The following is a 576,716-nucleotide window of genomic DNA, read 5'->3' on the forward strand; positions in this document are numbered from 1 at the left end:
ATATGGTGTCTGTAGCTGGTATCGAGTACTTGAAATGGGGCTAAAATTACTGAGAAAATGGGTTTTTAATTTTACCTAATTTTAGTTGATTTAAATCTAAACATAAATAGCTAGCAGCTACCGTATTGGACAGTGTAGCCCTCCAGCCTTGCTACTCAAAGAGTGGGCCGGCAGAAGCAGCACTATCTAGAAGCTTGTTGCACATTTGAAACACCTGAGAGGATGTTTAAAATCCAAACCTCATGCCAATTAAATCAGAATATCTGAGGATAGGCCTCAGAAAAAGCTTTTTAAAATGACTCAGGTTATTCCAATGTGGAACTCAATTCCGGACCACAGCTCTAAAGCCTTGCTACTCAAAGTAAAATCTTTTTTACTTGGTGCTGGTTGGTGCTGGTTCTACAGCACCAGCATCACCAGGAGCTTGTTGGAAATGCAGAATCTTGGGTTCCACCCCAGACCTACTGACTCAGAAGCTGTAGTTTATCAAGTTCTTCAGGTGATTTGTGTGCACATTAAAGCTTGAGAGCTCTCTAGTGCAGTGGCTTTCAACCTTAGCTATATATTAGAATCAAAACATATCTACCTGTATATAAATTCCTAGACTTCCCCCACTCCAGTGTGTAGCCAGGGTTACAAACCACTCTTTTGAAGGAGGGAGGAGGATGTGCTTGAGGAAGGACACACGAGGGCTTCCAAGGTACTAGCGGTGATGGTTGTAAAGGGTAGTCGTTAGTTGCTGTCCAGTTGATTCTGATTCACGGCGAACCCATGTGTGCAGAGTAGAGCTGCTCCATAGGGTTTTCAAGGCTGTGAACTTTCTGAAGCAGACTACCAGGCCTGTCTTCCTGGGAGCCTCTGGGTGGGTTTGAACCACCAACCTTTTGGCTAGTTGTGGAGTGTTTAAACCGTTTGCACAGCCCACAGAGTCCTTCAAGGTACCAGTACATAAAGTTCTATTTTTTCATTTGGGTGATGGATGCATTGGTACATTAATCTTTAAGTCATACATATATGTTTTATATACTTTTTTCTACTTTTTAAATTGCAAGGTAATACAACAAAACACCTGCTTAACAGTGGCGGTGCTGGAATTTTACTGCATTGTCATATCATGACTGCTCTGGTATTTGGTACACAGTAATTTGCTGGTTCGCAATCATTGCAGAAAGTTTGAAATTGCTTGAAGTCATAGTCTTATCTAAAAAAACTGTAGGATTAGTTGGCACTATAAAGGTAACGATATCAAAAACCAAATATCCCTGCCTACCATTGCAGAATCAGAGGGCCTGTATGACACACGCAAGCTTTCATGGGATCAACCATTTCCACTATAAGCCTGGACAAGATTTCAGCCAGCGGGAAAGCACACTGTAACCTTAGTGTCGTTTTCCTGTCTTGCAATCCAAAAACTCTCATCAGCAGGTTTTCCCAATGACCCCTAGAAATTTTAGCAAGCCCACAAGCATTTTTACAACAAGATCTACAATGAACAACTAGTTTGGACTTGAAACGCCAGGCACAAATTCAAATTGCTTTCTCATAAAAGCCTGGGAAATCAAATTTCGTCACAGTAGCCTTTTAGGGGAAACTAGCCTGTGACTCTATGCAGGTGTGAAGTCTCATTTTCTGTCCTTAATTTTATTTTAACTGCAGGGAAATTGGGATCTTTGCACAATCTGTCATAGATACGCACTGGATCTGCCCCTCTTTGGGGATCTCTGGTGCCTTCTTCTTTACCAGGGGGCCTTTTAGACCTCATAATATTGAGAGTGGGAGCAGGAGAAGAATTCACAACTGCTGAACAAATAGGAGAGTCGTAAGTATCCAGGGGAGCTACTCCACCTCTGCTCTGACTAGAAATCCTCCTTAGTTGAGTGGGAAGCTTCTTAGAACAAGAAAGAGATTTATTATAGGTTTGTTGAAAATTATTGGATTCTTTAAAGGAGCCAGGCTTAGAAAGAGTCATCAATGTTTGATAATAACACAGTTTTAAAGGAATGGCTTAATCACAGAATTATAAAGCAGGAAGGCCGAGTTGGAGAACATTTAAGCCAAATGTCAGTAGGGAAGCTATGGTTGCAAGAGGCTAAAGGACTCTCCTAAGGTCATACAGTGAGTTGTGACAGGATTGGGATTAGAACACAGGTCTCCTAAATCTCCCTGTACCACACTACTCCAAAGTCTCGGGAAACTGGGTGTTGATGCACTGAATTCAGGAGAACCCCTGAAGTTCCTTGGTTTAACATTGAACAGTGAGCCTGCTCATTGAAATAAGGAAGGACACTCACTGGATATCTCATTCTTCTCTCTGACTGTCCAGATACCTACTGTTTGGCAACCAATGCCACTGAGAAAAGTATAATCTACTTCAAAATATTCAGTCTTCAAAACCATTTTACTCTCATAAAATATTTTCATGTAACATCCAATAAAAACAAACATAGGTTTAAGGTACAAAGTGGGGGGGGTGGGGGCACCAGGATGATTAAGATTAAAACAACATCAACAAGAACAAATGCTAACGAGGCTGTGGAGAAATTGGAACCCTCATCTGTTGCTGGTGGGAATGCAAAACAGTGCAGCTGCTGTGGAAAAAGTTTGGTAGTTTCTCAAAAACTTAAACATAGAACTACCGTATGATCCACCAATTCTACTCTTAAGTATATACCCAGAAGAACTGAAAGCAGGAACACAAGCAAATACTTCAACACCAATGTTCGTTGCAGCACTATTCACAATAGCCAAAACGTAGACACAGCCTAAATGCCCATCAACAGAGGAATGGACAAAGAAAATGTGGTATACACATGTAATGGACTACTACTCAGCCATAAAGAGAAATGAAGTACTGCAGCACGCCACGACTTAGACGAGCCTTTTGCTAAACCAAGTAAGTCGACTGCAAGAGAACAAGTATCGCAGGAGCCCACTTATATGAAATACCTAGACAGGCAAACGTATACAGAAAGAGGTTCATTAGAGGTTACCAGGGGCAGGAGTGAGGGGAAGAGGGAGAGTCATTGTTTAAGAAGCACTGTATCTGTCTGGGGTGGAAAATTTGGCAATAAATACTGTTGATAGTTGCACGTCATGATTAATGTAGTTGGTATCACTGAATTGTCCATGCAGAGATGTTGAACTGACAAGTGTTATGAAATATATATATCGTACAGCAAATAACAGCTAGTATATATATGTTGTGCGTGTATATATATATATATATGCTGTTAGTTGTTGATTCTGACTCATGCCAACTCCATGTGTGCAGAGTAGAACTGTTCTGTAGGGTTTTCAAGATGGTCTCCTTTCAGAAACAGATCACTAGGCCTGTCTTCTGAGGAGCCTCTGGGTCAGAAGTCGAGCGCTTAACTGTTTCCGCCGCCCAGGGACTCATATATATGTCATTTACAACAATGAGAAACGGGGATTTTCTATTTCAAATTTGTAGTTGGTGCAGAAGAAAACGCTAGTGAAACAACGAATTATTAGGAAGAGCTCTCTTCTAAAGAGAGTATTTCCCTGAGCCATTCATGTGACTCCTTCTCAAAAGCCCTAGCAGAACTGATGTTGAAATGTAAAGTGCTCCTTCCACAAAGCTGGCAGAACATCGCAAGGAAAGCTCTGTGATCTTGATCTCTGTACCGAACAAATCTTCTCGTGTTTGTTGTCACGCTTTTGATGTATGCCCCCAGCCAGCAAGCTACCACGTGGCTGTGTCAACTTCACGACTTGCCCTCGACCTCAGCGTGACCTGGCGTGTTAGTGACTCCTGGCTGAGGTAAACGATATGGCACAGTAATAATGGCAACTGTCAGATCCTTCCCTTTTGTCTGCACCCTCCGCTGTGAAGTGTCTCTCCCCCACCCCTCCTACCAGGTATCAAAAATCCAGATAAAGGGGAAATGAGTTATCTGAAGCACTGTGTGCCCCCCATAAGAAATCTATTTATTTATAGTCACTGGAGACATTTTCTTTTAAGTGTGCTAGCGAGTGAACTAAATGTATAGTTTTTCTCCTACCATTAATGGAGCTCTTCTTTTATTCTGCTTTTAAAAATCTTCAATAGTCTTTCCCTTCATGAAGAGGAAGACAAAGGTTAGCTGAAAGCACGTGTACCCAGTTACAATCCAGAGACAGTAAAGATACTGGAGCCTTGTATTTTAATTTTAGTTTTTGGCTTTTTTTTTTTTTTTAATTTTTCCTAGAACTATGGCTGATGTAATTTTGAAAAGGACAGCTGAGCAGGATTATAATTCCAAAGAATATCTGCCTTAAATTCTGCTCTGTCAAGGGCTGGGGAAGAAACACAAAATAATTCAGTCATCACAGCCCCCTGTAAGTAAGGCCTCAAATCCCAGTTCGATGAAGGAATTTTTAGGTACAACTTACTTTTGTTTCCTGAAAAACCTTCAACCTACCTCACTCCTGATGCTGTTTACACTAGAGGGGTTGGAGACACCAGAGGGGGGCCTGAGGGGCTGATAGAATGCCTGGAGGCTCTGTGAGCTGGGGAGATGTGAGGGTCTTTGAATCCTTGCCTGGAAGAGTGTTCCCACTTCAGTTGTCCCCAGGCTTCTTAAGGAAAGGAACTACTGTTCATTTCCTTGAAATCCCTTTGCCATTGCTGTATGTGAGATAAATCCAGCAGTGAAATTCCTTTAAGGAGGAGCTGGAAAGGGAAAGGAAAGGGTTGATATCTAGCAACAGACTCTGAGTTCCTGGCTGTGGCCTGTGCCTTCTCTGAACTTGCATGTCCAGAAAGGGTGAGAAAGAGCAGGAGAGACCTGGGGCTCGAGGTATTCCCATTATGACCCCCAGCTGCAGAGTACAGCATCGCATGTCCGTGTCTCTCTGGCCTCTCCCCTTCCCCTTACCAATGTTTCTCAAGCATTTTTCATGATCATTCCTGTAAGGAGCCTTTTTAGACTTTTTTTCTTAATTGCTTCCCCTCCCCCCATAAATTTCTTTTTAATTTATTGGGGTTTGTTGTTAGGCGCCATCAAGTTTTTTCCAACTCCCAGTGACCCTATGTACAACAAAACAAAAAAACATTGCCTGATCCTGCACCATCCTCACAATCATTGCTATGCTTGAGCCCATGGTTGCAGCCACTGTGTCAGTCCATCTCATTGAGGGTCTTCTTCTTTTTTGCTGACCCTCTGCTTTACCAAGATGATGTCCTTCTCCAGGGACTGTTTCCTCCTGATAACATGTCCAAAGTAAGTGAGACGAAGTCTCACCATCCTCACTTCCAAGGAGCATTCTGGTTGTATTTATTCTGAGACAGATTTGTCAGTTTTTCTGGTAGTCCATGGTATATTCAATATTCTTCACCAGCACCACAATTCAAAGGCATCAGTTCTTCAGCCTTCTTTATTCATTGTCCAGGTTTCACACACATACGAGGCAATTGAAAATATCATGGCTTGGGTCAGGTGCACCTTAATCCTAATAGTGATATTTTTCCTTTTTAACACTTTAAAGAGGTCTTTACAACAGATTTGTCCAATGCGATGCATCGTTTGGTTTCCTGACTGCTGCTTCCAGGAGTGTTGAAAGTGGATCCAAGTAAAATGAAATCCTTGACAACATCAAACTCGTTTGCATTTATCATGATGTTGCTTATTGGACCAGTTGTGGGGATTTTTGTTATCTTTATGCTGATTTATAATCTGTACTGAAGGCTGTAGTCTTTGATCATCAGTAAATGCTTCAAGTCCTCTTTGCTTTCAGTAAGCAAGGTTGTGTCATCTGCATATCGCAGGTTGTTAATGAGTCTTCCTCCAATCCTGATGGACATCCTTCTTCATATAGTCCAGCTTCTTGGATTATTTGCTCAGCATACAGATTGAATAAGTATGGTGAAAGGTTGCAACCCTAACACACACCTTTTGATTTTAACCCAGGCGGTATCCCGTTGCTGTTTGAATGACTGCTTCTTGGTCTATATACAGGTTTTGCATGAGCACAATTAAGTATTCTGGAATTCCTATTCTTTGAAACGTTATCCATAGTTTGTTATGATCCACACAGTTGAACGCCTTTGCACAGTCAGTAAAACACAGGTAAACATCTTTCTGGTAGTCTCTGCTTTCAGCCAAGATCTGTCTGACATCAGCAGTGATATCCCTGGTTCCACATCCTCTTCTGAACCTGGCTTGAATTTTTAGCAATGTTCTGTTGATGTACTGCTGCAACAGTTTTTGAATTATCTTCAGCTAAATTTTATTTGCATGTGATACAAAATGATATTGTTCAATAATTTCCACATTCTATTGGATCACCTTTCTCTGGAATTAGCACAAATATGGAGCTCTTCCAGTCAGTTGGCCAGGTAGCTGTCTTCCGAATTTCTTGACATAGACGAGTGAACACTTCCAGCATTGCATCCATTTGTTGAAACATCTCAATTGGTATTCCATTGATTCCTGAAGCCTTGTTTTTCGCCAATGCCTTCAGTACAGCTTGCACTTCTTCCTTCAATACGATCAGTTCTTGATCACATGCCACCTCCTGAAATGGTTGAACACTGACCAGTTCTTTTTGGTGCACTGACTCTGTGTATTCCTTCCACCTTCTTTTGATGCTTCCTGTGTTGTTCAGTATTTTGCCCATAGAATCCTTCAATATTGCAACTCAAGGCTTGAATTTTTTCTCTAGTTCTTTCAACTTGAGAAATGCCAAGTGTGTTCTTCTCTTTTGGTTTCTTAACTCCAAGTTTTTACACATTTCATTATAATAATTTGTCTTTTTGACTCACCCTTTGAAATCTTTTGTTCAGCTCTTTTATTTCATCATTTCTTCCGTTAGCTTATTTACTGAAGTGACCTCCACGAAATTTTAATAGTACAGATATATGTCTGTTTCTGTACTATATGTACATCTATGTGATAGAAACCATATATATACTATTAAAAAAAAACCCTATTGCCGTCGAGTTGACTCCGACTCAGAGACCCTATAGAACAAAGTAGGACTGCTCCATACAGTTTCCATGGGGTGGCTGGTGGATTCAAACTGCCAACCTTTTGGTTAGCAGCCAAGCTTTTAACCACTGCACCACCTATATGTATGTATATATCAGGGCTTTGAACTGGTTCTTTCTGGTTCGAACCCCTGCTGAGAATTTGCATTTCCACCCCAGATATACTGAATCAGAATCTACATTTTAACAAGATCCCCAGGTGATTCTTATGTATAACTTCCTGCGACCTTGTCAGAAATGCAAAGGCTCAGTGGGGGTTCGAACTGGAATGAACCAGTTGGATAAATATGTCCTTTGTAACAAGAGGAAGACTTCCCTACCTTCCCAAGAACCAATTTTCACCCTCTTGGGCACAATATAACCAATGTTGAAAATACATGCCCTAACCCCTTTGGAATGAAGGGGTAGTGATGTTTCAGTGGTAGAATTCTTGCCCTCCACGTGCGAGAGCCTGGTTCGATTCTTAGCCAATGCACCTTATGCGCAGCCATCACCCATCTTTCAGTGGAGGTTTTCATATTGCTGTAATGCTGAACAGGTTTCATTGAAGCATCCAGACTAAGTAAGGCTAAGAAGAAAGGCCTGGCAATCTACTTCAGAAACTCAGCCGATGAAAATTCTATGGATCACAATGGTTTTATCTGCAACCAATGATGCAAGACCAAGCAGCATTTTGTTCCACTGTGCATGGGGAACTCAAAGGCAGCTAACTACAACACACTGCTTTGAAGAGGAATCTGGAATAGATGTGACTTGAAGAAAGAGCCTCGATGTGGCATCTTCCGTGATATCAAGAGCTAGTAAACCTAATCACACGTCAAGGGGAAATAAAAAGTTATACACGTATTCAAACTTCACAGCTCACTGAAATGTCTTTGCACTTGAGGCTTGAGAATATTACTTGCTGTCTTCTCCCTACTTTTGTTCCCCAGTTTTCACTATTGTTCACCCAGGGCTCCATGATGGGGACATCGACAAAATAGAAAAAGTGCTTTCTGCCTGAGGGCAGGCTCCAGCAGGTGAATGACTTGGAAGGACTTTAAAACAAGTGAGCCTTTCAAGTAGAGCTTTAAAATATGATTGGCTTGCCCTGCTCTGCCCACCCTCTCCCCTCACTATACACCCAAAAGACAGGGTTAGTTTTTCAATCGAGCCTGTTGCTGGTGAAGGTGGCAAAGACGGGGGTGATGTTGGAGTGGAAGCAGTAGGCTTGATGGCAGCCTACTCTGGAAAGACAACGCAAAGTCTGAAATTGCCTTCAAAATGATGTGTTTCAAGAGATACTAATCTTCCAGCAAGCACAAAATGTACTTTAACTGATGCTTAAAACTAAGTCACAGTTATTTTAAAGTAAATATGTAACATTAAGTGACATTTAATATAAAAAGCTAATTTGACTTTCTGGCATTGGAACCAATGCTCCCTCCCCAAGAGTGGGTGGTGGGTGACAGTGACAGCTATTTCTGAATTGGATTGTCACCAGCCTTCAGAGTTTGGGGTGTCATCAGGCCTTGGGGAACAGTCAACAATGAGCCAGAGTCTCCAAGAAAAAATGTTCCCAGGGAAAGAATTCACTATGCCCCTTGTGCATAGTGGGAGCTCAATAAATATTTATTAATATGTGTCCCTGTTCATGTTTTAGGGGAAAAAAAGATGAACAGTGCCTTAGTCTGTATAGGCTATAATCTGCTAGGATAACAAATAAGCCTGGAAATTTCAGTGGTTTAATGCCATAAAGGTTGGTTTTCTAACCACACAGTGTCTGCTGTAGGCCTGGTGATGCTCCAGAGCTGTGTCTCCAACTTTGAACCAGGTTGCTTCTAACTACTTACCCCTGGAGTCTCCGGGAATGGTAAGGAGGAAAGAGTGTGGAGAGCTCACACTCACTCTTAAATCCTCACCCCAGAAGTAACACTTGTCCACCTGATGTCTGCAGAAAACTGGCGACTGCCCAAGCGTGAGGGGCTGGGTGTGCAGGGGAGCGCGGGGACTAATCGGTGAGGGCTTCCTGATGCCGAGCAGGTTTCAGCACAGCTCCCAGACTAGGACAGACTCGGAGGTAGGCCTGCTGACCTGCTTCCAAAACTCAGCCAGAGAAGCCCTGTGGGTCACAACGGTCCTATCCCCAGCTGACCATGGGGGGGTACAGGGTGGGGCAGCTTTTAGTGTCCTTGTGGTTGCAGCTGCCGTGAGTGTGTGCGGCGGGAAGGGGGGACTTGATGGCAGCTGCAAACAATTGTCTCTGCCACACAGAGGAAGACTTCATTGAATCTACCTTTCAGCACCGTCAGATGGCAGGTTTCCACTGTGCTTCCTGTTGATTGTTTTGTAGGGTGAAAAAGCACTGGAATTATTTATTAAAGGTCTAGAACCCTACTTACTCCCAAATGTGTAACCGTAGGTCGGTCAGGGCCTACGTGCCTTTCGGCAGCAAACACTCAGCAGAGCTGACTAGAGCAGTAGGAGCTCCTAAGCTAGCTCAGGCGTTGTCTAGTCCACTCTAATTTAGCCATAATCTCAGGGATAATTTTTTTAAGTCTAAGAAGTCAATCACCATTGCTTTGTATAATTAATAAATACTCGGCAGCTAACAAATTCAGCATCTTATTTACTAATGTCTGCTTTCTCAGGGTGTTTCTAGAATCAAACAGGATTGAGTCTTCTAACATTGTGTGGCTTCTGGTAAAAGCCAAAACTGAAACCCAAGAGTCTGCCTGGAAAGTCCAGGCGTCTGGGACCACAGACAGTGAAGACTGGGACTGCCCCAATAAATGCAGGTGTGACGATCGGTCAAGATTGAGCCAAGTTATTTTCTTTTATGAATTTTTAATGTTTTTTGGCATACTTGAAAAGTGCAATAAAAATGAAAAAGCATTCATCAATATTAGCGTTTCTCTGTAGTCCTACCATTGTGTGGTAATGTCATTAATTATGTATGTCTCCCACAGGGTGGTGTGTTTCAAGGGAGTGGAAATTGAATACAAAGTCTTTTATTCTTGTTTTCACTCCAACTCAAGACATCAGCTCCCCCAGCACCTTCCTCCCTTCCTTGACTGCTCACAGCAATGTGCTGGCAAGCCAAAATGCTGTATCCCGAAGTGAATAGGGTCTTCCTCCAAGTCCTGGCAAGTGAACATTCCTATTTTAAGAACCATCTTAGTCTAAAATAGCCATTCATTTCTCCAAGTGCCCTCAGTACAATTGTATTTTGAGTGTGACCTACAAATTTAGCCTTTCATCTTTGGAGCAGTATAATTGCGTGGCATGTTGGCTGCCTATACATTTTGTGGTGGCGTGGTGGTTATGTGCTAAGGCTGCTAACTAGAAGGTTGGCAGTTTGAATCCACCAGGCGCTCCTTGGAAAGCCCATGGAGCAGTTCTACTCTGTCCTATAGGGTCGCTCAGTGGCAACGCGTTTGGTTTTTTTGTTGTTGTTTATACACTTTGTATTTCTGAACCCCAGCCCCACACCCAAAGCAGAAACAGCCTCGGACAGGCATCCACAAGAAAATGCTTTCCTCTTCCACTGGAGCCGTCCAGCCAGCAGCTGCGCTCAGACCTGGAGACGCTGCTCATTTCTTTCCTCTCTCGGAGCCAAGACGCCTTTTGAATTCCCTTGCAGGGCCATCCCATCCCCCTCCTGACGAAGGCAGAGTCCCAGCAGGTGACAACAGCCAGCGGCTGAGGGACCCGGGTCCGCAAGCAGCTTTCCATCCGCAGAGTCCAAAATGGATGGAAATGCGCTACCATAGGGAGAAAGAAGCAAGAGATGAAGGGAAGCAGAGCGGGCAGATTAACGAAGAGGTCCAAGTACAAGAGACCCCAGCAGATGAAAACGGTGGGAGGAGCTTCAGACTGATGGCAGGGAGAGGAATAGAGGGCAGGGTGCCTTGTCCTGCCCCCAGGGTAGTCAGGCAGGGCCAGCTCGCACCCACCAGGTCTGGGTGTCACAGTGTCACGGTGCAGCCACGACAGGGCCTGTCCCAGAGTGAGGGGAGCCGGGCTCACTGCAGAGGCTGCGCTGCCGTAACCTTCCTGCTAACAGGGAAAATCCGGACATGACTTCCCTGAATCCTTCCTCTCCAACAGCAAGCGGCCGTTCTCACTCTCCGTTCAGACACAGGGGACCTAGCAGCATCTGAAGATGCAGACTTCGCAGCAGTGTAACCTCTGCCTCCTCCTCCGTGAAGCCCCCACCCCGTCTGGGCCTTCCCCTCTCATCACAGCACATCCTCTACCCTCACTCGGCTGCCGCCGCAGCCTGGGGACAGGGACGGTATTTGTTCACGGTTGTGTCCTCGGAGTCTCCCAAAGTGGCTGGGACAGAACAAGAGATTAATAAATGTTTGATAAGCAAATTAATAAATAAATGAACAAATGGAATAATATAAAAACCAAACACTGTCTGTGGCTGTTCAACACAGAAGACAGAGAGCTGAACCCGTGGAGTGTGGTGTTTCCTGGCTACCAGCACCAGTCGCCACCGTGGAGGCCATTCTGACTCATGTCAGGGTACAACTCTGTGTGCCACGGGGTTCTCAGTGGCTGATTTTTGGATGTAGATCGCCAGGCCTTTCTTCCGAGGTGCCTCTGGGCAGACTTAAATGGTCAACCTTTCGGTTCAGCAGCCATTTTTTCCCTGTTTGGTGGTTTGTAAATTTGGCCTCTTGGACGCCATGGAGGAAAGGTGTGATCAGCACATAAATCAAAACCAACACCAAACCTGCTGCCCTGGAGTCAGTTCTGACTCACAGCGACCCCACGTGTTACAGAGTAGAACTGCTTCATGGGGTCTTCCTGGCTGTAATCTTTATGGAGGTAGGTTGCCGGACTTTTCTTCTGTGGTGTCCCTGGATGGGTTCAGAATGCCAACCTTTAGCAGTCGAGTGCAAGCTGCACCACCCAGGGAATACAGGTTATCAGTCTATTTCTTCATGTAACACCTTTGGGCACGCAATGTTCTTTCTTTAAGCCTATGGTTCCTTTTCTTTCTTTTAAGTTAACATGGATACTCGTTAGCCATAATGGAGATTTTCAACCCATGCATCGCTCTCAGGATTTTTTTACATGCTGGAGAACTCCTCAGCAGCTGCTAGAGAAGCTGGGAGGGGTACGAGGAGTCCAGGCCAGAGTCCCTCCTGATGCAGCTGCTGCCTGCAGGTTGTGAAGGACTCGGAGGCTGGTATACCTGGCAGATTAACTACCTTCAGTTCTAGAGAATCTTTTAGAAATCTGTAAGTGTTGTCTTATAGACCCCAGTATACTGTGACAGGGCCTAGGCCCTCTGGTACAACCACACCATAGAAGTAGAAATAAATATAATGTGAATCTCCAAGGAAACTGATAGAACTGATTCATGCATTCTAGGCTAAGCCTTCTCTGACAATTTGAGGACTTTAGTTTCTGGAAATAGAAATCTTGTAACTTTCCTTATTCAATTCCTTTTTGTTCTGTTTTAAATTGTCATTGTTAGGTGCTGTCGAGTCGGTTCCGACTCATAGTGACCCTATGCACAACAGAACGAAACACTGCCCGGGCCTGCGTCATCCTCACAATCGTTGTTGTGCTTGAGCTCATTGTTGCAGCCACTGTGTCAATCCACCTTGTTGAGGGTCTTCCTCTTTTCTGCTGACCCTGTATTCCGCCAAGCATGATGTCCTTCTCCAGGGACCGATCCCTCCTGACAACACGTCCAAAGTATGTAAGACGCAGTCTCGCCATCCGTACCTCTAAGGAGAGTACTGGCCGCACTTCTTCCAAGACAGATTTGTTCGTTCTTTTGCCAGTCCATGGTATATTCAATATCCTTCGCCAACACCACGATTCAAAGGCATCAACTCTTCTTCGGTCTTCCTTATTCATTGCCCAGCTTTCACATGCACATGATGTGATTGAAAATACCATGGCTTGGGTCAGGCGCACCTTAGTCTTCAGGGTGACATCTTTGCTCTTCAACACTTTGAAGAGGTCCTTCGCAGCAGATTGGCCCAATGCAGTGAGTCTTTTGATTTCTTGACTGCTGCTTCCATGGCTGTTGATTGTGGATCCAAGTAAAATAAAATCCTTGACAACTTCAATCTTTTCTCTGCTTATTATGAGGTTGCTCATTTGCTGAAGATCATTCAAAAACAGCTGCAGCAGTATATCAACAGGGAACTGCCAGAAATTCAGACTGGTTTCAGAAGAGGACATGGAACCAGGGATATCATTGCTGATGTCAGATGGATCCTAGCTGAAAGCAGAGAATACCAGAAGGATGTTTACCTGTGTTTTATTGACTATACAAAGTCATTCAACTGTGTGGATCATAACAAACTATGGATAACACCGTGAAGAATGGGAATTCCAGAACACTTAATTATGCTCATGAGGAACCTTTACATAGATCAAGAGGCAGTTGTTCAGACAGAACAAGGGGATGCTGATTGGTTTAAAGTCAGGCAAGGTATGCGTCAGGGTTGTATTCTTTCACCATACCTATTTAATCTGTGTGCTGAACAAATAATCTGAGAAGCTGGACTACATGAAGAAGAACGGGGCATCAGGATTGGAGGAAGACTCATTAACAACCTGCGTTATGCAGATGACACAACCTTGCTGGCTGAAAGTGAAGAGGACTTGAAGCACTTGCTAATGAAGATCAAAGACCACAGCCTTCAGTATAGATTACACCTCAACATAAAGAAAACAAAAATCCTCACAACTGGACCAATGAGCAACATCATGATAAATGGAGAAAAGATTGAAGTTGTCAAGGATTTTATTTTACTTGGATCCACAATCAACAGCCATGGAAGCAGCAGTCAAGAAATCAAAAGACGCACTGCATTGGGCCAATCTGCTGCGAAGGACCTCTTCAAAGTGTTGAAGAGCAAAGATGTCACCCTGAAGACTAAGGTGCGCCTGACCCAAGCCATGGTATTTTCAATCACATCATATGCATGTGAAAGCTGGACAATGAATAAGGAAGACCGAAGAAGAATTGACACCTTTGAATTGTGGTGTTGGCAAAGAATATTGAATATACCATGGACTACCAAAAGAATGAACAAATCTGTCTTGGACAAAGTGCGGCCAGAATGCTCCTTAGAGGCAAGGATAGCGAGACTGCATCTTACGTACTTTGGACATGTTGTCAGGAGGGATGAGTCCCTGGAGAAGGACATCATGCTTGGCAGAGTAGAGGGTCAGCGGAAAAGAGGAAGACCCTCAAGGAGGTGGATTGACACAGTGGCTGCAGCAATGAGCTCAAGCACAACAACGATTGTGAGGATGACACAGGCCCGGGCAGTGTTTCGTTCTGTTGTGCATAGGGTCACTATGAGTCGGAACCGACTCGACAGCACCTAACAATGACAACATGCACCACACACTCTCCTAAGTGCTTTGCCCATATTAAGTAATTTATTCTTCACATCAGTCCTATGAGGCCAGTACTATAACTATCTCCAATTTCTAAATAGGAAAGTAAGGTACAAGGAAGTCAAGTAACTTGCCCAGAGTCACACAGCTTTAATGTTATAGTCACGATTTGAACTCAGGTAATCTGGCTGCAAAGTCTATGCAGTTAAGCACTAGTGTGGACCTTAAAAGGAGCATTTAATTGTTTGCTGGCACAGTGCCACCTGGTCCATATCATGTATCTGCAGTGCCGATCACCACTGGAGGGTTCGATCCTTGATCCATTGTTTGAGTTCCTTGGTGAAGAGAGATATCTATTGTATAAGGACTGACTGAGGGAAGAAGAATCCCTCCCCTCCTATAAAACAGCAAAGGCCATCTCTGAAATGATACTGGATAAAATGAACTGATATAGGCTCAAAGATGTTTAGGTGTAAAAACTATTGTAATTAATGCATAATGATTAAAAGTAGTATGGGGTCTGGAGTCCAGCTGCCTTAGTTCAAATCTGGGCTCTGCCACGTTTCACCTAGGAGAACTTGGGCAAGTTGATTAATGTTTTTAAGCATTAGTTTCACCTGTAGAATGGAAAAATAATATTTTCCTCAGGGGTTGTTTAGACTCTAGATAATTAAGAGAGGTAATAAATTATAAAGTCCTCAGCATAATAAGTGCTCAATTACTGTTCACTATTATTCTTTTGTCTGAGTAACTCTTAGCACTGAATATTTCTTCAGATGTGTCAGACTAAGAAAATTCTTAGACTAATGCAGAACATTTTCTCCAATTTCTAACATTTTGTAGTTGAAAGGGAATATTTATAGATAAAAGTAATATGGTTCTATGTCTAGGAAATGGTGTTCAAGTTTTATATAAAATAAAACTATGCTTCAGTTTTAGGTTGATTCTTTCAACAAGTAATTACTGAGTACTTACTATACTGTATTCATTATTATATCTCTAATATTTTAGCCTGGCTCACAGTAGGAGTTTAACATGTATTTGTAGAATGAGTAAATGACAAAAGTGAGAAGTTGACAAAACTTTGTTCTTCTAATAGGTAAGCAGCCAAGAAAAAAAAAAAAATCTGGAAATCAGGTTATAGAATAAGCAAACAAAAAATGTGTAATCAAAGAAGTTTTTCTTGTTAAGATCAAAATGCCTTAAACTAATGAAAATAGAATGCAGACCCATTCTGACATATTTTATACTGTTTAAAGATAAATATTTGTGCACTGCAAGCCACAAATGGATTTCAACTCCAGTGAGGACTTTGTGAGCCATCTGCTAGTCTCCTAATGAGGCTAGTAACTGTCATTGTTTACAGTTAGGCACCAGGGGTCATGGGTATTTGCTGTAATGAAAGCTGCAATGCATCACTGCAAAAACTAAAAGAGCCTTTCTTCACAAGGGCTAATTAAAAATATAATCAAACAACATTAAAGAACTCTCTTAAAGTCTACAGAGAAACCTAACCTGGCACAACAAGTGCAAACTGTAGTACCTGCTCTGTTCTCATTGAGTGAGTTCTGATTGCAGAAGCCAAATCATATTTAACTACTGACAATGCAAGGGCACCAATGGGTCCTTTGCTTTAGATCACTTAATCACGAGATGCTTCATGAGCCATCTGGATCTCTACGATGTTTGCTCTCATGCTACACGTAGAGTATGCAAACGCTTAGGACCTACAGGTTTGCTTTTTTCCCCCTCTCTAAGGTGCTACATTAAAGTTTTGCCTCGCTGGTGCTAAGACTGAATTTGCTGAGTTAGTTAATTCAGTGTAGCCAAGAAAACATGAAAATTGATTGCTTAGTATCACAGAAACAAAGAAACTGATTAGTTATTACTATTTTTTTTTTTTACTTTTCAATTGGCAATTTTAGCATCCCAGCAGTGTAGCCTGGATCACACTTGTTTTGCTTCATATACTGTGGCAGTATCTCTACAGGCCACTGAAAAAAATGTTGGCATACTGGGTTAGCTGATGACATCTACATCAGCATCCCAGATTAGGAAAACTCACAGTCACATTATGAAGGGGTTCTTATAAAATGTTTCATACTGGTTAAGCACTCAGGTTTAAATAACCATTAGAACCTGAGATGTTTGAAAATGAGATAATATTTTCTTATTTTGGTAAAATTGTCTGCTAATAGCAAGAATAAGATTACAAGAAAAGAAAATATCTTATATTTGTAGAATATTCCCCACTTATACTAAAGCCTTGTCTGCAAAAGCCAAAATCAAAATAAAAAACCATTAGGTAACATACACATCTTTTGGGGAAAAATAGCCAGGAAGTCTTTGAGAATATAAATTAGGTAGATCTCGCCCTACCAGATGTTAAAGCGTATGAAGCTTAAATAAAGGAGTTTGGTGCAGACGCAGGAGAGAGCTGATCAATGAGTGGGACAGGAAGTAAGCAAAGACCCACATGCAAGACTGATCTGAATGGAGTCCCTGAAATTGTGCCTAAGGTATATAAGAAAGTATTATGTGATACGAATGGCATTTGAAATAAGTAGAGAAAATAAAAACTGTTCAATAGATAAGGCTAACATGATAGGTTAGGAGTCTCTGGGTGGTGCAAAAGATTATAGTGTTTGGCTGCTAACCAAAAGGTTGGAGGTTCAAGTCCACCCAGGGGCACCTTGAAAGAAAGGCTTCGTGCTCTACTTCTGAAAAATCAGCCATAGAAAATCCTACAGACTTTCAACAAGATAGGAATAGAAGGGAAGTTCCTCAACCATGCTGTCCCTCTGCAGCAAAGACCCAAAAAACTAAGTAAAATAGATAAAAACATCAATCCTGGAACTCTAAGCATCAGATGAAGGTATAAAGAACTAGATCAACATGGCATGGAGAAGAAACTGACAGAGAACAGAAAATGAGGAGAGCTACAGAATGGAGGTCCCCTGCCAGCTAACATGGTACAGCTTTGCCATCCTAGAGCACACGGCCAGCAATGACCCCAGACAGAGAGTAAGAGAAGGCAACTTCATGGAGCTCCCAACAAGAGACAGAGCACCCGGTAACCAGAGATACACACTTTCCCACCCCTCACCCTTCTTCCCTGCATGCTGGCTCTGCTGCTTTCCAACAGGTTGCAGTTGTTCGGCTGGAGAGACAGCGCGCTGCCTCTGGCCGACTCCATGAGCATCATATTTATTTTTCTCCTTCTCTTTCTCCCTTTTCCACCACTGAACACAAGGGCGTGGTTCCCTGAATCCCCTGGACCCCACCCCATGCCGCCCCCCCCAGCCCCAACCTGCTGAGTGCAGCACCCCCAAGTGGCACTGGCAAGGAACCCCAGCCCTTGGACCCCACCCTGTACCACACCCTAGCCCTGTCCACCAAGCACCGCATCCCACAGCAGCACTAGCACGGACCTCCAGACCCCCAGGCCCTGGCCCACACTGTCCCCTAGCCCCACCTTGCTTAATGCCCCACCTCTGAGCAGGACTGGTGTGAATTCCTGGACCCCTGGGCCCTGCCCTGTGCTGCCTCAGTCCCGCCCTACCAGCTCCAGTTTGTGCTGCAGACAAATGATCCACCCCCTCCCCCTCACTCCCTGCTGGAACTGCTCTGCTGCACCATTGCTGAGTGACCATCCCTGCCCACATGGACGAGGTGGTGAGGACTACCATGCACACAGATGAGCAAGCAACAAAACACTCTCAGCCCACCTGCCCAGACATAACCAAATGAAACAAAAAAGCAGGATGAAACAAACAAACCTAGAATGAATAAATAAAAAAAATAATTCCTATATGTCTCAGAGACAGCAGACAATATCAAAACATGTTTAAAAAACAGTAAGGATGGCTCCAGTAAGCTACCAAAATAAAACACCAGATGACCTTCTGGTAGAAGAAAAGGGACTGGAACCACCTGACAGGGAATTCAAAAGTCTAATATTCAAGGCTCTCCAAGAGGTTAGGAAAGAGATCAAGGCAAACACAGACGAAACTAAGGAAAAAACAGACAAAATCATGGAAAACACAGAAAAAAATCAGGGAAAACACAGTCAAAGCAATGGAAGAATTCAGGAAAATAATACAAGAACAAAATATCAAAATAGATGAACAATTAGAAATCATACAAAAACAGCAATTAGAAATCCAAAAGATAAATGCAGAATTTCATAAATGGATGACAAATAGAAGGTTTTAGGAACAAATTTGAAACAATGGAAGACAGAATCAGCAAAACTGAAGACAAATCCATGGATACCCCTTTGAGGAAAAATCAGAGAAAAGAATAAAGAAAAATGAAGAAAACCTAAGAATTATGTGGTATGCAATCAAGAGCAAAAATTTATATGTGATCAGAGTTCCAGAACGGGGGAGAAAATGGAAAACACAGAGAAGATCATTGAAGATTTGCTGACAGAAAACTTCCCTAATATCATGAAAGATGAAAAGCTGACCATCCAAGAAACTCAACGAACACCATATAGGGTAGACCCAAAAGGATGTCATCAAGACATATCATAATCACTCTACAAAACCAAAGACAGAGAATCCTGAGAGCAGCTCAAGAAAAACAAAAAGTTTTACAAAGAAGAAACAATAAGACTAAGTTCTGATTACTAAGCAAAAACCGTGCAGACGAGAAGGCAATGGGATGGCATATATAAAACCCTGAAAGAAAAAACCTGCCCCAAGAATATACCCTGCAATGAGATTACCACCTCACTCCTACTAGAATGGCAATGATTAAATACAGAAAACATTGAGTGTTGGTGGAGATGTGGGAAGGAGATCAGAATGCTTATCCAATGTAAAATGGTACAATTGTCGTGGAAAACAGTACAGTGATTCCTAAAAAATTAAAAATAGGACTGCCATATGACCAAGAAATCCCACTCCTAGGTATATACCCTGTTGTTGTTGTTGTGTGCCATTGAATCAATTCTGACTCACAGAAATGCTATATGACAGAGTAGAACTGTCCCTTAGGGTTTCCTAGGCTATAATCTTTACGGCAACAGATAGCCAGTTCTTTTCTCCCATGGAGCCACTGCTGGTGGGCTTGAACCAGTGACCTTTCGGTTCGCAGCCAAGTCCTTAACCATTGTGCCCCCAGTGCTCTGGTATACACACCAGCGACCTAAAAGTAGCAACTGGAACAGATATAGGCATATCTACATTCATTGCAATACTATTCACAAAAGCAAAAATGTGGAAACAACCCAAGTGCCCATCAACAGATACACAGATAAAACGTGTTACATACACACAGTGGAATAATACTCAGCCATACAGCCATAAGAGAAATGAAGTCCTGATATATACTACAATATGTGTGGACCTCCAAGACATTTTGCTGAATGAAATAAGTCAATTACAAAAGGACAAATGCTGTATGACCTCACTTATATGAAAAGACAAGAGTAAGTAAGCATAGAGGTCAATGGCTATTTGTGGTTGCCTGGGGAGGGGGGAGCGAGAGAAGGACTTACTCTATGGGAAGTAGTGGGTTTATGTTTATGGTGATGGGAAAATTGACATCAATTAAGGGTAATGTTGGCACAATTTGACTAGTGTAACTGACATCACTAAGCTGTACACCAGAAAAAAGGCAAAACAGCAAATATTGTGTTATAATTTTACAACAACAGCAACCGAAAAAAGAAGGCTGAAGTTGTTGATATGACTTAGGTATATCCAAGTACTTCACGGGGTTAGTTCTGTTCGTTCCAAGGTTTGGGGTTATGGCTTCACAGCACCGCCATGTCAATTGGCCTAATGCTGTTTAGCTAAAATTAGTAAAGAATGTTTGACATAAGCATTGTGCTCTTTTAAAGAATTGTGTATATGAGATAAAATTGACGAGAGTAAAGCACAGATGAAAAGTTTAGGGGGTAGTAGTTCTAAGTCAGTGACGGTGAAACAATACGGGGAGAGAGAATGAGAATCGTGACTCAACATGAAGAACGTAACCAGTGTTACTGAATTGTATATGTAGAAGTTGTTGAAAGGGTATATGTTTTACTGTGTATATTTTCAGCGAAATTGAAATAAAAAAATTTAAAACCTATGGAGCACAGTTCTACTCTGACACACATGAGGTTGCCATGAGTTGGAATTGACTGGTGGTATATAACCATTTGGGGGAAAAGTGTGAGAGCCTCATATCTTGTCATATGCTATAGAAAGTTCAGATAAGTTGATGCATTAAATGGAAAAATAAATCTATGGAAAAACTTTTTGAAACATAGACAAGTATTACACAATCTTTGGGATGGGGAAGACAGAAGCCATAGTGCAGGGGGGCTCACAGGCCCTGGAGGGCTTCCCAAAGGCTATCAAGCAGTCTGTGAGCACACTGAGAAGAAAAAGCTGTCGACCAATTCTGTCCGTATACACGTCATAAATTTGAAATGTAAGATAAACTACAATTTTCACAGAAATGCTGTAAAAGCATTAAAAATCATTCTGGATTTAGAGGTTGCACACAAATCACAAACTCCATCTTGATCGTATTGGAAAGAGCTACCACGCAGTAACCATGCTACTGCTTACTTTATTTAATGAGAATTTTCATTTTTACTCACGTGTTACATTACAGCCCCATTTCGCAAAAGTGAATTAGTGGTTGAAGATCATTAATCAAAGTGCAAAAGCAATAATGAAAACAATAACGTACATAGCACAACCCAGAATAACCTCATACACACATACAATAAACAAGACTCTGGTGCAAATGTTGAATATGAGTTCGTACAAGCTGGGGCAGGTGAGCCTGTGAGGGTGGTGATTTCATACAAGCATTGGAAGAGTAAAGTGTGAATAGGGTATAGGATGATGAGTATCTGAAAACTGGATTTTGTCTGACCAATGAGCCATTCGATTTTTGTCCCTAGTGCACTGTGTATATTGAAATTTTGTCACATAATGACACAAAGCTATCAAAACTTTTGCATTGTTTTCAAACTAGCATTTTCTTTCTAGCATTTATGGAGATTTTCAGGAATAAAAGAAAAATATTGCTAACCAAGTGTGAAACTATTTTTATCACTGGAGGCACAGAAGAGACAGTAACAGGTGTCAGCGGCACAGCATTGAGTCTTTTAAAAGCAGATCCAAAGTGAATGGCCAATGCTATGCTTAAAGACAGGGCTTTCAAACCTATTCAGTCCAGTTGGAACAAGTTCCCTGCTGAGAATTGGCATTTCTAACAAATTCCCAGAAATTATACATAAGAATCACCTGGGGAATCTTGTTAAAATGTTGATTCTGATTCAGTGTATCTGGGGTGGAAATGCAAATTCTCAGCAGAAAACTTGTTAGAAATGCAGATCCTCAGCAGGGGTTCAAACCAGAATGAACCCATTCTCAAAACACAGTTTAAAGAGAAAATAGGATGATTCTTGGCACAATGCCTCTATTGAAGGACAGTGGTGAACATCACACCTGGTCAACGGCAGACAAAGTAAAAGAGTAATTAGTACCATGGGCTCATGCTGGCAAGTATTTCTCTTCCCGTCGGGCCGGAGCAATGAGGCACAGAGCATGAATCTGCTCCTGGCTTGTGTGCAGTTCATCCATGAGGAAGATGTTCTATATGGCTTTTGGTTCTATTTATCTCTAAAAACACTATGTAAATAGGTCCTTGTCACCAATGGGGCGTTGGGGTCAGGGCTGACAGAGCCTCAGCATGCATGAAGCAGGGAAGGCTATATAAACCAAAAAAAAAAAAAAAATTAAACTGTGCTATCAAGTCCACTCCAATTCATGGTGAACTCATGTGTGTAGAACAGAACTGCACTCCAAAGAATTTTCAAGGTTTGACATTTGACACTTGTGTGAGTGGGTTCCAACCAACAACCTTTTGGTTAGTAGTGAGTGCTTAACTGTTTGCACCACCTAGGGAGGAATATATCTGATGTGAATAGAATAGATTACACTTAAATGCCAATTCATCCACTGCTTTAGTCTGGGAGAATATTTGGTAGACAAGAATATGGCTTCTGATCTTAAGTGTTGAAGAAAATAGTGAAATATGTAAATATAAGCAAATTGCCACCACTAAGGGTACACTGTGTGAAGAAAAGGATAATTAGTGTAGACAGTTTTTCTGCAGTGGGGCATACTGATGATTTAAAGGAAAGTTGATCACACAAGATTTAAAGTCTTTAGACAATTTTCATAACATCATTAATGCCCATAACAACCATTTTTATGATTCCAATTGACTTCTCGGCAATTTAATAGAAACATGTTTGCTATTATCTCGAACTGGGAATGTTTCAGCCTTGCAGTTATGACTTCGACCATCTTGTTGGGTGAGCCAGCATCTGACAGAATGAGAGTAGGCTTTAGCTAAAAATCTCCCCACAGTTTCTCAGTTTATGTTTTGCTTTAAAACGCAAAACTAGCTGACAAACCATCAAACACTTGCTGCCATTCTGGAAAATATAAAATTTAATGGAATAAACTAGAAATAGACACTGAAACATGGCTCAGGTCATTTGACTTTGAGCAGATGTTAGACAGATTGATGTAACAATTGTTTTTGCAAAGAATTTCATCTCTCTCACTGACAAAAATTTTTTAATGTTATGTTTTATTTCTTTAATTATGATATGTTCCTTAAGATGTATTTTCCTAAATGTCCATTGTGCCCCAATTATTCATTAACTGATAAGCAGATGCTTTAATTTTAAGAAATATAGTCATAAAGGAAAAATTGATGACTAGATACATAAAAAATCTTATCGTTTATATCAAAACTTTTAAATTAAGTGCAAATAATAAAATGTGACACATTGTAACTACATGCTAAGGTTAGTATTCTCAATTTAAAAACTTTCAAAAATTGACAAGAAAAAGATGGAATTCTAAAAGAACTAAAATACGTGAAAAATGTTCAATCTTACTAGTAATTTTAAATTTTCAGCCATATTTTTGCTCAAAAAATTGGCAATATTATTATTATAGCTGTTGTGGTTATTGTTATACATATCAAAGTGTTGGCAGAGTTAAGGAAAAACAGGCATTCTTTTACATTCTCAATTAAATGTAAAGTGGTACAACTCTTCACTTGGCAATACTTGAAAGTCTTAAATTATGCAGATATTTTGACCCACAATTCCACATCTAGAAACTCATTCTATAGAAAAATCATAGGTGTGAACACTTTATTATAAGGATGTTTACTACAGCTTTCTTAAAATAGAAAAAAATTACAAATATCTGAATGTTCAAGAATTCAAGCTTTTAAAAATAAATTATGGTAAAGGAAGAAGTAAAACTATCCCTATTTGCAGATAACATGATCCTATACATACAAAATCCCAGAGACTCTACAAGAAACCTACTGGAACTAATACAAGGATTTAGCAAAGCTGCAGGGTACAAGATTAACATACAAAAACCAGTCGGATTCCTCTACACTAACCAAGAGAACACTGAAAAGGAAATTGGGAAAACAATACCATTTACAATAGTCCCCACAAAGATAAAATACTTGTGAATAAACCTAACCAGAGACATAAAAGATTTATAGAAAGAAAACTACATAACACTGCTGCAAGAAACCAAAAAAGACCTGCATAAATGGAAACACATACCACGCTCATGGATAAGGAAGACTTAAATTGTAAAAATGTCAATACTACCAAAAGCAATCTATAGATATAATGCAATCCCGATCCAAATTCCAACAACATCCTTTAATGAGATGGAAAAACTAATCACTCACTTTATGTGGAAAGGAAAGAGACCCCAGATAAATAAAACATTACTGAGGAAGAACAAAGTATGAGGCCTGACATTCTCTGATCTCAGAACCTACTATACAGCCACGGTAGTCAAGAGAGCCTGGTACTGGTAGAACAATAGACACACAGACCAATGGAACAGAATCGAGAATTCAGAAATAAATTCACCCACCTATGGACAAATAATCTTCGACAAAGGGTTGGAATCCATTAAATGGGGAAGAGATAGTCTCTTCAACAAATGATGCTGGGGAAACTGGATATCCATTTGCAGAAAAATGGAACAGGATCCACACCTCACCCAATACACAAAAACTAATTCAAAATGAATCAAGGACCGAAATGCAAAACATAAAACCATAAAGATCATAGAAGAAAAAACAGGGTCAAACCTAGGAGCCCTAATTTATGACACAAACAGTATATCAAACACAACAGTGCAAACAGCAGAAAATAAACCAGAATGTTGGAACTTCCTGAAAATAAAATATGTATGCTCATCAAAAGACTTTCCTAAAAGAGTAGAAACAGAACCCACAGACCGGGAAAAAAAAATTGGCTATGACGTATCTGACAAGAGTCTAATCTCAAAAAATTACAGAAAAGTATAATGACTCAACAACAAAAAGAGAAACAACCCAATTAAAAAGTGGGCAAAGGACGTGAACAGACATTTCACCAAAGAAGACATTCAGGCGGCCAACAAAAAAATGAAGAGATGCTCATGATCATTAGCCATTAGAGAGATGCAAATCAAAACTACAGTGAGATACTACCTCACACCAGTAATAATATCTATTGCTGTTAACTTGATTCTGACTCATAGTGACCTATAGGAAAGAGCAGAACTGCCCCAAGGGTTTCCAAGGAACAGCTGGTGGATCCGAACTGCCAACCTTTTGGTCAGCAGCCAAGCTCTTAACCACTGCACCAGCAGGGCTATGGTAATAATGGCACTGATCAAAAGACAGAAAACAACAAATACTGGAGAGGCTGTGAGGAGATTGGAACTCTCATACACTGCTGGTGGGAGTGTAAAATGGTTCCAACCACTATGGAAAACAATATGGCTCAAAAAGCTAGAAACAGAAATACCATATGATCCAGCAATCCCACTCGTAGATATATATACTAGAGAAATAAGAGCCATGACATGAACAGATACATGCACACCCCTGTTCATTGCAGCATTATTCACAGTAGCTAAAAGATGGAAACAACCTAAGTGCCCATCAATGGATGAATGGATAAACAAACTGTGGTACCGACACACAATAAAATACGTCGCAACATTAGGGAATAACGACGAATCCGCGTAACATCTCACAACACGGATGAACCTCGAGGACATTATGCTGAGTGAAATAAGTCAATCACAAAAGGACAAATGTTGTATGAAACCACTACTACAAAAAGTCAAGAAAAAGTTTTCACACAGACAGAAACGTTCTTTGATGGTTACCAGGGATGGGAAGGGGCGGGAAGGGAAAACCACTAACTAGATAGTAGACACGTACTAACTTTGGTGAAGGAAGAGATAACATGCAACATGGGGAAAGTCAGCACAACATAATCAAGGTAAAGGAAGATCCTGGAAGGTAGGCAAGAGTAAAATGGAACAATGGTAAATACTAATACATATACAATCCTGCAACAACAGTAATAACAAACAAAATTTATGAGTGGATACATAGGTAGACATGTAAGCTGAACAGGCGTAGAAGGGTGTGTGGAAGTACACCCACGTACATATGTATGTGTACATGCTGCAAATATACCCATGTGTGCAATAGTGCACATAGGGAACACAGTCATGAAAACTTCTTAGCTATAAACATACACCTCCTGGGACTGAGATACTGGGCTTGAGGGCTAGGGACCATAAACTCAGGGATAATAGGTCAAATGGCATATCATAATACATATAGATAATACATCCTACATCTCACCTTGGTGAGTAGCCACTGGGGTCTTAAAAGCTTACAAGTGGCCATCTCAGATACAACAATGGGTCTCTTACCCTCTGGAGCAAAGAAGAATGAAGAAAACCAAAGACTCAAGGAAAAAATCTGTTGAAACAATAATGGACTACATGAACCACAGCCTCCATTAGCCTGAGACCAGAAGAACTAGATGATGCCTGGCTACCACTACTGACTGCTCTGACTGGGACCACAACTCTGACGTAGGTCACGGACAGAGTGGGAGAGAAATGTAGACCAAAATACAAACTCATGAATAATACCAGAGTTTTTTTTTTTTCACTAGTCTGATGGAGACTGGTGGAACCCCTGAGACTATGGCCCTTAGACATCCTTCAAATTTGGAACTGAAATCACTCTGGGAGATCACCCTATAGTTATACAATACACAGACCCATAAAATGGACAATACCACCATTGAGGAATGTACACCTCAGAACAATCAACTATAGGATACCTAAAGGGCAGCATTTGCCCAAAAGCGAAGGACAGTAGGAGCAGGAAAGCTGGGCAAATGGATACGGGAAATCCAGGGATGAAGGGGAGAGAGTGCTGACGTATTCAGGAGTTTAAAACCAGTGTCATGAAACAAACTGTGTATAAATTCTTGAATGGGAAACTAATTTGCTCTGTAAACTCTCACCTAAAAAAAAACCGAACCCACTGCCTTCGAGTCGATACTGACTCATAGCAAACTCTCACCTAGACAACAATAAAATGCTCAAAAAAAAATAAATTATGGCAAACCCATAAGACGGAACACTATGCAGCCACTAAAAATAGTGCGACGGAATATTTAATTATATGGAAAGATAATCATACCATCTATTTTCATTATTCACAGTAGTCATTCTCTACAGAGTTGCCACGAACACTGAATTAGCAAATACTATTCCATTATTCTGAGGGGAAATGAAGGGCTAGGTTTTCTAGGAGCTTCTAGTCACAACACTGTCATTAACTGATCAATACATAACCATACTTGGTGTGTGTTTCTGTTTAAAGACACACTATTGTATATTTATTGTTGATTCATCAACATTGAACTTACCACCAACAGCACTGTAACTCAGGCCTGAATGAAACTTATCTAACACATGTTTCCTCATAAGACACATCACAGCCTTCTCACACTTAGGAACACAGAACAGCACTTCAGGAGAACACTCGGGGGCCATTTTAAATAGTGAAATCACCACCAAAAACTACAAATATGCAAAAAAAAAAAAAAAGTGGCAGTAACTAGACCACGAAAAGGACACTTGTTTACAGTAGGAGCACGGAAACAAAAAGGCAGACAGGGCCTGGTTTGACCTCAGCTGGTACTGCACAAAGCAGGGCCTCAGACGCTGGCTGCTCTGCACACATCCGTGAATAACCACGAAAGCTCCGCGAGGCTTGGTTTGGGGGTTACAGATAAATTTTAGCAAGTAGGCAAAACTCACAAATACGGAATCCACGAATAATGAGGATCGACCGTATTTCATTAACTAAAAAAAAGTAGATCGAGAAACAATTCGTGGCGTACAGTTATACTTTTTGTTTTAAAATTTTCTTCACGCATTTTAAAAGCCAGATGTCAATTCACCAAAATAGTAACAGTGATCATTTCTGGATTACTAATTTGTATTTTATTTTATTTATTTATTTTTACTTATTTAAATGTAAAGGAATTCTCCACCTAAAAAAGGACTTGGAAAAAAAAAACTCATTTTTTTTTGGGAAAAGTCTTGCAGTGAATTTTTGAGTTATATAAATATCAAACCAAGATCCTATTCTGGAATGAGGCCATTTGAGGTGCTAAACTGCTTTGCATAACAATGTAAAGTACTTATGTACTCTTATTTCTATAATACTCTTTTTTTTGTCATAACAAATGGATACAGAGGGAAAAAGCAATAACGTACTGAGAAAATTGTCTCATGATGTGCTTAAGATGTATTATGTTATATTAAGACTAATTCTATTTTGAATCTAAAGGTTGAATCTTTAACGTCATGTTATAGAGTATGATTGCATGTATATGATTATTGACAATACATACATTTTAAAGCACGTTAATTGATTAAAAAAAAAAAAAAACCTATTGCTTCCAGTCAATTCCGACTCATAGCGACCCTATAGGACAGAGTGGAACTGCCCCATAGAGTTTCCAAGGAGCGCCTGGTGGATTCCAACTGCCAATCTTTTGGTTAGCAGCCATAGAACTTAATCACTATGCCACCAGTGTTTCCACTGATTTTAAGAAGGTGCCGATATGCATTAGAAAGTAAAGGGCTGTAAATTAGAAGCAACAGCCCTTAGGCATACAGTTTGTTCTCAGATGAGGCACTAGAAAGTTAGACTTTTCATTTTGTATTTCTTAGAGACGACAGAGGAATTTTGCTTTACTTGAGTCAAGCATATACTCTGAAAAGGGTATATTAACTTTCATGCTCTTCTGCTGCTTTGGGGCATTTCATGACTGCAGAGAAGTAGACAATCGACATGTAGATATGTCTATAATTTGGAAATTGCTGTTGTTAGCCGCCATCGAGTCAGTTCTAACTCTTAGTGACCCTGTGTACAGTAGAATGAAACGTTGCTCAGTGCACCGCCATCCTCACAGTCGTTGCTTTGTTTGAGCCCATTGTTGCAGCCACTTTGTTAATTCATCTCATTGAGGATCTTCCTCTTTTTCACTGACGCTCTAATTTACCAAGCACGATGTCATTTACCAGGGATTGGAACCTCCTGATAACTTGTCAAAATTACGTGAGACAAAGTCTCACCATCCTTACTTCTAAGGAGCATCCTGGCTGTACTTCTTCCAAGACAGCTGTGTTAGTTCTTCTGGCAGGCCATGGTATATTCGATAACCTTTGCCAACACCATAATTCAAAGGCGTCAATTCTTCTTCAGTCTTCCTTATTCATTATCCAGCTTTTGCATGCATATAAGGTGATTGAAAATATCTTGGCTTAGGTCAGGTGCATCTTAGTCGTCAAAGTGACATTTTTGTTTTTAACACTTTAAAGGGGTCTTTTGTAGCAGATTTGCCCAATGTACTACTGCCTTGTTTGATTTTCTTGGCTGCTGCTTCCATGGGTGTTGATTGTGGATCCAAGTAAACTGAAATACTTGACAACTTCAATATTTTCTCCATTTAACATGATGTTGCTTATTGGTCCAGTTGTGCGGATTTTTGTTTTCTTTATGTTCAGGTGTAATTCATGCTGAAGAAGGCTATAGTCTTTGATCTTCCTCAGTAAGTGTTTCAAGTCCTCTTCACTTTCAGCAAGGAAGGTTGTGTCATCTGCATATCACAGGTTGTTGACGAGTCTTCCTCCAGTCCTGATGACATCTTTCTTCATATAGTCCATCATCTCAGATTATTTGCTCAGCATATAGATTGAATAAGTAAGGAGAAAGGATACAGCTCTGACACACACCTTTGCTGATTTTAAACCACATAGTATCCCTTCGTTCTGTTCAAACAACTGACCCTTGGTCTGTGTACAGTTTCCTCATGAGTGCAGTTAAGTGTTCTGGTTTCTCATTCTTTGCAGTGTTATCCATAATTTGTTATGATTCACACAGTCCGTTATTTGTTAAGATCTACTGCTCATCTGTCAGTTTGCTGTACTGTGGTGGCTTGCATGTTGCTGTGGTGCTGGAAGCTTTGTCACCAGTATTTCTAATAACAGCAGGTTATACTGGAGCTTCTAGACTAAGAGAGAATAGGAAAAAGGACCTCACAGTCTACTTCTGAAAAAATTGGCTGGTGAAAACCTTATGAATAGCAGAACGTTGTCTAATATTGTGCCAGAAAATAAGCCCCTCAGGATGGAAGAGCTGCCTCCTCAAAAAGAGTCGACCTAAATGATGTGGATGGAGTCAAGCTTTCAGGACCTTCATTTGCTGATGTGCCACGACCCAAAATGAGAAGAAACAGCTGCAAACGTCCATTAATAATCACAACATGGAATGTATGAGGTATGAATCTAGGAAAATTGGAAGTGGTCAAAAATGTAATACTATGCATAAAGATCAACATCCTAAGCATTAGTGAGCTGAAATGGACTGGTATGTGCTATTGTGAATCAGACAATCATATGGTCTACTATGTGGGGAATGATAAATTGAAGAGGAAAGGCATCGTGTTCATTGTCAAAAAGAACATTTCAAGATCTATCCTGAAGTATAACTCTGTCGGTGATAGAATAATATCCATATGCCTACAAGGAAAACCAGTTAATATGACTGTTATTCAAATTTACATACCAACCACTAATGCCAAAAATGAAGAAATTGAAGATTTTTACCAACTTCTGCAGTCTGAAATTGATCAAACATGCAGTCAAGACGCACTGATAATTACTGATGATTAGAATTCGAACAATGGAAACAGGAAGGATCAGCAGTTGGAAAATATGGCCTTGGTGATAGAAACAATGCTAGTGATCACATGATAGAATTTTGCAAGACAAACAACTTCATTGCAAATACCATTTTCAACCACATAAATGGTGATTATACACATGGACCTTGCTGGATGGAATACACAGGAATCAAATCAACTACATCTGTGGAAAGATATGATGGAGAAGCTCAATATCATCAGTCAGAATAAGGCCTGGGGCCAACTACAGAACAGACCATCAATTGCTCATACAGAAGTTCGAGTTGAAGCTGAAGAAAATTAAAACTAGTCCACAGGAGCCAAGATACAACCTTGAGTACATCCCATCTGCATTTAGAGGCCATCTCAAGAATAAATTTGATGCACTGAACATTAATGACAGAAGACCACACAAGTTGTGTGATGGCATCGAGAACATCATACATGAAGAAAGCAAGAGATTAAAAAAAAAAAAGGAATGAAAGAAAAGACCAAAATGGATGTCAGAAGAGACTCTGAAACTTGCTCTTGAACATACAGTAGCTAAAGCAAAAGGAAGAAATGATGAAGTAACAGAGCTGAATAGAAGATTTCAAAGGGTAGCTCGAGAAGACAAAGTATTATAATGACATGTACAAAGAGCTGAAGTTAGAAAACCAAAAGGGAAGAACATCCTCGGCATTTCTCAAGCTAAAAGAACTAAAAAAAGAAATTCAAGTGTCAAGTTGCTATATTGAAGGATTCTATGAGCAAAATATTGAACAACACAGGAAGCATGAAAAGAAGATGGAAGGAATACACAGAGCCACTGTACCGAAAAGAACTGGTCAGCATTCAACCACTTCAGGAGGTAGCATATGATCAAGAATTGATGGTATTGAAGGAAGGCCAACCTGTACTGAAGGCATTGGTGAAAAACAAGGCTCCGGGAATTGATGGAATACCAGTTGAGATGTTTCAGTAAATGGATGCAGCACTGGAAGTGCTCATTCATCTATGCCAAGAAATTTGTAAGACAGCTACCTGGCCAGCTGACTGGAAGAAATCCATATTTGTGTCCATTCCAAAGAAAGGTGATCCAACAGAATGCAAGAATTACCAAACAATATCATTAATACATAAGCAAGTAAAATTTTCCTGAAGATAATTCAAAAACTGTTGCAGCAGTACATCAACAGGTAACTGCCAGAAATTCAAGCCATATTCAGAAAAGGATGTGGAACTAGGACATCATTCCTGACGTAAGATGGATCTTGGCTGAAAGCAGAGATTACCAGAAAGATGTCTACCTGTGTTTTATTGATTATGCAAAGGCATTTGACTATGTGGATCATAACAAATTATGGATGACATTGTGAAGAATGGAAATTCCAGAACACTTAATTGTGCTCATGAGGAACCTCCACATAGACCAAGAGGCAGTCGTTCAAAACAGGGGCCATTCTATTTTACTCACAGAATCCTTCAATATTGCAACTTGAGTCTTGAATTTTTCTTCAGTTCTTCCAGTGTGGTTAAAATCAGGAAAGTGTCCATCAGGGTTGTATCCTTTCACCATATTCATTCAATCTGTTTGCTGAGTAAATAATCCAAGAAGCTGGACTATATGAAGAAGAATGCAGCATCAGGGTTGAAAACTCATTCACAACCCACCGTGTGCAGATGACACAACTTTGCTTGCTGAATGTGAAGAGGGCTTAAAGCACTTACTGATGAAAATCAAAGACTACAGCCTTCAGTATGGATTACACCTAAAAGTAAAGAAAACAAAAATCCTCACAAGTGGAACAATAAGCAACATCATGATAAATGGAGAAAATACTGAAGCTGTCAAGGAGTTTCATTTTATTGGATCCACAATCAACACTCGTGGAAGCAGCAGTCAAGGAATCAAACAACATATTGCACTAGGCAACTGTACTGCAAAAGACCTCTTTAAAGTGTTCAAAAGCAAAGATGTCACTTTGAGAACTAAGGTGCCCCTGACACAAACCATGGAATTTTTGATCACTTCATATGCGTGTGAAAGCTGGACAATGAGCAAGGAAGACCAAAGAAGAACTGATAGCTTGGAATTGTGGTGTTGGCAAAGAATATTGAATATACTGTGGACTGCCAAAAGAACGAACAAATCTGTCTTGGAAGAAGTACAGCCAGAATGTTCCTTGGATGCGAGGATGATGAAACTTCGTGTCACATACTTTGGACATGTTATCAGGGGGGATTGGTCCCTGGAGAAGAACATCATGCTTGGTAGAGTACAGGGTCACCAAAAAGGAGGAAGACCCTCAAGGAGATGGATTGACACAGTGGCGGAAACAACGGGCTCAAACATAGCAATGATTGTTAGGATGGCATAGGACCAAGCAGTGTTTCATTCTGTTGTGCACAGGGTTGCTATGAGTTGGAACCGACTCAATGGCATCTAACAACAACAACAGTAGCAGTAGTCAAGAGCGCTTATTACAGTCCTTTCCACAGAGGCACTTCTCTTCTGGCTTGCCCAGTCTCTGACCTGTATCTTATAGCAGAGCCCTTCAGGAAAGCCTGAGGGGAGAGCAAACACTGCTTACTAAAAATGAAGAATGAATTGTCTTGGTTAATTAATGTAGTAACTATATATAGTAGAATGGATGTAGGAGGAGTTCCCTAAGCCTGAGGTCTGATGTACTTGAATCATAAGTAGTTGTTGATTACCCTGAGGGGGATGGACAGTGAAGGCATTAACTGATCCTTAGGGTCCTTCGATCTATCCTAAAAGATCATATAAGAGTATAGTGCCCAACGGGGGTCTGGAGACCAGGGTTTCAGGGGACATCTAGGGCAATCAGCATAATAAAATCTATTAAGAAAACATTCTGCATCCCACTTTGCTGACCAGCGTCTGGGGTCTTAAATGCTAGCAAGTGGCCATCTAGGAGAATGAAGAACACCAAAGACACAAGGTAATTATGAGCCCAAGAGACAGAAAGGGCCACATAAACCAGAGACTACATCAGCCTGAGACCAGAAGAACTAGATGGTACCCGTCTACAACCAATGACTGCCCTGACAGGGAACACAACAGAGAATCCCTGATAGAGCAGGAGAGCAGTGGGACGCAGACCTCAAATTCTCTTAAAAAGACCAGACTTAACAGTCTGCCTGAGACTAAAAGGACCCCAGAGATCACGGTCACCAGATCTTCTGTTAGCCCAAAATAGGAAGTACTCCCAAAGCCAACTCTTCAGACAGAGTTTGGACAGGAGTATAAGATAGAAAATGATACCGGTGAGGAGTGAGCTTCTTGAATCAAGTAGACACATGAGGCTATGTGGGCAGCCCCTGTCAGGAGGGGAGATGAGAAGGTTGAGGGGGACAAGAGCTGGCTGAATGGACACGGGGAATACAGAGTGGAGAGAAGGAGTGTGCTGCTTCATTAGGGGGAGAGCAACTAGAAATACATAGCAAGTACATAGCAAGGTGTATTTAAATTTTTGTATGAGACTAACTTGATTTGTAAACTTTCACTTAAAGCACAATAAAAAGAAATTAAAAACAAACAAAAAAGAATATTAAAAAAAGAATATTGTGCCCAAGAAAAAATATGACCACTGCTTTTATATAACAAAAGATAACATAATAGGCATTAGAAATTTCAACTTTTCTGTAAGTGCTACGGCTGCTAACCAAGAAGTGAGCAGTTCGAATCCACCAGGTGCTCCTTGGAAACTCTATGGGGCAGTTCTACTCTGCCTATAGGGTCGCTATGAGTTGGAATTGACTTGATGGCAATGGGTTTGGTTTGTTTTTTTTTTTACACGTGGTGGACTTTTGTTCTTTCTGTTTGTTTCTACAGCTGTTCACACAGTCGAATGCTTTTGCACAGTCAATAAAACACAGGCAAACATCTTTCTGGTGATCTCTGCTTTCAGCCAGGATCCATCTGACATCTGCAGTAATACCCCTCACCCCACATTCTCTTGTGAACCTGGCCTGAATTTCTGGCAGTTCCCTGTCGGTGTACTGCTGCAACTGCTTTTGAATGATCTTCAGCAAAATTTTGACTTGTGTATGATATAAATGATATTGTTTGCTAATTTCTGTGTTCTGTTTGATCATTTTTCTTTGGAATGGGCACAAATATGGATCTCTTCCAGTTGGTTGGCCAGGCAGCTGTCTTCCAAATTTCTTAAGAAAGACAGGTTAGGGCTTCCAGTACTGTATCTACTTATTGAAACATCACAACTGGTATTCCGTCAATTCCTGGAGACTTGTTTTTCGCCAATGCCTTCAGAGCAGATTGGACTTCTTCCCCCAGTACTATTGATTCTTGATTATATGCTGCCTCCTGAAGTGGTTGAACACTGACCAATTCTTTTTTGTACGGTGATTCTGTATTCCTTCCATCTTCTTTTCATGCTTCTAAAGTCATTCAAGATCTTGCTGATAGAATCCTACAATATTGCAATTCGAGGCTTGGATTTTTCTTCAGTTCTTTCAGCCTGAGAAATGCTGAGCGTGTTCTTCCTTTTTGGTTTTCTAACTCCAGTATTTGCATACTTCGTTATAATACTTTACTTTGCCTTCTCAGTTGCCCTTTGAAATCTTCTGTTCAGCTCTTTTACTTAATCATTTCCTCCGTTTGCTTTAGCTGCTGTGAGTTCGAGAGCAAGTTTCAGAGTCTCTTCTGACACCCATCTTGGTCTTTTCTTTCATTCCTGTTTTTTTTTTAATGACCTTTTGCTTTCTTCATGTATAATGTCCTTGATGTCATCCCACAACTCATGTGGTCTTCTGTCATTAGTGTTTAATGTGTCAAATTTATTCCTGAGATGGTCTCTAAATTCAGGTGGGATATACTCAAGGCCATATTTTGGCTCTTGTGGACTTGTTTTAATTTTCTTCAGCTTCAACTTGAACTTGCATGTGAGCAATTGATGGTCTGTTCCACAGTAGGCCACGGGCCTTGCTCCGACTGATGATATTGAGCTTCTCAAGTGTGTCTTTCCACAGATGTAGTTGATTTGATTCCCATGTATTCCATCTGGTGAGGTCCATGTGTGTAGTTGCTGTTTATGCTTCCAAGTGAGAACAAAATGGTCCCTGCTGTGGTGATTCTTCATACTGTAGGGTCAAGAGAGTTCCCAGAATATGGCAGTGCCTGGAGTTAAAGGAAATGGTATGGGTGCCCACACCCAGAGAAAAGACCTGAAGGCTGTGCCATCAAAGGTATACTCTAGACTAGAAATGCTACTAGCTTGGTCTTGCTTTCAATGAACAAATGAGCTCCCAGCTGCCAGCCAGCTTTGCTACCCAGCCATGTAAGTGAGCCATCTTAGAAGTAAATCTTGTAGCCCCAGGCGAGGTACTCAGCTGATGCCAAGTGGAACAGAGATGAATTCTTCCTCCAGGCCCTTCCCAAATTGCCAAAAATGAGCAAATAAATCAGTTTGTTGATTCAGCCATGACATTTTGGGATGATTTGATACTCAGTAATAAATAACCAAACAGTCCTATTGTTCCTTCTCCCCCGCTATTTCTTACATCTGCTCCTTCAGCTCTTTCCTACTTGCTACTTACTTATTTCAGGTTCCCATTATGTCTGATTGCAACAGACTCTAACCAGGTTCCTGCCTTCCACTTTGCTTCCTCTCTCCATTTCCCAAAGGCACATCCCAATCTATCCTTCTTCATGGATAACTCCATGGATAAGAATCAGTGTGAGTCCAACCCCCAAAATGTGAAGATTGATCCAGTTCCCATTTTCCCAATCCTCAACCATTTCTGGCACCAGCCTACCATGCAGCATGCTCTTTCTCTGACCTTAGCCACCGGGAGCTAGGTCAGACCTCACAAGTTACAAGATCGACCTTCAGACTGCCAAATAGGCAGATACCCAGCTGCAAGTTTGGGAGCCACAAAACACCCCCACTTTCGTTTACTGGCTCCCCCTTCTCCTTTAGGTTAGATAATTCACTGGAACGACTGGCATAACTCATGTAAATTATTACACTTACAGATTTATAAACGCTATAACTCAGGATCATTGTAAGGAAGAGACTCACAGGCGAAGTCTGGGAAGGTTCTCAACAAGGAGCTTCCATATCCCAAGTAGGGTACGTCACTATCCCTTTGTTAACCATGAAGCTTTCTGAGCCTTTGTGTTGGCTTCTATTGGCCATTTCTACATGATAGGCTAAATCATGTCTCCTGAGGCTAGTTAATATCAGCCTCCCAGGTTAATCTTCTAATCTCACCAACCCCACTCGCCAGCACAAATTCTCAGGTGTGGCCTGGAATTCCCAGAACAAGGCACCCCAATTACTCCAAGGGTTATTTGTCAGGAACCAAGGACAAAGACCACCTTATTTGGGGTAAAACTAAATTCTTTACCCCACACCTTGGAGTGATTTTCCTAAAACAAATCTGACCATGAACCCCCTCTGCTCAAAATCCTTCAATGGCTTCCCTTTGCCTTCAAAATAAAATCCAATCTTCTCAGCTAGGCACATAAGGCCTTTCTTGGTCCAGACCCTGCTTCCTTGTTCAGCCTTTCAGAACATTCCCACTCTTCCGCCAACCTCTATAGTCATGCTGACCTACTTGAGTTTCCCTGAAGCCATGTTTTCTCAGGCTTCTGTGCATTTTAAGATGCTCCCTCCACTTGGAAAGCCATCGCTCCCACCTACATCAAGTTAATGCCTATGAGTGTTACAAACTTAGCTCAGGTGTCACCTCTTTGGGAAAGCTTTTTCTCATCTCTCTCCTCCCTGCACCTTCCTCTTTCTTTTTCTCTCCCTTCCCATTGCTACCCTAGAAGAGACGACTTCTCTCTGCTCCCTAGAACCCTCATTATAGCTTATAACACTATTATATTTTTATACTTATTTTTCTGCCTTTATAGTATAAGTTCCTTGATGGTGGGAATGGTTATCTTTTATATCTAAATCCCCAAAGCTCAGCATATTTTGTTGAGTAAATGAATACAAGTCATTGTAGAAGACATGTGGTATTTGCTGTCCAGTCTCCATGTTCTCTCATTCTGAAAGCGTCACTCCCAAGGCCTTTGGAAAACCACCTCTGCTCCAGTCTACTTACGAGGTTTGCATGAACTGATCCTGCCTCTGGTTGTAGGAGTAAGTTCACTTTGGCTCAAGTCAAGCACCATTTCCAATCTTTCTTGCCTCATGATTGATTGAGGGGTGAGAATTTAACCCAAATAGAACCAAGAGAATACAAAGACACTTAGGTGATACCACCATGAGCACCTGAGAAAGGAGCCAGCCCAAAGGAAGCACTGTCAAGAGAAGTAACCTGCTGACACTGTTTTTTCTCTCAATCAGGCCAATCCAGAAGCCAGACCCAAGTGGACAACAAAAATGTGTGAAACAACTTCCCGTTTCTGTTTAATCCAATTTGCATATTTTGTGAAATGATATAGCCATGGTCTCTGCTCTAAAGGTGCACTCCCAGTTTATGATAATCAACCTCATTAAAATTATATCATATAGTATAATATTATAAACATTTTATTTAATATATTATAAATTATATAATGCATAAAATTATATTAATATTATAAAATTATTTCTTTTATAACATTAACTTAAAAACTATTATTTTTACATATTATTGCTTCACTGTATTAGCTTCCCAACTAGATTATCTGCCAGTCTTACGTCTTCTCCCTCATAATGTGCAGATAGAGGACACTCAATAAATACTTGATGTATTGATAGATTAATTGAATCTCCTTTCCCTAACTTACATCGAGAGATAGATTTCTCAATAATTAGAGAAATTGTTGTCTATATAGCTAAAACTTAGAAATAAATGTATCCAGTATTTTTACTGCCTGAAAGGCTGTGATGATTAACGTTATGTGTCAACTTGACTAGGCAATGATTCTCAGTGGTTTGGCAGACGCCATGTAATCACCTTCCATTTTGTGATCTGATGTGAGCAGCCAATCAGTTGAAAGGGGAGTTTCCTTGGGAGTTTGGCCTGCTTCTAGTATATAAATAGATGCTCTGGCAAAGCTCACTCTCTTTTCTCAATACTGCACCTTTTTTTAAATTTTATTTTGTTGAGAGTATCCATAGCACGACGTACACCAATTCAACAGTTTCTACATGTACAATTCAGTGACATTGATTAGATCCTGTGAGCTGTGCAACCATTCTCACTCTCCTTTTCTGAGTTTTCCTCCCCCATTAACACAAACTCACTGTCCCCTAAGCTTCCTATTCATCTTTTCAATTGCTACTGTCAATTTGTTTCCATATAGATAGATCCCAAAAAAGCTCAATACTCAAGGCAGATGTTTTTTCACTAGTTAAACTAAACTATTGTTCAGTTTTAAGGAGATTCAGAGAATATTTTTGGCTTAAGGTTTAAAGATTATCTTAGACAGTAGTTTCAGGGGTTCATACACCCTCCTTGACTCCAGAAAGTCTGGAGTCCATGAGCATTTGAAATTTTGTTCCACATTTTCCTCCTTTTGATCAGGATTCTTCTGTGGAATCTTTGATCAAAATATTCAGTAATGGTAGCCAGGTACCATCCAGTTCTTCTGGTCTTGTGACAAAGGAGGCAGTTGTTCATGGAGACAATTAGCCACACATTCCCATTTCCTCCTCATATTCCTGACTCTTCTTCCTCTGTTGCTCCAGGTGAATAGAGACCAACTGTTGTGCCTTGGATGGGCACTTGCAAGCTTTTAGCACCCCAGGCACTATGTAACAACGAGGTAGAACCGAAGTACTAAACACGCTATTAGGCCAATTAACTGTGATGTGCCATGAAACCATGACCCTAAAACTCCAAACCAAGCAACCAAATCCCATGCGGCATGTGGTTGTACATAAAGAGCCTCAGCAGCTACTCTTTTTTGTTGTTGTTGTAAATATGTCTATCGCACAGCTTTTGCCAATTTAACCTTTTATAGGTATACAACTTATTAACAGCACTTAAAATAATTGGCTGTGCAAACTTACCCTTTCTCAATGCAATTTTTCCATCACCATAAACTGAACTCAGTACTCAGTAGGCAATAACTCTCCCCTTACCCCCTCCCTCCTGCCCCTGGTAACCACTTTGGTCTCTATACATTTGCCTTTTATTATCATTTTATATAAGTGAGATCATAACAATATTTGTCCTTTTGTGATTGACTTATTTCACTCAGCATAATTTTTTCAACCTCCATTCATATTGTAGCATGTATCAAGACTTCATTTCTCCTATGATATCTGTATCACATTTTGCTTATCCGTTCATCTGTTGATGGGCATCTAGGCTATTCCTACTTTTTGACTGTTGTAAATAATGCTACAATAAACTCTGGTATACCAGTCTCTGTTTGAGTCTCTGCTTTCAAGTCTTTTTGGTATATACCTAGGAGTGGAATTGCTGGGTCATATAGCACCTCCAGTTTTAGTTTTTTGAGGAAACAAGTTTTCCACAGAGGGTATACCATTCTGCATTCCCACCAGCGATGGATAAGGATTCCAATTTTCCAACATCTTTGTCAACATTGGTTATTTTCTGTTTTTATTTAATTATATACCTTAACTATCCCAGTAGGAGCGAAATGGTTATCTCATGGTTTTGATTTGCATCTGCCTGATGGCTAATGACCTCTGAGTTATCTTCCCACTTGTTTGGTGGTCATTTGAATATCCTCTTTGGTGAGATGTCTATTCAAGTTCTCTGCCCATTTCATGTCAACCCTGCACCTAACCCTTGTCACCTAACCTCCAGATCTCAGGATGTAAGCCTGTGGAAGTCTCTGGCCTGCCGCTTGACCTACAGAATTTGGGTTTGTCAGCCCCTGCAAACATGCGAGCCCGCAGAGGTATTCGACCTGTTTTCTGACCTGTGGATTTGGAACTTGCCAGCCCCCACAATCGTGTGACCCATTTCCTCACAATTGTTTGAGTCTTACCATACTTCCTTCCTTCTCTTGAAGTCAGTTTCTCTCGGTTCACTGGTTTTGCTTCTCTAGAGAGTTCAGACTACTACAAAAAAAAAAAAAATTTTTTTTTTTTGGAAGGGCAATTCAAAATACTGCAGAATCAAATCTAATATGTGGTGGTATTTAAGACAGGCTCGAAAGCGAAAACCAACTTTCTCTAGATCAACTACACAACTAGTCAGTTTTGCTGCAGCACCTAATGGTGAAAGAAAGAGGCCAGAAAAGCATTTCTCAACAATGTGTATACTGTGTTTTCAGACCTGCTTCAGGTGAAACTGAAAAATTAGAAGCGATTAGGACCAAAAAAGTTTTACTCATTAGGCAGAAGTATTATCAAATTATTGGTATACTTCACACATTAAATAAAGATATCAAATACAGATACAGATACTTACTAACCTAAGTACAGCCAAATATCCAGTGATGTAGGGTATTTTTTTTAGCCCTAATTTGAGAGACTTGAAAAGTGCACAACAAATTTCTAAACAAATGACAACCAAGATTGTAGAATAAGCTTAATCTTTGTAATAGTTACTCTTTTAAAAATAGGAAGTTTATCAGTAAGAAAGCCTGCTGATAATCACTTTGACAGAGCAGCAGCTCTATGTTCACAATGTATGTTCATAAACTTTAATTACTGGAATTAAAAGAAAACAGTACATATGGTAAGATATCTTAAAATGTAAAGTGACAGATGTCTATAAATATTAAAATTCTGTAATTATCAGTATAGTTTTTTAATTATCTGCCTTTGGATCTTAAAAATAGGAATGATATTTATTCACAAACATTCATCCATTTAATGATTAAGACCATGTATGAAAGATATGACAAACTAGGGCCTCTTTAGGAAGTATTTTATTTCTATTAATCATGCATACAGAAGTATTACTTTGATTTTAATATACATTTATAGTGTGAATATTGTGAACCAAAGCTTAATTCGGATTTAAATATACTAAATCTGATCAATATTTTTTCTGACGACTGAAAAGAAATAGTGTAACTAGTAGGATAATGGAGCCCTGGTGGCACAGAGGTTAAGAGCTCCTCTGCTTACCAAAAGGTCGGCAGTTCGAATCCACCAGGTGCTCCTTGGAAATCCTATGGGGCAGTTCTACTCTGTCCTATAGGGTTGCTATGAGTTGGAATTGACTCAATGGCAACGGTTTTTTTTTTTTTTATTATTTAAGTAGGAGAATACATATCGGAAAAAAAACCAAACCCATTGCCGTCAAGTCAGTTCTGACTCATAGGGACCCTAAGGACAACAACAACAACCTATCAACACCTTTATACATCTTGTTTTATATTTCCCAGGCATCTCTAAAGAGTATGTTTATAATTTATCAATTAGGATTGCCTTCTTGAGGGAAACTGCTCAGTTCTTCAGGGCATGTTTCCCAGTGGAAGTCTGTATCAACCCAGGCAAGGAAGTTACTGCCCATAACAAGCCAAGCCCCACAGATTGGGAGAAATTGATGTTCGTAAGAAACTAACTGTTCAAACTTGTCATCATAAGTGTGCCCATTAAAGGATCATTTAAACTGTAATTTAAAAAAATTCTCTGTGCTATGAAATGGAGCCCTGGTGGTGCAGGGGTTAAGAGCTACACCTGCTAACCAAAAGGCCGGCAGTTCTAATCCATCAGCTGCTCGTTGGAAATCCTTGGAGGCAGCTCTACTCTGTCCTATAGGGTTACTATGAGTTGGAATTGAATGGACAGCAATGGGTTTTGGTTTTGGTACTATGAAATATTCTAAAGTAGTCCAGTAAAAGATTTCTACTTGCCTTTGCAAATTATTCATAAAGAAGTGAGCTTACTTTTGGCTATGGAGAGAGTTTTGTATGATTAGACTAATTCTTCTGATCCAGGGACCTGGCATGGAGGTACAAACCATTTCTTCAACATTCGCCTGTGCCTCACAGAGGACTGGTTCAGCGCAGGCTCAGAACACACGGCCCCACTGCTTACTGTTTCCTCCTTACACATAGTGGGGCAGGACGAAGAGAAGGATGGTGAGGCTCTGGGGTGTGGTATTCCAAGATGGCCGCTGGCCAACTTGCTGTACTCAGTTAGGTGCGTTCTCCTTTATACTCCAGCTCATCCCACATGTCCAGGGATCCTTAAAGAGTGCTCCATATTAGACTTTTACCTCCTCTTTCCTAATCAAAATTTACTTGAGGGACACATGACTGGGAAAGATATTCAAAATTAAATGAAAGGAAAGGGGAATGCTTCTTTTGTCAGTGAGTCATTTCTCCATCTTTTCACATTTAGGTATTCCCTGTCCTTCAAGACTGTGATTAATGCCACCTCCTCTGCAGAGCCTTCCTGGGTGTCCACAGCAGACTGTGTGCTTTCCTTATAACCAGTTGCATCTAGCCGGCTCCAACTCATGGTGACCTGTCTTAGACTGGGTTCTCTAAAGAAGCAAAACCAGTGAAGCCTGTGTATACATACATACACAGAGAAATAATTATATCAAGGAAATGGCTCACATGGTTCTAGAGGCTGGAAAGTCCCAAGTCCTGGGGTCAGGCTGGAGACTGCTCCTGACTCACATAGCTGAAGGGTCTGTTGAACCCAAGATTAGCAGGTCAGACAGCAGACCTCTGGCTCACAGGCTGCAGAGGCCAACAGATCCCAAAATCAGTAGGTAAGCTGCTAGCTCAGGTCCCAAGAACCAGAGGCCAGATGAATAGCTGCAGAATCCACAGTGAGCATAAGCCAGCAAGCTTTGTCAGAAAGTCCACATGTATTGAATGCAGGTTACACCCCCTAGGAAACATCCTTTCAGCAGATTGGTGCTCACAGCAGATCTCATCATGGAGATGATTACATTATATCAGATCTCATTACGGAAATGATTACATCATTACATAACTGCCAAACCACTGAGAATCATGGCCAGCCAAGTTGACACACAGCCTTAACCATCACATGACCCCATGTGTGTCAGAGTAGAACTGTGCTCCATAAGGTTTTCAATGGTTGATTTTCAAAAGTAGATCACCAGGCCTTTCCTCTAAGGCACCTCTAGGTGGGCTCAAACCTCCAACCTTTTGGTTAGCAGCTAAGCACATTAACAGTTTGCATCACCCAGGATCTTCTGTGCTTCCTGTCAAAAACCTAAATTGCTTAGAGAAACACCAAAAGAGGGGACAGGGAAAGCAGGCTATATAGGTCATTGTTATGTTGATTTCTCAGAAGATAACATCAAAGCACAGGGCAGGTTACAGAAACAGTCATCAGGAACACGCCATACATCCTAAAACAGCTTCCAGTCAGACCCTGGAGTTCCTGCTTCTCAGAAGTTGGCTGCACAAGATAATTTTCCAAAGGAATCCAATACCTAAGGCCAAATGTCTCCTCTAAGCTGCTCTTGCTACGCTATTGTTTCACCTGAAGGTGACTCCAGGGAACTAATGCATCAAGGTTCAAAAGGACACCTAAGGGTGGATAACCTGTATGGGTCACCTCAAATCATAAATCCAGAAATCTGGACTCCAGGAGAATCAAAACAATTTTGCCATTCCCCTATAGGATGGCAGTCACCACTGTCTATGTCGTACTGTAGACAAATACCCATGTAACCCATAACTCATTGCCATCAAGACGACTCCAACACAGAGCGACCCTACAGGACATAGTAGAACTGACCCATAGGGTTTCCAAGGAGCAGCTGGTGGATTTGAACTGCTTTCATTTTGGTTAGCAACCTGAGCTTTTAACCACTGTGCTGCCAGGGCTCCAAATACTCCTGTATTGTAAACTCCATGAGGGCAGAACTGTCTCCTTCATCACCAGCAGGCACTCAAGAAAGATCATAGAACGAAGGAATGAATCCAGGCTATTACGTACCAATGCATGGTAAGGTGTTATTGTGTAGCTAAGGCTTATCTTATCCTTATACGTAATACATGTCACTTTAACTGTCTAATTGTAATGCCACTTATGTAGTATAATTTATAAAGCACTTTTTTGTTTGTTTGTTTGCACTGTTTCCTTTTATCACATGCATGTGATATTTTAGGGACAGTGCAATCTCCCTTCCCTCCCAACTTACAACCAGTGGATGGTTGCCTGCAGCCCCAGTTACAAGTGTTGACTGGCTGCTAGCTCTTCTGCTCTACACAAAGCAAGGCATAGCCACAGAATCGTGCTGTGAACATAAAGCCATAAACAAAACCCACTGTAGTTGAGTTGGTTCTGGCTCATAGCGACCTTAGAGGACAGAGCAGAGCTGGTCCATAGGGTATCCAAGGCTGTAATCTTTATAGAAGCAGACTGCCACATCCTTCTCCCGCCTAGCAGCTGTGGGGTTTGAACCACTGACCTTTTCGGTTAGCAGCGGAGCGTCTTAACCCTTGGCACCAGGGCTCCTCGCTAGGGTAAGGGGAAAAACCTTGACCTAAAAAGAAGTGTTTTGCTTAAAGCGTTGTCAGGGTCTTGGTGTTTCTGTTTTGTTTTGTTTTCTTTTCTTTCTCTCATCTCTCCTTCTTTTCCTCCTTTCTCTTCTTGGTGTAATTAATACTCCTGCTAACCAAAAGGTTGGCAGTTTGAATCCACCAGCCACTCCTTGGAAACCCTATGGGGCAGTTCTACTCTGTCCTATATTACTATGAGTCAGAATCGACTCAACGGCTTTCTGCTGGATTCAAATTGCCATTCTGTTTCACTCTACTTTTCATCTAGATTATCTTCTTTTGCTCTCACTATTTCTCCTTTTTCTATCTCTTGTAAGTTTTTACTTCTTTTCTATTTCCCAATTCTTTGAGTGCTTTATGTATTTATTTGTCTAACCATCTCTTATGGATTGAATTGTGTCTTCCCAAAATACGATATGGAATTCTAACCCCTATACCTGTGGAAAGGACCCCTAGTGGCTCAATGGTTAAGTGCTCAGCTGCTAACCAAAAGGTTGGCGGTTCAAACCCATCCAGCAGCTCCAAGGGAGAAAAGACCTGGTAAAGTGATCCTATAAAGATTACCGCCTAGGAAAACTGGGGCAGTTCTACTCTGTCTTAAAGGCCAATAAGAGTTGGAAGAGACTCCATTACACACTACAACAACAACATACCTGTAGATATAATCTCATCGGGGAACAGGGGATTCTTTGTTAGGTTAATTAGTCCATATCAGTGGACTAATCAATCACCTTTGAGATACAAAAGGAACAGATTAGGCACAGAATCAAGCAAGCACAGATGGGGAAGAAAGAGCTACATGAAGATCACCAAAGAACCAAGGAACAGAGCTGAAAAGAGCAAGGCCCTTCCCCCAGAGTCAGCAGAGAGAGAGAGAGACTTCCCCTGCAGCCTGCACTCTGAATTCGCACTTCTAGCCTCCTAAACTGTGAGAAAATAAATTTTTGTTTGTTAAATCCACTTGTAGTATCTCTGTTACAGCAGCACTAAGAAACTAAGACACCGTTTAAAATGTATCAGCAATGACCATCGTATTCTCTTTATTATTTGTGTGTGTTATCATCTGTTTTCTGTTCTTCCAACAGTGTCTCATTTCATGAATTTTCTAAGTCATCACGTCCTCTATTATTTTAATTATTTTCTTGTTTAACATCCAAACGATCCAATAAAACAAAACTAAGCAAAACAAAACAAACACCAATTTCAGGACATTACAATTCAAACACCTCTGGGCCCACTACTCAGCTCTGTCAAATTTGCTTCGGATTTTTATTTTGTTAGGAAGTAAAAATTAGGTGAAGGAAGTCCTTTTCTGTTTCTGTACTAGCAAAACTAAAAAGTTATGCACAGGTGACTCTTACCAAATGCTACTTCTGTGTTTTCCAAGATGCTCTCATTTTTTCCCTCTTTTAATCTGTTAATGTGACAAAGAACATAAACAAAATTTTTTAATTTATAACCATCTTTGCACTCTGGGATAAGTTCAATGTATTCATGATTTTTTTTTACATATCGCTGAAACTCAGTTTGCCAAAATTTTTGAGGAATTTGTAACTATGTTCAAAAGCAAGATGGCTTTATAATTTTCCTTACTTATACTGTCTGGTCAAGATTGCATTAGGTCATAAAATAAGTTGGGAGACATTCCTTCTTTTTCTATTTAAAAAGAGTTTTTAAATCATTCAGATTGCCATTTGTTATACATTAAAACTATTGGATCATAACAAGTTATGGATAAGAATGGGAATTCCACCTGTCTGGAGGCGAGATGAGAAGGCAGAAAGGGACAGGAGCTGGTTGAATGGACACAGGAAATACAGGGTGGAAAGGAGGAGTGTGCTGTCACATTATAGAGAGAGCAATTAGGGTCACATAACAATGTGTGTATAAATTTTTGTATGAGAAACTAACTTGAACTGTAAACTTTTACTTAAAGCACAATTTAAAAAAAAAAAAAAAAAGAATAGGAATTCCAGAACACTTAATTGTGCTAATGAGGAACCTGTACATAGATCAAGAGGCAGTTTTTTGAACAGAACAAGAGGATACTGAATGGTTTAAAGTCAGGAAAGGTGTGTGTCAGGGTTATATCCTTTCACCATGCTTATTCAATCTGTATGATGAGCAAATAATCCAAGAAGCTGGACTATATGAAGAAGAACGGGACTCAAAACACTTACGATGAAGATCAAAGACTACAGCCCTCAGTACAGATTACACCTCAACATAAAGAAGACAAAAATCCTCACAACTGGACCATTAAGCAACATCATGAAAAATGGAGAAAAGATTGACATTGTCAAGGATTTCATCTGACTTACATTCATAATCAATGCCCATGGAAGCAGCAGTCAAGAAAGCAAACGACATATTGCATTGGGCAAAACTGTTGCAAAAGACCTCTTTTGTGTTAAAAAGCAAAGATGTCACTTTGAGAACTAAGGTGACCCAAGCCATGGTATTTTCAGTCACCTCATATGCATGCGAAAGCTGGACAGTGACTAAGGAAGTCAGAAGAAGAATTGATGCCTTTGAATTATGGTGTTGGTGAAGAATATTAAATTTACCATGGCCTGCCAGAAGAATGAATAAATCTGTCTTGAAAGAAGTACAGCCAGAGTGCTCCTTTGAAGCAAGGATGGCAAGACTTCATCTCACATACTCTGGACATGTTATCGAGGGGACCATTCACTGGAGAAGGACATTATGCTTCATAAAATAGAAGGTCAGCAAAAAAGAGGAAGACCCTCGACAAGATGAAATGACACAGTGGCTGCTGCAATGAGCTCAAGCATAACAACAATTGTGAGGATGGCGCAGGACCAGGCGGTGTTTCGTTCTGTTGTGCACAGGGTCGTTATGAGTCAGAACTGTCCCAATGACACCTGGCAACAACCAAACTACTGCAGTTGGTGGTTTTTTTGATGAGTTGATTTTTTAACTCCTGATAAAATTCTTCCACGATTATTGACATATTCTGGTTTTCTGTTTCTTTTTGAATCCCTTTAGATAAGTTATGTTTATTTCAGGAAATTGTCCACTCTGTTTTCACATTTGTTGGAATTAAGTTATGAATAGCATTTTCTTATGGTTTTCAAAACGTCTAGCCTCCCACTGGCAACATGTCCTGTCTCGTCCTAGCATACTGTGTGTGTGCATTATCTCAGTTCTTCCTGTTCCATCTTGCTTGCAGCCCTTTCCATTTCATCAGTTTTTACAATGAATCAGTTTGGGGTTTAATAATCTTCTCTGTTCTTTCTTTGCTTTCTATTTCATCAGGTTACACTTTCTGATAATTCCTTGCATTTACTATTTTGAGGTTTACTCCACTGAGCATTTATCTCAATTTGCAATCTTTTTTTTTACTAAGATATCAATATTTAAGATTATAAATTTCTCATTCTACACCACTTTTGATGTAATCTGCCTGTTTTAACATGTATTATTTTCATGATCATTCAGTTACGTACGTATTTTATAAGAAGCAGTTTGGGGTTGTGATGAAGAGGTTGGGTTCTATCTCTTGGACAAGTTACTGCGTTGCTCTGTGCATCAGTTTCATTATCTGTAAAGCAGAGATAATCATGATTCTTACGTCACGGGGTTGTCATGATGAACAAGCTAACTAAAACATGCAAAACGAGTAGACGAGCCTCTGGCACATATTGTTCAATATATTCAATAACTGTGAGACGTTATCATTCCATTATGAGTTTTTTCTTTGATTCCTTAGTTTTTAAAAGTTTTTTTAATTTCCAAAAATATGTGACTTTGTTATCTGTTATTAATTCCACATTAGTTGTGTTGAGGCAAAAGAACATGTCCAATATGACAGAAACTTTTGGTATTTCTGGATATTTCCTTGGTGACCGTAAAACATATTGCACATATGTTTATTCTCTAATTGTGAGGTATAGGGTTTTATATATAGTCATTTTATCATTAGGTTTTATATTTTTAAAACCTTATATGTTTTCACTTAATTTGTTTGCTATCTATCTGTCAGCTACAGAGAGAGAAGTGTTAAGCAAAAAAACATTACGATGGTGCTTTATACTTGAGGTTAGGGGGCCGAGATGGCAGAGTAGTCGGATGCTTCTGGTGGTCTCTCTTACAACAAAGACCTGAAAAAAAAAAAAGAACTGATTATATATGACAATCTAGGAGCTCTGAATATCAAAGGCAAAGCTGAGGAATCAGACTGAGTGGCAGTGGGAAGGAGAGATGGTTCAGAAGGAGAGATGGTTCAGAAGCAGAGAAGAGCTGCCAGACCTGACTCAGGGGGAACTGGCACCTTTCAGGCCAGATCTGTTAGAGCACACGGTGAGGTAAGCAGTGGCATTCGGGTTGCATTTTCCACATTGGGAGAGACCGAGTGGCATAGGGTTTACTCAAGCCTCCAGAACCAGTGAAAAGCAGTGCTCAACTGGCAAAAGATAAGTACATGTATCTAACCTACCATGAGAATCAAAAAACATCTCATTTGGGAAGAACCTCTCCCCCATTTATCTGCTCCCTCCCTGCCCTGCACTGGGTCCAGGCTGGCTTCAGCAATTTCTACTCCCCCTGGGCTGGAAGTAGGACCTGTCACATGCCCTGAGCCATTCTCCCAGCATTGGAGAGGGAATAAATTAACAAATGGGAAAAAATAATCTGCCAGCTCCCCTAAACTGGGAACTTAGGGCAGGCACAGCTCATTTGCCTAGGCACAGGCATAAGGGACCCACAGACTTTGAATGCCATTCTCCCCTGAATAGACCTGTGTGAGCCCATTTCAGCAGCGTAAGCCCTTATTAGCATAGTACAACAAGGTGCATACCTGAATCCTAAATTTACTGTATCAGCTATATGGTGGAGTGGTAAGTTCATGACATTTGACACCACTCTGCCCATTAAGCAGGGGCCTCACCTACCCACATCAGATGCCTGAGAACTGGTGGCTCCACCCACACCACCTAGCCACCTATGACAGAGGTACAAGAACAAGTAGTGCTTCCCAGTCCTTACAGCAAAAAGTACTGGGTGCCTGTAATTCAGCTGCAAAACCCACCAACCTACGCACTCGAGGAAACAAGGACACACCTTCTTCCCAGACATTCAGGGGCAGCTGTCAGGACTGTACCTGGCTCAGTGCATGACCCCCTACTGCAGCCAGTTGCCTGTGCCTACACCAATCACCCCTGCCTATCTAGGACTGTAGGTGAGAGTCTGTACCACACACTTGGTGACCAACTACCTGGACACCTGAGGTGAATCCATACAAGAAAAGTAAATGGGCTCCTGGGCTTACATAGCTAGTAACAGCTCTAACCACCTGGTGACAGGATGGGAGAGCTTCAAAGACGCCAATAATCAAAGTAGCTCACACGACCAGCCTATTTAGGCATATCAAAACAAAACAAGAAGGTAGGACACAGTAAGCAAACATAAAATAAATAGATACAGTACCTTATTGATGGCTCAGAGACAGCAGTCAATATCAAATCACATTAAGAGGCAGACCATGATGGCTTCAGCATGTGACCAAAACAAAGAATCAAGAAATCTTCCAGAGAAAGATAACTTCTTGGAGTTACCAGAGGTAGAATAAGAACGATTAATACATAGAACTCTTCAACAGATCAGGAAGATCAGGCAAAATGCAGAACAAGCAAGGAACACACAGACAAAGCAATAGAGGAACTTAAGAAGGCTATACAAGAGCATAATGACAAATTTAACAGGCTGCAAGCATTCATAGACAGCAAACAGAAAATTCAGAAGATTAACAATAAAATATCAGAATTAGACAACTCAATAGAAAGTCATAGGAGCAGAACTGAGGTAAAGGAAGTCAGAATTAGACAGATTAAAGATAAAGCACTTGATATCAAGTTATTTGAGGAAAAATCAGGTAAAAGAATTTAAAAAAATGAAGAAACCCTAGGAATTATGTGGGACTCTATCAAGAGGAATAACCTACAAGTAATTGAAGTACCAGAACAGGGAGGGATAACAGAAAATACAGAGATAATTGTTGAAGATTTATTGGCAGAAAACCTCCCTGATACTGTGAAAGATAAGAAGATATCTATCCAATAAGCTCATCGCGCCCCATACAAGGAAGATCCCAAAAGAAAGTAACCAACATATATTATCATCAAACTTGCCAAAACAAAAGCTAAAGAGAGAATTTTAAGAGTGTTTAGGGATAAAAGAAAAGTCACCTACAAAAAAAAAAGGAGAGTCAATAAGACTAAACTCTAACTACTCAACAGAAACTATGTGGGCAAGAAGGCAATGGGGTGACATACATAAAGCCTTAAAGGGAAAAATTGCCAGTCAAGAATTATATATTCAACAAAACTGTCTCTCAAATATGATGGTGAAATTAGGGCATTTCCAGATAAACATAAGTTTAGGGAATTTGCAAAAACCAAACCAAAATTACAAGAAATACTAAAGGGAGTCAGTCTTCTGGTTAGAAAATCAATAACATCAGATTACAACCCAAGGCTAGACCACAGGACAGAACAACCAGATATATATGAGGTTATGTTTTTAGGCACATAGAATTTCAGAATCACTTTTTAAGTGAATTGCTCCTTTTTCATTATGCAACAATTTCCTTTATCTTTAATAGTGTTTTTTTTTTGCCTTCAGCTCTTTGACACTCAACATTGAAAATAGCTCATCACTTTTGTTTTGTTTTTGATAGTTTCATTTCCTTTTTTCGATTCTTTCAATCTTACTGTGTCATTATATTTTAGGTATATCTCTTATAAACAGAGTACAGAAGGATTTTGCCAAATGTCCTTCCTTTGCCATTAAGCTGAGTTCTTTAGAGAAGCAAAACTAGTGAAGAGTATATATATATAAAGAGATTCATCTCAAGGAAATGGCTCAAGTGGTTGCAGAGCCTGGCAAGTTCCAAATCCTTGGGTCAGGTGTCAGGCTGGAGGCTTCTTCTGGCTCATGTGGTTGCAGGGACTGACAAACCCAAATTGGCAGGTCAGAGGGCAAGCTGCTGGCTCAAGTCCCAAGAACCAGAGGTCAGATGATGATGAGCTGGATACAGGATCCAGAGTGAGAGAGAGCTTTGCCAGAGCAACTCATATTGGATGCAGGGCACACCCTAAGGAAACTCCCCTTACTTGAGCAAGGTGGGGGCTTGAGTAAGGCTGTGACTTGAGTTACGCTGTTTAGTAAGGGCTTGACTCAAGATGCACCAGACACTTATCCTACCTCATTAACATAGAGCAGTTTAGGATTTATAACACATAATTACACAATATCACAAAATGGAGGACAATTACATAGGATCACAAAATAGAGGAAATTACACAATACTGGGAATCATGGCATAGCCAAGTTGACACATAACATTAACCATCATGCCAAAGTATAATTTTTTAACTTATTCTGTATTCACTTATATTTATTGGAACTACTGATATATTAAAAAAAAAAAAAAAAAAAAAAATTTTTTTTTTTTTACTGATATATTGGGTTTATTTCTACCATCTTATTTTTGTGCTATTTTTCATGCTTTTTCTTTTTTCCCATCTCCTAGTGAATTAATCATTTTCATCATCCCTCCTTTTATTTTCAACTCTACTCATTTGCAAATTATACATTTTACTTTTATTCTTTTAGTACCAAACTCATTGCCGTCAAGTCAATTCTGACTCAGCAGACCAATAGGGCAGAGTAGAACTGCCCCATAGGGTTTCCAAGGCGTGGCTGATGGATTTGAACTTCCAACCTTTTGGCTAGCAGCCATAGCTCTAAGTCACCGTGCCACCAGGGTTCCATTCTTTTTAGTAGTTACATTTAAATTTTTATGTTAACCAATATCATTACTCTCTTCCCAAGCATCACAAGGATTTTAAAATGCATTTTAAAACTCCCATAACCTTATATGTTATTTTCTCTAGCAGTTTAGTTACTACATTGTTTTTATACTCACAAATAAATCATTTTTATTGTTGTTATTTACATCATTAGTGCTTTCTAGATTTGGGAGTTACTGGGTAGTGCGAACGGCTAACACTCTAGGTTTCTAACCAAAAGGTTGGTGGTTCAAGTCCACCCAGAGATGCCTCAGAAGAAAGGCTTGGTGAACTACTTCCAAAAAATCAATTAAAGAAAACGCTGTAGAGCACAGTTCTCCTCTGACACGCGTGGGGTCACCGTGAGTAGGGGTCACCTCCTCTGACACGCGTGGGGTCACCGTGAGTAGGGGTCACCTCCTCTGACACGCGTGGGGTCACCGTGAGTAGGGGTCACCACCAGCCAATGGCGACTAGTTTTGGTTTTAGACTTAGCCAAAAATTTGTACATTTCTTTGTTCTCTATTTCTTCTTACAACTTGATATTTCTTTCTGAGTGCAATTTCTTCTTTCTAAAGAGAAAAATTGAACGATTCTCTCAGGAAGAGCTCATTAAGGTAAACAGACTCTCAAGGTCCAGGTATCTCAAAGCTATGAAATGACCGTAATGTGGTGTCCTTGGTCCTAATCTGCTCTGTCACTGAGGTCACTGCCTACAAAGGTCACAGATTTAGATGGGATTCTCAATTCCTACCTCTGTTCAAAGCAGGCCCAAGGTCCTGTCTCTTGTGCTTGCCTGAAAGTCAAATCCAAGTTCCTGTATCCCAAGGGGCACTGGTCTGCTGCTGATCAGACGATGTGCCCAGGGCTCTGGTTTTCAGCTCTGGATATTTCCTGGGTGTTGCTTTCTGGAGTGCTCAGCTCTACACTTGAGAGTTATCATTCTATTTTTATCAGCATTTGTAGGAGCTCTTTGAGGGAGGGGGGAGGGTTCTCAAAATATTAAGGCCACGATGCTGACAAGACACAAGTGTTAGATCTGTGGTGCACTTTGTGAAATGTTTTCCTTCTTCACTAGGGTCATACTGTGAATCAAACCTCTCTCAGTGGCACTATTAGATATACCTTTTCTCTCTCCCAAAAGGCTTCTGCAAATACTAAAGTAAACTAAATTGAAATAAAATCTTTTAAAATAACTGTAACAACTCTTGGAAACCCTGGTGGCATAGTGGTTAAGTGCTACGGCAGCTAACCAAAGGGTCAGCAGTTCAAATCCGCCAGGCACTCCTTGGAAACTCTATGGGGCAGTTCTACTCTGTCCTATAGGGTCGCTATGAGTCAGAATCGACTCTTACACTGAGCAGCACATGACTTGAATTTCCCCCAAAATGTTCGAGAGATAATTTTCCTTGATGAGGTTTCTTACAGCTTTTATTTTATAGTATGCACAATATTTCAAAGTTCGTGGCTGCTATTATGAAATACGGATTCACTATGAACCTTTAAAGTTTACAGAAATAAAATGTTTCTGCACTAGACAGCAGCCTGCCAATAGTTTACAAGTACAGGTTCTGGTAATCCCTTTCCCAAGAACCTTATAAACCAGTATCCCTTGTGTGGAATATATATTACAAAGTCCTGAACACGCTAACGATATAAATTGCTTTTCCGAAGACCTGTTTTTTAGCAATAAGCTATTGTAGTGACAATCTCCAAAGGGCCTGATTTTACTCACTTTACCCTTTCATGTGTCAAACACACATTTGTGCTTGTGCGTGCACATGTATGCACACTCACACACTTTTTTTTTTTTAATCAAAGTGTCTGTAAAAGAATAATGCTGGGCTCGATTCTCACCTTATGGCCAGAGAAGGAACAACAGCAATAGAGAGAGCAAGAGTTAAAAAAAAAAATACAACCCCGCCCCCTGTAGATGTGCCCCCTGCAATGATCAAGATCAAGAAAAGGCTTTTGTACATGAGGAAAGTCAGCATCTTAGAAGTGTCCAGGGTAGCTCTGTGGAAACCGGCTAAATGTTACAGGAGTCCCGCAAGGTTTTCCACATTGAGTAAAGCGGCCAAATGCAGAGATGCTCCTTGGTGCTTTTTATTGTTGCTTTGAGCAGTATTACAAATATACATGTAATTGCTTAACAAATACTTAAAAAGCAAGCCCATGTGTAACCATGACCCAAGTGAGGAAACAATGCAATGGTTGTCACAAAAGCAGCCCCCTGCCATGTACCTTTGCTGAGGGCCCTTTCCTTCTGTTATGGATTGAATTGTGTCCCGTTCCCCGACCCCCGACAAAAAAAAAAAAATATGTCAACTTGGCTAGGCCATGATTCCCAGTATTGTGTGATTGTCCACCATTTTGTCATCTGATGTGATTTTCCTAGGTGTTGTAAATCCTACCTCTATGATGTTAATGAGGCGGGATAGGCAGCCGTTATGTTAATGAGGCAGGACTCAATCTACAAGACTAGATTGTGTCTTAAAGCAATGTCTTTTCAGATATAAAAGAGAGAAGTGAACAGAGAGACATGGGGACTTCATACTACCAAGAAACAAGAGCCAGGAGCAGAGCACATTCTTCAGACTCGGGGTCCCTGCACTGAGAAGCTGCTAATTTGGGGACCTTTCCCCAGAGCTGACAGAGAGAGAGCCTTCCCCTGAAGCTGGCGCCCTGAATTCAGGCTTCTAGCCTACTAGACTGTGAAAAAATAAACGTATCTTTGTTACAAAGTCATTCATTTTGTGGTATTTCTGTTACAGCAGCACTAGGTGACTAAGACACCTTCTTTCCATGGAGGGAAGTTTCCTATGGAGTCACCCATAGTTACCAAAGGAGGTTACTATTCATCTGACTTTTGAGATAATAATTTTTTTGCTTTTTATTTCCCTATGTATGCATTCTAAGCAATATACGATAGTGTTGCTTATTTTTTAATTTCATGTGGAATTGTGGATAAAAAAAAACCAAACCTACTGCCATAGAGTCAATTCCAACTCGTAGCGACCCTATAAAACTATAATGTTTATATTCTTTTCTGACTTGTTAATTCTTTTTGGTATTGGGATTATAAGGCTCATGCTGGTTGTTGTGTGTAGCTTCGTTATCATTGCTATTCATAATCACCTTATGAGTGATGATTCAGTGGAAGAATTCTCTCCTTCCACTTGAGAGACGCAGCTTCAATTCTCAGCCAGTGCAACCCACGTGCAGCCACCACTCATCCCTTAGTGGGCTGCTATAATGCTCAACAGGTTTCAGGAGAGTTCCTGAACCTGAGACTAAGATGAGCTAGGAAGAAAGGCCCGGCAATTTACTTCTGAAAATCAGCCAATGAAAACCCTGTGGATCACAATGGTCCAATTTGCAACCCATCACAGGGATGGCCCAAGACCAAGCAGTTTTTTTTTGTTTTTTTAATACTTTAGATGAAGATTTACGGAACTAACTAGCTTCTCATTAAACAGTTAGTACATGTATTGTTTTATGACATTGGTTAACATCTCCACGACATTGCAACACTCTCCCTTCTAGACCTTGGGTTCCCTATTACCAACTTTCCTGTTCCCTCCTGCTTTCTAGTCCTTGCCCCTGGGCTGGTGTGCCCGTTTAGTCTCTTTTTGTTTTATGGGCCTGTCTAATCTTTGGCTGAAGGGTGAACCTCAGAAGTGACTTCATTACTGAGCTAAAAGAGTGTCCAGGAGCCAGTAAGTCTGGTCTTTTTTTATGAGCTAGAATTTTGTTCTACATTTTTCTCCAGCTCTGTCCAGGACCCCCTATTGTAATCCCTATCAGAGCAGTCAGTGGTGGTAGCCGGGCACCATCTAGTTTTACTGGACTCAGTCTGGTGGAAGCCATGGTAGCTGTGGTCCATTAGTCCTTTGGACTAATCTTTCCCCTGTTTCTTTAGTTTTCTTTATTCTCCCTTGCTCCCGAAGGGGTGAGACCAGTGGAGTGTCTTAGATGGCCGCTCACAGTCTTTTAAGATCCCAGATGCAACTCACCAAAGTAGAATGTAGAACATATCCCTATAAACTATGTTATGCCAACTGAGCTAGGGACCAGGCAGTATTTATTCCCTTGTGTATGGGGTTTTTTTTTTTTTTTTTTATGGGGTAGCCATCAGTTGGGGCCCACTCTGTGGCAGCTAACTACACCAGCAGGATTTATTTATTCATTCCATTATTCTGCCACCAAGTTTTAAGACAATGTTGTTGTTGTTGTTAGTTGCTGTCTAGTCAATTCTAACTCATGATGACCCCATGTGTGCAGACTAGAACTGTTCCATAGGGTTTCTGAGGCTGTGATTTTTCAGAAGCAGATCACCAGGCCTATGTCCCCAGCTGCCTCAGAGTGGGTTTGAACCACCAACATTCTGGCTGGTGGCGAGGGCTGAACCGTTTGCGCCACCCGGGAACTCATAACCTCTCCAAATCCTTTGTGTTTACCCTTGTGCTTCCCAAGCCCCACACCCCAGGAGTGAACATCTAGCTCTTTAAATACTTCGGACTTTCAGCATTTTACTTTTATTTTTGGCACTCAAGAGAATCTCAAGTTGTTTATATTTCACTGAACTTCTTGGAATGCAAAGAGTTGCTTGGTTACTGACTAACAGTATTTTTAAAGTCATTTTTTTTCACCTGCAATCACAGCACTTATCTCAGATAAGGTGCATAGTGAATGGTCAGTAAATTCTTGTTGGTGATAATACTGATGATGCCTGGTTGTCACCAGAAACACTTTCAAAACAGAGTTTTGAGCTAAATATTTTTAAAGAACATCTTTCTTTTCCGCATTCAGCTTAATAAGTAAGGTTAAAGAAATTCACTTGATGCTTTTTAACAACTAAAGAATTGCGACTATACATTACCCATTGCCATTGAGTCAATTCCGACTCAGAGTGACCCTATAGCACAGAGTAGAACTGCTCCATGGAGTCTCCAAGGAGTGCCTGGTGGGTTTGAACTGCTGACCTTTTGGTTAGCAGCCATAGCACTTAACCACTACACCACCAGCGTTTCCGTGACTGTACATTAAAAAAAAAAGAGACCTACAAATCAAAACTTCAATGGATACCTTCTCATTCCTCCAAAAATGGCATCGATCAAAAAAACAGAAAGCAACAAATATGGCAAGGTTATGGGGTGATAGGAACTCTTATACACTGCTGGTGGGATTGTAAAATAGTACAATCACTATGGAAAATTGTATGACACTTTCTTAAAAAGATAGAAGAGAAATACAATATGATCCAGCAATCCCACTCCTAGGTATATATCCTAGAGAAATAAGAGCAGTGACACGTATGACATCCACACACCCACTGTTGTAACCACTGTGTCAATCCGTCTCATTAAGGATCTCCTTCTTTTCCAATGACCTTTTGCTTTACCAAGTGTGATGGTTAAGATTGTGTGTCAACTTGGCTGGGCCATGATTCTCAGTGTTTTTGCAGTCATATAACATTGTGATCACTTCCCTGTTGAGATCTGATATGCAATCACCCCCATGACGGGATCTGCTGTGAGTAGCCAAACAGTTGAAAGGGAGTTTCCCTGAACATGTCACCTGCAGCCAAATATAAGCAAATGTTCTGGCTTTTGCCTGCGGTGGATCCTGAAGCTGGCTTCCGTTTATCTGACCTCTGGTTCTTAGAACTTGAACTAGCAGCTTACCTGCAGTCTTGCCTGCCAATCTTGGGATTTGTCGATCTTCACAGCCTGTAAACAAGAGCCCTGCTGTCTGACCTGCTGATCTTGGGTTTGCCAGCCCCTGTGGCTATGTGAATCAGGAGAAGCCTCTATCTTGATCCACGGACTTGGGATGTTCCAATCCCTATGACCAAGTGTGCCTATTCTTTGCTATAAATCTCTCTATATATGTATTTATATGCTTTACTCGTTTTGCTTCTCTAGAGAACCCAGCCTAAGATATTTGGTACTGTGAGTCATTCTAGAGAAAAAAAATTGCAAGGATGAGTTTTCTAAGTTGATTCTCAAGTTTGGTTAGTCTTAACAATGTTGATGACTCTGGTTTTAGTTGTAAAGAGGGCATTGCTAATCCATGGCATGAGGTGGCAATTCAGATACGCAATATATCACCACCAATAGATCAGGCTTTAGTGAAAGGAGAAGCTCTGGGTGAACACATGTGTGAAATCTTTCCACAGTTTTGTTCTAATAAGAAGCATAAGGAAGCTGGTTAATTGATCCTACTTTCACTAGACAAACTGGTGAAAGAAAGAGACGCACTCAGGGTTGCTGTATAAACAACCTCAAAGTTTCCACGTGTGCTTTGGGAAAAAAAGCCTTATTTCTTGTAGTAACAGCCGATATTGCCAAAAACTAAACCCAGAGTCTTATTGTAAGGGTGGCTGAATTACAATGGTAACTCAATTGCTAACCTCGAGAGGTGTCTGAAGTTAAAGTGAGGGCATCAGTTGGAAAGAAATGGGATCCTGAACTTGGGATGGGCACATATGGGCAGATAATCAGGAAGCTGGAGACACCGAGCCCCAAAATCCATTGAATCACTCCTGCCAACAGACCCACTCCCATCTGAAGAGATTATTCCATGTTTGTCTGCTAAACCACCCTGCCCAGGAAAACCATTAGCACTTCCACTTCCATCTAATGAGATTAGCCCAGCTTCCTCTAAAGAGCCTTTGTCTGAGTCATTACCTGGGGCACTGCCTGAGGCAGGTGCTTTACAAGACAACGCTGAATGTTCTCAAAACAATTCCACACTACTGATTCTAGCTTCTAGACTTATAACTAGACTTAAGACCCAGCAAGCTCCGAAAGGTGAAGTACAAAGTGTGACTCAGGAGGAGGTACACTAGACTCCAAAAGAACTGCTTGACTTTTCTAATATGCACAAACAGAAACCTGGGGAATATGTGTGGGAATGGCTATTAAGGGTGTGGGATAATGGTTCCAGGAACATAAAGATGGGTCAGTCTGAGTTTATTGGTATGAGTCTACTAAGCACAGATTCTTAATTCAGTGTTTCAGCTCAAGAAGTTAGGAAATGATCTAATCGTTTATTTGGTTGGGTTGCTGAAGCATGGATTACGCAGTGGCCTACACTAAATCAAGTTGAAATACCAGACCTGCCTTGGTAGAAGAAGGTATCCAAAGGCTTAGGGAAATTGGCATGCTGGAGTGAATTTATCAGGTTAGGCCCACAGACCTACACATGGAGTGTCTAGGGGACACCCTTTTACCACAACTGTGAGGAACAAATTTGCAAAGGGAGCCCCAGCAGCCTTGAAGACTGCTATGATTGCTATCTTATGTAAATCAGATTTGACAGTGGGAACCTAACCGAATTAAGACACCTAACTACAACGGGCCTGATTGGACCTTGTGGCAATAGGGGCCAAGTGGCTTTACCCAATAGACAAAGACAAGGTGGACGTGGTTACAGTAATGGAAGCAGTAATCAGAATAGTCTGACTCATATAGACTTATGCCATTAGCTATTTAGTCATGGTGTTCCTAGGAGTGAAATAGGTAGGAAATCTACTAAATATTTACTTGATCTATACAATTGGATGAATTCTAGGTCAGGTGAACAGCAGTCTAACTTGAATCGCCAGAATACAGAGTCACGGTCCCTCAATCAATTCCCAGACTTGAGTGAGCTTTAAGACCCACAACCCCTTGAATGATGGGGAGGCAAGGTCTCCTTGAGACAGGACTCCAACAATACACTGCTAAAAATTTATACTGTTGATTTCTCTCTCAACCTTTCCCAAAGTGGCTTAAGGCCTTTTACAAGAGTGACAGTTCATTGGGGTAAAGGAAATAATCAGGCTTATTGGGGATTATTGGATACTGGCTCTGAACTGACACTATTTCCAAGAGACCCAAAATATCACTGTGGTTCACCATCAGAGCAGGGGCATAAGGAGGCCAGGTTATTAATGGAATCTTGGCTCATGTCCATCTCACAGTAGGTCCAGTGGGTCCCTGAAACCATCCTGTAGTGATTTCCCCAATTCCAGAATGGATAATTGGAATAGATACACTCAGTAACTGGCAGAACCCCCACAATGGATTCCTGACAAATGGAGTAACAGCTATTATGGTAGAAAAAGCCAAGTGGAAGCCATTAGAACTGCCCCTACCTAGGAAAATAATAAACCAAAAGCAATACTGCATTCCTGGAGGGATTGCAGAGATTTCCGCCACCATCAAGGACTTGAAGGATGCAGGGGTGGTGATTCCCATCACATCCCCCTTTAACTCGCCTATTCAGCCTGTGCAAAAAACAGATGGATCTTGGAGATTGACAGTGGATTATTGAAAATTTAAACAGGTGGTGACTCCAATTGCAGCTGCTGTTCTAAATGCAGTCTCCTTGCTTGAGCAAATTAATTCATCTCCTGGTACCTGGTATGCAGCTATTGATCTGGCTAATGCCTTTTTCTCCAAACCTGTTTTGAAGGAACATCAGAAGCAATTTGCCGTTAGCTGGCAAGGCCAGCAATACACTTTCAGTTTCCTACCTCAGAGCTACATCAACTCTCCAGCCCTATGTCATAATTTAGTCCCCAGGACCTTGATCTCCTTTCCCTTCCACAGGACGTCACACTGGTCCATCACATTGATGACATTATCCTGATTGGACCTAATAAGGAAGAAATGTCAATGACTCTGGGCTTATTAGTAAAACATTTGTCTTCCAAGAGGGTGGGAAATGAATCCCACAAAAATTCAGGCACCTTCCACCTCAGTGAAATTTCTACGGGGCTGGTGATGTGAGGTATGTTGAGATATTCTTCCTAAAGTGAAGGATAAGTTATTGCATCTGGTTCCTCCCACAACTAAAAAGCAGGCATAATGCCTAGTGGGCCTCTTTGGATTTTAGAGGCAACATATTCCTCATTTGAGTGTGCTGCTCTAGCCTATTTATCAAGAGACTCGAAAAGCTGCTAGTTTTGAGTGGGACCCAGAACAAGAGAAGTCTCTGCAACAGGTTCGGGGTGCCGCGAAAGTTGTCCTGCCTCTTGGACCATATGATCCATCTGATCCAATAGTGCTTGAAGTGTCAGTGGAAGATAGAGATGCTATTTGGAGTCTCTGGCAAGCCCCTACTAGTGAATCACAGAGCACACCTTTAGGATTTTGGAGCAAAGCTCTACAATCCTCCACAGATAACTACTCTCCTTTTAAAAGATTGCTTTTGGCTTGTTACTAGGCCTTAGTAGAGACTGATTGCTTAACTATGGGACACCAAATCACCATATGGTCTGAGCTGTCCATCACGAACTGGGTATTGTCTGACCGACAGAGTCAGAAAGTTGGGCTTGCACAGCAGCCACTCCATCATTAAATGGAAGTGGTATATATAAGATTGGGCCCAGGCAGGACCTGAAGGCACAAGTAAGTTGCATGAGGAAGTGACCCAAATGCCCATGGTCTCCACTCTTGTCACATTACCTTCCATCTCCCATTCTGCACCTATGGCCTTAACACTGAGTCCCTGATATGGCACCATCCCTGAAGATGATCAGCCAGCAACCTGGTGGCAAGCTGATCACATTGGACCACTTCCATCATGGGACGGGCAACGTTTTGTCCTTACTGAAATAGACACTCTGGATATGGATTTGCCTTCCCTGCACTCAATGCTTCTGCCAAAACTACCATCCATGGACTTACAGAATGCCTTATCCACTGTCTTGGTATCCCTCACAGCATTACCTCAGATCAAGGGACTTACTGGCTTGATAAAACAATGGAGTGGCCTTCTAAAGACACAATTATGGCACCAGCTAGATGGCAATACCTTGCAAGGTTGGGGCAATGTTCTTCAGGAGGCTGTATGTGCTCTAAACCAGCGTCCAATATATGGTGCTGTTTCTCCTATGCCAGGATTCATGGGTCCAGGGATCAAGGGGTGGAAATTGCCTCTGGATCAACAGGCAAAGAAGGGAGTTACCATACTGGCTGTTGTGATTGATCCTGATTACCAAGAGGAAATTGGATTGATATTACATAATGCAGGTAAAGAAGAGTATGTCTGGAATGCAGGAGATTCCTTAGGGGATCTCTTAGTACTACCCTGCCCCGTGATTAAAGTCAATGGAAAACCAAAGCAACCCAATTCCAATGTGACTACTAATGGTCCAGATCCTTCAGGAATGAAGGTTAGGGTCACCCCACCAAGCAAAGAACCACGACCAGCTAAGGTGCTTGCTGAGGGCAAAGGGAATACGGAATGTGTTGTGGAAGAAGGTAGTTCTAAATACCAGTTATGGCCACATGACCAGTTGCAGAAATGAGGACTGTAATTGTTAAAAGTATTTCTGCTTTGTATGTGTGCATCAAATATTTTTGTTTTCTTCCCTTATAAAACATAAGATGTAAACAGGGTTAGTGCATTTTTGGTTGTATGTGTGTTCATTGTATCATGTTAGGTTTAAGGAGACTATGTCTGGTTTAAGGAGATGTGTACAGGTGCCAAGCTGACAAGAGGTGGACTGTGATGGTTAAGACTGTGTGTTAACTTGGCTGGGCCATGATTCTCAGTGTTTTGAAGGTTGTATAATGTTGTGATCACTTCCCTGTTGAGATTTGATATGTGATCACCCCCATGATGTTATCTGCTGTGAATACCCAGTCAGTTGAAAGGGAGTTTCCTCGGGCATGTGGCCTGCATCTGAATATAAGTGGGCGTTCTGGCTTTTGTCTGCGCTGGATCCTGCAGCTGGCTCCTGTTCTTCTGACCCCCAGTTCTTGGAACTTGAGCTGACAGCTTACCTGCTATCTTGCCTGCCAATCTTGGGATTTGTTGATCTTCTCAGCCTATGAACACGAGCCCTGCTCTCTGAACTGCTGATCTTGGGTTCACCAGTCCCTGTGGCTACGAAAATCAGGAGAAGCTTCTATCCTGATCCACGGACTTGGGATGTTCCATCATCTACAGCTGTGTGAGCCAATTCCTTGACATAAATCTCTATGTATATATATTTATAAGCTTTACTGGTTTTGCTTCTCTAGAGAACCCAGACTAAGACACCAAGCATGATGTCCTTCTCCAGCAATTGGTCTCTCCTGATGATGTGTCCAAAGTAAACAAAATGAAGTCTTGCCATCCTTGCATCTAAGGAGCATTCTGGCTGTATTTACTCTAGGACAAGTTTTTTTTTATTCTTCTAGCAGTCCATGGTATATTCAATATTCTTCATCAACACCACAATTTGAATGTGTCAATTCTTCGATCTTCCTTTTTCATTGTCCAGTTTTTGTATGCATATGAGGCGATAGAAAAGACCACAGCTTCAGTCAGCATGCCTTTGTCCCCAAAGTGGCATCTCTGCTTTTAAACAGAGGTTTTTTGTTTAAAAAGAGGTTTTTTTGCTGCAGCTTTGCCCAATGCAATACATTGTTTAATTTCCTGACTGTTGCTTCCATGGGTGTTGATTATTGATCTAAGAAGAATATAATGCTGCTATAACACAAGTAAGGAATCTTGGTGCCATATTGGTTAAAGCATTCGGTAGCTAACTGAAAGGTTAGTAGTTCCGACCCACCAGCCATTCTGCAGGAGAAAAGACCTGGCAATCTGCTGCCGTGAAGATTCCAAAACCAAACCAAACCCACTGCCTTTGAGTCCGTTCCAACTCATAGTGACCTTATAGGACAGAATAGAATTGCCCCATAGGGTTTCCAAGACTATAAATCTTTATGGAAGCAGATTGCCACATCTTTCTCCCGTGGAGCGGCTGGTGGGTTCAAACTGTCAATCTTTTGGTTAGCAGATGAGTGCTTTAACCACTGTGCCATCAGGGCTCCTGCACAAACATTACAGCCCAGGAAATCCTTTGTGGCAGTTCTACTCTGTCACATGAGATTACTGTGAGTCGGAATCGACTTGACAGCCAACAACAACAACAATGGTATGTTCAACTTTATAAGGTTTTACCCAACTGTTTTCAAAAGGGTTTATACCAATTCATGCTCCTACTCACAGTATATAAGAGATCCCATTACCCCTCATCTTCATGTATCCACTAAATTTTTGTTTATAGTATGAAAAAAATGAGAAGAAACCTAAGTATCTATCAACAGTATCTGTCCAACAGACAGTTGGATAAATAAATTATGACACAATCATACAAAGGAATATTTTACAACCATTAAAGTGAGCTATGTACCAGGCCCTATTCTAAGTGTGTTACATGTATCATCTGATACAATCCTTACGATAGCCCGATGAGGTGAATATTATCCTACCCATGTTACAGGTGAAGGAAATGAGCCATGAGGAGATTAAACTACCTGCTCAGTTCGCACAGCTGTCAAGCAGGGGAGCCAGGGTTCAATCAGGGCAAGCTCTCTCTGTAGACGTTATTAACACCAAAAACCAGCCGCCGTGGAGTCGACTCTGACTCCTGGTGACCTAATGTGCGTCGGAGTAGACAGCTCTGCTCCATAAGGTTTTCAATGGCTCTCATCTTTCAGAAGTAGATTGCCAGGCCTTTCTTCCAAGGCACTTCCAAGCGCAGATTCAAACTGCCAAACTTTTGGTTAGTAGCTGAGCGCTTAACCATTTGTTCCACCCAGGGACCTGTAGTTGTTATTAGATGGTCTAAAAATCAAATGAAAAAGTCAAGTAAATGTAATTTTTTAAAAAACTAGAAATAAACAAATTCCTTTAGTTTTAAGCGTGTCTAACCTTCATACGCAATTTTGAGGATCTCTTTGGATCAAATTTCAGTAACTGCTGGCAATCCTTAGCATTCCTCAGCTTATAGATGCATCTATCCCTGTTGTCTGTCTTCCCCTGTGTTTGTCTCTGTGTCTATCCCATTGTTTTTATAAGATACCACTCAGAAGTGATTAGGTTTAAGACCCACCCTACTCTGGTATGGCCTCGTTAACATAACAAAAAAATTCCCTGATTTCAAACAGAATCTTATTTACAGGTACAGGGATGAAGACTTCCACAAACGTTTTGGGAGGACACAATATAATCCATAACAGTCTCCTTGAGGAATATTGCCCTGTTGTGGGCTCAGCACTGATCTCTGTTGCCAACACGTTGGACATCCAAAAGCAGCAGTAGCTAGATCAGCTTGGTAAGTGGGAGTTCATGCTGTTGGGTCCATACACAGCCTCCACCTCTCCACCAGGGCCCCTCTATTCATGTGGCCATGACACCATTTCAACTAGATAGTATGAGCAAGAGGTCTTGGTAAGATTCACATACTCCAAAGGGCAGGAAATAAACCCTATAAAGATTCAGGGGTGAGTGGCTGATGAATAAAGCTGGCTCAAGACATTTTTTTCTGCTTTGTTATTCAGTGTCTCCTCCATGGTAGATGCATAATTTTTTAGGTCACACAGAGTCACTTTTGACTCACAGTGACCTTGTGTACAACAGAACTAACCACTGCCCAGTCCTCCACTATATTCACAATCATTGCTATGTTTAAGCCCATTATTGCAGCCACTGTGCCATTCCATCTCATCAAGGGTCTTCTTCCTTTTTGCACATCCTCTACCTTACCAAGCATAATGTCTTTCTTCAGGGACTGGTCCCTTCTTATAACATGTGCAAAGTATGTGAGATGAAGTCTCGCCATCCTTGTTTCCAAGGAGCACTCTGGCTGTACTTCTTCCAAGCCAGATTTGTTCATTCTTCTGGCAGTCCATAGTATATTCAGTATTCTTTGCCAACACCATAATTCAAAGGCATCAATTTTTCTTCGGTCTTCCTTATTCCTTGTCCAGCTTTCGCATGCATATGAGGCAATTGAAAATGCCATGGCTTGGGTCAGGTGCACCTTAGTCCTCAAGTGACATCCTTGCTTTTCAACACTTTAAAGAGGTCTTTTGCAGCAGGTTTGCCTGATGCAATGTATCGATTGATTTCTTGACTGCTGCTTCCGTGGGTGTTGATTGTGCATCTAAGTAAAATAAAATCATTGACAATTTCAATCTTTTCTCCATTTTTCATGATGTTGCTCATTGGTCCAGTTGTAAGGATTTTTGTTTCCTTTTTGTTGAGCTGTAATCCATACTGAAGGCTGTAGTCTTTGATCTTCATCAGTAAGTACTTCAAGTCTTCTTCACTTTCAGCAAGCAAGGTTGTGTCATCTGCACATGACAGGTTGTTAATGGGTCTTCCTCCAATCCTGATGCCCTGTTCTTCATATAGTCCAGTTTCTCGGATTATTTGCTGAACATACAGATTGAATAAATATGGTAAAAGGATATAAACCTGACACGTGACTTTCCTGATTTTAAACTATGCAGTATCCCCTTTTTCTGTTCGAAGACTGCCTCTTGGTCTATGTTCAGGTTCTGTATGAGCACAGTTAAGTGTTCTGAGATGCTTACTAGTGAGTGTTAATATGTGATACAAAAATCTGCACACTTTGTGCCCACTCCCATATGTTTATCCATATGCCCCTGCCTCAAATCTCCTTGTCTCTAATCTTCCAATGCCTTTCATTTTAGGCCCCTGACCAGACAGCTAGGTCACTAGTCACTGCCTAGGACTCTGTATATTCTCATCTCAGCTACTTTTCCTTCTACACAAAGTAGATGACCAGAGTGCATCTGTCCATGAAGGCTTACAGCTCCACCCTTTGGGAAGATTTTTCCTCTCCACTGTCTTTCCGGACCATCCTTGAATTTGGTTATAATGTAGTCACTATCCATTTTCAACTTGCACCCACATGCCAACCCTACCAGTCCATAAACCGAGCTTAGTTCCTCTTTCATCTGGACTGTGGTATTCTCCAAATAACCATAGGTAGAAACCAAAGGAGTGACACTGGTGCAGCTGTGTAGGTGACCTGGGGCCTGGGCTATGTGATCATGCAACTTACTCATGCCCTCCAACCCTGCTCAGCTTGCTTACGAATGTGCGTTTCCATCCTACAACGGACTGCTGCCAAGTACGTCTGACCTTATGACTTGGTGGATCCTACAGAACCCAGCACAGTCAAGCATTTTGTCTCTACCGTGGCCTAGTAACGCACCAGGACCTGTTTCTCAAGGAATATGTAATTCTTTGTTGTAGATGGCATGGCCTTGCTCTAGAATCCCAGAGACCTGCATTGTGACTCTCCCACTGGGGCTTGCCATAAGGTGCACACTCATTTTTTTCCACCACTGACCCTTCCAAAATGATGGGGTCTGCTGGGTCATATGGCCCAAGCCGTACAGCTGCTTGTACCACAGTCTGAACCTAGTAAAAAGCCCTTTCTTGCTCTTGGTCCTGCCCAAAGCTGGCAGACTTCTGTGTCATCCGGATGCACTAGTGGTGGGTCTTCAGGCAGCAACCGTATTCTTAGCTGTGGGATGTGTTCCCTCCAGAACCCAAAGAGGCTTAGCAGGGATTGTGCATCCTTCTCTGTGGTAGGCGATGCCAGATGCAACAATTCATCCTTTACTTTAGAAGAGATGCCTCAGCATGCCCCTGATCTATGAAGCATAAAAACTTCATTCAAATGGCTGGTCTCTGAATCTTCATAGGGTTTATTTCCTGCCCTTTAGAGTACGTGAATCTTACCAAGACCTTTTGCTCATTCTATCCAGTTGAAACGATGTTATTAATGTAACAAATCATAGTAATATTTGGTGGGATACCAAGGCTGTTGAGTCTTTTCAGACTATATCACGACAGAGGGTGGAAGAGTTAACACACCCTGGGGCAAAAATATGAATGAGTGTTGTTGTCTGTGAACGCAAACCGCCTCTGATCCTCCTTTGTAACTGGAACGGAAAAGAACACATTCTCCAAGTCAGTGGCCACATATCCTGTGCCTGATGACTTGCTAATTTTCCTTTGCAACGATACCTCAAGCAGCACAGCAGCTGCAATCAGAGCTGCTACTTCACTGAGTTCGTGGCTGTCTACCTCCATTCCCCAGGGTCCGTCAAATTTCTGAAGGAGTCGGGCTGGCGAATTAAACAGAGATGTGATAAGGAAAATCAACCCTGCGTAATTTGAGTCTTCAGTGGTGGCATTAATCTCAGCTAGCCTCCTCCCCCACTCCCAATACAATATACATATATATATATATTTTTTTTCTACCTCAGTCAGGGAGAGGAGGGAATTTCAGAGATTGCCACTAAGGCTTTCCAACTATGATAGCTCTTATCCCACATGCCAGGGACTCAATGTGGGAGTTACTCCAATGATCAATTCCAATTATGCAATCAGAGTTAGGGGAAATGACATGATTACCGGGTGGGTCCAGGGACCAAAAGGCCCACTGTAAGCTGGGCTTTAGCTGTGACTCCACTTATTGTCCAGCCCCTATAAACCCTCACTCTAATGAAGTGGGGGGTATGAAGACACTTCGAGTCTCTGAGTAGCAATGTCAACTCAGACCCTGTGTCCAGTAGTCCTCAAAATGTCTGGTTGTTCACTAATTAGATAGTAGATAAGTTTTTTTTTTTTTTTTTTAGGTGAAGGGAAAGACAACACACAATACAGGAGAGGTCAACACAACTGGACTAAGCCAAAAGCAAAGAAGTTTCCTGAATAAACTGAACACTTTGAAGACCAGGGAGGTAGGGGAAGGGGTTTGGGGACCACAGTTTCAGGGGACATCTAAGTCAACTGGCATAATAAAATCTATTAATAAAACACTCTGCACCCCACTTTGGAGAGTGGCTTCTGGGGTCTTAAATGCTAGCAAGCGGCCATCTAAGATGCATCAATTGGTCTCAACCCACCTGGAGCAAGGAAGAATGAAGAGCACCAAAAACACAAGGTAATTATGAGCCTAAGAGACAGAAAGGACCACATAAACCAGAGACTACATCAGCCTGAGACCAGAAGAACTAGATGGTGCCCATCTACAACCTATGACTGCCCTGACAGGGAACACAACAGAGAACCCCGGAGGGAGCAGGAGAGCAGTGGGATGCAGACCCCAAATTCTCATAAAAAGACCAGACTTAATGGTCAGACTGGGACTAGAAGGACCCCAGAGGTCATGGTCCCTGGACCTTCTGTTAGCCTAAGACAGGAACGATTCCAGGGGCCAACTCTTTAGATAGGGATTGGACTGGAATATGGGATGGAAAATGATACTGGTGAAGAATGAGCTTCTTGGATGAGCAAGTAGACACCATGAGACTGTGTTGGCATTTTCTGTTTGGAGGGGAGACCAAAGGGCATTGGGGGCCAGAAGCTGCCCGAAGGGACCCGAGGAGAGAGAGTAGAGAGAAGGAGTGTGCTGACTCAGGGGGAGAGCAATTAGGAGTGTATAGCAAGGTGTGTATAAATTTTTATATGAGAGACTGACTTGATTTGTAAACTTTCACTTAAAGCACAATAAAAATTGATTTAAAAAAAATGTCTGGTTTTTCCCTTTCCTTCAGTGCACAGTCATCCAAGTTGTGGAAATAAGCACGCAAATGAGAACAGAGATTATTTATTCAGATTATTTATTCAGATGTTGCTATAGCAAGGGTGTCAGCCACCATCACTTGCACTGGGCAGAAACTCAAAGGCAGGCAGGGGAATGGGAACACTTTAGAGTGGGAACAAAAGGAAAGGCTTCAGGTATGTCCTGATTGAAGACTGTTGGGATGGGGAAAATGAAGGCAGGCTAACTCGAAGTGGGGCATCCTACGTGATCCATTCGGGGAGCATACTTGGCCTTCTCTGGTTGGACCTGAGTTGGAGGTGATAGCAAAAATAGGGAAGCTGCCAGTCAGTTATTAACCAAGTCCTGACCATTTGGCCAGCTGCTGCAGAGGTGGGAGTCAGAGCTCTGTTTCATACATGGTCTGGCCATTGTCTGTTTATGCATTTGTCTCTCAAGGCCTCTTTGGGGGAAGGACTAAGGCAATGGTCTAGGCGTACACATAAACTTGTCGTGCGGTTGAAGTTTCTTCTTCCTACATACATGGCCACCTCTTCAGTCAATGGGTTCTGGATCTGAAATTTGGTTCTGGTCTCAGAACTGAACAAGGGATATTGTGACTTTTTATTAAGATGACTGCCCTCGCCTCCTTCTCCTTCATTCTTGCCTCTTTATTGGCTTATTAAGCAACACATTGTTGCCCACTCCCCTATTTTGCTACCAGGGACAACATGCTCTATTAACTATTACTCCAATTCCTTGTGTGTTGATTGCCTCTTGGCTGCCCCTCCAATGCTGAGGGGGATACAGTAACTGCAGACTCCCTGAACTTCTTACCAGCCCCTCTTTTTGTCAGCACATCCCTAATGGCCTTAGTGAATGGTATGTCTTCTGGGCCCTCTTTTAGAACATAGTACTCTGGTGAGTCTTTTAGCTTCACATAATACACCTATTCCAGCAGGCTCACTTCCCTCAGACTCTACCATTTGGCAAGTCAGCTCAGGCATTTCCACTTAACTGAGTACTGGCCATCACTTTCTCTAGGCATATAAGAGCCACCCTAGCAGGGAGTTTTCCCCACCCCCTGGGGTCTTTGCCAGAATATTGAATTCTGTCTCCCAAGAAATTGCTTATCCAGTCTCACTATGAGTCGGAATCGACTCGACGGCACTGGGTTTAGTCTTACATTCCAGTAGCTTTGACTGAGCACCTTAAAATCCATTCCAGGGGAGCTCCCTTGGCTCCTGCCAGTCAATTACGTGCTAGCTAATTATCGCAATTCTTTCCTTCCGTATCATGCCCAGTATGTCTTAGACTGGTTTATATTGCAATTTAACCCTAGTTATCAGCCTGGCGGAGCCCTGGTCACACAGTCTGCTAACCAAAAAGTCAGCAGCTTGGATCTACCAGCCACTCTTTGGAAACCCTATGGGGCAGTTCTATTCTGTCATATAGGGTCGCTATGAGTCAGAATTGACTCAATGGCAACGGGTTTGGCTTAGTTTTGGTATCAGCCTAGCAGCCAAGAGAAGAGGTGAGGCACTTTTAAGGAGGGCACCTGTTGTCTTATGGAGGAAAGGCCTTTGTAGCGTCTTCCAGTATGATGGGAGGGCTAGCTCTTACTAGGAGAGGGTGGCCAACCTCTGTAAGCCACAAGGACAAGGAGTTACAGAGCAAAGGCCTCAGGGCATTCATCCAGATGTCCCTATTCATGTTTCAGGGTCCCAGGTTTTTCCCAAAAGAATGCTAATTTTTGGGTAACAGACCTGCCTTGGCTGAGCACACAAATGTCTCCAACAATTCTATCTTCAGCCTTACTCAACTGTGTCTGCTTTCCCACTGCAGGAGGGAAGGGCCTCTTTGTCAGCTTCCACTGAAGCTCTCACGCTTAGCCATTTAAAAAAAGGCTCCTGGTTTCACACTATTCCTCTGCAGAGCATCAGTGCAGTTCACCAGTTACTAGCCAACTGAACTATCTTCGTAGTCATGGTTCCCTCATTTCTTTTGGATGCCTGGATCACTGCCACAGCCCCTTCACTGGGATATTTTTCCAGGTTACCAGGGGTGACATCTTTAGCAACTAAGCCTTCACTTTGTGCCAGGGACTATCCACGCCCTACCTACCAACCAAGATGATGTCCTCTTTGGCCACCTGGCAGCTTGTGAGGCAATTTCAGATACTCATTTGTCATTTATTTTCTTGGATTAATCCAGGTACCACTTCTGTCCTACAGGAAATAGATACCAAGATGGGATTAGACATGCAAGAAGAGATTTATTAGAGGAAAAGCCTGTGAGGGAAGTGGGGAGGCAGCCAAGGGCATGATGCACAATGTAGTACTGGTCCCTGTAAAGGAAGAGGTAAGAAAGGAAGGAAGGCTAAGTGGGAGAGTCTTAACCTCGATGTATGTCTAAGAAATCTACTAAGGCTAATGGGGAGTCTTTGAGCCAAAATCACCTGTCAGAGAAGTTTTGTCTCCCAGAAACAGGCCTGCCTTAGAATCCTTACTGTGCTCAGTCATTGCTGGGAGCAGCCTGTGGGGGGTGTGGCCTCCACACAAATGTCGTGGAGGATATCAGAGCACAGCAGCTGGGGCCATCAGTCAGGTGTGCTCTCTCCAGTCACAGGTCTGAGATGCACATTTTCATGGCCCTCAGATATTGGATTTCTAAAGCTCATACCTAAAAACAACTGTTTTTATATATTAAGAAGTAAAAGACGAACTTGAAAATATCTTCAGGGAACCAAAAACTATAAATATTACATTAAAAGAATAGAACTTCTCAAAATGAAAAACTCTCAAACTTTTAAAATTCAAATTAATTACTCAACTATTGTTCAACAGCAGGTTAGACATAGCCAAAGAGAGAATTACTGAACTGGATGCTGGTCAAAAGAAATCTAGAATATAGCACAGAGAGACAAATAAATAAATAACAGAAAGAAGATTAAAAGATATAGAAGGTGGAATAAGGAGGTTTAGCGTACATTTAATAAGAGCTCTAGAAAGAGGAGAAAAAGAATAAGGAAAAGACAATATCTGAAACGATAACAACCAATAACTGATGAAAGAGAGAAATACACAGATTTAAGAAGCACATCAAATCCTAAGCAGGAAAAAAAAAAATCTATATCTAGACACATCAAGAAAGAGGAACAAAATAAGCAAACAAAAAGCTCTAAAACAATAATAATTTTTTTAAAAAATACAAAGAGAAAAAAGATCTTAAAAGTCACTGGAGAAAGAAGACTAATTACCTTTGAGGGAGCTGCAGTGACTGATACCTGATTCCTTAACAGCTACAGCTGAAGCCAGAATACAAAGACTGAGATTTTCAATGTGATGGGGAAAAGGAATTGGCAACCTAGAATTACGTCAGGGAGGAAGGCAAATTATAGACATTTTCAGAAAAACAAAACAGTGAGTTTACCACCAGCATAACCTCACTAAGGGAAATTCTAAAGAATACACTTTAAAAAAGGAAAATGATCATATAGAAGCCAGAAAAGAGGAAGAAACAAAAAGCAAAGAAAGCTGTAAATGTGTAGGCAAATCTAATAAACATTGACTGTATAAACAGTAATAATGATATCTTTTGTGGTTTTTTAAAAAACTGATAGAAATGTAATGGGTATAATTTCTATGGAGGGAAATTTGACATATCTATCAAAATTACAAATGTGCATACCTTTTGATTTCACAATTCCAGGAATTCTAGGAATTTATCTAAAGGTTACGTATTTCTTAATGTACTAAGTCTTCATAATTTTTGTGATTGCAAATAAGGATATTTCAAATATGTATGCACTTAGTGGAACTAACAGAATTCTGAAGTTGCATAATTCTTCCCAGATTCTTTGTTTGAACCTTCCTAGTTTATCTGTCTACCCCACTGGAATTGTAACTACTTCTCTTTCTAAAGGAGCCCTGGTGGCATAACGGTTAAGAGCTCAGCTGCTAACCAGAAAGTCGGCAGTTGAAATTCACCCGCTGCTCCTGTGAATTCCTATGGGCAGTTTTACTCTGTCCTATAGGGTCGCTGTGAGATGGAATCGACTCGACAGCAATGGGTTTGGTTTGGTTTGGTCTCTTTCTAAAGGCTTTAAAATTCAATCAAATTTTAGCTGCATTGAAGAGGCCATGTTATTTGGAGAATCTATGATAAATTATCCTATAAGGTAAAATAAAAAATAGCCCCTAATTTATCTGCTTTTCAGTTGCAGGAAATTCTCATGTTGTAGTGGACTGCATTTCAAAAGCTTTTAATAACATGCTTGAACTCAGGATGAATTTCTCCTAAAAACAGTTTCATTAATGATGATTATATTTACAAATAATCTCAGGAAAGCTGATATAACCCATAATGATCTACACTTATGATGAAAAATAGCGAAAATCAACATTTACTATTACTAGAAAAGAGAATTAGACAAAAAGGATAATAAATCTTTTTCTTCAATGTGGGTGCCTCAGGATAAGTAGACAAAAGCAGCATATACACAATTAGATGAGGCAACAGAGTCTTTTGTGGAATTCTGGGTGCTTTTAAGGCCTTTAGAAGTTCACGGAAAGATCATAAAATTGATGGTTTCATTTTTCCTTGGAGCAAATGTCTGACAGCATAACACTTTTGCTTTAATGTTGTTGCACGAATGGAACCTAAGAAAGAAGGAGAAGGAAAATAACCATCCCTAATGTAACTGAGAAGAGTTAAAGAGAAAAGGAGGACAGAAAGGGTTAAAGAGGATGTGAGCCTGTTCCCAAGAAAGTAATTCCATGATATTCAATAAACTGAGTTGTAACAGACAAAGGAAAAGGAGAGAGATACAGGCACATTCCCTGAGTGATTATCACAATGCCTGGCTCTCATGTAAGCTCAATAAATATTTATTGAACAGAGTAGAACTGAACGCACACACACACACACACACACACACACACAAAACCATTGACGTTGAGTCAGTACCAGCTCATAGTGACCCACACAGAGTAGAACTGCCCCATAGGCTTTCCAAGGCTGTAAGTCTTTACCGAAGCAGACTACCACATCTTTCTCCTGCAGAGAGGCAGGTGGGTTCAAACCACCAACCCTTCCATCAGCAGCCAAGTGCTTTAACCACTAGGCCACCAGGGTTTCCTCCTTGAGCAGAGCTGAATCAAATATAATTGGTAAATGCAAAAACAATTGGACGTCGATGTTAGTTCCCCATAATGACCGCCAGGTGGCAGCATCATCTCATGACCCCTCAGTTGTCCCAGGTAAAAGCCAGGTGGGCAGGAGGAGGAGGAACCAGTCTACAAGTTTGTGGTTTTTATGTATGTTCACTTTTTTCACTAGTTAAGGGTTCATAACTTGAGAACTGTGGATATTCTCAAATCATGTGAAGTACAGTTGGAGTGATATAGATGGAATTTTGGTCCCAAATTCTCCACTTTTTTTAACCTGAAGTCTTTGTCCTTCAAAAATTGCAAAGAAACTACATTTCTACCTTCCTAACTATTAATATCAAGTTAAAAAAAAAACACATAGAGTAAGTAGTTAGCAATAGTTCTCGTGACCTACATTTAGAAAGAACTATTGCTAGAAGACATTGCCTTTTTAATGATAGCTGTGAACTGACCTATTTCCCTAAAATACAGTTGTCCCAAGCTTTGTTATTTCAGGCCTATTCATACATGACTATTCCTCCAGATATTACTAAAATAAAAATCAAGTGAAACAGATTAAAAACTGTATTTAATGGTCCCCAAAGAAACCCTTTTTAAAAAACCTTCTCTCTGTCCACTTTAGAAAATGATACCAAAATAGTTGGAAAGATAAAGCTAGTGATTAGAAAGTAAAATAAAATGTTCTTAGGACATGTTGATGAAGATATAGGTGGACCCTTAAGAGTACAGGAGACATAACTGAGAAATATGCTTTTTTCTTTTTTTATGTCTCATTTAGTGCTGATTGCTGGAAAGTTCACTCCGCATGGCCAGCATCACTAGGAAACCTTTCAGGCTCTCTGTTCATGAGTCTCCTTTCTCCGTGAGCTTGCTCAAGGTCCACACCTCTTCTCACCTTCTGCATCCTGTCTGCATAGTTTTCCCTATCTCCTGGATGCGGAACACTCCACACCTGTACTCCTCACACAGACCTTCCGTCCTCTACCCAAACTCACCTCTCTGTCCACAGAACATCTGCCACTGGGCATCTACAGCTCTTGGGCCCCCCCGAGATCAAGATTACAGTGAAGTTCCATTTTATTTTCATACCTGTATAGGATGATTTCACACAAGAATTCTAACAATTTGAGCAAAGGTTATTAGCCTCTCTGGAGATGCACTGGATTGCAACGGACTTGAATCTTGTACTCTTGACATTTTCCAAGGAGTGGCACTGGACACCGACCATTAGATACAGTGGGTGCAGGGTATGGAAATCTTGAAGCTTTGTAAGTAGACCTAAGATGAGTGAGGGATGCACACACCCAAATTATTATCTTCAACTTTACAGATTAATAAGGATGAGATGTGAAGGTCTGTGAGATTAAAAATAGCATCTACCAAAAAAAAAAAATCAGAATTTCCTCTTGTTTCTTTACAAAGGAGACATACTTCAAAGAGAAGTTTTGTAATCCACAGAGGGAAGGACAACCTATTTGGAGAATACACTTGATTGCTATTTGCAGGACCAGCAACCTCACTGGTTCTGAAGTAGTGATACAGCAGCAGGGTGAGGTGTATTGGTAATGTTGTGGAAGTCAAAATTTCCAAATTTTCTAATGCTAAAAAGGAAGGATGTTTAACAGATCATGGAAAATCATGAATGGAGGTTGAAGTAATTTGGTCATTACTTGTTAACTTAGGTAACAAAGAGCCTTTAAGATTTTTGAAAGGAAAGTGGTAATCATTTAATTTGTGCATAAGGTGCATGTCAGGTTTATATCCTTCCAACATATCTATTCAATCTGTATGAAGAGCAAATAATCTGAGAAGCTGGACTATATGAAGAAGAACATGGCATCAGGGTTGGAGCGAGACTCATTAACAACCTGCCATGTGCAGATGACACAACTTTGCTTGCTGAAAACTAAGAGGACTTGAAGCACTTACTGATGAAGATCAAGTTATACCTTCAGTATGGATTATACCTCAACACAAAGAAAACCAAAACCCTCACAACTAGACCAATAAGCACATCATGATAAATGGAGAAAATATTGAAGTTGTCAAGGATTTCATTTTACTTGGATCCACAATCAACGCCCATGGACGCAGCAATCAAGAATTCAAATGACATACTGCATTGGGCAAATATGCTGCAAAAGACCTGTTCAAAATGTTAAAAAACAAAAATGTCACTTTGAGGACTAAGGTATGCCTGACCCAAGCCATGGTATTTTTAGTCACCTCATATACATGTGAAAGGTGGACAATGAATGAGGAAGACTGAAGAAGAATTGATGCCTTTGAATTACAGTGTTGGTGAAGATTATTGGATATACCCTGGGCTTGCCAGAAGAATAAACAAATGTGTCTTGGAAGAAGTACAGCAAGAATGCTCCTTAGAAGCAAAGATGGAGAGGCTTCATCACACGTACTTTGGACATGTTACCAGAAGGGTCCAGGCCCTGGAGAAGGACATTGTGCTTGGTAAAACAGAGGGTCAGTGAAAGAGAGGAAGACTTTCAATGAGGTGGATTGACACAGTGGCTGCAACTATTCGTTCAAACATAGCAATGATTGTGAGGGTGGCACAGGACAAGGCAGTGTTGTGTTCTGTTATACGTAGGGTCACTATGAGTTGGAACCAACTTGGTGGTACCTAACAATGATGAACAACAATTTGTGCATTAAAATAATAACTTCCTGAAGAAGAGAAGGAGCTTTGAAACTGGAGGTAGGGAAAATATTTAGAAAGTAACTGCAAAATATTATGCAAGAGATTATGAGTCCTAGACTTGCATGGTAACTGGGAATGGGGAGAAGGTGAAAAACAAGGGAAACTTTGTGGAAAAGGAGCTACAGGGCTTAGGCACAAGGGGTCATTAGGGAAAGGAAATAAATGCTGGTTGAATAATTTCATAGCTTGTGTCACAAAAAAGATAATAAAGTCATTAAAAGAGGGCGGGAAAACAGGAGGAAAAGTATGAATGAAAAGACAATGAGTTTAGTTGGGAAACGTTAGCAAGATACTGTTGTGACGATGTCTAACAGGCATTTGGAAAGTCTGTAGATCTCAGAGTGGTGAAACTAGAACCATAGACTTGGAATTCTTCAGCATTAAGGCGAAAGTTGGGGCTGTGAAAGTGGGTAATCACCTTGAGAGAAAACATACAGAAAAAAAAAAGTGTTGAGAATGTGGAGCGTTTCTCTGGGCAGAGACAGTGGCAGTGGGCTCAGTGAGAACCAAGGAGTGACCAGAGAAAAGGGGAATCAGAAGGGCTGAGGACAGGGGATCCAAGTAGGAGCCAGGGTAGAGCTTGAGATAAGGCTGTGAGATCTGAAAAGCCCTCACTAGCCAACTAAGGCACATGCATTATAATAGAAATAGCTAACCATTACTGAGCACATACTATATGTTCGGCAAGGTCCTGAATACCTCACATGTACTAACTCATTTAATACTCAGCAGCCCATCAAGCAGGTACTCTCATAATCATCACGTCTTTTTCAAGAGGAGGAACCAGGGGCACTGAGAGAGAACTTGCCTAAGGTCACACAGCTAGTAAGCGGCAGAATTCACGAGCTTAGCTTCTCCACACAGTGCCAGTCAGTGGTTTCTGAGTGACCAACAGCAAAGAGTTGAAGGAGTAGTGTTGCTAAGTGGGACAGAAGCATGCTCCCATTGGCTACCCTGATTGTAGGTTTTATCTGGGGTAGGAGGTAAGTTCCATTTGCTAGGTTTGGCAGAGTGAGTAGAAGGGAAAGGAAAATAAATATCTAAGAGGTGGTTAAAACCATCAGAAAATGCAAACACAGACTTCCGGCCAACACGCCACCATAGACAGAAACACCACGCCGTCTCTCCACAGCAAAGACCTGAAAAACTAAGTAAAACAGAGACAGACGTCATTCCTGGAACCTGAAGTATCAAATGGAGAGAGAAAGAACTCAGCCAAGTACCAAATGGAATAAGAAACTGACAGAGGAGAGATATGTGTGGAAGGCCTGATCAGCTAAGGCACCATGGATCCGCCATCTTGGGCTGCTGTCCGGGATTGGCAATCAGGGAGCACGGGAAAGCAGCTTCGTGGAACTCCCAGCAGGAGACAAGCACCCAGTAACCAGCGATACACGCTTTCCCACCCCGCATTCTCTCCCCGCTGCTCTACCTCTGAGCTTCCTGGCTGGCTGCTGTGGCTCCACCAGCCAGGAAGTGCAGCGTTCCTGCTGTTTGGATTCATCCCACTTACACTGCAGATTGGCAGACAGGGAGTACTGGAAACCAGCTTCACGAAGTTCCCAGCAGGAGACAGAGCACCTAGTAACAAGCGATATACGCTTTCCTAACCCCCTCTCTTCCCCCGCCCCTTGGGCCTCCTCTGCTTCCCACCAGCTGCAGACTCTTGGCCGAGGGGCAACTGCTTTGGCCTCAGGCTGCTTGGATTCACCCTGGCCACACTGGCTGGGCATCTGAGCTGGTGTTGGTTCTTTCTGTATCTTTTGGTTTCTTCCGTGCCTCCTACCACCTCCCCCTCCTTTCTCTGGAACCCCCGGCCCCCTGTGCCATCTTTGCTTCTTCCTGAAAGGCTGTGAAGCCATGCTGAGCTGGGGACCCACTCCCCTGGGCTGCGTCACCACGTTGGTGGGATCCCTGGGGCTTTTTTTTTTTTTTCCTTGTTTTGCTGTGTTCTGTTCGTTGTTTTCTTTTTCTTTTTGTAGCTTGGGAGCCGCTTCTAGCCAGGCTGCATTGCTTGGCTTAGGAGCCACTCCCCCAATCTGTGCAGCCATGTAGGTAAGATCCCTGGGGGCATTTCTTTTTTTTTTTTTTTTCTATTGCCTTTTCTCTTTTTCCCTTTCTTCATTTCTCAGTTCTCGTCTCTCTACACTTATCTTCTTTTCCTGTCTCCTGAATTCCTGGTGCTGTGTGACATCTATACCTCCCCACCCCCCCGCCCCAGTCAGACTATACTGCACAGCCTGGGATCCACTTCCCTGGTTTTAGCAGTCCCACTGGTGGGACTCCAGGACTCCTGGGAGCTTTTCTTTTTCAAATATTGATCTAGTTATTTTTTCTTTCTTTTTCCCTTTTTCTTTTCTTTTTGCTTTCCTCCATTTCTTGATTTCTTATCTCTCCACTCCATGGCAAGCTCCCTCAGCACTCTTTTTTCTTCCTTCGTTTGCTTGTTTGTTTTTGGCTCCTGTTTCTCTCTCCTCTTTCCTGTACCCCTTTTAGCTCCACACATCACAATCTCCCCCCTCTTTCCTGCCTACTTGTGCCATGTACTGAGCATCACACCCCAAAGCAGCACAGGCACAGCCTACTGGAATCTGCCCAGCACTGATTTCTGGCCCACCCTGTTGGCCCTAGTACTTGCCATAAACACCCCATCCCAGCCCCTCCCCTTCAGCTAGACCTGCCCCTCTGCACCATAGGTGAAAGACTGGTCCTGCCCATTGGTCAAGGAGGTGAAACTTATCGTCACTACAGATGAGCAAACAACAAAGAATGCACAGCCCGCCTGCTCAGACATAACCAAATAAAACAAGAAACCGGTACAAAACAAACAAATCTACAATCAAGAAATGAAGAAAATAACTACTGAATGCCCTGAAGACAGCAGAACAACATCAAACATATAAAAAAAAACAGGACAGGATGGTGCCAGTAGGCCTCCAAAATAAAACACCAGATGACTTTCCAATAGAAGAAAAGACACTAGAACTACTGACAGGGAATTCAAATCTCTAATACTCAGAGCAATCCAAGAATTGAAAGCAAAAAGCAGACAAAAATGAGGAAAAATAGACAAATTTTTGGAAAAGGCAGGTAAATTAATGGAAAATACAGATTAAAAAATGGAACAATTCAGGAAAGTAATTCAGGAACAAAATGCCAAAATAAATTCACAACTAAAAATCATTCAAAAACAACAGTTAGAAATGCAAAAGATACACAACAAGATTTCAGAAATGGACAGTGTCTTAGAAGGGCTGAGGAGCAGGTTTGAAATGATGGAAGACAGAATCAGTGAAATTGAAGACAAACAGTTGGATACAACCCTGTTTGAGGAAAAATCAGAAAAAAAAAAGAAAAATGAAGAAACCCTGAGAATTATGTGGGATACAATCAAAAGCAAAAGTTTGCAAGTGATCAGAGTTCCAGAACAGGGAGAGAAAATGGAAAACAAAGAGAGGATCATTGAAGAATTGCTGACAGAAAATTTCCCTAATATCATGAATGATGTAAAGCTGACCACCCAAGAAACTCAATAAACCCCATATAGAATAGGCCCACCCCCCAAAAAACACCAAGGCATATCATAATCACACTCACTAAAACCAAAGACAAAGAAAAACTCCTGCGAGCAGCTCGAGAAAAACAAAAAGTCACGTACAGAGGAGAAACAATAAGACTAAACTGTGATTATTCAGCAGAAACCATGCAGGCAAGAAGGCAATGGGATGACATATATAAAATCTTGAAAGAAAAAAATTGCCAACCAAGAATAACATATCCTGCAAAACTTTCCTTAAAATATGATGGTGAAATTAGGACATTTCCAGATAAACAGAAATTAAGGGAATATGTAAAAACCAAACCAAACTTACAAGAATTACTAAAGGGAGTCCTTCAGTCTGAGAACAAACAGCATCAGACCACAGCCGGAATCTAGGAGGCAAGATTGTACCAGCCGGATACCAACCTAGGAAATGAACTCTCAAGGACTATCCAAAACCAAAACATTTGCAACAGGGAACCAGAGGGGTTAATCTGTAAATGACGACAATATCAGAACAATAAAAGTGGGAATAAATGGTATAGGTATAGAACTTTCTAATGGAGCAGAAAGCAAGGTGATACCAAGTAATAATAGAAGCTAAGGGTGAATTTCAAGGTAACCACAAAGAAAGTTAAGAAACCTATTTATCAAAATAAAGAAGAAAAACCAAGTCTCAATAAAAACAATCTACAAAACAAAAGAAATCCACAAACAGAAGGAACTGAGCACAGGAGGTAAGAGGAACAAATAAAATGTTAGCACCACAAAAAAAAAAAAGCACTACAAAAGGGCAGCAATAAATTCACAGTTATCAATAATTATACTGAATGTAAATGGCCTAAATGCACCCATAAAGAGACACAGAGTGACAGAATGGATAAAAAAAAAAAAAAAAAAAAAAAACCAGGATCCATCAATATGCTGTCTACAAGAGACACACCTTAGAAACAAAGATGCAATTCCACTCCTAGGAATATACCTTAGAGAAATAAGAGTCATCACAAATAGATATATGTCCACCCATGTTCATTCCAGCATCGTTCACAATAGCAAAAAGATGCTAGATGCCCATCAACAGGCGAATGAATAAGCAAACTGGTACATACACACAATGGATATTATGCAACACTAAAGAACAACGATGAATCTGTGAAGCATCTTGTAACATGGATGCATCTGGAGGACATTATGCTGAGTGAAATAAGTCAATCGCAAAAGGACAAATATTGTACGAGACCATTACTGTAAAAACTCATTAAAAGGTTTACATACAGAAACAGTATTTGATGGTTACGAGGGAGGGGAGGAGTGGGGGTGGAAAAATACTTAATAGACAATAGACAAGCAGCAACTCAGTTGAAGGGTAAGACAGTATACAATACTGGGGAAGCCAGCACAACCTATACAAGACAAGGCCATGGTAGCTCATCCAAACTCCCTGAGGGACCGAATTGCTGGGCTGAGGGCTATGGGAACCATGGTCTCAGGGAATTTCTAGCTTAACTGGCACAACAGAGTTTATAAAGAATATGTTCTACATTCTACTTTGGTAAGTAGCATCTGGGGTCTTAAATGCCTGTGAGCGGCCATCTAGGATACTGCACTGGTCTCACCCCTTCGGGACCAAGGAAGAACAAAGAAAACTAAAGATACAAGGGAAAGATTAGCCCAAAAGACTAATGGACCACACCTACCATGGCCTCCACTAGACTGAGTCCACTACAACTAGATGGTGCCCAGCTACCACCACTGGCTGCTCTGACAGGGATCACAATAGAGGGTCCCAGACAGAGCTGGAAAAAAATGTAGAACAAAATTCTAACTCAAAAAGAAAGACCAGACTTGCTGGCCTGACAGAGACTGGGGAAACCCTGAGAGTATGGCCCCAGACACCCTTTTAGCTCGGTAATGAAGCCACTCCTACGGTTCACCCTTCAGCCAAAGATTGAACAGGCCAAGGCTAAAGGGTGCACCAGCCGCGGGTTGGGGACTGGAAGGCAGGAGGGAACAGGAAAGCTGGTAATAGGGAACCCAGAGAAACTAGTTTGTTCTGTAAACCTTCATCTAAAGTTCAATTAAAAAACGAAAATGGAAAGACAGCAACCCTAGTATGACTTTAGTCGTGTACATTTATTTAAGGGGTTGTAGTCTTTTTTTTTTTAGTCCCAGAAAGTACTATAAAATGCAGTGGAAAAATATTCAACATTGCATTACCTGCTTGAAATTTAAAAAAAAAGAAGTAACAAACATGCAATATGTAAAGGCGGTGGATTTCCTACTGATTTTGGGTTTGTTGGGTTTGTTTTTAACCTTAAAAATTACTTGTAGAAAACAGTTGCTTTATGTCTGCTCAGCTTTTTTTTTAATTTAATTTTTGAGGTAAACTTAATATAAAATTAACCATTTTAAACTAACCAACTCAGTGGCATTTAGCACGTTTCCAGTTGTGCAAACACCACCTCTTTCTAGTTCCTGAGCATTTTCATCGCCCAGGTCAAACATGTAGCCGTTATGCAGTTTATCCCCATTGCCCCTCTAGCCCTGCACCCACCAACCTGAGTCCCATCTCTGTGGATTGATCTACTCCAGATATTTCATGTAAAAGGAATCAGACCCTGCAGGGCCTCTCATGTCTGGCTCCTATCGCTTCACATACTGTTTTGGAGGCTCAGCCGCGTGTGTCTTAGTTCTTCACTCCTTTTTATGGCTGAATGATATTTCATTGTATGTATATTCAATGTTTTGCTTATCCATTCATCTGTTGGACATCGGGGCTGTTCCCACCTTTTGGCTATTACGAATAGGGCTGCTATGAACATTGTGTGCAAATACTTCTTTGAATACTTGTTTTCAATTCTGTTGACCTAGGAGCAGAATAGCTGGATCATATGGTAATTCTATGTTTCACTTTTTGAAGATCCACCGAACTATTTCCCAGCAGCTGATCCATTTTGTTTTCCCACCAGCAATGTTTGAGCGTTCCAATTTCTCTACATCCTCACCAACACGTGTTTTCCTTTTTGTTTTTTGGTGTGTTGAATTACAGCCACCCTATGGGTGTGAAGAGCTACCTCGTTGTGGTTTTAATTTCCTTAATGACCAGTGATATTCAGCATCTTATTTATGTGCTTATTGGCCATTTGTACATCTTCTTTGGAGAAATGTCTATTCAAGTCCTTTGCCTATTTTTTAATTGGGTTGTTTGTCCTTTTGTTGTTGATTAACACATATTTTCTCCCATTCTGTGGGTTGTTATTTGATTTTCTTACTAGTATCTTTGAAGTACCAAAGTTTTTAATTTTGATGAAGTCCAATTTATCAATTTTTCATTTTGTTGCTTGTGCATTTGTTGTCATATCTAAAAATCCACTGCCAAATCCAAGGCCATGAAGATTTATCCCTTTGTTTTCTTCCTTGACCCTTTTGAGATAATCTTCTATCTGATGTGAGACAGACCCCAACTTCACTCCTTTGAATGCGGATATCCAGTCGTCCCAGCACCATTTGTTGAAGAGACTGTTTATTCTCCATTGCATGGACTTAGCTCCCATGCTGAAAATCAATTGACCACTGATGTATGGGTTTATTTCTAGACTCTCAATTCTATTCCATTAGTCTATATGTCTATCCACGTGCCAGTGCCACACTGTTTTGATTACTGTACTTTGTAGTGTCTTTTGAAATTGGGAAGTGTGAGTCCTCCATTTTTTAAATTTTTTCTTTTTTCTCGACATTCTTTTGGCTATCAGAAGTCCCTTGCAATTCCATATGAATTTGAGGATCGGCTTTTCCATTTCTGGAAAAAGCCTGTTGTAATTTTGATAGGGATTACATTGAATCTTCAGATTGTTTTGGGTCGTATTGCCATCTTAACAGTGTTGAGTCCTCTAATCCGTGAACATGAGATGTCTTTCCATTTATATAGGTCTCCATTAGTTTCTTTCAGCAATATTTTATATTTTTAGTGCACGTGACTTACACCTTCTTGGTTAAATTTATTCCTAAGTATTTTATTCTTTTGGATGTTTTCTTAATTTCATGTTTGGATTGTTCATTGTTAGTGAATAGAATAGCACTACAACTGCCGATTTTTGTGTGTTGGTCTTGTATCCTGCAACTTTGCTGAATTTGTTTATTAGCTCGAATTGTTTTTCACGGATTCTTTAGCATTTTCTATATGTGAGATCATGTTATCTGCAGGGACAAAATATTTTAAAACATGCTTTTTTATTCTGAGATAATGCAAGTTACCTGCTGGGATAAGGATACAAGCAGAGAAGGATGGTAAAGACAGATTACACTGTTAGAGGCTAGAAGATAGAGAAGGAGGAGAAAGAAAAGTGAGCTAATTTGGACTGAGTGCTATGGCATGTCAGAGACATTCAGGCACGTTTTCTCGAGTAATGCTCACTATAATTCTGTGAGTGAGATACTTTTGGTCCCATGTAACAAGTAAGAAATTTGGGTTCAAAATAAAGTGACTTTTAGGGTCACCCAGCTGGTATATAGTAGAACCAGGGATTCAGCTGAAATCCTTCCGGCCCCAAAGTCCAGGCTTTTCCCATAGGCTACTGTGGCTTTGTCTAGTGCTCCCGTGAGAAGGAGATAGGTACACGGATTCAGAGAAAAACGGTTAGAGAAGGAATGAGAGAAAGGAACACACGCATCTTCACATGTACCTCCATGTTTACGCACATGTACGTTAGCTCTATGTTCTTTGAAACAGAAAGAAGTAAAAGGGAAAGGAACTCAGCAGACTCTGAAATAAGACTCTCAAGCTACATCTTTGCCAAGCCTTCTTATGACTGGTCTGATCCTCAGGACCACAGCTCCTCAGGACCACAGCGCCCCAGAAGCCCTTTATACCCACATATGCATGATTCCAAACACTTGCAGAGACTTACAAGCAGGGATCCTCCTTGAAGACAGAGTATCAAGGGTATTCACACCTCAGGAACCCTTGGCTGGAGCCAAAAGCTGGACCTGGCCAATAGATGGGGGCAAGAATGTGGAGAAATTGGAACCCTTGTATATTGCTGGTGGGAATGCCAAATGATTCAACCACTGTGAAAAACAGTTTGATGGTCCCTCAAAAAGTTAAACATAGAATTACCCTACCTATTGCCCTCAAGTAGATTCCAACTCATAGTGACCCTATAGGACAGAGTGGAAGTGCCCCATAGGGTTCCCAAGGGTCAGCTGGCAGATTCGAGCTGCCAACGTTTTGGTTAACAGCTGAGCTCTTAACCACTGTGCCACAAGGGTTCCAGAATCACCACATGACTCTGCCATTCCACTCCCAAAGAATCAAAAACGGATGTTCAAGCAAACACCATTGCCCCCACCCCTTTGTAGGAAGAGTTTCCCAGCTTGAACCTTGGACTTTTCAAAAGAGGCAAAGAGTGCTCTCTGTCAAAAGGAAGCACCCCTTTTGTGTCTATACCACCACTCTCTCTCTCTTTTATTGAGTAACCAGAGCAAAACACAGGAGTGAACTTTGTAGCTGTTTGACTGAAAATCCAAACTGGCCAGATCACTTAGAAGCCAACAGTGATCCTATGAGTGTGTGTTTGCAAACACACGTGTGCTGCCTTGAATATGCAGTACTCTCACACAAAATCAGTTTAGTATGGACTACTTGCTACTGTCTAATATAAGTCAATAATGGTGCTGTGCCACATTTCTCTGCCTTCAGGTAGTTAGACTGAAATCCCACCAAGAGGGTTAGCTAATGTATAGCTCTAGTGAATATATTTAAGTCAACAACATCTCAGTATGTGAGTTTTCTGGACATTGAGCCCAAATTACCGTTACGGTGATCAATCTTCCATATTTATTTTTAAATGAATGCTTTATAAATTATTATTCTATTATCCATGATGTAGATTTTGATGGGTCAATATATAAGAATGAAAAACATAAGGCTGTGCAACTTACAACCACAATGGAAGAAGAATTTTTTTTTTTTTTCCATGCCAGTTACGTTAAAAAAGCCAAAATTGTCACGAGAGTTTTCTGGCCTTTACAGCGGGTCAGAGTCCATCTATTTCATCCACTATTTAGCTGTCTGAATGGTTGGACTTTATTTCCTCTTCATGATACTGAACTTTTAAGAATAAACAAAAAAAAAACACCTTTTATCTAGAGATTGTGCACAGATGAGTTGCATTATATATAAATAGGCATTTACATGCACCTCGTTTTTATCTTATAAATAATCTAGTGTATTTGGTCTTTAGAATTATATTTTTTGAGCATTTAACCTGTAGCTATCACCAGTTCACAGAAAGTACTACACAGTGTCTTACAAAACAGGTATTCAAGAATACCGAATTTGCTAAAGGCATTATCAGTCCACATAAACTGGAGAAACAAGCAAAATTATTTAAAATCAGTACTATTTAAAGATTTTGTCTGTGTTCTTAAAAAAAAAGTCATTATCCTTATTTGTACCAAAAAGGTTATTTCATGAAGTTCAATTGTAAAATACAGTAAAGGTTGTTATATACTAAATACATTTTAAAATAGTCCATATGACGTATATACGCCAACACTGCATAGTTGAATTAAATCAAATTGCTATCAAGTTAGAATTCTAGACCCAGAAGAAATCTCAAGGTGGCAGACGGTGCAGGCTCCTCCCTGGGGGTAGACCACCCTGCCCCTGTGAGCGGCAATGACTGTCCTTGCTTCTGTAGAGAAATCCTCAGAAAGGGCCGTTTCACACCCATCACCTGACGTCCTGCTCCAGTGCAGTACCTGATCTTACCGAATAGACATTAGCTCAGGTCTACTTAAAGCTATCTTTTTAAATAAAGTTTTTACTTTGGAATAATTTTAGACACACAGAAAAGTTGCCAAGATACTAGAGTTTGCATATACCCAGTTCCTGAATTGTTAACATGGCGCAAAGCCACGGTACGTTTGTTAAAACTGAGACGCTCACACCACCAGTTCCTGAATTGTTAACATGGCGCAAAGCCACGGTACGTTTGTTAAAACTGAGACGCTCACACCAGTACGGTGTCGTTGTCTGTTTCCGTGCAGTCAGTTCTGACTCGTGGTGTCGCCAGGTGTGCAGGGCAGAATTGCAGCGTAGGGTTGTCAAGGCTGTGACCTTTCGAAAGCAGATTAACAGGTCTTCCTTCCGAGGTGCCTCTGGGTGGGTTTGAACCTCCAGTCTCTGGTTAGCAGTCCAGTAACTGAACTCCAGACTTCATTCAGATTTTACCAATGTCCTTTTTCTCTTCCAGGATTCAATCCAGATAGCAGCACGTAGCAGCATACGTTCATAACCTACTCTGTGACAATGTCTCTTTCCTTGTCCTTCATGACCTACTTTGTATAATATCTCTCAGTCTGGGTTTGTCTGATGTTTCTCTTATGCTTAGGCTGGGGTTGTGAGCTTTGGGGAAGAATACCACAGATGTGACGTGCTCTGTTCGTCCCATCACATTAGAGGTATGTGCTATCAACATGAGTTATCACTAGTGAGGGAAACCTTGAGCACTTAGTTAAGGTAGTGTTTGTCAGGTTTCCCAATGTAAAGTTGCTAATTTCCCCTTTCCAGGCTCTATTTTATAAAGCTGAGTCACTAACCTTAGCCCACAAACGAAAGGGAGGGACTAAGCATCACCTCCCAGAGGGAGAAATATGGACTTAAACTACTGGGACTTCTTCTCTAAGGGAAATTTGTCCTTTCTCCCCACTTATTTATTTATTCAGTCATTTATTTATGATGAGAATTATGTATATTCATTTTGGGTTATAATCCAAAACTATGCTGCTAATTTTGTTGCTCAGATTTGGCCATAGTAGGCTTTGTAAAGTTGGCTACTATGTCCCTTTGATATATCCCCATTGTTCTGTTTTTTAAGCCCTTCCTTACTTTCCTTACGGCAAGATCCTCCAGCTCATCTTGTGTTTTCACTATTAAATCCTGAGAGTCAGCCATTTCTCCAAGGATTCCTGGTTCCTTTTATTGTCGAGTGGTATTTAGAAACCAAAATCTGAGTGCTGGGTATACTCCTTGCTACTGGGGTGTCGTTTCTAGGTTCTGTCTGTGAACAAGGTTGGAAATACATGTGTGTATACTAACCGACTCGGCACTGGGTGCGTATACTAACCAATGATTATACACATATCTATAATTATTTCTATATCTATCTGTATATATACATGTTCATACTAATGTCTCCAACATGAATTCAGTACCATAGGATTCATTCTAGATTTCCCCTTTGCTTATTTGTAACTTCTTTCTCTGACAAAAAGAAACCTAGCCTACCTAAACTTTTGTTAGTAATAATCACTTGATGGTGAATGAGGACATGAAGTAAAGAGGCAATGTGCTCTTCACCATGGTTGTCCATGTTAACCACTATTTTGCTGTGATATGGCTAAGAACATAGGTGCTGAAATCACTCTCCTTCAGCTTGAGGTCCAGCTTCTCTGCTCACTAGCTGTGTGACCTTGTGCCTCACTTTCCTCACCTCTCAAAAAGAAGTCAAAATAGTACACACCCATAGGTTTGGTTAAATGAGTTTATATAAGCAAAGCACTTGGTAAGTACTCAACAATTGTTAACTTTTTAAAAAGTCTATACCAGAAGATTTATTTTTCTGAAATATCCAATAGCTAACAGTGACCTGATGACTTTAAAATTTAAGTGTTTGTAAATGTAACTGCTAAATCAATATATTACATAAGCAAAATCCTTTCAGTATGAAAAAGTTTGTTGTGGTTAGTTGCTGTCGAGTTGGCTCCCATTCACGCTACCCCATGTACAACCGAACAAAATGCTGCCTGGTCCTGCACCACCTTCATGATCACCCATGTGTTTGAGCCCATTGTTGTGGCTATTGTAGTGCCTTCCAACTCAGGAGGCTCAATTTCCAGCATCGCATCAGACAATATTCTGATGTGGTCCATAGGGTTTTCATTGGTCAGTTTTAGGAAATAGATTACCAGTCCTTACTTCCTAGTCTGTCTTAGTCTGAAAGCTCTGCTGAAACCTGTCTACCATGGGTGACCCTGCTGGTATACAGAATACTGGCGGTATAGCTTCCAGCATCATAGTAACACACGAACCACCATGGCATGACAAACTGACAGATGAGTGGTGAATGGAAAAGCTTAGCAGTTTAGTATCAGCTCTCAATGAATCAACGCATTCCTCTGTGGTAAACCCTTTAACCATAACTTCTCCAAATTATACACATTGTTCCTTCAGTGTGTTGTCATAAGGTCTATTTTCAATTCCCTTTGTCATTGTTATTGTTTTTTTATTGGACTTACTTCCTTTTCACTGAGAAGCTAGATTTTTTTTTTTTTTTACTTGAAGTCTGATCTTCCTTCAGGTCTGAAGTTTTATTTTATTACGTAGCATTCTATCACTTTAATATTTCCACTGAGAAAGCATCACAGAAGTATTGGTACGCAACTCAGCGTTTTAGGAATATTTTAAATCTTTGCAGTGTCAGTTTCTTTAAAAATGTAAAACTATATGAAATATTTAGCCTTGACAAAGATATAAAAGATATGTTCTGAATCTATCACTCATATATATCACATTTGAGCTTTATAGCTGCTCTGTATGCAGCCTGGACTTTTTCCTTTAAAGTTCATGACTATTGGTTCATAATTAAATAAGGTCTTGTGTAGTTAGGCAAAAAAAATATATATATGTATGTATGCTAGAGAGAACGTTCAGAGTTGATCAGGACAATATTTACAAAACTCACTTTATCGAAGGAATGATGTGTAACTTATTTGAGAGAAGCTCAGGATTTTTGTTAACCACACAGATACCTGCTCCTTCTTCCTGGAGAATCTGATGCAATAGACCTGAGCCTGTGAGTCTTTAACAGTATTTCCAAGTGATGCTCATTATTAGGCAAGTTTGGAAAACATTGATTTAATCCAAGATCCTGATTTTATATATGTATGGAAACTGAGACCCAGAGGTGGAGGGCTCGCCTCTGTTACTCATCCAACATTCATCAAGCACCTACCTTTATATGCACGGTGGGAGAACAATGGGAGGATATCGAAAGGCTTGCTGTGCCCTGCTGGTGGAATTGTAAATTGGTACTACCTTTCAGGCAGACAGTTTGGCAGTAACTATCAAAATATTAACCGTGGTTATCCCTTGATCCAGTACCAGATGAAAACGGTGTTTCTTAAACTGTCACTCAGATCAGTTCATCAAAATCACCTGGAACTCCTGCTGAACGTGTAGGTTTCAACGTCTCATTTCAAACCAACTGAATCAGAATCTCTGGGAGCGAGACTTGGATATTTGAGTTTTTAGGAAGCTCACCAGAAGATCCTTATGTTCTCTAAAATTCAAGAAATGCTGCCCTAACCAGTGTGAAGAGTCAGAGCCTCAGCAAAGTGAGGAAGGTATCTATATAGAGGGACAGCTTGGCATGGGGTATGGAAGCCCAAGAGGGATAAGAAAAGTGTCCACATGGATGGGGACTAGAACAAGGAAGGTGAAGTCTGTGTCCACATGGAAGGCCAGCACAGTGCGGGGGGTCAGACTCCAAGCAGAGTGAGAGGATTACCATGTGAGGAGGTGGGGTGCCAGGGTGTGAGGTGTTCAATGCTGAGTGGGGTAAGGAAGATGCCTGTGCATAGTGTGGTCCAGCACCAGGTGTGAGCCCACAGAGGATAAAAAGAGCTCCATGAGGAGGTCAGCCATCCGTGAAGTATGGAGGCCTGAGGGGGCGAGGAGGATATCTCACTGGGAAGAGGACAGTGGCAGACTTGGAAGATTGCTTACATTCAGAGGTATTAATCAATATGTAAAGACACTACAGATAATAATATTTTAGATAATAAGAGAGTTAGGTTTCTCACTGAAGGGAGTTATAGATATGGAAAGGAAATAAAAATAAAACGAATGCTGCAATGTTGGATTTGAATTGAAGGAGTCAGTGTGAACTCACAATTAGTGGTACATGATAGTTAGCTAGCTAGCTAGATGGATAGATAGATAGATAGCTGGATAGATGGATGGATGATAGGTAGATAGATTCCCGTTGCCTTCAAGTCGATTCCAACTCATAGAAACCCTATTAGACAGAGTAGAGCTGCCCCATAGGGTTTCCAAGGAGTGCCTGGTAGATTCAAACTGCCAACTTTTGGTTAGAAGCAGTGGCTCTTAATCACTATGCCACCAGGGTTTCCCAGATAGATAGATGCATAGGTAAATATGTGTCTAAACTCTGCCAACGAAGAAGGCCTGGGAGCAGTGATACCCCAATAGCAATGAATTCACCGAGGGGCCCAGATCTTGGTTTCTAAATACTATTACTCACGAAAAAGAACCAGGGTTCCTTGGAAAAATGGTGGATTCCAGCTCTGGGACAGGGAAAGCTTGAGATGATCCTGGAATATCTTCTTGTGCCAGAAAACAAGGAATTGCTCAAAGAATGATGAGGACATGTCGAAGGTCAGAGAAGATAGCCTGAAGGTGTTCCCAGTGGGGCAAATCTGAGACAATTTTAGAATTAAAAAAGCCATAGTAAGGAATTATACTGAGTAAAAAAATAATTCATGAGTGTCTTAGGCTGGGTTCTCTAAAGAAGCAAAACCAGTGATGCTTATAAATATATAGAGAGAGATTGATATCAAGGAAACAGCTCATGCAATTGTAGGGGGTTGGAATGTCCCAAGTTCTTGGATCAGGATAGAGGCCTTTTCCAATTCATGGAGCCACAGAAGCTGGTGAAACCAAGATAAGCAGGTCAGACAGCAGGGCTCCCATTCACAGGCTGTGAAGGTCGAGAAATCCCCAGGTCAGCAGGCAAGACCACAAGGTTTCTCCTGACTCACGTAGCTGGAGGGGCTGGCAAACCCAAGATAGGTAAGTCAGGGAGCAGGACTCTTGCTCACAGGTCATGAAGATCGGTGAATCCCAAGATGGACAGGTAAGCTGCTAGCTCAAGTCCCAAGAACCAGAGGTCAGACAAGAGACAGCAGCTGGATCCAGAACAAGCCAACCAACTTTGCAGGGCAAGCAGGAAGGAAGTAGGTGGAGGAAAGTGGAGAGATGAAGACTAAGGGGGCTGTGAGTGGTCACTGAGAATCATGGCCCAGTCAAGTTGACACACAATCTTAACCATCACAGTCCACCCCTTGTTGACTTGGCATCTGTATACATCTCCCCAAACCATACATAATCTCTGAATAAACACAATTACAAAGTTATACTTGCACCTAACATGATACAACTAACACATGTAAACCAAAAACACACTAGCCCCATACAAGATGTAACAAGGTGTAAATGGGCACTAGTATAACTTTATAGTTGTGTTTGTTTAGAGGTTATATATGGTTTGGGGAGTTGTGTACAGATGCCAAGTTGACAAGGGGTGGACTGTGATGGTTAAGATTGTGTGTCAACTTGACTGGGCCATGATTCTCAGTGTTTTGACAGTTGTATATTGTTGTGATCACTTCCCTGTTGAAATTTGATACGTGATCACCCCGATGATGGAATCTACTGAGTGGTACAGGACAGGGTGGGGCCTGTGGCCACTCACTGCCCCCTCAGTCTTCATCTCTCTGCCTTCCACCGCCTACTTCCTTCCTGTTCACCTTGCAAAAGTTGTTAGCTTGTTCTGGATCCAGCTGCTGTCTCTTGTCTGACCTCTAGTTCTTAGGACTTGAGCTAGCGGCTTACCTGTCTGTGTTGGGATTTGTCAATCTTCACAGCCTGTGAGCAAGAGTCCTGCTCCCCAACCTATCTTGGGTTCACCAGCCCCTGCAGCTACGTGAATCAGGAGAAACCTGTAGTCTAGCCTGCTGACCTTGGGAATTCCTCGACTTTCACAGCCTATGAGTGAGAGTCCTGTTGTCTGGCCTGCTCATCTTGGGTTCACCAGCTTCTGCAGCTCTCTGAATTGGAAAAGGCCTTTATCCTGATCCAAGGACTTGGGACATTCCACTCCTACAATCACATGAGCTGTCTCCTTGATGTAAATCTCCCTCTATATAGTTATATGTGTTACTGGTTTTGCTTCTCTAGAGAACCCAGTCTAAGACATTTTGTACTGAGAGAGTGGGGTGCTGCTCTAACAGACACCTAAAATGTGGAAGTCATTTTGAAACTGTGAACTACAGAGAAGTGGCACAGCAGAGAACCAGCAACAGCAGAACCAAGAGACCAGCGTGAGGTGGCGCTGGAGCTGACTCATGGAATGAGACAGCTGAGTGCCTTGTGCAGAAGGCTTCTTGGTGGAGTGGAGTGCCTCCAGGCACTTATTGGTAGAGCTACTGAGCTTTGGAACACTTGTCCCAGCAGGGCAGATGTGGCTGTGAGGCCGAGGACCCAAGAAGCCCAGAAACCAGGAAGCAGAAGCTGAAGAGACAAAGAACACAAGAAGCCAAGTTGCCTCAGTCACAAAAGGTATGGTCATGGCCTCAGGGGTTTCAAAGGGTGGGGCCATGGCCTCTGGTGTTTCTAAGGGTGGAGTTGCCACTCAGATGGACTAGGAGAATAGTGTCCCTAAAACCAAGGGAGCAAAGTTGCTGTCCCAGTGAGTCTGGAAGATGGAGCTGAAGCCCAGGGCCAAGGGGCCTCCACTCAGAAACCAAGAGTGTGGCCAATACCTAGAGTCTAGAGGGCAGGGCAATTGTGTAAATTGTCTCAGAGAACAAAGGATTATTTTCAAAGCCTTGAGGGCTAATGTAATGTGTTCTGCTGACTTGCTTGGTGCCTGTTATTCCTTCTTTTCCTCCAGTTTCTCCCACTTGTAATGAAAAGGTCTATCTTCTGCCTGTTCTGCCATTGTACCTTTGGAAGCAGATAACTTGTATTCTAGATTTCACAGATGAAGAAGAGTTTTTGGATTTTGGATTTGGAGTTAAGACTTGCTATGATATGATGATGAATATGTTTTGCATGTTATAAGAATGTGATTTTTGGTGGGCCAAGTGTGGAATGTCATGGATTGAATTATGCCCCCCTGCCCCAAATGTGTGTATTGACTTGTTTAGGCCATGATTTCCAGTATTCTGTGGTTGTCCTCCATTTTCTGATTGTAATTTTATGTTAAAGGGAGTTTCCCTGGGGTGTGGTCTGTACTACCTTTTATCTCTCAAGAGATAAAAGGAAAGAGAAGCCAGCAGAGAGTTGGGAAAGAGAAGCTACCAGAGAGTTGGGAAAGTAGCACCTGGAGCAGTGCGTGTCCTTTGGACTTGAGGTTCCTGCACTGAGATACTCCCAGACCAAGAGAAGACTGATGCATCACAAGGACCTTCCTCCGGAGCTGACAAAGAGAGAAAACATTCCCCTGGAGCTGGTACCCTGAATTCGGACTTCTAGCCTATTGGACTGTGAGAGAATAAACTTCTCTTTGTTAAAGCCATCCGCTTATAGTATTTCTGTTATAGCAGCACTAGATGACTAAGACAATGAGTCCCTAGTGACAAAAATAATGGCAGGAAGGGATAGGGAAAGCTCTCCTGTACATAAAAGTGCTAGCTAATAAATGTAGAAGAATATCACCATTTGGGAACCATCATTGTGATAATTAACCCAAGCATGGATCTTCAATGGACACCAAATCTGGTGGATGAAACAATTGATAGGGAAAAGGATATGCATATGGTCTCAAAGTATCACCCGATAGATGCTTACTGATTATAAAAGAGAAAAGATAGCTTTTAAATGGTATCAGATAAGTCTGTCAGACACCACCTTAACTAAGTCATCAATGATGGGACACAGAACAGCATGTGCCTCCTGAGATGATACTGCAGGAAGGACACAACCTCACCTATGATGTGTTCTTGACAAAAATTTAACTGGATCTTATCATAAGAAAAATAATCTGAAAAAATCCAGATTGTGGATTTTTTGCAAGACCACTGGCCCAAACTCTTCAAAATTATGTCACTGTTATGAACCATTTCTAAAAAGCTGGGGGACTGTTCTAGATTAAAGAAGACTAAAGAGACATGACAATCAAATGCAATGTGATGTCCTTGACTGATCCTGTTTTAAACCAACAAATGAAGAAACAAAAAGTAAAGTTGTCAAGAATGGCTTGGGGCAATTGGAGAAATTTGAATATGGGCTGTCTATTAAGTATTTATTATATCAATTTTATATATATCTATTTCTAAAGGCAGAGAAATAAAAGCAGGGTGGCAAAATGTTAATATCTCTTGATTCTGGAGGAGAGATATACAGGTATTCATTTTATTCTTTCAAATTTGTTAAGTTTCACATCTTCTAAATAAAAGGTTAGAGTCAAACTGTCTTGGATACGTCTCAAGAAGTCAGTGGTTAGGGTTTCCGATCGTTAATATATCAAAGTAACAGTACTACACCAGCAAAATTACAGGTATTTAAAGACATGAAAATACACCAAAAAACCAGTTGCTGTTGAGTGAATTCAGATTCATGGTGTCGCCATGTGTATCAGAGTAGAATTGTGCTTTATAGTTTTCAATGGCCAATTTTTCGGAAGTAGATCCACCAAGCCTGTCTCTACAGTATATGGAAAAACCCACAGACTGAACATCAATATTGCAATCTAGCAGGTTAGATTACTCTTATTCACATTTTAATCTCTAGAACTCTGTTATTAAGTGGTCAATAAATGTTCGATGGATGAGTTCCTTAGTTATCTAGTGCTGCTATAACAGAAATATCACAAATGGATGGCTTTAACAAATAGGAATTTATTCTTTGACAGTTTTGGAGGCCAGAAGTCCAAATTCAGGGTGCCAGCTCTAGGGGAAAGCTTTCTCTTTCTATTGTCTCTGGGGGAAGGGTCTCGCCTTTTTTTGACATCTGTGAGCCAGAGTTCCTTAGAAACCTCCGTGTGTCTTGGCATCAATCTTCCCCTGGCTCTAGGAGCTTCTCAGTGCAGGGATCCTGGGATCAAAGGCTACTGGCTCTCCTTTCCTGGTGGTAATGGGTTTCCTCTCCTCTGCTTGCTTCTCTCTTTTATATTTCAAAAGAGATTGACTCAAGATAAAACATAATCTTGTAGATTGTGTCCTGCCTCATTAACATAACTGCCTCTAACCCTGCCTTATTAACATCGTAGAGGTAGGATTTACAACACATAGGAAAATCACATCAGATGACAAAATGGAGGACAACCCCACAATACTGAGAATACTGATAATCATGGCCTAGCCAAGTTGACACACATTTTTTGGGGGACATAATTCAATCTATAACAATGAGTGAAGAAATCATTTTGTTTTTTAGATTTGAGGGTTTAGTAACTCCTAGAAGAGAGGTAATCTTGAGGTTTTATGCAGGAAGAGGTGAGATGAGTTGAAGGGTAGGTGCTACAGAAATTGCTGTGCACAGTGTAGTTCAGGGAGTCTGGCCCCACTTCATCCCAGCTACCATCCCACCTCCACCATTGGACAACTGTGAATGGTGTTGTTTTAAATTGATAATGCTTATTAACAAAATAGAGCATTTGTTGCATAAGATTATTGTTGTAAAGAATTTATTATGGTTTTAAAATGTTCTGGTCTAGTTTTACAACTTCATTACAAAAAAGACAAACAAAGCAATTGAAAAATGGGCAAAGGACTTGAACAGACATTTCACCAAAGAAGACATTAAAATGGCCAACAAGCACATGAGAAGGTGCTCAACATGATTATCCATTAGCAAAATGCAAATCAAAGCCACAATGAGATATCATCTCACCCACATTAGAATGGTAACACTCAAGGAAACAGACAACTACAGGTGTTGGTGAGAATGTGGAGAACGTAGACCTGTAATCCATTACTGGTGGCAATGTAAAATGGTATAGCTGCTGTGGAAACAGTTTGGAGGTTCCTCAAAAAGTTGGATATAGAAGTATCATATGACTCAGCAATTCCAATGCTAGGTATATACCTAAAAAAAACTTAAAGCAAGAACATGAACAAAAACCTATACACCAGTGTTCATTGCAGCACGTTTCACAATAGCCAAAAGGTGGAAACAACCTAAATGTTCATCAGCAAATGAATGGATAAACAAAATGTGGCATATCCATACAATGCAACATTATTCAGCCATACAGAGAAATGACTTCTTGATACATGCCACAACATGAATGAACCTTGAAAACATTTTGTTGTTAGGTGCCATTACACTTCTGACTTGTAGCAATCCTATGGACAACAGAATGAAACACTCCTCAGTCCTGTACTATCCTCACAATTGTTGCTATGTTTGAGCCATTATTACAGCCACTGTTTCAATCCATCTCACTGAAGGTCTTCCTCTTCTTCACTGACCCTCTGCTTTACCAAGCATGATGTCCTTTAGCGACAGGTCCCTCCTGATAACATGTCCAAAATATGTGAGATGAAGTCTTGCCATCTTTGCTTCTAAGGAGCATCCTGGCTGTACTTCTTCCAAGACAGATTTGTTTGTTCTTCTGGCAGTCCATGGTATATTCAATATTCTTCACCAACACCATAATTCAAATGCACCAATTTTTCTTTGGTCTTGCTTATTCATTGTCCAGCTTTGAAATGCATATGAGGTGATTGAAAAGATATGGTTTGGCATGCTTTAGTCTTCAAGATGACATTTTCGCTTTTTAACACTTGAAAACGTTGTTGTTGCTGTTGTTATTGTTAGGTGTCGTCAAGTCAGTTCCTACTCGTAGTGACCCTATGCACCACAGAACAAAACACTGCCCGGTCCTGTACCATCCCTACAATTGTTGTTACCCTTGAGCCCATTGTTGCAGCCACTGTGTCAATCCATCTCATTGAGGGTCTTCCTCTTTTCTGCTGACCCTGTACTTTACCAAGCCCAATGTCCTTCTCCAGGGACTGATCCCTCCTGACAACATGTCCAAAGTGTGTAAGACGCAGCCTCGCCATTCTTGCTTCTAAGGAGCAATCTGGTTGTACTTTTTCCAAGACAGATTTGTTCGTTCTTTTGGCAGTCCACAGTATATTTAATATCCTTTGCCAACACCACAATTCAAAGGTTTCAATTCTTCTTTGATCTTCCTTATTCATTGTCCAGCTTTAGCATGCATATGATACGATTGAAAATACCATGGCTTGGCTCAGGCACATTTAGTCTTCAAGGTGACATCTGTCTTAGTCTAGAAGGTCAGTTGAATTGGAAGAATAATGCAGCATGTGCATTCACATACCAAATGTGCTAACTGTAAGTAAATTTTTCATGTTTGTTAATCCACATTTCCCAAGTGTTGGGATAGGTGTTGGGCATTCTTCTCACACTAAAACTGTAGTATTTCTCCCATCTTTCTCTGTGTGTGTGTGTGTGAGAGAGAGAGAGGGAAGTGCATAAAACATGAACATAAGTTTAACAAATATAAAGCAAACAGGTCAAGAAATAGAACATTATCATTCCTCCTTCTGAAGGTAATCACTATATCGACCTTTGTGGTAGTTACTTCCTTATTTTTCTTTATGCTTTTACCACTTATGTTTTGGTTTTGTCTGTTTTTTGGAACTTTGTATGAACGAAATCATACTACAAAATTGTTTTCTTTTCTTTGCTTCTTTCCTCCAGCATAATGTTTTAAGATTCACCCAAGGTGTTTTGTGTAGCTATAGTTCATTGAGGAAGAACTATAGCTCAGTTAGATGGATTGACACAGTGGCTGCCACAATGGGCTCAAACACAGCGGCGATTGTGAGGATGGCGCGGGAGCAGGCAGGGTTTGATGTTCCGCTATACATAGGGTCACTATGAGTCGGAACTGACTCGACAGCACCTAACAACAACAACAAACATTCTTGTACATGTATCTGCTACATATGTGTGAGTTTCTATAGGGATATAACTAGGAGAAGAATTGTGGGGTCATAGGAATCGATGTCTTCAACTTTCCAGGATAAGGCCAAATGGTTGTTGTACCTATTTGTACAGCTGTCAGTTGTTGATGAGAATCCCTGGTGCTACACTTTTTTTTTTTTTTACTGTGCTTAGAGTGAAAGTTTACAACTTAAGTTAATTTCTCATACAAAAATTTATACACATATTGTTATGTGACCCTAGTTGCAAACCCTATAACGTGACAGTACACTCCCCCTTTCCACCCTGGGTTTCCGGTTTCCATTCAACCAGTTCCTATCCCTTTCTGCCTTCTCATTCCACCTCTAGGTAGGAGCTACCCATTTAGTATCCTGTATCTACTTGAACTAAGAAGCACACTCCTCAAGAGTATTATTTTATGTTTTATAGTCCAGCCTAATCTTTGTCTGAAGAGTTGGTTTTGGGAATGGCTTTAGTTCTGCGTTAACAGAGTCCGGGTACCATGTCTTCTGGGGTTCCTCTAGTCTCAGTCAGACCATTAAGTCTGGCCTTTTTACCCGATTTTGAGTTCTGCACCACATTTTCTCCTGCTTCATCAGGGACTCTCTGTTGTGTTCCCTGTCAGCGCGATGAATGGTGGTAGCCAGGCACCATCTAGTTCTTCTGGTCTCAGGTTGAGGGAGTCTTGGGTTTATGTAGTCATTTTGTCTCTTGGACTAATATTTTCTTTGTGTCTTTGGTGTTCTCCATTCTCCTTTGCTCCAGGTAGGTTGGGACCAATTGATGCATTTTAGATGGCTGGTGGCAAGTTTTTAAGACCCCAGATGCCACTCACCAAAGTGGGATGTAGAACATTTTCTTAATAAACTGTGTTATCGCAATTGATCTAGATGTCCCCCTAAGCCATGGTCCCCAGGCCCCTGCCCATCCTATGCTGTCCCTTGAGGTGTTTGGTTGTGTTCAAGAAACTTCTTAGCTTTTGGTTTAGTCCAGTTGTGCTAACTTCCCCTGTATTGTCTGTTGTCCTTCCCTTCACGTAAGATAATTCTTCACTACTATCTAGTTAGTGAATTCCTCCCTCCCTCCCCACCCTTGTAACCATCAAATAATGTTTTCTTCTGTGTTTAAACCTTTACTTGAGTTCTTATAATGGTGCTCTCATACAGTATTGGTCCTTTTGTGACTGGCTAATTTCACTCAGCATAATGCCTTGCAGATTCATTCATGTTACGAGATGTTTTGCGGATTCACCATTGTTCTTCATCATTGCGTAGTATTCCATTGTGTTAATATACCATAATTTGTTTATCCATTTGTCTATCGATGGGCATTTAGGTTGTTTCCATCATTTTGCCATTGTGAACAGTGCTGCAATGAACATGGGTGTGCATATATCTATTTGGGTGAAGGCTCTTATTTCTCTAGGATATATTCCAAGGAGTGGGATTGCTAGATCATACAATACTTCTATTTTGAGCTTTTTAAGGAAGCACCAAATTGATTTTCAAAGTGGTTGCACCATTTTACATTCCCACCAGCAGTGTATAAGTGTTCCAGTCTCTCCATAACCTCTCTAACATTTATTATTTTGTGTTTTTCGGATTAATGCTAGCCTTGTTGGGGTGACATGGTATCTCATTGTAGTTTCGATTTGCAGTTCTATAATGGCTAACGATTGTGCGCATTTCCTCATGTACGTTAGCCGCCTGATTGTCTTCGTTGGTGAAGTGTCTGTTCATATTCTTTGCCCGTTTTTTAATTGGGTAATTAGTCTTTTTGATGTTGAGGTTTTGCTGTATCTTGTAGATTTTAGAGATTAGACTCTGATCTGATATGTCATAGCCAAAAGTTTTTCCCCAGTCTGTAGGTGGTGTTTTTACTCTTTTGAAGTCTTCAGATGAACATAAGTGTTTGATTTTTAGGTGCTCTCAGTTGTATAGTTTCTATTCTTGTGTTTGTGCATTGTTAGTTATGTTTTGTATTCTGTTTATGCCATGCATTAGGGCTCCTGGCATTGTCTCTATTTTTTTTTTCCATAATCTTCATGGTTTTAGATTTTATATTTAGGTCTTTGATCCATTTTGAATTAGTTTTTGTACATGGTGTTAGGTACAGGTCTTGTTTCATTTTTTTACAGGTGGATATCCAGTTATGCCAGCACCATTTGTTAAAGAGACTGTCTTTTCCCCATTTAACAGACTTTGGGCCTTTGTCAAATATCAGTTGCTCATAGGTGGATAAATTTACGTCTGGATTCTCAATTCTGTTCCATTGGTCTCTGTATCTGTTGTACCAGAACTGGGCTGTTTTGACTACTGTGGCAGTATAATAGGTTCTAAAACCAGGTAATGCGAGGCCTCTTACTTTGTTCTTCTTCTGCAGTAATGCTTTACTTATCTAGGGCCTCTTCCCTTTCCATATGAAGTTGGTGAATTGTTTCTCTATCTCATTAAAAAATGTCATTGGAATAGGATCAAGATTGCATTGTATCTGTAGATCACTTTTGGTAGAATAGATATTTTTACAATGTTGAGCCTTCTTATCCATGAGCAAGGTATGTTTTTCCACTTATGTAGGTCTCTTTTAGTTTTTTGCAGTAGTGTCTTATAGTTTTCTTTGTATAGGTCTTTTACATCTCTGGTTAGATTTATTCCTAAGTATTTTATCTTCTTGTGGGGTATTGTATTGATTTGGTGATTTCCTCGTTGAAGCTCTCTTTGCTGGCGTAGAGGAAGGCAACTGATTTTTGTATGTTTATCTTGTGTCCTGGTACTTTGCTGAAATCTTCTATTATTTCCAGTAGTTTTCTTGTGGATTCTTTGGGGTTTTCAGTGTATAAGATCATATCATCTCCAAATAGGGATACTTTTACTTCTTTCTTACTAATCTGGATGCCCTTTATTTCTTTTTCTTGCCTTATTGCTCTGGCTAGGACCTCCAGCACAATGTTGAATAAGAGTGGCGATAAAGGGCATCCTTGTCTGGTTCCCATTCTCAAGGGGAGTGCTTTCAGACTCTCTTCATTTCAGATGATGTTGGCTGTTGGCTTTGTATGAATGTGCTTTATTACGTTCAGGAATTTCCCTTCTACTTCTATTTTGCTGAGTTTTCATCATGAATGAGTGTTGTACTTTGTCAAACACCTTTTCTGCATCAATTGATAAGATCATGTGGTTCTCACAATACAGGAGAGGTCAGCACAACTGGACTAAACCAAAAGCAAAGAAGTTTCCTGAATAAACCGAATACTTCAAAGGCCAGAGTAGCAGTAGCGGGGGTCTGGGGACCATGGTTTCAGGGGACATGTAGGTCAATTGGTGTAATAAAATCTACTAAGAAAATATTCTGCATCCCACTTTGGATAGTGGTGTCTGAGGTTTTAAACACTAGCAAATGGCTATCTAAGATGGATCAATTGGTCTCAACACACCTGGAGCAAAGGAGAATGAAGAACACCAAAGACACAAGATAATTATGAGCCCAAGAGACAGAAAGGGCCACATAAATCAGAGACTACATCAGCCTGAGACCAGAAGAACTAGATGGTGTCTGGCTACAACCGATGACTGTCCTGACCAGGAACACAACAGAGAGTCCCTGAAGGAGCAGAACAGTAGGATGCAGACCTCAAATTCTCATGAAAAGACCAGACTTAATGGTCTAACTGAGACTAGAAGGACCCTGGAGGTCATCATCCCCAGAGCTTCTGTTAGCCCAAGAGAGGAACCATTCCCAAAGCCAACTCCTCAGACAGGGATTGGACTGGACTATGGGGTAGAAAATGATACTGGTGAGGAGTGAGCTTTTCAGTTCAAGTAGACACATGAGACTATGTAGGCAGCTCCTGTCTGGAGGGGAAATGAGAAGGCAGAGGGGTACAGAAGGGGGACAGAAGTTGAATGGACACGGGGGATGCAGGGTGGAGTATGCTGTCTAATTAGTGGGAGAGCAACTAGGAGTACATAGCAAGGTGTATATAAATTTTTGTATGACAGACTGACTTGATCTGTAAACTTTCACTTAAAGAACAATAAAAACAACAAAAAAAAAATCATGTGGTTTTTATCTTTTGTTTTATTTACGTGATGAATTGCATTTTTCTAATGTTGAACCATCCATGCATACCTGGTATGAATTCCACTTGGTCACGGTGAATTATTTTTTTGATATGTTGTTGAATTCTATTGGCTAGAATTTTGTTGACGATATTTGCATCTATGTTCATAAGGGATACTGGTCTGTAATTTCTTTTTTTAATTTCCTTTTTATGTAGTGTCTGTACCTGGTTTTGGTATCAGGGTTATGCTGGCTTCCTAGAATGTGTTTGGGAGTATTCCATCCTTTTCTATGCTCTGAAATATCTTTAGTAGTAGTGATGTTAACTCTTCTCTGAAAGTTTGGTAGAATTCTCCAGTGAAGCTGTCAGTCAGGGCCAGGGTGTTTTTGGGGGGGGGGGGGGCGGGAGGTGTGGGAGTTTTTAAATTACTGTTTCAATCTCTTCTTTTGTTATAGGTTTATTTAGCTGTTCTACCTCTGTTTGTGTTAGTTTAGGTAGGTAGTGTGTTTCTAGAAATTTGTCCATTTCCTTTAGGTTTTCAAATTTGTTGGAGTAAAATTTTTCATAGTATTCTGTTATGATTCTTTTAATTTCATTTGGGTCTGTTGTGACATCACCCATCTCATTTTTTATTTGGGTTATTTGCTTACTCTCCTGTTTTTCTTTTGTCTGTTTCACCAATAGTGTATCTATTTTATGGATTTTTTTCAAAGAACCAGATGTTGGTCTTGTTAACTCTTTCAACTTTTTTTCTATTCTCTGTTTCATTTTTTTCTGCTCTAATTTTTATTATTTCCTTTCTTCTGGTGCCCCTGGGCTCCTTTTGCCTTTCTCTTTCTATTTTTTTAAGTTGTAGAGATAATGTTTTAATTTTGGGCCTTTATTCTTTTTGGATGTGTGCATTTATTGCTATAAATCAACTTCTCAGCACTGCTTTTGCTGTGCCCTAAAGGTTCTGGTAGGATGTGTTTTCATTCTTATTTAATTCTATGAATTTCTTTATTCTGTCCTTTATTGCTTCTATAACCTACTAGTTTTTTGAGAAAGGTGTTGTTCAGTTTCCATGTATTTGATTTTTTTTTCCTTGCTTTTTCTGTAATTGATTTCTATTTTTATGGCTTTATGGTCAGAAAAGATGCTTTGTAGTATTTTGATGTTTTGGATCCTGCTAAGGCTTGCTTTGAGCCTAATGTGTGGTGTATTCTGGGAGAATGTGTACATTGGAAAAGAAAGTATACTTGGATGTTGTTGGGTAGAGTGTTCCGTATATATCTATGAGATCAAGTTGGTTGATTGTGGCATTTAGATGTTCTGAGTATTTATTGAGCTTATTTCTGGATGTTCTGTCCTTCACCAAAAGTGGCGTGTTGAAGTTTCCTACTATTATTGTGGAGCTGTCTATTTCTCTTTTCAATGCTATTAGAGTTTGTTGTATGAATTCTGGAGCCCTGTTTTTCGGTGCATAAATATTTATTATGGTTATGTCCGCCTGGTGTATTGATCCTTTAATCATTATATGGTGTCCTTCCTTATCCTTTGTGGTGGATTTTGCTTTAAAGTCTATTTTGTCAGAGATTAATACTGCCACTCCTGCTCTTTTTTGGCTATTGTTTACTTGATATATATTTTTTCCATCCCTTGAGTTTTAGTTTGTGTTTTTGAGTCTAAGGTGTGTCTCTCGTAGGCAGCATATAGACAGATTGTGTTTTTTTAATCCATTCTGCCCCTGTCTGTCTCTTTATCGGTACATTTATTCCATTTACATTCAGCATAGTTATTGATAGGTATGAGTTTAGTGCTGTCGTTTTGATGTATTTTTGTGCGTGTTGTTGACAGTCTCTTTGTTCCACTTTATTTTCTGTGCTTTTTTTTCAATGTATTTTCTTTTCATCTTTTTCATTGTTGTAATTTTGTATTTACTGAGTCTTTATGTTTTTCTTCTTTTTTATTTTGATGTGTAGGATTATTAGTTTCCTTTGTGATTACCTTAATATTTACTTGTATATTTCTTAGTTTAAACCAAACTTTTATTTCTTGGTATAGCCTTGACTTCATCTTCATACGAAAGGTCTATAACTGCATTATTTAGTCCCTCTTTTTTGTTTTAACATTGTCATCTTTTATATGTTGATGTCTCTGTTTCCCTATTTTCAGTGTTTTTAGCTTTGATTTATATTCGTGACTTCCCTATCTGCATCGATATCTGATTTTTCTGTCCTGTGTTCTAGTCTCGGGTTGTTATCTGATGTTATTGATTTTCTAACCAGAGGTCTCCTTTTAGTATTTCTTATAACTTTGGTTTGGTTTTTACAAATTCCCTTAACTTCTGTTTATCTGGAAATGCCCTAATTTTGCCATCATACTTGAGAGACAGTTTTGCTGGATATATAATTCTTGGCTGGCAATTTTTTTCCTTCAAGGCTTTACATATGTCATCCCATTGCCTTTTTGTCTGCATGGTTTCTGCTGAGTAGTCAGAGCTTAGTCTTATTGACTCTCCTTTGTAGATGAGTTTTCGTTCAGACAGAGGTGGTTATTTGTCCTTTTCTTCCTGAATTACCTCCTCTAATACCTCATCAGGACATCCTGAGGCCAGGAAGAAACTATTAAAAGTTTCAGGCCTCTGTAGCGCATAGGCATCCTTTTTCTACTGCTGCTTCAAAAGCGCTGCGGATTTGGGGCAGTTTAGGACTGTTTGATGCCTGCTGTCAGCCCGGCAGCTATCCACTGTATTTACTCGGCTGGAGGCCGGCTTTGCTAGACAAGGCGTACTGAAGAATTTTGGCAGGCAACCGCTACTCACCAACCTGAGTTCCTCTCCCTACCCTCCTGCCCCTTTCTTTCTTCTCCTTCCACCCCCGACAGGGTTTCCAGCAGGCTGCCCCATCTGTGACACCACTCAATAAGCCCTGCTTATTACTGCACAGATCCAAACGCAGGACCCCCCATCCCACACCCTTCGGATGGACTCCAACCACAATTTCAGTGCTAAGAACACACAGAACGCAAGCAGTGGTTGCAGACACCCTGACGGGGAGGTGGGAGGCCTGGGTTCGAGTTCTGCCGCTCTTAAAATTGTCTATTTATCTTTGGCTTTGGCAAGTTTGATTATAATATGTCTGGGGGACTTTCTTTTGGGATCTGCCCTGTGTGGGGTTTGATGAGCTTCTTGGATAGATATCTTCTAATATTTCATGATATCAGGGAAGTTTTCTGCCAATAAATCTTCAACAATTCTCCCTGTATTTTCTGTTCTGGTTTTCCAGTCACTTGTAGGTTATTCTTCTCGGTAGAATCCCATATAAGTCTTAGGGTTTCTTCATTAAAAAAAAAAATTTTTTTTTAATTTGATTTTTCCTCAAATAAGTTGGTGTCAAGTACATTATCTCCAGTCTCACTAATCCTGACTTCCTTTGCCTCAATTCTGTTCCTATGACTTTCTACTGAGTTGTCTAATTCTGATATTTTATCGTTAATCTTCTAGATTTCTGTTTGCTGTCTCTCTATGGATTCTTGCAGCCTGTTTTATTTGTCATTATGGTTTTGTATACTTCTTAAGGTCCTCTGTTGTTTTGTCTGTGTGTTCCTTGGCTTGGTCTGTGTCTTGCCTGATCTCCTTCCTCATCTCTTGAAGAGCCCTGTATATTGATCTTTTGAATTCTTTCTCTGGTAACTCCAAGATCTTATCTTTCTCCAGGAGGTTTCTTGGTTCTTTGTTTTGGTGGCTTGCTGAAGCCATCATGGTCTGCTATTTACATGATTTGATATTGACTGTTGTCCCCAAGCCATCAATAAGTTATTATATTTATTTATTTTATGTTTGCTTACTGTGTCCTAGGTTCTTGTTTTGTTTTGATATGCCCAAATACGGTGTTCATGTGAGCTACTTTGATTACTGGCTTCTTTGAAGCTGTCACATTCTTTCATCAGGTGGTTAGAGCTGTTACTAGCTATGTGAGCCCAGTAGTCCATTTACTTTTCTTGCGTGGATTTGGCTCAGGTGTCCAGGTCGTCCATCACCGAGTGTGTGGTGCAAGCTCTCACCTACAGTCCTAGACAGGCAAGGCTATGTATGGTGTTTGGGGTAGGCACAGTATTTGGTTGTAGGAGGGGATTACGTGCTGAGCAAGGTAGGGGACTGACCACTGTCTCTGTGTGCCTGGATGGAAGGAGTGTCCCCACTCCCTAGAGTGCATAGGTGGGTGGGTTTTGCAGCCACACTTTGGGGACACAATGTTGCTGGCTGTAAGGTCTGGGAAGCACCACTTATTCTCAGACCCTTGTCTCAAGTGGCTTGGTGGAGTGCGTGGATCCACCAGTCCTCAGGCCCCTGATGTGGGTAGGTGAGGACCCTGCTTAATGAGCAGGGCAGTGTCACTCCCCCTTGCCTGTTGCAGTTGAAAATTGGCATCAGGTTTATACCCTATTGTACTGTGCTGAGGGCATACGCTGTTGAAATGGGCCCACACAGGTCTAGGTAGGGGTGTAAGGCACTCAAAGTCCATGGACCCCTTTGCCTGTGCCTAAGAAAAAGGACTGTGCCTGCCCTGAGCCCCGGCTTAAGGACATGCTGGCAGATTATTTTTTCCTGTTTGTTAGTTTGTTCCCTCTCCAAAGTCAGGAGAATGGCTTGGGGCTTGTGACAGGTTCCACTTCTGGCCCAGGGGGTGCAGCCTTCGCTGAAGCCGGACTGGGATCAGAGCAGAGCGGAGAGGTGGTGGGTAAATGGGAGAGAGGTGCTTCCCAGAGGGGGAAAGGGTTTTTTTGATCTCCCACGGTAGGTCGGATGCTTGGACTTAACTTTCGCAGATTCGGCATCACTTCTCTCTGGTTCTGGATGCTTGAGGAGGCTCTCTGCCACTCAGTTTCTCCTGGTGTGGAAAACACATCCCGAGTACTACTGCTTGCCTCAGCCCTTGTGTGCCGGCTGATCCAGCCAGCAGGTTGCCAGCCAGGTCAGGTCTGGCATACCCTCGCTGCTTCTGAGCTGTCTCTCCCTCCCCATCACTACGTTTGACTCCTCAATTTTGCCTTTGATGTTCAGAGCTCTCAGATTGTCGTATATAATTGATTCACTTGTTTTTTTGGTCTTTGTTTTAAGAGGGACCACAGGAGGCGTTTGACGACTCCGCCATGTTGGCCCTGCCTCTGTTGCTCCACATTTTTGCCAACATTTGATATAATTAGACTTTTTAATGTTTGCCAATCTAGCGGCCATGTATTGGTATCTCATTGTAGTTTTAATTTCGATTTTTCTGGCTTCTAATGATGTTGAACACTTTTCCATGTTTATTGTCGAGATAAACATACTTTATTATGTAGATTTCTTTTTCCTATTCAATTTGACTATCTCTAAATAAGACAAAATTGGGAGATTATATTGGAGCTAAATTTCTTAAAGCCAAATTCACAGCATTAAAGGTCAGGGAAACAAGAACTCAGGGAGGAGAGAAGATGAAGTAGGGGTAGAGAGAGATCAACAAATAAATAAGTAAATTAATAAAAATAAAGATGTTAACAGGAAACTCAGAGGGACGGGAAAGGAAAAGTAATATTGTTTTAAAAGACATGGATGAGGGAATAAAGTCCATCTTTAAAGATTGCTGTTTTTAATTTAGAGACTATGAAATTGGGATAAAAAATATGCTAATTAAAGATGGTAAAAAGAATATGGAACCTCATATTATTTCATCATGCAAGAGAGGATGTAATGAGAACTTACCCGGAGTGTCTGCCCCACGGTGACAGGAGGGGCCCTCTGAGAATCTCACATATGGCATTTGAGCTTCTGCTTCTTTTTACTAATAATAAAGACAGATTTTAGAGTTTTGGTAGCAACCACAGATTTTGCTCCATGTAGGTCACCTATCTGCAGTGAATAAGGTAAAACCTAATCTGTTTGATGTTGTTTATTATATAATTAGAATGATTGTTTTTGCCTGAGGTGTCAGTATAATAATTAACTAGGCGGGAAGTGGTTATGGTAATTGAGGTTTCTGGTTTAGCCTAGCACTAGGAAGTTTTTAAGATCAAATGCCTGTCTTCTTAAGGACTGTCTAGACAAGAAAATTCAGAAATTGTGGATTAGGGTTACCTATTTGTAATAATTAAAGATGTTATTTATTTTAATCAGTTCAATTGCAGAAGAGTAAAAACAACTTTCTCTTATTTAGAATTTCCAATTTATATAATCTGTGATCCTTGAGGAAACAAGGGATATTATCAAAATATTGAAAACCAGTTCATCTTGTCCCACACATGAGTCGGTTCACTAGTATAACAAGAAAGGTTACAACAACAATTCATTGAGAGATGATTTACCAACTAGTAACTAATTCTTACATGCTTACTGAAAACGGAGGCCATAAAATTTCAAAAAATCAACTAAAGCATATTAAATTACTGAAGAGCTATAGGTCAAAGATAGGATTATAGATGGGTTACCTAATTCTGTTTGAAGTGCACTGAAATTTTCTTCCTAAGACTCAGTCCTTGAGCCCTCAGTCCTCTATAAACTTTCATGTGGATGACGTCCAACCATATATTTACAGTCCTGACCTATTGCTTGAACTTTAGTTAGCTGGGTAGCTCTAATTTCTCAAATCAAACCCGTATCCGATCCCCTTTGGGCTTCCTCAACTTTTTTTAGCTATTTGATTTTCTTTTGACGGCCTAAGATCTTGAACTAGTCCCAGATTCCTCCTTCTAGTCTATTAACCTCTCCCTTCTTAATCTAATCAGTCACAAATTCTTGCCAGATCAACCCTTTTCATTCTCCATTGCCTTTTTCCTAACCCAGACCTTTATCCATCTCACACCTGTAGTAGCACCACAGCTCCTAACTAGCTGTTTCCAGCTTTGGGCTCTTTCACACAGGTTAGTCCTTGAGTTTTGCACATCAGTTTCTTTTCACAAGTGTCCTGGCACGCCCTTGCATTTCAGTGTCATGTCTGCTCCTCTCTACCCCATCCCTTTTCTTTAACGTTTGTTTACCTTCTGTACAGTGAAGCCTGTAAGAGCTGGAACTTCATGGGACGGACTTATTTTTCCAGGTGTCGAAAGTTTTCCCCTGTTGACACAGTGCAGTCTTATCACTTTTCTATGGCGGAAAATATTTGCGTTTTCTGCCTTACACAGGTTCCAGCTTCCGCAGGTTTCACTGTACATAGATTTCTTTCATGGGGCCTCCATCATAGCTCCCATCCTCTGTAAAAACTCCCTTACTTTACTCTGTGCTCTTCCTTTGTCCCTAGAAAGTGTATGGGAGAGCAGATTGTGCTGTCAAGTAGAGGGTCAGAGAAAAGAGAGGAAGACCCTCAACGAGACAGATTGACACAGTGGCTGCAACAGTGGGCTCAGACATAGCAATGATTGTGAGGACGGGGTCGCTATGAGCTGGAGCTGGCTCCACTAGGCCGTGGCAGAGTTTCAGTATGGCCCTTTCCACATAGTATATACTGGACATTTTACCTTATTAGCACATATGCATTTACCTAATGCTTTTTTAATGCCTGCAGAGTCTGATGTCTCTAATTTATTTAATCAGCCCCTTACTGATGGACATGGGTGGTTCTTCCAGTTTTGTTTTTAAAAAACATGCTGCAATGAACATCCATGCATATCTTGAGGAACTTTAATATCCATTGGAAAAATCATAGCCTGGGAATTGCTATATTAAAGGTATGTGTATTTCAAATTTTGTTAAAAAACAAAGTAGTTGCCATGGAGTTGATTCCAACTCATGGCTACCCACTGTATTTCAGAGCAGAATTTTGCTCCATAAGGTTTTCAGTGTCTGTGATCTCTCCGAAGTAGATTGCCAAGTTTTTCTTCCAAGGTGTCCCTGCATGGATTCAAACCTCTAGCCTTTCAGTTAGTAGCCAAGCACTTAACCATTAGAAACAACTAAATTATGTCCTGAAATAATTTTTGCCATCTACTCCTTTTCAAAAGAGCCCTGGTGGTGCAGTGGTTAAAAGTACTCGGGTACTAACTGAAAGGTTGGTGGTCAGCTGCCCTTCCGTGGAAGAATTACATGGCTGTCTGCTTCCCTAAAGATTACAGCCTTGGAAACCCTATGGGGCAGTTCTTCTCTGTCTCATAGGGTTGCCATGAGTCGGAATCGACTGGACACACGATAGGATTTTCATTTCTAGAAGCCTGGGTGATGTCGGCAGTTTGCAGCTGGCTGCTAACGGAGAGGTTTGTGGTTTGAACCTGCCTAGCAGCTCCCCAGAAGAAAAGCCTGGTGAGCTGCTTTCATAAAGATTACAGCCAAGAAAATTCTACCGAACAGTTGCACTCTGTATAACGCATGGAGCTCCCAGGACTAGGGGCTGACTGGACAGCAGCTAACGACAGCTCTCATTTCCCACACTAGTGATTGTCCTGCTACCCAGGATTTGGACACTGATCGTGGGGGCTTTGTTTATGCAGGCTCACCCTCACAGATTATTGGCACCGGAGAAAATACAAAGCCAGGCAAAAAAAAAAAAACAAAACAAAAACTGAGGGCCAGAGAGCAGAATCATCGGTGGCTAGTACAGGGCTCATTGCGGTTCTTAGTTTTCCTTGATTCCAACTTGACTCCTGCACACCTGAACAAAACATCGCCGGTCCCGCACCTGTCCCACGACTCTTTGCAGATAGGACCTAAACGTGAAGATTACCCCCTTGCTATAGATGAATACAATTAGATTTGATTTGGGCTTCAGTCGACCCTCGGCTGAGAAAGATGATGCAATCTGCTGTCCTGAGCTGCAGGTTGGGCGTCCTAGGGTTCCGTTTGGGTGTAGCAACGGAAGCCCTAGGAAGTCGAAATGAGCACATTCACATTCCTCTTGGGCGACTCCTTCCCCAGCTCCTGTTCACTCTGTTTCGTCTTTTCCAGGTGCTCTGTGCTCTGAGTTTCTGGTAGTTTAGTACTATCCCCTCCCCCCCGCCCCCAAGTGCAAAAAACGACTGCTCCTTCTTCCCCTAAGACCCTCCCCTGAGAAGTACTGTCCCATACCTTGCGTCAGTCTGTTCGACGCCTGGCCTTCTGCCCTTTCTCTCCAGGACCCCCTCCTCCATTTTTGAGATTGACCGAAGGTGTCCCAGTGGTTCCGGAATCCTGCGGCCGTCCCCATCCGCCGGGACCGTGGTTACACCAGCTGTCAGCTCTGCACTGTAGTGAATCTCAATTCACTTGACTCTCCTGCGGGTCGGCGAATCCCGCAGGGGAGACGGAGGTTGTTCGAAACGCTCTGAAAGCCCCTCTCCAGGGCTGTGTCCCGCGCGTTACTACGCAATAGCAGGCAGGATTACTTTCAAGGAGGCGTATGACCGATCCCCAGGGTCTTCCTGGAGAGTTTGTATTCTAAACGAAGCTGCTTAGTGACCCGGAGAGATATGAGTGAGAGCCGGTGGTGTAGACAGGGTTGGAGGAAAGGCACTGTCCTACCCAGAGCCCACATCCAGCCCTCCTCAGTGCCCACCAACACTTAGTAGCTGCCGAATAAATGCCCGTTGAATGCGGAAAGTTCCACGTTCCCACCTGGACAGGTCCAGGCCTGGGAAAGCCTGGCCTCGGAGCAGCCTCCCTCCTCGTGGTCGCCGACCCCTTCTAGGCCATAGCGGGGGCTCATGGGGCTTCCCGGGGCAGGCAGCTGGACGGAAGGGACTGGATACAGGACGCGTCCACACCCAACGGTCTTAACACCCTGCAGCGGAGTAAAAAGGCAGAGGGGGGCTGGTGGCTGGCCAGGGCCGCGGGGTGGGGCGCACGGACACGGTGGGGAGGCTCCAGTGTCGGTGCGCCCCAGGCCCGCGTCTGGAGGGCTGCAGCCGCGGGTGGTCCGGTCGCTTTTCAGGGTCAGGCCGAGTCCCCCGAGGGCCACTGGGCTGGGCGACTGCAGGCGCTCTCGGACCGGGGGACCCGCCCTGGCCTTCCGCCGCCAGCCCCGAGGCCTCTCAGCTGAGGTCACCCGGGGCCAAGCGCCCTGAAAAGTCCCTGGGAGCGACACCGCCCCGGACACGCTACGGACGCGCTCCCAGCGCTTTCGGTGCTTTTCACGCTTTCCCACCGCCCCGGACCGCCACTCGGGTCCCCAGGGGCGCGGGGCGCGGGGCGCAGGGCGCGGCATGGGGGCGCCTTTGTCCCTCGGTGTTTGCTAGGACTTTTCCTCCCGAGGAGACTTCCCCCACCCTTTTCCTCCCGAAAGTCTTGTGGTTTCCCTAGAAGACGGGAAGAAGTTGGGGAGGCTGCAGAGACTCCTCTTTCGCAATCCTTCCCGTCCCGAAACTTCAACAGCCCGAGGCGTCCGGCCGTAGGGAGACGTTTCGGGCCGAGAGCAGGGCGCCGGCGGCGCCTTCCACGACTCTCCCCCGCGCAGCCGGCCCCGGCGGCGACACGGTTAAGCCCAGGAATGTGGCGACGAGGAATGTGCATGCCGAGGAGCGCGGGGCGGGGCGGGGGCGGGCCGGCGCATGCTAATCGCATGCAAATGAGGAGGCCGTGGCCGCTGCGCGCTGGCCGCGCTTCCCGGATCCCGGCCCAGGCGGCGGCTGTCGGCAGCCCGGGCGGCGACCCTCGGCGGCACAGGCCGGGAGGGGAGGCGGAGGCGGCTCGGCGCGACGGCTCCGGCGCAGCCATGGTGGACTGAGCCGGCGCGGCCGAGCGCAGGCTTCCCGAGCCGCCCCTGGCGTGGCCGCCGCGCCCCAGCCGCAGCCCCTCGCCGGCGCCGCAGCCGCCTTCCCGCCGCGCCCTGGGCCCGGTCCCTATGGAGGCGCCGCTCGCCGGCGAGGCCGCCGACCATGCCTAGGAGGGCCGGGAGCGGGCAGCTGCCGCTACCCCGGGGCTGGGAGGAGGCCAGGGACTACGACGGCAAGGTCTTCTACATCGACCACAACACCAGGAGGACCAGCTGGATCGACCCCCGGGACAGGTGGGCGGCCGGGTCGGACGGGCGGCGGTGGGCGCGGGACCCGCTTCGGGAGCGCGGCGGCAGCTGTTGTCCCGGAGACCCGGCCGCGGCGGCCGGCGGGAGGCGCGGGGCGGCTCCGGCCCCGGGGGTGCCCGGGGTTCCGGGGAGGAGGTGCGGGACCGTCTGCCCGAGCCGGGGCCGTGCCAGCCAGCCAGGCGCCCTGGAGGGCCGGTTAGAGCCGCCACTTCCAGGGCCCCTTGGCGCACCCCATTCTCAACGGCCCCCCCCGCCCCGGGACCTTTAGACACTCCCGGCTCCGGGGGGAGGGTGGAGTTGGCGCCCCTAAGCTGACGCTCCATGTCCAGTTAACGGACCCGCAGGGGCCACCTGAGCTCGCGTGCCCCTGAAGTTGGGCGCTTGGAGGCTGGAGAGCACCTTCGGCCCCTGGGAGGCGGGGCGGGCTTGGAGCCTCTCAGAGCAGGACCTGAGGGCAGGGTGGGGAACCAGCCGTCTGGGCCACCTGTGGCATCTCTCTGGCCGTCCTTGGCTTCCAGGCCTTGGACACCTTCTCGTCCGGGCGCGCCACAGGTCAGGCGGTAGGGGCCGCTGGTGCCCCCGGACGTGAAGCAGGGCCCCAGCGCAGTTCCTGTAAGGGGTTCGGGGAGTGGGAGTAACTGGCTCTGCCCCTCAGATTTTAGAAACGCGTGCTTTGGGGTGTTTAGTCTCTACCTGAACACTTGAACTGACTCCCAGGTTCTGTTTTAAGTGAACATTAGGACTGAACCTTGGGTGATAAGAAACCCCCAGCTTGAGTCGTAGCATGATGTCTTTCAGTTCACAACACACACTTTTTATCCCGTCGGGAGGTGGAAAGGCAAAACAAAATCACCCTCCAAGCAGTTCAGGAGTTAAAGTTCACAAATGTTGGTCCTCCATCCCACCTTTCTTTTTAACCTCAAAAGGAGACTTTCTTATAATTAATCCACTAAGGAGGTATTCCTAATTGTAAGTTTAAATCATGTATCATTAGGAATAACTCCGACATTGGGACTTTTATCATTTATGAAACTTTTTTCCAGCTCTTTATGGGAATGTGGCTTTATGGGTATATAAGCTTTTTAGCTGCTTCTATTATAAACACCCCTCCTTTTCTCAGTTTGAGGCTGACATAATTTCCTATTTTATATTCTCAGTTGTTTTTGCTCTAAGAATATTGATTTTGAAAGCTATTAAAAAGCAATTATAAGAAGGATGTAAATGACATTATAAATTTATGGAACGATCCCTGTTAAATTATCCATGAAGGTATCGGTTTAGGTTTCCTTCCTGAAATGAGAAAAGGCACCTGTGCTGATGCTCCGTGTTGCCACAGCCTGGCTGCCTGCTGAAAGTTATGACGAGCGTCACACCTTCACAGTCTCTCCAGACATATTAACAGTTGTCGTAAACTTCACGCTCCACGCCAGTTATCTGACTTATGCCATTGCCCTTCCAAACTACTTAACAGATAGTAAATGTCAGCACTGGTGGTGGGCACCCAAGAGTGGCTTCTGAGGCACCTGTATAAATATTTGACTTTTACCGTTGTGAGGTGATTCAGCTGCCTTCTGATACTTGGAGCTTCAGGTTACTGAAATTGCAATAAATTCTTGAAATATTTAGGCATATTAGGTTCTCATCTGCTTCAATTTACAAGTTTCGTTTTATTTTCTCATTTGTGTTTACCAAAAAGGATTACAAGAGTGTGTAATGCCTGGATATAGCAAATAGAAAGTAAAATAATAAGACTTGGCTTATCCATATCACTATTCCTTAAACAAGTTAAGTGTGTCTTTTATTTTAAACTATTAATGGATTAGCCATTGTTATGAACTCTGTTTTCAGGAGACTGGGTAATTGATGCATTTGATGGGGCCAAACAGTTTTGGCTAAGATGGCTTGCTATTCTCCCAGTTTTCCTTGAAGTGCTTGGTCTTGAGGTGTTAGTAGATACAAATTTGACTGGTTAGACATATTTTCGGGTTTGAGTATTGGAGCTTTCAAAATATATTCTAGGAGATCAGAATCACCATGACATAGTTTAAATTTGACTGTGTTTTCTTTTACTACAATTAAAAAACCAAAAACAAAACCCATTGCCGTTGAGTTGATTCCAACTCGTAGTGACCCTATAGGACAGAGTAGAACTGCCCCATAGGGTTTCCAAGGAGCACCTGGTGGATTTGAACTGCCAGCCTTTTGGTTAGCAGCTGTAGCACTTAACCACTATGCCACCAGGGTTTTCTTAGTGCAATTAAGTGACTGTAAATCTTGCTTACTGGTGTAATAGATGGGAGAGGGTGTTACTAACGCGTATCAATTTTGTTATACACTGTTGTGGAACATATGGAAAGAGAGATGTTACACAGGCCAATCGGAGTGTGGATTCCCCTGCAGGATCAAAGTACAAATCCTGAAAAAAAAAAAGACTGACTTAATATACTGAGGGTCTGCAGTGCTTTTGAACTTTTAAAGCCATTTAATTAAAATGGTTGTGATGATTTACCCAGTCATGTATGTTATGTTACCTGTTAAAACGTAAAAGAATTTTATGTTTTTGATAGTTTATCAAGTTGTCAACTATTTCTGTTGTATGGATAATTAGGCTGATTTTGGGAGGGTGGCTTCGGGATGTTACAGGAACATCATTTCATTCAAAAGTGCTGATTTTAGAATACTGAAGCATTATTTGAAAATACTTTTTTAGCTTTTAGAGATTGACCACATAATTCAGACTTTGCTGTGATGTGATCAAAACTTATCGCTCCAGTACTTACGGACGGAGTAAGGTTAGACAAGTTTCCGAATCCCTCTAAGACTCCATGTTTCACCTCTAAAATGAGGATAATACCACCTGCCTCAGGGATGTTTGTGGGCCCATAACTGGGAACCGGCCATATAGTAGTGGCCATATAGTAGCCACCCCAATGTAGGAAATGGGTAGTAGTTGAGGTTACCTCTGAAAATACTAAGTGTAATGACACGTATTTACTGGATATCTATCGCGTGCCAGCCACTAAGCTAAGCTCTTAACGGTGATTTCCTTTATTCTCCCATTTGTTCTATGAAATCGGTGCTACTATTACAGTACCTTCCAGTTACAGAGGAGGACTTTGAGTCATGGAGAGGTTGACATTGCTGTGAAGTGCGGAGCCAGGATTCAAAGCCCAGCAGTCCCACTCTTGAACCTATTTCCTTAACACTCCTTTGGACTGCCTCAACACCGGGCGTGCTCTAGGCGTCTTCAGATGGAGTACACAGAGGGGCAGAACCGCTTTGCCCAGCGTTGATTTTGTATGCTGGTTGACTGGTATTTGTAAGGTTCTTGTCAATTTTTTCCCATTCCGTGATCCTGAGTCAGTCACGAAAGGGTCTGTTTCATGAATGCCTTGGGGTGGGCGTGAGGAGACAGACCAGGTTGACCCCATTGAGCCCCAGAGCAGATCTAGGTGGAACTTGGAACTTCAGTATACTCTTGGGTACATTAGAAGTTCTATTCTGGGATGAGTTAAGGGCTTCTGTCTCTCCTCTGAATACATTATAATTTTTATTGTGACGGTCTTGACTTTGCCCCCTCCATACGGGTTTCAATAGCTGTTGTTTCAGAAGTACATCGCTAGACCTTTCTTCCAAGGTACCTCTGGGTGGACTTAAATCCCCAGTCTTTCTGTTAGCAGCTGAGCATCTAATCGTTTGCATCACCCAGGGATAGCTCTTTTTACTGCCTTCTGATTTTAACATGGTAGATAGATGTTAAGTGAATGTTGGTTAATTCAATCAGTGAAGTGTGTTTGCCAAATTAATGAAAGAATATTAGTTGAACTACACTTGTATTTCCAGCCTCTTATTGTTACGCTTTTAAAAAATATGCCTGTAACCACCAACAAACAGCCAGACACAATTGACTTTCCAATTAGATTGAAAATAATGAGAGCATTAAGCTGCTGTATTTTGAGTAATACTATAGATATGTGAGTTACTTATAAAAACAAAGAGAACAAAATCAATGGATAGTTTTAATCACAGCTGCTATTGTCATAGATTCCTGGACACGGTTCCCCTCCAGAAGGCTCAGAGTCTGTGCACCAAGTGGTTACTGTGGGTATGTGAATGATTATGGTATGTGAAGTGTGGAGAAGCTGTTAAAAAATAATTTTTAAAAATGACTCTAGGAAGCACTAACTTAAATTAAATTACGCTGTCTTCCAAAAATTCCTGAAGAAATTATTCTTGTTTTCAACACAGTTTGCTATAATGCTTGAGCGATAGTTGCTTAGTTCATTTGAATGACTGAGATTTCTTTAATGACCTTAATAGTCCATACTTTGCAGTTTAATTTTGTTGGAAGACTCAGGGCAGTAATTGCTTTTAAGAAAGACTCTTAGTAAAGTAAATTATTATTTTTTTTAAACTGTTGTTGTTAGGTGCCATTGAGTCAGTTCCAACTCATAGCAACTCTGTGTACAATAGAACGAAACACTGTCCGGTCCTGAGCCATCCTTACAATCATCCTTATGTTTGAGCACGTTGTTGCAGCCACTGCCTGTTCATCTCATTGAGGGTCTTCCTCTTCTCCCTGACCCTCAACTCTGCCAAGCATGATGTCCTTCTCCAGGGACTGGTCCCTTCTGATACATATCCAAAGTATGTGAGGTTAAGTCTCACCATCCCTGCTTCTAATGAGCATTCTGGTCATACTTCTTCCAAGACAGATTTGTTTGTTCTTCAGGCAGTCCTTGCTATATTCAGTATTCTTCTCCAGCACCGTAATTCAGAGGCATCAACTCTCCTTCGGTCTTCCTTAATCGTTGTCCAGCTTTCACATGCATATGATGTAATTGAAAACACCACGGCTTGGGTCAGACACACTTTAGTCCTTTAAGTGAAATCTTTGCTTTTTAACACTTTAAAGAGATTTTTTGTAGCAGATTTGCCCAATGCAGTGCGTCGTTTGATTTCTCGACTGCTGCTTCCATGGGCATTGATTGTGGATCCAAGTAAAATGAAATCCTTTAGAACTCGAATATCTTCTCCGTTTATCCTGATGTTGCTTATTGATCCAGTTGTGAGGAGTTTTGTTTTTTTTATGTTGAGGTGTAATCCATACTGAAGGCTATGGTCTTTGATCTTCATCAGTAAATACTTCAAGTCCTCTTCACTTTCAGCATGCAAGGTTGTGTCATCTGTATAATGTACGTCGTTAATAAGTCTTCCTCCAATCCTGATGCCACGTTCTTCATATAGTCCAGCTTCTCAGATTATTTGCTCAGCATACAGATTGAATAAGTTTGGTGAAAGGATACAACCCTTATGCGCACCTTTCTTGACTTTAAACCACGCAGTATCCCCTTGTTCTATTTGAACAACTGCTTCTTGGTCTCAGTACAGTTTCCTCATGAACACAATTAATGGTTCTGGAATTCTCATTCTTTGGAGTGTTATCCATAATTCGTTATGCTCCACATAGTTGAATGCCATGCATAGTCAATAAAACACAGGTGAACATCTTTCTGGTATTCTCTGCTTTCAGCCAAGATCCATCTGACATCAGCAGTAATATCCCTTGTTCCACGTCCTCTTCTGAATCTGGCTTGAATTTCTGGCGGTTCCCTGTTGATATACCGCTGCAACCACTTTTGAATGATCTACAGCAAGATTTTACTTGCATGTGATATCAACGACATTGATAATTTCCGCATTCTGTTGGATCACTGTCCTTCGGAATAGGCACAAATATGGATCTCCTCCAGTCAGTTGGCCAGATAGCTAGCTGTCTTCCATATTTCTTGGCATAGACAAGTGAGTGCTTCCGCTACTGCATCCATTTGATGAAACATCTCAATTGGTGTTCTGTCCATTCCTGGAGTCTTGTTTTTTTGCCAGCGCTTTCAGTGTAACTTTTAACTACAGATCACTAAATTGTCAACTAACACAGCAGCTGTACAGTTAAACAAGCTTCAAGCAAGCCAGTATTTAAATTTAATGGGAGGAAGCCTGGTGTAGAACCTGCCCAGCAGTCTGGCCCAGACCCTGCATTGCCTGCCGGTGGGACTGGTAACGTTGCTTTGTTAAATGACACTTGTCAGTCATTTTTTTGACTACATGTCTTGAGGAAGAGGATGCTACCGCTATAGAGGGGCGTGACTGGTTTCATTAGGCTGAGGTGGGGATTATTGAAATGGCAGGAAACAGGGACAGTCACACTACACTGTTAATTCCTTGAAATAGGACCCAAATCAGTGTTTGCCTGGTCCTATGCACTTGAGAGAAATTGGTTGAACTGACCTCTTGTTAGAATTTCAAAGTAGAATTTTCTTCCATTTCCAAAGCTGCCATTATTGGAAAAATTACCACAGAAGTATGTAGGATAGGGAAGGCATTTTTTAAGGCACAGTGTGATATAAGTTTTGGGTTAAAAATGATTTAACAAAAAAAAAAAAAAAAATTTTTTTTTCTTTATAGGTTCAGAATGTTTTCAGAGCATTTTTTTCCCTCAATATTTTTTATTGAGATGGAATTCACCTAGCATAAATATCACCATTTAAACCATCTTAAAGTATGTGATTCTGTGCGTTTTAGTGTATTCACAGTGTCGTACAACCACGGTCGTTATCTAATTCCAGATCGCTTTCATGACCCCCGTAGGAAACTCTGTCCTCAGTAAGTAGTCGCTTCTCGTTCTCCCCAACCCGCCCAACAATTAGCAACCGATTTCTGTCTCTAGGGAGTTGCCTAGTCCTGACATTTCATATAAATGAAATCATACAACACATGGCTGTTTCGTGTCTGGCTTCTTTCAGTTAGCGTAAAGCTTCTCAAGATCATCCATGTTGGAGCATGTGACAGTCCTTCATTCCTTTCTTACAGCTGAATACTATTCCACTGTATGGGTAGACCACATTTTGTTTATCCATTAGTCAGCTGGCGAGCATTTGGGTTGTTTCCACTTTTTGGCTACTAAGAGTAATGCTGCTGTGAACATTCACGTACACGTTTTTATATGAACATGTTTTCAGCTCTCTTGGGAATGTCCCTAGGAATGACACAAACAGTTTGCATTCTTCCACTAACCTAAAGGTTGGCAGTTTGAACCCACACAATGGCACCATGGATGAAAGGCCTGGTGATCTGCTTCTGTAAAGATTATAGCCAAGAAGACCCTGTGGAGCAGTTCTACTCTAACACATGGAGCTGCAGTGTAGAGTCAGGATCAACTCTACAGCAGTGGGTTTGGTTTTGATTTTTTCATGGTAAATCTATTTTTAACATTTTGAGGAGCTATTTATCAAACTATTTTCCAATGTGGCTGTACCATTTTACATTCATATATAAATATATGAAGCAACATATGAAGCTTCTGATTTCTCTACTCCTCGCCAACACTCGTTATTTGTTTTTAGTTTTTGATTATAGCTATTCTAGTAGGTGTGAAGGTCCCTGAGGGGTGCAGATAGGTGGTGTGGTTGTTGAAAACATCCTACTGCTAATCAGAAGGTTGGCAGTTCAAACCTACCAGCCGGTCTGTGGGAGAAAGATGTTGCAGTCTGCTTCTGTAAAGATTTACAGCCTTCGGAAACCCTATGGGGCAGCTCTGCTCTGTCCTGTAGGGTTGCTTTGAGTTGTTATTGACTGCATGGAAGTGGGTTTTTTTTTTGGTTTTATTAATCTAAAGGTTGGTGGTTTGAAACCACCCAGCAGCACTGAAGAAGAAAGGGCTGAGGACCTGCTTCTGTAGAGATTACAGTCATGAGAACCCAATGGAACAGCTCTGTTCTGTAGCACGTGGAGTCACCGTGGCTCAGAATTGACTCCACGGCAATGAGTTGGAGTGTTTTTGTTCTTTGGCTTTAGTAGTGTGTGAGGTGGTGTCTCATTATGGTTTTGTTTTGCTTTTTCCTCTTCATAGTGTTTTGGTAGCCTTCATGTGACCCAAGCTCCCCCTTTACTGTAGCCTTTCAGCCATTGCACTCTCCATGACCCTTTTGTGTCCTCTCACTGAAAGAATTAACTTGATAAGATAAATTAGAAGTTCTTTTAGTCTCATGTTACTTCCCCCACCCCCCATATCTGACTGCTTTGAGCTATTTTGACACTGAAGTTGTAGATATAAATTAATCAACAATTTTCTTGTGTGTCAGCCAACAAGTTACCCTGGACTCTGGAAGATGTAATGATGGATAAGATTTGTCTCAGCTCAAGTTGCTTACTATCACTATTTAAAAACTGGACGCGGGCCAGGATGGTGGAGTAGTCAGATGATTCTGGTAATCCCTCTTACACCAAAGACCCGAAAAAACAAGTGAAGCTATTATATATATGACGAGTCAAGAACCCTGAACATCGAAGGCAAAAGTAGGGAATTAGACTGAGCGGCAGAGGGCAGGAGAGATAGCTCAGATGTGGCAAGGGGTTGCTCGACCTGACTTGGCAGGAACTGGCATCCCTCAGGCATAGTCCCCTGGCATGACCGTGGCAGGGCTGGTGGCATTCGGGAAGCAGTTTCCTTAGGGAGAGGCAGCGAGCTGCGCAGTCTACTCACGTCTACGAAATCAGAAAAGAACAGTGTTCCTGGCAAAAACTAAGTACTTATGTCTAATATACCACACCCCCAGCCCCCAAGATGGCTTCAGTGGCTGTCAGTTTTCCTGGGCCTGAGATAGGTCCTTCTGTGCGTTCTGAGCCATTCTCCTGGCCTTGGAGAAGGAATACATTAACAGTTGGGGGAAAAGATAATCTGCTGGCTCCCCTAAGTTAGGAACTCAGGGCAGAAGCGGCTCCTGTCCAAGCACAAACGGTCCATGGACTTTGAGTTCTTTTCATCCCTGCACGGACCTGTGTGGGCCCATTTCAGGAGCTTAGGCCCTTGTTGGCAGACTTCAGTGGTGTATGTGCCTGAGATCTGACTTCAACTCTTTCAGCTGTGCACTGAAGAGGTGGGTTTTTGACGTGTGACACCACTCTGCCTATTAAACAGGGTCCTCACCTACCCATATCAGTGGCCTGAGGACTGGTGGCACCACCCATGCCACCTGGCTACTTGTGACAGGGGTCCAAGGATAAGGGGTGCCCCCCAGTCCTTACAATCAAAAGCATTGGGTGCCCATGGTCCAGCTGCAGAACCCACCCACCTGTGCGGTCTAGGGAACAGGGACATGCTTTCCTCACAGACACTTGGGGGATGGTTGTCAGCCTCCTGCATTGCTCAGAGTGTGAACCCTTGCTGCAACCAGATACCTGTGCCTACATCAGTCACCCCTGCCACACTAAGACTGTAGGACAAAGCCTGCACCAGACATTTGGTGACCTGAGCTGAATCAATACAAGAAAAGTGAATGGACTCCTATGCTCATATACCTGGTAACAGCTCTAGCCATCTGGTGACAGGACATTGGAGCTTCGAAGGTGCAAATAATCAAGCTAGCTTTCTCAAGCAGCCTATTTGGGCACATCAAAACAAAACAAAGCAAGAAGCTAGGATATAGTAAGCAAAATAAAATTAATGTAATAATTTATAGGTGACTTGGAGACAACAGTCACTATCAAATCATGTAAAGAAGTAGACCATGATTGTTTCAACAAGCTCTCAAAGTATCAAGGAATCTTCTGGATGAGGAGGTATTCCTGGAATTACCAGATGCAGAATACAAAAGATTAGTATACAGAGCTCTTCAAGAGATCAGGAAAGAGAGCACGCAAAATGCAGAACAAGCCAAGGAACATACAGATAAAGCAGTGGAGGGAATTAAGAAGAATATTCAAGAGCATAATGAAAAATTTAATAGGATGCAAGAATCCATAGAGAGACAGAAATCGTAAATTCAGAAGATTAACAATAAAATTTCAGAATTAGCTCAATAGAAATTCAGAGGAGCAGAATTGAGGAAATGGAAGTCAGAATTAGAGAGATTGAAGATAAAACACGTGGCACCAATATACTCAAAGAAAAATCAGATAAAATAATTAAAAAAAAAAAAAATGAAGAAACCCCTGAGAATCATTTGGGACTCTATCAAGAAAAATAACCTATGAGTGATTGGAGTATCAGAACAGGAAGGGAAAACAGAAAATACAGAGAAAATTGTTGAAGATTTATTGGCAAAAAACTTCCCTGATATTGTGAAAGATGAGATGATACCCATTCAAGATGCTCATCGAACCCCATATAAGGTACATCCCAAAAGAAAGTCACCAAGACATATTATAATCAAACTTGCCAAAACCAAAGATAATTAAAAAAATTTTTTTTATTGTGCTTTAAGTGAAAGTTTACAAATCAAGTTGGCCTCTCATACAAAAATTTATATACTCCTGGCTGCCCTCCCCCTAGTGAGACAGCACACTCCTCTCCACTCTGTTTTCATGTCCATTTGGTCAGCTTCTGACCACCTCTGCCTTCTCATCTCCCCTTCAGACAGGAGCTGCCTACATAGTCACATGTGTCTGCTTGATCCAGGAAGCTCACTCCTCACCAGTATCATTTTCTATCCCATAGTCCAGTCCAATCCTTGTCTGAAGAGTTGGCTTTGGGAATGATTCCTGTCTTGGCCTAAAAGAAGGTCTAGGGACCATGACCTCTGGGGTCCCTCTAGTCTCAATCAGACCATTAAGTCTGGTCTTTTTATGAGAATTTGAGGTCTGCATCCCACTGTTCTCCTGCTCCCTTAGGGGTTCTCTGTTGTGTTCCCTGTCAGGGCAGTCATCAGTTGTAGCCGGGCATGATCTAATTCTTCTGGTCTCAGGCTGATGTAGCCTCTGAGTTATGTGGCCCTTTCTGTCTCTTGGCTTCATAATTACCTTCTGTCTTCAGTGTGAAGAGAGAGAATTTTAAGAGTGGCTAGGGATAAACGAAAAGTCACCTACAAAGGAGAGATAATAAGAATAAGCTCAGACTACTTGGCAGAAACCATGCAGGCAAGAAGGCAATGGGATGACATAGATAAAGCAATGAAGGAAAAAAATGCCAGCCAAGAATCACATATCCAGCAAAACTGTCTCTCAAATATGAAGGTGAAATCAGGACAGTTCCAGATAAACAGAATTTTAGAGAATTTGCAAAAACCAAACTAAAACTACAAGAAACACTAAAGGGAGTTCTTTGGTTAGAAAATCAGTAACATCCGGTATCAACCCAAGACTAGAACACAGGACAGAGCAACCAGGTATCAACCTGGATAGGGACATCACAAAAATAAATCAAGATAAAAAAATGCTCAAAACAGGGAAAGAGTGATGTCATAATATAAAAGATGACAACATTGAATCAAAAAAGAGAGATTAAAAAATGTAGTCATATATCTTTCATATGGAGAGGAAGTCAAGGTGACATAAAGAAATAAAAGCTTGGTTTAAACTTAGAAAAATAGGGGTAAATATTAACATAACCACAAAGGACACTAACAGTCTTACACATATTCTTCCTATCCATAATTACAGTGAATGTAAATGGACTAAATGCACCAATAAAGAGAGAGTGGCAGAATGGATTAAAAAAAACAGTTTATATTCTGCCTACAGGAGACACACCTTAGACTTAAAGACACAAACTAAAACTCAAAGGATGGAAAAAAAATATATCAAGCAAACAATAATCAAAAAAGAGCAGGAGTGGCAACATTAATTTCTGACAAAATAGACTTAAAAGTAAAATCCACCATAAAGGATAAGGAAGGACACTATGTAATGATTAAAGGGACAATGTATCAGGAGAATATTACCATATTAAATATTTATGCACCCAACGATAGGGCTTCAAGATCCATAAAACAAACTAACAGCATTGAAAAGTGAGATAGACAGCTCCGCAATAATAGTAGGAGACTTCAACATACCACTTTCAGTGAAGGACAGAACATCCAGAAAAAAGCTCAATAAAGACACGGAAGATCTAAATGCCACAATCAACCAACTTGACCTCATAGACATACAGAACACTCCAACCAACAGCAGCCAAATATACTTTGTTTTCCAGTGCACAAGGAACATTCTCTAGAATAGACCACATATTAGGTCATAAAGCAAGCCTTAACAGAATCCAAAACATTGGAATATTACAAAGTATCTTCTCTGACCATAATGCCATAGAAGTAGAAATCAATAACAGAAAAGGCAGGGAAAAGAAATCAAACACTTGTAAACTGAACAACACCTTGCTCAAAAAATGACTGGGTTATAGAAGAAATTAAGGACGGAATAAAGAAATTCATAGAATCCAATAAGAATGAAAGCACTTCCTACCAGAACTTTTGGGACACAGCTAAAGCAGTGCTCAGAGGTCAATTTATAGTAATAAATGCATACATCCAAAAAGAAGAAAGGGCCCAAATCAAAGAATTATCCCTACAACTTGATCAAAAAGGAAGAGAGCAAAAAAAAAAAAAAGAAAGAAAGAAACTCTCAGGCACCAGAAGAAAGCAAATAATAAAAATTACAGCAAAATTAAATGTAATAGAGAACAGAAAAACAATTGAGTTAACAAGATCAAAAGTTGGTTCTTTGAAAAAATTAACAAAATTGATAAACCATTGGCCAAACTGACTAACGAAAAACAGGAGAGGGAGCAAATACCCCGAATAAGAAATGAGATAGGCTATATCATAACAGACCCAACTGAAGTTAAAAGAATCATATCAGATTACTATGAAAAATTATGGTCTAACAAATTGGAAAACCTAGAAGAAATGAACTAGTTTCTAGAAACATACTACCTGTCTAAACTAACACAAACAAAGGTGGAACAACCAAATAAACCTATAACAAAAGAAGAAATTGAAAAAGTAAATAAAAAACTTCCAACAAAAAAATGTCCTGACCCTGACAGCTTCACTGGAGAATTCTACCAAACTTTCAGAGAAGAGTTAACACCACTACTACTAAAGGTATTTCAAAGCATAGAAAAGGACAGAATACTCCCAAACTCATTCTAGGACGCCACCATATCCCTGATACCAAAACCAGGTAAAGACAGAACAAAAAAATAAAATTACAAACCTGTTTCCCTTGTGAACTTAGATGCAAAAATCCTCAACAGTATTCTAGCCAATGGAATTCAACAACATATCAAAAAAAATAATTCACCATTACAAGTGGGATTCATACCAGGTATGCAGGGATGGTTCAACATTAGAAAAACAATCAATGTAATCCACCATATAAATAAAACAAGACAAGAACCACATGATCCTATCAATTGATGCAGAAAAGGCATTTGACAAAGTCCAACACCCATTCATGGTAAAAACTCTCAGTAAAATAGGAATAGGAAAATTCCTAAGTACAATAAAGGGCATGTATACAAAGCCAATAGCTAGCATCGTCCTAAATGGAGAGAAGCCTGAAAGCATTCCGCTTGAGAATGGGAACCAGACAAAGATGCCCTTTATTACCACTCTTATTCAACATTTTGCTGGAGGTCCTAGCCAGAGCAATTAGGCTAGATTAAGAATCAAAGGGCATCCAAATTGGTAAGGAAGAAGTAAAAGAATCTCTATTTGCAGATGACATGATCTTATACGCAGAAAACCCTAAAGAATCCTCAAGAAAACTACTGAAACCAATAAAAGATTTCAGGAAAGTATCAGGCTATAAGATAAACATACGAAAACCAGTTGGATTCCTCTACACCAAGAAAGAGAATGTTGAAAAGGAAATCACCAAATCTGTAGCATTTACAATAGCCCCCAAGAAGATAAAATACTTAAGAATAAACCTAACCAGAGATGTAAAAGTCCTATACAAAGAACTAGACGAGAGTACTGTAAGAAACCAGGAGACCTACGTAAGTGGAAAAGCATACCTTGCTCATAGATAGAAAGACTTAACACTGTAAAAATGTCCATTCTACCCAAAGAAATCTATAGATACAATGCAATTCCCATTCACATTCCAATGACATTTTTTATGAGATGGAGGAACAAACCACTAACTTCCTATGGAAAGGAAGGAGGCCCTGGGTAAGTAGAGCGTTACTGAAAAGGGAGAACAAAGAGGGAGGCCTCAAACTACCTGATTTTAGAACCTATTATACTGCCACAGTAGTGAAAACAGCCTGGTACTGGTACAACAACAGATACGTAGACCAATGGAACAGAATTGAGAATCCAGACATAAATCCATCCACATATGAGCAGCTGATTTTTGAGAAAGGCCCAAAGTCAGTTAAATGGAGAAAAGATAGACTCCTTAACAAATGGTGCCGGCATAACTGGATATCCATCTGTAAAAAAATGAAACAAGACCCATACCTCACACCATGTACAAAAACTAACTCAAAATGGATCAAAGACCTAAATATAAAATCTAAAACGATAAAGGTCATAGAAGAAAAAATAGGGATGACACTAGGAGCCCTAATACATGGCATAAACAGTATAGAAAACATTACTAACAATGCACAGACACCAGAAGAGAAACTAGGTGTCTCACTCATCTAGTGCTGCTATAACAGAGATACCCCAAGTGGAAGGCTTTAACGAAAAGTAATTTATTTTCTCACAGTCTGTTAGGGTACAAGCCTAAATTCAGGACGCCAGTTCCAGGGGAAGGCATATCTCTCTGTCAGCTCTGGAGGAAGGTCCTTGTCCTCAATCTTCCCCTGGTTGAGGAGCTTCTCAGGCGCAGGGATCCCGTGTCCAAAGGATGCGCTCTGCTCCTTGTGCTGCTTTCTTGGTGGTATGAGGTCCCTAACTCTGCTTGCTTCCCTTTCCTTTCATCTCTTGAGAGAGAAAAGGTGTTGCAGGCCACACCCCAGGGAAACTCCCTTTACCTTGGATCAGAGAGGTGACTGACCTGAGGGTAGTGTTACAATCCCAGCCTAATCCTCTCCACGTAAAATTACAATCACAAAATGGAGGACAATCATACACTACTGAGAATCATGGCCCAAAGAAGTTGATACACACATTTTGGGGCGGGGGGCATAATTCAATCCATGACACTAGATAACTGGGAGCTCCTAAAAATTAAGCACTTAAGCTCATCCAAAGACTTCACCAAAAGGCTAAAAAGATTACCGACAGACTGGGAAAAAATTTTTAGCTATGACAATTCTGATCAGCATCTGATCTCTAAAATCTAGTTGATATTGCTAAACTTCAACAACAAAAAGACAAAAAACCCAATTAAAAAATTGGTAAAGGATATGAACAGACACTTCACCAAAGAAGACATTCAGGCAGCTAACAAATACATGAGGAAATGGTCACGATCATTAGCCATTATAGAAATGCAAAGCAAAAAGTACAATGAGATACCATCTCACTCCAGCAAGGCTGGCATTAATCCAAAAAGCACAAAATAATAAATGATGGAGAGGTTTTGGAGAGACTGGAACACTTATACACTGCTAGTGGGAATGTAAAATGGTACAACCGCTTTGGAAATCCATTTGGCTCTGTCTCAGAAAGCTAGAAATAGAATTACCATACGATCCAGCAGTCCCACTCCTTGGAATATATCCTAGAGAAATAATAGCCTTCACACAATGAACGGATGTTCATTGCAGCACTGTTTACTATGCAATGATAAAGAACAACGATGAATCTGTGAATCATCTAATAACATGGAAGAATATGGAAGGCCTTATGCTGAATGAAATTAGTCAGTTGCAAAAGGACAAGTATTGTAGGAGACCACTATTATATCAAGAAATAGTTTAAACACAAGTATTCTTTGATGGTTACAGGGTGGGGAGAGAGGGAGAGGTTGTATTCACTAAGTAGTAGATAAGAAGCATTTTAGTTGAAGGGAAAGACAATACGCAATACAGAAGAGGTCAGCACAACTGGACTAAAGCAAAAGCAGTTTCCTGAATACAGCTGAACATTTCGAAGGCCAGAGTAGCAGGGGTAGGGGCCTGGGGCCATGGTTTCAGGGGACATGTAGGTCAATTGGCATAATAAAATCCATTAAAACATTCAGTATCCCAGTTTGGTGAGAAGCGTCTGGGGTCTTAAACGCGAGTTAGTGGCTATCTAAGATGCATCAATTGGTCTCAACCCACCTGGAGCAAAGGCGAATGAAGGGCACCAAAGACAAGGTAATTATGAGCCCAAGAGACAGAAAGGGCCACGTAAATTGGAGACTGCATCAGCCTGAGACCAGAAGAACTAGATGGTGTCTGGCTACAACCGATGATTGCCTCGATAGGGAACAGAACAGAGAATCCCTGATGGAGCAGGAGGACTGTGGGATGCAGACCTCAAGTTCATGTAAAAAGACCAGACTTAATGGTCTGACTGAGAGTAGAAGGACCCTGGAGGTCATGGTCTCCCGACCTTCTGTTAGCCCAAGAGTGGAACCATTCCCAAAGCCAACTCTTCAGATAGGGATTGGACTGGACTATAGGACAGAAAATGATACTGATGAGAAGTGAGTTTCTTGGCTTAAGTAGACACATGGGACTATGTAGGCAGTTCCTGTCAGGAGGGGAGGTGAAAAGGCAGAGGGGGCCTGGAGCTGGTTGAATGGACAAGGGTAATACAGGGTGGAGAGGAGTGTGCTGTCTCAGTAGGGGAGAGCAGCTAGGAGTATATAGCAAGGTGTATTTAAGTTTTTGCATGAGAGACTGACTTTATTTGTAAACTTACACTTAATGCATGTAAAAATAAATAAAAAGAGAATGAAAATTAGAGTATTGCCCATTGTATTTTTCTCTGTCTCTTTAATTCAACCTTATGGTTAACTCCCTCCTGAACATTACTAATAGGCAGGGGGAGAACAGTTGAGAGGAATTAAAAGTAGCATATGTTGGCAAAGTACATGTTTTGTCATATGTCTTATTGTGTGTTTATTTTAAATGTGATATATTTTATGAGGCACAGGTGTGAAACATTTAGATAATTGTCTCAGTTATGTAGTGCTGCTATAACAGAAATACCACAAGTGGGCGGCTTAAACAAACAAATTTATTTTCTCACAGTTTAGGAGGTTACCATTCCAAATTTAGGGTGCTGGCTCTAGGGGAAGGCTTTCTCTTTGTTTTGGCTCTGGAGGAAGGTCTTTATCTCTTTGAGTGTCTGTTCCTTGGTGCTCATCATGTGGCTTGGAATCTCTCTTCCAGTGGCTGCCTCTTTAGCTTTCTTGTTAAATCTCTTCTATATCGCAACTGAATGTGGAAATTATAGAACAATATCATTAATATCACATGCAAGCAAAATTCTGCTGAAGATCATTCAAAAACGGCTGCAGCAGTGTATCGACAGGGAACTGCCAGAAATTCAGGCCGGTTTCAGAAGAGAACGTGGAACCAGGGATATCATTGCTGATGTCAGATGGATCCTGGCTGAAAGCAGAGAATACCAGGAGGATGTTTACCTGTGTTTTATTGATTATGCAAAGGCATTTGACTGTGTGGATCATAACAAACTATGGATAACACTGCAAAGAATGGGAATTCCAGAACACTTAATTGTGCACATGAGGAACCTTTACATAGATCAAGAGGCAGTTGTTTGGACAGAACAAGGGGATACTGATTGGTTTAAAGTTAGGAAAGGTGTGCGTCAGGGTTGTATTCTTTCACCGTACCTATTTAATCTGTATGCTGAACAAATAATCTGAGAAGCTGGACTATATGAAGAAGAACGGGGCATCACGATTGGAGGAAGACTCATTAACAACCTGCGTTATGCAGATGATACAACCTTGCTTGCTGAAAGTGAAGACTACTTGAAACACTTGCTAATGAAGATCAAAGACCACAGCCTTCAGTATGGATTATACCTCAACATAAAGAAAACAAAAACCGTCACAACTGGACCAACGAGCAACATCGTGATAAACGGAGAAAAGAGTGAAGTTGTCAAGGATTTCATTTTACTTGGATCCACGATCAACAGCCATGGAAGCAGCAGTCAAGAAATCAAAAGACGCATTGCATTGGGCCAATCTGCTGCAAAGGACCTCTTCAAAATGTTGAAGAGCAAAGATATCACCCTGAAGACTAAAGGGCGCCTGACCCAAGCCATGGTATTTTCAATCACATCATATGCATGTGAAAGCTGGACAGTGAATAAGGAAGACCGAAGAAGAGTTGATGCCTTTGAATTGTGGTGTTGGAGAAGAATATTGAATATACCATGAACTGCCAAAAGAACGAACAAATCTGTCTTGGAAGAAGTGCAACCAGAATGCTCCTTAGAAGCAAGGATGGTGAGACTGCGTCTTACATACTTTGGACATGTTGTCAGGAGGGATGAGTCCCTGGAGAAGTACGTCATGCTTGGCAGAGTACAGGGTCAGTGGAAAAGAGGAAGACCCTCAACAAGGTGGATTGACACAGTGGCTGCAACAATGAGGTCAAGCATAACAACAATTGTAAGGATGGTGCAGGACTGGGCAGTGTTTCGTTCTGTTTTACATAGGGTCTCTATGGGTCGGAACCAGCTCGAGGGCACCTAACAGCAACAACAACATATCGCAAAAGAGATTGGTTTAAGGCCCACCGTATACTAATCCTGTCCATAGTATAAAAAAGACAACCCATTCCCAAATGGGATTATAACCACAGATATAGGGGTTAGGATTTACAGCATATATTTTTGGCGGACACAATTTAATCCATAACATTCTACTCTTTAGTCCCCTAAAATTCATGTCATTCTCACATGCAAAACACATTCACCCCATCACATCATCTCAAAAGTCTTAAATCAACTCCAAGTCCAAAATTTCATCTTCTATATCATCTAAATCAAATATGGGTGAGTCACTAGGTGTATTCCATCCTGGGGCAAAATTCCTCCTCATATGTGAACCTGTGAAATCTAGAGTACATGTTATCTGTTTGCAAAGTATAATGGTGGAACAGGCAGAAGGTAGACATTTCTATTACTAATGGGAAAAATTGGAGGGAAAGAAGGGATCATGGACACCAAGCAAGTCCAAAATCCAGCAGAACAATTTACATTAGCTCTCAAGTCTTGAAAATAATCCTCTGTTCTTTGGGACCCTCTGGGCAACGACCCCACCCTCCAGACTCTGGTGTTGGCCACAGCCTCTGGATTCTGGGTGGAGACCCCTCAGCCCTGGGCTTCATCTCTTCCTTCCAAAGTCCACTGAGACAGCAAGTCTGCTTTGGGTGGTCCCATTCTCCTAGTCCATCTAAGTGGCAACTTATCTCCCTTGGCTGTAGTAGGCCCCATTCTTCTGCTTTTTGGGCATGGAACCCCTGGTTTGGGTGGTGGTCCCATCCCCCTGGTACACCTTAATGATAGCCCCACACTCTGGAACCAAGCTGGCAAAGATCTGACTCTTTGAAATGTATGAGACTATGGCCACACCCTTTGAAACTGAGAGGGCCCTGCTTCTTGTGTTCCTTCCAACAGTTCTGCTGATCTCCAAGCTCCTTCAGGGATTGTTGTTTTATTTTCTTGGAGGACAACAGATGTAGCTCCTTTGTCCTGTTTCCTGCCTGTAAAATTCCAAGGGAGTGACAACGTTATTTCCTTTCATTGTTTCTTTGTCCCCTTCAGTCTATGCTGATTGGTTTTCAGCTGTGGTAGTTGGTTAGATCCATCAGTCACAGGCTTAATCCCTTTTAACAAAAGATTGTGTAGCCACATCCTTGATGAACATTCTAGGACACTTGTCCTTAGTTTGTACAACAGAATTTTCTAAATCTTTAAGTTCTGTTTTCATTTTGCAAAAGGCCAAGTACCTGGTGGATTCGAACTGCCGACCTTTTGGTTAGCAGTGGTAGCTCTTAACCACCATGCCACCAGGGTTTTCCGTTTCCTTAAATATGTGATGAAAATGTCACTCTCTCTGTTGTCTCTCTCCTCCAAAAAACATCGTAGCCCCATCTACTCATGAGGAGAAACTCCAGCCAAATTTCTGTAGGGGGGCATTCTACAAAATACATGGCCAGCGCTCCTCAGAGTCATCAGAAACAGGGAAAAATCTGAAAATGTCACAGCTAAGAGGAGCCTAAGGAGACATGATGGCTAAATGTAATGTGGTACTATTGGAGGAAAGTTACTTAGGAACTATAGGGGTAAATGGAACAACAAATTTATTTACTTCTTTAAGATTTGTACAAATTTAGTTTATAGTGTTTGGTCATCTTTACTGAATTTACCTTCCTTTTTTAATTGAAGTATGGGTGTATTACAGGGTGAATGATCCTGTATCTTATTTATTTTTAAGTCATTCCTTGATTGTCTAATTCTTTTGTGAACAGCTTTCTTCTTTCTAATTGAGCTCTCAACAAAGGTTATTGCTTTACACATAGCCATGGCTTATTATTTTGGTAATCTATTTTTTATCGGTTCTATATCTCAAATTAAACCAGTGTCATTATTTCCTAGGGCCCAAAATGACTGTTGCAGCTAGATGTGCTTTTCCAGCCTGGTGTGAGACTGCCACTCTCTGCCACACCCCGTTTCCTTCAAAGGCACATTGTAGCCGGATCAGGGCCTTTTTTCTGGAGCTCCACAGATAACCTCTGCAGAACAGAACGTGGTAGCCTTTAAGCTGCACAGCAGGTCTTTCTACAGTAGGTTTACAGGAGAATTGGGGAAAAGTAAGAAGGCATGTTTCTCAGTCAGAGGACCCGTCTGTATGGGAACTACGGAGGAAGAGGAACAAGGCTGACCTGGAATACCTGCAACCTGTATTGACCAAATGCAAAGTAAGAAATTCTGGAGAAAATTACAAGAAAGTATCACTAGTTCCCACCTCGAGACTCCTTACACTTGTTAATTTTGAGGCGTTTGTCAATTACCCCCCAACTTTCTGGACTTCCTTACCACCTCACTCCTGCAGATTCTGCATCTTTCAGTCACTTTCTGCAATCCTTTGCATGACTTGACTTCTTTCACTAATGACATACACTTTTCATTCTTTTTTTTTTACAATCTGTCTTCAAATATCCTAGCTTCTTTCAGTAAAATACACATTTTCTGCTTCCTTTGTTCCTTTCATGAGTTGCTCAAAGTAGGGATTATTCCCCTTATTAAATAGTTTTAACTGAGCAGTTAACATAGCAGTTCTTAAATTTTTTTTCAGTTCTTCTTTGTTGTCTTTCTCTAGACTGTCCCAAAACAGTAGCTGCTGCTACGTTTTGAGTAATAGTCTGTCCTTGCCACCTGTGGTGGTTAAGGTTGTGTGTCAGCTTGGTTGGGCCATGATTCTCAGGGGCTTGGCAGTTAAGATGTGGTTTGGCAGCTGTGTGACGATGTAATCACCTCCATGATGAGATCTGATATAATGTAGTCACCTCTATGATGAGATCTGCCGTGAGTAGCCAATCAGTTGAAACGGAGTTTCCTTGGGGGTGTGACCTGTATCCAGTATATGTGGCCTTCCTGGTAAAGCTCCCTGGCTTTTGCTTGCTGTGGATTCTGCAGCTGGCTCCTATTCATCTGACCTCCAGCTCTTGGGACTTGAGCTAGCAGCTTACCTGCTGATGTTGGCATTTGTCGCCTCTGCACCCTGTGAGCCAGGGACTATCATGTTACCTGCTGATGTTGGGATTCATTGGCCTCTGCAACCCGTGAGCCAAAGGCCTGCCGTCTGACCTGCCGATCTTGGGTTCCCCAGCCCCTGCAGCTACGTGAGTCGGGAGAAGCCTCCAGCCTGACCCATGGACTTCGGACTTGCCAGCCTGTACAACTGCTTGAGCCATTTCCTTGATATAAATTCTCTCTCTCTCTGTATGTATACACTTCACTGATTTTGCTTCTCTAGAGAACCCAGCCTAAGACACCATCCTACCACCTTTTCCTTAGCTTTGAATAGTTGAGAAGAGAGCAGAGGCAAAGTGTTCAGAGCCAGAGGGCAATTAAAAAAAATACTATTTTTTTTGTTGTTGAAAATATACATAGCAGTTAATACACCAATACAACAGTTTCTACATGTACAATTCATTGACGTTGATTACATTTTTCAAGTTGTGCAACCATTCTCACCCTCCTTTTCTGAATTGTTCTTCTCCCATTAAATAAACCCACTTTCTCCTAAGCTTCCTGTCTAATCATTCAAGTTGCTGTTGTCAGTTTGATCCCATATAGATAGTTCTTTAAAAGGGCATAATGTTCAAAGCAGACATTATTAACTACTTAAGCTAAACTATTGTTTGGTTTAAAGACTTCAGGGGATATTTTTGGTTTACAGTGTAATGGTTTTCTCAGGGCAATAGTTTCAGGAGTTTATCCAGCCTCCATGGCCTGGAAGTCTGGATTCCATGAGAATTTAAAATTCTTCTCTGCCTTTTCCTCCTTTTGATCAGGATACTTCTATAGAACCTTTGATCAAAATGTTCAGTAATAGTAGCCAGGCACTATCTAGTTCTTTTGGTCTTGTGACAAAGGAGATCATTGTTCTTGGAGGCAATTAGTCACACATTCCATTTCCTCCTATCCTTGACTCTTCTTCTATTGCTTGGACGCTTTTAAGACCCAAGGCCTTACGTTACTGCTAATTCAATATTAAATAGGAGTGTTGAGAGCAGGCACCTAGCAGGAACTAGGAGGCTTACCAGAAGCGCTAAAAATGATATTAGGCCAATTAACTGAAATGGCTCGTGAAAGCATGAGTCTAAATTTCCAAGCTAAGAAATCAAATCTCAGGTGTTTGGGTGTACATAAGTAGCCACAGTAGTGGCTCTTATTAATTTTTTTTGGTTGGTGTAAAAATATCTGTCACACATTTGCCCATTCAATATTTTCAGGTGTTCAACTTAATGACATCACTTACATTGACTGTGCAACAATTACTGTTAATTAACATGAATTTTCCGTTACCGTAAACTAAAACTCAGTGCTCCGTAAGCAGTAAACCCCCTCTTTTCCCTCCCTCCCATCCCTGATAACCACTAAAAAACTATGATCTTTATGTTTGCCTGTTCTTGTCTTTTTATATAAGTAGGGTCATATAGTATTTGTCCTTTTGTGACTGACTTTGTCTTAGTCATCTAGTGCTGCCATAACAGAAATACCACAATTGGATGGCTTTAACGAAGAGAAATTTATTCTCTCACAGTCTAGTAGGTTACAAGTCCAAATTCAGGGTGTCAGCTCCAGGAGAAGACTGTCTCTGTTGGCCTTCTCATCAGTCTTCTCCTGGACTAGAAGTTTCTTTGCGCAGCAACCCCAGGTCCAAAGGACACACTCTGCTCCTGGTACTGCCTTCTTGGTGGTATGAGGTTCCCAACTCTCTGCTTGCTTCCCTTTCCTTTTATCTTAAGAAATAAAAGGTGGTGCAGGTCATTCCCCAGGGAAACTCCCTTTACACTGGATCAGGAATGTGAGCTGGGTAAGGGTGGTGTTACAATCCCACTCTAATCCTTTTTAACATAAAATAACAATCACAAAATGGAATACAGTCACAGAATCCTGGGAATCATGGCCTAATGAAGTTGATACACACATTTTTGGGGGGACATGATTCAATCCATGACAGACTTATTCAGTATAACGTCTTGAAGGTTCGTCTGCATTGTGGCAACTAATGGGACTACGTTTCTCTTTCTGGTTGAGCAGTCTATTTTATGTATGTACTACGTTTTCTTTATCCATTCATTTGTTGATGGGCATTTAGGTCTTTCTACCTTTTAGCTGTTGTGAATAGTGCTGTAGTGGACGTTGATGTACATATGTGTGCTGTGTTACTGTTTTTAAGTCCTTTGGGTATATTCTTAAGAGTGCAGTTGTTGGATCATGGTAGTTCTAGTTTTAGTTTTTAAGGAACCACCATACTTTTCCACATGTACCACCTTACATTTCTGCCAGCAGTGGATAAGGGTACCAATTTTCCCACATCCTTGCTAACATTTGTTGTTTTTATTTATTTTTTTTTATCTGAGTCATCCTAGTGGGAGTGAATTGATGGCTCATTGTGGTTTTGATTAGCATCTCTGTGATGGCTAATGATATTGAACGTCTTTTCATGTATTTGGTGGTCATTTGAACATTGTCTTTGGTGAAATGTCTATTCAAGTCCTTTACCCATTTTTTTGATTGGATTGTCTTTTTGTTAAGTTGTTGAAATTATATATTTTGGTTATTAGACTCTTATTGGATATATGGTTTCTGAAGGTGTTTTGATGAACAAAAGTATTTAATTTTCATGAGGTCCCATTTATTTATTTTGTCTTTTGTTGTTGTACTTTTATTATAATATCAGATAATCCATTGTTAAAAGCTAGGCCTGACAGCCTTGGCCCTGTATTTTCTTCTAAGAAATTTATAGTTTTAGTCTTCACATTTAGGTCCTTAATCCATTTTGAATTCTTTTTTGTGTGTTTATAGTGTGAGACATGGATTCTGTTTCGTTTTTCTGCTTGTGGAAATCCAATTTTCCAAGTGCCATTTGTTGAAGAGACTCTTCTTTTCCCATTGAATGCACTTAGTGCCCTTGTCAAAATCAGTTGACCATAAATGTATAGGTTTATTTCTGGACTCTGAGTCCCATTCCCTAGTTGATGTGTCTGTTACTAATACCAATACCAGCTTGTTTTGATTACTGTAGCTCTATTAATATGTTTTGAAATCAGAAAGCATGAGTCCTCCTATGTTGTTCTTTTCTGAGAAAATTGTTTTAGCTATTTGGGTCCTCTTGCTATCCTATATAAAGTTGGGTTTTTTTTTTTTTTTTTCGTTTCTGTGAAGAAGACTATTGGAATTCTGATCAGGATTGCATTGAATCTGTAGATGGCTTTGGGTAGAGTTGACATCTTAACAATATTAAGTCTTCTAGTCCATAAACACAAAATATCTTTCCATTTATTTAAGTCTTCTTTAATCTCTTTCAGCAGTATTTTGTAGTTTTCATTGTTTGTGTTTCACATCCCTGGTTAAATTTATTCCTAGGTATTTTAGTCTCTTAGATGCTATTGTAAACGGAATCGTTTCCCTAACTTTGCATTCGCATTTCTCATTGCTAGCATGTAGAAACCCAACTGTTTTTTGTTTGTTGGCCGTGTACTCCCTTGTTTGCTAAATTTCTCTATTAGCCCTAGAAGTTTTCTTGTGGACTCTGGGATTTTCTATATGTAGGATCATGTCACCTGTGAATGGAGATAATTTTACGTCTTCTTTTCCAATTTGGATACCTTTTATTTCTCTTTCTTGTTTTATTGCTCTAGCTAGGACTTCTAATTGAATATTGAATAGGAGTGGTGAGAGCAGGCACCCTTGTCTTGTTCTCCTGTTTCAAGGGGAAAGCGCTAAATCTTTCTCCATTAAATAAATATAATTTTGGCTGTTGGTTTTTCATATATGCCCTTATATTGAGGAAGTTCCCTTCTATTCCAATCTTGTTGAAGGTTTTCATCAAGAAAGAGGGTTGGATTTTATCAAATGCCTTTTCTGTATGCATAGAGATGATCGTGTGGCTCTTTTCCTATGTCCTAATGATGTGGTATATTACATTGAGACACTACTCCCATCGAGTCAATTTGGACTCATAGCAACCCTATAGGACAGAGTAGAACTGCCCCATAGGCTCTCCAAGGAACAGCTGGTGGATTCCAGCTGATCTTTTGGTTAGCAGCCAAGCTCTTACCTTTGGGCCACCAGGGCTCCATTACATTGCTAGATTTTGTAATGTTGAGCCATCCTTTCATTCCTGGAGTAATTCCCACTGGGTCATCCTGTATGACTTTTAATGTGCTGTTGATTTCTGTTCGCTAGTATTTTGTTAAGGATTTTTGCATCTGTTTTCATAAGGGATATTGACCTGTAGTTTTCTTGTAGTGTCTTTGTCTTCTTTTGCTACCAGGGCTATTTTTGATTCATAGAATGAATTAGGAAGTATTCCTTCCTTCTGTATCTTTTGGAAGAGTTTAAACAGGATCGATGTCAATTCTCTAAATGTTTGAGAGAGTTCTCCAGTGAGGCCACTGGTCCAGAGCTTTTTGTTGTTGGGTGGTTTTTGATCACTGATTCTTATCTCTTCACTTGTTATTAAAAAAACAAAGAACTCGTTGCCATTGAGTCGATTCTGACTTATAGTGACTGATAGGACAGAGTAGAACTGCCCCCATAGGGTTTCCAAGGAGACCTGGTGGATTTGAACTGCTGACCTTTTGGTTAGCAGTCATAGCTCTTAACCACTACACCACCAGGGTTTCCTCACTTCTTATGCATCTGTTGAAACATTCTATTTACTCTTGAGTCAGTTTCCGTAGGTTGTGTACTTCCGATAACTTGCCCATTTTATCTAGGTTATCAAGTTTGTTGCTGAACAGTTGTTCATACTATTGTGTCATAATTTCTTTCTCTTAGGTCAGTTGTAGTGCCTCCACTTTGATTTCTTATTTTGGTTATTTGGAAGTTTTCTTTCTTTTTTGATCAGTCTAACTAAAGGTTTTTTGGTTGGTTTTCATAAAACCAACTTCTGGTTTTGTTAATTCCTTCCATTGTTTTTCTGTTTTCGATTTATTTCTGCCCGGATTTTTGTTACTTCCTTTTTTCTTGTAGGTTTAGACTTAGTTTGCTCTTCTCTTTCTACTTCCTCAAGTTGTAGAGTTGGGCTGTTGACTTGAGATCTTTCTTCTTTTTTTACGTAGGCATTTATCAGTACAAGTTTCCCCCTGAGCACTGCCTTCCTTGCATCTCATAAATTTTGGTAGGTTGTGCTTTTGTCTTCATTTGATTTTAAAAAATTTGTGATTTATTCCTAACCCATTGGTAGTTTAATAGTGTGTTGTTTAATTTCCCTGTGCTGTGTATTTTCCAGTTTTTTTTTTCTTTCCATTATTGAGTTCTAGTTTTACTCCTCTGTGGTCAGAGAAAATACTTTGTATGATTGTGATTTTTTAAAATTTATCAAGACAGACTTGCTTTGTGACCTAACACATGGTCTATTCCTGCAGAACGATCCGTGTGCACTGGAGTAGAATGTGTATTTTACTGTTGTTAGTTGGAGTGTTCTGTATGTTAAGTCTAGTTGATTTGTAGTGTTATTCAGGTCCTCTGTTTCCTGGTTTATCTTTCTAGGTGTTCCGTCCCATATTGAAAGTAGTATATTGAAGTTTCCAACTATTGTTATAGTGCTGTCTATTTCTCACTTCAATTCTACCAATGTTTGCTTTGTATATTTAGGTGCTCTGATGTTGAGTACATACTTTTTTTAAAAAAAATATGTTTTTATTGTGCTTTAAGTGAAAGTTTACAAATCAAGTCAGTCTCTCATAACAAAACCTTATATACGCCTTGCTTTGTGCTCCTAGTTGCTCTCCTCCAAATGAGACAGCACACTCCTTCTCTGCAGCCTGTATTTGATGCCTTTTCTTTCTTTTTCTTGCCTTGTTGCTTGAATTAGGATTTCCAGCACAATGTTAAGTGGGAGGGGTGACTAAGGACGTCCTTGTGTTGTTTGCATTCTCAGGGGGAATGCTTTCAGCCTTCTCCGTTAAGAATGATATTGGCTGTTGGTTTGGTATAGATACCCTTTGTTGAATAATCTCCCTTCTATTCCTATTTTCTTGAGAGTTTTTATCAGGAATAAGTATTGAACTTCATCAGATGCTTTTTCTGTGTTGATTGAGATGGTCATGTGATTCTTTTATTTTGTTCTATTTATGTGGTGAATTACATCGATTGACTTTCTATTGTTGACCCATCTTTCATACCTGGTATGAATTCCACTTATGGTGAATTTTTTTTTTTTATATGATGCGAATTCTGTTGGCTAGAATTTTGTTGAGAATTTTTGCATCTGTATTCCTAATTGATATTGGCCTGTATTTTTCTTTTTTGGGGGGTGCAGGGGTTGGTGTCTTTGCCTGGCTTTGGTATCAGGGTTCAGCTGGCTTCATAGAATGAGTTAAGGAGTGTTCTTTTTCTGTGCTCTGAATAGTTTGAGCGTTGCTGGTTTGAGCTCTTCTCTGCATGTTTGATAGAATTCTCCAGTGAAGCCGTCTGGGCCAGGGCTTTTTGTTGTTGTTGGGCATTTTTTTTTTTTTTTTAAATTAACCTCTTCAACCTCTTGTTATGTGTCTGTTCAGATTTTCTATCTCAATTTGTGTTAGTTTATGTTGGTAGTATGTTCCTAGAAATTTGTCCATTTTTTCTATGTCTCAAATTTGTTGGAGGTAAAATTTTTCATAGTATTGTCATGATCCTTTTTATTTCATTTGGATCTGTTATAATGTTTCCCATCTCATTTATTATTTGGGTTATAAGCTTCCTTCCCTGTTTTTTTTTTTTTTTTTTTTTTTTGTCATTTTGGCCAGTGGTTTGTTGACCTTTTTAAAGAATCAACTTTTGGTCGTGTTGGTTCTTGTTTTTCTGTTGTCTATTTTATTTCTGCTGTAATCTTTATTGTTTTCTTTCTTATGGTGCCCATAGGTTTCTTTTGCTGATGTTTTTCTATTTGTTCCAGCTTTTGGTTAACATTTTGATTTTGGCCCATTCTTCTTCTTTTTTTTACTGTATGTGTTTACTGCTATAAATTGACCTCTAAGCATTGTCTTTGCTGCGTTCTAAAGGTTTTGATATGATGTGTTTTCATTCTCGTTTGAATTTAGGAATTTTTTTGATTCCTCCTTTGATTTCTTCTATTACCCAGTTGTTTTTAAGCAAGATGTTATTCAGTTTCCATGTATTTGATTTCCGCCCCCCCCGCTCCTTCTGTTTTAAATTCTAGTTTTATTGCATTGTAATCAGAGAAGATGCTTTGTATTATTTCAGTGTTTTGGTTTTATTGAGGATTGGTTTGTGGCCTAAAATGTCTGTTCTGGAAAATGTGCTGTGTGTGTTGGAAAAGAATTAATACTTTTCTGTTGCTGGGTAGAGTTTTCTATATATATATGAGGCTAAGTTGGTTGATCGTGGCCTTTATATCTTCATTTTTGTTTGTTTCTTTCTAGATGTTCTGTTCTTTACCGAGAGCGATGTGAAGTTTCCTACTACTATTGTGGAACTCTCTGTTTCTCCTTTCAGTACTCTGGAGTCCAGTCGTTCAGTGTACAGATATTTATTAATACCTTTTTGTCTTTTTGGTCCCTTTAATCATTATCTATATGTCCTTCCTTGTCTTTTATCATTGATTTTGCCTTAAAGTCTGTTGTATCTGAGATTAGTATTGCCACCCTTGCCCTTTTGGGTCACTGTGTGCTTGACACGTTTTTTTGTCCTTTGATTTTTAATACATACTTATGTCTTTGTGTCTAAGTATGTCTCTTATGGACAACGTGTTGTTGCGTTGTGTTTGTCATCCATTCTGCCTCAGCTCTTTACGGTGCATTTAAATCATCTACATTCAGTGTGATTGTGGATAGGCAGGAGTTTATTGGTGACATATTGTGCTATTTTTTTTTTTTTTTTTGTGGTGCTGATGTTTTATTTGTTCCTCTTACTTTCCTGTTGGTTATAGATTTTGTGTTTACTGAGTCTATTTTTTTTCTTTTTAATTTGATGAGTAGGTTTGTTAGCTTTCTTAGTGGTAACTTGAAGTTTACTGTTATCTTTCTAAGTTTGAACCAGTCCTTTATTACTTGATATCGCCATGACTTCTCCATTTGAAAGCTCTATACCTACACCGATTATTTCCCCTTTTATATTTTGCTGTTGTCATCATTTACAGATTGATGTCTCTGTTTCCCTGTTTTAAGTCTTTTAGCTTTGTGTTATTATTGAGAATTCTTTAGCTAGGTTAGTACCTGGCTTATGGTGTCCTGTGTCATAGACTCCTTTTGTTGTCTGTTTCGTTGGTTCTGTAACTGAAGGGTTTCCTTTTATATTTCTTAAAAGTTTTGCTTGGTTTTTATGTATTCCCTCAATTTCTTTTTTATCTGGAAATGTCCTAATTTCATCATCATGCTTAACAGAATTTTACAGAATTATTATTCTTGGTTGCTATTCTTTTCCTTTTAAAGTTTTATACATGTCATCTCATTGTGTTCTTGCCTGCATAGTTTCTGCCAAGTATTCAGAGCTGAGTCTTGTTGTTTCCCCTTTGTGACTTTCCTTTTTTCTCAAGCTGCTCTCAGGATTCTTTCTTTGTCTTTGGTTTTGGCAAGTGTGATTATGATATGTCTTGGTGACTTTTTTTGGTAGGTCTTTCCTATATGGGGTTTGTTGAGCTTACTGGCTGGCCACCTTTTCATCTTTCATGATATTTGGGAAGTTTTCTGCCAGCAAATCTTCAACAAAATTTTCTCTGTTTTCCATTTTGTCCTGTGCTGTCTAACTCTGATTCCTTGCAAATTTTAGCTCTTGATTGTGTCAACACATAATTGCTCTTGTTATTTTCATTCTTTTCTCTGATTTCTTTTTTTTTAGACAAAGTGGTGTCCATGGGTTTGTCTTCAGTTTTTATGATTCTGTCTTTCATTGTTTCAAATTTGCTCCTAAAATCTTCTGTTGGGTTGTCTATTTCTGAAATCCTTTTTTATCTTTTGGACTTCTAGTTGGTGTTTTTTGTATGAGTTCTAATTATTTATTTATCTTCATGTTTTTTTCCTGTATTATTTTCCTGGACTCTTCTATGACTTTATTATTCTTGATTTTAGCTGTGTTGTCATTGTTTTTTTGTCATTGGTTGTTTGTGTTTTATATGATTTTGTCTATTTTTTCCTTCGTTTTGTCTGTTTTTCACTGATCTCTTTCATAATCCCTTAATGAGTCCTAAGTATTAGTCTTTTAACTTCTGTATCACTGCCTTTTTTTTCTCCTGGAAGGCTTTCTGATTCTTTATTTTGGTCACTTGCTGGAGCCATCTTTTCCTGCCATTTTTTAAATATGTTTTGATGTTGTTTGCTGTCTTAAAGATATTAAGGTATTACTTTATTGATTGATTGTATGTTCATTTTTTGTCCTTTTTTTGTTTTGATGTATCAGGGCAGGCAGGCCAGGCGTCTTTGCTGCTTGCTTGTCTCTGGGCATGGCAGGTCTCACTAACTTGTCTGGGTGTGCAGGGCAGCAGCATGCAGGGAGAGCCCACTTTGCTGTTTGCTGGTTTGGCAAGGTGGCTGAGGGCGGACTGGACTGCTTTCTGCCTCCTGACGTTGGTCCACCAGTGTGGGAGCATTCACAGCACTTTGTCATATGTTTGGGGTGTTGGACAAGGAGTGGTATGGTCTTGCTTCCCACTGTTCAGCAGTTGAGTGGAGGGATGGAAGGGGCAGTATGGGCCCAGTGTGGTGGCAGGCCTGACCACCGGGGGACTCTAGCTGCAGTGGTGTGTTGGGGGCTGATGTGAAGTGGGGAGCGGTGGTGCACAGGGCTAGGTGGCGGGGGAGGGGGGGAGAAAGAAAATAAAAGAGAGAGAAAGAAAGAAAAAAAATGATGGTATAGAGAGATCTGACAGGTGTGGGCAGGGTGAACTTTAGGGCTGGTGGGAAGGGTGGGGCAGTGGCTTATGGGGCTAGGTGAGGAGGAAGCATGGAAAGAAGAAAATAAAATGGCAGTGTGGCAGGAGCCAGTGGGTGAGGATGGTATAGACCCAGGGCAGCAGCAGACTGGTGCCTCTTTAGCTGCAGTAGTGCAGCAGGTATCACGGGAATAGGGAGAAGTGGTTTTATGGGGCCGCATGGGAGGGAGAAAGAAAAGAAAGGAAACAAAGAAAAAAATTGTGGCATGGCAGGAGGTGGCTGGTGAGAGAGGGGTGGACGTGCGGTGGTGGTGGGTCAGTGTCCTTATATGTGGTGGTGTGGTTGGGGCTGGCAGGAAGTGGGGGGGGGAGTTGGCATATAGGGCTAGGTGGGAGGGAGAAGGAAGAAGCAAAAAAGAAAAAGATGGTGGTATTATGGGGGTTGACGAGCAGGGTGGATGCAGTGACTGGTGGAAGGGAGGGGAGGTAGCATATGGCTTAGGTAGGAAGGAGAATGAAAATAATGAAAAGAAAAAAAGTGGTGGCTTAGTGGGGGTTGGTTGGTATGGGCTTGGCATAACTGGGATGGTTGTGGGCTGGTGGCTCACTCCATTGGCATGGTGTGGGCTGACAAGGGGGGGGAATTGACATATGGGGTGGGAGGGAAAAAGAAAAGGAAGGAAGAGAAAAAATGGCAGTGTGCTTGGGATTGGCGAGTGGGGATGGGGCCAATCCAGGGCCTGGTGGGGAGGGGAGGTGTTATATGGGGTTATGTGCGGGAGGAATAGAAAGAAAAAAGATGGCATGATGGGATCTTGAGAGATAAAAGGCGATGCAGACCACATCCCAGGGAAACTCCTTTTATATTGGATCAGGGATGTGACCTGGTAAGGGTGTTATAATTCCACCCTAATTCTCTTTAACATAAAATTACAATCATGAAATGAAGGACAGTCACAGAATATGGGAATCATGGCCTAACCAAGTTGATACATTTTTGGGGGGACATAATTCAATCCATAACATGGGTCTTTTGATGTCACATAATTCCATTAAACTGCGCTCAGTAGTCTTGAACCTCTGTTCTGGTTTGCGTTCAGCCTTCAGATTTCAGCTGTCTTATCCTCTAATTTGCTGATTACTTCCGCCTGATTTAAATCTTGTTAAATCCTTCCATTATGTTTATCACTTCAGTTATTTGTCTCTTTTAGTTACAGTATTTCTTTCAGTTTTTTTTAGAGTGTATATCACTTTTTTTCCAAGGTGCCACGGTTGCACAGTGGTTAAATATTCAGCTGCTAACTGAAAGGTTGGCCGTTTAAACCCCTAGCTGCACAATGGGAAAATTACGTGACAGCCTTCTGTGAAGATTTATAGCTTTGGAAACCCTATGGGACGGTTCTACTCTGTCCTATAGGCTCCCTTTGAGTTGGAATTAACTCGACAGCAGTGGGGTAAGTAATTTCTTCTTTTGAAATCCTTTTTTCATGCATTGTTTTTCTTATTTCTTTTAGTTTTTTGTGTTCCCTTAGTTCTTTGATTATGTTTAACATTGTTGCATTATACTCTTCTTTTCTGGTCACTGTTGGGGCTTCCATAGCTGTGATTTCATCCCTTCATCATATTTATTTGGATGGGCCATTGTTTCTCTTATCTTTTGTGTGTTTTGTGATTTTTTGTTGGGGAATTGAAATTTTCCAAGGTGTTAACTTTCTCAGTTCATGGTATTTGGTGTTTTTGCTTTTACCGCTTTCTGCAAGAAACTCTCAGGCAGGCAGAGGCTTCGGCCCTTGCTTATTGCTTTCTCTCTCTCTCTGTTATAGTGCCTTCTCCCTTTCTGATTTATTAGTTGTCGAAAGCTTTAGATCTTGGTTTCGAACTCTGTCAAACACCAGTGAACACACAGTGTTTTGGTTATCTAGTGCTGCTATAACAGAAATACCACAAGTGGATGGCTTTAACAGAGAAGTTTATTTCCTCACAGTAAAGTAGGCTAAAAGTTCAAATTCAGGGTGTCAGCTCCAGGGAAAGGCTTTCTCCCTCCGTCAGCCTTCTCATCAATGTTCCCTGGACTAGGAGCTTCTCTGTGCAGGGACCCTGGATCCAAAGGATGTGCTGTGCTCCTGGCACTGCTTTCTTCTTGGTGTTCTGAGGTGTCCCTGTCTCTCTGCTCACTTCTGTTATATCTCGAGAGTTTGCCTCAAGACACAGTCCAGTCTTATAGATTGAGTCCTGCCTCACTAACACAACTGCCGCCCATCCACCCTTATTAACATCATAGACACAGGATTTACAACATATAAGAAAATCACACAATACTGGGAATCATGGCCCAGCCCAATCCATACACACATTTTTTGAGGGACATAATTCAGTCCTTGACACGCAGTGATCAGCCTGCCCTCTAGAGGGCATTGCCCTCTCTGGTCATTACTCCTTCGCCTGTTTTGTTTCTGCAATCACGTTTTCCGTCAGAAAGCCCACACCTAGTGAGCCCCTCTGTGGGGCTGTGTGTTGCCCTCAGATTTTGCCTGATCCTTCCTTTCTCTTTGGGGGCCACTTATGTCTCAGATGGCATTCAGGAGAATCACAGGCATACTTTCCTCCGTATCAGGAGGAGGAGGGTCTCGCACTACACAAACAGAACTCTGGGTGATGTGTCTTTTTGGTTTCAGAGCCGTGGTTGCTCTGTGGTTGGGGGAGCAGTCTCCACTTAAGTGATCCGCTGCTGGCTCCACTCTAGGGGACTTTGTGTAGGAGTTTGTATCAGTCCAACAGCTGACAGTTAGTGAGTGGGAAAGGGGCTGGCATGCTCTGAATGTTCCCCTAGGGACATCTGCCTTGTTCTCCGAGCCCCATAGGTAGTAAGTTGGCTGTGAGTGCAGGCTCCACTCAAGGTGCCTCCTTCTTAGCTCACAGCAGCCTAAGTCAACATACTTCAGTGCTGTACAGAAGAAAGGGTGGACAGACTTGAACTGACCTCCAGGGAAATCTCTCCTACTGATTTTGGAGGCCTGACCTATGGGGTGCACAGGCAGGCATAGTGCTGGTCATGAGAACAGGTTCCACTGAAGGGAGTGTTCTGTAGCAATTCACAGCAGCCTGGCAGCTGACAGTGTCCAGTTGAGGGAGGTGCTGGCATGCTCTGAAGCTTGGCGCCTGGTCTCTTTGTATAGGGAAGGAACGTGGTGGTTAGGGAAGCAGGTTCTTTTGCTGGGGTCCCTTCCCCAGTTCACAGCAGCGAGCTTCCTGTGTGGCTGTGGGGAGGTTCAGGGACTGTGGGTGGGTGGAGCAGTTTTCCTGCTGCATTCGACTTGTTGACTCATTAATTCTTGCCTGTCTCCAGTTCCCTGCTGCTGTCCTCTGCTCCCCAATTCAGTCTCTCAAGGTGGAGGACTTTTTTCTTGTTTTTGTGGGGAAGGTTAGAATGATGATCTGTTTACACTGCTACCTTTCCAGAATCTTAGAGGACAATTTTGATTTGCCCTTAGATCCATGTGAAGAAATTTTGAGAAAGCATCAACAAACCACCAATGGAAATTGAAAGACTCACTGTCGTCTGGGTACTGCATTGCAACTTCCTTTAGCTCACCTTTGCAGAAAGGCTTCAAGTAAGGCTGTTAGCAACCCTTCTCAGTGGGTGTCAAAAAGTTCTTACCTCTTACATAGCTGTGACTGGGGTGGTAGCAAGTCGGCTTCCCTTGGCCACCATAGCCCTTGATTTGGTGATCTTATGGTACCCAGTGTACTTGCTCCAAAGGAGCAAAGTCAGCTGGTTGCATAATGCCACACAGCAGCCAGTGCCCACTCTCACTGCTGGAGCAGTAAGCTGAAAATGCGCTACAGGGTGCTTCTGTGAACTTCTGGGTCACAGTGAGAAGAAACGTTTGAATGAGTGATATCAGCTGGTGAGAAACGCATGTGGATTGCCAGGAGGCCTGTGTAGCTTCTCAGTGGCATTAGCTTTGCAGGTGATCCAAACAGAAAGGGCTGATTTTCCTAGCATCGAAACAAGAAAAATACAAATTATATGGCACTTGAGTTTCATTTTAAACATTGACATTCATCAGCTTAGCACCTTGATTGCTCACCTTTTTCGAGTGACTTCACTCCATCCTGTTCATATGGAAATAATCTTTTACCCAAATTCTCAATTATTTTCTCATTGGGTCCCTTTATGTTGCCAGCTGGAAATCCCAGGTTCTGCTTGGCATGACTCCTCTCAGCCGATAAACAAGAGACCGAAGTGGGATTGTAGAAAGGTGCCTTTATTTCATTGCACAAGGAAAGGATATTGTCAGGGCTGCTGCCACCAAGACTGCTCAGTAAGGCCAAGGTTACTTTTAATGGGTTTACAAGAAGGAAGTTCATATAAGTTACATCAGCAACATTCTTAATCATACAACACAGGTGCAGTGGGGTTTACATGTAACTTCATGCATTGTGTGCTCAGAAAATGATGGATAAACTCCACCCAGAAGCAGGGAGGTTACTATGTGTGAGGTATTTAATAGGTACTTAGTAGGTTGAAAAGGTTATCCTGAATGTCAACATGGCATCTAAACCGATTTCCACCAATTTCCTCTCGTTTGGGGGCAGCAGTTAAGGAGAGGGGAACCAGGATTTTAATGTAAAGTTATGGGGTGTGCCAAGCAAAGGAACCAGGATTCTCATGTAAAGCTATGGGGTGTGCCAAGTAAACTGCTTGAGACAGTGGAATTTTCTGCAGCTTCTGGACTTCTGTCTTACTCCCTCCTTTTCTTTTTGGACATTGGTCATTCAGGTCACTGGGCAGCCTCAGGCTCTTTTTTACCTCTGGGTAGAATTTAGGGCACTCTGTCTTCCAACGTCATCTCTCTTTTCACCAGGCACACTGGTTTCAGCTTAACGGAGGTCAGGGATGCTCATCTCCCTTTTCTCAGGGGCCCTACTGTTCTTGGGTCATTTCACTTCAAGGTGGCAGCCAGGAATGCAGCCTGTCTCTTCTGATCGGTGTTTTTTCTCTTTTCCAGTTCCCAGTCCCAATTAGAATGTACCTAGTAGGCGAGCACACAAGCCGTGAGACCCTGAACTCCACACCTCTCAAGTTTCTGGAGTTTTTCTCTGTATGTCTGGGACACTCTGCGCGATGAAAATCGTATTCACCATGCAAGCATTTTCGGTCTCTCAGGGTCCATGTCTGTGAACTGTCTAAAAACCTCATAAATTCTTTCCAGAAACTTAGAGAGATCTTCAGTTGGTTCTTGATTGATCCCATATATTTTGCTGAGTTTTTTTTTTTTTTTTTTAATTAATCACCCCTTTCTTCAACCCTTCTGAGAGGCACCCTCTATGATAAGCAAGGCGGGTCCGTCTCTTGTTCGTACTCTGATCGCAGCCATGGCCACCCACAGGGAAAATCCCTGCCCCTGGCTTATTTACTGCCTGCACTTCGTGGCGCCTGTTGACCTCGGCCCTAGCCTTTTCTAGGACTGTGCACCTTTCTTCTGTGGGTCAGGAGCACATCTAGCAGCGCCTAACAGTCTGCCCAGTTAAGGTTATGAGTGTGGAAAATGGAGGCATAAAGATTCTGCATTCTCTTAGGGCCTTTCCGATTCCTGGGGCAATGGTTTTCCCAGTTATAAAGATTACTTGTTGAGAAAGGTTTGTGGACCCAGACCATGCCGGCATCTTCTGTTGGTACTCGTTGGAGAGGGTGTGTGCCCCTGGGCTCGGCTGTGCTATAGCTGTGCTGGGAGCTCTTCGCCCTTGTGTTGCTTCCGTTCTCCCTAGTCACAGAATTGAGGCGCCCAAAGGCTGTTTTCCTCCACGTGTGGTGCAGCGAGCCCAATGCCGGAGCGGAAGGGCTTGGGAGGGGTTGATACAGGGACTGAGAGGGTTCAGTGGTGAGAATCATTGCCAGCGCAGCCACTTCTCCTGGAGTGGAAGCATAAGGGGGTGGTGAAGCAGCAGGCAGAGGCCACAAGAATTCTTCCTCAGGGTTAAAGGGGAGGACTGGCAGTCACGATCCACTGGCTCCCTTCTGGACTAGAATTTTACATTTCTTCTGCAGTCCCTCGAAATGCTTCTATGTGATATTTTTCATCCAGTTTACCCTCATGAGTACAGAAAACATCAAGTTGGAGGATAGTGTTACAATTTAGAGACCCATTTGTTGGACATTTTTCCCCATCTGCCAGTTCATTTTGAGGCCATGTGGTGTTACAAAAGGGAATCATCTTTCTTTTTCATAGAGTCTGACCCAAAATATTCCCAGTTCTTAAGTATGCACCCTAGCAGGTTGCATTCTGGGATCCTTTGAATGTTCTTTAGTCTCTGAACACACACGCATTTATATACTCACACAGTTTAATTTGGTGCACCAACCTAGTGACCTAGAGCCTTTTATGCCCTCAGTGGTCAATTCCTCCCACTTCTTTGGACTCTTCTGAGCCCTTGTCTAGGAATTACCCTGTTACTTAATCAATAACCCCAGATACCTAGAGCCTTTAATGCCGTCGATGGTCAATTCCTCCCAGTTCTTCCCACTTTTTGGGACTCCTATAAGGCTTTACCTAGACCCTTACCAAATAACTTAGGTGTGTTTCATGTCTCCCACGGTGTCAACATTGGATCTGAGGTGGATCGGCTTCCAGGGCTGCTCCAAGATCTCCAGGGTAATCTCCTGGTGGCGCCAGAAGTCAGGGCCCGTCTGTTGTCCTATCGGCCCCAGGAGCTGAGCAGATGACTCCTGGCTGGTTTGCCAGAAATGTTGCCAGGTGGAAAGCCCAGGTTCTGCTTGGCGCAACTCGTCAAAGCCAATAAATGAGAGACCGTGATGGGAGAGTAGAAAGATGCCTTTATTTCGTTGTGCAAGGAAAGGTGCTGCCACCAAGGCTGCTCAGCAAGGATGAGGGGGAAGGTTACTTTTAAGAAGTTTACAAGTAGGAAGTTCATACAAGTTACATCAGCAACATTCTTAATCATGCTACGCAGGTGCAGTGGGGTTTACGTATAACTTCATGTGTTGCGTGTTCAGAAAATGGCAGTTAAACTCCATCCAGAGGCAGGGAGGTTAGTATGTATGAGGTCTAAAAGTTTATCCTGAATGTCAGCATGGCACCTAAACTGGTTTCCACCAATTTCCTCTAGTTTTGGGGCAGCAGTTAAGGAGGGGGGACCCAGGATTTTAATGTAAAGTTACAGGGTGTGCCACGCAAAGGAACCAGGATTCTCATGTAAAGCTACGGGGCATGCCAAGCAAGCTGCTTGAGGCAGTGGAATTTTCCACGTCCTGGGGATCTCTGTCTTATTTGTGTTTCCCTAGTTCTGTGGTGTGTGAATGGTAAGGGACTCTTGGAGGTGGAATCTAGTCTGTTTGACATGAAGGAGACTTGGGGTTAGGCTATGAGGAGCACAGACCTTTGTCTTCAAACAAATAATTCGTTACTGGCTAAAGAGATTGTGCCCTTATCCTTATTTGCAGGGACATCCACAATGAAGAGAAGTACCCGTTTAAAAGATTATCAGTTCTCCCTTCCTGGAATCAGTTTGAGATAGACAAGAGACATAGGAAACAGGGAGTAAGAGAAAGGAGAAGGGTTCCACGAAAGAGAAAGTACCTTTGGTTTTCACATTTCCTCTTCCATTTTTCTCAAATTTTTCTTCTGGCCAACTGAATAATTTTTAAATTTTCCTTGTAGAGTGCTATTCATTCCATAAATACCAGTAATTCATTTGTGTGGGATGAGGCCTGTTGAAAGACGTAGCAAATATGTTAATTTATCCAAATCAGAGTAACCATCCTCAGTACACTGCAAGACTGGTTTCTCATATACTCATTTGAAATATGACTGCGCTTTTAGGGAGCGATTTGTAGGCAACATTCCTGGTTTCCTGTATTTCCCAACTGTATAGTTATCCTGATGGGATCTTGTATTACCAATGCTTATTCAGTTGTAAAATCTTGAATTTGAAGAGGTTAGTTCATCTGGCTAAAAGACTGGAGAGCTAGGATATAGACATTGTAATTCGGAGTCTGTCACCTGAGTGTTGTGTGGCCATAGACCTTCAGCCAGTTTGTTCAATTCAGGAACTGCCAATTGTTGGGGGGGAAGTTACTAAAAATGAAATCTACTCCCAACTCAGAAAACATCTACGCAAAAATAGAAGAGAAAGACAATTTTTATTATTGCATAAGCATTAAACCAGAAGGTGATTCATCACAGGTAACCCACTAAAACGACTGCAGAGATATAAAGGGATCTTAACTGTTATTTAGCTAAGTGGTACAGCCCATTACATTTGTGTTTTCAAGTTAATATTGTTAATTTTCTTTTATCTTTACTGCAGGAGGTAGATTTGAAATTTGGAACTGGGCCACCTGAGGTAATGCCAGTCTTCCAGGGGACAGGAAAGTAGGGGAGGATCACCTGCAATCACCTTTCAAAGACGTGGCTGCCAGATCCTTGAGGAGACATCTTAGATTTACATACTTTTCAAAGAGAAAAGAAAGAATATATAAGTTCTCTGAAGTGAATTCTGAAAGGATGGGGAGGAGGGGAATCTCTTCCCTCATTTTTAACAGGTGGAATTAAAACCTCATTTTCAATTTGAATTTTTCTTGTAGTATCTTGGATGAGATTCTGGAACAGAAAAAAGACATTAGGTAAATACTAAGGAAATTTGAACAAAGTATAGATTTTAGTTAATGATAATGTGTTAGTATTGGTTCATTAATTTAGCAAATACATGATTCTAATAGGAGAAACTGGGTGTGGGGTGTATCGGACCTCTTTGTATCATCTTCTACTTTTTTCTATAATTCTAAACTTTTCTAAAAAGTAAAGTTTATTTTAAAAAACAAAAACAACAGCCAGTTGGGAGTGTTTTTCTTTAGTCAAAGTATGACCATTTTGTTGTTAGGTGCTGTGAAGTCAATTTTTGACCCATAGCAACCCCACGTGACACAGTAGATCTGTCCCATGTGGCTTTCTAATTTTGCTAGGCTGTAATCTTTATGGGAGCAGATCTCCAGGTCTTTCTCCCACAGAGCCCCTGGGTGGGTTTGAACCACCAAGTTTTCAGTTACCAGCCGACTAAGGTTACATTGTGCCACCAGGGCTCCTTAAAAGTATGACCATACTATATAACCAAGGTTTTATGGTATATGTATAAAGCAGGGGGTGGGGGGGAACTATCACGGAAGGGCCAAATTCCAGCATGCAGGCCTCTTTTTGTCTGGCCCTTCAGCTAAGAATGTGTTTTACATTTTTAAAGGTTTTAAAAGCAAATGAACAACAACAACAAAAAAAACAAAACAAAAACAAAGAATATATGACAGAGATTGCCTTTGGCTCACAAAGCCTGAAATATTTTCTGTGTGGCCCGTTACAGAAGAAGTTTGCCAGCCTCTGATATAAGATGATAGAGTCTTTTAAAAGTATTTTATATCAACATTTTAAAGAAATATTCATATGATAAAATGGTCTGTTTGTCAGTGATAATTGTTCATTCCTTTATTCCACAAATGCAAACGGTTAAGCGCCCTACTACTAGTTTAAAGAGCGACAGTTTGAACCCACCTTGAGGCACCTCAGAAGACAGGCCTGGAGATTGGCTTCTGAAGGTCACAGCCTGAGAAACCCTGTGGAGCAGTTCTGCTCATGGGCTGCCATGAGCCAGAATCGACTCAGCAGCAGCTACGAGCAGGAACTGTGTAGTATAAAGACGAATCGGAGCATGGATACTGAATTAGAGGAGTTGCCGTGCTTCGCATTAATTTCCTTGCTGTGAAATGCAGCACATTACTGGAAGTTTTCAAAATCCATCCTTCTCTGAAGTAGATGGACCTGACTACAGTTGAGATCAGTCTGTTATTCTTAGGATGGGAGTGGGTTCATGGATTCCTGATCAGATGTAGTTGCCTTGTGATACCATAAATCCTGCAAAAACCAGACGCTCTGTAAAGCAAAAACCTGTCAGAGGCAGAAAACATATTTTACACTGAAACAAGTGATAGAAAAGTGGTAAGACAACACCCTGTCAGAGGCTGAAAATTTACCAGACCCAGAAAATCGAGACAGTTCTGGCAGGTTTGAGCTCTCACAGGTTTCACTGCGTGTGCCTCATTTTCTGTCAGGAAACCAAGGGACATCTATGGAAACTTGACTTTTTCACTGCAGGGCCTGAAGTAGGGATCGTTTTTGTGATACAGAGACAACACAATCAAATTCTAGTCACTTAGTAAAGTGCCAGATATCAGGTATTTCTAGTAATATACGAAGAGTAAATAATTCTTTAAAAAATTGTACCCAGGGACGTGAGACAAACAGGAGACACATGGAGATGCCATAGTTGTTTGTTCACAAGGTACTGGTGGAAGTATAGTATTATCTTCTGATAGTTGGAAGTATTGAATTTCTGATGGCATATCAGAAATTAGTATTTATAAAATAGTAAAGGTAACGGTGACGATCAAGTAGAAAGTAATTTCATGTATTTTCTGACTCTACAAAGCTGCCACCACTTATCGGTTAGTTTGTTATACTGTTGTGGTTTGCATGTGGCTGGAAATTGTGGCACTGGTATTTTCAGATACCATCAGGGTCACCCATGGTAGACATGTTTCAGCAGAGCTTCCAGACTAAGACAGACTAGGAAGAAGGACCTGGTGATCTACTTTGAAGAAATATCAGCCAGTTAAAACCTTATGAATGGCAGCAGAACATTGTCTGACATAGTGCCAGAAGATTAGCCCCTCAGGTTGGAAGGCACTCAAAATGTGACTGGGTAAGAGCTGCTTCCTCAAAGTAGAGTTGACCTTAATGACTTGGATGGAGTAAAACTTTTAGGACCTTCACTTATTGATATGGCGCAACTTAAAGTGAGAAAAAAACAGCAAAATAGGAATGTGGAATGTATGAAATACGAATCTAGGAAAATTGGAAGTTGTCAAAAATGAAATACAACGCTTCAAGATTGATATCCTACGCATTCCAAAATCAAACCCATTGCCACTGAGTCGATTCCAACTCCTAGTGATCCTGTCCTAGGCATGAGTGAGCTGAAATGTACTGGCTTTGGCTGTTTTGAGTCGGACGCTCAGACGGTCTGCTGTGCTGGGGATGAAAAATTGAAGAGGAACAGCATCACGGTCATGGTCAAAAGGACCATTTCCAGATCTGTCCTGAAGTACAACGCTGTCAGCGATAGGACAATGTCCATAAGCCTGCAAAGAAGACCAGTTAATGTGACTGTTATTCAAATTTGTGTATCAACCACTAATGCCAAAGATGGAGAAATTGAAGATTTTTACTGACTTCTGCAGTCTGAAATTGACCAAATATGCAATCAAGATGTATTGATACTGGTGATTGGAATGAGAAAATTAGAAACAAAGAAGTAGTTGGAAAATATGGCCTCAGTGATAGAAAGGAGGCCGGAGATCTCATGAGAGAATTCTCTAAGACCAATAACCTATTCATTGGAAATACCATTTTTCAACAGCGTAAAGGATGACTCTACGTATGGACTTCATCACACGGAATACACAGGAATCAGATTGACTACATCTGTGGACTGAGACAATGGAGAAGATCAGTATCATTAGAACAATGCCAGGGACCAACTGAGGAATAGACCATCAATTGCTTATATGCAAGTTCAAGTTGAAGCTGAAGAAAATTAAAACAAATCGGCGAGAGCCAAAACATGACCTTGAGCATATCTCACCTGAATTTAGAGACCATCTCAAGAATAGACTTGATGCATTGGACACTAATGATTGAAGACCAGTTGAGTTGGGGGATGACATCAAGAACATCATACATGAAGAAAGCAAGAGGTCATTAAAAAGACAGGAAAGAAAAAAAAAAAAAAGACCAAAATGGATGTCAGAAGAGACTCTGAAACTTGCTCTTGAACTTAAGAATAGCTAAAGGGAATGTAAGAAATGACGAAGTAAAAGATCTGTGCAGAAGATTGCAAAGAGCGGCCCAAGAAGACAAAGTATTATAATGATATGGACAAACAGTTGAATTTAGAAAACCAAAGGGGAAGAACACACTCAGCATTTCTCCAACTCAGAGACCTGAAGAAAATATTCAAGCCTCGAGTTGCAATATTGAAGGATTCTATGGGCAAAATCTTGAACGATGCAGGAAGCATCAAAAGAAGATGAAAGGAATATAGAGTCACTGTATCAGAAGGAATTGGTCGACTTTCGGCCATTTAGGAGGTAGCATGAAGTCCAAGCTGCACTGAGTGTACTGGAGAAGAACAAGGCTCCAAGAATTGAGGCAGTACCAATCGAAACGTTTCAACAGACAGATGCACCGCTGGTAGTGCTCGCTCGTCTATGGCAAGAAATTTGGATTGCAGCTTCCTGCCCAACTGACTGGAATAGATCCGTATTTGTGCCCATTCCAAGGAATGGCAGTGCAACAGAATGTGGAAATTATTGAACAATATCACTAATATCACACACAAGTAAAATTTTGCTGAAGATCATTCAAATATGGCTGCAGCAGTACATTGATGGGGAACTGCCAGAAACTCAAGCCGGATTCAGAAGAGGATGTGGAATGAGGGATATCATAATACCAGAAAGATGTTTACCTGTGTTTTATTGATTATGCAAAGGCATTTGACTGTATAGACTATAACGAATTATGGATAACATTGTGAAGAATGGGAATTCTAGAACAATTGTGCTCATGAGGAACCTGTAAATAGACCAGAGGCAGTTGTTGGAACAGAACAAGGGGATACTGTATGATTTAAAATTAGGGAAAGCGTGCATCAGTGTTGTATCATTTCTCACCGTATTTATTCAGTCTGTAAGTTGAGCGAACAGTCCTAGAAGCTAGACTATGTGTAAAAGAACAGGGCGTCAGGATTGGAGGAAGACTCATTATGCAGATGGACAGCTTTGCATGCTGAAAGTGAAGAGGACTTGAGCCTTTGATGATGAAGATCAAAGACTGCAATTCTCAGTATGGATTACACCTCAACATAAAGAAGCAAAAATCCTCACAACTGGACCAGTAAGCAACATCCTGATAAACAGAGGAAATATTTAAGTTGTCAAGGATTTCATTGTACTTGCATCCACAGTCAGCATCCGTGGAAACACCAGTCAAGAAATCAAATGAAGTATTGCACTGGGCAGATCTGTTGCAAGAGACCTCTTTAAAGTGTTAAAAAGCAAGGATGTCACTTTGAGCGCTAAGGTGTGTCTGACCCAAGTCATGATATTTTCAGTTGTCTCATTTGCATTTGAAAGCTGGGCAATCAATAAAGAAGACCTAAGAATTGATGCCTTTGAAGTGTGGTTTTGGTGAAGAATGTCGAGTATACTGTGGACTGCTGTAAGAATGAACAGATCCGTCTTGGAAGTACAGCCAGAAAGCTCCTTAGAAGCAAGGATGGGGAGACTTCGTCTTATGTACTTTGAATGTGTAATCAGGAGCGATCTGTCCCTGGAGAAGGACATCATGCTTGGTAAAGTAGAGGGTCAGTGAAAAGGAGGAAGAGACCTTCAACGAGATTAATTGACACAGTGGCTGCAACAATGGGCTCAAACATAGCAATGATTGTGAGGATGTTGCCGGTTTGGGCAGTGTTTCTGTATGAGTTGGAACTGACTTGATGGCACTCAACAACAACTACAAAACTGATGTCACGCACAGTCAAGACTGTCACAAAGAGATTGTGAAGAGCTAATATTTTTGCTGTGCAAATTATTTCTCCTTTCCAGGTAACCCTGGTATCAGGAAAGAAATCATGGTTTCAAGAGAGTACTAGTGAGCAGCATTCGAAAATGAAAATGGAGCCAGCTGGGAAATGGGGCAGTAGCAGACTAAGAAAGTTAACTCTGGGAAATGTCCTTTCACTCAGGCAGCGTTTGATGAGTTTTTCTGGCCCCAACAGAGAATGTAAACAGAGGTACACATCCAGTGTACCTTGGTATCACTGGGGATGGGGATAAATTTAATTTTAAAGAACTGTAGACATTATTTTGATAACTAAGTTACTAATACTTTTCACTAAGTAAGTGTCCCTGGTGTTTTTATAAAAACGAATTTTTCAGGATTTAGTAGGAAGCAGGGCTTTTCTTCAGTGCAGATGTTGGTTCTTCTGACCACGCTGCATTTTTTCCTGTATGGCCTGTTTGTATTGGTTACCAGTTCTGAAGGTAAATGCTAATAACGGTAATAAATGTTGAGTTACAGAGATTTTTGCTATAAACCGCTGATTAAAATTCTAACTTAGTAATAGACTGTGGAATTTGTTATGGACTTTACTGTCATTTCTTCATTTCATGTGAAGGTAATTTATTAAGTGACACCAATAAAGTTTAAAAATGTAATAGACAACATTTTGGGGGGACATGGTGGTACAGTGGTTAAGCGTTTGGCTGCTAACCAAAAGGTTGGCAGTTCGAATCCATTAGCTGCTTCTTGGAAACACTTTGGGACAGTTCTTCTCTGTCCTTTGGGGTCACTGAGTTGGAATCAACACTACAACAACAGATTTGTTTTTTGGTTCAGACAACGTTTACTCCAAAAGATTTGAAGAGCACACAGTTTTATTTAGTGCAAAGCTTTGATCTACTGTAGTTTTCCTTAGTATCAGCACGTTTTGTAAAGAAAAATTAATGTCATTTTTTTAATTTGAAATTGTAACATTCGGTGAACGTATGGAATCCATATTGCACGTGTTGTCACTGGGTTATGAGTTTTGTCTGCTAATGGTGTAGGTGTAATTTTTGGATTACCAGTAATTATGTCCACACTGTGTGTTCTTTCCCTATCTGCTGATTATTAAGGTGTTTGAGGTGAGTGAAGGTGATTGTATTTAGTAGATTTAGTAAAACCAGATTGTTTACTCTCTCCCCTCATTGCCTCCCTCCACCCTTTTCTGCTAAGTGGCTAATGACATCTCTCATAGGACGGTATGACTATAAACTGGTATTGAACTTGGCTGAATGTTTAACATAACATTAATGCCCTGGTTTGCTGTGGCAGATCCAAAAACTACAAAACTAACCTGGTTGTCTAACATGCCTCTCACTCTTTTTTTCCTCTGAAAGATATGCCTGTACAGTGTATGTAGATGGTTTCTTAACAGATTTCCTGATGTCTCAAATGTCAGGAGCATCTGTGTGTCTGCATCATTAATGTCTTCATAAAACTGATTTCATGTCAGTTTGGAGGCCTTTGCACATGCACCATTCCTTTTTGCTTTCCGCTTAGAGTTGCCTGTCCCCATGGGGCAGTTGGTAGTGCAATGAATGGCCAGACACTTGGCTGCTAACCGAAAGGTTGGCGCTTGGAACTCACCCTGTAGTTCTGTGGGAGAAAGACCTAGCGATCTGCTCCCGTGAGGATTGCAGCCTGGAAAACTGTATGGGGCAGTTTTACTCTGTCACATGTGGTCACTGTGAGTAGATGTTGACTCAATGGCTGCTAACAACGATGGGGCACTTACAAACCTGGCAGCGTGCCGTCCATACCCATACAAATGAAACGTGAGTGTTCGAGGGCCCCTTTCCTTCTGCCGAGATCCTCCATAATCTGTCCCCAGTTTACTCTTCCTGATTTGATTCCCCACTCATTCATTCACTCATTCAATCATTCACAAAGCATCTATTGAATACATTCTATGCCAAGCATATTTATCTTGGGGACACAGCACTGAACAAAATAGGCAAAGCCTCTACTTTCAGGGATTTTGTATTCCAATTTGGGAAAGGCAAGCAGATTATAAAGTCAGTAGTGAACATGCTTTGATGACAGTAAAACATTGTGAAGTGATATAGTTTCATTGGGGGGATACTTTGTGTAGTCAGGAAAGGCCTCTCTGAGGAACTGACATTTCACTGAGACATAAGGATAGAGAGCCATCCATATGAAGGTGTGGAGAAAGACTACTCCAGGTAGAGGAAAAGCCTAGGTGGAAGTTGTAGTCTTGTACGATCTAATATGATAGCCCCTAGGTGCATGCTTACCTAGAGTCCAGCTTGGACTGGAGTGATGGGTTTGGGAATGAAGAGCAATGAATGGATTTGAAATGTGTTTTGTAGGTAGAAGTGAAAGAACTTGCTCATGATTTGAATATGTAAGGCGTGAGAGAAGGAGAGGAATCGGGGATTTACCTGTTTATTGATGGGGAAAGATGGTTGGAGTAAGGTTGGTTGCTATCCAGTTGGCTGGGTGTTCCAGAGTTCTGTTTCAGATTTATAGGTCTGAGATGCCTGTTAAGAAATACAAATGGAGATCTCAAATAGGCAGCTGGAAATAGAGTCTGGAAGTTTGAGAGACAGCTTCGAACTGGAGATGTTAAATTGTTGTTATTGTCAGTGCCACTGAGTTGATTCCAACTCATAGCGACCCTGTATACAAGAGAACAAAACACTGCTGGTCCTGTGCCATCCTCACAGTTGTTAATATTTGAGCCGATTGTTGCAGCCACTGTGTCAATCCATCTAGTTGAAGGTGTTCTGTTTTTATGCCGACCCTCTACCAAGCACGTCGTCTTTCTCCAGGGACTGGTCCCTCCTGATAACATGTCCAAAGTATGTGAGACAAAGTCTCGCCATCCTCGCTTCCAAGGAGCACTCTGGCTATATTTCTTCCAAGACACACCTGTTTGTTCTTTTGTTAGTCCATGGTGTATTCAGTATTCTTCGCCAGCACCATAATTCAAAGGCATCAATTCTTCTTTGATCTTCCTTATTCATTGTCCAGGTTTCTCATGCATATCTGGTAATTGAAAATATCATGGCTTGGGTCAGGTGCACTTTAGTCCTCAAAGTGGTATCCTTGCTTTTTAACACTTTAAAGAGATCTTTTGCGGCAGATTTGCCCAAAGCGATATATTGCTTGATTCCATGACTGCTGCTTCTGTGGGCGTTGATTGTGGAGCCAAGTAAAAGGAAACCCTTGACGCCAGTCTTTTCTCCATTTATCACGATGTTGCTTATTGGTCCAGTCCTCAGGATTTTTGTTTTATGTTGAGGTGTAATCTGTACTGAGGATTGTAGTCTTTGGTCTTCATCAGTAAGGGCTTCAAGTCCTCTTCACTTTCAGCAAGCAAGGTTGCGTCATCTGCGCATTGCATGTTGTTAATGAGTCTTTCACCAATCCTGATGCCACATTCTTCATATAGTCCAGGGTCTCTGATTATTTGCTCAGCTTGCAGGTGTAAATAAGCATGGTGAAAGGATGCAACCCTAATGGACACCTTTCTTGCTTTTAAAACATGCGGTATCCCCTTGTTCTGTTCTAACAACTGCCCCTTGGTCTGTGTACAGGTTCTGCAGAGCACAATTAAGTGTTCTGGAATTCCCATTCTTTGCAGTGTTATGCGTAATTTGTTATGATCCACACAGTTGCATGCCCTTGCATAAATAAAACAGATAAACATCTTTCTGGTATTCTCTGCTTTCAGGCAAGATCCATCTGACATCATCAATGATATCCCTTGCTCCATGTCCTCTTTTGAATCTGGTTTGAATTTTTCACAGTTCTCTGTTGATCTACTTCTGCAACTGCTTTTGAATGATCTTCAGGAAAATTTTACTTGTGTGTGGTATTAATGATATCGTTCAATAATTTCCACATTCTGTTGGATCACCGTTCTTTGGAATGGGCACAAATGTGGATCTCTACATTTGGCCAGAGAGCTGTCTTCCAAATTTCTTGGCATAGTTGAGTGAGCACCTCTAGCATTGCACCATTTTGTTGAAACATCCCAGTTGGTGTTCTGTCAATTCCTGGAGCCATGTTTTTTGCCAGTGTCTTCTGTGCTTGGACGTTTTCCCTCAATACCATCAGTTCTTGATCATATGCTACTTTCTGAAATGGCTGAATGTTGTCAGTTCTTTTTGTTACAAGTGGCTGTGTATTCCTTTCATCTGCTTTTGATGCTTCCTACGTCATTCAATATTTTGCTCATAGAATTCTTCAAAATTGCAACTCGTGGCTTGTGTTTTTTTCTTCAGTTCTTCCCTCTTGAAAAATGCCGAGCATGTTCTTCCCTTTTGGTTTTCTAACTCCAGGTTTTTGCACATTTCATTGCAATGTTTTCCTTGTCTTCTCGATCTCCCCTTGGAAATCTTCTGTTCAGATCTTTTACTTCAGCATTTCTTCCATTTGCTTTAACTACTCTACATTCAAGAGTAATTAGGTATAGTATTTAAATTAGGATAGTCCTGAAAGTTGTGGGATGGTATGAGATTTCTGAGAGAGAAGAAATCCCTGGACTGAGCCCTGAGGTATGCTGACTTTTTTTGTGAAACCTTCTTTTAGCTAAGCTGGTGTATTTGTTCTCACTGGGACATGTACTTTTCACCACTGTGCTAACAATGATGATGATGGCGATGATGTAAGTACCATTTATTGAGCCCTTCGTGTATGTTATCTAAAGCTCCATTAGGGCAGGTACTGTATCTCTCTTGTCCACTGTTGTATTCCAGCATCTAGCAGTGTGCAAGCTCTTAATTAATATTTGTTGAATAAATGAAACCTTTGATAGAGGTACCATTATTATTCCCATTTTAGAAGCTAAGGCTTAAGAGAGTAATTAATTTATGTAAGGGCACATAACTGTCACCAGTGATGGCAGAGCTCCACAGCGTATGTCTGTCTGACCTCAGACCTGTGCGTTTAACTGCATTTTCTCCGTTGACCGGGGGGCTCTTTGCCTTCTGAGGTTCAGAAGTCACAGCCACCCTTCGGGATTAGCTGAGGTTCCATTGCTTGAAGGTTCCTTTAACAACTGCTGAGTTGCTGCGGAGTCGGTTCCGACTCATGGCAACCCCACATGTGTCAGAGTAGAACTGTGCTCCATAGGGTTTTCAGACGTAGGTTGCCAGGCTGTTCTTCCAAGGTGCCCCTTTGTAGTCTCGAACCTGCAACCTTTCGGTTAGCAGGTGGACACATTAACTGTTTTCATCACCCAGGGGTTCCCGTATCAACTTAGACACACATAGTCTTTTAGTGTCTTAATTCTTGTGGTATTTGTTTCTAACATCTGTATTAAAATGAAATGTGTACTGTGTTTTGACTCCTCAAATTGAGCTATTACTTTTTCGGAATTTATTTTTTATTTTCTCAAAGTAGCTGGTAGGCTCCATTTAGTAAAATCGTACAGAACATTATTTATTTATGGACCCTCGCAGGATGACCCGGCACAATGTCTTGTGTATATTAAACTGAACCCAACCCGTTGCTGTTGGTTTGACTCCCAGTCACAGCAGCCCTGTAGGATAGAGTAGATCTACCTGGTAAGGTCTGCAACGCCGTAATCCTTACAGGCGCAGACTGCCACGTCTTTCTCCTGTGGGACTGCTGGTGGGTTCGAACCACTAACCTTGTGGTTAGCAGCCGAGCGCTTTAACCACTGCATCACCAGGATTTCCTTTGTGTGTGTTAGTTGCTGAAATAAAACCTGCTGTGATTCTGTCACTTCTGCCTTATTCCTGTGCTTTGAGTTCTTTCAGAGGCTGAGATCTGACTTCTGGTTCTAGCCTTTAACCTGTTCAGCAGCCTCTCCCAGTCCAGGCTTCTGTGGAACCCCCCGCCCCCCCAGTGTCCCTGCGCTACCAGCACCCTCCTGTGTCTGCCTCTCCACTTCAGGACAAGTGAACTGATTATGGATGGAGAAATTTCAGAGCTATAAAGCCGAATCCCAGCTCTTTCAGAGTATATTCTAGAATGCTTTCCCCCATTCATGTTAGCCCTGATGGGTGATATCACTTCTGAGAATGCCATGGTTTCACCGCAAGTGTGTAAATTACAGACTTTGATTGGGTTTCTCTTTTAACTTGACTCACATAGTTGAGCCTAAGCCAAAAAAACCAAACCCATTGCCATCGAGTCGATTCCAACTCATAGCAACCCTATAGGACAGAGTAGAACTGCCACATAGGGTTTCCAAGGAGCAGCTGGTGGATTCGAACTGCTGATCTTTTGGTTAGCAGCCAAATGCTTAACTGCTGTGCCATGAGGGCTCCCTACTTGAGCCTATGTCTTAGGTTAAAAAAAAAAAAAAGTTTCTGTACATGCCACGTTATGGTTTGTTGTTAACTGCTTAGATTTGAATTCAGGCTAAAGAGCCTTGATAAATGGAAGGAGCTAGAAGCTCAGAGGGAGTATGGTATATTTTTGTTTGATTTACTTATCCCATAAAAATTACCTGGAAGAATATAAGCCTCCACCAAAACAGTGGTCACAGGTGGATATTCAGGTTGCTGTACTATTTTTTGTTCTATTTGGTAGCTAAACAGTATATTGTGTATCTGATTTTATTTGGGAATCTAGTACAATAGTCTTAATTTTCTACTTTTGACTTGGGTTGAGATCCCGGTTTGTGAATTTTAATTAAATGGCTAGATTATGCATGTGAGAAATCTTTTGTTCCTGTGTTGCTATGAGCAACAGTTGGTAAAGTTAACCATGCTTTTTCAAGGAAATGTGGACAAAAAGTATATGAATTTTAACAGGTAAAAAAGTCATCACGTGGCGCTGTGGTTGTTCTCCCTGTAAAATCAGTGGTTAATATGAGCATAATTATCGTGGTGAAGAGAGGAATGCCATAGAAGTGAATAATCATTGGCCACGTCGACAAAACATTCCTAAATGCTATTCAAATGAGAAAGATATTATGGGCTGCAGCGGAGTAGCCAAGCGTTGAGTCCTTTTAGCCAGTCGCCTCCCTGGATTTACTATTGTGGCAGAAAAGGAGCTGGCTGTGTGTAGTGGTTTGCATAGAAAAGCCATGACTTATCTGAAGTGAAATTTCCCAACTTTTTTCCCTTTCTTTTTACCCTGGCCTCCTCCTCCCACATACCACTATCTCAGCCTTAAAGACCTCTTTTGTCCTGATGGTATTTGTTTCACTGCTTTCCACCCCACTCAGTGTAAATGTTACTGGCTCCTGGTGATTGCTTAGACTTGTTATTTGATTCTATTGTGTGAGTTTTGATTATACTCTTTTGTGTTATTTAAAATAGCAGTGTTTACCTAAGTTAGTGGTGATAGTAAAGGACACAGGTTGGTCATTTGAATGAAAATGAAGAGCATCACCCTGGCGCTGCTTGATAGACTTCTCTGAATACTCTCTCCAGAAAGGGCGCTAGGAATTTGGCTGAGCTGTGAGAGCCAGCTTCCCAGTTAAAGATACGATGTTTGGGAATAGGCCGGTTTAGGGATTTACAGTGATAATGTAATTAATTCTCCCGCTGAGAAATTGAGAATCCAGGACTCAGTGAAGAGACACCCTCTGTCTTCCTTCTTACTCGCCTCTACCCTGGTTCACTCAGCGAATGAACCCTGAAGCGCTAGAGCCTTATACTGTTTGCAGGAAGAAAACAATACTTGCTTATTTCAGCCTTCAGGGGAACCAGCTCTGTGCTCTGCACCTTCAGGAGGTGTCAGGCCCCTGCCCACACTTGTACCTCTGCAGCCCTGCACTTTGCCCAGGTGTGCTGAAAAACAGTGACTTTTTTTTTCTTGTGTGCTGGAAAATAAGAGCCTTATTTTTAATTTTGAAAATTTAAATTGGATTTTTGGTTAGGATGTTAGTTTTGAAAACGCATGCACAGTTTAAAGCTTTTAATTCTAAAAGACATTCTGGGGTAAGGGTGGGAGCTTAAAATGAGATTGTAATAGTTGAGACATACTCTGTTAATCCATGAAGGAAAGCTTTTGTGTGTGACTCACATAGACTCTGCTACCCTGAGTTCATTGCCTTCCCACTAGTCTCAATCTGGAAAACCCTGGTGGCCTAGTGGTTAAGAGCTCGTTTGCTAACCAAAAGGTCGGCAGTTCGAATCCACCAGGCGCTCCTGGGAAACACTATGGGGCAGTTTTACTCTGTCCTGTAGGTTGGCTAAGAGTCGGAATTGACTCAATGGCAGTGGGCTTGGTTGTTTTTTTTTTTTTTTGGTTTAGTCTCAATCTTTGTTTCAAAATCAGTCTTTAAACCCTGAGTTCTTTATTCTCATATTTGTCTGCTGTGATATATGGAATCCATCCAAAGAACTGAAATTTGTTTGTAGATGGGTTTTAACACAGTCGCAGTGGAAATGGAATCATTTAAACATCTGGTTTCATCAGGAGGTCAAAAGTGATAGTCGTAGCTGGGGAGATGAACAGTCAGCCTTGTAAGTTTTTGCTACTCTATGATTAAATTCTTCTAAGTCAATTAATAATTTTTGGATTTTAAAAGCAGGAAAGCTGGCTTTCCTTTTCTGGTCTTGAAGAAAATGAAGAATCAGTTCATTGCAGAACCAGCTATTTTAGGGTCTTCAAGGTCAACTGCCTGAAAGAGTTTGTTGACTGAAAAGCACTCAAGAGCCTTTAATTAAATGAAGTCAGCCTTTAGTCTCACTGCCCAACTTTGAAACAGCTTGTCCACATTCAGCATTCAGCAAACATTTATTGGACATGTACTCAGTGGCGGGAGTGAGGCCTCATTATTTAACACCTCAGTTTTGTAATATCCACAATCTAATTTTCTCATCCATTTCTTTACTAGAATCTAACTTTTCAAAAGTAAACAGTCATTCTCTGTATCCCAAGGTACAAAGGGTTTAACACAAAATTAGCAGCTTATGTAGCTGTTGGAAGAAGTGGAGGAGAAATGGCTGCTACAAGTCAGGGAAGCAGACGTGGAAGATCTGGCCCCAAGCAGGGAAGCGCCTGGTTCTCAGAGCATGCCAGAAATTGGCTGCAGTTCCGTCTGAATTAGAACCTTCGAGTAGATCATACCAACTATGCAGTCAGCTGTGGCTCGGTAGGTGGTTCTCTAGATCTCAGTGGGAGGCTGCTGTGAAATGGGGTCTGCTGGTTCCACTCTGCCTGTCTTCCACATCTCACATGAACCCCTTTCATGGGCAGCTTCACCAGGAACCACACAGGGAAAGGGATTCTGAGAAATTAGTTCCTAGCCTCCCTGCCGCATTGCAGGCCGGACAACAGTTAACCCCAGGGCAAGGGGCCCCGTCCTTTCATTCTTCTCAGTCTTTCTTTTGTGTATGACGCTGTTGTTTCTCTCACCTGCTTGAAACTCTTTTGCCTTAGCTTCTGTGCAGCCATTCTCGCTCTCTTTTTCCAAATTATCCTATCACAGATGGTGTTACTTTTGATAACCTAGTCAAGGTTTTGTCTTGTTTCTCCTTTGTATAGTTACTATTTTTTGCCTTCACATAACAAGCGATTCATGGAGAGACACTTGGAGAGCATACAAAAACCTCTTCCTTATCATACTTTTTCTCCCCTGGATTTGGTATCCATTGGTGATTTTTGCTTGCTCCAGTCTTTACAGTGTATGATGCAAAATGTTGATTTTTTTTGTTTGTCTTTACCATTCTCTCTACTTTTTGTTATCACTCAACTGTAAGAAAGAGCCCTCCCTTTTCTACTGTCTGTACGTATCCACTCATCATCATTGCAGTTGATAATTCATTACTGTCCCGTGGATCTTTACGTTCTGATTTGGCCCCTTCCGTGTGCTTACTTTTTTGTAGGATGAATTTCTAGATGTCCAGTTGCTGGCCACATGCGTTTAACTTTTTCATAGGTGTTGTCCGTTTTGCCCTCCACAAGAGTGTCTTCATTCCCTTCAGCAGTGTTTGAAAGTGCATGCTTCCTCAGAGTTGTGCCAATGCTGAGGTCTTCAATCTTTATGTCTTTCCTGATGATGGATGTGGGTAGAGAACTCACTGTTTTAATTGACATTTGTTTAATTGTTAGAGTGGGTTCTTCTAATATCTTCTTTGGAAAATAGTTCCCTCATTTTTAAACTGGATTGTCTTTTCTTACGATCTGTGAAAGCTCTTATTTAAATAATTTGGGCAGTTAGCTCCTTGTGATGTGCTACATACATGCTTTTCCATTTAGATTTATGTTGCGTTGTGGTTTTAATTTAATCAGATTTCTCAGTCTTTTCCTTTGTCTGGCTATAAAAGTTTTTCCTCTATGACTATTATGAAAATATCCATCTATTTTTCTTCAAGTGTTTTTAAAAAGGAATTATTCTGTACGTTTTATTATTAGTCTGGACTGTATTTTTTCATCGTTATTTAACCTATTCTAGGCTGAACTCATCATCTCTCCTTTCCAAACCAATTCTCCCATCCAGTGGACATTGTGCTATTGTGATTTCCATAACCCAGGCTCAGAGTTCTTTTTGATTCTCCGCTCATCAAGGTGTCTCTTTCCGTGGCTTTTGGTATAAGGCATCCTCTTTAACATCTAAATCTTTGACTGGCTGCTAATTTTTTTTTTTTTTTGAGTTGGACCTTTCTCCAACCCCTTAAAATGGGTGTTTTTCAAAATTTTGTGTAGGTAGTGGACCGTGGACCTTGCTACCATTGTGTCTCCAGGGCCAGCCACAATGCGTGGCACATAGTGGAAGCTCTAGTTATTGAATGAATTGGTGAATGAATGGGGGAATAATGCACTGCCTTCTTTGTCGTCTATTTTCAGAATATTTCTACATTGACACTCAGATGTCGCCTCTAGAATAACATGTCCCAAGATAATACGCAGTAAAGACAGAGTGTATCTGAACAATGTATTTCATAATATTCTTATGAAGAACATGGAGAAATATGGACTTGTTAACCTTTTAGTTAGACATATTAGCAATTGAGTGACCATATTGAAAAGGTGTTCACGAAGGGATTATTGGAACCTGGAGAGGTGTTTCTTTTGACTTGCTCCAGTATTTTGACCATACCACTGAGTTCAGCCTTTTTTATTAATATCTTGGAGGAAAATGTGTGTTTATTATACTTGCCGATGAAGTAAACCTGGGAAAGGTAAAATTCATGACAGAATCAGACTTGGATTAAGTAATGAACTAAATGAAATCTAATGCAGAGTGTAACACCTCACTGAAATCCAAACACCTATTGTATAAGTACAGTATTGCCTGCTGGAAGCAGGAAGAAAAAAGACCTAAAAGTTTTCATTGATAATCTGTGCTCAACATAAGTAAAGTGTGACCTGATTTCTAGAATGGCTAAGGTGCTCATATGCTGCATTAAGACCAGAAGAATAAATTCTGCTTTTTTCCTGTGCCTCCATACCTGGAATATTACATTTGGGTTAGGGATATCAGTCTCCTGGAGCCCATTCAGAAGTAGGAGCTCAGGGGATGGTTAAGGGACTAGAAATTATGTTGCAGGAGGAATGGTTGCCACAAAGACAAATGTTTAGCTTGAGGAAGCAAATATTTGGGGTAGGAAGAAGAATTTCTCATAACTGGTTGATCATATAATTTATTGTTCAAAACAAGACTCCTTGTAAGTGGAGGAGAGCAGTGTTAATAATTACGCTGGAATGACAGACATACACTGGGACTGTCCTGGACAAATGGGGACATACGATCATCCTACTTAAAATAATCTTCAAATATTTGACAGTCTGTCATGTAAAAGAAAGATTTGAGTTCATCTGTGGGAGTGGTTAGACCAGGGGCAAAAACTACAAGAAGACATGCATCATTTTCCTTATAATTAGATGAAATCTGAGTCTTTCAGTTGTTGAAGAATGGAGTGGGCTGTCGTACAAGGGGATGTATTTCTTAGCACTGCTGATGCCAAGGATTTGCATAGCTGCCCTTTCTAAGTCCTGATAACTTACAGGTTAGATGAATCAATTTGTACCAGTCCATCAAGTGCTGTGTACTTATCCTTCCCAAGTGCTATGCAGGTGTGCATTTTCTCATTAAGTTTATTAGCTTAACCATTTGTGTACTTCTGGCCCTGTGTCAGTGGCTTTTGTGATAGACCCAGCTCTGCCGTGCATATGAACTCGTTTATAAGCTGCGGAATCCACTATTCTGTGTTGTGGCATAGCTTATCTCAGAGGCCTACTCCTGAACTGACGCTCTGTACTCGATGGTATATTTCAGTGGATCACATTGGGTTCACACCTTGTAGGGTGGACCCCTTGTTCCTTCATGGGCTAGAGGATTGAGGTACTAATGTCTGTTAGCCTCTCCACTTCCCCTTCCCGCAGAGGGCAGGCCCTTTGTCTCTAGCCTTCCCCACTCTCAGCGTCTACTCCTGTCTGGAGGACTCTAAGCACACCGTTGCAGCATCTGTCTTCGTTGTCTTGTTCTCTGCAGCATTCTTCTCTATTCCTAAATACTTTTTAATTTTTAGTTCAGTGCTTCTTGATTTTATGCTAAGGTGTTTCCTTTCTTCGTTACGGCAAAGCGGTATCTTAAACTTGAAGGGATTATAAAATTTAGATCTGTTCATTTTGGTGCTGAGGCCTTTCCTTGGCTTCCATAAAAAACTAAACCAAACTCATTGCCACTGAGCCAGCTCCAAGTGGTTAAGTTCTTGGGTGCTAAACAAAGGTTGGCAGTTCGAATGCACCAGCTGCTCTGTGGGAAGAAGATACGGTAGTCTGCTTCTGCAAAGATTACAGTCTAGGAAACCCTATGGGGCAGTTTGTCTCTGTCCTATAGGATCATTATGAGTGATGAATGGCTTCCATAGGGCACTGATTATGTGCTTATTTAGTTCTTCACATCAACTCTAAAAGGTAGTTGTGACTGTTTCCATTTTATAAATGAGGCAACTCATTTTATAAATGAGGCTTAAAAAAGATTAAATAGGCTGCCCGAGGTAGCCCAGGTAGTAGGTATTTAAACTGGATCCAAACCCAGGACTCTTCGTTTGTCCATGTATCTGTTCTCTCGGTAAATGCCTGAGTGCCTGCCTGGTGCAGACGCACCTGTTGTGAAGCCTGTCTACCTCTCCGCATGGCACAGTCCCGTCTCCCCCCAATACAGAATCTAGTCACATTGGGTATTCTTTTTGTATCTCTAGAGTGCCTGTTTCTTCCTGCTTCACAAACAAGACAGACCCAGCCACTGCCCTTATGGAGTTTGGAGTCTAACTAAAAGAGTGAATAGATACAGAATAGTAGTTTTGTTTTAAGCCCCATGAGTGTTATGAAGAGAAGTACAGGGTGTAAGGGCAATATGTTATGTGGGGCTTGACTTTTTCAGAGCTGAGGAAGTATCATTTAAATGGAAACCTAAGGACTAATAGGAGTTAGCTAGAAAAGGGGGGGGGATGAGACCATTTTGGGGGACAAAAGAAAGACCATATACAAAGTCTATGCAGGAAAAACTCGCTGTCTTGGAGGTTTAGAAAAATCTGTGTGTGTGTAGTGACTGGGGGAGAGGGAGAGAGGAATTGAATGGTTACACAAACAAGAAGGCAGAACGCCTGATAGTACCAAGTGCTGATGATGGCTGAGAGTAACTGGAACTCTCATGCACCGCTGGCAGGAATGTAAATGGTAGAGCTACTTTAGGAAGCAGTTTAACATACCCCCTCCCCCTCCAAAAAGATCTGAAACCTTTGCCGTCGGCCGATTTCAACTCATAGTGACCTATAGCATAGAGTAGAACTGCCCCATTGGGTTTCCAGTACTGCCACATTTTTCTGCAGCAGAGAGGCTGGTGGCTGAAACTGCCGATAGCGGAGTGCTTGACCGTTGTGCACCACCAAGGCCCCTTTGTTTAACATACATTTACTCTTAATCCAGCAATCCTATTCCTAGGATTTTACTCAAAAGACATGCAAACAATATGCCCATCAATTACTAAATGGATAAACAAACACGAGCTTTCAGTGGAATATTGTTGTTTTTGTTGTTGCTAGCTGCCATCGAGTCGATTTTCGACTCCTGGTGATCCCAGGTGACAGAGTAGAACTGTCCCAGAGAGTTTTCTAGGCTGTAATCTTTGTGGGAGCAGATCACCAGGTCTTTGTCCTGTGGAGTTGCTAGGTGGGTTCACACTGCCAACCTTTCGGATAGTGGCCTAGCGCTTAACTTCTGAGCTTCCAGCTTTTCTTAGTGGAGCATTATTCAACAGTGGAAAGAAACGATATACGGATACACGCAACAGCATGGAGAACTCTCAGATGCTTTATGCTCAGTCAGTGTTCCTCAGTCTTCCTTTTCATTAATGTTCCCCACCCTCCCTGAAGTCCTTTTAGATAATTTTTTTTCCTGATTTCCCATTCCTCTCATGAAATTTTAATATCACAAATATAATATATTGTGTACCGTGGACCATTGTAATAGCTAAAATTTTTCCATCTGCCCAGAACAAATCATTGCCTCTTGGGGGCAATATCACCCTCTCTCCCTGATTAAGAGTGCCTATGCTAAGTGAAAAGAAAATTAAAGTCAAGTGGCTGCATACAATATGATTCCATTTATGCGACATTGTAGATCGGGAAAAACTAAGATTAGAGAACAGACTAGTAGTTGCCAGGGGCAGAGAGAAGGATTGACTACAAAGAATGAGGGAACTTTTGGGGATGATAGAAATGTTCTGTTTCTTGATTGTGGTGGTGGTGGCACAACAATATGCATTCGTCAGAACTCATAGGACTGTACCCCCAAAAGGGTAGATGTTACTATATGTAATTGTACCTCAATAAGCCTGGCTTTCCCAAACAGTAGTGTCCTGGCTTAAACCTGGAATGGTTTTGGAGAGTGAGAAAATTAGAGAGGTCAGAGGCTGATAATTTTGCAATCGTCCATCACAAAGTGTGGTGCCATATACAGAGATTCATATATAAAATCATGCAGATACCTTCTGGGAAAAGACACATAATGCTGAAACCCATGGGCAGTGCAAGAATAGTGTAAAAAGAGGTTGTCTGGGAGTCGTTCAGGATCTGATGGCTCAGCCTCCTGAGATTAGAGGCTGATGTAGGTTAGACAGTATTGGAAGTTCTAGTTTTTCCTTAGGAAAAGCTCCTGCCGGGCTGAGATTTAATTTGTGGAAAGACAAAGAATAGAAGAAAAGCCCTTCTCTTAGTGGCAGCTGGCTTATTGGTCCTTACTCTGACTTTGGGAAAAATTTTCTTAGCTCCCGTGGCATCCAGTAGGGGGAAAACAGCTTTTATGCTACGTTTGCTTTTTTATAGTTAAAACTGGGACTTCTCTCCCTTTCTGAAGGCTCAAATTGAAGCGTGTAATCATTTCATATCAAAAGAACCTGGAGAAGCAGGAGTAGTGGAAATACGGGTTTTACTTTTGGAATACCTCTAACAAAGGTATTTGAACTTCTAAGTGTTGCCAAGAAACGGAGCTTCCTCCTCCATTAAAGTTTTTATGTGTAATCCTTGTATGGCATCTGATTCTGAGCCAAAAATTTGTATTTTAAATGCTCTTGTGACAAATGAGTATTTTTTTCTTTTCAGAGCCCTTACTGAATTGTCCCATGTTTTGGGAAGGTTCCCAGATTGTGTTATAAGGAAAATTCTGCTTCCCGTAATGTTTATACTACAGTTTTAGTAGGTGAAGGGGTAGTAGTAAAGGCTGTTAAGTAATGCAGATGTCGAGGACACTGTCTTATGTATCTTGGACCGTATCTCTGACAATCACGAGGAAGATGTTACTGACCTCATTGATCACAGAGGAACAGGCATCTTGTCGTTACCTGTTAGTCAGTGATATTTACAGCATGCCCTCTGGGGTTTGACAACACTTTTTCTAGGAACACAGATAATACAGAAAAAACTGAAGACGTGTCTTCTTCGCTTACATCACAGTTTCAGCTGGCCTGGTGTATCACTGTCCGCCTAACTCGTCACCTGCCATCATTACTGCAGGTGCTTCTGTCGGAAAATTTAGAAACTGTGGACTGATTGTGGGAAGGAGAAATGAAACCGTGAAAAGCAGGCATCTCTCAGCAGTGTTGACCCAGAGTAACATGTCAGTGTTGTTGGTTGACATCAAGTTGACTCCTGGCGACTGTGTATCTGCAGAGTGAAATTGCTGCAGGGGATTTTTAAGGCGGTTACCTTTTGAAGCAGATTCCCAGGCCTGTTCTTTACGTGCCTTTGGGTGGGTTTGAACTGCCAACCTTTTGGCTAGTAGTTGAGTGCTTAATATTTGCATTACTGAGGGACTCCCAGAATAACATAGTAGGAAGGAAAAGCCCTATTTTTTGGAGGCATACAGCTGGCAGACAAGAGCCCTAGTTGCTTCATCTGTAAATAGGAAAAAATAAAGCCTGTGTTGCAGGGTTTGTTGAGGATTGGCCATTTTTTTTGCAGAGTGGATGGCATAAAGTCAGGAGCGGTTATTTACTACCTATTTGTTTACTCTGCCCCAAAAGACCTCCCTTTACATTTTGTAACCTTTTCATTTGTCGTTCTCAGACTGCCTGGATTTCTTTAGGTTAATATGCATGTATTTGTATGGTTATGTTTTTATCTTCAGAAAAATTATAAAACTGTAATTAAAACATTAAATTTTAGTTCTAGTGAGTTATTTTCTTTCTGATATCTAATTGAAACTATTAGGTTGAACCACATGAAATTGTTTTTGTAGGTTACAAATAGGCTATTTCATATGCATCAGTCTAATAGCCAATAAAGAAACAACTTAAAAAAAAGTTAACCCAAAAGTAATCAGAAAAGGGGAAATATAGGAACAAAAATAGAGGAAACAGTTAATATAATGGTGGTCCTAACTCTAAGCATATCAATAATAGCATTAAATATAACTGGCCTTAACTCATTAAAAGGCAGAGATGATCAGAATGGATAGAAAAGCGTGACCCAACTTATGTTTTTTTTACAAGAAACTCACTTTAAATGTTGTGATTAGGTAAGTTAAAAGAAAAATAGAAAAAATTAAACTATGCAAACACCAATTAAAAGAAGTCCACATTAATATCAGACAGAATTATTATCAGAGTAGACTTCAGAGCAAAGAAAACTGAGATAAAAAGTGACGTTATGTAGGAATGAAAAGTTTAGTTCTCTCAGAAGGCATAATCCTAAATGTATATGAACCTCACAACAGAGTTTCAAATACGTGAAATAAAAACTTACAGAAATGAAAGGAGAAATAAACAAATCCACAAGTATAGTTGTAGACTTAAACCTCCTAGGAGAACTAACTGAACAATAGCCATCAATCATCTGGATCTAACTGACATTTTTAGGATACTCCAACTTAAACAATAGCAGAGTACACATTCATTTCAAGTGCACATGAACACCATGGTAAACTGTACCCTGGGTCATAAAACAAGCCTTAACTAATTAAAAGAATTGTAATCCCACAAAGTATGTTCTCTGACCATAATAAAATTAAACTAGAATCAATGACAGAAAAATAAAAGGAAAATCTCCAAACACTTGAAAATTAAACAACATACTTCTGAATAAACCGTGGGTCACAGAGGAAGCCTCAAGGGAAATCAGAAAAATTTTTGAACTGAATGAAAATGAAAATATAAATATCAAAATTTGTTGAATACAGTTAAAGCAATGCTTAGAGGGAATTATATAGCTTATATTACAAAAGAAGAAGCTCTTGTACAGTGGTTAAGTGCTTGGATGTTAGCCAAAAAGTTAGTTAGAACCCACCAGGAGCTCCGCAGGAGAAAAGACCTGGTGATCTGCTCCTGGAAATACTGTGGGGCAGTTCTGTTCTGTCCTTTAGGGTCACTATGAGTCGGAATTGACTGGATGGCACATAACAACAAAGTTACAAAAGAAGAAATTTCTCAAGTGAACAATTTAGGGCTTCTACCTTAAGAATTCAGAAAATAAAGAGTGAAATAAACCCAATGCAAGCAGAGGGATAAAAACAACAAGGAAAAAAAAAAAAAAACCAGTGAGATTAAAAACAATACAATAAAGTCAGTGAAACCAAAGCAATTTTTTTTTTTTTTAAGGTAAGTATAACTGATACACTTCAAGCTTTGTCAGCAAGACTGGCAAAGAAAAAGAGAGAAGACACGAATTACCAATATCAGGAATGAAACAGAGAATACCATTACCCTGTAGATGTTAAAAGGATAAGGAAATACTATGAACATTTCTGCACATAAAAACGACAATTTAGATGAAATGGACTAGTTTCTCCAAAGCAGGAAACTAACACAAGATTAAATAGGTAACCTCAGTACTCTTATTAATTTTTTATTGAAGAAATTAAATTCATAGTTATAATGCCTTCTGAAAAATGAGTCTCCTGGCCCAGGTGGTTTTATTGGTGGATTCTATCAAACATTTGAAGAAAACATAACATTAATTTTAAACAGTATTTTGAAGAGAAGAAGAGGGAACACTCTCCAACTCATTTTATGAGGCCAGCATTACCGTGGTACTAAAGCTAGAACAATACATCACAAGAAAAGAATATTACAGACCAGAAGCTTCATGAACATAGATGCACACATCTTCAACAAAATATTACTAAATCAAATCTAGCAATATATAAAAAGGATAATATACTATAGCCAGATGGAGTTTTTCTTGGGAATACAAGACTGTTTGATATTTGAAAGTTCAACTTGGCTAGGCTGTGGTGCCCAGTTGCTTGGTAAAACACTAGTGTAGTTGCTGTTACTAATAGTTAAATGTGATAAGTCAGTTGGCCACAAGTAAAGCAATCACCTTTATAATGTGTATGAGCCTCATTCTATCATTTGAAGGCCTTAAGAGCGAAAAGGGAGTTTCCCTGAGGTGTGTCTGTCTTCAGACTGTAAATAGACATTTTGCGAGAACACTGTTACTCTTCACACTCTTCTTATTGCCTGACCTGTGAATTTTGGACTTGCCACCCCCGCCCTTCAATCACATGAGTCAGTTCATTGAAAGAAAATCTCTCTCTATATATCACTGGTTCTGTTTCTTTAGAGAACTCCGACTAAGACAGTGATCAAATAATTTGACAGAATTCACCATCCATGCCCTTACATCATAAAAGCTCTCAACAAACTAGGAATACAAGGGATCTTTTTTAAAACTGGAAAAAGGAGATCTACTTATTGCATTGGGCAAAAGACCCCCTTAAAGTGTTGAAAAGCGAAGATATCACCTTGAAGACTAAGGTGCGCCTGACCCAAGCCATGATGTTTTCAGTCACCTTATATGCATGTGAAAGCTGGATGATGAATAAGGAAGACAGAAGAAGAACCGATGCCTTTGAATTGTGGTGTTGGAGAATATTGAATATACCATGGACTGCCAAGAGAATGAACGAATCTGTCTCAGAAGAAGCATGACCAGAATGCTCCTTGGAAGCAAGGATGGCAAGACTGTGTCTCACATACTTTGGACATGTTATCAGGAGGGATCAGTCCCTGGAGAAGGACATCATGCTTGATAAAGTACAGAATCAGTGAAAAAGAAGAAGACCCTCAATGAGATGGATTGACACAGTGGCTGCTACAATGGGCTTAAGCATGGCAACAATTGTGAGGATGGTGGGGGACCAGGCACTGTTTCGTTCTGTGGTACATAGGGTCGTTATGAGTTGGAATCGACTCTATGACACCTAACAACAACAACAACAACTACTTAAAATATGCAGCTAACATCATACTAATGGTGGAAAAAAATTTGGTCTTTCCCTGTAAGATCAATAAAAAAAAAAAAAAAGATCAGTAAGAAGGCGACAAAGTGTTTACTCGCACAATTCTTTTTCACTATCATACTGGAAGATTTAGTGCAATAAAGTAACAAAATGAATTAAAACATTGGAAAAGAAGAAATAAAATTGCCTCTGCAGACAACATGATTGTCTAAATAGAAAATCCAAAGGAATATAAAAATAACTCAGAATTAATAAGTGAGTTTAGCAATGTCAGAGAATGCAAAGTCAACCCTCAAATTAATCTTTTTTCTTAGTTCTTTTAAAAAATAAATTATATTTAGAACAATTTTAGTTTTACAGATTGAGAAGAAGGTACCGAGGGTTCTCACATACGCTGCGCCTTCTTCCTCGGTTATTACATCTTACATTAATTGGATTTGTTATAATTAAGGAACTTTATTAACTAAACTTTATACTTTATTCAGATTTCCTTAGTTTTTACTTAATGTTCTTCTTCTTTTCCAGGATCTGTGTAGAATGCCACATTACATTTGGTTGTCATGTCTCCTTAGGCTCCTTTTGGCTGTGATCGTTTCATAAACTTCCTCCAGGGTGTTTGATAACCTTGAAAGATTTGACGAGTTCTGGTCAGGTGTTTACTAGAATGTCCTCAATTGGGATTTGTCTCATGTTTTTCTCATGATTAGACTGGGGTTATGAGTTTCTGGGAGGAAGACCATAGAGGTAAAGTGCTTTTTTTATCATCTTGTGTTTTTATCATCTGACAGGATACATACTGTCAGCATGACTTTTAATTGTTAATGTTGACTTTGGCCTGGGTGAGATAGTGTTTATTAGGATTATACACTCCAAAATTACTCTTTTCTTGCTCCTTTCTGTTCTATACTCTTTGGAAGGAAGTCACTATGTTCAGCTCTCACTTAAGGAGTGGGGAGTTATACTATACCTGCTTGAGGGTAGAGTATCAACATAAATTGCTATAGTATTTTTATAAGCTAGCGAGGAGCAATTAGAATCAAAATTAAAATACAGGTATACCTCAGAGATACTGCAGGTTCAGTCTCAACAGTTCCAGCAAATCTGGACTTTATAAAAATTTGAGTTCATTCTGCATTTTTCTGGTATTCTATCAAGGTCCACTTATTGTGCTCTTGATCAGAACGGTCTGTAGTGGTAGCCAGGCACCATTTAGTTCTTTTGGTTTCAGGGTAGATGAGGCCATCGTTCATGTAGACTCTAAGCCCTGTAGACTAGTTTCTTCTTTGAGACTTTGATTTCCTTCTCTCTCTCTTGCTGGAGAGGAGTAGAGAGTAAACAATTTGTATCTTAGATGGCTGCTCGCAAGCTTTTAAGACCGTAGACACTACTCACCAAACCCAGATGTGGGACCATAACTCTGATTAACCATATTAATGCTGGTGGACCGAGTTGTCTCGCAAGACTGCGGTCCTAAGCTTTCAAACCCAGTCAACCAATCCTCTGAGGTGTTTGGTTATGTCTAAGAAGTATGCATAACTGTGCCCCCATGGGCTTTGTTATGTATATATATGCAGCACACATATACGTGTATAAATGTATGCCTGTAGATAACTCATAACCCATTGCCGTCGAGTCGATTCCACCTTGTAGCGACCCTATAGGACAGAGTAGAACTGTCCCATAGAGTTTCCAAGGAGCACCTGGTGAATTTGAACTGCTGACCTTTTAGCAGCTGTAGCACTTACCTACTACACCACCAGAGTTTCCATGCCTGTAGATACATATATGAATATAAATACGCCTATAGATAACATGTCCACCACATGTCTGTCAGTTTGTCATACTGTGGTGGCTTGGGTGTTCCTCCAATACTGGAAGCTTTGCCACTGGTATTTCAAATACCAGCAGGGTCACCCTTGGTGGACAGGTTTCAGCTGAGCTTCCAGACTAAGACCGACAAGGGGGAAGGACCTGGCAGTCTGCTTCTGAAAAATTGGCTAGCAAAATCATTACGAATAGCAGTGGAACATTGTCCGATGTAGTGCCGGAAGATGGGTCCCTCAGGTTGGAAGGCACTCAAAATACGACAGGGGAAGAGCTGCCTCTTCGGAGTAGAGTTGACCTTAATGACGTGGATGGAGTCAAGCTTTTGGGACCCTCATTTGCTGATGTGGCACAAATTGAGAAGAAACAGCTGCAAAAATTCATTAATAATAGGAACGTGGAATGTACAAAGTCTGAATCTAGTAAAATTAGAAGTTGTCAAAAATGAAATGTAATGCATAAAGATCTATATCCTTTTAGTGAGCTGCAATGGACTGATGTTGTCTGTTTTGAATCAGACAATCATATGGTCTGCTATGCCAGGAATAACAATTTGAAAAGGAATGTCATCACATTCATTGTCAAAAAGAACTTTTCAATATCTATCCTGAAGTACAATGCTGTTAGTGATAGAATAATACCCATACGCCTTCAAAAAAGACCAGTTAATATGGCTATTATTCAAATTTACAAACCAGCCACTAAGGCCAAAGATGAAGAAATTGAAGACTTTTTAACCAACTTCAGCAGTCTGAAATTGATCGAACATGCATTCAGGATACATTACTAATATACTGGTGATTGAAATGTGAAAGTTGCAAACAAGAAGGATTGGCAGTTTGTGATAGAAATGACACCGGAGATTGCATGGTAGAATTTTGCAAGACCAACGTCTTCTTCATTGCAAATACTTTTTTTCAACAACATAAATGGCGACAATAGACGTGGACCTCACCAAAAGGAATACACAAGAATCAAGTCGACTACATCTCTGGAAAGACACTATGGAAAAGCTCAGTATCTTCAGTCAGAACAAGGCCAGGGACCACCTGTGGAACAGACCATCAATTGCTCATATACAAGTTGAAGTTGAAGACAAATAAAACAAGGCCACAAGAGCCAGGGTATGGCCTTGAGTATATCCCACCTGAATTTAGAGACCATCTCTAGAATAGATTTGACACTGAACACTAATGACTGAAGACCACACAAGTTGTGGAATGACAGCAAGGACATCATACAAGAAGAAAGCAAGAGGTCATTAAAAAGACAGGAGAGAAAGAAAAAAACAAAATGGATGTCAGATGAGACTCTGAATGTTGCTTTTGAATGTAAAGTAGCTAAAGCAAAAGGAAGAAGTGATGAAGTGAAAGATCTGAACAGAAGATTTCAAAGGGTAGCTTGAGAAGACAAAGTATTATAATGAAATGTGCAAAGACCTGGAGTTAGAAAAATAAAAGGGAAGAACATGCTTGGAATTTCTGAAGCTGCAAGAACTGAAGAAAAAATTCAAGCCTCGAGTTGTAATTTTGAAGGATTCTATGCGGAAAGTACTAAACAATGCAGGAAACGTGAAAAGATGGAAGGAATACAGAGTCACTGTACCAAAAAGAATTGGTTGATATTCAGCCATTTCAGGAGGTAGCAATGATCAAGTACCTGTGGTACTGAAGGAAGACATCCAAGCTGCGCTGATGGTATTGGTGAAAAACAAGACTGTAGGAATTGATGGAATACCAGTTAGGGATGTTTCAAGAAATGGATGCAGCTCTGGAAGCGCTTACTCATCTATGCCAAGAAATTTGTAAGACAGCTACCTGGCCAACAGACTGGGAGTTCCATATTTATACCTATTCCAAAGAAAGTGATCCAACCTAATGCAGAAATTATCAAACAATATCGTTAACATCACACGCAAGTAAAACTTTGCTGAAGGTCATTCAAAAGCTGTTGCAGCGGTATATCCACAGGGAACTGCCAGAAATTCAAGCCAGATTCAGAAGAGGACAGAGAACGAGCGATATCATTGCTGATGTCAGGTGGATCTTGGCTAAAAGCGGAGAATTCCAGAAAGATGTTTATCTGTGTTTTATTGATTTTGCAAAGACATTTGACTGTGTGGATATAACAAATTATGGATAACATTGCACAGAATGGGAGTTCTAGAACCCTTAATTGTGCTCATGAGGGCCTTTTACATAGATCAAGAGCCAGTTGTTCAAACAGAACAAGGGGACACTGAGTGGTTTAAATTCAGGAAAGGTGTGTGTCCCGGTTGTATGCTTTCACCATACTTATTCAATCTGTATACTGAGCAAACAATCTGAGAAGCTGGACTATATGAAGAAGAACAAGACATCAGGATTGGAGGAGGACTCATAACAACATGCGATACACAGGTGACACAACCTTATTTGCTGAAAGTGAAGAGGACTTGAAACCCTTACTGATGAAGATCAAAGACCACAGCCTTCAGTATGGATTGCACCTCAACATGAAGAAAACAAAAATCCTCACAACTGGACCAATAAGGAACATCATGATAAATGGAGAAAAGATTGAAGTTTTAATTTCCAGTCAATTCCCATGTAAGCAGCAGTCAAGAAATCACACGACCCATTGCATTGGGCAAATCTGCTGCAAAAGATCTCTTTAAAGTTTTAAAAAGCAAAGATGTCACTTTAAGGACTAAGGTGTGCCTGACCCCAGCCATGGTATTTTTAAATCGCCTATATGCACGTGGGAGCTAGACAGTGAATAAGGTTTACCGAAGAAGAATTGATGCCTTTGAATTATGGTATTTGTGAAGAATATTGAATATACCATGGACTGCCAGAACAAAAAACATCTGTCTTGGAAGAAGTACAGCCAGAATATTCCTTGGAAGCAAGGATGGCAAGGCTGTGTCTCACATACTTTGGACACGTTATTAGGAGGGATCAGTCCCTCTAGAAAGACATCATGCTTGGTAAAATAGTCAGTGAAAAAGTGGAAGACCCTCAGGGAGGTGGATTGACACAGTGGCTGCAGTAATGGGCCAAACATAACCAGGATCGTGAGGATGGTGCAGGACCAGAGAAGTACAGCCTGGGAAACCCTATGGGGCAGCTCTACGCTCTTCTATAAGTTGCTATGGTTCAGAATCGGCTCGATGGCACACCACAACAGCATTGATTTCCTTTAGTCTGTTTATTCAGCCCTTTTGTCAATATCACATTGTCTTAAATATTATAGGTTTATATCACATCCTGATATTTGGTAGTTAATGTCTCCCTCTAGATTATTTATATGAAGACAGTCATGTCATTTGCAAATAATGTCACTTTTGTTCTTCCTGGCTTATCCTTGATCCTTTTATTTCTTTTTCCTGCCATACAGTACTAGCTTGAACTTGCAATACAATGTTCAAATGAACTAGTGATAAATAGGCATCTTTGTCTTGTTCTGAATCCCACAGGGAATGCTTTCTATGTAAATAGGTGTTTTATAGACACCCTTTATCAGGTTAAGAAAGTTCCTTTCTGTTCCTAGTTTGTGAAGAATTAAAAAAAAAAAAAATGGGTATTAAATTTTATCAAAAGGTTTTCTGTTCCTTTTGAGATAATCAGATAGCTTTTTTTGTTAATGGCATGGGTTTTAGCAATTATATTAATTGATATTCTAATGTTAAAGCAACCTTGCATTCCTGGGATAAGCCTTATTGATCATGATTAATTATTATTAATCCTTTATACTTGCTGTTGCTTGGTTTGCCAATACTGTATTATTATTATTTTTCAAATTTAAGATGCCATTGGTGTAAGATACATCCTGTTTCCAGGGTGTAATTTTTTTTTAAGTGGCTTAAGTCTGAGCAGGTTTCAGCATAGCTTCCATCCCAAGACAGACAAGGAAGAAAAGCCCTGGCAATCTACTCTGGAGAATCGGCTAATGAAAGCCGCACGGGTCACAACGGTTTGATCATGTTGTGCATGGGACCACCGTGAGTCAGGGGTGACTTGATCACCAGCTAAGAACAACATCAATGATGAGTATAAGATGCCATAGATTGTTAGAGGTATTCTATATGGCTAATGTCAATTAAATGTTCTGTTTTGTCTTTTGTGCCTATGTTCTTAAGTTAGATTGGTCTACAATTTTCCTTTTTTGTTTTTTTCTTACCAGGTTTTGGTGTTAAGGTAGAAAGAGTTGAGGAGTGTGCCCACTTTTTCTGTGTTTTTGAATACTTGATGTATACTGGCCTTATTTCTCTCTGGAATGTTTGGTTGAATAAGCTATAAAATGATCTTGGGGTGACATTTTGACTGTTGATAGTTTTTTTAATGCTTATGACACAATTCAGATTTCTAGTCTTAATTCAGTTGTGTTTTTAGAATAATAAAATCAACTAACCTCTGTATTTTCATTCCTTTTTTTCCTTTATTTTTGTTAGAGGTTAGTTGATTTTATAATTCGTTTGAAAAAACAAAGTTTTGGCATTGCTCATACTGTTTATTATTTGCTTTCTATTTCATTAGTTTCTCTTCCTCTCTATTATTTCCACACTGCTACTGTAGGTTGATTTTACTGACCTTTTTTACTTCTTAAAAAGGATACTTAACACATTAGGTTTCGATCCTCTTTAATAATGCCCCTGACTTCATGGTGCTTTACTTGAATACCGTATGTAATATGTATGGTTTTCTTTAGCATTCAGCTGTACCAGTTAATGGTATTTGTTCTTTATCTTTATTACTAACTTAACTGAATTGGAGTCAGAGAACGTGTATGGTACCAGCCCATGGACTTTGTTGAAACTTGCTTAATGGCCTGGTATATCGCCATTTTAGTGAATATTCCATGTTTGCTTGAAAATAATATGTGTTCTACAGGTATTGGGCATTTTTTCTACGTATGTGTGTTAGGTTGTTATTGTTTTGATCAGGTCTTTTATGTTGTGACTGATTTTTTTTTGTTTGTTTTTGGTCTGCATCGCCTGTGATACCGAATGTGCTATTTTAAATCTACAATGATTTTTACTTTGTAAATTTTTTTCTGATAATTCTGATGACTTTTGCTTTATATATTTTAGGCTTTGTTATTAGGTCTTTGTAAACCTAGAACTGTTGTATCTTCCTGCTGAATTGAACTTTTTTTCATTATGTAATAACTTTGATGTCTAGAATGCTTTTTGCCTTAAAATATATTGCTTTTAATATTAATATAACCACTTTTGGAGCCCTGGTGGCGCAGTGGTTGAGAGCTTGGCTGCTAATGAAAAGGTCGGCAGTTTGAATCTACCATCCACTCCCTGGAAACCCTACCGGGCAGTTTTACTCTGTCCCATGAGGTCACTATGAGTCTGAATTGACTCAATGGCAAGGGTTTTTTTTAATACCAGCTTTTGGTTAGCAGTTTCCTTATGTATCTTTTTCTTGTTTTAGTGTGTCAGTTTTAAACAGCATATAGCTGTTTAAATTGTTAAAATTTAATTGTTAAAAATCTAGTTTGACGATCTTTGGAAACCCTGGTGGCGTAATGGTTAAGAACTCCAGCTGCTAACCAAAAGGTCTAGCAGCCGCTCCTTGGAAACCCTACGGGGTAGTTCTGCTCTGTCCCACAGGGTCGCTATGAGTTAGAGTCGACTCAGCGGCACTGGGCTTGGTTTTTGGTGAGTGTGACAAAAGGCTCGAAGCCTTTTCAGTGATGTAAAAGCTGCAGGTGCAGCGAGTGAAGGTGGTTGTGTTGGAGAATTTGTTTGAAGCAGGGGTTGGTTCAGGCATTTCAGATCGAGGGCAAATTTACTTAACATTAAAGGGCAAGTACAAGTTATTAGTAATTCGGATGTTCATAAGCTGGGACTTACTGTATTATTATTATTTACATACTCCTAGTTGCTTTTCCTATAATGAGACAGCAGACTCCTTCTCTGCGCTGTATTTCCGTGTCCGTTGAGCCAGCTTCTGTCCCCCTCAACCATCACATCTCCCCTCCAGACAGGAGCTGCACACATAGTCTCATCTGTCTACTTGATCCAAGAGCTCACTCCTTACCAGTATCATGTTTTGTCTTGTAGTCCAGTCTAATCCCTATCTGAAGAGTTGGCTTTGGGAATAGTTCCTGTCTGGGGCTGACAGAAGGTCTGCGGACGATGACTTCCGGGGTCCTTCTAGTCTCAGTCAGACCATTAAGTCTGGTCTTTTTACAAGAGTTTGAGGTCTGCATCCCACTGTTCTCCTGCTCCATCAGGGATTCTCTGTTGTGTTCCCTGTCATGGCAGTCATCAGTTGTAGCTGGGCACCATCTAGTTCTTCTGGTCTCAGGCTGATGTAGTCTCTGGCTTATGTGGCCCATTCTGACTCTTGGGCTTATACTTACCTTGCGTTTTTGGTGTCCTTCATTTTCCTTTGCTCCACGTGGGTTGAGACCAATTGATGCATCTTAGATGGCCACTTGCTAGAGTGTAAGACCCTGGACATCATTCTCCAAAATGGGATGCAGAATGTTTTTTTTTAGTAGATTTTATTATGCCAATTGACCTAGATGTCCCCTGAAACCATGCACCCCAAGCCCACGCTCCTGCTACTTTGGCCTTCAAAACATTTGGTTTATTCAGGAAACTTTTTTGCTTTTGGTTTAGTCCAGTTGTGCTGACCTCTCCTGTATTGTGTGTTGTTCTTCCCTTCACCTAAATTAGTTCTTGTCTACTGTCTAATTAGTTAATCCCCCTCTCCCTCCCTCCCTCCCACCTCTCGTAACCATCAAAGAATATTTTCTTCTGTGCTTAAACTATTTTTTTGAGTTCTTATAATAGTGGTCTCATACAATATTTGTCCTTTTGCAACTGACTAATTTCACTCAGCGTAATGCCTTCCAGATTCCTCCATGTTATGAAATGTTTCACAGGTTCATCGTTGTTCTTTATCAATGCATAGTATTCCATTGTGTGGATATACCATAATTCATCTATTCATCTGTTGATGGGCACCTTGGTTGCTTCTATCTTTTTGCTATAGTAAACAGTGCTGCAGTGAACATGTGTGTGTGTATATCTGTTTGTGTGACGGCTCTTACTTTTCTAGAATGTATTCCAAGGAGTGGAATTGCTGGATCGTATGGTAGTTCTACTTCTAGCTTTTTAAGGAAGCGCCAAATCGATTTCCAAAGTGGTTGTACCATTTTACATTCCCACCAGTCTCTCCACAACCTCTCTAACATTTATTATTTTCTGTTTTTTTTAGGTTAATGTCAGCCTTGTTGGAGTGAGATGGAATCTCATTGTTGTTTTGATTTGCATTTCTTTAATGGTTAATGATCCTGAGCATTTCCTCATGTATCTGTTAGCTACCTGAATGTCTTCTTTAGTGAAGTGTCTGTTCATATCCTTTGCCCATTTTTTAATTGGGTTATTTGTCTTTTCGTAATTGAGTTTTTGCAGTATCATGTAGATTTTAGAGATCAGATGCTGATCAGAAATGTCATAGCTAAAAACCTTTTCCCAATCTGTAGGTAATCTTTTTACCCTTTTGGTGAAGTCTTTGGGTGAGCATAGGTGTTTGATTTTTAGGAGCTCCCAGTTTACTAGTTTCTCTTCTGCCTTGTTAGTAATGTTTTGTACACTGTTTATGCCATGTATTAGGGCTTCTAGCGCTGTCCCTATTTTTTCTTCCATGAACTTCATTGTTTTAGATTTTATATTTAGGTCTTTGATCAATTTTGAGTTCGTTTTTGTGCGTGGTGTGAGGTATGGGTCTTGCTTCATTTTTTGCAGATGGATATCCAGTTATGCCAGCACCATTTGTTAAAGAGAGTGTCTTTTCCCCATTTAACAGACTTTGGGCCTTTGTCAAATATCAGTTGCTTATATGTGGATGGATTTATGTCTGGGTTCCCAATTTTGTTCCATGGTCTATGTATCTGTTGTTATACCAGTACCAGGCTGTTTTGACTACCATGGTGGTATAGTATGTTCTAAAAGGAGTTAGTGTGAGGCCTCCCACTTTGTTCTTCTTTTTCAGTAATGCATTACTTATCTGGGGCCTTTTTCCTTTCCATATGAAGTTGGTGATTTGTTTCTCCATCTCATTGAAAAATGTCACCAATATTTGGATTGGGATTGCACGTGACGTATATATAGATTGCTTTGGGCAGAATAGACATTTTTACAATGTTGAGTCTTCCTGTCCATGAGCAAGGTATGTGTTTCCACTTATGTAGGTCTCTTTTGGTTTCTTGCAGTAGTGTCTTAATAGTTTTCTTTTTATAGGTCTTTTAACATTCCCGGTTAGATTTATCCTTAAGTATTTTATCTTCTTAGGGGCTGCTGTAAATGTATTGATTTGGTGATTTCTTCTTAGTCGCTCTCTTTGTTGGTGTAGAGGAATCCAGCTGATTTATATATGTTTATCTTGTATCCTGATACTCTGCTGAACCGTTCTATTAGTTTCAGTAGTTGTCTTGAGGATTCTTTAGGTTTTTCTGTGTATAAGATCATGTCATCTGCAAACAGAGATACTTTTACTACTTCTTTGCCATTTTGGATGCCGTTTATTTCTTTATCTAGCCTAATAGCTCTGACTAGGAGTTGGGAGTTTTTTGGATTACTTTTTCAATCTCTTCTTTTGTTACAGGTTTATTTAGTTGTTCTGCCTTTGTTTGTGTTAGTTTAGGTAGGCAGTGTATTTCTAGAAATTTGTCTATTTCCTGTAGGTTTTCAAATTGGTTACAGTAAAACTTTTCATAGTACTCTGTTATGATTCTTTTATATTTCTGTTGGGTCTGTTGTGATATTGCCCACCTCATTTCTTATTTGGGTTATGTGGTTCCTCTCATGTTTTTCTTTTGCTTGGAGCCATTCTTGATTCCACCCTTTCTCTCTTTCCACATCTAGCCCATCAGTGTGATAATCATGGTTTCTCTACCTTCAGGGTTTATCCAGAACTTCACCTCTACCATGGCTTTCCTGGGTCAAGCCAACCATCATATCTCACCTGGATTTTGCAGCAGCCTCTGAACTGGTCTTCCTGTTTTCACCTTTGCCTCTTACGGTTTGTTATCCACATGGTGTCTGGAGCATTCCTTTTGAAATAATAGATCTTGTCACTTTAAAACTGCCTAGTAGCTTTCCTATCTCACTCAGAGTAAAAGCCTAAAAATCCTTTTGGAGGCCCACAAGACCCCTCCTGATCTGGCCCCGGACTCCCTTTCTAGCTGGTCTCCTACAAGTCTCCTTGCTCACTTCCTCCAGCCACACTGGCTGCCATGTTTTTTCTGAACATGGGCAAGCTGTCCCCTGTCCTGTTGTTGTTGTTAGGTGCCGTCAAGTCGATTCCGACTCGTAGGGACCCTATAAGTCAGAGTTGAATTTCCCCATAGGGTTGCCAAGGAGTGGCTGGTGGATTTGAACTGCTGGCCTTTTGGTTAGCAGCCGAACTCTTAACCAGTACACAACCAGGGCTTCCCTCTCCTGTCCTACTAAACCAAAAACCAAACCCAGTGCCGTCGAGTCGATTCCGACTCATAGCGATCCTATAGGACAAGTAGAACTGCCCCATAGAGTTTCCAAGAAGCGCCTGGCAGATTCTAACTGCCAACCCTTTTTTTTGTTAGCAGCCGTAGCACTTAACCACTATGCCACTAGGGTTTCCTTCTCCTGTCCTAGGACCCTTCAATTTGCTGTATCTATGCAGAGAAGACTCTTCTCCCAGATCTTTGCATGGTCTACCTCCTTCCTTTTGGAGTCCCCTTAGCTATGAAGCCTTTCCTGTCCTTTTTATGTCAAGTGTCACCTTCCCTTTTAACACCACTGAGTCCCCTTTGCTCTGCTTTACTTTCCTTCAGAGCAGTTAAGTACTCCAGCTGCTCTCTCTGCCTTCTGGATACAAGGAAGAATTGAAAGATTATACATTCTTCCTGCCTCCCTCCGCTTGTGTAGTTGGGTGGAGCAAAGTGACCAGTTCTGGCCAATGTGATAGAAACAAAAACGATCTGTGTTCCCTCCAGCTATAACATTTAATTGTTGGTGCCCTTGGAGCCCCTTTTCCCACTAACCCAGTGATCATTAATGTTTGAAATAGTTTGCTACATTGGCCAAGATCCCTGAGTGACAACAGAGAACAGAGCCCTCTGCAGGTTGGTGATGGTGATGTTAGTGAGTGAGAAGTAAACTTTGTGGTGTTCAGCCATTTAGGTTTTAGAGTTGCTTGTGGCCATGGAATAACCTAGCCTGTCCTGATGGGTAGAGTTTGTTATGCCATATATGTGTACACACACACACACACACACACACACACACACACTTGTGTGACCCCTTCCCCGACCTGCTCTGAGAGTTTGTTTACTGCTGTATCCCTGGTACATAGTAGGCCCTCAGTAAATATTTTTAATTAGTGACTAATTGTGTACTGTGTTGCAGGGATTAGAAACTGTGCAGGGGAATACAGTGGGGAGGAGAATAGACAGTAAATAAATATTACTCTAAAGCAGTGAGTGCTTTGCAAACTGTGCCCTCGGTCCAACCTACATTAAAATCACCTGGGTTGCTGATTAACCGTGGAGATTCCCGTGTCTTGTCCAAAAAACCAGCCAAAACCCGTTGCCGACAAGTTGACTCCGACTCATGATGAAGACCTAACAAAGAGGAGAAAAGGGGCCAAGTCCTGTTAAGAGACAAAGACAAAGGCAGACACACCTCGTGTTGTTATTTGTGGAAGATAGTGACGTGAGTATGAATTATAACTTACTCTCAGGAGTCCATTGGGATAACAACTACTTCTAGTACACAGAAGGGGACATTCTTTTTAATAAGCAGATAGAATTAAAATTTTACCTTTAGATAAGAATGATTGATGAGACCTTATGAGAACAACATTAAAAAGGAAAAATAAATTGCCTTCTTGATTTGTGCCCACTTTCACTTCATTTACTAAAATTGTAGTATGGCCTTAATACTGGTGAGACTAATAAAAACATCATTTACTGAATTTTTCTTGTGGACTGTACCCTGAGTTAAGAGCACAGATCCTAGACACAGACTGCCCGATTTCAAGTCTTGGGTCCTCTGCTTAATAACTGTGTGGACTCTCTGAGGCTCAGTTTCCTGAAATGAGGGCAGTAGTTGTACTCACTGCATAGTGTTATTTTGGGAGTAAAAATGTGTTTCAGATAATAGTACCCAATATTATGTAGCATTTCCTCTGTGCTACACACTGTTGTAAGCATTTACCGTAGACTAATTAATGTAATTCTCAAAACAACCCTTGTGAGGCAAATTGTTGATTTACTCAGGGATTTTTTGGGAAGGGGATAGAGATAGCAACCAGCCTTTCTAGAACTGTTGACTCCTCTTATTGAAGCATGGGCATCCTAACTAGAAACAACTCCTCTGTGAGGGTGAGACAGGTTTGTAGGAAACCACATGGGTCCTATTTAACAGAAGAGGAATGAGTCTCTGAAGGATTTCAAGGTTATTGGGGACCACCAGACCCCCCACACCTGGGGCAACTATAACATCCTCCAAGCCTAAATAAGGAGTCCCTTGCACAAAAGGGAAAACTCTGCTGGCGTAGTGATTACGTGCTATGGCTACTAACCAAAAGGTCAGCAGTTTGAATCTACCAGGTGCCTCTTGGAAAATATGGGGCAGTTCCACTCTGTCCTATAGGGTCACTATGCGTCAGAATTGACTTGATGGCAACGGGTTTGGTTTTTTTGGTTTGGTGCAAAAGGAGCTTTGGTGCTGCAGTGGTTAAAGCACTCAGCTGTGACCAAAAGGTTGCCGGTCAGTGGTTTGAACCCACTAGCCACTCCGCTGGAAAAAGATGTGACAGTTGGCTTCCATAAAGATCGTTGCCTTGGAAACACTATGAGGCAGTTGTACTCTGACCTGTAGGGTTGCTGTGAGTTGGAATTGACAGATGGCAATGGGTTTGGGGATGGCGCAAAGGCTTGACTGGACTACTGCCTGAAGAGTTGGCAGTTTGAACCCACCCACAGGTGCCCTGGAAGAGGGGCCTAATGATCTGCTTCCGAAAGGTCACAACCATGAACACCCTTTGGGTGCAGTTCTACTCTGACACAACATGGGGTCACCATGAGTCGGAATCAAGTCATGGCGACTGGCTTGGCTTTGGTTTAGGCATAAATAGGTTCTCTAGTACCTTCTTTTTATTATTATTTTTTTAATTTTATTGTGGTTTATGTGAAAGTTTACAGAGCAAATTAGTTTCTCATTTAGAAATTTATACACAGGTTGTTTCCTGACATTGGTTGCAGTCCCCGCCATGTGACAGCACTCTCCCCCTTTCCACCGGAGTTCTTCAATTCCATGTGTCCAGTTTTTCTGTCCCTTTCTTGCTTCTCTCTTTTGCTTTTGGGCAGGTTGCCCATTTGCTGTCGTATACTTGATTGATCTAAAAAGCATGTTTCTCATGTGTTTTGTTGTTTGTGTTATTGGCCTATCTAATCTTTGGCTGAAAGGTGGACTATAGGAGCAGCTTAAGTTCTAAGTTAACAGGGTGTCCTGGGGCCATAGTCTCGGGGGTTCCTCTAGTCTCTGTCAGACCAGTAAGTCTAGTCTTTTTTTGTACGTGTGTGAATTTGAATTTTGCTCTACATTTTTCTTCCGCTCTGTCTGGGACCCTCTTTTGTGATCCCTGTCAGAGCAGTGAGTGGTTGTGACCAGGTACCATCTAGTTCTTCCAGAGTCAAGCTGGTGGAGGCTGTGGTTCATGTAGTCCTTTGGACTAACACTTTCCTTGTGTCTTTGTTTTTTTTTTTTTTTTCATTCTCGTTTGCTCCGGACAGAATGGGACCAATAGATGTATCTTTGATGGGTGCTCCCAACTTTTAAGACCTCAGATGTTACTTACCAAAGTAGGATGTAGAACATTTTCCTTATGAAGAACTATGTCATACCAGTTGACTTAGATGTCCCCTGAGACCATGGTTCCCAGCCACCAGCCTTGGTAACTTGGTGTCTCAAGGTGTTTGGTTGTGTCTAGGAAGCTTCTATGACTGTGCCCCCTTTGTCTCTATTATATATATGAATATACATGCTGTACACACAAATATGTAAAAATATCCGTAGCCTAACCTATTTTTTTTTTTTAACCTATATAGGCTCATGGGTGTACTCCTATATACCCTCCTTCCCCTATTCAGCACATGTATCTACCTATGTATCTGCTTGTAAGTTATTATTTGTTTTTATTATTGTCGTAGTGTTGTCCTTAGGTTGCTATGAATCAGCTCGATGGTAATGGGGTTCAGGGTATATATACTGTAGTATTTACTGTGGTTGCCTCTGTTTTTTTCCTTTGTGTTCCTCTAAGTGTCTTCCTTTGCCTTGGTCAAGTTGTGCTGACTTCCCCTATATTACGCACTGTTTTTCTCTTCACCAGAGGCAACACTTGTCTACTATCTAGTGATTTCCCCATCCCTACCCCTCCCATCCTTTGTAACCGTGAAAGATTGATTTTTTTTTTCTGTGCGTAATCTCTTTGTTGAGTTTTTATAATAGTGGTCTCGTACAACATTTGCCCTTTTGTGACTGACTGATTTCACTCAGCATAATGTCCTTCAGGCTCATTCGTATTGTGAGGTGTTTCACGGATTCATCATTGTTCTTTATTGCTGTGTGGTATTCCGCTGTATGTATGTATGACACTTTGTTTATCCATCATCCCTTGATGGACACTTACATTGTTTCTATTTTTTTGCTATTGTGAATAATGCTGCAGTGAACATGGGTGTGCATATATCCATTCGTGTGATGGCTTTTAGTTCTCTAGGATATATTCCTAGAAGTGGGATTGCCAGATCATATGGTATTTCTATTTCTAGTTTTTTAAGGAGGCGCTGTATCATTTTCCATAGTGGTTGTACCTTTTTTCATTCCTGCTAACAGTGTACCAAAGTTCCAGTCTCCCCACAACCTCACCAGCATTTATTGTTTTCTGATTTTTTAATCAGTGCCATTTTTACAGGGGTGAGATGATACCTCATTGTGGCTTTGATTTGCATCTCTCTCATGGGTAATGATCACCAGCATCTTTTCATGTATTTGTTGGTTGCCTGAATGTCCTCTTTGGCGAAGTGTCTGTTCATGTTCTTTGCCCATTTTATTATTAGGTTTCTTATCTTTTTATTGTTGAGTTAATGAGGTTGTCTGTATATTTTAGAGATTAAACCTTTAGCTGATATGTCATTGCCAGAGATTTTTTCCTCAGTCTCTAGGTTCAGTTTTTACTCTCTTGGAAAGATCTTTTGATGAGCATAAGTATTTAACGTTTAGAAGGTCCCAGTTACCTAGTTTATCTTCTGAAGTTTTTGCATTTTTAGTTACACTTGGTATTCTATTTATGCCGTAAATAAGGGCCCCAACCATGTCCTTATGTTTTCTTTCATGAACTTCATAGTTTTGGGTTTTACATTTAGGTTTTGATCCATTTTTAATTAGTTTTTGTGTGTAAAGTGAGGTATGAATCGTGTTTCCTTTTTTTACAAATGGATATCCAGTTTTGCCAACATCGTTTGTTGAAGAGAACATCCCTTTGTCATTTAATGGATTTTGGCCCTTTGTCAAAGATCAGCTGTCCATAGGTAGGTAGATTTATGTCAGGTTCTTAATTCTACTCCACTGGTCTATGTGTCAGTTGTACCAGTGCCAGGCTGTTCTGACTACCGGAGCTGTATAATAGGTTCTGAGATCAAGTAGCGCAAGGCCTCTTACTTTGTTCTTCTTTTTCAGTAATGTTTTACTTATCCTGCGGCTCTTTCCTTTCCCTATAAAGCTGGTGATTAGATTTTCCATCTTCTTAAAGAATGTAGTACCTTCTAACGACTGCCATTGTTTTTTTTTCTTGATTTTTATTGTGCTTTAAGTGAAAGTTTACAAATCAAGTCAGTCTGTCACATATAACCTTATATACACCTTACTCCATACTCCCACTTACTCTCCCCCTGAGTCAACCCACTCCCTCCTTCCAGTCTCTCCTTTGGTGACGGTTTTGCCAGTTTCTAACCCTCTCTGCCCTCCTATCTCCCCTCCAGACAGGAGATGCCATCACAGTCTCAAGTGTCCACTTGATACAAGTAGTTCACTCTTCATCAGCATCTCTCTCCAACCTGCTGTTCGGTCCCTTCCATGTCTGATGAGTTGTCTTCGTGAGTGGTTCCTGTCCTGGGCAAACAGAAGGTTTGGGGACCAAGACCACTGGGATTCTTGTAGTCTCAGTCAGACCATTAAGTCCAGTCTTTTTATGAGAATTCGGGGTCTGCATCCCACTGTTCTCCTGCTCCCTCAGGGGTTCTCTGTTGTGCTCCCTGTCAGGGCAGTCATCGGTTGTGGCCGGGCACCATCTAGTTCTGGTCTCAGGATGGTGTAAGTCTCTGGTTCATGTGGCCCTTTCTGTCTCTTGGGCTCATAGTTATCGTGTGACCTTGGTGTTCTTCATTCTCCTTTGATCCAGGTGGGTTGAGACCAATTGATGCATTTTAGACGGCCGCTTGTTAGCACTTAAGACCCCAGACGCCACACTTCAAAGTGGGATGCAGAATGTTTTCATAATAGAATTATTTTGCCAATTGACTTAGAAGTCCCCTTAAACCATAGTCCCCAAACCCCCGCCCTTGCTCCTCTGACCTTCGAAGCATTCAGTTTATCCTGGAAACTGCTTTGCTTTTGGTCCAGTCCAGTTGAGCTGACCTTCCCTATATTGAGTATTGTTCTTCCCTTCACCTAAAGTATTTCTTATCTACTAACTAATCAGTAAATAACCCTCCCCCACCCTCCCTCCCTCCCCGCTCTGGTAACCACAAAAGTATGTGTTCTTCTCAGTTTATACTGTTTTTCAAGATCTTACAATAGTGGTCTTATACAATATTTGTCCTTTTCCCTCTGACTAATTTCACTCAGCATAATGCCTTCCAGGTTCCTCCATGTTATGAAATGTTTCCCAGATTCGTCACTGTTCTTTATCGATTCATAGTATTCCATTGTGTGAATATACCATAATTTATTTAACCATTCATCCATTGATGGACACCTTGGTTGCTTCCAGCTTTTTGCTATTGTAAACAGAGCTGCAATAAACATGGGTGTGCGTATATCTGTTCATGTAAAGGCTCTTATTTCTCTAGGGTATATTCCGAGGAGTGGGATTTCTGGGTTGTATGGTAGTTGTATTTCTAACTTTTTAAGAAAATGCCAGATAGATTTCCAAAGTGGTTGTACCATTTTACATTCCCACCAGCAGTGTATAAGAGTTCCAATCTCTCCGCAGCCTCTCCAACATTTATTATTTTGTGTTTTTTGGATTAATGCCAGCTTTGTTGGAGTGAGATGGAATCTCATGGTAGTTTTAATTTGCATTCTCTAATGGCTAATGATCGAGAGCATTTTCTCATGTGTCTGTTAGCTGCCTGACTATCTTCTTTAGTGAAGTGTGTGTTCATATCTTTTGCCCACTTCTTGATTGGGTTGTTTGTCTTTTTGTGGTTGAGTTTTAACAGAATCATATAGATTTTAGAGATCAGGCGCTGGTCGGAGATGTCATAGCTGACAATTCTTTCCCAATCTGTAGGTGTTTTTTTTACTCTTTTGGTGAAGTCTTTAGATGAGCATAGGTGTTTGATTTTTAGGAGCTCCCAGTTATCTGGTTTCTCTTCATCATTTTTGGTAATGTTTTGTATTCCGTTTATGCCTTGTATTAGGGCGCCTAACGTTGTCCCTATTTTTTCTTCCATGATCTTTATCGTTTTAGTCTTTATGTTTAGGTCTTTGATCCACTTGGAGTTAGTTTTTGTGCATGGTGTGAGGTATGGGTCCTGTTTCATTTTTTTGCAAATGGATATCCAGTTATGCCAGCACCATTTGTTAAAAAGACTATCTTTTCCCCAATTAACTGACGCTGGGCCTTTGTCAAATATCAGCTGCTCATATGTGGATGGATTTATATCTGGGTTCTCCATTCTGTTCCATTGGTCTATGTGCCTGTTGTTGTACCAGTACCAGGCTGTTTTGACTACTGTGGCTGTATAATATGTTCTAAAATCAGGTAGAGTGAGTCCTCCCACTTTCTTCTTCTTTTTCAGTAATGCTTTACTTATCCAGGGCTTCTTTCCTTCCATATGAAGTTGGTGATTTGTTTTTCCATCACATTAAAAAATCTCATTGGAATTTGGATTGAAAGTGCATTGTATGTATAGATGGCTTTTGGTAGAAAAGACATTTTTACTGTGTTGTCTTCCTATCTATGAGCAAGGTGTGTTTTCCCACTTATGTAGGTCCTTTTTAGTTTCTTTTAGTAGTACTTTGTAGTTTTCTTTGTATAGGTCTTTTACATCTTTGGTAAGATTTATTCCTAAGTATTTTATCTTCTTGGGGGCTACTGTTAATGGTATTGATTTGGTGATTTCCTCTTCGATGTTCTTTTTGTTGATGTAGAGGAATCCAAGTGATTTTTGTATGTTTATCTTATAACCTGAGACTCTGCCAAACTCTTCTATTAGTTTCAGTAGTTTTCTGGAGGATTCCTTAGGGTTTTCTGTGTATAAGATCATGTCATCTGCAAATAGAGATAATTTTACTTCCTCCTTGCCAATCCGGATGCCCTTTATTTCTTTGTCTATCCTAATTGCTCTGGCTAGGACCTCTAGCACAATGTTGAATAAGAGCGGTAATAAAGGGCATCCTTGTCAGGTTCCCGTTCTGAAGGGAAATGCTTTCTGGCTCTCTCCATTTAGAGTGATGTTGGCTGTTGGCTTTGTATAGATGCCCTTTATTATGTTGAGGAATTTTCCTTCCATTCCTATTTTGCTGAGAGTTTTTATCATGAATGGGTGTTGGACTTTGTCAAATGCCTTTTCTGCATCAATTGATAAGATCATGTGGTTTTTGTCTTTTGTTTTATTTATGTGGTGGATTACATTAATGGTTTTTCAGATAGTAAACCAGCCTTGCACACCTGGTATAAATCCCACTTGGTCGTGGTGGATTATTTTTTTGATATGTTTTTGAATTCTATTGGCTAGAATTTTGTGGAGGATTTTTGCATCAATGTTCATGAGGGATATAGGTCTATAATTTTCTTTTTTTGTGGTGTCTTTCCCTGGTTTTGGTATCAGGGATATGCTGGCTTCATAGAATGAGTTAGGTAGTATTCCGTCATTTTCTATGCTTTGAAATACCTTTAGTAGTAGTGGTGTTAACTCTTTTCTGAAAGTTTGCTAGAACTCTGCAGTGAAGCCGTCCAGGCCAGGGTTTTTTTTTGTTGGGAGTTTTTTGATTACCTTTTCAATCTCTTTTTTTGTCATGGGTCTATTTAGTTGTTCTACTTCTGAATGTGTTAGTTTAGGTAGGTAGTGTTTTTCCAGGAATTCATCCATTTCTTCTAGGTTTGCAAATTTGTTAGAGTACAATTTTTCGTAATAATCTGATAGGATTCTTTTAATTTCAGTTGGGTCTGTTGTGATATGGCCCATCTCATTTCTTATTTGGGTTATTTGTTTCCTTTCCTGTATTTCTCTAGTCAGTCTGGCCAATGGTTTATCAATTTTGTTAATTTTTTCAAAGAACCAGCTTTTGGCTTTGTTAATTCTTTCAATTGTTTTTCTGTTCTCTAGTTCATTTAGTTCAGCTCTAATTTTTATTATTTGTTTTCCTCTGGTGCCTGATGGATTCTTTTGTTGCTCACTTTCTGTTTGTTCAAGTTGTCGGGACAGTTCTCTGATATTGGCTCTTTCTTCTTTATGTATGTGTGCATTTATCGATATAAATTGACCTCTGAGCACTGCTTTTGCTGTGTCCCAGGGGTTTTGATAGGAAGTGTTTTCATTCTCGTTGCATTCTATGAATTTCTTTATTCCCTCCTTAATGTCTTCTATAACCCAGTCTTTTTTGAGCAGGGTATTGTTCAGTTTCCAAGTATTTGATTTCTTTTCCCTAATTTTTCTGTTAATGATTTCCACTTTTATGGCCTTGTGGTCTGAGAAGATACTTTGTAATGTTTCGATGTTTTGGATTCTGCAAAGGTTTGTTTTATGCCCTAATATGTGGTCTGTTCTAGAGAATGATCCATGTGCGCTAGAAAAAAAAGTATACTTTACAGCCGTTGGGTGGAGTGTTCTGTATAAGTCTATGAGGTCAAGTTGGTTGATTGTAGCAATTAGGTCTTCCGTGTCTCTATTGAGCTTCTTACTGGATATCCTGTCCTCCTCTGAAAGTGGTGTGTTGAAGTTTCCTACTGTAATTCTGGAGGTTTCTATGTCACTTTTCAGTTCTGTTAAAGTTTGTTTTATGTATCTTGCAGCCCTGTCATTGGGTGCATGAATATTGAATATGGTTATATCTTCCTGGTCTTTTGTCCCTTTAATCATTACGTAGTGTCCTTCTTTATCCTTTGTGGTGCATTTAACTTTAAAGTCCATTTTGTCAGAAATTAATATTGCTATTCCTGCTCTTTTTGCTTGTTGTTTGCTGATATATTTTTTCCATCCTTTGAGTTTTAGTTTGTTTGTGTCTCTAAGTCTAAGGTGTGTCTCTTGTAGGCAGCATATAGAGGGATCGTGTTTCTTTATCCAGTCTGAGACTCTCTGTCTCTTTATTGGTGCATTTAGTCCATTTACATTCAGTGTAATTATAGATATGTGTTTAGTGCTGTCATTTTGATGCCTTTTTGTGTGTGTTGTTGACAATTTCATTTTTCCACTTAGTTTTTTGTGCTGAGACGTTTTTCTTTGTAAATTGTGTGTTCCTCATTTTCATAGTAAAAGTAGTAGTTGAATTTATGTTTGCTGAGTCGTTATGTTTTTCTTGGTTTTTATTTTGAGTTATGGAGTTGTTATACCTCTTTGTGGTTACCTTAATATTTACCCCTATTTTTCTAAGTAAAAACCTAACTTGTATTGTCCTATATCGCCTTGTTTTCCTCTCCATATGGCAGTTCTATGCTTCCTGTATTCAGTCCCCCTTTTTGATTATTGCGATCTTTTACATATTGACTTCAATGATTCCCTGTTATGAGCATTTTTTTCTTTTTAAAATTAATCTTAATTTGTTTTTGTGATTTCCCTATTTGAGTTAATATCCGGATGTTCTGTTCTGTGACCTTGTATTGTGCTGGTATCTGATGTTATTGGTTTTCTGACCAAACAATTTCCTTTAGTATTTCTTGTAGTTTGAGTGTCATTTTTTTTCTTTTTTTAATTATCACCAGAGTGGTTAGATTGACCTAACCACCTATCTGTGTGGAGGGATATGTTATTAACAAACAACAAACAAAGAAGTACACGGCACAGTGTCAGTTTAAGAAGTACATAGAGTGAGAGAAGAACATTCTGGACAGGGCATGGAATAGAGAATACAAAAGCCCTCTGGTTAGAATTTTCTTGTCAAATAGTGTAGGGGTGACACTTGTAGGTTCCCAGGTCACATTGCCTAGAAATGCTCAATAAATGTTAAATATTGATGTTATTAATGTGATTCATATTTAACTGCAATAAACAAAACCTTTTCTGTCAAAATGTACCTTTTTGCTGGAAGCTAAGTCATATCGGCTTGCCACCCTCCTCCCCTTTTAAAATCAAGATAACTGTTACGTATTCAGTGAGTCAACCCTCAGTTTATGCCTGCTAATGAGTATGCGTTTCTCTGAGTTTTCCACCACAGCACTCTTAATGCAGAGATTGAAGTCCCCAAGTGTGTGTGTGTGACCAGGCACACAAATCCTTCTGTATAGGGAATATCTCTTTGTAATCTTGTTTTCTTCTAAAGATTCATGTCAATTTTGTGTTCTTCTGAAGAATGCATTTGTGCCTGTTTTAATAGTGAAGTAGCTTTTCGAGGGTGGTTTGCGGAGCTATGCCAGGTCTGTTTTGTGAGTTTGAATATCCTTGCCCCCAGGCACACTTCCAAGCCTGCTCCAGCTCTGGAATGGAGCCATGTGGTGTGTGCTCTGGGTTTCCTTCAGGAGCAGGCTAATGTTAGCCCAGGGTGTCGGGGTGTGGGGCTGGTGGTTTTACTGTTCAGTGTCCTGTAAAGTGAAGCACAAGGAAATCCAACTTCCCTCCTACCATAAATTATATATAAAGTGAAGACCAAGAAAATGCAGTTTTCTTCCCAGATTGAGCAATATAAAGTGAAGCATAATAAAATCCAATCTCTGTCTAGAGTGAACAGTGAACTTCATCTTGTAATTACCAGAAGTGATCAAAGATAGAAGGTGTAGCAACAGGTACTGTCCCCAAATCATTTTTATTTGCATTTGAGATTCATAATACGTCACTTACTTTTGCATGCTAATTAAAAAATTGTTTTATTGAATTAATATTAAAATTAACTTGGCAGTTTCTGAATATTTACTGAGAGTGAGTGTAAGTGACTCAAACATGATCTCTTGGGTTAGAAGAAAGCCAAACCCAATTGATGTTTTGTCAGAAAAATCTTCATCAGGCCTGGCATGTTTGTGGCACCCAGGCCACCACATTCTTCACTTGCATCCTGGCTCTCTGCTGCCTCAGAATCCTTCTCAACAAGGTGCTCTAGGTACTCATTATGAATTGATTAATGTTGCTCAGAGACGAAATTTATTCATTAATACTGTCCTGTTTGAAGTATAGACAAATCTCCTTTGGGTAATTGGAAATCAGCCTTGAAGCAGTGACCTCTGTTGTTATCATTCTTTCGGTTTATACATTTTAAAGACAATAATTACATTAAGTTTCATTTCTAGAGTAGTACGTAAAATATATCAAAGTTTTTACTAAAATTGGAAATGGTACATATTTTGAATTAGTGATGATTTTCTGATGTTTCTAGCATGAACTGTATCTTAACAGAAAGACCAGACTACTAATGAATGTGAAATTAATATAATGGATACAGAGAAGTAAAGAAGGAAATTATAATAAATATCAAATATCTTCTTCAGGTACTTGTATTTCAGAAACCTGTTTAAATATGAACAGTTGATATGCTACTTTCACATCTTCAGAACTTCTGAATAACTTGTTTCCTAGTTTTCATTTTGTAATATTTGAAAAGTAACAAATTTACATTTCTTTAAAGTAACTGGAGAGTTTTCCAGCTATTTTAACAGCTTCCTGGAGTTTTTCCTGCATATATGTATATATAGTTGGTAAAATGTGACCATTTTGATTTGAATAAATATTATTTTTTTTAAGAAAACAGCGTTTCATTTAACATCCTGGTGTGAAATTTCAATTGAAGTTGAAAAAAATTTTGCAGATTTAGAGAGTATTTTGCTAGGAGATTTTAGTACTAGGGTGAAGAAAACTGATGTTAATTTCATAATCTTGAAATATTGCTAAATGATTCTTTTGAAGGTTGAAATGAATACTTGAATGTAGTAATTAAAGCCATGGCTGCCAGGACTAATTGAAATTTTTGTAGCAAGAGAATGTATGATCCCAGATGTCATTACTCATTTGTGATATGCCTTACTAATAAGGCATTGTTCTAGTTGCGGTTGTTTTCACACTGACTGTTTATTAATAGGACAAGATTTGTTTAATGATGTTTATTGTACATGGAACGTTACTCATTATAAAAACACATTGCACTGATCATCATGTAATAATGTAAGCTTTTCATTTAATTTGTTTTAAACACAAAGGACTTTGACACAGTATCTTTGTCATGTATATTCACTTGCCAAGCCCAAGCCAAGCCTGTTGCCGTCCAGCCAGTTCTGACTCATAGCAAGCCTATAGGACAGAGTAGAACCACCCCATAGAGTTTCCAAAGAGCACCTGGTGGATTCGAACTGCTGACCTTTTGGTTAGGAGCTGTGCTCCTAACCACTGTGCCACCAAGGCTTCCATATATTCACTTAGTATCCTAAAAATAAACCTTTTTCAAGAATGGAATTAGAGGACACACAGATATTAATGCATTTTGTAAATTATATACAGTTTTCCACGTGTCTAGAATATGATTTTTCTTCCCTAAAATACTCTTTAGGGATCTTAGGAACAAAAGGAAAACCTTATTATTTGTATAATTTCCAAATATTTTCACAGTCATGATCTCATTTGATTTTTATAATAACTCTGCAAGGTAAGAGGTTAGATAGTATTTTATGCATTTTATTGGTGAGAAAATCAGTCCTCCAAAGCTCACTAGGTAGCAGAACCAGAACTAGAATTTAGGGTATTGGGCTGCCTTTCCCATGTGTTAAAAAATTTATCTTTGTTCAACCTGTCTATTAAAGATATTCTACTCCTGGTGCCATTAGACAGGGTTGCATTTTCCTCTGATAGAATGTAATATTTACATAAAAATTCAGCTTAAAGAAATGAAGTGATCCATTTGAAACAGAAAAGGAAATTAGGCAGTGTAATTGAGTTTTACAATTATAATGAAAAAATGGCCCTTTACCTGGTCCTTCTTAATTGGAATTCCTGGAGGGAATTAGCCCCAAGCCATAAGGCATTGTATGCAATAGATTAACTTCTCTTCTATTCGTCTAGAATGGTACTAGATGCATGCATCCTTAATGGTATCATTCTTGGAGGAATTGAGAAAAGAGTCCCATCATTTCCTGTCACTCCTGGAACCTGGGCTGTGAAATGCTGTGATACTCTGTCCAAGCTTAAAAAGAAGTGGGCCACCCAGAATACTATGAGCAGTTTAGTGACTCACAGAGCTAAGGAGACGTAATGTTTGCATTTATCTAGAAATATTTGCAATTTCTCTGTACCCTTGTATTAAAAATTCTAGACATGTGCAGTCTCTCAGAGGAAAAAATCCCACCTCAGTAGCATCTAGAGCGTTCTTGAAGCCACTGTGCTTTTCTTTTATTTGCAAGTACTGATTAGGTCTGGTATTGTTTAGCTGATGAAATCTGATAAAATCACAACCTAAGAAAGTATGGCCATAGGCAATATATTGTGCTCATAGAATTCATTGTGCTTTAGAGTGTTTTGGCTCAGTAGATGGAGAGAAGCAAAAACAAAAAACAAAAACAAACCCATTGCCTCCGAGTCGATTTCGACTCGTAGTGACCCTTTAGGACAGGGTAGAACTGCCCCATAGAGTTTCCAAGGAATGCCTGGTGGATTCGAACTGCCGATGCTTTGGTTAGCAGCCGTAGTACTTAACCACTACGCCACCAGGGTTTCCAGATGGAGAAGGTGTAATGAATTTAGCCCCTGGAGTTGAGAAGCAGCATAGCCTAGTGGTTGAGAGCATGGTTTAACTGTGGGTTACTGACTGACCCATGTTTCTCTGCCGGTTCCCTTGTGTGGCTGTGGAAGCAAAAACCAACATGGAGTCCCTTATGCCATGCCAAAAGAGCATGGCTGCTACCTGGTTTCACAGTGCAGAAGTGTAAGGTGATAAGTAATCTAACTTTTAGAAATAGTAATTAACTTGTTTCTGCAGATTTATGCATAAGCAACAGTTCCTGCTCTTTAAGCTCCTGCATTCCAGACAGGCAGACTCCTGGATATCTACAGCCCTCCTCCCTTCCCCAAAAGGAAAACAAAAAACCTACATTTGTTTTCTTAAGCAAAGTAACATTTCAGAGAAGAAAGGATTTTGAAGGACATTTTAATGTACCTCTGAAAAACCGGCTAAAACCACGCAGACTTCTCGGCCTCTCTTTGTTCCCCCGACTGTATAAACTCTGATCCTGCTGTATTTCTTTGGGACATGTGGTTTAGGCTGTATGTTTCCTGATCCACGAATCATTGACTGAATAGTAAATCTGTGGTATTGTTTTTAACTTTGTTCCCATTCTCAGAAATTCTTTTACATTTCTGGTGTCAGAAGTAGGATTCCCATGGTAGCCTCCGTGATCCCAAGATAATTGCTGGTTTCAAGCTTCGGTACTAAGCTGAGCTGATTGGGCTCCTTTATCTCCCTTTATCTTGGAGTCACTCAGGTGAAAACAGACAAAAACCTCTCAGTATCTGAGCTCTGCACCTTGCATAATAGCTCTTCTGAGATTTTTTAATTTGCATTTTGGGTTGTCAACTTTGTAACTGCTTCCTGGTGGGTAGTGTTAACTCCAATGTTTATTGTGAGTTTGGCAAATCATAGTGCTTAGGGCTGTCTTAGTATGGAGTATGCCGAATCTAAGAAAGCAGTTGATTTTATTAGTGGAGCACTGGCTTGCTACGTGGCCAAGAACTATGGGTCTGTGTCTTGTTTGTATTTGGATTTTTGTTTGTGCTCCTGACAAGAATTTGTTAAATCAGTGGCTACTTTAAGATAGTTTTCAATTGGAGAGACTAGTATATTTAAGGTCTAAAATAACAGAGTAGGTCTCTAGCCAGCAGAGTGAATTAGGTTCAGAAAGAATCAAACCAGGTTTCGTATGGTTGTTAGAAAGGAATCCCAGAGTCTTTAAGCAGCAAAAATATGTGGGCACGCATCAGACATCTTAGATGCCTTAAGGCTCTTGTCATCGACAGAAAGACACCCATGAAAGGATAAGCTGGCACATGAGATGGGTTAGAGCACTAGGCTGCCCACCAGCCACAAGAAAACTCTCATAGAGTGGAGGCACATTCTGAAACAAAACACTGACCAAACCCTGAGGCAGACTCCCTGATAGGAATTTTATTTGACTCTGGGAAACCAAAGTTTCAACCTAAGAGAATCTTAAGATTCTTAACATCCTTCATATAAATGGGCCTGGATTTCCCCCATATTGGGGCTCTGGTTTGGAGTTCATGTTCAAAAACACTATAAGCAGAATATACCTGAATTTAGAATTTCAGTGATCACCTTGTGAAAATGAGTTCCCATTTGCATTGCCCTTTTTTTTTTTTTTTTTGAGAATGCTTAATGCTTGGTTTTAGTCAAAGGATTTGAATAAAACAAGGCTTTGAACTGGTTCAAAATGATTCAGTGATTGCTCTTGTAAACAAGAGCTACGTATGCAGTGTGTAGCAATCAAATCTGTTGTCTGTGGGATTTTGACCTGAGTAGGAAACAAACGGCTGTGGCCCACTCAAAGATGGCAGCTGACTGTGCTGCTTTGAACGTGAGTCGCTTCCCACAGTCCTGCCAATGATTCAGTCTCCTGCATAAGGCTCCTGAAATTTTTAGGAGGAAAGACTGTGGCAGGACTTTTTGGAGACACTCTTGTTTCCTGAAAAAAAAGAAAAAAGATTTTTGGTCAAAATCCCATAGGCAATAGATGTGGTTGCTATGCAATGTGTAGGAGGCCCTTGTTTATGAAAGCAATTTCTGAACAATTTTGAACTGGTTCAATGCCCTGGAATAAAATTCCTTCATCTGAGACTCTGGCAAGTTAATAAGTTTATCTAGGACCAGTTTTTCTGTTGAACTGAGCTGATCTCATTGAAGAATTGCTGTTTACATTTGAATAAAAGAGTTCCCCATATGTTTTTCATATGTGATATTAGGTATAATAAGCCTGAGTTTTGAGCTGGCCTCACAGACTGATGAATTTATGTGGTTTTTCTGTCTCGTTTTGTGTTTAGTTTTTGTCTTGTCTCAGGAAGCTGTGACTGGCATTTGCTAGTTTTTTTTTGTTTTTTTTTTTGATAACTATTAAAATAATAAAGCACTTATTTATCATTAAACTGACCAGAGTAAGTTCTTTGAAGTAATCTAGTTTAACAATACCATCTGTGGATAGGAAATTATTACATTTTCATAGCCCTGTCTTTTGCATGTTTTATAGGATCCTTTAGAGAAGAAATTTAGAATAATTTGTCCTTTTTAAGGCCTTGTTTATAGCAATCAAAGTAAAGAATCCATCCTTTTCACTACACCGTTCAAATAGATCAGTTTATATCAAATTTTCTCAACATAGCTATTGAAAGCTCAGCTCATAAGACAGGTGTAAGTGGCGCAGTGGTTAAGAGCTCAGCTGCTAACCAAAAGGTCAGCAATTCGAATCCACCAGCCATTCCTTGGAAGCCCTCTGGGGCAGTTCTGCCCTGTTCTATAGGGTTACTGTGAGTCAAAATCAACTGGATGGAAATGGGTTTTGTTTTTTTGGAATATTACCAAGAATTAATGAAAATATATTCATTGTGACAAAGGTTTTTATGTTTATGTCAACCTTGAAAGCAAAATCTTTTTTTAAATGTTTTTCTTTTTTTTTTTTTTATTGTGCTTTAAATGAAGGTTTGCAGAATAAATTGTTTCTCATTAAACAACTAATACAGATACTGTTTTGTGACATTGGTTGCCAAGCCCGCGACGGATCAACAGTCTCCGCTTCTCAACCTTGGGTTCCCCATTTCCTTTTGTTTAGCTTTCCTGTCCTTGTCCTTGCCCCTGGGCTGGTATGCCCATTTAGTCTCATGTATGTGGTTGAACTATGTGTACCATTGTTTGTTTTATGGGCCTGTCTGATCTTTGGCTGAAGGGCGAACCTCAGGAATGACTTCAATACTGAGTACAAGGGTGTGTAGGGAAAGCAAAATGTTAAAGCAAAACCTTTCTAAGTAATTTAAGCTAGATATTGCATGAAATGTTTTATTTATTGAAAAGGTGTAATTTTTGTTAATTCCAAAATGAGAAGAATTTATTTATTTATTGCCGTTCAAATACCTAGGCCAAGTTAAATATTTGTAAATGAATTGAGATTAATGGATTCTTTATTGATAATGAGCCTCTGAGACCCATTTTGCCCCAGAAAAGATTTTGAAAAAACCCCTCCCAACCAGGTAAAAGCCTTTTTAAGACAAAAGAAAATAAGATGAACAATGTGGACATTGTCGTTGTTGTTAGGTACTGTCAGGTCAGTTTCGATGCATAGCAGCCCTATGCACAACAGAACAAAACACTGCCTGGTCATGCACCCTCCTCACAATTGTTGCTGCATTTGAGCCTATTGTTGCAGCCATTGTGTCAATCCGTTTTGTTGAGGGTCTTCCTCTTTTTTGATGACCCTTTATTTTATCAAACAAGATGTCATTCTTTAGGAACTGGTCCCTCCTGATAACATATCCAAAGTAAGTGAGGCAAAGTATTGCCATCCTTGCCTCTATGGAGCATTCTGGCTGTACTTCTTCCAGGACAGATTTGTTCATTCTTCTGGTAGTCCATGGTGTGTTTAATATTCTTCTCCAACATCATATTTCAAATGCATTGATTCTTCTTCGGTCTTCCTTATTCATTGTCCAGCTTTTGCATGAATATGAGGTGGTTGAAAATACCATGACTTGAGTCAGGAGATGTTTGGTCCTCAAAGTGACACCTTTGCTTTTTAACACTTTAAAGAGGTCTTTTGCAGCAGATTTGCCCAATGCAATACGTCGTTTGATTTCTTGACTGCGGCCTCTGTGGGCGTTGATTGGGGATCCAGGTAAAATGAAGTCCTTGACAGCTTCAATTTTTTCTCCGTTTATCATGATGCTGCTTATTGATCCAGAACTGAGGATCTTTATTTCTTTTATGTCGAGGAAACCCTGGTGGTGGAGTGGTTAAGAGCTATGGTTGCTAACCAAAAGGTTGGGAGTTTGAATCCACCAGGTGCTCCTTCGAAACTCTATGGGGCAGTTCTACTCTGTCCTATCGGGTCGCTATCAGTTGGAATTGACTTGATGGCAGTGGATTTGGTTTTTTGGTTCGTTTATTTATTTATTTTTTTATGTTCAGGTGTAAGTCATACTGGAGGCTGTAGTTCTTGATCTTCATCAGTAACTCCTCTTTAAAGTCTGCTTCAAGTCCTCTTTGCTTTCAGGAAGGAAGGTTGTGTCATCTGCCTATCGCAGATTGTTAATGAGTATTCCTCCAATCCTGATGCTGTGTTCTTCACATAGCCTGGCTTCTCACATTATTTGCTCAGCATACAGATTGAATAAGTATGGTGAAAGGATACAACCCTGACATACACCTTTTCTGATTTTATACCATGAAGTATCCTCTTTTTTTTTTTTGAGTGACTGCCCTTTGGTCTGCGTACAGGTTCCTCATGAGCACAATTAAGTGCTCTGGAATTCTCATTCTTCGTAGTGTTATCCAGAATTTTTTATGATCCACACAGGCAAATACCTTTGCTTAGTCAGTAAAACACAGGTAAACTTTGATTTCAGCCAAGATTCACCTGACATCAGTAATGCTGTCTTAAGCTTCATGTCTTTTTCTGAATCCAGCTTGAAATTCTGGCAGTTTCCTGTAGATATGCTGCTGCAGCCATTTTTGAATTGTCCTTGCAAAATTTTACTTGAGTGTGATATAAATGATATTGTTTGATAATATCCACATTCCTGCAGATCATGTTTCTTTGAAATGGGCAGAAATATGGATCCCTTCCAGTCAGTTGGCCAGGCATCTGTTCAGCTGTAATGGGGAAATCAGTGAGATCTAAAATAAGAGGTCAAAAATTATAAAGGAGCCCTGGTGGCGCAGTGGTTAAGTGGTCAGCTGCTAACCAAATGATCGGCAGTTTGAATCTACCCTTTGGGAACCCTATGGGGCAGTTCTGCTCTTTTCTGTAGGGTTGCTATGAGTTGATTTGCTGTTGAGTCAGAATCGACTCAATGGCAGTGGGTTGCACTTTGGCTTAAAATAAGAGAAATGCTGTCTCAGTATTGTTAATGGAAATCTGATAGATCCCCAACATAAAAAACCCTTGGACAGACCTAAGGTTAGATTGAGGAAATATAAGAAGTCATAAAGATTTGAATGTAAATTTAGACTATTTAGACAAACTTTACTTCAGCAGTAATTATATTATTAATATATAGGCTTAAACCAATATTTAAGATTTTTAGGTAACTTGCTGATATTAAATAGCATTAATGTATATTCATTATAATTGAAGTTTATAGGCACTTTTTATGCCACAAAGGATATATTGTATATATATTTCAGTCTGGTAATGAGCTTGTTTATTTTTGCCACTTAACACTGTACTATAAAAGATGTGTAACAAGGACAGCAAATTTAAAAGGTTTATTAAAAAGACATTTATTTGATATGGTCAAAGTTTTTATTTGCTGCAGGTAAAAATTTCATGGGCTAATTAACGAGAATTTTCAAGAGCTTTAATTTTTTTTTTAATGTCAATTAGCATATAAGGCAAAGAATTGGGTTTCTTGTTAAGATAACAAAATTTTTCTTTGATTACTGAGCTGAAGAGTTAATTTTATTGTTTATATAATCTACTTCAAAGTGAAGGGCTTAACAAAATAAATTCCGGAGTCAAAAACTAAGCCTCATGGCTTTGGAAAATGCTGAGGTTTGTACCTTTAAGATATTTGTTGAAATAACTCAAGTATTTTTTCTCAGTGACCTATGATAAACTCCTGACAATTTTTGAAGCTTCATGGAAAGCCACAAAAGATTTGTTTCTATTTTATTAAGAGTAAAGTACTATAAAAGGTTTTTTTTTTTTCTTCCCCACCCCTGAGGGAACAGGAGAGTAGTGGGATGCAGACCCCCAAATCTGGTGAAAAGACCAGACTTAATGGTCTGACTGAGACTAGAATGACCCCAGAGGTCATGGTTACCAGACCTTCTATTAGCCCAAGACAGGAACCATTCCCAAAGCCAACTCTTCAGGCAGGGATTGGACTGGACTATGGGATAGACAATGATATCTAGAGCCTTAATAATCTTGGTATATTCTCGGTAAGTTGTGACTATTTAGTGTTATATTTGAAGATTATTATGTGTTATATTTGAAGTTCTTTGAAAATAAGGCTAATTTGTATGGTTAGAGATATTTTCATGTAAAATTTTTTTGTAATTGACTTTATTTGGCTTTGCATTACTTTTATAACTATTTTGATCAGGTTTTTCACTTATAAGAATTATTATTAGATGTTAACTATGGCTATTTTTAAGTTGTCGTCTGCCAGTAAGTTTTACTTTGCTGATTTGATTCACCGAAAATGCTTGACCAAACTATTTCAACAAAAGTAGACTATGTCAGACTTTTGAAAAGGAGTATAATATTTCAAACTTGGATACAGTTAGAATGAAACAAGATTTCGAGAATCTTACGTAGAAACTGATGGAGTTTTCACACTGCTGCTCATCTAGAATTGAATGGGACCAGAATTAACTACATAGGACTGAGTAAACTAATAGAATTATCATAAGGATTATACGAGAATATTGCTGATGTTCAATGTTCTGTTTTCTAGATATGAGAAACTTTTTTTCCTTCTTTAATGTAAGAATCTGCTATTTCAGTAACACTATGCTGACTACATAATATCCTGTGATGACTGCTTTTCTCATCTCCTGATTCTTGCTATTTGACTAGCCCGAGTGGCACATCTTAGTTACATGGCTCTGATTTTTGACCTTGGGTCCCATCTGGATGGATTAGCAGGTGTACTATAGGATCGAGCTGGACCCAAGGTCAAATATTAACCGACTTGCCTTTTCCACCTGGCACCCTCCTTTTAAGAGCTTATTGTTCCAGGTCTCTATTTCAGTGGTATAATCATTTAGCTTGTGTCATGGATTAAATTATGTCCCCCCAAAACGTGTGTATCAGTTTGGGTGGGCCATGATTCCAGGTATTGTGTGATTTTCCTATATGTTGTAAATCCTGCCTCTGTGATGTTAATGAGGGAGGATGGGCAGCAGCTGTGTTAGTGAAGCAGGACTCAATCTACAAGATTGGATTGTGTCTTGAGGCAATCTCTTGGGATATAAAAGAGAGAAGTGAGCAGAGAGGGGGACCTCACACCACCAAGAAGGCAGTACTGGGAGCAGAGCATGTTGTTTGGACCCAGGGTTATACTGCTCAGAGAAGCTCCTAGGTTGGGGATAGATTGATGAGAAGGCCGACAGAGAGAGAAAACCTTCCCCTGGAGCTGACACCCTGAATTTGAACTTCTATCCTACTTTACTGTGAAGAAATAAATGTCTCTTTGTTAAAACCATCCACTTGTGGTCATTTCTGTTACTGCAGCACTAGATAACTAAGACAGCTTCTATTTTTGTACCTCAAATCGGATTAGAAGATGTTACGGCACATGTGAAAGTTCTGACTAAATATATTCGTAGTTTTTTAAATGATTCCACCCATGAGCTCCAAGAAATGAATACTAAAATGCCTGTGATGAGAGAAATAGTTCTTCAAACTAAAGGACCTTGACATCCTTACCACTGCACATAGAGACACCTGTGCCGTTATTAAAACTGATTGTTTTGTTTGTATTCTTGATAATAGTGCTAATATCAGTGTATTTTCCATATGTATGCATAATGTCAAATTTTAATAACCCTGTTTCCTCTTTGACTGATATTTTAAATAATTGGTTTAGTTCTTGGGGTGGATAATGGAAGAAAATATTTATTTGCCTTGGCTTGTTTCTATTCATCTTTGCATCTGTCTTTATAACTATAAAATGTTGCTTTTTGCTAGTCAACTATTGTATTTCTATGGGATGTTGTGTACCCAAACCAACTTGCCCCACAGATAAACTGATGTTAATCACTCGTGCTTTTCAGGAAAAAAAAAAATTAACGTGCAACTCTTTGCCCTTTGATATACAGGTATTGGCTAATGTTCTTCAGGCTGTCTAAGGAGTTTCTCAAATTTGGCATAAACCTTCCTTTAATAATATCCCAAAATAATTCACCTTCAAGATGAGGACTAGTAGCATGGCAAGGTGAAAAAAATAAACACAGAGTAAAATGACACTGAAATAAGATAAACAACGGAGTAACCAACAACAAGAAATAAAAATCATTGCACCAGAAAGGTTACTCCATTTGCAGTGCCTCCTAGTGGAGGCTTGATCAGAAGGGGAAAAATGTGGCTGCAGAAGCTAAAACCAACATGGAGTCCCTTATGCCATTCCAAAAGAGCATTGCTACTACCTGGTTTCACAGGGAAAAATTTTAAGATGATATGCAAACTAACTGTTAGAAATAGTAATTTGCTTGTTTCTGTAGATTTATGTGGAGTCAACAGTTCCTGCTCTTTAACTTCTACATTCCAGACAGGCAGACTCCTGGTTATCTGCTTCCACTCAGCAGGCAAGGACACCCTGAAAAACTACATTTGCCCTCTTGAGCAAACTAACATTTCAGGGAAGAAAGGATTTTGAAGGACATTTTAAGGAATCTCTGAAAAACTGGCTAAAACAGCCTGGGCTCCTTGGACTCTCTTTGTTTCCCTCTGACTGTGTTAACCCTGATGCTGCCACATTTCCTTGGAACACATGTTTTAGGTGGTGTGTTTCACTATCGAGAATTATTGATTGTATCATAAACCTCTTGTATTGTTTTAACTTTGTTTTCATTCTCAGAAATTCTTTTACTTTTGAAAGTTTGTTACAGTGATTAAATGAGTATTATTTATAAAGTGAGAGGAGCCCTGGTGGCACAGTGTTTAAAGTGCTCAGCTGAGAACCGAAAGGTCGGCGGTTCGAGCCCGCCAGCTGCTCCACAGGAGAATGATGTGGCAGCCTGGGAAACCTTTTGGGGCAGTTGTAGTACTCTGTCCTATAGGGTTGCTATGAGGTGGAGTCAATTCGATGGCAGCAGGTTTTATTTATAAAGCATTTAAGATAATAATTGGCTCATAGTAAGCGAATATAAATGGCTATTAAACCAAGAAAATTTTTGTCAATATTTATTTTAAAACTGTTTGAAAATATATCTGACAAACTTTCTTTTATTGTTGAAAAGATGATAGATGGGCAATGTTAAAGAGTTTAAAAATAATTATCCATATTCCCAATATTTACAAATATTTGCACATTATCTTTTTTTGAACATTTCATTGTGTTTTAGTTTATTTAGCAAATTGGTTTCCCATTCAACAGTTCATACACAGATTGTTCCATGACTTTGGTTGCCGTCCCTGCAGTGTGCCAGCACTCTCTCCATTTCCACCCTGCCTTCCCTGTTTGCATCCTTTCAGTGTCTCTGACGCTCTTTGCCTTCTCATGTTTGATTTTGGGCAGATGTTGCCCATTTGGTCTCATGTAGCTGATTGTTCTAAGGAGCACATTTCTCATGAGTCTTATTTTTTGTTTTATAGGCCAGTGTATTATGTGGTTGAAAGGTGACCTCTGCAGGTGACTTCGGTTTCATGTTAAAGGGTATCTTAGGGGTGATAGTCTTGGGCATTCCTCCAGCCTGTATCAGTCCAGTAAGTCTGGTCTTTTTATGAATTGAGTTTTGTTCTATGTTTTTATCCCATTCTAACCAGTACCTTCCACTGTGTTCCTGGTCAGAGTGTTTGGTAGTGGTAGCCGGGCACTGTCTGGTTCTTATGATCTCAGGCAGGGGTACTTTGGCTTGTGTGAGCCGTGAGTCCTGTGGACTAATCGTTTCTTTGAGTCTCTGATTTCCTTCCTTCTCCTTTGCTCCACATGAGAGGAGACCCATAGTTGTGTCTTAGATGGACTGTTGCAGGCTTTTAAGACCCAGATGCTATTCACCAAACTCAGATGCAGAACATTATCTTTGAACTTTATTATGCCAGTTGACCTAGATGTCCATCGAGACTATGGTCCTGAGCCTTTAAAGCCAGTAACTCTGCCCCATGAGGTGTTTGGATATGCTTAGCAAGTTTCCATGACTGTGCCCCCATGTGCCCTAACGTGTATGTGAATACTTAATGCGGCACATACAAATATGTATATACTAATGCCCACACCTACACCTATTTATGGAAACCCTGGTGGCATAGTGGTTAAGTGCTTTGGCTGCTAACCAAAAGGTCTGCAGCTCGAATCCACCAGGCGCTCCTTGAAAACTCTGTGGGGCAGTTGTACTCTGCCCTATAGAGTTGCTATGGGTCGGAAGTGACTTGATGACAGTGGGTTTGGTTTGGTTTTTATATACCTGTATATTTATACACATGTGCTCCATATGCCCTCCCACACCTATACAGCATACATGTCTTCCTGTGTAACCACTCACAGATTTTTGGTTCTTACTCCTGTTGTTGCAGAACTGCATGTATTACGGCATTTACCTTTCCCATATCCATGCCTGTTGCCTTTGAATCGATTCCGACTTATAATGACCCTACGAGACAGCAGAACTGTCCCACGGGGTTTCCAAGGAGTGGCTGGTGGATTTGAGCTGCTGACCTTTTGGTTAACAGACTATCTCTTAACCACTGTGCCACCAGGGCTCTGCATTTCTTAGCCTTCCTTTATTCTTGCATACCTCTCAGTGTCTTCATTTACCCTGGTCACGTTGTGCTGGCTTCTACCATATTGTGTATTGCTTTTCCCTTCACCAGAATTAACACATGTGTTTTTTTACTATCTAGGAAGTGATTCTCCCTCCCTTCCCCTCCCATCCCTGGACCTATTCTTGACTTTTTTAAAAAGTGAGATCATGTAATATCTGTCCTTTTGTGATTGATTTATTTCATTTACATAACGTCCTCCAGATTCATCCATGTTATAAAATGTTTTGCAAACTCATGTTCATTATCATCGCATAGTATTCCACTGTATGTGTGTGGAGCATTTTGTTTATTCATTCATCTGTTGATTGACACTTAGGTTGTTTCCATCTTTTTGCTATTGTGGATAATGATGCAGTGAGCGTGGGTATGCGTGTCTATTCTGTCACTTCCCCTATTTCTGTAGGATGTATACCTAAGAATGGGATTGCTGGTTCATATGCTGTTTCTATTTCTAGCTTTTTGAGGAAGTGCCAGACCGTTTTACATATTGGTCATACCGTTTCACAATCCTACCAGCTGTGTACAAGAGTTTCATTCTCCCAAAAACCTTGCCAGCATTTGTTGTTTTCTGTTTTTTTTATCATTGCCATTTTTGCAGGAGTGAGATTATATCTCATTGTAGTTTTGATTTGCATCTCTCTAATAGCTAATGATCGCTAGCGTCTCTTCATATTTTTGGTACCCACCTGTCTTCTTTGGCGAAGTGTTTGTTCATGTCCTTTGCCCATTTTTAGACTAGATGGTTTTTCTTTTTGTGGTTTACGTGTTGAGGTTTTCTGTGTATTTTAGAGATTAAACCCTTGCTGGATATGTAACTGCCATAATTTTTTTACAGTCTGTGGGTTTGCTTTTTACTCTTTTGGTACAGTCTTTTGTTGGCCGTAAGTATTTAATTTTTAGGAGGTCCCAGTTACCTAGTTTATCTTCTGTTGGTGGTACACTTTTGTTATGTTTGGTAGTGTGTTTATGCCATGTTTTATCCCTATGTTATCTTCTAGAAAGTGTATAGTTCTAGCTTTAACGTGTTGGTCTTTGATCCATTTTGAGTTAGTTTTTGTGTATGGTGTGAGATATAGATCCTGTTTCCTTTTTTCTGCAAATGGATATCCAGTTTTGCCAGCACCATTTGTTAAAGAGACAATCGCCTGCCCATTGAATGGACTTCCACTCTTTGTCCAAGATCAGCTGTCCAAGCTGGATGAGTTTACTTCTGGTTTCGTAATTCTGTTACGTTGATCTATGTGTGTGTCATTGTACCAGTACCAGGAAGTTTTGATTACTGTGGCTGTTGGGTAAATTCTGAGATCTGGAAGTGTAAAACCTCCTACTTTGTTCTTCTTCAACAATGTTTTTGGACTTCTTTCCTTTCCATGTAAAGTTGGAGATTAGGTTTTCCATTTCATTAAAGAATGTTGTTGGGATTTGGTTTGTAATTACATTATACGTGTAGATCGTTTTGGGTCGTGTTGACATTTTCACAATTTCACATCAGTCTTCCAATCTGTCAGTATAGCATGTCTTTCCATTTATGTAGATCTCTTTCAGTTTCTTGCAGCAGTGCTTTGTAGTTTTCCTTTTATACGTCTTTTATGTCCTTGATTAGGTTTATTCCTATGTGTTATCCTTTGAGGGCTATTGTAAATGGTATTATTTTCTTAATTTCCTTTTCAGAGTCTGCTTTGTTAGTGTAGGAGAACCCAACTGATTTTTGTGTGTTGATCTTGTATCCTGCCACTTTTCTGAACCCTTCTATTAGTCCAGCAACTTTCTTGTGGAATTCTTGGGATCATGTCATCTGCAAATATGGATAGTTTTACTTCTTCTTTACCAATTTGAATGCGCTTTATTTCCCTTTCTTGCCTTATTGCTGTGGCTAGGACTTCCAGTACAACATTGAATAAGACTGGTAATAATGGGCATTCTTGTCTCATTTCTGTTCTCAAGGGGAATGCTGTCAGTCCTTTTCTGTTGATGATAATATTGGCTGTTGGTTTGTATATATACCCTTAATCATGTTGGGGAATTTCCCTTCTATTCCTATTTTGCTGAGAGTTTTTATCAGGAAAGAGTGTTGGATTTTATCAAATGCCTTTTTCTGCAATGATTGAGAAGATCATGTGATTCTTTTCCCTTGTTTTATTTCTGTGGTGAATTATGTTAATTGATTTTCTAATTACTCTTGCATCCCTGGTATGAATCCCACCTTTTAGTGATATATAATTTTTTGGATATGCTGTTGTACTCTGTTGGCTAGAATTTTGTTGAGAGTTTTTGCATCTATGTTCATGAGAGGTATTGGTCTGTAATTTTCTTTTTTTGTGGTGTCCTTCCCTGGCTTTGGTATCAGAGTTATTCTGGCTTCATAGAATGAATTAGGAAGTATTCCTTCCTTTCCTGTGTTCTGCAATAGTTTGAGTAGAATTGGTATCAATTCCTCTGAATGTTTGGTAGAATTCTCCAGTGAAGCCATTTGGGCCAGGGCTTTTTTTTTTTTGGTTGGGAGTTTTTTTTTTTTAAATGGCATCTTCAGTTTCTTCTTTTGTTATGAGTCTGTTTAGGTTTTCTACCTCTTTGTGTTAGTTTAGGTAGATAGTTTGTTTCTAGAAATTTGTCTATTCTTCTAGGTTTTCAAATTAGAGTACAGTTTTTCATGATATTCTGTTATGGTCCTCTTTATCTCTGTTGGTTCTGTTGCAATGTTTCCCATTTCATTTCTTATTTTGATTATTTGCGTCTTCTCATTTTTTTCCTTTGTCAATTTGGCCAGTGGTGTGTCAATTTTATTAATCCTCTCAAAAAAACCTATTTCTGGCTTTATTTGATTCTTCTTAATGTTTTTCTATTTTTTCTTTCATTTGTTTCTGCTCTGATCGTTATTATGCCCTTTCTTCTGCTGACCATGGACTTCTTTTGCTGTTCCTTTTCTATTTGTTCAAGTTGTCAGGTTTTTGATTTTGGACCTTCTTTTTTGATGTGTGTACTTATTGCTATGAGTTTTTCTCTGAGCACTGCTTTTGCTATGTCCCAGAGGTTTTGGTATGTTGTGACCTCATTTGATTCTAAGAATTTTTTACATTTAATTTTTAATTTCTTCTATGACCCAGATTTTAAGTAAGGTATTATTCATTTTCTATTTATTTAATTTTTTTCCTTGCTCTTTCTGTGATTGCTAGCTTTATAACATTATAATCAGAGAAGATGCTTTGTATTATCTAGATGTATTTGAGTTTATTGAGGCTTGCTGTGTAGCCTAGAATATGGTCTATTCTAGAGAATGATCCATGTGCATTGAAGAAGAACGTGTACTGTGCCACTTTTGGGTGGTGTGTTCTGTGTATGTCTGTGAGTTCAAGTTTATTGATTGTGTTACTTAGATCTTCTGTATCTTTGTTGAGTTTTGTTCTTGTTATTCTGTCCATTGTTGAAAGTGGAGTGTTAAAGTCTCCTACTGTTATTGTAGATTTATCTATTTTTCTTTTCAGTTCTGTTACAGTTTATGTATTTTGAAGCTCTGTTATTGGGTGCATAAATATTTATTATTGTTATGTCTTCTTGAAATGGTCCTTTAATCATTATATAATTCCTTGTCTCTTATAATGGATTTTGGACTTAAAGTCTATTTTATTTGAAATTATTATTGCTACTACTGCTCTCTTTTGGATATTCTTTTCTCGGTGTGTTTTTTCCCATCCTTTGATTTTTTTTTTTTACTTGTTTATGTCTTTGTGTCTAAAGTGTGTCCCTTGTAGGCAACATATTGATGGGTCATGTATTTTTATCCATTTGCCACTCTCTGTCTCTCAAGTGGTGCATTTAGTCCATTTATATTCAGTATGATTAATGATAGGTATGGATTCATTGCTTTCATTTTGTTGTACTTTTTTTTGTGTATTGTTAGCGGTTTCTTTGTTCTCCTTAATTTTCTGTGCTGTGGTCTTTTCATGTATGGATTTTCTTTTCCTATCTATCTTTGTTATTTTTTTGTGTGTGTGTTTACTGAGTCTTTTTGGTTTTCTTCTTCTTTATTTTGGTCAGCAGATTTATTACTTTTCCTTGTGGTTACCCTGTAGGTTATCTTAATCCTCTTAAAATTAAAGCAGCCTGTTATATCTTGAAATCATTTGGCTTCCTCCCCATATGGAAGTCCTGTAACTACATCTTTAAATCCTCCTTTTTGTTTTGAAGTTGTCCTCATTTACAGCTTAGCTCCTCTGGTTCCCTGTTGTCAGATTTTTCCTTTGTTTTGCTTTTGTGAAGTCTTTTTCTGGGTTGGGATCTGTGTGACATTGTCTTGTGTTTTTATCTCAGGTTGTTGTTTGATATCATTGGTTCTCTATCAGAAAGACTCCTTTAATATTTCTTGTAAGGGTGGCCTGATTTTTAAAAACTCCTTTAGTTTCCCCTTATCTGGGAATGTCTTAGTTTCACTATCATTTTTGAAAGACCGTTTTGCTGGATACCTGATTCTTGGTTGGCCATTCATTTTCTTCAGGATTTTACATATGTCAACCCATTTTGCCTTCTTGCTTGCATGGTTTCTGATGGAAATTAGTGCTTAGTTTAATTGGTGCTCCTGTGTAATGGATACTTTGTTTTTCATGGGCTGCTTTCACAATTCTTGCTTTGTCTTTGGTTTTGGAAAGTTTGATTATGATATGTCTTGGTGAATTTTTGGTGGAGGTTCTGTTGTGTATGGGATTCTCTGAGCTTCTCGGATGGTAACTCTCTTGTCTTTCATGATATTTGGGACTTTTCATCCAATATGTCTTCAAAAATTCAGTCTGTGCTTTTTTTCCCCCCTACTATTCTGGAATTTCTATTACACGTAAATTGTTTCTCAGAATGGTGCCCCATGTAACTCTTAGGCTTTCTTCATTTTTACTCAGTTTTTTTTCTGCTTGTTCCTCAAAAAAGTTAGTATCAAGGGATTTGTCCTCTATTTCAGTGATTCTTTCTTCCATTTATTCAGTTCTTCCCTGTCCTTCCATGGAGTTATCTATTTCTCATATTTTTTGGTTAATCTTCTGAATTTCTAGTTGTTGTTTCTGTATGGTTTCTGATTGTCTGTTGAGTCTGTCATTTTGTTCTTGTATTTTTCCTGAATTCTTCTAGGGTTTTTATTTCTGTATTTTCCTTGATTTCTTTGAGGATTCTAAATAGAAGTGTTTTGAATTCCATTATCGTTTCTTCCTCAGGGAGATTCTCTTTATTTTGCTCACTTGTTTGAGCCATTGTATCCTGTTTTTTCGTGTGATTTGTTACTGTCTGCTGTCTCCAAGGCATTAAGGTGTTATTTTATTTACTTATGTATTTATTGATTGATTGTATATTTGTTTGCTTTGTCCTTATTTTTTGTTTTGTTTTGATATATCTGGGTGGACGGGGCCTGTGTGCTCCACCAATCTCTGGTCTGGTGGCTTGGGAATGGTCACCACCTGTTGCTGGGTGGGTGGGGCATTGGTGGGTAGGATGAGTACATGTCAGCCTTCACCGAGCATGCAAGGAACTTGGGGGCAGGCTGGGCGTGGGAGAGCCACCGCCTATTATTACAGTAGCGTGAGAACACGTGATTCATCTCACCAGGTGGGTGGGGTTGCAGGCAACTCGGGGCGTGGCAACCCTCTCTGCCACTTGCTGGGTGGTGTGGCAGGTGGGGTTTAGTGGCCGATCAGTGATGCAAGAGTGTTCACTGCCACTAGCTGGGTGGGTGGGGCAGTGGGCGGGGGGATGGGGTGGGTCAAGTGACCAGTGGTGCAGGAGCACTGTCTGCCACTCACTGGGTGGGTGGGTTGGACAGGTAGGTGTGATGGGCAGTGGGGTGTGCCGAGCTACTGGTGGTGCAGGTGTGCTCACTGCTGCTTACTAGATGGGTGGGGTGGTGGGGTGTGGTGGGCGACTGGAGTCACTGGATTACTTTCTGCCACTTGTTGCATAGGTGGGGCAGTGCACACAGGGGTGTGACGGGTGGGGCAGTACAGGACGTGACCACCAGCATGGTTGCTTTCACTGCCACTCTCCGGGTATGTGGGGCAGCGAAAGGGGGAGTGTGGCAGGCAACTGGGGTTGCAGGGCGCTCTTTGCTGCTTGGTGGGTAGGAGGGGTTGTGGGTGGAGGTGTTTGGCAGGTGAGGGCATGAGGTGGGCAACTGGTGGTACATGAGTACTTGCTGCTGCTTGCCAGGTGGGCAGGGAGGTGGTGAGCAGGGCAGAGCTGGGTTAAGGAGGAAAGGAAGGCTCATACCTTGGTCCGAGGGTGGTTGGGGTGGCAGGGATTGGGGGGTTCGTGCCACTAATCACCAGGAAGGCAGGGGAAGGGTGAGCATGCTTCTGTGTTCACTGGGTGTGGGTACCTGGGTGCTCTCCATTGGCTGCAGCCAGCAATTGTGACCTAGACCTGAGCAAATGTGATGAAGGGTGTGTTTGCCAGGAGTCTGGTCAGATGGAGGACCTCCTGCTGACACTGTATGAATCTGTTACTCTGTGTATGCCACCTACCCTAATGGTCAGGCATCCAGTGGTGACTAGTTCTGTCTCTGGATCCTGGCCCTGTCCTTACTCTGTGGACTCTAGGATCCCTGTAGCTCTTGCCCACCTTCCTGTACTTTCCCTTCTTAGATCTGGCTCATGTCCTACTCACCTTGTGTCACTCTGGGTATGTCTACACAATTTCTCTGTCACCTGTTGGGAATTCTGTGAAGTTGCCTTCCTGTACTCCTTACCTAGGACTGCTGTCGGCTTTGTCTGAAGATGGCCATGCTGTGCTGAGCCTGCTGGCAGGGAACCTCTGCTTCGTATCTATCCTCACTTGCTGTTTCATTCAGTTTCTCCTTCCAGTCGGTGTTCAGTCTAGTTCTTTATCCTTCCGTTTGCTGCTCAGCATTCCAGAATTGTCATCTATATTTGTTTCACTTGGTTTCTTGGTCTTTGCTGTGGGGGAATGTCATGATGTGTGTGATTAAGCCATCATCTTAGGCTGCCTCCTGCATGTTATTTTCTAATTACAACTTATGTGCATGCATATTTTATATGACTGTAGCATATTTTATATGATTGTGTACAGCTACTGTCTCTTTGGGCCAATCACTGTGGGCAGCTGAATATGATTGGCTAAGTATGGTCACATGCTTGCTAGGAAGTGGATTGATTAGGCATAGTGGTTACAACCACAACTACATGGAAGGGAGCAAGACAGTCTTTCCTTAAAAAGAGGGTAAGGATTGGATAGCTGAAGCAACAGAAGTACACTACCAAAAACGGTGGGTTTTCTAATAATCTGTTGTCCAGAAATATTTGTTTATTAAATAGGTAGAGTAACTATGGTGATGACAGCCATTTACCTACTGAGATAGTGATGGGGTAGAAAAAATTTAAGACTGGTTGTCTAGCCTGAGCTGTATGACCTTGGGCAGGTTTTCCAGGCCTTGGTTTCCTTGTAGGTAAAAAAGGCATCAGACTAGTTAATATTTTGTTTTGTTATATTTTAGCCTCAGAATTTATCCAGTCCTATAAACCCTGGTGGTGCAGTGGTTAAAACACTGAGCTTGTAACTGAGAGGTCAGTGGTTCAAACCCACCAGTTGCTCCATGGGAGAAAGATGTAGGAATCTGCTTCCGTAAAGATTTTGCAGCCTTGGAAACCCTGTGGGCAGTTCTACTCTGTCCTGTAAAGTTGCTACGAGTCAGAATTGGCTCAAGCGCAATGGGTTTGGTTTCGGTTTATACTTTGTAGAGTTTTAGTTTATAATATATGTGTATTTTTGACAGTACACTTTTTTAGGATTGGATATTCTACTCTGTCCTATAGGGTCGCTATGAGTCGGAATCGACTTGATGGCAGTGGGTTTGGGTTTGGTTATCAAGATGTCCTTTAAATTTTGCCCCTTATGTGTAGTTTTGAACATTGTCTGAAAAGAGTAAGAAGTACACGTATGTTCAAGATTTCCTTGTAGTAGTTTGCCTGAAGAAGTGATCTCTAGAAAAGAAGCGTATGTGTCCAATGAAATGAAAATGTGAAAGAATGTTTAATATCTTTAGTAATCAAAAATACGTAAGGAAGAAAAATGGTTTTTCCCATTTGGAACTGACAAAGACTTAAAATGATCATTACACCCAGTACTGGAAATAATGCAGGGAAGCAAGCACTCTTCACATAGCGGAAGTAAGACTGTAAGTTGATTGGATATTTCTGGAGTCAAAAGCATGGATACAGAACAATTTTCTCATCAGAACTTGACTAAGAATTATTTTGGATTATATTTAAATGCCATTAAATATTCTTCTATAACTTCCTAAATTTCCTGTGTAGTTTATGGGACATGTCTGTCTTCATGTCTTATCCTTGGTTGAATGCATTACTCTGACTTTACTGTCAGAGATACATGCAGTTCCCCTGGTTTTGAAGTTTGGTTTGATTAGTGTGTCTACCTTAAGAACTCATTGTGACATATGTAGGATAAACTCAGGGATGAATTTTCCAATAAGCAAGTTGTCTTAGTCATCTAGTGCTGTTATAACTGAAATACCACAAGTGGATGGTTTCAACAAACAGAAGCCTATTCTCTCACAGCATAGTAGGCTAACCCAAAACCCAGCGTAGTAGGCTAGAAGTCCAAATTCAGGGCATCACCTCGGGGGAAGGCTTTCTGACTCTGTGGGCTCTGGAGAAGGTCCTTGTCATCAATCTTTGCTTGGTCTAGGAGCTTCTCAGCACAGGGACTGTGGGTCCAAAGGACACGCTATACTTCTGGTGCTTCTTTTTTGGTGGTATGAGGTTCCCCTGTCTCTCTGCTTGCTTCTCTCAAAAGAGATTGGCTTAAAACACAGTCTAATCTTGTAGATCTCATCCATACAACTGTCACTAATCCATCTCATTAATGTCGTAGTGATAGGATTTACAACACATAGGAAAATCACATCAGATGACAAAATGGTAGATAATCACACAATACTGGGAATCGTGGCCCAGCCAAATTGTTACACATATTTTGGGGTAACAACCCATGATGCAAGGTAAGCGTGGACTTACCTGTTTTTACTTACTAATCTGTAGTGGACAGTTTCACATGGGTTTCACTTTGATGTGGTATGGAGAAACCTATCTGAAATCGTTCACTATAGATTAGTAAGTAAGGACAAATAAGCCTGTGCTTGCCTCATTTATGGAGTCATCTACCCCGTCAGGTTGTAAATTTTAAAAGGGGCTTTGATTCTGTAGGAAGGTGCTATGAGGTTGGGAGAGAGACAGATGCCAGCCATACCTAGAAGCAGAATCTTTGATGTGGTGAAAAAATGTGAGATTGTTCACTACAGATTAGTAAGTAAGCACAAGTAAGCCCTTGCTTTCCTTCCTTATTGGATAATCTTCCCCTGGATAAACTGCTTAGTTGGTTATTTCCTTGATGTTAGGAGTTCCTGGGTGGCACAAACAGTGAAGTGCTTGAGTACTTGCCAAGAGTTAGGTGGTTCAAACCCACCTAGTTACACTTCAGAAGACAGGCCTGGTAGTCTGCCTTGAAAACCCTACGGAGCAATTCTGCTCTGTGTGCATGGGGTCGCCTTGAGTCAGCATTGACTTGACAGCTACTAACAACAACAACAACAGGAAGTCTTGGTACCAGCTTTTGTTTGTGTCTAACCCAGACTTCACCATGGCAGAGGTTGAAGTGACTTATCTTTTACAGGCGACTGGAACAAGTACTTTGCCAGGATGATCATCTCAGACCTCACTGTGTGTGGGATTTCGATGGAACTGGTGATGGTGAGCATGTGCTAGTAGAGGGCTAATTCTCTTGTAGCCAAACAAATTGAGCCATGATTTTATTCAGATTGTCAGCCTTAGGTGTTGGTAGTACTGGACTTGGAGAGTGGCACTAGTCCAGATGATATAGGGAGGTAGGGATATGATTGCCGGGACCTAGAATCAGTCACAAAGTAGATGACGGCATGCCTTTTCTGCCTGACAAGTGCTCTCAGCCCAAGCCAGTAACTCCTCATTTGTTCATCTTAGGCAAGAGCCCACCATAGTTCTTGTGTGAAGTATTTGCAGGGGTCTTACTTACTTTGTCTTGACTTAAAACAGAGTGGTCTGAAGAGATATAAGCTACCTCAGGAACCCTGGTGATCTGTGCGCTTAAGGGTTTGGACTAGCACTTTCTGTAGCTGATGTGGGCTGGGGGGATGTGGGTGTGGACTCAGGGTCAACAGAGCCACCAGCTTTGTCAAGCCTTCCTTGGGTGATCTGTCAGGTTAGCATTCTCTGTTGTTTGGCTTCTGAGAAGTCTTAAAGGGGAGATGGAGGTAATTCAGGGTCCTTGGGAGTTCTTCCCTGGCTTAGGTACCACGGGTCTGCAGGATGATGCTTGAAGCTGCTTTTCTGGAACCATTTGGGACAGGGTCACTTGGGATTTCAGTGCATGAGGGCAGCATACAGTCTGGGTGAATATTGGACCTTTCTAGGTTTCTGTCTGTGTAAGAGGGTGGTGCTCTGGGTGGTGAATGGCCTATGTTCATTATCGCATTGTTGTGGGAGAAGACTCTGTGCCAGCAGGAGTGGCAGCCAGCTGTGGTCTGGGAAGTGAGCCAGTGAGGTCCAAAGTTGAACCTACCCAGCAGAGCAGCTGAAGGAGCTGGAGTGACAGGGAAGGAGAGAGAGGTAAACCACGATCAGAAAATGAGATCACTGATCATGAGAGGATGCTGCGTGCACGTATACTGTTTTCTAGACCAGTGATTCTCAAACTTAAATGTTCATAAACACCTCAAGAGATTATTAATAATTTTCTGGACTCATCCCAGAGATTCTGGTTTTTTAAGTCAAGCTGTGGTCCATACCATGAATTTGCGTTTCTGACAAACTCTTAACCCAGTAACCCATTGCCATCGAGTGGATTCCGACTCATAGCGACCAGAGTAGAACTGCCCCATAGAGTTTCCAAGGAGCGCCTGGTAGGTTCAAACTGCTGACACTTTGGTTAGCAGCTGTAGCACTTAACCGCTCTCACAAACCTAAGGTATTATAATGTGTATTTTCTGTCTGAGGATATGGAGGACCAGAGACATTAAGTAATTTGCCCACTCTTTGGTGATGTCAGTGCTGCTAGTCTTGGAATCACACTTTAAGAACCACTGTTCTAGATCTACGGGGTCCCTGCATGGTGCAAATGGCTAACACTCTCAGCTGCTAACCGAAAGGTTGGTGGTTCAAGTCCACCCAGAGGCGTCTCAGAAGAAAGGCCTGGTTTCTTCTACTTCCAAAAAATCGGCCATTGAGAACCCTTTGGAGCACAGTTCTACTCTGACAAACACATGGGGTTACTGTGAGTCAGAATCAACTCGAAGGCAGCTGGTACTGGTATTCTAGATCTATGGTGCACCCCAACAGAACTGTTCTAAGGCTATCTCCCAATCTCAACACTTCTGAAAATGAAAGAGAAGGAAAGAGGAATTTTTGAACTCTTGTCCTAACCCAGATGCTTATATACCTATTAAGAAACCCAAACAAACCAGTTACTGTCAAGTGGATTTTGACTCACGGAAGCCCCATGTGTTGTAAAGCAGAACTGTGCTCCATAGGGCTTTCAAGGCTGCGTCCTTTTGGAAGCAGATCACCTGACCTTTTTCCGGGGCACCACCAGGTGAATTCAAACCTCCAACCTTTTGCATCACCCAGGACTCCTTATATACGTGTGCCTTGCATGTTGCCGTTGAGTTGATTCCAACTCGTAGTGACCCTATAGCAGTGCCTGGTGGATTTGAACTGTCGACCTTTTGGTTAGCAGCTACAACACTTAACCACTATGCCACCAGGGTATATGTGTAGTGTCATTTGATCCTCACAAACCTAAAGTATTATAATCTGCATTTTCCATCTGAGGACATGGTGGACCGGAGACACTAAGTAATTTGCCCAAAACTACACAGCTGGTCAGTGTTATGACAGTTTTTATTGAGTTAATGCCAAGTCCTTATTGTAACTCTTAAATTATTTTCCTTACAAATCACTTCAAAACAGGTAAATTTTGGGCAACCGAGAGAGCCTTCACATCCATCTTGGGTAAGGAGTGCTCAGACGATTCCGGTGCCAGTGCTGGTTTCTACATTCAGCAGGGCCTGAAATGTGGCAGTTGTACCAATTTTAGAGACTTGTAATTGGTAAAACTCCTTTAACTTTTTGCTTAAAAATGTAAGAAGATGATATTGAAAAATACTGAAATTTTAAAAGTTTAAGATCAAGCTGAAAATGGAACAGAAATTTCTGGCTTGTTTAGGATTTAGGTTTAGATTTTGTTTTTTGTAGGAGGTGTTATTGAGTGGCGTTAAGATAAGAGATTGTCCAGATAATTTTCTTTTTAAGTTTAGTATTTGGAAACATCGTAAAGACAAACATAAAAGCGTATCAAGGCAAATAAAAGACAACAAAGTGAAACACGCTTTTTCCCTGGCAGAGCGTGCATTTGCACGTGCTAATATATCTCATTCTGCTTTATTGTCCCATAGGAATGGGAACAGTCTGGTAAAATAAACGCTTAGAGTGATTGTACTGAATAATCCTTTTGTTTTGAGTAGTTAAAAATAAGTAAAAGTAGGTTTAAGACATTTTAGGAGTCTGTGAAATTAGAGCGCTGTAGTTAGCTGATCTTACCGAAACCGCCCTTAAACTCTGGTTTACCTCCCCGAGTACAAAAGATGTCTGAATATGTGCGGTTGTGGCTCTCTCACAGCACTTTAGACACGTACAGACTTCCACTCAGATAAAAATACAAAACAGTAGTTTCTGCATATAAATCGCTACTGAAGAATACTGTTAAAAACAAGCACAAAGAACCCTTTAAGGATTAGTCTGGTGATGTTATTAGACCATATTTATATCATTGCTAATAAATACTGATATTTAATAAACTTTGATTAGGAAGCATGTTTAACATTATTTGAATTAGATCTAGAGCTTAGATTTTAACTGTTTTCATTATACTGCTTCTGTATTTTGCAATTTCAACATTACTTAAAGAGTATTTAGATACCGCTCTGATTTTCTTTCTAAGACTTAGTTTACGAGAGGCTCTCTGTGCTCGTACCCCACCACCTTCTCCATTTCTCTGCTCAGATTAAAAATGGCTCCTTCTCCAAAGATAAAGACTGAGGATTTCAGGGAATAATGGTATGTCTTTGCTCCTTCATGTGTATTACTGTTGTAGCTCCTAGCTCATAACATAATTATTCATGTTGCTATGCAGCTTTCACTCCCAAGTCTAAACACTTGCTTCAAAACCCCAAAATCAAACTTGTTGCCAGTGAGTTGATTCCAACTCATAACGACCTTACAGGACAGAGTAGAACCGCCCCATAGGGTTTCCAAGGAGCAGCTTGTGAATTCAAACTGCCGACCTATTGGTTAGCAGCCAAGCTCTTAATTCAGCTTGGAACTCCTAGACTAAGTTTCCTTTCCCCCAAACCAGAGTGTCCCAAGTGAAGTAGAAAAAAAGCATCTGAAAAGGATTTAGTATAGGTAAGCAATTAAGAATGGACCCACGAAACCTTCTCAGTTCCACATTAAGGGTAAGAGATTAGTTTTTAAGGAAGGGTAGGGCAGACACAAACCTTCAGGGGGCCTCAGGCATTGTAGATCATGGTGAGTATAACTCAGAATAAAGAGTACTAAACAGTGAAGTAACTGTAAGGTCCTACTCAGGAGCCCTGGTGGCACAACAGTTAAGTGTTTGGCTGCTAACTGAAAGGCTGGTGGTTTGAACCCACCCAGCAGCTCTGAGAGAGAAAGACCTGTCCTGTGGGGTCACCGTGAGTCAAGATGGATTCCATGGTACGCAAGAACAAGGACCACTCAGAGTTCTGACTTTTCTTACAATGTCCTCTTCAGTTTCTTTCTTTGGAAATATCAAATACAAAATTAATTAAAAAAAATTGGGGCAGGGGCAGGAGGGGAGAGTCCTACTTGCTAACCCTCTAAGCACATGCTTAGTCTGCCTAATGGGTAATCCAGCACTGTCTTAAGAATTTCATTCTTCTTTTTTAAACCGTTTTTGTTGCTTAACATGCAGAAAACTGCATAAGACAAATTTGCTTAATGAGTTGTTATAAGGTGAATGCTCTTGTAACATAACTTAGACATGAGAACTTGATTAGTCACCCTGGAACCTTCTATGGTCCCTGCTCATAAAAGTAATTATCCTGACCCTTATGATAGTCACTTCCTTGCTTTTCTTTATGGGTATATGCTTGAGTACATGATTTCTTTGAGTCATTCTAGCGAATTAAACCCAAGGGAGTGGTGGGAATCCCCAGGCCAGCACTGAGGAGAATCCTGGGGACCCCCAAGTTTACAGCTGGCATTCTGATGCGGCAGTGGGAAGGCTGTGAATTTTTCGCTAGCAGATCAGAAGTGTGGGTGTCATTTGTTGGGACTCCTAACCTTGGGGCTGGTGTCTGAAGTCCGTGGCCGACGTGGAGTCTGGCAGACAGTGTCCTTTACCTTGTGAGGTCTGACCTAGCTCAGGAGGTTAGGGTCAGAGGAGAATGTGCCGTCCGTGTAAGCTGGCGTCAGAATGCAAGTGGGACAGAATTGATAATAATCTGATTTGATTTTTTCCAAGTATATCAAATAATTCTAAGTGGAAAGATTATTTGAAATTTAAAAGGCAGGAATGTAATCTGTCCTCCTTTCTCTTACGAGAAAGAAAAGGATTTAACATTTATTCTTCCTCTGGGTTTGGCATTTTACGTATATTTTTTCATCTTCAGAATAACTTTAGAGTATTGGTCTGATTTCTACCCATTTAATAAGTGAGTGAACCGAAGTGTACCTGAGGTCACAGAGCTGAAAAATGAAAGAGCTGTGATTCAGAGTGCTTCAAAGCCTAGACTTACTCCTCTGTGCTTCACTGCCCCTCAACAAAAAGAATATGAAGACTGAGTCATATACAGGTAGTCCCTGACTTGTAGTGTATCCAAGTTATGACGGACCATATTTAACCACTGTCCATTTTTTTTATGATTTGTAAATTTTTTTATGTATGTATGATTGTACTAAAATATATCTGTAAGTTTCATGTAATGTCTCAACCCCCAAGACAAATAAAGATCGGATTTATAAACATACTGATAATAAAAGGTAATAATAATGAAAACAAAAACAAGATGTTTTACTTACATCAGAACCAACTTACAGTGGAGCCATCAAAATGGAACCATGTCCTAAGTCAGGGACTACATGTACTATTTATTCATGTCGTAACCTGGCTGAAATATTCTATTTAATTTATGTTAATTTGGATTTAAAAGACAGTGTAGGTCAAATTAAAAAAAAAAAAATTTTTTTTTGACCATAAAATAGTTAAGCATTAAGATGTGTACTTATTTAAAAATTATTAGTGTTCCTAATGAAAAATATTCCTATTATATTAATGTGTTTTTTGATTAACAATTGAAGTGTCAGTTTTTAGTAATTATTGTTGTTGATTCCAACTCATAGCGATCCTATGTACAAAAGGACGAAACAGCCAGGTCCAGCACCATCCTCACAGTCGTTGCTATGTTTGAGCCTGTTGTTGGAGACACTGTGTTAAGACATCTCATTGAGGGTCTTCCTCTTTTTTGCTGATCCTCTGCTTTACCAAGCATGATACCTTTCTTCAGGGACTGGTCTCTCTTGATAACAGGTCCCTTATAAGGAACATTGTGGCTGAATTTCTTCCAAGACAGATGTGTTCATTCTGCTGACAGTTCATGGTGTATTCAATATCGTTCACCAACACCATAATTCAAAGGCACCAATTTGTCTTTGGTCCTCCTTATTCATTGTCCAGCTTTCATAGGCATTTGAGGTGATTGAAAATACCATGGCTTGGGTCATGAGCACCTTAGCCCTCAAAGTGACGTCTTTGCTTTTTAACACTTTAAAGAGGTCTTTGCAACAGATTTGGGCAATGTAATATGTCATTTAATTTCTTGACTGCTGTTGATTGTAGACCCAAGTAAAATGAAATCATTGGCAACTTCAGTATTTCCTCAGTTTATCATAACGTTGCTTATTGGTCCAATTGTGAGGATTTTTTTTTCTTTATTTGGAGGTGCAGTCCATACTGAAGGCTGTTGTCTTTGTTCTTCATTGTAAGTGCTTCAAGTCCTCTTTACTTTGAGCAAGCAGAGTTGTGTCATTTGCATGTCCCAGGTTATTAATGAGTCTTCCTCCAATCCTGATGCCACATTCATTATATACTTCGGGTTCTCCAATTATTTGCTCAGCATGCAGATGCGAATAAGTATGGTGAAAGGATGCAACCCTAATACACACCTTTCTTGATTTTAAACCTCGCAGTATCCCCTTGTCCTGTTTGAATGACTGCCCCTTGGTCTATGTACAGGTTCCTCATGAGCACGATAAACTCTATCCATGTGTTCTTGACTAATAACTTTATTATACACATATGATCAAAAGTAACATTTTTGGACTATTGAATGAGTGTGAATGAGGCAGAAAGTCATTTCTTGAAATGCCATGAGACAGGTGGTGGTATATGTGAGGGTGTGCTATGCCACAAGTTTTTTGCATAATTTCATCATTTCTGTGTGTTATATGTGTGTGTGCCTATTATTTGTGTGGGTATGCTATTTGTGGAGAAAATACAGTAGATAGATAATTGATATTCAAACAAAAATGAAAAAGCAAAACTTTTCATAGGGCTTCCATTCTTTCTTTTACCTGCCTCTCTGTCTATATCTAGTTATATAGCTAAAGGAAGTTGTAAGGAGAGTCTTCATGGTGTGCGTGGGTTGAGGATCAGCAGAAAAAGTGCTAGGGGCCAGCATGGGCATGGTGGCTTGTTTTGATGGAAGGGAGATTAGAGAAAAAGTTTGGAAAAGAAGCAAAGTTTAGATTATAGGACACCTTGGATATTGAGGGAAAGATATTTGAGCCTGATGTTTTATAAGTACCTCTTGAAAGGTTTTGATAGAGAGATATGGAATGACAAGGGTATTTTAGAACTAAGCACCTGGTAGCATGTAGCTGGAGAGATTGAAAGGGAGAGCGATTGGAGGGAAGAAGATTAGTTTGGACAGTACAATAAAGATCTCCACCCTTGTCTGTCAGTTTGGCGTAAAGTGGTAGCTTGCGTGTTGGCTATGATGCTGGAAGCTATGCCACTGGTATTTCAAATACCAGGAGAATCACCAATGGTGGACAGGTTCCAGCAGAGTTTGCAGATTAAGACAGATTAGAAAGAAGGACCTGGCGATTTACTTCTGAAAAGAATGGCCAGTTAAAACTTTATGAATAGCAGTAGAACGTTGTCTGATATAGTGCCAGAAGATGAGCCACTCAGGTTGGAAGACACTCGAAATATGACTGGGAAAGAGCTGTTTCTTCAAAGTAGAATTGACCTTAATCACGTGAATGGAGTAAAGCTTCGTTTGCTGATGTGGCATGACTTGAAATGAGACGATACAGCACACGTATCTATTAATAATCAAAATTGAATGTACAAAGTATGAATCTAGGAAAACTGGACTGGTATTAGTCATTTTCAGTTGGACAATCATATGATCTACTATGTCGAGAATGACAGCTTGAAAAGGAATGGTGTCACATTCATCGTCAAAAAGAACATTTCATGATCTATCCCGAAATATCCTGTTACTCTCAGTGATAGGATAATATCCATACGCCTACAAGGAAGACCAGTTAGTACAGCTATTGTTCAAATTTATGTACCAACCGCTAACGTCAAAGGTGTGGGCATTGAAGATTTTTACCAACTTCTGCAACCTGAAATTGACCAGACATTCATTGATAATTATTGGTGATTGGTATTTGAAATTTGGAGACAAGAAGGATTGGTAGCTGGAAACTACGGCCATGGTGATAGAAATGATGCCAGAGATCGCATGACAGGATTTTGCAACACCAATGATTTTTTCATTGCAGATACCTTTTTTCAACAACATAAATGGCGACTGTACATGTGAACCTTGCCACACTGAATACGCAGGAATTGAATTGACCACATCCTTGGAAAGAGACTATGGAGAACCTCAATATCATCAGTCAGAACGAGGCAGGCATTGACTGTGGAACAGTTAATTGCTCATATACAAGTTCAAGTTGAAGCTGAAGAAAATTAGAACAAGTCCACGTGAGCCAAAATACAATATTGAGTATATCCCACCTGAATTTAGAGACCATCTCAAGAAGAGATTCAATGCATTGAACACTAATGACTGACGAACAGTCAATTTGTGGGATGACATCAAGGGCATCATACATATAGAAAGCAAGAGGTCATTAAAAAGACAGGGAAGAAAAAACAGACCAAAATGGATGTCAGAAGATGCTCTGGAATTTGCTCTAGAGTACAGAGTAGTTAAAGTGAAAAGAAGAAATGATGAAATAAAAGAGCAGAACAAAAGATTTCAAAGGGTGACATGAGAAGACAAAGAATCATAATGACATATGCAAAGATCTGGTGTTAGAAAACCAAAAAGGAAGAACATGCTTGGCATTTCTCAAGGTGAAAAAACTGAAGAGAATATTCAAGCCTCAAGTTGCGGTATTGAAGGATTCTATGGGTTTGGGTGGGTATGGACAAGATATTGAATGACACAGGAAGCATGAAAAGAAGATGGAAGGAATGCACAGAATCACTGTACCAAAACAAATTGGTTGATATTCAGCCATTTCAGGAGGTAGCATATGATCAAAAGCTGATTATACTGAAGGAAGAAGTCCAACCTGCACTGAAGCCATTGGTGAAAAACAAGGCTCCAAGAATTGTTGGAATACCAATTGAGATGTTTCAAAAAATAGATGCAATGTTGGAAGTGTGTACTCATCTATGCCAAGAAGTTTGGAGGGCAGCTACCTGGCCAGCTGACTGGAAGAGCTCCATATTTTTGCCTATTCCAAAGAAAGGTGATGCAACAGAGTGCAGAAATTATCAAACAATGTCATTAATATCACACCCAAGTAAAATTTTGCTGAAGATCATTCAAAAGCAGTTGTGCTAACACATCCGCAGGGAGCTGCCAGACATTCAAGTCAGATTCAGGAGGACATGGAATATGGAATAGTATTGCCAGTGTCACTTGTATCTTGGCTGAACGCAGAGAATAACGGAAAGATGTTTACCTGTCTTTTATTGATTATGCAAAAGCATTTGAGTGTATCATAACACATTATGGATAGTGTTGTGAAGAATGGGAATTCCAGAATACTTAATTGTGCTCATGCTAGACCTGTACATAGACCAGGAGGCAGTCATTCGAACTGAACAAGGGGATACTCTGAGGTTTAAAATCAGGAAAGGTGTGTGTCAGGGTTGTATCCATTTACCATATTTGTTCAATCTGTATGCTCAGCAGATAACCTGAGAAGCTGGATTATATGAAGAATAAGGTCGCATCAGGACTGGAGGAAGACCCATTAACAACTGGTGATACGCAGATAACACAGCCTTGTTTGCTGGAAGTGAAGAGGACTGAAAGCACTTACTCATGAATATCAAAGACTTTGGTTTTCAGTATTAACTGCACGTCAACATAAAACAGTCCTTACAATTGGACCAATAAGCCATATCACGATAAATGAAGAAAAGATCGAAGTTGTCAAGGATTTCATTTTCTTTGGATCCACAATTAATGCTCATGGAAGCAGCAGACAGGAAATCAAAGGATGTATTGCATCAGGCAAATCTGATCCAGAAGACCTCTTAAAAGTGTTAAAATTCGAAGATGTCACTTTGAAGTCTAAGATGCGCCTGACCCAAGCCATGGTATTTTCAATCGCCTCATTTGCGTGTGAAATGTAAACAATGAATAAGGAAGCTAGAAGAAGAATTGATAATGCAAGACCTTTGTATGCATTATGGTATGGGCAAAGAATATTGAATATACCATCAACTTGCAGAAAAATGAACAAATATGTCTTGGAGGATGCACCATCAGAATGCTCCTTAGAAATGAGGATGGTGAGAGTTTGTCTCACATACTTTGGACATGTTTTCAAGAGGGTCCAGTCAGTGGAGAAGGGCATCATGTTTGATAAAAGCAGAGGGTCGGTGAAAAAGAGGAAGACCCTCGACGAGATGGATTTACACAGTACCTGTAACGATGGTCTGAAATACAGCAACGACTTTGAAGATGGCACAGTACAGGGCAGTGTTTCATTCTGTTGTATATAGGATAGCTATGAAGTGGAACCAACTCCACTGCATGTAACAACAACAACAATGATCTATGGATAATAAAAGCCTGGGGTAGAGTGTTGATATTGGAGTGAAGTTGTATAAGAGTTACTCCATAATTCTTTCCTCTCTTAACATTTGGTTGGACATAGGTATATACTTGAAAGTAATAAGGTGTATTTTAGTAAAATATCATATAAACTTTTCACTTGGTCCACCTTTCTCTGTATGGATTTAAAAAAAAAAAATTTGTATGGATACCTGCTGCTAATACACACAATCGACTACAGAATCATTGACTCAAGTGCACTTAAGGAGAGGCTGCAAGGATTTTTCTCTGTCCCACCTGCCAAGGTTGGTGGTTTTAAATTAGAATTTTTCAGCCCATATTATGGACCCGGATAACTTTTCAGTTTTATTATTTTAATTTCTGATTCCCATGTTTAAGCTAATGAGACAATGTTATTTCTGGATTTCCAATTCCCTAGTGCTCTGTGTTCTTTAATTATATTCCTATCTACTCTGCATTAGCCCTCTTGTTCTCAGTGAACCAGTTAAAAACTTGACCAGAAAGTACACATTGGAAGAGTAGGCAGAATTTATCTCTTTCTCTTTTACTTGATGTTTTGAAATAACTTTATACTTACAGAATACTTGGAAAAAGAGTACAAAGGATTCCCATACACCCTTCACCCAAATTCATCAAGTGTTAACATTTTAACATTTACTAACTCACTGTCACAATTCTCATACATGAATTTTTGTTCTGAATGCTTTGAAAATGGCAGACACAATGCCCTTCACATCTGTAGTGGGTTGAAGACTTTTCCCCTAAAAGAGATTTCTCAGTCCTAGTTTTAGTGGAAAATATTTGAGTTTTCTTTTGGCATAGTGGTTAAGCGCTATGGTTGCTAACCAAAGGGTCAGCAGTTCGAATCCACCAGGCACTCCTTGGAAACTCTATGGGGCAATTCTGCTCTGTCCTATAGGGTTGCTATGAGTCAGAATCGACTTGACAGCACTGGGTTTGGTTTGGTTTCTCTAACAGATTTCCACCTTTCACAGATTCTGGCTTTTGTAGCTTTTACTATAGAAAGATTTATTTTAAGGAATTAGCTCACGTGATTGTGCATTTGAGGGGGATGGCAAATCAGAAATCTGTAGAGCAGGCCAGGAGATTGGAAACTAAGGTAAGAATTGATCTGAATCCAAAATCTATAGGGCAAGTCAGAAGGGTGGAAATTCATTCTTAAAGCAGAATCCCTCCTTTTCAAGGAATGTCACTATTTTCACTATTTTGCTCTTAAGGCCTTCATAAAGAAAACAAGAATCCTCACAACTGGACCAATAAGCCACATCACCATAAACAGAGAAAAGATTGAAGTTGTCAAGGATTTCGTTTTACTTGGATCCACAATCAACAGCCATGGAAGCAGCAGTCAAGAAATCAAAAGACGCGTTGCATTGGTCGAATCTGCTGCAAAGGACCTCTTCAAAGTGTTGAAGAGCAAAGATGTCACCCTGAAGACTAAGGTGCGCCTGACCCAAGCCATGGTATTTTCAACTGCATCATGTGCATGTGAAAGCTGGACAGTGATTAAGGAAGAGCAAAGAAGAACTGACGCCTTTGAATTGTGGTGTTGGCGAAGAATGTTGAATATACCATGGACTGCCAAAAGAACGAACAAATCTGTCTTAGAAGTACAGCCAGAATGCTCCTTAAAGGCAAGGATGGTGAGACTGAGTCTTACATACTTTGGACATGTTGTCAGGAGGGATCATTCCCTGGAGAAGGACATCATGCTTGGCAGAGTACAGGGTCAGTGGAAAAGAGGAAGACCCTCAACAAGGTGGGTTGACACAGTGGCTGCAACAATGAGCTCAAGCATAACAACGATTGTAAGGATGGCGCAGGACCAGGCAGTGTTTCGTTCTGTTGTGCATAGGGTTACTATGAGTCGGAACTGACTCGACAGCACCTAACAACAGCAACAACAAAAGCCTTCAATTAATTGGATGAGGTATATTTAGAATACTCTCCTTTACTTACAGTCTACTGATTGTAGGTGTTAATCACATCTACAAAATACCTTCACAGCAAAGTCTAAACTAGTGTTTGACCCAACAACTGAGATCTCTAGTCTAGTCAAATTGATATATAAAATTAACCATCTCAGGAGGGTATCTGAAATCCAACAACAACAACAAAAAAACCCAAACCCATTGCTGTTAAGTCGATTCCGACTCATAGTGACCCTATAGGGCAGAGGAGAGCTGCTCAGTAGGGTTTCCAAGGGTATAATCTTTATGGAACCAGCCTGCTACACCTTCCTCCCACAGAGAGGCCGGTGCATTCCAACCTCCAGGCTTTTCGTTACTAGTCAAGAACTTAACCATTGAGCCATCAGGGCTCATGGCAGTTGTGAATGAGTGTGGCATATATCACAGATGGTGAATGAGATAGCAGTTGTTGTTGTTAGGTGCCGTCAGGTCAGTTCCAACTCATGGTGACCCTATGCATCACAGAATGAAACATTGCCTGGTCCCGCACCATCCTTAAAATCGTTGTTATGATTGAGCCCACTGTTGGAGCCACTCTGTCAGTCTGTCTTGTTGAGGGTCTTCCTCTTTTCCACTGACCCTGTACTGTGCCAAGCATGAAGTCCTTCTCCAGGGACTCATCCCTCCTGACAACATGTCCAAAGAATGTAAGATGCAGTCTCGCCATCCTTGCTTCTAAGGAGCTATTCTGGTTTTACTTATTCCAAGACAGATTTGTTTGTTTGTTTTTTTGGCAGTCCACGGAATAGTCAATTTTCTTTGCCAGCAGCACAATTCAAAGGCGTCAGTTCTTTCTCGGTCTTCCTTATTGGTTGTCCAGCTTTAACGTGCATATGATGCAATTGAAAATATCATGGCTTAGGTCAGGTGCACCTCAGTCTTCAAGGTGACATCCCTGCTTTTCAACACTTTAAAGAGGTCCTTTGCAGCAGATTTGCCCAATGCATTGCGTCTTTTGATTTCTTGACTGCTGCATCCATGGGTGTTGATTGTGGATCCAAGTAAAATGAAATCCTTGACAACTTCAATCTTTTCTCCGTTTATGGTGATGTGGCTTATTGGTCCAGTTGTGAGGATTTTTGTTTTCTTTATGTTGAGGCGTAATCCATACTGACAGCTATTGTCTTTGATCTTCATCAATAAGTGCTTCAAGTCTTCACTTTCAGCAAGCAAGCTTGTGTCATCTGCATAATGCAGGCTGTTAATGAGTCTTCCTCCAATCCTGATGCCATGTTCTTCTTCATATAGTCCAGCTTCTTGGATTATTTGCTCAGCATACAGATTGAGTAGGTATGGTGAAAGGATACAACCCTGACTCGTACCTTTCCTGACTTTAAACCACTCAGTATCCCCATGTTCTGTCTGAAAAACTGCCTTTTGATCTATGTACGGGTTCCTCATGAGCACAATTAAGTGTCCTGGAATTCCCATTCTTCGCAGTGTTATCCATAATTTGTTACGATCCACATAGTTGAATGCCTTTGCATAGTCAATAAAACATAGGTAAACGTCCTTCTGGTATTCTCTGCTTTCAGCCAGGATCCATCTGACATCAGCAATGATATCCCTGGTTCCACGTCCTCTCCTGAATCCATCCTGAATTTCTGGCAGTTCCCTGTTGATATACTGCTTCTACCGCTTTTGAATTATCTTCAGCAAAATTTTGCTTGCATGTGATATTAAGGATATTGTTTGATGATTTCCCCATTCAGTTGGATCACCTTTCTTGGGAATAGGCATAAATATGAATCTCTTTCAGTCAGATGGCCAGGTAGCTGTCTTCCGGATTTCTTGGCATAGACAAATGAGCACTTCCAGCACTGCCTCCATTTGTTGAAACATCTCAATTGATAGTCTGTCAATTCCTGGAGCCTTGCTTTTTGCCGATTCCTTCAGCGCACCTTGGACTTCTTCCTTCAGTCAGCCCCTGGCCTTGTTCTGACTGATGACGTTGAGCTTTTCCATCATCTCTTTCCACAGATGTGGTCGATTTGACTCCTGTGTATTCCATCTGGCGAGGTCCATGTGTATAGTTGCTGTTTATGTTGTTGAAAAAAGGTATTTGCAAAGAAGGAGTCCTTGGTCTTGCAAAATTCAATAATTTGATCTCCGGCATTGTTTCTGTCACTAAGGCCATATTTTCCAACTACTGATCCTTCTTCTTTGTTTCCAACTTTCGCATTCCAATCGCCAGTAATTATCAATGCATCTTGATTGCATGTTCGATCAATTTCAGACTGCAGCAGCTGATAAAAATCTTCTATTTCTTCATCTTTGGCTCTAGTGGTTGGTGAGTAAATTTGAATAATAGTTATATTAACTGGTCTTCCTTGTAGGTGTGTGGATATTATCCTATCACTGACAGTGTCGTACTTCAGGATAGATCTTGAAATGTTCTTTTTGACAATGAATCCAACACCATTCCTCTTCAAGTTGTCATTCCCGGCATAGTAGACTATGTGATTGTCCGATTCAACATGGCCAGTCCCAGTCCATTTCAGCTCACTAATGCCTACGATATCAATGTTTATGAGTTCCATTTCATTTTTGACAGTTTTCAGATTTCCTAGATTCATACTTCGTACATTCCAGGTTCCGATTATTAATGTATGTTTGCAGCTGTTTCTTCTCAGTTTGAGTCGTGCCACGTCAGCAAATGAAGGTCTTAAAAGCTTGACTCCATCCACATCATTTAGGTCAACTCTACTTTGGGGAGATAGCTCTTCCCCAGTCACCTTTTGAGTGCCTTCCAATCTGGGGGGCTCATCTTCCAGCACTATATCAGAGAATGTTCTGCTGCTATTCATAAGGTTTGCACTGGATAATTCTTTTCAGAAGTAGGCTACCACGTACTTCTTCCTTGTCTGTTTTTAGTCTGGAAGCTTAGCTGAAACCTGTCCTCCATGGGTGACCCTGCTGGTATCTGAATACCGGTGGCATAGCTTCCAGCATCACAGCAACATGCAAGCCCCCACAGTACAACAAACTGACAGACACGTAGAGGAATGAGATAGCTGCGATGTTTGAAATGTATGTCTATGTGTATTCTTACCAACTTGGTTTATGTGGGTGTAATTTTCTTCATTCACCTAGAATTCTTGAAGATGAACAGAAACACAAAATTCTAATTATATTTAAATTGTTCCCTAATACATGAATCGTATTGAGACAGATTAGCATTTTGAAAACAAGTGTTACAGCAGAATTGACAGTAGCTTTCTAGGATTTGGAGTTTATGTATTTATATTTTTACTTAGAGGTAGTTAACCTGAGGTTTTATGTAGTTTTATTCTTTTTGGTTTTTTAAATTGTCATCTTACATTTTTTGTTGAAGATATTCAGAGATTTGGTCTTACACAACTGCAGTTACAGCTGCTATTCACATTGTTCTTACCAATTTTTTTAAAAAAATGAATCAGTAAATTAATTTTTTGAATTAATGTATTTTCAAGAGAAATTATATTATGGTCCCCTTTCCTCTTTTTTTCTATTTCCATATGCCGTATTTGTATAATTAAATTTTCTGTATTTGATCACAGTTTAGGGTTTTGATTATTTTTTCCCTAGTTTTATTATTTCAATAAGATTTTTAAACCTTAGTCCACATTGACCTAAGTAATTTTTATGCAGGGGTTGAAATAAGTAAGGTAGTCCTCACTTTGTGTGGTACTGATGTGCCCCAAAATCAGTTATCACAGTTTAGTTAATACCAGCAGTCCCTCAATGGCATAGTTCAAATTTCAGGTAATACAATATAGTAACCATGTACGTGGTTTGCTGTGATCTCCTTTGTCCGCAGATCACTGCATAAGTAGCAAATGCACATACTTGCTCAGTGAAAATCACATTATTTTTTTGAAAACACTGTTGGTGGTTGGTCACTGTTCATCTGTTATTCAGTTCATGCACTGACAGCAAAGTGTGTAGTTGTGTTGCTTCTTCGACTCTCAGTAATAAACCCATATGCCATTTTATAAGAATGAATAAACAAAAATGGGAGTTGGGGAGGAAAGATGAAAGTGCACCAAAAGGAATAAAAAGTGTTAATGGTAGCGGTGAAATTGGAAGTGATTAGAAGATTTGAAAATGGTGACGGTGAAACAAAGATGGGATTAGACCTGGGCATGCATGAAGCTGTGGTATGAACTATATTAAAAAAGTCTGATGAATGTAAAAAATAAGGTAAAGTTGCTTTGGGATTATTTAGTTTAAGTTACAGTAGGAACAGAAAGCTGCTTATGGTTGAAATGCAGTGTTTATTTCTACTTTGAAGTGAAGACTGTCCGGGGGGAAAAAAAATACCGATTAGTTTGGCCAGCATTCAGGCTAAAGTGTTGAAGTTAGTTGCCACATTGAAAGAAAAAACAGTAATTACAAGAAGACTGAAAAATAAATCCTTCTGATGTTGTTATTTCAGAAGTCTGCATGAATTGGTTAATGCTAAGCTGGCGGGTAAAATCTACATCTAGGTCCCAAGGATTAGTTAAGGCAGGAGACTGTGATGATCGTCAAATATGTAATGCTGGTGAGACAGGTCTTTGGAAGGTAACCCCATCAAGACCTTATGCAACAAAAGATGTGAGATTGCAAAGTGGCTATGAAGGAGTTAAAGACATAGTAACTTTAGTGAGGAAACAACAAAAAGGTGACTTTAAATTAAAACCTATGCTTATGTATAGCATTAAAAAAAATCATGACAGAGCATCTCTACTGCTCATTTGACACGCAAGTAACAGACCATGGGTCACAATGACATTATTTCAAGTCTGGCTTCGATTGTATTTTGTCCAGAGTTATGGAAAATAATATAACTTCTAGAGAAGGACTACTATGGTGGATAATGCTCCAGGTCACCTTGATTATCTTGGGGACTTGAGTGAAAATTTCTTTTTTCCTACCAAACACAACTTCATTAATCCAGCCATTGAATAAAGGAGTTATTTCTGCTTGGAAAATCTATTATTTTTTCTGTTTTATTTTGCCATTTTTGAGAATATACACAGCAAAACATACAGCAATTCAACAGTTTCTACATATACAATTTAGTGACATTGATTACATTCTTCTAGTTGTGCAACTGTTATCACCATCCTTTTTAGTTGATCTTCCCTTATTAACATAAAGCCACTGCCCCCTAAGGGTCATATCTAATCTTTTGAGTTGCTGTTGTCATGTTGTTCCCATAAAGAGTATAATGCTCAAGGCAGGTGTTTTTTTTTTTTTTTTTTTTTTTTTTACTAGTTACACTAAAGTATTATTTGGGTTTAAGATGACTTCAGGGGTTATTTTTGGTCAAAGGTTGAAGAATATCTCAAGGCTATAGTTTCAGGGATTTATCCACCGCCCATGGCTCCAGAAAGTCTGGAGTCCATTAGAATTTGGAATTCTGCTCTGGATTTCCCCCTCTTTGGTCTTAATTCTTTTATGGAATCTTTGATCAAAACATTCAGTAACGATAGCCGGGCACCATCAGTTTTTCTGGTCTCATGGCAAAGGAAGCAGTAGTTCATGGAGGCAATTAGCCACACATTCCATTTTCTCCTCCTATTCCTTACTTTCTTCCTCTGTTCCTCCAGGCAAATAGAGACCAATTGTTATGTCTTGGATAGCCGCTTGAAAGCTTTTAAGACCCCAGACACTATGCCATGACCTAGGAAGTAGACCAGAAGCATTAGATATGCTATTAGGCCAGTTAACTGGGATGTCGCATGAAACCGTGACCCCAATCCTCTAAACAAAGAAACCATACCTCATGAGGTGTTTGTGCATAAGCAGCCTCAGCAGCTACGTTTTTGGGGTTGTTGTTGTAAATATATTTATCAAATATACAACTTCTGTCATTCAGCGTTTTACAGGTATGCAACTAATTGACAGCAGTTATAATAATCGGCTCTGCAACCGTAATCTTAATCAGCATGATTTTTCCATTACTGTTAGCCCCCCTTACTCCCTCCTTCCTACCCCTAAAAAAGAAAAAAAAACATTGCTGTCAAGTCGATTCTGACTCATAGCGACCCTATTGGACAGAGTAGAACTGCCCCATAGGTTTTCCAGGGAGTGGCTGATAACCGCTAATAAACTTTGGTCTCTGTACATTTGCCTTTTTTTGTCTTTTTATGTAAATGAGGCCATACAATGTTTGTCCTTTTGTGATTGGCTTGTTTCACTCAGCATAATGTCTTCAGGCTCCATCCATATCGTAGCATGTATAAAGACTTCATTTCCCCTACTGGCTGAGTAGTATTCCGTTATATATGTATACTGTATTTTGTTTATCTCCTCATGTGTTGGTGGACATTTAGGTTGTCTCCATCTTTTGCTTATTGTGAGTACTGCTGCAATAAACATTGGTGTATGAGTCTCTTTTTGAGTCTCTACTTTCAAGTGCTTTTGGTATATAACTAGAAGTAGAATTTCTGGGTCATTTAGTAGTTGTATTTTTAGTTTTTTGAGGAACCACCACATTGATTTCCATGATGTACCATTTTGCACTACCACCAGCAATGAGTGTTTCGAGTTCCACACATCCTCACCAGCATTTGTTATTTTATTTTATCTTAGTCATCCTAGTGGGAGTGAAATGGTATCTTGTTGTGGTTTTGATTTTCATCTCTCTGATGGCTAATGATGCTGAACATCATTTCTTTTGTCTAGTGGTCATTTGAACGTCCCCTTTGGTGAAATGCCTATTCAGATCCTTTGCCCATTTTATGATTGGGTTATTTGTCTTTTTGTTGTTAAGTTGTTGTTAGATTCTTATTGGATATATGGTTTCCGAAGATATTCTCCCACTCAGTAGCTTGTCTTTTCACTTTTTTTGGTAAAGACTTTTGACTAACAAATGTTTTTAATTTTCATGAGGTTAAAACCTATTATTTTAGATGGACTTTTGGACAGGCTATTGATCTAGAATTTTGAAAGAAATACAGTATAAGATGTGCAGTGCAATGAGTTTCTCTTATGTGTGGTCTTTCTGATCTTAGGTTTATAATTCCGCCCAAAACAATCACAGCTGCTGATTGGAAACCCTGATGGTGTAGTGGTTAAGTGCTATGGCTGCTAACCAAAGGGTAGGCAGTTCTAATCTGCCAGGCGCTCCTCAGAAACTCTATGGGGCAGTTCTACTCTGTCCTATAGGGTTGCTATGAGTCAGAATCGACTCAACGGCACTGGGTTTTGGGTTGGCCCTGTGATTGATCTATTTTATGCACCTTGAAGGAATTGGTCAGTTTACTATGCAAGCAGGGGTGTAAAACTACCCAAGAAGGATTAAGTGACCTTGCTGGGACTGGTTGGTTTGTGGCCCAGCCCGGAGGACCATACTTTGAAATTGAATGTAAAGGCTAATACCACGGAGGGTAGAGGCAGAGAACCTCATTACCATTAAGAAGTGCCTGGAGTGGATCATGCCCTTTGATGTGGGGCCCCTACACTGAGAGCCTTGTAGACGAATAGAGAGAGCTGTAACGCTGAAGAGGACAAGAAGCTGCATCAAGCACAGCAAAGTTCAGTGGCAGAGAAAGGGTGGCAGCATTACAAGTGGCATGAACCAGGAGGCTGGCATGTGATGGCATGATGTCCTTGCTGGCCTACGGAGAGAGAGCTGAGCGCCTTCAGGCAGGAGGCTTGCTGGCAGAGCTAAAGTGCTGTAACACGTGCCCGAGCAGGGCAGAGGCCACCAGCTGGCATAGCCAAGAGAAAGGCCTCTCTGTGGGCACAGCCAAGAAAAGGGACAGCCTGTCGGCACAGTCGAGAGAAGAGCCTGCCTGCAGGCACAGCTGAGAAGAAGCTGAGAGATTTCTTGGTTGGAAGCTGTCCTGGTTAACAGACTGTATCCAGTCTCCTGAGTTGAATGATGTTTTTTTTTTTCACGTTGATCCTGATCCCGAATTGTAGGCTGTTGCTTTCCTAATAAACCACATAATCGGAAATGTGGTCTGGGAGTCCTGTGTGGTCATTGCAACGATGTACTAGTCAGTCTAGTTTAGTGGTTATCTTTGGTTTCTAGAGCGTGTACTTGAGGCCTCATCCACAATCCCAAGGTCTTATCAAGGTATTAGCCTTCTGAAATGTACTCATCTTTCTTTTGTGTTCCAAGTGGCATTGTTATTTCCTGTGCTCCATTTTGTTTTTCTCCTACAATGTCTTAGTAAGGTGAGATGGCATCAAAGAAAGGAGCCCTCTTACTTGAATGACTAGGAGCAAAAAGCCTTAAGATACCACGGTGATTTGCATTCAGGATAAAGAAGGATAGTAGGGAAGCTGTAAGACTGTTTCCTCTGTGAGCCCATAAAGGAGGAAGTATATGGACAGTAAGAGGAAGAGGTAACAGGAAAAAGATAAGCAGGCCTACCTATCTATATGGCCAAGGAGATTAGAAAATGTGTCTTGGGAGATGCGTAGTCCTCAGAATGTGCTGAGGGCTGTATTGGCTGCCACTGTAACTCACCGTTACTCACCCTAATCCACACCCCACACTCCTAGCTCTCCCCTGATCTGGGCTGCAGGAATCACCAGGAAGGACTGGAGGTGGAAAATCTGTTTTCTCTGTCCGAAGGAGAGGCCCAGAGCCCACAGCTGGGAGGTCATATGCCCTGTGCGGTCAGAGAGCAGCAACTACTTCTTCCAGTTAAAAAACTTGTGTGATATGGAGGGAGGATCCGGAGATCTCCATTTAGGTAAACTTTGAAGTGAGGGAATTCTGTGATCTGGTTTGGGCGACTTAGCAGATGAGTAACCTGAGAGCTAAACAGCTGACTTAAAAACGAACTTTTGGACGTAACTGCAGTGTCTACTATTTCCTTTATTATTTTTCATTTTGATTGTTTAACTAGATGTAAGTTATAAGTTAGTGTCAGATTACTTTGGAAGTATCCTTTTTCTTGATTGTGTTATTGTATGTGGATGTGTTAAAAATCATTAAAATTAATTTAGATGTTTTCAATTTTGTGAAGAAATGGCAGGTCATAATAAAATGTGATTCGTGACCTAGCTATTGGCGCCTTATAATTTTATAGCATAATTATACACAGAATTGAATCATCAAATAAGGTGGTGAAATTTGTGGGGTTGGTTTGCATTAATGTTCCAGGTTGTATTAATTTTGGATAAAATGAAATTAATGTTCCTATGGACAATTTAGCCAAGTTACTGAATTATTCATTTGGGATTGACTCAATTTAATAAAATGGTATTTTTAGAGTTTTTGAGGGTCATGAGGAAATTGGAACTGAAATTTAAATTCCCCCTTGCAGTTTGAACAAAATAATTTCTATGAACAGCAATTAAGAAGTTCCATACAAGAAATTCACACCTTGCTGTAAATTTCGTTTCATGATCCTAGGCTTCTTGTTATTTACTTGTTAAATGTTATAACTTGATGCAGGCCAGTGTCCACTGTAATATATGGTTTGATTCTTTTTTTTTTTTAAGTAATGGGCATAAGAAGAGGTTCGGAGTTGGTCTTGAAAAGCCAGATACAGTTGGAAATAAGTTAGGGATTTCTGTTGTTTTACTTACCAACAATACCTTGGGAAAGTCTTAAGTCAGTCTATACTGTTGGAGAAAAACCTCGGTATGTGTATGGCTTTGGAAATGGCAGAGTGGTAAACCCATTCTTATTAGTGTTGGTCTGGAGTGGATGGGGCTTAGTCTCGTTTGATCCACCTATTCTAAGGGTGCTCCTTGATGGAGCCAAATCTTTTGGGTGTCCTTTGACACTGATTGGCTTCTGGGGGCATGGAGAGATGATTTTGAAAGGCTGGGCAAATTATGGCTGGCCCTGGACTGGATCCATTTGACAGCTTCTAGCGTGGTCACATCCACATTCTCTTTATTGTCATGATTTTTTTTGGCCAATGGTATTCTGTAGAAAAGGTGCATTTTGGACGTTTAATACACTAGAGGTACTAATAACCTATTGTGAGGATATCAGTATTAACTGTATTAAAAATCTACCTCTGATAACCACAAACATTCCCGGGACTGTGCGTTTTATATTCTGTGTGGTTCAGAGTCTTGCTGGGTAGTAACTGCCCCTGGGACTTCAAACCACGGTTGGGCAGAGTTAGTTTGAGGGTGGGTCAGGGAGTCAGGGTTAAAAGGGGGGGAAAGGGTGAAAGGGCCTCTTCTGACTTGGAGAGTCAGAGCTGTAGTTCATGTCAAATGTTGGAAGGGCCTCTTGATTAGGGTTGGTATGTGGAGAATGGAAAGCTGAGTTTGGTAAGCTTTCTTCTTTTCCTCCTAAATTCCACTCTGATAACAACAGAAAAGCATATTTGACCTGTGTGGCATTAAAATATTTGAGCATTAAGGGTCAGGTGCTGGGCTTGAGAGGCTATTTCAGCCAGGCTAAATACAACTTCAGTGGGGATGTGGTGTCTAAACAAATTAAGGAATAGGTACGCTATTTCTATTAGTAACTAATGTTTAATTTTTAAGGAACACAGCAGGCCTTTTGAAGACAGTTTGAGGAATGGGTGTGGAAGGGGGTGTGGGGGAAGGAAATCTCAGCAGAAGGCTTTTAGATATTTCCTGTTATATAAATGCTACATACTTCTCATGCCTTCAGACTCCCAGCAAATGGGAATGAAGCCCGTGGAGGCTTAAATTTAATTTCTGTTACAAAGAAAGAATGTGGAGACTGTATAGGTAATGAAAGAGCCTTGAAAAGGAGCACCGAGTACAGTTTTTAGTTTTTCATCCAAATCTTATATTGTGGCATTTGAATAGGGCATAACAAAATAATACAGGAACAAGAAATAGGGTGTTTGATTAAAAAAAAAAAAATGCCTTTGTTTAATTCACAAGGTTTTCTGTTTTAGTGAAAGAGTCCATCTCTAGATGAACATGCCAGATGATAAAGTGGCTCACTTATAGCGTCCCCAGAATAACTTGATGCAGTTATGTAGCAATATTTTAATGTGTGTTTGTGATGAGCAGGGTGCCATACTGGTATTATGACACTTTCACTATCTGCATTTATTTTAGTAAATGACGATTTTCTCTTAGTAATGGGGACTTAAAAATATTAAAGCTTTATATATCTGGTTTTGTGGTGTATTAAATTCTTTTGGATTCTCATTTATGTTTCTTTCTTCTTCCTCTGACATACCCAGGTCTTTCTATACTAAATACTAGTGGCTGAAAAAAGTGACTAATGAAAGCTCTCCCCTCGCCCACCCTTGTTTTTAGGACAGTGATAGAATCGTGTTAAGACGTCTGGGACAGTTGTCTGTTGTAGTGTGTGGCATTCAGGGACGACGGTAGCCATTGAACTTTTAGGTATTTTTACTATAAATGCCACATTTGTCAGGGTCACTGCAGTGTTTCTGTGTGGACCAAGGCAGCTCTGGAGGTCAGAATGTCGGATGCAGGACCTGGCTCCGTCACTTAGCAGCTCACCCTGGACAATGCTTTCCATTTCTAAGAGGCAAAATGTTCTCATTTGTGAAATGAGGACTCACAGCTACCTCACAGGGTGTTTTGCACTTTAAAGAGTTTGTGTACATAAATAAAGCAGGTCTAAATCAGTACATATTTGAAGCATGCTTCAGTAGGGATGTGAGAATTCTTAAGATGCTGCACAACCTCAAGGCATTTACTCAGCGATTCTTTAATTCATTCAGGCAATATTCACTGAGGTGTATTTCTCTGTACTCTGGGGGACAGAGTTCAGTCGGTACAGATCTGGACCCCCAGGTGTATATAATGTATAACCAAAAAGTAGTCATCTTAAGAGAGGTATAGGTAAAATACTTGTGGATTTCAGGGTAGTCAGAACCCTGTTAAATAATAAGTAATCTCTTAGCTCTGCTGTGTGTGTCCGTAGATCCAAAGCTGTCCCAAGGTGGAATAATGCTTTCCATGAAATAGCTTCTCACATATTGAAAGTGCCGAGTTCTGTAGCTCTTCCATCAGAGCTAACTCATTTAGCTGTGGGGTGAGTTGTTTTCTATCCCAGCCTATATAACATCACATATTAATTTGTCAGATGCCCCAGGGAAGTTTCGCATTGGCACAAACCATCGTTTGTGAATTTGGGGCAACTCTGAGGGAGATGGCCCTTTGGTATGGCCAAGGAACGTGGTTCTTCCCTGTGTTAACCGTGGTGCTGATTTAAGAAAGGCATGTAGTTATTTGAAAGATACTAACTTTATATACCCTAGTTAAACATACCTAAGAGTGCGTTCAGGTAGCATATATTTATTGAGAAACTACTGTATACTAGGCATCTGTGGAGTGGAAAGCTGGACCATTTCATGATTCAGGCTAGTCAGGGACATGAAGGTTGTTGTACACATAGCTGATATACCCGGCAGAAACGATAAGGGAAACGAGATACAGATAAAGTGTGATGGAAGTTTCAAGGGGGGGAGGGGATTTTTTTCCTACAGGTGCCTTTGAGCTGGGCTTCCTGTAGCGTGACCATGTGTCCCACTTTGCTTGGGTCGGTCCTGGTTTACTCCTGGTGTCCGAGGTCCGTCTAGTTAGCAGCCCCTTTCACATTCAGAATTGCCACAGTTTGGATGATAGGTTTGGTGGTTCCCTAGCTTTGACTCTGTGGTGATATAGAAGAACAGTCTAGGTGGAGAAGATAGCATGAACAAAACATGGACGGTGGAAGATTTTTGTGTGTGTAGGACATACATGTTGTTCAGTGTGACTGTAGCTTTGAGAATGTGAAAGGGACTCACTGGAGATAAGAGTTAGGAGGATGAGTTGAGTTCAGATGATGAGTATTCTGAATGCCAGACCAGATGCTTTGAATTCTGTGTGGTCGACAGCGGAAGCCTATAAACGACTATTTTATTTGTTTTTATGAATTTAAAAGATCCTTATATTCCCTGCCAGATGCACTAAACGGCTCTTTGGGAGCACAGGGATTTAAAACAAAATTGTCATGGCCCACTGCCAGTTAAGAGTCATTCAGGTCTCTCTGTCAGTGGGATGGTAAGATACGAGTTACCCACAGTCGGAAGCGTCTAAGAACCCAAAAAATCGTGATGTTTCAGAGCATGAGTTGACTTTGGATTTTTGTATCAAACCGTATCATTTTAGAGACGAAAACTGACGGGCAGAGAGACTGTTAAATGTCAGAGTTCTCCCAGCAGGTTAGTCGGTGGTTGAAAGGAGGTTTGGACCTAGGTGACCTGTTTCTCTTGCAGCGGTTATTTCGCTTGACCGTAGAGCTGTATTTTGGGGACTCTGTGATTTACTTTTGGCCTGGCCACCTCCATGTCTGTGCGCCTTGGCTTAGTTGTGATAGAGTAAAAGTGTCTGATTCAAGGATGTTGCAGCTTAGTTTTAAAAATCTTGTACCTAGAAATTCTTTGCAGAAAGCAGGCATTAATAAGGGAGACCTTTGAACTATTCACTCCTTGTGTGACAGTGAACATCAGAGTACATGCTGGCAGTGATAGAAATTGTTAAAAATCAGAAAATAAAAACAAGGACATATTCTCACACATTGAAATATAGGATTTTAAATTGTGGCATGTGTAAAAACACGAGAACTCTTTACACTGTCTTTAAATATGCAATTCCCCATTTTTATGGCATGAAGTGCTATAAAGTCTTACCTCTTTATTTTTTAAAACATTTGGAGATATTAAAATTGACAAAATGGATCAAATAAGTACAAGCTTATAAGTCACTGGTGTGTGACTTTTTTTACTTAACGATACCTATTCAGTATTGATGGTTTTTGAAATTTGGTGTTTTACTCTAAAGCTGTTAAGGTTTGTACATCGTTTGCACCGTATGGAAAGGAAAGTCAACTTAAGTTTTTAAGTTTTTTTATCATTGTATTTTTGGATGTCCATCACAGAGACTCTGTGACCCCAGTGTACCCAAATGATGGGTGAGTATCTTTATGAATACAAACCTACTTTGTTTATGTCACGTAAAAAACAAAAAACCAAACCTGTTGCCATCGAGTCAGTTCCGACTCATAGCAACCACCCTATAGGACAGGGTAGAATTGCCCCATAGGGTTTCCAAGGAGCGCCTGATAGATTTGAACTGATGGCCTTTTGGTTAGCAGCTGTTCGCCACCAGGGTTTCCTATCACTTATTTATGTTAAAAGAAGCAAGTAATTTTAGAGATTCAAGACTTGCTGTAAAGAAATGAAGTGTTAAAAGCATACAACTTGCTCTTTTAAAACCAGTGGATTACTGAATCTCTAAGAGTTGTACTATTCAAAAAAACACGTAAAATTTTGTTTTCATTCTAGGAATACTTTAAAAACGTGACTCCAGCTTAAAAAAAAAAAACAAAAAAAAAAACCCAGTGCCGTCGAGTCGATTCTGACTCATAGCGACCCTATAGGACAGAGTAGAACTGCCCCATAGAGTTTCCAAGGAGCGCCTGGCGAATTTGAACTGCCGACCCTTTGGTTAGCAGCCATAGCACTTAACCGCTACACCACAAGGGTTTCCGACTCCAGCTTATTTTTACATAAAACAGCCAAGCGGACCTTGACTTAAGTAGAAGAGTCGCCATAAAATCAACATTTTTTTCATGGACACTCATTTCAGCTTCAAAAGAAGAACTTCAAAAGGATGATTTTATTTTCTTTGGAAAGTAGGTTTTCAAGTCACTTAGAAAGTAGTTTTGGGCAAAACGAACATAAAGCTGCATCAGAAATGGTGCTGAGAGGATTGATATTCTAAGTGCTTATTAACCAAAAAAGACAAAAACATTAGATTGACAGTTGCGGTACCCTTGGCTAGAGCATGGTTTCCATCCTGGAACATAGTAGGTTCTCTTCCATCACCTATCTTGAAACACCACATTCAGAAGGCAGACACCTGATGTCACCAGGTCAGTGTAACCAGGACGCGTAGCGCAAAGAACGAAAACATCCTGTGACTTTACAAGTGGTGTTCAGCAGCTGGCTTCCCTGGACAGCTGTCCAGCTCTGAGGCCTGGAGGTGCAGCCATGTGGAGCCGAGCGGGTGTGTGAGCAGCGGTGGGGTAGAGGAGAGCACTTTGGAGAGGTTTGGGGTCTGGGTGAAGATTGCAGAGGGCGAGTACGCTGAAGCCTGTGGGTTATGGAGCCTGGGATGCCAGAGTGCACTTTTTTGTATTCATATTGGTTTGTATGCTGTTTATTTAGCACTTGGTAGAAATAACAGGGCAGAGAATAGGCATTGTGGAATGTCATTTTAAAAGAGTGATTTAATCAAAGTGGTTTGTTTTTCCGGTTTATACAGTGGAGAGCAAAGGTAACTGATAGCAGCTTAGAGTGACAACCACCATTTCTAATCAGCTGCCTTCTTCTTTTGTAGTTTGTGCTAGTCACGTGGTACCTAGTACAAACGGCCTTGAATTATGAAAATTTCTGCATATGCTTTAGTTTCCCATTTAGACTGCAGCCTGTGTGAGAGCACGGATGAGCATTCAGAAATAAAAAGAAAAGCACTTATGTTGCGCTGCCTTAGTTATTTACAGAACATTTTATATATATTATTTGGCATCACTTAACGGTGTTTTGAATATAACAAGGGCTTCTAAATAAAAACGAGAAGAATAAGGTGTACCATTTATATTTTCTCTTCTATATTTTCGATTCTCTAGAACTGTGTCACTACTAAAAGGCTACATTGGTATTATTTTTAAATTCTAAATGTTATATGTTTTACCATCTTGAAAAATATACTTGTCATAAGCTCTGAGCTAATCTAGCTTTAAAAATGTGTATGATGTTTCTTTGGAGATAAATTTGAAGTCACAAAATATGGACAGCAGAGAAAGTTTTCTGACTTTTTGCAATTAAAATTGGAAACTTGATGGGAGATTTAAAAACCTTATTTTAATCAAAATTAGGGTTGGTAAATGATTAATGAACACCCGAATAGATCCTCAGGGCCAGCAGCAGTCCCTGGGCCCTGTCTTCCTACACCTGATTTTCTCCCCTGAGTTGACCACATTTGCACTTTTCACAGTTTCTTTTGGTCTTCACCTTTGTGCTTCTAAATCACATATTTGTATGTCTTGATTTTTCAGTTTTAGGTTTTGAGAATTGACATCCCACTGTGGGTAAAGATTTTGCTGTGTTCCAGCACACTCTATGTGTGCACATGTTTCTTCTCCCTGCTATTTCTTGGTACATTATGTTCTCTTGTAAAGAAATCAGTATTCAATGTTTGCATTTTTCTGACTCTGTAAATACTGTTCATGGATGACCAGTCTAGTATACAGTCGTCACATTTCCTTTATAATTGTCTCTCTTTTTTCCTCTTGGTTTAATTTCTTACATCTCTGTCACGAATTTGTTGCCAAAATTATAAATCTGTCGGAACATTCACGTACACCATGTATCGTGCTTATCTTAGACCTACTGGCCTTCTGTTTAAGTCTCCAGTTTGGGCTGGTTAATTACTTTAACTGTTGTGTATTTGCCATCCTGGGATCTGCACTCAGTGTCAGCTTGGAGATTCCGTTTGTCTCTTCTCTGTGTTCGACGCTCCATTTTCTAGATCCCATGTCTTTTGCTTTCTTGGTTTACTCTTTTGCCTTAAAAAGCGGGCATACGAGATAAATTCTTTGACTCTTCGCATCTCTGAAAATGCCATTATTCTACTCTCATATCTAATTGATAGTTTAGCTGGAGATACAATTCCAGGTTGGAGATAATTTGTACTCAGAATTTTGAAGGCATTGCTCTGTTGATTTCTAGTGTTGTACTTGAGAAATCTGATGCCTTTAGGATTCCTGATTTTTTTTTTTGTGGTGACCTGTGGATGCTTTTAAATCCTTCTGTACCCCCATATCCAAAAATTTTACCATGTCGTGCCTTGATGTACGTGCTTTTAACAATCGGGTTGCATGGACCATGTATGATCAAGAAATCTGTTATTCAGTTCTGGGAAATTTCCTTGCGTTAATTCTTTGAAAATATTTTCCCCTTCGTGTTTGCTTTGTTTTCTCTCTCTGGGTTTCCTGCTAGTCAGATACTAGACCTCTTGAACTGTTCCTCTAATTTTCCCATCTTCTTCCTTCTCTTTGTGTTATTCTCCAGGAAGTGTTCTTGATCATCTAATACTTCAGTAGATGGTTTCAGTTCTGCTGTCATATTCTTCATTTCCAATAGCTATTTGATCTTTTCTCTCTTTCTTTTTTTCTATTACTTATTCCTTTTTTGATAGTAACCTGTCCTGTTCTATTTCTCTGAAGGTATTAATTAAATATATTTAAAAATTTTCTTCCACACATTGAATTGCATCTTTTCCCATTTTTCAATGTATTTGCTTTAATTTCTGCCTTCATTTCAGTGACCTGGTGTTCTTAGCTTTTGCAGTAAACCAAAGCTGTTGCTGTCGAGTAGATTCCGAGTCATAGCAACCCTATAGGACAGAGTAGAACTGCCCTGTAGGGTTTCCAAGGAGCGGCTGGTGGATTTGAACTGCTGACCTTTTCATTAGCTGCTGCAACTCTTAACCACTGCACCACCGGGGCTCCAACTAATGCTAATAGTCACCCCAGTTCTTTACTCCTGGTTACGTGGGAGGATTAACTTGCGGTGTGTATACGAACCGTTTTGGCTGGCGAAACGTGAACAGGGTGATTTACACGTTTGCTCTGCCTTGGTGATGGAGACTGTGTTGAGAAGGAGGTACTGCAGTCCCCGATATGGAGGCGGGAACGCTGAACCACACTGTGGATGTGGCTTGGGTAGGAAATAAAGGGTTGTTGTATTCAGCCACTGAGTCTTGGTACTGTTGCGTAGTGCAGCATTACCTACCTGTCTGACTGCATAGCTGTTAGTGATGCTTATGAATGAGACATACAAGGCTGTTTGGAAGCTCCATATGAGTGAGTGGGGCTTAGCCGTTCAGTGATGTGGTTTAGTCTTTCTGTTAGGGCATTCCCAGATGTTAATGCCAGTATATCTTTTCTCTCGGACTTGTTAGTTTTCCCAGGAAAAAACTCTGCCAATCTCTTGCCTGGCAAATGTAAGCACAGTTACTAGGATTCTGCAAGCTGAGTAAGGGAAAGGGGGTTTGGAAGACTCACTGTTCAGTATGTCTGTCTTGGTTATCTAGTGCTGCTGTAACAGAAATACCACAAATGGATGGGTTTAACAAAGAGCTATTTATATTCTCACAGTCTAGTAGGCTAGAAGTCCAAATTCAGGGCGTCAGCTCCAGGGGAAGGCTTTCTGTGTCTGTGGGCTCTGGAGGAAGGTCCTTCTTGTCAGTCTTCCCCTGGAGGGTCCAAGGGATGCGATCTGCTCCTGGTGCTTCTTTCTTGGTGGTATGAGGTCCACAGCTCTCTGCTTGCTTTTCTTCCCTTTTATCTCTTGAGAGATAGAAGGTGGTGCAGGCCATGCCCCAGGAAAACTCCCTTTGCTTTGGATCAGGAATGTGACCTGGGTAAGCGTGTTACAATTCCACCCTAATCCTCTTTAACATAAAATTACAATCATAAAATGAAGTACAACCACACAGTACTGGAAATCATGGCCCAGCCAAATTAATACACACATTTTTGGGGGGACATAATTCAATCCATGACAATGTTTTTCTCTTAATCTTCCTGTCTTTATAAGGAACTCTTTCTCTCAGCTCTACCAGCTGCTGTCCAATTGTCCACATTCTCTCTGACCGAGTCTCTGTAGAGAAACCTTCAGTTTCTGCCCAGGTTGGGCAGGGGCAAACCGGGGGTCTGATTGCTTCCTAACAGACTTTCAGCTTGCCCTCCTGGCCCCAGCTACACCTACTTGTCTGAAGCACAGGTAGTCCCCAACTTATGTCATATCCGAGTTACGACGAACCACACTTTAAGACTCTCTGGGTTTTTTTTGTTTTTTTTCTCATACATCTTATCATTAGTAATATGTGGTACATGCAGGGTTGCAGCATGTAATTTACTGATGTTATTCTCAGATGTTCAACATTGTGTTTACTGTCCAAAACACTGCCATGTAGAGGCTGTGACCTGGCCCGCAATGAAGTTGGTCTCAGCATATGCTTATATGTATTATTAAAACATATCTGTAAGTTTATATGTAATGTTTCCAACCCCAAAAGGCAAATAAAGATCAGATTTATAAACATACTGACAATAAAAAGCTGTATAATGAAAACTAAAAAAAAAAAAAAAAAAAAGGGTATTCCACTTACGTCAGAGCTGACCTAATGAGGGAGGCGTCCTGGGAACGGAAGCCGGCGGTGTGTAGGGGACTGCCGGTGCGCTCCGGGCCGTTTCAGAGTTCTGCGGTGTGAATTGATCGGAAGCCGGCGGTGTGTAGGGGACTGCCTGTGCGCTCGGGGCCGTTTCAGAGTTCTGCGGTGTGAATTGATCGGAAGCCGGCGGTGTGTAGGGGACTGCCCGTGCGCTCGGGGCCGTTTCAGAGTTCTGCGGTGTGAATTGATTGGAAGCCGGCGGTGTGTAGGGGACTGCCCGTGCGCTCGGGGCCGTTTCAGAGTTCTGCGGTGTGAATTGATCGGAAGCCGGCGGTGTGTAGGGGACTGCCCGTGCGCTCGGGGCCGTTTCAGAGTTCTGCGGTGTGAATTGATCGGAAGCCGGCGGTGTGTAGGGGACTGCCCGTGCGCTCGGGGCCGTTTCAGAGTTCTGCGGTGTGAATTGATCGGAAGCCGGCGGTGTGTAGGGGACTGCCCGTGCGCTCGGGGCCGTTTCAGAGTTCTGCGGTGTGAATTGATCGGAAGCCGGCGGTGTGTAGGGGACTGCCCGTGCGCTCGGGGCCATTTCAGAGTTCTGCGGTGTGAATTGATCGGAAGCCGGCGGTGTGTAGGGGACTGCCCGTGCGCTCGGGGCCATTTCAGAGTTCTGCGGTGTGAATTGATCGGAAGCCAGCGGTGTGTAGGGGACTGCCTGTGTGCTCGGGGCCGTTTCAGAGTTCTGCGGTGTGAATTGATCGGAAGCCGGCGGTGTGTAGGGGACTGCCCGTGCGCTCGGGGCCATTTCAGAGTTCTGCGGTGTGAATTGATCGGAAGCCGGCGGTGTGTAGGGGACTGCCCGTGCGCTCGGGGCCGTTTCAGAGTTCTGCGGTGTGAATTGATCGGAAGCCGGCGGTGTGTAGGGGACTGCCTGTGTGCTCGGGCCGTTTCAGAGTTCTGCGGTGTGAATTGATCTGCTTCTGGGCCTTCTGTGTCAATGACTTAGGTTTCATAGTTTTCAGATCTGCTCTTCCATTTGCTTTCCACCCCCCTAAGCTTTGTTGTTTTTTTCAGCTGACCTGCCCTTTGCCCTTTTGTGTTTATGCTTTTTTTTTTTTTTTTGTAAATCTTTCTGCTAGTTTCATGCCGTTTCTAGAGGGAGTATAAGTAAACATGTTGAATCTGTTGTGTTCGCTGGAAGTTCCTTAATGCGGGATTTTTTTCTCTCAACTTTTTATTTTGAAACTTTTCAAATGTATGAAAAGTTTAGATATAAACAGCTGTATCTCTTCCACCTAGATTTGACAATTCACTTTTTGCCATATTTCTTTATCTCCCTTTCCTTCTTGCTTTCTCGTTTTATGTGTGAGTGTATTCAACCTTTGAAAGTAAGTTCAGACATGAATGAACCTATTTAAGCATACAACTCCCAAGAACAAAAATATTCTCTTATAGAACCGTAATACCATTATCCCACCTATGAATATTAAAAATATTTCCACAATATCATCAAACATCTAGTGTATTTAAATAACTCAGTGGTTCCAAAAGTTCTTTTGTAGTTTTTTTTTTTTTTTTTTAATTGAATTCCCGTTAAGATAAACTCTCTGCAATTGGTTATTTCGTCTCTTTTGGACTGGAAAGTTCCACGATGTTTTTTATTTGAAATCTGTATTTGTTTTTGTTGTTAATTAATCTCGCATAGTACTGGCACCTATAAAGCTGGGTATATAACTTTAAGGATGAGGCCCTGATTAGGGGGAGATGTCAGTGAAAGTACATGGAAACAGAGTGGATTTTATTTCGTAAAGTAAATTTAATGATTTGTTTTTCTCGCTCAGGTGCTGCTAATCTAAAACTTAGCAAAGCCGTACTTTGCATATTCAGTTCACTCATATTTTAAATACCGGAGAAGCAGTGTTTCTCTTGCAGTGATGAACCGCGTTCCCAGCTTTTCCCAGTCCACCCCACTTCACCTCGCACATTTTGCCAGCGTTCAGCCCTGTGACGTTTGTTTGCTTCAGAGAGGATTTCAGTTTAAGCTCAAAGGGCGTGCATTTGGTTTATGACTAAGGGCTTATCTTTGAAGTTGGTATAGTTATCAGACATTCCTCACATTCCATGTCTAATTTTTAGTGCTTGGAGGATCTGATGCAGTGTCAGAGAAAAAGAGAGGCTAGGGAGCACAAGGAGATACTTCCAAAGAAAGTCTTCATATAAGGCATAAAAATGAAATCACATGCTTAACTAGCAAACGACATCCTAGGTGTGGAGTTAATTTGCAGCGTGTAAGCTCCTCTCTTCCTTCAGGCTGCTTAGGAATAGTTTATTAGTGTTGTGATATTTCATTCTCTCTCTTATTCTTGAAATTCCAACCCTGGAGCTTTAAAAAATCTGTGATTCAGTTTGTATGTTGCTTGTACCCAGATACAGGACGGAGTGTTTTTCAGTGTAAAAGCCTCAAGTCCTGAGAGTGACTTAGTGTGTGATTGATGGTGGCCATCAGTGCAGATGTGGTGGCCAACAGAAAGTCGATGTTCATTGAACACGTGTTGATGGAGCACCAGCCATTGTCCTGGGCAGTAGGGACGCTGGTACAGTTCACGTAGATTACAGACAGGTAGTGTGCAAGCAGGAAGAAAACAGACTGTATCAACAAATGAGATCAGTTCAGACATGATAATGCCATGAAGGGGTAAACTGAGTGATATGATGGACAGCGACTGTTTTTGATAGGCTCGTGTATTAGTTGGATCTGCTGAGTAACACATGAGTCTGTTACGTGTGTAACAAGCAACCCGCCAAATCTCAGCGACTTCCACAGCAAACACGTACTTCTTGCTCCTGGTCCATGTCTGGGGCTGCGGGTCAGCAGCTGTGGCTCTTCGTCATATGCTTTCTTGCTCTGGGGCTCAGATGATAGGGACAGCTCCTATAAGGACATGCTTGTTTTGGGGGAAGTGGGAAAGGACAAGGAACAGCCAAACTCTGCGTTGCTCTTCAAGCTTCTGCCCAGAGAGGCCTGTGCTACCCCAACTCTCTCCCCTGGTCACGTGTAGCAGTGAACAGGGATGGAAGCCCACCTTACAGAGGGGTACCACAAGACCCGTGGCCACTGGCGGGAGGTATAATCCTCTGAGTGGGAAAGGAGAATGGAGTTGAGAGCAGTAATGTGGTCTGCGCAGCTGGTCAGAGAAGGCTTTCCCAGGAGACATCTTTTAAGTTGGGATCGATCCATGGACGTGGGGAGGAGTGCCACGTGGGGACAGCACCATCCATGGGCACGGGGAGGAGTGCCACGTGGGGACAGTACCATCCATGGGCACGGGGAGGAGTGCCATATGGGGACAGAACCATCCATGGGCATGGGGAGAAGTGCCGTGTGGGGCTTGGGACCAGCCCTGAGCAGTCTACTAACAGTGTGGCTGGAGGAGTTGTGGGGTCAGTGAGGATATTGTTGTTAGTTGCTGTCGTGTCGATTTCGATTTACGGCAATCCCACATGCAGAACTGTGCTCCACGGGGTTTTTAAGGCTGTGACCTTTCGGAAGCAGATCACCAGGCCTGTCCTCCAAAGTGCCCCTAGGTGGGTTCAAACTGCCAACCTTTGGCTGGTAGTTGAGTGCTTAATGATTTGTACCACCCAGGGACTCCTGAGAGAGGAGGAAGGAGAGCCTATCAGATGGGTCAGGAGTGAATCTCACGGAGTCATGTAAGCAGCGCTGAGGAGCCTGGATTGAGTTCTAAGTGTGATGGTAAACTGTTGCAGAGCTTACATAGGGAATGACACACTCCGGTTTGTGTTGTCTTTTTAAAATAAATTAATTGAGGGAAGAAAATGATTTCACAATGCAGTCTTTGGACTCATAAATATTCTTTATAATTACTGTCTTCTTTTTAAATTTCTAGAAATGTATGGAGACATCAAGTCAACTCAAGAGTAAAATACTTATATACATCTCAGGAATGGGGATCCTGCATGATCAGTGAAATCATTTGGTGCCTAAAAATGTGTGTTTCAAAACCAATTCAAATTTCTCTTGGTCAGATATACACACACACAACAGAAGTATTAAATCAGATCCTCATGTTTATAACTTAAAATGATAACTTTTGTAAATATAGTAGAAAACAGTTATACAAAGAAATTAGAGAAGGAAATTGTAGGACCCTTGGCCAAAAGCTTTAAATGTTTTTTACATTCCTTTTGTGTACACCAAAGTTCAAATAAGGCTAAATAAAAAGGCTGTTTCCTCCTCTTACATAAAATATGTGACTAGATATTCTATAGAAACTGGCTATAATTAAGACTTACAATCAAGTTTAAAAGGAATTAGCTGATGTTACCGGAAAAAAGAATATTTTTTTCCGAGCAACCTTTATGAATACAAGCATAAATTGTTTGCACGCCAGTAACCAACCACCTTTGAAACTTTACACATGCCCTCCACCATGTGGTTTTTCTCTGGTATGAGAAATTGCAGGTGCACTGCGGCTGATTTACTCATTTTCCTTCTCAAAGCTTTCTGTGGAAGCAGTCAGACTGGGCTGAATTGTGTGGGAACCTGGTCAGATGTCTCTGTGGTCTTCGCATTCTGGAAGGCCTGCACTAAGCTGAGAGTCTTATCCCCACTTTGGCTACCTGCATAATCACTGGCAATCAAATGCTTGATGCTTTCGTTTGGGTCGGTTAGGGGAGACCAGGCTCTGCTACTAGTGTCACTGTGTTGTTAGCTGTCATCGAGTCAGTTCCAAGTCACAGCAACTCTGTGCACAACAGGACGAACACTGCCCGGTCCTGTGCCACCTTCACAGTCATTGCTGTGCTTGGGCCTGTTGTTGCGGACACTGTATCAGCCTGTCTCATTGAGGGTCTTCCTCTTTTTCACTGACCCTTTACCAAGCGTGATGTCCTTGTCCTGTAGCCTCAGGAAATTTGTTTAGTTAAAACTGGCAAGAATGTATGTTCAGATGAGTCAGGTCACCATACTCTCTTGCTGTATGGCAAGAACATATGTTCATGTGAGTCAGATCACCATGCTCTCTTGTTGTGTGTGTTCAGGCAAGAACATATGTTCATATGAGTCAGGTCACCATGCTCTCTTGTTGTGTGTGTTCAGGCAAGAATGTATGTTCATATGAGTCAGGTCACCATGCTCTCTTTTTGTATGTGTTCAGGCAAGAACGTATGTTCATGTGAGTCAGGTCACCATGCTCTCTTGTTGTATGTGTTCAGGCAAGAACGTATGTTCATGTGAGTCAGGTCACCATGCTCTCTTGTTGTATGTGTTCAGGCAAGAACGTATGGTCACCTGAGTCAGGCCACCATGCTCTCTTGTTGCACGTGTTCAGGCAAGAACGTATGTTCGTGTGAGTCAGGCCACCATGCTCTCTTGTTGCACGTGTTCAGGCAAGAACGTATGTTCATGTGAGTCAGGTCACCATACTCTCTTGTTGTATGTGTTCAGGCAAGAACGTATGTTCATGTGAGTCAGGCCACCATGCTCTCTTGTTACATGTGTTCAGGCAAGAACGTATGTTCATATGAGTCAGGCCACCATGCTCTCTTGTTGTATGTGTTCAGGCAAGAATGTGAAAACTGAGATCCGCTGAAACAATACCATCATGAACTTTATGGAATTCATTGTGAAATTGTTTTGTTTTGTCTCTAAATGTAACAGTATCTGTAGGATATATAAAAGTGAAGACCAGAGTATAGAATTGAAGCACCAGATGTTGTGTGCTGTAGGGTCAATTCCGACTCATAGTGACCCTATATAACACAGCAGAATTGCCTCATAGTGTTTCCTAGGCTGAATTCTTTAAAGGAGCAGATCACCATTGTGGAACGGCTGGTGGTTCTAACCACTGACCTTTCGGTTATAGCCTAGTTCTTAAAACAGTCCATATGCAACAGTTTTAAACTAGGATCGTGCTGTCTGGTAGCTAGAACTCAGCCTGGTGTAGCTGAGCACACCGTTCCAGAAGCAGCAGGCTTCAGAGCTGCAGAAACGGAACCTCCCCAAGTCAGGCGGCCTTGGCCTGAGGTCGCCTTCCTGTAGGAGCTGCCATCTTTCGTACCTGCTTTCACCTGTGTGGCAGGCAGACATTTTTGAGGTTAACTTTGTAAACCTGTGCCTGAGCAAAGACTTGTCAGTCTTTAACCTAGGCTCATTCAAGGAATACTCAGTATGGTGTTGTTTTGGATACAGTATAAATGTCCGTCAGCACCAGACTATACTGGAATGGCTAAACAAGCTATGATCTAAAGTTACTATAAAAATGAAATAGCAACATTAAGTCTCTTGAATTAAGTTGTTGAATGAAAAAAGTAAACTGCAGAATGACACACATGGCATATTATTTATGCTAAAAGAATAGTGCGAACCTCTTGGCTCCATGTAGAAGAAGGTCAGGAAAGACACATGCTGCATTGGCGCTAGTGGACGCTTTTGAGGGGCGCTGGTGGACAAAGCAGCTTGACCATTACCTGTAATATTTTAACATTTTGCAAAGAGAATATATTTATGCATTTTTAAGCTAAAGTTCTATGTGAAAAGAAAGGTTTTAAAAACCATTTTCAAAATATTCTCACCATGGAGAATGGATTGTAGAGGGACAAGAATAAAAACATAGCAATCAGTTAGGGAGTTATGGTGGTAATCCAGGCAGGAGTTGCTAGTAGCTTGGATTAGAGAAGTGGAGGTGGAGAAGGAGCATTGTCTAGATCAAGGCTATGTTCTGAAGGTCGAGGTGACAGGTTTTGTGACGGATTGAGTGTTGGGGGAGATAGAGAGGGCGCCATCAAGGATGACTGCCTCCCCGGTTGTGACTTGAGTATCTGGGTTGATGATAGTAACATTTTCCAAGGTTAGGTATTCTAGGGGAAAAATGGGGTTGGGAGAGGTGGTTGTTGGGGGAAATCAACTCTTGGGTTTTATACAAGTTCCATTTGATGTGGCTATTAGACACCTCCATGGAGATACCAGGTAGGGACTTTGGCTATAATAGACCTGGATCTCCTCAGAGAGGTCAGGCTGTAAATGTGACTGACTGTCAGTCACTCGCTGTTTTCTTTTGCAAAAATCTTTTGAGCACCAAGCACCATGCTACGTGCTAGGTGAACAGAGATGAAAGACCAGTAGGAGCTCAGTGAACTGAATAGACAAGTAAACTGAAATATGCAAACTGTGTGAAAAATGACCAGTTCAAATGGGCAAATACTTCCAAATCCAGAGCTCATAAAGTATCATTGAGAGGTGGGTCTGTGGTTCACCCTAGAGAGAACAGGACGGCTTCCTTGAGGAGATAAATCTTAAAGGACAGCTGGAGGGATGAGATTGAGAAAGGGATGGGGTGCGGGGGTAGAATATTGGAGGGAGAGAAGATGTTCCCGGTAGAAGAAACTGCACACGTAAAAGCATGTTTTGGCTACCTATATGATAGCAGGCTGACTGTTTTTTTCTTTACTTCTCCTGGGCTCACTTTTGGTAGGGTTTTCAGTACTTGGGGGCGTAGGCATCTGAAACGCAGATTACCTTGCTTCCTACGATTTTTGTGTTAATGAGAGTATATTTTACTACTAGCTGTGCCAGTAACTTGCATGAACCATGTCATGGAACCTTTTCCTCCCCACTAATCTTGATGCCTAATTGCTTTTTCTCCTCTCCAAAGCAAGGTTTGGATGCAAATGTTCATAGCAGCATTATTCATAATAGATCAAAGTGGAAACAAATCACATGTCTGTGCCCTGGTGAATGGATAAACAAAATGTGAAATATCCATACAACGGAATACTCTTTAACAATAAAAAAATGAATATAGTCTTGGTACACACAACAACAGGGATGAGCCTCAAAAACATTATGTTAAACAGTAAAGAGAAGCCAGACACAGAGGCAACTTGGTGTATGCTTCCAGTTATATGAAATTCCACACAAGCTAATCTGCAGAGACAGAAAGTAAGTCAGAGAGGGATCGGAAGAGGGAGTGACTGCATGTGGACACGAGGGATCTTTTTGAGATTGTTGTTGTTGTTGTTAGTTGCCATTGAGTCAGCTCCCACTCATGGTGACCTTATGTATAACAGAATGAAACACTGCCCAGTCCTGTGCCATCCTCACAATTGTTGGTGTGTTTGAACCCATGACTGCAGCTATCGTGTCAGTCCATCTCTTGGAGGGCTTCCCTTGTCTTCACTGATCCTCTACCAAGCGTGATGCCCTTTTCTAATGATTGGCCTTTCCTGATGCCATGTCCAAAGTAAACAAGAGAAAGTCTTGCCATCCTCACTTCTAAGGAGCATTCTGGCTGCACTTCCTCCAGAACCCATTTGTTTGTTCTTCTGGCAGTCCCTGGTATATTCAGTATTCGTTGTTAACATCACAATTCAAATGCATCAATTCTTCTTCTGTTTTCCTTTCTCATTGTCCAGCTTTCCGCTGCATATGAGGTGATTGAAAAAACCATGGTTTGGGTCAGGTGCATTTTAGTCATCAAAGTGACATCTTTGTGTTGTAACACTTTGAGGAAGTCTTTTACAGCAGATTTTCCCAGTGCAACACATCATTTAATTTTTTGACCGCGGCTTGCATGGGCATTGATTGTTGAACCAAGTAGAATGAAATTCATGACCCCTTCAATTTTTTCACCGTTTATCATGATGTTGCTTATCAGAGTAGTTATGAAGATTTTCATTTTATGTTCAGTTATAATCCATATTAAAGGTTGTAGTCTTTGATCTTCTTCAGTAAGTGCTTCAAGTCGTCTTATCTTTACCTTTGGCAAGCAATGTTTGGTCATCAGCATAGGGCAGGTTTTTAATGAGTCTTCCTCCAATCCTGATGCTGCATTCTTCTTCATATAGTCCACCTTCTTGGATTATCTGCTTAGCATACAGATTGAAGAAGTATGATGAAAGGATACAACCTTGGCACATACTTTTCCCAGTTTTAAACCACATAGTGTCCCCTTGTTCTATTCAAATGACTACTACTTGTTCTATGTACAGGCTCTGCATGAGCACTATTAAGTGTTCTGGAATTCCCACTCTTCGTAATGTTATCCATAATTTGTTATGATCCACAAAGTCAAATGCCTTTGCATAGTCAATAAAACACAGGTAAACATCTTTCCTGTATTTTCTGCTTTCAGCCAAGAGCCACCTGACATCAGTAATGATATCCCTTGTTCCATGTCCTCTTCTGAATCTGGCTTGAACTTCTCACAGTTCCCTGTGAATGTATGGCTGCAGCTGTTTTTGAATTATCTTCAGCAAATTTTTTTTTTAAATAATTTTTTTGTGCTTTAAGTGAAAGTTTACAAATCAAGTCAGTCTCTCGCACATGAATCCATATACACCTTGCTACACACTCCCAATTACTCTCCCCCTAATGAGATAGCCTGCTCTCTCCCTCCACTCTCTCTTTTCGTGTCCATTTCGCGAGCTTCTAACCCCCTCCACCCTCTCATCTCCCCTCCAGGCAGGAGATGACAACATAGTCTCAAGTGTCCACCTGATACAAGAAGCTCATTCCTCACCAGCATCCCTCTCCAACCCATTGTCCAGTCCAATCCATGTCTGAAGAGTTGGCTTTGGGAATGGTTCCTATCCTGGGCCAACAGAAAGTCTGGGGGCCATGACCACCGGGGTCCTTCTAGTCTCAGTCAGACCATTAAGTCCAGTCTTATGAGAATTTGGAGTCTGCATCCCACTGATCTCCTGCTCCCTCAGGGGTTCTCTGTTGTGTTCCCTGTTAGGGAAGTCATCGGTTGTAGCCGGGCACCATCTAGTTCTTCTGGTCTCAGGCTGATGTAGACTCTGGTTCACGTGGCCCTTTCTGTCTCTTGGGCTCATAATCGCCTTGTGTCCTTGAGTTCTTCATTCTTCTATGATCCAGGTGGGTTGAGACCATTTGATACATCTTAGATGGCTGCTTGCTAGCATTTAAGACCCCAGACGCCACTCTTCAGAGTGGGATGCAGAATGTTTTCTTAATAGATGTTATTATGCCAATTGACTTAGATATCCCCTGAAACCATGGTCCCCAGACCCCTGCCCCTGCTACGCTGGCCTTTGAAGCATTCAGTTTATTCAGGAAACTTCTTTGCTCTTGGTTTAGTCCAATTGATCTTCAGCAAATTTAGCTTGCATGTGGTATTAATGATATTGTTTGATAATTTCTGCATTCCATTTGATTGCCTTTCTATGGAATGGGCACAAGTATGAGCTCTTTCAGTTGGTTGGCCAGGTCCAAATTTCTTCCCATAGGTAAGTACATGTCAAATTAGTGCTAAAATTGGACTGTGTTGTGGTTACGACTCTATATATTTACTAAAAATTAGTGATTTCCACACTTAAAATGGGCAGATTTTATGATATATAGATTAAATTTCAATAATGGTGTGTGTGTGTGTGTGTGTGTGTGTGTGTGTGTGTATGCCAGGTTTAGGATTATTAAATTCCAGTATGACCAGTAACTGCCCAGATCAGGAAGCTTTCCTGTGATCAGGAGAATTGTAGGCCCCTAAGTGGCACAAATGGTTTGCACTCTACTGCTAATCTAAAGGTTGGCGGTTTGAACCCACCCAGTGTTACCATGGAAGATAGGCCTAGCAATCTGATTCTGTTAAGATTACAGCCAAGAAAATCTATGGAGCACTTCTACTCCGTGACACATGGTATAGCTATGAGTTGGAATCGACTTGACAACAACTAAGAACAACCATGGAGTCAGTTTATGGAAAAGTGGAAAAGGGACTGAACCGATTTTGACTCTGTGCCAGTTGGGTTTCCTTACCTCTGAAGATTACTTTACTTTTAACAAATACAGAGACCCTGCAGTTTAGGGATTCTAACATTGTTTTTGTTATGAAGATTTCTTTGTGTTCAACTGAACTTTTACCTAATTTCACTTGAGAAAGAGTATCTCATTGATATTAATTGAATAATTTTCTGATGGTACCACAGGGAGGAGTAATCAAAAGTTAATTTGTGTCCAATGAAACATGTAGATCCATATGGAAGTATTTTGTAACTTGAGACTGTATACCACCTAGCGGGCAGTTATTGGTTTTCCGTGGAAAATAGAGGACTAGAACCATATATCCCACTGCATGGAATAAATTATTCCATGACCTGATGAATGAATAAATGAAATGTTATTTTGTTGGTAGGTTTATTATTACTTCTTATTTGCATAAATGGAAAGACTAGAAACTGAAATTTTGTTTTTTCCTTTTCCAGTTGAGGAAACCCCGGTGGCGTAGTGGTTAAGTGCTACGACTGCTAAACCAAAGGGTCAGCAGTTCAAATCCGCCAGGCGCTCCTTGGAAACTCTGTAGGGCAGTTCTACTCTGTCCTATAGGGTCACTATGAGTTGGAATCGACTCGATGGCACTGGGTTTCCAGTTGAAGTCAGTTTTTTAAACGTTCTACTTATTATTAACTTCTTCTGCCCCAGCGAATGTAGGCATATCTTAAGACCTCGCCTGACTCATTAATCTCGTCCATTAGCTGATTTAGTTTTAGTCCATATTTTACCTGCATGCCCCACTGACATCTCAAACACTGCATATTTTAAATTAAATTGATTATTCCTGATAATTCTGCTTCTCCGTGCTTCTGTCACTGTACTGTTATGAAAGTACCAAATCGTAGAATTGTAGACTATCTCACCTCTTCCACGTTTCGCGAGTGCATTGTTTTGATTACATCCCTAACTTTTCATCATCCAACCTCTGTTTTCAAAGGTCCAGTGACAGGGAACTCTTTAGTTTTTCTAGGAGCCTTTTCTCCTCCTGGGTTCAAAACTGGACGGCCTCAAATCTTATTATTTCCATTGCAGCCAGTCTTTCCCACACCACTGTGTTGACGTTTTTCCTGGTCAGTTGCAGTCTCCAGTGGCTGTCGCAGTGTAGCGGGTGGGCATCAGAATCATATGGAGGGCTTGTTAAAATGGATGGCTGGTTCCCACACCCAGATGTTCTTTTTTAAATTTTATGTATTTTGTTGTTGCTTTTGAGAGTATACACAGCAAAACATACAACTGAGCAGTTTCTACATGTACAATTCAATGTTGATTACATTCTTTGAGTTGTGCAACTATTCTCATCTCCTTTTCTGAGTCGTTCCTCCCAGAGTTCATTAGGTGGTAGTTCTGGGGTGGGGCTTGATAATCTGCATTTCGTACAATTTACCAGGTCGTGCTGATGCTCCAGGTTTGAGGACCACACTTTTAGATCCACAGCTTTAATTCATTCCACGCAGCACTGTTAGAGTTACCTTCATACATTAAAATTTGTCTCTATTATGTCATTGTCTTCTCTAGTTTTCCATTGGCTGCCATTTTTCAAGGGTGGGAATAGCGGATTTTAGTGGAGCAGGGACATCACTTTAAATAGCTTTTAGTCATATAGTTTTTCCCATTTCACTTTTCTTTCAATCTTCCTGATTAGATCAAGGGACCAGCAGCATCAGCTGGGAACTTGTTAAAAATACAGATTCCCAGAATCTACCCCCATACTTTGAGTCAAGAACTGTGAAGGTAGAACCCAGCAATCTGTTTTAATAAGCCTTCTAGGTGAGGCTGAACCAATTGCTGTCGAGTCGATTCCAACTCATAGTGACCTTATAGAACAGTGGCGTAGTGGTTAAGGGCTGTGGCCGCATACTAAAAGGTCAGTAGTTTGAATCCACTAGACACTCCTTGGAAACCATATGGGGCAATTCTACTCTGTCCTCTAGGGTCGCTATGAGTCGGAATCAACTCGTTGGCAGTGGGGTTGGCTTGGTGAAGCTGAAGCACACTAAGGTTGAGAACCACTGCTCAAAGCCAACATTATTACCAAGTCTATGCGAAAGACCCCTTGTGGGAAATGTGATTCCCGACTTCATTAGCACCGACCTTTTGTTAGCTTAAATAGGCAGACAATATAAACAATTAAGTTGGAATCATTTTATAACCTCTGATTTATGCATAAGTTGTATAGTATTACTTAGAAATTGTTCTTTAGTCTAAAGATGATGTCAAAAAGAATTTAAGAATTGTGTGTCCCTCCTATGTATTTTTCCCTTTATCTGTGATTGGACTTTATTTTTTCTCTTCAGGGTGTATGGTGTGAAGGTTTATGGCATGAGGGTCTCTGCAGCAGAGCATGCAGCCACCGCTGGCTGACCGTGGATGCTCTAGGGCCTGCAGCAGTGTCTTAGTCGTCTAGTGCTGCTATAACAGAAATACCACAAGTGGATGGCTTTAACAAAAAGAAATTTGTTTCCTCTCAGTAAAAACCAAAAAACCAAACCCAGTGCCGTCGAGTTGATTCTGACTCATAGCGACTGTATAGGACAGAGAAGAACTGCACCATAGAGTTTCCAGGGAGTACCTGGTGGATTCGAACTGCCGACCCTTATGGTTAGCAGCTGTTGCACTTAACCACTACACGACCAGGGTTTCCCCTCTCAATAAAGTAGGCTAAAAACCCAAATTCAAGGTGTCAGCTTCAGGGGAAGGCTTTCTCTCTCTGTCAGCTCTGGAGGAAGGTCCTCATCCTCAATCTTCCCCTGGTCGAGGAGCTTCTCAGGTGCAGGGACCCCACATCCAAAGGACGTACTCTGCTCCTGGTGCTGCCTTCTTGGTAGTATGAGGTCCCTAACTGTCTGCTTGCTTCCCTTTCATCTCCTGAGAGATAAAAGATGGTGTAGGCCACACCTCAGGGAAACTCCTTTTACCTTGGATCAGGGAGGTGACCTGAGTAAGGGTAGTGTTACAATCCCACCCTAATCCTGTCAACATAAGATTACAATCACAAAATGGAGGACAACAACACAATACTGGAAATCATGGCCTAACCAAGTTGATACACACATTTTTGGGGAGACATAATTCAATCCATGACACAGTATTCTGTTTTCCGTTCAGGAGTGTCATTTTAAGGTTTAGGCCTCCTCCCTCTTCCCCACTCAGAACTTTTTTGAGGGACCCTTTTTTTGCAGTTTCCCCAGAAATTCGATGATTCTTCAAACCCAAGTCTTATGCATTAGACAACGTGCCTTACATAACAGTAGTGATAGTCATATTCTGTGTAATAAACTTCATGACTGGGAACTACAGATGTTGGCTAGACAGAGAGAGAAAGAAAGACAGAGAGAGACAGAGAGAGAGGCAGACAGAGAGACAGAGATAGAGAGAGAGGCAGAGAGGAGAGAGAGAGACAGAGAGGAGAGACAGAGAGAGAGACAGAGAGAGAGAGGCAGACAGAGAGAGACAGACAGAGAGAGACAGACAGAGAGAGAGGCAGAGAGGAGAGAGACAGAGAGAGAGAGAGGCAGAGAGGAGAGAGTTGCGTTTACCTGAACACATGCTTATTTGATTTTGAATTTTATTTTTCCTGAACAGGTTATTTAAATGGAGATAGTAATTGTATCTAATATGCAGAGTTTTGCGGATTTATTTAACGCATTTATTAAAGCGTGTGTGATAAATGATAAAACCAAAAAACCAGACCCATTGCCATCGAGTCAGTTCCAACACCTAGTGACCCTACAGGACAGAGTAGAACTGCCCCATAGGGTTTTCAGGGGGTACCTGGTGGGTTTGAACTGCTGACCTTTTAGCTGGCAGCTAAACTCTTTAAACTACTATGCTACTAGGGTTTCTAATGAATGATTAAAAAAAAAAAATTAAAATAAATAAATAAATAAATGATAAGCACTCAGTAAATATAAAATTTTAAAGTAATTATCATACCTAAAAAATTGACCCCCCCCCCCATACATTGTGGTAAGCACTGAAGCTTTTGAAAATCCTATACCTGGGTCCTCAGACCAACAGCATATGCACTGTTTGCTTTCACAGGCAAATCACCCACAGGTAGTGCCTTTCAATGTGTGTTCATGAAATAACTGTAGACTTAGGGAGATTCTGACAGGTGGGTCAAGTCCTCCGTGTTTAAAATGGCTAGGTTAGGATGAGTGAATGGTTAGAAAGTGAATGTCAAAAAAGGAGCCAGAAGGTTTGAGGAAAGGATTCTTTAGGATGGGGGAGAGAGAGCCTATTTGTGGCCTGAGGGAGAAAAATAATGATATAAAGACCCAGTAATAATTGATGGAGTGAGATTACAGATCAGGGAGGAACACACGAGGTTAAAGGCAGGAGATGGACAGCCTTCTGAGTGGAGGTGAGAAAGAGTGGGAGTTGCTGAGAGTTTGGGTTTTAGAAAAGCAGATTTGAGATACATGATAACCCATTGCCGTCGTCAAGTCAGTTCCACATAGCAACCCTATGGGACAGAATAAGACTGCCCCATAGGGTTTCTAAGGAGCAGCTGGTGTATTCAAACCGTGACTGTTTGGTTAGCAGCCAAGCTCTTAACTACCGTGCCACCAGGGATCCATGATAGTTGAGTTCAAATGTTTGAAAGCCTATCACCTGGAAAAGGGGTTAAACTGGTTCTTGTTGGCACCAAGGGACAGAACTAGCCACAGTGGGTAAAAGGTATAGGAAGAGACTTGCATAAGAATCCAATCACGTGTAGAGGTAACATGAGATAAATCTGAAGAAATGATCCTGGTGATACTACCCAGTTACACTACTTACCAGCTCTGTGACTTTGGGCGAGCCATTGAAATCCTGAAGCAGCAGTCTCCTTGACCTGTTGCGTGGACCTGAGGACCCTTCCCTGGCTAAGCCCTAGTGTAGCACCTTAGCTATCTTCTTGACTGTAGTTCATTCCCCTTCCTCTGGAATCTGGCGCTTTGGGGCAAGAACCAACTAATTTCCTTGTTACATCTGCAACATGAAGCTCAGGCGGAGCCTGAAACGTAGGAGGTATATGACACATGTTTTAGAGGGAATTAAATGTGTAAAAAATTGAAATGAGAATCCCCATTTCAAAAGATTGTTGTTGGAATTAAATGAGGTAATACTTGAAACCACCTTGCATAATTCCTGGTACATGATAGCTAGTGAAATTAGTTGTCTTCCATTCTTTAAAAATTAGTTATTTCATGAAATGGCGTTGAGTAACCATTCTGACGTGCAACAATTTGAGTTGTCAGACACCAGATGTGTTCTTTGGAAGGAAGCAGAGAATACTGGAATGAGGATAGATTGGAACTTTGAGGTGTTGCCCAGTTCATTCTCTTGCATTTAGGTAGTATTGTAAAATCGACCTCTGGAAGAGGTGATTCTTTCTGCGTTATGTGTATTCTAATACCTAATATTTTTCTGGAAATTCTTCTAATATGACTCTCTTCTGAAAATGCCAGCTGATTTTCTCAAAGAACTAATAACCATGTTGCTGCCCTCCAAGGTGGTTTTGTATAACTTCTCTTAAATGCCGCTTTCTTCTTGGCCACCTCTGTTCCCTATTTTCTGTTATTCCCCTAGTCCTTTGCCTTGTTGGTTTCCCTACAGCTCAAGTGGTGGTAGGAACAGAAGTAGTTTTGAAGGGACTAATCAACATCATTAGAAGTTAAGTTTTTTTTTAGAACTATAGGAAGATTTCTGGCGTTTTTACCCTCCCTTAAAATTCAAATTGTGAACCACATCTTTAGTTCTTCCCAGTTATCTCAGAGCAATTCAATAATGTTTTGTGGGCAGATTCTGTAGTAATCATGGACTGTTGACAATATGAACTCTGCTTAGAGTTAGCTCAACAATGAGAGCAGCAGATGCTCCAAAGTAAAAATAGCTGGTAATGCGTTTAACATTCATCCAAACTATACAGTTGGGAGGCTTTGAATTGTGTCAAGAGTTTTATTAACCTGAAAACAGTTTGCTTTGTTAAATGCTTTTCATTTAGTGTAATTAGTAAAAACTCAGTGTTTCTGGATTGGTGCCTGAACACACAATATCCACCATCATATGATTATGGAGAAGAGAAAATGTGTACATGTCCTCTGATGTCATAAAAAAATCTTTGATTTGACAGTAAATACTCATTATATGGTAGATTTGTAAAACAATAATATAAATGCCAACAAGGAGAGGAAATACCAATGCAAAGTTCAAATTTTGTATGTAAACTTTGGCAAAGTACTGCAAGAAATTACTATGCTCATCACATTAGGCAAGATGCAAAGGAGGACTTTGTTTTTTTTTTTTCCTTTGAGGCAAAGTTGCTCAGTACTAGAGATACATACCACTTTCCGAAATGGAAATGCATTTTTTTATCCAATCAAATGTCAACAAGATTTCTTTCTTGTATATGTTTTTATACTTTGCTCTTTTATTTTGAACCATTTTTTTAAAGATTTTATTTATTTTGTTCTCCTTGTTGAGAATATACACAACAAAACATACACACATTCAACAGTTTCTGCAAGTACCATTTAGTGACATTGATTACATGTTTTGAGTTGTGCAACCATTCTCACCCTCTTTTTCTGAGTTGTTCCTCTTCTATGAACTTTAATTCACTGCCTCCTAAGCTTCCTATCTAATACTTCGAGTTGCTATTGTCACTTTCATACCATATAGATAGTTCTTAAGAGAGCATAATGCACAAGGAAGACATTTTTTACTAGTTGAGATGAACTATTGTTTGATTTTAAAAAGACTTTTTGGTTTAAGGTCTAAAAATTATCCCAGGGCAAATAGTTTCAAGGGTTCATCTAGTCTTTATGGCTCCAGGAAGTTTGAAGTCCATGAGAATATGAAATTCAGTTCTGCATTTCTTCTTTTGGTCAGAATTCTTCTGTAGAATCTTTCATCAAAATGTTCAGTAATGGTAGCAGGGCCCTGTCCAGCTCTTCTGGTCTCATGGGCAAGGAGGCAGTTGTTAATGGAGGCAATTAGCCACGCATTCCATACCCTCCTCCCTTTACTATCTGCCCTTCCTCTGTTGCTCCAGGTGAATAGACACCAATTACTTTGCCTTGAATGGCTGCTTGGAAGCTTTTAAGACCCTAGGCCCTACACAACAATCTAGGAGGTAGAACAGAAGCACTAAACAGGTATACAACTTACTGACAGCAATTACAATAATGTAATATTTCCATCATTGTTAATCCCCTCTTTCCTCCTCCTTCCTCCCCGTGGAAAACAATAATAAACTTTGTTCTGTATACATTTGCCTTGTCTTTATATAAGTGAGGTCATACAATATTTGTCCTTTGGTGATTGACTTACTTCACTGAACATAATGTCTTGCAACTCTGTCCATACTGTAGTATACTTCATTTCTTCTTCTGGCTGAGTAGTATCCCATTGTATGTATGCACCACGTTTTGTTTATCCATTCATCCGTTGATGGGCATTTAGGTTGTTTCCACATTTGGCTATTGTGAATAGTGGTGCAGTGAACATTGGTGTTCAAGTCTCTGTTTGAGTCTCTGTGGAATTGCTGGGTCATATGGTAGCTCTGTTGTTTAAGGAACCACCGTATTGTTTTCTACAATGGCTGTACCATTTTGGATTCCCACCAGCAGTAGGTAAGAGTTCCAGTTTCCCCACATCATCGCCAGTGCTTGTTATTTTCTGGTTTTTTTTTTTTTTTTCTCTTTCTTTTTAATCTTAGCCATCCTAGTGAAAGTGAAATGGTATCTCATTGTGGTTTTTATTTGTGTCTCTCTGTTGGCTAATGATGGTGAACATCTTTTCTTACGTTTGGTAGCCATCTGAATGTCCTCTTTGGTGAAATGTCTATTCAAGTCTTTGCCCATTTTATGATTGGGCTCTTTGTCTTTTTTTTTGTTAAGTTGTCAAAGTTTTATATATTTTTTGGTTATTAGATTCTTGTCAGATATATGGTTTCTGAAGATATTCTCCCAGTTGGTAGCTTGTCTTTTCACTTTTTTGGTAAAATCTTTTGATGGACAAAAGTTTTTAATTTTTATGAGGTTCCATTTGTTTATTTTGCCTTTTGATGTTTGTGCTTTTGTTATTAGATAATCCATTGTTAAAAGCCAGAACTGACAGTGTTACTCCTGCTTTTTCTTCTAATAATTTTATGGCTTAATTGCACATTTAGGTCCTTAATCTATTTCGGATTTGTTTGTGTGGTATGAGGCATGGATCCTGTTTCATTTTCTGCATGTGGAAATCCAATTTTCCCAGCACCATTTATTGAAGAGACTCTTCTTTCTCCATCAAATGGACTTAGCACACTTGTCAAAAATAAGGTGATGGGAGTGGGGGCGGAGCCAAGATGGCGGACTAGGCAGACGCTACCTCGGATCCCTCTTACAACAAAGACACGGAAAAACAAGTGAATCGATCACATACATAACAATCTACGAACCCTGAACAACAAACACAGATTTAGAGACGGAGAACGAACTAATACGGGGAAGCAGCGATTGTTTCCAGAGCCTGGAGCCAGCGTACCAGTCAGGTACGGCACAAGCACAGAGACCTGCTCCACCCCCTTGAACTAACCCCGGGAGGGGGACCAGCTGGTTCCACGGGCGGCGTGGGACGCAGCCGGTAGGAGAAGTCCCCGGGAGGCAGTGACTGATCTTGGAGCAGAAAGAGCAGCATCCGAGCCGGGGAACCGTCCCGCAGGGATTAGGACTGCACGCAGGTACGCCATAAACACGGAGAGTTGCTCCACCCCCTGAACTAACCCCGGGAAGGGGACTAGCCGGGTCGCGCGGGCGGCGTGGGACGCAGCCGGTAGGAGAAGTCCCCGGGAGGCAGCGACTGGTATTGGAGTGGGGAGAACAGCGTTCCAGCCAGGACACTCGGTCGCGGCACAAGCACAGGGAGCTACTCCACCCATCTGAACTAACCCCGGGAGGGGGCCCACCTAGTTCACGGGGGCGGCACGGCCACGCGGCTGGAGAGACGAGAAGTCCCCGGGAGGCAGCGACTGATTTTGGAGTTGAGAGTGCACCGTCCCAGCAGGGGAGCCTTGACGCTGGGCGTGGGGCTGGAAGCGGAGGATCTGACCGTGACTCCAGCGGGCCAGACCCCCCGGGGGCAATCTCCACACAGCCAGCACACATAGGCGACGCGCCCGCGGGAATCTCAGATATAACAGTCATTCCAAGCAAGACAAGCAACTCTGGCTATATTCTGAGGTGCTACTCTCCTATCTCTCTGTTCCCTCCCCCACCCTTCCCAGGCGGCTTCATTAACATCTGAATAGCCTGAGCCAAAGGGAGAACTCTGATAGGGATCTGACTGCAGTTTTTTTTTTAGCGGATTTTCTGGAAAAACTAGTTTCCCAGTGATGGCTCGGAGACAACAATCCATATCAAACCACTTAAAGAAGCAGACCGGGACAGCTTCTCCAACCCCCCAAACAAAAGAATCAAAATCTTTCCCAAATGAAGATACAATTTTGGAATTATCAGATACAGAATATAAAAAACTAATTTACAGAATGCTTAATGATATCACAAATGAAATTAGGATATCTGCAGAAAAAGCCAAGGAACACACTGATAAAACTGTTGAAGAACTCAAAAAGATTATTCAAGAACATACTGGAAAAATTAATAAGTTGCAAGAATCCATAGAGAGACAACATGTAGAAATCCAAAAGATTAACAATAAAATAACAGAATTAGACAACGTAATAGGAAGTCAGAGGAGCAGACTCGAGCAATTAGAATGCAGACTGGGACATCTGGAGGACCAGGGAATTAACACCAACATAGCTGAAAAAAAAATCAGATAAAAGAATTAAAAAAAATGAAGAAACCCTAAGAATTATGTGGGACTCTATCAAGAAGGATAACCTGCGGGTGATTGGAGTCCCAGAACAGGGAGGAGGGACAGAAAACACAGAGAAAATAGTTGAAGAACTTCTGACAGAAAACTTCCCTGACATCATGAAAGACGAAAGGATATCTATCCAAGATGCTCATCGAACCCCATTTAAGATTGATCCAAAAAGAAAAACACCAAGACATATTATCATCAAACTCACCAAAACCAAAGATAAACAGAAAATTTTAAAAGCAGCCAGGGAGAAAAGAAAGGTTTCCTTCAAGGGAGAATCAATAAGAATATGTTCTGACTACTCAGCAGAAACCATGCAGGCAAGAAGGGAATGGGACGACATATACAGAACACTGAAGGAGAAAAACTGCCAGCCAAGGATCATATATCCAGCAAAACTCTCTCTGAAATATGAAGGCGAAATTAAGATATTTACAGACAAACACAAGTTTAGAGAATTTGCAAAAACCAAACCAAAGCTACAAGAAATACTAAAGGATATTGTTTGGTCAGAGAACCAATAATATCAGATATCAGCACAACACAAGGTCACAAAACAGAACGTCCTGATATCAACTCAAATAGGGAAATCACAAAAACAAACAAATTAAGATTAATTAAAAAAAAAAATACACATAACAGGGAATCATGGAAGTCAATAGGTAAAAGATCACAATAATCAAAAAGAGGGACTAAATACAGGAGGCATTGAACTGCCATATGGAGAGTGATACAAGGCGATATAGAACAATACAAGTTAGGTTTTTACTTAGAAAAATAGGGGTATATAATGAGGTAACCACAAAAAGGTATAACAACTCTATAACTCAAGACAAAAACCAAGAAAAACGTAACGACTCAACTAACATAAAGTCAAACACTATGAAAATGAGGATCTCACAATTTACTAAGAAAAACGCCTCAGCACAAAAAAGTATGTGGAAAAATGAAATTGTCAACAACACACATAAAAAGGCATCAAAATGACAGCACTAAAAACTTATTTATCTATAATTACCCTGAATGTAAATGGACTAAATGCACCAATAAAGAGACAGAGAGTCACAGACTGGATAAAGAAACACGATCCATCTATATGCTGCCTACAAGAGACACACCTTAGACTTAGAGACTCAAATAAACTAAAACTCAAAGGATGGAAAAAAGTATATCAAGCAAACAATAAGCAAAAAAGAAGAGGAGTAGCAATATTAATTTCTGACAAAATAGACTTTAGACTTAAATCCACCACAAAGGATAAAGAAGGACACTATATAATGATAAAAGGGACAATTGATCAGGAAGACATAACCATATTAAATATTTACGCACCCAATGACAGGGCTGCAAGATACATAAATCAAATTTTAACAGAACTGAAAAGCGAGATAGATACCTCCACAATTATAGTAGGAGACTTCAACACACCACTTTCGGAGAAGGACAGGACATCCAGCAAGAAGCTCAACAGAGACACGGAAGATCTAATTACAACAATCAACCAACTTGACCTCATTGACTTATACAGAACTCTCCACCCAACTGCTGCAAAATATACTTTTTTTTCCAGCGCACATGGAACATTCTCTAGAATAGACCACATATTAGGACATAAAACAAACCTTTGCAGAGTCCAAAACATCGAAATATTACAAAGCATCTTCTCAGATCACAAGGCAATAAAACTAGAGATCAATAACAGAAAAACGAGGGAAAAGAAATCAAATACTTGGAAAATGAACAATACCCTCCTGAAAAAAGACTGGGTTATAGAAGACATCAAGGAGGGAATAAGGAAATTCATAGAAAGCAACGAGAATGAAAATACTTCCTATCAAAACCTCTGGGACACAGCAAAAGCAGTGCTCAGAGGCCAATTTATATCAATAAATGCACACATACAAAAAGAAGAAAGAGCCAAAATCAGAGAACTGTCCCTACAACTTGAACAAATAGAAAGTGAGCAACAAAAGAATCCATCAGGCACCAGAAGAAAACAAATAATAAAAATTAGAGCTGAACTAAATGAATTAGAGAACAGAAAAACAATTGAAAGAATTAACAAAGCCAAAAGCTGGTTCTTTGAAAAAATTAACAAAATTGATAAACCATTGGCTAGACTGACTAAAGAAATACAGGAAAGGAAACAAATAACCTGAATAAGAAATGAGAAGGACCACATCACAACAGAACCAAATGAAATTAAAAGAATCATTTCAGATTATTATGAAAAATTGTACTCTAACAAATTTGAAAACCTAGAAGAAATGGATGAATTCCTGGAAAAACACTACCTACCTAAACTAACACATTCAGAAGTAGAACAACTAAATAGACCCATAACAAAAAAAGAGATTGAAACGGTAATCAAAAAACTCCCAACAAAAAAAAGTCCCGGCCCGGACGGCTTCACTGCAGAGTTCTACCAAATTTTCAGAGAAGAGTTAACACCACTACTACTAAAGGTATTCCAAAGCATAGAAAATGACGGAATACTACCCAACTCATTCTATGAAGCCACCATCTCCCTGATACCAAAACCAGGTAAAGACATTACAAAAAAAGAAAATTATAGACCTATATCCCTCATGAACATTGATGCAAAAATCCTCAACAAAATTCTAGCCAATAGAATCCAACAACACATCAAAAAAATAATTCACCCTGATCAAGTGGGATTTATACCAGGTATGCAAGGCTGGTTTAATATCAGAAAAACCATTAATGTAATCCATCACATAAATAAAACAAAAGACAAAAACCACATGATCTTATCAATTGATGCAGAAAAGGCATTTGACAAAGTCCAACACCCATTCATGATAAAAACTCTTACCAAAATAGGAATTGAAGGAAAATTCCTCAACATAATAAAGGGCATCTATGCAAAGCCAACAGCCAATGTCACTCTAAATGGAGAGAACCTGAAAGCATTTCCCTTGAGAACGGGAACCAGACAAGGATGCCCTTTATCACCGCTCTTATTCAACATCGTGTTCGAAGTCTTAGCCAGGGCAATCAGGCTAGACAAAGAAATAAAAGGTATCCGGATTGGCAAGGAAGAAGTAAAGTTATCACTATTTGCAGATGACATGATTATATACACAGAAAACCCTAAGGAATCCTCCAGAAAACTACTGAAACTAATAGAAGAGTTTGGCAGAGTCTCAGGTTATAAAATAAACATACAAAAATCACTTGGATTCCTCTACATCAACAAAAAGAACACCGAAGAGGAAATAACCAAATCAATACCATTCACAATAGCCCCCAAGAAGATAAGATACTTAGAAATAAATCTTACCAAGGATGTAAAAGACCTATACAAAGAAAACTACAAAGCTCTACTACAAGAAATTCAAAAGGACATACTTAAGTGGAAAAACATACCTTGCTCATGGATAGGAAGACTTAACATAGTAAAAATGTCTATTCTACCAAAAGCCATCTATACATTTAACGCACTTCCGATCCAAATTCCAATGTCATATTTTAAGGGGATAGAGAAACAAATCACCAATTTCATATGGAACGGAAAGAAGCCCCGGATAAGCAAAGCACTACTGAAAAAGAAGAAGAAAGTGGGAGGCCTCACCTTACCTGACTTCAGAAACTATTATACAGCCACAGTAGTCAAAACAGCCTGGTATTGGTACAACAACAGACACATAGACCAATGGAACAGAATTGAGAACCCAGACATAGATCCATCCACGTATGAGCAGCTGATATTTGACAAAGGACCAGTGTCAATTAACTGGGGAAAAGATAGCCTTTTTAACAAATGGTGCTGGCATAACTGGATATCCATTTGCAAAAAAATGAAACAGGACCCATACCTCACACCATGCACAAAAACTAACTCCAAGTGGATCAAAGACCTAAACATAAAGACTAAAACGATAAAGATCATGGAAGAAAAAATTGGGACAACCCTAGGAGCCCTAATACAAGGTATAAACAGAATACAAAACATTACCAAAAATGATGAAGAGAAACCCGATAACTGGGAGCTCCTAAAAATCAAACACCTATGCTCATCTAAAGACTTCACCAAAAGAGTAAAAAGACCACCTACAGATTGGGAAAGAATTTTCAGCTATGACATCTCCGACCAGCGCCTGATCTCTAAAATCTACATGATTCTGTCAAAACTCAACCACAAAAAGACAAACAACCCAATCAAGAAGTGGGCAAAGGATATGAACACACATTTCACTAAAGAAGATATTCAGGCAGCCAACAGATACATGAGAAAATGCTCTCGATCATTAGCCATTAGAGAAATGCAAATTAAAACTACGATGAGATTCCATCTCACACCAGCAAGGCTGGCATTAATCCAAAAAACACAAAATAATAAATGTTGGAGAGGCTGCGGAGAGATTGGAACTCTCATACACTGCTGGTGGGAATGTAAAATGGTACAACCACTTTGGAAATCTATCTGGCGTTATCTTAAACAGTTAGAAATAGAACTACCATACAACCCAGAAATCCCACTCCTAGGAATATACCCTAGAGATACAAGAGCCTTCATACAAACAGATATATGCACACCCATGTTTATTGCAGCTCTGTTTACAATAGCAAAAAGTTGGAAGCAACCAAGGTGTCCATCAACGGATGAATGGGTAAATAAATTGTGGTATATTCACACAATGGAATACTACGCATCGATAAAGAACAGTGACGAATCTCTGAAACATTTCATAACATGGAGGAACCTGGAAGGCATTATGCTGAGCAAAATTAGTCAGAGGCAAAAGGACAAATATTGTATAAGACCACTATTATAAGATCTTGAGAAATAGTAAACCTGAGAAGAACACATACTTTTGTGGTTACGAGGGGGGGAGGGAGGGAGGGTGGGAGAGGGTTTTTTATTGATTAATCAGTAGATAAGAACTGCTTTAGGTGAAGGGAAAGACAACACTCAATACATGGAAGGTCAGCTCAATTGGACTGGACCAAAAGCAAAGAAGTTTCCGGGATAAAATGAATGCTTCAAAGGTCAGCGGAGCAAGCGCGGGGGTCTGGGGAACATGGTTTGCGGGGACTTCTAAGTCAATTGGCAAAATAATTCTATTATGAAATCATTCTGCATCCCACTTCGAAATGTGGCGTCTGGGGTCTTAAATGCTAACAAGCAGCCATCTAAGATGCAGCAATTGGTCTCAACCCACCTGGAGCAAAGGAAAATGAAGAACACCAAGCCCACATGACAACTAAGAGCCCAAGAGACAGAAAGGGCCACATGAACCAGAGACCTACATCATCCTGAGACCAGAAGAACTAGTTGGTGCCCGGCCACAATCGATGACTGCCCTGACAGGGAGCTCAGCAGAGGACCCCTGAGGGAGCAGGAGATCAGTGGGATGCAGACCCCAAATTCTCATAACAAGACCAAACTTAATGGTCTGACTGAGACTGGAGGAATCCCGGCGGCCATGCTCCCCAGACCTTCAGCTGACACAGGACAGGAACCATCCCCGAAGACAACTCATCAGTCATGAAAGGGACTGGTCAGCGGGTGGGAGAGAGATGCTGATGAAGAGTGAGCTAATTATATCAGGTGGACACTTGAGATTGTGTTGGCAACTCTTGCCTGGAGGGGGGATGGGAGGATAGAGAGAGAGGGAAGCCGGCAAAATTGTCAAGAAAGGAGAGACTGAAAGGGCTGACTCAAGACGGGGAGAGTAAGTGGGAGTAGGGAGTGAGATGTATGTAAACTTATATGTGACAGACTGATTGGATTTGTAAACGTTCACTTGAAGCTTAATAAAAGTTATTATAAAAAAAAAAAAAAATAAGGTGATGGTAGATGTGTGGGTTTATTTCTGGACTTTCAGTTATATTCCATTGGTTTGTGTGTCTGTTGTTATACCAGTGCCAGGCTGTTTTGGCTACTGTATCTGTATACTGTGTTTTAGAATCAGAAGTGTGAGTCCTCATACTTTGCTCTTCAAAATTGCTTTGGCTATGTTGGGCCTTTTGCCATTCCATATAAAATTGAGGATTGGTTTTTCTGTTCCTGTAAAGAAGGTTGTTGGAATTTTGATTGGGATAGCATTGAATGTATAGATTGCTTTGGGTAGTATTGACATCTTAATAATATTAAGTCTTCCAATCCATGAACATTGAACATCTTTTCCTTTATTTAGGTCTTCTTTAATCTCTTTCAGCAATGTTTTTTAGTTTTCATTGCCTTAAGTCTTTCATGCCCCTGGTTAGATTTATTCCTAGGTATTTTAATCCCTTAGATGCTGTTGTAAATGGACTTGTTTCTCTAATTTCCTGTTCACATTTCTCATTGCTGGCATATAGAAGCCCAGCTGTTTTTTCCTTTTTGACCTTGTACTTCGGCAACTTTGCTAAATTCCTCTATTAGCTCTGAACGTTTTCTTGTGGACTCTTTGGGATTTTCTATGTATAGGATTGTATCATCCACAAATAGAGACAATTTTACTTCTCTTATAATCTGGATACTTTTTATTTTTCTTGTCTTATTCCTCTGGTTAGGATTTCTAGTATAATATTAAATAAGAGTGATGAGAGCAGGCTCCCTTGTGTTGTTCTTTATTTCAAGAGAAAAGCTCTCAGTTCTCCTTCACTAAGTATAATGTTGGCTGATTACTTTTTCTGTATGCCCTGAATCATATTGAGATATTTCCCTTCTATTCCAGTCTTCTTTAGGGTTTTCATCAAGAAAGGGCATTGGATTTTATAAAGCGCCATTTCTGTATCCATAGAAGTGATCATGTGGTTCTTGTAAAGGAAGAGTTTTTAAAGCAGAACAATCTCAGGAATTTAACTGAAAAAATATTGGAAATTTTAGGTTTTATACATGATCCTTCTCTTTTGCTGGAAGCAACAAAAAACAAACTCCATCCATTTTTGCCTCTTTTTTAAAAAATTTTTATTCTGCTTTAAGTGAAAGTTTACAAATCAAGTCAATCTCTCGTACAAAACCTAATATATACCTTGCTATATACTCCTAGTTGCTCTCCCCCTAATGAGACGGCACATTCCGTCTTTCCACCAAGTGTTTCCACGTCCATTCAGCCAGCTTCTGTCCCCCTTGGCCTTCACATCTCCCCTCCAGACAGAAGCTTCCCAGATAGTCTCATGTGTCTACTTGATCCAAGAAGCCCACTCCTCACCAGCATCGTTTTCTGTCTTGTAGTCCAGTCCAACCCCTGTCTGAAGAGTTGGATTAGAGAATGGTTTCAGTCTTGGGTTAATGGAAGGTCTGGGGAGGATGATCTCCACGATCCCTCTGGTCTCAGTCAGACCATTAAGTCTGGTCTTTTTACTAGAATTTGGGGTCTGCATTGCACTGCTCTCCTGCTCCTTCAGGGATTCTCAGTTGTGCTCCCTGTCATGGTTGTAGCTAGGCACCATCTAATTCTTCCGCTCTCAGGCTGATGTAGTATTTGATTTATGTGGCCCATTCTGACTCTTGGGCTCATACTTACCTTGTGTCTTTGGCATTCTTCATTCTCCTTTGCTCCAAGTGGGTTGAGACCAATTGATGCATCTCTGTCTCTTTCTTGGTGCATTTAGTCCATTTACATTCAGCGTAATTATAGATAAATAAGTGTTTAGTGTTGTCATTTTGATGCCTTTTTATGTGTGTTGTTGACAATTTCATTTTTCCACATACTTTTTTGTGCTGAGGCGTTTTTCTTAGTAAATTGTGAGATCCTCATTTTCGTAGTGTTTGACTTTATGTTTGTTGAGTCGTTACGTTTTTCTTGGCTTTTATATCTTGAGTTATGGAGTTGTTATACCTCTTTGTGGTTACCTTATTATTTACCCCTATTTTTCTAAGTAAAAACCTAACTTGTAGTGTTCTATATCGCCTTGTATCACTCTCCATATGGCAGTTCTATGCCACCTGTATTTAGTCCCTCTTTTTGATTATTGTGATCTTTTACATATTGACTTCAGTGATTCCCTGTTATGAGCATTTTTTTTAATTAATCTTAATTTGTTTTTGTGATTTCCCTATTTGAGTTGATATCAGGATGTTCTGTTTTGTGACCTTGTGTTGTGCTGGTATCTGATATTATTGGTTTTCTGAGCAAACAATATCCTTTAGTATTTCTTGTAGCTTTGGTTTGGTTTTTGCAAATTCTCTAAGCTTGTGTTTATCTGTAAATATCTTAATTTTGCCTTCATATTTCAGAGAGAGTTTTGCTGGATATATGATCCTTGGCTGGCAGTTTTTCTCCTTCAGTGCTCTGTATATGTTGTCCCATTCCCTTCTTGCCTGCATGGTTTCTGCTGAGTAGTCTGAACTTATTGATTCTCCCTTGAAGGAAACCTTTCTTTTCTCCCTGGCTGCTTTTAAAATTTTCTGTTTATCTTTGGTTTTGGCGAGTTTGATGATAATATGTCTTGGTGTTTTTCTTTTTGGATCAATCTTAAATGGGGTTCGATGAGCATCTTGGATAGATATCCTTTCGTCTTTCATGATGTCAGGGAAGTTTTCTGTCAGGAGATCTTCAGCTATTTTCTCTGTGTTTTCTGTCCTCCCTCCCTGTTCTGGGACTCCAATCACATGCAAGTTATCCTTCTTGATAGAGTCCCACATGATTCTTAGGGTTTCTTCTTTTTTTTTTAATTCTTTTATCTGATTTTTTTTTTTCAGCTATGTTGGTGTTAATTCCCTGGTCCTCCAGATGTCCCAGTCTGCATTCTAATTGCTTGAGTCTGCTCCTCTGACTTCCTATTGCGTTGTCTAATTCTGTAATTTTATTGTTAATCTTTTGGATTTCTACATGCTGTCTCTCTATGGATTCTTGCAACTTATTAATTTTTCCACTATGTTCTTGAATAATCTTTTTGAGTTCTTCAGCTGTTTTATCAGTGTGTTCCTTGGCTTTTCCTGCAGTTTGCCTTATTTCGTTTCTGATGTCTTGAAGCATTCTGTAAATTAGTTTTTTATATTCTGTATCTGATAATTCCAGGATTGTATCTTCATTTGGGAAAGATTTTGATTCTTTTGCTTGGGGGGTTGTAGAAGCTGTCATGGTCTGCTTCTTTACGTGGTTTGATATGGATGGCTGTCTCCGAGCCATCACTGGGAAACTAGTTTTTCCAGAAAATCCACTAAAAGAAAAATGCAGTCAGATCCCTACCAGAACTGCCTTTGGATTTTAACCGCCACCTTGTTCCCTGTAAGGATGAAAGTCTGAGATTTGGATCATATATGCTTGGCTGTAGCTGGTTCTGTGTTTTTAGTCCAATTAGGGATGGATTTTTGGTCCCTGGGTTTTTTGTGGTCCTTCTCTCAGGCCGGAAGAGTGGGTTAGGAAAAGACCAAAAGAAAAAAAAAGGGGGGGGGGGAAGCAAAGCTGCCGCGGAGCTGGAGCTGTTCTCCCTCTGGCTCAGGAAATTGCAATGTTAATGAAGCCGGCTGGGGAGGGTGGGGGAGGGATCAGAGAGATGGGAGAGTAGCACCTCGGAATATAGCCAGAGTTGCTTGTCTTGCTTGGAAAGACTATTTTATCTGAGATTCCCGAGGGGCGTGTCGCCTATGTGTGCTGGCTGTGTGGAGATTGCCCCCGGGGATCTGGCCCGCTGAAGCCCCGGTCAGATCCTCTGCTGCCAGTCCAACGCCCAGCGTCAAGATTCCCTTCCTGGGACGCTGCACTCCCGACTCCAAAATCAGTCGCTGCGTCCCAGGAACTTCTCGTCCCACCAGCCGCGTCGCCGCGCCGCTCCCGCGGACTGGATGGGCCCCCTCCCGGGGTTAGTTCAGGGGAGTAGGGCTGTGCCCCGTGCTTACGCCGTGACGGCACCCAGTCAAAAGCTCAGCAGCAAGATTCCCCGGCTGGGACGCTTCACTCCCAGCTCCAAGACCAGTCACTGCCTCCCGGGGACTTCTCCCACTGGCTGCGTCACCACGCCGCCCGCGCGGACCGGCTGGGCCCCCTCCCGGTGTGAGTTCAGGGGGTAGGGCTGTGCCCCTTGTTTGCACCGTCAGCTCCCCTGGGCCCTGACCTAAACCGGGCACCAAGGTTACCTGACTGGGACGCTGGCTCCAGGCTCCGAAAACAGTCGCTGCTTCCCCGTATTTGTTCGTTTTCCATCTCTAAATTTGTGTTTGTTGTTCAGGGTTCGCAGATTGTTATGTATGTGATCAATTCACTTGTTTTTCCAAGTCTTTGTTGCAAGAGGGATCCGAGGTAGCGTCTACCTAGTCCGCCATCTTGGCCCCGCCTCTGTTTTTCCACTTTTGAAGGTCTGTTTTGGTTTCATGCAGTAGTGTCTTGTAGTTTTCTTTGTATAGGTCTTTTACATCTCTGGTTAGATTTATTCCTAAGTACTTTATCTTCTTAGGGTCTGTTGTAAATAGTATTGATTTGGTGATTTCATTGCTCTCTTTGTTGATGTAGAGGAATCCAACTGCTTTTTGTGTGTTTATCTTGTATCTTGAAACTCTGCTGGACTTTTTTATTCATTTTAGTAGTTTTCTTAAGGATTATTTAGGTTTTCCTATTCCCGTCTTGCTGAGAGTTTTTATCATGAATGGGTTTTAGACCTTGTCAAATGCCTTTTTTGCATCAATTCATAGAATCACGTGGTTCTTGTCTTTTATTTGTGTGATGGATTACATTGATTGTTTTTCTAATGTGGCACCATCGCTGCATACCTGCTATGAATTCCACTTGGTCGCGGTGAATTATTTTTTTGATATGTTGTTGAATTCTATTGGCTAGAATTTTGTTGAGGATTTTTACGCCTAAGTTCATGAGGGATATTGGCGTGTAATTTTCTTTTTTTGTGGGGTCTTTACATAGTTTTGTATCAGGGCTATGCTGGCTTCATAGAATGAGTTTGGGAGTATTCCTTCCTTTTCTATGCTCTGAAATACCTTTAGTAGTGCTGGTGTTAACTCTTCTCTGAAAGTTTTGTAGAATTCTCCAGTGAAGCTGTCAGGGCCAGGGCTTTTCTTCATTGGGAGTTTTTTGATTACTTTTTCAATCTCTTCTTTTGTTATAGGTTTATTTAGTTGCTCTGTCTCTGTTTGTGCTAGTTTAGGCAGGTAGTGTGTTTCTAGAAATTTGTCCATTTCCTCTATGTTTTCAAATTTCTTAGAGTACACCTTTTTGTAGTACTCTGTTATGATTCTTTTAGTTTCAGTTGGGTCTCTTGTGATATAGTCCATCTCATTTCTTATTCAGGTTATTTGCCTCCTCTCCTGTTTTTCTTTTGTCAGCCTGGCCCAGTGGTTTATCAATTTTGTTAATCTTTTCAAAGAAACAGCTTTTGGTCTTATTAACTCTTTCAATTGTTTTTGTGTTTTCTATTTTATTTAATTTTGCTTTCAATTTTATTATTTGCTTTATTCTGGTGCCTGAGGGTTTCTTTTGTTGCTCTTTTTCTATTTCTTGAAGTTTTAGGGATAATTCTTTGATTTTGGCCTGTTCTTCTTTTTGTATGTGTTCATTTGTTGATATAAATTGACCTCTGAGCACTACTTTCTGTGTGTCCCAAAGGTTCGGATAGGAAGTGTTTTCATTCTCATTGGATTCTGTGAATTTCTTTACTCCACCCTTAATGTCTTCTATAATCCAGTCTTTTTTGAGCCGGGTATTGTTCAGTTTCCAAGTGTTTGATTTCTTTGTCCTGCTTTTCTGTTATTGATTTCTACTTTTATGGTGTTATGGTCAGAGAAGATGCTTTGTATTATTCCAGTGTTTTCATTGTGCTAAGGCTTGCTTTATGACTTAATATGTGGTCTATTGTAGAGAAATATACTTTCTTTTCCATGTGCATTGGAAAAGAAAGTATATTTGAATGATGTTGGGTGGAGTGTTCTGTATGTGTCTATGAGTTCAAGTTGGTTAATTGTGGCATTTAAATCTCCCGTGATTTATTGAGCTTCTTTCTGAATGTCCTTCACTGAAAGAGTTGTGTGGAAGTCTCCTGCTATAATTGTGGAGCTGTCTATCTCACTTTTCAATGTTGCTAGAGTTTGTTTTATGTATCTTGAAGCCCTGTTGTTGGGTGCATAAATATTTAACATGGTAATATCCTCCGGGCATATTGCCCCCTGAATCATTATGTAGTGTCCTTCCTTATCCTTTGTGGTAGATTTAAGTTTGAAGTCTGTTTTGTCAAAAATTGGTATAGCCATTCCTGTTCTTTTTTGATTGTTAACAATAGTTTTCCGTTCTTTGAATTTTAGTTTGTTTGTGTCTTTAAGTCTAAGGTGTGTCTCTTCTGGGCAGCATATAGCCAGATCAAGTTTTTTGATCCATTCTGCCACTCTCTGTCTCTATATTCATGCATTTAGTCCATTTCCATTCAGCGTGGTTATAGATAGGTATGAGTTTAGTGCCGTTACTTTGGTGCCTTTTTTGTGTGTTGTTGACAGTTTCATTTTTCCACTTTCTTTTTTGTGCTAAGAAGTTTTTCTTTGTAAATTGTGTCTTCCTCTTTTTCATGGTGGTTGAATTTGTTTTTGCTGAGTCTTTATGTTTATCTTGTTTTTTATTTTGAAGTGTAGAATTGTCAGTCTTCTTTGTGGTTACTTCGATATTTACCACTTTTTTTTAAGCTTAAACCTGAATTTTATCTCCCTTCGTCACCTTGATTTCCTCTCCATATGGAAGATCTGTGCCTACTTAATTTAGTCCTTCTTTATTGATTATTGTCATCTTTTATATAATGAGATCACTGATTCTGTGTTTTGAGCATGTTTTTTTTAATCTTAATTTATTTTTATGATTTCCATATCTGAGTTGATATCTGGTTGCTCTGTTTTGTGTTCTAGTGTTGGGTTGATATCTGATATTATTGATTTTCTATCCAGAGAATTCCCTTTAGTATTTCTTGTAGTTTTGATTTGGTTTTTGCAAACTCCCTAAGCTTCTGTTTATCTGTAAATGTCTTAATATCGCTTTCATATTTGAGAGACAGTTTTGCTGGTTACATCATTCTTGGCTGGCAATTTTTCTCCTTCAGTGCTTTATATATGTCATCCCATTCCCTTCTTGACTCCATGGTTTCTGCTGAGTAGTCCAAACAATCTGACTGATTGTCCTTTGTAGGTGACTTTTCATTTATCTCTGGCTGCTCTTAAAATTTTCTCTTTATCTTTGGTTTTGGCAAGTTTGATAATACATCTTCATGATTTTCTTTTGGTACATACCTTGTATGGGGTTCGGTGAGCTTCTTGGATAGATATCCTTTCATCTTTCACAATATCAGGGAAGTTTTCTGCCAATAAATCTTCAAAAATTCTCTCTGTATTTTATGTTATCCCTCCCTGTTCCGGTATTCCAATCACTCACAAGTTATTCTTCTTGATAGAGCCCCACATGATTCTTAGGGTTTCTTCATTTTTAAAAATTCTTTTATCTGATTTTTCTTCAAATATATTGGTGCCAAGTGATTTATCTTCAATTTCACAAATTCTGCTTTCCAGTTCCTCAGTTTTGCTCCTCTGACTTTCTATTGAGTTGTCTAATTCTGTAATTTCATTGTTAATCTTCTGAATTTCTGATTGCTGTTCCTCTATGGATTCTTGCAGTTTGCTAAGTTTTTCATTATGTTCTTGACTAATCTTTTTTATTTCTTCAGCTGCTTTATCTGCGTGCTTCTTGGCTTTTTCTGTGTGTTGCCTGATCTTGTTCATGATGTCATTCCTGATGTCTTGAAAGGTTCTGTATATTAATCTTTTGTATTCTACATCTGGTATTTCCAGGAATACATCTTCATACAGAAGAGTCCTTGATTCTCTGTTTTAGGAGTTTGTTGAAGCAATCCCGGTCTGCTTCTTTATGTGATTTGATATTGACTGTTGTCTCCTAGCCATCTATAAGTTATTGTATTATTTTATGTTTGCTCACTGTGTCCTCAGTTCTTGCTTTGCTTTGTTTTGATATAGCCAATTAGGCTACTAGCATGAGATAATTTGGTTATTGGAGCCTTTGAAGCACTGATGTCCTGTTACCAGTTGGTTAGAGCTGTTAGCAGGTATATGAGCCTAGGAGTGTATTCAGCATTCTTGTATAGATTCAGCTCAGGTGTCCTGATAGTCGGTCACCTAGTGTGTAGTCTAGGCCCCCACCTACTATCTTAGAGGACTGGTGGTGATGGGTGTATGCACTGGTTCCCTGTAGTGGCAGGGGGTCAAATGCTGAGGAAGGCAGGGGGCTGACAGCCTTCCCCCAAGTGTCAGTGAGGAAGGAGCTTCTCTGTTCTTTAGGGCACTCTGGTGGATAGGCTTTGCAGCGGTGCCTTGGGCACCCAGTGCTTATACCTGTGAGGACTGGTAGGCACCGCTGTCCTTTCACAGGTGGCTGGGTGACATGGATGGAGCCTCCAGTCCTCAGTACCCTGCTGCGGGTAGGTGAAGGCCCTGTTTACTAGGCAGAGCAGTATTAAATCTCCAAAACCTGCCTCTCCACAGCACAGCTGAAACAGTTACAGTCAGATTTCAAACGGATTTGCCCTTGCAATGTAATAGTCACGTAGATCCATGTAGGGTGAGAGACAAAGTCTGTGGATTGCTTATGCCCGGACTGGAACAGCTTCTGCTCTGAGCTTCCAGATTAGGGGAGCCTGCAGAGTAGTTTTCCCCTGTTTATTAATTTGTTCCTTCTTCCAGGTCAGGAGAATGGCTCAGAGAGCACAGCAGATTCTCTCTAAGGCCCAGGGAAATCAATTGTTAATGAAGCCGGCTGGGGCAGATGGGGGAGGGATCAAATAGGACAGAGTTCTTTCAAAAGAAGTAGCTTTTAGATCCCATCCAGCCCTATAGCAGCCGTAGCACTTAACCACTACACTACCAGGGTTTCCGCTGTTAGATCCACATGCGGTAAATTAGACAAAATCACTTATCTTGTGTTGAGAATGCTGTTTTATCTCAGATTCCAGAGGCCTGTGTAGCCTATGTGCACTGGCTGGGTCCCTGCCAATATTGCCCCATGGGGTTAGTGCTGCATTCCATGCTTGCCTTATTTCGCTGAAGTAGCTGTGTCCTAAACTCCACAGCCAGTCCCTCGACCCTCACAACAGGGGGTCGGGGTGCCAGCACTTTGGTTTCCTTCTTTCACTGAAGCAGCCTCTTCCTAAACGCCACAGCCAGCCTTGTTGTAGACACGCCACAGGGTCAGGGGTGTGCCACTCTGCTTGCCTTCTTTTGCTGAAGCTGCCGTGTCTCAGGGAACTACCATCAGCCCTGCTGCAGTAGTGCCAAAGAACAGTACCAAGGAATCAGAGCTGAGGCACTGCGCGGGAATGGCAACTCATCACTGCTTCTGCTCCATTTCTCCCTCCCTGATTGCTCAGACCGATTCCTTAGCTTTGCCTTTGATGCTCAGGGTTTATAGCTTGTCATATATATAATCACTTCACTTGGTTTTTCAGGTCTTTCTTGTAAGAGGGATCAGTGGAAGCTACTGGCTAGTTCACCATCTTGGCCCCCCCTCCCATTTTTACCTCTTTAAATCTAAATAAAGAGTGGACATTTCAGGTATTCCTCATGCAGAATAAGAGGAAGAAACCTTAGAAGCTAATCAACATGTCCATTTACTGTATTTGTTTCTAGTTTAAGATACAGCTGTTTTTTTTTTTGTTTTATATTATTTCTTGGTGTACAATAGAAATATTTTCCCTTTTTCAGGATATTATGGATTGAACTATGTCCCCCCAAAAATGTTTGTCAGCTTGGTTAGGCTATGATTCCCAGTACCGTGTGATTGTCTACCATATTGTCATCTAATGTGATTTTCTTATGTGTTATAAAATCCTACCTCTATGATGTTATTGAGGCTGGATTAGAGGCTGTTATGTTAATGAGGCAGGACTCTTCTACAAGATAAAATTGTATCTTGAGTTAATCTCTTTTGAGATATAAAAGAGGGAAGCAAGCAGAGAGATGGGGAGACCTCATATCACCAAGAAAGTGGTGCCAGGAGCAAAACGTGTCCTTTCGACCTAGGGACCCTACATTAAGAAGCTCCTAGACCGGGGAAAGATTGATGACAAGGACCTTCCTCTAGAGCCAACACAGAGAGAAGGTCTTCCTCTGGAGCTGATACCCTGAATTCAGATTTCTAGCCTTTTAGACTATGAGAGAGTAAACTTCTTTTTGTTAAAGCCATCCACTTGTGGTATTTCTGTTATAGCAGCACTAGGTAACTAGGACAGGATAACAGCATTAAGTGGGTGCTTAGTTTTGTTTGTGTGGTAACTGAGAATGTTACTGTATTTATATTTTGTAATCTGGGTAAGAAATAAATCTTAAAATTTTGAAATTTATGAATGTATTTTCAATGGCTTTACTTAATGATAGCGTGTAGGGAAAAGATATGTTTATCTGATGCAGAAAAGAATCTACTCAATTGATTTTTGAAATAACACTGCAAGGAAATTTTTAAATTGAAATTTTTAGGAATAGAAACTTTGGAATTTTGAACTGAGTTCAAGGTTGAATGTATATTTACAGATGTACTTCTCGTCTTAAAACAATGACAGGTAATAAAATGCTAATTCTCTGTTGAACAATTAACAGGAAAAACTGGCTTATTTCCAGATGTACTCACATCACCATAACTTGTAATCATAGCACATGTTCTGAAGCTTTTGTAACTTCTCCTGATTCTAAGAGGAATAGATATACTGATATTGTGTTCCTGCTTAATCAGGGTGATTGGGTGCCAGGGTGAAAATTGTTCAGTATCTCTCTTGTTATTTAAACTCAACCTTCTTCATGTCTTCTTGTTCCTGACTCTTTTAAAGGATGCATGTACCGTTTCTACCACACCGTTAAAGGGGTAGGGAAATAGAGTCCTCAAACAGAATAATATGCAGTGTGTGCAGCACAGGGGCCTTGTCTAGTCAGCCTTTATCGAGGCAGTTAGATTATTTTTATAGACTGTATTTTTGTATGCGTAGACAAGGCCACTTATATGGCATGGGCATTTTTGATATGGCATATAATTTCTTTTTAAAAGGAAAACTATTTTTCCTAGGCAGTTTGTGATATAAGATGAAATTTGAACACAATTCTGAGAGTGTACTTTTTTTTGTGCTGGTCATCCTTTTTTTTTTAATCTTTATGTGCTTTAAGTGAAAGTTGACAAATCAAGTCAGTCTCTCATATAAAAATTTATATACACCTTGCTATATACTGCTAGTTGCTTTACCTCTACTGAGACAGCACACTCCTTCTTTCCACTCTTTTTTTGTGTCCATTCGGCCAGCTTCTGACCCCCTCTGCCCTCTCATCTCCCATCCAGACAGGAGTTGCCCACATAGTCTCATGTGTCTACTTGAACCAAGAAGCTCATTGCTCACCAGTATCATTTTCTATCCCATAGTCCAGTACAATCCCTGTCCGAAGAGTGGCTTTGGGAATGGTTCCTGTCTTGGGTTAGTAGAAGGTCTGGGGACCATGACCTCTGGCGTCCTTCTAGTCTCAGTCAGACCATTAAGTCTGGTCTTTTTATGAGAATTTGGGGTCTGCATCCCACGGCTCTCCTGCTCCCTGAAAGATTCTTTGTTGTGTTCCTTGCCAGGGCAGTCATTGGTTGTAGCTGGGCACCATCTAGTTCTTCTGGTTTCAGGCTGATGTAGTCTCTGATTTAGGTGGCCCTTTCTCTCATGGGCTCATAATTACCTTGTGTCCTTAGTGTTCTTCATTCGCCTTAAGTGCATACATTTTTGAGTCCTATTTGAGCAAGTTGCTTAGCATGCAAGAGATTCATTTTACTCATCTAACTGGCATATATTACCATTTGTCATCCCATGTATCTTCAGTTTGTCGTACATTGGTGGCTTATGTGTCGCTGTGATGCTGGAAGCTATGCTACCAGTATTTCAAATACCAGCAGGGTCACCCATGGTGGACAGGTTTTAGCTGAGCTTCCAGACTATGGCAGACTAGGACGAAGGACCTAGCAGTCTACTTCTGAATAAAACAGCCAGTGAAAACCTTATGAACAGCAACACAATGTTGTCTGATATGTTGCCAGAAGATGAGCCCCTCAGGTTGGAAGGTACTCAAGATATGACTCGGGAAGTGCTGCCTCCTCAAAGTAGAGTCGACCTTAATGACGTGGATGGAGTCAAGTTTTCAGGACCTTCATTTGCTGATGTGGCACAACTAAAAATGAGAAGAAACACCTGCAGACATCCATTAACGATAGGAACATGCAACGTACAAAACATAAATGTAGGAAAATTGGAAGTCATCAAAAATGAGATGGCGTACATAAAGATGGGTATCATAGATACTAGTGAGCTAAAATGAACTGGTGTTGGCCATTACAAACCAGACAGTCATATGGTATACTATACTGGCAATGAAAAATTGAAGAGGAACGGTGTCACATTCATTGTCAAAAAGAACATTTCAAGATCTATCCTGAAGTACAGTGCTGTCAGCGATAGGATAATGCCTATATACCTATAGGAAGACCAGCTAATATGACTATTATTCAAGTTTACACACCAACCACTAATGCCAAAGATGAAGAAACTGAAGATTTCTACCAAATTCTGCAGTCTGAAATTGATCAAACATGCAATCAGTATGCATTGATAATTACTGGTGATCAGAATGTAAACGCTGGAAACGAAGGATCATTAGTTGGAAAATACGGTTTTGGTGAGAGAAACGATGTCAGAGATCTCATGATACAATTTTGTAATATTAAAGACTTACTCATTGCAACTACCTTTTTTCAATAGCATAAATGGTGACTATACACGTGGACCTCACTTGATGGAATACCCAGGAATCAAAAGGACTACATCTATGGAAAGAGATGATGGAGAAGGTCAATATCAGTTAAAACAAGGCCTGGGACCAACTGTGGAACAGATCCTTAATTGCTCATATGCAAGTTCAAGTTGAAGCTGAAGAAAATTAAAACAAGTCCACAAGAACCAAAGTAAGACCCTGACTATATCCCACCTAAATTCGGAGACCATCTGAAGAATAGATTTGATGCATTGAACACTAATGATCAAATACCAGATGAGTTGTGGAATGACCTTAGGGACATCATATCATACATGAACAAAGCAAAAAGCCACTAAAAAGAGAAGAAAGACTAAAATAATGTCAGAAGACACTCTTAAACTTGCTAATAACAGAATAGCTAAAGCGAGTGGAAGAAATGATGAAGTAAAAGAGATAAACAGAAGATTTCAAAGGGAGACTCGAAAAGACAGAGTATATTGTAATGAAAAGTGCAAAGACCTCGAGTTAGAAAACCAAAATGGAACAATATGCTTAAGCTGAAAGAACTGAAGAAAAAATTCAAGCCTTCAGTTGCCATGTTGAAGGATTCTATGGGCAAAATACTGAATGACAGAAAAAAATTGAAAGAGTTAACAAGACCAAAAGCTGCTTCTTTGAAAAAATTAACAAAATTGATAAACCCTTAGCCAAACTGACAAAAGAAAAACAGGAGAGGAAGTAAATAACCCAAATAAGAAATGAGATGGGCAATATTACAACAGACAGAACTGAAATTAAAAGAATCATATCAATTACAACGAAAAATTGCACTCGAACAAATTTGAAAACCTAGACGAGATGGATGAATTCTTAGAAACACACTACCTACCTAAACTAACACAATCAGAGGTAGGACAATTAAATAGACGCATAACAAAAGAAAAGATTGAAAAGGTAATCAAAATACTCCCAACAAAAACAAAAAAAAAGCCCTGGCCTGGATGGTTTCACTACAGAGTTCTACCAAACTTTCAGAGAAGATATAACACCACTACTACGAAAGGTACTTCAGAGCATAGAAAAGGATGGAATACTCCCAAACTCATTCTATGAAGCCAGCATAACCCTGGTACCAAAACCAGGTAAAGACACCACAAAAAAAGAAAATTACGGACCTATATTCCTCATGAACTTAGATGCAAAGATTCTCAACAAAATTCTAGCCAATAGAATTCAACAACATATCAAAAAAATAATTAAAGATGACCAAGTGGGATTCATACCAGGTATGCAGGGATGGTTCAACGTTAGAAAAACAATTATGTAATCTATCATATAATAAATTTTTTTATCATATAAATAAAAGACAAGAACCACATGATCTTATGAATTGATGCAGAAAAGGCATTTGACAAAGTCCAACACCCATTCAAGATAAAAACTCCCAGCAAAATAGGAGTGGAGGGAAAATTCCTCACCATAATAAAGGGCATTTATGCAAAGCCAATACCAACATCATCCTAAATGGAGAGAGTCTGAAAGCATTCCCCTTGAGATCAAGAACCAGACAAGGATACCCTTTATCACCACTCTTATTCAACATTGTGCTGGAGGTCCTAGCCAGAGCAATTAGGCTAGATAAAGAAATAAAGGGCATCCAGATTGGTAAGGAAGAAGTAAAAGTATCTCCATTTGCAGATGACATGATCTTATACACAGAAACCCCTAAAGAATCCTCAAGAAAACTGCTGAAACTAATAGTTAAGCAGAGCGTCAGGATACAAGATAAACATACAAAAATCAGTTGGATTCCTCTACACTGACAAAAAGAACATCAAAAAGAAAATCACCAAATCAATACTGTTTACAGTAGCCCCCAAGAAGATAAAATACTTAGAAATAAATCTTACCAGAGATGTAAAAGATCTATACAAAGAAAACTACAAGACAGTACTGGAAGAAACTAAAAGAGATCTACATAAGTGGAAAAACACACCTTGCTCATGGATAGGAAGACTTAGCATTGTAAAAATATCTGTTCTACCGAAAGCGATCTATAGATACAATGCAATTCTGATCCAAATTCCAATGACATTTTTTAATGAGATGGAGAAACAAATCACCAACTTCATATGCAAGGGAATGAGGCTGCAGATAAGTAAAGCATTACTGAAAAAGAAGAACAAAGTGAGACGCCTACTCTACCTGATTTTAGAACCTATTATACCACCACAGCAGTCAAAACAGCCCGGTACTGGTACAACAACAGATATATGGACCAATGGAACAGAATTGAGAATCCAGCCATAAATCCATCCACATATGAGCAACTGATATTTGACAAAGGCCTAAAGTCAGTTAAATGCTTAAAACATAGTCTCTTTAACAAATGGTGCCGGCATAACTGGATACCCATCTGCAAAAAAATGAAACAAGACCCATACCTCACACCATGCACAAAAACTAACTCAAAATTGATCAAAGACCTAAAATATAGAAAGACTTAAAACGATAAAGATCATGGAAAAAAAAAAATAGGGAAAACACTAGAAGCCCTAATGCATGGCATAAACAGTATTCAAAACATTATTAACAATGCAGAAGAGAAACTAGATAACTGGGAGCTCCTAAAAATCAAACACCTATGCTCATCCAAAGACTTCACCAAAAGAAGAAGAAGATTACCTATAGACTGGGAAAAATTTTTAGCTATGACATTTCTGATCCGTATCTGATCTCTAAAATCTACATGATACTGCAAATACTCAACTACAAAAGACAAATAACCCAATTAAAAAATGGGCAAAGGATATGAGCAGACACTTCACCAAAGAAGACATTCAGGTAGCTAACAGATACATGAGGAAATGCTCACGATCATTAGCCATTAGAGAAATGCAAATCAAAACTACAATAAGATTCCATCTTACTCCAGCAAGGCTGGCATTAATCCAAAAAACACAAAGTAATAAATGTTGGAGAGGTTGTGGAGAGACTGGAACACTTATACACTGCTAATGGGAATGTAAAATGGTATAACCAGTTTGGAAATCCATTTGGTGCTTCCTTAAAAAACTAGAAATAGAGCTACCTTACGATCTAGCAATCCCACTTCTTGGACTATATCCTAGAGAGATAAGAGCCTTTACGTGAACAGATATATTCACACCCATGTTCATTGGAACATTGTTTACAATAGTGAAAGGATGGAAGCAACCAAGATGCCCATCAATGGATGAATGGATAAATAAATTATGGGATATTTACACAACAGAATACTACGCATCGATAAAGAATAGTGATGAATCTCTGAAACATTTCATAACATGGAGGACTCTGGAAGGTATTATGCTGAGTGAAATCAGTCAGTTGCAAAAGGACAAATATTGTATGAGACTACCATTATAATAACTGGAGAAGTAGTTTAAACAGAGAAGAAAATATTTTTTGATGTTTACAGGAGGAGAAGGGAGGGAGGGAGGAAGGGCAAGGGGTGTTCACTAATTAGATAGCAGATAAGAACTATTTTAGGTGAATCGGAAGACAACACACAATACAGGAGAGGCCAGCACAACTGGACTAAATGAAAAGCAAAGCAGTTTCCTGAATAAACTGAATGTTTCGAGGCCAGCGTAGCAGGGGCGGGGGTTTGGGGTCCATGTTTTCAGGGGACATCTAAGTCAATTGGCATAATGAAATCTATTAAGAAAATATTCTGCGTCCCACCTTGGAGAGCAGCGTCTGGGGTCTTAAACACTAGCAAGCAACCATGTAAGATGCATCAATTGGTCTCAACCTACCTGGAGCAAAGGAGAGTGAAGAACACCAAAGACACAAGGGAATTATGAGCCCAAGGAACAGAATGGGCCACATAAACCAGAAACTACATTAACCTGAGACCAGAAGAACTAGATGGTGCCCAGCTACAACCTATGACTGCCCTGACAGGGAACACAGCAGAGAACCCGTGAGGGAGCAGGAGAGCAGTGGGATGCAAACCCTAATTTCTTGTGGTAAGTCCATACTTTATGGTCTGACTGAGACTAGGGGGACCCCAGAGGTCGTGGTCCCCAAACCTTCTGTTAGCCTGAGACAAGAACCATTCCCAAAGCCAACTCTTCAAACAGGGATTGTACTGGACTATGGGATAGAAAATGATACTGGTGAAGAGTGAGCTACTTGGATCAAGTTGACATATGAGACTATATGGGCATCTTCTATCTGGAGGGAAGATGGGAGGGCGTAGGGGGTCAGAGGGTGGCCAAATGGACAGGAGAGGAGAGAGTGGAGGGAAGGGAGTCTGCTGTCTCATTAGGGGGAGAGTGACTGGGAGTGTATAGCAGGGTGTATATAGATTTTTGAAGAGAGACTGACTTGATTTGTAAACTTTCACTTAAAGCACAATAAAAATTAAAAAAAAAAAATACTGATTGACACAAGAAGCATCAAAAGAAGATGGAAGGAATACACAGAGTCAGTGTACCAGAAATTATTGGTCAGCATTCAGCCATTTTTAGAGGTAGCATATGATCAAGAACTGATGGTGTTAAAGAAGTCCAAGCTGCTGCATTGAAGGCACTGGGGAAAAACAAGGCTCAGGAATTGACGAAATACCAACTGCTGAGATGTTTCAACAGAGGCAGTATTGGAGGTGCTTATTCGTCTATACCAAGAAATTGGGAAGACAGCTACCAGGCCGTCCAGCTGGAAGAGACCCATATTTATCCCCATTCCAAAGAAAGGTGATGCAACAGAGTGAGGAAATTATCAAACAATATCATTGACATCACAGCCAAGTGAAATTTTGGTGAAGATCATTCAAAAGCAGTTAACAGCACTGTATCAACAGGGAACTCCCAGAATTCCAAGCAGGATTCAGAAGAGGACATGGAACTAGGGATATCACTGTTGATGTCAGATGGACTTTGGCTGAAAGCAGAGAGTACCAGAAAGATGTTTACTGTGTTTTATTGACTATGCAAAGGCATTTGACTATGTGGATCTTAAGAAATTATGGATAACATCGCGAAAATGGGAATTCCGGAACACTTAATTGTGCTCATGCGGAACTTGTATGTAGACTAAGTGAGGCATTTGAACAGAACAGGGGGATACTTCTGGTTTAAAATCAGGAAAGGTGTGCATCAGGGTTGTATTCTTTCATGATACTTATTCAGTCTGTATGCCGAGCAAATAATCTGAGAAACTGGGCTGTATGAAGAAGAACATGGCATCGGATTGGATGAAGACTCATCAACAACCTGTGATATGCAGATGACATAACCTTGCTTGCTGAAAATGAGGACTTGAAGCACTTACTGATGAAGATCAAAGACTGCATCCTTCAGTGTGGGTTACACCTCAACATAAAACAAAAATCCTCACAACTGAGCCAATAAGCAACATCATGATAAATGTAGAAAAGATTCAAGTTGTCAAGGATTTCATTTTACTTGGATCCACAATCAACACTCAAGGGCACAGCAGTCAAGAAATCAAATGAGGTATTGCACTGGGCAAATTTGTTGACCCAAGCCATGATATTTTCAGTCACTTCATATGCATGCTAGTTTCCAAGTGATGCTGAACTTGATGGTCATGGCTACTACACATTGAGAACCCCCCTTCAATACTGTGCTGCCTGACTTGGCTCCTTCGAGGAGTAAGTGAGGGCATTCGTTTACTATGGTTGTGTTAATGACAGCTAACATTTCTTGACTACTTCCCAGTTCCTGGGTGGCAGAAATGGTAAGCGCTCAGCTACTAACTGAAAGGGTGATGGTTCAAATTCATGCAGAGGTGCCTCTCAAGAAGGGTTTGGTGATCTTCTGAAAGGTCACAGCCATGAAAACCTCATGGAATGCAATTGTATTCTGAGGCACCTGGGATTGCCATGAGTCAGAATTGTCTTGATGGCTACTGTTTTTTTTTTTAAAAAAAAAACCTTATCCTAGACACTGTTTTAAGTTAATTCTTTTTCATCCTCATATTAATCTTAGTTATATTATTGTAATTCAGGGAGAGAATGGGGGCCGCGATGGCCGCTTAAAAGAGAAGGAAACCGAGGTAGAGATAGAGGCCCACTAAGGTAGTCTGACAGTGGGTCTGTGGCAGAACTGCATGGTGTTCTCATTAATACGTCTGTCAGCTGAGCTGGTGTTGTGGACCAGTATCCCTGGAGTCATTCCCCGCAGCAGATTTTACATTATAGGAAGGGTGAGGGAAAAGGAGATGCTGTTTTCCTTTCTTCTCTTGGTGCCTTGCACCCTTGGAAAACTATTGCAGGGTAGTCCAGGGAAGAAAGGATTTCCTTTTCTTACCATTCTTCCAGAATTCTGAAGGTTAGATGATGCAGCTGGTTGTTCTGATTGTGATGTGGTTCTGGAAATGACCCATATTTCATTTGAACTGTGAGATCTTTGATAGTCATTAACACGGATAAAGAAGATTCCAGGAGATTTCGTATGTAAGGATTGTCCTGCTAATACCAGTGCATTAAATGAGAAGAAGATGTTGGCTGGTGGTGGCGAGCCCACAACAACATGATCACTCATCTGTAGTGCCCGCCTCCCTGTGCTTCTCTCCCAGCATGGGGTTCTCAATAGCAGAGGTGGAGAGGATAATCGAGTCTGAATGTGTGCTCTGCTTTGGAATCTGTATAGGTTCTCTGTTAGTTTTAAAGCTTAAAAAGAACATTTAAGGCAATTTCAAAAGGTGAGATCACATTTTGATACATGAATAGTTTGTGTTGGGTTCTGTTAAAAATTTTGCTGAGTGCCCATTATGAGCAAGATACACATGTAAGAAAAGTTTGACTCTCCTCTGAAAAAGAATTTAAAAGTGGGCCTCACAATTGAGTGTTAATTATTTATGTAAAAGCATCCAAATCTGAAATTAGTGCAGTGTGATGTTAATCTGGTCTTGGAGCTGTTGATATGCTGATTTCAATAATGCTGGTATTTGAATCCTGGGACAAAAGATAATATAGATTTTTTAATGTTGTAGCTATTTAGCAATACAGAGCTGTATGCTGGGCCTCTACACTCTCAACTTGGAGTCCTCCTGGGTTTAGAATGGCTTCATTTATTGTTTATATCTGTGCCCCAGTCTTAAACTTGGAACTTTCAAAAAGGGTATTATGACTCTTTCTACTTTTTTGGAGATCCACTTATGTGTGTTTTTTTTTTTTTTAAAGATTTCAAACACAGTAAAGCAAATTCTAGAAACAATCAAGAACAAAAAAGAAATGCAATGCTTGACTTTTCGTTAGGGTGTTGAATTTTAACTTATGTGGTTTGATGGAAAGAATCACCGATGTATTTATTCTGGTTTGTTATAGGTTAACGAAGCCCTTGTCGTTTGCTGATTGTGTTGGGGATGAGCTGCCATGGGGATGGGAAGCAGGGTTTGACCCTCAGATTGGTGTCTACTACATCGATCACGTCAACAGTAAGTTTGCTTTTTGGTAAAAGAAAACACATCAGAAAAGTAATTCCAAAAAACTCTACCTTGTCATACAAAAGGATAAACATTTTACAAAGTGAGTGTTCTTATTTTAGAACAACTTTTTCAGTGACTAATATTTAACTGAAATTCACATTTTGGAAGTTGGGGCATCTGTGTAGAGTTGGGCTTAGGTGGCAGAGAGGGAGGGAGAGAAAGGGCGTCTGGTTTGCCTGTCTGCCTGTTTGCCGGTAAGGGAGCAATTTTCTTCTTCAGCACGGGCTCAGAGCAGGCTTAGAGGCCTTGTGGAAGCCACTTACTGGCCTGTGGCGGCCGTGAGCCATTTTGGCTCCTCTTTTCCATGACACTGCACTTTCAGATTGGGATTCCTCTTTTTCGTATTCTTGCCACAGAAAAAATTGGTCTTTGCTTCAGCATGGTCCAAAGACAATGCACAGCTGTGTTTGTTGGCATGGGGATGTTGGGTGGGGTTGGCACACATCAGCAGTTCTGGAAGACAGAGCTGTAGCTGTGGAAAAGACCTAAACCCTTTTCTTGTTTCCTGATTTCTTTGTCGTTGGAAGAGTAAAACCTCCTATAATAGCTTAAATCTATCACATCACTTGCATGGTAAGGCTAGCACATAGGATTACAGTGGCCAGCATACTCACTGTTGTAGTTTTGCTCATTTCACTTAAAAATACTTAGGTTTTAAGGAATACATTCTGGATTTATTCCCTCTTATTTTTCTTAAGTCTGTTTTTATATTCAAAATTTCTATATAACACAGTCTTCTTTATTATCTAAGAATAAAACCATTATAGAAAAGTATTTTATTTGATACTTGTTTATTTGTTATAGCTTTGGAAATTTTTTGATTTTTATTAAGAAATTTTTATATGATAAATTTTTTAGAAGGCCAAAAAACCCCTAGATTAATAGAAGGATTTCTTAGGAAAACGAAGAAAATGAATATGTAAAATATATTCACATCACCTTAGTTTCTGAAAATATCATTGCACAGATCCCTGTTAAGGTCTTTCTTTATCTGTGCAAATATTCACTTCCCAGGATGATTGGGAAAGGTGCGGGAACTGACGGGACTGCACTCCCCATGCCTGAAATCTGCAGAGGCCGAAGGGTGAAGGTGGGTGAGACCTGAGCTTGACTGAAAGGCTTCGTGCCTCCAAGTGATCTGGTATGAGGCTCCAGTAAATATGAGGTCGGGGTGAAGAACTCGCTTCCAGTATTGACACTTTTAAAAGGAAGTGTTCAGCCTAGGAGACAACCAACCACAGATTATAAGACATTCACCCCCAACTCAGTGGCAGGCAGGGAACCAGTAAGCTGACTAGGAAGAAGCCTGGCATGGTGAATGTTCTTTGTATGTCAGTAGGCTTGCAGGCAGCGTCGTGAGTCACTAAGAATTACAGCGGAATCCGTTTGAGGGCTGTAAAGTGGTCTAGTTCTCAGAGGCAGGGGAGGCAGAGAGGTTGGAAGGAGCACGCACGGACTTTGAAGGATGAGGCCAGTTTTTCCAATGAGCTCGCACAGTCACCTGTTACAGGAGAGCATCTGGTGTAGATGTAGGTGCTGTTTGGAGATCCAGCTTTTATGCTCATGTTGCTTAAATGTAAGTACAAATAACAGCTCTGTAAGGTGTTGCCCCTGTCACTTTTTTTATCTGATTAGTAGCAGTGTAGCTTTTTCTTTTTTTGGTAGAGATACTGTCTTCTACAAATTTAATGTTTTTCTTAATTAGATTTTAATTTTGTATTTCTAATAAACCTCTCTTGATCCTGTGTTAGCATGCTAGGTTTTGTTTCTTATTACTTATTGGCAACCAAACATTTTAATTAACCACTGCGCCATCAGGGCTCCTTAACGTGTTAAGGAAGAAGAAATTAATTTTGGTAAAATTAAGTTCATTTTAAACAATAAGTTATTGCCAATAAATAAACAATTCAGTGGAATATCTGAACTGTATAATAAATTAACTCTTACTTTTACACTTATTTTACATGGACAAAAGTTCAGCTTTATTTCCTTAATTTAGTATTTTGGAAACCAGAAAGCAGCCTAGGTGTCCTGGTTCAACAGAAATAAACTCTTATGGTACCAAGACGAGAAAATGAAATTTCTCAACTTCCCTCCCACCATCCACAAACTCTTCTGCACCCACCTTCTTTCTCAGAGGAAGAGGTATTCTTCTGGATTCCCCCTCTCCCCTCCCACACACAGATTCCCTCTTTATAAGTTGTATATCCTTTTCTTCTCCCATTTGATATCTTTATTATTTATGGTTTTAAACTTTCTTCCACCATTTTTAGTAGTTCTTTTGTCTTAGTATGTAAATATTGTAGCTCTCAAAATGAAACCAAATCAAAACTAGAGAATCAAATAGACAAATAACAGCAAGCGCACGCGCGCGCGCGCACACACACACACACACACCATCCTGCAGCCATGATCCTCTCTTCTTTTCCCTTCGCAGCCAGATTTACTGAAAGCTAGGTTGTTTGCTGTTGAGTCGATTCTGACTCATAGTGATCCTATATGGCAGAGTAGAACTGCCCCGTTTCCTGGGCTATAAACTTTTCCAGAGTAGATTACCAGGTGGGTTTGAACTGCAGACCTTTCAGTTAGCAGCCCAGCATCTAACCACTGTACCACAGGGCACCTTACTGAAAGTCCTAGTCTGCACAAACCTCAGTTTCCCCGTTGTTTCCCACCATTGCACTGACACTGTGCCGCTGCTCCTGCCGAGACGTACTGTGTCCTCCCACATGATGAGTCCATAGGACTCCTTGCAGCGTTGCCTCCTTGATCTGACCGAGTCACTTGTCGCTGTGAATTACTCCTCTGTGCTCTTTATTCCTTTGGATTTCATGACATTATCTATTTTAGCCCCTCCCCCATACCTGACTGCTCCTGCCCAGTTTTCTTTTGCCAGTACCTGGTATCCAGATTTCTCTAATAGTCATCTGCTGTATGCACCTTGCAGGTATCCTTGTGTGAATAGCTTCAATTACTGTGTTCAGGTTGATGACTGCCAAATTTGTCTCTTAAGTCTTTTCAGGAGTTGATAATTCCTTGTCATAAGGCTGTTCCCAGTCTGCTCCCAGATGGCCTCTCCATCTTCATTGTCTGCCCCACTCTTGCTCTGGAGGACACTCTACATGTCCACTGGTGCCCTGTGCTCCTTTGCTTTTTGTGTATTTCTTTGCATTTGTTAATTCTAGCCTCAAGCACTTTCTGCCCAGCCCCCATCCACCTTGGGTCCCTCTGCTCAGGGGTCACTAGTTCTCAAGGACCTTCTTTGACACTCACTTTTCCACCTCGAGGACCCACCCCCATTGTGGATTAGATGCCCAGTGCATGTATTTCTACAGTGCCAATACTTAACGGATTTTTTTTTTTTAAAGCACTTGTTATATTGCATTTTAATTACTTATTTGTATGTTTACCTCACTGAATTATGAGCTTCTTGAGGGTGGTAACTGTATCTTTGATTTCCTTATCTCTGGTGCCTAGGATAATTGTATACTCTTAAATGTTAGAAGGAAGAACTTCATTGTTTAACTCACAGATTAAAAGCTTTGTTTGCTTTTGAAGGAATTAGAGTACATTTCAAGTTTAAACTATGCTTCAGATTATTTAAAAACCTGATTTTCAGAATATAAATCGTTAAATCTACCATTTAGCTTTAGTGCAGTAATGGTATCCTAACAGCCTAGTGGATTTAATGTGCCCTAAAGTGCCCAAATTACCCACTGCAAGGTAGTTTACCCACTTAAAAGGATGTGCTTCATTATCTCATTAATCTTCTAGACACTCCTGTGAAGCAGTCTAGGGAGCAAATGTTGTTATGTTCTTATAACAGCTGGCCCACACATGTGTTGTATCTTCACACTGTGTAGTTTCAGCATTATTTTCTCTTTATTTTAATAAAAAATGAAATAAAGAGTGTTTGATTGGTTGAAACTATTTCTGCCTAACACTGTCAAATATTTTTAAGTAAAAGGTTTGACCTTGAGAATGATAGTTAGGTTAAGCCTTAAGAGTTCTGTGGTAGAATTAACATTTTAGTGGGTGTGTGGAGTGGGGATCTAGATATTGGTGGGGCAAGTTTGTTACACGTGAGGCACTGTTTATAAAGTTTTGATATCACTACAACCAGAAGTGAATCACATTAGTAGAATCAGAGTTGCACCTTAGTTTTTCTCTCTCTTTTAATAATCGAGGTGTCATTTACATAAAAGAAAATACGCAGGCTTTAAGTGTCTATTTTTTTGGTGAATTTTGACGTATGTATACTCCTCACTCAAGGTAACAGAATATTTTTGTCAGTTGTCTGTCACTGGGGATGTCTGTCTGTTTGTCGTACTGTGGTGGCTTATGTGTTGCTGTGATGCTTGAAGCTATGCCACTGGTATCTCGTATACCAGCAGGATCACCCATGGTGGACAGGGTTCAGTGGAGCTTTCACACTTAGACAGATTAGGAAGAAGGACCTGGTGATCTCCCAAGGAAGAATAGCTGGTGAAAACCTTATGGATAGCAGTGGAACATTGTCTGATATAGTGCCAGAAGATGAGCCTCTCAGGTTGGAAGGCATCAAAATACGACTGGTGAAGTGCTACCTCCCCAACAAGGTAGAGTCCACCTTAATGACGTGTTTGGAATAAAGCTTTTGGCCTTTATTTGCTGATGTGGTGTGACTCAAAATGACAAGAAACAGCTGCAGACATTCATCAGTGATCAGAATGTGGAATGTAAAAAGCATGAATCTAGGGAAATTAGAGGTTGTCAACAATGAAATAGAACGCTTGAAGATCAATATTCTAGGCATTAATGAGCTGAAATGGACTGGTGTTGGCCATTTTGAATCAGCAGTCTGTGCCGGGAATGACAGATTGAAGAGGAACACCGTCACATTCATTGTCAGAAACAGCATTTCCAGATCTGTCATGAAGTACAACGCTGCCAGTGATAGGATAATATCCATATGCCTACAAGAAAGATCAGTTAATATGACTGTTATTCAAATTTACGCACCAACCACCAATGCCAAAGATAAAGAACCAATGCCAAAGATAAAGAGGTTGAGGATTTTTACCAACTTCTATAGTCTGAAATTGATCAAACATGCAATCAAGATGCATTGATAAATACCAGTGATTGGAATGTAAATGTTGGAAACAAAGAAGAAGGATCAATAGTTAGAAGATGTGGGCTTGATGAAAGAAATGATGCCAGAGATTGCATGATAGAATTTTGCAAGACCAATGACTTATTCATTGCAAATACCTTTTTTTCAACAACATGAAGAACAGTTATACACATGGACCTTTCCAGATGGACTATGCGGGAATTAAATCGACTCCATCTGTGGAAAGAGACAGTGGAGAAGCTCAATGTTACCAGTCAGAACAAGGCCAGGGGCCGACTGCAGAACAGACCATCAGTTGCTCATATGCAAGTTCAAGTTGAAGCTGAAGAAATAACTTCACAAGAGTCAAAATATGACCTTGAGTATATCCCACCTGACTTTAGAGATCATCTCAAGAATAGATTTGACACATTGAACACACTGACCCAAGACCAGATGAGTTGTAGAATGACCTCAAGGACATCATACATGAAGAAAGCAAAAGGTCATTAAAAAGACAGGAAAGAAAGGAAAGACCAAAATGGATGTCAGAAGACAGTCTGTAACTTGCCTTTGAGTGTGGAGTAGCTAAAGTGAATTGAAGAAATGATGAAGTAAAAGAGCTGAGCAGAAGATTTCAAAGGGTGGTTTGAGAAGATAAAGTATTATAATGAAATCTGCAAAGATCTGGAGTTAGAAAACCAAAAGGGAAGAACATACTTGGCATTTCCCAAGCTGAAGGAACTGAAGAAACATTGAAGCCTCGAGTTGCAGTATTGAAGAAATCTCTGGACAAAATATTGAACAATGCAGGAAACGTCAAAAGAAGATAGATGAAATACAAAAAGTCAATATACCAAAAAGAATTGATCGACATTCAGCCATTTCAGGAAGTAACATGTGATCAAGAACCTATGGCACCGAAGGCAAAAGTCCAAGCTGCACTGAAGGCACTGGCAAAAAACAAGTGTCCAGGAATTGACGGGATAACAATTGAGATGTTTCAACAAATGGATACAAGTGCTGGCAGTCCTCACTTGTCTATGCCAAGAAATTTGGAAGACAGCTACTTGACCAGCCAACTGGAAGATATCCATACAAGTGCCCATTCAAAAGAAAGGTGATCCAGCAGAATGTGGAAGTTATTGAACAATGTTATTAATATCACACACAAGTAAAATTTTGCTGAAGATAATACAAAAGCAATTGCACCACTGCATCAACGGAGAACTGCCAGAAATTCAAGCAGGATTCAAAAGAGGACGTGTGTCATGGATTGAATTATGTCCCCCCAAAAATGTGTGTATTGATTTGGCTGGGCCATGATTTCCAGTATTGTGTGATTTTCCTCCATTTTGTGATTGTAATTTTTATGTTAAAGAGGATTAGGGTGGGATTGTAACACCCTTAACCAGGTCCCATTCCTGATCCAATGTTAAGGGAGTTTTCCTGGGGTGTGGCCTGCACCACCTTTTATCTGTCAAGAGGTAAAAGGAAAGGGAACCAAGCAGAGAGCTGGGGACCTCATACCACCAAGAAAGCAGTGCCGGGAGCAGAGAATGTCCTTTGGACCCGGGGTTCCTGCGCAGAGAAGCTCCTAGTCCAGGGGAAAATCATTGACAAGGACCTTTCACCAGAGCTGACAGAGAGAGAAAGGCTTCCTCTGGAGCTGACACCCTGAATTTGGACTTCTAGCCTACTAGACTGTGAGAAAATAAATTTCTCTTTGTTAAAGCCATCCGCTTGTGGTATTTCTGTTATAGCAGCACTAGATGACTAAGACAACGTGGAACAAGGGATATCACTGTTGATGTCAGATAGGTCTTGGCTGAAAGCAGAGAATACCAGAAAAATGTTTATCTGTGTTTTAATGATTATGCAAAGGCATTTGACTTTGTGGATCATAACAAATTATGGACAGCATTGTGAAGAATGGGAATTCCAGAACACTTAATTGTGCTCATGGAGAACCTGTCCATAGACCAAGAGGCAGTCATTTGAACAGAACAAGGGAATACTGCATGATTTAAAATCACCAGAGGTATGCATCAGGGTTGTATCTTTTCACCATAGTTATTCAATCTGTATGAAGAGCAAATAATCTGAGAAACTGGACTATATGAAGAAGAACATGGCATCAGGATTGAAGGAAGACTTAATTAACAACCTGTGATACGCAGATGACACAACCTTGTTTGCTGAAAGTGAAGGGAACTTGAAGCACTTACTGATGAAGATCAAAGACTATAGCCTTCAGTGTGGGTTACAGCTCAACATAAAGAAAATGAAAATCCTCACAACTGTACCAATAAGTGACATCATGATAAACAGAGAAAAGTTTGAAGTTGTCAAGGATTTCATTTTACTTGGATCCACAATCAACAGCCAAGGAAGCAGCAGTCAGGAAATCAAAGGACATATTGAACGGGGCAAATTTGCTGCAAAAAACCGCTTTAACGTGTTGGAAAGCACTTTGAGGTGGGCCTGAATGAAGCCATGTTATTTTCAATTCCTCATATGCTTGGGGAAGCTGGACAATGAGTAACAGAGAAAAAAAAAAAAATTTTTTTTTTTTTTTTTGGGGTGGACCACAGAAGAATTGAAGCATTTGAATTGTGGTTTTGGCAAAGAATATTGAATATATCATGGACTGCCAGAAGAACGAACAAATCTATCTGGGAAGAAGTACAGCCAGAATGCTTCTTAGAAGTGAGGATGGCGAGGCTTCATCTCACTTACTTTGACCATGTTATCAGGAGGGCCCAGTCCCTGTAGAAGGACATCATGCTTGACCCTCATTGAGATGGATTGACAATGGCTGCAGCAATGGGCTCAAACATAGCAACGATTGTGGGGATGGTATAGGATGGGGCAATGTTTTGTTCTGTTGTATATAGAGTCACCATGAGTTGTAGCCTACTTGACTGCACCTGAAAAGAACGATGTTTTGGTGAATTTTGACAAATGTATACTCCTCACTGAAGGTAACAGAATATTTCCATCACCCTGGTAAGTTCTTTACTGCCCTTTTCCAGGGAGACACTCCCAAACATTTTTCTGATTTCTATTACCATAGCTTAGCGTAGTTTTTCTGTTCTAGAACTTCATGTAAATGGACTATATTCTATTTTGTGAAGAGATTCTTTTACTCAACATGTTTTTAAGGAATATACTGATAACACAATAGCATGGATGAGTATTTTAGTACATGTATCTGACAAAGGACTTGTAAACATATAAACAACTCCTGAAAATCAACATTAAAAAGGTAGACAACCCAATTTAAAAATTGATGACACTTCACAAAGATACACCAGTGGCCATATTTATTTTCATCCATTCTGTTGTGTGCATCAATACTGTATTCCCTTTTATTCGTGAGTTGTTCCACTGAACAAATCACAGATTTCTAATGCATTCTTCAATTTGTTTTTAGCCTTTGGCTGTTATGAGTAAGGCTACTGTCAGCATTCTTGTACAAGTCTTTTTTGTGGGTATATGTTTTCACTTCTGTTGGGTATATGCCTAGGAATGCAGTTGCTAGGTAGATGTATGTTTAATTTTATTAAAAAAAAAAAAGGGCTGGACAGCTTTCCCAAGTAGTTATATTATTGTATATTCCCAGCATTTAATGTTTGATAATTACAGTTGGTGTTTTCAGTTTTTTGTATCTCATTAAACTTGTCATTTGCATTTCTCTGATGTTAAAGATGTTGAGCACATTTCTGTTTACTTATTGGCCATTGGTATATCTTTGTTGATGAAGTGTGTGATGAAATCTTTCCCATTTTTAAATTGAGTTGTTTGCCTCTTTAATATTGATGTTTAAGAATTCTTTGTATATTCTGGAAGTTCATCTTTTGTCAGGCATACATACTATGAATATTTTTTCCCCAGCCTGTGGCTTGCCTACCCATTATCATAATGATGTCTTTTGATGAGTAGACATTTTAAATTTTCATGAAGCTCAGTGTACCATCTTTTTTATGGTTAGTGTTTTGAGTGTCTATTAAGAAATCTTTCAAAATTGTGAAGATATTCTCAAATGATTTCTTCTTGGACCTTTATGGTTTTAGCTGAAATGAGTAAATATTTGTGTGCGATGTGAGATAAGGATTAAGGCCAATTGTTTCCTTATGTTTATTGATTTGTGTACCAGTTATTGCCATGACTTTTATTTCACCATTGAATTGACTTTGAGCCTACCTTGAAAATCATTTGAGTGTACATGTTAATGTGTTCTTGACTCTGTTCTGTTGAGCTATTTGTCTTTCCTTACTTTAGGACCACACTGTCTTAGAGCTCTGTGACTTTGTGGGAATGTTTGAAACTGGGTTTGAAAAGTCTTCCAACTTGGTTGTTTTTTATAAAAATTGTCGTTGTTTAAAAAATCAATTATAAGTCTTTTACACTCCCGTGTAAGTCGTAAATTCAGCCTCTCAATTTCTAAAAAAAAAAAAAGATGGAAGTTATAATTGGTTTTGTTTGCATCTGTAGGTAAGTTATAAACGAATTTACAATTATATTACATTTTCAGGACATGAACATGGGGTATCTCTTCGTTTTTAAAAGGTCTTCCTTCATTCTCTTAACATTATCTTGTGGTTTTCAGTGTAGAGGTCTCGTACCCTTTTTGTTAAATTTAATCCTGACTGTTTTATCTTTTGGATGCTATGGTAAGTCATATTTTTTAAACTATACTTTCTGTTTTTGTTTGGTGTATACAAAAGCAATTTGTTTTTTGCAACTTCTATTTTGCAACCTTTTTATTTCTTTTTATAAATTCCTTTGGAATTTCTATGTAGAAGATCTTGTCTTTTATAAATAGGGAAAGTTTTGTTTCTTCCTTTCCAATCTATATTTGTCTTTTTCTTCCTACGTTTTTTATGTTTTTGTACTGTTTAAGATGTTCAATATGATATGGAATAGAAATGTTAAGAGTGGATACTCTTACCTTTTTCTTGACCTTAGGGAGAAATCATTTCCTCCTTCACTATTAAATATTACATTAGCCATAAGGATGCCCCTCCTTCACCCTTCTTATGGGTGCCCCTAATCAGGTGGAGGAAATGTCCTTTTATTCCTAGTTTTCTGAGAGCTTTGTTTGTTGTTTGTTTTATCATGAGTAGGTGTTAAATTTTGTGAAATGATTTTTCACCATTTATTGATATGAACATATGGTCTTTCTCCTTTATTTTGTTAATGGAGTATGTTACATTCATTTCTGAGTGTTGAACCAACCTTGCTTTCCAGACAGTCTCTACTTGGCCATTGTATATTATCCTTATTATTTGTTCTTGGATTCAATTTGCCAACATTTATTTGAAATATTTGTGTTTATGTTTGTGACAGATTTGATCTGTTTTCTTCTCAAATAATATTGACATGTTTTTGGTGCCATGTACTCCTTGGAAACTCTATGGGGCAGTTCTACTCTATCCTATAGGGTAGCTATGAGTTAGAATCGACTCGACGGCACTGGGTTTTTTGGTGGGTACACTTGAAAATACAGGTAGTCCCCAATTTACGACGTATTAAAGTTGTAATGAACCACACTTACGACTGTCCATGAGTTTTTTTTTTTTTTTTTTGGTACATCTCATCATTAGTAATATGTACTATGTACAATGTTGCAGTGCATAATTTGCTGATGTTATTACTCTGACACGTTCACTAGCAGATGCTCAGTTTTATGATTTACCATTCAAAACACTGATGTATAGCCGGCTATGGCCCGGTCTACAATGAAGTCAGTGTTTGTGTTGGAAGTTGTAACAGATAGAAAGTTGGGCAATGTTCAACTCTTAACGATATATGACAATCGAACTGCACATCCGCCCAATAGCTGTTTCAACCCTGACTTCATTGTTACGACACGAACACTGACTTCATTGTAGACCAGGCCAATAGCATGATCTTACTCAGTGTTTTGTACCATAAAAAAGTATCAGTTGTTAATTTGAAGCCGAGTTGTTCAAGTTACTCTAACTGTAACCCCTGCATGGCTTGTACCCCCAACAATATGTCTAGCAAAAGAAGCCATGCCACTGAAAGTTCTAATGCAAAAAAGAAGGTGAGGAAGACTCTAGGTGTAGATATAACAATGAAGATCATTAAGGCCTATGATAATGGAAAGGAAGTCAGCAAACTAGCACATGAGGAAGGACTGTCTCATTTGACTATGTCGACAGTCTTCAAGGATAACAGTAGGATTTTGAAGGCAGTTAAAGGAGCGATTGGCAGAAAATGCACAATTTTAACAAAGAAGAGGCAAGGCCCAGCCCACGAGATGGAGAAGCTGTTGATGATTTGGATAGAAGACCAAATCCAGAAGAGGATTCCTGTGAGTTTACTGACAATTCTAATGAAAGCACGCAGCCTTTTTTGAAAACCCGAAGAAACAGGAAGGAGAAGACTACGGTGAGTAATTTAATGCCAGCAAAGGCTGGTTTTATTGCTTCATACACAAATTTGGCTTATATATGTGCATGTAACAGGAGAAGCAAGAAGTGCTGATATTGAAGCTGGCAAAAATTTTAAGAATGAGCTGGAAAAAACATAAGAGGAAGGAGAGAAGTTGTCAAAAAATTTTATGGTGAAAGGGTTAGCTGACATTTTTTTCTAAACTAAATCAGGGGCTTCAGTTGCTTGAAAACTTGGACCCAAACACTGATCACTTTGCCAAAGTCGATAAGCAGATTTGGGAAGCAGTGAGATGTTACTGTGAAATATATGAAGAAAAAAAGAAAAAGACCATACAGACAAACTCTCACTAATTTTCTTAGTAGAAACGAAGTCCCCATTCCCCGGGATAAACCAGATGATCCAAGACCTTCCACAAGTGGAGTTATTACTTCTGCTGTCAAAATGGCAACATTGTCCAACTCTTCATCATCAAAATAAATTATTATAATTCATGTATTTTTTATGTATTATGTATGTATTAAAGTGTATCTTTAAGTTCATATGCAATGTTTCCAACCCCCAAAGACAAATAAAAATTGGATTTATAAAGATACTGATAATAAAAGGCAATAATGAAACCTTTCCAAAAAATGAGGTTATTTGACTCACGTCAGAGCCAACTTAGGACAGAGTAGTCAGAACGAAGCTCTGTCATAAGTTGGGGACTACCTATAATGTTAATTCTGCAATTGTTACAAATTGTTGTAATTGTTTTCATCCTATAAATTTTTCAATTTAGATGTTGTATTTTTCAGCCCTGTGATTTTCATTTGTTATCTTATTTTACAGATTCAAAACATTTCCCCAAATTCTCTATCTCTTTACCTGTTATATCTGTGCTTTTCTGTAGACGCTATCACATACTTAATCTTTGCTATTTTAAAGTCTTTGCCTGCTAATTCCAGTTCATGGGTTGTTTGAAGGTCTTTTTCTAATGGTTTATTTTTCTCTTGATGTTGGGTCACATTTTCTTGTTTCTTTGCGTAGTTATTACTATTTTATTGTATGTGAGACATTGTGGATCACACGTTGTAGAGACTTTGGATTCTGTTATCTTCACTTGAAAAGTATTGGACTTGTTCTATCAAGTAATTCCTTTTTTTAATATAGCTTTTACTTTTTTGCTGAAAATGTCTATCTTCCCATTCATTTAATAATGTTTGCCTTTAGTTCATAGTGCCTGGTTATAATAGCTACTTTAAAGTCTTCGATAATTCCAATATCTGTGTCATCTCAAGGTCAGCTTATATTGATTGCCTTTGACCTTGAGAATTAGTTTTCATGGTTCTTTGTATGTCATGTGATTTTTAGATCGTATCTTTGACATTTTGAATATTACAAGACTCCGGGTCCTGTTAAAATCTTTTGGAGAATGTTCTTTTTTATTTATTTATTTATTTTTGTTTTAGCAGGCAGTCAACTTGATTAGGTTTAGGCAGGAAGTCCTGACCTATCTTCTATGGGCCATTGTTCTAAGGTCAGTCTAGTTTGGTAGAGCTATTCTGCTCTGCCCTGTTTGTGTACCACCTAGGGGCAGTCTAGGACTAGTATAGATGTAGACACTGGTATGGTTCAGTTCTCAAATCCTTTGTTATGTTGATTTCAGCTGGCTCAATTTATGCACGGCAACGGGTTTGGTTTTGTTTTTACGGGTTTGGTTTTGTTTTGGCACTCAAAATTGAAGAACTTTAAAATTATTTTGCTAATTTCTGTTTGCCTTATCTCTATATTATATCGCAAATATGGTCCTTTAGCGTCTTTTCCACTGCCATTCTCCTAATCCAGACCCTCACTAAACCAAAACCTGACCAAACCCATTGGTGTTGAGCCGATTTGACTCATAGAGACCCTCATTACTTTGTGCTATTTGTTTCTTTTCTTCTTATTTTTAAATGTATTTTATAAAAGTAATACATATGCATATGCATAGGTGAAAAGTAGAAAATGTAGATTAACAAGAGGAAAAAAATTTACCCATATTCACACAACTCAGATACAGTTTAAACATTTTAAATCTTTCAGTGTTGTATCCTTCTATACTTTTTCCTATGTATAAAAATAATATATATTATAATAATTTTTTATTTTTTATATAGTTTTAAATATTTCATACGTCAAGTGGGATTGTGTTATACATGCACTGTTTATTATAAACTGCTGTTTTCAGTGTATAAAGCCTTTCCTGTCAATGAATATTCTGCACCATCACATTGACTCTTGCTAGTAGAGCTTCTCATTTCTGTCGGATGATCTTCCTATAAAATATAACTAAGATCTTGTCATGCCCTTGCATGGAACCCTTCAGTGGTACCCCATTGCTTACAAAATGAGTTTCACGTTTATTAATCTGACATTCAAGAGACCCTAGGCTAGTATCCAGCCTCTCAAGAAAGACTTGAGAAAGTATATCAGAATGTGGAAAGAAAGAGCCATCATAGGGCTAGTAGAACAGGGGATCACTCAGTGGAAGCACCTATCCATTCTAGAGAGTGTAGTCATGACTACTTAGAGGACATACTTTAAACTGATAACGAAAGGGTGACTGAGTTAACTAGGCCTGGAGAAAGGGGAAATGGGGTACGAATGGGGAGTTGGAAGGAGAAACCTCCTGGCAGAAGGAAGACCACAAATAAAGCTGAAGGTCTAAAGAGACTAGAGGAAGCAGGAGTTGGTAAAAGAGATAAGAGTAATTCGGTGCAGCTGAAGGCTAGTATGAATGGGAGAATGGTTTGTGATGGCTAGAGAAGAAAAACAGGGGCTAGCTCCTGAAGGGCTACTTGTCTGGAGTCTTTGAAAGCCCTGTGTTAATCACTGTCTGTTCCACGGGACTTTACTTTTTCAGCCAGAGACAGCCTTCTGTCTCTAAACTGCTGTGGCACTTAGCTGTTCTCTTCTGAAGGCACTCATCACTTTCTACTGTAGAAAAGTTTTCTTTCATTTCCCTTTGGAAAAAAAAAAAAAAATCTGTATGTCTCAAATTCTTATCTTTTTCACTGTTACTTGGAAAGAAGGATCATGCCCATACTGCTGGTTTCCCCTATTGTATAAAGTAGGTGGTCAATAAATGTGTGCAGAAGCAACAACCAGGTAATAAATAAATGTAGCAGGTACTTTATAAAAAGGAAGATAAGGAAAGTTACTCATATTCCTTTCATTCTTTTTTCCTGAGCACAGCAGGGAGAATAAAAATATACAATGTAGGCAGAAATGATATTCCTCTGCAAGAACCTGACATTATCTTCCATGATAAGCTCCTGTAACTCACAGTATGTTCTCTACTGACAAAGCTCCACGTCTGTAAAACTGAGGAAATGTGTATTCCCTTGAGATATGTGACAGTTTAGCAGTATGTGATAACATTCTTTCATATAGTAGACAACATGCAAATTATATTGCATTATAACACAGTCATCACCCAAGGCCACCAGGTTTTCATAAAAAATACTGTATTTGTATAATATACTTCGAGTATTTACATTTAATAAATATTCTTCATAAATCTTTTCAGCAAATATAACTGAAGGAGGTGAAACACGATCCTGTCTTATGAAGCCTTCCTCTCAGGTGCCTTTGGGAACGCTCGTCTGCGGTTCACATTTTGTAGTTCACTGTGCAGTATTTCAGAAATATAAATGATTCTGCTGAATCTCTTATACCGTACGTACTTAAACTAGCCTACTGCAGTGTTTCCTCTGAACTATTTAGAACAATCGCTGATAGTTCATTACTGCTGTCATTGCGCTTAATTAATTTAAATGTCAGTTAATGTTGCTATTGGTATTTTGTGGCAATTTAGCTGTTGACAAATATTTTATTGAGAATATACCAGTTCCCCACTATGGAGGGAAATATGATTAGAAAAACATCTAAATATATTAAGAGGGAATTGATCACTGATGCCTTCGTGGTACAGTGGTTAAGAGCTTGGCTGTCAACCAAAAGGTGGGCAGTTCAAATCTACCAGCCACTCCCTGGAAACCGTATGGGGGCAGCTCTGCTCTGTCATAGGACAGAGGTTGCTATGAGTTGGAATCAACTCGATGGTAACGGGTTTGGGTGTTTGGGTTTATCTTATTATAACTATTGTATCTTTGAAACATTGTTATAGATTAAATTGTGTCCCCCAGAAATGTGTGTCAACTTGGCTAGGCTATGATTCCCAATATTGTGTGATTGTCCACCATTTTGTGATATGATATGATTATCCTATATATTGTAAAACCTAACCTCTATGATGTTAATGAGGCAGAATTAGAGGCACTTATGTTAGTGAGGCAGGACTCGATCTATAGGACTAGATTGTATTTTGAGTCAGTCTCTTTTGAGATAATAGAAGTGAGCACAGAGAGAGGGACCTCATGCCACCAAGAAAGAAGTGCCGGGAGCAGAGCGTGTCCTTTGGACCCGGAGTCCCTGCTCCGAGAAGCTCCTAGACCAGGAGAAGATTGATGACAAGGACCTTACTCCAGAACCAACAGAGAGAGAAAGCCTTCCCTGGGAGCTGGTGTCCTGAACTTGACTTCTAGGCTCCTAGACTGTGAGAGAATAAATTTTTCTTTGTTAAAGCCATCTACTTGTGGTATTTCTGTTATAGCAGCACTAGATAACTAAGACAAGCATTCAACATTTTTTTCTATTTATGTAATCTGTTTGATTAATTTATTAATTATATATTGATTCATAACAAATTACCCCCAAAATGAGTAGCTTAAAATAACATTTATTATCTCATAATTTTAGTGGGTTAGGAATCTGGGCATGACTTAACTGGATCCTCTAGCTAAGGGTCTCTCACAGGCTGTATTCAAGGTGTCACGAGGCTGCAGTCATCTCAAGACTTGACTAGGGAAGGACCTGCTTACAATCTCAGTCACGTGGTTATTGGTAGGATTTAATTTCTTGTTGGCTGGAGGCTGCCCTAATTCCTTGCCTCATAGGCTTCTCCATAGCGTATCATACAACATGGCAGCTTGCTTCAAAGAGCAAAAAAGCCAAGGAAAATCAGAGTGAAAGAGAGAACAGAAAGGAGAGAGAAGTAGCAATCGTAGTCTTTTGTAGCCTAACCTCAGAAGTGCTATCCCATCTCTTACTCTGTTTTCTATTAAAAGCAAGCCAGTAGGTCTAGCCCATACTCAGAGGTGTGAATACCAAGAAGTGGGGATTATTGAGTGCTGTTCACAGTCTTGAAAACTTTTTAAAGACTAAATTTATATTTGTTGGAGGATGAGTTCTGTACTTGGGGCCAGGTTGTGTTTGTGTACATAAATGTGGGAAATAGATAACACCTATTAAATGTTCAGGTAACGAGAGACCAGAGTTATAATGAATATTTAAAATTGCGGAGTTGAGGCTTTTACCTGCTGACCACTGCCCATCCCTCACATTTCCCTGGTGGCCGGGCTGCCCTGCAGTGATGTCCTTGAAGGCTCTTGGCTGCAGGGGCTGTCTATGCAGGGCTGTCCTCTTCTACAGCTCTTCTCTAGACATTGACTCAAGCATATTTTTCCACACAATTAGGAGTTATGCCTCTTTTGCATATTTAAATACTTATGTCTTTAAGAGTTAGTGTTCAAATTACTACTTTAGAGAATGCTCAACTTTTACTAACAGTTAAAGTGATGGGAGCGCTCTAGGTCTCAGGCAGTGGTTCAGTGTACCTGCTGACCCAGCCATTCTGTTAATCACACAGAGGTCCTTGGCCCTAAGGGGACCCAGACTTCACAGTCTGGACCACTTCTGTTCATACCAACTTGTTATCTCTAGAGCTCAGGTAAGCAGTCACACCCCCAGGACCTAGACTTCGCAGCCTGAGCTGTGTTAGTTTAGTGTAAGCCTTATGGAAACCCTGATGGTGTAGTGGTTAAGAGCTATGGCTGCTAACCAAAAGGTCAACAGTTCAAATCCACCAGGTGCTCTTTGGAAACTCTATGGGGCAGTTCTACTCTGTCCTATCGGGTCACTAGGAGTTGGAATCGACTCAATGGCAGTGGATTTGGTTTTGGTCCCTAGAGGCCAGGGTAAACACTCCCAGACCCAGGCTGGCCCCTAGAGATCCTCATGGTCCAGGTCAGGTTTTCTCATATCATTCTGATACTCAGAAATTTTGACTTGCTGCAACTCTTGGAGCCAACCGGAAATATTGAGTTGGGCCATGTTAAGTCTGAGATTCACATACAAAGCATTTTGAAGACAGTACATGCCACTAGCTATGCAAGTAAATGAATAACTTATAGGAATCAGCACCAAGGTGATTCCTGTGAGGCAGAGGTTAAAGATGTCCCAAATGTCTAACTTTTCCAAGCTGCTGTACCACTCCATGGAAACCTTAGTGGCGTAGTGGTTAAGAGCTACGGCTGCTAATGAAAAGATCGGCAGTTTGAACCCACCAGGTGCTCCTTGGAAACTCTACAGGGCAGTTCTTCTCTGTCCTGTAGGGTCGCTATGAGTCGGAATCAACTTGATGGCAAGAGGTTTAGTTTTTTTATGGGTACCACTCCATCATCCCTAACATCAGCTACTCCCTCTTCCCTCAGCACACTCCCTCCCATCTTTGGGTTTCCTAATTCACTGAAGTGTCTCACAGAACTCAAGAACTGTATAAAGGAAATGGCTCATGTGGTTGTGGAGGCTGGCAAGTTCCAAATTCATGGGTCAGCAAACTGTTGATTTAATTTTCTGTCCTAACTTGTCAGGGACAGGTTCTTATACAGTGACTGCCCATATGACCAGTCCATGGAAAGTGTATCATTGTGTTTCATGCTAAGAAGCTTTGAGAAGCAACATTTCCTTGCTAATGATGTACCCCTGACATCCTACGTAAGTGCACGAATGGTGGAGTGTGCAAATTCAGCTAAGGGAAGGGGATATAATTTTGTAATTAATTAAGCTATAAGCCAGCACTAACACATACCCCCCCACCCCGTATTGCTCCTGTGTACGCAGATTGAGGGTAACGAGTCCTGGAGAGGTTAAAAACGTGTTCAAGGCTGCACAACTTGAATTTGAACCCAGTTAGACTAAATACAGAGTTTAAGATCTTGGGTAGTAGCTGTTGCAACTCAGTGCTTCTTGTTTCCAGCATTCATGTTCTTAAAACACCCCTCAGGACACAATCCATCCTGTTTTTCACCTTCTTTCATATGCCCTCAGTCTCATTCTTAATGTGGAATCTGTGCTAAATTACCCAGATGGTGGGTGGAAGGAAGAATGGCCTTTCCTTTCCTGTTTGGTTTCTCACTGAGCAGGCAGTCATCCTCACCCCGCTGCCGGGTGGTACTGCTGCTGTACTGTTTGCTTTTCCTCTTGAACCACGGTGCTTTCTCATTCCTTTCCTGTAATAAATGCTGAAGTTCCTGCTGGTCACTTTCCTTCTCTGTGTTCCATAATCCTCTGTATCTGCCCCTTTCCTTTCTGGAGTGCTGCCTGGGGTGACTAATGTACACTCTCTCAGCCCCTAAGAAAGCAACTAGAATGAAACGTGGAGGTATTTTCAGGTATTCCATGACATCACATGCTTAAAATTTGAGTACCGTTGTTAATGGAACACAAGCATGATTTTAATGAAACAGGCTGTGTCTTAATCTGATTTTACATTTTATAATAACTGGGGCAATTTTATTATTGGATGGAACTTGTTATTGTATTTCTTTGTTAATAAAGCATTTATTTTCCTTTTTGTATTTTCTAGAGTGATTCTCTCTTCTCTTCTCCTCACCTCCTTGAAATTACCAAGATTGTCTCATGAGGTTATAAAATGGGCTATCTAGGATCAAACTTCATGCATTTCAATTTTCATAGATTATCAAAGGTTAGATTGGATTGGGTTCTCCCAGAAGTAGACCCTGAGCCAGGAATTTAAGTGAAAGTGATTTATGAAGGGGGTCCCAGGAGAAAGCAGTAAGAGATGGGGAAGAAAGGATAGTGAGTAAAGAGGAAAAAGCCGAACAGGGAAGTAATTTTGGGAGATTCAGCATGATTGGAAGTGACCTACCAGAAGGAGTTGGAGGGAGGCTCCAAAGGGTAATTTGCATCCCAGAGTTTTCATCACCTGAAGGGTTTTTTGTATCTCCTTCATCTGTCAGTCATTGGCCACAGGCAAGGTGTGTCCAGTGCTCAAGGGCATTTCTCTGGGGAAGGATAAGCTGGGTTATCACAGGGAAGAATTCATGAATCTGGGGGACTGAAGCACAGACCTGGCCAGAGATAACTGAGAAGATTTGGACAGGGCAGCAATAATGTCCTCTACAAAGGTTAAGTCAAAAAAAAAAAAGTATTCAATACGTCACACTGCTTTTTATGGTTGAGAGACGAGAATTATATAAACTAATTTAACCTCAAGTCCCACAGCTTCCAGTAACAGAAGCAGGGTTAGAACCGGGAACCGGGACAACCTGACTCCCTAACCAGGGCTCTTTGTGCCAACTGATAGTGACAAGGCATGTTACTTGAGATAATGTTGTTATTACCCCCATTGCACTTAAGTTCTCTCTAATATCGTAGCCATTTATCCGAACCCCCTTAAGCGTATTTTTAATAAACTGTTGAGGTATCATTTATATACAACAAATTGCACCGGTTTTAAATATGAAGTTCCTTAAGTTTTGACACCATATATCATGTAACGTTGTAACACTCAATATACAGAACATTTCTGCCACCTTGAAGAGCCCCTCCAGGCCTCATGGAAAGCGAGCTCTGCTGGCCCCAGGCAACCAATGATCGGCTTTCTGTTAGAATGGATCAGGTTCAGCTTTGTCCAGGACTTCATATAAATGGAATCGTACAGCTCCTAGCTCTCTTGTGCATCTACCGTCTTTAACTCAGCATGTTTTTGAGATTCCTACATGTTGCTTTGTATCAGTATTTTGTTTCATTTTATTGCTGTGTGGGATCTCATTTGCTGAGTAGGAGTCCAGTGTATGGATATACCACAGTTTATCTATTACCTGTTGATGGACATTTTGGTTGTTCTCACTTTTGGCTTATTATGAATAAAGCTGTTACGAATATTTGTGTACAGGCCTTTTTATGAACTCACTCTTTTTTTTTTTACTGTTTTAAAAAAAATATTTTTTGTGGTTGAGAATACGTACAGCAGAACATACAGCTATTCAACAATTTCTGCGTGTCCAGTTCAGTGACAATGATTTCATTCAAGTTGTGCAACCATTCTTAACCTCCTCTTCTGAACTCTTCCTCCCCCATGAACATAAACTCACTCCCCCCAAGTTTCTTATTTGATCTTTCCAGATGCTGTTGTTCGTTTGATCCCATTGAGATACGTCTTAAAGAGCACAGTGCTCAAGGCAGACATTCTTAACTAATTAAGCTAACTATTGTTTGGTTTAAGAAAAACTTCAGGACATATATTGACTTTTCAATTATACTTTTTACCCCCACACGTCCCTGTGCCTGGAATACCCATGTTTAGAGGTTTTCTTTTTTAGCTTGTCTATGCCTGTATAGGAAACCCTGGTGGTGTAGTGGGTAAGTGTTACGGCTGCTGACCAAAGGGTCGGCAGTACGAATTCCCCAGGTGCTCCTTGGAAGCTCTATGGGGCAGCTCTACTCTGTCCTATAGGTTGCTATGAGTCGGAATCGACTTGACTGCACTGGGTTTGGTTTTTGTGGTTTATGCCTGTATCTCTTGCAAAGGTGGATTACATTTGCTGACTACGTTGGCTCTCAGGAAGTGGAGTTCAGGACAGGAGGGTAGAGTGGACCTGGGGAGGCCTTACTAGTCATTTTACAGATTTCCAAAAGGTCTTCTGTTTCATACGAATCTTTCACAGTACCTGTTACTTTTTTGTTGTTGTTACTTCTAATGCTTGAAACATTCTGGGGGTGAACCCACATCTTCATATATCTTTGGTAAATGCAAGGAATAGAATTGCTGGGCTATATGGTAACGGCCAAATTGTTTTCCAAATTCATTGTACGTTCATGTTAGCAGGGAACGAGAGTATTAGATGCTCTGCGTCCTCCTGGTGTCGCCAGATTTTAAATTTTAGCCATTTTTAAATGGTTACTAGTGGAGCCCTGGTGGCAAGAGCTCGGCTGCTAACCAAAAGGTCGGTAGTTGAAATCCATCAGGCGCTCCTTAGAAACCCTATGGGGCATCTCTACTCTGTCCTATAGGGTCGCTAGGAGTCAGAAGAGACTCGATGGCACCTAATAACAGCAACAACAGTGTGACAGCTGCGGTGAGACGGGGCTAAGCCTGGGCAGGGGCGGGGTGACACCCCAGAGCTGGAGAGGGGCCAGGGCCAGGGCTAGGGTTGGGTAGGACCTGGCCAGTCAGGGCTGGGGCTGGGGGTTGGCAGAGTGGAAGCCAAACCTGGGGCTCTGGACACCGCCTCTGGGAGCTCTTGAGGTCAGTTTGCCAGTCTCTGCTTCTTGATATCTTTGGGGTTCTTTACAGACTGCTCCTGCAGCCCAAGGGTCTGGTCCCCCATGTAGCCCCCTGCCCAGCTCTGTACTTGGCAGGGGTAGGAGCAGTGGATGGTTGCTGAAGGAGGACGGGAGGGAGAGGACTTGGCAGGGCCCTGAGCCTTCCTTTCTGTGCCCGCCACCCCTGCCAGCTGGTGCTGCTGGGAGAACCCCCAGGCATGGATCTGTCTACCTGCTTCGCCCAGATCAGCCACGTGGCTCTGCAGCTGGATTGGCTCAATGCGGAGGAGGCCTTGGTGCTCATCGTCAAGTTGGTGGAGAACACCCATCAGCTGGCCCTGGTGTACCGCAGCCTCATCCAGGCCTGGGCCTGCAAGCTCTCTGCAGGCCATAAGGACCAGGGTCAGGTAGCCAACATGCTGTGAATGGTGGTGAACCATGTGGAACAGCTGCAACTGGGGATCGGCAAGCTGCCCACCCAGTTGGCACGGCAGGCACTGGTGCACAGGGTGCGTGGCAAGACTGGGCCATGATCCACACCAGGGTCAGCACCCTGGCCAAACAGCTGGAGATTGGCATCGCCAAGCACACCCAGAAGCTCCTGGGCATCAGGGAATCTGTCCTGCCGGAGGACGCCATTCTGCCCCTGCTGAGGTTCCTGGAGATGGAGCTCTGCAGTGTTAGCACCAGCTCAGTGCCAAACTTCAGCAGGCCTCTGACCCTGCTCTGGATTCAGGCTCTCCCGGTGCTGGCGGAGGCGGCCATCTCCCAGGGATCTCCCTCCTGGCCTCGAGCAGGCTGAAGACTGCTTTGCAGAAACCAGAGATCTGCTTCCATGCCTGGGGCTGTGGCTGCTACCTGAGTCCCTGCACGCCACCACCTTCCAGGCTCTGCTGAGGGACCCGGCGCTGCAGGCAGCCTCCAACCGGGAGCTCGCCTCGAGCAGCAGGCAGAAGCCGTCGTCGAGGAGCTGAGGTTGGTCATGGTCAAGGCTTCCTACCACGCCTCCAAGCAGAAGCTGTGCATCGAGTTGCTCAGTGTCCCCAGCCTGCTGCCCTGGACGCCAGCCGCTCCCACGCCCCCTTTGTGCAGCTGACGCTGAACCTCAGGCACACGTTCCCTAATCTGTCCCCCCCACTCCCCGGGAGGCCCAGAAGCACAAGAAGGACCTTGACCACTGTTCGATGAGGCCTTTGAATTCCTGGTGTCTGCAGAGCCTTGCCAGGAGGACCAGGCGTACCTCCTGCTCACGGTGCTGGACCACGACACGCTGGGCACCAACAACGGGGACGGCCAGGCCTTCCTACCCCCTGCCCTCACTGCCAGGCCTGCCTGGGAACAAGGAACCTGGCGAGGTGCCACAGACTGGCCTGCCCTTCACCTACCCTGCATCCAATGTGGACCCAACCCGCAGCTGCTGGAGAGTTGCCAGGGGGATCATGAAGATGTGGCAGCTGGGAGCCAAGCAGACCTTCACAGGGGGCTGGGGGGGAGTTCCCTGTAGGGGCTAGCTTTCCTGGGGGCCTGGCTCTCCCCACCACAGCGCACCCTGCCTACCTGGCCTAGCACTCTGGAAGGGTTCTGCAGGCCTTGGAGCTCTTAGTTTTACTGTTATTTTTTCCAGTATATTAACTTCGCCCCTTCTCTCCTTGTACCTTTTCGGGATTACCATTACCCATCTGTCAGAGTATTTCGTATTGTCCTGTGAGTAACTTTTACTGTTAATTTTTTCAGTCTCTTCTTTTTCTCTTTGCTTCTACTTGAATAATTTCTCTTGCTTTGTCTTCATATTCCCTGGTATTTTGTAATGCTTAATCTGTGACTAATTTTACCTAGTGAACTTATTTCAGGTATTGTGTTTTTCACCCCTATATGTTCTACTTACTTTTTTTTTTAATGTCTTTTATTTCTTTCCTCATTATGTTCCTGTTTTTCTTTCATTTCTTGAGCAAATACAATGTCTCTTTTATTCAGAATCTGTTTATCCCATCATCTCTGCATTTTTGGGTCTGTTTCTGTTGAGTAATTTTTCTCCTGATTATGAGTAATATTTTTGTGCTTTTTTGGCATGTCTAGCAATTTTATATTGAATTCTGGACATTATGTGTTTGTTGTTGGGTGCTAGATTTTGCTCTCGTTTTAAAAGAATTGTACTTTGTTCCGACTGGCAGTTAAATCACTTGCTAATCAGCTTTATCCTTTAGATGCTTGTTTTAAAGCTTTTTAAATGCAGGTTCAGGGTAGCCTTCACTCTGTCTTGTTTAGCCCCACTTTTAAGGTGTGATCCTGCTGCAGTCCCCACTGGACGCCCTGGGTGTTCACTGTGGATTCTCCCCTCTGGCTGGTCATAATTTCAGTCTCTCCCAGCCTGTGTGTAGCGGGGAATTCATCTGCTTATAGCATCCCACGTGCCCTTTGCCTGGTCTTGTGCATTTTCCCCTACACATGTGCAGCGTGATATTCACTCACAGACTTAACACAACTGCTGTGCAAACACCTAGAGCCCTCTCTCCTAAATATCCTCTACTCTGCAGAGCTCTCTTTCCTTAAATCTCCTCTACTTTTCTGTGGAAATTCCAGCTGTCATGCCTTCCTCAAATCGGATCTCTCTCTCCCCCAGCTCAGCAAGACCTCTGCTTGAGGTTCCCCTTCCTTGCACTGCTGTCCAGAAAGTGCTGTTAGCAGAAACCTAGGGTGATCTTAGGGTGCATTTTCCCTCTTTCAGTGATCACTGTCCTGTACTACCTGTTGTCTAGTGTCTGAAAATCATTGTTCCATATATTTTATTCAGTTTTCTAGTTGTTTACAGGGCCCAGTTTCTCCATCATGTCCTTTTCAAGTGCATTTTTTTCTTGATATAAATTTTTGTAGCAAGCTTTATATATTGTCTATCTTAAAGGAATATTTTTATTTGTCCCAAGTTATCCAATTTTTATATTTGGTATGTGTTAAAGGTCTTAAGTCGTAACGTAACTTTCACTCCTTTAAATTGAGTTATTTTACTCTTTTAAACATTTGTATTGTTAAATACAGCATATGGAAAAGTGCATAGATTATCTATAAAGTGAATATATCTGTAATTGCCACAGGAGAAAGAAATAGAATGTTGTCAGCATCCAAGAGGTTTCCTTTTTTGTGTCCTTTCCTAGGCTAACCTCTCACTGTACTGGGTTGTAACCACTTCTCGGTCTCCTATAGTAGAGGGTTGAATACATGTGTGCCGAAAGAAAGGGATGTCTCAGCCAGTCTGTACCACCTTTGTGGATTCACAAACACCCCATTCCCTTTTAATTGCACCCCAGCTCTTGGGCCCAACATCCGGCAAATGAAGACGTTTATGTCGGTAAATAAAATACTGGAGGATTATAGTATGCTTTTTCCTCTTCCTTTTCCTTGGTGGTTAACCACAGCTCATACTATAACTGCTCAAACAGTGACATGTTTTAAGTTTTGTAAAATGAGTACAAATGGCTGTAAACAGAGGATGGAGAAATGACTTTCAGGTGAGGTGGCAGAGGGAGCTTCACGGAGCGTTTGAACTTTGTGTCAGAGCAGAGGCTCTCAGCCTCTAAGCACCTTTTAAAGATACCAGTGCCTGGGCTCCATTCTTGGTGTAATTGGTCTGAGTCGCAGCATAAGCTTCTGAGTGGATTCTAACGTGCTAAAGTGCAGAACCAAGAACCAGTGCCTTAGACTAAAACATGCTTCTCAAACCAGGACCTGGGTTTTTTTTTTTTTTTTTTTTGTCATTGTTGTTGTTGGTTTGTTTTCTAATTTCAAATCCATCCTGGACTGATAATTTTATAAAATACGATAGAAATGAATTACTAGAAAAATAGATATATAAAAGAAAAGCCCAAATATTATTATTAGCTTGAATAAATATATAACAATGGTATCAAATTGCTACAAAGCTTTCAAAATGGATATGCGTGATTTCTATACATACCTCGTTGCAGACACATAGCAGAGTTCACGGACCCGTGCCGGTCTGCAGACCACACCGAGTCCTGCTGACACAGAGAGCACGTGGCAAGAGTCCGTATGAAGTGGGTTGAAGCGTGTGCCATGCAAATTAGGTTGGGTTTGATCATGTAGTGCCTCAGTTGCTGGGGTGAATAATTCAGCTTTTATTCTGTAGACACCAGGAAGCCGGAGAATTATTGGTGAGGGATGTCTTGATCATAGCTGTGGAAGCTCACTTTGGCATCATCATCGTAGATGATGAATTTAGAGTGAGAAAGAGTCAAAGAGGGAACTGGGTAGAATAAAGCAAAAACTATCAAATTTCTAGAGAAGTTACACCAGAAATGCTGACAAACTTCTTAGAGGATACAAGGATTTAAGCTAGCCGGAAATATATAAGGTTGTTTATTCTGTGTATTTTCAGAAACCACACAGATAGAAGATCCAAGAAAACAATGGAGAGGAGAACAGGAGAAAATGCTCAAGGACTATCTCTCAGTGGCTCAGGATGCACTTAGGACGCAGAAGGAGCTGTACCACGTGAAGGAGCAAAGACTGGCTCTGGCCCTGGATGAATATGTACGATTAAACGATGCTTATAAGGAGAAGTCAAGTTCTCGCACAAGCTGTAAGTAGAGTGTGGTTGATCAGTCTTTGAGAACAGGGACCTATTTGTGGACAATAGAAGTCCACTTGCATTTCCATGAGTTTAATTTGAAGTCCTTTTCCTTCCTAGGCTGGAAGCATCCCTCAGTACCATGAGAGAGGGTGAGGTAATGGCACACTGCTGATTTCTTAGCAATACTCCTCAACCCTCTTCCAAATAAAATCGTCCCATGTGGGGATATGAGTTGTCCCAAAACTTATAATTTAAGTAGAACTTCTGAGTTCATCATAACTACTTCTTGAAACATGGCCAGTTCCAAATTATCTGTTTATGGCATGAAGGAGAGAGAAATCAGCTCAGGTAGTAAACAGGAACTTTATTCTGGCTAATAGTTGCTCCCACTAAAAATATAGTCAATTGCCACTCATAGTGGCCCTGTAAGTCGAAACCGACTCAATGGCAGTGGGTTTTTATACCATCTGTTCCTGCTTCCCCCTCTGCCTGATGGCCTTTATTCATTTATGAGATAACTTTTACTTTTTGAGGACAAAGCAGATAACCTGTCCCTTCTTGCTACTCTTACACGATATTTTTTGTGGGAGGAACTGGAGCTATTAGCCAGAATAAAGTTTCTGTTTACTACCTGAGCTGACTTCTCTCTCCTTCATGCCATAAATAGATAATTTGGAACTGGCCATGCTTCAAGAAACAGTTATGATGGACTCAGAAGTTCTTATAAGTTTTGGGATAATTTAATGTATTATGCCAATACACTGTATGTGTAATATGGTCCTTTAAGGACAGAGGTGTAAAGTCTAGAAGAAAATTAAGCACCAGGGTCTTTATGACATTCCTCTTTCCTCAGACTTTGTAAGCAAATTATAGAGGTCTGAAGATTACTCTTTATAAGGGTCTGATGGATGGTAATAAAGGAATTATGAAAAGTAAATGACTATTCACAAAGCATATAAATCTTTTTGGTTTTAGAATTTGTGAATTCCAACTCAAAGAACTTTTTATGCAACTGTAACTAGTTTTTTTTAATTTTTTTCTCTCTGAAAGTGTTCTCAGGATCTTCATCCAGTACTAAATACGATCCCGATATTTTAAAAGCTGAGATCTCCACTACGCGATTAAGGGTAAGGTTATTGATTGTGGTTCTGCACTGAACGTATGCATAGAATCTAAAAGCCGAGGAGGGGGCTTTAGTGGTCACCTCCTCTCTCCATCGAATTTATGAAGCTCTTCCATTTATCCCTGATGGGTGGTCTTTCTGTCTTTGAACAAGTTCAGTGACTGGGATTGTATTTGTTACTGAGATATGTTCCATTGTTGGGCAGTTTTTATTGTGAGCAGTCAGTATACTGAATCAAAATTTGAGTCTTGATAACTTACTTTCCCTCGCTGTGTTGACTTATACATTATTCCAGTTTCAGAGATGAGCCCAGTTACTCTTTCGTTGGACTACCCAAAATTTAAAGATGCCGACAACTCGTGTTGCCAGGCCATTCCTTTTCTAGGCCAAACTTTGCTAATTCCTCATTGTTCCTCACTTGGGGTTGTTTCCTGATCCTTACCCTAAAACTTTTTGCCTAAACTGCTGTTAAGGCTTTTGCTGTTGTTGTTAGGTGCTGTCCAGTCGGCTCCGACTCATAGCAACCCCGTGTACCACAGAATGAAACACTGCCTGGTCCCGTACCATCCTTGTAATTGTTATGCTTGAGCCCATTGTTGCAGCCACTGTGTCAGTCCATCTTGTCGAGTGTCTCCCTCTTTTCTGCTGACCCCGTGCTTTGCCAAGTATGATGTCCTTCTCCAGGGACTGATCCCTCCTGACAACATGTCCAAAATATGTAAGACACAGTCTTGCCATCCTTGCTTCTAAGGGGCGTTCTGGCTGTACTTCTTCCAAGACAGATTTGTTCGTTCTTTCGGCAGTCCATATTCAATATTCTCCGCCAACACCACAATTCAAAGGCATCAGTTCTTCTTCGGTCTTATTCATTGTCCAGCTGTCACATGCACATGCATATGATATTAAGGCTAGACTTATTTATCCTTGAATTTTGGCATTCTAAAAGTGAGTAAACTCATGTAGCCAGTACCCAGGTCATGCGATAGATACGGCTGCAACCCCAGAAGTCTCTATTGCATCCTTTCATAGTCACTACCGTCCTCGTTCTCCTTGAAGCCGACACAGCCTTACCCACACGATAGATTAATTTTTTGCCTGGTTTGAACTTTGTGTAACTGAAATGATATCAACAAAATGTTACGTTATTGGATGTCTGGCTTCTTTTGCTCAACAACGTTTCAAGATGCATCCACATTCACGTTTATTGCTGTGTCCTATTTCCACTTCTGTGTACATATTATAAATTCTTTAACCTTGATGCTGTTGACGTACATTAGTTTTACCATTCTACCATTGATGCAATTTAATAGCCAATTTCTAGTTATTAAAAATTATGCCTTTATCTGCATGTCTCTTGGTGCCAATATGTATACATTTTTGTGGGCATGTAACTAGGAGTGGAATTGCTGTTGTCAGCGGTAAAGCATGAACTTTAGTGGATATCACCAAACAGTTTGAGCTCCTCTTGTTCTCTAATATCTACACTTTAAAGCTCTAAATTACTTTCTGCATATGACTTTTGCCTATATCCTTCAAGTTTTGATGTTTTGTTTTTCCATTGTCATTTAGTTCAAAATATTTTCTAGCTTCCTTTGTGATTTCTCTTATGAGTGTATTGCTTACTTTTCAAAGAATTGGAGGTTGTCCTATCTTTTTTACTGATTTCAGCCTAATTCTATTTGGTAATACTCAGTTCTAGAATTTCTATTTGATTCTTTTTTATCATTTCCCATTACCTGCCCAGATTCTGCACATTGATATATATATTTTTTTTCTTTTCCAATTTTTACTGTGTTTAAGTGAAAGTTTACAAATAAGTCAGTCTCTCATACAAAAATTTATACACATCTTGCTATATACTCCTAATTGCTCTCCCCCGATGAGACAGCACACTCCTTCCCTCCGCTCTCTCCTTTTGTGTCCATTCGGCCAGCTTCTGACCCCCTTTGCCCTCTAATCTCCACTCCAGACAGGAGATGCCAACACAGTCTCGTGTGTCTACCTGAGCCAAGAGGCTCACTCCTCACCAGTATCATTTTCTGTCTTACAGTCCAGTCCAATCCCTGTCTGAAGAGTTGGCTTTGGGAATGGTTCCTGTCTTGGGCTAACAGAAGGTCTGGGGACAATGACCTCTGGGGTCCTTGCAGTCTCAGTCACACCATTAAGTCTGGTCTTTTTACAAGAATTTGAGGTCTGCATCCCACTGCTCTCCTGCTCCTTCAGGGATTCTCTTTTGTGTTCCCCATCAGGACAGTCATCGGTTGTAGCTGGGCGCCATCTAGTTCTTATGGCCTCCGGCTGATGTGGTTTCTGATTTTTGTGGCCCTTTCTGTCTCTTGGACTCAAAATTACCTTGTGTCTTTGGTGTTCTTCATTCTTCTTTGCTCCAGGTGGGTTTAGACCAATTGATGGGTCTTAGATGGCTGCTTGCTGGCGTTTAAGACCCCAGGCACCACTCGCCAAAGTGGGATGCAGAATGTTTTCATAATAGATTTTATTATGCCAGTTGACCTATATGTCCCTTGAAACCATGGCCTGCAGACCTCCGCCCCAGCTACCCTCTCCTTTGAAGCGTTCGGTTGTATTCAGGAAACTTCTTTGCTTTTGGTTTAGTCCAGTTGTGCTGACCTCTCCTGTATTGTGTGTTGTCTTTCCCTTCATCTAAAATAGTTCTTGTCTACGGTCTAATTAGTGAATACCCTTCTCCCACCCTCCCTCCCCACTCTTCTAACCATCAAAGAACATTTTCTTCTCTGTTTAAACTGTTTCTTTAGTTCTTATACTAGTGGTCTCATACAATATTTGCCCTTTTGCAGCTGACTAATTTCACTCAGCATAATGCCTTCCAGATTCCTCCGTGTTATGAAATGTTTCACAGATTCATCATTGTTCTTTATCTATGGGCAGTATTCCATTGTGTGAATATACCATGATTTATATATCCATTCATCCATTGATGGGCACCTTGGTTGCTTCATCTTTTGCTGTTGTAAACAGCACTGCAATGAACATGGGTGTGCATGTATCTGTTCGTGTAAAGGCTCTTATTTCTGTAGGATATATTCCAAGGAGTGGGATTGCTGGATCGTATGGTAGTTCTATTTCTAGCTTTTTAAGGAAGCGCCAAATCAATTTCCAAAATGGTTGTACCATTTTACATTCCCACCAGCAGTGTACAAGTGTTCCAGTCTCTGCACAACCTCTCCAACATTTATTATTTTGTGTTTTTTGGATTAATGCCAACCTCTTTGGAGTGAGATGAAATCTCATGTAGTTTTGATTTGCATTTCTCTAATGGCTAATGTCATAATGGCTAATGATTGTGAGCGTTTCCTCATGTATCTGTTAGCTACCTGAATATCTTCTTTAGTGAAGTGTCTGTTCATATCCTTTGCCCATTTTTTAATTGGGTTATTTGTCTTTTTGTAGTTGAGTTTTTGCAGTATCATGTAGATTTTAGAGATCAGGTGCTGATTGGAAATGTCATAGCTAAAAACTTTTTCCCAGTCAGTAGGTAATCTTTTTACTCTTTTGGTGAAGTCTTTGGATGAGCACAGATGTTTGATTTTTAGGCGCTCCCAGTTATCTAGTTTCTTTTCCGGTGTTTGTGCACTGTTAGTAATGTTTTGTATACTGTTTATGCCTTGTATGAGGGCTCCTAGCATTGTCCCTATTTTTTCTTCCGTGATCTTTATCGTTTTAGATTTTATACTTAGGTCTTTGATCCATTTTGAGTTAGTTTTTTTGCATGGTGTGAGATATGGGTCTTGTTTCATTTTTTTGCAGATGGATATCCAGTTATGCCAGCACCTTTTGTTAAAGAGACTGTCTTTTCCCCATTTACCTGACTTTGGGCCTTTCTCAAGTTTTATGTCTGGATTCTTGATTCTGTTCCATTAGTCTATGTATATATTGTTGTACCAGTACCAGGCTGTTGATATATTTTTGAACAAAATAATTATGGTCATTTTAAAATCCCATTTCTGGATTAATACGATATCTAGATTTCCAATATGTTAGATTCTTTGGTCTATTTTTTCTCTTGGTTTTGGTTAATATTTGACTTTTTATAGGTCCTTATTTTTTATTCAGAACCATACATTATGTATGAAAATGTATAAAGAAAATCTGAGGCTTTGGATAATTTACTTCTGCTGCTTTTAGGCAGTTAGGCCAAGGGCAGGCTTTATTTTTAATCCTGTCAGGGGTTGAGCTGACTGAAATCTGGACTTAAGTCCTTTTCTGAGGGTGGGTCTATTCCTAGTTTATCCTTTCTCTTGGGGTAAAGAATTTCAGAATCCCAGTTGAACTTCTCACGTGTTTTACCAGGGCTGCTTTTGCACCTTGTACCCTGAACTGTGAATCTCCTCATCTGCCTCGGCGCCCCCCTCCAGCTCTGTAGGATTGCCAGGGCCTCCCTGTATCTCAGCCTCTCCACCACCATGTTTTGCCCAGCTTTCTAGTGTTTCTGCTGGACTGGCAAATGCCTCAAGAGGAAAAACAGTGCCAAGTGTGGTCATCATGAATCTGAGCTTCCCTTATCTGTTGAATCTTTTACACATAGAGCCTTGCTTCTCAGTAGTTCTCCAGTACCGTCAAGCAGTTCCTTTTTTCTCACAGCTTTTCTGTTTGTTTTCCAATAAAGAAAACGAAAAAAGTTTGTCTACAGTTACTGGAAAGAAACGAAACTTCTCTTTAGCTTGGATTTATTGGTTTAATTTATGAAGTCATTGATAACAAATGTTCTGTGTCATTGTGCCGTAGAGGTCCCTCCAGGATATCACGGACCCTGTACTTTGTCAGTCTGTCTATATTTCACAGTATATTTCTCAAGAATATCATCTGTTGGTTTGTCCAGTGCTTTTCTACTTTTTCTCTGTACGGTGGCTCTGCATTTCTGTGATCTACTAGGCTAGATACCTTATCTAAACAAAACAGGAAATAAAGGTTTTTTGTTAAAAGTTACTCTTAATAAACCCCAGTAGTCAATTGATATGTAAATTTCTATGGAAGATATTATTTATTATTATCACACTTTGAATTTTATTTAATTTTATTCTTCAGAGCCCTTATCCTTGTAAGAAACATTGTAAATGGAATAACCACAGTAGGCTGTTTTGGTTTGTCCATTTAGATCCTTTTTTAGGAAAGATGCAAACTTAGGAAGGAACTTAAAAACAAAAACACGTTAGAATACCTCACACAGATACCATCTAGAAGAAGATGGAGCTTTAGAGAATTTTATTTTAGGAAGGAAGAATGCAAAAATTTTACTACAAAATTTATTAAATGATTTTAAAATAACAAATATTTAGACCTTGGGGTCTTGGGGTGGGGGTGGGGTTAGAGTATTCCATACAAACTAAGTCTTACATTCAACTGCCGTCCTTTTAAATCTGTGCCCAAGTTTACAAAGAAATTTTTTGTTGAATTTTTATTTAAGGTTTTACCATTTTTTTTTTTTTGCTTTAAGTGAAAGTTTACAAATCGAGTCAGTCTCTCACACAAAAACTTATATTCACCTTGCTTTTTTTAATATTCACCTTGCTACATACTCCCAATTGTTCTCCCCCTAATGAGACAGCCCGCTCCCTCCCTCCACTCTCTATTTTCATGTCCATTTCGCCAGCTTCTAACCCCTTCCACCCTCTCATCTCCCCTCTAGGGAGGAGATGCCAACATAGTCACAAGTTTCCACCTGATCCAAGAAGCTCACTCCTCACCAGCATCACTTTCCATCCCATTGTCCAATCCAATCCCTGTCTGAAGAGTTGGCTTTGAGAATGGTTCCTGCCCTGGGCCAACAGAAGGTCTAGGGGCCATGACCACCAGGGTCCTTCCAGTCTCAGTCAGACCGTTAAGTCTGGTCTTTTTACAAGAATTTGGGGTCTGCATCCCACTGCTCTCCTGCTCCCTCAGGGATTCTCTGTTGTATTCCCTATCAGGGCAGTCATTGATTGTAGCCAGGAACTATCTAGCACTTCTGGTCTCAGGCTGATGTAGTCTCTGGTTTATGTGGCCCTTTCTGTCTCTTGGGCTCGTAATTACTTTGTGTCCTTGGTGTTCTTCATTCTCCTTTGGTCCAGGTGGGTTGATAACAGTTGATGGCATCTTAGATGGCCACTTGCTAACATGTAAGACCCCAGACGCCTCTCTTCAAAGCAGGAGGCAGAGTGTTTTCTTAATAGATTTTATTATGCCAATTGACTTAGATGTCCCCTGAAGCCATGGTCCCCAAACCCCCGCGCCTGCTATGCTGGCCTTTGAAGCATTCATTTCATTCTGGAAACTTCTTTGCTTTTGGCTTAGTCCAGTTGTGCTGACCTGGCCTGTATTGTGTGTTCTCTTTCCCTTCACCTAAAGTAGTTCTTATTTACTATCTCATTAATGAATACCTCTCTTCCATGCTACCTCCCTCCCCCGTCTCGTAACCATCAAAGAATATTTTCTTCTCTGTTTAAACTATTTCTTGAGTTCTTATAATAGTGGTCTTTTACAATATTTGTCCTTTTGCAGCTGACTAATTTCATTCAGCATAATGCCTTCCAGATTCCTCCATGTTATGAAATGTTTCACAGATTCATCACTGTTCTTATCGATACGTAGTTTTCCATTGTGTGAATGTACTGTAATTTTTTATCCATTCATCTGTTGATGGGATCCTTGGTTGATTCCATCTTTTTGCTATTGCAGACAGCACCGAACTGAACATGGGTGTGCATACATCTGTTCATATAAAGGCTCTTATTTCTCTAGGATATGTTCCAAGGAGTGGGATTGCTGGATCGTATGGTAGTTCTATTTCTAGCTTTTTAAGGAAGTGCCAAATGGATTTCCAAAATGGTTGTACCATTTTACATTCCCACCAGCAGTGTATAAGCCTTCCAGTCTCTCCACAGCCTCTCCAACATTTATTGTTTTGTGTTTTTTGGATTAATGCCAACCTTGTTGGAGTGAGATGAAATCTCATGTAGTTTTGATTTGCATTTCTCTAATGGCTAATGACCATGAGCGTTTTCTCATGTATCTGTTAGCTACCTGAATGTCTTCTTTAGTGAGGTGTCTGTTCATATCTTTTGCCCATTTTTTAATGGGTTATTTATCTTTTTGTAGTTGAGTTTTTGCAGTATCATGTAGGTTTTAGAGATCAGGTGCTGTTCGGAAATGTCATAGCTGAAAACTTTTTCCTTGTGTGTAGGTAGTCTTTTTACTGTTTTGGTGAAGTCTTTGGATGAGCATAGGTGTTTGATTTTTAGGAGCTCCCAGTTATCTAGTTTTTCTACTGCATTGTTAGTAGTTTTGTATACTGTTTATGCTATGTATTAGGGCTCCTAACGTCCCTATTTTTTCTTCCATGATCATTATAGTTTTAGATTTTATGTTTAGGTCCTTGTTCCATTTTGAGCTTGTTTTTGTGCATGGAGTGAAGTATGGGTCTTGTTTCATTTTTTTGTAGATGGATATCCAGTTATGCCAGCACCATTTGTTAAAAACACTGACTTTTCCCCCATTTAACTGTTTGGGGGCCTTTGTTAACTGCTCATATGTGGATGGATTTATGTCTGGATTCTCAATTCTGTTCCATTGGTCTGTATATCTGTTGTTGTACCAGTGCCAGGTGGTTTTGAATACTGTGGCGGTATAATAGGTTCCAAAATCAGGTAGAGTAAGGCTTCCCAATTTGTTCTTCTTTTTCAGTAATGCTTTACTTATCCTGGGCCCCTTTCCGTTCCATATGAAGTTGATTATTTGTTTCTCCATCTCATTAAGGAATGTGGTTGGAATTTGGATCAGAATTGCATTAAATGTATAGATCGCTTTTAGAATAGACATTTTTATAATGTGTTAAGTCTTCCTATCCATGAGCACGGTATATTTTTCCACTTACGTAGGTCACTTTTGGTTTCTTGCAGAAGCGTATTGTAGTTTTCTTTGTATAAGTCTTTAACATCTCTGGTAAGATTTATTCCTAAGTATTTTATCTTCTTGGGGGGCTACTGTAAAAGGCATTGATTTGGTGGTTTTCTCTTTGATGTTCTTTTGGTTGATGTACAGGAATCCAGCTGATTTTTGTATGTTTATCTTGTATCCTGATGCTCTGCTGAACTCTTCCTTTAGTTTCAGTAGTTTTCTTGAGGATTCCTTAGGGTTTTCTGTGTATAAGATCATGTCGTCTGCAAATAGAGATAATTTTACGTCTTCCTTACCCACTTCCTTACCCACGTGGATGCCCTTTATTTCTTTAGCCTAATTGCTCTAGCTAGGACCTCCAGCACAATGTTGAGTAAGAGCAGTGATAAAGAGCATCATTGTCTAGTTCCTGATCTCAAGGGGAATGGTTTCAGGCTGTCTCCATTTAGGCTGTTGGCTTTGTATAAATGCCCTTTATTATGCTGACCAATTTTTCTTCTGTTCCTATTTTGTTGGGAGTTTTTATCTTGAATGGGTGTTGGACTTTGTCAAATGCCTTTTCTGCATCAAATGATAAGATCATGTGGTTCTTTTGTTTTATTTATATGATGGATTACATTAATTGTTTTTCTAATGTTGAACCATCCCTGCATACCTGGTATGAATCCCACTTGGTCATGGTGAATTATTTTTTTGATATGTTGCTGAGTTTTATTGGCTAGAATTTTGTTGAGGATTTTTACCATTGTTTATTAAACTAAAACAGAATGTTGAAAGTGTAAAGAAAGTCTTTAGAGGTAGAAATGCATTTGAGAACTTTCTTGAGCACCAGAGCACGTGCTCCGATACAACTTTCATTTTATAAAAACAGAAAACAAGGCCCCTTTGGTTATATAAAAAAAATACCCTGCTCTAAATCACATAGCTGGTTAGTGGGCACTGGTACCATTAACAGTGTTCTCAAATATATGTACTCACACATTGTTAGTAGGAATTCACTTTGAATTATTTTTACCAGTGGTAATAGAAAAGTCAGCCACAATCTAACCTAGTAGTCTTGGGCATAAATTTAAAAGAGTGGCAGTTGAATTTAAAGTTTAGCCTGTAATTTAAGAGAGTTAAAGTAATTAATTCATGTGCACATCAAAATATGATACCTTAAGCAACAGATCTAACAGCAAAAAATCATCTCAAAGTGCTCCACCGAAAACAATTAGGACTTTTGAAAATGTAAATCACTATAGTAAAGATCATCTCTTGACTAGACATGGAGATAGTCTTTATATTTGCTACTGCATTTAAGGCTTAGCCCATAAGTCTGTACTAATTCCCAGTACTAAGCTGTGCATTAGATATGGTCATTCTCCTTTTAGGGTCTTCAGAAATGAATTTATGTTGTAGTTCTTGTTGGTTAGAAAATAGTATAGCTGTCTTAGTGAGTTTTGAGTACAATTAAGAATAATATGACTTATGTTCACTAATGAAAAGAAAGAATACAACAAACAGAATGAAAAAGGAATACTCTAACGCAAGAACTGGGGTTATCTCTACCATGGCATATTGGTAACTTGAAATAACTAAAATTCGTGATGGTAGCTGTTTTCAAAAAGCATATTCAGACCTCATATAAGGCGAAGCTATAACAATTGTGTTTATTGGTTTCATAATTTTGTTTCACATTCCTTTTCTCTAATGATTTTGGTTTCCTTTTCAAGCTTTGCAGGGTAGCGTACTTCAACCTAAATAATGCATACTTCAAAGAGAATCCTTCATTGACTATGTGTTGTTGGGGAAAAAGTACTTAGTTCCTTCTTCACCTAGATAAGCCACTGTATCAGTCTCTCTGTGGCTTCCAGTCTTCTCCATTTTAATTCTCACCACACTTATGTCCATAATGCTTTTGGCATTTTATGAAATTAATTCCTCCAATTAGAGAATTCACAGTTTAAGCAGACAGAATTGACAGGGTAATATCGTCCATAAATGATCACTTTGAAATGATTCTATAAAACCTTCATTTTTTGAAGGCCCTGGGAATTAAGCTTTGTGAAATTGTATGAGGTAAAGATATCATAATGAATATATTAAGCCACTAACCTATTGCCATCGAATCAATTGCAACTCATAGCGACCCTATAGAACAAAGTAGAATGGCGCCATAGGGTTTCCAAGGAGTGGCTGGTGGATTCAAACTGCTAACCTTTTGGTGAGCAGCCATAGTTCTTAACCAGTGTGCCACCAGGGCTCCTTGAAACTACTGCTTACCTATATTTTTGTACTTTTTCTTGACATATACACAATAAATACTTTAGCCTAATGTGTTGTCATTAAATTTTTGACAGTCGATCTCCTAAAGCCATGACAATGAAGCAGCAAGAGCATAAGATTGCTATTTATATTTCATACAGTATTTAATCTTCAGCTTCTTCAGATGAGGAAGGTAGACATGCTATCAGCTTCTACTTAAAGAACCAGAGTTAGAGAACTCCTGTCAGATGTAGAGGAATAGAATTGTGTGAATCGAGATTAGTAAATTTGATCCCAATTTTCGTGCTTTGTTTTTACATTTGAGGGAGACACTGATGAAATAGATCCAATGAAGAGATATTCTGCCCAAAATTCAGGCTACGGCAATCACATGAATATCTTTTTTAAGAGATTCTACTGACATCTGCTTTTGCCATGAAGGATTAACTCCTATAGGAATTTCCCTCTGGCAGTAGTCAGTTAAAAAACTAAATAGTCTATGAAACAACTGTTTTTAGACATTGGACGATAGGCAGTGGAGAACTGTAATCCCTAATTGAAGGGATTCAGACAAAGTGAGCCCTAAGATTATACCATCTGCAGTATAGGGGGAAGAACTCAAGTATAGACGGTTGTGGTATGTACCCCTGAGTTGAGGAGACAAAAAGGAAAAAAGCTCGATAAGGTAGAAGTGGCTAGAATTTTGGGGAGGGGTGCTGGAGGGATGAGAGCTACAGAGAGAGAGATATTGAGAATGAGCAAGTTGTAGAGATTTCGGGAGGAGCCTCTCCTCAAATCTTTGAATATATACCATGAAAATATGGTATAAAATACCACCAGGCTGGGGAAAGAAAGCAGTAGGACAAACAATTCTGAGAGCCCACACATGGCTGGGAGTAGTTCGTGTTCCCACCAGCCCGAATGGAGAGACCTTGTGATAAACGGGGCATTGGGTAGAGGCCTTTGAAGGGTAGTGCCTTAGTAAAAGTAGGGGGCCCAAATTAGCCTTAAATTAAAGGCTGCTTTGGATCCACCCTAAAAAATTAAAAGCAAATCATGAAAGGATCACACTGATCCAAAATACTTTAACCATGCACTAGAACAAAGTGCAGCATTCTTTAAGAGAATACAACAAAATCTAGCAGCAAATAATGTAGAATTCACAATGTCTGGCATCTAGTAAAAAATTTCCACGAGGAGCCTGGGTAGCACAAGTGGTTTGTGATCAGCTGCTAACCTAAATGTTGGTGGTTCAAGCCTACCCAGCAGATGCCACAGAGGATAGGCCCTGCGATCTGCTTCCATAAAGATTACAGCCAAGAATATCTTATGGTGCAGTTCTACTCTGTAACCCTGGGGCTGCCAAAACTGGAATAGCCAAATGAAATATTTTCGGGCATGTTGGCCATGAGCAGAGTGGAGAGGGGGAGAAGGGAAGAATGGCCAAGGGGCATGCGTAAGCTTTCGGGGATTGATACATTCATTATCTTGATTGTGATGATGGTTTAATGGGCATATACGTATGTGAGCACATATCAGAGTTATAGTTTAAACATGTTTAGTTTGTTATATATTAGTTACATATCAATAAAGTTGTGAAAAAATTGTCAGTTATGCAAAGATGTAAGAAAATGGCCCGTAACAATGAGAAGAAATGACAAATATGATTTAATGAGCAGGGAAGGATATTAAAACATACTCTGAATATGCTCAAGAATGTAGAGGAAAACATGAAAATGATGAGGAGAAAAAATAATGATATACTAAAAAAAGACCAAAATGGAAATTCTGCAGATGAAAAATATAATACTAGAAACAAAAATTATACTGGATGGCATAATAGCAGATTATACACTGCAGAAGAAAAGATCAGTGAACTTGAAGACATAGAAATAGAAACTATTCAACATGAATTACAGAGAGAGGGGGGAAAAAGACTGATGAAACTTAACAAAGCATCAATGTCATGTGGGGCAATAGCAACTGGTCTAACATGTCCAGTTTGGAAGAAATGCCTGGTGATCTACCTCTGGAAATTCAGCCGTTGAAAGCCCTGTGGATCACAGTTCTGCTTTGACACACATGGGATTGCCATGAGTCCAAATCAAGTCAATGACAGCTTGTTACTGGATGAACATACATGTAATTGAAGTTTCCAAAAAAAAAGAGCAGGGTAGGGGAAAACACAATATTTCAAGAAATTAAAACTCTAAACCAGCAGATCTAGGAAGTTCAATAAACCCAAGGCAGAATAAAAACAGAATATTACACCAATATACATCATAATCAAATTGCTGAAAACTCAGTGATAAAGAGAAAGTCACAAAAGCAGGCCTAGAAAAGAGACACATTAACTAAGTGGAAAAAAGATAGGAATTAAAACAGATTGCTCATCAGAAAATACTCATGCTACAAGACAACAGAGTGGTATCTTTAGAATGTTAAAAGAAAAAATGTCAACATAGATTTCTATATCTAATGAAAATGTCTCTAAGAAATGGAGACAAATAAAAAATTTTTCAGACAAATGCTGTGAGAATTGATTGTCTGCAGACCTGCACTATACTAAATGCTAAACGGAAATTCTTCAGGTAGAAGGAAGAGAATACCGCATGGAAATTTGTATCTACACAGACTAATGGAAAACATCCTGGATAGAAGAGTTTGAATTAAAAAAAAAAATCGCCGTCAAGTCAATTCTGACTCATAGCGACCCTACAGGACAGAGTAGAACTGCCCCACAGGGTTTCCAAGGAGCTCCTGGCGGATTCAAACTGCTGACCTTTTGGTTAGCAGCCATAGCACTTAACCACTACGCCACCAGGGTTTCTAAGAGTGTGAATGCAAATGAGTAATTTTATAATTTTAAATCTCCTTAAAGATAGTAGCTTATTTAAACAGAAAAATAAAAAAGAACACATTAAAATGTATTGTGGGGTTTATAAAATATTTAGAAATAAAATATTACAAAGGACAGTAGGAAATGGAAAGGTACTCTTGTAAGGCACTGAGTCTACACCTAAAGTAGCGTAGTATTATTTGAAGGTAGACTATATACTGTATATCGTAAAGATGGGCAAACCTCTTCTATAAAGGGCTAAATAGTAAATATTTAAAAATTTGCAGGTCTGGTAAGCAGCATTCTAAGGTGTCCTTCAAGGTTACCCACCCACCTTTCTGTGTCCTTGTTCTGCATAATCCTTAGATTGAATATGATGGGTTTTACACTGTGATTAGGTTATTTTATGTGGCACAGTTAACTTTGAGATAGGGAGATTATTTCTGTGAGCCTGAGGTAATCACATGAGCTCTTAAAAAACAGCTTTTCTGCCTGGTTGCAGAGAAGGAAGTCAGATTGCTGGATTGAAAATGGAGGGATCCACATGACCTGAAAGTGGTCTCTGCCAACTGAGAGCAACCCCTGGTGAAAAGCCAGGAAGGAAACGGGACTGTGATCGTTAAGGTTGTCTGTCACTTGGCTGGGCCATACTCCTCAGTGGCTTGGCAGTTATGTAGTTTGTTAGTCCTGTGATGATATAATCACTTCCATGATGAGATCTGATGTAATGTGATCATTTACATGATAGAATCTGTTGTCAGTAACCAGTCAGTTGAAAGGGAGTCTCCTTGGGGATGTGGCCTGCATCCAGTATAGGTGAACTTTCTTGCAAGGCTTGTGGGCTGTTGCTCGCTCTGGATCCTGCAGCTGGGTCCAGTTCGTCTCACCTCTGGTTCTTGGGCTTCAGCTAGCAGCTTACGTGCCATCTTGCCTGCTGATCTTGGAATTCATTGGTCTCTGCAGCCTGTGAGCCAGAGGCCTGCTGTCTGACCTGCTGATCTTGGGTTCGCCAGCCCCTGCAGCGGCATAAGTCAGGAGAAGCCTCCAGTCTGACCCACAGACTTGGGACTTTCCAGCCTCTACAACTGTGTGAGCCATTTCCTTGATATAAATCTATGTATATATTTATATCCTTTACTGGTTTTTTTTCTCTGGAGAACTCAGCCTAAGCGAGGATCTTAGTCCTAGAACTGTAAAGAATTGAATCCTGCTAGCAGCAAGAATTAAATTGGGATTGAAATTTTCCCCAGAGCCACCAAAAGGGAACTTGTCTTGACTGACAGCTTGATTTCAGCTTTGTGGTATCTTGATCAGAGAACCAGTCACACTTAGTGAACTAATAAGTGAGTGTTATTTTATGCTTTTAATTTTATGGTAATCGATTATGTAGCAATAGAGAACTAATAGAGTGGGCCCCAAAAGTCTCTGTTGTGGGTTCTTTTTAACTGTTTTTAAACAGTTTTTGAAAATATGAAAATTGGAATTGAATAGGCAAGATGGCATACTCCCATCCCCTACACCCTAAAAACACCAAAAAGGGAAGCAGAAATTAGAAGAACCATCTTTCTCAGAACTCTGGAAACTAGTCAAAGGGTTACAGCAGTTAAACAAAAGCTAAATCAAGAAAAAGACTACTTGTAATTAATCGGAAAGTTTGGTTTTCTACTCACCTGCACCCCACCTACTCCCCAGCTTGGCTTGGCCTTGTTAAAGCTCTGGTAGCCCACACTGTGAAAAGGGAATATGGCCTGTGTTTCTAGAGGGAGCAGAGCTAACTTTATTTGCAAATTATTGTGTGTGTCTGGCCTAACTTGTCTTGGGCTGCCTAAGGGACTAAAGCAAGGTGCCTGTCTCAGAGCTCACACAGGGCTGAGGTGCAGCAGACAATGAACTAAGGCCGTCGCCACCTGTAACTAGCTAGGGCTAAAGAATGACATTAAAGCATACGATAGCTGCCGAATGACTGGGAGGAAAAACCAAGGAGAGGGTTTCTTTTGGAAATTAAGGATTACAAAAGAATCATGTATACAGGGGAAATTAGAAGGGCATACGTGTGCCTAGGGCAAGACATGTGTTCAGAAGTTGCTTGAGAAGACCCTAAACTTTCTCCTTGGGCTGATCCCTGGACTCTGTGCAAACCTGGCTATGTGTTGAAGGGGAGCCCCTACACAGAGCCATTTTGCAAAGACTGGGAGTTCCCCGCCTCCCCCAGCATTTAGGGAAATCTCTGTGAAAGTATTAGCCAAGCAAAAGCTAAGGAACAGAGACTTCAGGAAGTCTCTGTTTAGGAGCACAGTCTTTGTAAAAATAGTTAAGTCACTAAACAAATGGACTGCTGCAGCCTTCAACAATTAAAAAAAAAAAAAAAAGCAAGCCCCAAGGAAAAGAAAGAATCCAATTTCAAGTTATCACTTTATAATATTGAAACTGTCCCAGTTTCAACAAAAAATAAAAAGGCTTACAAAGAAACAGTAAAGGTTGGCCCATTCAAGAAAACAAAATAAAGTGACAGAAACCGTTCCCTGAGGAAGTTTCGATACTAGACAGAGACTTTAAAAACAGTATTACATATGCTCAAAAAGCTAAGAAAAACTTGGACAATGAACTAAAGGAAATCAAGAAAACGATGCATGAATAAAACTAAAATATCAATAAAGAGATAAAAAAATTAAAAAATGGACCAAACAGAAATACTGGAGCCGAAATGTTCAGTACCTTAAATCAAGAATCCGTTACTCAATAGCAAATTTGAGCTGGCAGATGAAAGGATCTGTGAATTTGAAAATATGACAGTGAAATTATTGAGTCTCAGGAGCAAAAAAGGAAAAAGAGTGAAAGCAAGTGAACAGAGCCTAAGGGACTTGTGTGACACCATCAAACAAACCAGTATATGCACTATTGGAGTCCCAGAAGTGAGAAAGGGACAGAAAGAATATTTGAAGAAATAATGGCTAAAAGCTTCCCAAATTTGATGAAAAAACGTGAGTCTACACATTCCAAGAAGCTTGACTCCAAGTAGGATAAACTCAAAGGAATCCACACCTAAATACATTATAATTAAACTGTCAAAAAACAAAGATAAAGAATCTAAAAAGCAGCTAGAGAGAAACAAATGGTCACAAACAAGGACTCCTCAGTAATATTAATAAATAATATTTCTCTTAGAATCCATGGAGGTCAGAAGGCAGTAGGATGACATTAAGTGGTGAAAAGAACAGAACTGTCAGCCAAGAATTCTATATCTGGCAAAATTCTCCTCCAAAAATAAGGGCAAATTTAAAGATATTCCCAGATAAACAAAAGCTGATGAGGTTCATTACCACTAGTACTGCGCTACTAGAAATGCTGAAGGTAATCCTTCAGTTTGAAATGAAAGGACACAAGTAAGAAAAAAAGATCTCCAGTGAAAGTAATTTCATGGGAAAATATAAAATCCATTTTTATTGTATTTTTGGTTTGTAACTCTACTTATTATGTCCTACATGATTTAAAAGACAAAAGTATAAAATAATTATAGATTAATGTTATTGGGCAAATAAAATATAAAGATGTAATTTGTGACAACAGTAGCGTAAAAGGAGGGGGAAGCAGTATAAGAACAAAATTTTGTACCTTATTAAAATTAAGTTGTTTTCATTTGAAACTAGGTTGTTATAAATTTAGAATGTTAAATATAATCCTTATGGAAAACCACAGGGAAAATATCTTTAAAGTATACACAAAGGACAGGAGAAGGGTATCAACATGGTTCACTAAAAAAAGAAAAAAAAAATCAAGACCAAAAAATAAAAGGCAGTATTGGAGGAAATACAGGACAAAAAGGTATAACACACAGAGAAAACAAATAAAAAAATGGCAGGCATGTATGAACCTTGAAAACATTATGCTAAGTAAAATAAGTCAGAAACAAAGGACAAATATTGTATGATTCCACTTATACGGAATATTTAGATTTGGCAAATTTTTAGAGACCAAGGGCTAGGAGGAGAAGTAGGGAGGTACTGCTTAATGGGTATTGGGTGATACAATAGTGGTTTCTGTGCGTTGCTTTTTTCACTTAGCATAATGTTTTCAAGGTCCATCCATATTGTAATATGTATTGGAATTTAATTCCTTTTTATCGCCAAGTGAGTCAGAATCGACTCGACGGCACTGGGTTTAATATCCCATTGTGTTTATATACCACATTTTGTTTATCCGTTGATTAGTCGTTGGACATTTTGGGTTGTTTCTACATTTTTGGCTATTATAAATAATGCTGCTATGAACATTCATGTAGCAATTTTTGTTTGGACCTGTGTTTTCATTCCTTTTGGGCGTATATGTAGAGCAGAATCAGTGGGTCATGCGGTAACTTGACAGTTTATTTTAATTACTGGTGGCACTCTAGTGTTGACCTTGCATATTTTTGTCTGTTACCTGTACCTTTAGGTAGTATATTTCATGAATGTTTTACATAATTTCTCTCAGTTGCTTTTATTTTGCTAGTTTCACTTTATTGTGAAAAAACAGCAAAGCAGGAGAGTATAAGTTTGTCAAAAGTGAATTTTAGAATTTTTTAGATGATAATTTGTGAAAAAATTTAAATCAGTCCATGTTCACAATCCAAGTGAACCTTAAGTGGAATGCTATTTTATATCAAGACACACTAATTGCTTTAATTCATTTGTTCTAAGTGGGCTCAGTGTCACTGTCGTTTTTATCAGTGTGTTCTCAGAGGTGAAGATGGGTTTCCCCCACTATCTGAATTGCTATTGATCTTTGGATAGCTTTTTTCTTTTTTTAAACATTAAACGTTTCTTTTCTTTTTTTTTTTATATTAAACACAAGTTTATTATTATTATTTACTATTGTGTTCAACTATCTTGTTTCTGTTGAAAGAATCCATTTATTGGTCACCGTAAATGTTCTATCACCATCTAGTGTTCTAGTTCACTCTGTTCTGTAGGAAATTTAATTAAAAAAAATAATAATTCTTAATCCTTTGGCTGTCTGGAGTTGATTTCTTATTATTTTTAAAGGTGCTTTAGTGATGAGATAGGGCAGTGAGAATTTTTAGTAAGGTGGAATTGATAGTCAAGAGAAAGATTTCCAGAAGGAACAAGTTGACAGTTGCCCTTTATTGGCCTGCTTAAGTCCATGGAGCAAATGGTGAGAAGATGGTAGTCGTTAGTAAAATACCATTTTGCTCATTACAGCTTATAGCTTAATGTTGCAAGGTGCACTTTTAGGGCAGATTTATGCAACTTCCCTGTTTTTTGATTCTTCTAAGGTCCACAAGGTTTCTAGAATTTATTTTTTCTTCTTTCTCCTTTTAAAATAAAACTGGGTACATAAGGATTGTAAGTGGTGGCGAGAAGCTCTGTATCTCCAGTCATACTTAGCAACATTTAATGGTAGTATCTTCCTGGTTTTAAGAAATGACTTTGAAATCGGTTTAAAATGTCATTTGCCTTAGTGTAGTCAGTACAGAAAGCATGAAATGTGCAAAAGTCATAGTTCTCTGGCCTCCAATTTGGCACTCTGGTTGTGAGATTTGATTCCATAGAAACAGGTTTATAAAATTAGATGTCTGACTATGGCTGCAGAAAATTCAGTGTGTAAGAGAAAACACACGCTGCAGGGCTGGCTATTCATGTTTTCAATTCAAGTGGGATATAGGAATAATGAAGACCTGCATCTTTAGGAGCCCTGGTGCTGTAGTGGTTAAGAGCTTCGCTGCTAGCCAAGAGGTTGGCAGTTCGAATCCACCAGCTGCTCCTTGGAAATCCGAGGGGGCAGTTCTCTGTCCTGTAGGGTTGCCATGAGTCAGACTCCACTCTTTGGCAATGGGTTTGGTTTGGTTTTGGTTTTTAGCTTTAAGGTAGAATAAGGACATAGATTGTGTTTTGGTTGTTTTGCTACAACTGTACTTTGTCTTTGATTTTACATGTCTTTTCTTGTCACTAATAATTAAAATGCCTATAATCGTAGTAGTGAAAAAAAGAAATTCTACTGGGGCCTAGACCCGCCTCTGCTGCTTAGTAGCAGCATAACCTTCAGCAGATCACTTACTTATTTTAGGTCTTCGATTCCTTACCTATAAAATGCAAGTTAAAACCGTATCCATCCAATAGAATGGTTGAGTCCTCATGAATTCTACCCTCCTCATTATTTCCTAGTGGAGTCTGCCTTGCACTAAATGTGCAAGCTAGCACTAGCGTAACCCTCTGGCCGTGCTCTGAGGACGTTAAGAGTGGAGTGGATAATGGAAGAGAGGAACAGCTACCCACTAGTAGGTGATGACTGTTGTCACTTGGTTATTAGAGAAGAAGCGTTGTTGAGCTACTAATTAAGACTGTACTAAAAAAAAAAAAATTTTTTTTCCTGAAAGCAAGAACAATTGAAAAATGTGTTTTTGTTTGTCAGTATAATATGAGAGAACTTTATGGGAATTAAAAAAAAAAACACAAGGCAACACGGATTTTGGGAACTTGAGAATCATTCAGATAATCTACGAGGAAGACTAATCAAAATAAAAACATAGCCAACTTTAAATGTGGATAAAAAATGAGCACAGGCTAGCTTCTTATATACCATTGTCACCCAACAGATAATAAAATCTCACTCAAAACAGCTAAGCAGGAGAGTATGAGTTTGTCAAAAGTGAATTTTAGAATATTTTTAGATGATAATTTTTGAAAAAATTTAAATCAGTCCGTGTTCACAATCCAAGTGAACCTTAAGTGGAATGCTATTTTATATCAAGACATACTAATTGCTTTAATTCATTTGTCCTAAGTGGGCTCAGTATCACTGTCGTTTTTATCAGTGTGTTCTCAGAGGTAAAGATGGGTTTCCCCCGCTATCTGAATTGCTATTGATTTTTAGATAGCTTTTTTCTTTTTTTAAATTAAAGTGTTACCGTCCTGTTGGCAAAAAGCACTTGAGAATGCTGTCAGATACAGCAGTGCACATGAAATGAACTATTGATTACTGATGGCTCTTTTGGCATGACAAAAGTATAATGCTAAAACTGAACTGTTGTTTTGATACGCCATGAATGAGCTCATTTCTCTCTGTCAATATTAAAACGCCTTCAAAATGCAATTCAGTTACCTCCTTCTCCATGAGATCTGCCCTGATCCCCGGACCATTAAGTAATGCTTTCCTCCCTTGCAGCCCAGTGACATTTTGTTTGTAACTTTGTACTTATACCTTGGCCCGTGCAATGTAATTATTTCTATTTCCTTTTCTCTAATAAAATATAAGTTCCTTAGGGCACAAACTACTAAACGTTCAAATAACCCAACAGATAAATTATCATCTACTGTATCCAAAGTACTGTGTGTTATGGCATACAAGCGTGAATATGACACAGCTCTTATCCTTGTCATTTTATTCCTCATAGTGCCTAATCTTCCTCTTTTTTCTTACCTTCCATGATGCCCTTTTTTTATTGTTACTTCTCTTGCCACAAAAGTCCCTGGATGGTGCAAATGGTTAAGTGCTTGGCTACAGTCTTAGTCATCTAGTGCTGCCACGACAGTAATACCACAAGTGGACGGTTTTAACAAAGAGGAATTTATTTCCTTACAGTAAAGTAGGCTAAAAGTCCAAATTGAAGGCGTCAGCTCCAGGGGAAGACTTTCTTTCTCTGTCAGCTCTGGAAGAAGGGCTTTCTCGTCAATCTTCCCCTGGTCGAGGAGCTTCTCAGGCCCAGGGACCCGGTGTCCAAAGGACGCGCTGTGCTCCTGGTGCTGCTGTCTTGGTGATAGGAGGTCCCAAACTCTCTGCTTGCTTCCCTTTCCTTTTACCTCTTGAGAGCTGAAAGGCAGTACAGGCTACAGCCCAGGGAAGATCCCTTTACTTTGGATCAGGGATATGGCTTGAGAGAGAGCGTTACATCCCACCCTAATCCTTTTAACATAAAATTAAAATCACAAAATGGAGGATAACCACACATGGCCTAACCAAGTTGATATACACATTTTGGGGGGGACATAATTCAATCCATGACAGCTGCTAACTGCAAGGCTGGCAGTTTGAATCCACCCAGAGGCACCTCAGAACAAAGACCTGTGATCTGCTTTGAAAACCCTGTGAGGGGGCAGCTCTGATCTGAAACACATGGGGTCAGCATGAGTTGGAATTGACTCGATGGCAACTGGTTTGAGGTTTTTTGTTTTTTGTTTGTTTGTTTCTCTTGCCACTGCTTCATCTAATCTTCCGAATGATGAAGGAACCTGAGGCTTGTTCCTGGACCTTCTCTGTTCAAAAACAACCTCTCTATAGATGATATTTATCTAAATATCACCTTTATGTCTGTGACTCTCAATTTCATATCTCTAGTCAAGACATGTCTTCTGAACTTCAAGTCTGCATATTCGAGTTGCCTTTGAACCCTCATAGAGCATCTCAAAAATAACATGTCTGAAAGAAAACTGTTGGTCTTTTCCCCAAAATCTAAGTCCCACTCTCAAGGAAAGCACCTTTATCCACCCAGCTGGCAAGCCAGAACCTTGCAAGTAACCTTTGACACATCCTTTGCCTCACCCTCCACATTCTGTCCATCACCAAGTCCCATTGACTGTGTCCAGAATATATTCCTTCTCTGGTCTCTACTCTCTGCAGCACTGCCCACACCCCAACCCACAGCACGAACTCCTCTGGTCCCTTCACCGCAGACACATCAGTGATCATTAAATTCATAATTTAGATCATGCTTTAAAATTCCTCCTTGATTCTCACTGTTCTTAGTTTAAGATGTAAAAATCCTCAACATGGCTTCAAGGCTGTATAATCAGGCCTTTCTTTCCAATCCCATCTCTTGCCACATTCTCTCCATAATCCAGCAACAGTAGCTTCCCTTAAATTCCAGAGATTTACTGAGCTCCCCACCCCACCCACCTCCCAGTTTAGGGTTTTTGTTCAAGTTTTACCTTTTCAAAATGCTCTTCTACCAAGGGAATCCCTATTAACCCTTTCTCTCAACTGAAATGCCATTTCTTCAGAGAGGCTTTATCCAGCCCCTCAGACTAAATCAGATCTCTTTTCCCTTTATATCTCAAAGTATCTTTAACTTTCCTTTATAACATCTGTGGTAATGGGTAAGATTTATTTAGTTGGATGGTTATTTGCTCAATACCTGGCTCCCGCACTGTTTTATAAGATCCATGAGAGCATCTATTTTATTCACACTTCAGACCCTGGACCTGACACATAGTGGAAAGTCAGTAAATATTTGATCACCTACTGTTTGTGTGGTACTGTTCCAGAAGGTTGGGGAATAGCTGGTATAATGCAGCTTTTCCTTTGCCATGGGAAAGACAGTCAACAAGTACACAGATAATTTCAACTCTTGAAAAATACTATGAACTAAGTAAAACAGTAGCATGACAGGGTGTGATGTGGATAGGGTGGCTAAAGAAGCCCTCTCTGAGGAGGTGACATGTGAGCTGGGAAGTGAGGTGATAGAAGGAGAGAACTACTGAAGATCTGGGAAGAAGCATTCCAGACAGTAGGAGCAGCCCATGCAGGGGCGCCAAGCACCGTCAGATTGGCCTGTCGGAAACAGGCGGTCAGTGCACCTGGAGCGTAGCGAGTGCAGGAGAGCATGCAGGCCGTTAGGGTTAGAGACAAGAGACACTTTCATGTGAAGCTTTGACTCTGCCCCTTATGGCTGTTCCTGGGTGTCTTAGTCATCTAGTGTTGCCAAAACAGAAATACCACAAGTGGATGGCTTTAACAAAGACAAATTTATTTACTCACAGTAAAGTAGGCTAAAAGTCCAAATTCAGGGCATAGGCTCCAGGGAAAGGCTTTCTCTTTCTGTCGGCTCTAGAAAAAGGTCTTTGTCCTCAGTATTTCCCTGGTTGAGGAGCTTCTCAGGCTCAGGGACCCCATGTCCAAAGGACGTGCTCTGCTCCTGGTGCTGCTTTCTTGGTGGCATGAGGTACCCAACTCTCTGCTCGTTTCCTTTTCCTTTTACCTCTTGAGAGATAAAAGGTGGTGCAGGCCACATCCCAGGGAAACTCCCTTTACACTGGCTCAGGGAGGTGACCTAAGTAAGGGTGGTGTTACAATCCTACCTAATCCTCTTAACATAAAAGTACAATCACAAAATGGAGGACAATCACACAATACTGGGAATCGTGGCCTAAACAAGTTGACACATACTTTTGGAGGGACATAATTCAATCCATGACACCGGGTAAGTGGGGGCAGTAATGGTATCCAGTGCTAAATGAGATAATGGAGGTAAGTGGTAGTAATAATGTACATCACTGAAATGAGTGCTGCTAACTAATACTCTGTTTATGTGTTTAATGTTTTGCTAATGGGGGATCTTTTCAAGCAATGTGCTGTGTTACTTATGTACACTTACATTTACATCAATTTCTCACAAAAGGTTAAAAAGCTGAAGAGGGAACTCTCACAGATGAAGCAAGAATTGCTCTACAAAGAGCAAGGCTTTGAAACATTGCAACAGTGAGTATAAAAATTCTGAAAATTGACTTTAGAATAATTCAGAGCCCTCTAATACCAAAGAAAATAAAAGTTCAGATTACATAAGAGATGTCTCAAAGAAGTAAAAAAAGCTCAAAAGTAAAAAAACCAAAAAGTAATCAAGCAATGAACAAAGAAACTTGGGGAAATCTGGACACTTTGAAAAGGTGTGAATTTTTTATTAATTATTTGAGTGCTGAAGAAACTAAAGTGGAAACTTTGTCTCCAAGGCACCTGCCACCCTGTGATTGTTGTTGTTAGTTGCCATCAAGTCAGTTCCAATTCATGGAGACCCCATGGGTGCAGAGCAGAACTACTCCATAGGGTTTTCAAGGCTGCGACCTTTTGGAAACTCCTCGTCAGGCTTGTTTTCAAGGTGCCTCTGTGTGAGTTCGAACCGCCAACCTTTCGACTCGTAGTCAAGCACTTAGCCATTGTACCAACAGTGTGAGAGCTTAGATAATGGGCAGAAGAAGTTCCTCTCCATGTTCTGCCCTAAAGACTGGACTAGGTGAGCTTCTACCTGACCCCCTACGTGAGCCTGCACATGCTTTGAGCCCTTGGGCTGGAGGCCTCTGTCTGCCTTTCTGCTACCCCCAGTGATGGGTTAGAGCCTAACCCTGACTGGTCTGAGGGAGGCCATGGGCAAGTGTACGGCTCCTCCTTTCCTTCTATTCTGAAGGGCCATTAGCATAGCTTTAGACTGGGCCAGGTTGAATGAAGATGTAGTGACAAAGGGTAGCAGGGCCTGAAATCCCTAGTCCATTCTGAGCCCCTAGATGCCACTGTCATGAGGCCTTGCCTACCCACACATGACAGGCACACCCAAGACTTTGTACCTCCCACAACCCTCACCCTACAGAGCGTTGAATGCAAAGGAAGAAGCTTATAGTTTTCACAGCCCCATGACCACAGAGAGAATTGCAAATTTTCTCACTTGAAAGGCAGCCAACTGCTTTTTACTTTCCTCCTCCACAGTACAGGACGTGGTGCCCGAAATTGTGGTGCAGTATCTATAGGGATTTGCCTGATTGGTTTCCTGTTCAGGCAGCTTTCAGGTTCTTCCTGGCATCTCCCCGAGTAGTACCTCAGGGATACTAAGCTGGTCTCAGGAACCAGTGTGGAAAGTACCCAGTTCTGTGCCTATTCCCTTGAACTCCTATTCTGACCTCTGCTTCTAGGAATTTGGGACAATCCAAGGCAGCAAGACGTTAGCCCCTTTAGCAGACCTGTCTTGGGCCACGTACTGATGAACATAAGCTGATTGATTGTTGTGTGTGTTTGAATGATGAGTCATATCGTGGGACACCTGGTGACTACGCTTGGCCACCAGTCATGTGACTTAGCTTTCGTTGCTTGGTTTTATGACTCAGTCTTCTTTTTTTCCTACTCACCTTATGAAATCATGACCATGACATTCTTTCAGATGTTCTCAGCCTAGTGGTTTCTCAAACCTGAATGCGTATTATAGTAATCTGGAGAAGAGCTCCTAAAAAATACCTATTCCTGTTCTCCATCCAGGTGTGTTTTAAGGAGTCCTCAGGTGTTCTCAAGTATAGCCCTGTACAAAGAACCGTAGCAGAGCTCCCCTAAATACTGAGCAGACTTAAAATGACAGAAACGTGTTATTTAGTGATTGTGGTTAAGCATTCAGCTGCTAAGCAAAAGGTCAGCGGTTCGAACCTACTAGCCACTTTGTGGTAGAAAGATGTGGCAGTCTGCTTCCCTAAAGATTTACGGACTTGAAAACCCCGTGGGGCAGTTCTCCTCTGTCCTGTAGGGTCTCTGTGAGTCAGAATTGACTCAGCAGCGATGGGTTTGGTTGGTTTGGGGTTCGTATCAACATAAAGGAGGGCATTGTGGTGAGGTGGGAAGTGAAAGCTAACTGAAGTGCCATGAATTGTTTGTCCTTATGTTAAACATTTTGAAGGCATGTGAAATTGTAACTTATGTCACCACCTGGGATTAAAGGTTAGCCAAACTTGCCGTTTTTGTTATATTGATGTAACAATGCTATATTGTTTCAAAGCAGTTTGCTTGCAAGCAATTTTTATAGGAATCTAAGGCATGTTTAAGAATCTGTCAGTAGCATTCCACAAGAAAACAATAGACATTTGTTCTAGAAATTCAGGCATTCTCTTGGAATGACCCTAATCCCTTGAACCAAGAGCAGAAAGATATGATATCTAACATCAAAGACCTCTATTGTTGAGCTTAACTATAGACAAAATAAAGCTGTTTTCATTCAAATGTGAGCCACTGTACTACTACAACATTGTATGATAATTGACGAAACCCAGAGACCATACTTTGCAAGAAACCACATTCCTGATACTATAAAGGGACTTTTACTTGTGGCTGTGACAGAAAATATATTTCAGGAAAAAATTTAAGTAGAATCCCACTGCAGGCTTTTGCAGCTTTTTTACTTATTCACAGTGAAATGGAATATTTTGTTGAATCTGGAATTATAATGACATTTAAACTCAGGCTTTCATTTTACTTGGTGTAATAATTTTAGGCTGGGTAAATATGTGTAGTTTTGTTCTCTGTAGTTATTCATTTCAGCATGTGGACCCAAATTTGGCTTTGGCCTGACCGGTAATGTAGCTTCTGTGTGGACGGATACCAGGAATCTGAGTGTGTCACCGGGCCTCCTCTGGTGTACAGTCAGAGCAAGGAAGCATGCACTTAAACCAAAAACATGTACAGCCTTTGTGAGCGTTTGGCTCTGGGCGCTCACATTTTCCAGAAAAGGCATGCAAATGGCAATCTTTTCCTTCTCAGAAGAGACTAAGATACAGGAAGAAAAACTGACTTATTCGAGTACACACGAGCCAATTTTTTTTTTTTTTTTTTTAAAGAAGAAAATGTTCAACTTGGAACTTCTCAAATTAAGAACAAAAGCATAACACTTTGCTTTAAATAAGCAAATAATGCTCATATTTTATTTTATGGTCAGTTAGGGTGAAAAGAGAGAATGTGGGAGATGAAAAGTGGGGGAGAAAAAGAAGAAACAGAGGCCAAAGGAAAACGCGACCTTTAAAGTAAAGGAGAGAAGTTGGGAGGAGGCAGGAGAGGAAAGCAAGACCCCAAAGCGCTCCGTGGTGAATGCTGGCTCAAGACCCCTTGTTTGGGTCACAGTTAGCACTCTATTGGGCCGTGGATAGCAACAGCAATTCATGTATTTTTAAAGCTCCCTGAAATTAATATTAGCAATCTCAAACTAGTTTTGCCTTTATTTTTAAATGTTAAAGTTTATGAAAACAGGTTACTTTATAAAAAATATTGAAGTTTATTTTGAATTAATGATTTGTTTTAACATTCAATTCTGAAGGTTGTGTTTTACACAAATCGAAATTACTTGCACTTTAGAAATTCACTTTGATAGAGTTTGAAATTATATTACTGTTCCTTGAAATCTCACCAGCCTTTTTTTTTTTTTTTAATTAAAAAGTGCTGTATTTGAAAATGCTGTATTCGATATCACAGGGTCCCTTGTATTTGACCAGCATTCATTTTATTATAACAACTAAGTTGGTAGATATAATACTTATGAGAGCCAAAAGTTCCAAGTGATAAATCCCCCGCCAAGTAAGTGGAATCAATTAATATTCAACGTACTTCCAGTGTTCTTATCAAATATTCTAAATGTAATAGTCATGAGAGCCTCAAGCTTCAGTCTGTCATCCTGGGGTTAGTTGCCCCGTCAGCTGTATGGTACGCGTTTGTGCAGTTTAGGGGCTAAGTTTGCATAAACTTCCAGGCCTCAGTTTCTTCACTTGGAGGCAGTGTGACTGGGAGATCTATTTTGGGGGTTCCTTCTGACTGTTTAGGACCCGCCCTAGACATTGTGTGTGTGTATTTGATTCTCTGGTTGCACTTTATAATCAGATGACCTTATGCTGAAGTTTATTTTATTTTCTTAGGTTCCTTAAGGTTCTAGTTGCTTGTTTAGCAGCTTAAAATATTTATTAAATTTGTACTTGTGGAAATATGTTATTTACAAACGAACTTGTTTGAGCAAACTTTGTTTGAAAGAGTGACTAAGATGGCATTTTTTTTTCCTTCAGATTACACCCTTCATATCTGAAACAAACCATTAATTGTTTTAAGCCAAATGAGCCCAGAACCAGTTTTCTCTGATTTAGTGGGTGCCATTGCCCCAGGGTCTGTGCATTAGACCCAGATTGTCAGAAAACCTGTGTGGAGTTGTTGGCTGAGGGGAAACCCAAGTTGTATCCAAACTTACCTTGAGCAGCTTGGTTGCTGCGGCGACTGCTAGTGAAGACGGTGTTAAAGCCTTTTCAGAAAGAATTAGGTAGTATGGTTGGGCCCTACAAACACAAGGAATTAAGTTACAAGAAATTCTCTGGCATTGGGTGATGCTGCGAACTTAGGGCATTTGGTAAGTAGACCTGCAGAGTGATAACAGGAGCTCATTGAAGAGCTCTTCTTGCAGTGTTAGTGAACAAGTGAACACCTCTGCCTGGCAGCCTGATTCCTAAATTTGAACTCATTCAGCTAGATAAGCAATTTTATTTCAGTTCATAACTTTCATAAAAATAGAATAAATACATTTTTGTATGTTTAAAAAGAAGTAAAAAACTAACCACACAGTCCAAATATTGTAGAATACTCACTAGTGTAAATAAAAATTACAACCATTTATTAATGGTCTGGAAACCCTGGCGGCGTAATGGTTAAGAGTAGGGCTGCTAACCAAAAGATCGGCAGTTCAAATCCACCAGGTGCTCCTTGAAAACCCTATGGAGGCGGTTCTACTCTGACCTTATAAGGTTGCTATGAGTTAGAATCGACTCAATGGCGATGGGTTTGGTTTGTGGTTTTATTAGTTTTTTACCAAGCTAGGTTCTACAAAACATGATGGCATGTAAACTTAGGTGGCTGTGGTAAATCCTGTAGCTGACTAGTTGATGGGCATTTCTGTCCTTCTGCTAAGGCATTGACCTGCATCCTTCACCTTCCTGAGGACAGGGTTCAGGATCAGCATGTCAGTGAGGTCTGACTTCAGCCAGTAGTGGGATCATCCAAAAAGACTGATGACAAGAAGCCATATGTTATTTCAGTCCGAAAGTAATTAGAAATGTGTTGGATGTGATGTAGGGGTTGAGGGAGTCTCAGCTAGAAGTGATTAGAAGATAAAGGACGAGAAACCAGCAGCCTGACAGGGTGAGACTGGTGTGTGAGAGAAGTACGACAATTAACCAGTAAGCTAAGACAATCCAGAAACCAGTTTCCACCTCTGTTTTAACTTGTACTCTGCCATTCTTCGATTTTTTTTTTTAACAGAATTGATAAAAAAATGTCTGGAGGCCAGAGTGGGTATGAACTTAGTGAAGCCAAAGCCATCCTGACGGAACTGAAATCTATCAGAAAGGCTATCAGCTCAGGAGAAAAAGAAAAACAAGATCTGATGCAGGTTTGTTGTGGAACCTTTTGTTTAGACAAGCTACTACCTTCTGGGGCCCCAGACGTTCTCCTTGAGGCGGAAGTTCTCCACTGGAATTTGGATGGTCCTTTGTCACACCCACCCCATTCACACAGAATTTGGCCCCATCACGAGTATGTCAAAGTAATAAGCCAACCTGGCTGCCTTGGAGGAGAACAGATGGGTCCCAGGGTTCTGATACAGTAAGATTTGTGTGTCCGTCGAGATAGTGGTTGGTGAATCGAAGCCCACGTAAGGAGATTAGTATGCTGGTGTGTCCTGGGACTCACTACAAACTTCCCATGGACTCTAGATGAGCAGGGTTACCTAGGTCAGTGATTCCCAGCCCAGGGTACATAAAGCGTATGTCAGCCGCCATCAGTGGGCAGAAGGTATGCCTAGAGAAGAGGGTCAGGTCACATGAGGAGGCTAGAAGTGCTTCTCTGCCCCAGTTGATTCTGAGGTGCTAGGTAGGACGGGGTGGGAAATGTTTTCCTAGCTGAGGGTCACCTATATAATCACTTTAGGAAATGGCAGTAGATCCCCTGGTTATACCTGTACAGTTCTCAACCCCTGGGTCTTAGCTCCAAATGACCCAGCATTATGTGGAGTAAAAAACAAAACAGCCATTCAGCAATCAGTATTCTGCATTTCGAATATCTATACTTTGCAGATAAAAAAATTTTATCCCTTTTTACCAAGTTTTTTTTTTTTTTTAAGGGTACGTCTCCTCCTCCTCTTCCCTTCCTCCCTTCCTGTAGTTCTTGCAAGCCTCAAGAATACTTTGTATGTCACATATTTGGAGTGCTTTGCCTGGCTGAGTAATGATTCAGTCCACATCTTTGGGAAATTGTTAAGTCCAGTGGTGATGTTTGCATTCTTCGTAGAACCTCTCCATTTAAATACCATAGTCAGATGCTTCATGTCAGTTTCAGAATGCTGGTGGAATACGGATAAATACTCTTGAGCCTTGCAAGAAGAGATCTAATAGAAAAAACAGTAATAATAACAGCACATACTTGTAAGTACTGACTCTGTGCCAGGCTCTCTTCTGTCTTGCGTATAAGTAACTCTAAACCAAAAAACCAAACCCACTGCCATCAAGTCGATTCCAACTCATAGCAACCCTATAGGACAGAGTAGAACTACCCCCATAGGGTTTCCAAGGAATGGCTGGTGGATTCAAACAGCCAACCTTTTGGTTAGCAGCCATAGCTCTTAGCCACTGTGCTACCAGCTCCATAAATAACTTGGTCCTCACAACAGCCCTGCAGGTAGGCATTATTATTGTCCTCGTTGTACAGACAAGGAAGTCACAGCCCAGAGTAGTTGTATAACTTCCTTAAAGTCACACAGCTGACAGGACTGGGGTTCAAATCGAGCAGCCTCAATCCAGAATGTGGTTTTAATGTATATATGACACATATAAGACCTTATTTGTGTATGTTTTGTTTTTGTTCTGCAACGGTCCTGCAGATTCAATCAGTAATTCCTGAAATGCTCACAATAGGCCCTTAACAAACAAAACAAAAAAGCTCAATGGAATGTGAACAAATTTATGTTGGAACCTTATAATTCAGCAGTTTTAGGTCATCCTTGATTTCTCCATGTAAATTTTAGATTTAGGCCAGATTAAATTACAAGAGTAGATTCCTCTTCAATTATTAAAGTATATAGAATAATTAATTAATAGATACAGAGATAGATAATAAAGCTGAAAGAGACATTAGGTACCTTCTGTGACTTTCAAACCTCTTTGACCACAACTCACAGTAATATATTTTACATTAAAACCCAGTAACACACAAATGTCCATACCTCTAGATACACATACAATTAAAATACATTTCACTGAAGTATGCCTGCTCTTGGCAATGAAGTGCTCCGAGTTCATAGGTACTTCTGGTCCATTAAGAAACATCAGTCACCAGCCACTGTATTGGCTCAGTGCGTTGTCACCACAGGTAGGTCTGAAATGCACTAACCTAGTCCAGCCTTTTTACTGTACCAGTGAGAAAACAGACTTACCCAAGGTGTCTAAAAGTTTTCTTTGTTCTTTTCTGTAACATGTTATTTGATGTGATCATTTCCGATACTGTTAGAAACCAGTCTCATCACGTTTGTGTGTACATTTTATATAAATATCCCTTTGAAAGAAAGTAGAGAAAGTTAAGTCAAAAACACATATTGATTCTCTGGCATTTCTAATTCCTTATGATAAGAATTTCAAATATTAGGATTTAATCCCGGCTTTTCTTAAAGTTGACAATTAATGAATTTCTTACCATTTATACTAGAGGAGTGTGATTTTTTTTTCTGTTTTTGCTTTTAGCAACTGAGATAAAATTTTCCTTGTTAATACTCTCACTTGCACACATCCTTCCTCTAAAGAACCCTGTATACTAAACCCAGGTGCAAACAGCAGGCACACTAACTTTCGACTGTTCGCTTTACCGAACCAGGTGTGTGGCTACAGCAGTGTCCCGCAGTAAAACAGACAGACAGGCTCAGCACCAGGCCTGTGCCACCCATTACCACCTAGACTTCTGGGCCTGGGTTTCCTCATCTCTGACATTCATGTGGGCTAAGCAATCTGTTGGGTGCTGTCTAGCTGTAAGATGGTGTAACTGTTAGAAGTCTTCTTAGCAGGAAGTTTTCTTGCTATATCTAACATGAGATTATATGTATTACATGTATCATGTTTCCATAATGTTTGTTGTATAAAGTCAGTGGTTCTTATAAAAATAGATCCTTCTTAATGAAATTTTAAAAATAAGAAATGCATGTATTAAATACAAAGAAACCATTGTTCATGGGGAAGGGCATCCTTGGGAAAGGTAAGCTAAACCGTCTCGTAGGACATCACGTGCTTCCAGTGTCACGTGCGTGTGTGGCAGAACTATGTTCGGCCCTTGTTTGCTTGGTTTTTTTTCAATAATTTAAAGTGACAAGTGCCTATTCAAATTAAGTCATTGTTTTTTCTGTCGAAATTATCTCTTTTAGTTTCATTTTACCTGGTAGGGAAGGGCTGCCCTCTTAAATGTTAAGCTTAACGAGATACTTCGTGTTTCCTGAGCAGAGCCTTGCTAAGCTGCAGGAACGGTTTCATTTGGATCAGAGCATTGGCAGGTCTGAGCCGGACCTGAGGTCCAGTCCTGTGGACTCCGATTTGTCCCTCTCCAGGCAGACCCTTGATGCTGGCTCGCAGACGAGCATCTCTGGCGACGTAAGTTATCCATGTGGAAGGGCTGGTCTCAGCGCTGTCCTTGGTGGCAAAGTGGAACAGGAGCCAGATACGTGGTTGGAGTTTCTGCTGTGCGTAGCCAGTGTTTCACACACATAGGGTTGGTTTTAAAATCATAGCCTTACCTTTTCTGTGTAGGTGCCAAGTATATCAGGATTTCTCCATATGAATAGCTTTGTTCAAACTGTATGGTACAGACAGTCCCCAGGTTATGAATGTCCAACTTACAGACAACTCGTACTTAAGAACGGATTGCCATAAAGCCCCTTATATTAAAAATTCAAGGTGAATACATACAAGGTGAAAACACTGTGCAGTTTAGAAGTGTTTCTTAAGTGTTTTTATATGCATACAACGGTAAAATATATCCTGTATACTAAGACAGACATTTGACTAACTGATGCCGAATAAGAACCATGTGTACCTGTTCGGACTTACCTACTAATTCGACTTACAGACAGACTTGGGAACGATCTCGTTGGTCACTCGGGGACTGCCTGTGCTGTATTTATTCAGAAACACCATTGAAAGCCTAGAGACACATGAAATCTAAGTTTTTGCTGTTAAGTTTAGAGTTCTAGAAATTTAGGTCCTTTCACATAAATATTAAGGCTAATGGGAAACATTAATACATACCTTTTAAAACTAACAAGAAAGCTTGTTTTCCGTAATCTGAAGTTGATTATATTAAAATGTTTAATTTGTGATTTATACCAACATTCAAAAATATTTAAGGTGTCAAAGATATTATCGCTATTTGCGTTCTCCCTTTTTGGGAAGTCATTAGCAGGTACTTACTATTTAATAAGCCCCCAATTATTTTTGTATTCTCTTACGTTTTGAAGTATGTGCTTTGAAAGTAAAAGTCAGGTAGAGATCAACAGTAGAGCTCACCTGTTTGAAAAATTAATCCTTGAGGTTATTTAGTTTATATTTTGTGCAGTTGAAAGCTAAATGATGGAAATGTTGGCTCCTAGCGGCAAATTAGTTCCAGTTCATAAATTTTATTGACCTGCACACCCTTCATAAACTCTGAGATACCAGAAACATTTACTCGATATTTTTTAATCTTGAATTTAATGTGTGGAAAAAGCGGTATTAAGGACTTAGTCTTTGAGAAAACAGACAAGCTTGAATTAAAAAGGAACGTTTGCTCCTACTGAGACTCGAAAGTTAGTGCCTTTTTAAACTGGTGTTCCCAATTTCAGCACTGTCTTCCTTAGCTTTTCAATTACTTGTACTTCCTAGAAACAAAAGCAGTTTACTTCATTCATTAGTAGAGTTAATTGACTTTTTTTCCTTTTGCTTTTTACTAGATTGGAGTGAGAAGCAGATCAAACTTAGCAGAAAAGGTCAGGCTAAGCCTACAGTATGAAGAAGCCAAAAGAAGGTAATGACAGAGGAGCCGTGTGGGTCAGTGGTCGGTGGGCTCCGTGCTGGCGTTTCCAGAGCTGATCTTTACTTCTCTAGTGACACCTGCTGGGCGCTCCCGTGTGAGCTGGGCTGAGCGTTCTCACCAGGTCACCCTTCATTTTCTTAGAAAGTTAGAGTTGTGGAGTCCTTTCTCCTCTACCTTTTCTCTCTCTCCCTCCCCTGAAAGTGGAAGAACAGAGAGAATTATGGGCTGTTGTGTGGGAATGAAACAATCACGTTCTCTTCGGGAAGAAAGAGGCCTTGAGCTTGTACAGTACTTACAGTGAAAAGTGAGAAGATTGCTTTCTCAGATAGAAGCGTGATACAGCGACTCATACAGGACTTAATAGTTGTTGAGCTCTGAGGTCAACATCCTTGACTGTGTTGCTTTGCTTTAAAGTGAAGACTAACTGCTAAAGGCTGAGGAGTCTCTTCCAGTTTACTTCTTTCACGTGGAAGGAAGAGAGATTATTTCTCTCCTCTACCTTATAAACCTTTATTAACCCCTGTGCTATCTCTTTCTTACCTTGTGACTGCTATGGTGAGGTGTGAGAGGGTTCAGTGCCTCACCTACTAGATAGACTTAATTTGTTTTCCTAGTATAGAGCACTTGGCTTATTTTAAGGAACAGGGTCATACTGAAATATTCAGTTTCCTTATTTTCTTTTTAAGAGCTTAAAATGCTGTTGCTTTATTATCTAGAAAGACATTAGGAAAATTACGTTATCACTCAGCAGGAGACGGAGGTCTATATTTTGGCCCTTCTCCTAAGCATGCAGAGCTCATAGAACCTACTAGAGTGTCATGGTTTCCTACCATAAGGAAGGCAATTTTACTATAAAGAATACAGAATTAAAAATTTAAAGTATATCCGTTATTATTAATGGTGATAATTTAAAAATAATTGCCCTAAGTTTTTAAAGGTTATCTGACTTGAAAAAAGTAACCATTTGGTCTGCTTAAATGCAGCATTGGGCCCTGTGCAGCACGCTTTACTGGTACTACTTGGTGCTGTGACTTACTGAACGAAACCTAAGCTTTCTTCCACTGATTACTAACCATGTGAGCTTGACCAAGTCACTTAATCTTTCTGGACAGCAACTTACTTGGCTAATTTCAGGGTCTCTAAATTTTCCCAGGTAGATATACATTTCTTGAGGTTAGCAAAAATTTCATACACTTTATCATCTCTTCTCAGCGTGCAGACTGGTGCCTGACCCTCAGTAAGAATTGGGAGTGGATATGTTGCTCTGTGCCCCAGTGAATGGCGTAGCAGTTAAGTGCTACGGCTGCTAACCAACAGGTCGGCAGTTCAGATCCGCCAGGCACTCCTTGGAAACTCTATGGGGCAGTTCTAACCTGTCCTACAGGGTGGTTATGAGTCGGAATCGACTCGACAGCAATGGGTGGTGTGGTGGCCCCAGTGATGTGACATCTTCCAGGTAGGTGGTGTGTGTAGCCCTTGTGTTCTGAGCACCATGTAGCCCTTTAGCAGCCAGATCACCTGGGCTCTGCTGTGAACAAAGCCTAGAATTTGTGTGTCTTGTTGTGATGGAGAATGGCCGTAACTCAGAATCAGTCTTGGAGATCCAGGCGGTAGGTCCCTGGGGTCTCCGGGCTTGACTCTACTTCCCTTGGACCAGCTTGAGCTTTGGCTTTGCCCTGGCCACCAACAGTTAATCCCAGCTGGAGCTCACTAGTGTTTCTCTCCTGGGTGTTCCTGGAAATTTTCTTCATATTCTCTTTCCCGGGATTTCATACTCTTTCCAAAATATAAAACCTACCTAGTATGTGATCACATGAGTAATAGGTCCCTTTCTTTCCTTCACTACGCTGTCGGTCTCCATTCAGTTTTTTTTTTAAGCACATCAAAACTTAAGATGCTGGTTCTTTTCCAGTTTGGTTGCATTGTTGTCATACCTCCATTTGGGTTTTATTTTAAAGTTATTAGTGACGCTGAGGAGAAGATGCATCTCCAGGGTTTATGCCTGTGCTGAAGGTGCCCTGACCTTCTCAGTTCTGACAAGTAAAGAGGTGGCTTGTGTTCCTTTGAAACCTGTCTTCTTCCAGCTTTTGTTTTATGTGCTTAATGAAGCTAATAATATCATGCTTATTTAGCATTTTGATGGCTAATTTTCCAGTCACTAGGGCGGTTGTTTTATGGTTTTGTGGTTAAAGCTGAAGAATAGCTGATGTTAACATCTATCCTAAGTGCGGATGCTGGGTGAGATCAGAGCTGCATTACATATGCAGTGTCAACTTAAGATGGCGCTTTTATTTTTAGCTGAAACAGAAAGTTATGGCACAAGAATGTAGAGCCGTTACCATCTTTATTCCTGATTATGGTTTTTGTTCACCTTTTTTCTTGCCTTCTACAATTTCTTCCATCAAAAAGGAAACAAGCAAACAAAGAAATCCCCCTTTTCTGTGTGTTTTTCGTATTTGGGTATGTTCTGTAACATATCCGAAGTAATTATCCAACATTTTTTTATAGGAACTTGGAGTTCTTATGCCAACATCAGTTGTGGTCATAGTTTACCTTGATCACCTGGTGAAAAATCCTGACTGTCTTCACAGCTAATCGATTCGGGTGGTCAAGAAATTCATATTAAATTGGGAGTCACGTTAATTTTACCATTCAGTATGATGTTCTGAACCAAACCAAAACCAAACCCCATTGCAGATGAGTTGATTCTGACCCATAGCAACCCTATAAGACAGAGTAGAGCTGCCCCATAGGGTTTCCAGAGCTGTAACCTTTATGGGAGTGGACTGCCACATCTTTCTCCCGTGGAGCGGCTGGTGGATTCCTACCACCAACCTTTTACGTAGCAGCCAAGTGCTCAACCACTGCGTCACTAGGGCTCCTACGATGTTCTAGACATAGTGAAGTCTAGGGTCAGGCAAAATTATGAAACCAGCGACGTTTGCCTTTGCTGCCGTTCCCCTCCTCTCATCCCTGTCCCCTTCCCTTCAGTACCTGTTGTCACTCTGGTAGTATCATATCAGCTGACCGCCTGTGCTGGTGAAGGCCTGCCGTCACCGCCCTGTCCTCTACGTGTAGCCAGATCACTGTATATAGATGGCAGCAGGCCGAGTGTAGTAATGGGTACAGTGCCAGCACGGTAAGTGCCCAGTAAATAGCATACACGCCAGTGAAGGCCCTGTTTAAGGGGATGTGGGTGGAAGGATGCCACGCCCTGTCCCTGCGCCTTTTCCTTGGTGATGGAGGAGCCTTGGTAGGTTGATTTTGCTTTAATACCAGTTGGCTGAGCTTTCCCTCTTTTCTCCCCTCTTCCTTCACTGACTGTTCTATTAGTCACTGCCCGCCCTGCCCTGGAGATGACTGTTTTACCCCAGGGGACAGAGCCTTTAGCTAGAGGAACAAGCTCTGTAAGAATGGCATAAAAGATAGGTGTCTTAAAGGAAGCCTTACAGGGGCCCTCACATCGTCCCACACGGGCACCCATGTCAGGCCGGCCTGCCCAGGGCACCCAGAGCTCTCTGCTGCCTAAGCTTGTATGTGGTTTGCCCATCACCTTCCGTCGGGTGGCTAGGTGTGCTTACTCACAGGTTAAAGGTGAGAGAAAATGAAGCAGATGGCAGCTAAGCATAAACAGTCAGGCCCACAGGAAGTTACAGCAAGAACAGAGGTTAAGCCCCTACCTTTGCATGGCTTGTGTCTCCTCTTTCTCGAAAGTTCTAAATCTGTGCACATCTCTTTTTATCTCTTTAATTCAGTATGGCCAACTTAAAAATCGAACTGTCAAAGCTGGACAGTGAGGCCTGGCCTGGGGCACTGGATATTGAGAAGGAGAAGCTGATGTTGATTCACGAAAAGGAAGAACTTTTGAAAGAGCTTCAGTTTGTCACTCCCCAGAAACGCACTCAGGGTGAACTGGAGCGCCTGGAAGCTGAGAGGCAGCGGCTGGAGGAAGAGCTGCTGTCGGTGAGGAGTGTACCCAGCCAAGCTCTGGCCGAGAGGTTCGTCTTCCTCCCTGGGGACAGGACGGGTCAACCTTGTGGGTGTGCCTTAGCTATGCCTGGCTGCCATCTCCTCCGGTAAACTCCCTTTGGAAACCTCAAACGCGTGGTTATTAGTGAACTGAGAAACCCACAAAAGGACTTCCTTTCTGTAGAGCGGTAAAGCACACCCTCAGTGGCCTGCAGTGTTTGTTGGGCCCATGAAAATGCCTGTGACAGATGTCACATAACCGAGGAATGTTGACATAAAACCAGGAATGCAGTGCATCACTGAACGAGTCTGGGTAATAGCTATAACCATCACACTCTGATAAGAAAGATTACCTAGACTGTTACAGCCCTGAAGCTTCCTCTTCTGAGTTTTATTATTCCCAGGAATGCAAAAGTTTATTGCTTTGCATTTCGCAAGGGAAAGACAGCTTGCTCCCTTTAATATCTGAATAGGTCACAGAGTGTTCACTTGGATTTTATCTGTCAGTTGAAACCCTCGTCTGAATGAAAGCAGGTGAAAATGTGAAGGAAAATATCCTAAGCAATTTTCTGATCTTTCTGTGGGAAGGTGTTAATTAATCACTGAATCTGAAAAATCCAGCTCTGCGAACAGGTGAGCTGGAATACCAAGCAGGGGAAGCTCTGTGTGTCGGCTGGCATGTGCACACCTGTGTGGGCGCTCCATCCAGGCCTTGCTGACTAATGGGGTCTGGTGCCTGTTTAAACCACAGGCCCCGGAGCCCTTTAGAACCACGGAGAACCTGTCCTCTAGGCCTGGCAAGTAGGGAGCAGTGCCTTTCCCAGAATGACAGCCAGGAAATTCACATCAGTATCATTTCAGGGGACCTGGAGGTAAACTTAAAATGCCCAGCCATAATCCGGTTGCTTTTTTTTTTTTTTTAATTCTTGGCTCCTTATCTTTTAATTTCTTGTCCTCGATAAATGCCTGTGACTGTGTTTCTGCATAACACCACAACATTTGAAAAGTAGGGGGAGGGGAGATAAAAAAAGACCCTGATATTCCTGGTGAGGTGTTAAGCACGGGGGTCACCCAGCCTGAGTTTAGCGTTTGGAGAAGCTGGTTTGTGTGAGTTAAAACGTCAGTCAGGAGAACATGGCAGCTACAGCCTCAGAGTTTTCAGAGCATGAAGAAGGTTCCTGAAGAAAAGCCTCTACACATTCCAGTATGTCACCCTCTTAAACCGTTCTCATCCCCCTCATGTCTCCCTTTTTTCTTTCTTTCTCGTGCTGACATCTTTGTCTAGCGGTGCTGACTCAAAGGTCAGCCTTTTCAGGTAGGGGAGTGAGAAAGCTGGCCAGGTGATAATCCATCTGACAAAGACAAAAAGAACACAAAGTAAGGGTGAGGAGGCAAAGCAGAATTAGTTTTTTTGTTTTTTTTTTAATTAAATTAGATTGTTTTTCCTGAATTACCGCTGATATTGTGAGTTTTTGTATGTGTGTCTAGGATAAAAGTTTGATAATCATCTGTAAGCCACTTGTGTGTGACCCATGTGAAAACAAAACCAGTGATATTTTGTATATTTTGTAGCACTTAATAAATGTCGTATAATCATACATATTTAATGTGCTACCCAGTCCGTCTCACCTGTTGTGTTTGTAGCATGTGGATCTGAGAAAGGCCTGTAAACAGCCTTTAGTTTTGTTCTATGAATGAGAGAAAACAGGTGTTTGTTTTAATCGCTTTTATAGCGTGGCGTGTTGCTTGTCTTTTTTGTGAGGGCTAGAGCCTCAGGAAAAAAAAAGGGGCGAATGAAGTAACATTGAACATATAGTTTGTTCCCAACTGTCTAGAATTTGACTTTGATGCTTCACTTTGCACACACGTAATAACAGTCAAAATTCCAGCAGGAAGGGGCGATGTAAAATACGTCGTTGCATACTTAGGTCCAGTCATGTGGCTGCTGACGGAGAGTAAGCAGTGTACTTATTCTGTCTGACCTTGATGCCTGCGTGGCTGCCCCTACATTGGATGTTAGCAGGAAGGGAGATGGACCTATCTTACATTTGTAACATGGGCTTTCTGAGTCATTTGGAAGAGTCAAGTCGTTTAGCATTTCAAAAAAATGAATGCTGATTTCCTTCAGTCTCCGTGACCAATGTCAAATCCCTGTGAGTATGTTGCAGTGAAAGGTCGAGGGACTTAGACTTTGTTGCTTGATCAGCATGAAGTTTTCTCACTGTTATCCTTGGAGGCCCAAAATGGCTCGGTATTCACGTGCCCAGAAGACCAGAATCAACTGCCAGAGCGAGTCCTTTGTCCAGGTAGACACACATAGGATGACTTTGGGCTTTGTTGTTATTGCTGTTGTTTCTGTTAATAGTTTTACTGTATTCCCCCACACTCTGTCCCTCTCCTCAATCTTCACCCTTTCTTGTTTCTTCATACTACACATGTATATTTCTGCTTTGCCGGTTTTTGCTGTTGAAGTGAAACAGGGTGCTTAGAAGGCAGGAGAATACCTCAGCAAGCAGCGTGTCCCTCAGTGGTAAGGCAGGTAGGTGCTGGCCAGAGATAATTCCAGGAAATAAGGCTCATGGTGTAAAACTGAGTTTCATCATAGAACGGATTGTGCTTCATGAACACCAAATCCTTCAATTTCTTCTTGCTACCTACACGACTATCAAAGAGACCACTTGCTGCACGCACTCCCCCAAATTTTCCTGTTTTCCATTTATATTGTGGATTTCTCATTATTCGAGGTTTGGCCTCAGGCAAGATTCTGAGGCATTACTGAAGTTTGGCCTCTGAAGGAGCTAACTACATGAATTTTCAGCCACCGTGTGTGATCATACTGTTCCCAGCTCTGTTGCCACCAGCACTGTGCTGCCAGCCATGTTGCTGACGCGGCCCACAGCGGTTGATGACTGAGCTCGCCACCTAGTGGCGGGAGGGCACACTGGCCAAGAGAAGCTCGTTGTGAAGGGTATCAGGTCAAAAGAGAAATTGCTCTCAAATGAAAAAAATGTACCGGAGAGCATTTCACATGTCTTTCATATTCCTCTCATACAGTTATTGAAATTCCTAGAACTGTGCTTTTCTGTAGTTGATATGATATTAACATAGTTCCTTATTTTCTCACAGATTTTAGAGGTTTTGCCTTGTAATTGGCAAGATGTCTTGTTTCTTAATAATTTGAATGGAGTCCCTGGGTGCTACAAATGGTTAAGCACTAGACTACTAGCCCCGAGGTTGGCGGTTCGAACCCACCCAGAGGCGCTGCAGAAAACAGACCTGGTGATCTGCTTCCGAAAGGCCACAGCCTTGAAAACCCTATGGAGCGGTTCTACTCTGCACACATGAGGTCGCCATGAGTCAGAACTGACTTAACAGCAACTAACAGCAGTTATTCGAATGCTTTTTGAAACTGCTTCTGAAAAAAATCTTTAAAGCAACTGAGTGGGGATATGTGTGCCTTTTTTTTTTTTTTTTTTTTTTTGAGTCAAGAAGGGTTTCTCTTACTTGTATAGGCCACATGAAATTTTTCTCAAGTGGAAATGGGTGGTCTGAATTGGGTCTGAGTCATTGGCCCCCTCGCGGGTACCAAAGGCCAGGGCAGGGAGCATGACGGTCCTAGGCTTTGCACAGGGCAGCTGAAAGGATGGTGTGGAGCAGCCTGGCTGTGGAGTGGGGGTGGGGTGGTGATGTGGTGTCTTTTAGGGGCCAGATCGAAAAGACCCTTCCTCACCCAGGAAGACTAGAAGCACAGGGTTAGGAGCAGGGCACACAAGACAGGGATGTGCCTTCTTGAAGGGCTGACATCTGAGTGAATTATTCTAAACCATGGTCCAGAGGAAGCTGGGGACACTGCTTCCTATGAAGCCACCTGGAACCTGAGTAAGACTGGCCGCTCCTACTTGGAGCTTTTTAGTAATTACCTCTGAGACAAGAGCCACGTGCTAAACCCAGGTAGTGAGCAACCGGTGCTGCACCAGAGGGGTGTCTGTGACTCTCCCCAGTGCCTTCCCTATCTTTTTCCCAGTGGAAGTGTTACCTAAGACACCAACACAAAGGGAGTTGCTCTAGCGGTGGCCTTGGTAAAAGAGGGAGAAAGAGCTGATGTCTGCCTTCTAGGAGCTTAGGATCTACTGGGGAATATGGGAGCAGGGATGCAAAAACATCGTCAGTAGTTCAAAATAATTGTAAAAGAGTCATGCAGAGCAGCCCCTGAACAATTGCCTGGGGCGGGGGCGGGGGTTGGGGGCAGAGGAGCAGCTGTCACTGACTGGAAGTAGAGGAGCGTTGTATTTTAAAAATTTTAATGCTGAGCAAAAGTTAGTTGCAGAGTTAAATTCTGACGTTAAATTGTAACCTCCTTAGAATACTGGAAAAAAGCATTCATTTATTTGCATTATATTCAGTTTTAAAACTTCAAATGCATTTCTCCTGTTTCAGAAGACATGGATTTTAGTAGGTTTTTGGGTTTTCTTCAGGCTTTTATGTACCCTCTAACTCAGTTAATCTACTTTGTGTTAACTCTTTTCCTTGTTAAGTTTTTGTTTATATGTGAGAGATTAAAAATTAAGGACTGTACTTTTAAAATACACCTTTGAAAGCCATGAATTAAAAATTTATCCACCCTTTGAAATATTAAAGAAAATGGCAAGAATTATTTTTTTATTTAAAAACATAATGAAATTGTGTTGTTGACACATCAATTGCGACTCATAGTGACCCTATTAGACAGGGTAGAGCTGCCCCACAGGGTTTCCAAGGAGCAGCTGATAGATTTGAACTGCTGACCTTTTGGTTAGCACCTGAGCTCTTAACCACTGTGCCATCAGGGCTCCCATCAAAGGATAGATACGTATAAATAAAATACGGACATGTTTCTTTACTGCCTAAAATATATATAACATTTCAAAAAAGTTGAAAGTTAGGGAATTTTTTTTTCTGTAAAGAGAAGTGACTGATTTTTACATCACCACCTTGCTGTACATGCTGAGGCTTTGAACAACTGATGCTTGTTTGTATTGTCTGCAGAGCACTTGGACACAGATTACTCCATTTGGTCACTTTAAGAACTGTGTCGAGTAGACAAACCAAAACAAAACCAAAAAAGACAGTTGCCCTCATATCGATGCTGACTCATAGGGACTCCATGCCTGCTGAATAGTTCTGCGCTCCGTAGGGGTTCAAGGCAACAGATTGCTGGGCCTTTCTTCTGAGAGGCCTCCGTGTAGGTTCAGACCACCATTCTTTCAGTTAGGAGCTGAGCACGTAACAGTTTGCACCCCACCGATAGACACCAAACCCCTTGGGACAGAGTAGAACTTCCCCGTAGGGTTTCCAAGGCTGTGAATCTTTACAGGAGCAGACTGTCACATCTTTCTCCTTCGGATCAGCTGGTGGGTTCGAACTGTTGACATTTCGGTTAGCAGCCAAGTGCTTAGCCACTGCACCACCAGGATTCCTTCAGATAGATACAGTAAGATTATAATCACCATTTTACAGATGAGAAAGATGAGGCCCTTTATTAAGAGACTTGCCTTAGGGTATAGATCTAGTAATCACAGTAATTTTCTGAATCTCCAGCTGCCGGTGGTGGGATCACCCTGAACCCTGGCCCAGTGCGGTGGTATCTGCAGGCCTTCAGACGACAGGGACTACACTCGTGCAGTTCTCAGTTCCATAAACCTGTGGGTGCTTGATATATGTAAAAATGACTTACTCTTCAAGTACACGATTCCCATATTACTCTAATTAAAAAAACTCATAAACTTTTGCAGTCGGATGTGGTTGAAGTGTTACGATCAGCTGGTACAGGTGACGAGATGTGCCGCAGAGAGGGAAGGAAACCACGTTTATGTCTTTTTCTTGCTGAAACAGTGAAGCCCAGATTAGCTCACAATGGCAATATGGACTAATTTTGTTTCTTAATTGCTAAAATTCTCATCAAATTAGGATTAGAATTTTCATCACTAAATATTATTTTGGAACAATCCCTACTAAATTCAGTACTTAGGATGACTTTCTATAATTATCATTACCATCAAATGTTTTAGTAACATGAGACCAAATCACAGATCTCTACAAGGATTCCCTTGGCTTTGTTAGTGTTTTCTTTATGGTTGTTTTTGTTCCCCCTCTTCACTGTCCTTTCCTGACTCTAAAATTTTCTTAACTGGGTGGAGCATGAGGCTTTTTTTACCCAGTTAAGGAAATTTTAGAGTATCAGAACTTTTAAATTGCTGGTAACATTGGAGATTTGCCTACAGTTCTCCTTTAGCCTAGCTGTGTGCCATTCTGCTCATGACTCTTCTTTCCAGCTCCTCCATTTTCTCTCTAGAGTTCATTCAGTTTTCCCCTCATGATATGCATATTTATGTAATAAGTATCTTTCCTTTCTTAATCTCTTCCTTCAGTTTTCCTCATTTGTCTTAATCATTTGAAAATAAATTCATTTCTGTTTTTTTTTCTAGATTGAAATTGGAAGAGAGAAGAAAAGAGCTCCTACAGAAACTTGAAGAAACCACTAAATTAACTACTTACTTACATTCACAACTGAAAAGGTAAGCCTGTTAGGTTCCTGAGGGGAAAGTTTTCTTTGGACTACAGTCAGGTATGTTTTAGTTTATCTTTGATTACTTTTCATTTTATTTTCAGCTATTTGAAAGTGATGGAAATAGTCACTAGCACAATGAAAATGTGGGTGACCAGACTAACAGCTACGTGGATGTTTTCATGAACCCCGTAGTCGTGTTTGGACGTGTCTGAAATATGTCTTGAGAGAGGAGTGCGTTATATTCTAGCTACCAATAAATACTTGGAAAAAACATGTATCTCCTGTCACCCCTTCTTTAAAAAGAGAGGGTGGCAGAGATTCGGCTTAAAATAGTTTGCTGTAGATTTTCCTATGTTAATTAGAAAAATGTCTGCTTTTTCCGTATACACACAGGAAAGAGGAAAAATCCTAGTGGACCTAGGGGACTTTCGTATAGCCTCTCTCTTTATAAGCTTGCCTTTTTTCTCCTTCCTCTCTAAAAAATAAAAAAGTTTCATTCTTGAAGCAGAATAGTTGCATTAACACTTAGTACTATTTGTCCTTTTTTTCCCTCCTTCTTACTTTTAAACTGCAAAATTGCATCTGGAAATCTATGCAAGTAGATTTACCAATAAGTGTATGATCCTTTTTTTTAAAAAAAAAAAAAAAAAAAAAACCTTTGCAAAAGGAGGAATGATAATTTTGAAGACAGTGATGTAGTAGCGAGTTTCTTTTCCCTGGTCAGTATGTTCTTTGGTGTCATTGAATCCCCCACAGGGCCCTGAAGGAGCGGTAGGGGTTGTGGCTGGATTGGGTTTTCCACATTGTAACGGTTGTACAACGTGTGTGTGTCGTTGTTTTCCCAGCCTCTCCGCCAGCACTCTGTCCATGTCTTCTGGGAGCAGCCTGGGCTCCCTGGCATCCAGCCGGGGATCTCTGAACACCTCCAGCAGAGGGTCGCTCAACTCCCTCAGCTCCAGTGAGCTCTATTACAACAGCCAGGGCAATCAGATAGACACGGATTATCAGTATAAACTGGAGTTCCTTCTGCAAGAAAAAGGTGGTTACGTTCCTTCTGGACCCATCACCACCATCCACGAAAACGAAGTGGTTAAGTCCCCCAGCCAGCCTGGCCAGAGTGACCCCTGTGGGGCGGCAGCCACAGCAACCAACCACACTCCCCCACTGACTGAGGTCCCCAAGTCTGTGACATCGCTGTCCTCCAGGTCCTCCCTTTCCTCCGTGTCCCCTCCTGGCTCTCCCTTGGTCTTGGAAGGTGCATATCCGCTATCTTCTCATGAGGCACCTCTCCAGCTCACTGCTGACTTTGAAGACTGTGAATTGAGTAACCATTTTGCAGACATTGGTCTCAGTGAAAATCTGATATTGCTGGATTCTGATTCGGGAGTAGCATCCAGGTCCTTTTTAGAGGACAAAGATCTTAACGAGTGTGCTAGGGAGCCGTTATATGAAGGAGCCACAGGTAAGTGGAGGCCTTTGCTTTCAAGTAAAGTGTTCCCTCTCAATTATTTTAAGGAGGATGACTAGAGGTTTGCTTTTTCTATACAAAAAAAAATGGTGTAATTTCCTCCTTTCTTCTGTTTATTCATTTTGGCTTCATTTGAGGAGCTTTTGTTGATACACCTGGACATTTTTCTTTATAAAGTCAAGTCACCTTCCCTAGTTAATAGATTTAATCATAGTACCTGTGCTACTTGTCCAGAAGCCCTCTGAGTGTGGCAGCTTACTGGGAACTTACTTTGTGAACGTGCTTTGTGCTTCAAAATAGATTCTCGTTTGAGATAGCAAGGCAAAGAACTTTCTTTTAAAGTTGGCCTAAAACAGATTAAAACCAAGGCAATTAGCATACCAGCTAATTAGTACCAGAGTTCAGTGTTTAGATTGCTCAGGGAATTCTATATAAATACAACCTTTGTTTCATGCCAGATTTTCCCTTTCTGCCCAGAGTTGGAAAAGGTAGGTTCCCAGGTATAGTATTGCCCTGCCATCTTCTGGCCACATTATTAGTTGCATCCCAAGGAAGACTGCATTTGTAGTCAGAGACAGTGACAGAGGGAAAAATTAATTTTTTAATTGTTGTGAGGCAGACATCTTTGTGGCAGATGAGCACAGTTGTCTGAGAGTGTGGTGGTCAGTCTGTTCTGGAGCTTGCTTGAGACGAGATGTGAAATGCAAGCTCCAGTGCTGGTCGATGGGAGCCCTTTCAGACCACGTGGGGTGCTGTGTGTTCCTCCCCACAGGAGATTGTAGCCCTCTTCAGCATTATTTTATTGCTGTTTCGAGAAGCCTATTTATCTTGTGGTGATGGTCTTAGTGACTCTAAGTGTTAGTTGATTGACCACTGCAGATGTTTAAACAGATGTAGGAATCCAGCTCGTTTCTGTGGTTTCAATTACTGAAGTCTAGCACCCTGTGCCCTGAAGGCCAAGGGCAGCTGTAGGGAGCACGAGGACATCTGTGTGGCATTACCACTCCTGTAGAGGAGCCAACACTATAATACCGTGTTACTGAAAGAGTCAACCACCAGGAAAATAAGCGTGGGGGCAGTGTTTGCTTATGGCCCCAATAGGTAGAGATCCGTGTGGGGTCTCTCTGCTCCTCTGGGGGGGGGGGGTGTGATGTCACACTGTGTTCTGGTGAGCACGTCATCCAGTCGTTCAGAGCTTATTCCTCGTCTGCCAGATGGAGATGATGCAGCATCTACCTCTTGGGGCAACGGGAAGATGAATGCATAGTCCTCAATCACGTCTCAGGCATCCCACAGCACCTGGCACTCAACACTCAGCAAACAGTCACTGCCATTACTGTTGGAGCCCCTGGGATGTACCAGCAGTTCACGCAGTCAGCTGTTAAGTTGAAGATTCAGTTCCACCTCGAGGCACCTCGGGAGAAAGGCCTGGTGATCTGCTTTGAAAGATCAGTCATCGGAAACCATATGGAGCTCAGTTCTACTCCAACGCACGGGGTCGCTGCGAGTCAGTTGACTATGACAGCAACTGGTTTTTTATTATTATTGCAATGATGACAATAAGTAATATGAATTCTGCTAAACATAGTTCTTACCAAAAACCATCGAGATTGATGGAGGGAAGAAAGACCAGACAGAGAAGATGGAGCATTCTTGTACCGTTCTTCTGTGGTTTGATTTGAAGGGTTTTATATTCGATATTGAGCGTTTTAGGCTGTTTTTTCTCTAGTTTATTCTCTAGTGACCATTCTTCAACAACCCATCAATTCAGAAGAACCAGTAAGTGAGGCCAGGTGCTGGCCTGTCCCCCACCTGATGGAGGAGGAGCTGAGACCCCTGCCCAGTGAGAGCCTGCTCTGTCCCTGCCTTACTCCGGACACTCGGGTCTGCTACGTGTCTTTCCAGTTCGCCTGTGGCTGGGAGCTAGTGTCTGTGAAGTTTCTATGAAATCATTTTTAACTTTTTAAATATGTTAGTATATTAGAAAACTGCTGTTAGGGGACCACACTAAGGAAAAATATGTCCCAAAGCCTTCCTTGTCCACGGATAATACTGTTCCATGTAGGAAAACAGCTAAAATTATCAAGACTGATTCTTTTCCGGTCACCAGTGCCTGGCCTCTCCAGGGGTCATCTGACCTTCACGTGGGGTTGGTAGCTCAAGGTTTGCAACACTGTCCATCCCCCTCAGTGCCCTCCAGTCTCGCGCAGGTGACCTCGAGTTACTTTATGTAAATGTTGCTCTCCTGCGCCCATCCCTGCTGGGTGACAGAAACCAAGCTGAAATAACTGCGAGGTCCTTCCCCAGTCAGTCTTTCTCCTTGTCAAAGTCCGTTGCAGGCTGCTGTGGTTATTCCTGGGCGTAATCAATAAATCACGTCATCACCTTCACCCCTCACCAAGGGTGCCAGGCGTGGAGAAGGTACACTTCATCATCAAGGAAAAGGCATCCTCACTGCCAGAAATAAAAGGGAAAATGGAGCCATCAATCCTGTAATCTGAAGCCTTAAAACTTAAACATCTTAACAGGATGTAAAGCCACGATTCAGAAGGGCAGTGAAACGCCCACCAGCGCTGATCCAGCTGGCTCACTGGAGGATGACGGAGCGCCACAGGCTTGCAGCTTGTTACAGGCGGGAACACAGCCTGAAACGAGTGGTCCTTGCCCACTGCAGGGTGCTCCTGTGTGGGTGTGAGTTAGAGATAAAGGTCGCATGGCAGTGGGTGCTAAGGATTCAGGAGCTCAGCTGGTGAGCAAGTCCTGTAAGTCACAGATAATTTTTTCTTTAATTTCTATTAAAGTAGTAGCACAGAAGATATAGAATAAGGCATGTGGAGAGAAGAGGAGGGCAAAAGAAAAAGTGAAAGCCTTTCTTGCTATTGAGTGGTAGCGAGACGCTCTCTGTTAAAGAAATAGTTCTAATACTTGAGGGAGGCAGATAGTTTCTTACCCCCAAGTGGTTTGCCACCAGTTGCCGTCAAGTCAGGTCTGACTCATGGCAACCCCCCGTGTGTCAGAGTAAAACTGTGCTTCATAGGGTTTCCAAGGGCTGGTTTGGGGAAGTGAATTGCCTGGCCTTTCTTCCAAGGCTCCTCTGGGTAGACGCGAACCTACACCCTTCTAGTTAGCAGCTGAGCACAGCAACCGTTCCCACCACCCAGGGACTCCCGAGTGTATGATGGCTGTGGTGAATACTTAGAGAGGCAAAGAGTCAGTAAGAATCCGTGTAATTTATTCCTTCCCCTAAAATATTTCAGCACAAAGAAAAAGAGTTCTTTTTCAAAAAATGGCTGAAATTATCATCTCGTAAACCCAGTTCTGTAACTACTCGTGTCCCAGGAATCCTGTAAGTCTCAGTGCACTGCATCATCCCTGTCGTTGATTTTAGTGGTAACATCATTCTCGGGTAGCATTTGTCTTGGATTTCTCATGACCAAACTGTGTGTGTGTTTAGTAAGAAATACTAACTAGTGATACCACTCTCCTTCCTTAGATGTGGAAAAAACTTTACCCAGGAGGAGAGCAACCCACTTGCCTGGGGAGAAGTTGGCTTGTGTGTCTGCTGCTGTGTCGGATGAATCTGTGGCTGGAGACAGTGGTGTCTATGAAGCTTTCGTGAAACAGTAAGGATTCCGGCCCTTGTCTGCTGCGTGTCTCCTCACAGCCGCACCCGGGGCTCACGTGCTGTGGACGTATTGCTACCATTAGTCCACTCTTGGTAGTAGTGAGGGCTTTGGCCGTTAAAGAAATGGTGTGCCTGAAAACTTCAGTATACCAAAAACATCCCACTGGCCAGAGAAATGATAAAGTGATTGGTGGTCTTTGAGATTCTTTGAGCCTTAAAACTTAAGTTTGATGGACTTGTCGGTGTGGTTGCTCAGGGTCTGTTTGGAACATGAAACTTCTCACGTGTATTTCTGAAAACACTGAAAGCTACTAGGAGTGTGGTGTACCTTAGCAAGGCTCAGGAACAGCAGACCTCAGAAATTTCTCCCTAAAGGCTTAGGGGCACACCACTCTGAAAAAGCTGAAGAAAGTCACTATTAGAGTAAGCTTTTACCAGGATCAGTGCCGTTTGTTCAGGCTTTCCTTCAGAATCATTAAGTGGGACATAGAAGCGTAACAGCAATACCTGTGTTGATAAACTGTTCTCCTGCTCCCGTCCTTAACCCTTAGGCCTAGTGAAATCGAAGACACCGCGTATAGCGAGGAGGACGTTGCCGTCATGGAGACTGCCCAGGTGCAGATAGGGCTCAGGTAAAGGAATCTGCGTGGGGCAGGGGCAGGTCCAGGGCTTTGCACCGTGTTGTGGACTGTGGTTATTCCCTGTCTCATTCGGTTTCTCTTTTGACAGATATGATGCAAAAAGTTCAAGTTTCATGGTGATTATAGCACAACTCCGAAATCTTCATGCCTTCTTGATACCTCATACTTTAAAAGTGTAAGTAAAATCCACGAGCAACAAATTGAGCAACTTACATTTTTCTATGTAAAATAATTTTACACTGTAATCAAGCAATTTATCAAAATAAAGATACGGCGAGAACAGAGCAGGGCTGATCACATCTATATCAGTAAGAGATAAAGAGGAAGAGAAAAAAAAACTGTGAGACTGTTGGATTTTGGTTCTTAGTCAACTGATTCGTTATTAAGAAGGGGAACCAAGACTTTTATCTTTTTTTTCAATCAGAAATCCTGTATTATGCTGTGTTAGGGCCTGATTGCTTGAAATATATTTAAAAATTTTGTTATTGCCTAATCGTTGCTATTATTGCCTTAGAGGAATTTTCCAACCTTTTACAAGAAAATGTAGTAATTAAATTTTATTAGTCAATACGACATTGTCGGTGGAACACCTCACCGTGTTGCATGCATGAGTGTGTTTTTATCATCAAGTGTTCTCTTCCCTGTGATCGGTAATTTCCTGAAGTTATTTCACTTTTATCAAACCAAGAATCCCAACAAGGCGATAGCATAATTCTGTGCAGCCCTTTGCTTAAGGGCTGTTTGTTTCCTAACAGATATTTCAAGAGATGTTCACCTCCCTTCATCCTGGCACCTTCTGGAGTCAGAATTTCAGTGACTTGGTTAAGGGCCCATGGCTGGAAATTGGCAGAAAGAAGCCAGATTTCAACTTAGCACCCCTGAATTAGAATCTGGAAGCTATAAGTCCACCATGCGTTTAAACGTCCTTGTAGGGGCTGGGTCTTAATAATATGTTGAATATGGCAGTAAAAGGGAAATAAGAAAAGCTGTTGGGGGATGATCCCCAGACTTTATTCCCAGGTAGGTGGATGTTTTCCTTAATGGTAGAGTATATTCCTTATGAGAGCGACTTTTAATAGATTAAATGCAAGACTTATGGATTGTTGCCCTTCAGATGTACTTTTAAGCTCACATCATAATACTCCAAGAATTGTCACAGGAAAAGAAACTTGATCTAGGAACAAAAGAGCTAGTTGGAGATTATTTAGCAGGCAACAGAAGAGCAGAGCTCATGGATGTCTGTGCTTTGATGATCATCAACGCAGGAGGGGAGTAGGGTTCCAGGAGAGGAATGGACATAAGGAGCTCCTGAGATTGAGGCATGGGGGGAGCCACATTACTAGAAAGGCCAGTAAAGGGAGAAGGCATGATGGGGGGGGTGGGAGGGTAGCTAGAGCACCACAGAGAAGTGATGATGGAGGTGGTAACTAGAGCACCACAGGGAAGAGATGATGGAGGGTGACTAGAGCACCACAGGGAAGAGATGATGGAGGGTGACTAGAGCATCACAGGGAAGACATGATGGAGGGTGACTAGAGCACCACAGGGAAGAGATGATGGAGGGTGACTAGAGCACCACAGGGAAGACATGATGGAGGGTGACTAGAGCACCACAGGGAAGACATGATGGAGATGATAACTAGAGCACCGCAGGGAGGACATGATGGAGAGTGACTAGAGCACCACAGAGAAGACATGACGGAGGGTGACTAGAGCACCACAGGGAAGACATGATGGAGGGTGACTAGAGCACCACGGAGAAGACATGATGGAGAGTGACTAGAGCACCATAGAGAAGAGATGATGGAGGGTGACTAGAGCACCACAGGGAGGACATGATGGAGAGTGACTAGAGCACCACAGGGAAGACATGATGGAGGGTGACTAGAGCACCACAGGGAAGACTTGATGGAGAGTGACTAGAGCACCACGGGGAAGACTTGATGGAGAGTGACTAGAGCACCACGGGGAAGACATGATGGAGAGTGACTAGAGCACCACAGGGAGGACATGATGGAGGGTAACTAGAGCACCACAGGGAAGACTTGATGGAGGGTGACTGGAGCACCACAGGGAAGACATGATGGAGGAGGTAACTAGAGCACCACAGGGAAGACATGATGGAGGTGGTAACCAGAGCACCACAGGGAAGACATGATGGAGGGTGACTAGAGCACCACAGGGAAGACATGATGGAGGGTGACTAGAGCACCACAGGGAAGAGATGATGGAGGGTGACTAGAGCATCACAGAGAAGACATGATGGAGGATGACTAGAGCACCACAGGGAAAACATGATGGAGATGATAACTAGAGCACCGCAGGGAGGACATGATGGAGAGTGACTAGAGCACCACAGAGAAGACATGACGGAGGGTGACTAGAGCACCACAGGGAAGACATGATGGAGGGTGACTAGAGCACCACGGAGAAGACATGATGGAGAGTGACTAGAGCACCATAGAGAAGAGATGATGGAGGGTGACTAGAGCACCACAGGGAGGACATGATGGAGAGTGACTAGAGCACCACAGGGAAGACATGATGGAGGGTGACTAGAGCACCACAGGGAAGACTTGATGGAGAGTGACTAGAGCACCACGGGGAAGGCTTGATGGAGAGTGACTAGAGCACCACGGGGAAGACATGATGGAGAGTGACTAGAGCACCACAGGGAGGACATGATGGAGGGTAACTAGAGCACCACAGGGAAGACTTGATGGAGAGTGACTAGAGCACCACGGGGAAGACTTGATGGAGAGTGACTAGAGCACCACGGGGAAGACATGATGGAGAGTGACTAGAGCACCACAGGGAAGACTTGGTGGAGGGTGACTAGAGCACCACAGGGAAGACATGATGGAGGGTGACTAGGATGGAGCTTAAAAATACTAGCCGGCAGCATTCAGGGTATAATATTATATTATCTGTGACTTCTCCTTACCGATTAACCTGTTGTGATATTGGAGAGTGCTATTGGCAACCTTTTAGTGAAGGTTCCCATGTCAGTAAGAGAGCAGACTAGGTCCACCAGGATTGAATCCCCAAGAGCACACACTTTTCTGCACTTTATTTAAGCTCGTACTGTGAGGACATACTTACCCAGATGCTTCTTCACCAAACCCATCACAGTCCTTCTCGCTTACCTGGTGGGAAGTCACAAAGTAGGTTGATACCCAGTGTGGTTCAGGCCCAGCAGCGCCACTCAATCCATCTTGGGAACAGAATTCTCTTCTGTTGCAACTGGTCTGAACATGCTTGAGATCATAGCAACATTTTCTTTACCTGTTTTAAAAAACTTGACTTAAATGGAAACCCTGGTGGTGTAGTGGTTAAATGCTACAGCTGCTAACCCAAGGGTCGGCGGTTTGAATCCGCCAGGTGCTCCTTGGAAACAATGGGCCAGTTCTACTCTGTCCTATAGGGTCGCTATGAGTCGGAATCGACTCCACGGCACTGGGTTTGGTTTTGTATTTGGTTTTGACCTAAATAACGACACTACTAGAAATGACAACATGGTGTGGAATATCCTTAAAATGCTCCCCCCCTTCAAAACTCGTAATTTGATGATCGATTATGATGAACAGAGTTTATGCTTCGCTGGTTGGCTGCAGCCACCAGTTTTTATAGCAGCTCATGTTTCATTTGACTCCGGTTTGGGGGACACGCTGAGAGAGACCCCCGCTCACCGGAAAATGAGAAGGAAAACACCCCTTACCTTCTTTACCTCATGCCTTTGACTCCTGACCGTTTAAAAGCTTATTTTTTTGTTGTTGTTTTAATGTGGGAACGCTGTAAGATCACATAAGTGTTTTCGTCTATTTGTGATGGTAAAACCGAAGGCTGGAAAAATAGAAAATCCCTCCCTTCTGTTCTGACTCTAACATACTTCTCCTTTATTGCCTTCCCATGGAGGAAAGAAAAAAAAGATCTTCCACCCTTGACACTGCAGCCTCCCATGGAGAGTGAGCTGTGCCCCAGCAGGCTCTTAAATCAACAGCAGGGCCCGAGGGCCATGAGGTTTTAAGTGCTGAGTGTCTGTAATTAATGTTGATATAAAATACAGAAATAATATGACAGCCCTCAATTCTGCATTTGAATTTAGAGTTTTCATAATTGGAAAAAGGCCCCTTTTAGCGTATAAATTAGACAAACCTGGAAAGGAGGGTGGGGGAGATTTAGTGGGTGTTCTCTTTCTGGGATTTAAAAGAAAATACCTCATAGTCATTTCCACGAATTTTGAGTCCTTCCATAGTATGTGCTCAGGTGAAGTGGTATTAGACGTTGTTGTTTTCTATAGCTCCTCTCTGAACTTTACAAAGCATAAGACTCTTTTAGTACAGTTTGTAGTATCTGAGACTTCCAAGATACTAGACACTCATATTTTTGTTATTTCATCTCTTTTAAATTTTCTTAGTGTGTTACTTAGCTTTTCTTTTCCCCTAGTAGGATAATGTCTTCTATTATTGGGAAAAGATCATCAGCATCTCATTTAAAACTCCAGGGTGAGGATTCTTTGGCATAAATCACCACTCCTCCTGCGTTAGGAAATAACTATCTTGGAATTGGCTGTGCACGGGGCAGGTGGGAAGTTAAAGTTGTCTGCCCCTCTGCTTTCTTCTCTTCACTGCCCATCACATGCCTCTGCTGGTGGCCTCAGGCAGGAGTGAATGGCAGCAGGGCCTGTGTGTGCTCTGGGACAGCTGGCACAGTGGGCTGAGCAGAGCCCCTCTGCAGCTGAGTGCGGGTCATTTGGGCAGCAGCGCTTTAGGTTGACAATAACTCCATGCTCCCTTGTGTTTCTTGCTCTTGCAGGTAATTTCAAACGAAGCTCCTATAAAATGCATTTTACCCCTGTTCTTTGCAGCTATTTCAGGGTTGCTGTACTTCCCTCCTCCACTGATGTCAGCTGTCTGTTCCGAACAAAAGTCCATCCAGCCACAGAATCCGTTCCATTCAATGATGTATTCAGAGTGGCCGTTTCCCAATCAGCCTTGCAGCAGAAGACGCTGAGAGTAGATCTTTGCTGTGTCACTTCGCACCGAAGGGAAGAGTGCCTGGTAGGGTTTCTCATAGCCAGATAACCCTTACTGTTGGGCTTCCTGAAAACATACTTCGTAGTTGCTATTTTTCCAGCCCTGCAACTAATCTGCATATGCCTCAGGACACATCCAGTGGTGGTTTCATTGTTTTCTGTAATCTTGACCTCTGCTCTTCATTCTCTTTAAAATCTGCTTATAAATTCTGAGTTTCTGTAAAAGCTCCTTTCCATTTCTACTCTTTGACTGAAGGAGGACTTTTACCTCTGTTACGACTATCTCTTATGGATCCTGCTTATTCCTTCCAGTGCCAATCACTGTGCTAAGTGCTTTGTATACATTATCTCATTTAATCCTCTGTGGTCACACAGCTAGTGAATGGTGGAGACAGATGACAAAAAAGACATTCCCATGTATGATTCACTGTTGCATATTTAGGTTTAGCGAGATTCTTGAGTCTATAGCTCTTTTATTCCACGCCTCCTCCCCACCCCCTGCCACCATGCTATTAGAGCTTCTAGAAGACATGGTGTTGCTGTTCAGAGCAATGAGGCATATGTATGTATGCTAGCAGGAGTCCATATATAACTAATGAGTTATCACTCCATTGTGCATAATAACCACAATGCCTTTATATACCATTAAAGTTACATAAGGTGTTCAAATGCAAGCTTCTAGAGCTGTGTCCTTGTGTTCAGAAACAACATGGATCTCTTAATTGACCTTTTCTCTGCAGCTCAGTAGGAAACACAAAAATGTGCATGTTTCGTAATGAACATACTTTAAAAGCGTGGCGTATTTCTTACTAATTTTTTCTATTCTTTGAAAAAAATGTTTGGTAATATTGTCTGACAATAATTAAAGTTAGAAAAGATAGCAGACTTGTTGTTAGTTGCGGTCAAATCAGTTTCGACTCATAGCGACGTTGTGTGCAACAGAATGAAGCACTGCCTGGTCCCTGCCTATCCTCACAATTCTTACTGTTTTTAAGCTCATCGTTGCACTGTGTCAAACTATCTTGTTGAGGGTCTTCCTCTTTTTTTGCTGACCCTCTACCAAGCATGATGTCCTTCTCCAGGGACTGGTCTCTCCTGATAACGTGTCCAAAGTACATGAGATGAAGTCTTGCTCCTCTCGTGCTAGACTGTCAAAGAGGCTTTATAAAACAGATATTGTGTCAGAAGCTCCTGTGAAGTTGAATGAAAAATAATACTCAGGTGATCTATGAAGTAGGAGATATTATTTTTAGATTTATGTCTTGCTAGGATAAAAAAAAATTTTTAATCTAAGACAAAAATCTGGATGGTTATAAATGTCACAAAAAATATATATAGTTTTAGTAAGTATGTTAATTGACAGCCTTTTAAAAAACCATACAGCTTAATTTAAGTTTTGACTAGTATGTGTCAGAACTTGACAATAGTGGGCTTGTTTTTTGGGTTATTTTTTATTTTATTTTATTTTTTGGTAGGATATGAAAGCCTTTAACCTTTACTTTTTTTTTTTTTTTTTGACATTCTACTAACTTACTCATCCAAAAAAAAAAGTTTGCTATCCGATTGCTCACTCAGGAACCAGGGTGCAGTTTTTTATTTCATTTTTTTGTGCTCCCTCTCCCTCATCTCAGATTTTTGTGAATACTAATGAAATCGCCTGCTGTGCTCTGTTACGTCTGTCATCCTGTGCTGGCTGGCGTGTTGCTGTGATGCTGGAAGTTACGCCACTGGTACTTCAAATACCAGCAGGGTCACCTGTGGTGTGTAGGTCTCAGCCGAGCTTACAGACTAAGACAGACTAGGATGAAGGACCTGGCAGTCTACTTCTGAAAAAATTAGCCAGCAAAAATCTTACTAATAGCAGGGAACATTGTCTGATATAGTGCTGGAAGATGAGCTTCTCGGGTTGGAAGGCACTCAAAACACAACTGGGGAAGAGCCACCTCCTCAAAGTAGAGTCCACCTTAATGACATGCATGGAGTCAAGCTTTTGGTACCTTCATTTGCTGATATGGCACCGCTCAAAATGAGAATAAACAGCTACAAACATCCATTAATTGGAATGTGAAATGTACAAAGCATGAATCTAGGAAAATTGGAAGTCATCAAAAATGAAATAGAACACATAAAGATTGATATCCTAGGCATTAGTGAGCCGAAATGGACTGTATGGGACATTTTAAATCAGACAATCATGTGTTCTACTATGAAGGAATGGCAAATTGAAGAGGAATGGTCTTACATTCATCATCGAAAAGAACATTTCAAGATCTGTCCAGTACTACAATGCTGTCAGTGATAGGATAATATCCACATGCCTATAAGAAAGACCAGTTAATAAAACTATTATTCAAATTTACACACCCATCACTGAGGCCAAAAGATGAAGAAATTGAAGATTTTTACCAACTTCTGCAATCTGAAATTGATCAAATATGCAATCACGATGCACTGATAATTACTGGGTATTGGAATGCAAAAGTTGGAAACAAAGAAGGATAAGTAGTTGAAAAATATGGCTTTGGTGATAGATAAAACAACACCAGAAATCACATGATAATATTTTGCAAGACCAACAACTTCTTCATTGCAAATACCTTTTTTCACCAACATAAACGGTGACTATACACATGGACCTTGCCAGATGGAACACACAGGAATCAAATCAACTGCATCTGTGGAAAGAGCCAATGGAAAAGCTCTGTATCATCAGGCACAACAAGGCCAGGGGCTGATTACGGAACAGACCATCAATTGCTCAGTTGCAAGTTCAAGTTGAAGCTGAAGAAAATTACAAGTCCACAGGAGCCAAAATATGACCTTGAGTATATCCCATCTCAATTTAGAGACTATCTTAAGAATAGATTTGATACATTGATCAGACGAGTTGTGGGATGACATCAAGGATATCATACATGAAGAAAGCAAGAGGTCGTTAAACAGATAAGAAAGACCAAAATTGAATGTTAGAAGAGACTCTGAAACTTGCTTTCGAACGTAGAGTAGCTAAAGTGAAAGGATGAAGTGATGAAGTTAAAGAGCGAAACAGAAGATTTCAAAGGGTGACTCAAGAAGACAAAGTAAAATAGTGAAATGTGTAAAGACCTGGAGTTAGAAACCAAAAAAGAAGAGCGTGCTAGGCATTTGTTGAGCTGAAGGTATTAAAGAAAAATTTCAAACCTTAAGCTGTAATATTGAAGGACTCTCTAGAGAAAATATTAAACGACACCGGAAGTATCAAAAGAAGACGGAAGGAATACAGTGTCACTGTACCAGAAAGAACTGGTCAACATTCAGCCATTTTAAGAGGTAGTACCGATGGTACCGAAGGAAGAATTCCAAGCTGCACTGAAGGTATTGACGAAAAAGAAGCCTCTAGGAATTGATGGAATACCAATTAAGATGTTTCAACAAAGGGATGCAGCACTGGAGGTGCTTACTTGTCTATGCCAAGAAATTTGGAAGACAGCTACCTGGCCAACCGACTGGAAGAGATCCGTATTTGTGCTCATTACAAAGAAAGGTGATCCAATAAAAAATTGGATCCAGAAATTAGCTAAGAATATCATTAATATCACACGCAAGTAAAATTTTACTGAAGATCACTACGTTGTTACAGCCAGAAATTCAAGTTGTATTCCGAAGAGGACATGGAATGAGGGATATCATTGCTGATGTCAGATGGGTCTTGGCTGAAAGCAGAGAATACCAGAAATATGTTTATCTGTTTTTTTATTGACTATGCAGAGGCATTCGACAGCATAGATCATAATAAATTATGGATAACATTGCAAAGAATGGGAATTCTAGAACACTTAATGGTGCTCTTGAAGAACCTATACATAGACTAAGAGGCAGTCGTTTGAACAGAATAAGGGAATACCGTGTGGTTTAAAGTCAAGAAAGGTGTGTATCAGGGTTGTATCCTTTCACCATACTTAACTCAATCTGAATGCTGAGCAAATAATCTGAGAAGCTGGACTATATGAAGAAGTACGGGGCATCAGGATTGGAGGAAGACTGATTTACAACCTGTGATATGCAGGTGACGTAACCTTGCTTGCTGAAAGCGAAGGGGTCTTGAAGCACTTACTGATGAAGATCGAAGACTGCAGCTGTCAGTATGGATTATACCTCAACGTAAAGAAAACAAAAATCCTCACACTGGACCGATAAGTGACATCAGGAGAAAAGATTGAAGTTGTCAAGGATTTCATTTTAGTTGGACCCACAATCAAAGCCCGTGTAAGCAGCTGTCAAGAAATCAAATGATGCATTACATTTGGCAAATCTGCTGCAAAAGACCTCTTTAAAGATACCACTCTGAGGACTAAGATGCACCTGACCCAAGCCATGGTGCTTTGGATCACCTGTATGCATGCGAAAGTTGGATAACGAACAAGGAAGGCCAGAGATTTGATACTTCTGAATTATGATATTGGTGAAGACTATTGAATATACCACAGACTGCCGGAGTGAACAAATCTGTCTTAGAAGAAGTACAGCCCAAATGGTCCTTAGAAGCGAGGATGGCGAGACTGCATCTCAGTTGCTTTGGTCACATTATCAGGAGGGACCAGTCCCTGGAGAAGAACATCATGCTTGGTAAAGTAGAGGGTCAGCAAAAAAGAGGAAGACCTTCAAAGAGGTGATTTGGCACAGTGGCTGCAACAGTGGGCTCAAACATAGCAATTACTGTGAGGATGGCACAGGACCAGGCAGTGTTTCGATCTGTTGTATATAGGGTCGCTATGTGTTGGAACCAGCTTAACAGCACCTAACAACAACAACAAATCGTCATTCTTACAGAATATTATAAAAAGTATTATGGTTTCTGCCTAGTTATTTGTGTATGTTTTAACTTTTCAAAATAATTCCAGACTTATAAAAATAAAGTTGCCTGTTTATGCATTTCTTAAATACTATAAGATAGTTTTAAGTATTGACAGTATAATCTTGGGATTGGCTTTTAGATTGGGTATTATTTTTTCAGTCGTGCTTAAAAATATATCTATAGGTTTTAAAAATGTACCACCAGCGTTTTGTATTATATTTTTACCCTAAGACAAGCTAATCCAATAATCTTTAATTATATCAGAGAACAAGAACTAATTTTTTTTTCCTCTATCGTCTTTGTTTTGTGTTGTTCTTTTTTTTCTTTCTTTTCACATAGGCTGGAACTCAGATCAGCCTAGCCGATCTACCATTTTCCAATGAGATTTTCACTCTATGGTATAATTTGCTTCCGTCCAAACAAATGCCTTGCACAAAGAAGGAAGGAGAAAACGACGACTCTGTCTTCCAACTAAACCAGCCATCTGTAGACTCTGTAGACTTGGTGAGTCAGAACTAGAAAAAAAAAGTCATTATAATTTAATAAAATAATATGAAATAATAGGATGGTGTAATACCAATGTGTTTTTATTCCCTTTCTGTATCCTTCCTTTTTTCTCCCTTCCCACCTATTCCTTCCCCTCAGCTTCTCTAAAAGGAAAAAAAGAAGGTAATTTTCAGCTTTGTTTCAAGTATGGTTTATGAAAGGATCGCTTTTTTCTGCTCATACTTCCTTTCATAATTGATATGAAGTCTTCATTGTTTTAAGTGACCATGGAAAACCTTTTGATTTATACCTCCCTACATTTTGTTAGGAAACCCTGGTGGCGTCATGGTTGAGTGCCACGGCTGCTAACCAAAGGGTCGGCAGTTCAAATCTGCCAGGCACTCCTTGGAAGTTATGGGGCAGCTCTACTCTGTCCTGCAGGGTTGCTATGAGTCAGAATCAACTCGACGGCACTGGATTTGGTTTGGTTTTTGACATTTTGTTAACATATTTGATTCCTCTGTGAGGCTACACATTTCCAACTCATATTTTTGAAATTTGTTATTATTAAGGCTAAATAGTAGTTTAGTTTCCCATATATAACATCCATATCCATCAATATTTTCTATCAGTGTTGGCGGCAACCAACAGCTGTACTTAAGTAATTCAAAAAATTTACAGGGGGGCATTTTGTGAGGCCATCACTGATACTGCGTTTGTGGTTATCATTACTGAGTTCAAGTTTATTTTAGATGATCGATGAGGAAAAGAGTTTACTGAGCAAAAAGTCAGATAATCAAGCTACAGTGCTTTATTGGTAAGGGTTGAGGGAGACAGAGGTGCCAGTAGAGCTCATATTTGGCCAGTGTAGTAGTAGATACTAAAGTAAGCACTGAGGATGATGAAATATGATTTCAACTTTAAGAATGCTTTTATAATATTCACTCTATATGTCTTTTTAACAGTTTTATTGCAATATAATTCACATACCACACAGTCCACCGATTTAAAGCATACAATTCACCCGTCTGAAGCACACTATTCAGTGGTTTTTATATTCACAAGATTGCGCAGTCATCCCACAACCTGATTTTAGAACGTTTTCTTCATCCCACAAAGAAGCCCCATACCCATTGGGAATCACTTCATATTCTCCCCCCCAGCCCTAGGCAACAACAACTAATCTTCTTTCTGTGTCTCTAAATTTGCTTATTCTGGATGTTTCATATAAACAGAATAATACAATATGTATTCTTTTGTGACTTGGCTTCTTTCAGTTACCGTGTTTTCAAGGTTCATCTATGTTGTAGCATATGTCATTACTTCGTTTCTTGCCCTTGCCGAATAATATTCTGTTGTATGGATAATCCTACATTTTATGTACTCATTTACCTGTCGACGGGTACCTGGGTTGTTTCTCCATTTTGGTTATTATGAATAATGCTACCGTGAATATTTGCTTGAAAGTTTTTGTGTTAACATATGTTTTCATTTGTCGTGGCCATATACATAGGAGTGGAATTGCTGTGTCATGTGGTAAAAATGTTTAACATTTTCTGAAACTGTCAAACTGTTTTCTAAAATGGTTGCACCATTTTATGTTCCCAGTTTCTGTGCGCCCTAAACAAGCCCTTTTACTGGGTATGAAGTGCTGTCTCATTGTAGCTTTGTTTTACATTTTCCTAATAACTAACGAGGAAACTCTGGTGGCGTAGAGGTTAAGTGCTATGGCTGCTAACCAAAAGGTCACCAGTTCGAATCCGCCAGGCGCTCCTTGGAAATTCTGTGGGGCAGTTCCACCCTGTCCTATAGGGTCACTATGAGTCGGAATTGACGTGACGGTAGCGGGTTGGGTAATAACTAATGAAGGATCTCTGTTGGCACAGTGGTTAAAGTGATTGACTACTAATCAAAAGGTTGGTGGTTTGAAACTACCGGTGGCTCTGCAAGAGAAAGATGTGTCAGCCTGCTTCCAGAGAGATTTACAGCCTCGTGTGTGCTGTGGGGTCCCTGTGAGTGAGGATCAACTCAAGGGCAGAGGGTAATAAATAATGAGGTTGAGCATATTTTCACGTGCTTATTTGGCCATTGGAGCCTAGTGGCCAGTGGTTAAGAGCTCGGCTGCTAATCAGAAGATCAACAGTTTGAATCTACCAGCTACTCCTTGGAAACTATGTGGGCAGTTCTACTCTCCTGTAGGGTTGCTATGAGCTGAAATCAACTCAAGGGAAACAGGTTCAGGTTTGGTTCTTTGGCTGTTAGTGTATCTTTTTTGGAGAAATGGCTATCATATTTTTACGCTAATAATGCTCACCTTCGTTTGTTTGCCTACGCGTCCTCCCACCTGAGATATTTTCGTAAGCACACTATGCTAATTTTTTTTTATGGCAATATGTGGAAGAGAATTGGCGTGGAGGTGCTTGTGAGGGTGTCTCGCTGGGGTAGGCCAAGGCCAACAGATGCAAAAGGCACACATTATTTGTGTAAAAATATGGTATTTAGATCTTTATTGTTGAGTTATAAAGAGTTCTTTATATGTTCTGGATACGAGCCCCTTACCAGGTAAATAATTTGCAGTTAGTTTCTCTCATTCTCTGTGTTGTCTTTTTTACTTTCTTAATGGTTTCGTTTTCAACAATTTTTTTTTTTTTTTTAATTTTGAAGTCCAGTTTATTTTTTCTTTTGTTGCTCATGCTTTTGGTGTCATATCTAAGAAGGCTTTGCCTAACCCAAGGTAAATCAGGTGAATGAAGATATGCTGCTGTATTTTCTACCAGTAGTTTTTTTTTTTTTTTTTTCTACCAGTAGTTTTGCAGCTTCAGTTTTACATTTAGGTCTCTGATCTGTTTTAAGTTTATTTTATGTATGATGTGAGGAAGGGGTTCAACTTATCTTTTTGCATATGAATATCCAGTTGTACCAGCAATGTTTGTTGAAAAAACTCTTCTATCCCCCAGTGGATTGTCTTTGCACACTTGTCAAAAATCATTAGACCATAAATGTAAGCATTTATTTCTGTACTCTAAATCCTGTTCTATTAATCTATCTGTCCATCCTAATGCCAGTACCCTACTACCTTAATTACTGTGTAGCTTTGTTAATATGTTTTGAAACCAGGAAGTGTAGGTCCTCCGGCATTGTTTTTATTTTTCAAGATTGTTTTGGCTATTCAGGATACCTTGACTTTCCATAAGAATTTTAGGATCAGTTTCTGCATTTCTGAAGAGAGAGAAAAAAAAAGGTAGCTGGAATTTTGATAGGTATTGTGTTGACCCTGTGGATCGATTTGGAATATTGTCATACTAACAATATTAAACATTCCAATCTGTTAGCATGGATTTTTTTTTTCATTTATTTACATATTCTTTAATTTCTTCCAAAATTTTTTGTAGTTTTCAGCATTCAAGTTTGCACTCCTTTGTTAAATGTATTCCTAAGTATTGTATATATTTTTTGATGCTATTGTAAGTGGAACTATTAATTTCATTTTCTGATTGTTCATTGCCACAATTGATTTTTGTCTTTTGATCTTGTATCCTGCAACCTTGCTGAGTTTCTTACTTATTAGTTCTGATAGTTTTTTAGTGAATTCCTTAGGATTTTCTATATACAAGATTATGCCATCTACAAATAGTTCTACGTCTTCCTTTCCAATTGTATGCATCATTTGGTGAGAGCTGACATACTTGTCTTGTTCCTAATCTTAGAGAGAAAATTTTCAGTTCTTCACGATGAAGAATGATGTTAGCTGTGAGTTTTTTCATTGATGCCCTTTACCAAGTTGAGGAAGTTCACTTCTATTCCTAGTTTTTTTAGTCTTTTTATTATGAAAGGGAGTTGGACTTTTTAAAAATGCTTTTTCTACATCTATTTGATATGATCATGCAGTTTTTGTCCTTTGTCTTGTTGATATGGTTTATTACATTACTTGATTTTTGGATATTAAAGGAACTTTTCACCAGTTGTCTGTCAGTTTGTCAAACTATGGTGGCTTGCACGTTGCTGTGATGCTAGAAGCTATGACATGTTATTTCAAATACCAGCCAGGTCACCTATGGTGGACATGTTTCAGCAGAGCTTCCACACTAATAAGACAGATGAGGAAGGAGGATCTGGTGATCTATTTCTTTAAAAAATTGGCCAGCGAAAACCTTATGAATAGCAGCAGAACATTGTCTTACATGGTGCCAGAAGATGAGCCCCTAAGGTTGGAAGGCACTCAGAATATGCTTCTTGAAAGTAAAGTCGACCTTAATGAGGTGAATGGAGTAAAACTTTTGGGACTTCAGTTGCTGATGTGGCACAACTCAAAATGAGAAGAAACAGCTGCAAACATCCATTAATAATGAGAACATGAAATGTACGAAATATGAATCTAGGGAAATTTGGAAGTTGTCAGAAATGAAATGGAACGCTTGAAGATCGATATCCTAGGCATTAGTGTGCTGAAATGGACTGGTATTGGCCATTTTGAATCAGACAATCATATGGACAGTCATTGCCAGAAATGACAAATTGAAGAGGAAAACATCACATTCATTGTCAAAAACAGCATTTCAAGATCTTTCCTGAAGTACAATGCTGTCAGTGATAGGGTAATATCTATATGCCTATGAGGAAGACTAGTTAGTGTGACTGTTATTCACATTTACGCAACAACCACTAGTGCCAAAGATGAAGAAATTAAAGATTTTTACTGACTTCTGCCGTGTGAAATTGATCAAATATGTAATCAAGATGCATTGGTAATTACTGGTGATTGGAATGCAAAAGTTGGAAGAAAAAAAAAAAAGAAGGATCACTAATAATATGTCCTTCATGGTTGAAATGATGCCAGAGATCACAAGACCAGCAACCTATTCATTGGAAATACCATTTTCATCAGCATAAACAATGACTATACATAGGGACTTCGCCAGGTGGAATACACAAGAATCAGATCGACAACATCTGTGAAAGAGATGATGGAGAAGTTCAATATTATCAGTCACAACAAGGTCAGGGGCCGATTGTGGAATAGACCATCAATTGCTCATGTGCTAGTTTAAGTTGAAGCCAAAGAAAATTAAAACAAGTCTACGAGAGCCAAAGTATGACCATGAGTATATCCCACCTGAATTTAGAGACCGTCTCAAAAATAGATTTGTCACATTGAACACTAATGACCGAAGATCAGACGAGTTGTGGGATGACATCAAGAAAGTAAAAGGTCATTAAAAAGACAGGAAAGAAAGAAAAAAACAAAACGGATGTCAAAAGACACGCTTTAACTTGCTCTTGAGTGTTGAGTCACTAAAGCAAGTGGAAGAAATGATGATGTAACTGAATAGATTATTTCAAAGGGCAGCTTGAGAAGGCAAAGTAAAGTATTATAATGATGTGCAAATACCTGGAGATAGAAAACCAAAAGGGAAGAAGCATTTCTCAAGCTGAAAGAATTGAAAAAAGAAAAATTCAAGCCTTGAGTTGGAATATTAAAGGATTCTAAAAAAAAAAAAAAAAAATTTTTTTTTTTTTATGGGTAAAGTGGAGTCCTGGTTGCACAGTGCTTAAAGCGTTCAGCTACCAACCAAAAGGTCAGTAGTTTGAATCCACCAGCTGCTCTTGGAAGCCCTATGGAAAAGTTCTACTCCATCCTATAGGTTTACTGTGAGTTGAACCCGACTCCATGGCAGCAAGTTTGCATTTTGGCTTCTGGGGAAAATATCAAACGATGCAGGAAGCATCAAAAGAAGATGGAAAGAATACATAGAGTCACTGTACCTAAAAGAATTGTTGACATTCATCCATTTAAGGAGGTAGCATATGATCAAAAGTTGATGGTATTGAAGGAAGAATTTCAAGCTGCACTGAAGGAATTGTTGAAAAACAAGGCTTCAGGAATTGATGGAATACTAATTAAGAAGTTTCAGCAAATGGATACAGTGCTGCAGGTGCTCACTTATCTATGGCAAGAAATTTGGAAGACAGCTATCTAGCCAACCTTCTGGAAGAGATCCATATTTGCTCCCATTCCAAAGAAAGGTGATCCAATGGAATGTGGAAATTAATAGTATTATTAATATCACCAAAACCAAACCCATTGCCATCGAGTTGACTCCGACTCATAGCGACCCTATAGGACAGAGTAGAACCACCCCGTAGAGTTATTAATATCACACGCAAGTAAAATTTTGCTGAAGATAATTCAAAACTGGTTGTAGGAATACATCCACAGGGAACTACCAGAAACTCAAGCTGGATTCAGAAGAGAATGTGGGATGAGGGATGGCATTGCTGATGTTAGATGGGTCGTGACTGAAAGAGAATACCTGAAAGATGTTTATCTGTGTTTTATTGACTATGCAGAGGCATTCGACTATGTGAATCACAACAAATTATGGATAAACATTTCTCTGTAAACCTTCACCTAAAGCAAAAAAAATATATATGAATAACATTGCAGAGTATGGAAATTCCAGGACACTTACTTGTGTTCATGCAGAGCCTGCACATAGACCAAAAAGAAAATGTTCAAACAGAACAAGGGGATACTGTGTGGTTTATAAACAGGAAGGGTGTGTATCAAGGTATATCCTTTCACTATACTTATTCAATTTGTATCCTGAGCAACTAATCCGAGAAACTGGACTGTATGAAGAAGAATATGGCATCAAGATTGGAGGAAGATTCATTAACAGCCTGCAATATGGAGATGACACAACCTTGCTTGCTGAAAGCAAAGAGGACTTGAAGCACTTACTGGTGAAGATTAATGACTACATACTTGAGTATGGATTACACCTCAACATAAAAAATTAAAAAACACCTCAACATAAAGAAAGCAAAAATCCTCATAACTGGACCAATAAACAACACCACGATAAATGGAGAAAAGTTTGAAGTTGTCAAGGATTTCATTTTACTTGGATCCACAATCAATGCCCATGGAAGCAGCAGTCAGGAAATCAAAGGACTTATTGCATAGGTCAAATCTGCTACAAAAGATCTCTTTAAAGTGTTCAAAAGCAACGATGTCACTTTGAGGTCTAAGGTACACCTGACCCAAGCCATGGTATTTTCAGTCACGTCATATACACATGAAAGCTGGACAGTGAATAAGGAAGATGGAAGATGAATTGACACCTTTGAATTATGGTGTTGGTGAAGAATATTGAATATTCTATGGACTGTCAAAACAAACAAATCCGTCTTGGAATAAGTACAACCAGAATGCTCCCTAGAAGCAAGGATGATGAGACTTCATCTCAAGTGCTTTGGACATGTTATCAGGAGGGATCAGTCCCTGGAGGACATCATACTTCATAAAGTAGAGGGTCAGTGAAAAGGAGAAAGACCCTCAACAAGATGGATTGACATAGTGGCTGCAACAGTGGGCTCAAATATAGCAGCCATTGCAAGAATGGTGGCACAAGACCAGGCAGTGTTTCATTCTGTTGTAGCTATGGTAGCTATGCATCGCTAGGATTTCCAGCACAGTGTTAAATAGGAGTGGTGTTAACAGGCATCCTTGTCTTGTTCCTCTTCTCAGGGGGAATGTTTTCAGCCTCTTTCCATTAACAATGATGCTGGTTGTTGGTTATGTATGAACCATCCCCCCCCCCCAAAAAAAAAACCTGTTGCCATTAAGTCAGTTCTGACTCATAGCAACCCTATAGGACAGAGTAGAACTGCCCCATAGAGTTTCCAAGTAGTGCCTGGTGGATTCGAACTGCTGACCTTTTGATTAACAGCCATAGCACTTAAACTCTAAGCCACCTGGCTTTGCTGGTTATGTACAGATGGCCTTTATTATGTTGAGGAATTTCCTTTTTATACCTATTTTATTGAGAGTTTTGTCAGGAATGGCTGTTGGACTTTATCATATCCCTTTTTCTGTGTGGAGTGAGATGATCATGTGATTCTTTTGTTTTATTTATGTGGTGGACTATGTTAATTGGTTTTCTAATGTTGAACCATCTTTGCATACCTGGTATGAATCCCACTTGGTTGTGGTGTATTAATTTTTTTTGATATGACACTGAATTCTATTGGCTAGAATTTTGTTGAGAATTTTTGCATCTATATTCATGAGAGGTATTGGTGTGTGATTTTGTGTGTGTGTGTGTGATGTCTTTACTTGGTTTTACTATCAGGGTTATATTGGCTTCATAGAACGAATTTGGAAGTATGCCTTCCTTTTCTATGTTCTGAAATAGTTTGAGTAGTACTGGTGTGAGCTCTTCTCTGAATATTTAGTAGAGTTCTCCAGTGAAGCCATCAGGGCCAGAGCTTTTTATTTTTGTTTTTTATCTTTCAGTTTCTTCTCTTGGTATGTGTCTGTTCAGATTTTCAACCTCAGTTCATGTTTCTTTAGGTAGGTTGTGTATTTCTAGAAATTTGTCCATTTCCTCTTGGTTTTTCATAATACTCTGTTATGATCCTTTTTATTTCAGTTGGGTCTGTTGTAATGTCCCCCATTTCGTTTCTTATTTGGGTTATTTCCTTCCTCTTCTGTTTTTCTTTTGTCACTTTGACCACTAGTTTGTTGATTTTGTTGATCCTTTCAAAGAACCAACTTTTGGTTTTGTTGACTCTTTCTGTTGTTCATCTGTTCTATATTTCATTTATTTCTGCTCTGATCTTAATTATCTCCTTTCTTTTGGTAGCCATGGGCTACTTTTGTTGTTCCCTTTCTGTTTGTTCAATTTGTATAGCTAACGTTTTCATTTTCCCCCTTTCTTATTTTTTGATGTGTGCATCTGTTGCTATAAATTGACCCCTAAGCACCACTTTTGCTGTGTCCCAGAGGTTTTGGTATGATGTGTTTTCATTCTCATTTGATTCTAGGAATTTCCTGATTCCATCTTTGTGTTTACTAAGACTTTATGTTTTTCTTCTGTGTTTTGAGGAGTAGGTTTATTATTTTTTTTTGTGGTTACATTGAAATTTACCCATATCTTCCCAAGTTTAAACCAGTCTTTCATTACTTGATATCACCTTGACTTCTTCTCCATTTGAAAGTTCTATACCTACACCATTTATGTCCTCTTTTATTGTTCTCACGTTGTTGTCACTTAAATATTGAGCTGAGTGGATAGGGGAAAGAAGAGAGAGAAACAAAAGGAAAAATGGGGGAAAAAAGTAAATAGCAACACGGTAGCATTTGGCGGGTAGTGGTGGGGCAGATCTGATGAGGCTGTGTGCCAGTTGCTCTGTAGCTGAGTGGTGTGGCTCAGCCTGTTTAGAAGAGACGTGGGTGGCGCACAGGGCTAGGTGGGGAGGAGAAAGGAAAGGAAAGAGGGAAAAGAGAGAGAAAAAACCAACCAACCAACAAACAAAAAATATGGTAGTTGGAGGCTGGGTGGAATTAGGGTGGCATTGAGCTGATGTCTGCCTTGCCAGTGGCACAGCATGACCCATCAGGAGGGGCAGACACAGAGGAGGGTGTAGGTGGGAAGGAGAAGGAAAAGGGAGAAGGGGAAAGATAAAGAAAAATAAAAAATATGGCACTGAGGGAATCATCCTGTGGAGGTGGCACAGACCTGAGGAGGCCATGTGCTAGAGGTTCTCCAGCCAAACAGTATAGCACAGCCTGCCAAGGGGTGGGGGTGGTGCATAGGGCTGGGTGGATGGGAGAAAGGAAAGGAAGGAAGGGAGAAACAGAAGAAACAACATTAACAACAACAACAATAAATTAAAAAAAATGGCACTTAAGAAGCAGGTCGGTGACAGTGGCACAGACTGGGGAGGCCACGTGCAATGACTCTCCAGCTGAATGGTGCAGCACAACCCCTTCAGAAGGGGCAGGGGCAGTGCACAGAGCTGGGTAGGTGGGAGAAAGGAAAGGAAGGAAATGAGAGAAAGAGAAGAAACAACAGAAAAAGAAAACAAACCAAAAAAAAAAAAAAAAAATCACAGCCTGCCAAGAAGGGGAAGGGATGGCACATGAGGTTAGCTGGGCAGGGAAAAGGAAAGGAAGGAAGGGAGAGAGAAAAGCAACAAAAAAGCCAAAAAAAAAAACAAAAAAAACAAAAATTATAAATAAACCAACAAAACAAGCAAAAAAAAAAAAAATGGCACAGAAGGGGTTGGTTTGCGGTGGCAGGGCAGACCCAGGTGGTAGTGAGCTGGCGTTTCTCTGGCTGAGCAACCATGGCCCATTGAAAAGAGGCAGAAGCCATGTAGAGGGAAGAAGGATGAGGGAGTGAGGAATCCTGTATCTCTGGCTACTGGGTACTCTGTCTCCTGTTGGGATCTCCGTGACGTTACCTTCCCATACTCCCTGTCTGCATTCCTTGGTGGCTGTACTCCAAGGTGGCAAATCTGTGCTGCATTAGCTGGTAGGGGACCTCCAGTCTGTAGCCCTCCTCTTTCTCTGTTCTCTATCAGTTTCTCATTCCATTCAGTGCTTGATCGAGTTCTTTATTCCTTCATTTGACGCATAGGGTTCCAGGATTGACGTTTGTATCTGTTTTACTTTTAGTTCTTCTGGTCTTTGCTGCAGAGGCAGGCCTGGTGCTTCTGTCTACAGTGCCATGTTGGCTCCATCTCCAATTTGAGATATTTTTTAATATGGGTGTTTTCAGCTGTAAATTTCCCTCTGAACATTGCTTTAGCCTAAGTTTTGTATGTTGTGTTTTAATCTTTGTTTATCTCAAAGTATTTTCCAGTTTTCTTTGTGATTTCACCTTTGACTCATTACTTACAAATAACCTAAATAGGAATATGTTGTTTAATTTCAGATATATGTGAATTTCCCAAATTTTTTTTTTCTGGTTTTGTTTCTAATTTGTTTGCTTTGTGGTTGAAGAACTTATAACAAAGTGCACAAATTTCACATGAATAATTGAAAGAATTTTCACAAAGCAGACACACCTATGTGCTACCACCCAGATCAAGATGTAGTACATTGCCAGCATCCGAGGATCCTCCTTTGTGCCCCATCCTAGTCACGACCACCCTCCCCTAAAGGTAGTATCTTTTCTGACTTCTGTCGCCATATGTTAGTTTTGCCTGTTTTTGAATCTCGTGTAATGGAATTATTCAGCAAATACTCTTTTGTGTCTAGCATCTTGTATTCAACATTATGAGAGTCATCTATGTTGTTTTGTGTAGTTATAGTTTATTCATTCTCATCGTTGCATGATATTGAGTTGTTTAATCTACAGTTTATTATCTATCCTACTATTGAGGGACATTTGAGTTGTTTCTAGTTTGGGAGGCTGTATTATGAATAGTGCTGCTCTGAGCATTCTTGTAGAAGTACTTTGGTAAAAGTACTGCCTGTTTTCTTTGATTTTAGCCATTTCAGTGAGTGGATAGCACCATCTCATTGTTTTTAATTTGCACTTCTGTGATTAAAATATATATAATGTATTACAATATATATAATGATTGTCATCTTTTGTGAAGTGTGTAAGATTTTGGCCTTTTTTCTATTGGATTTTTATTATTAGATGGTAGGGTATGAGTCCTTTGTCAAATATATGTATTGCAGATACCTTTACCCACTCTGTGACTTTCCTTCTCATTTTCTTCATGTTGCCTTTTGATGAACAGAAGTGTTTATTTTTAATGTAGTCTTACCTATTTTTCCCCTTATGGCTAGTACTTTTTCTTTCCTATTTAAGAACTGTTTGCCTGCTCCAAGGTCATGAAGATGTTTTCCTTTGTTGTCTTATAAAAGCTTTATCGTTTTGCTTTTCAAATGTACATCCATCTAAAATTAATTTTTGTTTAATGTATGGGGTAGCAAAACCAATTGCCATTGAGGCAATTCCAACTCAAAGTAACCCTGTGGGAGAGTAGAATTGCCCTACAGAGTTTCCGAGGCTGTAAGTCTTTATGGAAGCAGACTACCACATCTTCCTCCGATGGGGCGGCTGATAGGCTCAAACCCCCAACCTCTTGGTTAGCAGCTGAGTACTTTAACCACAGCACTACCAGGACTCCTGAGGTATGGGGTAGGAATGAAGATTCCTCTTAATCCATGTGGTAGGCAATTCACCCAGCGCCATTTGTTGTAAAGACCCTCTTTCCCAGCTGCACTACTGTGTCACATTTGTCATACATCAGGTCACCCCAATATGTGGAATCTGTTCCTATATTTTCTATTTTGTTCAATTGGCTTAGTTCTTTATCTTGGTGCCTACACTATACTTTTTAAAAAAAAAAGGCTTTCAATAATTCATAATTAAATATAATTTCCTGTAGATTTTTAGTAGATAATCTGTGTCAGATTGTGGAAATTTCCTTTTATTTCTAGCTTTCCTAGATTTTTTTTTTATTATGCATAGATAATAAATTTAATCAAATATTTTTCCTACATCTCTGATGATGATTGTATGATTGTCTCTTTTATTCTCTTAATGTGCTGAATTACATATTGAATTTGGAATGTTAAACCATCCCTAGATTCCTGAAATAAAACATACTTCATCATGTTATATTATGTGAAAGATAGATAGATAGGCAGACAGAAAGATAGATAGAGATTGATTAGATAGGTTTGATTTCGTAGTTTTTTGTTTAGGGTTTTTTCTATTAGAGAGATTAGTCTTTAATTTTTTTTTCTTGTAATATATTTGTAAGGTTTTGGTATCAAGGTTTTGCAGGCCTCACAATATAAGTTTGAAAAGTATTTTCTTGGTTTTTATAATCTCTGCAAAGGTTTTTGTAAGATGGATGTTATTTCTTAAATATTTGGAAGAATTCCCAAGAGAATTCACCAGCTCAACCTGTAGTATTCTTTGTGGAAAACAGCCTTTCTCAACAAGGATTCTGCAAGTGAATTAAGCCCTACATAAAATGATTTGAAATATACGATTTTCTTAATTATCTCAAAGATGGTACATAGCTTACACTATTATAGTAGGTGCATATGTGAGAATGTAATTCTTTACGTATAACAGATTACTGAGGGCTTAATTTGCTCATAGAATCTCAGTTGAAAGAGACCCTGTACTTTACCAAGCATGATGTCCTCCAGGGACTGATTCCTCCTAACATGTCCAAAGTATGTAAGATGCAGTTTTGCTGTCCTTGCTTCTAAGGAGCACCCTGGTTGTACTTCTTCCAAGACAGATTTGTTTGTTCTTTTGGCAGTCCATGGTATATTCAATATTCTTTGCCCACACAATTCAAAGGCATCAGTTCTTCGGTCTTCTTTATTCATTGTCCAGCTTTTGCGTACACATGATGCAATTGAAAATACCATGGCTTGGGTCAAGCACACTTTAGTCTTCAAAGTGATATCTTTGCTTTTCAACATTTTAAAGAGGTCCTTTGCAGCAGATTTGCCCAGTGAAATGCGTCTTGTAATTTCTTGACTACGGCTTCCATGGGTGTTGATTGTGGATCCAAGGAAAATGAAATCCTTGAGAACTTCAATCTTTTCTCCATTTATCACGATGTTGCTTACAGGTCTAGTTGTGAGGATTTTTGTTTTCTTTCTGTTGAGATGTAATCCATACTGAAGGCTGTGGTCTTTGATCTTCATCAGTAAGTGCTTCAAGTCCTCTTTCAGCAAGCAAGGTTGTGTCATCTATGTAAGGCAGGTTGTTCATGAGTCTTCCAATCCTGATGCCCCATTCTTCTACATGTAGTCTAGATTCTCGGAATTTTTGTTCAGCATACAGATGAATAGGTATGGTGAAAGGATACAACCCTGATGCACACCTTTCCTGACTTTAAACCACTCAGTATCCCTTTGTTCTGTCCAAGCAACTGCCTCTTGTTCTATGTACAGGTTCCTCATGAGCACAATTAAGTGTTCTGGAATTCCCATTCTTCACAATGTTATCCATAATTTGTTATGATCCACATAGTTGAATGCCTTTGCATAGTCAAAAAAACACAGGTGAGCATCTTTATGGTATTCTCTGCTTTCAGCCACGATCCATCTGACATCAGCAATGATACCCCTGGTTCTGCATCATTCTTCTGAATCCGACTTGAACTTCCCACAGTTTCCTGTCGATATATTGCTGCAACTGCTTTTGAATGATCTTCAGCAAAATTGTGCTTGCCTGTGATATTGATGATATTTTTTGATAATTTCTGCATTCTGTTGGATCACCTTTCTTGGGAATAGGCATAAATATGGATCTTTTTCAGTTGGTTGGCCAAGTAGCTGTCTTCCAAATTTCTTGGCATAGACAAGTGAGTACTTCCAGTGCTGCATCCATTTGTTGAAACATCTCAATTGATATTCTGTCGATTCCTGGAGCCTTATTTTTCACCAGTGCCTTCAGTGCAGCTTGGACTTCTTCCTTCACTACCATCGGTTCCTAATCATAACCTACCTCTTGAAATGGTTAAACGTCGACCAATTCTTTTTGGTATAATGACTCTGTGTATTCCTTTCATCTTCTTTTGATCCTTCCTGCATCATTTAATATTTTCCCCATAGAATCCTTCACTTTTGCAATTCAAGTCTTGAATTTTCTCTTCGGTTCTTTCTGCTTGAGAAATGCTGAGTGTGTTGTTCCCTTTTGGTTTTCTATCTCCAGCTCTTTTTACATGTCATTATAATACTATACTTTGTCTTCTTGAGCCGCCCTTTGAAATCTTCTGTTCAGTTCTTGTCCTTCATTGTATCTTCCTTTTGCTTTAGCCACTCGATGTTCAAGAGCAAGTTTTAGAGTCTCTTCTGACATCCATTTTGGTCTTTTCTTTCTTTCCTCTCCTATCTTTTTAATGACCACTTGCTTTCTTCGTGTTTGCTGTCCTTTATGTCATTCCACAACTCATTTGGTCTTTGGTCATTAGTGTTCAACACGTCAAATCTATTCTTGAGATGTTCTCTAAATTCAGGTGGGATATACTGAAGGTCGTACTTTGGCTTTTGTGGACTTGTTCTAATTTTCTTCAGTTTAAACTTGAGCTTACATAGAGTAATTGGTGGTCTGTTCACACTCGGCCCCTAGCCTTGTTCTGACTGATGATATTGAGCTTTTCCATCGTCTCTTTCCACAGATGTAGTCGATTTGATTGCTGTGTATTCCATCTGGTGAGATCCCATGTATAGTTGCAGTTTATGTTGGTGAAAAACAGTATTTGCGATGAAGAACTTGTTGGTCTTACAAAATTCTATCGTAATCTCCGGCATCATTTCTGTCACCAAGGCCATATTTTCCAACTACCGACCCTTCTCATTTGTTTCCAACTTTCACATTCCAGTCACTGGTAATTATCAATGCATCCTGATTGCATGTTTGATCAATTTCAGACTGGAAATGCTGGTAAAAATCTTCAATTTCTTTCTCTTTGGCCTCAGTGGACAGTGCGTAGATTTGAATAATAGTCGTATTAACTGGTCTTCCTTGTAGTTGTATGGATATTATCGTATCACTGACAGCTTTGTACTGCGGAATAGATATTGAAATGTTCTTTTTGATAATGAATCCAACGCCATTCCTCTTTAGGTTGTCATTCTCACCGTAGCAGACCATATAATTTCCCAATTCAAAATGGCTAATACCAGTCCATTTCAGGTTCATACTTCCTACATTCTAGGTTCTGATTATTAATGGATGTTTGCAGCTGTTTCTCTTCACTTTGAGTCGTGCCATCCACGTCATTAAGGTCAACTCTACCTTGAGGAGACAGACAGCTCTTGCCCAGACATCTCTTGAGTGCCTTCCAGCCTGGTAGGCTCATCTTCTGGCACTGTATCAGACAGTGCTCTGCTGCTATTCATAAGGTTTTCACTGGCTAATCCTTTTCTGAAGTAGATTTCTGAGTCCTTCCTAGTCTGTCTTAGTCTGGAAGCTTGGCTGAAACCTGTCCATCATGGGTGACCCTGCTGGTATCTGAATACCGATGGCATAGCTTCCAGCATCACCGCAGCACTCAAGCCCCCACAGTATGACAAACTGACAGACACATGGGGGCTATATACACTTAGTACTAAAAAATTCCATTTGAACACAAAAGCAGCTTTGGCTGCTTTTCACAAATTTTGGTTAAAAAAAAAAAAAAAGACCAAAGTGTCATTGAATGAAAAAGTTTATAGTCTCCATTGTGATTTCTTCTTTGATTCATGAGGGTTTTTTGTTTCTTTGTTCTTTTTCTTTTTAAGAAGTGTATCTACTTAATTACCAAAGAGTGGGGGATTTTCTAGTTATCTTTTTGTTGCTGATTTCTAGTTGTATTTCACTGTTTTCAGAAAACAGGCTACATACTGTTTAATCGTACAGAGTATTAAGACCTGCTTTAGGTTTAGCATGTGGTCAGTTTTGTTAAACATTCCATGTGTTCTTGAAAAAATGTGTATTCTACAGATCGAGTTTGTTAATTTTGTTTTTCAGATCTTCTACATCTCTACTGATTTTTCATTATGCTTATTTTATCAGTTATTGAAAGGTATATTAACATCTCTATAATTGTAGATAAATCCACACCTTTCAATTCTGTCAGCTTTACTTCATATATTTTAAGACTGTATTATTAGGTGAATGTAAATTTAGCATTGTGTTGTATCTTCCTGCTGAACTGAACCTTTTATCGTTATGAAATGTCCCCCTGTATCTCTGGTAATCCTTTTCATTTTAAAGTCTACTTTGTCTGATATTAGTATAGCTGTATCAGCCTTTTTCGGTTAGTGTTTGCATACTTTATCTTTTCCCTTCTTTTTACTTTCAACCTTTCTGAATTCTTTTATTTTAAATGTGTCATTTGTAATCAGTATACAGTTGGTTTTTGATTTATTATCCGGTCTTATCATCTTCATCATTAGTATATTTAGTTCATTTATATTTAATGTTGTTACTGATATATATGGGTTTGAATCTATCATCTTATCATATGTTTTTCTTTAGTCCCATCTTTGTTCTTTTCTTCTTCTTCTTCTTCTTCTTCTTTTGGATTAATCTATTAGCTCATTAGTAATACAGTCATTTCTTGTTTTGCAGTTACCCCGGAGATTGATTATAGCATCCATCCTTGTCTTATTAGAATGTACCTTTATTAATATTTCTGTTTCTTCCCAGACAGTACAAGGATTTTAAGACTTCAGCCTCATTTTTTCTCTTTATTTTTCTATGCAATTATCATCATATATTGTAGTTACATGTATTTTTTTACCCCACAAAACATTATTACTATTGTTTTATTGGCAATCAATACTTATTTATATTTTGCCATGTATTTACCTTTCTGGGGTTATTTATTTCTTTCTCCATTATTGTGCTTCCATTTGGGTCGTTTTCTTTCTGCCTAAAGGACTCCATTTAGTTTTTTTGTTTTTTTTTTAAATAGATTTGTTGATGTCTTTATTTCAATTTCATTTGTGAAGGACATTTTTGCTGCATATAGAATTCTAGGTGGGCAGTTGTTTACTTTGAACACATTAAAGATATCATTTTTCTTTTTTTTAAGTGAAAGTTTACAGTTCAAGTTAGTTTCTCATACAAAAATTTATACACACATTGTTATGTAACCCTAGTTGCTCTCCCTATAATGTGACAGCACGCTCCTCCTTTCCACCCCGGATTTCCCGTGTCCGTTCAGCCAGTTCCTGTCCCTTTCTGCCTTCTCATCTTACCTCCGGACAGGAGCTACCCATTTAGCGTCATGTATCTATTTGAGCTAAGAAATACTTTCTTCACGAGTATCATTTTATGTCTTATAGTCCAGTCTAATCTTATCTAAAGAGTTGGCTTTGGGAATGGTTTCAGTTCTGGGCTAACAGAGAGTCTGGGGGCCATGTTTTCCAGGGTTCCTCTAGTCTCAGTCAGACCATTAAGTCTGCTCTTTTTACTAGAATTTGAGCTCTCCACCACACTTTTCTCCTGCTTCATCAGGGACTCTCCGTTGTGTTCCCTGTCAGGGCGGTCATTGGTGGTAGCCAGGCACCATCTAGTTCTTCTGGTCTCAGGCTGATGGAGTCTCTGGTTTATGTGGCCCTTTCTGTCCCTTGCAAGGCTCATATTTTCGTTGTGTCTTTGGTGTTCTTCATTCTCCTTTGCTCCAGGTGCATTGGCACCAATTGATGCATCGTAGAAGACTGTTTGCTAGCTCTTAAGACCCCAGACACCACTCACCAAAATGGGATACAGAAAATTTTCTTAATAAACTCTGTTTTGTGTGTTGTCCTTTCCTTCCCCTAACATAATTCTTATCTACTAAAAAGATACCGTTTCTTTTGTCTTCTGGTTTCCATTAATTCTATTGATATTGGAGGTGAGTCTTTTTTTCCCTTGCTGCCTTTAAGATTTTTCCTTTTTCTTGTTTTTAACAATTTCACTCTAATGTACCTAATGTGGTTTTTCTTTGAGCTAGTGAAATTCTCCATCTTTTCATTAGTTTTCCTGAACATATTAATTATAAAATTTTAAATTCCTTCTCTAATAACTCCAGTATATGGATCACCTGTTTATCTGCCTCTGTTGTCTATTTTTTTTTCCTCTTTACTTTTGGTCATTAGGTCCTAATTCTAATGGAATGTTGAGTATTGTGTATGAAGAATTGTGCAGGGTCTGGTTGATATCGTCCTCTAGCAGGAATTTAATATTTTTCTGGCAGACATTATAATATGAGATCACTTGGATCACTTGAGGGACCTGAATTCCAATTTTTATCTACCTAGTACCATGAGGCAACTGAAATTATCTGCTTGCTTTTTTAGTCTCTTGCTATCTGATTTTGCATGGCTTCTCACTTCTTGCTCTGTACATGTACTGCTTAGGAATAGCAAATGCCTAGAAGGGAATGTTGCACAGACTATTTGCCTCACTTTGCAGTTCATCTTCTCTGATCCCTTATATGCCGACTACCTTGGTAAACCTTAACTCAGTTTTAGTCTTCCCATCCTAGTGGCAGTGCCACAGTTCTAAGCAACCAAGGTGTGTTAAGCCTGAATGCCCCACCGGTAGAAGTGACATAGGCTCCCAAGAGACAAGAGCAGCAGCGATAGTTACCTCACCTCATTGAATTTCCGTTCTCCTTGGGATCTTGGTCTTCTAGTCCTGCCTGCCTTAATTGCCCTTCCCTTAGTTGCCTTAAAATAGCTGAGGGGTTTTCTTTGTTTGATTTTTGCCTTTTACTTTTTATTTTGCTTTATCCAGTTTCATATTTGTTCTCAGGAGAAGAATTGGGTCTGATAGAAGCTTCTTTTTCACAGCTGGAAGTATGATTTCCCATCTGATAATTTTTTAAACAATTTCTCCAAGCATATGATGTTAATTGCTCTTTGTTTTACATTCTCCAGGATGCAGTGTCAGCCTTACTTGCAAGAACGTCAGCTGAGCTGCTGGCTGTGGAGCAAGAATTAGCACAGGAAGAAGAGGAAGAGGACCTAGGGCAAGAAGAAGAGCAAAGAGGTCCAGATTGGTAATGTAGTCATTTCCTTTTGCTATTGAGAATTCGAAGAGGATGAGTTTAGTTTCTTATAAGAAACTTTCAGGGAAACTTTTTTATAGGTTCATATCTTATTTCTGGCATTATGCAAAACAATGTTGCTTCAGTGAGTTTGTGGATAGGAGACTATCTGTCCTTGGTCATCCGCAAGTTGAAGGAGGTAATGGCAAAATCAATGGGCAGAGTTAACACATTAGTAAGATTCTTTTTTCTTGCTTCACTAATTTTTAACACTATTTTCTGAGCTTTTTTTTTTTTTTAAAGTCTAGGTATCTAATTTGAATGGTATGGTACCAGATGTATCATGTAGTCTCTTATAAGTCAAAGCAGGTACTTAGAAAACGTCTTATAAGTCATCATTTCTCTATTTGTTACCACTTCAATCTTCCTTACTCTTTTCTCTTCCCTTCTCTTATCCATACCCAATCCTTAAAAAAGAAAAAAAATGTTATTATAACTTTATCCTGATTCATATATGTATAAAGAGCTATCTTTCCTGGTTTGCACTGTTTTCTGTAAAAACAAATTCTAGTGAATGCTTGTTGTTGAAGTAAATGTATAAACGACTTAGTTTAGTTTCATATATACAGATCCTTTTGCTGTTATATTTGAATTACTCTTCGCACTTACATGCATATTCATATATAGCATGCACTTCTGTGTGTGTGTATGTATGTATATGTATTTGACTTTTTACACACTCAGAGTGGCAAGGTAAATTATTAATACAGTTATGGTCGTTTAGAAGGAACAATTACTACAGTGCTGCAAAAAGGTATAGGTATACTTTGTCCTTATCAAAAGTCCTTTGTTGTAAATAAAAATTAGAGCACTGCAAAACAAATAAATTTTAAATACTAAGCCTTTCTCTTGCATGTAAAATACAATTGTTTTACACACATTTAAAAAAAATACACTTAGTCCGTATAAAAGAGATTAATGAGTGTTGTTATCCATTGCTGATTCCCCCTTGTGAGCATTTCATGGCATGGCCTTTAATAGCTCGTCTGTGCCCATTATCAGTATATCACCAGTCACAACCAATGGAAAGCATGTTTCTGTTCAGAGAACGTGAAAACTCAACAAAGCATGAGATGTTCTAAACCACCCTGCTAGTGGACTTCCTTGTAAATACAGGTTATACAGATTACAAACCGTGTTTGTATTCTGTAGTGCCACTTGTAATGTGGCCCAAGTCTGTGCTGTGGCTTTTGTTAAGATGACAGCATGTGGCACTAAAAGTGTTCTGATACTTCAGTAGTAAATCTCCTTTTCACAAGGTTCTACTCTTGCTAGAATGCAAGCACGTTCGTGGATGGACGTCTCGCATCCTCATGTCCTTATCCACTCTTGGCTGAGAGTCACTCCATTCTGTTATATGATTAATTTCACAGTAGATTACTTTTCGGTAAATGAACAGCCAATGCGAGCTTACATCATAGTGAGCATCAACACTTTACATGTGATTTTCAGAATATTTCTATTCTAACATCTGGGAATTAGGTCAAATTTCATGAGTTTAACTTTGCCAATACCAAATTACAGTGGTTTTGCTACAGGTTACTAGATAGCCAAGTGAAAACGAGGCATTTGGTTAAAAGTTCTAGCCAAAGGAAATGTCTTGAAATCATTATATTGAGTCTGTTATCCATCACCCAGATAATAGGTTAACATGTCCACATTGTACTTTTCTTTGTGGCACTCACCTGCTTGACCTGAGGTCTGTTTTGTTTTATGATTTTATTCCACCATAGGTCAGCCAGGCTAAGAGAGGCTTCAGATGACCTTGTGACTGAAGAAGAGACTACAGTTAAAGTGCCAGAGGGCGGTAGCTGTACAGAAGACTTAAATTCCAGCACGAATGTGTCTGAGACAAATGAAGACAAGAGTAGGAACGAAAATGACGGTGCCCAAGACCCTGGGAGTCAGCCGCCCGCTGGAATGCCCACCCTGGTGATTGTTTTCAAGTGTACTCTCCTGAAACCCATCTGTAGGCAGCATGTAGTCTAAGGAGGTGCTTGTTTGTCTCTTTGGTACAGTTCAGTGTTAGGTTTTTGTCCCAAAAGCTGATGAGGAAAGGCATTTGTGGCAGTGGGCAGCAAGAAGTATTGTTAATGCTTTAAAATTTTAAATAGGCCCCAAATACTAATTCACAATTACGTTTGATATAAGAAGAGAAAAAACGCTACTTTAGATCGCTGTAAATGTTCTATGACTATTAAAAGTATTTTCTGAATTTCCTGGACAACACCAGGATGACTCCTTAATTGTACTAAGTCTCATAAATGCTGTAAGTTATTTACATTTCAAACATGAAGTAAACGTTTAGAGTTCATTTTGGCCAGCTGGTGTTCTGACTGAATCTGTTCTGGAAGGTAGCCGATGACTTGGGGTAAGTACAGGTGCCACCCACGATACTAAGCAGGTAACTCTGCTAGTTGAGTGAGAGGCGTGCTGAGACTTCCATTCCCAGAGTGGGGAGAGCACGCTTCATCTTTGAGGATGCTGGTGTGCTTGTGACATTGGTCATAGAGTTTAGAAAATTCCAATTCTTTTTCCTGAGAAAAAAGAATATTATACCCTCACTGAGGACTCCCTTTTACAAAGGAACGTAAGAGGCGGGTTTGGAATCAGGCTAAACCATAATCTGCCTGTGCCTTCTGAGTCTGTAATTTGAGAAACTTCCTTTTTTACTTGTTTTATTTTTTTGTTACGTTTCCAAAGATCCAATAAAAATCTAAACTCTGCTTCATAGCAGTTATATATTCATATTTGCATGATTACATATTCTATTTAAATCTACAACTGTTTAGTATATTTTCATTTTCTTACATTTAATTACAGAAACCCTGGTGGCGTAGTGGTTAAGAGCTGTGGCTGCTAACCACAAGGTCGGCAGTTTGAATCCACCAGGTGCTCCTTGGAAACCCCATGGGGCAGTTCTACTCTGTGCAATAGGGTCACTGAGTTGGAATCGACTTGATGGCAACAGGTTTTTTTTTTTTTTCTTTTTTTTACATTTAATTGCATTTATTATTTATTCTGAAAAAAACCTAATCAGAAAGTTGAATAATGTTTAATGGTGAAATATTCCCAAATAGGATTTTTTTATAGAACATTTGTACTCTGTAAATCTATAGCTTTACTTTTAGGTCTAGTCTATAGGAGGTGGCACCGATATTTATGGGTAATATTGTTGGGCAGATATTATCCTTCCTACTGTGGGTAACTTTCTGAGAACTCAGTAGAGGACCATTCTTCCCAGTTTCCCATCAGAAATACCATGTTCTGTAAGACAAAGCCGTTCTCTTAGAAGTGACCTTGGTGCTAGATGACTCTCTATTGTAAGATTAGACATTTCTTTGTTACTTAGAGGAAAGGAGCATAAACGTATGCCGATAACGTCCCTTGTAGGTCGATAAAGAGACAAACACTGACGAAGCCGTTAACAACGGAGCAGCAGTTCGCCCCAAAGACCGCGGCGGCCTGGGCTCCCGCCAGCATCCCCTTGTGAGAAGCAGCGTGATAGTGCGCTCACAGACCTTTTCACCGGGAGAGCGGAGCCAGTACATCTGCAGGGTGAGGCCAACGGCACGCAGGGCGAGATGTAGGAACTCTGCTTTCTTCCCTTCCCTTCCTGGTAGTGAGGAGCCCGCCGATGACAGAGACTGTGCAGAGGAGCTTTAAAGTCTGCCTCCTGGCTAGACGGGCTGCAAAATATATGTAATATGTATCACACCCTAATGGTTCTGTTTGGTGTCGGTTTTTGTTTTTTCTTCCAAATTTAATGTCTCACTGGTTTTAGTGCCATTTATTTGGCAAAAAAGTGAAATTTAAGAATCGGACCTATAACGCATATTTGGACTTGGGTCTGTTTTTTGAATGTTGCTTACTAGCTAAAAATTCAAAGGATACTTTTATTTCAAAAAAGATATAATTATCTTAACACATGACTTCAGGTAACTGCTACCAAAAAGAGAGTTTCTAACAATCTTATTTAAGAACAGCATAGAAGGAGGAAAACTTACTTAGAGGATTTTCTTCAAGTAATAAACTCACATTATCCCTACCCGCTTATTTGTTAAACTTCTTAATTCAAAACTTACATTCTGTTATGTGGTAATTTTTTTATCCTTTTTTTTTTTTAAATCCTTTGTTGGCAGTTAAATCGGAGTGACAGTGACAGCTCAACTCTGGCTAAAAAGTCACTCTTCGTGAGAAACTCCAGCGAACGGCGCAGTTTGAGGGTTAAAAGGGTATGTATTCCCTCATTAACATCCCACTGTTTTAGACCAGCCCAGAACCACGAATTGTGAGGCATAAATACCAGGACCGTTGACTGTTAGTGCTCCATGCTCAGGCTGTTGAATTAAGCTACTGTGAGTACTTTACACGGAGTCACAAAGGTTTTGTCAGTTTTGGACGTAGAAGATGTGCCTCAGACCATTCACTCACCACTGGTTTGGACCAGTGGTAATGCGATAGCCAAGGCTGGAAATTTAGTTTGTTTACTTACCAATAGCAGAAATATTAATGGAAAGTCGTTTGTTTACTGTTATTAATTCCGGTGTAAAATGAGTTGTTTACTAAGTACAGAGTACTGTGTGTGCACAGCTGTGTAGGTGATAAAGTCACCGCCTTCAGGAGTTTGCAGTATGGAGGAGAATCAGAGGTGTGCTTAGGATGGTGGGATAACAGAAGGGAATGAGCCCCTCTGGCTGGGAGAGTCAGGAAAGGCTTCCTGTGGCAGGCCTGTGACTTTGGTGCCTAAAACTTTGGGAAGAAAACGGCCGCTTTTGTTAGGAGTGAGGAGAGGATGCTGGACGCTGACAGGAGATGTTATGGAATGACACAGGGGCAGGGAAGCATGTTCGGACGTGAGGCGTCATCCAGCTCAGCCAGAGCGTGGTAGTAGTAAAAACATATTTCTTTTTTTTGTTACTATAAGATAAATATGCTGCATTTATTTAGCATTCAGCATTCTTATGAAATTTTAAGGTGATGTTTTCAGATGACCAAACCTTATCTTTTAAAAGCACCTAAATTTCCATCATTTTGGATGCATACTCTTCTCAACTCATTATGTAGGCCACCTGCCGCCTTAAACAGCACACACTTTCAGAGGGTGGTGGGACTCTTCAGGGAAATCGTAATCTAGAAGTGGTTATGACTTGAAGGGAGCTGGAAAAAGGTTAGATTTCTGATAAACTTAGTTATTAAAACTACTTGAGTCAGACAAAGGTTAATCCTGAGACAATGTGTAGCAGATTTTTTTTTTTTCTCTTAGAGTGGTTTTTAAATAGACAGATATGTGGTTTGGTAGAAATGAAGAGGAATGGTATTCTAATTTAGGAGTTATCACTGAAAAAGGAGGAGCCCTGTGGCTTTGTGCTTAAGAGCTCAGCTGCTAACCAAAAGGTAGGTGGTTCAAATCTACCAAGTGCTCCTTGGAAACCCTATGGAGCAGTTATACTCTGTCCTGTAGGGTTGCCATGAATGAGAACCGACTCGATGGTACCTAGCAACAACAACTGAAAAAGATATAAAGGTGTAAGAGAACAAAATCTCTGCAAAGATCAGTAAAAGGTTTACCTGACTGGAAAGGAGAAGTGTCAGGGATATGAGTTAGGAGATGAGAGCGTACCCATTGGCAGTGGTGTTGGAGCCTGCCCATACCAACTTGCCAGAGCCAGTTGATTGTGCTTATCTTCCTAACTCCACAATCAGTGAATCACATTAATAGCTTGAAAATGGTTGCAGTGGAAGTATTTACACCATAGAAATTGGCAAATCTTACAAATCAGTGCCATGCCCCCTCCGAGAGCCAGTTGTTAACCATTTACCAGCACCTGTCTACTGCACACTTGAGTCCTTAGAAAGTCTCCACATGCAGGACAACTAGGAAGGATTTCTGATTCTGAAAAATGAGAAATAAAATCAAAGAGAATGTGTGTCTAGATGATTCTTGCTGTGGATGGAGTTTGTTAGAAAGGGCAGAGGTTGAATGAAGGGAACCCAATTGGAAACCCTGGTGGCATAGTGGTTAGGTGCTGCCGCTGCTAAGCAAGAGGTCGGCAGTTCAAACCCTCCAGGCTCTCCTTGGAAACTCCATGGGGCAGTTCTACTCTGTCCTATAGGGTTGCTATGAGTTGGAATCGACTCGACGGCACTGGGTTTGGTTTTTGGTTTAATAAGAAAACTGGAAACCCTGGTGGCATAGTGGTTAAGAGCTATGGTTGCAAGAGTCAGCAGTTCAAATGCACCAAGGGTAGTTCCATTCTGTCCTGTAGGGTCACTGTGAGTCAGAATTGACTTGACAACAATGGGTTTTTTGTTTTTGCTTTTTTTTTTTTTTTTAAATAAGAAGACTAAGAGCCCTGGAAGCGCAGTAGTTAGTTGCTCAGCTACTAACTGAAAGGTCGGAGCTTCAAACCCTCCAGTCGCTCCGTGGGAGAAAGATCTGGTAGTCCATAAACAATTACAGCGTTGGAAACCCTTGGGTGCAGTTCTGCTCTCTCTTGTAGGGTCTCTATGAGTCGAAATCAGCTTGATGGCAACGAGTAATAAGAATGTTGCAGAAGGCTAGCGGGTAGGTTTTTAGTGAACGTGCAGTATGTATTATACTGGACAGACAAATAGGAAGAGGCAGTAAAATCTATTCCAACTTGGTCTAACTTTCTGAAATAAGAAGAGAGACAGGCCCTCTCCTGTCGTCAAGTTGATTCCAACTCATAGCAACCCTGTAGGACAGAGTAGAACTGCCCCACAGGGTTTCCAAGGAGCGGCTGGTGGATTTGAACTGCCAACCTTTTGGTTAGCAGCCAAGCTTTCAACCACTGTGCCACTAGGGCAGTCTGGCCCAGCCCTAAATGATCTCTCCTTTCTCTGACTTTGTGTGGCACTTACAGGCACTGCTTCACAGCTTACTACTGATTACTGTAATTATTCTGTTCTCTAATTGAAGTCCTCAAGGTCAGATTGTCTTATCTTCCTAGTGTTTTGCCTGCAAACCCCCAGCAGATGTTTATTCATACATGTTCAATAAATGTTTCTTCATAAATGGATAAGATTGACCCCAGGAAGAATATCAGTGATTCAGTGGTGGAAGTAGATTTCATATAATGGGGAATCTAAGAATGAGTTGAAATTGAAGCGTATTGGTCACAGAAGGTAGTCAAACTCTAACCCTGTTGACCACTTACATTCAGGCTGGCATGAGGACATAAGCTATGGCGATAAAGTCATCATGCATACTGAAATGGAGGAAATATAAGTTTCTAGAAATATATTTGCTTTTCACATAGGGCGGGCTTTGTGTAGTGAATTGGTCAAACTAGGCTCTACTGTGGGAACAACTCTAAAACCTCAGTGGCTTAAAACAACAAAGGTTTGTTTCTTGCTTAGCTACTGTTCGTTGGAGGTTGGCTGGATGCTCTCCTACTTATTATTCTTCTCAGCCAGGACCCAGGCAGAGGGAGCCTCCATCTCTGTAGCTCTCTGACCCTGGAGCGGGGACAAGCACCTAGGCAAATCTCGTATAGGACTTGAAAGATTTCTGCCTGCAAGTGACACGTCACTGTTACTCAGCTTTCATTAGCCAAAGTAAGTCTCTAGGCCAGCCGTGGGAACAGAGAAGTGCAATCCCTTTACGTGCCAGGAAGGAGGAAAAACAGGATATTGGTGATCGTTGCCGAAGACTGCCAATATCATAAGGGTGTTTTGATGATGTTCTTGATTGTTTTGTTTCTGACTCCCCAGACCGTTTGCCAGCCAGTCCTTAGAAGAGCAGCACAAGAATGCCCGGTGCGTACATCTCTAGACTTAGAACTGGATCTCCAGGCATCTCTGACCCGACAGAGCCGCCTCAATGATGAGCTGCAGGCCCTGAGGGGCTTGCGGCAAAAGCTGGAGGAACTGAAGGCTCAAGGAGAGACCGACCTCCCGCGGGGTGTGCTGGAGGATGAGAGGTTCCAGAAGCTCCTGAAACAAGCTGAGAAGCAGGTACAGACCTTGACATCTCTGCTTTCTCTGAAGGCCTAAAAAAAACCCCGCTGCCATCGAGTCAGTTCTGACTCATAGTGACCCTACAGGACAGAGTAGAACTGCCCCACAGAGTTTCCAAGGAGTGCCTGGTGGATTTGAACTGCCAACCTTTTGGTTAGCAGCCCTAGCACTTAACCACTACGCCACCAGGGTTTCCTCTGAAGGCCTACAGAGGGTTAATCTTTTTTAAAGCATACCACGTAGAAGGCACCCAGCTTAGACCTCAAGCAAAAGTCTTCCGATCCTTTTTCTAAAACTCGGAACACATTTCCCTATTGTTATAGGTCTTTTTTTTAACTCAGAATGTTGATAAAAGAGTGACACTGCCACCCAGTAGGATACAGCTAGTGGTCCCCCACCTCCACCCCACCCCACACCTGCAGCTCTGGTGGCCACTGGCCTCCGGGCAGGACAGGAACGTGGCAACAAAGGGAAGTGGCTGTCCTCATTTCTCCTCAGTGTCTCTCTTTGTCTCAACATAAGACTTGGTAAATAAATACAGTACAACTTTGAACATAAATGGTGAATTTCCTTTGGATTTTCTCTGAGTGGCTCTTGAAGGATACATTAAACACATCATTTGTGAATGTATTGCTGAATTTAATGCTCCTAAATGTTCACATTTTTTCTTACCTTCAAGAAAGCTTGCACCTCAGATATTGGTGTTCTCCTTTGCCTTTCACCATACAAGCAGCTGTAACAATAGAATGAAATTACTGATGCTTTTTAAGACAATTTTTGTTGTTTTTTTTTTTAAGGGAATGTTTCTATTCTGCCACCTAAATATTGAAAAATTTCAAGCATGCGTATTTATGAAGTTTATTTTCTCTCGAGATTAGAATTTATAGTTTGGTATGGGAACGTGTGTTCGCATCCATCTGTAATATACGAATAGAGTTTTTCATGTAGCTGGAGTATTATAAATGCCAAAGCAGTATATGCTTTCACTCCTTTTGGATGAAAATCTGAAATGATTAGACACTTCCTTAAATTAATAGACGATCTTATCCATAATATAAACTTCACTTTGGGTCAAAATTGTCTTTTGATGGTGTAGCGTATGGCACCATAGGAAAACTTTGAGTGATTTAGCGGACTAACATTCTTAGTGGCAGAAAAAATCATAGGAGTAGCTGGCAGATTTTCCACACATAAATATGAAATTAAACTAAACTCCCTCACGAGTGAACTTTTCCAAAACAGCCATCACTGCCATTCAGTGCAGCCATTTATATGACGTGGGTGCTGTTTTCCCCTTTCGTCTAAACCGTTAGCGTTTTGATTATCCTTGTTGCAAACCACCATCTAAAAAGTAGTTGCTGGCTAGAATGCGTGGCTGACGCTCTGTTACTTCCAGCGCCTTCCTCAGAACCAACACCTCCATAAAGACGAAGCCGTAAGTACGTGGGGTTTTTAATCCTTTAAAATCACAACACAACGCAATGCACTTCTGTACAAAGTCGAATGCAGACGGCCTTCTCAGTAGTTAGCTGAATGCCACATTGGACGTATTTTGCTCACAGAGCAGGCGTTCTATCACCCACATGGTAACACTGATTTAGATACGGCCGCTTGGTCTCAGAACTGCTCAGAATATTTAAAAAATCACTAACCTTTCCAATTTGGGTCAAGAATACGAAGACTCAAGAGCCAAGATCTGCGAGTCTTGCCCCATTCAGGATTTAATTAAGCAAGTCTCCTTCCAGGTTTTGAAAGTGCCTTAAGAAGAATGACAGTTTATTCTTTTATAAAAAACAGTGCTTTATTTTTATATTAATTTGCAGTTGTTTAGTCCTAAATGGAAACCACTTATGCGTAATTCTGGCCTCATAATAAGCTTTTAATGATGATTATAAATTCCTTCATAAGGTTTTCACTGGCTAATTCTTTTCAGAAGTAGACTGCCGGGTCCTTCTTTCTAGTCTGTCTTAGTCTGGAAGCTCAGCTGAAACCTGTCCTTCATGGGTGGCCCTGCTGGTATCTGAATACGAGTGGTATAGCTTCCAGCATCACAGCAACACACAAGCCCCCACAGTACAACAAACTGACAGACACATGGGGGAAAAGAGGAAGACCCCAAAGAGGTGGATTGACACAGTGACTGCAACAATGAGCTCAAGCATAACAATGATTGTGAGGATGGCGCAGGACCAGGCAGTGTTTCATTCTGTTGTGCATAAGGTCACCATGAGTTGGAACTGACTCGACGGCACCTAACAACAACAACAGCATAAATTTGTTATATAAGTTGTATCTTAATAGAAGATTTGCGACTGTATAGTCTGATTAACCAACTCTTAGTTGGTTCCAAAATCAGTTTGCACACCAAGATAATGAGGCAGAAGAACTGAAGGAAATGCCTCTTGTAATTGTGTCTGAGGCCAAGGCTTGTGTTCTAGTGCTTCATTAAGGGTCTGTAGCCCAGGGGCTGAGAACAGAGCAGGAGAGGGCCAAGGAGACTGTTGTTTCTCACGCCTGCAGGACCAGCCCCCTATAAACCATGCAAACTGCATCTTACAAGTAGTCCATCAGAGGGGAGAAGGAAGAAAGAATATCTGTGGCTTTTGTTTTTTCCATGCTTTAATAGAATTGTATTTTCTATAAGAGGGTTGGATTGGAGGGTCTCCAGGGTCCCTTCCAGTCGCACAGTTCTGTGATCTATTGATCAGTTGCCGTTGAGTCGATTTCAACTCATTATGACTAGAAGTTTCTAACATTGACTCATTTCTGCACTTCCTCTTCATTTCCACATCTACTTCCTAATATACACACAGCTGCATGTACGCACACACACGCGCACACACACACACTGCCCTTTCATTTCCCTGTGGTGTTGGGGATTTGTGAGATTTTCAGCAAAGGTAGTCATAAAATGCCTATCGATGAGCAGAGAGCCTGCCAGTTGCCATAAAGAACATGACTCCCCGAAAAGCAGTTAGTTGAACCCAGGAGCAGATCTTGGATTTGCCTCTTTGTCAGGTCTCTGGGCCGCACTGTACAACACACCTGGCTTCTTCCTCTGTGGTCGGAAGTCTGTTTTGTAGCTTGGAATAAATACTGAGTCATAGTTAGTGTCCTCCTGTGCTGTACAATCCCCCTTAGGAAGCAGAAGAAACTTTGGGTGTAAATTACAACTGGCTTGCCTTCCTTATTCCAGTATGCATCTTAATGTGACTTTACATAAATCACTTGACCTTTCTAAAGGTCAGGCTCCCGTCACGCAAAATGAAAGTTAATCATACTCTTCCAGAGAGCATAAAAATGACATCCAGTGCTCATGAACCAGGCAGCTTCTCATGATTTGGGGTGAGGAGGGGAGAAGCATGCTTAGGGGGACTGGTATTTTTCCAAAGGAAACTGGTATTGGTTACAAAGCAGAAAGTTCTGAGTGTTTCCTTGTTAAAATGCCAAGGCTCTATGGTACTGGACTTTCTTTTAAGCTTAAAATAATAGAGATGTTAGCATTTTGAAAAGTTAGAATCCACTGAGAAAATTATTTGTCAAAGATAATTAACACACCTCACTGAACAAAATAAGTCCTAATAATTACAACTTAGTATTCATCATTGAGAGTTAACGGCATGCGTAGGTGGTTACTGTTGATTATTACAGCTAATTCAGTGATAAATTTTGTCATCCAGATTTCCTGAGAAAGATATATATACAGAAAACACAGAGACAAGTATAGTATGCAGTAAAGTGAGTTTTTGTTCACCCTGAAAAGAAGTACCTGTTGTTCCGTGGCCAGTCTTACTTAGTGCAAAACAAAGCCAAGTTTCAAAGTAATTTTGTAATCGCCACAAAGATGCTGGTAGTTGAAAATACCAGCATCCATTGGGCTACTTAGATGGACTGTCTTAATAGGTCTCTACAAGGAATACAATAGATCTCCATGATTCCATTCACATGGAAGGCAACTAAAGACAGAGAACAGGGCCCACCGGGAGCCTATTTATTGCTCATCCAATAAAATAAAATTTCTCTGGAAACTGGGTCAGATTTTCTTAACTAGATCTGTCCACATGTACTTCCCTTCTCTGCCTTTTCCTGATTTATCCATGTTCAATTTAGTAAGCAGATGGCCTTTTAAAGTTGATTTATCCATGTGATAAGTTACCAAGAATTAGAATAGCAGCAATGTTTTAGTATAATTATTAGTTTACTAATTTGATACACCAAATCGTGGTAGAGATTACTTCTTTGTGTTTATCTTACTTGCACCTCATGAAAAATCATTTATTGAAGTTAGGACACTAAAATGACATGGTTGTCCCCTTTGAACGTGATTTATATAAATTCAGAAGCTCAGAGTAACAGCTAAACTAACCAATCAACTTCAAAATAACCAAGAAGAGTCATTAGTAAACAAATATAGGTTGCTTTTATGGACCAAATCTTTCAAAATGGAGAGAGGAACAAGAAGCAATAAAAAATATCTGGAAAGGGAATCCTTTGTGGTGAAAAAATGGAAGTTACTGCAGCCTTACATAAAATGGTATGAAAATAAGTGCTGAATAAGTAGTTTTTATTTACTAAAAGGGCCATGGCATTTTTATTTTTAAATTTAAAGTGAATCTAGTATACTTTTGCTTTGAGAATATTTTAACACTTAAAAAAATTTTTTTAAGTTAAAAAAGTAATACACATTTATAGAAGAAGTAACCCTAATCCCACCACACTTTTCAAAAAAATAGAAGAGGAGAGAACACTTCTTACCTTGTTCAGTGAGGGTGAGCATTACCCTGATACCAAAGCCAGATAAGAACACCACAAGAGAAATACAGAACAATATCCCTAAAGAACATAGATGCAAAAAATACTTGACAAAATAATAGCAAACCAAATTCAAAACATATTAAAAGGATTATACACTACGATCAAGTGGGATTTATCCCAGGGAGGCAAGGGTGGTTCAACATTAGAAAATCAGTCGGTGTCATACACTGCATTAATAGAATAAGCAAAAAGAACCTCTTGATAATTTCAATCAATACAGAAAAGGCATTTGACAAAATTCAGTACTCTGTCATGATAAGAGAGTCAACAAGAAAGCTATTAGAAGTAATTAGTGAATTCAGCAAAGTGGCAGGGTACAAGCTGGCATGCAAAAATCATTTGGATTTCTAGACATCATCAATGACCAAGATGAAAAGGAAATTAAGGAAACATTACCATTTATAATAGCATTTAAAAGAATGAAGTACCTAGGAATAAATTTAACCAGGTGAAACACTTGTACACAGAAGATTATAAAACATTTAGTAAAAATAAATAAAATAAATATTCTCCATATAACAGGATGGCATAAATAAATGGAAGGATATTCCGTGTTCATGGATGGAAAGTCTTAAGATGTCAGTACTACCCAAAGCAATCTATAGATTCAATGCAATCCTCATCCAAATTCCAACAGCCTTCTTTGAGAAATAGAAAAGCCAATCCTCAAATTTATACGGAAGGGCAAGGGACACTGAATAGCTAAAGCAGCCTTGAAGAATAAAACAGGAGAACTCACACTTTCTGATTTCAAAACATACTACAAAGCTAAAGTAAGTAAAACAGCTTGGTGCTGGTGTAATAATAGACCAATGAGATAGAACTGAAAGTCCATACATCTGTGATCGGCGGATTTTCGACGAGTGCTAAGTCTATTCATAGGGGAAGGAAGAGTCTCTTCAGTAAATGGTGCTGAGAAAATTTGTTTTCCACATGCAGAAGAATGAATCAAGATTCCTGCCTCACGTCATACACAAAAACCAATTCAAAATGGATAAAGGACCTAAGTGGAGCCACCAGTCCTTAGGCCCCTGATGTGGGTAGGTGAGGACCCTGTTTAATAGGCAAAGCAATGCCAAACATCAAACACCCATCTCTCCACCGTATAGCCGAAACAGTTGTAGTCTGCCAACAAGGGCCTGTTCTCCTGAAATAGGTCCATACAGGTCCATGCAGCGGGGGAAAGGTACTCAAAGTCCACGGACCGGTTATGCCTGGACAGGAGCCGCTTCTGTCCTGAGCTCCCTCTAGTTAGTGGAGCTGGCAAATTATTTTTTCTCCCAATTGTGAATTTACTCCTTCTCCCAGTTTTTCCCAGGCTGGGAGGATGGCTCTAGGCACTCAGCAGGGCCTATCCCAGGCCCAGGGAAATCAACAGCGGCTGAAGCTGGCTTGGGTGTGGGCAGTATGGTAAAATGTACGTTTAAGTACTTAGCTTTTGCCGAGAGCACCGTTCTTCTCTGATTCCAAAAGTGTGAGTAGGCTATGTGGCTGGCTGCTTCTCCCTGAGGAAACTGCTGCCGAATGAATGCTAGTACCAGCCCACCACAGCCACTCCTGGGAATGGTGTCTGAGGGCTCCCTGCGATTCAGGTCCCGTAACTCTTCTCCACTTCTGAACCATCTCTTCCTCCCCCTGGTGCTCAGTTCATTTTCTAACTTTGCCTTTGTTGTTCAGGGCTCCTAGCTTGTCATAAATATACTTGTTTTTTCGGGTCTTTGTTGTAAGAGGGCTCACCGGAAGCATCTGTCTATTCCACCATCTTGGCCCTGCCTCTGGAGAAACTTTCTTGATAGCCAGTAATCAGTGGGAAAAAAACTCTGAGTTGTTATAAACCTTATGAGAGTTACTGATACAAATTAATCTCTAAACAACAGTCACCTAACAACCTGCCTTGCCCACAGACCTATTTGTTAACTCATTCAACATATATTTGCTCTGCACCTACAGTGTGCTGAGCCTGGGAGGCATGAGGGATTTGGGCACTGAGGAAGGCAAGGCTGGCCAAGTCCCTGGCCTGGAGTTGCCCATATTCTGTGAGGGAGGCAGACAAGAAAGGAGGATTGTCCTAGTGTGTGGTCAAGCCTATTCCAACTCCTAGTGACCCCAAATCACAGTGTAGAACTGTCCCATAGGGTTTTCTTGGCAGTAATCTTCACAGGAGCAAATTGCCAGTTCTTTCTCCCACGGAGCTGCTGAGTGGGTTAGAACTGCCAGTCTTTCGGTTAGTAGCTGAGTGCTTAAGTTGTGCTACCGAGGCTCCTAAAGGGGGCTAAGGGATTCTTCAGAAGCATCTCCAGGTCCTGTGCTGTCCAAAGGTCTCGCTGTGAAAATGGCTGCTCCTCAGTAAGTGTTCTAAGGACAAACCAAGTCACAGTCCATCCTGGCAGGGATACAGTGATGCTCTCTTTCTGTTACATGGATGGGAAGCTGAATGAGAGCAGCGGGGCGTCACTTCCAGCACGCAGCAGCTCCCCAAAGCGTGGCTCACATTTGCCACCTTTTCCAACATCTGTGGTGAGAATTGGGAGGAAAGTGAAGGTGAGACTACCCTGTACGGGCACCAAAGTTTTTCCTTAGAACTCCTTTGCTTGAAGCAGCTTTCCAAACAAGTCCCAAAAGCAACTTTGTGTATTTATAATGTCCCACACTGTTTCTCAAGACATAAATAAGGTAAATTGAATTAGTTTTATTTCTGTCAGATGGGAATAACTATTGTTTTTAAGAACAAATTGACAAAATTTTGTACTACTACACTCTACCATATTAAGTACATATTTATTATGTTCATAAGTTTCCAGCCATTTGATTTAATATAATTCATTTTATAAGGCACCATTGGAAACAACCTCTGCAAATGTAGGCGATTGTCAAAGATAAACCAATGAATTAAAAATCTTTACTGTGCACATGAATCTTTGTAAATTTGTTTAAACAGACACAGCCTTTGCCCTCGTGAAGCTTACGGACAGTGCAGATAGCTCAAACCACGAGGCAATATTGAGCCCCAGCTGGAATTAGCAACCAGGCGGCTCTGAGCACTCCTACGGGGAGGGAGTCGGCGCTTTTGTAGAGGGCGGCAGGTGGGGGAGCAGAGTCACCACGGCCCTTTAAACCACAGTGATAGTTCTTAGCATGAGTCCCATAGTTTTCAAATATGAAGGAAGGAAGAGCAGCAAATAGCATGTTCATATTTAAACCTCATTTCTTATTTGTGTGTGTGTATAAGGAATTATCCTTTTATTTGATATCATCCAATCAACCAGTTGCCATCAACTCAATCCTGACTTATGGAGACCCCGTGTGTGTCAAGAGTAGAACTGCTCCATAGGTTTTTAATGGCTGATTTTTTGGGAAGAGATCACCAAGCCTTTATTCTGAGATGCCTCTAATAAATAATAAATAAACAGGTTTGGATTTGATATCAGATAAGCCTTATTATTATACAATATTGTGTTTTTCAACTCAGAGTATAAATTATACATAACTTTGATTACTTTTCCCCAATAGCAGAGTAATATAAACACAGAATTATATGTTGTCTTAAGTCACCTAGTGCTGCTGTAACACCAATACCACAAGTGGGTGGCTTTAAAGAACAGGAATTTATTTTCTCATAGATCAGGAGGCTAGAAGTTTCAATTCTGGGTGTGGCTTTATGGGAAGATCCTTCTCCGTCGGTGGCCCTGTGAGGTCCTTGGCATTCCTGGATGTCTGTCTTCCTTCTGTGTGTGCCTCTGTGTCATTTCTGCTCTTTTTATAACTTGGAAGGTTTAGGACCCCACCCTACTCTGGTATAATTTCATTAACATAAAAAAAAACCCTATTTCAAACAGGGTCGTACTCACAGGTACCTAAAAAACCAAAACCCACTGCTGTGGAGTCGATTCCGACTCATAGCGACCCTATAGGACAGTGTAGAACTGCCCCATAGAGTTTCCAAGGAGTGCTTGGAGCATTCAAACTGCCAGCCGCTTGGTTAGTAGCCGTAGCACTTAACCACTACGCCACCAGGGTTTCCTTCACAGGTACGGAATTCAGCACGTATTTTGGGGGAATCCAGTTTAATCCAAAATATCTGTATGTGTGGATGTGGCTTATTGTGAATATTTAAAATACATTGTTGTTATTAGGTGTCATCAAGTCGGCTCTGACTCAGCAGCACTGTGTACGGCAGGACAAAACACTGCCCAGTCCTGCACCATCCTCACAATCGTTGCTATGCTTGAGCCCATTGTTGCAGCCACCATGTCACTCCATCTCGTTGAGGGTCTTCCTCTTTTTTGCTGACCCTCTACTTTACCAAGTATTGACGTCCTTCTCCAGGGATGGTTCCCTCCTGATAACATGTCCAAAGTATCTGACACGAAGTCTCACCATCGTCACTTCTAAGAAGCATTCTGGCTGTACTTCTTCCAAGACAGAAAGGCAGATTTGTTCGTTCTTTTGGCAGTCCATGGTATATTCTATATTCTTTGCCAGTACCATAGTTCAAAGGCATCAGTTCTTCTTTGGTCCTCCTCATTCATTGTTGAACTTTTTGCATGCATACGAGGCGATTGAAAACACTGTGGCCAGGGTCAGGCGCACCTTAGTCCTCAAAGGGACATCTTTGCTTTTCAACACTTTAAAGAGATCTTTTGCAGCAGATTTGCCCAAGAAATCAGTATTTGTTGAGTCCGCCTTCCATGGTCATTGACTGTGGATCCAAGTAAAATGAAATCCTTGACAACTTCAGTCTTTTCTCTGTTTATCATGATGTTGCTTATTGGTCCAGTTGTGTTGATTTGTGTTCTCTTTATGTTGAGGTGTAATCCACAGTGAATGCTGTGATTTTGATCTTTGTCAGTGAGTGCTTCAAGTCCTCTTCACTTTCAGCAAACAAGGTTGTGTCATCTGCATAACGCAGGTTGTTGATAAGAATTCCTCCAGTCCTGATGCTGAGTTCTTCGTGTAGTCCAGCTTCTTGTATTATTTAAAATATGTGTGTGTGTCTGTCTGTATGTGTGTGTATGTATTACATGCCAACTTTTATTCCCTTCCAAAATCTTACATAACCACATGTTTACCTGGAATTTAAAATTCTAAATCCCATTTGAATCAATGTTGCAGCATGGAATAAAATGTGTTATACTGTAGGGTTAATTAAATAATTCTAATAGTAGACTGTTATGTGAGGAAGATTTGGTGACCTGAGGAAAAGTTTATAATATATTGTTAATTTTTAATAATTTTTAAACAAAATTTGTTGTCTTTGCTGTTGCTCCTCCCGCTGGACTCCACCTGTCTTGCTCACAGCTGTATCCCCGGCCTCCTGGTGTAGTGTCTGCCTATAGTAGAAATGACCACCGTAATGCCTAACCCTTTAAATGGTAGATTTAACCATGAGGTGGGCGCTTCTCTTAGTGCTTTACATATATTTTTAACTCAAACTTCATAACAACCCCTTGAAGTAAGTACTGTATTTGCATTTTACAAGTGTAGAAACTAAGGCACAGGGAGACCAAGGAACTTGCCCAAATTCACGTAGCAAGCAGCAGAGGTGGAATTTGAACCCAGGCGATATGTTTCCAAAGTTTGATTTTTCAGCTTTTCTGAGAAGGCAACAAATGTTTGTTGACTGAGTAAATGACTGAATGAATAAAATGAAAAAAAAAAAAAAAAACAACATTTAATATATATGGATTATTCTCTTTTTATTTTTAAAATATATTCATATAAACTACCCAAATGTCCACTAACAGTAACACAGATAGTAGCTTGTGGTAAAGTCACAATGGAATATTGTATAGCAGTGAGAATAACGAGTTATAACTTCATACAATAGTGTGGATGAATCTCAGTATAATGTTGAGCACAAGAAGTTAAACCCTGTCATGGATTCAATTATGTGCCCCCAAAAATGTGTGTAACAATTTGGCTGGGCCATGATTCCTGGTATTGTGTGATTTTTCCTGTATGTTGTAAATCCTGCTTCTGTGATGTAAATAAGGGGGGATGGGCGGCAGTTGTGTTAGTGAGGCAGGACTCAAACTACAAGATTGGATTGTGTCTTGAGGCAATCTCCTGAGATATAAAAGAAAGAAGGAGCAGAGAAACAGGAGGACCTCATACCACCAAGAAAGCAGCACCAGGAGCAGACTGTGTCCTTTGGACCCAGGGTCCCTGCACCTAAGAAGCTTCTTGACCAGGGGAAAATTGAGGACAAGGACCTTCCTCCAGAGCCGACAGAGAAAAACTTCCCCTGGAGCCTATACCCTGAATTTGAACTTTAGCCTACTTTACTGTGAGGGAATAAATTTCTCTTTGTCAAGGCCATCCATTTGTGGTATTTCTGTTATGGCAGCACTAGATAACTAAGAGAGTATATAAAGGATTTCGTTTTACTTGGATCAAAAATCAATGCCCGTGGAAGCAGGAATCAGGAAATGATACAGTATATTGAATTGGGCAAATCTGCTGCAAAAGACCTCTTTAAAATCTTGAAAAGCAAAAATGTCACTTTGATGACTACGGTACAGCTAACCCAAGCTGTGATCTTTTCAGTCACCTCATACGCAAGCTGGACAATGAAAAAGAAATACCAAAGAAGAGTTGACACATTTGAATTATGGTGTTGGTGAAGAATACTGACTATACACATGGACTACCAGAAGAAGGAACAAATCTGTCTTGAAGTACAGCCAGAATGCTTCTTAGAAGCGAGGATGGCCAGACATCATCTCGCTTACTTTGGACATGTTATCAGGAGGGACCAGTCCCTGGAGAAAGACATCATGCTGGACGTCAGAACCAACTCAACAACAAAAACAAAGAGTGCCTACTGTGTGATTCCATTTATGTAAAAGACAAAAGTGGGCAAAAGTAATATATGCTGTTAGAAATCAGAATGCTGGTAACCCTGGGGGGTAGTGACTGGGAGGGCACCAAAGTGGGCTTCTGGGAACTGGGGGTTTTCTCATTCTTGATCTGAGTACTGGTTTCAATTTGTAAAAGTTATTTGAGCTATATGCTTATGTGCACTTTTTTGGTATGTATATAAATAAATAGCTTTTAAAATGGTTCAGAGAGAAAAAAGGTTGAAAATATACTCACCAAAATGTGAACAGTAGGTATTTTCTGGAAACAGTATTACAAGCAGTTTCCAGTTTATTTTGTTGGGGATTCTTAGGTTTTCCATATGTAACAAAATGGACATACATTGCTTATGTAAAAAGATGTTTCAAGTGCAATTAAAGTAAGGGTGTCCTGAGTTGATGGCTCCCGGTCAGCGTGAGTCCCACATGTTGGAGTTGTCCTGAGGTGGTGAGAAGATAGCCCCTCATTGTCTGTGTAGGTTCCCCTCCTGTGGCTTTAGTTCACAGCCTTCAAGCCTGGTAGCACGTCTGGAGGGATTTCTCATTCATGTTTTGATTTTTTTGTGTTTTCATTTCCTTTGCCAGGCTGAACAGTCAAAAGAAGAACAGAAACAAGATTTGAATGCCGAGAAGTTGATGCGGCAAGTCTCCAAGGATGTGTGTCGGCTTCGGGAGCAGAGCCAAAAGGTGCCCCGGCAAGTGCAGTCCTTCAGGTAAACAGCCCCCGTCCCCTGCCTGGGACAGCTTTCGAATCACCCTCAAGTCACCTGAAATAAGTAGAAATTCACTTAGAGTGGGATTGACGTTACTGTTGGGATATGAGACACCAGCTCCTCTGCTCCCAGTTTGAATTTGTAATTTTTGTTTCCTCCTGCTTAAGATTACAGACTCCACTAGTTGCTGTCCTGGTTTTGTTAAAGCTTTGATTAAAGCCTGGATCCTTGAGAACCCGGCGTATCCCCAATTCTTAGTAGCAATTCATACATCTCATCAAGAAATCTCTGCAAGATGCAAAACGGTACAGAAAAGTCATACACCTCTGGCGTTTCTTCGGTGGCACACTCCCTGGGCTCCCCCTGAGCCACACACGGTGGTAGGCCTCACAGTACAGAGACAAAGAACAAGTACATCCTGCTTTTCCAGAGTGTGTTGTGGTCTATAGAGGGGTGGACAGACCCTGGCAATGCTAGGTGGACAATGAAAGGTAGAAGCAGGGGCCTGTGTGAGCACATCCATGTAGGGCAGGGGTCAAGGGCTGCAGAAGTAAACAGGACAAGATTGTAAGAGAGCAGCATCTGAACTTACCCTGGAAGGATGGGTAGGAGTTTGTCAGGCACTAGGTGGTAGGTTTGAGAAGGGCGTCACAGCAGGAGAAAGCACTGTATGTGTGGTGGAGGCTGCCAGCAGGTGAAGCCATAGGCCAGATTTCCTTGTATGCTGTGCTAAAGGTTTTTAACTTCGGTTTTAGACCATGAGGGAGCCAGCAGGGGTCTCCAAGCACAAAAGTAAGTGATGGGGAGAGATATTAGAGGCATTGTGGAGAGAGGCAGGAGAGGAGCTGGTAAAGGGGGGGAGACATTAGGTGACAGGAACATGACCTGGGAGGAGAGTGGGCAGGGCAGTAGGGGGGCAATGGTGGAGCACTGCACTGTGGTGCCAGGGATCGGAGCCCACAGCACTGGAGGAGGAGCTGGAGCGTGGCCAGCATACTGAACACTGCCTTTGGGAGTATCAGTTGGACAATTCTAGCTGATCATCGAGGGAGCGACAGCCAGCACACAAGTGGAAATAATAACCAAAAACCAAGGCTAAGGGGCAGAACAGGAGATAAAGATTGGGGGCCTTCATCCTAGATGTGGAGCTTGAATCAATGGAAATGATTCCCAGAACAAACACCTGGTATAGAGTTGGGCCTGTGCTTTATAGGCAGAAAGCCCCAGAAAACGTGAAAAGGCAGCCAGGAGGGGAGGCCTGGGGAACACTCACCATGGAGGGACATACAGGAAAAGAGATTTAACAAGGAATGGTCGGAGCAGTAAAAGGATAAGGCAGAGTGCAGTTCTGGATCCAGAGGGCGGGGAGGAGATTGTTGATACTGTCAAGTACGACCTAAGAGAGGCGGAAGGAAAACTGTCCCCTAGACACCCTAGGGTGATGAGGAGGCCATTGGTGACCACCCAAGGACAGGTCAGTCAAGTGAGGATGGAAAGCCAGGTTGTATTGGAAATAGGAAAACTTTCAGAAAAATGTGAAGGAAGAAAGAAAAAGGAATCTAGGACACTGGCTTAAATGAAAGTAGGGTCCTGTCCTAGAAAAATTTTTCTTTGTTACTGGTTTTGATCTGGGTGTATGTGTGTATGTCCGTTTGGTATAGAGGAGTCTTTACAAAGTTTATAGGCTTAAGGAATCATGCTAGGGGAGAGGGAACAATTTGAAGTGTCAGGAAAGATGGGGTAAATGATGAGCAAAGATAGTTGTAAAGGAGTGGGATTTGGTGCTGTGTAGAAGTGAAGGGATGCTGAGATATAATGAGCTTTGTTGTTGATGTTAGGTGCCATTGAGTCACTTCCAACTCATAGTGAACCCATGTACAACAAAACGAAACAAGGCCTGGTCCTGTGCCATCCCCACAATTGTTGCTATGTTTGAGGCCACTGTTGCAGCCACTATGTCAATACATCTCATTGAGAGTCTTCCTCTTTTTCACTGACCCTCTGCTTTATCAAGCATGAGGTCCTTCTCCAAGGATTGGTCCTTCCTGATAACATATCCAAAGTACATGAGACAAAGTCTCGCTATCCTCACTTCTAAGGAGTGTTCTGGCTGTACTTCTTCATAATGGGCTTAATACTTTTTTATGTAACGTTATTTATGGTAAAATGGGTTTTCCTGCCTGTATTCTACTTACTGAAACCCTGGTGGCGTAGTGGTTAAAAGCTACGGCTGCTAAGCAAAAGGTCGGCAGTTGGAATCCACCAGGCGCTCCTTGGAAACTCTGTGGGGCAGTTCTACTCTGTTCTATAGGGTCACTATGAGCTGGAATCAACTCAATGGCAATGGGTTTTGTTTTTGTATTTTTATTTTTTTTTTTTTGTTATTCTGCTTAAAGAATCTTTCTTTTAGCTATTAGAGAATGCTACTACTTGAGTTTTTAGAACTGCAGAGTGATAAGAGGAATCTTTTCATGCCCTTGGTATTGTGGTCACTTCGAAAAGTAACCAACATTGTCCAGCATAGAGAACCGTTCAGCTCCCAGTTGTTACTAAAACACAAGACAGAATTCATAAATATTCCCAGCTCCCCTTACCAGGCAGATGATGAGAATGAGTGTGGTGGGCCAGGATAAGACAAACTGCACTGGACGCCTGGTGGTGGCGCCACGTGAAGGCAGTGCTTGGTGACTGACACCTGACTGGCGACAGCAGGAAGTGGCGGTGTCTGGGGCATTCTGCCTAAAGCACAGGCCTGGTTCCACACCAGCTGCTTGTTCACATGGAATCAAGAGCCCAGTGTTCTCTGACTGTCTTAGTTATCTAGTAGTGCTCTGACAGAAGTACTACAAGTGGATAGCTTTAACAAATTTATTCTCTCACAGTCAGGAGGTTAGAAGTCCGAATTCAGGGTGTCAGCTCCAGGGCAGGGCTTTCTCTCTCTGTCAGCGCTGGGGGAAGGCCCTCGTCATCAATATTCCCTTGGGTCTAGGAGTTTCTCAAAGTAGGAATCCTGTGTCCAAAGGATGCGCTCTTTTCCTGGCTCTTTTTTCTTCGTGGTACGAGGTCCCTCTCCTCTCTCTTCGCTTCTCTTTTATATCTCAAAAGAGATTGACTCAAGATACAACTTAATCCCGTAGATTGTGTCCTGCCTCATTAACATAACTGCCTCTAATCCTGCCTCATTAACATCACAGAGGTTAGGATTTTAACACATAGCATAATTCCATCAGATCAGAAATGGAGGACAACTGCACAATACTGAGAATCATAGCCTAGCCAAGTTGACTTAGATTTTGGGGGAACACAATTCAACCCATAGCACTGACCTTCTGATTTTTCAAGGGAAATCAGAAATCGATAATTATTATGTGTAATATCCCAAATGTAAACACTGGCAACTAATTTGAGTGTTCATAAGATCCCCATGTGAGTCAAAGAAAACTTGTCTGCAGGGGTCCTCAGTTTTCAGCTGTGCCTTAAGGCTACTACTGACATCACAACCACACTCTCTTGCCTTTTTTAGTTCTTACTTATATCTCTTATGGAATTCAACGAATTGAAAGGATACGATACCACAAAAATAGCTCTCATCTCAATTTCCACAATTTTTTAACTGGTCCTTTTCTTCTCTAACCCCACACTTCTTTCACCAACTAGCCTCTTGGCTCCTCGAGGAGGACCAGTGCTTTATTCTTCTTTACAGCGGACTACATGCCCCTTGTATGCAATATACCCTTAATAAGGATGTGTTGGTTGAACTCTGTGTACTGGAGAAAATAGACATGCTGCTCTTGTCTTTGGTAACTACACAACCCTAGTCATCTTATTTTTGACACTCCCCTAACCTCTGACAACCTCTGAAAGGTGTCTTGCTCCTTTCTGGGAAGTCACTGAGAAACGTCTATGTAGGATTTTGGCCATTTTGAATCCTTTACTACCTGGCTTAGAACCACTTGTACCTAGACTGAACCCTTAATGGTTTGAAAACTGACTTACGGTGGAAATCTTGGAAGGGGAACTCCTGGGCTCAGTTGATACGTGATTTACCATCAGCCAGAGCTGCTGTTCACCTTTATATCCTGCCCTTAAGAGGCAAGGAGCATCTTGATCTTAAGTGGAGTTCTGTCTGAGGAAAGACATAGTATCTGAGCTTGTAGAGACACCGCCGGAGTTCTTGGCGACTATTTTCATGGTCATGGGGTATTTTCAGCGTAATATTAAAGTTGGTTTATCTTTCACCCCTGACTCTAGGGAGAAGATTGCGTACTTCACCAGAGCGAAGATCAGCATCCCATCCCTGCCGGCTGATGATGTATAATTACATAGTTTTAGGAATTATTTTTTTTACCCGCTCACGTTGTTAGGGAGGGTGAAAAAGTGAACATTTGTTCTGTTTTGATTGTAACATAATTATCAACTCTTAAAGAGCTTTTATTTCACATCAGATTTTCAACATATTAATTTGTAAAATACCTTGAATGTAATTCTTATATGTTTTTTTTTTTTTAAATCAGATAACCAAAATGGAATAATCTGGTACACAAATGTTGTACAGTATGTGTGCATTGCCTCTGGGCTTTATTTTATAAAAAATGGAATAGAGGCAGTACCAGGGTATGTCCTATTGAGCTGACTGTTGAGAAGAAACTTGTTCAGCAGAAGGTGGCTTTCGCTTTTCGTGAGTCTTCTTGTGAGTCAACTGTGAAGATGGCAGCCACGCGATGTGGGATTTTTGTACAGAGTGCAGCTCTTTTCAGTTTGAAATTTAACGTGAGTGTAAGTTTCACTTCAGAGTTTCAAGTCCACCTGAAACAGGGGCCGTGTTTATTTTCGTCACCTGTGGTGGAACACTTTGTTTCCTTGAAACCATTTCCTTTTTGTCCTTTTATATTTGTCTAAAGAAAACAAAAACATGAATATTGAGTGCAAGAATATAAAAAAATGCAAAGGAGCAGCACTCCTGGAACCACTCATGGTTTATTACATTGAGGGTAGAGGAGATTAGAGGAAAAAACAGTTACCCTAAGATACACGAAATCCTTAGGTGAGCAGCTGCTGCTTCTGACTCAGCGGGATTCACGCAGGTGTGCAAACATGAGTTTCTGGCGTGCACCCATGATGCTGTGTCCTGGGCGTGCGGATGGCGCCCAGGAGATGAATGCTGTGGCGGGTGTGCCAAGGTAGAGTCCTGGTGGTGCGGAGGGAAACGCGTCAGCGCGCGCTGGGCGAAACCAGAACAGAGGAGAGGGCATCTTGGTGGACTCAGAGTTGCCGCAAATAAAGCAATACTTTGTCAAATGGAATTCAAGCTTCAAGCATTTACTAGAAATTACTTTGCATCTCTCATTTTTAGGGGATTTCATCTATAGTTTATGGCGAAGAGTCAGAAGGCGAAGGGAGGAGCGTGACTGGAGGAATTGTGGATTTGAGGTGTAGGCTAAATGGTTTGTAAAACACAGCAGCCACAACAGAACTCTTCTAGATGAAGACATTCAGAGATAAAAACTGAGAAACTACCCTCCAGTTTAGAATTTAAGCCTGTCTGACTCAGGCACCAACCCTCGGGTAACTGCCAGCATAAAGGCTTCTAGTCTAAATAAGTGTTTATGCAATTTAAAGCATGCTTATTACCCCGTCTCTTATACTGGAAGAAGCAGTTTTTGGTTAGTCATCTTACAAAGCAAACAGAAATCAAAAAATTTTTTTAGTAATGCAGAAAGTCATTTTAAAAGAGTGAGGCACTTAAAGTTTTGTTCCCAAAGCTAGGAAGAATCCCCACTAGCAAGATTTTTTTTTCTTGAGAGTAATTAGACCTGCTTGGGGAAGTTCATTTTATCAGAATCAAATGAAGCGATTTCTGAGCCTAGAACTTTACTTAATGAAGACGGTGGAGCATGTGTTTTCGTCCGTGTCCCACCACTAACAGGCAGGCACTGCTGACGAGATACCTGGATGTGACCAGAAAGCTGCCTAGTGCATCCTTCTAGAAAACGAGAGAAAGAATACCATTCATTCATCTTAAAAATAAAACACTTCATTCATCTTTGTCAAGGTCAAATGTGAAAGGCAGACGTTTTGAAGTTGATTTGATGTGGAGATAAATGAAGGTCAGCTTGTTTTCAGCTTTTTAGTTTGGCCATGAAAATGTTTATAGAGTTATGTGTAGTTGTATTGTACGATTTTATTTTCTTCATTTATTTATTTACAGTCTTATTTATGTTCTGTTTAATATATAGTTCGGTTCTGGCCATTTTAAATGTTTGACATAGAAGAGGCTATATGGGAATATTTACAGATTTTACAGCTTTATAAATCTTCATCAGATTAGCTGTTAACTTTTTGTAATACAAAAAGTTTCACACAAGTGTTAAAGAATAAAATCTGTCTCAGGCTGGTAGCTAATAGTTGTGACCAAGGTTCTTTAGGTTTTATTTTGCAGAATTTGCTCATTTCTAACATGAGAGACAAACTGATGTTAATATAATCCTTTGTTCACACTTTCAAAAATCAGCAATAGTGTTATGTATTTATAGGCAGCTTTTAACAATCATATTTGTACTAACCCAAATAATTCACAGTGACAAAACATTTAATAACTTGATCACAAAACCATATGGACAAATATGAATTTTAATATTATAAATACTATTTTTAAAGGTAGAATTTATTCTGCACAGGGTAAAAAAGAATGTGATATTTAGTTCTCAACTTTGAATTACCAGTATATTATTACAGTTTTGTATATCGGAATATAAGTGTTACAGGTACACAAAGAATCTTGCTAGCCAGATGAACAAAGTTTAGCATGCAAATCAAATAAATTTAAAAAATTTTTTGCTATTGCTTTATCTGTATTGTATTAAATATCAAAAGCTCAGGACTGAACTAAATATTTAATCAGGTTAAATTCTGAACATGTTCCTGTTTTAATTTGTCTTGTTTGTAAAAGTATGCAAATATATAGATTAACTTTGGTTTCTGCACTTTCCATGTGTTTGTGGGTGGAAAAAATTCAATTTTTTTTTTTTTTTTAACAAAGATACATATTGCCTAATACTTATTTCACTGTCGTTTATTGTTCAGTTGCTTTCCCTTGTTGGCCCAAGCACAAGTGTTTACTTGAACCAGGTACTGAGCAAATATGAAATCTTCCATGAAGCATTCTCCAGGCCAGCAGCTTGTTGTGAATCGTTCTTGCTTGGACAATATGGATAGCTTATTAGAAAAAAAAAAAAAGGTGGAGATTTTCATTGTTCAGGTACAGTGAAGGGCCGCAGAACATGCTGTCGTTGCACGGCCTCAGCTGTCCATGTGCTCAGAGCCACACAGAGCAGCGTCCCACACAGTCCTCGGCCCACACGGAGGTCCTCGCCATGACGCCCCCTGTGGCTGCTCCCCGCCCAGGGCAGGTGATGATGTTAGCCATCAAATGCAGAGCACAGGACATAGGAGCAAAACAACATTTTTATGGCAGATTTTACACAAATCTTCAAAAACGAAAGATTGCCCTCCTCTGCTTCTGACGTAGTAAACAAGGCTTGAATAAATGTGGCTGACTTTTGGAAAGGGCTGCACACAGGCACTGAGGTCTTTGATTAAAAGAGACATGACGTGTCCCGCGTCTCTTATCTCCCAAGCTTTTAAAGAGCAGCCAGCTTTTTTAGTATAATCAGGTATCATGCATTTGAGATAAATATGTAGGGAGACTTGAGTTTCATCGTAATAGATTATCCCAAGTGCTTGAAAGAAGTAAATGATTAGCAATAACATTTTCAATTGCCCACACGATTTATCTCTGTATGAATAATACCTTTAAGGATACTTAAGTGCTAATATGATGTTTATTTACCAGTTCTGTCTGTGCAATCATCGAGTCTATTTTAAAATCAAGAAAACTCATCGACAGTAATAAGTATGATTACTATTTTGATTGGTTTTGGTCTCAAAATGGAAGATAAAAATGGTTTACCAGCCTTAGAGAGACATTACAGTTTAAGAACCTAATCACCACAGAAAAAAACTGCATTTTACAAAATTGAAAGCATAGAAATGGGTGACTGTTAGTAAGAACTCCTACCAAATCCAGAATTGAGCAAGTGTCTCCTGAAGAGTAGATACCACTGATAGCTTCTGGCTTAGATTTTCACGTTGGTGTTCTTCATCTCTAGTTGTTGGCAATGGTCTTGGGCTTCTGCTGCTGCGTAGTGGCCCGAAGCTGGAGGGGCTTGTGCTAAGCAGGCTGCATAGTTAAGCAGAGACCCTCCTAGCACAAGAAAAAATCCAGCAAACCAGCCAATAAAGAGGGCTTCCCCAAACTCCCACCTGGGGACAATCTCAGGAATGGTCTCGTCCCAAAATTCCTGAACCGTGATGTGGGCGACCCAGGAGACTGGAGCAAGGGCTGTGATCCCTGAGGTCCAGAACAGGACTCCTCCTAGAATTAGCAGTCGCTTCTTGAGATCTTGCTGTCTCTCTCCAATTCTCAGGCAGTCTAGGCCAAACCCGGAGACCAGCAGGCCCAGAAATCCAAGCCCATTTGACAGAAACATCAAAACCCTGGAGAACCTGAGTTCAGCAGGCAAAGCCAAGAAAGAATCAAAGTCCTTGCATTCCATCCCGCCTTCCTCCTGGATGACACAGGTTTGCCAGAGTCCCATTGTCCAATTCTCCATCTCATTTAACTCCAGATTGAGGTTCTTCCAATGTGGCAGGTAATTGGTAAGACAGGATAAAACCCATCCCAGCAAAGACAATGAAATCCCAGCTAATTGTGCCACAGTTCTAAATACCAAGGACATGGTGGAGTCGTGTGAGTGTGAGCCAAGATAAGGCCTGCCCGGCTGCTGCAGCAAGAAGCACTGAGACACTTAACACTTGCGGAGCTCAGAAATGTTTTTTTTTTTTTTTTTCGTTGTGTATATAGGAGACTTCTTGCCAGAGCTGCTATTGTTAGATCCCATGTTGAATAGGTTTCAGAAAAGGATAGGGAAATTATGCTGCAAACCAGTAACACCAAGGTGTGGCCAAGATCATGTTCATGTCCTCTAGGCCGAATTTGTGGAAAGCAGTTTGTTACGGAAATAAAATTAAGTAGTAATAATCCTCCTTTCATTGTTAAAATATAAATGATTTGTGTGTAGTTTCCAACCTTTCTAACAAATCAAAGGATTAAGTCTAAATTCAAAATGTTTAATTGATAGTTTTGATTCAACTCCTGCTGCTTTGTACCTTACTAATTGCACCTGCCGGATTTTCACCTGCTACAGCTCTCACATTTCAGTCGGTGTGTTGTGGTAATACTGGGTGTTATCCTTTTTTAAAAATGCGTTCAAGACAAGTATTTCTTAACCAGATAAAATGGTCTTCTCAGAACTCTCTCTAGTACTTAAATCAAGCCTATTAGGGAAAATGTCTTAGGCTCCATACCCCACGTGAAGCGATAGCTGAGCAACAGCAGGTCTGTTTATCTCCCTGCCTTTCTGTCAAAGTCGTGCACGTGCGCAGAACGCTGGGTTGGTTTTCTCTTTTCACTTTTTTCGCCTAAACACGCTTTCTATGCTGTGGGACACGTAAGCAGTAGGACTCTGTAGGTCAGAATCAACATCTGTTCACCACCAAAGTGTACATTCCCATACTTGTAAGTTATAATTGAAGAAAAGGAAGTTTTCATTAGGGCAAATGGACTGTCAATATTTGGATAGCAAGAAAAATAATTTTGGAATTGTTTTCTAAGTACAAAATTTTGGGGGGAAGAGATAAAAGATCAGGTTGACCAGGATTTTTAATCTGTAGGTATTACAATGGACTAAAATCTTCAGTCCCACTATACCCTGTCACAGAGGGTGCCTAGTCATTTCCTAAACACAAACCACCTCTATTCAAAGGAGACAAAAGTAGTTGTTGTGGAAATACCACTTTGGGATTGGCACAGCATGCGATTTTGCTATGCAGAACACCAAAGAGTTTTCTAACGTAAAAGGTCTCACATTAAGACTGCAAATATTGAACAACCACCACAGCATTTCGATTTAAAAAACCAGATGAAGGAAATTTTTTTGCTCATACCTATGTAGTGCTTACCATATAGTTTCCTTATGTAAATTTTTTTCTCATTCCTCCAGATACACGGGAGGGAGGGAGGGAAATGTAGTCAAAAAGCAATTATTAAATAAGATAATGTAGCAGCACAGACTTGGCTGTGTCACAAAGACCCCTTTGTCGTCACAGGAGAAGAAAGCTATATCTCCCTGGCTTGTCCAAGTCTTACACTTCAGGGTCTGCAGTTCCATTTTCCAGGTGTAGACACTGAGTTTGCACTTCTGCCGCTGTGTAGTGGCCCGAAGCTGGAGGGGCTTGAGCTGAGCAGGCCACACAGTTAAGCAGAAACCCTCCTAGCACCAGAGAAAATCCAGCAAACCAGCCAATAAAGAGGGCTTCCCCAAACTCCCACCTGGGGACAATCTCAGGAATGGTCTTGTCCCAAAATTCCTGAACCGTGATGTGGGCGACCCAGGAGACTGGAACAAGAGCTGTGATCCCTGAGGTCCAGAACAGGACTCCTCCTAGAATTAGCAGTCGCTTCTTGAGATCTTGCTGTCTCTCTCCAATTCTCAGGCAGTCTAGGCCAAACCCGGAGACCAGCAGGCCCAGAAATCCAAGCCCATTTGACAGAAACATCAAAACCCTGGAGATCCTGAGTTCAGCAGGCAAAGCCAAGAAAGAGTCAAAGTCCTTGCATTGCCACCCCACTTCCTCTTGGATGACACAGGTTTGCCAGAGTCCCATGGTCCAGTTCTCCATCTCATTTAACTCTAGATTGAGGTTTTTCCAATGTGGCAAATAAGTTGTAATAATGGATAAAACCCATCCCAGCAAAGATAATAAAAGTCCAACCGGTTGCATTGCTATTCTAAAGATAAAAGCCATTGTAACAAAGCTTAAAACTTTTGCCACCTCTATAGGAGCTGCTGTCTTTTGTTGTTGACGGTAGCGTGATGATCTTGGTTCCATGCTGCCTGGAATATAAGCTTTGGCCATTAACTCTTTGGGCACTCTGAAATGCATTCTTGTTCTTCTTGAATATAGTGTTTCATGTAAAGGACGAAGGACTCTGTTAAAACTATGAGTTAGGTTTTCTGATAAGGATTTGATCTGTTACCTTCCAATTTGCTTGGTAAAATTATATCCCCAATGCTTGATGATTGTAAATCTAAGGATGAACAAAGAGGTCTCTATGACCCCTCACCCTAAAATACAACAGAAATCTTTGTGCTTCAATATGGATTAATTAGATTTTAAGTGGTGATAAAAGGCCAGCTCTCTCTACAACAGGACTTCATTGTAATAGCTAAGTCTGAGATTTCAGGGATGTAAAACAAGGCCTTTTAAAGAAAGGTAGACTGTTTCCGTATAATCTTTATTCTTCATAGACTTCCTTAACCTACACAAGAACCTGGCCCACGTTCTTGAGTGTCACAAGGACTCAGGGCTTGGCAGTAAAGTTTCCCTCATAGATTTCCTTTGAAAGGCAGAGGCTGGTTCATTGGGTTAATTAAAATGAAAAAGACAGAACCTGATCCCAGAGGGACTGAAAGAGAAGGGAGCCTCCAGGGAAGCTGCAGATTTCACTCAAAGGTTTTCTCCATCCTCATTAAGGACTTGTGGTACGGCATGATTTCTCGGTGCCCAGAGAGGTGTTTTTGTCCAGAGCTGAGCCGTCTTCACTGTCTCTAAGCTTCAGGGGCAGAGCAGCACCAGCATCAAGACTCCTGCAAGTTCCAAGACAAAGACTCTGGTGCGAAAACAATAGCCACAACGGGGCTGACCTTTGAGGCTTCAACTTAGTTTTGTTGTTTTTAATTTTATTTAGGTCACACCTTGAGAACATACTTCTGCGGAGCGTGACCACTCGGCATATGCAGGGCCTCCCCGGACAGGACAAGAAGCCACTTGCTCGAGATTCCCAGGTTGCTCCCTGGGGCCCCTGGGAGTGAGAGTGAAATTCACTCAAAAGTAAATAGTACCAACAAATTATTTTGCATGTGGAGAACTACATTATCCCTGCCTGGGGAACATTAATCTCAAAATTTCCTCCATAAACAGAACTTGAGAGGTCAGCAGGTTATTTGTACTCCTGCTAGACCAATGGTTAGGGTGACCAGCCATCACAGCTTGTGCAGGACTGTCATGGATTTAGTACTTGAAGTCCCACTTCATGGGAAATCCCTCAGTCCAGGGAAAGAGTAATAAACTATTCCCACAATTCAAAAACCAAAGCCGTTGATGTTGAGTCGATTCCAACTCATAGAACCCTACGGGATGGAGTAGAACTGCAGACCTTTTGACTAGCAGCTGAGCTCTTAACCACTGCACCACCAGTGCTCCCTCTCATAATTTAGTGGCTTAATAATCTTTTGCTCATGAATCTGCAGTTGGGGCAAGGCTCAGTAGGGATCCTTGACATCACATGGCATCAGCTGAGCGAACTTAACTGTGGGTTAGAGGATTCATGCCCAAGATGGCTCACTCACATGGCTGCAAGTCAGGACCAGATTAACTGGGAGCTCAGCAGGGCTGAGGGCCTGTGTGACTGGTGCTTCTTCACAACAAGGTGGCTGAGTTTCAAGGGCAGGCATCCCAAGAGCAAGGCAATTGTGGTTTCACCTTTTATGGCCTCACCATGGAAATTGCAGAGCAGCTTTCCTAGCATACTCTCATAGACAAGGAGATCGCAAAAGCCTGCCTGGCTCAAGGGGAGGGAATATAGACTCCATCTCTTGATGGGAGACTAGTGGGTTCTGGAAGAGTTTTTGGAAGCAGAAATACTTTTTTGACCATTTTTGGAAAATAAATCTACCACAATAAGTAAATCAGGCTTACCTTTTACTGAAGCCATTGACCAAGTCTAGATTCTAGGAGATGCACTGTAAACATTGCCTTGGAAAGGTAGCCTTTCCTTCTTGTTCATGTGCTTTTATGCTCAAGATTAAATTTGTGGTCACAACAAAATTGTCTGGACTCTGCAGACCTTGGTAGAGTTTGCACAAGCTCAAACCATTGGCTGTCTGTCCCCGTTCACCTCAGCTGCTTGCTCTGTCCTGGTAGTCTGAGGCTTGATCCAGTGAATGGGGCATCCATGCTTGTTCATTCATTCATCCTAATGTGTACTGTGCTAGAGCTAGGGGTGCAAAGATTTGCTCTTAAGCAAGACAAGCCCAAATAATGAGAAGACAGTATGTTAAGTATTCTAAGAGAGATGACAGTAAGGAAAGAGTGAATAATTTGGGGTGGGAGGAAGTCAAGGGTGTCTAAAAGAAAGGGTTGCCCCTGAAAGATAAATGGGAATAGTGGGTGGGTAACTGTTCCAATAGCTAGTATACAGGTAAGGAGAGAGGCAATCCAGAGAGAATGAGGCTAGATATCTAACACTTAATCATTTGGATCTTAAAATATAGAAATCGTCTTTGAAGAATTCTGAACAAAGGAGAGACAGAATCATTTTTGCATCTTAGAAACTCAGCTGGTGGCTCCAGTGATGAGCTGCTGTGTATCACCTGAGATACAAAAGACACACAAACAAGGCCTCCTGAAACCAAATCTTAGCCTGGCCACTGCTGGCCCCAACACTTCATCTGGCAGTGGTGGCTCATGGCCAAAGAAGAGGGATTGGAGAGAGATGGGGTCAGGGGCACAAGATACAGGCTTATCTGTTGAGATGATTGGAGTTGAAGCTAGTGGAAAGGCACAAAGGCCATGTTGTCAACATTACCCTTTAAAAATCCCTTAGGCTTAACTCAAAATGGATCAAAGACCTAAATATAAAACCTAAAACTATAAATACCATGGAAGACAAAATAGGGCCAGTGCTAGGGACCCTGATACATGGCATAAAGAGAATACAAACAATAACAATGCACAAACACCGGAAGATAAACTAGATAACTGAGAGCTCCTAAAAATTAAACTTATGCTTGTCAAAAGACTTCACCAAAAGAGTAAAAAGAGGACCTATAGACTGGGGAAAAAAAATCCAATTAAAAAATGGGCAAAGGAAATAACAGACACTTCACCAAAGAAGACATTCAAGCAGCCAACAGACACATGAGGTAATGTTCACAATCAATAGCCATTAGAGAAATGCAAATTAAAGCCACAATAAGATACCATCTCACCCTGGCCTCACTGGCACAAATAAAAAAAAAAAAAAAAAACAGGAAATAACAAATGTTGGAGGATCTGCAGGGAGATCGGAACTCTTATGTACTGCTGGTGGGAATGCAAAATGATGCAACCATTTTGGGAAAAGATATGGCACTTCCTTAGAAAGCTAGAAATAGAAATACCATATGATCTAGCAACCCCACTCCTAGGAATATATCCTAGAGGAATAAGTCGTCACATGAATAAACATTTGCACACCCATGTTCATTGCAGCATTGTTCACAATAGCAAAAAGATGGAAACAACCTAGATGCCTATCAACAAATGAATGGATAAACTATGGTACATACAACAATAAAGAACAATGATGCGTCTTCGAAGCATCTCATAACGGGTGAATATGGAGGGCATTACGCTGAGTGAAATGTATTAGTCAATCACAAAATGATAAATATTCTAGAGACCACTACTGTAAAAACTCATGAAAAGGTTTACACAAAAAAAGAAACAATCTTTGATGGTTACGAGGGAGGGCAGAGGTGGGGATGGAAAAACACTAAATAGACAATAGAAAAGTGGTAACTTTCATGAAGGGTAAGACAGTACACAATACTGGGGAAGCCAGTACAGCTTGTCCAAGGCAAGGTGATAGAAGCTCCACAGACATCGAAACTCGCTGAGGGACCGAATTGCTGGGCTGAGGGCTGTGGAGACGATGGTCTTGAGGAACATCTAGTTCAATTGGCATAACATGGTTTATAAAGAAAATATTCTATATTCTAATTTGGTGAGTAGGGTCTGGGTCTTAAAAGCCTGTGAGCGCCCATCTGAGATACTCCACTGGTCTCACCCGTTCTAGAGCAAAGGAGAATGAAGAAAACTAAAGTTACAAGGGAAAGATTAGTCCAAAGGGCTAGTGGACCACATCTACCACAGCATCCACCAGACTGAGTCCAGTACAACTAGATGGTGCTTGGCGATCACCACTGACTGCCGTGACAGGGATCACAACAGAAGGTCCTGGGCACAGCTGGAGGAAAATAAGGAATAAAATTCTAACTCACAAAGAGATGAGATTTACTGGCCTGACAGAGACTGAAGAAACCCTGATACTATGGCCCCATGGCACCATTTTAGCTCAGTAATGAAGTCACTCCCAAGGTTCACACTTCAGGCAAAGATTAGACAAGCCCATAAAACAAAACAAGACTAAAAGGGCACAACAGCCCAGGGGCAAGGACTAAAAGGCAGGAGGGGACAGGAAAGCTGGTAATGGGAACCCAAGGCTGAGAAGGGAGAGTATTAACATGTCGTGGGGTTGTCAACTGATGTCATAAAACAATATGTGTACTGTTTAATGAGAAAATAGTTTGTTCTGTAAACCTTCATCTAAAGTACAATAAAATGTATATAAAAAACGGGCAAAGGATATGAGCAGCACTTCATCAAAGGAAACATTCAGGTGGCTAAGAAAATACATGAGGAAATTCTCATGATCACTAGCCATTGAAGAAGGGCAAATCAAAACCGCAGTGAGATACCATCTCACCCCAACATTACTGGCATAAATCGAAAAAGAAAATAGCAAGTGCTGGAGTGGTTGGGGGGAGTTTGGAACTCTTATGTGCTGGTGGTGGGAGTGGAAAATGGTCCAACCACTATGGAAAACAATATGGTACTTCCTCAAAGAGCTAGAAATAGAAATACCTTAAGACCCAGCAAACCCACTCCTAGGAATATATCCTAAAGAAACAGGGGAAAGCAGGGACAAGATAGCAGAGTAGTCAGACACTTCCTGTCAATCCTCTTACAACAAAGACCTGAAAAAAACAAGTGAATCAATTACATATGACAACCTAGAAACCCTAATAATCAAAGACAAAGCTGAAGAATCAGACTGAGCAGAAGGTGGAAGGAGAAACAATTCAAGAGCAGCAGAGAAGTACAGATCATGAGATCGCCAGCACCCTGCTAGCTGAATCTGCGAAGCACACATGAGCTGAGGCAGGCATCTACATCCAAAAATGAGCCCCACCATATCGGGTGAAGCCAAGCAGCAGTGAATCTGCACGTACCTCTGAAACCAGGTAGGAGTTACACCAGACCTGTGAAAGTTAAGTGCAACCTTCTAACCTACCATGTGGGGGCAAAATAACCCTCCCCCCTACCCCAGAGTTCCGTAGCAGAGAAGCACTTCCTTCTCCTCACCTACCCCAACCCTGCTCCACTCTGACACCAGTGCCGCAGCATTCAACAATGCCATGCCTCCTAAGCTGGGAACTCAGTGCTGGTTGGGAGGCTCTGCCCCTTTGCCCAGCTACTGCTGTAAGGGGTCCACGGAATTGCAGTGCCCTTCATTCCTGCCCAGACCTGTGTGAGATGATCGTATGCCCTCATTAGCATAAAACACAAGGCATACACCAGAAGCCCATTTTCAACTGCAGCAGCCAAAGGGGAGCTCCAGATTCATGACATTCAGTGCTGCCCTGCCCTCTAAGCAGGGATCTCATCCACTCACACTGGGGGTCTGAGGGTTGGCGGTACTACTACCCACAGTACTACCACACATCTAGCCACCCATGACAGGGGTCTGAGAATTAGTGGTGCCTCTCAGTCCCTCCAGCCAACAGCACCAGGTGCCCAAGGACCAGCTGCAATATTCCCTCCACACTACATGCTCTAGGGGACAGAGGCACACCATCCAGGCACCCTGGGGTAGCCACACATAGCCCCCCACTGCAGCCGGATACCTTTCCCTGCTCCGAACACCCCCTTGCAGCCCTGCCCATCTAGGACTGTAGGTGAGAGTCTGCTCCACACACTCGGTGACTGACAACCTGGACACCTGTGCTGCACCCCTGCAAGAAAAGTGAAGACCCCTGGGTTCACACACCTAGTAGCTGCTATGACGACCTGGAGACAGATGTGAGAGCTTCAAAGACATCAACAACTGAAGTAGCTCACACACCCAGCCTACTTGGGCATATCAAAACAAAACAAAAAGTCAGGACGCAGTAAACAAACATACAATAAATAAATATAATAATTTATTGATGCCTCAGAAACAACAGTCAATACTAAATCACATAAAGAAGCAGGTCAAGATGGCTCCAGCAAGCAAACAAAATAAATAGGAAACCTTCCAGAGGAAGATAAGGCAATAGAACTATCTGAGATGGAATTCAAATGACTCATATACGGAGCTCTCCAAGAGATCAGGAAGGAAATCAGGCAAACTCAGACCAAGGCAAGGAACACACAGACAAAGCATTAGGAGACTTCAGGAAAACAATGCAAGAACACCATGACAGAATAAACAGGCTGCTAGAAACCATATAGAGACAGCAACTAGAAAACCAAAATTTAACAATAAAATTTCAGAAGTAGACAACTCAAAACAAGGTCATAGGTGCCAAATTGAGACAACAGAAGTCCGAATTAGTAAGACTGAAGATAAGTCCCTTGACACCAATTTATTTGAGGAAAAATCAGGAAAATGAATTAAAAAAAATGAAGAAAGCCTAAGAATTATGTGGGATACCACCACGAGGAAAAACCTATGAGTGACCGGAGCACCAGAACATTGGGGGATAACAGAAAACATAGAGAGAATTGTTGAAGATTTGCTGGCAGGAAACTCCACTAACATTATGAAGACGAGAAGATATATATCCAAGAAACTCAACAAACCCCATACATGGTAGATCTCAAAGGCAAGTCACCAATACATCAAAATCAAACTTGCCAAAACCAAAGACAAGATAGAATCTTGAGAGCAGCTAAGGAAAAATGAAAAGTCACCTACAAAGGAGAACCAATAAGACTAAGCTCTGACTAAGTAGAAACTATGCAGGCAAGAAGGCAATGGGATGGCATATAGAAAGTCTTGAAGGAAAAAAATTGCAAGTCAAAAATTATATATCCAGCAAAATTGTCTCTCCAACTATGAGCCCAAGAGACAGAAAGGGCCACATGAACCAGAGACTTACATCATCCTGAGACCAGAAGAACTAGATGGTGCCCGGCCACAACCTATGACTGCCCTGACAGGGAGCACAATAGAGAACCGCTGAGGGAGCAGGAGAGCAGTGGGATGCAGACGCCAAATTCTCATAAAAAGACCAGACTTAATGGTCTGACTGAGACTAGAGGAATCCCAGCGGTCATGGTCCCCAAACCTTCTGTTGGCCCAGGACAGGAACCATTCCCCAAGACAACTCATCAGACATGGAAGGGACTGGACAATGGGTTGGAGAGAGATGCTGATGAAGAGTGAGCTACTTGTATCAGGTGGACACTTGAGACTGTGTTGGCATCTCCTGTCTGGAGGGGAGATAGGAGGGTAGAGAGGGTTAGAAACTGGCAAAATTGTCATGAAAGGAGAGACTGGAAGGGCTGACTCATTAGGGGGAGAGTAAGTGGGAGTATGTAGTAAGGTGTATATAAGCTTATATGTGACAGACTGACTTGATTTGTAAAAGTTCACTTAAAGCTCAATAAAAATTATTAAAAAAAAAAAAAGAAAAGATATTGGATTTTATCAAATGCTTTTTCTGCATCCACAGAGATGATTATGTGGTTCTTTTCCTTTGTTCTATTGATGTGGTATGTTACATTGATCGATTTTCTAATGTTGAACCATCCCTGCATTCCTAGAATAAATTTCACTTGGTCATGGTTTATGAAAAAAAAAAAAATGTCTCTCGAATATGATGGCAAAATTAGGTCATTCCCAGACAAACAGAAGTTAAGAGAATCTGTAAAAACCAAAGCAAAATTACAAGAAATATTAAAGGGAATCCTCTGGTTAGAGAACCAACAATATCAGACAGCAATCCAAGACTAGGATACAGGACAGATCAACCAGCTATCAATCCAGGTAGGGAATGCACAAAAACAAGTCAAAGCTAAAAGACTGAAAATAGGGAACCAGAGACATCAATATGTAAGTGATGACAATACCAAAACGAACAAACAACAAAAAAAAGAAATAAACAGTGTAGTCATAGAACTTCCATATGGAGAGGAAGTTCAGGCAATATCAAAAAATAGAGATTGATTTAAACTTGGAAAAATAAAGGTAAATTTCAAGGTAACCACACAGGAAGCTAATAAACCTACCCATCAAAATAAAAAAGAAGAAAAACATGAAAGATTCAGCAAACACAAAATCAACAATAATGAAAAAGATGAAAAATACACAAAGAAAGAAAAAGAACTCAGCACAGAAAATTAAGCAGAACAAAGAAACTGTCAACACCACACACACATACACACAAAACATCAAAATGACAGCAGTGAATTCATACCTATCAATAATTACACTGAATGTAAATGGACTAAATGCACCAACAAAGAAACAGAGTGGCAGAATAGATTAAACATGATCTGTCTATATGCTGTCTACAATAGACACGCCTTAGACACGAAGACATAAACAAACTAAAACTAAAAGGATGGAAAAATATATTAAGCAAACAACCAAAAAAGAGCAGGAGTGGCAATATTAATCTCCAACAAAATAGACTTTAAAGCAAAATCCACCATAAAGGATAAGGAAGGACACTATATATAATGATTAAAGGATCAATACACCAAGAGGACATAACCATAATGAGTATCTACGCATCCAATGACAGGGCTACAAACTACATAAAACAAACTAACAGCATTGAAAAGAGAAATAGCTCCACAATAATAGTAGGAGATTTCAACACACAACTTTCAGTGAGTGACAGAACATCTAGAAAAAAACTCAATAATGATACAGAAGATCTAAATGCCACAATCAATCAACTTGACCTTATAGATATATACGTAAGACTCCACCCAACAGCAGCAAAGTATAAATTCTTTTCCAGTGCACATGGAACATTCTCCAGGATAGATCACGTATTAGGCCACAAAGCGAGCCTTAACAGAATCTAAAACATTAAGATAATACAAGGCATCTTTACTGATCATAATGCCATAAAAGTAGAAATCAGTAACAGAAACAACAAGGGAAAAATATCAAATACATAGAAGCTGAAAAACATCTTGCTTAAAAACTACTGGGTTATAGAAGGAATCAAGGATTCATAGAATCAAATGAGAATGAAAACACATCTTACCAAAACCTCTGGGACACAGCAGAAGCAGTGCTTAGAGGTCAATTTTTAGCAAAAAGTGCACACATCAAAAAAGAAGAAAGGGCCAAAATCAAAACATTAACCCTACAATGCGAACAAATAAAGAGCAGCAAAAGAAGCCCTCATGCACCAGGAGAAAGGAAATAATGAAGATTAGAGCAGAAGTAGATGAAATAGAGAATAGAAAAAAATTGAAAGAATCAAGAAGACCAAAAATATGTTCTTGGAAAAGATCAACAAAATTGATAAACCATTGATAAAATTGATAAACCATTGGCCAAACTGACAAAAGAAAAACGGGAGAGGAAGCAAATAGTAAGAATAAGAAATGAGATGGGTGATATCGCAACAGGCTCAACTGAAATAAAACGGGTCATAACAGAATACTATGAAAAATTGTACACCAACAAATCTGAAAACCTAGAGGAAATGGACAAATTTCTAGAAACACACTACCTACCTAAACTAACACAAACTGAGAAAAACTAAATAAACCTATAACAAAAGAAGAGAATGAAGAGGTAATTAGAAAAAAAAAAAAAAAAACTCCCAACAACAACAACAACAAAAGCCCTGGCCTGGTTAGCTTCACTGGAGAATTCTAACAAACTTTCAGAGAAGAGTTAACACCAGTACTACTAAATGTATTTCAGAGCATAGAAAAGGAAGGAATACTCCCAAACTCATCCTGTGAAGCCAGCATAACTCTGATACCAAAGCCAGGCAAAGACACTACAAAAAAAGAAAATTACAGACCAATATCCCTCATGAACATAAATGCAAAAAACCTCAACAAAATTCTAGCCAATAGAGTTCAGCAGCATATCAAAAAATCATGACCAAGTGGGATTCATGCAGGGATGATTTAACATTAGGGAAAATCAGTCAACGTAATCCACCACATAAATAGAACAAAAGAAAAGAACCACATGGTCTTACCAATCTACACAGAAAAGACATTTGAGAAAGTCCAACACCCATTCATGATAAAAACTCTCGGCAAAATAGGAATAGAAGAGAAATTCCTTGATGTAATAAATGAGATTTTTACGAAGTCAATGGCCAACATCATTCTAAACAGAGAGAGACTGAAAGCATTTCCCTTGAGAATGGGAACCAGACAAGGATGCCCTTTAACACCACTCTTATTTGGTAATGTGCTGGAGGTCCTACCCAGAGCGATAAGGCAAGAAAAAGAAATAAAGGGCATCCAAATTGGTAAGGAAGAAGTAAAACTGTCCCAACTTGTGGATGATATGATCTTATACACAGAAGATTCCAAGGAATCCACAAGAAAGCTACTGGAACTAATAGAAGATTTCAGCAAAGTATCAGGATACAAGATTAACATACAAAAATCAATAGCTCATCTCACTCCAACAAGGCTGGCATTAATCCAAAAAACACAAAATAATAAATGTTGGAGAGGCTGTGAAGAGACTGGAACACTTATACACTGCTGGTGGGAATGTCAAATGGTACAACCACTTTGGAAATCTATTTGGCACTTCCTTAAAAAACTAGAAATAGAACTACCATACGATCCAGCAATCCCACTCCTTGGAATATATCCTAGAGAAATAAGAGCCTTTATATGAACAGATATATGCACACCCATGTTCACTGCAGCACTGTTTACAATAGCAAAAAGATGGAAGCAACCAAGGTGCCCATCAATGGATGAATGGATAAATAAATTATGGTATATTCATACAATGGAATACTATGCATTGATAAAGAACAGTGAGGAATCTGTGAAACATTTCATAACATGGAGGAACCTGGAAGGCATTATGCTGAGTGAAATTAGTCAGTTGCAAAAGGACAAATATTGCATAAGACCACTATTATAAGAACTTGAGAAATAGTTTAAACTGAGAAGAAAACACTCTTTCGTGGTTACGAGAGGGGGGAGGGAGAGGGGTGGGAGAGGAGCATTCCCTAATTAGATAGTAGATAAGAACTACTTTAGGTGAAGGGAAAGACAACACACAATACAGGGGAGGTCAGCACAATTGGACTAAACCAAAAGCAAAGAAGTTTCCTGAATAAATTGAATGCTTCAAAGGCCAGCATAGCAGGGGCAGCGGTCTGGGGACCGTGGTTTCAGGGGACATCTAAGTCAATTGGCATAATAAAATCTATTAAGAAAACATTCTGCAACACACTTTGAAGAGTGGCGTCTGGGGTCTAAGATGCATCAATTGGTCTCAGCCCACCTGGATCAAAGGAGAATGAAGAACACCAAGGGCATAAGGTGATTATGAGCCCAAGAGACAGAAAGGGCCACATGAACCAGAGACTACATCATCCTGAGACCAGAAGAACTAGATGGTGTCCGGCTACAACCGATGACTCCCCTGACAGGGAACACAACAGAAAACCCCTGAGGGAGCAGGAGAGCAGTGGGATGCAGACCCCAAATTCTCATAAGACCAGACTTAATGGTCTGACTGAGACTAGAAGGACCCTGGTGGTCACGGCCCCCAGACCTTCTGTTGGCCCAGGACAGGAACCACTCCTAAAGCCAACTGTTCAGACATGGATTGGACTGGACAATGGGTTGGAGAGGGATGCTGGTGAGGAATGAGCTTCTTGGATCAGGTGGACGCTTGAGACTATGTTGGCATCTCCTCCCTGGAGGGGAGATGAGAGAGTGGAGGGGGTTAAAAGCTGGCGAAAAGGACACGAAAAGAGAGAGTGGAGGGAGAGAGTGGGCTGTTTCATTAGGGGGAGAGTAATTGGGAGTATGTAGCAAGGTGTATATGGGTCTTTGTGTGAGAGACTGACTTGATTTGTAAACTTTCACTTAAGCACAATAAAAATTATTTAAAAAAAAAATCAGTACGATTCCTTTACACCAACAAAGAGAACTTCCAAAAGGAAATCACTAAATCAATACTATTTACAATATCCCCAAGAAGATAAACCATTTAGAAATAAATCTAACCAAGGATGTAGAAAACCTATACAAATGTCTTAGGCTGGGTTCTCCAGAGAAGCAAAACCAGTGAAGCATATAAATATATATATAGAGAGAGACATTTATATCAAGGAAATGACTCCCGTGATTGTAGAGGCTGGAACATCCCAGGTCTGTGGATCAGAATAGAGGCTTCTCTCAATTCACATAGCTGGAGGGGCTAGCAAACCAAAGATAGGTAGGTTGGAGAGCAGGGCTTCTGCCCTCAGGCCATGAAGATCTACAAATCCCAAGATTGGCAGATAAGTTAATAGCTCAAGTCCCAAGAGCCAGAGGTCAGACAAACAGGAGTCAGTTGCAGGATCCAGAACAAGCAAAAAAGCCAGAATGTCTGCTTGTATTCGGATGCAGGCCATACCTCCAAGGAAACCCCCTTTCAACTGATTGGTACTCACAGCAGATTCAATCGTGGGAGTGATCACATACACTGAGAATCACAGTCCAGCCAAGCTGACACACAATGTTAACCAGTAGAGCAAAGAAAACTACAGAACACCACTGCAAGAAACCAAAAGACACCCACATAAGTGGAAGAACATGCCATGCTCATGGATAGGAAGACTTAAGATTTTGAAATGTGAATATGTCAGTTCTACCCAAAGGAATCTACAGTTACAATGCAATCCCAATCCAAACTCCAACGGCATTGTTTAATGAGATGCAGAAACAAATCACCAACTTCATGTGGAAGGGAAAGAGGCCCCGGATAAATAAAGCACTACTGAAGAACAAAGTGGGAGACCTCACACTACCTGACTTTAGAACCTATCATGACACAATAACAAGTGCTGGAGAGATTGTGGGGAGATAGGAACTCTTACGCACTGCTGGTGGGAATGTAAAATGGTACAACCACTTTGGAAAATGATATGACTCTTCCTTAGCAAGTTAGAAATAGAACTACCATACGATTCAGTAATCCCACTCCTAGGAATATACCTGAGAGACATAAGAGCCACCACATGAGTAGAGATATGCATACCTTTGTTCGTCGCAGCACTATTCACGATAGCGAAAAGATGGAAACAACCTAAATGTCCATCAACAGATGAATGGATAAACAAATCATACTACACACACACAATGTAATACTGTGCGACGATCAAGAACAATGATGCCTTCGTGAAACATCTCACAACATGGACAAATCTGGAGGGCATTATGCTGAGCGAAATAAGTCAATCACAAAAGGACAAATATTGTATGAGACCACTACTATAAGAACTCAAGAAAAGATTTGCCCACAGAAAAAAAATTCTTTGATGGTTATAAGGGTGGGGAGAGGGGGGAGGAATCAGGATAATGAATATGTATATAGGATGCCAACACTATACATGCTGTTCAGATTGCTGGTTACCTTTCGTAATGATGATGAAACCAGCCACCCTGCTGTGAGTATGGCTAATGAACTCTAGGTAAAAGACATAATCAACTGCCTGTGTTGTTGTTAGGTGCCATCAAGTCAGTTCTGATTCATAGTGACCCTAGGTACAACAAAACGAAACAATGCCTGGTCCAAGGCCATCCTCACAATCGTTATGCTTGAACCCATTGTTGCAGCCACTGTGTCGATCAATCTTGTTGAGAGTCTTCCTCTTTTTCTCTGACCCTCTACTTTGCCAAGCATGATGCTCTTCTCTAGGGACTGGTCCCTCATGATAACATGCCCAAAGCACTTGAGATGATGTCTGGCCACACTCACTTCTAAGGAGAATTATGGCTGTACTTCTTCCAAGGCAGATTTATTTGTTCTTCAGGCAGTCCATGGTATATTCAGTATTTTTTGCCAACGCCATAATTCAAAGGCATCAATTCTTCTTTGGTCTTCCTCATTCATTGTCCAGTTTTCACATGCATATGAGGTGATTGAAAATATCATGGCTTGGGTCAGGTGCACCTTAGCCTTCAAAGCGACATCTTTGCTTTTTAACACTTGAAAAGTCTTTTGTACCAGATATGCCCAGTGTAATAGGTCTTTTGATTTCTTGGCTGCTGCTTCCGTAGGTATGGTATTGTGGATCCAAGTAAAATAAAGTCCTTGACAACTTCAATATGTTCTCCATTTGCATGATGTTACTTATTGGTCCAGTTGTGAGGATTTTTGTTTTCTTTATGTGGAGGTGCAATTCATACTGAAGGCTGTAGTCTTTAATCTTCATAAGTAAGTGCTTCAAGTCCTCTTCACTTTAAGCAAGCAAGGTGTGTCATCTGCATATAGCAGGTTGTTAATGAGTCTTCCTCCAAACCTGATGCTCTGTTCTTCTTCTTATAGTCCAACTTCTCGGATTATTTGCTCAGCATACAGATTGAATAAATACCTGAAAGGATACAACCCTGACACACACCCTTCCTGACTTTAAACCACACAGTATCCCCTCGTTCTGTTTGAACGACTGCCTGTTGGCTTATGTACGTGTTCCTCAAGAGCACAATTAAGTATTCTGGAGTTCTCATTCTTGGCAATGTTTCCTGTAATTTGTTATGATCCGCACAATTGAATGCCTTTGCATAGTCAATAGAACACAGGTAAACACCTTTCTGGTATTCTCTACTTTCAGCCAAGATCCATCTGCCATCAGCAATAATATCCCTCATCCCATGTCCTCTTCTGGATCCAGCTTGAACTTCTGGAAGTTCCCTTTGATGTACTGCTGCAATTGCTTTTGAATGATTTTCAGCACAATTTTAGTTGTGTGTGATATTAATGATATAGTTTGATAATTTCCAGATTCTGTTGGTTCACCTTTCTTTGGAATGGGCACAAATATGGATCTCTTCCAGTTGGTTGGCCAGGCAGCCGTCTTCCAAATTTCTTGGCATAAATGAGTGAGTACCTCCAGCACTGCATCCATTTGTTGAACCATTTCTATTGGTATTCTGTGAATTCCAGGAGCCTAATTTTTTGCCAGTGCCCTCAATGCAGCTTGGACCTCTTCCTTCAGTACCATTGATTCTTGATCATATGCAACCTCCTGAAATGGTTGAACGTCAACCAATTCCTTTTGGTACAGTGACTCTGTGTATTCCTTCCATCTTTTTTTGATGCTTCCTGTGCCATTTAATATTTTCCCCACAGAATTCTTCACTATTGCAACCTGAGACTTGAATTTTTTTCTTCAGTTCTTTCAGCTTGAGAAATGCCGAGCATGTTCCATCCTTTTGGTTTTCTAACTCCAGGCCTTTGCATGTTTTGTTACAATACTTCATTTTTTGGAGCCTCCCTTTGAAATCTTCTGTTCAGCTCTCTTACCTCATCATTTCTTCCTTTTGCTTTAGCTACTCTACATTCAGGAGCAACTTTCAGAGTCTCTTTTGACATCCATTTTGGTATTTTCTTTCTTTCCTGTCGTTTTAATGACCTCTTGCTTTCATCGTGTAAGATGTCCTTGATGTCATTCCACAACTCATCTGTTCTTCTTTCTGTAGCGTTCAATGCATAAAATTTATTAATGAGATGGTCTCTAAATTCAGGTGGGATATACTCAAAGTTGTATTTTGGCTCCGATGGACTTGTTCTGATTTTCTTCAGCTTCGACTTGAACTTGCATATGGGCGATTGACGATTTGTTCTGCAGTCGGCCCCTGGCCTTGTTCTGAGCTTCTCCATTTTCTCTTTCCACAGATGTAGTCGGTTTGATTCTTGTGTATTCCATCTGGTGAGGTTCCTGTATATAATCATTTATGTTGCTGAAAAAAGGTATTTGCAATGAATATGTTGTTGGTCTTGCGAAATTATATCATGCAATCTCTGGCATCATTTCTACCACCAAGGCCATATTTTCCAGCTACTGATCTTTCATTTCCAACTTCTGAATTCCAGTCACCCCCAATTATCAATGCATCTTGATGGCATGTTTTATCAACTTCAGACTGCAGAAGTTGGTAAAAATCTTCAATTTCTTAATCTTTGGCCTTAGTGTCTGGTATGTAGATTCGAATAGTCATATTAACTAGTCTTCCTTGTAGGTGTATGGATATTATCCTATTTCTGACAGTCTTGGACTTCAGGATAGATCTTGAAATGTTCTTTTTGATGACGAACCCAACACCAGTCCTCTTCAAGTTGTCATTCCCAGCATAGTAGACCATATGATTGTCCAGTTCAAAATGGCCAGTACTAGTCCACTTCAGCTCACTAATACCTAAGGTATTGATCTTTATGCATTCCATTTCATTTTTGATGACTTCTAACTTTCCTAGATTCATACTTCATACATTCCACATTTTGATAATTAACAGATGTTTGCAGCTATTTCTTCTTATTTTGAGTTGTGCCACATCAACAAATGAAGGCCCTGAAAGCTTGACTCCAACTATGTCATATTTTGAGTACCTTACAACCTGGGGGCTTATCTTCCAGTGCTATATCCGGCAATGTTCTGCTGTTATTCATAAGATTTTCACAGGCTAATTTTTTTCAGAAGTAGAGCTCCAGGTACTTCTTCTAGTCTCTCTTAGTCTGGAAGTTTGGCTGAAAACTATCCACCAAGGGTGACTCTGCTGATATTTCAAATACCATTGGGTGGCAGAGCTTCCAGTATCACAGCAACACCCATGCCACCAGAGTATGACAAACTGACAGACACGTGGTGGCAGCTGCCTAGGTGGAAAATATTACCAAAACATCATGAGTTAGCAAACCCAGAAAGGTATCAAGACTGACATCTTCTAAGTTTGGGAAAAAGGCCAGAAGGTTGGAGTTGCACCAAAATATTCACAGGGTTACGTCAGTGTGCTAGTGATGGAAGCTTTTTGTTTTCCTCATTTTGATTACTTGTATTTTCTAGTTTTTCTACAAAGAACATGTAGGGTTTTCAAAAGAAGGAAAAATAAACATTATAAAAGAAAAAGTAGGCTTTTGTTTGTCAGATCATAATAATGGCTAACAATTATCAAGTGCCTTCCACATACGAGGCACTTTTGTAACCATTTAAACATATTTTCTTATTTATTCCAGTCACCTAGTGGGGGTGGGTACTAGTAGAATTCCCATTTCATAAATGATCCAACTAAGACACAGAGACACTAAATAACCTGTCCAAGGCAGTCAGTGACAGAGTCAGGATTTGAACCCAGGTCATTTGACACCACAGGCATTACACCTAACAGCCACCTGGTACTGCCTTTCAGTGGCCCCTCTAGGTGGAGCTCTGGTTGAGCAGTGGTTAAGAGCTTGGCTGCTAACCAAAAAGTTGGCAGTTCGAATCCACCAAATGCTCCCTGGAAACCTTATGGGGCAGCTCTACTCTGTCCTACAGGGTCACTTTGAGTCAGAATTGACTCCGTGGCAACGGGTCTTTTTTTTTTTTTTATAGGTGACTGGACCCTAATATCCTCTGACTTGTGGTCTAAAAAGGAAAAATGTAGCCTCTGTTATTAACTTCATGCTGATCATTCCTACATAAACTTTACCCAGGAAAACCAGGGAAGTGGAAAGGAAGATGTGGGATGTGTTGCAGTGTTGGCTGTGATGGTTAATGTTGTGTGTCAGAGTGCTTGGATTGTGATTCTCACTGGTTTGGCAGTTGTATGATGTTGTGATCACTTCCATGATGAGAACTGATACAATGTGATCACCTCCATGATGGGATCTGGTATGAGTAGCCAATCAGTTGAAAGGGAATTTCCTTGGGCGTGTGGTCTGCATTGAATATAAGTGGAGATTCTGGCAAGAGTCATGGCTTTTGCTCCCTCTGGACCCTGCAGCTGGTGCCTATTCATCTGACCTCATTTGGGATTTTAGCTAGTAGCTTACCTACGGTCTTGCCTGCTGATCTTGGGATTCATCAATCTTTGCAGCTTGTGAGCAAGAGCCTTGCTCTCTAACCTGCCCATCTCGGGTTCCTTGGCCCCTGAGGCTACATGAATCAGGAGACACCTCTATCCTGACCCATGGACTTAGGACATTTCAGCCTTTATAACTGCATGAGCCATTTCCCTGATATAAATCTCTTATAGATATATTTATACCCTTTACTGGTTTTGGTTCTCCAGAGAACCCAGCCTAAGACAGTGGCCCTTGGTTTTGTATCCTCATCTCTCCAGCCAGCATTGTCAAACAGAGTACTTTTGTGTCACTATGAAAGTCAGCTTCGGATATTTAGACTGGATATTAAAACTATGGAATTTCTAATGCACAAAGTGGAAAACCTGAAATTGGGACTGTATCAGAAAACCCAGAATAACATCCACACTAATAAGAAGTCCTGGTTTCTGACAAGAAGCCAGGACTACATATTGGAAACTTCCTCTCTGTATTCCATTCTCTCCACATTGTTGGGACACATCACAGGACATGTTCGGGACACATCAATGTGTATCTACTTTATGAATCTCCACCTCTGACAAAGTTGAAGCTCACAAAGTTATTTATGGATCTTCGGAAGCAGGTGTCCCAGCTCCTTTTGTGGAGTGCAGAGGTGGTCTGCTGAGTCTGCACTGAGCAGTGTTGTTCCAAGAGGAGCTTCTGAGCCAAAACCACCTAGCAAGCTTTACTTTGGGGTTGATCCCCTGTGGTGCACTAGCAAGTGTTCAATAGTAGCTCTTAGGATGGAGAAGCCCTAGTTTATAGCCTTTGCCAATTTCCATGGTATAAATACACCCATCATGGTCCATTTCAAGTTGCCAACGTGAAGTCACTGAGTGCAGAGTTGGGAAGAGATGTGAAATAGCACACCATAGTATTGTATTTTTACCATAGAGACACAATAGATGTAAATAACCTCAAGAGCATATATGCATTGCCACTGATTCATGGTGACACTAAATAGTTTAATAATTAGGAAGTGATAAATGTTGAGTATGAATAAATACCTTTGCTTTTAATATAATTTAATTATTGAAAAAAAATTGCTGTAGGATCGATTCCAACTCATGGCAACCACAGCTCTTGGCAACACTGTGTGTATCAGAGTAGAACTATATGCCATAGGGTTTTCAATGGCTGATTTTTTGGAAATAGATCACTAGACCTGTCTTCTAAGGTGCCTCTGGGTGATCTTGAACCTCCAGGCTTTCAGTTAGTAGCCAAGTGCTTAACCATTTGCACCACCCAGGGACATCTATAAGTTCATTATTTTAATGATGGCTGTGTTTAAAAAAACAACTCTCTAAATTCCTGAAAAATGAACAGTCGGTGCTCTTGAACTATTATGTGTTGGCTCCAGCACACTACTGCACCCAGCTGAGATCTTATGAATCAGAATCTCTGAAGGGCTGGGGCAGGATCTGGAGGATAGAAAGCTCCTCCAGTAATTCTCAAGCACAGGGAAGCTTGGCATTTGAAAACCAGGCCCCTTGGTTTTGCTGCCAGGGACTGAAGGTTGAAACCTCTCAGAATCCTTGGCCAATGCAACACCCACCACCAGAGCTCAGCCTTGGGCTATGGAGAAGGCAGAAGGGCTGGCTAGTCTGCATTTTTCCAACCCCTATCCTTTGCCTCCTACGTGTTGATTTTTCTGTTTTGCTCAAAGTAATTAAGTAGTCTGAAATATAGATGCCCATCCATTGTGCATTTCTGTTCCAATCCCCCAAATACCACCAGCACTATGACTCTCAGACCTCCACATATTTAGAATATTGGTGGAAAAAAAATGCTGTTTTAAAATTCTTATCACTTGTCAGTTACTTGAATTGATTGGTTTGATTTTACAATTGCCAGGCAGTCTATTAGTTGAGTGTCTCTGAAGTTTTATCAAAACCAAAAACCAAGCTAGTTATCATTAGGTTGATTCTGACTCATGGTGGCCCCATGTGTGTCAGTGTAGAACTGTGCTCTGTACAGTTTTCAATGGATGATTTTTCAAAAATGGATCACCAGGCCTTTCTTCCAAGATGACTCTGGGTGGACTCGAGCCACCAAACTTTCAGTTAGCAGCCAATCACATTAACTATTTACACCACCCAAGGACTTCCCTCAAAGGATTTTGGGAAGAGGGGCAAAAGAAAAAGACTCAGTCCAAAAAGAAAAAAAAGAACATCAAAAGACTGTAAGGAAAAATGTATGAACAAGCATAATCTATACTGTTTTGCAAAGTTTTTCTTTTTTTTTGACCTGGGTTTTTACCTTTGCAGCCAGCAGCTTCCTACCTCAGGGGATTTTGGGGCAGTCAGTAAAAAAAAAACAATTATTCCCACTGGCCTGAGGCATTTCCCTGAGGACACCCAGGCTGAGGGGAATGAGAGTGGGTGGTGGGGGGGTTTAGCCCACAGAACATCTTGGAGCTGGGGGGGATGCATATGCACACCCTTCCAAAAGGCCCCTTGCTTCTGCCCTCTGACTCCCAGACAAGAGAGTGGGTGTCTGCACCTTTGCATAACCATTCTGGTTTGCAGGTGATGCCAGCGATGGCTTAGTCCATTTCATTTAAGAGAGGAAGTACGAGAACCCTGTCTATATTACTTGATCTTGCTTGTCACGTGCTGGGGTATGAGAATGCACCGATCTACAGCAACAGGTTCAAAAGCCCTTTTTCATAGCTGGATGTGTGTGGGTGGAGTGGTTGTGGGAACCCAGCTACCTGATGTTTCTCTCTTTTGAGGTCCCACTGAGATTTTATTCCATGTCTTCAAAAGACTAATGATTAAGAAATAATGTGAGATCTCAGCTCTAGATAAGGAAGGAACGTTCTGTCCTGCCATGACTGAGACAGAGAACAGAATGCAATGATAGTCATGGCCAATATTTATTGTGCACTTATTGCTTGCAAGGCATTAGGTTAAGGACTTTATATGCATTCTCTTCCTTATCCTCACAGCAGCCCAGTGATGTAGGCACTATTTAACAGATACGAAATCTGAGCCAATTAGCTTGCCAAAAGATAGAGCGAAGAATTAAGCTCAAGCCCAAACCCACGCCTTAATCGTTTTATGTTCTAAAGACAATTGTCATAATTGCCTCTCCATCTTGTCTTGAAGTTTACCCGCTAAACCTTGGCAGTCACTTAGCATGAGGCACCTCCTCCTTGGGTCCCTGTCAGACACTGAGTGCTCCCGAGCAGTGGGGGCTGATGTTTGCTAGCTTTGTGGCTGTAAAGTCAGAAACTGCAACGCTTTGTAGAGAGTGTTATGGGAATTGTCTGCGCCAGGGACAGTCTCCACCCATTACACAAATAGAAACGAAAAGACCTCTATCTCAGGATTAACTGGGTTCCTTTCTTTATAAGTCCTTTCTAAATATTAATCTAGGCTAACACCCCTTGTGGCTAAATTGATTTCCAGTTAACATATGGGAAGTCATTGCAAATCAGGGACAGCCTTGGTGCCTCCTCTTGAAGTCTGGAGACACGTGGAAGTCCAGAGGCAGCCGACACCTCAGACAGCATAGTGGCTTCATTTCATGGGAACTGAGGCCTGAAGAACCCCCACGCTTGGCTTGAATCAATGTCAAGGCTAAGACCCGACTCTGGACTCCACTTACTCCTCGCTGCTGACTTTTGGCAGGAAGTCGCAGTCCTGCTGATGCCCCAGCCATCAGGATATTGTCCTTTTCCCTGGGAGAGAGACTAAGCTCCACGTAGAACTTAATTGAGCACCTGCCGTATTCTGGAAACTCTTCTCAGACCTGGGGGTGGGGAGAGTGAGGGTGGAGTGCACACCTCCAGGCAGGGTCACAGAGGAAAGGCAGGCGATGTGTGGTATCCACCCTGGGGTCTAAGGCAGCCTCTCTTTCTGGATCCTGTGAGCAGACTAAGGGAGGATGAGATGAGCAGGAAATAACAGGAGGTGAAAGTAGAATAGGCCAGGTCACAGTCATTCGCTTTTTCAACAACTGGTTTTTGAGCAGCTGCCATGTATGAGGTGCTAGGCTAGACCTTGAGGTTAGAATGGTGATTAAGGGATACGTAGTCCTTGTCCTTCTTACAGTTGGCATATGGAGACAGGCAATAAACAAGTAAAGAGAAAAACAAAATGATTACAAATTCCTGAAGGGTGGCCTCGCTCTCTCTGAGAAGGCGACATGTACAAAGATCTAGGGAGTGTGGACTAATCTAGGCAGAAGGAACAGTGGGTGCAAAGGGTGAAGTAGGGGCACGCATGGCATGATGGCTTCAGGAACCAAGAAGGCCAATGGGGCAGGAGACCCATCAGCAAAGTGGAGTGTGTGACCAGGTGAGGTCAGGAGGTGGCTATGTGATACAGGCTCAGGAACTGAGGTTAGGGCTTTGGCTGATTGGAATAAAAAAAAAAGATTGGAATAGCTTCCTTTTAATGAGGCCTGAGGAGCTGCCATGATTCAGTGTGTGTTTTTAAGAGTACTTCGACTTTTGGAAGGCATGGATGGGGCACTGGTTTTTGCAGTAGGGATGATGTTGCTTAGTCTGGAGAGGTGTCATCAAAGATGGTAAGAAAAGGAAGAATCCAAGACGTGTTCTCTGGAGGTCGAGCTGGCAGGGTCTGCTGATACAATGGTTGTGGGGATGAGGAATAGAGGGTGTTATGGATTGAATTGTGTCCTCCCCAAAATATGAGTTGAAATCCTAACCCCCATATCTATAAATATGACCCTGTTTGGAAAACGAGGGTTTTTTTTCTTATGTTAATGAGGTCATATCAGAGTAGGGCGAGCTCTCAATCTAATCACTTCTGTGTTAGAAGAAGAGCAGAAGAGACACAGACACACACAGGGGAAGACGCCATATAAAGACAGACACACATGGCAGGTGCATCTATAAGCCCAAGGCTAAACAAGAAGGACCTTCCCCTAGAGCCACATCCTGAGTTCAGATGTCTAGCCTCCTGAAGTGTGAGGAAATAAATGTCTGTTCTTTAAAGCCACACACTTTTGGTATTTTTTATTACAGCAGCACTAGGTGACTGAGACAAAGGGTGGCATGCTGGATCTTGGCCTTAGCTCCTGGGTAAATAGTGGTAACATGCACTGCTATGGGAAAGACCAGAGGAAACAGAACAGAAGAATCAAGGGTCCTATCTGGAATGTGTTACATTTGAGATCTTATTTGAGGTCTGCAGAGAGAAGCCCAGTAGACAGCTGGATAAATGAGTTTGGTGCTCAGAGATCTGAGAGGGAGGTATAAATTGGGAGTTGTTAGTTTTCGGGTGGCTTTTAAAACTGTGGACTGGAGGCAATCACTCAGGGATAATAAAGAAGAGAGTACAGTTCAGGCAGAGAAGAGAGCTCACCATGTAGCTCTGAGGAATGCCAACAACTTGAAGTGGGGTAGAGAAGGATGAGACAAACATGGTGGGAACTCAGGTGTGGAGTCACAGAAGCTGGGAAAGGAGAATGTTTTAAGACATGTTGTGACCAACTTGCCTAATGCTGCTGAGAGGAGAGAGTTTTGAGGAAAATAAAAATAATAGTTGGAACTCTGATCTACGATAAGATTACTCACAGAAAGATGAAGAGCAAGGAAAGCAAAGGGCCAAGGACAAAACCCTGGGAAGCCTCACTATCACATGGACACAGTATACAGAACTCTTCAAGCCTCCAACTAGATGAGGGGATTGATGGGATTGTCGTTGTCTTAGTTCTGCAGTGCTGCTACAACAGAAATACCACAAGTAGATGACTTTAACAAACAGAAATTTAATTTCTCATAGTTTAGGAGGCTAGAAGTCAAAATTCAGTGCACCAGCTCTAGGGGAAGGCTCTCTCTCTGTCGGTTCTGGAAGAAGGTCCGTGTCTCTTTGAGCTTCTGCTCCTGGATAATCTTCATGTGACTTGGCATCTTCCCCATCTCTGCTCTGCTCATTTGTTTAATTTCTTTTATATCGTGAAAAAGATTGACTGAAGATACGCCCTACACTAATCCTGCCTCACTAATATAACAAAGACAACCCATTCCCAAATGTGATTATAACTACAGGCACAGAGGTTCGATTTGGGTGGGTCCAATTCAATCCATGACAGTCATTTTTCAGGACAGTGCCTTCCAGCTCTACCTCAGACATTTCTGGTCCTTTGGCTGACTTTCTGCAAACCTGGATATAGATGTCTCCTGACAAGTTCCTAGATTTGGTCAAGAAGTTTTGGGGCTCCACATGACCATGTCAAGTATCCTGACCTTAGGGAGCTCTGGACTTTCACTCAGGTCTTACTAACTGAGGGGTCTCTGGCCCTGCTTTCCAGAATAACTTTAAAAGAAACATCTGTCTAAGGGTCCTGGAGACATCCCAGACCCAGCAAGGAGTTGGGGAAGGAGGAATTTCTGGGAACAAAAGATAAAGTGTTAGTGGGTCAAGTTTGCATTGGACCATTAGGTCAGCATTACGGTGGCATACAACTCCAGGGCCACCGCTTACACAGAACGCAACATAAATGCCGTTTGTTAGGATTGGGCCCATCGGCAAGCCTGTCAATTCTATTTCTCTCTTATCAAAAAGACAGAATATGGAAACCTTAAAGGGGTTATCAATTACTTGTTCAATAAATATTTATTGAGTGTCTACTGCCAGGCACAGTGCCAGGCCCTGGGCACACAGTAGTGAACAAACGAGACATGATTCCTGCCCTCATAGAGCTTGGGGTCTAGTAGATTTTAGTTGAAAACACATATTTCAATGCTCAGTCCTGGGCTCCTGGGAACCATGGTCCCAGTCTGGCAGTGTCCAACACATAGACACTCTTCAGGGAGTGGAGGGAAGGCTTCACCACCAAGGCGGTCCCCCTCCTGAGGCCAAAGAGGAGAGTCCCTTTTGACTCAGGCCTGCCTCATGCAGCTGGGGTCAGGGAAGACGTTGCTTCAACTGTCACGAATCTGAAGGCACAAGGAGGAGCACAGGTCACTGTCACAGGCCTTCCAGGGCAGTAGTTCTTCCTGGGGACCCATCTAAGCAGCAGACTGCCACAGAGACTCAGAGCCGCTCTGCAGCTTCGAGAGATGATCATCCCAACTCAAAGCCACACAGGTGCTGCCAGCACTGAGACTCGGCTGGGTCCAGGGTGGGAGAAGGTAGGTGGGAGGGAGCTGGGACTGCCTCTCTTCACTGAAACTCACCTGCTGTATCAGGTACACATGTATCATATCTGTGGATACAAAGGTTCTTTGTTATCTCAACAGGTTTTTTTCCATTTTAGTTTCCTGAAAGCTGTGCTAAGGGGATTTGAAGGGGATTTCTCTCACAGATCCCCCTGCAAAGGAAGTCCTTGAGTCATGGTAGTATTTGTGCTTGGACTTTTCTTTCATAAACTCCTTTTTATCAGTTGTACACCTGCTCCCTGCTCAGAGGCAGCACCAAAAATAGCAGGTATCACTGCCTAAAAAGGTGGGGATGGGGATGACAACAACCCCATCCACCCAGCCATGGAGTCTGACAGGACTAATCTGCCCTGGGCCATCCCCAAAGGGGACACTATTTCACCAAATCAATATAAAAGGGGGCTCTGAAAATCCCCACCTACCACTCACGAAAGTGGCCTCATTTCAGAATTAGAATTATTACATGGATTCTTTTCCCCTAAGAGAATGAGATTTATCCACTAATCAAAGATTTGCTTAAGGGAAATGGAAACGCTTGGACTCTGGCACCAGAAAGACCCAATCCTAACTCTGCTACTTACAATTGACACAACCTTAGAAAGTTTACTTAGCTTCTCTGAGCCTCAGTCTCCTAATCTGTACAATAGTGATAATAATAAAAATAATGTACCAACACTCACAAGGCAGTATGGAAATTAGAGATAATGTATAGAAATCTCATTGCACGGAGAAGGCTCTTAATATACGAGATCATTATTTTAATTTTGTATTTTGTTTCTCAACCCTGCCTTCAGAGGATGATGCAAAACTGCACTTCTTCCCTGGGTAGGTTATTATCCAAAGTAGTTATGCAACTAGATTCTTCCAAAATTGGGGTTTATGCCATTGGAAAGGGCTCAGCAGGCAAGCTTGGCTTGGCTTGCCGCGTGGAACCCATCACTTCTCCGTGAACGCGAGTGAGTGGCTATCTCCCAGGGCTCTCTCCCTCATGCTGTGCCATCCGTGGCAATTTTGTGTTGCTGTCTCAGGTGCCTTCAGGTTAAGGGGATCAGATAGGCCTGGTCATCGACTGTGGTTCTTTTGGCCACCCGCCCACGGCCACCCGCCCACCTGCTCAACCTGTGGCTGACCTGGGAGGTTGAATCCAGAGTCAGTGTTACTTGCCAAGTTAGCCTGGGATTCTGCTTTGGCAGGAAGGCTGTAGATATTATCAGCACAAAAATTTCAATTAGCCTTAGCTGGAAGGAAAATTTTATTTCAAAGAAGAGAAAAATTGATGAAAGAGATTGCAAACATTACATGGTTTGCATCAGCTCCTGAATCCTTTCATCCATCCATCCTTTTACCCATCCATACCCACCCACTCATCCATCCACCCACCCATTCATTCTTGTACCAAGTAGACCCATGTTGAGTGCCTATAACAAGAATGTCAGGTGCATGAGGCGCAAGGAATCAGAGATGGAGAAGATGCGACCTCCCATTAAATAACTCACAATCCATTCAGGGAGATCCACAAGTGAAGAGGCAATGAGGCAATTACAATGCAGTGTGATTAAGAGTGGTGAGAGGGGAGGAGAGAAGGGAAGAGAAGAGAGGGACTGAACACATGCTGAGGGCACGTATCCTGGGCTGCATACTCAGGGAGGAGCCCCAGAGTTGGTGATGTTCATGCCCATAGAAAGTACAGCGGGATTCAACACAGGCAGAAGGAACACGATGAGTGAGGTCCAAAGACTGGCGGTCACAGCAGGCTCCCAGGCTGGAGAGGCCTGTGGCAACTACAAGGGGAGTGCTGGGCTTGGGACTTCTTGATTTTTTTGGAGCCAGGGGCTCCTTTGACAATTGGGTGAGGACTATGGATCCCTTTTTGGAATAATGTTTTAAAATGCATGAAATAAAATAGGTAAATACAAATTGAAATACAGTTATTAAAAAAGTTTTTATAATAGTAATAGATGTGCTTCTTTATTAACACATGAAATATTTTTTTAGCAACAGGTCTGTAAGGAAATGGTGACAAGTGTAACTTTTTCACAGTATCTGCAAGAACTGCACTATAATATGAAAATATCTGTGGTTTCCATTGGTGTGAAACTACCACTATGGTTTGTTGTCCACATTCATAACTAAAGGAAATGCTAAATTTCAGTCAGAGGTTAATTAAAAAAAAGAAAAAAAAATTTTTTTTTTTTTTTAAATAGAAAATGTTAACTTTCCAAAAGAAGTTTACAGACACCTGACCATAGCTCAATTAGCAACACCACATGGGTCACTAACAGCAACATCACCTGGTTAGCACATCTATGAATGTGCTGGTCAGATGGATGCGGCCCGTCCTTAAAAGACATTGCACAACCCTGTAGGGAAGACAAGACACCCACCTAGTAACTTATACAAGGTGAAGGTGGTGAGTACCATAGACCAGGTACAGTAAAAGATGTGCCAAAGTGGAGAGAGAGCCAACTGTGGAAAAAGAAGAAATGGATTGATTTGGGAAGGTGTCTTGGAGAAGGTAGCATCTGAGCATGGCCCAGCAAGTTGGGCAGAATTTGAATAAAATTAACTTTAAATGGCTTATCCCTTGCCAGTAGAGAATGATTCCAAATTGGAATTCTTTGTTTTACTCCTTGATGTTTCCTTACTAAAGGCCCAGGGCAGACTATCAGACATTGGGAATAAACCTTTTTCTTCTGGATTTTATCCCACATGTCTTTGGTGTTTGGTTGGACTGTTAAAACAATCATGACCCCTCATATAATTCTATATTTTTGTAAGGGCAGCAATGTAAAGCTTTTCAAAGAGCTTAACAATCCTTATAAGGAAAAGATAAATATCTTTTACTTCACTTGAATCTTTAATAACAATGGAGAAAACCATGATCCTAGAGGAGAAAAAAAACGTCTTCTAATTCTTGGCAAATTTTAACATCTTCTGTGGAAAAACAAAGTGCTTTTGTTGTTATTTGACATTGGGTCGGCTCCGATTCTTGGCAACCTCATGTAAAACAGAACAAAACATTGCCCAGACCTGAGACCATCTTCACTGTTGTGTCAATCCATCTCATTGAGGGTTTTTTTTTTTCAATACATTACATAATTAAAAACAAAAGCAACTGCTATTTCTCAAGTAATTACATACCCTGTTTATTTTAGTTATTAGTTTTCTAAGATACAAGTTTTCTCAGACTAGGAATCATAGATGCCTTGATATATATCTGCAAGATTTTAATTTTGTGTTTTCATTTTAGTGATTTTTAAAAATCTACTCCCCTTTAGAAATCTCTCTACTCTATCAATCATGATGTCCTTTTCTAGCAATTGGTTTTTCCTAATGATGTGTCTTCTTTATGAAAATATAAATTACCATTGTATGTTTTCTCTTTATAACTGCTTAATTTTAAAAAAAAACACTAAAATGAAAACACAAAATTAAAATCTTGCAGACATGTAGGCATCTGTGATTCTCACTTCAAGAAAACTTGTTTTTTAGAAAACTGTAACTGAAATAAACAAGAAAGGAGACAGAGCCAACATGGCACTATAGACAGAAGCACCATGCAGTCCCTCTGCAGCAAAGATCTGAAAAACTAAGTAAAACAGATCCAAACATTGGTCCTGGAACCCTAAGTCCCAAATGAAGGAATAAAGAACTTGATCAAGCACTGAATGGAAAAAGAAACTGACAGAGAACAGAGAAAGAGGAGAGCTGTGGAGTGGAGGTCCCTTACCAAGTAATGCAGCACAGTTTCGCCACCTTGGACTATAGCCACCAAGGAACACAGACAAAGAGCATGAGAAGGCAACTTCACCCGACCTCCCAGCAGGAGACAGAGCACCTGGTAACCAGGGGTACATGCTTTCCCACCCCACACCCTTCCTCCATGTACAAGACTTCTGCTGCTTGTCAACAGGCCATGGTCATTCAGCCAGAGATACCAGCTCGCTTTGGCCCCGATTTGCCCTCTTGGGCCACAGTCACCAAAGAACTCTGGACTGGGAGTACTGGAAGGCAACTTCACGGAGCTCCCAGCAGGGGACAGAGCACCCAGTAACATGCTTTCCTATCTGCCATTCTTCTCACCTCTACTCAGCCTCTTCTGTTTGGCAAGGGCTATGGGTTGCTTGGCCACAGAGCCACTAGCTCACTGTGCCGGGGTCCTCCCTGCCCATACCAGCTGGACCCTGCAGTGCCATTTTTTTGTTTGTTTTGATTTGTGTATTTGTTTACTTATTTTGGGGGGGGAAGACTTTTTTGCTGCTTTTCTCTCCCTTCCTTCCTCCCACCCAGCTAGCCCCATGTACCATCCCCTTCCCTTCTTGACGGGCTGTGATTTTTTGGTTTGTTTGCTTTGTTCTCTCTTTTTTTGCAGTTTGTTTAACTTTTTTTTTTTTTTTTGCTTTCTTCTCATCCTTCCTTCCTACTCTTTTTTTTTGCCCAGCTACCCTCGTGTGCCATCCCTTCCCCTTCTTGACAGACTGAGGTTTTTTGTTTGGTTTGCTTTATTCTGTTTTGCTTTGTTTTCATTTTATTTTATTTTTTGCTTCTCTTACTTTTTTCTCTCTCCCTTCTTTCTGTATCTTTCTCCCACCCACCTAGCCCCGTGTGCCATCCCCTCCTCTTCTTGAAGGGCTGTGATTTTTTTTGGTTTGTTTGCTTTATTCTTTTTTGATATTGGGGTTTTTTTTTTTTTTTTTTTTTTGGCCTTTTTTGTTGTTTCTCTCTGTCTCTCCCTTCCTTCCTTCCCTTTCTCCCACCCAGCTGGCTCCGAGTGCCATCCCTTCCCTTGCTTGAATGGCTGTGATTTTTTTTGGTTTGTTCTCTTTTGTGTGTTTTTTTTTATTTGTTTACTTTTCCTTTTTTTGCCACTTCTTCTGTTGCTTCTCTCTCTCTCTTTTTCCTTTCTCCAGCCCAGCTAGCCCTATGTGTCATTCCCTTCCCTTCTTGACAGGTTGTGATTTTTTTTTTGTTTGTATGCTTTGTTCTTTTACTGTTTCTTCTTCTCTCTCTCTCTCCTTTCCTTTCTTCTGCCCACCCAGGCTTGTGTACTGCCCCACCCCTTCTAGACGGGCCATGCTGCACAGCTCCACTGGAGAGTCATTGCACTCAGTCTTCCCAGGTGTGTGCTGCCATCACCGATGGGCTCCCTCAGTGCCATTTTATTTATTTATTGTTTCTTTTTTTTTTTTTCTGTCGTTTTTGTTGTTGTTGTTATTGGTTCTTTTCTCTCTCTCCTTTCCTTCATTTCCTTCCTCCCATTCACCCAGCCCTGTGTGCCAGCCCCAACTTCTTGGTGGGCTGTGCTGTACCACTGGGCTGAAAGCCTCTGGCACATGGCCTTCCCAGGTCTGCACCGCCCCCACAGGCCAGCTTCCTCAGCACCATATTTTTTATTTTTCTTTATTTTTCCCCATCTCCTTTTCCTTCTCCCTCCCACCTAGGCCCAGTGCTGCTTCTGTCCTCTCCTGACAGGCTGTGCTGTATCTCCTGGTAAGAGACATATCAGCTCGCCACCACCTCAATTCTGCCCCACCTCCAACAGCTGGTGCCCTACCACCATTTTCTTTATTATTATTATTTGATTGTAGTTTTCTTCTCTACAATCAATCTTTCTTTTCCTTGCATTTCTCCCCCCACCCAACCCCATGCACCACCCAGGATGTTTTTGACAGGTTGAGCCACTCTGTTTGGCTACAGAGCCACCAGCACATAGCCTTTCCAGGTGTGCCCTGCCACAACCCTCCAAATCCTACTGTACCACCATTTATTTTTTCTTTTTTATATATTAATTTTTTTCTACTTAATTTTTTGCCTTTTCTCTCTCTTTTTAACTTTCTTTGCCTTTTGTTTTTCTCTCTGCTTTCCCTCACCCACTTAGCTCTACACATCACATCCTTTCTTTTCCATCCCACCTATCTGCACCATGTGCTGAGTGACACACCCTTGAGCAGTACCAACATGGTCCCATGGACCCCACCCTGCACTGCCCCCCAGACCCACTCTGTCGTCCCCAGTTTGTGCCACAAACTACACCATCCCTGCTGGACCTGCCCTGCTGCACCATAGCTGAGTGACTAACCCTGCCCAAATGGGTGGCAAGAAGTATCGTGCCCATAGGCAAGCAAGCAACTGAACATACCCAGCCCACCCCACCCAGACATAACCAAATAAAAACAAAAAAGCAGGGCAAAACAATCAAACTTATATTAGTAAATGAAGATAATAATACCTGAATGTCCCAGGAGACAGCAGATGATATCAAAATATATATATAAAAAAGAGGAGGGTAACTCCAGAAAGTGACCAAAATGAAACACCAGATGACCTTCTGCCAGAAGAGAAGGCACTGGAACTACCTTATGAGGAATTCAGAACTCTAATACTCACGTTATCCAACAGATGAAGGAAAACACAGAAAAAAATAGGCAAAATCATGGAAAAAACAGACAAAACTATCGAAGAAATCAGGAAAATAATACAGGAATAAAATGTCAAAATAAACAACTAGAAATCATACAAAAACAGCAATTAGAAATTCAAAAGATTAACAAGATTTCAGAAATGGACAGTTCAATAGAAGGTTTTAGGAGCAAATTTGTAACAATGGAAGACGATCAGTGAAATTGAAGACAAATCCTTTGATACCACTTTGACAAAAAATCAGAGAAAAGAACAAAGAAAAATGAAGAGATCCTGAGAACAATGTGGGATGCAATCAAAAGCAAAAATTTGCATGTGGTTGGAGTTCCAGAATAGAGAAGAATAATAAAACACAGAGAGGATCATTGAACATTTGCTGACAGAAAATTTCCCTAATACCATGAAAAATGAAAAGCGGACTATCCAAGAACCTTAAAGAACCCCATATAGGATAAACCCCAAAACAAAAACACAAAGACATATCATCATGCTCGCTAAAACCAAAGACAAAGAAAGAATCCTGAGAGCAGCTTGAGAAAAATGAAAAGTCACAGACAAGGGGAAACAATAAGGCTAAGCTCTGATTACTCAGCAGAAACCATGCAGACAAGAAGGCAGTGGAATAACATGTATAAAATCTTGAAAGGAAAAATTTCCAACCAAGAATAACATATCCTGCAAAACTCAAACATCAAGGTGAAATTAGGACATTTCCAGACAAACAGAAATTAAGGGAATACGTAAAACCCAAACCAAACTTAGAAGAATTATTAAAGGGAATCTGCCAATTAGAGAACCAATAACATCAGAAAATAACCTGAATCTAGCACATAAGACAGTATCAGCCAGCTACCAACCTAGATAATGAGCTCTGAAAGGTAAAACAAAACTAAAAAATTTACAACAGGGAACCATAGACATCAATATGTAAATGATGTCAGAACAATAAAGGAGGGAATAAACAGTGTAAGTATAGGACTTGCAAATGGAGAGAAAGTCAGGGCTTTATCGGTTAATAAAAGACTGATTTAAACTTAGTAAGATAGGGGCAAGTTTCAAGATAACCACAAAGAATGTAAACAAACTACTCATCAAAATAAAGAAGAAAAACATAAAGTCTCAGTAAACACAAACTCTACAAAAATCTACAAAAATGAAAAAAAAAATACACAAACAAAAGAAAATCAGCACAGAAAAGTAAAAGGAACAAAGAAAACATCAGCACCACAAAAAAAGCACTACAAAATGACAGCAATAAACTCAAACCTATCAGTAATCACACTGAATGTAAATGCCTTAAATGCACCCATAAAGTGACAGAGAGTGACAGAATGGATTAAAAAACAGGATCTATCAATAGGCTAACGAAGAGGTTGGCAGTTCAACAGCAATGGGGGCAGTGGGGAGATCAATATGCTGTCTACAAGAGAAACACCTTAGAAACAATGATGTAAATTTATTAAAAATCAAAGGATAGAAAAAAGTTTATCAAGCAAACAGCTACCAAAAAAGAGCAGGAGCGGCAACACTAATCTCAGATAAAATAGACTTTAAAACAAAATCCACCATAAGAGAAAAAGAAGGGCATTATATAATGATTAAAGGAACAATCCACCATGAAGACATAACCATAATAAATATCTAAGCACTCAATGACAGGGCTCCATACATGAAACAAACTAACAGCACTGAAAAGAAAAATTGATAGTTCCACAATAATAGTAGGGAACTTCAATACATCACTTTCGGTAAAGGACAGGCCACTTAGAAAGAAACTCACAAATATACAGAAGATCTAAAGGTTACAATCAACCAACTTGACTTGATAGACATATAGAATACTCCACCTAACAACAGCAAAGTACACACTCTTTTCCAATGCACATGGAACATTCTCCAGAATAGAGCTCAATTTAGGCCACAAAGCAACCTTCAACAAAATTCAATACACTGAGATAATCCAAAGCATCTTCTCTGACCACAACACCATAGATGCGGAAATTAATAACAGGAAGAGTAAGGGGAAATAAAGCAAATACATGGAAACTGAATAACACCTTGCTTAAAAATCACTGGGTAATAGAAGAAATCAAAGATGGAATTAAAAAATTCCTAGAATCAAATAAGAGTGAAAACACATCATAACAAAACCTTTGGGACACAACAAAGGCACTACTCAGAGGTCAATTTGTATTAACAGAAGAACACATCAAAAAAGAAGAAAGGGACAAAATCAAAACGTTACCTATACAACTTGAACAAATAGAAAAAGAACAGCAAAACAAGCTCACAGCCACCAGAAGAAAGGAAATTATTATAATAAAGATCAGAGCAGAAACAAATGAAGTAGAGAACAGAAAAACAATAGAAAGAATCAACAAAACCAAAAGTTGGTTCTTTGACAGGATCAACAAACTACTGGCCAAAATGACAAAAGAAAAATAGGAAAGGACACAAATAATCCAAATAAAAAATTAAATTGTGGACGTTACAACAGACCCAACTGAAATAAAAAGGATCATAACTGAGTACTATGAAAACTGTACTCCAACAAATTTGAAAACATAGAGGAAATAGGCAAATTTCTAGAAACACACTACCTATCCAAACTAACACAACTGAAGTTGAAAATCTGAACAGTCCCATAACAACAGAAGAGATTGAAAAGGTAAAAAAAAAAAAAAAAAAAAAAAAAACTTCCAACAACAACAAAAAAACCCTGGCCCAGATGGCTTCGCTAGAGAATTCTACCAAAAATTCAGAGAAGAGCTTATACCAGTGCTACTCAAACGATTTCAGAACATACAAAGGGAAGTGATACTTCCGAATTCATTCTCCGAAGCCAGCATAACTCTGACCACCAGGCAAAGACGCCACAAGAAAAGAAAATTACAGACCAGTATCTCTCATGAATATAGATGCAAAAATTCTCGACAAAATTCTAGCCAATAGAATTCAGCATCATATCAAAAAAATAATACAACACAACCAAATGGGGTCCATACCAGGTAGGCAAGGATGGTTCAACATTAGAAAATCAATCAATGTAATCCACCACATAAATAAAATAAATTAAGAGAATCACATGATTTTCTCAAGTGACATAGAAAATGCATTTGACAAAGTCCAGTTCTCATTCCTGATAAAAACTCTCAATAAAATAGGTATAGAAGGGAAATTCCTTAGCATAATAAGGGGCATCTATAGAAAACCAACAGCCAACATCATTCTTAATGGAGAGATGCTGAAAACATTCCCCTTGAGAACAGGAATAAGACAAGGATTCTCTTTAACACCACTCCTATTTAACATTGTGCTGGAAGTCCTGCTAGGAACAATAAGACAAGAAAAAGAAATAAAGGCATCCAAATTGGAAAGAAAGAAGACTTTCCCTATTTGCAGATGATATGATACTATACATAGAAAACCCAAAAGACTCCATGAGAAAACTAATGGAGCTAATAGATTCAGCAGAGTAGCAGGATATAAAATAAACACACAAAAATCAGTTGGATTCCTATACACCAATAAAGAGAATGACAAAAAGGAAATCAAGCAAACAATATTATTTAGAATAGCCCCTAAAAAAAATAAAATATTTAGGAATAAATCTAACCAGGGTATAAAAGACCTATACAAAGGAAACTACAAAACACTACTGCAAGAAACCAAAAGAGAACTACATAAATGGAAAAACATACCATGCTCATGGATAGGTAGACTTACCATGGTGAAAATGTCAATTCTACCCAAACTCACTGCAGTGGAGTCAATTCCGACTCATAGTGACCCTATACGACAGAGTAGAACTGGCCCGTAAGGTTTCCAAGGAGAGCCTGGGGGATTCGAATTGTTGACCTTTGGCTTAGCAGCTGTAGCTCTTAACCACTATGCCACCAGGGTTTCCATTCTACCCAAAGCAATCTACAAATACAATGCAATCCTGATCCAAATACCAACAGCAGTCTTTAAAGAAATGGAAAAATTAATCATTAACTTTTTATGGAAAGGGAAGTAAAGCTTTATTGAAGAAAAATAAAATAGGAAGACTCACATTACCTAGCCTCAGAACTTACTATACAGCTACGATGTCAAAACAGCCTGGTACGAGTACAATGATAGACACTTTGACCAATGGAACAGAACTGAGAAACCAGGTGTAAATCCACCCACCTTTGGATACCTGATCTTTGACAAAGGCCCAAATTCTAGCAAATGGGGAAAAGACAATCTTTTTAATAAACGGTGCTGGCAAAACTTGATGTCTGCAATAAAATGAAACAGGACCTATTCCTCATACCACACACAAAAACTAATTCAAAATGGGCCAAAGACCTAAGTATAAAACCAAAAAGTATAAAGATCATAGAAGATAAAATAAGGTCAACACTAGAGGCCATAATACACAGCATTAACAGGATACAAACCATAACTAATAATACACAGAAGCCAGAAAGTGAGCTAGATAACTAAAAAAAAAAAAAAAAGATAACTAGGACCTTCTAAAAATTAAAACACCTACACTCATCAAAAGACTTCACCAAAAGAGTAAAAAGAGAACCTACAGACTTGGAAAAAATTTGATTATGACATATCTGACAAATGTCTAATCTGTAAAATCTACAGGAAAATCCAACACCTATACATCAAAAACATAAATAATCCAACCAAAAGCAGGCAAAGGATCTGAACAGACACTTCACCAAAGAAGACATTCAAGGGGCTAACAGATACATGAGGAAATTCTTGTGATCACTAGCCATTAAAAAAAAAAAAAAAGCCATTAGAGAAATACAAATCAAAACCAAAAAGAGATACCATCTCATTCTGACATTAGTGCCACAAATCAAAAAACCAGAAAATAACAAATGTTGGAGAGGCTGCAGGGAGATTGGAACTCTTATGCACTGCTGGTGGGAATGCAAAATGGTACAACCACTTTGGAAAATGATATGGTGCTTCCTTAAAAAGCTAGAAATAGATATGATCTATTTAGATACAATCCAGCAATCCAACTCCTAGGGATATATCCTAGAGAAATGAGAGCCATTGCACGTAGACATATGCACACCCATGTTCATTGAAATATTGTTCAAATAGCAAAAGGATGGAAACAACCTAGATGCCCATCAACAGACCCGTGGATAAACAAACAATGGTATATACACACAATGGAATACTACCCAATGATAAAGAACAATGATGTATCTGTGAAGCATCTCACACCACGGATGAATCTGGAGGGCATTACACTGAGTGAAATAAGTCAATCAAAAACAACAAATATTGTATGAGACAACTAATATAAAAACTTATGAAAAGGTTTACACAAAAAGAAACTATCTTGATGGTTACAAAGGAGGGGAGGGGTTGAAGGGAAAAACACTAAATAGACAATAGATAAGTGGTAACTTTCATGAAGGGTAAGACAGTACACAATACTGGGGAAGACAGTACAACTCGTCCAAGATAAGGTCTCGGAAGCTCCATAGATACATCCAAACTCCCTGAGGGACCAAATTACTGGGCTGAGAGCTGTGGGGATCATGGTCTCTGGGAACATCTAGCTCAACTGGCATAACATAGTTTATATAGAAATGTTCTATATTCTACTTTGACAAGTAGCATTTGGGGTCTTAAGAGTTTGTGAGCGGCCATCTAAGATTCCCCACTCGTCTCACACCATCTGGAGCAAGGGAGAATGAATAAAACCAAAGACACAAGGGAAAGATTAGTCCAAAGGACTAATGAACCACGACTACCACAGTCTCCACCAGAATGAGTCCAGCACAACTTGATGGTACCTGGCTACCACCACCAACTGCTCTGATGGGGATCACATAAGAGGGTCCTAGAAAGAGCTGGAGAAAAATGTAGAACAAAATTCTAACTCACACACACACACACAAAAGGAGAAGACTTACTGGTCTGACAAAGACTGGAGAAACCCCAAGAGTATGGCCCCTGGACACACTTATAGCTCAGTAATGAAGTCACTCCTGAGGTTCACCCTTCAACCAAAGATTAGACAGACCCGTAAAACATTTTGAATCAGACAATCATATGGTCTACTATGCCAGGAATCACAACTTGAAGAGGAATGACACCAATTCATCTTCAAAAAGAACATTTCAAGATCTATCCTGAAGTACAACGCTGTCAGTGGTAGGAAAATATCCATACGCCTACAAGGAAGACCAGTTAATACGACTATTATTAAAATTTACGCACCAACCACTAAGGCCAAAGATGAGGAAATTGAAGATTTTTACCAACTTCTGCAGTCTGAAATTGGTCAACCATGCAATCAACGTGCATTGATAAGTGCTGGTGATTGGAATGCAGAAGTTGGAAACAAAGAAGAAGGATCAGTAGTTGGAAAATATGGCCTTGGTGATAGAAATGATGCCAGAGATCACATGATTGAATTTTGCAAGACCAACGACTTATTCATTGCAAATACTTTTCTTCAACAGCATGAACAGTGACTATACATAAGGACCTCTCCAGATGGAATACACAGAAATCCAATCAACTACATCTTTGGAAAGAGACAATGGAGAAGCTCAATATCGTCAGTCAGAAACAAGGCCAGGGACCAGGTGCAGAACAGACTATCAGTTGCTCATATACAAGTTCAAGTTGAAACTGAAGAAAATTAGAACAAGTCCATGAGAGCCAAAGTATGACCTGGAGTATACCCCACCTGAATTTAGAGACCACGTCAAGAATAGATTTGACACACTCAACACTAATGACTGAAGACCAGTCAAGTTGTGGAATGACATCAAGGACATCATATGTGAAGAAAGAAAGAGGTCCTTAAAAAGACAGGAAAGAAAAGACCAAAATGGTTGTAAGAGGACACTCTGAAACTTGCTCTTGAATGTCGAATAGCTAAAGTAATCAGAAGATAATGATGACGTGAAAAAGCTGAACAGAAGATCTCAAAGGGAGGCTTGGGAAGACTGTGTAAAGTATTATAATGAAATGTGCAAAGGTCTAGAGTTAGAAAAACAAAAGGGAAGAACACTCTTCAGCATTTCTCAGGCTGAAAGAACTGAAGAAAAAATTCAAGGCTTGAGTTGCAATATTGAAGGATTCTACAGGGAAAATATTGAGTGACACAGGAAGCACCAAACGAAGATGGAAGGAATACAGTCATTGTACCAAAAGGAAATGACTGATGTTCAACCATTTCAGGAGGTAGCATATGATCAAGAACCAGTAGTACTAAGCTGCTCTGAAGGGAACAGTGAGAAACAAGGCTCCAGTAATTAACAAAATACCAATTAAGATATTTCAACAAAAGGATGCAGCACTGGAGGTGCTCACTCATCTATGTCAAGAGATCAAATGACTTATTGCATTGGGCAAATCTGCAGCAAAAGACCTCTTTCAAGTATTAAAAAGCAAAGATTTCACTGTGAGGACTACAGGTGAGCCTGACCCAAGCCATGATATCTTAATCACCTCATATACATGTGAAAGCTGGAGAATGAATAAGGAAGACAGAAGGAGAATTGATACCTTTGAAATGAATCGAATTGAAGATTGAATACACCACGGACTACCAGAAAAATGAATAAATCTGTCTTGGAAGAAGTACAGCCAGAATGCTCCTTAGAAACGAGCATGGCGAGACTTCATCTCATGTACTTTGGACATGGTATTAGGAGGGACCAGTCCCTGGAGAAGGACACCATACTTGGTAAAGTAGGGAGTCAGCGAAAAAGAGGAAGAACCTCAATGAGGTGGATTAACACATAGGCTGCAATAATGGACCCAAAAATAGCAATGATTGTGAGGATGGAGCAGGACCGGGCAGCATTTTGTTCTGTCACTACGAGTCAGAAGCAACTCGATTACACCTAATGACAACAACTACATGCACCACCTTTAATATCAAAGATGCATTAAGTAAACTCTTTGTGTAAATAAGAACTGATGTGCATCTTGTCTAAATTATTAAATGATAAGGTAATATTAATGTATTTATTTTCATTGTAGAAAATTTAATAGTCGTGAATGGGAAATAATATCCACTTTAACCAGCCTGTTCTTTATGCTATAATGACAGGTTTGCTTATGGGTCTGCCTTCCCCACTGACTGGTTGCTTGAAGGGAGTCTCTGAGGGAAATAGCCATGTTTTATTCTTCTCTGGAAGCTCTTGCAGCTCCTGGCACTTTTGAGTCTTCTGAGACCATTTGCCAGGGTCACTTCTAAAACAAGACCTGAAAAATCCAGCCTTCCCATTGCTTGGCAATGCCAACAGTCTTTGCTCTCCTCTTCTTGTTAGCTGCTGAGTCAGCCCCCAACTCATGGCAACCCCATACACAACGAGACTGACCATTGTGACCCGTGGAGTTTTCAATGGCTGATTTTTGGGGACCTAGATTGCTGGACCATTCTTCCTAGTCTGCCTTACTCTGGAAGCTCCACTGAATCCTGTCTACCATGGGTGACCCGGCTGGTATTTCAAATACTGGTAGCATAGTTTCCAGCATCATAGCAACACACTAAACACTACAATATGACAAACTAACAGGTGGATGGTGACTGTGCTTGAGGGGCATTGGCTGGGAATGGAACCCGTCTCCAACAAGGAAGGTGGGAATTCTACTGCTTTGGTTTGGGCCACGCTCTATATTCTTCTTCTTGTTTTTAGACCTCACTTTTTGCACGGTTCTCAACTCTCTAATAATTTTTTGTTTGTTATTGTATTCCCTGCAATTGCCTCAAATTATGCCCAACCCAAGGAAACCTCTCCCCTGGCCAGACACCCCACAAGCCCCCTTGCACTGTGTCCAAAACTTCATCAGTGCTCATTCATGTTTGTGAATTATACCGAATGAAACATGGTAATAAGAAGACTCAGGGCCCTAAAATGGATTGGAATACATATATTTTTTGTAAGGTCTTGGTGGATTGACATAAAAGAAAAGGAAATTTGCTTCCTCACAACAAAGTTTGGATGGATTATTTTCTTTATTTTTTATTTTCTAACCCCATTCTGTAAAAGGATTTTGAAGTAGCTAGAACAAAAACTATATCCTGAAATATATCTGGAAGAAGTAATTCTAATTTTAATTCTAAAAAGCTAAAAGATAACTGTAGAACTAGTTGCCTGCCAGATCCCGGAAAACTTCCCATTCTCCCCCACTTTGGGAGTCTGTCTCACTCAGCTCCAGGGTGTGGTTTGGAAGTAAAGAGAACGTGAGGGCTTACTTGTCATAGATATCTCACAAAAGTATGATTCACCCCTGGAGTGCTACAAACCAGACACTGTTTTGGGGGGGATGCCAAGATGAATGAAGAGTGTTTCCAGTGGGGAACAGACTACAATCAACCAGCCAACACGGTTTGGTATGACAGATGTGAGAAAGAGGGGAGTTGTGAGGGGCTTGGCCGGGGGTGGGGGTTCTTTGGATTGGAGGTGGATTCAGAAACTTCTAATTTGATGCAATTGCAAGGAATACAAAAGCAATTAGAACTAAGAACACTGTACAGAAAGCAAGGTCTAGAAACAAGAAGAGGAGTATAGAAATTAGTTAGCAGTAGAGGAAAGGAAAGGTTGTGGGCGTTGCTGGACAAGGGAGGCTGGATTTTCCAGGCCTTGTTTCAGGAATGGCCATGGCACAATAGTCTCAGAAGAGTCAAACATGCCCAGGAATGGCAAGAGCTTCCAGAAAGGAATACAACATGGCTATTGTCCTTTTTAAGTCTAGAGGCCCAGAGACAAGAAACTCTACTATGTATCTATTGCTCCCCAAGCTAGATCATTTTAGTCTGACCCTTGAGAAGCAACGCTGCCAAGATTTTGCCCCTGGACTGAAGCAGCTTCCTGTGTATGTCACCCAGCCACACCTGGGAATCATCTGGGTTAGATAATACTTCCACCTGGCCAGAGCTCCTGAGACTTCAGTTTGGGGTGTTTCTGGGGATGAGGGACAGGGTGGAAGGTTATTGTTTGCTGTAGGTACTAGAGGCCTACAGCACTAGAGGCTTAGCATGAGCACACATATAAGGTGGAATGTTCTCTTTTTCGCAAGTGGGGAGGAGAAGCAGTGACAGAGCCAAGTGCCTGGTTCCTGTATGGTGTCCTAGAGTACCCCTCTGTTATGGGTTGAATTGTGCCCCCAAAGAAGAAATGTGGAATTCTTAAGTCCTACTTGTAAATACAGCCCTGTTTGGAAATAAGGGTTTTATTTTGCTGTGCTAATGAGGTCATACTGGAGAAGGATGGGTCCTAAATCTAATCATTTCTGAGTGATATCTTATAAAAATAGCAGACTGGACAGAAAGACACACCTGAGAGGGAAGACAAACACCACATAAGGACTAGCGACATCACCAGAAACTAAGAGAGAAGCCCACAGAAGGAATCATGACAGAGACCCTGGTTTGGACTTTTAGGCACCAGAACTATGAGAAAATAAATTTCTGTTCTTTAAAACTACCTCTTGTGGTAGTTTTTTACTGTGGCAGAACTAGGTAACTAAGACACCCTCCAAGACCAAAAGAACATTTTAATCCACTCTGTCCTAAAACCCAAACTTGTCAAATTAACCACAACCACTTTCTGGAAAGGTGGGAAGGGAAGGTCTCTAAGGGAGAGTTTGTAGGCCCAGACGTTTGTAAAGAACTCTTGGAATCTCTATTTGCAGATGACATGATCTTATAAACAGAAAGCCCTAAAGAATCCTCAAGAAAACTACTGAAACTAATAGAAAGGGTCAGCAGAGTATCAGGATACAAGATAAACATACAAAAAATCAGTTGGATTCCTCTACACTGACAAAAAGAACGTCAAAGAGGAAATCACCAAAGCAACACCATTTATAGTAGTCCCCAAGAAGATAAAATACTTAGGAATAAATCTAACTAGAGACTTAAAAGACCTATGTGAAGAAAACTGCAAGACACTACTGCAAGAAACCAAAAGAGACCTGCATAAGTAGAAAAACATACCTTGCTCATGGATAGGAAGACTTAACATTGTAAAAATGTCTATTCTACCAAAAGCGATCTATAGATACAATGCAATTCCGATCCAAATTCCAATGAAATTTTTTAATGCGATGGAAAAACAAATTGCCAGCTTCATATGGAAGGGAAAGAGGCCCAGATAAGTAAAGCATTACTGAAAAAGAAGAACAAAGTGGGAGGCCTAATACTACCTGATTTTAGAACCTATTATACCGCCACAGTAGTCAAAGCAGCCTGGTACTGGTACAACAATAGATATGTAGACCAATGGAAGAGAATTGAGAACCCAGACACAAATCCATCCACATATGAGCAGCTGATATTTGAGAAAGGCCCAAAGTCAGTTAAATGGGGAAAAGACAGCCTCTTTAACAAATGGTGCTGCTGTAACTGGATATCCATCTGCAAAAAAATGAAACCAAGACCCATACCTCACACCATGCACAAAAAAGAGCTAAAAATGGATCAAAGACCTAAATATAAAATCTAAAATGATAAAGATTATGGAAGAAAAAATAGGGACAATGCTAGGAGCCCTAATTCATGGCATAAACAGTGTTCAAAACATTACTAACAATGCAGAAGAGAAACTAGATAACTGGGAGCTCCTAAAAGTCAAACACATATGCTCATCCAAAGACTTCACCAAAAAAGTAAAAAGATTACCTACAGACTGGGAAAAAGTTTTCAGCTATGACATTTCTGATTAGTGTCTAATCTCTAAAATCTACATGACACTGCAAAAACTCAACAACAAAAAGACAAAAAAAAACCCAGTTAAAAATGGGCAAAGGATATGAACAGGCACTTTCCTAAAGAAGACATTCAGGTAGCTAACAGATACATGAGGAAATGCTCACAATCATTAGCCATTAAAGAAATGCAAATCAAAACTACAATGAGATCCCATCTCACTCCAACAAGGCTGACATTAATCCAAAAAGCACAAAATACTAAATATTGGAGAGTTTGTAGAGAAACTGGAATACTTATACACCACTGGTGGGGATGTAAAATGGTACAACCACTTTGGAAATCAATTTGGCACCTCCTTAAAAAGCTACAAATAGAACTACCATACGATGCAGCAATCCCACTCCTTGGAATATATCCTAGAGAAATAAGAGCCTTTACATGAACAGATACATGCATACCCATGTTCATTGCAGCACTGTTTACAATAGCAAAAAGATGGAAGCAACCAAGGTGCCCATCAATGGATGAACGGATAAATAAATTATGGTATATTCATTCACACAATGGAATACTATGCATCAATGAAGAACAACAACGAATCTGTGAAACATTTCAAAACATGGACGAATCTGGAAGGCATTACGCTGAGTGAAATTAGTCAGTTGCAAAAGGACAAATATTGTATGAGACCACTATTATAAGAACTCAAGAAACAGTTTAAACACAGAAGAAGATATTCTTTGATGGTTATGAGGGTGGGGAGGTAGAGGGGTATTCACTAATTAGACAGTAGACAAGAACAATTTTAGGTGAAGGGAAAGACAACACACAATACGGGAGAGGTCAGCACAACTGGACTAACCCAAAAGCAAAGAAGTTTCCTGAATAAACTGAATGCTTCAAAGGCCACAGTAGCAGGGGTGGGGGTCTGGGGACCATGGTTTCAGGGGACATCTAGGTCAATTGCCATAATAAAATCTATTAAGAAAACATTCTGCATCCAACTTTGGTGAGTGGCATCTGGGGTCTTAAACACTAGCAAGTGGCCATCTAAGATGCATCAATTGGCGTCAGCACACTGAAGCAAAGCAGAATAAAGAACACCAAAGACACAAGGTAATTATGAGCCCAAGAGACAAAAAGGGCCACATAAATCAGAGACTACATCAGCCTGAGACCAGAAGAGCTAGATGGTGCCTAGCTCCAACTGATGACTGTCCTGACAGAAAACATAACAGAGAATCCCTAATGAAGAAGGAGAGCAGTGGGATGCAGACTTCAAATTCTGGTTAAAAAAAAAAAAAACAGACTTAACGGTCTGAGACTAGAAGGACCCTGGAGGTCATGGTCCCCAGACCTTCTATTAGCCCAAGACAGGGACCATTCTCAAAGCCAACTCTTCAGACAGAGATTGGACTGGACTATAAGATAGAAAATGATACTGGTGAGGAGTGAGCTTCTTGGCTCAAGTAGATGCATGAGACTATGTGCACATCTCCTGCCTGGAGGGGAGATGAGAAGGCAGAGGGGGACAGAAGCTGGCTGAATGGACACGGAGAATACATGGTGGGGAGAAGGAGTGTGTTGATTCGTTAGGGGGAGAGCAACTAGGAGTACATAGCAAGGTGTATATAAATTTTTGTATGAGAGACTGACTTGATTTGTAAACTTTCACTTAAAGCACAATAAAGATAAAAAAATAAAACTAGACAAAAACCTAGTAAGTATTATGACCTAATATGAAGAAAACTATAAAATTTTCTGAGAAATATTAAAAAATGACCTCAATAAACCCTAGAAAGGAAAGCTCAAAAAAAAAAAAAATTCTTGGAGTCTATGCTCAGGGACAAAATACATGGAGTCTGCATTCACTGAGCACCAACTCTGTGTTTCCCACTTGGGGTACAAGCCTCCGTAGAGGTCGCGTTTATGTTACAGGAAACTGGCTATTGACTAGGTTGCCTCTTAGTTGACCCTTTTAGTCTTCCATGGGGTGGCTTGCTACATTCTCCCCTACACAGACCTGTGGACATGTGGCCCCACTCCAAGCTAATGGATTTCAAACCTCCAGCAAGGACAGACAAGTCACTTAAACGATCTCCCATCTATTAAGCTGGTACTTTTTTTTTTTTTTTTTTTAGAGAACAAAGCACAATGCTGGCAGGGCTTTAAGGAACAAGTGCATTCATACACTGCTGGTGGTTCTCTTTATTGGTTCTTGTCTTTCTTGGGAAAAATACGGCAACATGTAACAAGAGCTACAAAACTGTTTGACCCAGTAATTCCACTTTTAAGAATATACTGCAAGAAGGTAGTTTCAGAGAAAAACCCTATTAAGTACAAATATATACGTAAATAGCAGCTGCAATTTAACACAGTATAAAACTGCAAAGAACCCAGACATACAACAATAGGGGAAATGGCTAAGCCAAATATGTGGTGACATGAAATAGTTTAAGACCATTAAAAAGAAGTACACTTACGATGCTGATGCATCAAGATTTGAATAATAAAAATGATGGGCTATGACAGCAGCACGTGCATGCTGAGTGTAACTGCTTTTTTTAAGTATGTAAGTACTCTACGAAGGATCACAGAAAAACGGAACAAAACCTATTACCATCCAGTCGATCCCGACTCATAGGGACCCTATAGGACAGGGTAGAACTGTCCCAGGAGGTTTCCAAGGCTGTAATCTTTACAGAAGCAGATTGCCACATCTTTCTCCCACGGAGCGGCTGGTGGGTTCAGACCACTGCCCTTTTGGTTAGCAACGGAGTGCTTAGCCACTGTGCCACCAGGGCTCCAAAGATTACAAGAGACTCTAAATGGAAATAAGCTAACTTAAATGTTATTGGGTCTTTTCTCTGTGTAGTTGCTCAAGTTCACCATTTACAAAGCTCCGTTTTAAAAAGCGGATGTGCATCTCTTTGGAAAGAAAACAACCCAAACCTACGGACATGTAAGGAGCCCTACCGACACGGGCATGTGGGAAGCAAGACCTGGCAATCCGGCCCGGTAAATTTGACGGCCTTGGAAACCTGGCGGGGCAGTTTTACTCTGTTCTGTAGGTTCCCTCTGAGTTGGAATCAACTCCAAGGCACACACACACACACAAATTATGGACATGAGCCGGGATGGGCCCTGCTGGAGAGTCAGGCTGCTGTCGGAGAGGCTGCTTTGTCTCTGCCTCCGATCGTGCTTGCACGCCTCCCTCAGACAAACCACAGCTTCTCTCTTCTCCAGCAACTGGGAGTCGGCATAATGCAAAAGAAGCCACTTGTCTCATTTCTGTTTCTCCTGGGGCCCAGCAGGAACTGACAAGGGGGAGGTGACAATTTTCAGTTTGATTTAGGAGTTATACATGAGGGAGTGAATTAGCAACAACCTAATATTTAGAATATTTAGGGTTTAAGACGCTTATAAGAAACAATCCTGGTGCAAACGGGGACTTTTAGGAAACAGCCACCATCAATTCTCTTTCCTTCATTGTGCAATTATTGGATTCTAAATCAAAGACTTTTTTCTAACAACTTCACTGAGATATAATTTATATACCACAAAATTCACTTTTATACTATAAAACTATAAAAAAATACATAGTATACTATAAAGCTATACTCTAGTATATTTTATATCCTATAAAATGTGCACACTTCAATGGCTTTTTTAGTATATTCACAGAATCTTGCAAGCAACACCACAATCAATTTTAGAACCTTTTCAGCACCACGAAAAGCAACCCCATACCCTTTAGCCCCACCCCCCAACCCTCCCATTTCGCCCAGCTCTGGGAAATCACTAATCTGCTCTCCGTTTCCATAGATTCGTCTATTCTGGACATTTTATATAAATGGAATCATCCAATAAGTGATCTTTGTGACTGGCCACTTTCACTTAGCATAAAGTGTTTGTTTGTTTTTTAAGTTTATCCATGTTGTGGCATGAATCAGTGTTTCATTCCTTTTTATGGCTAAACAATATTCCATTGTAGAGTTATATCACATTTTATTTATTCATTCATCAGTTGGTGGGCATTTGGGATTTATCACTTTTTGACTATTATAAATAATGCTGTTATGAACATTTTTACCCAAGTTTGTATGGACATGTGTTGAGTATATGCCCATGAGTAGAATCAGTATGGATTACACCTCAACATGAAGAAAACAAAAATCCTTACAAGTGGACCAATAAGCAACATAACGATAAAGGGAGAAAATATTGAAATTGACAAGCATTTTATTCTTCTTGGGTCCACAATTAATGCCTATGGAAACAGCAGTCAAGAAATCAAGCAACGTATTGCATTAAGCAAATCTGTTGGAAAAGACCTCTTTAAGGTTAAAAAGCAAAGATGTCACTTGGAGGACTAAGGTGCACCTGACCCAAGCCAGGGTATTTACAATTGTCTCATATGCATACGAAAGCTGGACAACGAATAACGAAGACCAAAGAATTGACACCTTTGAATTACGGCATTAGCAAAGAACGTTGCATATACCTTGGACTGCCAGAAGAAAGAATAAATCTGTCTTGAAAGTACAGCCAGAATGCTCCTTAGAAACAAGGGTGGAGAGACTTCATCTCAGATACTTTGGACATTATTATCAGGAGAGACCCATCCCTGGAGAAGGACGTCATGCTTGGTAAAGTAGAGGGTCAGCAAAAAAGAGAAAGACCCTCAACTGGACGGATTAACACAGTGGTTGCGACCATGGGCTCAAACACAGCAGCGATTGTGAGGATGGCACAGACCCCGGCTGTGTTTTGTTTTATTGTATATAGGGTTGCTGTAAGTCAGAACTGACTCAATGGCAACTAACAACAACAACAGGTAACCCCTGAAGTCCCTAGATGGTGCAAATGGTTTGCGCTAGACTGCTAACCTAAAGGTTGGTGGTTCAAACCCACCCAGCAGTACTGAAGAAGAAAAGGCCTGGCAATCTGCTTCCATAAAGATTACAGCCAAGAAAACCCTATGAAGCAGTTCTACTCTGTAATACATGTGGTCGCCATGAGTCGGAATTAACCCTATGGCAACTAACAATAACAACAACAACATGGCAACCCTCCCTTTGAGGAATGCAAGACCGTATTCCAGAGTGGTTGCATCATTTTATTTTCCCACCAGCAGTGTATGAGGGTTCCTATTTCTCCACATTTTCACCAACACTTGTAATTATCTTTATGATAGTCATCCTAGTGGGTGTGCAGTGGTATCTCACTGTGGTCTTTTTTTTTTTTTTTTGTAATTTTTATTGTGCTTTCAGTGAAAGTTTACAAATCAAGTCAGTCTTTCATACAAAAATTTATACATACCTTAGTATATACTCCTAATTACTCTCCCCCTAATGAGACAGCACACTCTTTCCCTCAACTGTGTTTTCGTGTCCATTCAGTCAGCTTCTGACCCCCTCGGCTCTCTCATCTCCCCTCCAGACAGGACATGCCAACATAGTCTCATGCATCTACTTGATCCAAGAAGTTCATTCTTCACCAGTATCATTTTCTATCCCATAGTCCAGTCCAATCCCTGCCTGAAGAGCAGGCTTTGGGAATGGCTCCTGTCTTGGGCTAACAGAAGGTCTGGGGACCATAACCTCTGGGATTCTTCTAGTCTCAGTCAGACCATTAAGTCTGGCCTCTTTACGAGAATTTGGGGTCCGCACACCACTGCTCTCCTGCTCCCTCAGGGGCTCTCCGTTGCGCTCCCTGTCAGGGCAGTCATCTGTTGTAGCTGGGCACCACCTAGCTCTTCTGGTCTCGGGCTGATGCGGTCTCTGGTTTATGTGGTCCTTTCTGTTTCTTGGGCTCATAATTATCTTGAGCCTTTGGTGTTCTTCATTCTCCTTTGCTCCAGGTGGGTTGAGACCCATTGATGCATCTCAGATGGCCACTTGCTAGCGTTTAAGACCCCAGGCACCACTCTCCAAAGTGAAATGCAGGATGTTTTCTTGATAGATTTTATTATGCCAATTGACCTAGATGTACCCCGAAACCATGGTCTCTAAACCCCTGCCCCTGCTACACTGGCCTTTGAAGCATTCAGTTTATTCAGGAAGCTGCTTTTAGTTTAGTCCAGTTGTGCTGAACTCGCCTGTATTGTGTGTTGTCCTTCCCTTCACCCAAAATGATTCCTATCCACTATCTAACCAGTGAAAACTGCACTCCCTCCCTCCCCCTTCTCATAACCATCAAAGAATATTTTCTTCTCTGTTTAAACTATTTCTCCAGTTATTATAATAGTGGACTTATACAACATTTGTCCTTCTGCAACTAATTTCACTCAGCATAATGTCTTTCAGGTTTCCTCCATGTTATGAAATGTTTCACAGATTCATCATTGTTCTTTATCAATGGATAGTATTCCACTGTGTGAATAGACCATAATTTATCCATTCATCCATTGATGGGCACCTTAGTTGCTTCTATCTTTTTGCTGTTGTGAACAGTTCTGCAATGAACATGGGTGTGCATATATCTGTTCATGTAAAGGCTCTTAATTCTCTAGGATATATTCCAAGGAGTGGGATTCCTGAATCGTATGGTAATTCTATTTCTAGTTTTTTAAGGAAGTGCCAAATTGATTTCCAAAGTGGTTGTACCACTTTACGTTCTCACCAGTGGTGTATAAGTATTCCAGTTTCTCCACAAACTCTCCAATATTTAGTATTTTGTGTTTTTTAGATTAATGCCAGCCTTGTTGGAGTGAGATGGGATCTCATTTTAGTTTTGATTAGCATTTCTCTAATGGCTAATGATTGGGAGCATTTCCTCATGTATCTGTTAGCTACCTGAATGTCTTCTTTAGTGAAGTGTCTGTTCATATTTGCCCATTTTTTAATTGGGTTTTTTGTCTTTTTGTTGTTGAGTTTTTGCAGTATCATGTAGATTTTAGAGATCAGACGCTAATCAGAAATGTCATAGCTAAAAACTTTTTCCCAGTCTGTAGGTAATCTTTTTACTTTTTTGGTGAAGTCTTTGGATGAGCATAGGTGTTTGACTTTTAGGAGCTCCCAGTTATCTAGTTTCTCTTCTGCATTGTTAGTAATGTTTTGTATACTGTTTATGCCATGAATTAGGGCTCCTAGCATTGTCCCCATTCTTTCTTCCATGATCCTTATTGTTTTAGATATTGTATTTAGGTCTTTGACCTTTTTGAGTTAGTTTTTGTGCATGTAGTGAGGTATGGGTCTTGTTTCATTTTTTTGCAGATGGATATCCAGTTATGCCAGCACCATTTGTTAAAGAGACTCTCTTTTCCCCATTTAACTGACTTTGGGCCTTTGTCAAATATCAGCTGCTCATATGTGGATGGATTTACATCTGGCTTCTGAATTCTATTCCTTTGGTCTATGATTCTGTTGTGTTACCAGTAACAGGCTATTTTGACTACTGTGGTGGTATAATAGGTTCTACTCACTGTGGTTTTGATTTGCATTTCTTTGATGACTAATGATGTTGAGCATCTTTTTATGTGGTTATTGGCTATTTGTATATCTTCTTTGGAGAAATTTTTATTCAGATGATTTCCTCATTTTTGAATTGGGTCATTTGTCTTCTGTAGGATCTCTATGAGTTGGAATTGACTCAGTGGCAAGGGTTTGGTTTTTTGGTTTGGTCTTTTTGTTATTGAGTTCTAAGAATTCTTTATATATTCTAGATGTTAAGTCTCTTATAAGATATATTATTTACAAATATCTCATCATTCAGTGAGGTGTCTTTTCACTTTCTTGATAATGTCCTTTGAAGCACAACGGTTGATGTTTGGAACTAAATCGCCAGGACTTTTTTCTAAGGCAAGCCTCTGGGTAGACTTGAATCTCCAAACTTTCAGTTAGTAGCGGAGCATGTTAACTGTTTTCACCAACCAGGGATTTCAATCCTACCAAAACAAACAAACAAACAAACCCGTTGCCATTGAGTCGATTATGACTCATAGCGACCGTATAGGGCAGAGTACCACTCCCCCATAGAGTTACCAAGGAGCCCCTGGTGGATTCGAACTGCCAACCTCTTGGTTAGCAGCCATAGCACTTAACCACTACGCCATCATGGTTTCCTCCAATCCTACACACTCTTCTCCTTCATCATTTTCCATAGCCACCAGTTTCCCTCCCTCCCTGGTCCTGCTCCCTCCCCTCCCACCAGCTCTTTTCCAGCCCCCGTCTCCAGGCCCTTGTTCCTCTTTGAACAAATCTATTGCTGTAGCATTTCTTCACTTAATACCACTTCTATTCCTCCTGCCCCAGCCAGGTAGCTCGCAACACGCTGATTTGTAGCCATGTCTCCAACCACACCTGATCGCACTCTCTGTCAGAGGCTTGGGGAATAACCCACATCTGCTTTCGAAGTCACAGGCCCATCAGAGTTGCATGACAGTGGCACAAACCCAACTTTATATGTGAGAAAAAAGACCAGTCTACATTTCTTCCTCAACACTCTCATCCACCCAGGTGTTTCTGTGTATTTCTGAGCAGAGTGGGAGAGAGATTGGGCGCTGGTGGGCTTAGGAGGGAGGCAGGTAGGGCATCAAGCAGCTGGGGAGAAGTGAGGATATAGGTATTTAACTAAAGGTGCATCATTTGCTTAATTTATTTATTCAGTGTGCATTTTATGTTTTATTTTTTAGAAATAGTTTTCACTTCAAGTTACTGAAAAATACAAAAGACTCACTTTATCCTCTTTTCGTACACGTTCTATTTCTTTTGCTAATTCCCAGTGTTCATTACTCTGAAAATTCCTTCAGCATCTGCATTTAAGACAGAGAGCCATGCACAATTTTAAAATAACATCAATAATTGTCATTGCAGAACCAGTACAAAGTATACTACACTATGGACTCCCTAGGTGGTGCAAATATTTACATGCTCAGCTGCTAACCAAAGGGTGGGAGGTTTGAATCCTTCCAGAGGCACCTCAGAAGAAAGGCCCTGATGATCTACTTTGGAAAAATCAGCCACTGAAAAGCATGTGGGACACAATTCTACTGTGACACACATGGGTTATCACGACTCAGAGTCTACTTGACGGGAACTGGATTTTGTTTGTTTGTTCGTTTTTATAGTATACTGGGAGGGACAATCCCTTATGTGTCTGTCAATTTGTCATGCTGTGGGGGCTGGCAAGTTGCTGTGATGCTGGAAGCTATGGCACCAGCATTGAAATACCAGCAGAGTCCCCCATGGTGAACAGGTTTCAGCTGAGCTTCCAGACCAAGACAGACTAGGAAGAAGGACCCGGCAGTCTCCTTTTGAAAACAATTAACCAGTGAAAACCTTATGAATAGCAGCAGAACATTATCTGACATAGTGCTGGAAGATGAGCCCCCCAGGTTGGAAGGCATTCAAAAGATGACCGGGAAAGAGCTGCCACCTCAAAGTAGAGTCAACCTTAATGATGTGGATGGAGCCAAGCTCTCAGGAACTTCATTTGCTGATGCGGCAGGACTCATAATGAGAAGAAACAGCTGCAAACATCCATTAATAATCAGAATGTGAAATATACAAAGTATGAATCTGGGAAAATTAGAAATCATCAAAAATGAAATGGAACGCATAAACATTGACATCCTAGGCATTAATGAGCTGAAATGGACTGGTATTGGCCATTTTGAATGGAACAATCATATGATCTACTATGCTGGGAATGACAACTTGAAAGAGGAATGGCACCACATTCATCATCAAAACGGACATTTCAAGATCTATCCTGAAGTAAAACGCTGTCAGTAATAAGATAATAGCCATACGCCTACAAGGAAGACCAGGTAATACGATTATTATTCAAATTTACACACCAACCACTAACGCCAAAGATGAAGAAATTGAAGATTTTTACCAACTTCTGCAGTCTGAAATTGATTGAACATGCAACCAGGATGTATTGATAATTACTGGTGATTGGAATGCAAAAGTGGAAACAAAGAAGACAGATTGGTAGTTAGAAAACATGGCCTTGGTGATAGCAACGATGCCAGAGATCACGTGATAGAATTTTGCAAGACCAGCGACTTCTTCACCAACATAAACGGTGACTATACATGTCAGCCTCACCAGATGGAATACACAGGAATCAAATCAACTACATCTGTGGAAATAGACAATGGGGAAGCTCTGTATCAACAGTGAGAGCAAGACCAGGGGCCAACTGCAAAACGGACCATCAATTGCTCATATGCAAGTTCAAGTTGAAACTGAAGAATATTAGAACACGTTCATGAAAGCCAAAGTATGACCTTGAATATATCCCACCTCAATTTAGAGACCATCTCAAGAGTAGATTTGACACGTTGAACACTAATGACTGAAGATCAGACAAGTTGTGGAATGACATTAAGGACATCACATATGGAGAAAGGAAAAGGTCATTAAAAAGACAGGAAAAAAAGAAAAGACTAAAATGGATGTCTGAAGAGATTCTGAAACTTGCTCTTGAACATTGAGTATCTAAAACAAAAGGAAGAAATGATGAAGTAAAAGAGCTGAACAGAAGCTTTCAAAGGGCAGGTCAAGAAGACAAAGTAAAGCATTATGATGACATGTGCAAAGAGCTGGAGATAGAAAACAAAAAGTGTAGAACACTCTCTGGCATTTCTTAAGCTGAAAGAACTGAAGAAAAAATTCAAGCCTCGAGTTGCAATATTGAGGGATTCTACCGGGAAAATATTAAACAATGCAGGAAGCATCAAAAGAAGATGGAATACACAGAGTCACTGTAGCAGAAATAATTGGTCGATGTTCAACCACTTCAAGAGGTAGCATATGATCTGGAACCAAAGGTACTGAAGGAAGAAGTCCAAGCTGCACTGAAGCATTGGAGAAAAACAAGCCTCCAGAAATTGACAGAATATCAATTGAGATGTTTCAACAAATGGATGCAACACTGGAAGTGCTCATTCATCTGTCAAGAAATTTGGAAGACAGCTACCTGGCCAATTAACTGGAAGAGATCCATATTTACAACTATTCCCAAGAAAGGTGATCCAACCAAATGCGGAAATTATGGAACAATATCATTAATATCACATGCAAGTAAAATTTTACTGAAGATCATTCAAAAGCAGCTGTAGCAGTATATTGACAGGGAACTGCCATAAATTCCAGCTGGATTCAGAAGAGGACCTGGACCCAGGGATATCATTGCTGATGTCAGATGGATCACGGCTAAAACAGAGAATATCAGAAAGATGTTTACCTGTTTTATTGACTATGCAAAGACATTCAGCCGTGTGGATCATAACAAATTATTGATACAATTGCAGAGAATGAGAATCCCAGAACACTTAATTGTGCTCATGAGAAACTTGTACATAGATCAAGAGGTAGTCATTCAAACAGAACAAGGGGACATTGCATGGTTCAAAGTCAGGAAAGGTGTGCATCAGGGTTGTATTCTTTCACCATACCTATTCAATCTGTATGCTGAGCAAATAACCCCAGAAGCTGGACTACATGAGGAAGAATAGGGCAACAAGATTGAAGGAAGACTCATTAATAACCTGGGATACACTGATGACACAAGACTTGCTGAAAGTGAAGAGGACTTGAAACACTGATGAAGATCAAAGACCACAGCCTTCAATATAATGAACAACATAAAGAAAACAAAAATCCTCACAACTGGACCGATGAGCAGCATCATGATAAATGGAGAAAAGATTGAAGTTGCCAAGGGCTTCATTTTACTTGGATCCACAATCAACAGCCATGGAAGCAGCAGTAGGAAATCAAACAACTCATTGCATTGGGCAAATCTGCTGCAAAAGAACTCTTTAAAGTGTTGAAAAGCAAAGATGTCACCTTGAGGACTAAGGTATGCCTGACCCAAGCTATGGTGTTTTCAACCACCTCATATGCACTAGAAACCTGAACAATGAATAAGGAAGACCAAAGAAGAATTGATGCCTTTGAATTATGGTGTTGGTGAAGAATATTGGACTGCTAAAAAAATGAGCAAACCTGTCTTGGAAGACATACAACCAGAATGCTCCTTAAAAGCAAGGATGGCAAGACTACATTTCACATACTTTGGGTGTGTTATCAGGAGAGATCAGTCCCTGGAGAAGGACATCACACTTGATAAAGAAGAGAGTCAGCCAAAGAGAGGAAAACTCTCTATGAAATGGATTGACACAGTGCCTGCAACAATGGGCTCAAGCACGCCAATGATTGTGAGGGTGGCACGGGACTGGGCACCGTTTTGCTCTGTTGTGCATAGGGTCGCTGTGAGCCGGAGCTGACTCAGTGGCACCTAACAACAACAACAACAGGAGCAATGGTTGCCTGGTGTGCTGGATACAATAGGTTGCCTACCCAGGATCCATTTCTCTTGAACCCTTGCCAGCATATCTTCCCAACCCAACCTTGTTCAGTTATCAACCCCTCTCTGTATGCAGCTGAGCACCTCAGGGGAAGTCAACCAACCTCACCCCAATCAGGGTGGGCCTGTCTGGACTGACAGCAATCCTTCTCTTCCTCCTCATGATTGGTTCCAGAATGAGCATGTGACCCAATTGTGTCCAGTAGGAACTGAGAAAACAACTAGGAGCTCCTGGGAAATGTCTCCTTTGGCCTAAAACAAATTCACAGGAAGAGAATGTCTCTTTTCTTCACCTGGAAGTGATACATGGAACTGTCCCCACCATTTTGCTTCCAGACTGAGAATGAAGTCAACGTTGAGGATGGCAAAGTAGAGAGATGGAAGGAACATGAGTCCTTGGTGAAACTGTAACACCCTGAAGCAACTGCTCTGAAGCCTTCCCTGCCTCCTGACTTCTTGTTATAAGAAAATAAGTTTGCTTATTGTTTAAGCCAGTTTGAGTCAGGGTTTCTGTTACTGGCAATTTAAGACATCCTTATGGATATTCATGGGCTAGGCCCACTTTTCTCAGAATTTATTACAAAAGAAACTGCTTTGCCTACCCCACAATAATTTTATATCCATATCTGTACATAGTCTTTTCTATCAAGAAATTTCTTAATGATTTTTACTTTTTTACTGGATAGGAAGTTGAAACGTCAAACCATCTCAATACCTGAGGGCGGACATAGAAAATTGTAATATTTGTATGATACACTGTGGTCACCTGACGGGACTGCTGAGCATAATTTTGTTAATTTTGTGTCAACTTGGCTAGGCTATCATTCCCAGTAGCTTGGCTAAACACTAGTCTAGTTGCTATCATGGAGCAATTACCTGTGTTTAAATCAGTTAACCTTAAGCAGAGCAGAGTCCATAATGTAATGTGATGACCTCACGTCTATTACGATGTAGTGTAATCATCGCCTTCCATAATGTAATCTAATACAATGTAATCAATCATTCAGTTGAGATCATACCTGTAGGGTGGATCCTAGCCTTATCATTCTGAGTTATAAAAAGACCAGAAGAGACACATATACATAGAGAAGACAGACAATATGTGAGAATCTATGTCTATAAGCAAAGGAACACCAAGGATCACCAGCAGACACCAGAATTAGGACAGAGGCTCACAGAAGGAATTGACATGGCTGAGACCCTGATTTGGACTTTGTACTGAGAAAATAAGTTTCTGTTTTTTAAAGCCACCCACTTGGGGTATTTGGGTTACAGCAGCACTACGAAAATGAGACAATTGAGTAAGAGGCTCCGGGTACTGTCCACTCCCTCTAAGGCTGATGATCTTATCTCGACATGTCTAACCCAAGCTCAACATGTGGCCATGCAACATTGATTTAGCATCTCTAAGCCTCAGCCTCCATGTAACGTGGAGATACTTCTTTTCTCCCAGGTGGTTGTAAGGGTTAGATAAAATAATGTATGTAAAGCACCTGCCACTTACTAGGCATTAGATGACAATAGTCTAGTATGTGCTAGATGTATAGCTAATACCACATTCAGTTAAATTCATGCTGTGATTGGTCTTCAGTATTGAAAGAATTATCACATAGACTATAAGGAGCTCACACATTATGAATCAACTGGGTTAATCAGAGCTCCATGGCTATGGGCTTTGGAATTTCATGCATAGTAGTTTGCAAACTGAGAGTCCACTGGGTGAGGCTGGCTTACAGTCGTACTTTGTTTGGCTTGCCCAGTGTTTTCTTAGGAATTGAGCCAAAATTTAAAATTGTGGAGAATCCACATTTGAAAAAAAAGTATCTGGCTTCTGTTGAAGAAGATTCAGAACGTTCTATGATAGCAGTGGGCCACCCTGCCATTGGCCAGCCTCAGGTAGCACTTCATGCTTTAGCTGTGTGTATACCACTGCTCACAGCTCCAGTGCTTTGATACTTCATAGTTCTGCTTAAACCCATTGCCGTCACATCCATTCTGACTCATACAGACCCCATAGGACAGAGTGGAACTGCCCATAGTGTTCCTAAGGAGTGGCTGGTGGATTCATACTGCCTACCTTTTGGTTAGCAGCCAAATGCTTAACCAACGTGCCACCAGGGCTCCAGTTCTGCTTAGGTCTCTTAAAATAATGATGTTGGAGAGATGGAGCCAACACAGCGCCCTAGACAGATGCACCGTGCCATCCCTCTGCAGCAAAGACTTGAAAAATTAGGTAAAACGGATATAATCCTGGAACCCTAATCATCAAATGAAGGGATAAAGAAATCAAACAACAAATGGAAGAAGAAACTGACAGAAAACAGAGAATGAGGAGTGATATGGAGCAAAGGTCCCAGCCAACTAACACAGTACAGCATCACCATCTTGGAAAATAGCCAGGAACAACCCTGGACAAGGAGTATAGGGGAGTAACTTCACAGAGCTCCCAATAGGAGACAGAACACCCGCTAAGCAGAGAAACATGGTTTCCCACCCCTCACCCTTCTTTTGAGTACAAACCAGAGCCTGTCCAGCCCAGCAGACCCCACCACCAGGGTCCACAATACCAGAACCCCTGCACACCCTGCACTGTCCTGCCATGTGGCTTCCCCCCTTCTTCCTTTTCTTTCTCCATCTGTCCTAGCCCTTCCTGGAGGCCCCCATGACCAGAGAGCCACTGGCGTGCCACCGGCCCTGGTCCACCCCTACCCCCACCCACTGGCTCCCACCATGTTGCCATTTTTTCCCCCTTTTTTTCTTTCTCTTTTGTCTTTTCTTTCTCTCTCTCACCTAAGCCTGTACATCACCTCCCCTCCCTTCCCACAGGCCGCCAGATCTGCCCCACCCCCACCTACCGGTTTCCACCATGCCATTTTTTATTGTTTGTTTTTCCTTTTTGCCCTTTTCTTTCTCCCTCCCAGCTAGCCTCATATCCCACCTCTGCACACTTCCTGCCAAACCCTCACTGTGCTGCCATGGCTAGAGAGCCACCATCCCACTGCTGCCATGGATTCATCCCACCCCCATCTGACAGTTCCTCCTTGCCACAATTTTTTTCTTTTCTTTCTCTTCTGTGTTTTATTTGTCCCTCATCTAGCCCCATATATCACCTCCCCTCTGTTCCCACCTGCCCACTGGCTGACCCCACCATGCTGCCATTTCCCTTTCCCACTGGGTCCCACTGTACTGATGCGGCTAGAGACCCATCAAGGCACTGACCTGCTGCTGCTGCCCTGGGTCCACCCTGCCTCCATCTACCAGCCCCCAACATGGCATGATTTTTTTCTTTTTTTTGTTTGCTGATCCCTCTTACCTAGCCCCTTATATCACCTGAACTCCCTTCCCACTGGCCCCAGGTCCACCCAGCTCGTACTTGCTGGTCCCCATGGTGCCCTCATATTTTTTTTTCTTTCTTCCTTTTCTTTCTCCCTCCAACCTAGTCCCACACACCATCTCCCACCACCCTTATTACTGGTCACCACCATGCCACCATGGGTATAGACCCACAGGCCAGCTGTTGCCCTGGGCCCACACTATCCTTACCTGCCAGCTCCCGCTAAACAGCCATTCTTTTTCTTTCTCCCTCTCACCTAGCTCCATACGTCACCTCCCCTCCTTTCCCAACGGCCCCTAGGTCTACCCCCACTTGTGAACCCCAATGCGCCACCATTTTCCCTGATTTTTCCTTTCTTACTTTTATTTCTACCTCCCACCTAGCCCCATAGGCTATCTGCTCCCCTTCTCACTGGCCCCCACCACACTACCACAGCTAGAGCATTTCCAACACTCAGGCCCGCTGTCGCACCAGATCCACACCACCAGCTGTTGAATGGTGTGAAGCAAGTCTATACCACTCCTTGTCCAACACCACCACCCATCTGGTAAGGGGCTGTGAACACTCCACACTGCAGGACCAATATTGCAAAACAAGTAAACAATGAAATGGGTTTGCCCTTCCTGCTGCTCTCTTGTCCACCCAGACAAAGTGGTGAGAAATATCGTGCCTACAGATGAGCAAGCTACAAAGCATACATAGTCCACTCTGACATGTCAAAACAAAACAAAAACAACAACAGCAATAAAAAACTAAGCCCATTGTTGATAAGTCAATTCCAACTTGTAGTGACCCTATAAAGCAGACAAATAAAGGAACATAAAATCAATAAATAAAGAAAATAATACCTTAATGTCTTGAAGGCAGCAGAAGTCATCAAAACATATTAAAAAATAGGACAAAGTGGCTCCAGCAAATGACCAAAATAAAGAATCAGATAGCCTTCCAGTAGAAGAAAAGGCAGTGAAACTATCTGATATGGAATTCAAAAGACGAATATTTCAGGCTTTCCAAGAGATTGGGGAAGAGATCAAGGAAAACACAGACAAAACCAAGACAAAAATAAACAAAATCATGGAAAAGACAGACAAACCAATGAAAACATAGCCAAAATCAAGGAAATCGCAGACAAAGCAATAGAAGAACTCAGGAAAATAATACAAGTAAAAATTTCAAAAATAAATAATTAGAAATGACACAAAATCAGCAATTAGAAATTTGAAAGATAAACAACAAAATTTCAGAAATGGACTACTCCATAGAAGTTTTTGGAGCAAATTCGTAACAGTGAAAGACAGTATCAGCTAGATTGAAGACAAATCCATGGACACCACATCATTGGAGGAAAAATCAGAGAAAAGAATTATAAAAATGAAGAAAAGCTAAGAATTATGTGGGACACAATCAAGAGCAACAATATGTTTGTGATCGGAGTTCTAGAACGGGGGGAGAAGATGGAAAACACAGAGAACATTGTTGAAGATTTGCTGGCACAGTATTTTCCAAATATCACGAAAGTTGAAAAACTGACTATCCAAGAATGTCAACGATATAGATAGGCTCCAAAAGAAAGTTGACAAGACATATCATAATCATACTTGCCAAAACCAAAGACAAAGAAAGAATCTTGAGAGCAGCTTGAGCAAAATGAAAAGTCACAAAGTGGAAACAATAAGACTAAACTGATTACTTGGCAGAAACAATGTAGGCAAGAAGGCAATGGGATGACATATATAAAGCCTTGGAAGAAAAAAAAACTGCCTACCAAGAATAATAAAATAAAATAAAAAACTAGTGCCATCGATATCCTGCAAAACTCTCTCTCAAATATGATGGTGAAATTAGGACATTTTCAGATAAACAGAAATTAAGAGTATTCATAAAAGCCAAACCAAACTTACAACAAATAACAGATATTTTGTACTGTTCTTTAAGTGAAAGTATACAATTCAAGTCAGCTTCTCATACAAAAACTTATACACACGTTGTTATGTGACCCTAGTTGCTCTCCCTACAGTGTGACAGCACACTCATCCACTACACCCTGTATTTCCCATGCTCATTCCGTCAGCTCCTATCCCCTTCTGCTTTCTCTTCTCACCTTGGAACGGGAGTTACCCATTTAGCCTCTTAAGCCAAGAAGGACACTCTTCACCAGTATCATTTTATGTCTTATAGTCCAGCCTAATCTTTGTCTGAAGAGTTGGCTTTGGGAATGGTTTCAGTTCTGAGCCAACAGAGAGTAGGGGGGCCATGTCTTCTGATGTCCCTTCAGTCTCAGTCAGACCCACAAACCTGGTCTTTTTACTGGAATTTGAATTCTTCATCCCACTTTTCTCGCACTCCATCAGGGACTCTCTGTTGTGTTCCCTGTCTGGACGGTCATTGGCGGTAGTTGTCACCATCTAGTTCTCCTGGTCTCAGGCTGAGTCTCTGGTTTATCTGGCCCTTTCTATCTCTCGGGTTCATATTTTCCTTATGTCTTTGGTATTCTTCATTCTCCCTTGCTCGGGGTGGTTTGGGACAAATTGATGCATCTTATGTGGCTGCTTGCTAGCTTTTAAGACCCCAGATGCCACTCACTAAAGTGGGATGCAGGATATTTTCTTAATAAACTTTGTTATGCCAATTGACCTAGATATTCCCTGAAACCATGGTCCCCAGACCACCACCCCAGCTATTCTATCCCTTGAAGTATTTGGTTGTATTTAGGAAATTTCTTAGCTTTTGATTTAGCCCAGTTTTGCTGACTTCCTCTGTATTGTGTGTTGTCCTTCCCTTTACCTAAAATAATTCTTGTCTACTATCTAGTTAATACCCCTCTCCCTCCCTTCCCTCCCTTGAAACCATCAAAGAATGTTTTCTTCTGTGTTTAAATCTTTTCTTGGGTTCTTGTAATAGTGGTCTCATACAATATTTGGCCTTTTGCAACTAATTTCACTCAGCATGATGCTTTCCAGATTCATCCATGTTATGAGATGTTTCACAGATTCATCATTGTTCTTTATCGTTGTGTGGTATTCCATCATGTGAATATACCATAATTCGTTTATCCATTCATTCTTTGATGGGCATGTAGGTGGTTTCCATCTTTTTGCTATTGTGAACAGTGCTGCAATGAGCATGGGTATGCATGTATCTATTCGTGAGAGGGCTTTTATTTCTTCAGGATATATTCCAAGGAGTGGGATTGCTGGATCATATGGTACTTCTATTTCTAGCTTTTTAAGGAAGCGCCAAACCAGTTTCCAAAGTGATTGTACCATTGTATATTCCCACCAGCAATGTGTAAGTGTTCCAGTCTCTCCACAACCTCTCCAACATTTATTATTTTGCTTTTTGGATTAATGTTAGCCTTGTTGGGGTGAGATGGTATCTCATTGTAGTTTTGATTTGCATTTCTCTAATAGCTAATGATCATGAGCATTTCCTCATGCATCTGTTAGCCGCCTGAAAGTCTTCTTTGGTGAAGTGTCTGCTCATATCCTTTGCCCACTTTTTTTTTTTTCTTTTAGATAAAGGTGTGCAGAACAAACTAGCTTCTCACCAACCAGTAGACACATTGTTCCATGACATTGGTCGACAGCCCCACAACGTGGCGACACTCTCCCTTCTCAACCCTGCTCCCTCCTGCCTTCCAGGCCCTGTCCCAGGGCTGGTGTGCCTCTTTGGTTTTGTTTTGTTCCATGAGTCTGTTCTATCTTTGGCTGAAGGATGAACCTCAGGAGTGACATCATTACTGAGCTGAAAGGGTGTCCAGGGGCCATACTCTCAGGGTTTCTCCAGTCTCTGTCAGGCCAGCAAGCCTGTCTTTCTTTTCCAGTTAGAATGTTATTCTACATTTTTCTCCAGCTCTGTCCAGGACCCTCTATTGTGATCCCTGTCAGACCAGTCAGTGGTGATAGCCAGGCACCATCTAGTTGTGCTGGATTCAGTCTGGTGAAGGCCACAGTAGATGTGGTCTATTAGTCCTTTGGACTAACCTTTCCCTTGTATCTTTAGTTTTCTTCATTATTCCTTGCTCCCAAAGTCATGAAACCAGTGGAATATCCTAGATGGCCGCTCACAGAGTTTTAAAACCCCAGATGCTACTCATCAAAGTAGAATGTAGAACATAAAAAATAAAATATGTATGTATATATTTTTTTATATAAACTATGCTATTCCAATTGAACTAGATGTTCCCAAAGATCATGGTCCCCACAGCCCTCAGCCCAGCAATTCAGTCCCTCAGGGAGTTTGGATGTGTCTATGGAGCTACCATGACCTTGCCTTGTACATGTTGTGCTGGCTTCCCCAGTGTTGTGTACTGTCTTACCCTTCAACAAAGTTTCCACTTATCTATTGTCTATTTAGTATTTTTCCATCCACACCCCTCCCTTCCATTGTGACCAACAAAGATTGTTTCTTTTTGTGTATAAGCCTTTTCATAAGTTTTTACGGTAGTGGTCTCAAAGAATATTGTCCTTTTATGATTGATTTAATTTACTCAGCATAATGCCCTCCAGCTTCATCCATGTTATGAGATGTTCAAAGATTCGTCATTAGTCTTTATCATTGTACTCCATTGTGTGTATGTACCAGTTTGTTTATTCATTCCTCTGTTGTTGGGCATCTAGGTTGTTTCCATCTTTTTGCTATTGTGGACAATGTTGCAATGAACATGGGTGTGCATGTGTCTATTTGTGTGAGGTCTCTTATTTCTCTAGGATATATTCCTAGGAGTGGGGTTGCTGGATCATATGGTATTTCTAGCTTTCTAAGGAAGCACCATATCGTTTTCCAAAATTGTTGTATCATTTTGCATTCCCACCAGCATTGCATAAGAGCTCTGATCTCCCTGAGCCTCTCCAACATTTGTTATTTCCTATTTTATTGATTCATGCCAGTAATGCTGGGGTAAGATGGCATCTCATTTTGGTTTTGATGTGCGTTTAATGGCTAGAGATTAGGAGCATTTCCTCATGTGTCTGTTGGCCACTTGAATATCTTCTTCAGTGAAGTGTCTGTTCATCTCCTTTGCCCATTTTTTCTTATTGGCTTATCTGTCTTTTTGTTGTAGAGGTGTTGGATTTTCTTGTAGATTTTAGAGATTAGACCTTTGTCTGATTTGTAATAGCCAAAATTTTTTTCTGAGTCCGTAGGTTCTCTTTTTACTCCTGTGGTGAAGTTTTTTGATGAGCATAACTGTTTAATTTTTAGAAGATCCCAATTATTTAGCTTATCTTCTGGAGCTTTTGTGTTGGTTGTGGTTTGTATCCTGTCAATGCCATGTATTAGGGCCTCTAGCATTGATCCTATTTTTTCTTCTATGAATTTCATGGTTTTTGGCTTTATATTTAGGTCTTTGATCCATTTTGAGTTATTTTTTGTATATGGTGTGAGGTATGGGCCCTGTTTCATTTTTTTGCAGGTAGACATACAGTTTTGCCAGCACTTTTTATTAAAAAGACTGTCTTTTCCCCATTTGATGGACCTTGGGCTCTTGTCGAAGATCAGGTGACCATAGATGAATGGATTTACATCTGGGTTCTCAATTCTGTCCCATTGGTCAACATATCTGTCGTTGTACCAGCACCAGGCTGTTTTGACCACTGTAGCTGTATAGTACGTTCTCAGGTCAGGTAGTGTGAGTCCTCCTACTTTATTCTTTTTCTTCATTAGTGCTTTACTTATCCAGGGCTTCTTCCCATTCCTTATAAAGTTAATGATATGTATTTCCATCTCTTTAAAGAATGTTGTTGGTATTTCGATTGGTATTGCATTCTATTTGTAAATCACTTTTGACAGGATTGTCATTTTCACAATGTTGAGTCTACCTATCCATGAGCATGGTATGTTTTCCATTTATGTAGATCTCCTTTGGTTTCTCGCAGTAGGGTTTTGTAGTTTTCTTTGTATAGGTCTTTTATATCCCTGGTTAGATTTATTTCTAAGAAGTTTATTTTTTTAGGGGCTTTTATAAATGGTATTGCTTTCCTGATTTTCTTTTCATCATTCTCTTTATTTCTGTATAGGAATCCAACTGATTTTTGTATGTTTCTCTTGTATTCTGCTAATCTGCTGAATCTTTCTGTTAGTTCCAGTAGTTTTCTCATGGAGTCTCTTGGATTTTCTATGTATAGTATCATATTATCCACAAATATGGACAGTTTAACTTCTTCATTACCAATTTGGATGCCTTTTATTTCTGTTTCTTACCTTATTGCTCTAGCTTAGGGTTACCAGCACAGTGTTAAACAGGAGTGGTGATATAGGGCATCCTTGTCTTGTTCCTGTTCTCAAGGGGAATATTTTTAGCCTGTCTCCATTAAGAATGATGTTGGCCATTGGTTTTGCATAGATGCCCTTTATTATGTTGAGAAAATTTCCCTGTATACCTATTTTATTGAGAGTTTTTTTTATCAGGAATGCGTGCTGGACTTTGTTGAATGCCTTTTCTATGTTAATTGAGATGATCGTGTGATCCTTTTCTTTCTTTTTATTTATGTGGTGGATTATGTTGACTGATTTTCTAATGTTGAACCATCCTTGCATACCTGGTATGAATTCTACTTGGTTGTGTTTTTTTTTTTTTTTTTTTTATAATGCTGAGTTCTATTCACTAGAGTTTTGTTGAGAATTTTTGCATCTATTTTTTTTATATTCATGAGAGATACTGCCCCGTAATTTTCTTTCTTTCTTTCTTTCTTTTTTTTTTTTTGTGTGTTGTCTTTGCCTGGTTTTGGTATCAGGATTATGCTGGGTTCACAAAATGAATTCAGAAGTATCATTTCCTTTTCTATGTTCTGAAATAGTTTGAGTAGTACTGGTGTAAGCTCTTCTCTGAATGTTTGGTGGAATTCTCCAGTACAGCCATCTGGGCCAGGGCTGTTTTTTTTTGGTTGGGAGTTTTTTTTTTTAACTTTTCAATCTCTTCTCTTGTTATGGGTCTCTTACGATTTCCAACATCATTTTGTGTTATTTTGGGTAGGGAGTGTGTTTCTAGAAATTTGTCCATTTCCTCTTGGTTTTTCATAATACTCTGTTATGATCCTTTTTATTTCAGTAGGGTCAGTTGTAATGTCCCCCATTTCATTTCTTATTTGGGTTATTTGCATCCTCTCTTGTTTTTCTTTTCTCAATTTGGCCAGTGGTTTGTCAATTTTGTTGAACCTTTCAAAGAACCAACTTCTGGTTTTGTTGATTCTTTATATTGTTTTCCTATTCTCTATTGAATTTATTTCTGCTCTGATCTTTATTATTTCCTTACTTCTGGTGGCTGTGGGCTTCTTTTGCTGTTCTTTTTCTCTTTGTTCAAGTTGTGTAGCTAATGCATTGATTGTGTCCCTTTCTTCTTTTTTGATGTGTGCATCTATTCCTATAAATCGACCTCAGAGGAATGACTTTGCTGTGTCCCAAAGGTTTTGGTATGATATGTTTTCATTCTTATTTGATCCTAGGAATTTTTAGATTCCATCTTTGATTTCTTCTATTACCCAGTGGTTTTTAAGCACGGTGTTATTCGGTTTCCATGTAATTGATTTTTTTCCTTACTCTTCCTGTTGTTTATTTCTACTTTGATGACATTGTGGTCAGCGAAGATACTTTGTATTATCTCAGTGTTTTGGATTTTGTTGAGGGTTGCTCTGTGGCCTAAGATGTGGTCTATTTTGGAAAATGTTCCATGTGCATTGGGAAAGAATGTGTACTTTGCAGCTGTTGGGTGGGTTGTTCCAAATATGTCTGTGAGGTCAATTTGGCTGATTGTGCTCTTTAGCTCTTCTGTATCTTTGTTGAGCTTCTTTCTAGATGTTCTGTCCTTTACCAAGAGTGGTGTGTTGAAGTCTCCTGCTATTATTGTGGAACTGTCAATTTCTCTTTTCAGTGCTGTTAGAGTTTGTTTTATGTATTTTGAAGCCTTGTCATTGGGTGTGTAGATGTTTATTATGGTTAAGTCTTCATGATGGAACTTCCCTTTAATAATTATATAGTGCCCTTCTTTGTCTTTTATGGTGAATTTTGTTTTAAAGTCTATTTTATCTGAGATTAGTATTGCCAGTCCTGCTCTTTTTTGGTAGTAATTTGCTTGACGTATTTTTTCTCCATCCTTTGATTTTTAATAAATTTACATCTTTGTTTCTAAGATGTGTCCCTTGTAGACAGCACATTGATGGATTCTGTTTTTTTTAATCCATTCTGTCACTCTGTGTCTCTTTATGGGCGCATTTAGGCCATTTAAACTCAGTGTAATTATTAATAGGTGTGGGTTTATTGCTGTCATTTTGTAGTGCTTTTTTTCTGGTACTGACATTTTCTTTGTTCTTTTTATTCTCCTGTTCTGAGTTCCTTCTGTTTGTGGATGTCTTTTGTTTTTGTACTTTTATTTTTATTGAGACTTTGTGTTTTTCTCTTTATTTTGATGAGTAGGTTTGTTAACTTTCTTTGTGGTTAGCTTGAAATTTACCTTTATCTTCCTAGGTTTGAACCTGTCTATTATTACTTGGTATTGCCTTGCCTTCCTCTCCATTAGAAAGTTCTGTACCTACACCGTTTATTCCCTCTTTTATTGTTCTGACATTGTTGTCACAGATTAACCTCTCTGGTTCCCTGTTGCAATTCTTTTGGTTTTGGATAGTCCTTGAGAGTTTATCTCCTATGTTGTTATCGGCCTGGTACAGTCTAGCATCCTAGATTCAGGCTGTGGTCTGATGTTGTTTGTTCTCAGACTGAAGGACTCCTTTAATAATTCTTGTAGGTTTGGTTTGGTTTTTACATATTCCTTTAAATTCTGTCTATCTGGAAATGCCCTAATTTCGCCATCATATTTGAATGAATGTTTTGCAGGATATATTATGTGTGGTTTGCAATTTTTTTCTTTAAAGGTTTTATATATGTCATCTCATTGCCTTCTTGCCTGCATTGTTTCTGTCAAATGATCAGAGTTTAGTCTTATTGTTTCTCTTCTGTATGTGACTTTTTATTTTTCTCCAGCTGCCCTCAAGATTTTCTCTTTATCTTTGGTATTAGCAAGTGTGATTATGATATGCCTTAGTGTTTTTCTTTTGGTGTTTTTCTTGAATGGTCAGCTTTTCATCATTCATGATATTAGGGAAGTTTTCTGTGAGCAATTCTTCAATAATCTTCTCTGTGTTTTCTGTTTTCTCTCCCTGTTAAGGAACTCTGATCACTCGCAAATTTTTGCTTTTGGTTTATCCCACATAATTCTCATGTTTTCCTAATTTTTCTTCATTCTTTTTTCTGATTTTTTCTCAGAGCTCTATCCAAGTGTTTGTCTTCAATTTCACTGATCCTGTCTTCCATCATTTCAAACCTGCTTCTCAGGCCTTCTATGACACTGACCATTTCTGAAATGTTTTTGTCTATCTTTTGGATTTCTAATCATTGTTTTTGTATGATTTCTAATTATGAATTTATTTTGGCATTTTGTTCCTGTATTATTTTCCTGAATTGGTCCATATTTTTATCCTTATTTTCCATGAATTTTTCTGCCTTTTCCATAAATTTGTGTATTTTTTCCTCATTTTTGTCTGCTTTTTGCTTCAACTCTGGGATAGCTCTGAATATTAGAGATTTGAATTCCCTGTCAGGTAGCTCTCTGCCTTTTCTTCTACTGGAAAGTCATCTGGTGTTTTATTCTGGATGTGTACTAGAACCGTCCTGCCCTTTTTAAAAATATGTTTTGATATTGTGTGCTGTCTTTGGGACATTCAGTAGTTATTTTCTTCATTTCTTGATTGTAGGTTTGTTTGTTTCATCCTGGTTTTTTGTTTTATTTGGTTATGTCTGAGCAGGTGGGCTGTGTGTTCTTTGTTTGCTCATCTGTAGTCATGATATTTTCATCTCCTTGTCTAAGAAGGGGGAGTCACTCAGCTATGGTGCAGCAGGGCAGGTCTGACTGAAGGGGAGGGGCTGGGATGGGTTTTTTGTGGCATGCACTAGGGCTGACAGAGTGGGCAAGGAATCAGTGCCAGTCCTTTGCCCATTTTTTTAATTGGGTTATTTGTCTTTTTGTTTTTGAGGTTTTGCAGTATCTTGTAGATTTTAGAGATTACATGCTAATTGGATTTGTTGTAGCCAAATTTTCTTTCCCAGTCTGTAGGTTGTCTTTTTACTATTTTGGTGAAGTTTTTGGATGTGCATAAGTATTTGATTTTTAAGATCTCCCTATTATCTAGTTTGTCTTCTGGTGTTTGTGCATTTTTAGTAATGTTTTGTATTCTGTTTATGCTAGGAGCATTGTCCCTATTCTTTCTTCCATGATCTTTATCCTTTTAGATTTTATATTTAGGTACTTTATCTGTTTTGAGATAGTTTTTGTGCATGGTGTGAGGTATGGGTCTTGTTTCATTTTTTTTGCACATGGATATCCAGTTGTGACAGCACCATTTGCTAAAGAGACTGTCTTCTCCCATTTAACGGAATTTGGGCCTTTGTCAAATATCAGCTGCTTGGAGGTGGATGATTTTACTTCTGGATTCTCAGTTCTGTTCCATTGGTCCATGTATCTGTTTTTGTACCAGTACCAGGCTGTTTTGACTACTGTGGCAGTATAATAGGTCTAAAATCAAGTAGTGTGAGGCCTTCCACTTTGTTCTTCTTCTTCAGCAATGCTTTACTTATCTGAGACCTCTTCCCTTTCCATATGAAGTTGGTGATTTTTTCCTCCATCTCATTAAAAAAAATGCCATTGGAATTTGGATGGGGATTGCATTATATCTATAGATTACTTTGGGTAGAATAAAATTTTCACAATGTTAAGTCTTCCTATCCATGAGCAAGGTATGTTTTTCCACTTATGTAGGTCTCTTTTGGTTTTTGCGGTAGTGTCTTGTAGTTTTCTTTGTATAGGTCTTTTAAGTCTCTGTTTAGATTTATTCCTAAGTGTTTTATCTTCTTGGGAGCTATTGTAAAAGGTATTGATTTGGTGATTTCCTCTTTGATATTCTCTTTGTTGGTGTAGAGGTATCCAAGTGATTTTTGTATGTTTATCTTGTATTATGATACTTTGCTGAACTCTTCAATTAGTTCCAGTGATTTTCTTGTGGATTCTTTAGGGTTTTCTGTGTATAAGATCATGTCATTTGCAAAGAGAGATACTTTTACTTCTCCCTTACCAATTTGGATACCCTTTCTTTTTCTACCCTAATTGCTCTGGCTAGGACCTCCAGCACAGTGTTGAATAAGAGTGGTGATAAAGGGCATGCTTGTCTGGTTCCAGATCTCAAGGGGAATGCTTTCAGACTCCATTTAAGATGATGTTGGCTGTTGGCTTTGTATAAATGCCCTTTATTATCTTGAGGAATTTCCCTTCTATTCCTATTTTGCTCAGAGTTTTATCATGAACAGGTGTTGGACTTTGTCAATTTTTCTGGATCAATTGATAAGTTCATGTGGTCCTAGTCTTTTGTTTTATTTTTGTCATTGATGACATTGATTTTTTTTTTCTAATGTTGAACCGTCCCTGCATACCTGGTATGAAGTCCACCTGGTCATAACGAATTATTTTTTTGATATGTTGTTGAATCCTATTGGCTAGAATTTTGTTGAAGATTTTATGTTTAAGTTCATAAGGCATATTGGTCTGTAATTTTCTTTTTTTTGTGTGGTGTCCTTATGTGGTTTTGGTATCAGGGTTATGCTGGCTTCATAGAATGAGTTTGGGATATTCCGCCCTTTTCTATGCTCTGAAATAGTTTTAGTAGTAGTGGTGTTAACTCTTCTCTGAAAGTTCAGTGGAATTATCCAGTGAAGCCATTAGGGCCAGGGCTTTTTTTTTGTTGGGACTTTTTAAATAACTTTTTCAATCTTTTCCTTTGCTATAGGTTTATTTAATTTTTCTATCTCTGTTTGTGTTTGTTTAGGTAGGTAGTGTGTTTCTAGAAATTTGTCCATTTCCTCTAGGTTTTCAAATTTGTTGGAGTACAGCTTTTCATAGTATTCTGCTATGATTCTTCTAATTTCAGTTGGCTCTGTTGTGATATCTCCCATCTCGTTTCCCATTTGGGTTATTTGCTTCCTCTCCTGTTTTGCTTTTGTCAGTTTGGTCAATGGTTTATTGATTTTATTGATCTTTACGAAGAACCAGGTTTTGATCTTGTTAACTCTTTCAATTGTTTTTCTATTCTCTATTTCATTTAATTCTGTTCTAATCTTTATTATTTGCTTTCTTCTGGTGCCTGAGGGCTTCTGTTCCTGCTCTCTATTTGTTTGAGTTGTATGGTTAATGCTTTTATTTGGGCCTTTTCTTCTTTTTGGATGTGTGCATTCATTGCTATAAATTGACCTCTGAGCATTGCTTTTGCTGTGTTCTAAAGGTTCTGGTAGGATGTTTCCATTCTCATTTGATCCTGTGAATTTCTAAACTTACAAGAAATATTAAAGGTAATCCTTTGGTTAAAGAGCCAACAACCTCAGATAACAACCAGAGTCTAGGACACAGGACAGCATCAGCCAGATACCAACTTAGGTAAAAAATTCTCAATAATAAAAGACTTAAAACAGGGAAATCGAGATGTCAACCTGTAAGTGATGACAACGTCAAAACAATAAAAATGGAATATAATGTGTAGGCGTAGAACTTTCAAATGGGGACAAAGTCAAGGCAATATCAAGTAATAAAAGACTGGTTCAAACGTAGGAAGATAAAGGTAAATTTCACGGTAAACACAAAGAAAGTTAACAAACCTATCCATCAAAATAAAAAAAGAAGAAAAGCATAAAGACTCAGTAAACACAAAATCTATAATAATGAAAGAAAAGAAAGTCTACAAACAAAAGAAACTCAGCATAGGAAACTAAGAGGAACAAAGAAAACGTCAGCATTACAAAAAAAAGCACAACATGACTCCAGTGGAAACCCTGGTGGCGTAGTGGTTAAGTGCTACAGCATCTAACCAAAAGGTCAGCAGTTCGAATCCACCAGGTGCTCCTTGGAAACTCTACGGGGCAGTTCTACTCTGTCCTACAGGGTCGCTATGAGTCTGAACTGACTCTATGGCAGTGGGTTTGGGTTTTGGATGACTCCAGTATACTTATACCTATTAATAATCACTCTGAATGTAAATGACTTAAATTTACTTATAAGGAGAGAGAGGGTGGTAGAATGAATTTAAAAAACCCACGACCCATTGACTACTGTCTACAGGAGACACACTTAGTTACAAAAACATAAATATACTAAAAATCAAAGAATGGAAAAAATATTTCAAGCAAACAGTAACCAAAAAAGAGCAGTAGTGGCAACAGTAATCTTAAGATAAAATAGACTTTAAGGCAAAATCAACCGTAAAAGACAAGGAAGGACATTATATAATGATTAAAGGGACAATCCGTTAAGAAGACACTACCCTAATAAATGTTTACACACCCAATAATAGGGCTCCAAAATACATAAAACAAACTCTAAAAGTACTGAAAAGAGAAAAAGTTCCACAATAAAATAGGATACTTCAACATACCACTCTCAGTAAAGGACAGAACATCTAGAAAAAACTCAGCAAAGGCACAGAAGATCTAAAGGCCACAATCTACCAACTTAACCTCGTAGGCATATATAGAACACTCTGCCCAACAGCAGCTAACTACACCTTTTTTTCCAAAGCATGTGGAACATTCTCCAGAATAGACTACATTTTAGGCCACAAAGCTACCCTCATTAAAATTCAAAACATCAAAATAATACAAAGTATTCTCTCTGATCACAATGCCATAAAAATAGAAATCAATAACAAGAAGAGCAAGAAAAAAAATCAAATATATGCAATCTGAATAACACCTTGCTTAAAAACAACTGGGTAACAGAAGAAAACAAAGCGAGGATCAAAAATTTCCCAGAGTCAAATGAGAATGAAAATACATCATACCAAAACATTTGGGGCACAACAAAAGCAATTCTCAGAGGTCAACTTATAGCAATACATGTACACATCAAAAAAGAAAAAAGGGACAAAAACAAAACATTAGATTTACAACTAGAAAAAAATAGAAGGGCAGTAAAAGAAGTCCACAGCCACCAGAAGAAAGGAAATAATAAAGATTAGAGCAGAAATAAATGAAATAGAGAATAGAAAAACAATATAAAGAATCAACAAAACCAAAAGTTGGTTCTTTCAAGAGATCAACAAAATTGACAAACCACTGGCCAAACTGACAAAGGAAAAAGAGGAGAAGAAGCAAATAACCCAAATAAGAAATGAGACGGGGAGCATTACACAGACCCAACTGAAATAAAAAGGATCATTACAGAACACTATGAATAATTGCATTCCAAAAAATGTGAAGACCTAGAGGAGATGGGCAAGTTTCTAGAAACACATTACCCACCCTAACTAACACAAACAGAGGTAAAAAGTCTGAACAGACCCATAACAAGAGAATAAATTGAAGAGGAAAAAAAAACAAAAAACCTCTTTCCACAAAAAAGAAGTCCTGGCCTGGGCAGCTTCATTGGAAAATTCTACCAAACATTCAGAGAAAAGCTCACACCAGTACTACTCAAACTATTTCAGAACATAGAAAAGGAAGAGGTACTCCTGAATTTATTTTATGAAGTCAACATAACTCTCATACCAAAGCCAGGCAAAGACAACACACACAAACACACACACACAAAATTATGGACCAATATCTCTCATGAATAGACATGCAAAAATTCTCAACAAAATTCTAGCTAATAGAATTCAGCATCATATAAAAAAAAAAAATACACCATGAGTTTCATACCAGGTATGCAAGGATCGTTCAACATTAGAAAATCAACCAAAGTAATCTACCACATAAATAAAACAAAAGAAAAAAATCACATGATCACCTAAATCTATGCAGATAAGGCATTTGATAAAGTCTAACACCCATTTCTGATAAAAACTGTCAATAAAATAGGAATAGAAGAGAAAAATTCTTCAACATGATAAAGGGCATCTATACAAAACCAATAGCCAACATCATTCTCAGTAGAGAGAGGCTGAAAGCATTCCTCCTAAGAACGGGAAAAACATAAGGATGCCCTTTATCACCATTCCTTCTTTAACATTGTGCTGGAAATCCTAACTAGAGCAATAAGGTAAAAAATAAATAAATAAAGGGCATCAAATTGGAAAGGAAGAAGTAAAACTGTCCTATTCACAGATATTATCCTATATGCATAGAGAATCCAAAAGATTCCTCAAGAAAACTACTGGAACTAATAGAAAGATTCAACAGAGTAACGGGATACAAGATCAACATACAAAAATCATTTGTGTTCCTATACGGCAATAAACAGAACTTTGAAATGGAAATCAGGACAACGATACCATTTAGCCCCTAAAAAACAAAACACTTAGCAATAAATCCAACCAGGAACCTAAAAGATTTATACAAAGAAAAATACAAAACACATTGCAAGAAACCAAAAGAGACCTACATAAATGGAAAAACAAACCACACTCATGGATAGGAAAACTCAATACTGTGAAAATATCTGTACTACCCAACGCAGTCTATAGATACAATGTAGTCCCGATCCAAATACCAACAGCATTCTTTAACGAGATGGAAAAACTAACCACCAATTTTATATGGAAATGAAAAAGGCACCAGATAAGCGAAGTACTATTGAAAAAAATAAGTATAAAGAAGGAGGCCTCACACTACCTGATCTTAGAATAGCCTGGTACTTGTTCAAAGACAGACACATAGGCCAATGGAACAGAATCAAGAACCCAGACGTAAATCCATCTAACTATGGTCAGCTGATCTTTGACAAAGGACCAAATGCCATCAGATGGGGAAAACAATGTCTTCAACGAATGCTGCTGTCGAAACTGGATGTCAGTCTGTAAAAAAATGAAACAAGACTCATACTTCACACCATACACAAAAACTAACCCAAAATGGATCAAAGATCTAAATGCTGTTGTTGTTAGGTGCCGTTGAGCCGGTTCTAACTCCTAGTGGCCCTACGTACAACAAAATGAATCACAATCATTATGCTTGAGCCCATTGTGTCAGCCACTGTGTCAGTTCATCTCACTGAGGGTCTTCCTCCACTTTACCAAGCACGATGTCCATTACTCAGGGACTGATGCCTCCCTGGTAGTGTGGTGGTTAAGAGTTTGGCTGCTAACCAAAAGGTCAGCAGTTTGAATCCACCAGGCGCTCCTTGGAAACCCTATGCAGCAGTTCTACTCTGCCCTGTAGGATCACTATGAGTTGGAATCACCTCAGCGGCAGTGGATTTGGTTTTTTTGACCCCTCCTGACAACATGTCCAAAATACGTGAGATGAAGTCTTGTCGTCATTGCTTCTAAGGAGCACTCTGGCTGTACTTCTAATACAAATTTGTTCCCTTTTTTGGCAGCCCATGGTATATTCAATATTCTCCACCAACACCGTATTTAAAGGCATGGATTCTTCTCTGGTCTTCCTTAGTCATTGTCCAGCTTTAGCATGCATATGAGGCCACTGAAAACACCACGGCCTGGGTCAGGAGCACCTTAGTCCTCAAGGTGACATCTTTGCTTTTTAACACTTTAAAGAGGTCTTTTGCAGCAGACTTGCCCGATGCAATACGTCGTTTGATTTCTTGACTGCTGCTTCTGTGGGCGTTGATTGTGGATCCAAGTAAAATGAAGTCCTTGACAACTTTGATTTTTTCTCCATTTATCATGAGGTTGCTTATTGGTCCAGTTGTGAGGATTTTTGTTTTCTTTATGTTGAAGTGTAATCCATACTGAAGGCTGTGGTTTTTGATCTTCATCATTAAATGCTTCAAGCCTTCTTCACTTTCAGTAAGCAAGGTTGTGTCATCTGCATATTGCAGGTTGTTAATGAGTCTTCCTCCAATCATGATGCCCCATTCTTCTTCATATAGTCCAGCTTCATAAGGGCAGCCAAAGGTTTGACAGGCCTATAAAACAAACAATAACACATGTGAGGAATGTGCTTCTCAGTTCAGTCAAGTATATGAGATCGAATGGGCGACACCTGCCCCAAAACAAAGATGAGAAGGCAGGAAAGGAAGGAAAACTGAATGAATGGACAAGGGGAACCCAGGGTGGAAAGGGAAAGGGGGAGAGTGCTGACACAATGCGGGATTGCAACCAATGTCACAAAACAATATGCGTATGCATTTTTTGAACGAGAAACTAATTTATGCTGTAACCTTTCACCTAAAGCACAATAAAATTAAAAGAAAAAATAATGATGTTGTACTCGTTTCATATTATCAATCTTTCTTTTCATTAAAATAAATAATAAATGTTTTAAAGTCTTAGTTCATTTGTTCCAAAAACTCTGCTTTGGATAAAAAAAAAAACTAGTTATTCTGCTTTTTTACTCTTTCTTTTATGACAGTATACTCCAGGGGTGCCCAGCTCTGTTTTGGTCTCTAAGTCATGTTGCCCTGGAGGTATTGGCTTCTCTGCTGGATACTGCCCTATAGGGCTGAGGGCCAGGTCCTAGTCTAGGTGCCTAGTCTAGGTGTGACGATGACTGAGACCCAGGACAGAGACTCACCGGTACACAGAACCTCTGGTTGATTAATTCTGTTGGCTGCCATTCCACCAGGCAACTCCTTTGCTTCGTCTAGTCCTTAAGCAATTAGAAACAAGCCACATGGGGAGGAGACGATGTTTTTTAATTGTAACCCACAGTCCTGGAAGTTTGGAAGGGAAGAAGGCGGAGGAGCAAAGCCCAAGGGCAGCTGACGAGGCCCCATCTGTTCTCCCCAAGCCCCTTCCCTTCCCTTTGAGGCTGCCCTTACTGGTGCCACAGACATTAGCATCAATGGCCTGGATGATTGCTGCTGATTTCTGTAGCAAATGGATGGGCAATGATTATTCCAAAGCATCTTGTGAAACAGATAAAAGAGAATTTGTGTTACTTTTGTTAGATCCTCTAATCCATGCTTGTCTCTCTCCAGGGCTGATATGGAGATGGGGAACCAGTAACCTATGTTAGTCCGATATCTTGTCCAGAAGCCTTCACTGTTTTTCTTATTGTAGAAAACTCTCTTTTTGTACCAGGGGTAGATTTCCACAAAACTAATGAAATTAAGCTTTAGGGTCCTTCACCTGCATGAGCCCACTCTAAACCCTGAGAGAGATACCCCAGCAATTTGCTCATGTGGTCATATTTTTTTTGTTGTTTGTTTTGGTAAAATTTACAAGAGTAAGATATTTTATCTGCAATCGATCAAGGCCATTGTCTCTTTCCACCCTGACTTTCTCCTCTTCACTCTTTCCCTCATGTTTCTTAGGATTGCAGTATCTGTGGCTTTGGGGTGATCTGATTAAAGAGAAGTTGAGCTGGAGATACATTTAGTTGAGTTTAGTGGGACATGTTTATCTGGTTCTCAGTCACTTCCATGTGTTAGGTTACTGATAGCTGTTCCAATATAGGAGGCTTCTGGAAATGACACTATAAATGGAGGCTGAATGATAATATAAATGCATCCTAGGGAGGAAAGAGCCCTGGCGACTCAGTGGTTAAGCGCTCCTCTGCTAACCGAAACATCAGTGGTTTGAACCCACCAGCCACTCCACGGGAGAAAGATGTGGCAGTCTGCTTCTGTAAGGACTACAGCCTTGGAACCCTATGGGGCAGTTCTACTCTGTCTACAGTGTCAATATGAGTCGGAATCGACTTGATGGCAGTGGGTTAACCTATGGAGGCTGCCATCAGAAATATGTGTGCAGTGGGAGGAGAAACAAGTTTTGAAATGTAAAGAGCCCAAAGCTGGTTTGTGGAAAATCCTCCCATTCTTCCGATGCATAAAATTGCAAGCAGAGGCTTCAGTTCTCAGGAATGCTTTATCAAAATGGAAGTTCCCTCCTGCTTGGTATAGAGTTGATAACACAGTACACTAGTGTAAATTCACCTGACTTCTTTTCTGTGAAAATTGCGCGAAATAAAATTTGTCAAAATTCCTGTTTTTCAAAGGGTGATGGAAAAATTTGGGAACAATCATGGTTGAACACCGTGATGAATGTGTTTAATGCCACTGAACTGTACGTGTGAAGACTGTTGAAATGGCAAATGTTTTGTTACCTATGTAGTCACCACAATTTAAAAAAAAGTCCTGTGTTTGAGAGCACAAACATCTAGCAGCACTTCAAACACCCAAGTACATGTGCCGTGAACGTCCATCCAAATTATCATTTCAAATCTTGGTGTATCTGTCATATCTTTTGTTCTGATGAAGTCTGGCAGTTCTAGATTTAAAAAACGTGCACAAAATTATATGAACACAAAGCAGCCATCTAAGATGCATCAATTGGTCTCAACCCACCTGGATCAAAAGAGAATGAAGAACACTAAGGACACAAGGTGATTACGAGCCCAAGAGACAGAAAGGACCACATAAACCAGCGACTACATCATCCTGAGACCAGAAGAACTAGATGGTGCCCAGCTACAACCGATGACTGCCCTGACAGGGAACACAACAGAGAACCCCTGAGGGAGGAGGAGAGCAGTGGGATAAAAAAAAAGCAGACCCCAAATTCTCATAAAAGACCAAACTTAATGGTCTGACTGAGACTAGAAGGACCCCGGTGGTCGTGGTCCCCAGACCTTCTGTTGGCCCAGGACAGGAACCATTCCTGAAGCCAACTCTTCAGACATGGATTGGACTGGACAATGGGTTGGAGAGGGATGCTGGTGAGGAGTGAGCTTCTTGGATCAGGTGGACACTTGAGACTATGTTGGCATCTCCTGCCTGGAGGGGAGATGAGAGGGTGGAGGGGTTTAGAAGCTGGCAAAAAGGACATGAAAAGAAAGAGTGGAGGGAGGGAGCAGGCTGTCTCATTAGGGGGAGAGTAACTGGGAGTGTGTAGCACAGGGTTCTGGGAGCAAGGTGTATATAGGTTTTTGTGTGAGAGGCTGACTTGATTTGTAAACTTTCACTTAAAGCACAATAAAAATTATAAAAAAAAAATCATATGAACACAGCAAAATGACCTGAAGAAAAGAGTATTGTCATTGACGAAACTCCGTTTGTTCATTAGTGAGTCAATGTATGTAGTCTAACAGCTGTTTGATTTCACATGTGCATAGATCAACAAAACAAAAAGCAATTTAAAATGCACTTGAATTGTTCATCAGTATGGCTTAACTTTGCATTTCTTTTCTTAAAGAAGACCCCCAAAATTGTATCTGTCTCGGGCCCCACAAAGCCTGGATCTGCCCCTCCTTGGTACGGCAGAGAGGGTGACAAGGGGATGAGTGCCTTGCTGAGTAGAGCAGAAGCCTTCTTATCTCTTGTAGGACAAGAGAAGAACTGGTGGCTAGTCATTTAATGGAAACGGGCTCTTAAAGTGCGGAATCATGAAAAAATTTTACCTGCGTCCTTAAACATACTACTTTAAAAGACACAAACACATATCCATCCACTTACCTCTTGAAGTCAGGCCATCTTCGACATTGGAGTGGGCCCACCGACCGGAGTGCCTCTTTGCCTTCCTTGCAGAACCCGCTCTCACAGTGCGGCATCCACTGCTTCCAGTCTTGGTTCCTTTAAGTGTGGTAAAACCTTAGGGCACTGGAGCAACCCAAGCGACAAATGCCGGTACCAGGTGCTGGTGGGTCAGTTCCAACCCCTGGCGACCCCGGTGTATCAGGGCTTTCAGCGGCTGATTTTTTGGGAGTAGATTGCTAGGTCTTTCTTCTGTGGTGCCTCTGAGTGGACTTGAACTGCCAACCTTTCAGTTAGCAGTAAGTCCGGATACCGGCTGCACCATCCTGAGACTAAGTAAGGAACACTTAAGACTTTTGTGATTTTCCCCTTATCTTTGTAATTGTCTCACCCAACACCTAATATAAGAGCAGTTTTGAGTTTGTCACCTTTACCTAGTTTTCCCAAAGCATCCAGGTTAGTTTTCATTTAAACAACCTTTTTTCACCCTCACATATAATGAGTTTATATGCTATGTAAAATTACAAATTAATACCAAAGAAAAAACAGCACCAGATCCCAGCCCCACCAGCAGCTCTCCTTTCTCTCTCTGACATTGTTTTTTTTCCCCCTCTGTACTGGATCTTTCCCATCAGCGTACTGCAATTGCTCCCACTAAACAACTCTTGACCCACATCTTGCTCCAGCTACCAACCCTTTTTCTCTCTTTCCCTTTCTGGCAAATTCCTAAAAAGAGATGTCTATACTTGTGAGCCCCAATTTCTCTCCTTTTTTATCTCTTGAACCCATGTCAATCAGACTTTTTTCCCCACCAGTAATTTCTCAGTCCTCTTCTTTCTTGATCTAGCAGGAGCACTCAACACCTCCTTCTAGGATCGCTTTCTTCACTCACATTCCAGACCAGCACACTTCCTTGGCAGTTCTTTCTCAGTCTCCTTTGCTGGTCCCATTTCTCTTAATATTAGGATTGTCCCAGCCCTGAATCCCTGGACTTCTTCTTTTTCCTACATCCACTTTCTTGGCAATCTCTTTCAATCTCATAGCTTTAGATTTCCACCTATATTCTGGCCACTGCAAATTTATATCTTCAGCTCTTCTCTCTCCTGAATGCTAGACTCATGTATTCCAGTGCCTATTCAATGTCTCCTCCTGGATGGGTAATTGGCATCTCAAAGCTAGTATGTCCAATTCTGGCATGGCACAATGGGTTCCTTTATGTGGCCTTTCTGGCCCTGGTTTGCAATCCCCCTAAAATGATTGGTAGGGCCAAAATCTGCAAAGGGATTGGTTGAACTGCAATCCACCTGAAAAGGACTGGCCCGTTTGCAATTTGCCGAAGAGGACTGGTTGGGCTGTAATCATACTAGGAAAGCCGTGCTCTGAAATTACAAGGAGTTTTCCTATATAAATGACCGTACCCACAAAGGTTTGGGGAGCTTCCTGATCAACAAGAGCCTTGAGGGGAACACGTGTTTCTTTTTTTTTTTTCATTCCAATTTCTTAGTCTATAAATTAAAAACAGAGCCCTGGTGATGAAGTGGTTAAGAGCTATGGCTACTAACCAAAAAGTTGGCAGTTCAAATCCACCAGCTGCTCCTTGGAAGCCCTATAGGGCAGTTCTTCTCTGTCCTATGGGGTCTCTAAGAGTCAGAATCAACTCAATGGCAATGGGTTTTTTTTAATGGTTTTATTCATTTACAGAATCACTGTACCAAAAAGAATTGATCGATGTTCAACCATTTCAGGAAGTACCATATGATCAAGAACTCATGGTATTGAAGGAAGAAATCCTAGGTACACTGAAGGCACTGGCAAAAAATGAGACTCCAAAACTGACAGAATACATATTGAGATGTTTCAACAAACGGATGCAGTGCTGAAGGTGCTCACTTGTCAATGCCAAGTAATTTGGCAGACAGCTACCTGACCAACCTGTTACCACTGGGTGGAAATCCCAGGTTCTTGCTTGGCATGACTTGTATTGGCCAATAAATGAGAGACATAGGTGGGAGAACGGGAAATGCACCTTCATTTCATTGTACAAGGAAATGGAGTCAGTCAGAGCTGCTGCTGTCAGGACTGCTCACCAAGGGTGGGCAGGCAAGTTACTAGGGGTTTGAAGGGGTTTACGAGTAGGGTGTTTAAACAAGTTAAGTCAGCAGCTTTCTTAATCATACTACGGAGGCACGATGGGGTTTACATATAGTCTCCAAACAAATGCCAGCGTGTGGAAACAATTTTTCAATACAACACTGTAGGGGAGGAAGCGAGGTAAAGAATACAGCACTGTGTAGGCTCTATCACACTCTCATTTCTTTTCGGACATTGGTCATTCAAGACCAGTGTCCATTTTGAACTATACACCAGCTCAGAATTGTTTGGCGTATTTTCAGGGAGTGGCAAATATTGGATCTAGGCTTTTCATTGTGGTTACTGACTTCATTGGTTTATAACTATTAAAAGAAATAGAGTGGCTTTTAGGTCCTGTTTATGTGAATGCCTCCCTAAAAAATTCTTTTTTTTTTTTTTTTCAGGTTGTCTTAGCTATTGTCTTTATCCCTCAGGACCCAGTTGATGTATATTTATGAGTCTTTGTGAGTCCAGCTCTAGCTGGGTCACATTCTTTATGCTCAAGGACAGGGAAAAATGGCTCCAATATTATCTCCTAAATTATTCTTTTCTTTTGATCTGGCTCCAATATTATCTCCTAAATTATTCTTTTCTTTTGATCAGAGTTTGGAGATATTAATACCTGGACTTAGTCAAGCTATTAGATGGCGGCCATGGCAGGCTCTTTAAACTCATGGTGCTGGTTTTCCACTGGATACCATCTGGTTCTTCACCAGGATCTTAGGTAAGAGCAATGTTTCCATCAATCGCATTGCTGAAGTGAGCGGAGTCAATGTACATCAATATTTTAGCCTGAAGCTTTTTCGAGTTTGTAAGGTGATCGAAGATAAGTTTTGTTATGCCTAATACTATCAGGATGCAGACTAAGAACATTACTATCCCTTACAGGAGTTAACTAGCCCATGTACTTATTCCTGACAGTAACCAATCAAATAAATCTGGTGTTTGTAAGAGTGTTACAGTATGTAACCAAGTATCTTGCTGTCTAATTCAATGTGTATCCTTTTGTACTTTTGCTGTGTTATTTATCCAAATGCAACAAGAGCTATTTGCTACAGCACAGACTACATTTTCTTGGGCTAATAAAAAAAAACCTAAGGCTATTTTGTGATCTCATGTCACCTTGGCTAATGAGGTCAGAGATTATTGTTGTGTTTTTCTCTCATTAGCAACTTCATCTATTATTTGTCCCATAATGATATTGACAAATTTCTTAAAGATTTCTCTAATTCAACTATACCATAACTAGGAATTAAAGCTATCAGCCACACCTTGACTGTTGGACCAATGGGTTTCTTTTTGACTCTTGTTTTATAATGTATGACAATTTAACATTACCTTTTCAATATTTTTAGCATCATTACTATGAATATCTAAAGGTAATCTTAAAATTATCAAAATGTGTTGTCCATGCATTCACCAGGAGTCTAAACAAGAGATTGCCCTTGTAAACTCACTGTCAGTTGGAAAGGGCTAGAGAAAACAGAAGGTAGAGAAAAATTCACATGTGACAACCAGATTTTCATTAGAGAGTACATGATTAACAAGATAGTAGATGGACCTCTCCTGTTGAAGGTCTTCAGTTAATCTGTTTAAAACATACTAAATGTTCTTCTCAAGGGTAAGCTGCCCCTCCTTGCTTTACCTATTAACAGTCATGGGTCACTAACTCAGAAGCAGAAGTGTCACTAAACTATTTTTAGGAGAGAACTTCTAATTCATGAGTTACAATATATAAACCCATTAGTTAAATAATTTAAGAGAAACAAAAACAGTTTCTTATATCCAGAAAGTAGGACCCTAAAACATCAACAATATTCTCACATAAAACCCATAGTTTTCTTTCATTTGCTCAGTCTCATGTAGTTAATTTCTGTTCCATGTGATTCTGAATCAACCACAGCCTGTGAATCCATCAGTTTCTGTATAGGAACTCTGGAAACTTTATTCAGTCTAGTCACAGTCCTTTTCGCAAGTCCAATATAGTCCATCTTTTTGTTGAGATATTTTGGTCATACATTTTCAGCAACTCAGCAAAGTAAAAGCTTATCTGCAGATGATAAAACTTAACATGTCCGTAATTAACTTATAAAAATAATACTCTTATAGAGAAAGACCTGATAGAAATTAATTACCAGCATAACGTAAAGGCCAAATAAAATCAGTTAAAAAAAACCTTAAAAATATCTCTAAATATAACCATTAACCATATTTTTAAAGAGCTGGAGATACAGTACATAATAATCTTGAGACATAATACCAGGATATACCAACTCAGCGTATACCAAGAATATACCAAGATTATCAAATCTTTAAATACCTGAAAAGTAATAAAAGAAAACTTCTTAGGTAAATGATGTGAATTCCCAGTCAAACCATTGGCTTTGATAAAGTTGCAACCAAGTTAGCAGTTAAGAAATAATAATAAAATTATGACATAATATTATGCATTTGCTGTATAATATTAGGCAAAAGCACAAGAGGAAATACTAACATATAAATTTTAACCCAAAGAGAATAAGGGGTTTTTCTTCATTTTGATAACACGTTCCATGTAATTTATTAAATAAAACTTCTTACATTTTTCTTTTGTAAAAGTTTTTTTGTGGCTTTTTTTCCATGAAGTTTCAGAGTTGTCAGTTTATTGTAGGTCGCCATGAAACAATACGTAAGTTATTTAGCCAAAGATCTTAAAGTAAAAAGCCTTATTTTAATTTTTTTTCTAAAAGCCATGCAGCTTGGTTTTCAACTCAGGAACCTTACTCTGATGAGAGGCCAAACCTTCGCCTTCAAGGCAGATCACACAAAGAATTAATAAACACTTCAACTCAAAGAAAATTTTGTTATTTTAACAGCAAAAAACCCAATTTTTTGTTTTATATTTTATTTAACGTTAGAGCACTTAAAAATTTCATAAATTAAACTTTAGTCAGATAAAACTTTTGATCATATCTAATAAATCTTTTCAATAAACCTCTTAAACATTGTCTTTGTTGCATATCTCTTATGGTACATTCTTTTAAAATGGCAAAGAAGAACACACTCATTAGCAGACTTAAATATATCTAAGTCTTTCTCGTGTGGCATAAAAAATAAAAGTATATAAGCTTAAATTATGACAAACATCTATTAACTCAATTTAACATCAATAAGTTACCTAAAAGGTCTTAGAAATTATTTTAAGTCTGTATACCATAAAACACAACTGTTGTTGAAAGAAAGCCTGTTTAAACATTCTAAGTTTTCATTCAACTTTTACTATTTCTCATATATTCTCAATCTAATTTTAGCCCTTAAAGATTTTATCAACTGGCTTTGGAAATCACAAAGTCTCTGCTCAACTGACCAATTCATTGATATGGATATAACTTTAAGCGCCTGGCTAGGGTTGGAAACATTTTTCCGGGCCATTTTGGCATGTCTCATTGTGATTTATTATTATTATTATTTTGGCTTCTTAAAATTCCCCTACAATAGAGAGAACTTCTTTACAGTTCTTTTACGATTGGGATCCACGTGATTTCTGATAACTATAGTAAGCTTCTTGAAGCTATATGACCTTGGAGACTTGGTGTTGCCCCACCTCCCCTATTTTTGATCCATGATAGAAGACAAGATTAGGCCAGTCTGATTTACATAAGTTACAATTTACATAACTTCGAATTGATCTAGGCATTTTGAAAGGCTCTGTACCCAGTAAAGACCAAAGCTCTTTAGCAATTTTGTAAATTAATCCATCAATTATTGGCTAGTCTTTTTTTTTTTTTTTTTAATGGGCTTGTCTTATGTCTCTTTTTTATCCACTCTGGAACTACTAGTTTTACTTTAAGACAAAAAATTTTTTTTTCCTCAAATAAAACATTTCATATAATATCTAGCCTAAGTAACCTAGAGAGGTTTTGTTTTTAAGATTTACTTAAACTACTTTTTTTTTTTTTTTTTTTTTACTGCTAAAGCTATTAAAAATCTAAATCATAAGACAGAGAAGGCAGTTTTTCTTGGATGAGGAAAGAACTGAGGTTCTAAGACAGCCTTACAAAAAAAACAGCAATTCTCAGCCATAGCCTCCATCCTGATACAAGACAGAAACTTAGACACAATGCTCTAGACCAGAAACAAGCTCTCAGAACAAAATGAGACAGAAAGACCACATAAATTCACCAAACACCACCACACAAAACAAGGATATGGGGATTCTAGTTTCTTAAAGTGTATATAGCAATTTTTGGTAAAAAATCAACTCAATTCAATGGAAATAACAGGTTTTAGATAAAATTTATTAACTTGCCAGAGGATCAGTTGGAGGAATATTGTGATTCTTTATTGAGAAACTACATCATAAAACATGTATGGAGCTATCACTTCTCCCTGCAAATTTTGTAAAACAGGTCAGGAGCTGCCACCTTTTCCTGCAAATTTCATAACACAGGTCAAGAGCTGCCACCTCTATCTAGAATTTGGCAAAATTGATTGGGAGCTGCCACATCCCCCTGAAAATTTGGCAAAACAGAGCACTATTTTCCAGGTTTTCTCTGAGTCACAAAAAGAAACCTAATGAGGAACGCCATGGGGTTTGGACAGTGTTTTGCTTAGACCAATGTGTACCTTTGTTGAACGAGAGATTATTTGCAGGTGGCAGGCAGTCTAGTGCTCTAGCTTGTCTGGAGATCACCTTATCCTGTCACAGGAGTCTTTAATGCTCATGATGAGCACCAGTGACCACCTTAATGGTTTTTAGTGTTCAACCTGTGCCTGAATTTTTATGGCTTATAGTGGCTCAGAGCTCTTTGAAAATAGAATTGCCTCTTTAATATTTCAAATGCCTGAATCCAGACTAAATTGCAGTTCCTCAAGAGTTAACAGGTATCACTCTTAAACAAACCATCAAGCAAAAATCTAAGAAAGATTCTCCTTAATCAAACAACTAGTTTTTCAAATAAATAAGAAAATATGAGAAAAAGAACAAGCAAAGCCTCGTTTTCTGAGAGCATTCACCCGGCTGGTGTCGAACGGATGTGGAGTATGAATGTTTGGGTCCAGAAGATAGGACCTCTCTTTTTGTCAGCTTCTGCTCCGAAGTCCCGGTATCCTCAAGATCGACCAGATTCATGGTTTTAGAATCTCTGTAACAGCTATACCATTAACTCTTGTACGGTGAAAACACCACAAAGTTTAATAAAGCAAAAAGAAAGGTTTTATTCGCCATATATTTAAAGAGGCAAAAGTAGGAAAGAGACAAGCATGCTGCCAGACCCATGTCTGTATGAGTCTCTGTTCCCATTTTTTTTTTTCAATTTTTATTATGCTTTAAGTGAAAGTTTACAATTCAAGTCAGTCTCTCACACAAAAACTTATATAGACCTTGCTACATACTCCCAGTTGCTCTCCCCCTAATGAGACAACCTGCTCCTTCTCTCCATTCTCTCTTTTCGTATCCATTTCACCAGCTTCTAACCCCCTCTAACCTCTCATCTCCCTTCCAGGGAGGAGATGCCAACATAGCCTCAAGTGTCCACCTGATCCAAGAAGTTCACTCTGCACCAGCATCCCTCTCCAACCCATTGTCCAGTCCATATTCCCATTTCTTAAGGATGCATCTTAGCGAGTCACATTCTGGAATCCCTTGAACATTCCCCATTCTCTGGATACACACACTCACACAACCTAATATGGTGCACCAACTTAACAGGCACCTGAGCCTTTTATACCCTCAGCAGTCAATTCCTCCTGCTTCTTGAGGCTCTTCTAAGGCCTTACTTAGGCCCTTATCAAAAGACCCAGGTGCCTTTCATGTCTCTCACAGAGCCATCGCTTGGGTCCCGGGGGGATTGGCTTTTAGAGCTGATCCAAGGTCTCCAGGAGAAATTTCCTGGTGGCACCAGACATGAGGGCCAGTCTGTTTTCTGATCCACCTCAGGAACCAAGCAGATAGCTCCTGGCTGGCTCGCCAGAAATGTTATCAGATGGAAATCCTAGGTTCTTACTCAGCATGACTCATATTGGCCAATAATCGAAAGACCTAGGTGGGAGAACAGGAAAGTCACCTTTATTTCATTGTGTGAGGAAATGGGAGTCAGTCAGAGCTGCTGCTGCCAAGACTGCTCACAAAGGGTGGGCAGGCAAGTTACATTTAAAGGGGTTTATAAGTAGGGAGTTCATACAAGTTACTTCAGCAACATTCTTTTTTTGTTTGTTTTGTTTATTGAACTTTAGATGAAGGTTTACAGAACAAACTAGTTTCTCATCAAACAGTGCACACAATGTTGCATGACATTGGTTGACATGCCCACGACATGTCAACACTCTCCCTTCTCAAACCTGGGTTCCCTATCACCAACTGTCCTGTTCTCTCCTTCTTTCCAGTCCCTGTCCCAGGGCTGGTGTGCCTCTTAGTCTTGTTTTTTTCCATGGGCCTATTCAACCTTTGGCTGAAGGGTGGGCCTTAGAAGTGACCTCATTACTGAGCTAAAAGGGTGTCCAGGGGCCATACTTTCAGGGTTTCTCCAGTCTCTGTCAGGCCAGCAAGTCTTGTCTTTCATTTTGAGTTAGAGTTTTGTTCTAAATTTTTCTCCAGCTCTGTCTGGGACCCTTTATTGTGATCCCTGTCAGATCAGTCAGTGGTGGTAGCTGGGCACCATCTTGTTGTATTGGACTCAGTCTAGTGGAGGCCATGGTAGATGTGGTCCATTAGTCCTTTGGACTAATCTTTCCCTTATGTCTTTAGTTTTCTTCATTCTTCCTTGCTCCCAAAGGGTTGAGACCAGTGGAGTATCCCAAATGGCCACTCAGAGGCTTTTAAGACTCCAGACACATCAGCAACACTGTTAATCATATTATGCAGGTTCAATGGGGTTTTCATGTAATTTCCAAACAAAACCAGGATTCAAATGCAAAGCTGAGGAGGGAGGAAAGCCAAGTGGATGGAAAGGATTTTTCAATACAACACTGGAGGGGAGGAAGCCAGGCAAAGAATACAGAACTGTGGGGGCTCTGTCTCAAGCCAACTGGAAGAGATCCATATTTATGCCTATTCCAAATAAAGGTGATCTAACAGAATGTGGAAATTATCAAACAATATCGTTAATATCACACGCAAGTAAAATTTTGCAGAAGATCACTCAAAAGTAGATGCAGAAGTTCATTGACAGGAAACTGCCAGAAGTTCAAGTAGCATTCAGAACAGAATGTGGAAGGAAGGGTATCACTGCTGATGTCAGGTGGATCTTGGCTGAAAACAGAGAATACCAGAAAGATGTTTACCTATATTATTGACTATGCAAAGACATTCGACTGTGTGGATCATTACAAATTATGAATAACATTGCAAAGAATGGGAATTCCAGAACACTTAATTGTGCTCACGTGGAACCTGTACATAGACCAATGGGCAGTCGTTCTAACAGAACAAGGGGATACTGCATGGTTTAAAGTCAGGAAAGTATGTGTCAGGGTTGTGTCCTTTCACCATACCTATTCAGTCTGTGTGCTGAGCAAGTAATCCAAGAAGCTGGACTATATGAAGAATGGGGCATCAGGATTGAAGAAAGACTCATTAACAACCTGTGATGTGCAGAAGACACTATGTTGTTTGCTGAAAGTGACGATGACTTGAAGCACTTACTGATGATGATCAAAGACCACAGCCTTCAGTGTGGATTACACCTAAACATAAAGGAAACAAAAATCTCCACAACTGGACCAATAAGCAACATCATAATAAACAGAGAAAAGACTGAAGTTGGAAGCTGCAGTCAAGAAATCAAACAACGCATTGCATTGGACAAATCTGCTGAAAAAGACCTCTTTAAAGTGTTAAAAAGCAAAGGTGTCACTGAGAACTAAGGTGCACCTTACCCAAGCCATGGTGTTTTCAATCACCTCATATGCACGTGAAAGCTGGAGGATGAATAAGGAAGACCGAAGAAAAGTTGATGCCTTTGAATTATGGTGTCGGCAAAGAATATTGAGCAGACCATGGACTTCCAGAAGAACAAATAAATCTGTCTTGGAGGAAGTAGTCAGAATGGTCCTTAGAAGTGAAGATGGTGAGACTTTGTCTCACCTATTTTTTACATATTATCAGGAGGGGTCAGTCCCTGGGTAATGGATACCCTGCTTGGTAAAGTAGAGGGTCAGTGAAAAAGAGGAAGAGCCTCAAAGAGATGTATTCACGTGGTGGCTGCAACAATGGGCTCAAACATAGCAAGGATTGTGAGGATGGTGCAGAACTGGGCAGTGTTTTGTTCTGTTGTACATAGGGGTCGCTATGAGTTGGAACCGACTCGACAGCACATAACAACAATGCATTTACTTGTTCTGGTCTTTCAGTTTTATAAAGAATGTCACAGTGAGCATCTTTACAGTTAAATTATTTGGAATAAGCATGATTACTTATTTAGATAACTTCCTAGAAATACATCCACTTTAATGAAGGTTATACATAGTTCCAAAGTTTTTGATACACATTACAAAATCGCTCTCCAGAAATGTGCCAACTTACACTCCCATTAGGAGCGTAGGATATTGCCTGCTTCCTAACAAGAGCTCTAATCAACCTTGTTGAATAAATAAGGAAACTCATACACCTAGTAGTCCCGGCTTTGTTACAAAATGCAAGGCCATTCATTTTGAATGCAAGGAGAAAAGAAATCTGCTTCCCTGGAGGTGACTAAAGCTTCCTGGAGTGGAAAAGGTTGTAAGAGAAAAACAGATGCCACACCTAGTCCAGGGTTATCAGGAGCTTGTCTGAAATAGTTTGTAATGAATGGTTTGGGTCAATGAGAGGGTGATTCCAATTAAGGAATTTCAGGAGAAAGAAGAAGGCAGCTGCTGACTTGAGTAACTGAATGGCCATTATTGTCTGAGGTCGAAGCTGCAAACCCTTCACACAGAGAATGCTTTGTTTGGAAGACCTGATTAAGAATATGTTTGAAAATGGGTGTCAGTGTGTACAGGATGGCTATTCTAACTATAGAATTGGAGATTTACTCCATGACATTGACCTTATCTTGAGTGAGTTATGATATTTTCTGGGTTTCAGCCGTGAGATCTCTCATTGTGCTGAACTCATTGTGATAAAATAATCAGAGTTCAGGTTAGTCATCGCCATCTATCTGGGCATATGAAAGAAAAATAATAAATGAACAACAGTGTAATGCATAGATATAATCTCATTTGGAGGCCTCTGTGGTGAAATCGTGGGAACTGAATTACAGTGAACTAAAAAATAAAATACTTTTATTTTTTAAATTCCATAACCAATTCTGAAATCTCGGAATCTATTTCTACCAGTTAAAAAAGAATTCTGTCTAGAATAATATATACCAAAATCCACCAGGCACTCCTTGGAAACTCCGTGGGGCAGTTCTACTCTGTCCTATAGGGTCTCTATGAGTCAGAATCGACTCGATGGCAGTGGGTTTGGGTTTTGGGTTTTGGTGTACACACTTTATGTTTCAAATGGCATCATGAGCACATCTGAGACACTGGGTGAGTAGAGAAATGAGTTCTGACCAAAGTAAAGGGGGCCTGCCTTTGAACCACTGTGGGGCCTTGGAGGGCTATTTAAAATCCCAGTGGAACAATTTATTCATCCATAAACTCCAAGTCTTCAGACAGAGAAATTAAAATGTGTCCTAGACCTAAAAGAAATTAAGCTATGGAAAATAGAAGAGGTCGAAGTAAAAGTTGAAAATATGCTTGCCATTCTAAAGACTACCCCATCCTCAGATGTGAGGCTACCTTGAGCTAACCTTGACCCACTGGCTCCTCTTTTCTGATACCTAACCCCGGTGTGTTCAATACCTCAGTCTGTGTATCATCCTGCTCCTCCCTCCTCCCTCTTCCTCCTTTCTTTCTTACTCCCTCCTTTGCCTCCTTCCTCCCTCATTTCCCTCCTGTCCCCCTTCCATCCTTCCCTCCTTCGTCCCTCCCTCTTTCCTTCCTTCTGTCCTTCTTTCCTTCTCTCTTAACTTCCACTGGCAAACGAAGGGTCTACTCAAGGGCAGGTTATCCAATAGGCAAGATAAACATGGTGATTACCTTGCTTATGAGATCATCTGTAGTGAAAAATTTCACATGGGAAGTTGTGACATTGTACACTACAGATTAATAAGTAAACACAAGTAAGCTCCTGCTTGCCTGGCTTACTAGGTCATCTGCCCTGTCAGGGACTGTAAATTAGAAAAGAGGCTTTGATTCTGTGGAAAGGTGCTGCGGGGTTGAGAGAGAGAGAGACAGATGTCAGCCATACCCAGAAACAGAATCTTTGGTGTGATGAAAATATGTGAAATTGTTCACTGCAGATGATCTGGTAAGCAAGTAAGCGCTGTGCTTACCTTGCCTATTGGATAATCCACCCCTGGGTCTACTAAATCCCAGACACAGTTCTGAGAATCAAGGAACTAGAAATATCCAAAGAAAACATGATCTACAGGTCTGCACCTCTGTCCTAGTGTCCTATGACTGTTCTCTCTGAAGGAAATAAGGTAAAACCCTGCTAGAGCCTGGTTGCTTGTGGGAAAGCCACTTGAGCTGCCTTCTGGATTTGTTCCTGACATTTATCTTTATCATCTGAATCTGAGTGCTACCCTACCAGATCCTGGAATGCTCTGACCTCCAATGATTTGTGGCTGAGACACCAGTGCATATAGGAGGGATCTGTACCAATGTTCATCTGAGGAATGTCTGGACTAGAGGGAGGGGATTTTTTTTCCTAAGATATTAATGTTTGAGCAGCAGTAATAAAGACAAGTTGGGCTTATTATTTGCAGCTTAAGACAATGGAATAATCTATACCTGTTGTTGTTAGATGCTGTCAAGTTGGCTCCAAATCATAGAGACCCTATGCACGACAGAACAAAACACTGCCCAGTTGTGCCATACTGGCAATTGTTGCTATGCTTGAGCCCATTGTTGCAGCCACCGTGTCAGGTCATCTCCTTGAGAGTCTTCCTCTTTTTCACTCTCTATCAAGCATGATGTCCTTCTCCAGGGACTGATCCCTCCTGACAACATGTCCAAAGTACGTGAGATGTAGTCTCTCTATGCTTGCTTCTAAGGAGCATTCTGGGTGTACTTCTTCCAAGACAGATTTGTTTGTTCTTTTGGCAGTCCAGGATATATTCAATATTCTTCACCAAAACCACAATTCAAAGGCATCAATTCCTCTTTGGTCTTCCTTATCCATTTTCCTGATTTTGCAGGAACATGAGGCAACTGAAAACACCAAGGCTTGGGTCAGGTACACCTTAGTCCTCAAGGTGACATCTTTGCTTTTCAACACTTTAAAGAGGTCTTTTGCAGCTGATTTGTGAATGCAATGCATTTTTTTATTTCTTGACTGCAGTTTCCATGGGTATGGATTGTGGACCAAGTAAAATGAAGTCCTTGACAACCTCAATCTTCTTTGTTTATCAAGGTGTTTGTTACTGGTCCTGTTGTGAGGATTTTTGTTTTCTTTCTATTGAGGTGTAATCCATACTGAAAGCTGTGGTGTTTGATCTTCCTCAGTAAGTGCTTCAAGTCCTCTTCACTTCCAGCAAGCAAAGCTATGTCATCTGCATAATGCAGGCTGTTAATGAGTCTTCCTCCAATCCTGATGCCCTGTTCTTCACATAGTCTAGTTTCTTGGATTATTTGCTTAGCATACACATTGAATAGGTATGGTGAAAGGATACAAGCCTGACGCACACCTTTCCTGAGTTTAACCACGCAGTATCCTATTGTTCTGCTCAAACGACTGCCTCTTGATCCATGTACAGATTTCTCATGAGCATAATTAAGTGTTCGGGAATTCCCATTCTCCACAACGTTATCCATAATTTGTTATGATCCACATAGTCGAATGTCTTAGCACAGTCAATAAAACACAGGTAAACATCTTTCTGGTATTCTCTGCTTTCAGCCAGGATCCACCTGACATCAGCAATGATATCCCTGATTTTCATGTCCTCATCTATATCCGGCTTGAATTTCTGGAAGTTCCCTGTTGATATACTGCTGCAGGGGCTTTTGAATGATCTTCAGCAAAATTTTGCTTGCATGTGATATTAATGATATTGTTCTGTAATTTCCCCATTTGGTTGGATCATCTTTCTTGGCAGTAGGCATAAATATGGATCTCTTCCAGTCAGTTGGCCAGGTAGTTGCCTTTCAAATTTCTTGGCATAGATGAGTGAGCACTTCCAGCCCTGCATCTGTTTGTTGAAACATCTCAATTGGTATTCCGTCAATTCCAGGACACTTGTTTTTGGCCAGCGCCTTCAGTGCACCTTAGAACTCTTCCTTCAGTACCATCAGTTCCTGATCATATGTTACCACCTGAAATGGTTGAACGTCGATCAATTCTTTTTGGCATAGTGACTCTATGTATTCCTTCCATCTTCTTTTAATGCTTCCTGCGTTGTTTAATATTTTCCCCATAGAGTCCTTCAGTATTGCAACTCAAGCTTGAATTCTTTCTTTTGTTCTTTCAGCTTGAGAAATGCTGAGTGTGTTCTTCCCTTTTGGTTTTCTATCTCCACGTCTTTGCACACATCATCATAATACTTTACTTTGTCTTCTTGAGCCGCCCTTTGAAATCTTCTGTTCAACTCTTTTACTTCATCCTTTTTTCCTTTACTTTAGCTACTTGATGTTTGAGAGCAAGTTTCAGAGTCCTTCTGACATCCATTTTGGTCTTTTTTTCTTTCCTGTCTTTTTAATAACTTCTTGCTTTCTTCATGTATGATGTTGTTGATGTCATTCCACAACTCATCTGGTCTTCAGTCATTAGTGTTCAACGTGTCAAATCTATTCTTGAGACGGTCTCTAAATTCAGGTGGGATACACTCAAGGTTGTACTTTGGCTCTAGTGAACTTGTGCTAATTTTCTTCAGTTTCAACTTGAACTTGCATATGAGTAATTGAGGACCTGTTCCACAGTCAGCTCCTGAACTTATTCTCACTGATGGTATTGAGTTTTTCCAACATCTCTTTCCACAGATGTAGCCAATTTGATTCCTGTGTATTCCATTTGATGAGGTCCATGTGTATAGTTGCAGTTTATGTTGGTGAAAAAAAGGCATTTGCAGTGAAGAAGTTGTTGGTCTTGTAAAATCCTATCATGAAATCTCTGGTGTTGTTTCTGTCACCAAGGCCATATTTTTCAGCTACCAATCCTTCTTCTTTGTTTCCAATTTCCGCATTCCAATCACCAATAATTATCAATGCATCCTGATTGCATGTTTGATCAATTTCAGACTGCAGAATTTGGTAAAAATCTTCGATTTCTTCATCTTTGGCCTTAGCAGTTGGTGCATAAATTTGAATAGTAGTCATATTAACTGATCTTCCTTGTAGGTGTTATCCTATCACTGACAGTGTTGTACTTCAGGATAGATCTTGAAATGTTCTTTTTGATGATGAATGCTATGCCATTCCTCTTCAAGTTGTCATTCCCAGCATACTGAACCATATGGTCTAACTCAAAATGACCAATACCAGTCCATTTCAGCTCACAAATGCCTAGAATATCAATGTTTATGCATACCATTTCATTTTTGGTGATAATTTCCAATTTTCCTAGATTCATACTTCTTACATTCCAGGTTCTGATTATTAATGGATGTTTGTAGCAGTTTCTTCTCATTTTGAGTTGTGCCACCATGGCAAATGAAGGTCCTGAAAGCTTCACTCCATCCACATCATTAAGGTGGACTCTATTTTGAAGAGGTAGCTCTTCCCCAGTGGTATTTTGAGTGCTTTCTAACCTGATGGGCTCATCTACCAGCACTATATCAGACAATGTTCTGCCGCTATTGATGAGGTTTTCACTGAATAATTCTTTCCAGAAGCAGACTTCCGGGTCCTTCTTCCTAGTCTGTCTTAGTCTGTAAGCTCAGCTGAAACCTGTCTGCCATGGGGGACCCTGCGGTATTTGAACACCAGTAGCATAGTTTCCAGCATCACAGCAACACACAAGCCCCCACAGTACAACAAACTGACAGACATGTGGGGGAATCTATACTTACTTCTTATAATCTATACCTACTTACTTCCAAAAGGAACGAATTGACAAGAAGTCAAAGAAGCAAGAAGATGCAAAAGAGGAAGAACAGAACATTCCTTCCCCTACCAGCAGCCCTAGAGGTGTCGTATATAGGCATCTGCTTCATGTGAGCATGGAGCCAGACTCTCTTGTGTGCACGATAGACCTCCTTCTCCTTCCCTAATGCTCAAGAAATAACATCAGGAATGTTGTCTCCCACAAAATTAACAAACCACTGGCCGAACTGACAAAAGAAAAACACAAGAGGATGCAAATAACCCAAATAAGAAATGAAATGGGGGACATTACAAAAGACCCACTTAAAATAAAAAGGATCATAACAGAACATTATGAAAAACTATACTCCAACAAATTTGAAAACCTGGAAGAAATGGAAAATTTTCTAGAAACACACTACCTATCCAAAATAACAAAATGATGTTGAAAATCTGGACAGACCCATAACAAGAGAAGGGATTGAAAAAGTAGTAACAAAAAAAAAAAAGCTCCCAACAAAAAAAGTCCTGACCTAGATGGCTTCACTGTAGAATTCTACCAAACATTCCAAGATCTTATGCCAGTACTACTCAAACTATTTCAAAACATAGAAAAGGAAGCAATACTTCCAAAATCATTTGAGGAAGCCAGCATAACCCTGATACCAAAACCAGGCAGAGACTTCACAAAAAAGAAAATTATAGACCAATATCTCTCATGAATATAGATGCAAAAATTCTCAACAAAATCCTAGCCAATAGAATTCAGCATCATATCAAAAAAATAATACACCATGACCAAGTAGGATTCATACTAAGTATGCAAGGATGGTTCAATATTAGAAAATCAATCAATGTAATCCACCACATAAATAAAAGGAAAGAATCACATGATCATCTCAATTGACACAGAAAAGGCATTCAACAAAGTCCAACACCCATTCCTGATTAAAAAAAAAAAAAATCTCAATAATATAGAAGGGAAAATTTCTCAACATAATAAAGGGGATCTTAAAAAAAAAATTTTTATTTATGGAAAACCAATGGCCAACGTCATTCTTAATGGAGAGACGCTGAAAACATTCCCTTTGAGAACACCAACAAGACAAGGATGCCCTTTATCACCACTCTTATTTAACATTGTGCTAGAAGTCCTAGCTACAGCAATAAGGTAAGAAACAGGAATAAAGGGCATCCAAACTGGTAAAGAAGAAGTTAAACTGTCCCTATTTGTGGATGATACGATACTATACATAGAAAACCCAAAAGACTCCACAAGAAAACTACCGGAACTAATAGAAAGATTCAGCAGAACAGCAAGATACAAGATAAACTTACAAAAATCGGCTGCATTTATATACACCAATAAAGAGAATGCTGAAAAGGAAATCACAAAAATAATAGCATTATAATATCTCCTAAAAAAATAAAATCCTTAGGAATAAATCTAACCAGGGATGTAAAGGACCTATACAAAGAAAATTGCAAAACACTGCTGCAAGAAACCAAACGAGATCTACATAAACAGAAAAACATACCATGCTAATGGATAGGTGGGCTCAACGTTGTGAAAAATGACCATTCTACCAGAAGTGATTTACAAATACAATGCAATCCCTATCCAAATACCAGCAACATTCTTTAAAAAGATGCAAAAATTTATCACTAACTTTATATGGAAAGGGAAGAAGCCCCAGATAAGTAAAGCACTATTGAAGAAGAAGAATAAAGTAGGAGGACTTACACTACCTGACCTCAGAACCTACTTACTATACAGCTATGGTAGTCAAAACAGCCTGATGCTGGTACAACGACAGATACATTGACCAATGGAACAGAATTGTAAATCCATCCCCCTGTGGTCGACAAGGGCCCAAATTTCATCAAACGGGGAAAAGATGGTTGTTTTAATAAATGGTGCTTGCAAAACTGGGTGTCCATCTGCGAAAAAATGAAACAGGACCCATACCTCACACCATATACAAAAACTATCTCAAAATTGATCAAAGACCTAAATGTAAAGCCAAAAACTGCGAGATTCATGGGAGAAAAAATAGGATCAACACTAGAGGCCCTAATACACGGCATTAACAGGATATAAACCACAACAACAACACCCAAACTCCAGAGGATAAGCTAGATAACTGGGATCTTCTAAAAGTTAAACACTCATGCTCATCAAAAGACCTCACCAAAAGAGTGAAAAGAGAATCTACAGACTGGGAAAAAAAATTTGACTATTAAAATTAGACAAAGGTCTAATCTCTAAAACCTACAAGAAAATCCAATACTTCTACAACAAAAAGAGAAATTGTCCAATTAAAAAATGGGCAAAGGAAATGAACAGACCCTTCACCAAAGAAGACATTCAAGCGACAAATAGACACAGGAGGAAATGCTCAAGATCACTATCCATTAGAAAAATGCAAATCAAAACCACAATGAGATACCATCTCACCGCGGCATTACTGGCACAAATCAAAAAAACAGGAAGTAACGAATGTTGAAGAGGCTGCAGGGAGATCGGAACTCTTATGCACTGCTGGTGGGAATGTGAAATGGTACAACGATTTTGGAAAACGATATGGCGCGTCCTTAGAAAGCTAGGAATAGAAATACCGTATGATCCAGCAATCCTACTCCTAGGAATATATCCTAGAGAAATAAGAGTTGTCACACAAGTACATGTATGCACACCCATGTTTACTGCAGCATTGTTCACAATAGCAAAAATATGGAAGCAACCTAGATGCCCATCAAAAGATGAATGGATAAACAAACTGTGATACATACACACAATGTAGCATTACGCAACAATGAACAATGATGAATCTGTGAAGCATCTCGTAACATGGGTGGATCTAGAGGACATTATGCTGAGTGAAATAAGTCAATCACAAAAGGACAAATATTGTATGAGACCACTACTGTAAAAACTCATGAGAAGGTTTACATACAAAAAGAAACAGTCTTTGATGGCTACAGGGGAGGGGAGGGGTGGGAATGGAAAAACACTTAACAAACAATAGGTAAGTGGAAACTTTGGTCAAGGATAAGACAGTACACAATACCAGGGAAGCCAGCACAACCTGTACAAGGCAAGGTCATGGAAGCTCCATAGATACATCCAAACTCCCTGAGGGACAGAATTGCTGGGCTGAGGACTGTGGGGACCATGGTGTCTGGGAACATCTAGCTCAATTGGAATAACACAGTTTATAGAGAAAATGTTCTACATTCTACTTTGGTGAGTAGCGTGTGGGGTCTTAAAAGCTTGTGAGTGGCCATCTAGGATACTTCACTGGTCTCACCCCTTCTGGAGAAAGGAAGAACGAAGTAAACTAAAGATACAAGAAAGATTAGGCTAAAGGACTAATGGACCACATCTACCATGGCCTCCACCAGACTAAGTCCAGGATGACTAGATGGTCCCCAGCTTCCACCACTGACTGCTCTGACAGGGATCAAAATAGAGGGGCCCAGACAGAGCTGGAGAAAAATGCAGAACAAAATTCTAACACAAAAAGAAAGACCAGACTTGCTGGCCTGAGAGACTGGAGGAACCCTCAGAGTATGGTCCCTGGACACCCTTTCAGCTCAGTATTGAAGTCACTCCTGAGGCTCACCCTTCAGCCAAAGATTGGACAGGCTCATAAAACAAAACGAGACTAAAGGGGCACACCAGCCCAGGGGCAAGGACTAGAAGGCAGGGGGAATAGGAAAGCTGATAATAGGGAACCAAAGGTTGAGAAGGGATAGTGTTGACAAGTCATGACCAAGGTCGTAAAACAATATGTGTACTAACTGGTTTAAAGAGAAACTAGTTTGCTCTGTAAACCTTCATCTAAAGTGGAGTTAAAAAGAAAAAAAAAGTCAAAAAGAAAAAAAAAATGTTGTCTTCCTATGGTGTATTTATTCATCCATCTATTCATTCAACCCAACATGTACGTAAAAGTCCCAGCTCAGGAGTCCAACTGCATGATTTCAAACCCTAACCCTCATCAATTATTAGTGTGTGACTGACCTCTGGGAATGCTATTCAAACCTTTTGTGCCTTAGTTTCCTCACCTGTTAAGTAAGGTTATTACTAGTCTTTGCCCCAGAAGGATGTTGAGAGGACTAAATGAGATAAGTGCTTGGCACATGGTAGGAACTAAATACACGTTCTCTCTTATTAGTCACAACATGCGTATCAAACACCTACTATGTTCCAGCACTAGGGATACAAAGCTGAGTAAGACATGGTCCTTGTTCTCAGCCTACTGGGAGGTGGACAAGAACACCACACTAGCTGACCCATGCAGCCACTGATGCCCACAGGAGCAAGGTGGATGAACACTCAAGTCAGTCTGGGATGGGGAAGGCTCAGGGAAGACTTCCCACAGGAAACAACCCATAAGTTGAATTCTTAAATAAGATCTCTCTAGGTAAAGAAAGGCAGGGAAGGGAATGGGGAGAGAATGCCAGACAGTAAAACACATCTGCTGGGGAGTTTATAAAATAAGGGTATGTCTTAGTTATCTAGTGCTGCTATAACAGAAATAACAAAAATGGATGGCTTTAACAAAGAGAAATTTATTCAATCACAGTCTAGGAGACGAGAAGTTCGAATTCAGGGTGTCAGCTCTAGGGGAAGGCTTTCTGTCTCTGTCAGCTCTGGGGGAAAATCCTTGTCATCAACGTTCCCAGGTCGAAGAGGTTCTCATTGTAGGAACCCTGGTCCAAAAGATGCGCTATTCTCCTGGCCCTTGTTTCTTGGTAGTGTGAGGCCCCCATGTCTCTCTGTTCGCTTCTTTCTTTTATATCTCAAAAGAGATTGCCTTAAGACACAACCTAATCTTGTAGATTGAGTCCTGCCTCATTAACATAACTGCCTCTTGTCCTACCTCATTAACAACATAGAGGTAGGATATACAACACATAGGAAAATCACATCAAATGACAAGATGGTAGACAATCACACAATACTGGGAATCGTGGCCTACCCAAGTTGACAGGTATTTTGGGGGGACACAATTCAATCCATGACAGGGTAGGTCACTGAAGACTCCTTGTGAAAGGGAGGAAGGAGACTTAATCTTGGAGTGTTTTTTTCTGCCATGCTAAAGAATTTGAACTTTATCCTAAAAGTTAAAGGGAGGGAAGATCGCAAAGGATTTTAAACAAGCTGATCCTCTGAAGGGTTAGCAAACCGTCATGCCACTGCCCACCGTTGTCCTTACAGACTATCTGAAAGAAAACTAGTTTTTTTCCTTTTGTCATCTCAAGAATATTTGTAGTAACACTTGTCTGAGATTTGAATTGCAGGCAGATTTTCCCTGGAGCAGTAGTTACAATTTTGTATAGCCAATCGGCTAGATAATAAATGCTTGCTCTGTGAGATTTTCCCCCCATTTCTTTCTTATTTTGTGCAATCATTTCCAGAAAGGGCCCGATGATTGTATTTCTGCATCTGAGGTCCCTGATGTGGATGGACACATGGCTGGGCCTTTTGCAGCATTTAGGGCAAACCACTTGACTGAGCTGTCAAGTTGGTATGAGGGTAATCAGCAGATTTATTTGAGGAAATGTACTTGTGGTACTAAATGGCTGTTCTAAGTGGGGCCATTATCTGGCCTTTTCGCTGTTGCTATAAATGTCCCTCCAAAATGCGAATACCCACAATAAGTGCATCATGCTCCCTGGACATGACTTAGAGAAAATATTTATCTGGCTCCCGTTGATGTACATGCATGTGCTTGGGTAATTGCAGGAGCGTTTCTTGGACACAGACACGAAGTCAATGCCAGTGCTTTATTAAATGCTTCCAGGGCAATCAAAGGAAGAAAGGGGGAGGGGGAAGAATAGTCAGTGGAGACTAGGGGTTGAAATGCACCCTTAAATTATTCATGGCTTGGTAAGGGGCGAGGAGAAACTGTAACTAAACATTCTGGGGCCACCTCAAAAGAGCTCATCTTTCTCCTGGGCCCAGTGGTGCTCCCTCCACCAGAATTCAGTGAGAATGTACCACCATCTGGAAAGAACCAGTCCCCAAACCAAACCCGTGGTCGTTGGGATGAGGCCAACTCAGGGCGACTCCAGGCATTACAGAGTAGAACTGTTCCATGTGGTTTTCTTGGCTGTGATCTTTATGGAAGCAGGCTGCCAGGCCTTGCTTCTGCAGCACTGTTGGGTGGGTTTCAACTGCCAACATTTCAGTTAGTAATTGAGCACAAACTATTTGTGCCACCCGGGGACCTCTCTGCAAAAAATGGCAGGACGGATACATTTCTGGCTGAGCCCTCTGCTGGTCTCTTGGAGAGTCTCACCTCCAAAAAAATGGAGACTTTGGTTTCGTGGTCATACGTCCCACTCTGCAAATACACTTTGAGGCACAGAAGCTTTGAGATTTTTTATAAAATGCCTGTGCCCAAAGCCAGAAATACCTTTCCCATATGTTCGTGTTTGGCTTTCCTACCTCCAAATCTTGTACAACAGAAGTGGAAACAGATTCTTAAAGTACCAGTTTTTAGTTGTTTTTTAAAAAATTGTGTATGTATAGGCATAAGCATGTGTGTACAGAAATAAAGAAATATTGCAAATTTCAAAGGCAGCTAGGTGCCTCCAACACCTGATATCTGCATATGGTTAACGGGAAGGGGAAACTTACTATTTAAAAAAATGAAATTACTAAAGAATTTTCACTTTCTAGGAAAAGGGCAGCATTCAAACAGGTGGCACATATGCTTAAGAAAACATATGTGGGCTTTTTAGTCAGTAAAGGTGAGGCTCCCCTGGCCAGTCTAGGTGGGTTGGGACTGAGCTAGAGCAGGCAGGAAGTAAGAGCGAGAGAGAGCGAAATCATTCTGCTGAATAAAACGATGGGAAGGCACGCATGATCCTCCCGCAGCTGTAATGAAAAAAGACTTTGTGGACCTGTGTCTTAGTCACCTAGTGCTGCTATAACAAAAATTCCACAAGTGGATGGCTTTAACAAAGAGAAGTTTATTCTCTCACAGTCCAGTAGGCTAGAAGTCCAAATTCAGGGCACCAGCTCCAGGGGAAGGCTTTCTCTCTCTTTTCGGCTCTGGAGGAAGGTCCTTGCGACACTTCAGTCTCCCCTTGGTCTGGGAGCATCTCAGCACAGGAAACTCAGGTCTAAACGATGCACTCTGCTCGCAGCGCTGCTTTCTTGGTGGTACGAGGTCCCCGTGTCTGTCTGTTCATTTCTATCTTTTATATCTCAAAAGAGATTGGCTTAAGACACTGCCTGATTTTGTAGACTTCATCAGTATAACTGCCACTAATCCATCTTATTAAATCATAGCGATAGGATTTACAATGCATACAGAAATTACATCAGAAGGCAAAACGGTAGACAATAATACAATCATACCAGGGAATCACGATCTAGTCACGTTGACAGATATTGGGGGACACAATTCAATCCACGACAACCTGGAAGATGGAAGGAAGAGGAGAAACAGGAAGCGGCCTGAGAAAACATGGCAGCAGGCACAGCCACAATGAGAGGGTGCCCAGTGAGAGGACCCAGCGGCAGGGATGGCAAAGGAGCCCTGTGATGTCCAATCCGTAGGGGCAAGTGGTGTCTATTCTGAGCAGCACTGCAGGACTCCTCTTGAGCCTTAAACATTCAGCAAGTCCTTGTGCTGTTGATGCTTTGGGGAATAAAAAAAATGTTTGGGGCAGCAAGACAGTGCGGGAAGAGGAAGCCATCTCAGGAGGTGCGAAGACGGGCAGTTTCCTAGGAGATGACTCAGGGACTGTAAGCCTGTGTGTGTCACCACCCTAAATCTGGGAAAGTAGTCTGAAATCTTGGAGAAGCCATGGGTTTTCTACACCCAGAGCATGGGGTGGGGCCTCAAGTAATCTTCTTTGGGATATTAAAGGAGAGGTTGATTGCTGAGCGCTGGGGGACTGAGGAGCATTCAGGCCACTGACGCTGAGTGACAATTACGTGTGTGTGTAAAAACATCATTTTCAGGTTTGCTCTTGTGAGTCTTCATTGGGCACCACGTGAACACCTATAGCCTATCACCCATTTTTTTCTTTCGTTGGCTTTTTTTTTTCCTGAATAATATTTTATTGTGTTTTAGATGAAAGTTTACACAGCAAAAGTTAGCAAATTTATACATATTGTTCTGTGACATTGATTACAATTTTTACAAAATGTCAGCATTCTCATTATTTCTATTCTGTTCTGTTTCCGTTGATCTAACTTCCCTTCCCCTCCTTGCCTTCTCATCTTTGCTTTTGTGTAATGTTGACCGTTTGGTCTCATATAGTTAATTGTTTAAGGGAACACATTACTCACTGGTGATATTGTTTATTTTATAAGCCAGTGTATTATTTGCCTGAAAGGTGACTGGCAGAAGTAGCTTCCATTTCAAGTTCAAAGGGATTTTAGGGCAATAGTCTCAGGGGTTCTCCTAGTCTCTACCCATCCACTAGATCTGGACTTTTTTAGGAATTTGAGTTTTGCTGTACATTTTTCTCCAGTTCTACCTGGGATCTTCTATTGTGTCCCTGGTCAGAATGGCTGATGGCGGTAGCCAGGCAACACCTAGTTCTTCTGGTCTCAGGTTCCTGTGGGCTATTAGTCCTGTGGACTAGTTTCTTCTTTGAGCCTTTGATTTCCTTCATTCTCTTTTTCTCCAGACAAGTAGAGACTAATAGTTCTTAGATTGCTCCTGGCAAGACCCTACTCACCAAACTTGGATGGAGAACATTCTTTGCCAATTGACTAAGTTGTCCTCTGAGACTGTAGTCCCAAGCCTTTTAACATAGTAAACCAGTCCCTCCAGGTGTTTGGCTATGTCTAGAAAGCCTCCGTAACTGTGCTCCCTATGTGCTTTATCATATATGTGGATGTATACACAATACACACAAACGTGTACATACATATGCCTACAGATACACCTATACATGCCTTCCTATACACATATGTACATCCATATCTACCTACATAAACACACACACGTTTTGGTTGTTTTTACTGTTCTTGAAAAATTGTATATGTTATAGTATTTACTGAGGGACTGGTTAAGAGCTCAGCTGCTAACCAAAATGCTGGCAGTTTAAATCCACCAGGTGCTCCCTGGAAACCCTGTGAGGCAGTTCTACTCTGTCCTATAGGGTTGCTGTGAGCTGGAATTAATTCAACAGTAGCAGGTTTTGGTTTGGTTTTACAGCATTTACCGAAATTGTCCCTTTTCTCATGTGCTTCTTAGTGAGTGTATTTACCTTAGTCAAGTTGTGCTGACTTCACTCTTATTTGGGTTTGCCTTTCCCATTATAAAAAGTAACAAGTGTCTACTATCTAGAAAGAGATCCCCCTTCCTCCTCCCGCCCATCCCTGGTAACCATCAAAGAATTTTGCTTTCTGTGTGTATATATACCTATTCTTGATTTTTTATAATAGTGGGACCACAGAATATTTGTCTTTTTGTGATTGACTTATTTCACTCAGCATAATGTTCTCCAGACTCATCCATGTTATGTTTTGCAGACTCCTCATTATTCTTTATAGCTGCATAGTACTTCGTTGTGTGTATGTTCCACCCTTTGTTTATCCATTGTTCCATTGATGGGTACTTAGGTTGTTTCCAATTTTTGCTATTGTGAATAATGCTGCAGTGAACACGGGTGTGCACATGTCTGTTCCTGCCACTGCCTTTACATCTCTAGAATATATACTGAGGAGTGGGATTGCTGGATCATGTTTCTATTTCTAGCTTTTTGAAGAAGCACCATACTGTTTTCCATAGTGGTTGTCCCATTTTACAATCCCACCAGCAATGTATAAGAGTTCCAATCTCCCCACAACCTCACAAGCATTAGCTGTTTTGTTTTTTTTTTTAATCATTGCCATTTTTGAAGGGGTGAGATGATATCTCACTGTAGTTTTAATGGCTAATGATCAAGAGCATCTTTTTGTGTATTTGTTGGCCACCTGGATGTCCCTTTGGTGAAGTGTCTGTTCCTGTCCTTTGCCCATTTTTTGATTGGATTTTCTGTCTTTTTGTTGTTGGGTTGTTGAAGTTTTCTATATATTTTGGAGACTACACCCTTGTCAGATATGTCACTGCCAAAGATTTTTTTCCCAGCCTGTAGGTTCTCTTTTTACTCTCTTGGTAAACTGTTTTGATGAGCATAAGTATTTAATTTTTAGGAGGTCCCAGTTATCTGATTTACCATCTGTCATTCATGCATTTTTAGTTTCGATAGGCTATTTATACCGAAAATTAGGTCCGTTACTTTTGACCCTATTTTTTTTTCCAGGAACTTTATAGTTTTAGCTTTAACATTTAGGTCTTTGACCCATTTTCAGTTAGTCTTTGTGCATTGTGTGAGGTATGGAGCCTGTTTTATTTTTCTACATATAGATATCCAGTTTTGCCAGTACCATTTGTTAAAGAGGCTATTTCTTCCCCATTGAAAGGACTTTGACACTTTTTCAAAGGTCAGCTACCTGTAAATGACTGGATTTACTTCTGGGTTCTCAATTCTATTCCATTGGTCTATATGTCTGTCTTTGAACAAGTATCAGGCTGTTTTGATTATCGTGGCTGTATAATAAGCTTTGAGATTGGGAAGTGTGAGGCCTCCTACTTTGCTCTTCTTCTTCAGCATTGCTTTAGACATTTGGGGCCTCCATCCTTTCCATATAAAGTGGGAGATTAGTTTTTCCATTTCATTAAAGAACATTGTTGACATTTGCATTATTGTTGTTGGGATTGCATTATATCTGTAGATCACTTTTGGTTGTTGTTGTCATTGTTAAGTGCCATCAAGTTAAGTTCCAACTCATGGCAGCACTACGTACAACAGAATGAAGCACTCCCTGGTCCTGCACCATCCTCAAAATAGTTGCTATGCTTAAGCACATTGTTTCAGCCACTATGTCAATTCATCTCATTGCGGGTCTTCCACTTTTTTGCAGACTCTCTACTTTACCAAACTTGATGTCCTTCTCTAAGGACTGGTCCCTTGTGATAACATGTGCAAAGTACATGAGATGAAGTCTTGCCATTTTTGCTTTTAAGCAGCATTCCAGCTGTACTTCTTCCAAGGCATATTTGTTCATTCTCCTACTAATGGCAGTCCATGGTGTATTTAATATTCTTCGACAACACCATAATTCAAAGGCATCAGTTTTTCTTTGGTCTTCTTATTCATTGTCCAGCTTTTGCATGCATACAAGGCCATTGAAATACCATGCCTTGGATTAGGCCCACCTTAGTTCTCAAAGTGACTTCTTTGTTTTTTAACATTTTAAAGAGGTATTTTGCAGGAGATTTGTCCAATGCAATATTTCACTTGATTTCTTGACTGTTGCTTCCAGGGTCATTCATTGTTGATCCAATAAAAGGAAAGCCTTGACAATTTCAACCTTTTCTCCATTTATCATGATGTTGCTTATTGGGCCAGTTGTGAGGATTTTTGTTTTCTTTATGTTGAAGTGTGATGCATACCGAAGGCTGTAATCTTCGATCTTCATCAATAAGTGTCTCAAGTCTTATCACTTTCAGCAAGCAACATTGTCATCTGCATATTGCACGTTGTTAATGAGCCTTCCTTCAATTTTGATGCCCCATTCTTCTTCATGTAATCCAGTTTCTCGGGTTATTTGCTCAGCATACAGATTGAACAGGTATAGTGAAAGGATGTAACACTGAAGCACACATTTCCTGGCTTTAAACCACACAATATCCCCTTGCTCTGTTTGGAAGACTGCCTCTTGGTCTACAGACAGATTCCTCATGAGCACAATTAAGTGTTCTGGAATTCCCATTCTTTGAAATGTTACCCATAATTTGTTATGATCCACACAGTCAATGCCTTTGCATAGTCAATAAAACACGGGTAAACATCTTTCTGGTGTTCTCTGCTTTCAGCCAAGATCCATCTGACATCAGTAGTGATATACCTCATTCCATGTCTTCACCTGAATGCTCCTTGAACTTCTGGCAGTTCCCTGTCAATGTACTGCTGCAACTGCTTTTGAATGATCATCATGAGCATTAGATGTTTTTCCTTTTATGTAGATCTCTTTTAGTTTCTTGCAGTAATGTTTTATAGTTTTCCTTGTATAAGCTTTTTACATCCCTGGTTAGGTTTATTCCTAGTTATTGTATTCTTTGGGAGAATTGTAAATGGTTTTGTTTTCTTGATTTCCTTTTCAGAGTCCTCATTGTTAGTGAGAACTCAACTGATTTTTGTGTATTGGTATCGTACCTTGCCACTTTTCTGAATGCTTCTATTAGTTCCAGTAACTTTCTTGTGGAGCCTCTATTGTTTTCTATATATAGGATCATATCTTCTGCTAATAAGTATAGTTTTACTTCTTCCTTTCCAATTTGGATACTCTTTTTATTTCCCTTTCATGTCTTATTGCTCTAGCTAGGACTTCCAGGACAACACTGAATAAGATTGGTGATAAAGGGCACCCTTGTGTCATACCTCACCTCACAGTGAATGCTTTCAATCCTTCTGCATTGAGGAAAATGCTAGCTATTGGTGTTGCATTGTTACTGTTGTTGTTAGGTGCCATCAAGTCAGTTCCAACTCATAGCAACCCTATGTACAACAGAATGAAACCCTGTCCAGTCCTGCACATTCCTCACAATCATTGCTATGTTTGAGCCCACTGTTGCAGCCACTATGTAAATCCATCTCACTGAGTGTCTTCCTCTTTTTCCCAGACCTTGTATTTTATGAAGCATGAAGTCCAACAGGGACAGATCCCTCCTGACAAAATGTCCAAAGTGTGTGAGATGAAGTTTCACCATCCTTGCTTCTAATGAGCATTCTGGTTGTACTTCTTCCAAGACAGATTTGTTTGTTCTTCTGGCAGTCCATGGTATGCTCAATATTCTTTGCCAACACCAAAAATCAAAGGCATCAATTCTTCTCTAGTCTTCCTTATTCCTTGTCCAGCTTTCACATGCATATGAGGTGACTGAAAACACCATGGCTTGGGTCAGGCTCACCTTAGTCCTTAAAGTGAAATCTTTGCTTTTTAACACTTTAAAAAAGATCTTTTGCAGCAGATTTGCCCAATGCAATGCTTCGACTGATTTTTTGACTGCTGCTTCCATGGGCATTGATTGTGAATCCAAGCAAAATGAAATCTTTGACAACTTCAATATTTTCTCATTTATTATGATGTTGCTTATTGCTGCTTCAGTAATTCATACCGAAGGCTGTGGTCTTTGATCTTCATCAACAAGTGCTTCAAGTCCTCTTCACTTTCAGCAAGTAAAGTTGTGTCATCTGCATATCGCAGGTTGTTAATGAGTCTTCCTCCCATCCTGATGTCCCATTCTTCTTCATATAGTCCAACTTCTCGGATTATTTGCTTAGCATACAGATGGAATAAGTACGGTGAAAGGCTACATTCCTGACGCACGCCTTTCCTAACTTTAAACCTCATGGTATCCCCTCGTTCTGTTGGAACCACCGCCTTTTGGTCTAAGTACAGGTTCCTCCTGAGCAAAAAGTTCCTCATTGTGCAATTAAGTGTTTTGGAATTCACATTCTTCACAATGTTATCCGTAATTTGTCATGATCCACACAGCCGAATGCCTTTGCACAGTCAATAAAACACAGGTAAACATCTTTCTGGTAGTCTCTGCTTTCAGATCCATGATCCATCTGACATCAGCAATGATATTCCTGGTTCCACATTCTCTTCTGAATCTCACTTGAATTTCTGACAGTTCCCTGTTGATGTACTGTTGTAACTGCTTTTGAATGATCTTCAGCAAAATTTTACTTGTGTGTGATATTGATAATATTGTTTGATAACTTCTATATTCAGTTGGATCTCCTTTCTTTGGAATGGGTACAAATATGGAGCTCTTCCAGTCAGTTGGCCAGGTAGCTGTCTTCCAAATTTCTTGGCATAGACAAATGAGTGCTTCCAGCACTGCATCCCTTTGTTGAAGCATCTCAGTTGGTATTCCATCAATTCCTGGAGCTTTGATTTTTGCCAATGCCTTCAGTGCAGCTTAGACCTCTTCCTTCAGTACCATGGGTTCTTGATCACATGCTACCTCCTGAAATGGTTGAACATCAACCAGTTCTTTTTGGTACACTGACTCTGTGTATGCCTTCCATCTCCTTTTAATGCTTCCCATGTTGTTTAATATTTTATCCGTACGGTCCTTCAATATTGCAACTCGAAGCTTGAATTTTTTCTTCAGTTCTTTCAGGTTGAGAAATGCCAACAGTGTTCTTCCCTTTTGGTTTTCTATCTACAGGTCCTTGCACATTTCATTATAACACTTTACTTTGTGTTCTAGAGTTACTCTTTGAAATCTTCTGTCCAGCTCTTTTACTGTATCATTTCTCCTTTTTGCTTTAGCTACTTTACGTTCAGGAGCAAGTTTCAGAGCATCTTCTGACATCCATTTTAGTCTTTTCTTTCTTTCTTGACTTTTTAAAGACCTTTGCCTTCTTTGTGTATGATGTGCTTGATGTCATTCCACAACTCATCTGGTCTTCGGTCATTAGTGTTCAATGTGTCAAATCTATTCTTGAGATGCTCTCTAAATTCAGGTGGGATATACTCAAGGTTGTACTTTGGCTGTCGTCGACTTATCCTAATTTTCTTCAGCTTCAACTTGAATGTGCATATGAGCAATTGATGGTCTGTTGCAGCTGGTCCCTGACCTTGTTCAGACTGATGATATTGAGCTTCTCCATTGTCTCTTTCCACAGATGTAGTCGATTTGATTCCTGCGTATTCCATCTGGTGAGGTCCACATGTATAGTTGCTGTTTATGTTGCTGAAAAAAGGTATTTACAATGAAGAAGTCATTGGTCTTGCAAAATTCTACTATGCAATCTCTGGCATTGTTTCTACAACCAAGGCCATAATTTCCAACTACCAATCCTTTTTCTTTGTTTCTAACTTTTGCATTCCAATACTCAGTAATTATCAATGCATCTTGATTGCATGTTTGATGAATTTCAGACTGCAGAAGTTGGTAAAAAGTCTTCAATTTCTTCATCTTTGGCCCTAGTGATTGATGTGTAAATTTGAATAATAGTCATATTAGCTGGTCTTCCTTGTAGGAATATGGATATTATCATATCACTGACTACAACAACATTTCTCTTCAATTTGTCATTCCTGGAATAGTATGCCATGATTCAGAACGGCCAATAGCAGTCCACTCCAGCTCACTAATGCCTAGGATATTGATGTTTATGCATTCCATTTAATTTTTTAATGACTTCCAATTTTCCCAGATTCATACTTCATACATTTGACTTTCCAATTATTAATGGATGTTTGCAGCTGTTTCTTTTTCATTTTGATTTTGCATATATGTCCTTAATTATGTTGAGGGATTTCCCTTCCATTCCTACTTCCTGAGTGTTTCTATCAGGAAAGGGTGTTGGATTTTATCAAATGCCCTTTCTGTGTCAACTGAGATGATCATGGAACTCTTTTCCTTTGTTTTATTTATGTGAATTACTTTGATTGATTTTCTAATGTTGAACCATCTTTGCATTCCTGGTATGAATCCCACCTGATTATGATGTATTATTTTTTTTGATATGCTGTTGAATTCTTTTGGCTAGAATTTTGTTTAGAACTTCTGTGTCTATTCATGAGGGATGTTAGTCTGTAATTTTCTTTCTTCATGGAGTCTTTGCCTTTCTTTGGTATCAGGGTTATGCTGGCTTCATAGAATGAATTAGGAAGTATCCCTTCCTTTTCTGTGTTCTGGAGTAGTTTGAGTAGAATTGGTGTCAACTCTTCTCTGAATGGTAGAATTCTCCATTGAAGCCATCTGGGCTAAGGGTTTTTTTGGTTGGGAGTTTTTTTTTTTTTTTCTATGACATCTTCAATTTCTTCTTTTTTATGGGTCTGTTTAAATTTTTTTAACTCTATTTGATTTATTTCTGCTCTGGCCTTTATTATTTTCATTCTTCTGGTAACTATGGTCTTCTTTTGCTGCTCATTTTCTACCTCTATTTGTGTTAGTTTAGGTAGATAGTGTGTTTCTAGAAATTTATCCATTTCTTCGAGGTTTTCAAATTTATTGGAGTACAGTATTTCAGAATATTCTGTTATGATCCTTTTTATCTCGCTGGGTTCTGTTTTAATGCCATCCATCTAATTTACTATTCTGATTATTTGCATCTTCTCATTTTGTTCCTTTGTCAATTTTCCCATTGGTTTATAAATTTTGTTGATCCTCTCAAAGAATCAACCTCTAGTCTTGTTGATTTTTTTTCTCTATTTCATTTATTTCTGTGCTCATCTTTATTATTTCCTTTCTTCTTGTAATTGTGGTCTTCTTTTGCTGTTCCTTTTCTATTCAAGTTTTGGAGTAAGCTATTGATTTTAGCCCTTTATTCTTTTTTGGTGTGCATATTTATTGCTATAAATTCTCCTCTGAGCACTACTTTTGCTGTATCCCAAAGGCTTCATTATGTCGTATTTTCATTGTCATTTGATTCTAAGAATTTTTAACTTTCATTTTTAATTTGTTCTATTACCCAGTAGTTTTTAAGTAAGGTGTTATTCAGCTTCCACGTATTTAATTTTTTTCCTTGCTCTTTCTGTTTTTGATTTCTAGTTTTATAGCATTATGATCAGAGAAGATGCTTGGTATTACTTTGATGTTTTTGAATTTATTGAGGTTGCCTTTGTGGCCTAAAATATGGTCTATTCTGAAGATTGATCCATGAATAGAATGTGTACTCTGCTGCTGTTGTATGGTGTGTTCTGTATGTATCTATGAGGTCGAGTTGGTTGATTGTGTAATTTAGATCTTCTGTATCTTTGTCGAGTTTCTTTCTAGCTGTTCTGTCCATCATTGAAAATGGTGTGTTAAAGCCTCCTACTATTATTGTAGAAGTGTTTCTCTTTTCAATTCTGTTAGAGTTTGTACTATGTATTTTAGAGCTCTATCACTGGGTGCATAAATATGTATTATGGTTATGTCCTCTTGGTGGATTGATCCTTTAATCATTATATAATGCCCTTCTGTGTCTCTCATAATGGATTTTGACTTAAAGTCTGTTTTGTCAGAGATTATTATTGCCATTTCTGCTCTCTTTTTCCATTCTTTGATTTTTAACCTATTAATGTCTTCGTGTCTAAGGTGTATCTCTTGTAGGCAATATATTGATGGGTCAAGTTTTTTTTTTAATCCATTCTGCCACTCTATGTCTCTTGACTGGTGCATTTAAACTATTTACATTCAGTGTGATTGTCAATAGGTGTGAATTTACTGCTGCTGTTTTTTGTTCTTTTTTTGTGGTGCTAACTGTTCCTTTGTTTCACGTTATTTTCTGTGCCAAACCCTTTTTGTGTATGGGTTTTCTTTTCATATCCTTTTTTGTTGATTTTGTGTTTACTGAGTCTTTTTGATTTTCTTATTCTTTCTTTTGGTGTGTAGATTTATTAGTTTTCTTTGTAGTTACTCTGAAATTTACCTTTATCCTCCTAAGTCTATGAGTCTGCTATATCTTGATATTGTTTTGACTTCGTCTCTATACGGATATTCTATAACTATACGATGGCACTGGGTTATACCATTTATTCCCCTTTTTTGTTTTGAAATTGCTGTCATTACAGATTGACATCTCTGGTGTTCTTGCCGGCACGGTTTTAATTCTTGGTTGTCGATTCTTTTCTCTCAGGGTTTTATGTATGTAATTCTATTGTCTTCTTGCCTACAAGGTTTCTGCAAATAATCAGCACTTAGTCTTACTGGTGATATTTCATTTTTCATGAGTTGCTCTCAGAATTCTTTCTTTGCCTTTGGTTTTAAAAAGTTTGATTATGATATGTCTTGATGACTTTGGGGGGGGGTCTATCCTGAATGAGGAAACTCTGGTGGTGTAGTGGTTAATAGCTATAGCTGCTAACCAAAAGGTTGGCAGTTCTAATCCATCAGGCACTCCTGGGGAACCCTATGCGGCAGTTCTACCCTGCCCTATAGGATCGCAATGAGTCAGAATCGACTTGACTGCAAGAGATTTTTGGTTTTTATCCTGTATGGGATTCGTTGAGCTTCTTGGATGAAAGCCTCATCTTTCATAATATTCGGGAAGTTTTATGCCAATAAATCTTCAAAAATTCTCTCTGTACTTTTTTTTGTCCTCCTCTTCTGGAATTCCTATCATGCACAATTATTCCTCTTGATAGCTGCCCGTGTAACTTTTAGGCTTTCTTCATTCTTTTTCTGATTGTTCTTCAAACAAATTAGTATCAAGGGATTTGTTCTCTATTTTGCTGATTCTTTGACTTTTTTTAAAATGTCTTTTGAGCTTTTCTGTTGACATGAAAGGGTCTCTAGTAGACATAATTCTTTCTTTTTAATTTCTTCAATTAATGAGGTGCTAATATCTTGTGTTCTCTAATTGAAGGCATTTTTTTCACCTTTCAAAATTGCAACATATGATTTCCCCACATCTGGAGAATGGCTAGATGGGAAAGAACAATTACTATAAATTTTTTTTTTCAAAATGGAAGGGGTTTTATAAGCTTTTCGCACTATAAAAGAAATTTTTAACAAAAAATATGTTTATTGTTTAAAAAAATCAGACAATACAGAAAATTAAGAGGAAAATTAAAATATCTAATTTTCTGACCACAAAATACAAAAATTTTATGACTTATTGTGTATAGTTATGTAATTGATTATTTTTTAAATAATATTATATTGTGTTTAAGGTGATAGTTTCCATAGGAAATTAAGTTTCCATTTAACAATTTCTACACAAATTATTCAGTGATATTGGCTACGCTTTTCACAGTGTGTCATTGTTCTCATTCATTCCATGCTGGTTGCAACATTTCCATTACTCTACTTTCTCTGCTCCCTTGCCTTCACATATTCACTTTAAAGTAATCTTTAACCATTTAGTCTCGTAAAGATGATTTTTTAAAGGAGATCCTTACTCATGGGTGATATTCTTTATTTTATGAGGCAATCTGTTATTTAGCTAAAAGGTGACCTCAAGGGATAATTTTGGTTTAAAGCTTAAAGAGTATCTCAGGGCATTAATCTCAGGGAGCCCTCTAGTCTCAACCAGTCCAGTAAATCTGGACTTTTTATGCATATATAACCAAAAAAAAAAAAAAAAACCAAACCCACTGCCGTCGAGTGGATTGCAACTCATAGAGACCCTATAGGACAGAGTAGAACTGCCCCATACAGTTTCCAAGGAGCGCCTGGCAGATTTGAACTGCTGGCCTCTTGGTTAGCAGCACTTAACTATTGTGCCACTGGGGCTTCCATATATATATATATTTTTTATTATTGAACTTTAGATGAAGGTTTACAGAACAAACTAGTTTCTCATCAAACAATACACACATTGTTGCACAACATTGGTTAACAACCCCATGACATGTCAACACTCTTCCCTTCTCAAACCTGGGCTCCCTATTACCAGCTTTCCTGTTCCCTCCTGCCTTCCAGTCCCTGCCCCAGGGCTGATGCACCCGTTTAGTCTTGTTTTGTTCCATGCACCTGTTCAATCTTGGCTGAAGTGTGAACCTTAGAAGTGGCCTCACTACTGAGCTGAAAGGGTGTCCAGGGGCCATACTCTCAGGGTTTCCCCAGTCTCTGTCAGGCCAGCAAGTCTGCTCTTTCTTTTTTCTTTTTAATTTTTATTGTGCTTTAAGTGGAAGTTTACAAACCAAGTCAGTCTCTCACACAAAAACTTATATACGCCTTGCTACATACTCCTAGTTGTCCTCCCTCTAATAAGACGGCATACTGCTTCCCTCCATTCTCTATTTTCGTGTCCATTTTGCCATCTTCTGACCCCCTCTGCCCTCTCATCTCTTCTCCAGACAGGAGCTGCCCACATAGTCTTATGTGTCTACCTGAGCCAAGAAGCTCACTGTTCACCAGTATCATTTTCTATCCCATACTCCAGTCCAAGCCCTGTCTGAAGAGTTGGCTTTGGGAATGGTTCCTGTCTTGGGTTAAAAGAAGGTCTCGGGACCACGACCTCTGGGGTCCTTCTAGTCTCAGTCAGACCATTAAGTCTGGTCTTTTTACAAGAGTTTGAGGCCTGCATCCACTGCTCTCCTGCTCCCTCAGGGGTTGTCTGTTGTATTGCCTGTCAAAACAGTCATCACTTGCAGCCGGGCACCATCTAGTTCTTCTGGTCTCAGGCTGATGTAGTCCCTGACTTATGTGGCCCTTTCTGTATCTTGGGCTCATAATTGCTTTGTGCCTTTGGCGTTCTTCATTGTCCTTTGCTCCTAGTGGGTTGAGACCAATTGATGCATCTTAGATGGCGGCTTGCTAGCATTAGAGACCCCAAACGCCATTCTCCAAAGTGGGATGCAGAATGTTTTCTTAATAGATTTTATTATGCCAATTGACTTAGATGTCCCCTGAAACCATGGTCTCCAACCCCTGCCCGCGCTATGCTGGCCTTCAAAGTGTTCAGTTTATTCAGGAAACTTCTTTGCTTTTGGTTGAGTTCAGTTGTGCTGACCTCTCCTGTATTGTGTGTTGTCTTTCCCTTCACCTAAAATAGTTCTTATCTAATTACTGAAAACCTCTCTCCCTCCCTTCCTCCCCACTCTCATAGCCATCAAAGAATATTTTCCTCTCTGTTTAAACTATTTTTTGAGTTCTTATAATAGTGGTCTCATACAATATTTGTCCTTTTGCAACTGACTAATTTCACTTAGCATAATACCTTCCAGATTCCTCCATGTTATGAAATGTTTCACAGATTCATCACTGTTCTTTATCAATGTGTAGTCTTCCATTGTGTGAATATACCATAATTTATTTATCCATTCATCCATTGATGGGCACCTTGGTTGCTTCCATTTTGTTGCTATTGTAAACAATGCTGCAAAGACCATGGGTGTGCATACATCTGTTCATGTAAAGGCTCTTATTTCTCTAGGATATATTCCAAGGAGTGGTATTGCTGGATCATATGGTAGTTCTATTTCTAGCTTTTTGAGAAAGCTCCAAATCGATTTCCAAAGTGGTTGTACCATTTTACATTCCCACCAGCAGTTTTTAAGTAAGTGTTCCAGTCTCTCCACAACCTCTCCAAAATTTATTATTTTGTGTTTTTTTGGATTAATGCCAGCTTTGTTAGAGTGAGATGGAACCTCATGGTAGTTTTGATTTGCATCTCTCTAATGACTAATTTTTTTTAATGACTAATGATCGTGAGCATTTCCTTGTGTATCTGTTAGCTATCTGAATGTCTTTTTAGTGAAGTGCCTGTTCATATATTTTGCCCATTTTTTAATTGGGTTATTTGTCTTTTTGTAGTTGAGTTTTTGAAGTATCGTGTAGATTTTAGAGATCAGGTGCTGATGGGAAATGTTGTAGCTAAAAACTTTTTACCAGTCTGTAGGTAATCTTTTTACTCTTTTGGTGAAATCTTTGGATGCGCATAGGTGTTTGATTTTTAGGAGCTCCCAGTTGTCTAGCTTCTCTTCTGCATTGTTAGTAATGTTTTGTATACTGTTTATGTCATGTATTAGGGTTTCTAGAGTTGTCCCTATTTTTGATTCCATGATCTTTATCGTTTTAGGTTTTATATTTAGGTCTTTGATCCATTTTGAGTTAGTTTTTGTGCATGGAGCGAGGTATGGGTCTTGTTTCATTTTTTTGCAGATGGATATCCAGTTATGCCAGCCCTGTTTGTTATGGAGACTGTCTTTTCCCCATTTAACTGACTTTGGGCCTTTGTCAAATATCAGCTGCTCATATGTGGATGGATTTATGTCTGGATTCTCAATTCTGTTCCATTGGTCTATGTCTCTGCTGTTGTACCAGTACCAGGTTATTTTGACTGCTGTGGTGGTATAATAGGTTCTAAAATCAGGTAGAATGAGGCCTACCACTTTGTTCTTCTTTTTCAGTAATACTTTACTTATCCGGCGCCTCTTCCCCTTACACACAAAGTTGGTGATTTGTTTCTCCATCTCATTAAAAAGTGTCATTGGAATCTGGATTGGAATTGCGTTGTATCTATAGATGGTTTTTGGTAGAATAGACATTTTTACAATGTTAAGTCTTCCTATCCTTGAGCAAGGTATGTTTTTTCACTCACGTAGTCCTCTTTTGGTTTCTTGCAGTACTGTCTTATAGTTTTCTTTTTACAAGCCTTTTACTTCTCTGGTAAGATTTATTCCTAAGTATTTTATCTTCTTGGAGCTACTATAAATGGTATTGACGAGGTGATTTCCTCTTCAATGTTCTCTTTGTTGATATAGAGGAATCCAGCTGATTTCTGTATGTTTATCTTGTATCCCAATACTCTGCTGAACTCTTCTATTAGTTTCAGTAGTTTTCTGGAGGATTCCTTAGGGTTTTCTGTGTATAAGATCATGTCATCTGTAAATAGAGATACTTTTACTTCTTCCTTACCAGTCTGGATGCCCTTTATTTCTTTATCTAGCCTAATTGTTTTGGCTAGGACATTCAGCACAATGTTGAGTAAGAGTGGTGGTAAAGGACATCCTTTTCTGGTTCCTGATCTCAAGGGAAATGCTTTTAGACTCTCTCCATTTAGGATGATGTTGGCTGTTGGCTTTGTATAAATGCCCTTTATTATGTTAAGGAATTTTCCTTCTATTCCTATTTTGCTGAGAGTTTTTATCATGAATGGGTGTTGAACTTTGTCAAATGCCTTTTCTGCAGCAGTTGATAAGATCATATGGTTCTTGTCTTTTGTCTTATTTATGTGATAGATTACATGAGTTGTTTTTCTATTGTTGAACCATACCTGCATACCTGTTATGAATCCCACTTGGTCATGGTGAACTATTTTTTTAATATGTTGTTGAATTCTGTTGGCTAGAATTTTGTTGAGGATTTTTGCATCTAAGTTCATGATGGATATAGGTCTGTAATTTTCTTTTTTTGTGGTGTTTTTACCTAGTGTTCATATCAGGGATATGCTGGCTTCATAGGATGAGTTTAGGAGTATTCCACCCTTTTCTGTGCTCTGAAATACATTTAGTAGTAGTGGTGTTAACTCTTCTCTGAACTTTTGGTAGAATTCTGCAGTGAAGCCGTCCAGGCGAGGGCTTTTTTTGTTGTTGTTGGGAGTTTTATTATTATTATTACTTTTCAATCTCTTCTGTTCTTACTGGTTTATGTAGTTGTTCTGCTTCTGTTTGCGTTACTTTAGGTAGGTAGTGTGTTTCTAGAAATTCATTTATTTCTTCTAGGTTTTCAAATTTGTTAAGAGTACAATTTTTTGTAGTAATCTGATATGATTCTTTTAATTTCAGTTGGGTCTGTTGTAATATCACCCATCTCATTTCTTAATTGGGTTATTTGCTTGCTCTCCTGTTTTTCTTTTGTCAGTTTGGCCATTGGTTTACCAATTTTATTAATTTTTTCAAAGAACCAGGGTTTGGTCTTGTTAACTTTTTCAACTGATTTTCTGTTCTCTATTTCATTTAATTCTGCTCTAATTTTTATTATTTGCTTTCTCCTGGTGCCTGAGGGTTTCTTTTGTTGCTTTATTTCTGTTTGTTCAAGTTGTAGGGATAATTCTTTGATTTTGGCCCTTTCTTCTTTTTGGATGTGTGCATTTATTGACATAAATTGACCTCTGAGCACTGCTTTTGCTGTGTCCCAAAAGTTCTGATAGGAAGTGCTTTCATTCTCATTGGATTCTATGAATTTCTTTATTCCATCCTTAATGTCTTCTATAACCTAATCATTTTTGAGCAGGGTATTGCTCAGTTTCCAAGTGTTTGATTTCTTTTCCTTGCTTTTTCTGTTATTGATTTCTACTTTTAAGGGCCTATGGTCAGAGAAGATGCTTTGTAATATTTCAATGTTTTGGATTCTGCAAAGGCTTGCTTTATGACTTAATATGTGGTCTATTTTAGAGAATGTTCCATGTGCATTGGAAAAGAAATTATACTTAGATGCTGTTGGGTGGAGTGTTCTGTATATGTCTACGAGGTCAGGTTGGTTGATTGTGGCATTTAGATCTTCTGTGTCTTTATTGAGCTTCTTTCTGGATGTCCTGTCCTTCACCGAAAGTGGTGTGCTAAAGTCTCCTACTATTACCGTGGAGCTGCCTATCTCCCTTTTTAATGCTGTTAGAGTTTGTTTTGTGTATCTTGCAGCCCTGTCATTGGGTGCATAAATATTTAATACGGTTATGTCCTCCTGGTATATTGTCCCTTTAATCATTATATAGTGTCCTTATCCTTTGTGGTAGATTTAACTTTAAAGTCTATTTTGTCAGAAATTAATATTGTCACTCCTGCTCTTTTTTGATTGTTGTTTGCTTAATATATTTTTTTCCATTCTTTGAGTTTTAGTTTGTTTGTGTCTAAGTCTATGGTGTGTCTCTTATAGGCAGCATATAGACAGATCATGCCTTTTTATCCATTCTGCCACTCTCTGTCTCTTTATCAGTGCATTTAGCCCACTGACATTCAGCATAATTATGGATAGGTATGAGTTTAGTGCTGTCATTTTGGTGTCTTTTTTTTTTGTCATTGACAGTTACTTTTTCCCACTTAATTTTTTATGCTGAGTAGCTTACCTTTATATATTGTCTTTTCCTCTTATTCGTAGTAGTTGATTTTGTTTCTGCTGAATTTCTATTATTTTCTTGTATTTTATTTTGATGAGTAGGACTGTTAGTCTCCTTTGTGGTTACCTTAATATTTACCCCTATTTTTCTAACTTTAAACCTAACTTTTATTTCTTTATATTGCCTTGTCTTCCTCTCCATATGAAAGATCTATGACTACATTTCTTAAAAAAACATTTCTTAGTCCCTCTTTATTGTTTTAATGTTGTCTTCTTTTACATGACATCGCTGTTTCCCTGTTTTGAGTGTTTTTTTTTTTTTTTTTAATCTGGATTTTTGTGATTTCCCTGTCTGGATTCACATCTGATTGCTCTGTCCATGTTGTGGTCTTCCACTGATATCTGATATTGTTGGTTTTCTAACCAGAGAACTCCTTTTAGTATTTCTTGTAGTTTTGGTTTGATTTTTATGAATTCCCTAAACTTCTGTTTATCTGGAAATGTCCTATTTGAGAGACAGTTTTGCTGGACATATGATTCTTGGCTGGCAATTTTTTTCCTTGTATAAGTCATCCCACTGCCTTCTTGCCTGCATGGTTTCTGCTGAGTAGTCCAAGCTTATTCTTATTGACTGTCCTTTGTAGGTGACTTTTTGTTTATGCCTAGCTGCTCTTAAAATTCTCTCTTTATCTTTGATTTTGGCAAGTTTGATTTTAATACGTCTTGGTGACTTTCTTTTAAAATCTACCTTAAGTGGAGTTTGATGAACATCTTGGATAGATATCTTCTCATCTTTCACGATATCAGGGACGTTTTCTGCCAATAAATCTTCAACAATTTTCTTTGTATTTTCTGTTATCGCTCCCTGTTCTGGTACTCCAATCACTAGTAGGTTATTTCTCTTAATACAGTCCCACATGAATCTTAGGGTTTCTTCATTTTTTTTAATTCTTTTTCTGATTTTTCTTCAAATATATTGGTGCCAAGTGCTTTACCTTCAATCTCACTAATTCTGCCTTCCACTTGCTCAATTCTGCTCCTCTGACTTTCTACTGAGTTGTCTAATTTTGTAATTTTATTGTTAATCTTCTGAATTTCTAATTGCTGTCTCTCTGTGGATTTTTGCAGCTTATTAAATTTTTCTGTATGTTCTTGAATAACCTTTGTAATTTCTTCAACTGTTTTATCTGTGTGTTCTTTGGCTTGCTCTGCATATTGCCTGATCTCCTCCCTGATCTCATTTCTGATGTCTTCAAAGTTCTGTATGTTAATCTTTTGTATTCTGCATCCAGTAATTTCAGGAAGACACCTTCATCCAGAAGATCCCTTGAGTCTGTTTTGAGAGCTTGTTGAAACGATCATGGTCTGCTTCTTTATGTGATTTAATATTGACTCTTGTCTCTGTGCCATCTATAAGTTATTGTATTATTTTATGTTTGCTTACTATATCCTAGCTTCTTGCTTTATTTTGTTTTGATATGTCCAAATAGGTTGCTTGAGTGAGCTAGCTTGATTATTTTTGCCTTTGAAGCTCTAACATCCTGTCACCAGATGGCTAGAGCTATTATCAGGTATATGAGCCTAGGAGTCCATTCACTTTTCTTGTAAGGATTCAGCTCAGGTGTCCAGGGAGTTGGTCATCAAACATGTGGTACAGGCTCTGTCCTACAGTCTAAGAGGGGCAGGGTTATCAGTGCAGGTACTGGTATCTGGTTGTAGTAGGGGGTCACACTCTGAACAAGGCAGGGGACTGACAATCATCCCCTGAATGTCTCTGAAGAAAGCACATCCTGTTCCCTAGGGTGCACAGGTGAGTATGCTCTGCAGATGGACCTTGGGCACCCAATGCTTTTGGATGTAAGGACTGGGAGGTACCATTTATTCTTGAACCCCTGTCGTGAGTGGCTGGGTGACCTGAGTGGAGCCACCAGTCCTTAAGCCCCTGATGTGGGTAGGTAAGGACCCTGTTTAATGGGCAAAGCAGTGTCAAACATCAAACACCCTCCTCTCCACCACACAGATGAAACAGTTGCAGTCTGCCAACAAAGTCTTATTCTCCTGAAATAGGCCCACACAGGTCCCAGCAGGGAGGAAATATATTCAAAGTCTATGGACCATTTATGCCTGGACAGGAGCTGCTTCTGTCCTGAGCACCCCAGGTTAGTGGAGCTGGTGGATTATCTTTTCCCCAATTGTAAATTTATTCCTTCTCCAAGGCTGAAAGAATGGCTCAGGACATGCAACAGAACCTATCTCAGGCCCAGGTAAATCGACTGCCTCTGAAGCCAGCTTAGGGGCTGGGGGTGCAGTAAGATATACACAAATACTTAGCTTTTGCCGAGAGCACCATTATTCTTTGGTTCTGGAGATGTGAGTAGGCTGTGCGGTTTGCTGTTTCTCCCTGAGGAAACTGCAGACAAATGCTACCACCAGCCCCCCGTAGCTGCTTCTGGGAATGGTGTCTGAGGCTTCCGGTGATTCGGGTCCGGCAACTCCTCTCTGCTTCTGAAGTGTCTCTCCCTCCCCCGCCACTCACTCCATTTTCTGACTTTACCTTTGATGTTCAGAGCTCCTAGCTATTCATAAATGTAATCGTTTCACTTGTTTTTTTGGGTTTTTTATTGTAAGAGGGTTCACCAGAAGCAGTGACTACTCCACTATCTTGGCCCCACCAAGTCTGGACTTTTTAAGAATTCAAATTCTAGTCCACATTTTTCTCCCTTTCTGTCAGGATACATCTACTGAGGTCCTGATCAGAACAGTTGGTAGTGGTAGCTGGGCACCATCTAGTTCTTCTGGTCTCAGGGTAGATAAAGCCGTGGTTCATGTAGACTATTAGTCCTGTAGACTACTACTCTGAGTCTGTGGCTTCCTTCTTTCTCTTTTGTTACAGATAAGATAGCTGTATCTTATGTGGCTTTTAAGACCCCAGACACTACTCAACACATTGGGATATAGAATGAACTTTATGAACTATATTATGCCAGTTAACTGAGTTGTCTCACAAGATTATGGTCCTAAGTCTTCAAACCCAGAAAACCAATCTTGTGAGGTGTTCAGTTATATCTAAGAAGTATCTGTAACTGTGTCCTCTATGTGGTTATTATATATATGAATATACATGCATGCACACACATATCTGTATGTACATACGCCTATTGATACATCTATCTGTGTACACATATGTACCCACATATTCATACCCATACACAACAGACTTTCTATAACTCTGTATTGTGGATATTGTTCTATGTCAATACCTATGGAGTATTATTTTAAGTGATTGCATAGTGCTCCATTGTAAAAATTCCCATATTTAACCAATTTCTCATTCTTTGGATATTGTAGAAGCCATGCACAGATAAATGGCCTTTTACCAACATTTTGCACCCTTGTCTGATTTTTTCTGGGGATACAGCCTAGAAATGGGATGTATCCACTAATAAAATCATTAACACACATCTCTAATTGCATGGCTCTAGGAATGCAGCAATGATCAGGGCAGACATTGTCCCTCCTTCAGAGAGTTTTTAGTCTGATGGGGAATTTAGGTATTATATAGGAATTAAAAGAAGTATGATGAGCGTTTTCATGCAGGAAGTACACAGTATTTTGGTTCAAAGGAAATGTACTTTTTTAAAAGGCTCTTCCTACATATTAGCTAATTGTTCCCCCCTAGAAACCTTGTATTAATCTGTTCTTTGTCCTTCCCCCATAAGCAGGCATGTCAGCACCTGTGGCCTTGCTTCCATAGGCAACCCTGTGAACTCTCATTCTTTGTAATCTTTGCCAATCCCAAAGACCAAAATTGCCTCTCATTACAGTGTTCCTAGCAATTCATTATATATATAGGTTTCTGGTTACTCTTCCATTGTCCTATCCATCTGTAAGGATATACTTAGCAACCCTACCTTCATGGGTGTACAGTCTCAAACACTAATTACTGGATTTCTCAAAGGTATGCTTCGAACAAATTATTTAGAAGTGAAAGTTGGTTCCTTATATCCTTCTCCCAAACCTCTCTCACTTTCCTACACTCCATGGCAGGCAACCCTTATGTTTCTTTCCATCCTCGTGGTAAGTGCTCCCAGCCCTTCTCTCTCTGAATAATACCCATCACTGCTTTAGAGAGCTCAAAACAGACCTACAGGGTCACTTGGTGCCTTTTTGATGACAATTACTTGTTCTGCACTCTTTCTGCACAAAATACATCTATGTGGAAGGCTTTGAGTAGATGGAAAAAAGAATGAAAAGGGTGAAAGTCTTAAGAAATGATCCAGCCTAGGAGAACCTGGAGAACTTGGTAAAGTCCCCAGATGGCTTATTTGGTCATTTTCTGGGCTAAAGGGAAGTCAATCATTTCTGCTCTGTAAATCAATCTGAGAAACAAAGTACCATTCATTCATTCAATATTTATTAAGCACCTCAAATGTACAAGGCATAGCGTCTGAGGATACAATGTGTGTGTGCAATTATATGAATACCATAAATTATTACATATTTCAGTGTTGTTACTTAGTGAAAGTGTGGATTTTGGGAAGTCATTTTCTAGTAGGCGGGACTGGCAGGTCTTACTGTGTCAAACATCAGGATATATGGCAATCTCTTACATGGAAAACAGAACTGAGTGGAAGTGCATCAGGTCATGAAGGGTTTTACTAAGTATCAAGGAGGGGACAGGAAGGATGAATGGCCAGCTCCTGTGTGATCTGAATTAAGATGGCACCCACTGCAAGAGGCAGGCCATGTATCTGTGGAGCTGCACTATCTGTGGCGTGAGAATATCACCATGGTAGGATCACGAATCTGTCTCTGGGAAATCTGACTGTTGTATACTACTGATATTTTCTGTAACTCTTTTTTGTTCTTCCCTTTTGTTAATCGTAGTAAAAATGTACATAACAAAACATTTGCCAGTTCAACAATTTTTACATGTTTAATTCAGTGACCTTGATTACCTTCTTCATGTTGTACAACCATTGTCCCTATCCTTTTCTGTCAGTGACCTTTTTGAAAATGCCAGCTTGTCTCTTGTGCTAAGAGACACAAGGAAAGGAACTGTATTCGTGGTCAGACTAGACTTTTATTTTGGGGGAAGTGGGCATACTCAGTTCCTGGGGGCAGTGTGGATTAGCAGAGGAATCAAAGCCACACGGCCATGGGGCACAAGCAAGGCGCACAATTGAGTGCCTAATTACCTACTCTGTCTTTGTTGTTCATTAACAGAGTCATGGGAATTCATCTTTCTCTAGGTAAAAATATCAAGCCATCCTCACTGTCTGCTTCTCCTTCTCCCTTTTATCCTTCTCCTTCCTTCCTCCTCCTCTTTAAAATCTTTTTTTCTCCTTTCTAACTCTTAGCTCAGTGTTAAGCTTCAAGGTGGCCAGACCTCCTGAGGCCCCTTCAAGAAACTATGTGGAACAGGAAGCTTGACCCTGACCCCAAGGGCTGCCACCAAAGGGACTCCTGTGAACATGCAGGGACCATTGTTTCCCCTCTCCCACTACAGCAGTTCCTGAATGTTTACACTTCAGTGAGAGGATATCATCCTCTGATTTAATTACAGTAGAGCTTTGTTCTTTCAGCGCAAAAAATCCCCATCAATAGGGCCCAGTGAGAAAATATAGAGGTTGTTCTAAGGCGGCCTGGTGACTGGAACCCTGAGCCACATTTGAAGGGCAGTTTCTCAGGCTTTTAATTAATTTCCATATAGTTCCTGTATTATTGTATTTTCCTTGTGTTACTGTAAATGTAATTTTTCATGGATGATTGAGTTATTTGTGCTCCCACTCTGACAGGAAAGATTTGAGTCTTTGTCTGCACAGGAACCACACAGCACGGCCAAGCCTGAAGCAAATCAAAGCAAAGATAAACCTACCCCTGGGCACGTGGTTTATAATGGCTTTGCTGGCACAGGGGAGGCACACAGGCTGCCCACCCCCCGGCACTGCAGGAGGATGGCGTTGGGGGGGGGAGGGGTGGCTAGGCAAATCAAACCACAGCTCCATGATTTGTTGTCAGGCCATTGGAAACAAATAGCTGAAATTCTCAAAAAGATTCAATCGTGCACAAGTTATTGTAGCTTGACAAGGCCCGTTATTTGCTTTTTGACTTTTATTTTTAGACTTTAAAAACATTCCCATTGTTAACCCCTCTGGGCACAATGTAGAGTAGCAATAAAGTTACACAACCAGCAAGCTGACAACAACCAGCCAGAGACCAGCTCCTGAAATTGTTTAAAACAAATCTAGCTGTCGTTTTCTCTCAGATCAGATCCAGAGTAAATACCCATATTCTTTGTGATGTCACTGAAGGTCAGAACACATATCAGATATGGGAAGCCAATAGCTCAAGTGCAGTCTGGAGCTGAAACCTGGTCTAGAGTACAGCAAAATGATAGCAAAGTCTTCCTAAAAGTTTGCTAGTTGATTTGTTAGGGCCAGCACCTGGAATCCCGCAGAAAGTAATGGAATGGCATGAAACAGGAAGTCAGAAGGCCTGGAACAAGTTTAGAATTTACTAGGAAACCCTGGTGGCGTAGTGGTTAAGTGCTACAGCTGCTAACTGAAAGGTCGGCAGTTCAAATCTGCCAGGCGCTCCTTGGAAACTCTATGGGGCAGTTCTACCCTATCCTATAGGGTTGCTATGAGTCGGAATTGACTCAACAGCAGTGGGTTTGGTTTGGTTTTGGGTTTAGCTGGGCAGCCTTGAGCAAGTCGGTCTCACAGAGCCTCAGTTCCCTATTTGAAAAGAAGAAAAGGAATAACAAGTATTTGTAGGGTTTCGGGAATAACTCATCACCCAGTCAACAAATTTGTATCCAGTCCCAAACTGTGCCAGAAATGGTTTTAAATACCATGGATACAACTATGAACAAGAGAGGAGATAACCAGATTTCTTGGTATTTAAGGTCTTGTTGGTGATACTGGGAGCCCTGGTGGCTCAGCGGTTACAAGCCCAGCTGCTAAGGAAAAGGTCGGCAGTTGGAATCCACGAGCCACTCCTTGAAAACCCTATGGGGCAGTTCTGCTCTGTCCTATAGGATCACTATGAGTGGGAATTGACTAGATAGCAATGGGTTTGGGGTTTTTTTGTTTGTTTTCGGTGATACTGCAAAGTGCATAGACAATAATAACACAATGTGGTAAATAGGGTATGTTGTAGAGAAAAACTTGAAGGCCGTTTCAAGCTAAAACAGGGAGGTTTATTAAGGGTTTAAAACAATTGCAATTGGGGAACTACGGAACCCATTGAAAATGGAGCCAGGTAGTCCTGGGGCGGTTTCATTATGCAAGTATTCTTATGGGGTAAAAAGAGGAACCAAACCCCAGGGAGGGCAATTACTGGAAAATCAGTGAATATTGTAACAATCACGCTCTGATTGCTTACTGATTATCGACAGTATAGCTAGTGGTTACAGATAGTGTCACAGAATGCTCAGATCTTGGTCACCAGAGGCTGACATGTATTTTCTGTGTCTAGCTTGCAAAAATATCTTGTTGGCCACAGCGCCCAGACAGCACTGCTTCTGGGTACGTGCATCTTGGGGGGGTGCAGATGGTCACTTGGTTAAGACCTCTGGCGCACATACACATCCTGGTTTTAACCACAGAGGAAAAATGTTTGTCTTGAAAAACACAGCCGTTAATCTAGAATCCAGATTAAAATCAGACTGCGCGGTCAGGGTGTTATGCCTCCGTCCCACCGACTGCGCTGAAAGTGGTCTTTTCCTGAGACAGTTACCAACCCAACCGAAACCCATGGCTGCTGAATCGATTAGGACTCATAGCTGCCCTATAGGACATGGTAGAACTGCCCCTAAATCTCTACCGAAGCAGACCATCACATCTGTCTCTCCCTGCTGCAGGGTTCTTAGCAGCGAGCGCTTTAAGCACTGCACCACCAGGGCTCTTCATAAATAGGGTGGGAAGGGAGAAATCCAGGGTGGAGATCCTCAACACCCGTAAGGTGAATGCAAAACCTTCCAGGAGGGGTTCTCGGCTGAAACACGAACCCTGAAGCGGGCTGGCTGTCCAGGCAGGGGAAGTGGCCCGGGTAGGCCGCCAGGGCGGCAGGGGGTCCAGGCCCCGAATCTCGGCAAACCCGGCCGATCAGTGAAGCTCCAACCGAACCGCTACTCCTGCCCGACCCAGGCCTCTCCCAGCCCTCAGAGCCCCGGCCGCGGGTCCTTGGCTTGGAAGAGCCCTCGGCTGCCCGCCTCTAAGGCCCTCTGGCAGCCAGGCGGCTGGAACGGGAGGGGGGCCCTGCCGGCGCTGGGGGGCCGCGGCCTGCACCCCCGGCCCGCGGCCTGCTCCCCCGGCCCGCGGCCTTCACCCCCGGCCCGCGGCCTGCACCCCCGGCCGGCAGTCACCAGCTTCTCAAAGGCCTTGTCTCTGTGGGCTGGGCAGGTAGCGGTGACTGACAGAGGAGACCCTAAAAATGTGGAGGTGCTGCTGGTTGTTCCTCGGATTTGTTCGTTTGTTTTGCTGTTTACTGGGCTGTAAATGAGAGTTTGGATTTATTTGACATAAGTGATTGGGCTTATATTAGGTCCGGAAGATATTTTTTAGACAATTTAGAAGAGCCTGGTGATCTAAAAACCCACTCAGCTGGAGCAAGGGGAACGACTTCAAGGGCGCAGAGGTCTTACTTCACATCTCCGGAGGCCTAAACCCCACGGCCACTTCATGACCCCTCCCTTTCCTCCTTAACTAGCTAAGATGCCACAGTCCCTGTCACAGGCTGTCCCTTGCAGATCCCTCAGCTTCTGCCCCTCTCTTCCCTTCTTCGAATTCACCTGGAAACCTCCCAGCCTGGCTCAATGTAATTCTCCACCAACAGCACACAGGTAACTGCGCCCCGTCAAAACTACTGCTCTGCCTTTAAATCCCTCATCGGGAACCACCAGAGGGCCTAGGTGTACCCCAAAGATTCCCTTCCTGTCCCCTCGGTTCATTTACCCCTCGTTTTGAAGACTGCTTCGCCAATAGTCCCCCTCCCCGACCCCCAAAGCTTCTTCCTTGGGTCTGATTGAGAAAACTAGAAATTTAATAAATGCCACCCCACATCACCCACCTACCCATAAACTCCTTCCCCCTGTTACCCTGGGTGGCGGTCCCTGTTCCTGCCTAAGGCCACCCCATCCCATTTATATACCAAATCCACCCCTCTTTCCTTTCAAGGACATCATGCCAACAACGAGCCCTTCTTTCTCCTGCATCTCCAGCTTTCCCCTCCTTACTGTAGCATTCCCATCTGCATACAAACATTCTTTCCATCTTAAAAGAGGAAAGAAAAGAAAATACTCTTGGCTCCACATTCTCTTCCCAGCTTCCACCTCAGTTCTCCACTCCCTCCCTTTCACGGCAAAACTTTTCCGAAGAGTCTTCTCTGGAACCTCCCTCCAAATCCAACCTGTCGTCCAACCCCGTTAGTTCCACCTTCAAAATATACTCATAATATGACCACATCTCACCACATACCGTTTCTGCTGCCAACACCCAGGTCCCAGACACTGTCACTGCTTGCCTGGATTAATACAATAGCCTCCTAATAAGTCTCCCGGCTTCCACACTGGCCCCCTTGCAACACAGCAGCCTCAGTGATTTTTTAAATCCCAAATCAGGTAGTCACTCCCCTGCACAAAGCCCTTCAACCACTTACCATTTACATTTCGAGTAAAAGCCTAATGGGAACAAAGGCCTTACATGATCCTCACAGCCTCTCCCACCATCCTTCTGATCCTGTCCCCTAACACCTGCTCCATCCGCATTAGCTCTAGACACAATGGCCTCCTTACCATAGTGCTCTTTCCCCTCAAGGCCACAGCTCACTCCCTCACCTCTTCCAGGTCTCTGCTCAAAGGTCACCTTATCAGTGGCATCTTCTCTATTCAGCTTATTTAAAATGCTTCCATGTGTACATTCCCTAATCTTCCCTGCTTAATTTTTTTCCATAGCATTCATTTATTCCCATCTGACATTTTATATATGTATATATACTTTATTACCTTTCTCCCTAACTAGAATGCAAGTTATTCTCATCGTTGTTGTTAGATGTTCCCAGGAAGACTGAACTGGAAGCGATGGCTTTAACTCTAATTAACCCACTTTATAATGGGAGGATACATTAAGCACAGAGTAATACGCATAGAGTCACCGGTGAATTGTCTTTTCCAGGATGTAGCAGTTAAACTCCAAAGATGGCTCCCTCATGTACTATGCCTCCTGATGTCCATGCCCTGTGTAGTCTCACCCTCTTGAATCTGCGACTATCTTATAACCAGTAGAATACAGCAAAAACGAAATTGCATGATTTCCAAGGCTAGGTCAGAAGAAGCTTTGCAATTTCTGCATACTGCTGAAGTGCCATCTGTTGTATGGCTTGCTTTGGGGAAGCCATTGCCATGTGAGAAGTCCTACTACCCTGAGATCACTGTGCTGTGAGGAGGCCCAAGATAACACTGTAGAGAGGTTTTGAGGAGCACCCCCAGGCCTTCCGGTCATCCCACCCTAGGTGCCAGACATATGACTGAAGAAGCTTTCTTGGACACCCAGCCCAGGCAACCTTTCAGGTGACTCCAGCCCCAGCCAACATCTGATCGAAACTACATGAGAGACCTTAAGTGAAAATCACCTAACTGAACTCAGCCATGCCCCTGAGCCATGAGAGATAAAAAGAAGTTGTTGTTTGAAGCCACGAAGTTTTGGTGGTTACACAGCAATGAAAACCAGAGCCCGGGACAGCCCTACTGGTAGCTCATCTCAGCCCCGCAGTGGGGGCTCAGCCCCGCAGTGGGGGCAGATCTGCCAGGCTGCTCAGTCAGCATGGGTGTGCTCTGCTGAGAGAAATGCCAGTGCAGGAAGATGTGTTTAAAAGAAATAAATCAAAGCCTTATAAAAGCATTGTCTTATTACAAGTGCAACTTTCAAGTGCTTATAAGCACTCATTTAAGTAACCATTAAGTAACTGCTTAACAGAAACCCTGGGCGTAGTAGTTAAGAGCTACAGCTGCTAACCAAAAGGTCAGCAGTTCAAATCCATCAGGTGCTCCTTGGAAGCCCTATGGGGCAGTTCTACTCTGTTCTGTAGAGTTGCTGTGAGTTGGAATTGACTCCACGGCAACAGATTTGTTTTGTTTTGTTTTTTTTGGTTAACTACTTGTCAGTAGTTGATGGATTGACACAGTGGCTGCAACAATGGCTAAGCATAACGATGATTATGAGGATGGCACAGGACCAGGCAGTGTTTCGTTCTGTGGTACATAGGGTCACTATGAGTCAGAATCAACTCGACAGCACCTAACAACAACAACTTATCAGAAGCCTTAAAGCAAAAAAAAAAAAAAAAAAAAAAAACAGCAAAATGTTGGAAATAACTACCTTTTAAAGATAATCAGGTAAGAAGGAAAATTATCCCAGAATTTATAGTGTAAGTAAATGAGAAATTATGCAAAGGCCAAAACTGGATTCACACACAACCTTTCAGGAATGAACACAGGTATTAGATACGGTTAAGTATACTTTAACCGCAAAAGTTAAATCTCACAACCAGAGTAACCCAGGTCACTTCAATCCCCAACCTGCTTTAGCCTCCGTTAACCAGCCTAGGATAACCAAGGAAAAACAGATTGACAACTGTGCTTTCCAGATTGGTGGTCTACACAGCTCCACTTCACTGGACAATGGCCAAATGTCCATTTTGTCCATTACCTCTGAAGAGGCATCTCTACTATTTATTTCAGGCTTGTAAACCAAGGCATTTGCCCAATTTTGGATTCTCTCAACAGAGCATCAAAATATTTTGGAAGAACTGTAGTGAGTGAATTGTACCCAGCCAAATGTAGACAAACCCATGTGATTCAGTTCAGAACTTGAAAAGGGACCTATCGCCCTACAAGGAAGCCTTGTCTGTGGGTTGGGCAGGACAGCCTTCAGAGGCTACCCTAGCTGAGTGCAGTCTTAGGAGAGTGCATTAGGGACAAATCCAATGGTGGTAGTGTTCTGATGAGGAAGTGGCCTTCAAGGTTGGTGTGTCCTGGGGCTGGGGAAGAATAAGATAAAGGATCCTCTGATGTTTTTATCTAAAGACTTGCTCAGTAATTCAATAAGAAGATCCATTAACCCATGAAGCAGTCAAAACGAGTCGGGGTAGAATAAAGTTATAAATTTTTTAGGTAGTATTGAAGATGTAGGAAATGTTTATACTTTTTGTTAATTGGCATTTCTGCATCATTGAAGGGGATGTTGAACATGCCTCTCCGAACTGGCAGCAATGAATGAGGAGAAAATAGAGATGAATGAAATCTGTGAAGAAAAATGACATTTTCTTCCTTCTTAGATTGTTGTTTACATTTCCTTTTAAAAATTAATTTCTCTTGGCAAATGTCTCTAAGAGAAAAAAAATGGCTGTTTCTGGCAAAGAGTTCTACTTTAAAAGTACTGGCCCGGCTTAATTTTTGAGAACTGAAATGTAAAATAGTCAAGGCAAACGGATTAGTCCAACAGAAAGAAAACTAATCAAGAGTCAGGAGATCTCAGTTCTACCTTCAGCTCCAAGCTATGGCTGCAGGAAGGATACTTCTGGCTCCACATGAAGGAGGGAGCAGGAGGTGAGGGGAAAGACTATTGCTTATGAACGCTTTGGGGATTTTGAGACGTGTGAGACACTTGAGCAGTGAACATTTCAGAAATAATATAGGTACAATAAAAGAACTGTTGGGGGACAAATGATAGAATTGAGGCCAGTGAAGAGACAAAGTTAAAAAGCCCACAGAGAAGAATTGGAAAGAAAAATATAGCCAGAGAAAATGAGGAAAAGTCTGCAGTGGGAATATGTAGGGTTTCAGCTGCCCTTTTTCAAGCAGTGTCTCCAATATAATGAGAAAAATGAAACAAAATCTATTCAAAATAAAAATCAACTAACAGACCATAAAAGAAAGATATTTCATAGTGCATCTCAATTTTTTGTTCTGATTTTCTTTTTCATGAATATTTTTAGTACAAGACTCG

At 40.6% G+C, this 576,716-nt stretch overlaps 4 protein-coding genes and 1 long non-coding RNA gene across 12 annotated transcripts; 2 read left to right on the forward strand and 3 right to left on the reverse strand.

Annotated features, from left to right (window-relative positions):
• Positions 1-98,044: 98,044 nt before the first annotated feature.
• LOC126065183 (uncharacterized) lies at positions 98,045-114,758 on the reverse strand. Of its 8 annotated transcripts, none has more exons than XM_049865010.1 (3): positions 113,849-114,758; positions 110,036-110,114; positions 98,045-98,373 (listed from the first exon to the last, which is right to left on the reverse strand). In XM_049865010.1, exons 1-3 carry the CDS (start codon positions 114,435-114,437, stop codon positions 98,364-98,366), a joined length of 678 nt encoding a protein of 225 aa, XP_049720967.1. In that variant the 5' UTR covers positions 114,438-114,758; the 3' UTR covers positions 98,045-98,363. The 8 variants fall into 8 exon arrangements, 7 of the variants coding, with proteins under 7 accessions (XP_049720967.1, XP_049720965.1, XP_049720961.1 ...); XR_007514742.1 differs by lacking the exon at positions 98,045-98,373 and adding an exon at positions 98,406-99,744 and having other exon boundaries at positions 113,324-114,758; XM_049865008.1 differs by lacking the exon at positions 98,045-98,373 and adding an exon at positions 98,406-99,576.
• A 55-nt stretch (positions 114,759-114,813) lies between these two features.
• WWC2 (WW and C2 domain containing 2) lies at positions 114,814-437,130 on the forward strand. The gene is made up of 23 exons (XM_049865000.1): positions 114,814-115,238; positions 304,912-305,021; positions 331,412-331,615; positions 332,657-332,733; positions 356,117-356,196; positions 361,528-361,657; positions 364,746-364,892; positions 366,227-366,300; positions 370,065-370,307; positions 376,743-376,832; positions 377,671-378,287; positions 381,787-381,916; positions 382,470-382,550; positions 382,648-382,734; positions 387,427-387,619; positions 392,768-392,932; positions 412,107-412,228; positions 414,010-414,208; positions 415,670-415,834; positions 416,419-416,511; positions 420,014-420,256; positions 432,517-432,644; positions 436,896-437,130. The coding sequence occupies exons 1-23, from the start codon at positions 115,108-115,110 to the stop codon at positions 436,960-436,962; spliced, it is 3,576 nt and encodes a 1,191-aa protein (XP_049720957.1). The 5' UTR covers positions 114,814-115,107; the 3' UTR covers positions 436,963-437,130.
• Positions 224,162-286,477, forward strand: LOC126065187 (uncharacterized). Its single transcript, XR_007514750.1, has 3 exons — positions 224,162-263,280; positions 263,687-277,314; positions 284,675-286,477. It is a non-coding gene; the product is annotated as an uncharacterized LOC126065187 (long non-coding RNA).
• A 2,434-nt stretch (positions 437,131-439,564) lies between the features above and the next one.
• Positions 439,565-442,570, reverse strand: CLDN22 (claudin 22). Its single transcript, XM_049865012.1, has one exon. It carries the CDS (start codon positions 441,440-441,442, stop codon positions 440,780-440,782), a length of 663 nt encoding a protein of 220 aa, XP_049720969.1. The 5' UTR covers positions 441,443-442,570; the 3' UTR covers positions 439,565-440,779.
• A 215-nt stretch (positions 442,571-442,785) lies between these two features.
• On the reverse strand, positions 442,786-444,413 carry LOC126065182 (putative claudin-24). Its single transcript, XM_049865003.1, has one exon. The coding sequence runs from the start codon at positions 443,706-443,708 to the stop codon at positions 442,908-442,910; it is 801 nt and encodes a 266-aa protein (XP_049720960.1). The 5' UTR covers positions 443,709-444,413; the 3' UTR covers positions 442,786-442,907.
• Between the last annotated feature and the right edge of the window lie 132,303 nt (positions 444,414-576,716).

This window comes from Elephas maximus, chromosome 21 (assembly GCF_024166365.1).
Source record: "Elephas maximus indicus isolate mEleMax1 chromosome 21, mEleMax1 primary haplotype, whole genome shotgun sequence".
NCBI classification, from domain to species: domain Eukaryota; kingdom Metazoa; phylum Chordata; class Mammalia; order Proboscidea; family Elephantidae; genus Elephas; species Elephas maximus.

Bases quoted from the DNA above. Each gene is read 5' to 3' on its own strand.
- CLDN22 (XM_049865012.1), bottom strand. From the start codon at position 441,442: ATGTCCTTGGTATTTAGAACTGTGGCACAATTAGCTGGGATTTCATTG.
- LOC126065183 (XM_049865004.1), bottom strand. From the start codon at position 114,437: ATGCCGCGCCCTGCGCCCCGCGCCCCGCGCCCCTGGGGACCCGAGTGG. The intron at 110,115-113,848 runs GTGGGAACGTGG...CTTTATTATTAG, and splicing joins CCAGGCCTGGACCTGTCCAG to TAAAAAGAAGCAGAAGCTCA. The intron at 99,745-110,035 runs GTAAGTTCTCAT...ACACACACACAG, and splicing joins CCGTGGGGCAGACACTCCGG to AGAAAGATGGGAGAAATACT.
- WWC2 (XM_049865000.1), top strand. From the start codon at position 115,108: ATGCCTAGGAGGGCCGGGAGCGGGCAGCTGCCGCTACCCCGGGGCTGG. The intron at 370,308-376,742 runs GTTCGTCTTCCT...TTTTTTTTCTAG, and splicing joins AGCCAAGCTCTGGCCGAGAG to ATTGAAATTGGAAGAGAGAA. The intron at 378,288-381,786 runs GTAAGTGGAGGC...CTCCTTCCTTAG, and splicing joins GTTATATGAAGGAGCCACAG to ATGTGGAAAAAACTTTACCC.
- LOC126065182 (XM_049865003.1), bottom strand. From the start codon at position 443,708: ATGCATTTCAGAGTGCCCAAAGAGTTAATGGCCAAAGCTTATATTCCA.